The sequence below is a fragment of the Sebastes fasciatus genome, chromosome 2 (genome assembly GCF_043250625.1).
Source record: "Sebastes fasciatus isolate fSebFas1 chromosome 2, fSebFas1.pri, whole genome shotgun sequence".
Lineage (NCBI taxonomy): Eukaryota > Metazoa > Chordata > Actinopteri > Perciformes > Sebastidae > Sebastes > Sebastes fasciatus.
Genome location: NC_133796.1, coordinates 8,506,575 through 8,994,161, shown reverse-complemented (window position 1 = coordinate 8,994,161; position 487,587 = coordinate 8,506,575). Strand labels below are relative to the sequence as shown.

Here is a 487,587-nt window from a genome sequence, read left to right as displayed (position 1 = left end):
TCTAAAAGAAGGTTTTATCTCCTAAAAGGAGTTCTGACAGATATTGTCAAGTATTTACAGTCAGTATATTATTATCTATCTGACTCATTAAAATGCTGTTGTACATATCAATTTTCATATTGTGTAGTAATAAAACATAATAATTAATGTCCAGACTGTTGTTTAGCTCCTCATGTCGGTTTTTCATCAGCAGATAGAAACATGTAGAAAGGTCTTTCTGCAGAGCATCTGAGTGATGTTCATGTGTTTCTCCATGATGTTAGAGCACCCCATGTGGGACTATTGCTATAAAAAATATTCAGCAGGGATACTCATTTAATTCCAAGTAAACCATATGGTATCTTATGTAATTTGCAGCTAATCATATGAATTGTACACATAAATAATGTCATAGTTCTAACAGGTGTAAGTAGTTTTTGAGTGATGTATAGCCTTGTATATTCAACAACTCACTTTCGTAATGCTCAGGTTACGGTTATTTTAATTTAATTTCTGTTACTACTTTAACCAGTAACATCTGACTATCAACCCAGCATAATATATTGTTTATTATCATACATCTAGAGAGACTTCATGCATCTGCGTCACAGAGATCCACATCACCAGAGCCTGATGCAGAGTATCTGAAGGTCACATATTTTAAAACGGTGCCTTGAGCATTAGACATTACAAACGCATCCTGACAGCAAAGGAAAGGATGAGTGGAATATGTGCGTGCGAGTGAGTGACAGACAAAAAATAAAATCTCCATTAAACTTATTTAATGGCTGGCAGTCAAGAGGATCTGCACCACATAATCTTTGAAGCAGAACTGATAATGCAACAATTGGAATCAGTCAGCCTTAAATTGTGTATATTCAACCCTAAACTACAACTTCAGCAAATTAATTAATGCTTTAATTATCTTTGCATGTAAATATCTATCTCGGCTTGCATGGGCTGTTTCTTTTCTATCTTGTGTGTCAGTCACAATTGTGTGTCTTACCTTGTTGCGACATCTCCAGCCTATGGGTGGAGCTATTTTCATCTTTCTTGGTTAGAGTGAACAGAAAAGCTGGCACAGGGAGGTGAGTAAGCTCTCATTTAATTCAACAGAATGAAATTATACAACCGGTGGTTAAAAATCATAAATGAGTCCCATATAGGCTACATGTCTGTCTCTTCAGGGAAACAGGTTGTGCTTGTTTTACACACTCAGTTCATGGGGGAAATTGCGAAATTACAATTTATTCTGGTAAGGGTTGGGGTTGGGAGTGGGATGGTTTCTATTTTGATCCAGTCCACAGATCTCACAACCAAACATTTCATATTCCATAAATGATCACCCACAGCCTGAATGCTATTAAAGACTTTTCTCTATTTCTTACTAAAATAAGTCTCTTCATGTGCTCTTCCTGAGGAGAGACTGAATGGAGCGTACCTTCTGTGTATGTGTGAGGTAACCATGAAAATTACAGAATTATTATAGTAATATCACATCATTAACATCATCATTATATTTCTGATCATCATCATCATCAACAACAGCAACTTCATCATCCTCATCAACGCCATTATGTCTTCATGGATAAGTCATCTTCGTAAAATCATCTGAGCAACATTTGAAAAAGATTAAAGAGTTAAAAGCCGAGCATCATCATGAGGCTGGATATATACTGGTTTTAACAGTACCGTACACTGACAAAAATAAAGACTCAAATTATTAGAAGACGCACTATATAGCGTATATCTGTGCATGGCAGGTGAATAAATGTAGAAACTCAGTCCAAGAAGGTCTCTTCATCTTTTTTCTCTCCTTGTTTCTGAGTGGTTTACCTGGTCTTCTAGGCAACCAAACAGAGAGAAGTCTGGGTCTGCATGCGAGAACCCTCTTCTTATATGTGTCTTATGAGAAGGAGAGATTAAATGAGCATGAGACTGGAGGAGAGACGAGATGTCTCCACCCTCCCTTCACCCTTCATTATCTTGAAGAATAGTCCTGTTTTTTTCCCCCTCTTTTCAATCCTTGATTCTTATCTGCCAATTTCCCAAACCTTCAAACCAGACTTTGAGAGAAGATCCTTATGTGTGCAATACTTTGAATATTGCTTTGAAAGCAAAGGCAGAAGAGGGAAGAGGAGTGATCAATCTCAGATTATTGTGACTCTCCGGTCTTCTCTTCTTCAGTCTCTTCTTTCGGTGAGTGAAACGCGAGCTCTTTCTGCATTCCCATTCTCCTTTTCTTTCTCCGTTCACCATCTAGAAGTCCATGGACATGGAGCGCTGTTGTGGGTCAACTATGGTGGCGCTGTTACGAGCGCTGTTGCCACGGACGCTGAGGGTTCCGCAGGCTCCTGCCATCCCGCCGCCGATACCTCCAGCGATGCCACTAGGCCCCGCCATGCCCACTCCTCCCGCCATACCCATTCCCCCAGGCATCGCCACTCCTCCCATTATCCCTACCGCTCCTCCAATCCCTCCTCCTGCAATCCCTGATGCTCCTCCTCCTCCCATTGCTCCCATTGCTCCCATTGCTCCCATTGCTCCCCCCGTGGCTCCTCCTCCCACTCCTCCTCCGCCACGCCCATAGATCTCACATGGGATCTCCTCTGAGACGCGGTCCTCGATGACCTGCTGATCGCAGTCGTGAGTCTGTGAGTGCTGCTTGTAGCCGTAGCAGCTCTTCTTGTAGCTGGAGGTGGAGTTGAAAGTCTTCATGGGCGGTGGCTTGGAGAAGTCGTTGTGGTAGGACAGCTCCATGGAACTCAGGGTGGTGCGGCTGTGCTTCATGCTGCCGCCGCCGCCGCCGCCGGTAGCCACCGAGGCTTGAGAGCCGCAGTGGTGCTCGTGGACGCAGCGGGACATGGTGGAGGAGCGCCGCAGCTTGTGGAAGCTGTCCAGCTCTTCAGAAAGGTCAGCTAAATCTGACGATATCTCCTTGTCACGTAGGGAGAAGAGCTCGTAGTGGGGCGGGTCGAACACCTCCTGGAAGCCCGCCTTGTTGAACACACCGGGCCGGCGAGCTACAACCTTGAAAAGAAAAAGATCCATTCAGACAGTTCAATATTAGTGATTAGCAGACCACTAGTTCTCACACTGATATCAAGACAATAGATGGAATACTAAATGTCAGAAGACAACAAATGTGCTTCTTTAAGGGCCCTGAAAACATATTCTCTTAGTTTCTTACTATGAGTGACCACTTATAATACTCAAGATTTGAAATAAAATTTTCAGGGGCTTTCAGATTTAAAGGGGACATATCATAAAAACTCACTTTTTTTCAGTGCTTGTGCACACACATTTGGGTATCTGGGGTGCCTACCAACCCACAAACTGTGAAATAAGACAACCCAGTCAGTATTTTTTGGGCTGCCTAGATCAGAAAACAAGTGAAAGACAGATGTTTTTGTCTTTGTGAAGCACTTTGGTGCAAAACCTTATTGTTTTTTAAAAACGCTATATAAATGAAATAAACTTGAAACATGAAACTTAAATCATCAATCCATTCAGATTTGGCTCCCCTTCCTATGTCACATAGGTCCACAGCTTGAGAACTACTTTTGCAAAGGTGCACCATATTTTTCTCACAAGCCAACCAGAGCAGACTTTTGGGAGGGGGTCTTAAAGAGACGGGCTCTAAAACAGAGCGTTTCAGACAGAGGGTGAATACAGGTATACTCAGATGGACAGTATGAGAAAAATAATGTGTTTTTTGAACATTAAAGCATGTAAACATGTTCTAGTAGAAACCCCAAATACAAGTATGAACCTGGAAATGAGCAGGATATGTCCTCTTTAAAGTTTAAAAAGGAGCTGGGAGGTAAAGGGTGGAAGGCAATTACCACTCTAAAACAAGCACTTAAAACACTTTTCCTTTTTGAATTTTGGTGCTATATTTTACTTTTTAATGGGTAATCAAAGAACTTGTTTGATCGTGAATTTTTTAACACCTATCTAAAACATTAGCTGCTCAGTGTCATAAAGCCAGAGGTCTTTTCTAGAGTCACCGTTTTGCACAATGTTCAGCAGTCATGCAGGGAGAAATCCATTACAGAGACAAAGAGACACTAATTTCTTTGGAGAAGCCATTAAAAAATGTTTTTCACAAAATGTATTAAAAATAGATGAGGCAGGTTAATAGAAAGTGGTTAAACCAAAAAGACAGTTTCACCTTGAAACTAAACTTCTCCTTTGACATACTGCATCATTTTTGATATGGTGTGTAATGGTGTGAAATCCACGAGTGGATTTTGTCTCCAGAGGTACGTGTGGCCCCACTTGGTCTAGAGTCCCACCATCGCTTTCAATTATGTGTCTCTTCTTTCCCGCTGAACAAAAGGTCAACCACACAGGCTGAGTTACCTTTTTCCTCGGCTGCTTCATCTGGACCAGGATAGAGATGATAAGAAGAACCAGAACTATGCCTGACGAGATGCCAATGACGGTGCCGTGGGTCTTGGTGATCTGATGAAAAAGACCCTTGGATCGGTTCTCTGTAGTGGGAAGGGGTGAGGAGGGGAGAGAGAAGAGAGGAAAGAATAAGACAAATAAAGAAAGTAATAGAAAAGGAACAAAAAGAAAGTACCAACAATGAAAAGCTTTAAAAATAAATCCTAATAATTAACCACAACAACCTCAAATGGGAAAAGCTGACCTTTGCAATGGTTTTCATCCCATGGGTAGACACAGTTCTGGACTCCATTGCACACCAGGGAGTTGTTAATGCACATGTTGCTGTGGCAGAAAAACGTATTGCTGGAACAGGGGGCTGCGGGCAAGAGACAATGCACAGAGATAATGTCATTTAGAAAAAACAAAAGGAAAACAGCAGTGCTGAGAAAAAGATTACCTTACTGTGAAAAGGACTGGAAGCTATTTTGAAGATAATAACATTAAAATAATAATAAAAAAAAAATAAAAAAATAAAAGATTGATAATTTAGCAGCACAAATCTGTAGAAGCATGTCATAAAAATATATAATGTTCTATTATTTCTTGAAACACTTGAGGCCTGATGAAGTCCGTCCACACAAGGCCATACATCATCATTTCCTGCAGACACCACAATAGGGAGGCGATGAGGGGAGGAGACGGCAGCTTCACTCAACTGTAGCCGTCATGTCAGGAGAGTTTGAGAAGCAGGAGAGGGAGAGGGAGAGGAGTTGGAAGGGTGGATAGTTGTAAAAGTAAGAGTATAGGCAGAGAGGAGAAATATGGAAAAGAGGAAAAGATGAAAAGACTGGCAGGGGGTCGGGTGGGTGGTGATAGAAAATGCTTCATGTGGTGTAAATGGTCAGGCAAGTGCCGTGAGACATCCCACATTAAAGTGACTGCTGGCATATGAAGGCTGTGATGGCAGAGACAGAGATGACTGGTAATTGATGCTGGCTGCTGGGCTCTGGAGATCGATGCACTGACAGTCAGAAGGAAGAGCTGTAAGGCTCGGGGAAGATGCAGATGTCTGGGGTTTGGGGGTGCAGCAAAAGCTATGGGAAACTATGGTCCTGATGTATTGGTCTAGAGATGGGTGAGGAGGAAGTCAGTTGAAAAGCTGTGGCATAATATTTATTATGTGTCCTATAGTGTTTTTCATCAGTCCAGAGGAAGTGTGTAGCAGGCTGGCACAAAGTTTACCATTCATCATTAACACTGTTGTTAGCTCCCATAAAACAGGTGAAAATGTATCTGAACTATCAACTGAGCCGTCGGCCATGTTTATTAGTTTGAAGATGCAGATGCTTGAGGATATATTACAGTAATTCTGGAGGCAGATTTTCATACATAGTGGAAGTTAAGAGCTTATGAAATAGCAGGGTGTATATCTGTGTATGCAGAGTTTTGTTCTCTCTATCTAGACCCAGTGTTTGGTCTGTCCATTCTGGGCTACTGTAGAAACATAGCGGCTGGCTCTGTGAAGAAGACCCGCTCTGTATGTAGATATAATTCTAAGGCAACAAAAACACAATGATTCTTATTTTCAGGTGATTAAACACTAAAGAAAGCATACTTATTAATATTATATTCCATTTCTGCCAATAGATCCCCCTAAATGCTACACACTGGTCCTTTAATGGCACAAAAAAGGAAGAAATCTCAGAAGAGGGATCCCTCCTCCAGGACCGATCGACATCCAATAGATGTCTTGTGTACAGAATAGACTGAAATAACACGACAAATCATGATGACAATATTGAATAAATGGATTGCAACCATACATGAAGGACATGGATCCAGGAGATGATGCCAAAACAGGCAGGAACTGAGCCATGCAACCGGCTCTCTACCACAAAGATAGACTGAGTGGTCTCTCCTCATTTTCTTTATCAGTGTCAAAGAAAGTGCAGAGAGTGCCATGTACATAATATTCAACCTGTCTCTTAGTCTAAGACTCCAAACTCTCCCAGCCACTTTGACACATTTTTTTCCACTTGTCGATTTGCAACAGCAGCAGACACGCTTTCTGAGTCTTTATCACAGCTGAAACAGACCGTGGTCCGCTCCACCAGCTTCACCCACTGCTCCGAGGTCCACTGTGATGAGGGCTCTGAGCCTCCACTTCCCTTTCCCCGCATGCCTCCTCTGCCTCAGGGTCAAATCATCTTGGCAAAGGGACATGTATGTGTGTGTGTGTAAGGGTGTGTATAAAATAGTGCGTGTGTCGGAGTGTCCATCCCATCTGTGAGCCTGTAGATGGGGTCGCTCCCATGACACTGTGATCACTTCCAAACCCATTACGCGTGTCCCGCTTTTAAAATGTCACAGCAGGGTGTCAACGACGCTTCACCCCTCTTACCCCCACCCTCCATGCACACACACACACATACATACACAAAAGCACTGATCTCATGTCTGAATGTATTCACTATACGTGTGCGTGGGCGTGCATTCAGTAAAGAGGGGGATCTGTCGGAAGATTATGGCACATTAAGGATGATGGAGTGCGGGAGGCAAAACTCATCTTGTTCTCTGAGTGACAAAGATTAATGGTTCCCTCTGACCTCCAAGTTAACTTGGAGCCAGTCGCTGACTCCGACCAAATAAAGTTTGGGAGTCATTCAAGAGACTTCAGACTCCTTCGAGATGAACTGTGTGATCAGAATTAACGAGGATCCAAGCGGTCTTAAGGACTCTCGGAGTAAAAAAATAAATAAAAAAACAGCTTTGCTGAATTTAAAAGGCCATTAAGTCCTGACTGCGATGGTTATGGGTTTGCTGATGAAAACAACATTAGCATGCGCCTAGGGTTGGAGAAGTGTGCAGGAGAATGTGACAATTAATATCTCAGTCTATTCAGGCATTTAATGAAAATATTACGGTGTGCTAACAGAAAAATTGTTTCCTGCATGGCAATTCCTGCTACATTATGTGCAACCTTTACCAGCATCTGTTTGAAAGTTTCTTGTCCTTCAGAAATGCCGAAGCTTAACGTATAATTACTTCCAGTAGATACATTAACCCTACTCAGCTTTTCTTTTCACCAAAATAGATAAATTCCTATTTTCCTGTTGTAAAGTGGCCTATAATAGGCACAGTATCATGCTGTGACATGCATATCAAAAAATTATTTGATGCTTTCAGTAATTTAAAAATGCTGGAGTAAATAATTGGTTTTCTCATATCTGCGCTCTAAACATGGCACAGTGTAATTAGCTTTCCACGCTGAAATGACACTTGACACACACACTGCCCGTTAGTGACTACTGATGCAGACAGAATGCAGGACCTCATATATCAACGGTTCTTGGGTCTGTTTCAGTGTGTGGGTGGATAAAGTCGCCGCTGGTGCAGTAAAGTAATGATATACAATGCTTTTAGTCCATTACAGAGAGTTGCACAGCCATGGGAGAGTGCAATGGAGCTTTCAGTGATCTCCATACTTGTAAACAGACCAAACTGCAACAAGGAGAATCAAATCTACCTCTATCACTGGATGTATCGTCTTGCTTCGTCATAATGATCAATTCTGAATGTGATACAGGCCAAACAGATTAAAAAAACAGTTCAAAATCAATCACTTTAACACCAAAGAGGCACTCAGGAAATGTAGCTCTTCCTGTTGTTGTTGTTGTTGTTGTTGTATTAAAGGGATAGTTTGGGTGTTTTGAAGATGGGTTGTATGAGGTACTTATCCACAGTAGGTGTATTACCTACAGTAGATGATGGTCAGTGTGCTTTCAGCATCGAGAAACAGACAGGAGTACCGACACCGGAGCAAAACAATACAGTGCTATGGACGGGGACGGCAGAAAAACATATTTTAGCCACCTAAAAGAAAGGCTCAACTAAAAAAAATGATATTCGTTAAAGTGTACGCTATATTTACAACATTTTCCGACGGAAAACTGAACTGGAAGTGAAAAGTATCTATACTGTTTTTGTCATCTGAGCCTGCTGGCTTTGGAGAGAGAATAGATACGTCTCACTTTCAGTTCAGTTCCCTGTCAGAAAGGAGAAGGAAAGGGTTGCCTGATGGCAAGATAAAGCAGTGAAACTATTCTAAATATAGCGTACACTTATACGGATATCAATTGTTTTAGGTGAGTCTTTCTTTTAGGTGGCTAAAATACGTTTTTCTGCCGTCCCTGTCCACAGCACTGCATTGTGTTCCTCTGGTGTCGGTACTCCTGTCTGTTATGCCAACCATATTCTACTGTAGGTAATACACCTACTATGGATAACTACCTTATACAACCCCACTTCAAAACACCCAAACTATCCCTTTAAGGGAAAACAGAGCTACAGAGAGCCACAAAGAGGAAGCAATGAAGTGTGAAGCAATAGCATAGCGTCAAACCTGTGAAAGAAAACAATATCGCCATGGCAAGATGTAAGCATGACACAACACATTAGAAATGATAGAACAAGATGGAGAGACTGGTACTCACGGTCAACAAATGAGGTGAAGAGCATGCGGAATCGGCTGAGTCGGCTCTTCTCGTCAGCCCACATTCGCACGACTCCCACGCCGTTATCCAGCATCACATCATTGGCAACGGTGCTACAGAACTTGGCCTTGAGGTTCTCGATGGCACTGCTGCCGTCGTACACGGCCACGAAGTTCTTCTTGCACTCGTTAGAGTGTTCCATCTGGTACTCCATGAAGCGCAGGTAGATCTGCAGATGGACAGGAGATGCAAATCAACAACGCCAGAACTCCACAGCAATCCTTAGTTTCACCTCACAGCTGTCTAACCATAATCAAGTAACTGTTCTCTTTATAAAGGCAAATACATGGGAAATATTGCACTGCATTGCATCAGTAAAGCAAATGGATTCAAAAAACGTCCAGACACAGATAATGAATAGAATAAAAAAGATCAGAGTGGAACCCGGTGATAGATTGGCAACCTGCCCACCTCTTCACCAGAGCATGCTGGGATAGGAACGGCATAAACAGTTTAATAGATCTACTAACTGGCTACTTTAAAAAAAAAAAAAGTCAGTCTTTAAAAATATCTGTCACGGTGCTGCCTGCTCTGTCTCCCTCACCCTCCTGTTTTCTCTAAGATGTGTCTCAATTCGGAGAATGCCGTAGGGACTGAAGGCTAGTGAGCCGAACCTGCACCTCCTCCCCACATGAGAGAGTCTGGCCTCAGACAGCATAACTAGTGGTGTGCTCGGGGGGCTCCTTATAAAGTCAGAATTTTCTAAGTTTTCCACCAAGAAGCTGTGGTCAAACAGCAAAGAAAGCAGTAAATACCAAAAGGGGAAAGTCAGGTAAAGTTTAATGATACTCCACTTTACAGTACCAGCCAACAATTGGCCAACTTGTGACCTGTGATGATGACAACCCAAACACAACTACCTGGTAAATACAACTTTATAATGTGAGGTTGTACTTTGATGAATATCACTTGATGGGACTATCAAACAAATGACCAAAGTACACCAGTGTGTAGGCCCTCCTTCCTCACAGGTGTAGCTAATGACATTAACGATAAGCCATTCTAGTTAGGGAGCATGTTCAATAAGGCCCTGTGACTGGCTCACCTAAATAGTCCAGGTGATAAGAGCCAAATTTGAAGTTCACTTTTTCATAAAAGCATGAAACTTGGTACAGTTTGGGGCCCTGAACAGAAATGTAGCCATTGCAGAAACGCTTCGTGGTGACAATTTGAAGTTCTTTCATAACTGAATTATGTATTTTGAATCATATTTCCTGAACCAAACATAACACAGATGTTTTGATGGTCAAGGATTACAATAATACAACATCATAAACTGTTCAGGTGAATAGTCAATGGTGAATTCAGTGACGCTGTGAGAAAGAAATCATAGTATCTGAGAACCCAGGTTAGACTTGTTAATATGCTTGTTGCAAGCATGTTGTGTAGAGTTTGAGCGTAAACTTAAGGGCGTTTTCATAAGCCAACATTTGGTCCGTTTTAATTGAACTCTGGTGCGGTTCAACCCCTGGTGCAGTTCGTTTGGGCAGTTGTGAACGCAGTAAACGTACTCTGGTGCCGACCGAAACAACCGGCCTGGGGCTGTTTGCGAGAGGTGGTCTCGGACCGTTTCCAGGCACGCAGCGAAGCACAATGCAGGCTGTCTGCGTGGGCATTTGTTGAGATGGACAAAAGTAAACAACAGGTTAACATGAGTGGGAGAGGACTGACTTGGACTTCTGCAGAAGTGTGATGTTTGCTTGACAAGAGAACACACAGAATAAGCTAAATAAAGTCCACAAAAATAGTGATGTTTATAAAGTTTTTCAAGATAAACTGGAGGAGAAAGGATTTGTGTGCACAGTAGATCAGTGCAGAGTCAAAGTGAAAACAATCTAGCCCTGGGTCTTTGTAAACATCCCTCAGCAAATTTTCTTTTTTAGAGTATTTGGTCTGCTTTAACTTGTGCACTGTGAACCGAACCAGACTAAATAGGAAATGAACCAAAAGTATAAATTTCACTCTGATTCGGACTAGCCAAACGGACTATGGCTTGTGAAAGCGCCCTTAAACTGTTAAATAGGCCCCATCCACAGCAGTATATTGCTTTGCTCCTGTGCTGGTACTCCTGTCTGCTTCTCCAAACTGGGGGCGTACCGACCGCCATCTACTGTAGGTAATACACTGACTATGGATGAGTACCTCATACAACCCCACTTCAAAACAGCCAAACTATCCCTTTAATGATGGGTCCATTCTTTTGTCCCAGTGAGCCATGACAGTGTGACAGTGAGACACAATGCACTATAAATAACAAGACCCTGAAACTGACGCATCTAAATAGATATCAGCCATCATTAATTTTACTATTCACACCTGTGCCTTTCCGACATGTCAAAGTGTCTTCTGTTAAAAAAGCCTATTACAGAGCCTGAGGTTTGCACTTGTCCAGCCACCTGCCTGCACAGCAGCTTCTCGCTTGCACATTTGTTACCCTAAACATATAGTAGTGCTACGTTTCAACCTGCAAAGTAAATAAAAAATGATGTTTTTTAAATAGTTTGACTAAGTCAGCAGTAATTACATACATGATAAGATTTTGTCCACAGAAGGATGACAACTTAGATGAAGCTTCAGCACATTTAGGCACCTGTAACCACGTAACAGTTAAGTAGCTGCTCTTCTACTGCTGCTGCTGAGTGTGCTGCTCTGTTCCTTCTGCTTCGTTGAGCTAATATCTGGTTAGGCAATTCAGTGCTGCTGCTAAATTCAGATCCTCTTCACTGCCGCCTCGCACGGCACATGTAGGACCAGTGAAATGACCGTGGGCACTAATCTGTGTGTGTGTGTGAGAGAGAAGTTTATGTAGAGCATGTGGGCATGAATGTTGTATGCCTAAAATATGACTTTGTAAACACATGAGTGTATAATGTGTGTGGGTAATTGCTTACAGTACTCAGTATGTGACAGTATATTATGTAATTTGTGACATTATGTGTACATCTGCTGTTTTATGCTTAATTAGATGTGCATGGATTTGTGTGTGTTTCAGTATACTGTGGCGAGAGAGTAGCATAGGAGCGTGCTGATGACTCATTTAGTCATGAGGGAGAAGCAGAGCGGCAGTGAATCAAGGCTAGGCAGGTTGCGGTTGTAATTTCAATGGGGTTTCGGAGACGCACTCATAAATATCAGAAGTTATGAGAACACATCACTGGGCTTTCACTCTTGGCTTGAAAATGTACTTATGAATCTCCAGGGCTGTATTTTATAAATAAAATTGGCCATGCCACCTCTCTGTGTATTTGCACTGCTCATACTCATTAAATTACAATCACAATACAGACATGGCCACTGGGGGGGATTTGTACTCAATCATTAGAGAACACAACATATGCTACTATATGCATTCATACAAAATAAATCTGGAAAACCACTGTTACACATGTCGATACTGGAGTTCCCCATTGAAACATGCACTGATATCACATTTGCTATTACAGAAAGAGTACAAAAGACAAAAAACTGATATATGATTATATGAATAATGATGATGATGATGTTGTGATAGAAAACACTGTCAAGGTGAAGTGCCGGAGCAGGATCATACTGAACAGAATGATGGTACACAGGGTGATTTTAGGGGTGAAATTCATCACCGCAATTCAACTGCAAGACTTCATGGTAAATTTCTAAATTATTTCTCATCAGATTTCTTTTTTTTTTTTGGATGAATATTCATATCTATTCTGGGATAGACGGCATGTGTCACCAGTGAGATGAGATTTTGCATCACTTTTAACTTGGTCCAGCTTAGAGTTGAAAAACTAGAATAACCGCCTCGTGGTTGTATGACTCCGCCAACCAGTCAATTTGTATTTTACATCCATGTCTGTAAAAAAATGTCATCCCTTCAGCATTTTATCCCGTTAGAGATGTGTGTGAAATTGTCATAATTAGCACATGAATTCTTGAGTTATGACCAAAACCGTGTTTTATGAGGTCACAGTGACCTTTGACCAGCTAATTTGAATCAGTCTAAGTGGACGTTGTGCCAAATTTGAAGAAATTCCCTCCTTGACTTGGTGTTTTTGATGCATCACGAGAAAGGGTCAGACGTACGTACAGAAGGACAAACCGAAAACATAATGCATCCAGCTGGCGCGGAGACATAAAAACAACTCCATGCAGTTTATTTAAACTGATTACAATAATTATAAACATCAGTGCTTTGACCGAAATAAACATTCAGCTCATCAAATGCACTCAGAGGGATGTGAAAGAAAATGTTTCAGTGTCACCAAGGGTAGTGACAACGTAGAACATAACTGAGAACAACATTGTTGAGGATTCAGATGTAAAATTTGAAATTGACTCTAAACTTTGTTCAGTCTTTCAGTGGAGTAGTGGCAGTGTCTTAAACAAATCATCCGTAAGAGATGAGATGAATAAAAGTCCTTGAATATGTACATATATGTCTTGGGATCTCAGGATATTTATAAATGTTATATCATAACTACTTTAATAGATGTTAAAGGACCAGTGTGTAACAATTAAGCGATTCTAATGGCAGAAATGGAATATAATACTAATAGGTGTGTTTTCTTTAGTGTATAACCAAATGAAAATAAGAATCGTTTTTTTTTCGTTACCTCAGAATGAGCCGTTTATATCTACATAGGGAGCGGGAGTCTGCCATGTTGCACCACCATGTTTCAAAAGTAGCCCAGAATGGACAAACCAAACTCTGAGTCAATAACGTTACTGGATTTGAATACAAGTCACCCAAACAGAAGCATAGACCAGACCCTCGATCTTAGCTATTTTAAACTGGAGAATTCTGAAAGTACCAAACATGGGATGAACTTGAAGGATAGGATGGAAGTAATGCATGGTCCCTTGTACTGACCTTGGACTGAGGAGGAGCCCTGATGGTCCAGATACAGTCCAGAGAATCACCAGGCTTCACCCTCTCTTCCTCCTCCACCTGACTGGAGCGAATAACCCCATCCCATCCACCGATTTCAAACTGACAGTCTGTACAGAGACAGAGGAAATGTGGAGGAGAGAAGAAGAAGAACAAGAAAGGGTAAGAAAGAAAGAGAAAGGTAAAAGACAAGGAGGGTGAGAAAGGGGTCGCAAGAAAGAAAAACAGAGTGGAGAAACAGAGAGAAGAAAGAGCAGAAGACGGAGAGGAAAAGGGGTAGAATGAGAAGAGGAGCAAAACAGACAGAGAGAAAGATGAAGGATTTTATTGAAAGAAGTAAAGGATTTAAGATGTAATTGAAGTGCGCACAGCGGATTAGGACAAAGGACAATAAGAAGACAGAGGAACAAAGGCAGAAAGATAGGGAGGGAAAGAGCAGGATAAAAGAGGGTGTGTGTTCCTTCATGTGTTTATATTGGTGCTTGTGTGTGTGTATTTGTACATCCTTTCACTTCATGTACAATTGTGTGCTTGTCAAGGTACATTTGCACGTTCAGCATTCACGTCAGAGGCAGAGATCGCCTCCGGTAAGCTCCTGAGCTAAGAGGAGCTCTTCAAAAAAGATCGAACACAAATCGGCGGAATACTGAAGAGCTTACCTGGGATGGGGTTTAGCAGTCCGCCCACGTGCAGATGGAAATCAGGGTCTGAAATGATAAGATTTGGGAGGCACATTACTCTCAATCCACACGGCAGAAATGGGTAAGCAGAGAACACAAGATAAGATCCCATTAAGGCAGGCCAGATGAAGCAGAAAGGGGTCTCTTTGAAGCTAATATCTGTCGCCTGATGGGAGACACTGATTTCTAGGCGTATGGGGTTTAGATTCAGAAGGCTCTGATGTTGAACGGCTGTCTGCTGTAGAGCAGGAAAAGTGAAGGAAAGATGGTTATGATGCTGGAGACCCCATGGGTGTACTCTCCTCTATGTTTTGGAGGACTTTGTAAAAGCAAATAAACCACACATCTTATCCAAAACCTTGAATTTATCTTAAAGAATCCAAGGCTGTACTGTGGAATTACAGTATATTCACTGCAAATATACAGTTTGGGTGTTTCCCTACCTGCAATGAAAGTGTACTTAATGCGGAAGCCAAGGCCTTCCAGCTCTTCATCGCTGGTGAACTTGATCCACATGAAGCGTCCCGTCGATGTAACCAGGCCCGGGTTCTTTCCCCCGCAGAAGCGATCGATGAGCGGCGAGAACCCAAATGGCCCATCGCGGATTTCGATGTGATCGAAGCGGCACTCGAATGATGGCTCGATGTAGTAATTCTTATCAAAAGCCAGCTGAATCCTTTGTCTAGGCAGAGCTTTGGAGAACAAGGGAGTGGAGATAGAAAGGAAACAAAAGGGGTAAAATCCATGAAAGGAATAAGATTAAATCTTGTTTTTGCAGGACAAAGAAAAATCTGGATGGTATTCTGAAGCATAAAGTCGAGTCAAATATGAGTTAATCTGGATTTTTGGGCTGTTACTTCCAACCCCTCAGCTGACTGTGTGGAGAACAAACTTTTTAGAAGTTGGCTAAGACTTGAGTAAAGGGTACTACTATACAGTAGGTATTTAAATCCCTTTTTCAAACATGGAATATGTAACATTGCTGATCTATCTGCTAAATTGACGGTGTTTCATCATTCAGACAAAGCTGACTTTTACTCTATGTTCCTTTGATCAGACATGACAGGACATTTACAGAAGAAGGCACAATGATCGAGCAATATTTGGCTCCTGGTGCACGAGAGGGAGCATGCACCGCCAAAGAACAGCACCGCCCAGTTAAAACCTATTAATATAAAGGAAGGAGAGTTGTATGTCCTCTCACAGGCTGCATCACTGATGAATTTTAAGATGTTTCTTGCTGTTGAAGCTGTGACTAATGACCATCGTGAGCACAGGGGACGCCCGCCCCACTTACACTCAGATTTTATGCATAATGGTGTTCTAAGGAAGATAGATACAGTAGATGTACTTTATTGATCCCAAATTGAGGAAATTCTTGATTTATTTATGCTGTGACAGCTTGGCCCTAAGTAGCTAGCTAGACTCTTCTCCTCTGTAGTCCCTCGGTGCTGGAATGAGTTACCGAACTCCATTCGATCCGCAGAGTCCCTTTCCACCTTTAGGAAAAAGCTACAGACCCAGCTCTTTCATGAACACCTCTGCACCTACTGACATTGATGCTATTGATGATGTTGATAATGATGATATTGATGATGATGATATTGACGATGTTGTTGATGTTGAATAGGATATTCAGGTCGGCACCTGTGTCCGATTGGACTTGAAGCTGTTGTTGGCACTTACTCACGTTGTTCCCTCCTATCTAGATCCTTGCTTGTATTGTATGAACTCTCAGATGTACGTCGCTTTGGACAAAAGCGTCTGCTAAATGAAATTGTAGTATTGTAGCTTTCCTAAAATTAGATAAAAAATTGCAAAATATCAACTTGCTTAGAGTATTGCAATATATTGAATCACAACCTCTGCATCATGATACGTATCGTATCGCCAGATTCTTGCCAATACACAGCCTTAAACCCAATGCAGTTCCTGCTCTGCCTTAACTTCCGATTAAGACTCTGCCTTGATGCTCTCCCAAAACAGCACAAGAAAAAACAATTACACAGATTAACATAGATGTTTAACCTAATTAGATCACCCAGACTTTGTTTACGCTTTGGTTTGCGCTTTCCAATTGTAGTTGACAGCATCATAAGCGCACTTCTGCATCTATGAACTACGCATGCATAAAGCGTGAGAGAACCGAACGAGCTAAACACTCACTATCGTTTTCTTTACAGATAACATAACATAATTGCATATTCACATATGCAAGCATGCATCACACAGTTGCATGCACACATATATATATATATATATATATATATATATATATATATGTACACACGTACAAAAGCATACCCAAACAGAGACGCAGTCTGACATGTCAGCATTGCTATCTCTGAGTCAGTGAATCCAGAACATTGCAACCACAGCATGAACTGCAGTTCGACAAGTTCATCTGTCATGCAAATCCACAGCATGTCTCTATACTGCATGGACATTACCCCCCCAACCCCACACAGAGGAAGTATTTAACAAGGCCAATTTATGGCTGCCTTGGGAGATGAATCACACTAAATACAGATGCTGAGGTTGGGAGGTGGGGCTCTGAATCACTCTCTGGCATGGAGAAGCCGAGCATACCCCGTTGGAGGAGAAAAAAAAGAGTGATGTCAAGGGCGGTACATGTGTATGGTACAGTGTGCGACTGAATTTGTGTCTCTGTTCTTGTCTTTGAATTTGAGCCTGAGTGTTCTCCCTTTCTGCTTGAGCGAGCGGCTTGTGTGCCTGCACTTCCTGCTATCTGTGTGCTCACTCCCCGATGCGCTGAGTCTCATTCTCTCTGTAACTTTATATCTCCCTCACACACACACACACACACACACACACATAAATGACACAGCTTGATACAGCTAGAGCAGAAACTACAATCACTCGATCCATTGAGCTGATGAACCGGGGGACATGACATAATCAATGAGTCTCATAACCACAAATTATGATTACAAAGCTATTTGATTAGCACTTGTGGCAAACGTGAGCGTCTCTCTGTCTCTGAGAGGCAGAATAAAAGGAGCTCGGATAGGAATATGTCTAAGGCCATTCAAGACCAAATAATAGCAAATGATAGGTTCCGTCTGTTGCTTCGCAGACCCACTGCGATGTACCACTGCACACACCAGTAGGCTGCCTGGGATGGAGTCACGGCTTATCCATCAACAATAGGTGTGGGCTTGATTTGTCCACAGGGGGAGCCCTTGAGCCATGTGTGAAATCTCTTCCCCACAACAGCAAGAAAAGTACCACACACACATCTCAAGTACTTTAACTTCATGGACAAACAGTTCATCAATTTAGTTTGAAAACACATCAACCAATATCCCAGTCCATATCTCCAGCTGCTAATGAAGCTATTTCCATTATGTCTCCCGTGCGGCAGGCCACCAAATTACTGATGGATGTTGATGTTTCTGGTAAACACTAAAGCGTTGACAAGAACGCTTTCAATTCAGTGATCGCCACTGAAGCTCAGTTGGGCAGCAGATGTTCATCTTTTTTTTTTATGTTTCATTCAATAGCGGAGTCTTCTGGCACACCCTGCCAATAGAGATGAACGCAGCACTACTCTGATTAGGCCAAAAGTCAGGAGCTATGTACCCACAATGCGCCACTCTCCATCATTTTCAAAGGGTTATATCTGCGGGGTGAAACAAGCTCAGGATGGCTCATTCGACAAATGTCAAGCTGATTGCCCGCCAGCGAAGGAACAGAAAATCAGATAGGGGGGAGGTTATATAAAACAATGTCAGTCAGACTAATGACATTCACTGAAGGAGGCAATATGCTGAAAGGCGGGAAACTGTGTCAGCTATTGTGATGACAACAGCTACCGAGCAGAAGAAGATGAAAAAAAAACAGAGCCTGCTTTTACCTTCCAGGATATAAACGCACTCCTTGTTGGGTGGGTAGGTGGTGGGGTAGTTTGGTGATGTGAACACCCCGCCGTTGATGTTGCGGACCCACGTGCCACAGTCGTTCTGGTTGGGGCTCTGGCCGCCATGTTCGCTTGGGGAGTCTTGAAGCAGAAAGGCAGAGAACAGAACAGACGGACAGATGGGTTATTGAGTCGGGGGATCAATGAGGGAACGATTGGAAAGCAGGGAGAGTGGAAGGAGGGTTGGCGGGTGCGAGAAAAGGAAAAAGCAGGCAGGGAGGAAAGGCAGGACAGAATGAAGAAAAAATCCCTTCTATGCTATGATACAAGCAGAGATAATGCCTCTTATTTCAGACTGCCTACCTTTAGTTCTCTGTGCCAGAGCGAAACCCTCTTCTATTAGAAAGAAGAGTATCCACGCTGCAAAAACAGAGATATAACACATTAGTCACAGGTGACATAATACTGCATTTATATCCTTGTGTTCAACAATGAAAACATGGAAATCCCCAGACAGCCACACAATGAGTAGTAAGTGTGATCAGCTGCAATACCATTTAACCTGACCTTGATGAATTACAAGTAAAATATAGATCAATGCACTTTTCATGTGAATCCCTGATTGAATTGGTAAATTAAAAAAACATTATTGCTGAGAAAGGAGGAGGAGATCTGTGAGGGAAAACATAATCGTAAGGTATATACAGAATAGGCATGTCTTTAGGATGTTCAGGATATAATCATTAGGGCTGGGCAATATATTGATATTACATCAGTATCGTAATATGAGATTTTGGATATTGTAATATGGCATAATAGTTGACTTTTCCTGGTTTTAAAGGATGCATTACAGTAAAGTGATGTTATTTTCTGAACTTACCAGGCTATTCTAGCTGTTCTATTATTTGCCTTTACACACTTAGCCATTATATCCACATTCTATCCAATGGTCAACCCTACAATATAGTTGGATATCGATATCGAGGGTTTGGTAAACAAAATATTGGGATATTTGATTTTCTATATATTGCCCAGCCCTAATAATCATTATCTTTGTCAATACAAAGCATTTATGAAGGGGCAATGCTGGTAAATATTGCAGAGGCATTCAGTGATGAAGCATCTTGTAAATGATGGAGCAACAAAATGAACCAAAAGAGATACGGAGCATTGAAGATGTAGTTGCAGTTACTGAAGTGAACATGTCTAACTCTATGCTGGGGAGAGATGGGTTGCCATACACCTACAGGTATTAAATGGTTCTATGTTATTAACGTAATCAGTGCTATTCAGCATTCTTCTATTCAAGTTAATGAAGTAAATGTAAACCCTCTGACAGCATGTTCTTCTCAATGATAATCTATGAATCAGCTTTAAGAATTAGCTTTGTTAACTTCAGGAGCAGCTGGCAAATAATATAGTCTAATGATAACATAATATTTGCTGTAACATCTTCTTCTTTCGGTCTTTTGGCTGCTTCCGTTAGGGGCCACCAAAGCGGATCATCTGAGATCTGATTTTTATGATCTGCATATTTGATTTGGCATAGGTTTTTACACCGGATGCCCTTCCTGACGCAACCCCTCATTCACAGCACTTGGTGGGGGATACATGTTTTGGTGGTGGGAGGAAACCAGAGAACATCAACGTGAACACAGGAAGAACATGCAAACTCCACACAGAAAGGACTGCCCAGATCGGGGATCGAACCCCTGACCTTCTTGCTGTGAGGCGACAGTGCTAACTGCACACATAACATAATATACTGTATGTAATAGTTGCTCAGGAACTTTTACCTGCAGAGACAGCTAGAATAGTCGTAGGTTAGTCACAGCTGATACGATTAGTACCTGTGGTGGCACCAGAATGAGTACATGCAGAAGCAGTACTAGTAGTAGTAGATATAGCAGGAGTATTGGAGGTAGTCACAGCATTAGAAGTAGTAGAACAATAGCTGTGCAGTAGGAATTGGCTGATAACAGGAACAGCAAGAAGTAGTTCATTAAAGATAGTTTTAATTTAAACCATCAACTCTCATCCAAACTACGAGACTCTAACCTACTAATCTGCAGCCTCTAGGCACCAGAAACATAACGCATTAGCAGAAAAAACAGGATTACATTCTCCGAGGCTTACAGCACTGATGATGAGGAGACAGTCATTTGGGCAGAGCACGGCTACAGACAATAGGTGAAATGTGTTTTATTACAATGATATCTGCACTGAGGGCGAGCGTGTTACAGCTCTGCTCTGATAAGCAACTGTAGACCTGATCCCCTCTGAGTTCATAATAGGTTGGCTCGCTCACATCGAATTAGAGAGCGAGCGTGAGCCTGGCACGTTGCGTAATGGCACCCAGGAAGGAAGGATGGAGGATGGAGGAGAAAGAGATGGAGGGAGCAGGGAAGAGAGAGGAGGAGGGGGGGTCTAATGAAGAAGAATGCATGGTCAACATAAGCACCAATGAGCATGTATGTTTGAATGGACTTGATTTGAAAAGCACACACACACACGGCCCCCAGGCTCCTCATTACTTCTATCTCCATTATCTTGCAATGAAGTATTGTAGGTGGGAGTATGGACTACCACAGGCATATTAAGAGAACAGACCACCCAATCTCAACAACTAAATACAAGCTGTCGGCTCTCACTGAAGCTTTTTTACATTATAAGCAAGTCATTAGATCATGTAGATAGATGCTGCCCTCAAGATAGCTATAGGAAGGATCCTTTAAAATGCTTTTGGTTGGAAATATTAACAAAACAGACTCTGTAAGAAACAATGTTTTGGGATGTTTTACCTGCAAGAGTTATAAACCAAAGAGCTGCCTTGAGCTGCAGTGGCAGACAACGTGTATCAAGCATATAAATATTTAAATTAACTTATTAGGCAAAAGTTGCATAATTCATGCAGGCATTTGTAACAACTTTGTAATATAAATAAATGACAAGCTAAAAAGAGTTGCAGCCATTGTCGCTTCAACACCAAGAGAAACGACTTGTGAATGTGTATAAGAATGAATGATAAGTTATTTACAATCATCACTCTTACTATCTGTTGTCCAGGTCCATATACTGTATACTGTAGGTTGGGCCATTCATGTGCAGCTAAATCCCCGGAAGAAATATTCCCGACATTTGAAGGCACATGGTCACATCCCGCTGAGAGAAGTTTTATCTGACCTCAGGTTATTTTAAAGAAGAAAGAGGACAAAACACCGCGGGTTCAACCCCATGATTCTAGGTCATGTCATTTCATTTTTACATCACTTCTCACTTCGGCTTACAAGCCGAACTGAAGCTGTAATCTCCCTTTTTCTCTGGAAACTGACTGAACGGAGGCAACCGCGGCCGACACTGGACTAAAGATGAATTGGAAATACTATTATAGAGCTCCCCAACAGGGAACTATGGCTGTAATTAGCTAGGTCTATATGACTTAGGCTAAATGACAAGTGGTGCCCTCAAATGGGGTCGTTTTTACGAGATGATTTCCATATGAACGCCCCCCTCTTGTGGTATTCACGACCTCGTAATGGTGCCTTCAAATGAAACTCGTGAACTTGTGTTTACAACATGGGAAGTCGTGTACACCATATGCTTGGCGTTCAAGTGGTTAAGTTGTGAAGAACACCGCCAAAGGCAATATTAACGTTACTGTCGGGTGTCTAGAAGCCACAGAGGTTAACAATTTATCAAGCTAGCAAGTAGGTGACTTAATGCAGGAAATACAAAGGCATAATGACAGAGGAAAAAGATGAGACCATTGGGAATATCAACATTTTCCTCAGACTTATTATAAAATTATTAAGAAATAAAATATACGACTAAAATTACAATATATTATGAACTTCCATGGGCGCCGCCATTTCTGACAACGTCAACAAACACGTCACAGCTTTCAGAAACTTTACACTTACGAGGTCGTGAATACGACATGAGGGGGGGGCGTTCATATGGACTCATCTCGTAAACACGATAAACACGAATCCATTTGAAGGCACCATAAGTGGAAAGTTTCTGAAAGCTCCGAGTTCACGTGTTGTGACATGTTTGTTGACATTTGTCAGAAATGGCAGAGGCCTTGGCAGTTAAGTTTTCAGTACTAATCAGTTAATATATTGTAATTTTAGTTGTATATAGTTTTTCTTCATAATTTTATAATATGTCTGAGGAAAATGTTGATATTTCCAACGGCCTCATCTTTTTCCTCTGTCATTATGCCTTTACTGTATTTCCTGCATGTTACCCACTTGCTAGCTTGCTAAATTGTTAGCCTCTGTGGCTTCAAGACACCGACAGTAACGTTAATATTGCCTTTGCTTAGCAGCGGTGTTTTCACGACCTAACCACTTGAACGCCAAGCATATTGTGTACACGAAGACTTCCCATGTTGTAAACACGAGCTCACGAGTTTCATTTGAAGGCACCATAAGTGGAAAGTTTGTGAAAGCTCAGAGTTCACCAGTTGTGACTTGTTTGTTGACGTTTGTCAGAAATGGCGGAGGCCTTGGCAGTTACATTTTCAGTCCATAAGTTAATATGTTGTAAGTTTAGTTGTATATTGTTTTTCTTCATAATTTTATAATAGGTCTGAGGAAAATGTTGATATTAATTTTTCCTCTGTCATTATGCCTTTGCATTTCCTACGTCCTACTTGTTTACATTGCGTTACTTAGCAGAAGTGTTCTTCATGACTTAAACACTTGAACGCCAAACATATTGTGTACACGACTTCCCATGTTGTAAACACGAGCTCACGAGTTTCATTTGAAGGTACCAAAAGATAAACCAGCTAGCTACAAACCAGGCAATAAACCTAAGTACAATAAACCTAGCTAAGCACTTGATGAGGCAGGGCAGGAACAGGTTTACCAAGCTAGTAGCTAACACCTACTGATAAAACCTCAGAGACCAAGTCCATATAGCAGCTACCGCAGTGAACTGTGTCCACACTAACAGCACCCTGTAACGGTTCAGTGAACGCATCACAGCATCCCAGTGAACGGTTCAGTGAACGCACCATCAGCAGGTGTTGCAGCCCTGTGCTGCGGCGCGTGCCTCAAGGTGTTGATGGCGCGAGACAGTGGCTGGAGCTGGAGAGCACGCGCACACACAAGACAACGGACGTTATAGTGTCTGGAGAGCATCATCCCTCCCCACTCCATGGAGGAGAGAAATAGTCTATTAGCCTATACTAGTTGTAAGTAGTTTGGAGTAATAGCTGCTGTTATTCACACATTAAAATAAATATTATTTCGGCACCTATTTTGCAACCAAAAACCTGCAAAGGCGCGTGTTCATGTGGGATTATACCTGGGGATACTATTGTGACAGACATGGTGTGTAATAGTGTTTCATCTTTGCTGTTCATTATAATCATGAATCACATTATAATCAGATTGCGCACACTAGTAGGCTGCTATAGAGACACACCTCGCAGTGCCCAAAACCTCTCTGGTTCTGGTCATTACGCACAAATGGTCCAGCATATATAGGAGCATTACAGTAGCAGTTACAGTTTTATTTGATGAAATGCACAAAACCAACAGAAGATTAATTAAACGTTTTAGGGAACCAACCAGACTTATAACCAAACTCAGAAGAAGAACCGGTCTGGCTTTTGCTGAATCTTATAAAATGGGCAGACAGACAAACCACCATCACCAAACAGATGCTGTAACTTGAATTGAGCAGTCAGTCAGTGGTTAATGGCGATGTCGATCAGTGATGTGGGCAATAAAAGAGGAAGATTTAAACAGTCAAAAGGGGCAAGTTGATACTATAAAGACAAATAAATAAACAGGCAGAAAAGATTAGCCAGTTTGGATACCTGTAAATTCCTTTAATGGTCTCATTTTAAGAGAAATGCATAAAAATGATGAAGAGATTTTTATCTGATGCTGATCCAGAGTGATGTGTGCAATAAAAGAGGAAGATTTAAACAGTCAAAAGGTGCAAGTTGATAGTATAAAGACAAATAAAAACAGAAAGAAAAGATTAGTCAGTTTAGAATTTCTTTACCTGTAAATTCCCTTATAATGGTCTCATTTTAAGAGAAATGCATAAAAATGATGAGGGGATTTTTATCTGAAGCTGATCCAGAGTGTTTTATCATTTCATGCCACTCTAAATGCTTTGGTCGTGTTGAAATCACCTGCAAATAAAACCTCCACTGTGCTAAAAAGAGAGAGGAAATACATGAAATAAACTGGATTATTTGTGCCCAAAGGCTCTCTGGACCTTGACGCGCATCACAGATTCTCGTATCCAACTCACCTCTGCGCATCTCCTCTCACGGTGTGATTCCAACCCAAAAGCACCTTTTCTAATAAAAACGCCCTCCTCCTATTCTGTCCATTTTACGCTCTCCACGGGGGGCTCAAAATCACAAAATCCAACTTTTCTCTGACAACCGTAAATCCATATTACGCAGAGCTGCTCTCCAAGAGGGAAAAAGCATCCGAGCTCCTCTTCCTCAGTCAGTCTGGAGGATGAAGACTGCTGCGAGCCCTTCAGCCAGGCATCATCATCATCACCAGTACAGCTTCCAGTGGAGAGACTACACTGGAGATGACATGTGGAGGATTGGACTGATCCAGACGCGCTCTAGGAGAGGTAGGTATCCAAAAGACGCAGATGCATGGATGATGGATGGAGACAGAGACAGAGAGATGGAGGAGGAGGAAGAGGAGGAGGAGGAGAGTCCGTCTCTGTCTGCTCTCCGTCCGTGTCTGAACTAACGAAATGCTCCTGAACGAGGCTCATTTAAGCCATGGGCGCTGCTTACATCAATGAGTGGCTTGTCATGAGCATCGTCAAGTTACACACGATGAAGAAATATGTTTTCCTGTGGAGTCTTTCAAAATAAAACCTCACTGAGGAACTTGTTGCAACAAAAAATAAGTGGGAAAAAATAATGCAGGCATTCAAAGAAAGATGGAACATATGACACTAGTGAAAAAAATCTGTTTTGATTTATGTTATTTTGTTAGCATAGGTTGATTATTAGGGGATGTATTATCTTTTTTAATTTTTTTAATTTATTTTGTATACAACTCATATTTTGTCCATGAAGTAGTAGCTACACACTGTTTGTAGACCAGTTTTGTGATGAATCAAGGCCTCAGATTGTGTACAATATTGTTCTTGATTCTAAAGTGTCCAATGGCTCCTCAAAAAAAACTAAAAACCCTTCCAGATCACTATTATGTTACGAAATATCAATTATATTAAAGGTCCCATATTGTAAAAAGTGAGACTTTCATGTTTTTTATATCATAAAGCAGGTTTAACTGATATATAAATACTGTGAAAGTATCAAAACACTCAATCCACGGAGAAATACACACAGTATTCAGAAACTGTGCGTTTGAAACAAGCCGTTAGGATTTCTGTCCATTTGTGATGTCACAAATCTACAATATTTAGACCATCTCACAGTTTTAAACGTAAATATACTAAATGTGTCCGAATTAATTTCCTGTTGCAGTGTATGTGAATGACATCAGCTGACAGGATGTAAACATGGAACCAAGCTGTTTCCTAGCAATGCAATTCCGTTGCCATTCCGTTGAAATGCACTAAAACGGAGCTTTTCAAACAGAGGGTAAATACAGGTTTATTCAGACAGACAGTATGAGAAAAATAATGTGTATTTTGAACATTAAATCATGTAAACATGTTCTAATAAAAACCCGAAATACAAGCATGACCCTGAAAATGAGCACGATATGTCCCCTTTAAATTTCAAATTAGCAGAAAGTTGTGTTTTCTTGTAAATTCATAGGAAAAACACCGTAAAAAGCTGACTGACTGGCGAGCTGTAATATTAACAAACATCTATCCCCTAAACCTAAGGCATGGGTGTCTCTAATATAATATGATGAATAATATACGAATATATGTGGACACGGCTTTCATCACTTCTGGTTTCATTTATATTCAAGTCTATATTGTATGTTTAGAAAATGCAGTATAATCCCTAAATTTGTTTAGGATTAAGCAAATACAAAATCTCAATAAATCAGTCTTTGTTCAGCCTGTATGGTTTTGAAGTTTTAGTTAATTCTGTGGAGTTTAATGACAAAACTCTTCTATGCACCTCAACACTTTTTGTTTTGCTTCCATGCTTTTATTTTTTAGGCCAAATCACTTCGTTTCCGGTTTATTTCTGTCTCTCTCTGTACAGCTTAACACAGCATGTAGCTCACCACCTCCTCCTTGCTTTAAGTTTCTCTCTCTCTCTCTGTTTCCCTCCTAGCCAACACACTCACACAGGCAGCTATTGACTATCAATACTGTACATTATCCACCCCCCCCATACTTTGCATCAGTTGTGATCTGCTTAAAGGCCACCAAGCTTGAGACAATCTTCCACTCATTTGCCATGCAGGGGAGGTTCAATCTCTCCATGCATTATTTAGCAGGGTGGCTCCTGAAGTGGGGTGCCGGTGGGCCCAGAGGGGTGCTCAGAGGGGCCTCTGGAAAATTAAAAGGCAGTTTAATTTCACTGCTGCTTCAACTGACTACACATTGAGATAATGAGAGCGTATGAAGATGATTATTTTCAGTGTAAATTTCCCTCTAGCTTCCCGGCAACAAAGTAAACAAAAGACGTTCCCAGAAAAGGAGTTTCAGGGGAAGAATTCTTACAAAGTGGTGAATTATTGGTTTGTAAAAAGACATGGAGTCTAATAAAACACTGAAAATGAAACCACCCAGAGTTAATTTAACCTTTATTCTCAACCTCAGTAAGTAAACACATTTAGTAGCTTGAACATTCATTTGCAAATCAAATCGGTACAGCAAAATAAATTACAAACACCCACAGTTAATCATTAGTTTAAAAAGTGCAAACCACTTGGAAAGGCATGAGCTCATTCTGGTGGAATAAATATCTGAACACGCCAAAGCGCTTGGCTCGATTCACTTTAAAAAAGACAAACAAAAATTAAAACTACATCTGGAAACAAGCCGGAGTAAACGGTGCCTTATTCAGCAGTTCAAAATGCAAACGTTTTTTTCAGACTGTTTGCTGTGCCTCGACGCAGTAGCATTAGAAATTTACAAGATGCAACAGAGAAACTCTTTTTTGGCAACTCCTTCGATGCACTGTGATACGATCAAGTGAGAAAAAGATGAATTTGCACTCGGCAGACCCGACGGTGATTCATCATTTTTTGGTGAGATTGGTAGCAGAAAAAAAAAGTTCCACAGAATCATGACGTTGCATGTGTCCGTATTTTGTTCATTTTGCAGCTGCGGTTGCAAAGCTGACATTTGATATCACAGAATACAAGTCAGTTTAACTTCACAGGTAATAAAATCTGAAGAATTTCTTGATTATATTTCAGTCAAATGACAAAAGAGGGAGGAGAATAAACTAGACAAAGACGATGTACAGTAGCACACACATGGATTTCAAGTAACGCAACACATTTTAACACTCAGTACCAAAGGTGCTTCCCTTCCAGTGAATAACTTGTTGGGCGTTTCAACACAAATCAGTGTCATTTTATCAAATGATGCTCTAATAACACCACTGATGATCACGCTGCTGACTACAGCCGGTCCACAGAAATCCCTGCTCTATCTCCGTCAGGATTTCTCTGTGTCTCTGTGGCCTTGTTGCAGCTCCTGTACATCTAACACGGGAATGAATAAATGAAATGGAACATGAATATTTCACATCTGACTGAAGGACTGAAAAATATCAAAAAGAAACGTTTTGGGGCAAATGAGGATCCGTTTATTGGCCCTTGAAATGAGCCTGAGTGTGTGTGTGTGTGTGTGTGAAGGGGGGACGGAGGGTGAGGCGTCGGCGGAGGAGGAGGTTCTCCCATGATGCAGTTCTCTTCCTTCACATGGCATCGAAATGGAAACGGTGGGCTTCCTGCCTCTTCTCTCGGTCGTCCGCTTTCTGAACACACACATAGAGAAGCAAGAATTTTTGGTTAAACTTCATGTATCACAATCAGTAACACAATCCTTGAGCAGATCCCAGCTGACATTGGGCGAAGGTGGGGTACACCCTGGACAGGTCGCCAGATTATCACAGGGCTGACACGTAGAGACAGACAACCATTCACGCTCACATTCACATCCATCCATTTTCTTCTGCTTATCCGGGCCGGGTCGCCGGGGCAGCAGACTTAGCGGGGTATTCCAGACGTCCCTCTCCCCAGCAATGTTTTCCAGCTCTTCCTAGGGGACCCCGAGTAGTTCCCAGGCCAGCTGAGATATATATCTCTCCAGCGTGTTCTGGGTCTATCGCGGGGCCTCCTACCAGTTGGCCGTGCCCAGAAAACCTCCAAAGGATGTGCCCAGGAGGCATCCTGATCAGATGTCCGAACCACCTCAGCTGGCCCCCTTTCGACGCGAAGGAGCAGCCAGCGGCTCTACTACGAGCTCCCTCCAGATGTCTGAGCTCCTCGCCCTATCTCTAATGCTGAACCCAGCCACCCTACGAAGGAAGCTCATTTCGGCCACTTATATCCGCGATTATCGGTCACTACCCAAAGCTCATGTCCATATAGGTGAGGGTTGGAACGTGGATGGACTGGTAAATCAAGAGCTTTGTCTTCCGGCTTAGCTCCCTTTTCACCACAATGGTCCGGTACAGCGCCCGCATAACTGCTGACGCTGCACCGAACCGCCTGTCCATCTCCCGCTCCATTTTACCCTCACTCGTGAACAAGACCCCGAGATACTTGAACTCCCTCGCTTGGGGCAGTGACTCACACTCCGTTTTCCGGCTGAGAAAAAACAACGACGGGCAATTTAGAGTCAACAATTAACCTAACCTGCATGTCTTTGGCCTGTGGGAGGAAGCCGGAGAACCCAGAGAAAACCAACACTAACACGGGGAGAACATGCAAACTCCCCACAGAAGGGCTCCAAGCTTGGTTTGAACCTTCAACCCTCTAGCTGTGAGGTGACAGACATAACCACTGCCTAATAGTAATCGAATGACTAAAATGTGATCAAAAGTAATTTTTGACAAGATTAGACTAAAACCAGGTGCCAAAATGAACACTATAGCATGTACATCTGTGTGTATGTAATTACACTGTATTGTCCCTGAACCTCGAAGTGAGAAAACAGTCAAAATGTGTGTATACAAGCTGCAATAGGCCAGTGATTCAGTGATCAATTAAGGCTGGAACAGCGGTTTAAACATGACCACATCGCTTAATTAAATGGACCCACTGGCAGATTAGTGGAGTGTTAAGTCCCCTTTTGCTTGTGTAACAACAACAACAACATTAATTGGTTAAAAATGAAAAAATAAATAAAATATAGTGAACTTTGTAATCTAATTATCACATATGTGCAACCAAACAGATGTAGGAAGTGTTCAGTTGAGACTTCTGGTTGGGAAGTCAACTTTTAATATTCAATTAGAGCATCACACATAGAAAATAAAGTCATCTCTGTCATGATCTTGGCAAATCCAAGTCTCAGAAAATAATAATGAACCAGCTTAAAACACCAAACACACAGACTCTCACTCATACCCCTTCTATCAACGTGAAAAGGCCTTCTGAGGATAAGGCTTTATAAAGGGATAATACGTTGTATTTATAGCCATCAGTCTATTATCATCGTCTGGCCATCGAGACACGCGCCAGGTGTGATGGCTGGAGGCGCCGCTACAGCTAAGCTGAGAACAAGCTGACAGACGGGCTAAATGTCATCCAAACAGTTGTACAAGATAAAAGAGTGCAGATTTGAGCAAACATTAGATGCCAGTACTAGTTTTATATACTCTGGTGTAGAAGTACTCAGAGCTTTTAAAGTAGCAATAGAGTAAAAGTTTAGAAATGTTCTCAGAACAATGTACTGAAAGTATGAAAAGTACTCCATCATTTTTGTGTTATTAAATTGTTTTTACAAAGTATTATATTGCTATTTTATTATTTATATTACACTATAGGATTATTACAGATGTGTTAATGTGTAAGCAGCACTTTAAAAGATGCAGTGACCGACAACCCTTTCTACTAGGGCTGTCAAAGTTGTCGCGATAATAACGTGTTAACGCAAATTTGTTTTAACGCCACTAATTTCTTTAACGCAATTATCGCAACTTCCAATTTTTTAGGTTGTAGTGGGCTCAGTTTTAAAGCTAGAGTGAAGATACTGGTATCATATAAAACTAGAAAACAAATAACGCTCCAAATTTACGCTAAATTTTGGCGAGGAAAAACTGGCATGGCCATTTTCAAAGGTGTCCCTTGACCTCTGACCTTAAGATATGTGAATGAAAATGGGTTCTATGGGTACCCACGAGTCTCCCCTTTACAGACATGCCCACTTTATGATAATCACATGCAGTTTGGGGCAAGTCATAGTCAAATCAGCACACTGACACACTGACAGCTGTTGTTGCCTGTTGGGCTGCAGTTTGCCATGTTATGATTTGAGCATATTTTTTATGCTAAATGCAGTATCTGTGAGGGTTTCTGGACAATATGTGTCATTGTTTTGTGTTAATTGATTTCCAGTAATTAATATATACATACATTTGCATAAAGCAGCATATTTGCCCACTCCCATGTTGATAAGAGTATTAAATACTTGAAAAACCTCCCTTTAAAGTACATTTTGAACAGATAAAAAATGCAATTACTCGTGTTTAAATACTTTGATTGATTGACAGCCCTAATTTCTACATATGGGCATGTGAAGATTTCATCTATAACAATGCATCATATTTTATAAGATGATTACATGTTTTATAAGTAAGTGGAGAAAAAGAACATTACTTTCCTCATAAGTGTGGTAGAGTAGATGTAAGAAGTAGTATAAAAACTAAAAGTAATGTACAAGTATCTCACAGTTGTAGTTCAGTACAATATTCACTTTCAAAAGATGTTGCATGGAAAACCACTTAAAGGGTAACATTTCACAATGACCTTTAATTCCTTTAGTTCATAATGGCTCCAGAAGCACATCACCACGCTTTATAAGAGGTGGCCATTTGACAGTAGTCGAGCACAAAAGAAAAAAAAGATCCCACATCATCTGGACCGGTGACAGTGCAGTCAATAATGCATTCAGATCTGTTATGTGAGATCAGTTATGAACTGAGGATGGGGGGGAGAGAATAGACATCAATTTGAAAGTATCTGAATGGAACAATCCTTGTTTTTCATTCCCTCAGCACATTGTCTAAATGTTGCAGCAGTTTGTATAGAAAGAACTGAACCCAATCTCAGTACATTAGAAAGACTTTTGGACTTTTAAAGGACAGACACTCCTTCCCTGATGTTGACTAATTTACTGCAACCTAAAAGATGGGCAGCAACACATTTACTGCATTTTTTTTTTTATCCCGTCAGTTTTGATTTGTAATAAAGCCTTCATCCATCTTCCAAGATACCAGCGCCTCATATTGATTGATGTCGTGCCTTTTTTTAAAATTTTTTAGGATAGCATATTTCTAAGGAGCAGATGGATTGATGTGATGTTCTTTTTCCTTTGGATAACGGAGCCACTGGGCTGTGCTGCTGTTGAAGCCTGGTCTAATTGACTATCCTGGGGATACCATCAAATTGTCATCCTGAGGCCTGACTCATCATGAAGCAGCCGAGCATTGATTTGTGTCCATCTGAAGGTTTTAATGACACAGTGGTTGCGTCTGTGTCTGAAAGCAGGTGTTACAGCTACTGTGAGGTATGGTGCAGTCTCACTGGGCGCTAATGTCAACTCATTAAGTCTGGTCTACACGTCCCGCATGGAGATGATGATAGGTGAGGAGATTGATTGCAGTCTGCTTCATTACATGGTTTCTCTCCACCTTTCCATCAAAACTTATATTTCTGATTAATATCCCGTATTAATACACCAGCTAATATCGTACTGCACAGAAGTTCACTGGAGTTGTGTTAGCTTGTTAGCCGGGACGGCACGTCTTTGCCCCGGTGCTTCTGCCCTCTACCTGACTTTGTTATTAGAAGAGCAAATACCAGAGGCGGCGGCGCAAACACACAGAAAATGCCAAATGTCAATCAGCCGGCTCGCCCTGACCTTACTGGATGCCCCGCCATAAAAGAGGCAGGGAGAAGATGAGATATGAGGGAGGATGTTAGCGAACGGTATACAGGACTCAACCTCAATCTTAATTCCCTGGATGGTGCAGAAGGTTACGCCACATTAGCCCCGCCGCTCCAGATGTGTGTCTTTCAGTTATTAATTGAATCAAATGTGCTGCGTTTTCAAAAAAGCTGTCGCTCTGAACACAGCGCCGCAGTATATAGTGACACTGGAGGTGTGTTTGTTCACCACAGATGGAGACAAACCTGCTGCAGCACACCAACACTGTTTTCTGCTTGAATTAGAAGTGGCAGCGTTTTTGATTCATGGTTAGAAATAGTTATGTTTGGGTTAATAAAGTGCCATTATACCATGGTCTGGGTAAATACTCGATTCTGATTGGTCAATCACGGCTTTAGTAGCCGTGTAATAGGGGGGATAATGTACAGCTAGCGGGTCATTGTTGTGAAATAAACCCCTTCAGAGCGTCGGGGTCCACATCGGGGGTCGGCGTCGCCCTGTCGATGCAACAATGACAACAATGACAAGCTCGCTGTACATTATCCCTTAAATAATGGACACCTACTAAGTAGTTCCTGTGAAACTGTCTGTTCACCGTTGGCTCGTAGCTGAGCCAAATGGCTCTATGAGCAGAGCGGACTAGAAATATCTCCCGTTGCCAAGTCGTAGCTAAGGTCTGTCCTATCTACTGGAGCAGTGAACGATGTTTCCATTGCATAAGAAGCTCATGGGATGGTAATGATGTTTCCAGGTATTACAGAGTGAGTGGCTTGTGAAAAACTTTACATTTTGGTTGTAAAACGCATGAAAATATAAATTAATGGTCTTAACTTTTTTTTTATTTGGCAAGTGACCACAGTATAAGTGGGAAAATGCCCTTCGAGGTGTCCTCGTCAGGCATTATCCCTTACATCTATCACAAGTCTGTACCCATGAGGAGAGCATCAGCATTATGGATTTCACTACATGATGCCAAACTAAAAACGATATTGTTATTATTATTATGACATAGTGCCCCTGTGGTAAAATAAGCAGAGGTGAAACATCACATTCGGAGTGGATCACAGAACACAATGGAGGAATGATTTAAAGAATTCATCACTGCTTTTTATAGGCATAAAAGTAAAGTACTTCTCTCTTTTTCTCTGAAAAAGTGTGTGCTTAACGTCTTAAATATGTCAAAATCCTTTATTTATGCGCTTTTATAATGTATCTCATTGCTGGTTCTCTTTTTTATCTGAGCTTTTATGTCCTTTAGACACTTCCAATGATATATAGCACTTTGTCTTCATAGTACGCCACACTTGCACACAGGCACATTTTGGGTAAAGACCTCCCCTTTACTAGCTTGTAACTTTTGCACTTCTCCTGTTTATGGACCAAATGTGAGGTCACTCATATCCATCTGTACATCCCTTGCCTCTCTAGTAGTTTATATGATTGTACCCAATTCTATGTATTGTATGTGTACCGGTATTTAATATTAGTTGTTTTTTTATATAATATCTTTTAAACATAAGTGTTGGGCAGGAGTGTTTTCGGGAGGCCAATGTACAGTAAGTAAAAGTCCCATTCATTTCTCTGCACAGACAACAAGAGGTGACTCGCAGTTGGCAAACTTCCATGACTTGGATGGGCGCAAGACTCTCCTGGTTGAATCATCACGAGAGAAGATGAGCAATTGTGTTGGAAAATTCTCATTATTTTATAAAAAGCCAAAAGTCAGGAACAGATGCTACAGATTATGTTTGGTAGAAAATACATTCAGCAGTTTAAAGTCAGTGTTAAATGTGCATTCAGCAAGTGTAGTTTGTTCTGAATTGCAACAACAAATCATTATGTCTTATATCACTGACCAGCTTCGTTTCCATAGCAGCAGCGGTAACAGGGGCTTCTAAGTATTGTATAAGTAGGATAATGTACAGCTAGCAGGTCATTGTTGTGAAATAAGCCCCGATAGAGTGGTCTTGGAACGCTCTGGTGGGGTTTATTTAACAACAATGACCCACTAGCTGTACATTATCCTACTTATTAAATGGCTACTTACTTCAGAAATCAATCATTTGACACAGAAACGGTCCGCCATCAGAACTGAGCCCATAGCAACCGTGTATTATACATAGCAACGGTCTGTTATAAAGAAATATCAGACCGTAGAACGTTGTGATCCACCAATCAGAATCTAGTATTCAACAATGCCGTGCAATAAAATGCAGTTAAGCTAATTAATGGCTTTAAGATAAACCAAATAGCATCATTAATGGTGCTGAATGGGTTAGGGTTCGGGGGTTAGGGTTAGGGTCATAGCCGGCCCGGCTATGTCAACAAAGCACAGAGAAGCTTGGATTACAACACACACAAAGGAAGAGAGACTTCATTCTCTGCTCAGGTAGACATTACTCCTCTATATATTTTTACATAGACAATAGATGTTTGATGCTATATTATTGCCCTGGATATCATATGAAGAACCATTAATTATCTAGAAGACTCCCGCGTTTGTATTTTGAGGAACGTTGAGGATAACACTTAAATAAAAATTCAACTGGATAACCAGAGTGGCTAAAATACTCCAGGAACCAACTAGTGAACAAGACATGTTTTGATTACTTTGACTGGTCAGCCTCAGCACATTAGAGCGATCAAAACCAAATGCATTGCTTCTTTGAGGCTTCAAACTCATCATTCTGCCTGTGTGAACATGACAGATTTGGTTTCATGTGAAGTATACTGCCAGCCGCTGCAAGAGCTGTTTTTTTTTTTTGTTTTTCAAATTAGCATTTTCCTCTTTCTACCTCTCACTGTCATGTTTCTCAACCCCCACATACACACACCCATCCCCTCCCATCCACCTGAGCCTGCTCGGTGTGTGTAGACGCTCGGTTCAGGGACCAGCCGTGTTTTTTTTTGTTTTAAATGCAGCGTCGGTTCATATGAAGCTGACGGTCACGCCCACGTATCCCAAAAAGAGGGCAATTAGAGCGTGTCTGTGTGTGTAACCATGCACACATGCCATCCTGTGTATAGACACACATGCAGGACCACATAAAACGCACACACACACTTGTGCGGCAGATGGCTTGGAGAAGATGCCAGCGACTTACTGCACCACTCAGCCCAGTAGACGGCCTTACCACAGTGTGGAGATGAAAAAGAGAAGAAGAACCCCCCACAAAAGTACATTTGCGAGACTTATTGTTAAAGAGGACCTATTGTGCTCATTTTCAGGGGCATACTTGTATTTTGGGTTTCTACTAGAACATGTTTATATGCTTTAATGTTAAAAAATATATATTTTTCTCATACCAGCTGTGCTGCAGCACCTCTTTTTCACCCTTTGTCCCGCCCAAAAAAGCCCAGTCTGCTCTGATTGGTCAACTGGCCCACTCTGTTGTGATTGGTCAGCCGAACCAAACTCTTCGGACTCCACTCCACCTCCGCTCTAACTAGCTTTGTTTGAGGGCGTGCCAAACTAGCTGCTAGGCAAAATGTGTTACTTGGTGAAATCACCACGTTACAGAAGAAAGGGCGTGACTTAAAGCAAGGTGTTTCAGGCAGTTCAGGAGCAGTGTTTCTGTGGGGGACAGAAACTCCCTTTGGCGTGGACTTTGAGCTTTGTAACTTTGCAGACCTTTTACATGCACAAAAATACTCTATAAAACACTAACGCAAAGGGCAAAAGCACAAAAGCATAATAGGTCCTCTTTAATAAAGTGTGTGCCTGTGTGTCGTCGACCTGTCAGGGTACATTTTGCTGTGACCGTACTGTGTGTGTGTGTGTGTGTGTGTGTGTGTGTGTGTGTGTGTGTGTGTGTGTGTCTGTATGTGTGCGTGGGACTGAAACAACACCCAGACCAGGAGGACGAAAAAAAACCATGAAAAACATGCATTGACTCCCTGGAGAGCGTATTTATGGCAATAATGAACAGCAGATCTGCCATGCTGAAAGGACAGAAGCAGGCAATTAAAGCTGAATGTCCTTCCAGGTTGTGGCCCAGGGAGAGAGAGAAGGATAGATAGATAGAAAGATAGAGGAAGAGAAAGAGAGAGAAAAAGAGTGTGTGTGTGTGTGTGTGTGTGTGTGTGTGTCTCAGTGGGAGGCTAGAGGACTACAGGACAGGGACAGTGAGACCCATCTGCTGCTGCTGCTTGTGACCAATCTGCTCTCTCTCTCTTACACACACACACACACACACACACACACACACACACACACACACACACACACACACACACACACACACACACACACACACACACACACACACACACACACACACACACACACACACTCTCTCTAAAGCAGTAAATCACCAGGAAGAGGCCAACGTTAACTACACCACTGTATGTGTATGTGTGTGTGTGTGTGTGTGTGTGTGTGTGTGTGTGTGTGTGTGTGTGTGTGTGTGTGTGTGTGTGTGTGTGTGTGTGTGTGTGTGTGCGTGCGTGTTCTGACCTTCTCTTGCCAGTGCAGGATGCCAATAATGACGAGGATGAAGACGCACACTCCGATCAGCACGATGGCCGTCAGCAGCACGCTGTTGCTAGGAGTCAGGTACAACTTAGCGGTCCAACTTAAAAGAGAGAGAGTGAGAGAGAGAAAGAGAGAGAGAGAAAGAGAGAGAGGGAGTGTGAAACTTGCCATATGCTTGCCTTTATGTTTTATCTGACGGAAAAACAATGTAATTACCAAATAGCACACATTAGCAGCGATTGCCTCCTCATTAAGTGAAAATAAATAAATGAACATCTCTTTCACTTTCTTGTCACAGCTGAGCAAAATGAAGCACCGCTCAGTTTCTCGTTTCCAAGAACTTTTAATTATTTTCCAGCAATCCGACTGCTTTGATATATTAAATTCATCATCTCGCAATCTGTTATAGCTTTGACTCTATGTGAGGAGAATATCGAGGCAACCTGGTTTTTCTGGTCGGATCTCGTTTCACTCCTGGTGTGTGCGTCTGTGCTGGCAAGTCTGGCGGGTACACAAGTGTTATGAGGCTATATGGAGGAGGGTGCTTGTATGTGTGTGTGTGTGTGTGTGTTTGTGTGTTGAATAGCCATCTGGAGCTCCTCCTGGGGTTTGAGCTACATGCGAACAACGTCATGAAAACATGAGGACACATGCTGCGAGGTGTGTGTGCAAAGAGATTGTTTTGTAAAGGCGGCACCACGGAGCTGTATCGAGTTGAGGTAACATTAACTGGAATATGTCGCTAAGTGACACAAAGATGAGGCTCTTAAGTCGTTGAATGGTATCCTTAGCAACAAGCGTCAACGGGGCTCCCGGCAAATTACACCGCTGTGCACAAGGAAAAGGGGCATTTACAGAGTGACCCATCTACACTGTTCTATATCTACGAGTGTGAGTGTTTACCTGCGGGGCTGATTGTGTGGGAAGGGGATGACAATGAGCTGAGAGTTGGGAATGATGGCCGTCCACTCCTTCTTCCTTATTTCCTGGAAAAGACACAGAAAACACATGAACTGGGTGTGCACAGACACGGTGATATATTATGGTAACAATATAAGCAGATTTCCATAGAGACACACACTCAGAATATGTATGTTAAGTCCGCTGGGGCAGAATAATAATAAGGTCCCGCGGTTTTTCCTTAGCTACTGTGGAGCAGCTATTTTAAGCTGTGCATTTAAGGCACAGACAACCTGCTGCATGAAATAAATGACTCGGACTGTGGGGAGCAACACAGTTTTGCTAGCGTGCGTATGTCTGTGTGCATAGAGGTGTGTGTATATGTGCAGCGGCTAGGTGTGAGAGAGTTCAGCCATCTGCAGAGCAAGTCATAATCTCAGCATCTGTCCGGATAAAATATACATTGTCTTTTCTCATCCTGTGATTTAAAGGGTAGCTTTGGTATTTTTCAACCTGGACCCTAGTTTCCCATGATTGTGTGTCAAAGTGACTAATTGGGACAACAATTTCTGGAATTGGTCCAGTATTGAGGGATAACGCTGTAACCAGAGGAGTCACCTCAAGCTGGCTATTAGAAAGAGTGCAAGTTTAAGGCACTTCCGCATTGGCTTCAGACCCAGGGGTTGCCCACTGAACACAACCCAGTCACACAAATAGTTAGTTTTCACGTATCCTTTGAGCTCATGTTTCTGGTTTATATCCTTTGTTTACATCAAATCCCTGTTTCTTCTATCCAGATATAGTTACACATTGTGAGAGGACACTTTGGGTGTTTAACTGGACAAGAAGTGACTGTTAAGACGAAGAGTTAACCATCAGATGTCAAGTTGTAGTGAGCTTATAAATATTCGCTTGCAGCGCCGTGTTTGACAGCAGCTTGACTTTGCACAAGTTCAAGTTTCATTTTTAGCAGTTTGCCGCCTTAAGGCTCAACACCCAACGAGGACATCTGACATCAGACTGACACAGACTATATTTAACCTCTGCATAGCCCAGCATCATCATCACTTTCTGCTGGTTTTCCTTTTCACCGTCTTCCGAGTCCAATTTTGCCTTGTGTCATGATTTAGCGTCTGCCCCGGTTCATTAGGGGGTTACGAGTTCAGCGATATAAACATCATATCAATGATTTAAACGCTGTTCTCTCGCTTGTAGCTGTGAGGAATTTCCATTTCCACATTTTGGCAGAATCTGGTAGTGCCGCTGCTCTTTTAATTGTTGCTCTCCGTTCTCCATCAATTGAGAGGAAACCACATCTCGCAGCTCTTTTGAATACGCGTGCAACAACGGCGGCGCTTTTTTACATAACGAGCACATTTCCGCCGCAAGCCATTGTCGCTTAGCTCTTGGAAAGCGCTGCCGTCGGCGCGGCAACTGGCGGGGGAGCAGAGCTGGAGACGAGTCAGCCTCCACTACTGCTGCTGCCTGGGAGCAGATCCGATCTGGCTGTTTGGAAGAGAAAAGTGTTCCCAAGTCTTCAGAGAGAAAAGAGAGACACTCTGGTTCAAAGCCAGGGAAACTGGCACACTATGAGAGAGGGAGCGAGGGAGGGACGGGGACAGATACAGAGATGGAGACAGAGAGAGAGAGAGCGAGAGAGTGAGAGTGACAAGTAGGGGACTGATTAGTGAAGTAAACCACTTTGAGCAGCAAAGGGAATCCCCTGGGTGGAAGATAAGTGAACAGGAGGAGAGAGACTCACAGAGAGAGACGGGGAGGGGGGTGAATAAAAGAGGGGAATGATTGGACAGAAGATGGAAGATATCCGAGTAGATTTTACAAAACCTCTCCTTCTGCGAAACAGCAGGCAGAAACTCTCATTGTGAAGGAGAAAATTGTAAAGGGCACAGCAGGGGAGAACAGCGAGAGAATGGAAGCAGGACAGATATAAAGACTGACGTAGAAAGAAAACAAAAATGAGAGAGAGATTGATAAAGACAGTGGACAGACAGAAAGATCCAAACCTGCCAGCTGAGCAGGTCAGGATTTCTCCTCGTTCCTAAACAGCTTTCCAAAGCCTAGTCCCTCCGGGTACAAAAAACCTACTCGGCATAATGGGCCGCATCTGTAGGCATTCATTAATTCACTTTGTAGAAGGAATGGGCGAGGAGGAGGAAGAAAAAAGATCACATTTCTTTGCATAGAAAAAGGAATGTGCGGAAAGGGGACAACAAAGCAGCTTGTTTGAGCTGAGTGTTCTCGGTGCACTACAGCTTCTGAGTCGCGGACCGACCCATCTACAATTCTAATCAGCTGCTTGACGAAAATCCCGGTAACACACGGGAGGGAAAAAAAGGGCCCTGTCGTGCCTGATATTCAGTGTGACAAGTGCAACGTGAGAGAGAGAGAAAACAGAGATAGAGATGAATGTGGAGTCGGTGAGAGAGCGGAACTGAAGAGCGCTGACATTTTGAAGTAGTGTAGTGTAGAAATGTGGTTGACGAAGAGATTAAAAACATGAACCCAATCAATTATTTACTATAGTAATATAACGCTGCCTGGTAGTATGTCAGGAGGCACACACGGGCTGCATTCAGAGAGTCATTCATACAGTACATCCTCTACTCCCAGAGCTGTTAAACACACGTGTTTGAATCTCAAATAAAGACGGGGAGTGTCGATATTTATGTTCCCCTGGGTGATGTCATCTATCATCCCATACATTAGAAGCGGGATGTGGAATCTATCGGCCATAAAGAAACTGTCTGTTCAACCTCTCTTTAAAGTTACTACGAGGAACTTTCACTTTGTGTTGATTGTGGCTGTCTCTGTGGACAAACAACACGTTTTCATCCTAACTCCTTATATACTGACGCTTTGTCAGACCCCTCGGCCTCACTTTTCGCTCGCAATAGACACATGCTTAATGTTGTGAATTAAACAAAAACACTTGTTTAGGTTCAGGCAATAAAACCAATTAATTAGGTTTAGGAAAAAAAACAACATGGTTGGGCTTAAAATGACTAAGTTTTGACAGTGAAAATGTGACTTGATGTTGTGTACAGCTGATTGTAAAGTGAAAATGAAATGTAACGCACAGGACATTGCACCATCCACCTCCCCTCCCGCCTGCCCTGTGTTTCTCTTTCGCTTTTCAAACTACGCCACCACATCACTTTCCCTGTGGGTTTACTGTTACTGTTACTGTTTATATTGTAGTTAATGGAAAGCCTGTGCGTCACATACCGGCACTAAAAGGTGCCGTTTGCGTTGGTATCGAACACCGACGGTCATGACAAAGTGACGGTATTTGACGCCCTAGAAATGAGAACGGGCGGGGACAAAAGCGGTAGTGTTTCCGAGCACCAGAGTCCCTTTAGAAAACTTCTCATTTCACTGCAGCAGGGTCTGACAGTCTGCCCATCTCAGTCCTGGTTCTGGTTCTTCCGTGCCTCCCTTCCCTCTAGCGAGCCCAGCAATACGGCCTGGGTCTCCAGATTGATTCTGTCTGAATTTGCCAGAATCCGATCCGGTGGCACCAATGACAAGCATTAAGAATAACTATATGGAAATAGCTAATCTTCTCGCTGATGCTCTCGTTTATTCATTTAGGTCACATAGAGGCATCAGTATTAAATTAAGACAGTTTCATAACCAGTTAAAGTTCCTCATAATAACTTTAATCACTAGATGGGATGAGGAAAAGAGCTTTTTCTCACTGCCATTTTACTGCCCAATCTTGCCTCTAGTGCCTCAGCATGCCATCATAGTTATCCTGCCAAAATTGGACTCTTTCTAATGATGAGGGCTGCAAAAATATGCTAAATTCTGCAACTAATGTAAAATACGACTTGCTTGTGTTTAAGGGACAGGATCCATAAATAAATGCAAACCAAAGTCTTCCAGTAGAAAACTGGAGAAAATGAAGAACTGGTTGCATTGTGTAGGTCTTAATTGTTTTTTTGTGTTAAGCTATTACATACTGATCAATCATTTCACAAATTGCATTAAGTAAAAAGAAAACAAAAACATTTTGTGGACTTTCTCCCATACTCTTGTGCTTCCCTCATTTGCAAATATTTTGAAGACATAATCATTTGACAATTGATATAAACACCAGTTGTCACATATTTTGCTGCATCAACTGCTGCTTGAATAACAAAAAACAACAAGTAAGCTCAAGCAAGCATTAAATGTTTTTTGCAAGATTAGTGAGACAATGCTGCTTCTGTTCAGCATTTCTAACGATAAGAAAAGAAAATACATGGTGGGAAATCCCTCCTCTGAATCTTCACAAAATACCCTTCAAACAAGTCTCACAATCCTCAGAAGAAATGTGCTACATCAAGCCCATTGTGAAATAAAGCCTAAGCTGCACGAGAAAAACAACTATTCTGCTCTCTGCTTATGACTTTAAGAAGGTTTGAACTGTGCTTACCATGAATTAGTCCGTCATTACATATTATTTAACTTGGAAAGTTTTCTAGTTCTTAACATCAGGATCCCGAGGCTATTTCTGCTCGTATCACTCCGTTAAATGTCTCAGCCACGCATGCCACACACTGTTATATTCAGGACATGTTAGGGTGCTCAGAAAAGACTTCATCAAGCATGTGAGTGGTAGAACACATGTTCTAAAAAAACTTTTTATGAAACAAGTATTTATTTCCTCACCGTCACTCCAGGCTGCCGGGGGATGCCAACGAAAAGGTGGTCCAGGAAGTTGGCGCTCCGTCCGAGGCCCAGCACGGTGTAGGGCAGCTGGAGGGAGGAGTGAGCCGACTGGCTCAACTGACCGGCTGCAGGAAGAGAGGGAGAGAAAGGACAGTTATTAAATGTCATAAAAGCCTTATCTCAAAAGAGTTTTGTGCCCAGTGTTTAAACATTTTGGTCATATTACTATCGGACAATTATGGTCCCCAGAGAATGAATCCTACCGACTTCCATTTCTTCCTGTGCCACCATGAAGTTGACATTTTTTAGTGAAACATCTCAAAAACTACTAAATAGATTGTCATGACATTTTATAAAGAAACGTATGGTGCCCAGAGAATGAATCCTCAAGAGCTTGGTGATCCCCTGACATTTCCTCTAAATCCACTCAGCAGCAGCAGCAAGTTACCTATCCATTGAAATATCTCTACATCTACAATATGGATTGACACCGAATTTGGTACAGCCATTCATAGTTCACAAACAATGTATCCTAAAAAATCTGGTGATCCCCTGACTTTCCCTCCAGCGCCACCATGACATTCACAGTTGTGTTTTTTTTTTGTGAAATGTCTGCTAATGTATTGTCTCTGAGCAGGTAGACAAAAAACAACCACATGGCAATAAATACACTACATAAAACAACACAACACATAAAAGTCAGTCAGTGTGAGATAATAAATAGAATCAGTATAATAAATACGATAAATACTGTACAAGGCAATCACACTATTGCGCTGACTTTAGCCAAAGCTTGAGGCTGGTTTTAAACACTGCAAAGCTTCCTGAGTCTGAGGGGGTGCGAGCTGATGCATCATTTTAAACACCAAGCGTACATCAGAGTAAAAACTTCTATCACGTATGACATAATGGGCATTGTATAAATGTTCATGTTCATTTTAACCCACAGACCTGTTTATGTCAGAAATCGGCCATGCATATTTGAATTTCTAGATAGATCTTTGTAATTACTTCAATTGTTTTTATAATGCACATAGTTCAACTTATATCTCTGTCTCATAAATATTTAATGTTTTGCTGCCCCTTTTAAACATGCTGTTAACGAAGCAGCAAAAGCTTTGCACATTTTCGTTCATGACTTGTCTGCTCGATACGACTGATTAAATTGACGGCTGTGTACGTTAACATAACCCCCATTTGCTCTGGTGATCTGTAGCTGCAACGGTCCTTCTTTCCCAGAGGAACCATTAAAGGTTTACGTAATATAATCAGCTCTAACCTAACCTATCTTGACCGTGACTGTCAGTGATAAGGCTAAAATGTAATGAGAAAGAAACACACAACAGGAGCGCCCAAGCCAGAGGGAGTGCAGCGTGAGACCTTGTGTTCTGACATGAAGAAGCATCATAAAAGATACAAATCAGAGTGAGACACCTGAGGCCAGTCCAACACCTCTCCTCCTCCTGACTCCTCACGAAACCTCCCTCCTCCATCCTGTAATCTCTCCCTCCTTACTTACTATTCAATCCAACCCGTAGTCTCTGGTTTCTCCTCTCTCTCCTCTCCCCTGATACGTCTCTCCGACTTGGCCTTACTCATTTCTCTTCCCCTTCTTCTCCTCCCTCCTCTCTCTCCCCTTCAGCTGCTGTATCTCGCCCACGCCACCCAACTCTGCCAAGTGCAGCCGACATAAATCAACCTCTACGTGGTAAACAAAGAGAGGGATGGAGAGAGAGAGGGGTGGAAGAAGAGAGAGAGAGAGAAAGCCTGGAGGCAGCCAGTGATCAGAACTAATGTGGATGGACTGCGTATTGCAGACCGAGAGGAGCACAACAGCTTTGCTTCTCTCTTAATCTAGGCCTAACCTCAGTTAAGATTTGTCCAGGTCATTTTTTGCCTCTTCAGCTGAACCTAGGTCAGGTCAGTCCAGCTCACTGCAGCTCAATATTTCCCTTATTTCAGTCTCTTTCTTATTGCACAAATAAAGCTGGCATTATGCCTTATGGGAACATCACATATAGGAGGAAAATTCATCAGCCAGTGGGTGAAAGTGAGTCATTTTAGGTAAAGCCAGCCGTGGTTATTGTATGGATGCATTATGTGTTAGTATAATAAAAGCTTGTCCATGATGCTCTTGGCTCCAGCCAGTCTGAACGCTGAATAGACCCATCCTCCTTCTACCCAGAGAAAGCTTTTCATCAGTCATCTCTCTTTATCTCTCTAAATTTCTCTCGCTTGCTATCGCCCTGTGTGTTCTATTTTACCAGCTTTTTAGTGCTGGATTGCTGGGTGTTGTGAAGAGGCAGCATAATTGCCTTAATCGCACACCGCAGACAGCGAAAGAGAGAGGGGAGACCGACAGAAATATAGTTTGTTTCCAGGAAGCGCTGGGCAGAGTTTCATGGACATTGACTTGTTCAGGTTAGTACAGAGCCATGACTTGTAATAAACATTTAAGATGAATTCTGGGGTGTCTGACATTTACTGAGAGGTGTGTGTGTGAATTGTTGATTGGCAATTACCGACACTTTTTAGCCATGTGTTTAGCCAGTGTGGCTCTAAGGGATGACAATGTCTTTCAGGTGGTCCACCACTTTGGTCCAGAGTGGAATATCTCAACAATTTATGGACAGATTGCCACAAAATTGACTTTTCCTCTAACACAAACATTTATGTTTTTGGTTTTTAGTGAAATATCTATAGACTGTATAGAAGAAGTGGACGTAGTCACAGTGACGTCACCCATTGGTTTGTTGATTGCCGTTTTGAAGCGTCGAGATCGTCATTCTGACAGTCGCCATCTTGTTTTTTTGCAACCAGAAGTGACACGAGAGGGTTGAGCTAAGTACAACCAAACATGGTAGAAAACGTGAACATGGTAAAGAGTATACCTGCTTAATATCAGCATGTTATCTCTAAGCACTGTTGTGCAGTACAGTCTCACAGAGCTGCTAGCATGGCTGTAGATTCTTAAGTCTTGTTCCAAGGTGACTTGCAGCCTGGTAAAGAAAACTCAATGTACACAAGTGTGTGTGTATTCTAATATACTGCATGGAAACACACACATCCCACTGCTGTGAATCTGCGGGAGATGACAAAAGTCATATCCTCACCACCGCCATGCGTAGCCCGACGGAATAATTTCATTACTGAGGAGCAAACACACACATGGAGCTGTCAAACCTAACTGAACCTGGGAGAAAACTTTACAGAAGTGAAGGCCGTGGAGGTCAGAACTTTTCATGGTGCTCTATTCAAGTCCAACTTCAAGTTCTTCACAAAGGCCTTTATCACAAGTAGGCCTTGAAGGACTTTAATCCTACAAACACCTTTACTCATCATCAATCACAAAGCACACAATTAAATAAGGGGAATAATAAAATAGGTAAATAATGTATGCAAAAACATGAAACAGAGCCAAAAGATGCCTACCTAATGTCAGTCGTCAACCTACAACTGACCTCAGACCTAAAAAAATCAAATAAACAGTAACATGGACAGTGACCCAGAATCAAAGAGACATGTAAGACAAGAAGGAACATGATGCAGGGAGGAACTGGACTTGAAACTGAAACGGAGAACAAAATACAATCATTGCGTCTCGGTGTAAAGCTCTGAATACCCCTAATCCCCTTCACCTACTCCTGTTTTTATTATGAACCATGAAGTGGTTTATGGTAAAGCCATTTCTTGTTATTGATATCCACCAGGAGAAAGAGCAGGAGTGTTACAGAGGGTTACTTTGAGATGGATCCAACAGGGGAAGTCATTTTAAATCAGCCCACTGAACCCCGTCCATCGGGCTGGAAGGAACAGGATTTTTGAGGGGATTGGACCTTTAAGCCAGTCTTGGTTTGATGTTTTTTGACAGACTGCTGCTCCCTGTCAGTAGGCGAGAGGTGGATTGCTTGCACTATGCCACTCAGCAGGGTGGGGTGGGTCCGAGTGTGTGTGTGTGTGTGTCTGATGGAGGATCAAGGAGGGTTACGTTGCAGGCAGGGAGCCTGGCTTATCGTCTGCTGAGTGTGTGTGAGTAGACTGGCTAGGAAATGTGGCCACGGTTGGAGCGAAGCCATTTCACAACATGGGGAGGCTGGCAAAGGGTATTATGCAGAGCAGTGTATGGGAGTGTCTTTGTTTTGTGTGTGTGTGTGTCTATGGCAGAGCCAGCGGAGGCCTTGGCGTGGTATTCCACCCTGGACACATGACTGACAGCCTACAATCCATCTCTTAGAAGACAAAACTGGTTCAAAGCAGCACAAGCGGCCGGCCTTGGTGTGTTGGTGTGCGTGTGTGCGTGTGTGTGTGTGTGTGTGTGTGTGTGTGTGCACACTTCCCATTTTCATACAGATTTAAACACACACACATACACACTGGGCATGATATGCATCACATTCAACAAGTTAGTGTTCCAAAGCCAATAATACGGACGAGGGAACACACAGACACACTCAGGACCACACATGCACGCCTGAAGGTAAATACACAGATCTGTAAAGGTTATAGTCCGATATGCGCTGAGAGAAAGGAGAAGAAGAGAAAACTACAGAGAAGGAAGTAGAAGAAGCTGCATCATTTATATATTCAAATATTTTGGTTTTTATGTCCCTCAAAAGTATCGCCCCAATCTACACAGTCATTCAAAACTTGGACGGGTGGAATACACGACAGATGACATGAGTTTCAAAAGTGCACTAATAAGTAAATATATAGGTAAATATATAAAGCTATTAGATGAATATAAATACTTGTAATTACTGTTTTAATGCCAATGAAAACAAACTATTAAGACCTTAGTTTATTTACAACTGAAATAAGAAAATGAAACTAACTGCAGACCTACCCAGGTAAGGTGAAATAGGTGAGACTGTTTTCTCCTCTGATTAACAGTGCTCCATGGAGTAAGACTCTTTAATACATTATAAGGTTTACTTTTAGACATAACAATAATAATACAAAGACAAGATTTCTTCAGGGTCTGAATGTAGCCTGGATAGGTTAATAAATCCATCCTTGAGTAACACACTTGTAAAGATTACATTTTGATACCACAACTTCGAGGCACTAAATCTTTCAGAAGTTGAGGTGCTGCAATAGAGTGGTGCAGAAATGAGTCCTAAAACCTGGAAATGAGTTAGCATTTTAGCACTTCTGGTTCGCTCGTCTCGAAGTCAATAGGTTTTTTAAATGGGTTTTTGGTTAAAGCCTGTGGTTTACACAAGCTGAAGAGATTTTAACGTTTTGTTCTACAACATAAAGTAGCTCAGTAAATACCCTCGTGAATTTTGAAGCCTTTATGTGTCTTAAAAAAGGCGGTTGCTAACAAGTGGCTAAATGAGACTAAACATCATCACGTCGACTCGTCCATCTTTACAGCCTCGTTGTGTATACTGGCGCTCATGCTACCATGGTGTAATTAATTTATTGCCTAATGTTAGCTTTTTATTTCTGGCGATTTCATTCACGCTTCAAAAATCATAAAGTGGTGTTCATTTGTGGAGATTATCTTGCTGAACAAAACGAGTAAGTATCATAAATGTGTGTTTTCCACAGAGCTTATTTTCTGCAATAATCTAAAACCCAAAGGAAAAATCCCATTGGCTTTTTGTCGAGGGAACCAGGGAGATGCTAACTTCCTGGTTGGCCTACAAAAATATGTCATCCCTGAACCACTTTGTTGCATTGAATGAAAGATAAAAGTAATGCAACATTTGTTGAGGTTTGACTGAGTACCTGAGTACAGATTATGCACATTAAATGATTTTACATGTAACAGTGTGGAATCTGGATTTAGGATATTGTTAACGCCATTTTACCTGCAGTGGTTTGTGTTTTTCTTGCTTGGTAAAATTAATTTTGATCGTCCTCTAATTATCGTTCCTCAATTTTCTCTCAGCAGAATGCCAGATAGCGAGGACAATGAATAGGATTTTGGGATGCAAACTCTCCCCGTGATATTGAATCTGACAAACTTTACTGCCTTGTGGGCATAATAAGGCAAAATGGAAAAAAAAAAAAGTGAGAGACATTAGAGAGAGAAAGACAGACACAGAGAGGACATGGATGCCTCTGAGGGAGCTACGACATGTTAATGTGTGTGCGTCCATCTGCCGAGGTCTTATGACACATGTCCTCATGAAAATCCTCATCCTGTCTGGAGGTTTAACCACCTCTGGGCAGACATGCAGAGTGACAATGTGACATCTAGCATCCGTCTGAAACGGAGTTAAGTGTGCGTATGAGCACAGATATAAATATGGATTTTCAGACAACAAAATATAACAAATCAAGAGTCAATGAGGAATCTAAACATAAATCATATGTAACTGTTAAAAGTGACAGTATGTGCAAATCCCATGAAGAAAGAAAGAAAAGGGTCATAAACATAATTGCTTCCAGTGCAGACAAACGCACACTCTCTTTCACACTCCCCAGGGCTTCAAAACCTAAAAAAAAAAAAAATGTTTTCAGAGAAATTCCTAGTGCCTGTCGCTATAGAAACCATTTGCTCCCCTGATGGCGATAAAAGGAGCAAATTGCAGAGACGGAGGGTGGAGCCATGAGGGATGGAATACGCACACACAGTCCGCACACAGTCCACCTCGCCTGGAGAGCCCCCCGTCAGCGCCAATACAATGGTGTCAAGATCTGGACATTGATACATGATGAAAAATGTGTGTGTGTGTGAGAGAGTGTTCGCATGCCAATGGGGTGATACGCTGAAGGACCCAGGGGGCTTCTGTCCTTATCAGCACCAGGCTTTGCACTGCCTCTCAAATACTACAGCTCCGAAGCATGTCGACACCAGCGCCCAGATGACGGCCGAAATGACGCTGTAATGTGTGTGTGAGAGAGAGAGAACAGACATAAAGACAGCTGTCATCACCCTAGTTTGACCTTACTAAAAATGAAATAGAAATAGCAGGTTCACTATAAATCTCCTTCAAAATGTTCTGGCCAGAACTGTCCGTGTTCAGTGATGTCATACATCACGTTAAGTTTTCATATCTGTTTCAGAGATAGCACACCAGCAACAGCTTCAAGTACAAAACAATAGAAGATAATGAGAATCGACAGAAAAAAACACAAACAAACAAAACAAGTCGGACGAGATAAAAACTACATTAAATGTTCCAAATGTGCAAGTTTGAAGAAATTATTGAAAAAAATCTGAGTTTTATTAGAGAACATTGAGAGCATAATGAGCTGTGCACTTGCTCATTAAAAAAAATGACCTTGTCTTTGTACATTTAGAAGAATAGAAGAATTTATAAATACTTCTATTCTGAGAAACTTTGGAGACAAGACTCACCATCCAGTGGAGCCAACGGTACTAAACCAGTTTTCAGTGCGGTGAGTTTCAGTGCAATGCGGTGTCATGTGGAGTGACACCTGGGGACTGCAAGACTGGCAGAAAGAATAGGAACTTGACAGTATGCCAAAAACAATATTCTCTCAGCCAGAGTTGAGTGTATTTACTTATTTAAGTAAGACTAAGTAACACTCCAGATTTTTAAACTTCCATGATGCGCTGAAAAGGTGGCTTCAAGAAGTTAATGATGAGAGCTTATTGAATGCTATTATAGGAAAGTTTTCAATTTTCTCCATTATAACAGAAAACTGTCTTTGCCTGCATCTGCCTCGCTGTTACAGATATCTGCACTAGTATATAAACAGTCAGATGCTAACATGCTGATGTTAACAGGAATAAGGTTTACTAGCATGCTAATAGTTGATAATTAGGATTAAACGTAAAGTACGGCTGAGGCTGATGGGACAACACATTCTCACTCTCAAAACGTCAAATACCGCCACCTGGTCAGCGCCCCTGGGCATCGGAGACCGACGCACATGGTACCACTCTTGCGTTACTTTTGGATGGACCAGGAACGGCGTGTCAATAAACACTCGTTACATGCATAGTGCCCTTTCAAAATAAACTTCCGTTTTCACAGGAATTTAGGCTTAGGCAACACATGCACTTAGTTAGAGTTAGGAAACGATCATGATTGACGTCAACTTGACTAAGTGCCTAGTGATTCACGTGGCTAGCAACTCATGTGACTCACGGGACCAACGATACTAACGAGTCACGTGACAAAATAAGTCAACGTTACTTTTATTTTCACAGCGGTCTCCTGGTTGAAAGTCTTGTGTTTGTTTGACTCGTCCACCACTAGTCCCGCCCGCCCTGAGCCGACCCTCACGCTATTAATACTACGTCACTTCCTTTGACTGTTGAATAATGACGCGGGTGGTTTACATTGGAGTTAGTTGAAAGCCTAGAGCGTTGCATACAGTCCGTGCGTCGGTATCCAATGCCAAGGTGTAGTGACCAAGCGGCGGTATTTGACAAGTTGGGAGTGAGAATGGGTTGGATGGGAATGTCATCAGTTTTGTAGGTATTTGATCATAAACCAAAGTGTATAATATAAAGTGTAACATTTTCACCTAATGATGGTGCTAGATGAAAAGTCAGTGGATCACCAAAGTTATCATAATTCATCTTGAGTACGACATGAGTGTGTGTAACAAATTTCATGACAATCCATCCAATATTTGGTGATTTATTTTAGTCCAAAGTGGTGGACCAACAGAGGGACAGAATGGTAAAAACATAGCCAACCTGATGATGGCAGACTCTTTCAAAACTCTTCATCCACCAAACAGACTGAGGAGGATGAATCTCAGGACAAACTTAATGCTAGTGATACATCTTAACTTCTTGTGATTAGTTTCACTCTCTGTGATAAGGTGTATCATACATTAGGACACATGTCATTCATTTAAACCCAAGGATGTTCGGAGACCGATAGATCAACAGCCAGGCGGACAACAGCGGTGACAAATTAAAAGTTAAGCAGTCTCTTGACAATTTATGGTTTCTATAAAGTGGCTGCAGAGAAGAAAGGTTACAGGCTGAGAAGAGGAGGAGAAAGGAGATGAGAGAGTGAGAGGAGGGCTGGAGGAGGGATGCGGAGGAGAAAAAAGATGAGGGAAGAGGGACGGAGGAGGGAGGCAGAGGAGTGAAAAACAGGGATGAGAAAAAGCATGCTAAAGCCGATCAATAGTAATTCTCCATGTCTCGGTGGAGGGTTACCTCTCCACTCAATTTTTTTCCTTTTACACCAATATTTCCTTCTCCTCTCCCCTGATCTCTCTCCTCCCATCTCCTATCTTCCCATTTTATCCCACCCTCATTTTCACTCCTCTCCTCTTCTCTTTGCAACTCTACTCGGTCCTCTGCACCCTCTCATTTTCTGCCAACCCTTTTCATTTCTCTCATCCACCTACTCTCCTATCTTTTTTACTCCAATAACATGAATTCTCCCAGTGTGTTTCCAGCTCCATCGTCCAAATACTGTGCAATAAAATGGTTTGAGGATGGGGTGACGCTCACTGTTGAACTCATGAGGTCCCTGAAAACAGGGGTACGCTGCGGCCGAGGATCAGTGCGATGTCAAGCGCAATAAGCTGGCTTTTACGACCCTGCTTGAGGCAACAGCATGATGCAGCAAAAAGCAACAAGAACGTCTCCGGGTGAATGTGCAGGTCAGCACAACTTGGCACACATCATTTGAATTTGCATCGAAGTTGTTTTGGATCTTCTGAATGTCTAAAAGGTTAAGATATGATAAACATGTTTGTGGGTGAGTTGCTGCAGGTGAACATGTGTTTTTTTTCTGAAGGTTGTGCATGTACAATGAGTGTGTGCGCCGTGTGTGTGTGTGTGTGAGAGCGAGCCGTTGCTAATCCCCTGAACTCATTAGCCTAATTGGACAGTCTGCAGAGAGCTCCACATTGATCTGGGCCTGTTATGGTTCTCCTCCTTATGAGCACTCACTCTTTGCTGTTTCCATCTCTCTCTCTGTCCTCCCCTCTCTCAAACGTCCTCCCTCTCGTCCTTTCTCCTCTGTTCCCCCTCTGTGCATAATAATCTTTGGCACCCCAGACACACTCGTCCCGTCTGGACACAGCTAACTACCCCCGGAGCCGTTACCATCCTTCCTTTATGCCTTAGTGTTACATTATTCATTCGATTTCAATTTGCAGCTTGGTGACACTAACAGCTAAATATGTTGGGTTAAAAGAAGCTAATGCAATGATGGACTGCTGACAATGACAATATATTTGCCAACCTTGAGACCTCAAAAATAGGAAGGATTTCGAAAACCAAAGCGCCGGGGCTTAGTTAATTTGAGTTTTAGAGACTTCGTTGTCACCTGCATTCTGGTGACTTTTAAAGATTGAAAACAGCTACAGCCTTTTTATGTTAAATACTAAATAATTCTCAGGAATGCCACTGGCATAATAATAATAATCAGTTTTAATTTAGTCACTTTATGGCCCTGCTTGAGTATTTCTTTCTCTTAGTACTCTAGTTCTCTCTCCGTCTCTCACTCACTGAAGGCCCTTTGACACACAACGTGACAACGACACCACAGCAATCTGAAACTCATTATTTCCAATGGCTTGCGCCGCGCCATGACGGCTTTTCACTACGTAGAGCAAAGCCCGACTTTGGGCTTCTGTGATGTGCAGCGAGCACATCTCAAACCGCGTTGTGTCGCAAGCAGCTCTCTTCCGCCTGGAAACGATATTTAGTGTAGCTGTATTGTTGTTAGGGTGGAAACAGTAGGGCTTGTATGGTAAATTGCTGTACAGTGCCAGATACAGGTTGTGATAATGAAAGGAGGACAAAAAAGTGTGAAAATTGCATAAATCGTGAGAATTGTGACACCGGGAGGAAACTGGGAGAGGGCAATGAAAAACCTGAGTCTCCTGGGTAAATCTGGAGGGTTGGCAAGTAAATGGTAAATAGACTTGCACTTACACTGATCAGCCATAACATTTAGACCACTGACAGATGAAGTCAATAACATTGATTATCTCGTTACAATGGCGCCTGGCAGTGGGGGGGATATATTAGACAGCAAGTGAACATTTTGAACTTTGAACTTTGTGTTGGAAGCAGAAAAAAATGGGCAAGCGTGAGGATGTGAGCGACTTTGAGAAGGGCCAAATAGTGTTGGCTAGATGACTGGGTCAGAGCATCTCCAACACTGCAGCTCTTGTGGGATGTTCCCGGTCTGCAGTGGTCAGGACCTACCAAAAGTGGGCCAAGGAAGGAAAACCGGTGAACCGTCGACAGGGTCAGACCCAAGGCTCAGTGATGGACGTGGGGAGTGAAGGCTGGCCCGTGTTGTCCGATCCAATAGAAGAGCTACTGGAGCTCAAATTGCTGATAAAGTTAATGCTGGTTCCGATAGAAAGGTGTCAGAACACACAGTGTGCATTGCAGTTTGCCGCAGACCGGTCAGGGTGCCCATGCTGTCCTAATGTTATGGCTGATCGCCTTTCTAGTCCCACGAACCACTCAAAGCGCTTTACACTACATGTCAGCATTCACCCATTCACACTCACATTCATACACTGATGGCAGAGGCTGCCATGCAAGGTGCCAACCTGCCCATCAGGATCTAATCTAAATACTCATTCACACACCGATGGTAGAGCTTTTGGGAGCAATTTGGTTGATTTTGGTGAAGTGTCTTGCACAAGGATACTTCGCCATGTGACTGGGATCGAACCACTGACCTTCCGATTGGTGGACGACCTGCTCTACCTCTGAGCCACGGCCGCCCCAAGTGTGGCAATGACAATGGCTGGATTTCATTCCAAGTATTGATGAAAGTGATGGTGTATGGAATTAAAAAAAACTCAAATGGTGTATTTTGACAAACCACAGTTTCACAAGAGAAAACAACTCATAAGCTCCTTTAAGGAAATTCTGGATAGGTCAAATAAAATCTTCTAACTGAGTTGGTGATAACAAAATCAATGGTCTCTCTTGTCTTTTTGTTTGTTGACTATTGTTGGAAATATATCATGAAGAATAATATGGAAAATGCTTAAACTATTATGTTACGAGTTCATTGGGTTGAAGATGTTTAGACTAAGAATTATAAGAATGAATACTGTGGCGCCTGAGGGACTTATCGTTCAGAGTCACAAGGGTGGGACGTCATACACATACTTTTGTGTAGATAGAACAGTCTCAAGGATACAGCCTTAGGGAAGAAACAGATAGGGGGGAGAGGACAGAATGATATGAACAGTAGACAGCGTTGTTTAAGGATGGAGTCAGATAAGAAGAAGGTCACATTGACATTGTGGAAAAGTACTAAGACTGATCAAAACTCTGCCCCTCCTTTCAGAGAATGTTTATGGCTGTGTATAAAGGCAAATGTGAAGAACAGCTCGGGGTTCATTCACTGCGAACTGATCACGGTATTACATGGTATCAGGGACACATTGATGAATCCAGAATTCTGTAATAACTCTGTGCAACTTTGATGAATATATATACGGAATAAATTGATACTAATTTTAACATAATTTGCAATCTTTTATGATTTTAACTCTGAGCTTGCAGCTGCCTAGAAGATAAACCAACACGCATGAAGGTGACGATTTCCCTGAGGGAAATTCCTTCAATTTGGTGACCCCGACGTGATCTTCGGAAAGAGCGAAGAGCGAGCCAGAGACCGGACAACTCAGTGAGAGAGAGATAAGGGGACCCCTGACTACAAGGCAAAAAGGTAAGCAGAACCTGTTAAAACAAAATCTGCATATTGGCATAGGATCTAAATTTATCTCTCTGGCTGAGTTTGAAGCATCTCTGTTTGACTTTTGATAAATCAAGTTGCATAGTTATAAGGATCTGGGATCCGCTAATGATCTGGGATCTTAGTTAAAAGCGTTTGGAACGCCTGTATGAGTGTACACTAATAAAAAGGATCTGGGATCCGCTAATGATCTGGGATCTTAGTTAAAAGGATCTGGGATCCGCTAATGATCTGGGATCTTAGTTAAAAGGATCTGGGATCCTATATAGTGTTTGGAACACTAATAAAAAGGATCTGGGATCCGCTAATGATCTGGGATCTTAGTTAAAAGGATCTGGGATCCTATAAGGATCTGGGATCCGTACTGTGGTGTTTGGAACACTAATAAACTGTATGAGTGTACATTAATAACTAGTATTCAGAGGAAAATTAAAACTTACTGTTGATACTGGGCCAACATCGCTGGAACATCAAAGTGTCCAGTAGAAGCTTATGTTGGTAGAATCACAGCGAGGGGCATAGCGACCCATTTACTCTGAATCTAGTTACTGTCATAAACTGAATAAACCTGTGTGAAATAGTACTGGACAGAATGGATGGAGAATTTGACAAAGATTGGGAGGAGAAAGGCGGTTGTAACAAAAGTAGGTTAACCTTCGGCCAACAGTGGGCGAAAGTAAGAACGAATGCGATATGTACCTTTGACCCAGAGATAAGGGGAAAAGAGACAGAGGGGATGGATGCATGGTTTAAAGGAATGATAGAGAATAAAGAGTTCCCGGAAAACTCCTCTAAATCAGCTTTTACCCCAGCAGTACGAGAAGCCATACTAAAACAGCAGGAACTCTTGGCCCAAAGTAGAAAAACGGTGGAACAAAACGGTATTTTTACAAAAAAGAAAGCCCAAAAAGACGTTGAGAACCAAGCAAAAACTTTAGCTAAAATAAACGGCATTTATCTTGCATCCGTAACTGAATTAGGACATCAATGGCCAGTAAAAAAAGAGACTAAAAAAGAACCAAATAAAACCCCGGACGGATGTTTTATTGTACAGTATGTTGATGACTTGCTCATAGCAGCACCCTCGGCCGAGGTGTGTCTGTCTCTGACGCATGCTCTTTTGTTAAGACTATATAATTGTGGCTATAAGGTCTCTAAAGAAAAACTCCAGTGTTGCAGAGCGCAGGTATCATTCCTGGGAGGGATAATTACAGCCAAAGGCACTGCCATGTCACCTGCACACAGAGAGTCGATTTTGCACCACCCAAAACCACTAGTGAAACTCTCACCCAGTCCTAGCGCACCCCCACCACCAAACCCACATACTAGCCAGCCACCACATTACATGTCCCTCCATCAGCAGTACCCACCTGGCCCACATCCCAACCCCCCTCCTTATCCTCCTCCTACCCCTAGTCCGGTACCAACCCCACAGGACAGTGATTATACAAACAAAGTTATGGCACCATTGTTTCAAGTGTTAGGTGGTACTTTGGAACTTTAACCCCTACGCTACCTCCTTCGGTAATGATATTAGACAAAAGTATCCCATACCAGCGGGTAAGCTCCACAGCTTGGTGTTTAAGATTAAGAACGGGGAGAGTGGACGCACGTTCATAGAAAGAGCAAAGACAGAGTGGGTGGGGGCTACGAGGGTGAACCCAGATAAAGAATCACAGCAGCCTCTGTTCAGAATAGCTCTGTTAAAACATGCTCCGGAAGGAGTTAAAAGAAAGATACCCAGATGGCTCAAATTTTAACACCAGCTCCAGCCCCGCCACAGAATCCTTATCCACTGCAGGGCCCGCCACAGGCTATATATCAACCCCAGTATCATGTTCCTTACCAAGCTGCCCCATATCAGCAGCCCCCTTATCATGAAGGCCGGAATAGAAGCAGAGGGAGAAAAAGAGGCAGGGGGAGGGGGTATGCCCAACCAAGAGGAGGCAGTTGTTACATCTGCGGAAGCCCGGATCACTGGGCACGTGACTGTCCTCAGAAACAACAACAGCAGATAAGAGGGCCTCCACAGCAGTCATATCAGCCAACAATACAGACTCCACCAAACCAACAGCTAGCTCCAATGCAGGCATACAGCGGATACTCTGTGCAGGGACCTCCACCTGGTCCATATACACCAGGAATGTTCCCATAGGGGTGCCCGACGGAGATGGAGGGGCAGGGGCTGGCAGAGCCCTGTCTCCAGTTGACAGTGAACGGAAAGCGAAGATGGTTCATGGTGGATACGGGAGCACGTTACTCCACCTTAGCTGAACCTATGGGTTCCCTTTCCTCTCACTATGTTTCCGTTTTGGGATTTTCCGACACTGAACAAAGACTGCCTTTTACTGCTCCCCTTCCTGACCTCGGTTACAGACCATACTATTTGAAGGTTAATGCTCTTGTGTCAGCTCTCTCCTATACAGGTGACAAACCTGTCACCCCTGTCACAGAGGACGTTCCAGCACCTGAAGGCCCCCCGGAACACCTTTGGTTGAAGGTGTTAAAGAGGAAGTGGTCGGAGCCACGGTGGACGGGGCCTCATAGAGTGACAGCGAGGACAACAACGGCAGTACAACTTGAAGGGAAAGGCGGAGTTTGGTGGCACTTGACCCAGTGCAGCTCAACAAAACATCCAAAACCAACGGCAGACTTCATCAGCGGAGGGGTGGACAACCCAGATGAACCGGACAAAGGAACAGCACCAGGGGTAGATGCAAGCATCTCTGCAGGGACACCAGATTCATCAGCGGAGGGGTGGACAACCCAGATGAACCGGACCAAGGAACAGCACCAGGGGTAGATGCAAGCATCTCTGCAGGGACACCAGACAAGAGCGCAGAAGAAGACACGTAAACACGTAAACATTGAAGCGTGACTAATGACTGAATTTTTTGTTTTCTATACTGAATTTTTTGTTTTCTATATATATCACTGTAAAAAATATAAGTGAGCTGTATGAGACACAATTAAGGGACGGAAGGTTTCAAGGTCTTGCCTGTTTTACAGATAAAACACGGCTTAACAGTAAGGAAAAGGTGACTCAGTGAAAGTCTTATATGTTATATGTTGTATTAATTATTGCTTTATATATCACGTTAACAATAGCTTATTTTTTATTCATCTACCCTCGGGTAGAGGAGTAGGGTTATCAGGACATTAATCATGGGATGGGTAAATAAAGCCCTAGTGGTATTGGGCTCAATACTACTAGTGGGTCTTATTCTATATTTTCTAGACTTCTTACCAAGACAAGCGAGCAAACAGGTAACCAACCAGACACACCCCAATCACACTTTGACCAGAACAAAACGAGACATACCGCAACGTAGAACTAAAAGATCGAGTCAATGTACTTCTAAAGAATTAGAATTAACATATACATTTGGTAGCAACACCAGCTATCAGATAGATTTATGCGACATTATTGATTGCGGGGGGTCTGATAGGGGCCTTCAATGGCGTGGTTATGATTTGTACACATGCTCATTCAACAGCCGATACAGATGGTGTCCGACATGGGATGCGGTGTGGGCCTATACAGGACCACACTGGAATCCTGGTAGGAAGTGTCCAGCTAATCGTCTCTGCATGTTCTCCCATTTTTCTGTTATGAGAGGTCAAATACAGTCTGGCATACCGCGAGAGCATCGGGACACTCAATATAGTATCACTGTTTTCCTCTATTATAGTGGTCTTATGGTATTATGTGGCTGCTGCTGTATTCCATGCATACGCCATTTGACAGAACGATTAATCGTCACAGCTATAGAGAAGAAACGCCCCGACCAACCACCCGCATATCAGATGAGCATGAGCACCACAGGGGGAGGATGGGGAGAACAGGGGTTATTGAACATGGATTTTCTTACTCATGAGTCAGAAAAGGATGTGGAAGAGGAGGAGGTGGTGTGATGAGAACGGTTTGCATTGATTCTGAGTAAAAAATGAATGTATACGTATAACACTGAACTAATAACAAAGGGCTGCGGGACATGACCCTGGGGTCCTGCTTAAAAATTCCTGACATAAGAAGGAAAGTAATTATTGTTGAAAATAAGATATTATGATCAAGTACGATAGGCTAGTTGTTGGAACATAAGAAGGTAAATAGCCATAGCTCACCCTGAAGATGATTAGTTTGTAAAAGATGGCAACATGGATTTTGTCCTCTATGTGTAACTTGAGGTTTTTTCCTTTGTCACTTCCAGAGAGAGTAGATAGCGCATCTGGTCTTTTTGCTCCATCTCCTGAAAAGCAAGGTGGGGTTTTTGGCCAGCTGTTAGTAGTTACTTGTGACCTATGACCTCTGTCAACAGAGCCCTCTATACCTTATGGGGTTGGGGTAATCTGTAAGGCGGAATTGGCTGAAAGACGGGACTCATAGGTCATTGGTAGTGGTCAAGGGTGAGTTTATGAATAAACATGATATATAACTGTTTTTTGATTTCTGACTTATATCCTCATGTCATAAATATTTCTGTGAAGTGAACTTAGATAAGTTCAAAAGAGGGTCTGTTGGAAATATATCATGAAGAATAATATGGAAAATGCTTAAACTATTATGTTACGAGTTCATTGGGTTGAAGATGTTTAGACTAAGAATTATAAGAATGAATACTGTGGCGCCTGAGGGACTTATCGTTCAGAGTCACAAGGGTGGGACGTCATACACATACTTTTGTGTAGATAGAACAGTCTCAAGGATACAGCCTTAGGGAAGAAACAGATAGGGGGGAGAGGACAGAATGATATGAACAGTAGACAGCGTTGTTTAAGGATGGAGTCAGATAAGAAGAAGGTCACATTGACATTGTGGAAAAGTACTAAGACTGATCAAAACTCTGCCCCTCCTTTCAGAGAATGTTTATGGCTGTGTATAAAGGCAAATGTGAAGAACAGCTCGGGGTTCATTCACTGCGAACTGATCACGGTATTACATGGTATCAGGGACACATTGATGAATCCAGAATTCTGTAATAACTCTGTGCAACTTTGATGAATATATATACGGAATAAATTGATACTAATTTTAACATAATTTGCAATCTTTTATGATTTTAACTCTGAGCTTGCAGCTGCCTAGAAGATAAACCAACACGCATGAAGGTGACGATTTCCCTGAGGGAAATTCCTTCACTATCATCTTAATATTGACCGTCCCCCCTGAAAGTTACATGTGACACTTTTCCCCCAGTCGTCTAAAGATAAATGGATGACCCTGTGTGACCTGGAACTCAGAAGGAAACACAGTGCAGTGTTATTCCTGTGTGCCGTGTCCCTGAGTGTCCATAGTGAGAGAGAGAGAGAGAGAGGAATAAAAAGGTTGTTAATGAATAACTTGAACTATCCATCTCCACCACCCCACCTGTCTCTCCCCCTCTCCCTGTCTCAGCAGGAGTTACTTGATAATGAGGTGTGGTGTTGTCAGAATCACAGCCCATACTCATCCATCCAACCTGCTTAGTAAGGGCCATGACACACCACTGTCTGCTGCGTACACACAAACACGTATACGCACCCATACACACAGAAGGTCAAGAGACAGATGCCAGGGTTTGCACGCCTGCACACATGCTGACACACATGCACAACACATATGGACACAGACCGAAGATTATGTGCAAGCTTAGGAAAATACATGAACACACACATACTGTACATACACTTGTACAGGTCCACACACTGTATTGAATGCTCTACACAGACACACATAGAAAAGAGTTAGAGAGGAACGTTGTCAGTGTTGCTGTTGACCTTTACTTGCCAGATAACAGGGTTGCATTATCACCGTAATATGCAGTACATACAGTATATCTACTGTATGTGTGTGTGTGTGTGTGTGTATCTCACCAGACTAATGTCTACCATACACTAGGAGACTTCGAAAAGACTTTTAAAAGACTGAAGTCTGACACCCTCTCACATCTAAAGACAATGTGTCTTAAGTCTCAGAGTTTTTAGTCATAGACTATAATATTTTGCAAAGACCGGGAATCTTGCATGGTCACTATTTACAAGACTACAACTAGAAGTTTACAAGAAGAAGCTAACGTTAGCTACTGAAATGTTTGCTTTTAACCTACGAGCTAACTGTATGTTTCAGCTGAAGACTGATTTATATTTCTGTCCACTTTTTTTCCTTCTCCACTATATCATGGTACAAAAGGGAGGACACGTCAAAGAGGCACTCTTGTTCACTCCATAACTCCACCAGTTTCTCAATTTTTACTTTCTACAGTCATGGCTAGATAAGAGCCGTTGTGTAAAACTATCGCGAGAGTTTGTGTTCATGTATTTACCTTCTGCAGGCATTCTGTGGTTGCATTTGCAGTTCTGTGTGACATTTTTACATGCTAATTTGAATGCAGTGTGTAATTTGTTTTAAATTAAGGTTCTAGTGATGTAATGAAGTCATGAATCAAGTTCAAGGTTAAGGTTAATTTTTATCATCTTCATTTTCATTTCATTTTTTTGCCATTTTTGTGTTGATTTTGGCGGTCCCCTGCGGACGAAAGTTGTGTTTCCAAGCGCCAGAGTCCCTTTAGAAAACCATGTTTTTTACTGCAGCAGGGTCTGACAGTCTGCCCCAGATTTTGTCTGTTTACAACGTTAATGCAACAGTCTTCTCTCCCGTGTGAAGGGCATCCGACAATCCCCCAGGAAGTGCGCCGGTCGTCGATTCCGACTTTCGTAGCGGTACTGCAACTTCTGTGTCAGTCACGTGATGCATTGGACCAAAAAATACTTTTTCCCATAAACTTACATTGGGAAAGAGACGTCTGGAACGCAGCGGATAATTTTTTTTGAGGTGAATCAACTTCCCAGTACGAACACTCTAAAAGCCCTCATTTAAAAAATTCCGTTTTTAAAGTTGTAAAACGCACTAATAGCTGAATCCAGAGTTATTTCCCTTCCTCCGTTCATGTGAGTGAGACCCAGACCGAGGCTGGAGCGCAAGCCGTGACAACAGCGTGATGACGGGACCCGTGTTTTGATTTGATTTGATTTTGAACTTGTTTGATTTTATCAGAACGTCAAGACGAGAAAAAGACTGACTTAAGACAGCTTGGACTGAATCGCTTGAAAAGTCGTTTGGTGTAAAAGTGAAGTTGGCATAAGATTACTCTACTTCTGCTCTCTCTCTTCTCTGCTTCCTACCAGCTCCTGGTATCCTCTGACCCATTTGCCTCCTTTTTCTTTACTTTCTCTCCTTCCCCTCCCTCCCTCCTCTTGTTCTACAGTAACTCCATTCATACACTGTGCCTTGTCTCTATCTCTCAGCATATCATAATCTCTGTCTCCGTTCCTCCTCTCCCTTTCAGGAGGGTGAAGGGTAAGTGAAGATCGTTGGGCCCCAGTGGAGAGGCCCAGACGTCGTGGGTGTGTATATGAGTGTGTGTGTGTGTGTTTGTGAGCACCCCATCATTGCTCATCTCTGGCAGCCTCGCTGGCTGTTCCCCAAGCTACAAGCTACAGAATAAATACACTTTAAATCACCACACACACACACACACGCACACACACACACACACACACACACACACAGACACACACCAGCAGCCTGCTCCCTGGCAGCACTTTGCTGCTGTTAAATGAGGGGTCTGGGGAGTTGGGCCGGCAAAGCCTTTGGCTACTCCTCCTCTCTCCGTGCACTCCAGTCAAACACACGTTGGAAAAATAAGCCGAAGTTATGATGGGCAGGCTGTAATACGCCGGGAAATTCTAATGTTAAATAAATGGGATTCTGCTTACTGAACATGCCGAACCAGGAACATAAAGACCCTGTCTGGGGAGACACTGGGAAGAAGAGGTGTACTGGCTGAGCAGCCAAAATGTCAACACACTCTTCTTCACATGAACTACATTAAAAATAGAATACCTTTATTGAAATCTTTCTTATTTTGTGTGTGTGTGTGTGTGTGTGTGTGTGTGTGGTATCTTTGAGTTACAAGAAAGATGAATGACCTGCTCCAAAGTTCTCTAGGGAGAATAGAACCAGTTAGATGTTATGAGTCATCAGCCCAACCAGTATGCCCCGTCCCGCTTCATTTCACCTCTCAGGATGCCTGGGAGGGATTCTCCTATTTTTGTGACAAAAATTGTTTTTATTTTGCCAATTGCCAGTAATTTGGTCTCCTGAGTTCCACATCCACAGTCTGTTTGAGTCAGGTGAGGATTATCAGTAGGTTCATCAGTATGAGTGACCCCTTTCACTTTAGATGTGTTTCCATTCAATTGTGAAGCGAATATCAAAGGACCAATATGTAATATACTGTAATAAATCATAAAATGAATTAAGGAACTGGCTTCTCCGACAACAATGCTACAGCCAATTTGTTCTCCTTTGAAATTTCCATTACGGTCCTGAATGTCTGTTTTTTGTTTTGGATCTGTGTGATCCCGTCCACTGCCCATTTCGACACCGTTATAAGATAACGTTAACGTTAGATTCTACCTGACCTAAAAAGCCTCGGCACATTTCTCTGTGGTCCGTGAGCAGCAGGGTTATCAAGGCAGCGAGTATTTGAGACACACAGCCAGTGAACTGATTCTGGGATGCTAACCCACGCTAACTGCTATCAGTCACGCTGGAGGAGCAGACGGGTATACGGCTACAATGTTTTGAATTTGGAATGCTGTCAGTAGCCTACATATCACTCTTTTAAGCAAACTTTTGAAATATCGCAAAAAAAAGAAATGCGAATTAGGCGCGTTTCCATCAACTGATTGGAGCAAATAAACTCAGCTACAGTACAGTGTAGTTTGTTCAGAAGTTACCGCAATGGGCTACGCATGGCTGTAATCCGCCACTAAACAGACTAGAAGAAGTAGAGGTGGCAAACCGGAAACAAAACAAGTCGGCTTATGGGTTTCCTCCCTTCAAAACACGATCATGACCACAGCGACAGCAGAAACAGCTGATGAATCATGCGAGTTAAATGTTCTGTACGTCAGAATTCATTCAGCAAAAGCGTTTCCATAATTTGATGCATCAACTCTTTTTTGACGAAGGCAAAAACCACCTCAAGCAAGTGTAATAACTTGTTTTTTTCCGCAATTGAGGAAGTTTTATTGAATTTTACTTATTCATATAGCCTTTCTAATGTGATACTTCCAAATTTACATAAAATGATGTGAATGAAAATGCAGCTATTGTGATATTGTTTTCACATTGCCATGTGATGCATTGTTAGAATAAAAATAGTGATTATAGGGAATGGAAAGGGAAATCTAAACAGCAACTGCAACAGCATACAGTGATATTTTAGAAAATAGTTTGCTTCTAGCAACTTGACTGGCTTGCACAGAGCTCTGACCTACAGTCAGCCCCATCCAACACCTTTGGGATGAAATTGGAACACCGACTGCGAGACCGCTGGACAACCTCAGTAAAAAAAAATCTTGTTCAAAGCCTTCCCAGAAGAGTGGAGGCTGCATAGGAACACCCATGGATTGCAATTAGATACGTGTAATGTCCAAGTGTCCACATAAGTTTGAACATGCAGGACTGCCAAGCAAGTGTAAACTAATTCCCTACATATACATATATAACTGCATTTTTTAACTGCCGATATTTCCGGTCATTTTTATGAATTCTTTTAGAAGAGACTGAAAATCAAAAATAGACGAACATTACTGGATATTTTTCACTTTAGTATGATTTTAAAAGTGTCACCGCCTCCACATGCAGTGGGATTCTGTATTACTCTCCATCTTCTCTGCAGTGGGCGTGGGTGCAGGTGGTGAAAGCCTTCCTCCCCTCCTCCCCTCTCTCTCCACTGTTTCTCTCTCTGCCCATTTGACTGCATATTTTAAACCAGTGGCGTGTGTGTAGTGAGGGAATCAAACTGCGGGTTCGTCACGCTTTAGGACAACTAAATACAGGACGACTGGTGTTAATATTTTGCCCGCTCAGTGTTTTGGGCGCTTGGACAGAGAGCACATAATTGAAAAGTCTGCAGCCATTGGACGATTAGTTTGAGCTCTGTCGCCGAGAGCTTATAGCCGTCTAATGGTGGTGAAATAATAATGATGTTAGACTGTGATCTGTGGTCTACTCTTTCTTTAAATATGTATGGACTCCAACTGTGCCAACAGATAAATGAAACAATGAAATCTGACAAAGTGGGATTATGCTGCACACACATAGATACTATATATATCCCTGACCCCAGGCTGTCAGTGCATCTTGTCCTCATGCAGCCCTGTGTCCTTCCCACAACGTAACATCAACTAGGTTAACTGTGGCTAATACGGCACAGCGTTGCTGTCCTCACTGCCTCGTCTTATCTTTCTATGTATCTCTCTATCCGTATTAAGAGTAGTGTTCATCAGCATCAGGATTGCTGACATTTCTCCTCCTATTGAGACCCAGTGATGCTACAGGTTACAACATAACAATCAATAAAGCTGGAGTCACAGGGCTTTCCACTGAGGAAATACTTGTCATAATTCATGTGAGAGGGTGCATTGTGACTAAAACCTCAGCGTGGTAACTTGTGTATTCCAGTATGTTGACAGATCTGGTTAACATTAACAGAAGGGAGAAGCCCTTTGAGAACACATGAAGTGGAGCTGCTTGAGATTGAAAATTCATGAAAAAACACTCACAAGTCAATAGAGTGCTACATGAATGAGTCCCAAAGCCCAGAAATGAGTTAGCATTTTAGCACTTTCGGTTGCCTAGTCTGGAAGTCAATGGGTTTTTAGTTAGATGTCTGAAATAAGGTCTGTGGTTAACACAGGGTTAAGAGATTTTAACGTTTTGTTCTACGATATAAAATACAACAATAAATACCCCACCCGTGAATTTTGAAGCCTTTATGTGTCTTAAATAAGGCGGTTGCTAACAAGTGGCTAAATGAGACTAAACGTCATCACGCCGACGTAACTTCTGTACTTAAGCACTTCCGGTGTTATTTTGAGCCAAACCACCATCTTTTCCTAAACCTAACGAAGTAGTTTTGTTGCCTAAACCTAACTAAGTTGTTTCCTGTGAAGACGGTAGTTTATTTTGAAAAGACTGGAGTTGGGAAAGACTGGAACTGACGCTGGACATTCGTAGGAAAACGCACAAAAAATCGTATGAACCGTTGTATGAGAATACGTCTACCTTGGACTTAAATGAGAAGCAAAAATGAGGAAGCTACAGCTTGTTGAATGTTGCTTCGCTGTGGAAGAATCTTTGAGGGAGGAAAAGCCACTGCAGGAACTCAAAGCCGAATAATTGACTGATCGTGCTGGAAAACTTGGACTCATCTTTCAAAAATGAATCCGAACAAGCAACAGTTGAATATTTATTTTCCTGTAACAATTTAGAATGCAAATGTGAGAGACACCTGCATTTATACATCTTGTAGATAGAACAAGTGTGAACAAAGCACACACACACTCCAAGAGCATCAAGGTGCATTACAGCCTTATCAAACTGATTTATTCTGCCTTCAGCAGTCCTTGCACCTTTTTCTTTAGCTGCCCTTTCTGCTTCAGCTTTTGTCTTTGAGGCATAGAGGCGATTTTCTCATTTATAAAAAAAAAAGAAAACAAATAAAATCAATATGTCCCTCTTCTTCTCATTCTCTGTTTTCGTATAACCCTCCAAAACAAACCCTGCGGTGTTCAGCCGGGCTAAGGACAGCTGTCATTGTTAGGAGGTTAAGTTATTAATAAATCTGACGTGGACGTATAAAAGCTCAGGCAGCGACATTTTCAGAAAAATAAATGCCTCTCTCGCTATTCTGTCACTGGAGTGGGTAGTCCAGAAGTGAAAGCTACTGTGGAAGGAGATTAAAAAAAGAAAGTCCTTACCTGAGGCGTTTTTCAGGTCGCCGTTGGAGTCCGTTGTTGTGTACATGACATAGGGACCTGGCTGGTTAACACCAAACGGCTGCAGAAAACACACACACAATAAAAAACAGTGACACATTTTGACATTTTTACTTGACACAAGTATCTTTATCACGTCAGCTGTCTGTCAGTGAGGGCGAAAGAGGACAACAAGCAGGGAGGGGTGAAAGAGAAAAACAGAAAGACAAGAGAGAGAGTGAGGCTTGTTGCTACCACAGTGACCTTGAGCAGTATGTCAGTTTTATGTTCACTAGGTGACACGGCAAATGTCTGACGTAGCTGGCTACAATCTGACTGAGCGTAAATGAGTGTGACGGCTTCGTGTTCGTACAACCGTGTGGGGGGGCGGATGCAGAGAGGGGTTGTCTTATCTCTTCATTATGAAAGGATGACAACTAATGAAGAGATCTGTCGAGCCATCCTTCGCTTTACATCGGCTGATCGTCACACACACGCTGCAAGAGAGGCTTGGCCCGTTGTGCTGTGACACTCGGCAGTCGGGTGAGGATGGAATAGAAATGAGGTCAAAAAAGAAAGAGAGAGAGAGAAACGAGAGAGCCACAGAGGAGCAGATTAGTGGGCTCAAAGACAGACGAAGAGGAAGAGAGGTGTGACTAAGAAGAAGAGGAGCGGGAGGGTGAAATGAAAAGATAGAGGGGGGTGATGGATGGGAGAGGAGAGGAGGAGAAACAGCCGCGAGCTCCACTCGTCTAATGCATTCATCATACCTTTCAGTTAGACAACAAGCGGGTGGAAGAGTAGACAGACAGGAAACCAAAACAACTCTAATACCAGCAGCCTCTTGTTGATGTCAAAGCTAATGTGTTTTGCAAAGGGGTTTCCACTGGTGAAAGGTTATATAAGGAGAGATGCTATTGGCTGCTGTATTTTTGTCAGACTTCCCCTGTCCGCCTACACATGATCACCAGACATTGGGATAAATAAAAGGAGCTTAAAGCCAACTGCTCTACAAATTGATGGCTCCATTTAACTCCAACAGTGCGATATAGTTTAAGAGCTCATGGCGTGTTTTCCATGCAAAACTGTCTATCCCCCTTCAGACTGACACAATGATGTGGGTTGTGTGTTCCAGTATGGGTCAATGCAAGTCAGCCATCCGTCCGTTACGAATGACTAGGGTTGGACGCAGGTTGGAGGCCGTCCGACTTTGGTGAACAGCCGTTCCTACCAGGAATCATAGACTGTATATAAGAAGTGGACGTAGTCACCGTGACGTCACCCATTAGTTTGTTGACTGCTGTTTTGAAGCCTCGAGTTCGGCATTTTGGACGTCGACATCCCCCCCCTCGGCACAACACAAAGCGCCTGGGTCAGTCCTTCATGCTGGTATAGCCATCAGGCTCCACAACGAAGGCTGACCCCCATATGAGAACTATGAGGACTTTAAGAACTTTAAACACGCACTATCTGCAACCACCTTGGACTTTTAACCACTGGTGGCACTTTAACATGGATATTCATCCACTCTCATACATTCTATTTACCACTATATAGACTGCACATATGTACATATTACATTTATTTATTGATGGACTGCACACACTATGTTTACCCATTCACTCTGTATCTTTTATATCTCTATTTATTGTTTTTATTATATTTTTATACCTGCACCTCTCCTGTGTTTCACTCCGTTTGCTGCTGTTGCTGCTTTGACACCCGAATTTCCCTCCGGGGATTAATAAAGGTTCATCTTAACTTATCTTATCACAAGGTAGCCACGCCCTAAAGCATCCCCTGCTTTATGGTCTATTTGACTCTAAATGGGACCATAATTTACTAAATGAACATCATGCTGTGTTGAAGAAGACTTGAAACTAGCGATTGAGACCATACACTGATGTTTACAATGTTTACTGAGGTAATAAATCAGGTGAGAAGTAGGATCATTTTCTTATAGACCTCTATACTATCAGACTTCTTCAGAACCAGAGGTTATCCACCGCCAGGAATAGAAATTAATTCCAAGATACCAGCCAAAAAAAAAATAACGAGGGCGATCAAGAAAGAGGGAGAGTGCACATGGACAGACAGATAAGGATCGAGGGGTAATTACTTGATGTAGTCCAGTCAGTGTAATTCTGAGGTTTATTAGTGAAATATATGAACTGTACTGCAGACTTGAGTCTCTGTTAACAGTAAGAAGCAGGGTGACAGATGTCTCATGAATGGGTGGGATGCATGTCCATCAGACCCGCGACATACTGAAAGGGGTATTATTCTGCTATTTAATTAGTAGCTGCAGCCATCAGATAATATAATAGATGGTGCTTAGCTAATTTAAACTCTGGGTTCTTTACCCTTATGAAGGAATTAGTAGTAAGTCTGTGTCTAAACCAACACTGGATCCTGGACTAGAGAGCATCTTCTCACCAGAATCTGAAGCAACACGCCTCCGTCAACATTTTTACACAAGACTGAACAGCTGGTAAAGCAATGTAATGGTTTTGAATTATAAATTCAACAGTCTTAAATGTGCTGATCTGATTTTGACAATGTCTTCTAAAGGAGTAATACAAAAGGTTGTTGCCTCTGTTTATGTGTATTTTTTTGTGTTTGATTGTTCTGAGTTCGTAGACTTGTAGCAACTCATATGTAAGAAAACCATGAGCGCATAACATAATAACAGTTGTGTGCATAATATAATAAGTTATTAATTTATGAGAACATTATTACATTATATACTAAGCAAGAAAGCGGCAATTCAACCTCTCTCGCAAGCAGCAACTCGGCCTGTATTGCACACTAAACGGCAATTAAACCTCTCTCTGTCCAATGTGCTCCAGGAACTGTGGATTTTTTATGTTTTACGTGACTTTTTCTGTCTCCCCGACCCGCCGGAAATCCCCCGTCAGAAACTCATGTGCACGCACACTTTGACTCACACAAATACACTCGCTAAAATTGGTTCTGAAGCTATTTATATCACTGGTACAGGCGATGTAATGTAAAATACATCCCCAGGCTTAAATATGTTAATAATATTTTTAATATGTTAATGTTATTTTTTTTCTTTTTACTATCTGGTAACCTGCTCGGGACCCCCGGGAAAACCACTGCTCTAGACCTGTTGCTTAGTTTATAATGTAATAGTGTTTCCATAATGTAATAACTAATTAAATTAAGCACAAAAAATGCTATTACGTTATGTGCTCATGGTTTTCTTACTTTATGTGCTGATTATTACATTTAAATTATTACATTATGCACAGTTACTACATTATGAGTTGCTACAACACTGTTGTATCTGTATTATTTAAGTATGTATTGATGCTGTTTTATTTACCAAGCTTTTGTTAATGAAACAAATTCTAAAGTCACAATGGGACTACTGTGAAAGGCTCAAGTTAACCTTGTTGAAGCTTGTACGTATCAAATCGATGAGCGCTGTCTGGCCTCGTCACGCAGACAAGAAGCCTTGGACACCTCATAAACTTCCAGAAGTGAGCAGATGATAAACTACAGACTGATACCTGTTCTTATAAAATTATGAGTACAAAGCCAGTCTCAGCAGACACCATTACTGTCAAAGTGTCCCTGAACAACAGCAAGCAACAAACCCCAAAATACATTTACCAAGGACGGCAGTAAGAAGACAGGCACACCTGGCATTTATTTGCCCTTGTCTTAAAAGACATCTTACTGATATTTTATTGGATAATGCCGTCCACAAGGAAGGGCATGAGACTACTGACGACTGACTTGTATTATGAAGGTCTGTTACTTGTCTCCATTAAGAGAAAAATAATGGGGGAGGGGTATGGACAGGTGGAAATCCAGCCTGTTCCCATACAACAAAACTGCATTGTCAATTTGTTTGTTTTTGATGTATCACAGATATATATTTCTAATCACAGTCTGCATAAGGAGGAGGTCGGGGTGGTGGATGGATGGGTCAAACAAACACAGGGCTTTCAACCAGGAGACCACTGTCCGTGTCCCGTGTGAAACCAAAAGTCAACATTCACTTATTTTAATATACATCCGTAACTTAAATAATGTAACAAACATATTTTGAATCCAAACCATGATATTTTACTAACCCTAACCAAGTAGTTTTGTCGCGTTTTTGTTTTGTTTTGTCAAACTCAAGCCCAACAGGGAACAACAGCTGTCAGTGTGTCAGTGTGCTGACTTGACTATGACTTGCCCAAAACTGCATGTGATTATCATAAAATCAATTTCCTCTCCAAAATTTAGCACAAGTTTGGAGCGTTATTTAACCTCCTTCGCGTCAAACTAGTATGACATGGTTGGTACCAATGGATTCCTTAGATTATTTAGTTTCATATGATATCAGTATTGTATAGTAGCTTTAAAACTAAGCCCGACACAACCTCCGAAAGATCTTTTGTGTTAATGTGTTAAATAAAGAGTTTAAAGCGAATTTGCATTAACACGTTATTATCGAGTTGACTTTGACAGCCCTAATGGGAACGTAATTTTGTAGGAGACAGGGTTGGGAAATCAGGTGCTATTTTATTGCTCAAACCTCATTTATTTTTATGCTTTCCATGTTTTTGGCAAATTTTTTCAGAGTGCACTAAAAGAAAGGCACTTTACATATAAAGAGGAGCTTATACTGCCTTAGAGCTCAAAAACACATCACACATTCAAATCCCTTTCCCTAATTTCCTGAATATAAAGTTGATCCTCCCTATAGACATGAAGTTTGGCCATCAGTCAGGATGTACCAGCCTATCTCTCTCTTCCTGCCAAAAAAATTGACCGAGTATAGACTCTGGGGGAAGATAAAGATGTATGCATGGGAAGATAAGTGCAATAGGTACAAGACGGTACACCTGGTCAGACAGATAAGAAACAATTTGATTTACTTTATGCTGTCATTTGAAAAGTGGACAAACAGAGACACATTTCTTACCTTGACATCATCTGGACAGTCATTGAAGCAGAGGCCGCTGAGCACTGAGGAAGACAAGAGATGCCAGAGTTAGACATGTTGCTCAGCGTGTGCTACATGTCCGACACAGTAATGGTGCTGTTGCTGAGCCCTAAGGGCCACTGTGGGTCAAACTCACACAGAGAAATAAGCTTTTCTTACACAATGACTTCAGTTTCACTGTGCCTGACAGTCGAAACAACAAAAACTAACTCATATTAACGGTGCTTAAGCGTTCCTCTTTTCTGCATCCTAGGTGAATGTGGACAACACAGACAACCAAAGAAAGGAGGAAGGGGGGAGGGTTATAAATAAATTGCCAGCAAAGAGAAACATAAAATAATAAATGTGCATGCTATTAACGCAGCGTGTGCGCGTATACGTGCATGCTAAGAGAGCATTTCACTTATTTGTGTGTACAAGCGGAGCGAGGACGAAATCCGCTGAATTGCTAATCAGTCATTAGAGAAGTGACTTTATTAGCATACTAATAGGGTCCTGGGTCTAGGTTGCCTTGATTTGCCTGATGGAGTCACGCTGAAGCCCAATACTCTGTTAATAAGGTCTGCACCCAGCGCTTTACTAAACAGCAGCCAAACTCAATGCACCCATTCACAGGGAACGTCACAGTGGCCCCAACTCAGGCAGTGGGTGGACAAAGACTTGCTAGTGGATTGTTCAGCACTAATTTGCCACAAACATTTACTGTACAGACAGCCTCGATAACCCATCCCACTGTAATTACTTTGAGTAGGATTTTCAGTTGTGTACTTTACAATGGGCTGCTGTATACTAATGTGGAGCATCGGCAGGTGACAGGTGACCCCGACGTCATAAAAAACTGTGGAATGTCTCAATTCATTGTCCAAATATAGCTCCCTAATTTTTTTTTACTCCACACTTCCACATCCTCTCATCTCTGTGGTTCCTGTATTCATTCTTCCACACTGTTTAGACTATTTATAGAAGCGTGCAGAACACCATTAAGCATTAACGGATGGTAACTATTAGGAAAGGCTTAAATACAGCAGGTCGAAAGGGCAATCCACACCGGCAGTGTTTCATGAAACACTTCTAGAGTGCTGCATACTGGAGCAAATATACTTCTGTTTCTACAAATGTGTCAACACACAACCCACTCTGCTTTTAGTTTTTACACAAGTCTATTTGTTTTTCTACTTGCGCACCCTGTGAAGCGAAGAGAGCCATTCACATCACACGACTTTCTCTATATTGTGCACATCAATAACAATCAGTCGCCAGTTTCACTCTGAGCTTTCAAACTTCACAAAAGGCAAATAAAACTTAGTAAATAAATACTAATAAACAAAACTAGCAAGGGAACTAAAATAATTGAATGAAGTGAACGATTGATAAAAATGAGGCGACTTTTTCTTCTTGTTCTTCTAATGTTATTTTTAGGATTTAGGACGGCAAAGTCTGCCTGTCCATTGGTCGGTCCACCACTTCAGTCCAGAATGAAATATCTCATACATTTTTGGATGAATTACCATAAAATTGGGTCCTCAAAGGATGAATCCTGCTGACTTTGGTAATGACCTGACTTTTCCTTTAGTGCCACCATGTGGGCAACCTCCGGGGTCTGAAAAGTGAAGCTAATGCAGAAGTGCCTTAAATTTGCATTCTTTCTAACAGCCAGCAGGGGGCGTTTCCTCTGGTTGCAAAAAAGAAGTCTGGTTGTATAGAAGTCTATGAGAAAATGACCCTACTTCTCACTTGAGTTATTACCTCAGTTAACATTGTAAACATGAGTTTATGATCTCAATCGCTAGATTCAAGTCTTCTTCAATACAGCATGATGTTCATTTGCAGGTTGTAAAAAAACAAGATTGTGACAGAAACCAAGATGGCGACAGAAACCAAGATGGTGACGGCCAAAAACCAAGACGGGGGCGGCCAAAATTCATTCATGCTGCCCCTGAGGATGATTAATAACTCTGCTAATCTTTTACATTCCATCTTGTTCCATCATCAGGTTAAAAAGTTATTATGTTATTATATGTTAATATGTTAACATTATACTTTTTAGGTAATGTTGTAATATCATTCATATCATTCTAACACTACTAACTCATCCAGGTTGAGGTTAGTGCATCTGCAGTAGACAGATGCAGATTGAGCCAGAGCCAGGATGCCATTGTGACACTACAATATGTGCTCCTTCTAGCCAGCCGAGGAGCAGCACATTGCCATTGTTCTATTTAACTAAAGTTACTGTTATAAATAATGTTCAGTAATCCTGTTTACATAAAGTGTGGCGTCGGTTGTGTGGGTGGCGGGGTTTGGCTCGGGGGTGGGGGGTGTTTGGTGGGCCTGTCTGAGTCAAAGAGTCCAGGGCCATTCTTTCATTTCCAGTCCGTCCCGCATTCTGCCATCACTTTGTGTGAATAAACAAAAGATTTTTTTTCTTTTAAAGCTTTGATTTAAAAAGAAATGGCGTACGTGTGGCAAGGGCAAATTTGCAGCTTTGAAGTTCACGAGCTTATTAATCATACGCCTGAAGCGGAATTCAGATGGAGCTCCCATCAAAGACAAACATTTGTTCCTTGACCCCTAACTGACCACACTGCGTAGAGGCTGCTACTTAACATCCGTGGTAAACAGGTTTCAGTTTAATTTAATCAGGGAAAATACACTTTCATTTCTTATCGAGGCCTTTCATGAAGTCATTTAACACTGCTTTCTAAAAGCATGTTTAGTAATCACATAGATATTCTGGAAAACTGTCAACAACAGGGCTACAAAATGTTTTTCAAGTCAAGGATATCAAAACAGGTCCGCGGTGACCACATACCATTCATCATCACAGTTAGTGCCCAAAGCCCAAGGCTGTTTCTGGCTGTTCTGTTGCCCTAGACGTTGAGTTAAACTGAGTGAAACTAAAAATCCATTAGGTTATTTTTTACTATTTATTAGATCAAAGCCGTGTGTCCAGAAACAGTCCTGCGTGTAATTATACTGCTCATCAACTCTGAGCAAACACCACATCAACACATCACAGGCTTTTGGACCAAAGTCATCCGTGAAGGACACCGATGATCAATAAATGTTAGGGATCAGATTATTCACTGCTTGTTTGAATTTCATGTTTTGAGGTCAGGCTACAGGCCACACTGTCAGTGACACTGTAAATCAATAACACAGAGGGATTACACCGCCACTTGTTTGAAGTCAGTCTCATTTGGGATTATAGGGACGGAGAACACAGGACATAAAACATAAGACTGTAGCGAGACCCAAAGCCACAACACCATCAGCTCTCAGCACATATCTCAAACTATAGAATCTCATCACTTAAAGGATAACTTTGGTATTTTTCAACCTGGACCCTATTTCCCCATGTTATTGTCTAAGTGACTTATAGTGACAACAATTTCAGAAATTGGTCCAGTATTGAGGGAGAGCGCTGTAGACGACAGCTGCTCATGGGTTGCAATATGGTGCTATTGGGGCAAGCTGGCACCTTAATCTGTAAAAGAGTCTGTAAAAGGGAGACTCGTGGGTACCCATAGAACCCATTTTCATTCACATATCTTGAGGTCAAAGGTCAAGGGACCCCTTTGAAAATGGCCATGACAGTTTTTCCTCACCAAAATTTAGCGTAACTTCGTAGCGTTGTCTAGCCTCCTTCTCGACAAGCTAGTATGACATGGTTGGTTTCATATGCCAGTATCTTCACTCTAGCTTTAAATCATAGCCCACTACAACCTCCGAAAGATCGATTGCGTTAATGTGTTTAAGAAATTAGTGGCGCTAAAACGATTGAGTTACTGTGTTAACATTGACAGTCCTAAACGTAACGTTACATTGACGCCGCTCCAGCTTGTTTCGTGCGTTTCTCGTTTTGTGCAATAATGTCTGTGTACTACAATACTTTTTACAACTATATTTGTATGTATTTTATATATGTTTTATATTTTGCTTTTTTTACTGTTTACTTATTATATCTTTATTGTTTGTTTACTTGTTATATCTTCTTCTGTTTTTTAATGATGCCTCTTGTTGTTTGCACTATCCTCTTTGCTGCTGTCACACTGCAAATTTCTCCGCGGTGGGACTAATAAAGGATTGTCTTATCTTATCTTATCTTATCTGATCTTATCTTTCGCGGCTGCTGGTTACAGCGTTCTCCCTCAATACTGGACCAATTTCAGAAATTGTTGTCCCCATTAGTCAGTTAGACATAAAAACATGGGAAAATTGGTTTGGATAATACTGGAGGTACCCTTTAAGAGTCAAGTTTAGTGTATTGCATTTTATTCTCACACATTAGAGAATAACCATTTTCACTTCAGCAGTTTTCTCTCTGTATGCCTGTGAGGTTAGCAAGTCAGTCAAGAAACCTGAATTGAGTAAAAATGCACTTCCCTGAGTCTCTCCGTCTCTGCTGGTTACAGCAAAAACTGTGACCTTGTGCCATTGTTAGTGTTAATCTGGCAGCAACCTTTAAAATACATCCTGAGTTAAACTGATGTGAAACACATCCTCGGAGAGAGAGATGAAAGAGAAAGATGTTGGTGCATGAAAGGACCAAGAGGAACAAACACGCTGCTTGAATACGAATATGCTGTGCGACAGGAACTGATTGCCAGGATAGTCTCTTATCGAGAAACAAGTGAGATGAGGTGGTTACTGTCAATTAAATGGACGCATTTTGAGAGGAATCAATGTGCGTGGCAATCTGTGTTTAGGTGATGGAACACAAAACGTCAGATTTTAGTGACATTTTAATTTCCAGTGGAGATGTAATAAAGCTAAATCGCACTTGGCACCCTGTGGAAATAACACTGTCAGAGCGCCAACAGCCTCAAACTTTGTCTCTCCTTTTTTTTTATTTCCTGTCAAATGTGAAACACCCAATAAAGCATCCAAGCACTTTTAGTCAGAGGTCTTTACAAAAAACTCTTGAATGTAAGGTATGTGTGACAATGGAAAAATTAACAAATGTAATCAGTGAGAGAGGACACAAGCATGTTACATTTCATGACATGAATTCACTGATGCAGAAAGAGAGAGGAAAAAAGAGACATAAAGTGCATGAATGCAGAAGTCCTTCACAACTCAATGGGCACGCCGTTGCTCCAGGAAGTAGATGAGTCTGTGTCGGGGTGGGCATTCGTGTGCGTGCGTGAGTAGGGCAAGTCTGTAACCACACTTTTAGGAGAGAGAGGAAACTCAAGCTTCTCCTGTGAAGCCGCTTTCTTCTCCATACTTCAATCTTTGGTTGACATGTAACAAGCACATCACAACTCCTCCATGGCCAAAACAAGATCCCTGGAATAGCTCTCACACATCCTGTAGGGAGCAGATTTTGTCTCTTACCAATACAACAGTCTCTCCCTCTCTCTCACTCACACACACACACACACACACTTACAGTACAGCCTAGACAGCCTCTGTGGGACTGAGCTAGCCTATTTTCTAGTGTAATATTAAGACTGATGGCAGCTCCTTCGCAGGACTAACCTCATCAAGTCGGGGATGAACTGCTCTGTGTACTCCGTGTGGGTCTGTATGTGTGTTTTCATCATTGAGCAGCGTTTCGTGAACAGCAGTTTCAAGCGTGTTGCTGAAAAATCGCCAGTCTCCGTGAGCAAAATAGCACACGTGTGATTGTGGTTGTGAAACGGAGAAAAATAGGGAGAGCATGTTTACGTCTACATGATAAAAAAGTAATCATGTGCACACAATAGGAAAGTAAAGGCTGTTCTCCAGGCCTCCAGAAGGATCAAGAAGCTTGTTTTGCATTAGAGATTAGGGCTTTAATTTACTTTAGTGCTAAATAATTGTTATATCTAAAGCGGACACTAGAATTATTATGATTTAAGATTCAGTTTAGGGATAGAACTAGAGTACGACTTAGTTTGAAGCCAGAAATAAGGTTATTTTTTTTAAATCGCAACTGATGGGTAGAAAATGTTTAATATCTCAAGGAGGACACATCCCTTCCTTCAGAGTAGATCATTATTTATATCCAGTGATTTAAAAGCATGGAGACTCTTCAGTTTACACACTGGGATTCTTGATCATATACATATATATTAGGGCTGTCAAAGTTAACACGATAATAATGTGTTAATGCAAATGTGTTTTAACACCACAAATTTCTTTAACGCATTAACGCAACTTGTGATTTTTAGGTTCTAGCGTGCTCAGTTTTAAAGCTAAAATGAAGATACGGGTATCATATGAAACTAGCAAACCTGAGGAATCCATTGGTACCAACCATGTCATACTAAAAAAAAAAACTTTATGATAATCACATGCGGTTTGGTGCAAGTCATAGTCAGCACACTGACACACTGACAGCTGTTGTTGCCCGTTGGGCTTGAGTTTGCAATGCTATGATTTCAGCACATTTTTTTCATGCTAAATGCAGTACCTATGAGGGTCTCTGGACAATATTTGTCACTGTTTTGTGTTGTTAATTGATTTACAATAATAAATAAATACATACATTTGCATAAAGCAAGCATATTTGCCCACTCCCATGTTGATAAGAGTACTACATACTTGATAAATCTCCCTTTAAGGTACATTTTGAACGGATAAAAAATGTGCGATTAATCGTGATTAACTATGGACAATCATGCGATTAATTAAAATTAAATATTTGAATCGATTGACAGCCCTAATATATATACATATTCTCAGTGAAATCATAGTTTTGCATAATTACATAGTATCATAAGAATAAGTAAATCATAAAAAGATAAATTAAATAGTAAAATATGATAAATAAAATGTTTTAAGAAATTAAAGAACAATAATAAAATAAAAAAATCACGAAGATGTTAACCAATTGGATCCATAGCAAATAAAACAACTATACATCCATATGACTATCTATCTTCTAGGGGTTAGATGAATTGGTGAGTTGGGGTTATCACTACATTAACAAGCCCGTCTGGATAATTGAGGTTATCTAAGCCTTGATCAGCCCATAAGGTGAGCTGAGGTTATCACTGCATTAATAAGCTCATAATAGGACTTCATCTCCTATCAAATTTCTTCTTTTCTAACATTAGAGAGCAGGTTATCTGCTCCATCTCAGAGACATCACACTGGGATTCTTGATCAAATATATACAGTATATATATGTATCAGGGTTCGTACCTATTCACAAACAGTGAATTTGAACTGGCCAGTTGCCATGGGAATCCAGCTGTGTGGTTCTCAAACACTGCTGAGTACACAGACAGAGACAGAGAGCTGGTCTCCTGCTAACTAACAGCCCCGAAGAAGGGATTCACTGGCCTGTGTAAGACACGCTCAACTAGTGCATCCCAATTAGATTCTTATTTCTTCTAATGTAGCCAGTTTCAAATGTGCACTGGATGGTCACAGATTGTGAGGGAGAACACTTGTTTTCCAACAACAACCCAACATGTCTCAGCTTCTTATTCTGTGGCAATTAAATCAGCTATACAGAGCTCTGGATTTTAATAACGAGGTGGATGTTTTTGGCCAGAACAGGTGAGGAAGCAGCATTTGGTTTAAGGAAACACATCTCACCGTGTGGAGAGGCACACTAATGGCTTTGGATGAAAAGTCTGCCAGTATTGAGGGGGGGCTATGTGCTGCCAGTTTGTGACCTGGGACACTTGAAATCAGGTCATTTCTCACCACTAAGAATAACTCATTGATGTAGTGTGCTTTAGTGATATTATTGCTACTAGATGCCAGGAGTTTTGTATAAATCTTTCAGGATTGTGGGGACAAGAGTCCCTAATAAATTTACTTCTTAAAACTATCCATGTGTTTTTCAGAATCCTCAGATGGATGATGATATAATGAATGCAGAGACTTGCTATTTCTTATATTCTGTACAACAATATCAACTGTTAAAGCCAGCCAGGTCTGAAGGAAAGCTGAATCGTTGGCATCAAATATTAATGAGTTGCTACTGTAGCTGTAATTTGAAGCAATCATTCACATGCCCAAGCAATGATTTCATCTGACTTTCTAATGAACATCAGACAAAAGCTGCAGAAAATAAAACCTGAATTAGGTTTGTGCTTCCATCAGCTGGGTTGTAGACGATTGACTTCTTGAATTTTTGCAAAAATAAATAAATAAATGATTTGTTATCATGTATTTGAAGGGAAATTTAAACATCAACATCTTTGCTCAACTTTCTCTAACCATTATCTGATTATATCTTAATAATATATTTGATAGATCCTGTGACATGCCAACGTTGACATGCCAAAAGTGAACCAAAAATATCTCGATTGGCCCTGGTGGCGGGTTGCAGTATAGGTCATAAATCCATGTTAGCAGATGGGACATGGGCCAAACTAAAAAGTCAAATTACACGTCAAAGAAATTTCTCCCAAAGATGGTTTCTGTCATTTTAGGTAGTTCTTATCACACTGATGTTTGTTCAAGTGTGATAAGTTTGGTTTTAATGAGTTATTTGATGCTATAAAAAGAGGGTGAGACGTCATGATTGACAGCTGCTCTGAGTGAAGTAGTTGTGCAGCCGGAGGCTCAGAAATTGTACAAGAGAGGAAATATAACTTTAACTTTCCATAACTGTAATGGGTCTATGCAATAAAACATGTCAATTTGATCATAAATGTATTTATAGAGATATTATGGTTAGTTGTTATGTCTTTCTAGCCAAACAGCTACCGTGGTGCTAACGTAGCAGCTAGGTGGCTCATGCTCATGCAAGCTGCGGCCGTACTTGGCTCGTGATTGGCTCAGGTGGGTGTGTGGGCGGGACCTCGATACCGTGGCTCCAGCGCCCGATCACTACTGCGCAGACTCTGGCTCCCAATGAAAATCAAAATCTCGAGATGGCAGCTCCCATATGTGGAAGGAAGTGGAGACGCGTCATCCATCTATGTATAAAGTCTACGACACAAACACCCTGAAATGTCTCCATAGATATTGAATGTTTTGAATTGAAACGATGCAGCAGCAAACATTTCATTAACTGATAACAAATCTGAACACTTATTTGAAGTTCTTATTATGCTCGCTACTAACATTGCACCATTAAACCTTTATAGTTTCCAGCAGACATGGTGTTTAAGTGCATTTTTTACCCACCAGGAAAAAAATATGGTCATCACAGTGCAGAGAGGTAATTTCACGGGAAATAAATTTCTGTATCTGCACTTAAGTATTCTCCCTCAAAAGTTATTGTTTCTGTTTATGTAATAGTAGATGCTGAAATTACATTCTCAGCACTCTATCACCTTATTAACTTCAGAACTCTACACTATTTGACATATGTCAGAGATGGGTTGTCTTTATCTGCTTGGAGCCTAACCTGTACTGTAATTGCGACCTCATTGGCACTCCATAAAAAGACACTACAGGGAGCCATGGTAACCACATGCACATGTCACAACACAGTCCTGAGCTGTCGGGTCAGCTGACGTCACACAGACACACGCATGCATAAAGAGCAAAATGCGATGAGCAGACCTTGACGGGGGGGAACATGACATGCCGTGTCAGCGCTAGTGGCTACGAGTGCGAGTCAACGAGAGCCAAGCGGACCGGCGCTGTACACTCAAACACAACGATCTGACAGCTGAGCGGCATTCGCTCTGAGATGCTCATCACTTCTTATTGTCCTCAGGCTGCTTTAGCTGACTGCAGGGCTTTCTTACAGACATGCATGGGCACAAAACATCCCCCCCGCCCCCTCTGTACACACCAACAGAACACACACTGTGATTGACAGTGAGCTGACATCTGGTCTTAACATAACAACTCCAGAAATGACCACCTGCTAATGGCTTTGTAATCCATGTTAAAAGGATGATATGATGTTGTATATTCTATGTACAGCTTGTACTGTATATCTGTGTGTGTAATGTGTGCACATTTACAGAGATTCTGCTCATCTGTCTAGTAGATAAAAGCCCACGTATAGCATTAAACAATTGGCTTTCATTCTGAAAGCTTTGCAATAAAAAGGAATTTCTTACTTCACAAAATGTCTCCTGTAAAACTGGTTTCCTCATGTGTGCCAGACTGAAAACTAAAATAAATGTCCCTATTTGCCCTCATTAGACATACTTTGATGGCTATTGTCTTGTCTGGTCCAAGTGTAAGTAAGACGAGGCACTGCTCCGCCGTGGGGATTAAAATCCCAGAGGGAGCCCTCCCTGCTCAGTGCTCGCTTTGGGCAGCATCATTATCGTGTTGCTGTATGCTCACTGTCCCCGAACAGCTGGCAGTGGCTTCCACAGTGCTTCACTTTGGGATGAACACTACAAATGCAATGTGACCACCACGTTAATTAGCCATATCAATTAGAATAAAGTTTAACATCCTCACAGAGGCTAACAGTCTCGAGAGAACGTGTTCTTTTCATCCAAATGGGTTTTGGTTGGCAGCACATTACAGTAAAATTACAGCAGTGCCATTCCTTTTCTTGTTTTAGGATCAAATGTGCTTTTCAAAAACTTGCACAGGAAAGTTGCACATCAATATCAATGTATATAATAAACAGCATAAACTGAAGCATAATCATCCGAGACTCAAATCAATGATTAAAAAAAGTTGTATTTTGACAACAAGGTCAATTTCCCACTGCTGTAAAAGACATTAGCCTGCAGCACTGGGTCATGAAGGCTAATGTTAGTCTTACAAACCCAGCCCGCAATCTGTTCCTCTGCTTGTTGTGGACTGGTAAGGCTCAGTGGGACTTTGCTTGGGTGAGGAGCGTTGCCAATGGCCGCAGAGCAAAAACAGCCATAAATCAAATATACTGTAATGCCCAACTGTAATTCAAAATTAAGTGCTTCTTGTTGTTTTCATCTTCTAATCCATTACCCATAATTTGCTAATGGGTCTGTCTTCCCGCTTCCTCAATTCTCAGAGGATGTTGGTGCACACTAATAAAATTGAACTTGATAAAACTTAAAGGGGACATATCATGCTCATTTTCAGGTTCATACTTGTATTTTGGGTTTCTACTGGAACATGTTTACATGCTTTAATGTTCAAAAAACACTTTATTTTTTTCATACCGTCTGTCTGACTATACCTGTATTCACCCTCTGTCTGAAACGCTCCGTTTGAGTGCCTGTCTCTTTAAGACCCCTTCCTGAAAAAGCCCAGTCTGCTCTGATTGGCTTGTGAGAAAAATATGGTGCATTTTTCTTTCTCAAGCCGTGGGTAGAGATACTTAGATGGGGGGGGGGCGGTATAAAATGAGCCTGCATGTGACATAGGAAGGGGAGCCAAATCTGAATGGTTTGTTGACTCACATGTTTTCTGATATAGGCAGCTCACAAAAAACTGACTGAGTTGTCTTATTTCACAGTTTGAGGGTTGGTAGGAACTCCAGATACCCAAATGGATGTGCACAAGCAATGACAAAGTGAGTTTTCCATCTTTACACCATATCGGAGTTCAATATGTTGGATTATTAAAAATCTACAAGGCATTGATTGGTTATTCTCACTCTTGGTCAGGATCCGCAATGGCTGATATGATTGGCAAAAAGGTGTCTGGGTTGATATATTCCTGTTATATGGCTTTTGGGCAAGAGTTGGGAACATTGCAAATGTTCTAGGAGAGGGATTATAAGATACTATACTGAAACAAGATATACGAATAATGCATAAAATGGCTGTAATATGTAGTATAATGTGCTGTATAGCTGGCTTGTTGTCATATTTTCAGGCATAGCCGTTACGACTTTACTGTCAACATAAGCTGCATGGAGCGGGATGCTATTTTGACAAACATGGGAGCAGGTGCTCCCACTCAGCCGCCTTTGTGTGTTGCTTGCAGCAGACACTGCAAAAGTATTCACACCAATCTGAATATACAGCCTCCAGTCAAATCCTCCTCCGGACGACAGAGCCACACTGAAAAGGCTTCATGTAAATCTCCTCGTTGTCATTTGAATGAAATGAAAAGAGGGAATAAAAGACAGCTCTGACTGACAGACTGAGAGAGGCGGAGAGGAAGCGGGAGGACAGGAAACGAGACGTTTGCCGAGGAGAAACAAGAGAGGAGTGAAGGCAGGGTGAGGGCAGCGGGAGAGGTGAGAGCGAGATAAAAACAGACGCTGGAGAGGGTTAGAGGGGAGGAAATGAAAGAGGCTGGAATGAGAAAAGATGGGAGGACAAGAGAGGAGCGGGGAGGACAAGAGAGGAGGAAAGAAGAGAGCTGGATTTGGTAGAGGAGGAGACGAGATGAAAGGGGAGCTGAGGAGTAGAGAGAGGAGAAGGGAGTGTGGGCCTGAGAAAAGCTACCAGATGTTTCTCAATGCAGCTAATCTGCATCCTAATAAGTGAGCAGGAAACTAATCAACTCATACAGTTCTGCCTGTCACTCTCTCTCTTCACCCCCCTCACTCTGCATGCTCATGCAGAGACACCCCCTCCCACTCTCCTCCTCATCGCCCATCATTTTATCTTTCTTTCTAATTTTGGAGTTTATGATTTCTCCCATCTCCTCCCTCCTAAGCAGTAATCATCCATCCATCTGTCCACCCTGCAACCACTCTGTGCCTCATTGTCTCTTACAGCTTAGCCGAACCACTTTGCTTTGTGTAAGACTTAATAGTCACACATGTCCTTATCATGTTCCTCGAAAAATCCAAAATAACATATGTATAATTAATACTTTATGTATGTGTCTCTTCAATGGAAACGGACCAGTTGAAAAGCTAGACTGTGCCTGAAATCACTCACTATATAGTGGAATATAGTGAGTTCGCTATTTCGTAGTTGTTTCAGCTGTCCGAATGTACAGTGAGAATCATTATACCCTATATAGTGGACTCAAAGTATCCCACAATGCATCGTGAAAAGTAGTGGACAATGATGGTCACTAACCGAGCACTATATACCATCATGCATTGCGCTGTAGGAAAAATGTCAGACGGACGAGAGGAGAGAGAGCAGCGCGATTGAGACAAATTCATGAGTATAATAATGTATTTAATGTGAGCAGAGCAGAGCATCACAACAGAAACGGCCACAAAGTACTTTGTATTTATTCATTTGGGAAAATATACTTATTGCTTGCACATTAACAACGACCGTTATATCCTACCTTTCACAATAAAAGCCTTAGACATATACGCTGCATCACTGGTTACCAAGGGGAATTTAAATTCACAGCATTTCGCTGAGAGACAACAAAATAGCTTACATATGTATTTATCACACACAAAAATACATGCCAGTATTGCCAGCAGCAGACATTGATCTGACACGTGTTAATTGTGCGACAGCAACGGCGTCAAGAAAATGACCTGTGTTTTTTTTTATTTTGCCGATGAGCTCAATATATAGTCCTCTATACAGAAATACAGAAGGGAGTAGTGGAAGAGTGAATGATTTCAGACACAACCCTACCTAAACCTGAACTGGAATTTTCAAAAGAGACTCAGTTGTAATTCACACCCAGTCCATCCAAAAGACCTCAGGATGATTAGACCTGATTCAAATGTGGTCGACCTGAACAAACCCTAATGGAGAGTGAACGCCAACGCTGGCAGCATGACTAATGATCAATTGATGAGCAGCTACGTTCAAAAACAGTCACAATACATGTCAATACATAATCACAGCTGATAGCGAGTCTGCTAGGACACAATTGGGTATTAGACATATTGACAGACCCGAGACAATATAATTTGCACTTGGTCTGGCTCGGGTCGTGGGACGGGTTTTGGTTGCTAATGTCACAATCACACCGTTGTCATTCTCGTATTGATTGGTTGCCAAACGTCAGGAAGGCGGGTCTAATCTAATATGAGTTTGTCAGAGACAGACACTGAAGAGGAGGAAGGAAACACAGACGCAAGAAAGTTGGTGTGCTGCTGGGTGACCATAACGTTCAGTGAATAATGACCCTCAGTTTCTGTCTGCGTTTATGTGTTACCCTATATGAAATGAAACAAATGGTTGGCAACACCACCCAGCTTAAGGGAAGCGACACTGCGCAAGATGTAGGGCTGCAACTAACGATTATTTTCATTGTCGACTAATCTGTCGATTATTTTCTCAATTAATTGATTAGTTGTTGGGTCTATAAAATGTCAGAAAATGGTGAAAGAAGCCCAAGATGATGTCCTCAAATGTCTTGTTTTGTCCACAACTCAAAGATATTCAGTTTACTGTCATAGAGGACTAAAGAAACCAGAAATATTCACATTTAAGAAGCTGGGATCAGAGAATTTTTTTATTTTTATTTTTTATTAAAAATTACTCCGATAAATGGATTATGAAAATATTTGGCATTAATTTAATAGTTGACAAATAATCGATAATCTATTGAGATGAGACCATAAATTGAGTGGACCTTTGAAAAACTCCACTTAAACGCTTGGATCTGTTTTCCTATGTTGTTTCTGTTCACCATTATTAATCTGATAGTGTTAAACAGTAGTAGTAATACCCCATTCAAAACTAAATCTACAGAGTCTTCAGCCATACCAGTGGTTCTTTGAGCTTGTGTGAGCCAAATGCTCATTTCAGCACACTAACATGCATCCAGTGACAATGCTAGCAAGTTGATGTTTACCAGATATAATGTTTACCATGATCACAGTGCTACTTTAGCGTGTTAGCATACCAGCATTTGCCAATTATCGCTAAACTGAAAGTAGCGCTGAGGCTGATGGGAATGTCATGTGTTTGCAAGGTATTTTGTCATTAAACAAAGTAATGAATCAAATTTGGACAATAGTGGTGCAAAATGAGAGGATCAAAGTTATCAGAATTCATCCTCTGGGATTATGAATGTCTGTACCAAATTTATACTAATAAAAAGCACAGGAAAAAAACGTGGTTAGGTTTACGCAACTAATCTACTTAATTAGCTTTAGGAAAAGAAGTGGTGTAACTTAAGTACAGAAGTAACATAACAAATAAGTCAAAGTTGACTTCGGGGTTCACACGGGGTACCAACACCGGTCTCCTGGGCGAAAGTCTGGTGTTTTTTGACCCATCATCCACCCTGACCTGGTTCACAATTACGTGGATTACATACAATTGGTTTTGTGGGATATACACAAATTACAGTGCATTACATTTCGTAGGTATGGCTACGAACGGTGTATGGGAACAGCCTGAATCAGGGGATCACCGAAGTCAGAAGGATTCATCCTCTGGGGACAATGAGTCTCTGTATAAAATGTCAAAGCGATCCAGCACTTAGTTGTTGAGATATCAGTCAGTCTGAACCAAAGTGGTGGACCAACTGACTGACCCACATACTGACATCCCTAGAGCCAACAGGCACTCAAACACTTGTATACGGTCAATAAACTAAATAAAACAATATGCAACATGTCAGCATTGCTCCACAGTTACAGTACAAAAACTGAAGAGAATCTGTTCTGCAAGATTAAGTTAGTAAAATTTAGTGAATGTCAGTGATTAGCACACCTTTGCCAATGCAAAGTTTGCAGTATTTGCCAAGAAAACATGCACAGTGGCTAAACCTGAACTGTGAGTATAAATCACATAGCATTCGACATATCACTTTGAGAAGAAGCTTACTAGAAGGATAACCAAAAAAACAACTCCTGCCTTGATATATGTTTTTTCTTCTTTTAACAGAATGGCATCGTAGCTGCCAATCTTCCGTTGGTCTGCAACAGTACTCAAAAACCCTCTAGCCTGCTCCTAAATAATATATGCACCCATGGCAACAGAGGTATGGCTGTTGATGGAATGCGCTAGTGTGTTAACTATTGTATGTCGGACGCATGGGATGATAAGATGTCAGAGCGGTACAGGTTCAGGTCATCTCAGTGTGAAAATCCCAGCAAGAGTCCAGCTCCCTGGCAGGCCGAGAGGCAGGGCTGCTGTCCGAGGCCAACCTGTGATGGATTTACTCCGGGAAGTCCGTGTGCACCATGGGATCTTACCTTTCACTCACAAACTGCACGCGCACACACACTCACGCACCGAGTCCGACACAAAGTCAATCCTTCAGCGGGAGTTGTTCAATAATGCTCTGGGGAGCGTTGAGTGATGTCATCTTGAGAAAATAGGATTCCATCTTAGAGAGCGGAGGACTGGATCAGGCTGTCTACAAAGACCCATCACCGGCTGACAGAATGTGTCGAGTCTGAATATGAAGTTCACACACTCAGTCTCACTTATTACAGTGTAATGCTATCAGCCACGTTATCAGAGACGCCTGAATGGAATTGTAAATAAACAATTTGCCCTCAGGGGGGTTTCAACGGGAGGTGCGAGGCTATTAAGCTGCATTTGAGCTCACGTTCACAGGGGGGAGGAATGAAATGTCGACAGGGTGTAACACTTGACAGATACATTTTTATTTTGGTAGCTTGTTGTTTGCTCGCTAGTCTGTAGTCGGCTAGATGTAGTAAAAACGCAACACTGAACATGTATGAAATATTCACAACTGAGCGTGTAATAACTGAAGTCGAATAAAGAGGGAGCTGACAGTGTTTGCATCGACGGGGTGCGGGGGGGAGACAGGCATTTTGGTGTGGGTGTATCTGTGTGTGTGTTTTGTTTGATGTGCTGCAGTGAGACAAGACATGGATAACGAAAAGAACAGCAGCGTTCAGGGAGGCGGCACAAAAGGAATTCATGTTACAGCAGCAGGAAGCGGGACGAGTCAAGGTCACACACAAGCGTACTGTACACACAGAGGCTGACAGGCTAACGGAAAACACATGGCTCTTCCTTTTACAATGTTTTTGTTTTTTGACATATGACAAACATGGAATATTTTAGGCATTGTCTCCCAGATATAGTCGTTACTATTCTTCCCAATTTGTACCACAGTGCTGTTGAGCATGCTGTGCCTGGAGAGATTCTAGCCTCCTCTGAACCGAATTCAGTTGCAACCCACGTATTAGAGTCCACATAAAAACCCTCTGCAAGATGGGATGCTATTTGAATATGGATATTATGGTCTAGGGATATAAAGGATATGATCTGATGATGTTCTGATCAATATCGTAACTGTGAATTAATTTTTTACAGTACACCCACACTGGTGATTTGACAAATTACACCGTCATCATTTTTATTAGTTGAAGGAACCCAGTGACCTAACATAGGCTGCATCCCGGCAAAGCTCTGCTCATCTTTAACCCGAGGAAAGGTCCAATCAGCCAGTAACTCAGAACACCTGGTGGTGATGTGCAGGGCCTTTAAACTCTTTAACTCTTTCAACTAAATGCTGAGCATGATCACAAAACTACCTTGTATCTACAGGAGATGAAAAATAATTATTGTTACAGCTACAGTTATCCACTTGTGGTAAATATTTCAAAGTTTTGACATCCGACTGACGAGCTCTATACTGCTGACAGCTCGGCACACTGGCTGCTTAACTTATGTTAACTACTGACTAGCTCCTAATAGTTTCAGATCCTGCTGATCCTGAATCAGAGCTTTTAAAGGAGCTAAATGTGAGATCAGGAGCATTTCTATTGCGTCCGCACGGCTATCAAAATGGCAACGACTGACAGTGCAAACAGCGCAACAGTAAAAAGGCAACAGTGCTGACAGACCCTTCAGTGTTAACCTGGCGGGGAACTGGAGGGTGGATGCTACGGTTCGCGACCGCAATGTCAGTCGGGGCGGCACTGTCGGCTGTAACCGCCGTATGAGAGCAGTGCAGAGTGGCGGCATGGAGCTAGCCAGTGGGGCACGATCACATGCCCGAACATGCACTAAAAGCACATGCGGTCCGGCTACGTCAACAAAGGAGATAGAAGCTCCGATTACAACACACACAGAGGGAGAGCGACTTCATTCTCTGCTCAGGTAGACATTACTCCTCTATATCTTTACGTAGACAATAGTTTGCTGCTCTATTAATGCTCTGGATATCATATAGAGCACCTTTAAAAGGTGATGAGCTGAAAACTGGAACATTGTGACAACTGGTCACTAACCACCAGCGTTATTTACACTAACGAGCTACGGGCCGCTTTCAATTTAAAAATGCTAAATCTTGCAGCCCTAGTATGGACATGTGACAGTATGTAACAGTATATGACCACAACAATTTCATGATGTGGTCCACACAGACTTCTACTGGGCACCTGGAAACCACTGGCTCCTAAACTAGGACCCAGTATTAACCTCAATCTGCCATTCAAAACAAATATCCAACAAATATTGAGATGAAAAGCAGGACACAGGACATCATGGATGTCATTTAGTTATTCTTCCTGTACACTGGACACAATGACGTCGAGCTCAGTGGTTCTACTTCATCTCCTACGAGGAAGTCTAACCTTGTCATGAAACCCCAGGCGCTCCTCTTGGAACTAACTTTAGTGTTGCAAAGTTGAGCACGTTCCTGGGAACAACTTCAAGTGGGCCAAAAACAGAAACAGAGGATGTCAATTTTAGCAGCTCAGTGTGACGAATCTGACCTGCAGCCCTTTGCTGCATGTCGTCCCCGCTCTCTCTCTCTCTCCCTTCATGACTAATACTATATCTCTGTCAAATAAAGGCTAAAAGCCCCAAAAATAATCTTAAAAATAAAAAGGATTTAAAAAAAAAATCACAAAATATCGCCCGGCTTACAGTAGAGCAATATATTACAATGTACTGAATCGTTACCCCTGCATCATGATACGTATTGTATCACCACATTCTTGCAAATACACAGCCCAATTTGACATTAATTTAAATTTTGATAAATACCAAATATGACTATACTACCCTGTCAGATTCTTGTCATTTTGTTTTGTATTATGAATTGATTCAGTTTAGTTGTGACAATGAGGTATTGTATTTGCTATTACTACAAACTCTTTGAGTGTAAGCTGGGAATGTCTTTCAACTCAGTCTGCTGTTTAACAATATCATATCTGCATTATATCAGAGAGCCTGATGTGTTTTTAATGAATGAAGAGCATCAATACTATACAATGTATCTCAAGCAGTATGTATTAGACAGGTCAAATTTGTGTATAATACTTGGCAAATAATATTGATTACATACTTTATTATGTGCCTATTAGTGTGTTTACAAGGGCATGGTGGTGATTTATGTGTTTCTTTTGATTCTGAAAGCAGTTGTAGCCCCTTCCTTCCAAAAAAGACAAAACAACAACTGTTCTCCAACTGTTCTGAAACAAAAAGGAATGAGCAATGCTCTTTTTCCTACTAATGAGCAGAGCAGAGTGACACATTAAACTGTGCAAAGGCCCACCCTAGAGTGGAACTATTTTTGTTTTCCTCAAATGTCACTAGGTACTAACGCTGTACCAACATTTTGACTTCAAAAGACAGCGTCTTGATTTTTACTCAAACGCTGTTACAATAAAAAAAAATAAAAATCTAATCTATTAACTGAAAAGAGAAAGCAGTGAGCCAAAAATACAAAAACTATTTCTGAGCATCGCACGCAGCTACAGTTGCTTCTAGTCAGACATCATTTGTGAATATCGGGTTTAAAGTGTGACTGAAATACAGCAGCTTGCACAAACGCTGTGTGCTATTTCTTCTGAATTAGTGAACATTTAGGCATCTCCGTTGCACAGACAGAATAAAGGTTATTTTTCTGGCGTTTCTGACACACTCATCAGGCAGTCAAAAGTGGAAAGTGACAGGTTACATGGGGAGAGAGGGAGGAGGCTGACGACTATAAAGGTGCCAGTCTGGCTCAGAATCCAGGATTTCATGGCTACATGAACAGTACGTAGTAACAAATCAGTCTGACTGCAAACAGAAACAAGCTTCCTTATTATCTGCTGTCTTAATAGAAACCTCTAGTACAATAGAGAGGCGAAGTCTACCCCTTCCGGTGAACCATGGGATCTTATTTTGGAAAGAAATAGTCAATGATGAGAGACAATTTTTTTTTATCCCGTTTGAAATGAGCCATGAACCACACGAATGTTTGTCAATTCAAAAGATCATTTTGCAAGTCAAGAAAGTCCCAGTTTGTTGTAAAACTGTTGAAGTATCAGACTTTGAAAATACATCATTATAAGGACGACACACCCTAAAGTCATGTAGTGACGTCTCTCTCTCAGAAGCTACGATGCCTGTGTGTTTCGTACTGGAATGTACTCACAGCAGCAACGGGAGTCGCTGGATAAAACACATCGGGTAAGATAACGTTTCATTGGTGCGTGGAACATAGCTAAGTTATAGCTTGGTGACGTATATTGTGCGAGACGAGAGATGTAGTTCACTGAGCGGTTTATCACAAAACTAAAGGATACTACGACAAACCTGTGACAAGTTGCCACTTTCTGGACTTGCAAAATGATCTTTTAAATTGACAAACATCATATGTGTGATTCACGGCGCAATTTAAAAGGGATAAAAAGATATTTGTCTCTCGCCATTGACTACTGTATGTATTTTTCCCCAAAAAATGGGGTCCACCGGAAGGGGAGAGACTTTGCCTCTCTATATGTGTTAATTTTATTGTGCCCTTTCCAACAAGTAAAACATGATCCATTTCAAATTATAGTCCATTATTCTGCTTTAATTTTTGTGTCATGAACGGGGCGTTATCAATGGCAACAACTAGGCTGGGAGTTGTTTGCCTTACAGAGCTGTATTTACATTATATCTTTGTTGAAAGTAACATACTTTACAAGCTTGTAGTGGAGAACCAGAGAAAGAGGAAAGAGGCAGTATTTAAAATGACCTTTAGTATGGACAGTGACCATTTTAATTCAGGTTGAAATAGAACAAAAAGCTCAGACAAAGATCCCCTTTTCACCACCAACTGAGTAGCTTGAGGCTAGAAATCTAAATAATATGACAGATAATTGTCGTGACCATCTGGTTTCTAGGTCTGGGGAAAGAGCTGCTCGTGTTCGATGATTCTAATTGGTCTAAGGGGGGCGGTTATGGTAAAAAGTACACCAAACCATAACATATTAAAATTTCAGTTGTGTTTCTGTATATGTAATTTGCGTAAAAGAAGACGGAAAGAGGCAAAATGGTGCCTTTCTCTTTCTTCCTCCAATATACTGGTTTAGGCATGTGGAGAATAGAGAGGAACAGAACGCACTCGGCAAAGCAGTCACTTACCCATCACTTTAACGAAGTAGGCATCAGCTTCATAATTGTTCTTCAAAGCATGGATGATCAAGTCGGTTTTGCCCTCTGCCTTGCTTAGAACCAGCATGTCTAATATACCCTGCAAATGAAGACAGGCATATAGATAAGGGACAATGGAAGCATGGTGTGTGTGTGTCTTCTGATGTACATTTGTATCCCTCTAACATACTGGGTGACTGATCCAGCTTTATCTTATCATCTCTTTATTCTTCCCTTTTTCTTCTCCTCACCATGTCTCTCTCTCTCACTCTCTCTTTCTCCCATTTATAAATTCTCTCTCAGAGAGAGCGAGAGACAAAGAGAGAGAGAGAGAGAGAGAGAGAGAGAGATACATTTAACAGACAGGCTGCATTAGCTGTAATAATTAATTCTGATAAGACGGGCACGTACAGCAGATTGCAATATAGCCTCTATACTATTTTCAGTCACACATTCTGGGTGGGAGTGGGTGTGATGGTGTGTTCACACCAGACGTGAAGCAAATTTTCATAGACCTGATCGATCCAAACTATATTCAGAAAAGAAGTATTTTAAAAGTTGTTTGCATGTCAGACTTTCTACAAATTGGCATCGTGACGTGGTTATTTCGGCATCTGTTTGATCCGTTTATTCCAATTAAATCATATGAAAATCTGTTTTATTTTGGGTTCATACCGCTGTAGTAAACCAGAGTAATTCTGCCGATTTGACACATCAATTATGAGCTGTGTGCGCATCCGGATAATGTTATGAACTCAGACACAAGTAACGTTGTTGGTATCTATACTCTCACGCGAGTAATGCAAATAAACACAAATGATCCCGCGGTCAAACTCACACGAGCAACGCAAGGCAAAAATTTGCTTCATATTTGGTGTGAACACAGTTTTAATATTTGTGAAGGATTTTGACAACGTACGTCCTGTATGTATGCAACAAGTGTGCAAGACAGTGTGTGTGTGTGTTTTGTAGTGTGGTAAAGTCCTCCAGTACCTCTGCAAGGGTGCATCATTTTTAAAAATGAACACACCATTGTAACCATGGATAAAACTCCAGGTCGACATAAATGAAAAAGACAGCCAGTGTAAAAATAACAGAAATGAGCACTAAACTGGACACGACATTGTCCTGTCCTCAGTCCAATTCTGTAATATTACTTCTGAGCATGAAAGGAAAAGCATAAACTTAAATAATTTAGTTGACATCAGTGTTGAAAAAAAAAAAAGAAGCTTTACACATAATCCACTTTTCTGCATTAGAGAAATGAAATATTCTTCTGTGCTCTGTGAGATTTATTCATTTTCTTCTCCATTTGGCATCAAATTCTTTAATACTGTAACTGTAGACATCCTCAAGAAAGGGATGTCATTTGAGGTGACACATCTAACAGTCTGGTACCAGCAGATTCCAGTGTGTTACTTAAACAGATAAGAGAGGACGGAGAAAGGCGGCGGACATTTAGAGGAGAGATAGGTGTAGTAAAAGATGTGGAGAAATGTAAGGTGAGAGTAATGAGAGAAAGGATGATGCTATGTGACCAAAACAAGCTCTGAACAACAGTATCTCAACACAAACTACTCACATCCTCATAGATGTCAAAGAATGTTGCCATGACGGCATTTTGGATGGCTCCCAAATCTGATTGGTCCCAGTGGATGTAAAACATCCTTCCTACGCTATGGCAACTGGCGTTGTTACAGGGCACGTTCTCCAACAGAAAGGCCCGCGTATCACTGGGAGGCAGAAAGAGAGAGAGAAAGAGAGAGAGAGAGAGAGACAAGGAGGGAAAATGCATGTTAACATTTGTGGAGACAATGAAGAATCTCGACAGACACAAAAGGAAAATTGCTCAGGTCACCAGCAGATCAGTCTGATTGTTGCTCGGCTGAATCATACCAGCTGACTCTTAAAATCACCGGTCACATTTAAACACGCCAATGTGGTGATATTTATAATCTGCCAATTCACTCTGCTGGCTCCTCACACCATTTATGAAGCTGAATCTGGTCTCTGCAAACTTCCCCCTCCAGCCCCAACTTCCTCTCACTATGAGCTCTCTCCTCTTGAGGACACAAGACTCGAAGCAGGATATCTCTCAATTAACGTTAACTTTTAAAAGTGGTCGCCAGGCTGGCAACCAGGCTTTTGGGTATCGGCCGATACTGAGAACCGATCCAATACCAGTGTTTAATTAATAAGCTGTATGCCTCCCTGTGTGGAGGTGACTGGGATCATTCTTTCATGTGTAAGGCAACAACAGGCCTGACTTAAACATTACTTTCCTAACTCTGTAAAACAAAATGTAACAAATAAATATATAGATAACATAACATAAATTTAGCGAATTGTTATTTATTATTAAAATAATAAAATCGTACACCAACAACTTTTAACAGGAATTACAATTCAAGTAAACCATTTGAATGCAGCAACAAATTGGTCAAAACTTAAACAGAAATACAAATTTCAGTATAGAGTATATAAACATAAAATTGAATTGAATAGATTAGCCCCTTTGTCACTGATATCCGATCCATTTATTTGAGTCAGTATTGGCCCGATATCCAATCGAGGTGTGGAACATGCTTTGCAGCATAATTTTTCCGTCCAGCTCAAAGTTGCCGGGATACTTTGCCTCCCACGACTTCACAAATTTCATTTTTGTTTTTTGTTCAGGTTCATCTGGTTCAGTTGAACTAATTTGCACATTCGTTTGTGATGTTGACCGGTTAATCAAACTTTTCACCCCACAGTCAAACAACTTAATTAGCTTCTCCATTGTCTCTAACAGAGATGCCTGTGCAGCGTTGTTTGGTTCTGACTGTAACAGCAATATTTAAATATCACTAATGCAACAAATATTAAAAATTTATTTATTTTTAGGTGCGCCTGCCGTCTGCTGTCCCCCTATTATAATAAATAGTCCACAATTCTTTTTAATGTAAGCGTCTCTGATTGAACTTTAAATTGTGACCTTGTGGAAATTACTTAGGCTTTTATACCCGAATGCCATTTATCATATTTTATTACGTACAGCTTTGAACCAGAAAATGAGTCCTTAAATTCAGCTTGGTGACACTCACTCCGCCCATAACTCCTACTTCACCTTTAATGTACTCGTGTAATGTAGCTCCAAGTGGAGCCCAGTGAAGCTCTAACAAAAGTGTTGCCTTCCAATGATATAATAGATGTCAGGTGATTTGACCCTCTTAAACGTACAATTGTCAAACAGTTATTAAAGAAGCTCTACCTAGAACCAAACCCTCTAAAACTAGTAATAATCAGCGATCTGCAATCTTTAATTCCTCAACCCAGTCATTAAGAAGACTGTCCATAAGCTGCTGGTTTACTGCCTTAACTGTCAATCCCAGAAATTACATTTGTCAATCAGGGTTTGTGCAAAAGGCAGCACTGAAACAGCCCTTCTCTACATACAGTGACCAATGATTGGCTGGACCGCAGAGTGCCAGCTCACAAACGCAAAAGTCTGTCACTGAGTGAGTGATGAAGTTAGACTATTGGTCGGCCAAGTGTTGGAGTTTCATCATTGGCCGTTGCTCTTTCAAAATTAAAAGGCGGGGAACAGTACGTTATGCAAATGTGCCCGTCAAGCGCGACGTGTCCGTCTCATGAAACTTGGACCAAGCTGTTGCTAGGCGATCTGGTTCTAAAATGGAAGGAGATTCAGCAGTGACATCGCCTACTACTCGCTTAAAATGTTTTCAGAAGTAGATTTTGGTGGATTGTTTAGACGGAATAACAGAAAGTTTACGAGCAGGCTGCCATGTTGTTTCCTGTTTGAAACAGCAAGCAGAAAACCAGAGACCAATCAGGTGGATTCAACGATAGGGTACGTCACCGCTTGAACGGCCAGTCGGGTGAAGCAGCGTGTGCCTTAGTGTCCTCGCCGGATCTGGTGGAAATAATTCACAGACTGACCATACACGTTCCAGCCAAACTATACTCGGTTTTGACCGAGACTTGTTTATATAGTGACTCTCTGGGGATCGGTTTCTAGCTTTAACAGAGACGTGGTTATTCACATTCTGCAGCATGTTAAGTTTTAGGTTGGATTTTCTCTTTTCAAAATAAGGGCATCAGTGTTTAAGGGAATGCGAGCTGCCTCAGGCTGGAGCCCCAAGCACCTGTGATAGTACAACATCCACAGGCACTGCTCTCTTGCTCTGCTGCACATATGTCTACCCCCAATTAGGAAAAAATGACCTTGTTACACAAATAGCATAACGTACAATCTTGTACGCATTTGTAGCAAGACACACAAATGTACCTGATGTCTAACAACAAGTTCAAATCAGTTTTTATGCTTAATCATTTTCTGCTTGATTGGATATTCAGCAAACTTGGCATTGCTGTGACCACACCCTGTATTTGGCCTGTTTTTGCAGAAGTGGACATGTGGCGAGTGATTTACTAGAGCTGAAATAAAACCCAACCACTCTGGGACTCAATCTAATTTTTTCCTCCACCTCTCTACTTTGTGTGCCCGGTATCTGTCAACATCTCCCTTTGATTCTCTGGGGAGACTGAATCTCTCTCTTCCTCTATCTATGTGTCTTTCAGTCTTTGGAGACGGCTCTCTGTACCTGTTCTTAGATCTCCGTGGGAGTGGCGACGGGGAAAAAAAGGACTCAGATCTAAAAATAGGCTAATCGTGAAAGCCCTCCCCCTCTCTGAGGATTTTAGATGACTCCCCACTTTATCCCAATGCAAGTGTCTGGGAGTGGAGGTGAAGGCAGACTACAAGCTATAAGAGCCTGGTGGGACATCTGTCATCGAGGATGCTTTTAAGAACTTGAAAGACTGTGCGAAGGCAGAGTTGGAAAAACATGTGTCGTACTTGCAGCAAAATATTCCTCTGTCACAATGTCAGAAAATATTCCCTTCCTTGATAAAATGTTGATTGATTACTGTCATTAATATGATGCTGTCTCCCACCCTGAAACTGCGTTGACTTTGCTTTTTTGAGCAAAATAATTTAAGTTGAAGTGATGAATGAAACACGGCGTGATAGAGACAGATAAATGTGTTTTCTACAGCACAAATGTATCTTTACTATTATTACTCCCACAAAAGGAGATAAGAGACAAAAACAGAAAAATTCAGCATGAAAACAGCAAATAGCCTCGCACGCACGCACGCACGCACGCACGCACGCACGCACGCACGCAGTGACAGAGTGCCAGTTAACCAGCTTTGTTGCTATTATATTATATTATTGTAGTTTTTTCATAAAGTATCTAATGGCCGCTTTGATTGCCGTTATTCACAGTACACAAGCTCCGGTAATCAGCAGCAGGCATAGTTCATCAGTTCAGCTGAATTTTGGCAGTGCTGCATGGTCTGATGTTAAGACCTTGTATACCTCCGTGCATCAACCTCTGTGCATCATCCTCTGTGCATGAACACCTGGTTTTCATAAAAAAACAACAACATAAAATAAATCATGATGCATGGCAGTAGGGAAGCTACATGAAGAAGGCAATGCTCAACAGAACTTCTAAGATATTACACACATTTTTAAACTTAGTATAGTATTCATTTAAATAAATACAGTGTAGAAAGCAAATTATGAAGTAAGCATGACAATACTGTTGCCCCTCCCATACAGACTCTTTTCGTGCCAACGTCATAATTATGTCACGATGTTAGCTGGAGGCAAAACAAGACTGGAGGCAAACATGAATCAAAAAGTTAAAGTTACCCATCAAAAATACCATCTTGCTGTGTTGTTGGGTGCCATAATCGAAGGACTATGGCTCCAACTTGAAATTGTATCGCATACCTTCGAAATGACAAATTCTCGCAAGCTACGATATCGGCGAAGCGTTTCAGAGATGGAGAGAAAATGTTGCAAATAATTTAGCTTAGCCTCCTGCTAACCGTAACTAGCCGTCATGGCTGCTGCACCGCAGCGTTGAGCTTACCGCTCACGCAGAAGGCTAAACTATTAGAGAGATGCAAAGAAAGTGTTGCTAATAGTTAATATTTTTTTTCTGCGGGATAGTTATAGGCGTCCAACGATGTATGTATATGCTCTTGAATGATTTTTACATTACAATTTATTTTCTGTACGTAACTGAGGGAAACAGATTTACTTTTTAAAAATTTGTTGGCAGCATTTCAAACAGCCGGGGCGCCCTGGTAGAGCAGGTATGTACTAAGGATGAGTCCTTACCACAGCGGCTGTGGTTCGAATCTGACCCCTGCCCCTTTGCTGAATGTCACAGCCCCACTCTCCCATCCTTTCCTATCATTCCTAAGATATACTAATAAAGACAAGAAAAGCCCCCCAAAAAAATCTTGAAAAAAAAAACCCCAACAGCATTGCAAATAGCCCTTTAAATGTTGTCTGACACGTCGCTGGAATCAGCAGCTAGAATCGCAATATAAGGAATAAGTGCAGTATCCTAGTGATTGTGCTGGTAGTGAAGTCTGGATTCAGCTGCCAGTATATGACAGCAAGACAAGTGTATTTAAAACACCGCAAAGTACAGGGAAGTGCAAGAATTTAATTAATTCCTAAAGAGGACACATAAAGCCTCGAGCACACAGATTAAAATAGCGTCACTTCTGCTGCTGTTTCAGGATGTCTGCATCATCATTGTGTGTGCTGCTGGGAGGAGGGGAGCTGGGAGGAGACTGGCTGATGTGCTGGATTAACTGACTTTGGCTGTGATTATACATATACTAGCTGGAGGTTCAGTTAAAGGTCATTCTGTGTAATCCGTCAATACTGTACAGCATATGAACTACACACCCTTCCTCCCCTCTCATTAGGCTTAACACAGCACCGAAGAGAATATGACCAGTTGTCACTAAGGACCTGCCACTGCAGCACCTATTGGTCAAGACACACTCCTAATGGTGAGCACTGATTGGCCCGCCGGCAGATAATCAGGTCTCTCCGGCTGCAGGAAATTGTCGCAATTTTGCAGGGATAGAAAAATGTGTGTGTGTGCGTGTATGAGTGTGTATGTGTGTGCAGATAGAAATTGCAAAGTTTCAGGCTGGACTCGAGGAGTCATTCGATTGTTATTCACCAATGTGTGTGTGTGTCCTCTCTGAGATTTTTGTACTTCAAAAGAACCTCTCTCCAGCACTGCAGGGGTGGTGATGGTGGCGATGAACTCAAGGTCATGAGGTGGATTACACAGACACTCACACACACTCACACACACACACACACACACAGAAAACCAAAACTACTTCCCTCCTTACTTCTGTTGTATTGACTGCAATACTATTTTTCGAATGCATTTACACACACAGACACACACAAATCTATATCAACAACGATATTGTAACATCATTAAGAGATGTCCTGAGCCGATCCTGAAGATCAGCGTCGGGCCGATCTGATCATATTTCAATGGATCACATCGGCTACAATAAATCTGATCAAATGCAGGTTCTGGTGCTCTCTGCAAGCTGGTGTCTGTACTCAGCCAGTTTATTTGAGGAGAAGAAACTCAGTAACACCACTGTGAAATCGTGTGTTTTTGTGACAAGATCAAAAGGGTGAAGTGTCGTCTCTCCATCTGATGACGTCAATTTCAGGAGTCGCATTTCTCCCAGTCAAACTTTTATTCATATCATATCAATAATTTAAGGTGACAGCTGTTATTTGTTATATCTTATGCTGCCATGTATATATTGTTATACTATTTATACACCATGTATACTGAGCGTCTTTGGCAAAAGAAATTGTTCTCTGGTTGAATTTTCAGTTTGTAGCTCGAGTGTGCAGCTGTGTCATTTAAGTAAATATAAGTATTCGATCAGATTTGGCATCAGTTGATACCCATTATCCAAAGGACTCGGATCGGGCCAAAAAAACTTGATTTTGCTAAATAAAAGATAAAGAAAACAAACTCAAAAATTGCTAAAACAACAACCCCCAGATTGAAATCTAAAAATAAAGATGAATGTGTGAACTAAATTTCTAACAGCAGTCTCCTAATCAAAATATCTAATTAAACTTCATGTTTAGCTGGATAATCAGTCTGCACATCTCAAGCTCCTCATTTTGAGAGAAGTTAAAGGGACCGTGTGTTGGATTTGGCGGCATCTAGTGGTGTGGTTGCAGATTGCAACCAACTGAGTACCAATCCTCCCTTTCCTCCATGCTTCCTACGTAGATATTAAGGGCTCATTCTAAGCTAACGAAAACAACGATTCTTAGTGGCAGGTGATTACACACTAATGAAAACATAGTTATGAATATTATATTCCATTTCTGCTGATAGATCCCCCGAAATGTCACACAATGGTCCTTTAAAGGCATGGCCGAATGTTTTATGTTTGGTGTCAAACAGTGAGCAAAGACAGTTCCCTTTTTAACTGTAACATTGATGCCAGCTTGAAAAAGAAATCTTGCATAAATAAAAAATATGCAAAACAATACAACTGACTAAAATGTGGTTATTTTAAGAGTAAGAGAAATGTGCACTTTTAGCCTGTGTCTGCACTTGTGTCAGCGTGTCAGCATGTGTGTGTGTGTGTGTGTGTGTGTGTGTGTGTGTGTGCCTGGGGGCTTCGATTATTGTATGAACCCAGTGTCAGCACTGATGTGTGAATTTGTGTGTGTGCCTGCGGGGACTCCTTCCTGTTCCTAGCTCTACCAGCCTCCCCTCTAATTGGCCTCCAGAGGGCCAGTCTGCTGCCAGGAGGCTGACCAGTGATCACAGCGACGAACCCTTCTCTCCCTCCACCTCGGACGCTCCGAGAGGCCGCCGTTACCTGTCCACCTTTACCGTTATCTAGCCATCCACTCATCCCTCCATCTCTCTACTCATCTCCCTCAAGCTGAGAGGCTACACGAACCTGGACACCTCCTTCTTGATGTCCCTCCTTTCCTTTCTCATTTGCTCTTATCCACTCATCTACTATCCCCCCTCCACCTCCATCCATCCGTTCCACATTTTCGCCTTTTTGCCCACCAACCATATCACCAAGGACTCTGTTAAAATGCCTTCTAGCCGTGTTTTATTTCTGCCGAGTGTGATGTGGGTGCATTTGATAATGCTCTTTTCAGTTTGGATGATGGAAGCAACACAGCGGCAGACTCGTCTCTTCTTCCCTTGAAAAAATGACCTGCCGTCCCCTCTCTTAACTCTCTCCTCTATCCTCCTACACCACTTCACAAACCCTCTGTCTCTGGATGAAAACCTCTTTCAGGTTGGGCAGCTGTGTAGTCATGCACTGTTTATTTCATTTAGTCAATTATTCACCTAAAATTACTTGATTTTTGAGTTAAGAGAACTAAACTAAAAAGTCGAAACTTTTCTCTGGTTTGATTTTATTAATTGTTCCCTCGTATTCATATTATCTTTAGAAAACAATGTTCTAATGTTTTCAGAGGAAAATAATTTAACTACAGAAAATAAAGTTTTGCAGTTTAACATCTGTTGCGCTGGCTTTGTGCGAAGATATCCTGTCTCATGCCAATCAGTTATGATTACTTGTTTTATATTCCTTACATACAACTCTAGTCAGTATATGGTAATGTTTGGGATTCCGTGAATCTAACAATCATATATTAGCAAAGACATTAGCAAAATAAGGGAAAAAAAGCACTACAAATGTGGGCTCAGTGGGCTTTGAGACAAGATAAAGTGTTACAGACTGGAGGAGTAGAGTTTGAAAGACATGCAGGATTCAATGTAGGAACAATTGGTTTTGGAGCTTGACACATTCTAGGGATGAAAAAGTCAGGACATCTTCACCTCTGCTTCTTCAATTCACCTTTCTTTTTAAAATATGTCTCTTGCAAGTCTAAATCGCTCTCTTAACAGTTCAATTAGGACATTTTAGATCATTAGTTAATGTTAATGTTGATGTTTTAAGTACTTGAACATACCCTGCCAATGCACACACAAACACGCTCACGGTAAGCCCCAGCTGGAATGACTCAGGCTCCGATTTAACAAAACTATTGACGGATTGACAGTCAGAGAGAGAGAGACTGACAGAAAGAGAAAGAGAGAAAGGGATGTGTACGAAAGGCGACTGAAGGGAAGGAGTGGGCAGGTCCATTCAAATGAAGTGACAGCGATATGTTGTTGTCGAGGCCCTGAGACACTGTGGTTTCTCATTCTGCTAGCCACGGTGGTGATGAACAGAGGCGGTGACTAACAGCAACACACAATCAAAGTCAAAGTACATCCTCTGGTAGTGTCGTCGTCGTCGTCGCCTGCCATCACTCACTCTTTCATCCTCCCCGTCTCGCCCTCGCCTCTCTCATTCTGTTGTGTTACAATGTCAGCTGTCTTTGAGTCCTGTCCTTATTTATCTTTTTGTTCACAAGATCACAAAACGCCGACCTGCAAATGAGCTTGTTTCACAAGGTTGTAAAACAGGATTTTCATTAGAAAAGAAAATCATTAAAAAATTCAAGCATCCATTCCCCCTTCCATCACTTCTCTTAAGTGCTGAAAAAGATTGAAGAATTTCTACCAGTTGCAAATCCACATGTATTGCAATTCATATTAAGGTTAGATTAGAGTTATTAGCTTGCCAATAAACCCTGCTGGGAAACAATCAAATCTTGCATAACTCTAAATGCTAGAATAGCTGGAGTTTGTGGGTGGACGTGTGAGAAGGATCAATGCTAGAGCCTGGGTGTGAATTTGGGCACTGGGTTTGAAGTTCCCATCTGTCACTGCAGCGCTGCAACCCCTGTAGCCTAAACACTGGTAATGTTTTCACAGGAATAATGTCCCAAAATGACGGACTGAGCTTCTGATACAGTATCAGACAGCATGGAAACTATACTATGCTACATTCAACTACATTCAATCATGGGAATAAAAGAAGAAAGAAGAGGACACGTTTTCAGTTCTGTCGGATTATGATGGATAATCCAGCTTTTCTCTGGATGGCCCTGCTTTTAAGGAATCAGAGGAGAATGCACATTTGGTCACTAATGTCAACTGTGTTTACACAGTGATACCAGATGGACTTTGACACATTAAGGACTGAGAAATTGGTTCACCACTTTGGTCCAGACTGAAATATCTCAAAAACTACTAGATGGATTTTCATGTAATTTTGTACAGACATTCATGGTCCCCAGAGGATGGATTCTAATAACTTTAGCAGTACTTTTTAGCAAGACTTATTTGTCAAATGCTTTTTTTGTATGACCAAATAACATAAACTGTATATAAGAAGTGGACTTAGTCATTGTGACGTCACCCATTGGTTTGTGGACTACAGTTTTGAAGCCTCGAGTTTGGCAATTTGCCGTTGCCATCTTGTTTTTTTGGATCCAGAAATGACATGTGAAAGGGTGGAGCTAAGTACAACTGAACACTGAATAAGACATTTTTAGGTGACCAAAAATATTATAATTAATTTTCATGAATTGAAAACACACTGTGAAAGGGTTAAAGTTGGATGACGAAAACACGGACAACAACCAGACCGGACAACGCCGTGGTAGCGAGCCACGCCCTAAAGCATCCCCTGCTTTTTGGTCTATTTGACTCTAAACGGGACCATAACTTTCTAAATGAACATCATGCTGTGTTGAAGAAGACTTGAAACTAGCGATTGAGACCATAAACTCATGTTTACAATGTTTATTGAGGTAAGAAATCAAGTGAGAAGTAGGCTCATTTTCTCATAAACTTCTATACAATCAGACTTATTTTTGCAACCAGAGGAGTCGCCCCCTGCTGGCTATTAGGAAGAATGCAAGTTTAAGACACTTCAGCATTGGCTTCACTTTTCAGACCCGGGAGGTAGCCGGCTGCCAAATACCTGCAAACTAATGACATTACCATCATCCTCAGCTGTACTTTGTGTTTAGTGCCACTTGGCAAAGTACTTGACAACACTAATATGGTTAAAAAGGCAAACATTATACCTAAAAATTGGCTTGTTAGCATTGTCATTGTGACCACAGAGCAGCATGTGTGGCTGTAATCTTGTTCCATTTTACTCCTCACAGATCACCCATCAATCAAATCATTGTACGTTGCCTTTTTCCTTTGATTTTTGAGTTTCTGTAGGTGTTTGCTTTGTTCTATGTTATACACCATTCATGTTTAAAACCATTCCAAACAACATGGAAAAATAAAACCAATTGGCAAACTGTACAGCACAGGATTAATTCCAAGACAATGGTTGCTTAGAGCATTTTATGGAAGACATTACAGAACCTGGATATAGGTTGATTTACTACTGTTATATCAACCCATGACAGAGGATAGCAAACCACAGATGTATTTATATGCCCACACTGAAGATTATAACTTCAAAGAGAAAATATGCTGTTAAATGAAGCACACATACACACACCTCCGCATTTTTTTTTTTGCTGTAATAGCATTGCAGCGTTCCACACTAGAATGTGGCATAATGACATTCTTTAAAACTAATCATCAAATGGCAAACACCCTCTTTCATTATGCTATTACTGAACAGCTCCCTAGAAAGCCGCTTAATTTTCTTTGTTTAGGAAGTCATCTGAGGCCAAACCAGCCTCCCACCAACAAAGCTGCACTTTGGAAAGAAAACATAGTGCAGGGCTAACAAGGCGAATGCCTCGCGCTACTCCACTCTCCACCCCGGTATTAGCAACAAAACCGAGAGACAAACACAGCTCCCCTGCTTCCAACATACAGAGAAGGATGGATTTTAAATGGCATTGCCTAGCAACAGCCTGCTAAGCTCTTGGCAGCTGCTTGGTCTGGTTGCATACTGATGGATGGAGACGCACACACACACACACACACACACACACACACACACACACACACACACACACACACATGCATTTACACTGAGAGCAACACTAAAACTTAATGTGATGGAACTCATCCAGGCATCACAAAGGTGAAGAGCAGTGAACTTTACATAACCAAGAACATTAATTGTTGCTCTGCTATGCGTGAGTGGGCACAGAATGAGGTGCTCTTGACTTAAACTTCACCACATTTGATCTGAACTCAGACAATAAAATATAGCCAAGTTCACGGCTATAACTTTTCACTATCATGTCTGCAGTCCATTTCAAAGAGACTAATAAGGAATTATGATGTACTTCATTTTACTTATTGATGCAAACCACCACTTACAAATCGATCTACTTCTACGTACAAGTGGCTTGCAATTGTTTATGACTAGCTTTCTACTAGAGGTTGTTGATGTCAATAACTAGAAGCCACAATAAGTTTTATTAACAAGTGCTCAAAAGGAATACGAGGCAAAGGCAAGCCCAGAGGTAGAGTAATACAGATTCATGATTGTATCATGAATGACCATAGGCACATGTAGCATATAGCATTCTCTCTGCAACACTTCTCTCCTCTGCAGCCATGTGCAAACTGTCTGCAACCGTTGATGTTGTTGACTATTGATGCCTGTGCTTTCGTCCAGTGAGCGACCTCCAGGTCTGAAATGTGGACCCGATGCAAAAGTGCCTTAAACTTCCATTCTTTCTAATAGCCAGCAGGGGGCGACTCCTCTGGTTGCAAAAATAAGTCCGTTTGTATAGAAGTCTACGAGACAGTGAGTGAGTTTATGGTCTCAATCGCTAGTTTCAAGTCTTCTTCAATACAGCATGATGTTCATTTAGTAAATTATGGTCCCATTTAGAGTCAAATAGACCATAAAGCAGGGGATGCTTTAGGGCGTGGCTACCTTGTGATTGACAGGTCGCTACAACGACGTTGTTCGGTCTGGGAGTGTGTTTACAGTTCATGCAAGTCAACTGTAACATTTTGGTCGCCTAAAAAAGTCTTATTCATTGTTCGTTTGTACTTAGCTCCACCTTCTCGTGTCACGTCTGGTTGCAAAAAAACCAAGATGACAACGGTCAAAATGCTGAACTCCAGGCTTCAAATGGCAGTCCACAAACCAGTGGGTGACGTCACAGTGACCAAGGCCACTTCTAATACTGTATACTATCTATGGTTCATTCAGGAGTTGCCACTGCACTTCAGCAATGCACTAAAACCAGGTGAATAAAAGAGGTAAAAGTTTTAGCCAGCGACCGCCAAATTTGTTGGCTGAAGTGATTGCGTGGCATGAGACATACACAAGAAATGAGCACAGAGAGGTTTGTCATGCTATTGCTGTGCAACAACCTCGAGCAGAGGTTAACTACATTATTTTGTTACTGTCAGACACTCACTGACCTACAGCCCGAAGAGCTCCACACATAGATGTGCCATGTTTGTGCGAGTGTCTCTCGTGCAGATGTGTCACATCTCCCTGAGGCTTTTCCTGTATGGTTGTTGATTCACACTCCCTTTCCAAAGACACTTGTGACATCTGAAAGGTGCATTTCGATGGACGATAACAGTTCCAATCGCAGGTATCTGTAATCACCGGTGATAAGTAGTGAGGGCATTGTGGTGTGCTGTCGTGTATTGGTGTGAGATCAACGGAACAGAAATCACTTAAGTTCAGCCGTTTCCATATGTGACCTCATTTTGTATTCCAGAAATAGCTCCCCCTCACCACATACTGCTACATGCATGGCTACATGTTACATGTACGCACACACACACACACACACACACAGAGCAGCCAGGTGGAGTGTGACATTTAGACTATTTCTCCTGCGATAGGGGGCTCTTATGAAGCCGAGGTGGACCATTTCAACATCAAACACTCACAGCCAGCGGGACGCTCTGTCTCCCTGAGGGCAGTCGATGAATGGAGAGTGTGTGTGTGTGTGTGTGTGTGTGTGTCTTCCTGTGAATATGAAGCCTACCTGAGCAAAGAGAGAGAGAGTGGCTGGACTGCCGGCTGCTCTGGCAGACAACCATACAGCCTATAAAAATAGTCCGGTAGTCTAAGCACATCTGCGTAACGCTACTTGCTATAGGGAAACAACACTTTTCTCACTGTCATCACAGCGGAGGGCTGTAATAAGCTGCAGGAGCTTTCTTCTCCATCTCCATCTCCATCATTACATTACTAACTAAATTTAATAAGGATGGGAAACGTGAAGTTCTGCAAAGCATATTCACGTTATGCTGCTTTCTTTTAGGGGAAAAAGCCACTGCCAAGACCACGTCTTGTGCTGGTTTCAAAATCAAGCTGCTTGATGTGTGCTTTGTTTACCAAATGACTAGTTGTGGTGCTGCATGCATTACTTCATCAGTGCTACAGTCCTGGAAGACATCGCACAATCCCCATAATTCAGCTAAAGTGCTTCCATTCTGACTCTGTATGATGAGCAACGACTACTAAAATTACCACTGCTGCTGCTGAGAAAGCTACATCATCATGTTTGTTTCACTGTTACAAATTAAGAGCAGGCTGCTGCTCATCATCTCTGTGATCGGTTGGCATGCCATATTACCTCATACGAAAAGTTTAAATTTATTTGCTTTCAATTAACAAAATAAACAAAAACACACGGCAGAAACATTGTCAAATGTCTTCTGAACTCTGCACTAAAAATCAGCTTCTGAGTAAATTTGAGGTGCAATTATGCCTCATTTTCATCTACAATGCCTTAATGCCTTTAATGGTTGTTATTGACGTTGAGTAGTTTGAAGAGGCAGTGAGTGAAATGACACCATTTAGTGCTTAATATCCACTTACTAGTCCAGTGTGTATCTGACTGCATTAATTTAATTATTGAGTGGGTGTTTTCAGAATTAATACTCCTTGTTCTAGGCTACAGTGATGGGAAACATTGAGTAAGAACTTTAACTGTGCATAATATGGTATAAAGCATTTTGGAACAATGGTACAGTTAAAGCCTGCCCGCAACAAATCCATGCGTTCTCCTGTGTTGGCACAACCCAAACACAATATGGACACAGGTCAACAGGAGACAGAGAAGATTGGCAGAAGATCAGGCCTGCTGATAGGAAAACGTGCATTCACACACCTACCTAGTTTTGCAGCCTCTGTTCTGTTTCTTTTTAAATATATCAGCTTATTGGAGGTAGAAGGGGGAATTTTTTTTAAATAATTTTTTTGACTCATTGGATTTGGCATGGGACAATATGAAGATTTACTGTCATGATTATCCTGGTCAAAATAAATGTAATTCATAATATTATCCCAATAATCACCAAATTATGCTTAAAACTCAAAGCAGCAGTGGGTAGAAATGGAGAAAATATGATTAAAAAAAGTTATTTTTATAAACTGTCACTATATCCTGACAGTAGTGCATGAGACGTGAGAAAAATCTTGTGCCTCTCCGTCCTCCGATGCTCCTAATGGCATCTGTAAGATTTCTCCGATCAAACAGTCAAACTAGGCAGCGCTGATCAAATATGAATCAATATTCTGTTACTGTATTGCCTATTTCTTGCTTCAGATGTTTTCAGAAACTTTTTAGAAACTTTACTGTTCATCTGTAAAATGAGAAAGTTTGTGACCCAGCAGCCATGTTAAGATCTGCTGAGAAAACACCAAACACCGCCCACCAGCCGGAGCACAGCCAATAGGAACGCTCTCTCTGAAATGACCTGTGATTGACCGAAGTCTCCCGTCACAGGCTAGATTTTTTAAAGCCTGAAAACAGAGCCATGAGGAGGTGCAGAAGTCTAGTTTTCTATCAGAAAACTTGAATTAGAATATGCTGAAAGGTTATTATGGAATTTTTGCCCAACGTTGCCAAAAATGGTTGCCTACTGAAGCTTTAAAAAGGCACTAAACCATACCGGAATCACTTTACCTCTTTTGTTTAGTGAGCATCCTTTTTAGTGAAAAACAATCGAACAATTTTAAATAAGGTAATCATAAACAATAAGGTCTCCCTGCAGAAGTAAAGGATAAATAAAAAAAATGCATTATTGTGTGAGTATCTCAGTGTCTCATGTCTTACATGATAATTCCGGTATTTTTGAAATCAGTCTCTATATTTTCACTTCTCTACTATGATAGCGAGCTAAGAAGCTTTTTCAAGTCACAATAATTTCGATAATGGAAATTCCCCACGATCAACTTATTGTGAGTGTTTTTATCACGATCCGTGATAAAATCTGACATCGTCCCATCCCTACATTGGAGAGCCTATAATTGGTATTTATCACTAACAGACCTCTACACTTTGAGACCTTTTTTTGCTCCCGTTGTTGAATTATTTATATTCTTGGTTTGTTTGCTCTGAGCAGTGTCAGTATCTCATCCCAGCTTACAAAACATGCACTTAGTTTTAGCAATAAATAAAACACAACATTTAGCTTTACAAAGAGGTTCATTCTAACTTTTCTCATTGAAATGGAAAAGCAGCAGAGCTCTGAACAACAGCAGAGGTGAAAGTCAGCGGAGCTCCTCATGCTTACGGCGAGTTCTTCATTAACCTGTGAGGCAAGGGCCAGCTAACACCCACACATCAATGTACCACATTCACTACAATAGATTATGACTAACTGGTTGAAATCATATTATTTATTGTTCCATTTCCTCCGTTGGAAATATTCCCTATTGTTTTACCATACTCTCAAAAAGTGGAAAGAAAGGGAGAAAGAAAGCAATTATGAGAAAGAAAATGCAACAAAGCCCTATTATAATAATATCTGGAGAATTTTGCTGACTTTTAAGGGATTTTGAAGTAAATAATTATTCTTCAAAGCGCAGACTGAGGTTGAATAAGTAGCCACCGATGCAGTGGGATGACTGATTCATCCAAACAAAATCACTACAGGCAGGTTACAGAAGTGTGGAGCCGAAGAGGTGAGCTTTTCATGCATTGAGGGAGCTCTCCTCCCTGTCTCCCTTCAGCATCCTCCAGACATTACACACTAGCCATCACAAACGCATATTCTCCCCATCTCTCTCGGGCATACATATACTATACATACTCTGTCCTCTCACGTTCAGTCCCTCAAAGAGCCCTAAAACCTTAACAAGGAAGATTTAATTAATTTTTCAAAGTAAGTTGTTGAGCAAAGAAGGGGCCATTATCTTTATGCTGAATGGAGGCAGTTGTGTGTTCCCATGGAGAGAGCATTTCTGGTGGTATTCAGGCAAACACTGCAGCTTTGATGTACAAAATGAGGGAGAGAGAATGAAACCAAGGGAACGTGTACATGCTGATTGTTCTCCTGTGTGTCTCTATCCTTATAATGAGAGAGCAGGCAGATGGTCAATACTTGTCGCTGTGTAGTATAGGTAAATCCTACAGAGACAATATTATCATTTGTGTCAAGGGGCCCTATTTTAATGATCTATAGCCTATTACTCCATTATATTCCGTTGATATATTTTGATATTGTTCTAGCACCTACACTGTATTCAACTGAGGAGTGTGTGTAACAAACCGAGTATGTGTGTATGTGAACCTGCCTGACCAAACCTCATTTTTAGAACATGCCCATGGGCGCACAGATGGGCGCAAGTACACAGCGAAAACTGCTTTGGTCTGAAACTAGCAATGACAGTTGTGCCGTGCTGTGCGCCGTTTTGCGCCGGGTGTAAAATAAGGCCTACGGTGTTAAAAACTATTTGGAATTCATCATAGGAAATCTTTAAGGACCAGTGTGTAACATTTAGGGGGATCTATTGGCAGAAATGGAATATAATATTAATAAGTATGTTTTCTTTAGTGTATAATCACCTGAAAATAAGAATCGTGTTTTCGTTAGCTTATAGAATGAGCTGTTTATATCTACATAGAAAGCGGGTCCTCTTCACGGAGCCGGCTGCCATGTTTCTACAGTAGCCCAGAACCGACAAACCAAACACTGTGTTAACTTTTCCTGCCTGGGCCGGAGTCGATAATGTTACTCGCTCCGGAGTTAACCTCCGCCGTCACTCCACTCAGCAACCAGGAAACAAGACACAGGAAACCTCTGTTGGTTTTGAGGAGCTTCAGCATTTATTTCAGCACAAACTGCAACTTCCACTGTTCATTCACTCGATATTCTCAAAGCTAAACTAACTCGGTCTTCTGCTCCACAAGCTCACTTGTTTGCTCACACCATCACACACATTCGCTGCCGCTTTCTCTCTCTTGCTTCATCACTCACTTGTCACGTACACACACACTCTCTCTGCACTGACACTGCTATTCTCCAAATGACCCACGTTACTCTCACAAGACCTGGCTCTAGAGAGGGCCATTTGCGTTTTTGCGTCGACCACCGTAGTTCTCCTACACGCTTGGCACACGGGAGAAGTTTAAGTCGGTTGCAATCTGCAACCTCACTGATAAATGCTGCCAAATCCTACACACTGCACCTTTAAACAAAGAGCTTTTGCTGAGGCATTTTGCATTTTAGGGCCCATTCTGTTACTTGCTGGTGAATATTTTTTCTAATTCTCATGAATACTGTACCCAATCATTTTCAGTACAGCAGATATACGCAATGCACCAGTTGAATTACTCACAGCTATCTCAACATCTGTCACCACCATTCAAGTTCTGTCACAATTAAACAGCAAAAGCGTCCTTGATGATTTTGCACAGCTTGTGCATGGAGAAAACCACAAGAGGCAGAAATACCAATTTCGTATCCAACAGTAGCCTCATACACAAAATTCACTTTTGCTCAAACCACAAACTCTATTTTCTTTATTGCGGTTGCCTTCTCCAACAAAAGTCAAGATCTGTCCTGTATTGTGTGTGTGTGTGTGTGCGTGCAATAGGTATAGCGTCTAGCTCTAAAAGCCTGGAGGTCTGATCAGTATTTTTCCTCTGACACCAGCTGGTCAGAGCTAAAAGAGCAGAGGGAGGCAGCGCTGCTAACTGCTGCCCACGCCACACTCTTCACTTTAATAGAAGCACCAAACAAAAACACTCCACACACCTCATTATCAGGGGAGGGTTTAGCACTTTTACAACAGGCACAGCACAGCATGGACAGTTGACTGGTGTAAACACGTCCACACCACTCCGCATACAAATAAATGCCTTTTGAATATTGACACAAGCAAACAAAAGACGTTGAGGATATCCGTGTGGACCACCTCCGTACACGGTGTGGGTGGTGAGGTGCATAAATTGCACAAAATATGGGATTTTCTGTAAAGCATACTGTATTCATTTTAGTGTTTGGTGGCAGTGTTGCAAATAATGAACATGTTTATGAAAATTATTGTTGATCTCTCTCACAAACGCAATTTCCTTTAATCCATAAAGACACTTAGACTGTATCTTTAAGAACTTTGGTGTATTATGCAACACATCCTCACTCCCAACTCGTCACTTACCGCTGCTTGGTCAGTGACATTCGGCATCGGACACCGACGCACGGGGTACCCCTCTTGCGTTACTTTTGGACGCATTGGGGATGGCGTGTCAAGATATGATCGTTACATACATAGTGTCCTTTCAAAATAAACCGTCCGTTTTCACAGGAAGCTAGGTTTAGGCAACACAACCACTTAGTTAGGGTTAGGAAACGGTCGTGGTTGATGTTAACTTCACTAACTCGACTTACGTGACTAACGACTCACGTGACTGACGATAATGCCGAGTCACGTGACTAACGACGTACGTGACAAAATAAGATGATGTAACTTTTAGTTTCACACAGTGCACGAACACCGGTCTCCTGGTTGAAAGTCTTGTGTTTGGTTGTCTCAGGGGATTGACTTGCTTTTGGAGACAGCCTCAAGTGGCCATTCAAAGAACTGCAGTTTTTTGGCACTTTCACGTTGGCTTCATTTCTCAGTACCAGAGGTTGCTGCTTGTTTGATATATGTGAGTCGTGAGAAGTGTCCTAAACATCCCAATCTCAGGTTTCCGTTAGTGTTAATCAACGACAGAGGTGCAGCTTCCTAAGTCCAGCTAGAGGCAGACATCAGGAGATTCTGCCTGTCTGACATATTTAACATTTCTACCAATTTTTGAAAAAAAGAATAATCAATGCTGATCTAAACAGAAACATTTTTGTCTATGATGTTTGATTAGGATCTTATTTTATTTCAACTACATTCTATCTATTCAAATGACGAATTAAGTGGAACTTGGATTGTCCAATTTACTCAATAAAGCAACATGTACTTGTGTCAGTTCTAAATTGTTTTTGGCACATCTTGCTTTAAATCCATATTTGAAATACTGCAGCAAAGTGGGGAATTTACCCATCTGTTAATATTGGTTGCCATCACACACTGTAGATTGCAAAAACCACACACAAAGCCCTATAGGAAAGCTGGGCTCTGTAAGAAAACTATGTGGGTACATAAGTAATGTATCCATCCAAACAAACCACTGGCATTGTTTATATTGATGTATGTACTGTATACATAAAGTGATATGCATTAATGCATTATATTTGTAGGCCTCGTCACTGTGGTAAATAAAGGGAAAATACAACAAAGGAGTTTCCAAAAATATCACAAATACACCACTTTATCGACGTGCCACATGGGCAAAATATTCTTTATCTTGGTAATCAAGATGATTTTTTCCGGCAATATTAGAGTGGCAAAATATTGAAGAAAAAAAACCTTCACTACAGTAAGTTATACATTATTGATTACTTTTAAATATTCAGCCGTTATGAGACAAGGCAGTCCTGGAATAAAGTAAGACAAGCATTAAATTAATGAATTATTCTTTCCGCTATGAAACTTGTAAGTGACAAAAATCAATTGCAGCTGCCAGGAAGCCTACTGGAAATAAAATGCTCTAACATCTATCAGTATTCTAGCTGCTCGCTTTACAGGCATAAGAAAACAACAAATCTCAAGATTCTTGAATGAATCAGTTCCATCTGCTGTGAGACGACCGTGATGTCTTTGGAGAAGGGCAGGAGCAGGTCATTGCCATGCCATGTTGATGCTCACTGACTTGTACACTTTGCAAACTGTCAGTTTGACGGTTTCATATGGTGGGAGTGACAGATGACTAAAATATTGCTTTGGAAGCTGGTTGCCTCATGCTGGTATACCCCGAGGCAAACACAACAGATGCACTTTTTACAGGTCGTGAAAACTATTCTCGTGAAAGGTGACATTCCTGCACTAAAATGTCTAAAAATGACTAGACCATATGTTATATATTTTGTTGAGTTGTGTACTTATATTATCCCAAATGTTTCCAACAATGTTCAAACTCAGAGAAATCTGTGATTTTATTCAAGGTAATGACGCATTTTATACCTACCAATGGCATCATATCCCCTTTAACCCCTCTAGTTGCTCTAACTTCCGGGGAAACACTAGATATGTCAGAGAGTGAGGAAGGAAGTTGATACCTTGTTTACTATTGTTTGTATTGCTCGCTTTAACGGAGCTCAATTATTCATTGCCATTGCCATTTGCTGCACGTTCTGGCGCTGAAGCTGTCCCTGTAAAGCGCAAATGTACGGGTGAACCAAACAAACCCAAGAAGATTATGGGACAAGAAGAGAGATGTAAAACAAGCGTGTGGCATTTCCAAGATAGAGAGAGCTTCTTGACAAAGACTACAGAGAGACGCTGATGTTAGCAAGTTAACATTGCATCAGCCAACGTTAACTTGTGACTATTTCATTAGAATGAAATGAACGTGTATAATTGTGAATAAAACTATAATACATTAACTCCTCCGTGAACAGGATTTTTGTCTGAGTCCCGTTGGATAGATTTTCATTGGCAACGGTGGTTAACAATGAAGACAACAACTCCCATGATCCAAAGCTACTTCACAACGTCATCAAAGTTTGTCTTTTGTTCCTGTTTTGATTGAGAAAACCCCTCGCGGCAGAAATGACATACTGTCTCATTTACACTGATAATGAGTCATCTTTTTCAATGTGTGTGAAAATATGTGCTGCAGATTCCCTCAGAAATGAACAGTGGTCTCCATGGGCTTGATGTGTTCACGCAAAGTAGAAGGGTTTTAAACCAACATCTTTGTGTGTATGTGCCTGAGTGGGCAATGATGTATCTATGACCCATTGTAATCTGTTGATGTCATCTGGCCCGTGGCCATCTGCTGAGGTTAAAAGTCACTGTGGATGATGACGACTTTGAAAAAGCCTCAGATGTGGGGTATAGTGCTGATCTGGCTGAAAGGGAGGCTGCCTGGAAGGTGATCTGGCTGTTGTTTTCCATTGCTTGTGCACATCAGACACATGCAAAGGCATGTAATTATTAAAGTTGCTTGAGGCCGATCACACATTTAAGCTGACCTTTATGCCTTTTAATCAGTGTATGGATGTGATTGGGTGAAGTGTGAAAAACATGATTACTGCTAAAGGATAATGCCATTCTATAAGGCCTGGTGGCTAACACATATGATCCTATACCACACACGTTTTAGTGAAGGGAATTCTGGGTGAGGCAGCAGCAGTGAGCGAGTTTCAGTGTGAGCTGGAGGACAGGTGGCATCTGTTCATCTGTTCGGCTTTAAACAGAGACAAGATGAAAACTGCACAGCCCTATCTAAACAAACAATGTACCAGTGTTGTGTTGTGTTGTGTTGATGTAAGGCATATTTAATATAAAAGAACAAGACTAAAGGTACATGTTTTAACACATAGTAATATGAATATCTTCAATTAATTTGCACATTTAGAGAAAAGCATTTCCTCTTAAATTATTCTTTTTTTATTGTTTGAAAATATATATTCTTTCTGGAGTAAGTTTTTAAAAAAAAATATATCCAGCTTCTTCAATTTTATTTACAAAGAAAATTCCATCACAAATGAACTCAATGCACGTAATGTGAATACATGCAAGCAAATATTGAAATGCATGGAGTCACAAGAACATGCCTATGTGGATTTATCAGATGTGAAGTGTGCTGTATAGTATACATGAAAAGTCACATGTTCTTTTATAAGGGATAACACATCTACTAGAACAATAAAAATGAAAAAATAAAAAAATACAAGGAGGAAAATCATGATTGATTATAAGTAAAGATTTTAGAGCCATGAATTAGAACTACAACAAATTACCGTATGCATTGTTTTCAGTATTAACACATGGACATACTATAAAAAATGGTGCTACAATTGTTAGTCAGAAAAAGGATATGTATCATATTGTTAAAAAAAATTAGGCCTGTTAATCGATTAAAATATTTAATCACGATTAATCTGAAATTTTTTTATCTGTTCAAAAAGTGGGTACCCATAGAACCCATTTTCATTCACATATCTTGAGGTCAGAGGTCAAGGGACCCCTATTGAAAATGGCCATAACAGTTTTTCTTCGCCAAAATTTAGCATAAGTTTGAAGCGTTCTTTATCTTCCCACAGAAATTAAAATTTCAGTATATAATATATAGAGTATATAAACATAGAATTGAATTTAATAAATTGGCCCGATTGTCACAGATACCTGATCCAGCTATTTGAATCAGTATCAGCCCGATAACCAATCCGGTATTGGTGCATCTCTTGGTATGATGTACTGCCATGTTATGTGCGCAAATGACTTGCTTATTAGTAACTAAGGTAACTAACGTTTTACAAAAAAAGTCTGATGGAAAATACAAACAAAAATAAAATCTAAATCTACAACATTCTTCTGGCTTTTGTGTAAAATGCTGCTGCAAAAAACCTTGGTTGTGATATCTTAACAGTAATACGGGTTGAAGTTGTTCTATTCTATGACTGTCCGTTGCTTGTGGGCTGCAACTCATCAGCCAGTGGAGACTGGAGGATGAGGAGATCAGGCAGGTGATTCATGGTCTATTTCTTTCTAAAAGTAGTAATGAAACTAATCCAATCATCTATTATTAAAAATGATATCCATTTTAATCATAATGTTAATTGTGATGAACTGTAACTGTAATGTCTTCTTGGGTAGCTGTAACTGAATAAAAAGGGCTTCCATACCAACTATAGTGCATGATGTCACTGCTGGACAATTATAGATAATTGACTGATTAGGGGTATATTATAGTAATTGTCTTTCATGACCAAGAACATACTGTAATACTGGTATTTAGCAAATGATTAAAATTGTTGCATAAATGCAGCCTTCCACGATGAAGACTTCAGGAGATTTCTTCAGCTTTCTTGATGTCAAATGTGTCATCGGCAACTTAACATGTATAACAAAACGTATTAGGGCTATCAATGGATTAAAATATTTAATTGAGATTAATTGCATGATTGCCCATAGTTAATCACCATTAACCACAACTTAATCGCTTTATCTGTTCAAAATGTACCTTAAAGAGAGATTTGTCAAGTGTTTAATACTCTTATTAACATGGGAGTGGACAAATATGCTTGCTTTATGCAAATGTATGTATATATTTATTGTGTATTATAACAATGATGAATATTGTCCAGAAACCCTCACAGGTACTGCATTCAGCATAAAAAATATATGCTCAAATCATAACATGGCAAACTGCAGCCCAACAGGCAACAACAGCTGTCAGTGTGTCAGTGTGCTGACTTGACTATGACTTGCCCCAAACTGAATGTGATTATCATAAAATGGGCATGTCTGTAAAGGGGATACTCGTGGGTACCCATAGAACCCATTTTCATTCACATATCTTGAGGACATTGGTCAAGGTACCCTTTTGAAAATGGACATACCCGTTTTTCCTGACCAAAATTTGGCATAAGTTTGGAACATTATTTAGCTTCCTTCCCGACTGGCTAGAATGACATGGTTGGCACCACTCTAGCTTTAAAATTGAACCTGCTACAACATCCGAAAGATCGTTTGCATCAATATGTTTCAGAAATTAGTGGTGTTAAATTTGCGTTAACTTTGACAGCCCTAATACGTATATATGCTTACGCTGTAACATGAACAACACTACTCTGTGTGTGTATGGCAAACTTCAACTGAGTACATGCCATCAGAAACTGTTTTACTGAGCAGAAGCCAGTTGGGAAAATGAGACTAGCAAAAAAAGTACATGAATAGTTAGACGGCTGTGTAGTCTGTGTCTTGCCTGGAGAGAGTTAAGAATCTGGATCATAAGCGGTATATGTTGTGCAGTGCCATGCTGTGTCATCTGCACCTGAAAGAACTACACTTTATCATCAGGCTTCCTGCAGAAAGTTTCTCACACTGATACGAGATAAGAAAAGGGGAAGAAGAAAAAAAATCTCCCCTTTCTTTAGTTTCATACTACTGTTCTGTTTCTGAGTCTGTAGCTCTGTCTCTATTCTCCCTCAACATCCAGTGCTTGCTTTTCTGCAAACATTGAAACACCTATAGGATTCTCCTTTCAGCGGTGATCCTTGTGTTCTTTGTTGTGATTTAACAATGTTCATCCATGTGAGCGTGTCAGTGTGTGTGTGTGTGAGACAGAGAGAGACAGAGCGAGCGTCTGGAGGCACCGTCTGTCCTGCGACCTGAATATAATGCGGACCCCGAAGGAATGTAGTTTTAGGAGCTGCCGATGAACAGGAACACACATGGACGCCGACACACATGCACCCTAAATCTGTCTTGCAGTTCCTAATGGCTATGTTTCAAAACAGTTTAGTAGATCTGTGTATAGAGTGCTACAGGAATGAGTCCTCAAACCCAGAAATGAGTAAGCATTTTAGCAAGCCCACTCTAGATGTCTGAAATTAAAAATTTAGCACGTCCGGTTCCCTCGTCTGGAAGTCAATGGGGCTTTTTGAATGGGTTTTTAGTTAGATGCCTTAAATAAGGTCTGTAGTCAACACAAGTTTAAGATATTTTAACGCTTTGTTCTACGATATAAACTACGTCAGTGAATACCCCACTCATGAATTTTGATGCCTTAATGGTCTTAAAAAAGGCAGTGGCTAACAAGTGGCCAAGTGAGACTACTAAACGTCATCACGCTGTCTCGTCCGTCATTACAGCCTCGTTGTTTATACTCACACTCATGCGATTGTGGTGTAGTTTGTTTATAGCCCAACGTTAGCTTTTTACTTGATGCGATTGCGTTTACACTTCAAAAATCATAAAAAGGGTGTTCATTTGTGGAGTTTATCTTCTATCTGAACAAAATGTCTAAGTATCATACACGTGTATTTAAAGACATTTTACTAATTTAGTTAGTATGAGTATGATAACAAACTATGCGTCATTTAAAGAAATTTAAACTGCAAAAGTAATCAATAGAAATTTCAAGTTAAGTACACGTGCTAACAAGAAAACTGATAATGGAACACAATTGACACAAGCATTAGTTTGCCAAGGTGGAGAGCACTGTAAGATGACAAGCAACTGAAGGATGATGCACAGTTGACCCTCCTCCTTTAGGATCCTTTGAATAAGACAAGTGAACAAGGTAAGATGGAGCATCACTGGTGAAGGCAAAGCTTTCAATTTACAAGTATATCTACTTTCAATTGTTCACCTATGGCTGTAAACTCTGAGTGGTGTGGTGACTGAGAGAATGAGATCACAGAGCTGGAATGAGTTTCCTTTGCAGGGTGTCAACCTTAGGGATATGGTGAGCATCCGATTATGATGTGATGCCCTCCTGCAGAGGTGTTGGCGGCTCTGGGAGGAGAACATGGGCAGAACAAGAACATGCTGAAGGGGTTTTGTATCCCACTTGGCCTCTGAATGCTTTGGCAGCCCCTAAGAAGAGCTGGAGGCCGTGGCAGCAAAGAAGGATGTCTGGACTCTGTTTAGCTGCCTCCATCCCCAGACACAAGTGGAGGAAATTGGATGGATGGCTGATCCAAGTATATTGTCACATCTTCAAATACAGCAGCATCATGCAGATGCCATACTTCTCTATGTGGCCTGCTTGTAGTTGCGAGGTGTTATATATAGTAAAATAAGTCGGGCACTCAACAAAAAAACATTACGAAGACACATATTTCCTTCTGAGCAAATCACTGGCTTTGTCAAAGCCCCGCCTCACAAACTTGAGCTATATCACATTCGTAACCGACCTCCCAACTCTATTTATTCCTTCTGCTCATTGTCCCAATGATTCCACCTGATTACTCTCATCTCACACCCTCTACTCCTTCAGTCACATTTAAATCGGCGTTCATTTTGCTGGGAGGAGGAGTGACACCGGCTGGCAGGACTTTTATCTGAAAAGCAGCTATAAATAACCACTTGGAAGGAAGAAGGAGTAGAGATGGAGAGGAAAGAGAGAGAAAGAAAGAGAGGGATGGAGAGGGAGGGGGAGTTAAAATAGATCAGATGTGGGCTGAACACATATTTGGTAAGCAGAGGACATTTTGGTTAGAACTGCGGAGTGCTGCTGAATCCAAAGCAGGCGAGTAGACAGGATGCATTTAATCAAACGTCTGAACAAAAACAAACACAAGCGCACCCCATCGCTCAAAGCTGACCCCTGAAACCTTGTGCCTTTACTGAAAAGCAGCAATGCAGATCAGAATTACTAGGACTTTATGCACTGAATTGTGGGAGCACCACTAAACGTCCTTATCTGCACACACAGAGAACTTCCTAGTCAAACCGCCGACATCGTTTAGGGTTTACGTGCCTTGCTCTGGGGCACATTTGTGGTGGTTCTTAGAGGTTTTGATTTTACAGGTCCGGGGACTCAAACCAAGAGACAACCACAGACTTCTCTAACCTTTAAACTATTCTTCTTTCTTGCCACCCTGACCTCTTTTCATCTCTTCATCCTTCCTCTCTCGCTCCCTCCTCTGTCTGTATGCTGATGATGTGGTGTTAAATGTTACTGCTCGGGTACTGGGAAGCACTTCCACAAATAACGTCCACGGCCCAGTGCGGGATTACAATGCTCGGGCTTAAAATGAGAAGAAAATAGAGGAAGAGAGGGAAAAAAAAGAGAGAAGCTATAGCTTGTGTGATTAGAGCTGGTGAGACAGAAGTCATTTCGAGATGAGGGTGACTGCAAAGAGTTAAGCCCGACAGGACTTACTGGTGATTATGCAGAGCCTAGACAAGAAAGTAGGGTTCACATGTACATGTGTGTGTGTGTGAGTCTTTTGAAGCTCTCACCCAACGTCTTGCTATTTCTGACACAACAAGCATTCAAACATCCCCCCGAAACAATCAGTATGCATAGACAATCACAGATCATGACCCCTTCAGCTATCTTATCTTCATCTCTGAGGCCAGATAATCCACATTGGTCCTTCAACACACACACACATTCACATCCTAGTGTCCACGGTGTCTTTTGTCCTAGCACATGCTGCAGTGATTTTTAAAAGGGCTGGCTTATCAGTCGCCATGTCCGTAAGCTGAAGAACACGCTCACCTTAGCTGTCTTCTCGCCCAGTCCGTGCTCTAGTAAACTGGATGGTAATCACGTCTTCATTATATTACAATGTCATAGATTTCTATTGCTCCGTGCAGAACCTTTCAAAGCTCTATATCCGGCAGTCAAGGACTGTTTTTCTACTGTGTCATGAATGTCAAAGTGTCAGCAATCACCTTAATTTATGCTTCAGCTGATAACTTATGATTTATTAATGAGATGTGATTTAATTAATCTACTTTTGAGAACTTTTGCACTTTGAATATGTTGCTATTCCGTGGGTACGAGGATGAGAGCTGTTCTTTAAAGGTTGTAATCCTAATCAGGTAAAGACTGCAGAAACCATTTCCAAATACAATGTAAATTCAACTATTTTTACCTATGTGTATCAGCATTAAACTGCATATCCCAAATTAGTTGCATTTATTAATGTCATTATATTGCATTATCCCTGCTCTGCTTTGTTTGATCATTCATATCAATGGGGCCACATTTTTTTTTCTAAGCATGAGAACATATCGTTGCAAGTACAGTAATTTCACAGTAATTTCATGAGTAAATCCATCCTCCATGTGGCGTCTTTGAAAAAAAATAAACATTTATAGTTTTGAAGCTTAACAGATTTACATAAGCCATTTAAGTACGCATCTTGAGTTATTAGGTTCCAATCAATTTCACTGTGTTCCGCTGGAATACTATAGTTAGTATAATCTCATCAAAATGTGGTATGGTACACGACATATTCAAATGTGTTCATGAGAATTGAGCGGATATGGATTTGCATGAAATCTGTGATTCTCGTGACATTGATTTCCGAGTAATAACAGTGCAAACGCCATTTGTATTTAAGTGTGTGCTACATGTGCAGCCCCTGGATGTGGTCACAATGAAGCTGTGTGCCTCTGCACCGATGGCTCATGAAGTGAGGCACAGTAGTGACACGATTAGTTGGAGCGGGGTTCAGGGACCTACTTGACAGGATTCCAAGGGATCCCCTGCCAAGCCAGGATTAGTTTAGTTTCAGAAATATCTCATTAATTTACTAGAAATTATCTTAAATAAGGTCCTAGAGGAATGACAACTTACTCTATCTTGAGCGTGTATAATCAAAAATGAAAAGATAATGCCAAACGTACAAACCTCATATCTCACCCTTACACACACACACACACACAAGTAGTCATTCTTTAGAACACCACACCAGCAAACATTTCTCCTACCTGCCACTGGTGTTGCGGAGGACCACCAGGGCATCAGGGAAGCCGTCCAGGTTGTAGTCCCCGAAGTGCATGGGTTGGCTGGGTTGGCTGGGTTGGCTGGGTTTTACTGGCACAAAACTCCAAACCGTTTCCTTCCTCTGGAAATCCAACAGTACTGGTACCCACTGAAACAACAATCGAAAAAAATTACATCAATCAGAATTAACCAATGCAACACTGGACACAGTATTAGTGAAAATAGAGGACAGGAGGATGGTAAAGGATTAAAGAGAAACAGTAGATAAGCAGTTCAAAAACTAAGTCTTGGTCAAAAAGTCATTCAGTCTCATTTTAGTATTAAATTTGATTCTACTGAATTTTCATTTTTTGTTGTTGCTACTTCTTTAGAAAGTAGTATCAACATGTTGAAACCCCGTTAGTATGAAGAAAATGTCAATTAATGAAATCATCTTTTCAGTAGATTGCAAGCAAACTATGTAAATTTGAAGTAAAGGCCCTTAAACTGTTGTAGACAACAGTATGGTCAAGTGCACCGCACACTGGTATAGTAATGGATGTTTTCATTGTACTTTCCATCTGTCATTTCTGAGCAGGTAGACACAAAATACTAGAAAATACAATAGACAATAATTGCAATGTACAAAGAGATAATACCATCTTCTCAGACAAAGACAAAAAAAACCTTCAATATGTTATCCAGGTTTTGCCATGCCTTTGTGTCATATGGGAAAACGACTTGTACTGTGCTTGCATCATGGGCTCAGATCAAAATTGCTCAAGGCATGGCATGGTGCTCACCCAGATGTGGGTATAATGGTAATGGCAATTCCAACATTTGACTTAAATGTGCTAATTTCAAAATTCAGAGCATATCTATGATAGAGGGATTGCCTCCACACAGCTCTCAACATGAAGACGGCTCAGCTGGCGGCTAGCAGTTAACAGTGCAAACAGCATGAACAGTGCAAACAATGGCAACAGTGATAACCTGGGGGGGAACCAGAGGGTGAGTGCTACGCTTCTGCGACGACGCTGTTGGTCGGGATGCCGTTATCAGCTGTAACCGCCGTATAAGCGCAGTGCAGAGCGGTGGCGATTAGTTAGCCAGTGGGAGACACACAGGACTCACATGCACAAACATGCATGCATGGCTGGCCCGGGTATGTCAACAAAGCACAGAGAAGCTCTGATTACAATACCTACAGAGGGAGAGTGACTTCATTCTCTGCTCAGGTAGACATTATTCCACTATATCTTTACAGCAAATATTTGTTTAATGCTATATTAATGCTCTGAATTTTAAATGTAGCACATTGAAGCTACGACAAGCTAAAAAGAAAAATTTCAAACAAATGCTTGCAACGGTTCAGGGGACTGACATTACCAACAACAACCCCAACGGTCCTTTTTCAGTGCAGTTAGAGCACTCCAATAAATACTCCTCCCTGATGGTGTCACGCTGACTAGTTTTAGGAGCACTTTAACTACAAAAACAGTCCCAAAATGACTTTATGTGAAACACTGAAGTCAAATAATAATATGATTGAAGTTCAATCCTAAATTGCCCACCAAATAGCAATCTGTAGACTTTGAATTCATCTGAGTGCAAACTGAGACTTCAGCAATACTTACTTTCACAATTACTTTAAGAAAAGCATTTATTTGTGAGGTTAAAAAGCAAATGAAATTATTTGCTAGAATAGACCTGTAAATCCTCAATTTGGATATTGTCCCAAAACAAAGCAGAATAGAAAGAGAAACAAATTACCAAATCTGAACTAATCAAAACTGAGAAAAAGATGATCAAAACCCGTCTGAATCTGATTTATAACAATGACAAAATTCATTATAAATTGTCAATTGGCTTAATAATAAACTACAGAGCTTGGTTTTAGAATCAGGTGCTGTGTGTGTGTGTGCGTGCGTGTGTGTGTGCTCATAGCCTGCAGTCTTGCCTTAATGCCATTCTCTTTACACATCATACACCGGTACTGAAGAAACCCTCCCACCATTTTAACCAAACACAACTGAGGCATCTTTCCCTCATCTTGACAATTCAAATGTCAAGGTAATAGGGCCCTCAAGGGGGCCTTGCTGTACTGTAATATTGCTACTGACTGATGTATTTGAAAGGAAACAGTCAAACTAAAGAGGTACACAGTAAACAGCATGCCAGAGACAGCGTTTTAAAAGGCCTCGCTGAGACCATTATCACCTCTCGCTTAATATGAATACCATTTCACTTAGCAGCTGCATCAACACGCGTTGACTCTCAATTTATGTCATATTATCTTTCTTTCTTTCACCAAATGCTGGTGACTGAATGTATTATTATCCCTAATCCTTATCCAAAGAGCATCACAAAACAACAAACATCCATTCATGAGTAGCATGTATCACCATTCAGTACAGGAAGTTCAGTTCGGTACATTAATTATTTCCTATGAACCAAATAATTGCAGTGTCAATTAGTCTAATTCCAGGTCTTATGTGTTGAATATGCACTTAGTTGCTAATTATTAGGTACACCTAGCTAAAGCTAATGCAATCTAACAACAACTGCTCATAAAACAAATCCTGCCTTTGTGTATGTTATAGTGCTCAGTTTCTCTTTCAAAGACGTGTTGATTCAACTCTATGCTCATTTTTTAGGCTGCGTGTAGTTTGTGGAGCTGTTCAACAGTATTGAATTATACAGAGAGGTGTTTCTATTAGTCTACTCTCATTGATATAAATGTGGTGGACAAAACAATAGGAACACCAGTCAGTAAATTGCAGTACAGTACTGTCATCTAAGTTTGAAGTCATTTAGAAAGAGTGCCACCATTACATAGTTTGTCCAACAGAGAGAACTGCCAAGTTGATGTTTTCAGTTGTAAAATGTCTCACTTATCTTGGTCGCAATTGTTTGAAAAAGCAAATCGAAGGAATCCACATCAAGATTGTTGTTATACGTTAATGTTAAAAATAGAATACTATTGGCTGATATATAATTTTTAGACTCTCAAACATCAGTATTACCTTCAAAAATACAGTACCAGTCGGGCTATCCTCTTACAGTATTATCATAAAGACATTGGATTTGAAAAATGTTAAACACAAGCTGATTTGTATTGCATACATGTGAAAAGTAATTAACTCTACTGGAACACAGTTTTGTTGGCTCTGGTTTTCTAGATTTAAAGCTTCAGTAGGCAACACTTTTTTGGCATCATTGGGCAAAAATTCCATAATAACCTTTCAGCATGTTGTAATTCAAGTGTTCTGAGAGATAACTAGACTTATGCACCTCCTGATGGCTCTGTTTTCAGGCTTTAAAAACTCAAGCCCGTGACGGAAGACTTTGGTAACAGGTCATTTGAGAGAGAGAGGGTTCCTATTGGCTGGGTGGCGGTGTGCGGTATTTCCTCAACTGTTCTCAACATGGCTGCCGGGTCACAAACTTTCTCATTTTACAGCTAAACAGTACACCACAAGATGTTTTTGAAAACATTTGAGGACAGAAATAGGCATTACAGTAACAGAATATTGATTCATATTTCATCAGCGCTGCCTAGTTTGACCGTTTGGTCGGAGTTCGCAAGTGATTGACTCATAGATGGAAGCTGGACGGCAGACTTCAGATCAGCTCTGACTTGTTGTTTTCCTACGGTCTGTGAAATCCTGCAAATGCCATTAGGAGCACCGGAGGACACAGAGGCACATGATTCTTTTCAGATTTCTGGTCTCATGCACTACTGTCAGGAAATAGCGACCGTTTTATAAAAATAACTTTTTATAATCATATTTGCTCCATTTCTACCCACTGCTGCTTTAAATAAAAACACATTTTGAGACTCAAAGCTACGCTTAATGACCATTTTACATCCCTTTGTGTGTGTGTGTGTGTGTGTGTGTGCGTGCGTGCGTGTTTGTTTGTGAGTGTGGATCCTAGAGAGGCGTGGGGCCAGATGCTGGAGGTTTAAACTATTCATGAATGTTAAACAGAGAGAGCAGGTGCAGGGGAGAGTCACCAGAGAGACACTCACACTCACCACAACTGCCTCTAATTGCACTTAATACGACCAGCATGTCTGAAAAAGACAACCACGGCCTATTACCAATTAGTATGAAATTTATCACACAAGCCGTGATGTCACCGATGCGATTTCCTCCAAACCAGCTGTGAACACTACGTGAGCACAGGAACTGATGTTTTGAAGGTAACACACTGTGGGCTGTTTGTAGGGCTGACAGGCGTGGTTGGTGGTGGTGGGTGGAGGTCACGTTAATGATGTGGCCCAGGAATGTGTCTTTGACAATTTCCATAAAGACGAGCAAGTTTACTCCGAACCTATAATGATAGGGAAACTGAAGACTTCACAATGGCAAAAATAAAACTTTAAAACACTGATGCTATCTGATTGACTTTTGCCAATGAATATACGACTATTGCCAATGAATATACGACTATTGCCAATGAATATACGAAAACAGCATGAATCAGCATAGTAAGCAAACCCAAATCACCATCTTTCATTCAGCTTCCATCCATCCATTCTCTGTAACCGCTTATCCCATTCGGGTGCTGGATCCAATCCCAGCTGACACTTGGCGAAGGCTTGGTACACCCTGGACAGGTTGCCAGACTATATCACAGGGCTGACACATAGAGACAGACAACCATTCACGCCCACATTCACACCTACGAGCAATTTTTAGAGTCAACAATTAACCTCACCTTCATGTCTTTGAACCCGGAGAAAAGCCACGCTAACACGGGGAGAACAATGCCGAAAGTGCTAACCACTGCACCACCGTGAAGCCCTCATTCAGCTTCATGTAGTTTAAAGTGCAATGTAGTACACTAAAATAAAATATATGGAACAAACCAACATCATTACTGCCTTTCCTAATCACATTCATCTTTTGATGAAACAACACAATTGAGAGATAATTTGTCTAATTTAATTTGCCTAATAATTTCTTGTTCAACCCGATCTCACAGGAAGGCATGTGAATAACACGATATTACCAGGACTTTCTGCGTCATGAGGACGCATTTTAGGCTTTTCGCCTGTCATTTTTACGCCACGCAACAAAACGACGGTAACGTCTGCAGTTATGTTAAGGCAACAAAAACACTCTCTTAGGTTTAGGAAAGACATCATGGCTGGAAACAAAATAAAGCACGTCACAAATGTCACTAACACAACTTACAAAACAAAACACCGGCCTCCTGGTTGAAAGTCCTGTGTTTGTTGGACCCATTCACCTCCCCTCCCACCTGCCATCAGCAGTCTTTCTCACTTTTTATTCTGCGTCACTAGCTTTGAACGTAGCATATTTACACGGATGCGTTTACTTTGGACTCAGTACAGACTACATGGCGTACAAATGACATGTTGAAAGCAAGAATGGTGTTCTTATTGCACGCTAAATGCCTTACAAATTACCTTTTTATGCGACGGGGCTGTTTTGTTTCACCAAATGTAAAGAAGCCGTTTATACGGACTATAAATTGCACCAATTACACAAGTTGTAAAAAGTGGTGAACCTGCATAGCTAGAGAGAAAATTACTTAAATAATGATGGTCTTCTGCCCCAACAAATGTTTTTACAGAAATTAATTCAATTTATGGGTATCATATTTGTTGATTTTATAAAATAGCTAATTCCACAAATTCTACTATTCAACCACTGGCTGCTGTTTTATTTTGAAAGGCAGCTCCTTGTGATATTACATTAAAATTGATTAATTTAATTCAGTTCTGACCTTTTCACTTGAAGGCCTTAATTAGAGGAAGTGTGATTTAGGTCCTTATGCGTCGACACGGAGTAGCTTGGACTGACTGACTGTAGTGAGCAGAAGTGAGTCGAGGACGATAGTAATTATGCTCCTCTACATACAGATGGTGTCATAAAAGCGGGGGAGTGATAAACCCAGGTTGAATATTTTTCAGAGGATAAGAGTGAGCGCGGAGCTTTAATGCAAACGTTGCCCAGTCAAGCTCTCATTAAATGACCGCTGAGTGATGTTGCTATGCGGTTTAAGAGGCTGACTGCCTGCCATATGGGCGTAAAGCTTCGCTATGATTATTGCCGTCCAGAGTGGATGGGAGTGCTGGAAATGACCACTGTGTGGAGGCTGGGGGAGGATTGAAGAGAGAGAGAGATCAAGACCAGAGAGGCTGCTACCAGACGGACATATATGGCATACTGTCCCACACACAAACATGCATATTGTGGACACATTTACATTGGTGGAACCATTATTTCCAGTGGAAAACATGTTAATGTCAAGAGATCTATTGACTCTGAATGTAAGCAATGAAAGACAAAGAGAGGTGGGGAGAGAAATAAATGGTTAATATGAGAGAAAGGAGAGAAAAGAAGAGTGAAAATGAAAGATGTGCAAGCAGTTTGGATGAATATGTGTAAATTAGTGTAGATCTACGCATTATCTCCACATTAGTTCCCATGTCAGCAGTTATTCTCAGAGCAGGTGGCCATGTTTTTCAAATGGTAGCTACATCCTCAATCTTTTTTGGTGGTTAGTCCGCGAGGCAAATGAATTCACTGGTGAGTTATCTTTACGCTGGAGTCCTTTGGTCTGTGCTCAGCAGTGCCATGACGTTCTCTCTGAGGACAGAGGGAGGCCTTTGCTGGTCGCGCCAGCCTTATCAGCAGACCACTGTGCTGGTGTTGGCCCTGAGGCAATCAGTGTACTGTCTGTTGCTTCTTTTCTAACGCTGATTAGAGGAGGACAGAGGAGCAGCGCGGAGAATACCAACAGCATCTAGTCAACACTGCAAAAATGCGGAATGCACACTCACACAATGTCCGTAGTGCGTCAGGTTAAAGCGAGTCATCTGTAGGCTCTGTGATGGCGTGGTTGCTGCTGATTAAACTGGAGATGACATTTTAATCTATTTGTTAATGTCCATTACCTACAGGCAGTCTGGAAGAAGAGCAGAGGTTGACAGAAAAGGATGATGAAATAAAGTAAAATAAAGAAAGACTCTTAAAACTACAAAGATGAGACCCAAAACTACTCACACGTATGCACATCCATCAGACTGGCAATACATCATCCAGAGAAGGTTCTCATGACCACGCGCCCTTTTGGGGGAAAACAATCCCGCATCCCTCGTAGACGGTAACAGCGCACACAGGAAGTTGAGCCATGTCTCAAAACTACTTTAAACAAACCAGTTTAAGTTAATATCGCTACGCCGATGAGTTGCTGCGTAGTTGGTTGAAATCCAAAAACACTGATCTCTGATTTGTTCCTCTGCTATGTCCTGGGCTTTGCGTCAGACCAGCATTGCATCATCGCCGAGGCTGCCCTCCCGTTTGGGGGAAAGAAATGTGCTGTCACATTTAACAGGAAAATACATGTGCAGCTGGTTAACTGAGGCTTTCACACTGAGATTTGAGGCTCATACGTTACGTGAATATTCACTGCAACTGTGGTAAATTGCTAAAAGATGCTTGTGACAGTGACAAGCATGGCTAGCTGACATTAGCTTGGGTGGGAGGCTGCTGCAGTAATACAGTCATACATTTATGTTATAGCAGCATCAGACTGACGGTTATTTTCAGACAACACTTAGCCTGACGTGATTCAATGAAATATGTAGAGATGTCTGGATAAGCAATATCCGGCCACTGTGTTGGACGGAGGAAGGCTGAAGGGACATGGCGGCGACCAATCTATTAAGGTATCGCAAACTCTCAGGTCCAGGCAAGGTTGAAAAGTAATTATTAGACGTGTATAAAACAAATGTTTTTTTAACCAGAAAAAAATGTATAAGAGCTTGTCAAAATTACAATCCAAACACACCTTCAATTTTAGTGACATTTATGGGATCTTTGGTTTTCTATCCCCAAAAAAGGGGGCGCGGCTTTGACGTTTTGTGAAGTGCCCGGATGTGTCTGATGTATACTTGTAAGCATGCTATCCCTCAAACATAGCGAGATGCTTAATCAAGCATCAGTCCAAGATGAAGCCTGCCATATTAGTAATTAATTAAACACATTAAGTGTTGCATTATCACGTCTGTCTCTGTCTCGAACGACACTGATATGTGATAACATTGTGTGAACATATGGCAGAGCTAAAGCAGATGATGAAAGAGTTATAGTGAATGTCGTAAATTAGCACACGATATCACCAAACCCAATAGGAAAAGTCATAAGATTTTCAATGGAGCAGAATATTGGGGAACCAATAATCCTCAGTAAGATGAGACGGCGTTTCCCGTGTTTGTTTTTTATTGCTCAGCAGTATTGTGTGGGGAATTCGGAGGAAATCATATGGGCATCCGTGAGGATATTAAAGGTTCTAATCTAATCAAGTCGTTTTTTATTGTGAGAAGCTACAATGGATAGCCAACCTGACAGAGGAGCTCCTTAAATAAATCATGAAGCAGTTACTCCGTCCTCGGGGCTGTGGAAGTTTTGACATTTAATCACTAAATATAACAGAGTATTTGAATAATGTCAAGTGTGTGTCTTTATAGATTAATCTGTGGCCCAACGTCCTCCCAGTCAAACAGAGCGCTCCTCAGTCTAAATAACTCGATACAGACATTCATGGTTCAAATGTCAACATATTAACACCGAATTGAGTGTCTGTGTGTGTGTGTGTGTGTGTGTGTGTGTGTGTGTGTGAGTAAGTGTGTTATAGCGCGGAGATCCAAATGACCTAGTTAATGGAGATGAAGACGATGATGGGATTTGTGCTCGCGAGGTAATCCGATACCTTTAATGGCAGTGAGGGGAAGGATCCCGCATACAAATAGCTTTTTATCAAACAGCGGGAAAACTCAGCCCGTGCATAGACAGCTTATTGTGTCTTTCCGCATGCACACACATGCACACGCTCGCATGCACACACAAAACATGGACGCACGCATATAGAAACACATAAAACCCAGGAGGGGCACGAACACAGACCCCCGACATAAAATCGCTCTCCTGGCTTTGCTGATGACTAAAGTGAAAAAGCGACGGCATGCTCGCAGACTCCCATTGATTCAACTTGGCGAAGAGAGCTCCCGCTTCATTAGGCCAAGAAATTAAAATGTGGGCGGCCTGCGGTGGAGGTGGGAGGCGGCGGTGGGGTTTTACGAGGTGATGTGGGGAGGTGCTGTAACATCGCCGCACAACGAGGCTGTCTGAGGCTATAAAATGTTCAAAAAACAAAACAAAAAAACGGGCGTGTAATGAAGCATTAGCTTTTATGATGCCGGCGATATAATGACTGTAATGCTTATCACATTAGGAGTGGCACTGAAAGACAGCATGAGACTGAACAGCGGCAGAGGGGGAAGAAGAGCAGATGACTATTATATGGCAAAGTAAAAGTTAGGCCGGTATTGATACGATAAACTCATTGGAAATTGATCATGGTGTTGATTATGGGTCTACATGTATGTTATGATAGTGTTTCAGGTGATGCAATATCTGGAATATTCAAACCTAAAATATAATTATCAATCAATTTGCTTTCAATAAATGGTAATTAGAAGAAGCGAGGGTTCTGTCAGTAAGTATTCTAACATATAAAGGCCCAGCGGTACTAGACTTCTGTTTTAAAACATACTGGACATGAAAAACGATTAAATAGCGGAAGGAAACATGAATTCCATATGGAGGTGTGGAGAAAGATAAAATGCAAACTGCTCTAAACAGATAGAGGAAGAGCAGAGATAAAAGACTGGATGGGGATGGTGTTAGTTTGACATCGTACAAAGGATTTTGTTGTGTGTGAGGTTTCATGGCTTTAATCTCTTAAAATGTATGCAGTGGTTATCCAGTTGGATCATGTTTTATTATTTTAATCATGGAAAGTCTTAATGTCATTTTGTGAGAATGTGGATGGCTGCATGGTTCCAGTCTTTTTTGCTGAGCTAAGCTATCCCTTGCTGACACTGTGGGCCCCCCTCAGACAAAATCTAGACAATCGCAATTGTTTACATTTTGGCAAACTGGGACTGTTAGGTTTGCCAAATTAGCTATTCCTGTTTGGAATGTACCCATAGAGGTACAGACGGCTATCACTGGATTACTTTGACACTGAAGAAAACTTAAAAAAAGTGATGATTCTCAGGCAATTCTGGAGTAAAAAGGAGCGTCTTTTTTCTATGCTTTCTAAGCAGATTCATGGATGCTTATTAATTTTATTAATAAACATGTATTAATCGCCTCCATGAGCTGTGTGTCACAGCCACCGCTGCTGCAACTGCTGACCATTTTGGTAAGCTGGGCCATAATATAATACTGTTTTTTTTTCAGAACACCAGCATGTTCCTGTCCCTTACACCCCATGCAGAGTCTTTCCCTGCACCCTTGCCTTCATCTGTCCCGCACCACCCTGGGGAGGCTCGCCTCAGTTTGACAACCTCTGCTCTAGCTTAATATTTAGTGTGCATGAAATGACATGAGTCTGAGGCAGGGAAGCAAATAACCAATTTCCCAAAATGTCTGTTCATCTAAATGGCAGTTTCCCAAGTCAAGCAACCTACTGAGTTGTTCCTCATATCAACCTTGTTGTGAAGCATATGGTCCTAAAATCTCACAGTATATCACCTCTTTGTTTTCACCAAACTGGTCATGAAGTTTGTTTGGCCATTGATTCAATCCAGCTAGTCATCAACGTTCACTTAACCAAATCTCATATGAGTGTGCAACCTTGCAATGTAAGTGTATGATTACTCTTTTCTGTTGAGTTATACCTCTTTAACCTACGCATGGCTTGCATAAAGAAACGAGGGGGTTCACACAGCACGACTAAAGTAATTACAACTCATTTCATATACATCCTGTGCTTTTATGTAAATGCACTCTACTCTAAATCTACTCTTCTCTAACTACGTATGCAATGCAGCTGGGGAGGTGGTAGTCTGTCCAACATAAGCAAACATGGTAAGTGTAGAAGTGTTGGTATTGTAGAGTGACGATGTTACAACTCCCTGTGATTACTTTTCTTCCTGTGGTGATGTTGTTTCTAACCTTCAAAATGTTTCTATTCATCAGATGGTGCTTTTATCTGTAATGATGGCATCTGCATTAACTGACTATGTTGTATATACCAATACACCTTGCACTGACATGTCCTTAACCAAAATGCCCAGATACAGCTTGTTTTTTTATTAGCAGGTGTAAATAAGGTCATAGCTTGTCCCCGGAAAGAGACAGTCAGAGTCAGAGCCAGAGATGGAGTGAGACCATATGTCTTTGTGTCAGCTGGGCAGGGTGGGGACAACGCTACCTGCTGTCAGTGTCACCTCTTTGACCACTGACTGACCGGTGGACTGGGATAACTGGGAGGAGGCTGTCTAGCTCACACTGGCTGCCCCTCACACCGTCTGGGCAGCGAGAGTTGGCAGCTGGTTCGGTCTTCATGTGGGCGGTATGTGTGTTTTTGTTTGTGCATGTGTGTAAATAGGGTGTGTTAACAAGAGACCAAATACGCACAGAAAAAACATATAAATATACAGTATATGCACGTTAAGAAACGCTCAGAGGGAGGTGGTTTGTCACCACTGAAGGATATAAAAAGAAAATTAACAAAACAATGTAAGCATGGTACAGAGCCAAATGAAAATGTTAAATGTCATGTGTGCTGTGGCGGTACAAGCTCCAGCAGTGATAGTGTTGGCATTAGTTGGAATTTCTTTGTTTTTGTCCTCAGACACCATCAAATATAGTTAACATGGGTAGCACAAAAGAACAGTGCAGAACAACACACCCAAAGCTAATCAATTCGTGCCACCCACAGAGCCAGGGGATGTAGCCTGTGGCCACACAGTTGGCATTTGGGGTCACTCACTCACTGATGGACTATGTGAGGAAGTTGTGTCCCATCGTGGTTCTTTCACTACACACAAGCAGACTCAGCTACTCCTGATTTCATTCACAATTTAAGGTCCCATTTACACCTGGTATTAACATGTGATCTGGATATATAATAGTAACATGGGCTTTTACATTTAAGCATTCTCATTCTGACCGCATTGTGATCAGAACTCAATATGTAAATTATGTAGGCGGGGCTGGTGAACTTGTAAAAAAACATTATTCTTCCTGGTACAGCAAGTGCCGTGGATGGGCGTCATTCATTATCGAATCTCTTCTTGTGAGGGAGAAATTGCTGGTTACTGCTTATACTTGTAACCTTTGCCGGCCGGCTAGCAGGAAGAGGCAGATTTGGGTGATCTTTCAAATTGTTGGGTAGATTTTCATCTTTAAGGTGCTAAATGTGAGATTGGGAGCATTTCTATTGCCTCAGCACGGCTCTCAACATGGTGACGGCTGAGGCGACGGCTCGGAACTAACGTGCTAACAGTGAAACAACGGCAACAGTGCTGACAGTGTTTATCTGAGGGGAAATAATATATGGGATTACGGGGAAATGAAAGCAAGTACATATAGATGTGCTTCATGTACTAATTGTTGAGTACTTTGGAGTTTGTTACAGTGCACTTAGCAGGAACCCTGATTAGTTTGACTCGCTATTATGTCCAGAAAATGACTAGAAGTCTAAAGCATATTCAGTAATAGAATGTTTGTAATGGTCTGTGTGAATCTGAGGCTGTTTATTAAAGGATGGTTGGATTACATGATTGTTCTGATTAGAAAAGTCCATTTATAAAGCCATTTCATCAAGGCTTAAAAATACTGAGATGCTATTCTGTAATATTGCCCAGCTCTACCACATACATTTACTGTAGCTGTGTTGAACTGGAAATGAGCCAGGGTCTTAAAGCTGCAGTCAGTAACTTTGAGCGAATATGATAAAAAGCTATTTTTATAAAACAGTCACTATATCCTGACAGTAGTGCATGAGAAAGATAATCTCTGAAAATATCATGTTCTTCTGACTCCTCCTTGTGCTTCTAATGGCATTTGTAATATTTCCCCACGACGGAAGGAAAACGGCCAATCAGAGCCGAGCTGTCTCTAAGCAGCTGTCAATCACTGCTTGAGAAGCTTGCGAACTCTTATCAAACTGTCAAACTAGGCAGCGCTGGTCAAATATGAATAAATATTCTGTTACTGTAATGCCTATTTCTCTCACATCTTGTAGTGTACTGTTTAGTAGTAAAATGAGAAAGGTTGCTCTGGCCGGTGGGCGTTTCTTGGTTTGAGCTCAACATGGCAGCCGGGTCACAAACTTCAAAAATTTCGCGAGCAGTGATCGACAGCTGCCCAGAGACTACTCAGCTCTGATTGATTGGTTCTCAGTCGGGCGCGGTGGGATCTTGCAAATGCCATTAGGAGCAGTGACATGTTATCTCTCTCATGCACTACTGTCAGGATATAGTGACAGTTTTATAAAAATAACCTTTAATCATATTTGCTCAAAGTTACCAACTGCAGCTTTAAATATACACATATGCTGTGGACCTGGATGGGTTTAGGCTTGGATTGTGAATGTATTCTGACGGTCAGGAGGCCTTTCCTTCCAGCTAATGAAAATACACCAAAGTCACATGTTTGTTTGCTTTTCTTTGCTACAATGTCCTCAACATGTGCAACACCCAGGGGCGCACAATTACATTATTCTCTGCAAATAATATCCAATTGTGCTACAGAATGTGGGAGCAGAAAATGGGAGGTGCGATGTACAATAATAAATGTGATATCGGTGTGTGTCTGTAACAACGGAGAGTGAAGCAGCGAGATTGTTGGAAGGCCCCATGTGGTTTCTTTCAATATGGTGAAGCAAAGGCCCGGAGCTGCTGCAGAGGTAGAGGCAGCGCTGCGGCTGAGACCACAGGAAGGAGGGAATGAATTGCTGTTTGGAGATGAACTATAGACACACACTAGTTTCTGCTCAGCGGGACTTCCGTGCATACCCGAAGGAATCTCATCATGTCTTTGCCTGCATATATATCACTGGTCCCCTTTTCTGCTTCTCCCGCCCTCATTCCCTCTGATGGGATGTTCCTCTCAAAGTGGCAATGAAGCTTTTTCGCCCTACCTACCTTCCCTTCCTTCCTTCCACCTCCCTCCCTAGGTCTATTTTTCCATTCCCCTCCTGTCCTTCATCAAGCTCTCTTTTCTTTCCATTTCTCTCCATTTTATCCTTCCTCCTTCTGTTTTCTCCCTTTCTTACTCTTCTCTTTCCTCCATCTCTACCTTCATTTTCTCTATTATTATCAGTGGGCAGGTACCTCTAGGGGAGACATCTGCTGACTAGCTGCTCCACTGTAATGAAGCCACACACACCCACCCACACACACACACACACCTACAGCACACGTGGTGTAAGATCAAGCATGATTATTGGCTCGTGGAGTGTTTACAGCTCAAATAATGCTGAACAGATGCCATCAATACTGCAATGTGGATAACTGCATGTGTGCGTTGGCTTCTGTTGAAGAAGGTTATCATTATGATTGTATATTATTATCACCACTCCATGAAAGCATAGATGCTTAGAGAGTTTCCTCCTCACTGTGCTCACCCTTCCGTCTCCGCCAGTCTCTCTCTCTGTTTGACAGCGATGACTGTCTCTCAAATGTGTAGCGACACAGAACCCAACATGTGTTCACTTCATCCATCAGTGCAGATAAGTCCCCCTCCCCTTCCTTCAACACTCCTCCTTTCACTTCTTCCTACAATTTTTTGTTGCTGACAGGCAAAAAAAAAAAGCCATGTCCACAGGGAGTGCGCAGCTGTGTGTGTGTGTGTGTGTGTCTTTTGTGTTCACATGTGTGTGTGGGGGCGGACATGCAGATAAGCCTGTAATATTTCTATTTTGGATTGGGGGGAAAAAAAAGAAAGTGGAAGCTTGTTCTCTGGTGGCGGAGGAAGGAAGAAAAAAGGAGTGGGAGCTCCTGCCAACTGGTAGGATGCAACTGAAAAGAATCACACAAGATGCTACGTAGGTGGTGGTAGTGGTGGTGGTGGTGGTGGTGTGATCACTTGTGTGTGTAAGAGCCGTGCACATACATTTGCTTCTGCGTTTATGCATTATTGAATGTGTGTGTGTGCATATCTGTTACTTCTATCTGGCATGGCTGCGCAAACAAAGTGACACCCGCCGGATCAGCCCCGATGTCTTTCTAAGCAGTGAGCCACGTGGCTAATGCCTTCCTGAAATAGACCGCCATTGTACGGAGAAAAAACAGGAGCTCTGGCATCGCAACGGAGCAGGTGATGTGGTGGGCTTCTTCGGAGAGGAGACCTAATAAGTCATAAAGAACGTAAAGGAGAAAGGAGTGGGTGAGATTAAGACCGTTCTCACCGGAAAAAAGACAGCATTGGCCATTTGTTCACTTCAACAATCTGCTTTGGTCATGAGAGCAATTACCAACCTCTCTAAGGAGCAAAGGCAGGAGCAGCGTTACGTTTTTAAATTGCTGCAAAAAAAGTTGGAGAAGAGGTTTAGGTTGGATGGTAGGGTCAAATAAGAGCCCATTACGCGTCCCCTCTCCTTCCAACAATGAACTTTGGTTTCTATGCTTCCTCTGTGCATGGAATAAGAACTAGTAGAAAAGAGCACAGTCGAGCAGAGCAGTGTTGTACAAATCGGTGGAGTGTAACAGAGAACTAAGCTGTGCCCCAGACAGATTAGAGCAGAAGGTAAGTACAGAGAGCTAGAGGTCTTCACTGGTCCACCCAAAACCTAGGACCCGAGACCCGACCTGGGACCTGTACGGGTTGAGATCCTAGACTGTATATAAAGATGGACAAAATGACAGCTCCCCAAAAGTGAAGCCAAAACATCTCAATCGCCCCCTGGTGGCTGGCTGCAGTATAGGTCATAAAAGGCCAAATATATTTTTCCCAAAGATGGTTTCTGTCATTTTAGGTAGTTCTTATCACGCTGATGTATGTTCAAGTGTTCACTTTTCTGAGTTTGGTTTTAATGAGTTATTTGATGCTCTAAAAAGGGGGTGAGACGTCCTGATTGACTGTGATTGACAGCTGCTCTGAGTGAAGTAGTCGTGCAGCCGGAAGCTCGGAAATTGTACAAGAGGAGATGTAACTGTAACTTTACATAACCGTTACCAGCCTGTGTAATAGAACATGTATCAATTTGATCATAAATGTAGCTATAGAGATATTGTGGTTACTTGTGTTTTTCTAGCCAAACAGCCACCATGGTGCTAACGTGGCAGCTAGGTGGCTCACGCTAACGAGCTGTGGCAGTACTCAGCTCATGATTGGCTTTGGCGGATGTGTGGGCGGGACCTCAACACCGCGTGTCCAGCTACTGAAACGTTGCGGGACATGCTGCAAAAACAAGGCCGACAGAAGCTCACCGACGACCCCAAGCTGTCTGATGGGTGACCGTCTGCTTAGTGTGTCGGGGCCTTTAGACAAAAAATTGTGGTCATGGTGTGTTCTGTACCTCTTTTGAGCCTGACTTTGCCAGGTAGATGGCACTGCGTTGACAGTCGGGATCCAAACACACGGGGAGGAGGTGGTCCTGGAAGCCATCACCATCTGCCAGAAAACAGACACAGAGAATTAGATCGAGAAGCAACAATGTCGGATTGAACCAGTGGGAAGCGTGATCCTTTGTTTTCTAAAACTGTGCTATTTTGATATTTTCCCTCCGTCAGAATGCCACGGATTTGTTCTGGAGTTGACTTTGAGCAGAGCTCAGTTTCTAGCAACAAAGAAGTCGTTCCTGTTTGTTTTTTTTCCCACGTGCGAGCCGGATCACAGGAACACCTGCTCGTTTCCTACGAGCAAACACACATCCAAGCAGCACTTGTCTCTTTGATGCCTTTTAATAACGTCAGTTGACTTGAAGAATCATTTTCTCCACTGATTTTCATCGCTATTAATTATTATCATAATTCCAGAGACACAGCCTCCCGAATCAAAACAACAGCTCTTCAAAGCACAAAGACTTCAGTGCACCAGGTTTAGTCACACACGCACGCACGCGCTCCTTGAATTGCTTCACGGCTATCAAACTAGATCAAATTACAGATCCACTACGCCACGGTACAAGAAATGTTCACTTTACCTCGTGTATAGACTGATAAATGCACTTGACCTTTTACATTTTTTTCCTACAGAATATGTGCCTTTGTGGTGTTGGATATTGTTGTTTGCTATTTATTAATCCTTGTGCATGTCTTTCTTAGACATTTGTCATATTTGTATTTCTAGATAAAGTATTTTGAATTGAATTGAACACAGTATAAACGTGAATAAAACGAGGCCTCAGTGAAAGCACATATTGGACATAAATAAAATCCCTCTTCATGTGGTGGTGTGTTACTAAACACGGTGTGGCGAGTACAATTGCTCAAACTGATATGCGCTCTGAAACAGTCCGAGGTTTTTTCAGCACGCAATTGGGGATTGACAGTATGACCAATATATTTTATTTCATATATATTTTAAACAAAAATGGTAAAAATGTACTCGTCTAGCTTCTCAGAAGACATTGAGACAATGAGACAACTGAATAAAGTTTTTGACCATTGGTCAGACAAAACAAGACCGTTGAAGGCGTCACAGTGGGCTTTGGTTACTTGTGAGCAACATTTATTTTTCTATTTGCTGATATTCTTTAAACCAAACAATTAATCCAAAATGAATCAGTACATTAATGAAAATCTTTGTTAGTTGCAGTTCTGATTATTGCACAAAATATTTACATCAAGTCAAGTCAATTTTATTTATATAGCCTAATATCGGGCACTGGTACAGAACACGGAGGTGCAATAGGGCTCGCTTTGGGAAAAGCCTGATACCGGCAGTCATAAACAACAGGCGTTACTGAACAGGCCTAAGTGTGTACTGCTGTCCTCATTTTCTGTTGTTGTCACTGTTGTATTGTTGTCGCTGTGTTACTGTGTGCTGTTGTATGTTTTGGTGTCTGACAAGTACAGTGCTGTGAAAAAGAATTCCCCCTTGTGGGACAATAAAGTCTAAAGTCTATCATAAATCCTATATTTGTCATGAGGGGCTTTACAGTCTTTACAGCATCCTCTGACACCATCTCCCGTTTGACCTCCCTTTAACAGGGAAAATATGAAAGAAACCTCGGGAGGAGCAACAGAGAAGGGATCCCTCTTCGAGGATTTTTTGACTTGTTTGTTTATTAAACACTAGTTGTTATTCTCAGTTTTATTACATGCAAGTGACACCTTTAGTCCTTAAACTTGTCGTGGCTTACTGGGACACCTCAATTGAGTAAGCCCATCATTAACGTTATTACTTTCACACTTTTCTTGCTATAACAAGTCTGCGAGAAAGGTTTCTAAACATGCAAAAAATCAAACAAAAAAAGGTGACGATTAAAGGAACATGCCAACATTTTAGAAAACGTTTCAGTGCTGTGTAATAAAAAGACACGGGAAATAAAGCTTTTGAGATTTGGCTATTATAAAGACGATGCACTCTGTGTTCAGAGGTTGACACGTAAATTAACACCAGACATAAAGAGAGGAAACTGCTTCCAGACTTCTCTCATCGCACAGTTTATCTTGAATCCTTTTTTTTTTTTCAACAGGGCAAGTGCAACACTCCCAAACAGATGTTGTGCCATGTGGAAGGGAAAACTGAATGACACGGATGATGAATGACAGTGCAAAGCAGGGGAGGAGGAGAAGCTGAATGTGGTTGTCGGGGGCAACTGGGCGAGAGGCAGAAAAAGAGAGAAAAAGTGAGACAGATAAGAAATACACTGCTAAAGATAATAAGTCAACAAGTTCAAGATTTAAAATCATATAGGAAAAATGTCTGAGATTGACAAAGTCATTGTATGTGTTTCCAAAGTTAGATTAATTTGTTTTTAAATATTCTCCTTGATGAAAACACATATTTAAAATGCTAAAGAAAATATGGATAGAAACATCACAAAAATGCTGACACAAACCATCATATCTTGATCTGTAATGTCATGATACCAGTCATTACCAGGAACTATGAAAAATGCAAGAAACAAAAAGTAAAACATAGGTCAAAACTACATATGTGGGCGGCGAAGAAAGAGTATAGAGTTTTAAAATGCACTGTTTCTAGTCGATTTCCTTTAAATCAGCATAAAGTGAAAATATGTGTGGCCAGAGAAACAGAGAAAGGGTTAATGGTGGATATGAAAGGTACACTGCTGTTAATTAATTTCATATTGTGTCCATTTTCAAGGCAGTGTTTCACATAATTTAAAGGTGGCACACAATGTAATAATGAAATGCCAAGTTTACATCCAATTTCACACTTGGGCTGCAACTAACAATATTTTTTTGTAATGTATTATATCTACAGATTTTTGGATCAGATGATTCATTATTTAGTACATTAGAGTAATTACAACTTACCACCTCAAATTTCCAGAGCCTGACGTGATGTCTTAAAACTGCTGATATTGTCTGGCCAACAGTAAAAAAAACTGAAATATTCAATTTGCAATGGTATGAAATGAATGGAAGCCAGCTAATACTCATACTTGGAAAGTTTTGACCACTTAAAGCTGAAGTAGGCAAGTTGGAGCAAATAGGATTAAAAAAAATAAAACGGTCACTATATCCTGACAGTAGTACATGAGACAGGTAATCTGAAAAGAATCATGTGCTTCTGTGTCCTCCGGTGTTCTTTCGGTGCTCCTAATGGCATCTGCAGGATTTCACAGACTGGAGGAAAACAACCAGTCAGAGCCGAGCTGTATAGCCTTTCCAAAATGACCTGTGACTGACCAAAGTCTACCGTCAGGGGCTAGATTTTCTAAAGCCTGTAAACAGAGCCATGAGGAGGTGCAGAAGTCTAGTTTTCTCTCAGAACACTTGAATTACAATATGCTGAAAGGTTATTATGGAATTTTTGCCCAACGATGCCAAAAATATTCTGCCTACTGCAGGTTTAATCTTTAGTGTTTACTAAATATGTTAACGGTTATCAAACCCGTCATTAATTAATTCTATGTCTATTGACTTATCAATTAAGGGCCACTTTACACCTAGAGATTAATTTACCTGCCATGTGGAGCACTACTCAGCTTGTAAAAATTTGATGGCGTTTGAAAGACGCCATTCAGTGTTTTTGGAGCTCCACCTATACCAGGGACTAAAAGTCAGCAAATATCTCTGCTGCATCCATTTTGACCATTTTTTTTTTTAAGTCAGTAAAGCTCCCAACTTTATGAAAGTGCAATACTTTAATTGTTTCAACACAATTTTGCAAACTTGCAATCTGTCTAAATTCTAAATGGAGCATCAGTTAGCCCACATCCAGGCAGAGGCGGCAGGAGTACTGCAAATATCTAATGCTCAACATGATGTCATGGTTGGAACCAAAACAGTAATCTTTTTTTCAAGAAAATACATTTCGATATGGGCATTGCTGTGTAATTAGTTGCATTAGTGTGGGTGTAATGAAAACAAACTGAAATCCTGAGTGCATGCTTTGCAGTGTAGGTAGTTGTGTAGATGGTGAGGTACTGTAAGGAGAGAAACAAAGAAGTAGGCAGAGAGAGAGAGAGAGAGAGAGAGAGAGAGAGAGAGAGAGAGAGAGAGAGAGAGAGAAAATGAGTGCTAATTCAGTCCTACTGAGGTTGTCACTCGCCATTCTGTCTCCGGTGTTTACCGTCAGTTCTGCTACACAAACACACCCGCAGTGACGTTCCTTCCCTCTGTCCCACCTGTCCTTACCTCCATGAAAACCTTCTTTCATCTATCTATTCATCTGTCTCTCTTTTATTCCCGTTATGCTCTCCTTCACACATCTCCCCTCTCTTCCTCCTCTTCTAGCTAACTTCTCTGTCAGTCAATCTCTCCCCTATTACTCCCTACTCAGTCTTAATGCCTCGGTCTCTCTGTCCATCTCTTCTCCTCTTTATTCACCATCATTTTCTCCCTCCCTCCCTCCCTCCCTCCCGCTTTTCATCTCTCAGTCCCGCTGACAATGCGTGGCGTGATGGAGATTGGCTGAGAGACGCTCAGAGGCAGGAAACTGCAGGTGTGGGTTGAAACGAAGAGGGGAGGCCCGGGAAGGACGGAGGCAGAGGAACGGAGAGAAAACAGAGGAGGAGATGTGTAAAGACAACAAGATGACAGAGAGAGAGAGAGAGAGAGAGACACAATATACAGAGACAGCGCAGATGTGCATTGTGACACATTGGCATTCAGAGTACAACACAACACCAATAACAATGCAAATCACAATATGCACACGCACAAACGCGCATGCTGCCAGAAGACTATGTCTCATTACAAACCCCATGATCTGATAGAGATCTGTGTGCTTTCTGCAATTGTGTGCGCTAAAAGTGTAATAGAGGGGGAGAAATATGTGTGATATGATGTAGGTCAATGAATCATAAAAACACAGGTTTAAAAAAACAGCAAAATACATAAATCCTATAGACCCACAAAACTTGGAAAAGTCTTTCACCAGACATGTTCTTATTATTTATGCCTCCATAAGCACTGATTCATTTAAAAAAGAGCTCCTTGGCTTTAATATCTCTCGAGTTTGGAACCCACTTACACTGGTCTGAAGTCAAAGGAGTGCATCTACATTAACTGAACATTCATTTCTGCAGAAAAACGTTGACTCAGCATGTATTGTAAATCAAAAATCTAAATTGTCCCATTGCATACTGTATATATCGAGTTGGATTTCATTCATCTGCAAGTTGTAAAGGTAAAGCTTCACATCTTACAAAATGGGCACATGTACACAGTCATCAATCACGCTCATTTAAGGTTTAAATAAAATTTAGTCGAGACAAAACATCTTCTGGAATATAGAGATTGTGAAAGCACTGTGATCTCAGACTGCAGGGGATTTCAAAGTCTGACACTGTGGCGCCCCTCAGACAAAATGAAGACTACTGGTAGTTTTCATGGGTTTTGTAACTTCTATTATTATTCTTTGTCTTACTTTGATTTTGGGGATAATCATGCTCAAAGTTTTGGAACTACAGTTCCCATAATTTGAGAGCTTTGAGGACTGTAAACAGGAAGTAATGTTGCCAGGGAGTCAGTTAGTTAGTTGTGGGCTACAACTTGAGCCTTATTTTAGACTATGTTTGTTTCTATTTTGTCAAATTGGCGCCATTAAAAGTAGGATAGTAGCAGTTCCGGTTTGCAATGTACCCATGGATGAACAGATCCACTGGATTACTTCGACACTGAAGAAAACTTAAAAAGATGATGATTCTCAGGCAGGTCCTGGAGTTATATGGAGGCTCTTTTTTTCTATGATTTCTAAGCCAATTTATGGACATTTATTCTAACTTCGAACACCGACGGCCGTGACAAAGTGTAGGTACTTTGCGCCCTGGGAATGAGAACGGGCTTATTATTCGCTATGGGCGGAGAAAATGATATTTGCGGGAAGCACAAGTCACACAAAATCGAATAATATGTATATCATGATACATTGAACTGAGTTAGGCCCCGATCAGACAGAGCTCGCGTTTTTCCAGGAGCACCCTGAACGCCTCGAAAAGTAACCGATATCATTTGTGTTTTTTTCCCTGTTCTCTAATCTGATGAATTTAGAGACGGGCCTTTTGTGCTGGCGACATATAGCTCGATGAAACAAACTTTGCTTACAGAAAGCTAGCGCAACCCATTTGTTAACGTTATACTTCTTAGCTAGTTAACATAACCTATCAACAGTGAGCCGTCAGCATTGTCAGCTTGCAGCTTGCAGCTGATAGCTAATGTTAACTGGTCGTACTGGATGCTCTCTGAGTGGTACTATTTGAGAACAGCCTCTCACACTCAATCAGAGCCAGCGTCCTCTGCCTGTCTATTATTCATGCAGATGTTTAGTCACTAGATAAGGTAACTTGCTGCTAACTAGCTAACTAACTAACTATCTAAAAGAAATCAAAGGTACAGCAAGCTGCGCTTTCTTTAAGTCGTATGACTTCAACAAAAAAGGCAGTGCTGTGTGCCTCGCATTTTATAACCTGCAAAAAGCGCTCAGTCTGATCGGGCCCTTATATGATTCCTGGTTATGAGTATGAATTGTGACGCAAATTGCAGCAATCAGTAGCAGCAATAAGGGATTCAAAGTAACTTAATTGCCTCCATGAGCTGTGACTCACAGCCACTGCTGTGAGCCAAACTACAATAACTAACTTTGTTTTTAGACGAGGCTGGCATTCACTACCTGTCCCTTTCACCTCATGCAGTATCTGTTCCTCTCGTCTCTCCCTCAGTGGCCCCTACTTCAACTCTCCCGTGCCTCCCTGGGGAGGTGTGCCTGAAAACCTCTGCTATATTACAATGGTGAATGCAAACACAAAATTGAAGTTGTGGATTTCCCTCTCAATACACACCATGCAACGTTTTTAAATGTATTCAAAAATTAAGTGCTAATTAGTGTGAAGATCACTGTGGGTGGGTCCTCATAATTGAGAGTACTACTTATGCATAATTACTGCGCAGCGGATATTGTAAGAATAAGAAAGTAGGTTTTACCTTCAATGAAGGACACTTTTGTGTCAGATGTACTTTGCAATTTGCATTAAATTGCATATTAAAATATGCAAATTAATATCTGAACTTGGAAACCCGGGAGACTCAATCATTTGCATATGGATTCTGATATTTCTAAATGCCAGGATATCACAAAATGGTGCTTGATTAGGGAGATTTTATGTATCCCATTGCCGCATTTTTACTCATTAATGGTCCGGAGGGATGTCTTTCACATAAACACAGATGCATGTTGTTATGCGATACCGCTCACACAACTGGCTCTGATCTGGAGTAGCCGAGCAGGACTCCAGCACCTCTGTTTTACAGGTGTACCCATTTCTGCAGTAGTCAGAGACTGAGAGACAAAATGATGAAGAATGTGCGACCGAAAAAAGTGAAACAAGTCAGAAAGCAGAGTAATCGACTTGAAAACACGACAAAACAGCCAGTGAAAGAAAAAAAAAAAAAGATACAAAAGGAAATGAAGGTTAAAATGAAAACTAGTGTGAAAGGTATGCAGTGGTTGAGGCAGAAAAGAGGGAGAGGAGGAGAGGTTGGATGTAACACAATATAATAAGATGAGTGGAGAAAGAACGCCTGAGGGGAGAGCAGAGAGAAATAGGCTGTCCTGTTAACATGCTGACTTACCTGCACGCGCACACACACACACACACACACACTCTCTCTCTCTCACGCAGACATACACACGCAGCATGACAGCCTTTCTGATTTTAAATATCACCTCCAAACACATTCCTGTCTCGCTGTCTGAAAAATCTCCCTATCTTAGTGAGCCGCTGGTCGCAGCGCAGCCCCCCTTCATCCTACCTGCAGTGACGCTAGCTGACACACTTGGTTGTGGGACATCGTTGTGCTTTACCTAATGATGAATTATGCATCGGCCGCTGTCACTTTGAAAAATGCAATTACCTCAGTGATAAGGCAGATGGCCTGTTTTGTCTGGCATATGCTGTGCATCTATTAAGAGTCTAGTGCTGGAAACAGAACTGCTAGCACACAAACACGAACGTGTGGACGGATTCCCGTATGCATCCGTGAGCATACACGCGCGCATGAACATGCACACACACACACACACACACACACACACGGCTCAGGTTCAGGCCAATGTGTTCTGCTTGTGGAAGCTACTCAGACACATGACATTCAGCAAATTGGTAAAACACACAGAGTGCATGGATCCAAATGAATTGTTCCTGTTTGGTGTTCACAGCATTTATCATGTTGGGCCTGTGTGTGTGTCCAGTGGGAAGGTCAGGCCTGTATCTGAGATGTGGCAAAAAGAGAGGGAGAGGCAAAAGAGAAAAATACTATATATTTTTTGGATTCTGAAGGGTTCAATTCAAATACAATTTACATACATGTCCTATTCAATTGCCTGAAAGTGATAAATCTCTGTCTATGTTAGATCAAAAATTGAGATAAAACCCAGTGTTGGTGACACAGGCCAGCCAGGTTCATCCGTAAGACTAGCTTAACGACGTACAAAATGGGTCTATTTCTATTTATTTTTTTTCTGATTTCCATGCAACAGTGCGAAAAAAGAGGTCTGATTATAATTGTTAGCTTCCTCTGCTATGCAGTTTACCGGCGTGCCGCTGATGCATGACGTAATACGCTCACATGTAATCAGACGTAAACATAGAATTGAACTGATTGGCTCCATTGTCAAGACACCTAATGACACCTACTTGAGTTAGAATCAACACCATATCAGATCAGTGCATCCGTAGAAACACCTTCCTGCCACTGAAGACCCCAGGACAGCACTCCTTATTTAGCTACTAAATCTCAAGACAGACTCCGATTCAATTAGATTTAGGACAGACCCAAAAGGGAAACCCTCACCAGGTACAGTACATGACTCAGATCAGGTTACATCACAATTAAGCTGAAGAAAAAGGCAGATATTACCAAATATAGCGCCATAAAGAGGACACATTTTATGACTGGAGTGTTATAAACATTCTTCTTCTTCTTTCCTAAATACATATGACAACTATATGGATACATATTTATGTAAATCTGAAGCTGCTGCAGCTTACTGAATGAGCTCTCCCAGATGGATTCCTAGATAAAGCTTAACTTTATATTGTGGGAGAGAGCAGGCAGAGCTGCAGCCTGCCAGCAACGTATCCAACAGCCTTGTACTGCGAACACTCAGAAGCCAGTGACAGTCAGCATCAGTTTCTTTCGTTTTTTAAATCAGGTGCTTTATAATTAGCATCGCTGAAGTCGACTTATATCATCATATATTAAAACATTTATAGGAATGTTGACATATAGATGCAAAGAAAAATGTAGTGGTAGACGGATGGGGAAAGGTAGAGGTAGAAAGAACGTAAGAGTTGACAGTGTGATGGAAATAATTCCCACTTCAGATCACACAGGGATGCAATGCTGCTCTATCTCCTCCTCTTTCCCTTCATTCCTTCGTTATCCTCCCTGCCATCTCCTCCTCCTCCCTCTCTACATCATCCACCTCCGCACATCTGCATTTCTCTTACAACTCAAGGTTCAACGTAAATGTGTTTTTCTTCACTTTCTTGGTTGGGCAAATGGGTCAGAAATCTACTTTCCCTGAGTACATTTTTACCTGCCCCTATGGAGATTGTTTTATTTATATATTCGCTTTTATCAAATAATGACAAAGACTAAAGTTAATTGTCATGTTTAATCTTTATTTAAGTAAAATAATCTGAAGTTTCGCCCGCATCCTCTAACGCCACCCAACTCAACTCCTGTTTCAAGGATAACTGAAATTGTCACTTGAGCTTCAGCTCACAAACTTGGTCTTTCTCCGCCGCCATTTTATCATGAGTACCCGACCGGTGCTGCACACGTCCAACTCTCAACACAAATGAGAAGGAAGCGAGATGGCTACTGCCAGCATCAGCGCCGAAAAAAAAAGGATACATTTAGGGCTGTCAATTGATTAAAATATTTAATCACGATTAATCGCATGATTGTCCCTAGTTAACCACGATTAATCAGCTGTCAGTGTGCTGACTTAACTATGACTTGCCCAAAACTACATGTGATTATCATAAAGTGGGAATGTCTGTAAAGGGGAGACTGCAAGTTGCGTTAATGCGTTAAAGAAATTAGTGGCTTTAAAATGAATTTGCGTTGCGCAACTTTGACAGCCCTAGTTTAATTCTTTTTTACCACTTGCCGCATCGGGCAAGTGAGTTGCTAGATTTACTAGCCCAACATGGCATTTTACTGGCCCCGGGCAAGCGGGCAATCCTTACAACCTTAATCCTTGCAACTATAATAGACTATAAAAGAAAGAACACTGCTTGCTTGAGGCTGAAATGCATCCATTTTCGACTTGTTGCATTAAAATATTTAAAGTTTTTAGTTTTTTTGAGTGCAGGTTCTCTTTTAGTTTTGTGTGCAACTCTTCTCAGAGCCATGTCTCCTCTGACTCATACTGAGTCTCCCATTCAGCCCCATTGATTTTATAACAAACACTGACTCCACTGTTGGCAGGGAGCTTCTCCTTTTGTCTCTGCCTGACAATAAGAGAGTTAAATATACAGAAAAAGACAGAAAAGGACTGAGAGATAATGACTGTTTCAAATCAAAGACTGATGTAATCCAGCCTCAACTGTAATAATCTATTCAACTATTGCTTATCACACCAGATTAGAATTCCTTTAAATAATGGTGGATATTATTGTTCTATATATTGTAAAACACTAATCTCTTACGCAAAGTGAAGCTTTTATGAAAACTCCTGGAAAAAGAAAGGGACTTATAAGGATAGAGATCGTGATAGTGGGTCACTACATATCCGTACGCCAACAGCATAAGAAGAGTGACACCAAAAGCTGTTTCGATGAAGAATAGAGGGAGGAGAAGGAACACCAGCATGAAAAGCGAGTAAGCCATAGATAGCAGATATACAGTAGATCAAGAGCAATGAAGATAGACGGCGACAGCCGAGGAGGGGCTGAGCGAAGCAGACAAAACGGGACAAAAATAAGAGACGTTCTATCCTGCGAGGCATCTCTCTCCCGGAATTTGGCAGATTATTAGAAGCGTGACCCTCAAAGGCTTCAATCCCCAGCTAACGAGGGCAACGTCTTGAAGTGACATTTCCGAGCCGAAGGAGGAAGGCGGAAAAAAAAAGAGAAAGAGATTAAAGAAATGAAAAAGTTTTTGTCGAGATAAGCTGGAGATTTAAACAAAAAAAGGTCGCCGCCCCTAGAGATGATGAATTAAACACACACACACATTTGCCAGCAAATTACACAAACACACATTGTGAGACAGATTCCCTTGTTACGCACGCATACACACAGCATATAGGTCATTTCCCCTCTGGCTCATACATTATTGCCAATTTGGGAAGGGGAAGTTTGTTCACTAAATATTTGATGGACACCCCTATCTGCAATGAGATTAACAGATTAATCTTGCCATTGAGGATGTGTTTATCAGTGTGAAGCTATGTGTGCACACTTGTGTGTGTATTTGTGTGTGTGAGTTCATGTGCCACACACACACTGAAAGTTAATTAAAAATGCATCGAACATTACACAGCTAACGGCGGCACATAGCTCAATCTGAGTGATAAGGTCACACTGGAAAAATGAAAAAAAAGAAAAGGCTCTTAATGTAAGAAGAGGAAAAACAACTGAAAAATAAATGCTACAAACCACAAACACTGTAGGGATATCAAATCTGATTTTAAATATTTTAAGACATAATGAAAGTAATACCAGTTTCATATAGTCTATAGTTCTGTATTGCCAGATGATTTAATATTCCTTGCCTGGTCTTCCCTGGGGAAACAAGTCCTTTGGTTCACAGGAAATGATGCATTTTCTGCACACATGAATTTTTCTGTGCCACTTTCTGTTGTGATCGGGCCTTTACTTGGTCTGGTATGACCATTAGCTGATGGTGGATAATGATAGCTAATGAAAGCAAACTTTAGATACACATTGTTGTGTCACTTCTGTGATACTGCTGTAACATTACTGAGTCAGTTTGCTGACTTTATGACTCTTTTCTACTTGCATTCTGTGCTCACTACAGGCCTTTTTGGACCAGAGGAACTTTTTCATTGCTCCAAGAATTTAGTTTCAAGACTCACATTTTTATTGCATCCACACAGCAAGAACTAGGAACGATCGTAGTTCTTAAAATGCCGTTTTGAGGGACTTTTTTAACTCATATTTCAGAGTAGGTACTGTACTTTCCAAGGACAAGATGAACCATGAGTGACGCAGTTGATTGGTCGAACACATGAGCCAATAGGCAACCAGCATTTTTTTTTTAAACCCATAAGCCGTGTAAACAACAGACTTACTGAGCCAAAGAACGAGTGAGACTTGCTGCTCAGTGAGCTAACCCAGAAGCACAAACGCTAACCTAGTAGCACAAAGGCTAACCCAGTAGTATCGCAAAAGGTACTTTGTAATGGCTATTTTGCTTGTGTTTATATGATTATGGCATGTAACAGTTTTTTTTTATTCATTTTTATTAGGGCTGTCAATTGATTAAAATATTTAATCATGATTAATTGCATGATTGTCCATAGTTAATCGCGAAAGTTGCAAGTCTAGTTATCGGGATAAAGAAATTAGTGGCGTTAAAACAAATTGCGTTAACTTTGACAGCCCTTATTCTTATGTTACTAAAGAAGCTAAGAGAGCTTGTGGAACGTAGTGAACTCGCCGATCTCCCAGCTGGAGATGCGTGCGAGTCACTTAAGTGTTGCTATTAGCCGTGCAAATGCAAACAGAAAAAAGTCCTTGAAGGTATGCCGTTTTCAGGGGAGTTCCTCTCAGTGAGTCCCCGTTTGGTCCGAAAACGCCACAAATAAACATTTCAATGAAAGTATAAGGGTATTCAATCATCCATGAATTGCCACTTTTGATAACTGTGGGCGCTGTTCATCAAAGGTTACGCAGTCTCACATTAAAGCTAAGAATAGCTTACATTTGGCTTTAGACTCTGGAAGACTGTTTATTCATCCAGAACAGCATACTGAGTAGTATGTGCTCGGAGATATTCACATTTACATTCAGAGTTGCTTCTACTTCTGGCAGCTGACCAGCTACCGTATAGCAGCTGGAGGAACAGAGGAGAGTTCTGGGAAAACTCGACAACAGAAGAAGAGAGAAGGAGGAATATTACTCATACAGTTTTCCATCAATAAATTCCTCACTTTACTTTACCCTGATACACCATCGGACTGTAAATCCAAATGGTATTTAGCTTCTAAAACAAGGACCAAGTAGCCACCACATCTCCCCCCCTCCCCTCCCCTGGCTGCTGAGGTGGTGGCTCTGACGAGAGCGACCAGGGGCCACTTTGAGGGGCACGGGCTGCAGCCTGGAGATTAGAGACAGAGAGCAAGCGGAGATTTGCTGAGGATAAATGTAAAGCTGAGCTGAACAATGGATACTACTGGCCAAGATTGTTTAAGGGGATAAGATGTTCACAAAAAATCTGCCTCTATGTGGGATTGAGTGTGTTGTGTGGGAGTGTGTGTGTGTTTGCAACAGTGCGTGCACGCGTGAGATTAGTCTGTCTGGTAAGGGGTGTGTGTGTGTGTGTGTGTGTGTGTGTGTGTGTGTAGGGAAAGAAAGTTTTGTGATGAGAGAGCTGTAGTGAAAATGCCAAAACCAAAAAGACCAGTCAGTCCTATTCGGAAGCCTTTGAAGCAACACAGCTTCAAATGCAGAGGGAGCTTAAAGGACTTAGGAAAGGAATGGATCTGCCACACACACACATACACACACACATACACACACGCACATGCACGCACACTCATGCACACAAGGGCAAGACACTTTTGAGTGTAATCTGGCCCAGTACAACTCAGACGATTTTCAGAGGTTTTTCTAAGCATCTTGAGTGCATTCACACACTGACTTCCTGTGTTTTAGAGTCCGTCCAATTACAATTGAAATCCCCACATTATATACCGGTGCCAGGTTTGAAAGGGATCTCTGTGCTACTCTATCACAATCACACACAAAAACACAAGGTTCGTCAAAAAATGACAGCAAATGACAAATCTCTTGCATGCTCACCGAAGTCGGCAAAGGAGGACTGTCCCACAGTTTTCACTGGTGGATCTGCTGGCATGACGTCTTCTTTGGTGAAGTTCCCATCCTGAGATAACGACCATTATGTAGGGAGAGAGAGAAAAAACGAGAGAGTTGGGTGAGACACAAAATAGAGAACAGGTGTTTAACGGTTAACATAATGGTTCTGTACTTGTTCTATGCAATACCAAGGTTGATGGGGCATTAAATGGACCGTAGAAAAGCGCTCACCAAGGACGGCTTTTGGGTGCTTCTATGCTTGTGCATAAACATGAGAAGCACATACATGTGCAAGCACTTCGCTGCATAAATGCATTTATTTTCTAGCACATGCTGGAAGCTGCCAAATTCTAAACAGCCCCAACATTCACAGCATCAGTCTGTATGGATAATTTAAAGTCATTTATAATAAATGATAACATTCAGTGACAAAACAACAAAAACAAACTGAAAATGTGATGATTAAATGGATGTAATTTTCTTTAATTCTGTTTTTCACTTTGCTCATGTAACACACTGAAAATTGAAAACATAATATATGTTTAAAAGCAGTTTATTTGGTGCTGTTTTACATGCAGTTGGCTGACACCCCCAGCTTAGATAGATAGATATAGCAGAGTTTAATGAAGTAAAATGATCAGTGTCATGATTATTTTCATTATGGATTATCAATTATTTGTTGATTCCCAGAGTCCAAGGTGACATTGTTCAATTACTTATATTCAACCAACAGTTAAGTAACAAATCCTCACATTTAAGAAAAGCTGGAACCAATGAATGTTTTGTCTTTTCCTTAAAAATGTACTTGAACAATTTATTGACTGTTAAAATTGTTGACTATTAATTTTCTGTCAATAAACTAAGTTAATTAATTGACACATCGTTTTAGCACCAATTAATTTTAGTGCTGCAACCAGCAATTATTTTCATTATCAATTAATCTGCTGATTATATTCTCAATTAATGAATCAATTGTCTATAAAAGTGAAAATTGTGAAAGATGCCCATCGCAATTTCCCAGAACACAAGGTGTTGTCTCCAAAAGGCTTTATTTGTCCGACCAGCAGTCAAATACCCAGAGATATTAAAAGTACATAATCCTCACATTTGAGAAGCTGGAAACATCTAAAGCTTAACATTGATTGTCGAATGTTGATTTTCAAAATCGTTGCAGACTAAATGTCTGTCGACTGACATATCTTTTGTTTAATTGTCTACTCGTTTTAGCTGTAATTGATTAAATTCTTTAGTAGTCTTGTGAACCTTTCGTATAAACAAACTCAGCCCGCGTCATTTGATGGTCGTAGCGTACACCGATGCACTGAACTGACAGAGGAAGCAGTCAAGGGATTGTTGCTTTTAAGGCGGGAAGTAGTGCTGCAACATATTCTGACATGATGACACGTCATCTCTGGTTTACTTGCGTGTTGATGATGCCGATATATTGGCTTTTATAGAAAACAATGGGTGAGAGTGTTTTGATGCACATCGAATGCCATCGGTGTGTGGTGCCCTTTACAGAGGTCAGGGGAGAAAGAAGAGGAGATAAGCATATTAGTGTGTGTGTGTGTGTGTGTGTGTGTGTGTGTGTGGGAGCAGATGTGATTCTGTGCAGTGGGAAACTGTTGCCTGCTGATACCAGCATTAGTGATTTATGAGAAAGAGAGGGACAGGGAGAGAGAGAGAGAGGGTGAGAGAGATACAAGGATTGAGCCACAGAGAGCAACATATGTATTATGTATAAGTACTGTGTGTGTTGGGGGTTGTATGTGTGGCTAAACACTGCAGTTACTATTGTGTGCAAGCCAATTATTGTTAACTGTCCAACATTTATATGATGATTTTATTATATATAATGCTTTGTTAATCTTTTCTAGTATGTACAATTTGTCTATTACATTTATTCAGGTTAATGAAAATGAATTGAGAGGCAAAGAGGAGGTGAACAGAAACACAGAGAAATAGAGACTGAATAAAGATGAGATAAAGCAGACACCGCCTTCCTAAAGTCATCACAAGGTGATGCAACAAATATCTTATCTGAATAAATGAATTGATTCTATGGCTAGACTTCCACTGAATGTCTTAAGTCGGTGTAAACTATGAAGAAAAGGGAATACAGAAGAACTATGAGTATGAAAACCAATATAAACTATTACAGCTTTTTAATGCTGTGCATAATTTACAGGAATAAACTGCAAAAATTCCATTTCAATACATGTTGCTCCTCGACGTAACAACATTGGACATCATTCCTGCAACACTGACATTTTAATGCAACTCTCTGTGATATTGATTTTCTGTGCGGAGGGAAATTCCACAACAACACAGTAATGAAATGTTGCCAACATCCACTACTATCTAATGGCAGAGGGAAGTCCTTGTGTAAACAAAAAAAACTTTCCAAAGTGAACCTGTGCCTGTAAAAAAATTACTTTCTAACAAGGAAATTATCTTATTTTAGCAAAGTCAACTGTTCCTAGAATGACAACCAAATTACATTAAGTGATTGGTCCGTGAATATCACTCACGGTGCCCATTCAAAGCTTATCGTATTTAAGGTCAATAAGTTGTTTGCACACTACTCTCCATATCACTTTAATTGTAGTCAGAAGCAGTTTCATATTGGCTGCTATGACAGCATGTTATGTTAAGTGTGATTAGATGACAAAACCTCCCAAAAAAAAAAAAAATCATGAGTGTAGGGTTTTCCTCGACCAAAGAAATTCTTAGTCGACTAACACTATTAAGATTTTGTCATCTAATTGATTAGTTGATTTAATCGACAGATCTGTAAAACCGTTTTTTTTTTACTTAAAGCACTTTAAATCTTGTGTATACCAGAGATGTGACCATAAGTTTCTTAGAAATAAGTCATTCAGCATGAAAAAAACATAAAAATGACCCGTCGACTAAGACCAAAACAACCGATTAATCGACTAATCGATTAAGAGGGGGCAGCCCAGTCTTAAATTGTCTTGGTCTTTACAAAGAATACACGCATTTATAACTCAAAAACAGGACTTTTCTTCACCACAGACATTTTGTCTTGTCATAATAGGAAAACGTTAACATAAAAAAAGGTGTTAACAGTCATGTAGCATCAATTAAAAAAAACATTTACACCTTTCTACTTCATAGACAGCCTAGTTTTATGGAAAGACCATCTTTCCAGCGGTAAAATACTTCATTAATGATTGCTCCGTCCCCACTAAGCCATGACAATGTGACAGTGTGACAGTGAGCCAGCAGGCACTACACTAGGACCCTTAAACCCGGGGCAGCTGAATGGAATTAGCATTTTATTTGTATTACCCCTGTGCCTTTTTTTACTGTAACAGCTCAAAGTGTCTTCGGTCTAAAAGGCCTATTGTGCCATTTGTGGGCTGCTATTGTGTGGTCTGCGCTGGCCCTAAGCACAGGTATCGTAGCTACTAGGCAGGTAGATGAGTGTATTTTGAGATAGTTCTGAAATGGCAGAAAATGTTATTTAGCCTTCTGGAGGTTGTGGGTCTAATTCTTCCAGACAACTGTCAAAGGAAGTGCCCACTTGATCATCATAATGGCAGCCTCATACACAATGTGTCCCACTCCACCCTGAGACATTTAGATTAGGAGACTAATGAATAGTGCTGCCAGCGTGATGATGGTCCAGCAGATTTATGACGCCGTGGCTTGAAGTTCCCTTTAGGTCAGTTAGTACATCAATATTTTGACATCTGAATGGAGTCTCTGCATGACTGCTCATCCTTGATTGTGGCAAAAAGGTCTGGAACGTCTCATACTGAATATATTGGTAAATGTTCCTATAATCTGGAGCCAGGCAGGTTTTCCTGTGGGGGAAAATCTCTTTTGCAAAAGAAGTGTTTTATGTTTCTGGGGGAAGAAAATCACTTTGTTTTGAATAAATAGGAGCTACATTATTATGAGCAGCTACAGCCACCATGAGTCAACAGATAAAGAAATTATCATCATATACTGAATATCTGGTTTTATGTGTGTGAGACAGTGGGCAACCTACGGTTCTGAAAAATGAAGCCACTGCGGAAGTGCCTTAAACTTACATTCTTTCTAACAGCCAGCAGGAGGCGACTCCTCTGGTTGCATAAAGAAGTCTGATTGTATAGAAGTCTGTGAAAAATGAGCCTACTTCTCACTTGATTTATTACCTCAGTAAACATTGTAAACATGAGTTTATGGTCTCATTTGCTAGTTTTGCTAGTCTTCTTCAATACAGCATGATGTTCATTTAGTAAATTATGGTCCCATTTAGAGTCAATTAGACCATAAAGCAGGGTATGCTTTAGGTCGTGGCTACTTTGCGATTGACATGTTGCTACCACGGCGTTGTCCGGTCTGGGAGTTGTCCGTGTTTTCGTCTTACAGCTTTAACCCTTTCACAGTGTGTTTTCAGTTCATGAAAGCTGGTTAAAACATTTTGGTTTCCTGAAAATGTCTTATCGGTTGCACTTAACTCCACCCTCTCGTGTCACTTCTGGTTGCAAAAAAACAAGATGGCAACGGACCAAAATGCCAAACTTGAGGCTTCAAAACGGCAGTCCACAAACCAATGTGTGACGTCACGGTGACTACGTCCACTTCTTATATATTGTCTACGGTGTGAGAGGGAGAAAGAGACCCAGAAAACAAAAAAGAATAGGGAAATAAACTTGACCGATAAACATATATGAACTGTGCATTTATTACTTCAAGGCCTCAATAGTTATCTTGATTTTTACATAGAAGTTTATGCATTTTTACAGTAAAGAGCATTTAAATGGATACAGTAAGTGAATGGAGTCATTGTTTCTGAATGTCATACTGTAAGGCTTCATTTGTTTTACTTTCAGTGTCTGCTAATCATACACTGCCTAAAGAGTGCTGACTGTGACTGAAACCAACAACAATCCTAATGAGGTTATTTCAGTAGTTATTTGCAGTAGATTGGTGCCAAAAAAGGATTGGCCACTGGATAAATCACATTCAACAATTTTCATATTATCAATGTCTATTTATATGTTTTGACAAGAGCAGCATGTACACAGCCGTCTACCACTGTGTAGCCTTCAAACTGAACACTTAGTCACACGATGTCACTTGAAAAGCTGCAGCGGTTGTTTTATGCTGTGCAGGCCATTATGCAGGCTCAGGCTATCAGTAAACGAAGCCCAATATTACATTCAATTTCAATTAATCCACGGCACACAAATTGTGCTTTCAGAGGTTAATTATTTGCAGCATGTGTGACGCTTTGAATGCTGATGAGGCAGAAATGTAGAGGCACTTATTTTGGTGATATAATTGGGTCATCAGCCAAAGATTCAGGCTATCACTGGCAGCGGATACATGTGTTTGCTGCCCAACCCTATTTGCTTCAATTTGTAAAGAATTACTGGTTCGGTAAATACTGTGTATTGAGTGTGCAAACAAACCTTTCAGAAAAGAGTGCAACACACACACAGGCCTATGTGGTAGTAGCATGACGAGAACCAATGCTTTGATTTAAATACTAGGATTCTCTGAGTTATAATTAAGCCGCGTTTACAACAAGAAGTTCCTGGTAAATTTAGTCTTTTCAAGGAACTAAAAGGTTCCTTCAGCCCATTGTTTTCTGCATTTCCCTTCTTTCTAAAGACCTGTGCAGAATATGAGTCCGCTAATGTATGAAAAGCAACATTTCGCGTGACGAGGGCTGCTGGTGGTCGCAGCAGTAAACACACTCTGCTGCCTGCAGTTCAGTGTGTCAAATAGTTTTTAGTGTCCCATCCGCTAACATGGAGGGGGGCTGATTTATGACCTATAGGTGATCAAGCTGTTTTGGTTTCACTTTTGTGGAGCTGTCCATCTTCATATACACTCTATGGTTTCACCAATCAATGACGGTCATCCCTGCAAACCCCACCCTGAAAGTTCCTGTACTTTCAGAAAGTACCACCACCCGACCAGGGCCTTTTTTGGGGGGATAAAATGTCCCCAGAACTTAATATAGACCCTGGTCCCTGCGGTCGAAAAGCAATGAGTTCCTCAAAAGGTTCCTACAGTAGTTCCAGTAGAACGTTCCTGCGGTCGAAAAGGGGCTTTAGATGCTTTGAAGTGACTTCTCATATAATTTATGAATAATTCATGCAAAAAAAGAGTAAAATGAATCAAATATAGAGAGATATATGTAATACCCCTCTGCTTTCTTAAAGCATGCAATTATGTTCAACTGACCTATGCAAACGAAAATGACACACTTTGAAGCTGATCTCTTCAAAAGCACGAAGAATCAACTCAAGTTAATGAGATCAAACGCTTCCAATCGCATACACACACACACACACTTATAGAGACGCACGCACAGATGTGGCAACCGGGTGTTAACGCTCTGTGCATTTAGGATGAGATCTTAGCCAGTGTGATTGACTGCTGCTGGTTTGCCTGATTGCAAGATGTCATGATTAAAACTGTGACGTGTGTGTGACAGTTTGAGAACAGCTGATTGATGTGTGAAGATGAAAGGATTACAGGTCTTGTTATTATTCTTCCCTTCTGTTCACATCACTCCCAACACACATGCAGGCAGAGGAATGACATACGGGCAGAGTTGTAACAGTAGAAGACATTTTCATGAAAATATACTGGGGCAACTGGGGGATTTTTAACATGGCATAGTAAACCAATATGTTGCTGAACTGACGGTAATGCTGGTGTCAAACGTGTGTGGTGTATGAAGCTTCATGCAGTGGTGCATGACATTTGGGATACATTGTTGCTGGTAACAGTGGGATTAAGGGCTGGATCTACTCAGTAGTGCATGACACTGCAGACATGTAGTGTATTAATATTTCATATATTGCTATAGTAGCCAGGATAAACTTACCACAAAAGCTTATGAACAAAATATGTTCTACTGCAGGCTTTTGTGTGTAGCTATACCTATGAAATGTAATGACCCTGATGAATTCAGAGACAGAAGCATTAGTGTCACAATCAATGGAAAACTGTAATAATAATAATACATATCTTAATTTAAATATTTTCCCATGCAAAGTCATGGTATGTTGTTGCCCTCTATAAGGTAAGGCCTAGGTAAGCTCATGTAAACCACTCTATTATGTGCATATTATGTTTTTAAGGCCGGAGGGAACAGTTGTAATAGTTATGACAATGACTAATTAGCATGAAATAAGCTATTTTGCAGTTGGCCATTTTGTTGTTTCCTTTGCAAAAACAGAAAGAAAAAAAAACACAACGTACTTCCAAGGACACAAAATGCACAAGTGCTTCAAAAGTAAAAGCTTATATTTGTTCTTCCATTTAAATTGGCCCTGTATGCTTGGTGAGATTCTCATGTAGTAGTGTACTGTGCTAAAACCCATATGGGTTGATCTAAAAGTGTATGAAAGACTATAAAGAAAGATACTGATGTGTTTATGTACGTGTATTTGACCAGAGGCATCAGCTTCTCCCTGACAAATGAACCAAATTATTATATCAGCCGTTGTCGAATTGACCTTTAAAACCCCTCGGCGCTACTTGACGGCCAATGAAAACACCTCTTTTCACTCATCTCGGCAGCTTGTTGTCTCCCCCAGCACCCCCTCCGTGACTGCCTTCTCTTGTGTAATCGCAGGAAAACAGAGGAGCGGGGAGGGATGGAAGGAGACTTAGGGGGAGAGAAAACAGAGAAAAGTAATTAAAAGAGAGTGTTGGAGAAAGAGGAGTGCGCTGGCCTGTGACCGATAGATGCAGCTGCATTGAACCGAATACCGTGGTGGGATTAACGGGGGTCTAATGCTCTGAGGATGCTGGGAAAATGCCTGTTTGTGTATATATGCGTGAGCATGTGCCATGGCCATTTATGTCATGTGCCTTTGGATGAACAATATTTTGGAATTTATTCAAGAGTGTGTGGATGTGAGCACTTGTATGTGCATTTAAGAAAAAGAGGAACATAAAAGTACAGAGAAATATGGCAAGATGAAAGGAAAGGATTGGGTTTCTTCATGAGCTGAAGGAGAGAATGAGATGGAGTGATACAGGTAAACCGCAGAGGACCTGATTTTTTACTGACAAGGCTTAAACTCATTCTGTCTGTCACCGAGTGTGTGTTCACTTTTTCTTGCTCCTGAAACCTTTGGTCCACATTCTGTTCCAGCAGGATTTAAAAGATCCACGTCACCAAATAGTGAAGCTTTATCAATCAACTGAACGAGATACTGACCGAAACTACTAATAAGAGATTGAGTGATGAATTAATTACAATGAATAAATGACACAAAGCAAAACAAAAGAACGCTTCACACCGAGTGGAAGATGTCGAGATCTGCTATCACAATTATTACACACTTTGTAGCACGCTTGTTGTGAGCTTGAGGAGATAACCTGTGTTTCCTTACACAGATTAAACAAACCTTTGATGTCAAATTACTTCCTATTTTTACTGAGGCAAAGCACCACTTCAATTGTCATCGACATGCTAATTCCACATTTTCTGCCTTGCTTTATGGCAGATAAACAAAGGCTCATGGTTGAAACAACAAGCACTCTGAACACACAGACTTCTGCCAACGCTGCACAATCCTAACATGTGTTATTTCAACAATAGAAAATGTTAGGAACGTTTTAGTTTGCATCTAGATCCAGATCTGCATCACATTGCAGTAAGACAATCATCAGATGCATGTGACAGATTCTAAGAGCTAAATGCTAATGTCAGCATGCTAACATGCTCACAGTGATAATGCTAACACGTTAATGTTTGGCAGGCATATTTTTAACATTTTAGTTTACGGTGTTAGCATGCTAACATTTGCATATTAGCAATAAACACAAAGTGCAGCCGAGGCTGATGGGAATGTCATTAACTTTGCAGGTATTTGGCATAGACTGTGTATAAGAAGTGGACGTAGTCGCCGTGACGCCACCCATTGGTTTGTGGACTGCCGTTTTGAAGCCTTGAGTTCGGCTTTCTCGTCGTCATCTTGGTTTTTGCAACCAGTGACACAAGACGGTGGAGCTAAGTACAACCGAACGCTGAATAAGACATTTTTAGGCAACCAAAATGTTACAATTAACTTTCATGAACTGAAAACACACTGTGAAAGGGTTAAAGTTCTAAGACGAAAACACGGACAACTCCCAGACTGGACAACACCATGATAGCGACCTGTCAATCACAACCATAATTTACTAAATGAACATCATGCTGTATTGAAGAAAAAGACTTGAAACTAGTGACTGAGACCATAAACTCATGTTTACAATGTTTACTGAGGTAATAAATCAAGAGAGAAGTAGGCTCATTTTCTCATAGACTTCTATACAATCAGACTTCTATTTGCAACCAGAGGAGTCGCCCCCTGCTGGCTGTTAGAAAGAATGCAAATTTAAGGCACTTCAGCATTGGCTTCACTTTTCAGACCCCGGAGATGCCCACTGCAATAAACACAAAGTGCAGCAGAAGCTGATGGGAATGTCATTAACTTTGCAGGTATTTGGTTATAAACCAAATTATTAGATAAATAAAAATTTTGAGCTGAACATAAAAGCTAGAAACCATTCATCCTTTGGGGACCATGAACGCCTGTACCATATTTCATCAATCCATCAAAAAAATGTCAACCTTATGGTGGTGCTAGAGGAAAAGTAATAGGATCACCAAAGTCAGTAGGATTCATCCTCTGGGGACCATGTACTGTATGTCTGTACAAAATTGCATGGCAATCCATCAAAAAGCTTAGGAGAGATTTCAGTCTGGACCACAGTGGTCGACCCACAGATTGCCATCACTTTTTCCTTAGGCTATGAGCCTAACTTTCCACCAAACATGTTTTCAAAAAATCCTTCTAAACTAACACACAGACAGACAACGGAAAGACTGAAAACACACCCTGGGCAGAGGTAAGAAAAAGAAAAAATCTAAATGATCTTTCCTCTGAAAATTCCCTTGCATCATCCTCTAACCTGATCAACATTCCTACCAGCCGTCACCCATCCTACTGGTTTTTGGGTAAGGCAGTTTATTTGCTCTGTGTTGCTGCTGCTTGGTCTCTCTATACCCTCACACACATTCTGTCTCTGCCAAATCCTTCAATCTCTCTCTGTTGCTCTCTTCTTCCTTACCTCCTCCCCTTCCTTTCTCCTATTCCCCCCTCTCTGTGATAAGATAGACTACTGTTCGGCTTGTGCCTCGACCTGCTGAATTTCAAATAGGCCCCTTCGACAAAAGCTCAGAGCCATGGTCTCCCCTTCTCTGCTCTCCCAGAATATTAACTAGTCCTGCAGTAGTGCTAACAATCCTGTACCCCCAGGCCCACCAAAGCTTTGCAGATCTGTTTGTTGCACTGAGGAAATGAACAGAGGGGTGGTGTGTGGGTCATCACTCTCTGATCACTATAGGTAAATACCTTTGGCTGTACTTGAACACATAACCTTCCTATTGGTGGACATATTGGACTTAGTTCATATGTGGGATAAACCCAACACGCTTATTATGGACCATATTGTAGGTCCCTAGTTAATGGCCAACAGAGGCAGAGAGACCAGGTGACTATAAACATGTACCAAAGAAAATAAATGCTGTGCTATTCATTGTGGTTCCCACTGATCCAGTTAGTTTATCATTCAGTTAATGTCCACCCATTCCACCAGTGGATTCAAACCCAGGACCTTCTTGCAGTGAGGAGCAATAGTACTTACAGCAAATTCAGCCTTGTTCGGGCTACTAAAACCTTTTCTACAGCATTAAATGTAAACGAGATTGATAAAAAGAACAGAGCAATACTACAAATAGGTGCTGAAAGAGGGAGAGAGAGAGAGTGCAAGAAAACAGCATTTGGTGTCCGCACATCTTTCACAACTCTATGAATTAAGGGGTTATTTAGACCATATAGTTGGAACAGTAAGAGACAAGTGGTTTCTGTCTGGTTTGAATGAAGTGTGTTTTATGATGTTCCGCTGCTTGAAAGGCTGATCTACCATCTATGCACGCACGCACGCACGCACTTGATATTTGATAAACCGTTTATGCATCGAAGTAATGTAAAATCAAATATTCGCTGCTTCCATCCTCTCAAATCTAAGTAAGTGTTTTGCTTTTCTCTGATTATTTTACATATGACCTTTTGGGGATTTCGACTGTTAGTTCTACAAAATAAGACATTTTAAACATCACCAAGGGTTGCTGTAACTTGTGAAGGGCATTTGTAAGATCAAAGTTATGTTCTGCATTTGTCCTTAAAGACTACAAATCGATCAATATGACTGCAATTGCTGCAGCTATATTTCTGCAACATTATAAACTTTACATAAGAACCCTGCAATGTTGATGTGTTACTGTATCTACCATACAGTGATACAATGCTACAGTAACTCAGTCATGGCTGCCCTGATTGAACTGGACTCTTGAAAAGACAGGCAGTAAAAAAGGACTGCTATCTGGGACTAAGCTGGGACAGGAAAACAAGAAGAAAATGTTTCCAAAAAAGCTCCTTACCTTGTTGATCCAGGTCTCAAACTTTGGCCCTTCAGTTGTCAGGAACAAATCTGGAGTGGGGAGGACACAGAAACAGAAGGGAGGCAGCAAGTCATTAAGTGATATATCGGTTCAATCACAATAAAACATGGAGCAGGGACTATTGATCTATAATGAAGAAAACGCTGGAGATTATTGGGAACGACAGCAATTAAAATGTACAATGTGCTCTTGCTGTGAACCTTTATACCTTTGATGAATTGATCATGAAGAAAGAACAACAGATCAATATAAAGTCAGTAACTGCTTGGATTGCTAATGTTGCCTTATTGGAGAAGTAACCTTTAATACAAACAAGCATTGTAATTTAATACATTTTAGTTTAACTGAACAACATCATGTTCACACTCATACAGCTTACAGGTAAAACAATAAAACAGAACATCGGTGTGGAAACTTCAACATTTCAAAGCTTGCTTTAGTGATAAACAGGATAGATAACAGGCAGTGACAGGTCAGTATACAGGTGGGAATCCGAAAATGAGAAAGATGAATTGGCTTCTTTAAGCAGTAGCAAAGAAATGTGGTGAAGAGACGGAAAAAGGATAGTTTTGTGGAGGTGGGGGGATCTCCTGCTGAAAGCAACAGGATTTTCACACAGCTTTCTGGAGGTTTCCCCCCCCTGGTAATGCCTGTAGCTCGCTCTATTGGAATCCTATAACCTGCGCTTGTACTCATATTCCTTGCTCTTGAAGCTTAGGCTGCACTTCTAATGCGGTTTTCTGTGTGCCTCATTGTGAGAGGACGTTTACTTTCATCGCTGCTTTCTCTGGACTGCGGTTCTGCCCCAGTAATTGGACATGAAATAAATATTGGCATTGATCTGCCTTAGGGCCCTGCTACGTGGTACCGTGCTCTGCATGGGAAAACATTAATGATAAAGGAATGGGAGATGACTGAAGGGAAGACAGGAAGAATGAAGATTGAGTGTAATGATAGATGGAAATCCTGTATATAACCAGTGTTAGTACTGCAGTGGTCACTGCAGCCAATAGCAAGTTCAAAATGCTGCAGCGTGACTCCTCACTTAAAGCTTCAGTAGGCAGAACGTTTTGGGCATCATTGGGCAAAAAAATCCATAATAACCTTTCAGTATATTGTAATTCAAGTGTTCTGAGAGAAAACTAGACTTCTGCACCTCCTCATGGCTCTCTTTTCAGGCTTTAGGAAATCTAGCCCGTGATGGGAGATTTTGGTCAATCAAAGGTCATTTCAGAAAGAGCCTTCCTATTGGCTGTGCTCCGACTGGTGGGCGGTGCTTGGTATTTCCTCAACTTATCTCAACATGGGTGACAAACTTTATCATTTTACAGCTAAAGAGTACACTACAAGATGTTTCTGAAAACATTTGAGGCGAGAAATAGGCTTTACAGTTTCAGAATATTGATTCATATTTGATCAGCGCTGCCTAGTTTGACCATTTGATCGGAGTTTGCGAGTGATTGACAGCTGCTCAGAGATGGCTGACTCCAGCTCGACTCTGGTTGTTTTCCTCCGGTCTGTGATATCGTGCAGATGCCATTAGGAACACCGGAGGACACAGAGGACACATGATTTCTTTCAGATTACCTGTCTCATGCACTACATACAGTATAAAACCCTTTCGCTAAATGACTCTCTTTCCATGGCTATATATCTAACACTGTAATGACTGGCAAAGTGTTCCTCTTTGAGCATACTAATCTCAGCCTTCCTTGTACTCTCACAGATGTGCTCTGAAATGTTATCCCAGGATTCTGCTGCAGTCATCCCCAGAACGGAGGGAGAAATCAGCAGAGTGAAAGAGCTTTCTGAAGGAGAGCTCCACTCTCCAGGAACATCCTGCCACCTCGTGTAGGGGAGCTTCAGGTAGGTATCATCTTTAAATCTAGGGTTGTCATGCCTCTCTTGCTCTCCTAAATCTCTGCATCTGTACATCCCACTATGGTAGGTCCTTACTTACAGTGAAACAAATACTGTTGATGTGGTTTCTATGATACAGAATATTACCAGATGCAGATTACATTGTATATACATGTGTGGTTTAATTGCCAGCTATTAAGATAATTATAATATTATGTACTGTGCAAATTATTATATTCCCAATTTGAGGCTCGGTGCCTTTGTGTAAAAGCTGGAGGTTATTTATATAACCCAACAATAGCTGTTGAGCAATTTGTGTAAAAGAAGGTTATCATTTACTAATTTACTACCAACCCCCACCCACTCAATGTTTTATTTTCCCCCAATGGAGTCTGGGCAGTTCCCTGTTGCACACATAGACTGTATAGCTGTCTGATGGCCATATAAAGCGGTGAAAATATTCTTAATATAGCATACACTTACATTTTTTTTAGTGGGCCTTTCTTTTAGGTGTCTAAAATACGTTTTGCTGCTGCCCCGTCCACTTCAGTACATTGCTTTGGTTTCATGACACTACTCCTGTCTGATTCTCCAAGCTGGGCCCATGCCGACCGTCATCTACTATAGGTAATATACTAACTATGGATAAGTACCTCATACAACCCCACTTCAAAACACCCAAACTCTGCATTTTAAGAGTCAAATGCAAAGTTAAGCCACTTTTAAGGTGCTTAAGGTGGTAAAACAGTTCAACTTTTAATGTTTCAAACTTTGTGGAATTGCAGACATGTTGCCCACACAGACTTAGAAATGCAAAGATGATAACAAATGCATGCATATATTATGCATATGTGCACACACACACATACACGACAGGATACTCTCAGTAATTTGCACATTGTGTATGTGCTTACCCGTGTCACTGTGTGTGTGTGTGCGCGTTTGAAGTCGCACCGGGTGGCGTGTTGATGAGCTTGGTTAATCAGCCAATCAGGCCTCTTAGACAGAATCCAGCCGTGATTGGCTGATTAGGTGCGATGGCGGTGTGTCAGTGAGAGAGGCATGGGGTAGACGGAGGAGCAGAGACGTGCACGAAGAGATCTTCATCTTGTAAACACTTAACATTCTCGCTGTGGGGGCACTTCCTCTCTTCATTCCTCATCTCAACACTTTTTTTTTTTTTAAACTCAAGTTCACTGCCAAACTCTTTCCTCCACTAATTTCTCTTCCTCTAGTCTAACTGCCAGTCCAACTTGAAACTGCCCTTTAAACTTCCCTTTGCCGGTTTGATGCCAGGCAGTGTGTTGAGGGTGTAAACTGATGACTTTGAAGTGGAAAACCTGCTTTCTCCTTGGACACTGCACCACGCATGACTCTGCTTTCTGATCTGTCCTGAGAGGGAATACATTTTAGGAGGTGTCAAGGGGAATATGCACACAGAGAAAAGCCAATTCCCTTTGGTAAACTGAGTAATAAGGTAATCTTAATGGGATCCTTCTGACATTATCCTCTTCAGTACATTGTCCTTCTCCACTCTCCCCTCCCTCCCTCACAGTCCCTGCCAGACAGTATTCTACACAGTCTCATAAAGAGCTGCTAGCTAGCAATATAAACCTAACTGCTGCCACCATCACTCACTTTAACACAGTTTTACTGCTCCAGGGACTTTAACTAGGCTGCCGAGGGCTTTTTAGGGACTCATTCCAGTTAAAAGTGAAACAGAACAGAACAGAAAAAGACTGGAGCCTAAGTGAAAGTCCTTAGTGTAATTAAATAGTCAATAAAATGAGAATAGCTGGTCCACCTTCAAGGTGAGTCCACCTTAAGTGAGCCTGGGCTGAAGTTGTCGCTAACTTCGGGGCTAACCCCCTTTACTTTAATCAGCAGGTGTCAAGCAAGAGACGGGCCTGAGTCTTAAAGAGTTGTAGCATTTATTCACCGACAAATAGTCCAAGTTTGCTTCTTTTATAACACATTTTACTTTAAAAAACATCTTTAAAAAAAATCTTTTAAAGATTCCCTGATGCTTACGCCCGGCAGGCCGCTGGGCTTGCAATAGATTGCTACGGGAATAAGTCCAAAAACCTGGAAATGAGTTAGCACTTTAGCACTTCTGGTTCCCTCGTCTGGAAGTCAATGGTTTTTTTTAATGGGTTTTTAGTTAGATGCCTGAAGCAAGGTCTGTGTTAACACAAGCTCAACGTTTTGTTCTTCGACATAAAATACATAAATAAATACCCTACTTGTGAATTTTGAAGCCTTTATGTGTCTTAAAAAAGACGGTTGCTAACATGTGGCTAATTGAGACTACTAAACGTCATGGCGCCAGTTCTTCTGCCTTTACAGCCTCGTTGTGTATACTCGCGCTCATGCGACCGCGGTGTAGTTCGTTATAGCCCAACGTTAGCTTTTTACTTCTGCATTCAAGCTTCAAAGATCATAGAAGTGGTGTTCATTTGTGGAGATTATCTTGCTGAACAAAACGTGTAAGTATCATAAACGTTTGTGCCACACAGCTTATTTTCTGCAATAATCCAAATTAACCCAATGGGACAATCCCATTGGCTTTTTATTGAGGGAATTCAGGGCAATGCAAACTTGGTTGGCCTACAAATATACGTCATCCCTGGAGCACTCTATACACTGGCAGAAACCCTGGATCACATCACATTTGGTGAACACTTCAATTGATTGAGGAGGTGCTCGTGTGTCAAACCAAGGCCGCCCAGTCTCCAAGCAGAGATTCTACTTCTACTTTATCCACAAAAGCATGAATCCGTCTAAATTTTTTTCCTTCCTGCAACAAGACAATGTTTACAAGCTGCCAGCAGTTCAGGATGACACCTACAGGACTGCTGTTCAAGCGGTGATTGTGAGGTGACACCGGTGACATCAAACTGGCACCACAGCTGTCCTAGTATCATGATGAGCTACCAGTAATCCTGTTAGACCTGTATGATTGGAAGTGACCAACACGACCATCAAAGCCTGCTAATCCCATCAAACCGTGACTCAGAAGAAAAAGATGATCAGGAGCGCTGCTGTAGTGTCCTGAACAGTCAGTAGGGCTCAAAACATAAGCCTTATTGCCTTGCTTATTCCTTCCAAAAAATATGCCTTTGATATGGTTTAATTGGCATGATTTTAGGACTACAGCCACACTACCATTAGTCCAAAATTCAGCGACCAGCCTCTGGAGAGCAATTATGAAATGTCTGCAATAGTAGTCCAATTTTAGCTTTACTTCTTTGGCCACCACTGTGAAGTTTGAATTCAAAAGTATTGAATGCTTTTAAGGTGGGATTTGGACTACTGCCGTAAAGAGGCAAAAAGACTGTATGCATGTAACACAATTGACATGTGTTGCTAGACATTCGTAGGAAAATACACAAAAAAAAGACCGGTTTTGGTTTCTATATCTAATATCCCCGTTCATGACAACTGTAGTGGGGTGAATTTTTATACACCTCACCCATTTCAATTATATTAATGCTTAAGGTTACGTTTAATTAACGGCGTGGCGGCTTTGAGGGACATGTGGGTGCCGTACCAGGTCTCTAACTGCTTCCTGTCTGCTCTGCTGCGTCACCCGGCCCGCCTCAGCTCCACTGACGATCCACCCCTTTGACCATTTTTGAATTAGCCGCAAGCTAGGCTGTGTTGTCACTGCCAAGATGGCGACGGCCTGAACCACCCACTTTGAGCTTCACAACGGCTCTCCAGGAACCTACGGGTGACGTCACGGAGACTACGTGCGTCATTTATACAGGTCTATAGTATAATCAAGTCTCTGAGCTTGTTCTACGCACATTGCGTTTTATTTATCACCTTTAACAACGAGTAAACTACAGACATCAAAACCTAAAATGATTCAGCAGCACCAGCGATCTGGCACTCTGCACTAGCAGCACATACACACATTCAAAGCATACGCTAATAGAGCTGTCATACTCCAGCACTTGGGAAAGATGCATACATAATTGAGGTGTATAAATGTGTTTGTGTGTGGGAGGGTGGGGTTGCGTAACAGCAACTGGGATTCAGAGCTCTAAGTGGTATGTCATGTCGGCGGATAATTAAAGATATGCTAACTGTGAAGGCTAGAGCAACGGCTACTCTGGGCATTGAGAAACACATGGCAGGAGGAGACTGAGAGAAAGAGAACGACTGAAACCAGATGCTAAGGCCGTCCAGTTTTCAAGGTGTGTCTGTGTACAGAAAACAAGCTTCCAAAGCAAATCACCACGAAACAAAAGCACGCTAATCCCTTAATTGCAAGAGAGGCAATCTATAATCACTTGATTATTTCTTCTGCGTTCCTCCGCTCTCCCACACTCTCTCAGATTTTTGTCCTGTTTGGTTAAATTGTCCCTTCCCTACAAATGACACTTCAAAAAGCTCACTGTCACACCCAAATGAACGAGTACATGATGAGCAGGCTGCACAAACCCCACTACACCCGCCCCCGCATTGCAAGGCTGATTTCAGCACATTATTAAAATATCTGTGTGCATCGTGTGAATGTCTTTGTCATTGGGTGGTGATACAGCCAATCATCTTACAATCAGCTAGTCCTTTCACACTAACAGAATAATTGCAAGTGTGTCTGTTGCCAATAACAGGGTGTTAAGAGCAACAACTGTCATAGCTCAACTAAAACAAACAGCACAACAGGGTAAACTGTAGCACAGGCCAGCGTGCTGCAGAACAGTGGAGGTGCTGGTCTCGATGCTGTTTATGCAAATATCAGCGTGCTGCACAAAGGTTTGATTGGCTCTATGCTGTTTCTATTACAGTAGGACACAGATGAGCTTGATATGAACTGGAAAGGACAGGTGTTTACTGATTGTTGGCACCAAAACGTGCGATGTACCTCATGTGGAATCAAAAAAATCTGCAACCACATGAGAGTGTGCTGGTGAATGTTTTTTTAGTTAATGATTGAGGTTGAAACGAAACAACAAATAGAAGTTATTCTTCATCTACATATTCTAAAGATCTGCAGCCTGCTTAACGTAGGTTTGATCATAAGTTTGACTGTGAAGTCTACAGAACATTTAGTTAGTTTCATACTTAAAAATTGGCACAGAAAGCAATGTTTCATCCGGTGAAGCATTCAGGTATTATAGGAGAAAAAGACAAAACTGACTAGTAACAGAAAATAAGGGCATTTCACAAGCCTTTGTCCGTTTGGTTAGTCTGAATCAGAGTGAAATTTATACTTTTGGTTCATTTTCTATTTAGTCTGGTTCGGTTTCACAGTGCACAAATTAAAGCAGACAAAATAAAGAAAATAACCTGCTGAGGGGCGTTTACGAAGGAGCAGATTTATCTTTTTCGTCTTGAGAGCTGCCACTTCTATGCAGGGAATCACAGGCTTTGATATATTGCAGAGGTCCAGGTCAGTCCTCTCACACTAATGTTAACCTGTCATTTACCAGTGTCCATCTCAACAAATGCCGGCGCAGGCAGCCTGCATTTTTGGTTCTCTTCTTGCTATTGGGTCGGATTATGTTCTCACAGCAATCAAACCGCACTAGGGTTGGGTTGGAAACGGTCCGAGTCCACCTCTTGCAAGCGGTCTTGGACCGGTTGTTTTGGTCCACACCAGAGTACGATTACTTTGTTCACAACTGCCCACATAAGATCAAATGCAACAGGCTGCAAATGTGCAGTAAGACTTTCAACTTGTACACTCTACTAGAGCGCTATATATGAAATCTTTTCAGTTGCATGGGGTAAATAAATGTTTTTTCTGCTCTTTGCACGAAGGGCTTCTAATGTCAAACAAAACATCAGACCTCAACCTTTTAGACATTTGCCACAACCCCATTTCAATGAATTGATAAGTTAGATGACCCGATAGAAGGGAGAGCGGGAAAGAAATAAAAGGGAAAATTAAACTTGAAGTGTGCTCTTCATCAGACCCAACTCATTCCAACAAGTCATCTCACCAAATGAGACTGGAGTCATTTCTTTCTTCTCCGTATCCATTCAGGAAGAAAATTAAAATTCCTGGTGAAACTTTTTTTTTTGGACACTTTCTTTCTCAAAACTTGCTGCAAGCATGCGATGTCAGTTTGGAATCTTGCAATAGATCAGTATGGTAATACAAGCTGACACTTGCTAATTAAAAAAGTGAAGTAAAGTGAGTTAATCCAAGTTGATACTCAGGTTTAGACTGAGACGAGAAGAGGGGAGAAAGAGAAGAGAAGGGAGGAGAAGAGAGGAGAAAGAAGAGAGAAGCAGAGCGTGGGGAGATGAGCGGTCCTTGAGTTATTCATAGCCTCTCCATCAGATTTGTTAAGGGGATTGGAAGCAATTTAAAGGCCTCCACTGACTGTTTGACTCGAGCAGCATTATGTCTCTCTATTCCATTATGTTGAGCCGCAGTGTGGGGATAAAGACCAGGCTTCCTATTAGCCTCTGTATAAACAGATAGGGTGATGCTAGGCGGGTGCTAAGCCTCGGCAGAGACGGAGAACTCTGACATTGAGGAGAATAGACAGCGGCAGGCTATGCTATCTCCTTGCTTTGTCTCACTATCGCCGTCCCTCTATCTGTTTCTCTCTGCACACACATACCCCCTTATCTGCCATACTCTGTAGCCCAGAACAGTAGCACCGTTGCTGTGGATCAAGAGGTGTTATGACTCAGCGAACAGTGAGCCGAGAACAGTCGCAGGTCTGTAACTCGAAACGAGCGTATGAGCACATTAAAAGGCACGATTTGTGACCCAAATGTCAACAAAAAGGGCAGCCACACCACTGACATTGAAACCACAGGAGTGGAACCTGCTGGGTAGACAAATACTAGACATTTACATCAGTGAGATTTGTCAGCACAGAGGAAAACCAGGTAGAGCAGAAATCCCTTACTGAGCATTGTTTCAGTTTCTCAGTAGGAGTGTCAAAAAACATGCTGAAAATGTGATATTCATTCTTTTTCTGTTAAAGCTGCAGTCAGTAACTTTGAGACTATACAAGATGGTTCTGAAAACATTTAGTTTATCAGCTCTGCCTAGTTTGACAGTTTGATCTGAGTTTGCAAGTTTCGCAAGTAGTGATTGACAGCTGCCCAGACACTGCTCAGGTCCATCTTGGCTCTGATTAGTTGTTTTCGTTCGGGCGCTGTAAACAATCTTGCAAATGCCGTTAGGAGCAATAGGAGGACACAGAAGAACATGATTTTTTTCACAGATTATCTGTCTCATGCACTACTGTCAGGATATAGTGAGTGAGTTAATAACTTTTTTTATCATATTTGCTCAAAGTTACCGACTGCAGCTTTAATTTTCAATGTGTTCAATGGATAATGAATTCTATAATTGGTGTGTTTTTTTTTTTTTACCCCACTGTGGTGATTAACTGACTCAAAAAGGCCCATATCCTCTGCAGTATCCCGCTATTCTCCTCCATATAGAAGTAGATTATTAAAGAACAATAAAGCAGCAAACCAAAATTGGCTAAAAGAGCAGAACAGCGAGGGAGGAAAGGGAAGAGAGAGTTGGTGTGTAGAGTTGTAGCTAATTACTCTGTTCACACCAGTCCCCCTGTTACTCTCTTACTACAGCATACACACATAAACCCACACATACACTACACCATACTAACCCAAACACACTATCCTTTCCATTTGTCCTTTGCCTTCAGCATTGTGGCAACCGCGAGCTTCATCAATGTTCACTAAAATGAGCAGCCGTTTCATTCTGCCAGCCTGCGCTCGCAAGTCTCCAATTAGCAGCTTATTAAAAGCGCTGGTGTGCTTTTATGGAGCTTTCAGGTCTTGGTCGGGCCTCGGTACTGACTCGCAAGAAAAGTCAGGTCACTGAGTCATCCAACGCCTATCTACACACACAAACATAAAGGCCTATACTGTACATATCCCCACTCATTATACAAGATACAATATGCTGTTCTGGAGTGATTGCATGGCAGCATAAGAGTTGAGATAGTTGCAGAGATGAGAAAGGACATGACCGCGAGTGGAGAAAGCCAAAGTTATTGATTTCACCGTGCTCGGTGGTGTCAAGACTCGGAATCGGATGACTGCTTGACTTCTTTTATAACTGAACTCGTCTCTCTTGCTCCTCTGTTGTCCTTCCCTTCACCCGCTTTCTAGCATTGTGTAATACAGAGGTAAAAAGGCAGCCAAGTGATACTGTAGCATTTCTGAGGGTTCGGCCTGTTGTCCAGACAGACAAAAGCTGATTTCTGGTCAATAAAGTTGCATACTTTGCATGCATTTTCTACTTATTACTGTAGTTCTGTGTGTAATTTGTCAGAACACAGCGGTGAACTGAAGTGCTCCCCTGGATTTATGTACATTTTGAAATGCCAATAAGCAACGTTTTGGATATCTTACATAATACTGTATATAGTAGGGGTGGAAAAAAAATCAATTTACCTATGTATTGTGATTTTATTTTTACGATGTTGAAGTAAAACTCTTAATGCCAGAATCAATATATTTGCCTAAATTGAGTCTATGCGGAGGTAAAAGAAAGTTACCACTTTTATTGTTGCAGTCTGAGTAACGTGATGTCATATCTGTTAACCAAAACAAACCACAGCCGGCCGCACCGAGCCAAAACGGGAAAGTAGAAAACCGTTGAGGGTCCACGTGGAAACGACCTGCACCTAAATCCAAAGTGGTAAACACTACACATACAGTAAAGTATGGAAACACTTTGGGTTTCACACATTGCCAGGGAAAGCTGAGCTAGACATCACGGCTAAAGCTGCATGCCAACTCTGGCATGGACAGGAAACTTTATTGTATTGCGGTAACGTGCGGTCAAGCCAGCCGTCACCCGCTTCTCCGTGGTCAAATCGGCCGACGCTACAACTGTAGAGCACCCATATACTGACATTTATGTTAAATGCATTCAAACGGCCTCGATGGAGCTGATCATGGATGTATAAAGAGAACAGAGCTGACGGCAGAGCTAACAACAGACTTCAAACAGCAAAGTTAGCGGAAGTAAACACGTGTGACGTCCGGTTTTTCTAAAATTTCAAAACAGTTGTTAGCAAAAGGAACTGTATATACAAAATACTTATATGGAAATATGATTGATTGGATTATATTCAGCAGAAGTATAAAACATGTTACATGTCCCTTATAAATTTAAAAGAAAAAAAACACTTATTTGTGAGGAAAATGGCTTTACCCTTGATTTTTGGGTTGCTGGAAAAAAAATCTAATAAATAATTCCTGACAATGATCCTGATATATTTAACTTCAGGACATCTCAGACTACATACATTCTGAAAATCAAACACTTTTACTGTATCAATTTAGATATTTTACAAAGTAAAAGTCCCTAGAAGTGTATGATTCAACTTTTTCACATGGTCTAGTGTTAAAAAAGTTAATAAAAATAACAATAAATCGTAATCTCAAATTGCAATACTTGTAGAAACGCAATACATATCGAATCGGCACCCAAGTATCATGATAATATTGAATCGGGAGATAGGTGTATCGTCCCAGCCCTAATATATAGGTGAACAAACTAACAAGGCAACCCCCCACTGTTTATTAATTTTTAAAATGCAGAGGATGATGACATTCATTACTTCAATTGAGGATGGAAAAACTGATGAGGGGAAACTCAGTGATGCATTACAATATCAGAAAACAACTTTTCTTTTAAACTTCCTCTCTTTCCTTCTCTTCCCTGAAACTATTTCCTCCTAATCCTCCTCCACATTCCAACATCCAGTCCCTGTCCATGCTCTCTTTATACAGAGGTAATCTGAGATCAACAACAACAACAGCAACAGCAGCGCTACATGCCCCTCCTTGTACCTGTAAAAGGCCTTGCAGCAGCAGTAGCGGCGGCGGTTCATCCAGGCTGCAGTGCAGAGTTGGATGTGACAGCCAGCGCCGCGGATGCTGCATTAGTGTCTGATATGCTGTGTGTGTTTGTGCATGTGTACTGTCTCCTCGCTCATCACCACGCTCCGAGCCATTAGGGCTATGCGCGTCTGTTGGCGGGGCAACAGAAAGTGAAATTCGTAGGAGAAAATGTACGAGTGCAACACAAGAGAATGAGGGCAGAGCGGGAAAGAGGGACGGAGGAACCGAAAGAGAAGAGGAAAAAGAGAGCGAGAGTTAGAGACGGTGCAATAAAGTGATAGAAAGAAAGAGAGACAGACAGACAGAGCTGATCCTCCCTTTTTGTCATGTCTCTAATGCCCCTGAGCAGGTTATTTGTTAGCCTGTTACTCAGTAAACAAGCTGTGACTCCTATCCCCCGCTGGCTGTCAAAGGGACACACACAAACACACACAAACACACACAAACACACGTGCAGACACACAGTTGTGCGCTATATTCCCCCGGGGTAGCTGGGAGATGGGCTCAAGGAACCGCCGGCCGCCTCGCCGACTGATCTCATTGCTCTGTTTACGGAGGTTGGGAAGGGAGGGGGGGGGACAAATGTCCACTTTGTGTGTGTTTGAGTTGTTGTTGTGTGTGTGGTGCAGTTTGAATGAGGCGGCCAGTAATGAGGCAAAATGAGAAGGAAGAAAGCACAAAGTGTGTGCGCCTGCTTGTTTTTGTGTTTGTGTGTCTTGTGTATATTTGTCCATAGTCCCGCTATAAAGCCGTCCTGCAGCCAAGTCATGCCCTCTGTGTTCGTCTGTTTGCATCGATTTGTTGTTTTGTTCCCTCGGTCTTTAACCCTCGGACTGATCCATGCCTCAGCTGGACAGAGAGGGGGGCCTTTGGTATTCTGAAGGAAATGTCACAGACGCCACCAGTGAAACACATACTTTGCCTCCAGCAGACATAGGGAGGCAATGCCCTCATCCGCGCTGAGAGCGAGACGCAAGGCGATAAGGTTAGTCGGAAAATATGCAGACATTCAAGTCCAATCTATTGATATCTGGTGCCTGTTGCAATGCTGGGAAAAGCTAAATTATATACAGTGTGTGCAAACCGATAGAGGCTGGACACACAGTCACATAATTAGCCCAAAATTCTCTGCTCACCCACACAAGCCAAATACTTTAAGTTACTTCCAGTGATCACAAAAGCTCATACACAAAAATGCAACTTGTGTGAGATTTGGTCTGTATAATGAAGATTTGTCTCTCTGCAACCAACTCATGTTATCCTCATGTCCTGCCTACAGACACACTCCTCTTCTTCTTCAAAGCGAGCATGCACAAGAGTTTTGAGCTGCTCCTGCAGTTTGAATTATAACTGGTCACTGACCAGATTGTGAGAAAAAATGGTTGTCTTACATCAGGCTTTAAATGGTTTTCAGCCTTGTGCAAAACTTTGCAAAATACAGCCATGAACAACGCTAACAAGGAGAACATACTGTTTAAGGCAGAAGTTCTCAAAACTTTTTGGGACCAGGGACGCCTTAAAAGGGAGAAAGTATTCCAAGGATCCCCTCATAATCGTTACACCAATTAAGCATAATGTTTACTACCATTTGTACTCTTAGATGCCGTTGAAACTATTTGTATTCTAAAACTTTTCAACCATAAATACTTCAGATCAGTTCGATAGAGATAAACAGAAACACATTTTAATTTAAATCATGTTAACACCACTTTGCATTGCCCTGATATTCCGGGTGATTTGTAATCAGTTGTCGCTTTGGCTTGGCCGGCTTCATGGCTTTGTTCGCCAGCACCTGAAGACACATGACGCATTTTGGTCTCGATATGACTTGTCATATTTTCTAAATTTAGCTAGTCTGGGCTTGACGCTGTGGACTGACTCAAATATTTCTCCATGCTCGCCAGCTAGCCAGCTGGCTAATAAGCAGCAGCAGGAACGGTTTGTTGCGCCCTGAGCGAAGAGACTGATTCATGACACATTGACGTGATGTGTCACAATCATATCAGATTTTCTATTGGCCCAAAGCTAACGTGGGTGGTAGTAATGGACACAATATGCTTGTTTTATTGGCGAAAATGGTACCCATCTATAGATATGCACTTTTTAATGATACAGCACAATTTTATAATCTATAGCAAATTATTTCGTGGACCCCCTGACAGAGTGCCACGGCGCCCTGGGGGTCCCCGGGCCCCACTTTGAGAATCACTGGTTTAAGGGACACTTCAGAACGACCTTTACTTACAAGTGAGAATGTACCTGGTGATAGAGTGCAATGTTGTATAAAGGAAAATAAACATTATTTCTACAGCACTTTTCAAAACTGTTTCAAAGCACTTCAGACGAAAAATAAAAGATTCAACATTATAAGTCATAACACCAGCCAACATGTGCTGCGTGTACCTGCAGGCTAGATCACCCTGTGTCGAACCTCTACTCTATAAAAAACAATGTTTCAAGAAGAGACTCAAAATATGATTCTGTGAAGCTGAGATCGTCAAGAAGGTCAACCCAAAGCTGTGGAGCCCTGACAGCAGAAGCCTGCTCACCTTTAACCTTTCACAATGATTCAGCAATAGCTTGGAGGTGTCTGCCGGACGATCCCACAAAGAATAAAGGTGATAATAAATAACTGGACACCAGTCCAAGTCTAAAAGCAATCAGTGAAACCATTACAGTTCTAAAACAAAGCAAACCAATGACAAGATACTTAAATGGGTATATAGTTCCAATCTAATATGATCTTGGTTATCGTATCATTCTGAAGAATTACACTCTTCCCCTGAGACAGGTAAAAAGGCCATAACAGCAGTGATGGCAACATTAAATGAATGCATTTACAATCTTCTCTGAATCACTGAAATTATTGTATTGATTTCATGTTGTTTTGTTGCTTTTTAAAAGCTTTTCAGTATGTTTCTCAGTGAAATGCACAATGTCAGAGTGTCTCTTTTCGAGGTGCGAGAAGGGAACTGTGTGGGGCTGGAGCCAAATCTTCACTGGCCACCTCTATTGATATGTGGCCCTGTCCCTCTGCTAGCAAGGAACCATCGGACTGTGAAACGAGCTTTTCCAAACTTGCCCAAAGCCCACAAAGACGATTTACTATAGTGTCGAAAGAAGGAGCAGAAGAAAACCTTAAAAAAATACATTTGTACTGCTACTTTGTCCTCTGAGAGAGAACAGTCAGGGTAAGCTGTGCCATCACACACACACACTTCACTGCTTAATGCACTGAAATATGACAATTTGTTTTATGTCATTTTTAAAATGTCTCACAGAGGCTGAGAGGGTTGAAAGATTCTCTTCAAAGATGCTTTTCTGTTTCAGAAACTTTTTTCCCCCCCGAGGCTACAACATTGCTGGCTTGGTAACTTTGTCACAACATTTAAATAATGAATGAATGATATCTATCAGTGTCGTGGCAACAATATAAACCATAGACTGTATATATAGATGGATGACACATCTCCACTTCCTCCCAATGTACAAAAGTGAAGCCAAAATATCCCGGATATAGGAGCTGCCTTCTTGAGATTTTGAGGTCATTTGGAGCCAGAGTCTGCGCAGTAGTGATCGGGGGAGCTGGAGTCACAGTATCGAGGTCCCGCCCACACACCTGCCCGAATCAATCACGAGTTGAGCACGGCCACAGCTCGCTAGGGTGAGCCACCTAGCTGCTACGTTAGCACCACGGTAACTGTATGGCTAGAAAGACACAACAACTAACCATAATATCTCTATAAATACATTTATGATCAAATCAACACACGGTTTCTGTCATTTTAGGTAGTTCTTATCACGCTGATGTATGTTCAATCGGGTGAGACGTCATGATTGACAGCTGCTCGGAGGGAAGTAGTCGCAGCCTGAGGCTCGGGAATTGTACGAGAGAAGAGATTTAACTATAACTTTCCATAACCGACACCAGTCTGTGTAATAGAACATATGTAAATCTGATCATAAATGTATTAATAGAGATATTAAGGTTAGTTGTTGTATCTTTCTAGCCAAACAGCTACCGTGGTGCTAACGTAGCAGCTCGGTGGCTCACACTAGCAGCCTGCAGCCGTGCACGGCTCTTGATTGGCTCGGGCGGGTATATGGGCGGGACCTTGATACCACGGCTGCAGCCCCCCGATCACTACTGCGCAGATTCTGGTGCCAAATAACGTCAAAATCTCAAGATGCCAGCTTCCGTATCTGGGATACGAGAGATGTTCTATTACACAGACTTGTGACGGTTGTGGAAAGTTAAAGTTACATCTCCTCTCTCGTAAAACTCCAGAGCCTCCGGCTACGCGACTGCTTCAGTCAGAGCAGCTGTCAATCACAGCCGTCAATCATGACATCTCAGCCTCTATCTATAGCATCAAATAAGTAATTAAAACAAAACTTATCAGAGAAATGAACCCTTGAACATTCATCAGCCTGATAAGAACTACCTAAAATGTCAGAAACCATGGAGGGGCCGGGCTTTATGACCTATATCAAGATGTTTCGGCTTCACTTTTTGGGAGCTGTCATGTCGATCCGTCCTTATGTACGGTCTATGATATACACGCTCAATACCAAAACGACACACACACACAAACGTGCACCATTGAAAACTGCTGTAGACTACTCACACAATCACATACAGCAACATCAATAAACTGTACCTCACACCCTGATGTTAGTTTTGATGAGCGCACAGTCACATTAACACACCCACCACCCTCCCTCACATCACCACCAGACACACAGCACCCACACACACACAAACACACACGGATAAAATGCAGAATCCAGGCCAGTAACAAAGTGAAAAGCTCGGCAGAATAAATCCGTCTCTAAGCCAATATGTAGCCCTAACTCCACACTCTGTGACTTCCACCCCGATCTATCAAAACGGCTCATTCACAAACATGGCAGAACACGGCGCTGTAGAATTGAGCAATGCTATTCCCGGAGGAAATAATCTCCTAAAACCATTACAGGGAACAACGTAGGTGCAGTAGCTATGGGGAGGATTATGGCCAAACCCTCTCATACACACACTTTCCATCCTATTTTGCTCACTTTCTTTATGCTGCACATGAGCGTGTGTGTGTAAATAGAAGCTGCTCTCGGAACTACTGCAACAAGCATAGCAAAGCTCATTCCACGGACTGTAATGAAGTGTGTATACAGGGCGTGTTATCAGTGCAGCGTGCCAACATCAAGAGTGACGGGCATTGTATACTGAATACACTGATAAGTCAATGTGTGTAAAGTAAACTAATTAAATCTACAGAGGGCACATTACAGATTAAGATTGTTGGCTTTGCACAAGAATGTACAGATAGAAACCTGAAATACTGCAGACTGGGATGACAGAGCTCGTCAAACCAACTGTGTTAGTGCTTTTAGTAAAAACATAAAGAAATGGCATGTCCTGGTGTTCTGGAGGTCTGAGGTGCATACCAAGAAGCCACCATGTGACCTCAACTCAACCAGGGACCTTCCCTACCAGCTTCCAACACTGTTTCACTCATCATATATTCTGTTGCTCTTAGTTAGTAAAGGCAAAAAATGCCGTAACAAAACTAAGGGCTATATTTCCCTGAACCCTGCGGAGCGGAGCAGATGGCAGTCGGGTGTGCCCTTTCCAGTGCATCAGGGGCGTGCCAAACACACTTATTTTCACGTACACGATATATTCGCACAACAACCCTGCATACACCATTTCCCAGATCAACTGGTATATAGAAGATGAATGTGCAGTGAGAATGTGCACATCTCACGCTTACTTCAGACCAGGCGTACACACAAACCATGAAGAGATACCGTAGCTGCGGGTGATATAATAAGGTGGACATGAAATATAAAGATGAGAGATTTCGTTTTATTTATATGTAATATAAATTAAATTGGTAGGCTTAGGCGAGCTGCCTTTTTTATTTCTCTTGAAACTTTGCAATTTCAAAAATATATTGTATATTATATACAGTATATTGCCCATCAGTAGCAATATCTACGTTTTTAAAAATACATTTTTGGAGGTTGTGAATCGATTAGATATTGATTTAGAATTAGAAGATAAGAAACTTGATTCTTACATGAATCGATTCCCCCCCTCAACCCCTGACGGGTTGTTTGCCAATTTCACCGACTGTGTTATTTTTGTCGTCTACAGCGTTCTGTAAAATGTCAATGCATAATGTAATGCATATTTCTGTATTTCCATAACATAGTTTTAGTTGTAGATCTACACTGATTTTTATGTCTATAAAAATTTAACTAGTTTTGACAGTTTTACATGCAAAAAGAATTACTGAAAATCTGGGAAAGAAATAGTTGCCTCTTCCTGAATGATCCACAAATAAATCAGGATTTTTTTAAAAATAACTTTTTTGTCTCTGGGAACATCACTATAAAATTTAATCCAGACAGTCTCTATCACATCGTGCTGCCCATCACAGCCTCACGTCTACCTGTATTGTAATTACAAATGTGGAGCCCCAGGCGGTACTTTGGCCAGACTTGTTAAAAAGAAAGTGATGCACGCAGTTGTTGCCCCTGGTTACCAGGTGTTTTGGATGGAGACATTGGCAGGAGGGAGTTATTAGCGGTGAGAGAAGTTTTAATTTATCTATGATTTTTCATGGAACTGCATGTGAACTGTTGTCAATGCGTCTGTCTCCAATATGCCTGCTGATTTACCGTAAAAACTGTAGAATAATGAATGAGAGGTTTCTGTGGTTACTTAGCCAAAGTCTGCTACTTGTTGCACAAAATGTAACTAGTGGATCTGCCATGCGTAGTCGTGCCTTGACAGTGAGTAACATCACTCCAGTTAGAAACTGCAGATGGAACAGATATTAAACTAGAACGAAATGAAAAGTACAGCTGAGGCTGATGGGAATGGCAATCACTTTGCAGGTATTTGGTCATAAACCGAAGTGCAGGGATACCGAGGAGTACCAAGATTTGAGCCAATCCATCTTGTAGACGTTGCAATATTTTACTGGATATGTAAAAAACGGAACCTACTGGTGGTGCTTGAGGAAATGTCAGAGGATCACCAAAGTCAGTAGGATTCATCTTCTAAGGACCATGAATGTCTGTACAAAATGTCATGACAATCCATCAAATAGTGTTGGACCAACCGACAGACAGGCTGACATTGCCATCCATGGCAGGTCCGCTAGTGGGACTTTTTTTATTTTTATATATGAACACGTATGTGATCGGTAGGGCAGGTTGACTCTGACAAAATCAGAGATAATTTCTTTTTACAAATACCTTGGCGCAGGTTGTTGTTAATTAAACAGAAGTGACTTGCATCAATATTCAGAACTGCCCTTTGTACATGTCCATGTACAGTTTTCTTCTTGACAAGGGAATTTATTATGGGACATAACATGGGTAGACCGTATAACCTCAGGCCACGGTCACAGTGCTGTGCGCATCAGAGAGGAAATGTTCTGCCTCATTTATTCCTACTATTCATTTATCTGCAAAAAAAACCTCCATGCTCACCAAAATAAACACAGCATCTCTTTTGCCCGTTTGACGCTGCGCCAGCTTTCCTGGAGGCGGAAATGTTACAAACGACACACCTCAAAGGACTGGCGCATTGCACCAGGCAGGCGCTCCGAACATGCCTGTGAGCTCACTCCAAATCTCTAGAAAATGGGGAAAATTACAATGTGAGGAACAGCAGTGATTGCGACTGATGTGTTAATGAAGATGTAGACTACGTGTGGGTGCCGAGGGTTTAGCACTGGGATATGTTCCTCTCTGTTTTAATACAGAAGGAATGTGTAAGACTGAAAAGACATTTGTTTAGATATTTGAATAAGCCCAACTCAATGTTTTGTTTTGGCTTTCTATCCACACTACACCAGGCTTTTCCCCACTGAAAAAAAGAGCTTTTCAAATGCTTAAACAAGTGACTTAATTTGTGAGGATGGAAAAACTCTACTTTTAAACTACAATTAGCGCCTTGTTGTATGCCTTCTCCTACCAGTGAAATTGCAGTTTACATCAAAGTCTGCAAAGTCTGACTTCATCATTTTATCCTTTTAGACATTTGTGTGAAATTATCATAATTTGAATATGATTAAGGTCCCTTCAGGTGTTTCTGAGATATCACATTCATGATAATAGGTCAGATGTGAGGTCAGAGTGACCTTGACCTTTGACCTAAAAAAATTATAAATTCATCCTTGACCAGTGGGCAACTCCGGGTCTGAAAAATTAAGCCAATGTGGAAGTGCCTTAAACTTGCATTCTTTCTAATAGCCAGTAGGGGGCGACTCCTCTGGTTGCAAAAAGAAGTCTGATTGTATAGAAGTCTATGAGAAAATGAGCCTACTTTTCACTTGATTTATTACCTCAGTAAATATTGTAAACATGAGTTTACAGTCGCTTGTTTCAAGTCTTCTTCAATACAGCATGATGTTCATTTAGTAAATTATGGTCCCATTTAGAGTCAAATAGACCATAAAGCAGGGTATGCTTTAGGGATTGGCTACCTTGTGATTGACAGCTCGCTGCCACGGCGTTGTCCGGTCTGGGAGTCGCCGGCGTGGAGGCTTAAAAACACTTGCCCATTATTGTCAATTTGTCTAAGTACTTCAACAAATCAGACAGGCCAACAGTTAATCACCTGACATTGTCTCTGCCGACTTTTATTTTGGGTCTTTATAGTTAATCAGACAACACGGACGCTATCATTGACATATCTTTGTTTCTTTTGTAAGACAGCTGCGCAACTAATAAAGTTATTTGATCAAGAGTCTCAGTGCATCAGCCCATGAATGCTTTGGGGCTATGAGCCTGTTTGCTGTAGTACTCATTTTGATGGTAGCACATCATTAAATTTAGCTCTGAACTAGGCTTATAAATGAGAGCTCCCCTTGGATTACTGGATAAAAGGAACAGGAAAAACATGCAGTAAACTCACAGTTTACCTACAGAGGAAGACAAATAGTAGGGAAGCGTTAAGACATTTTTTATTATTAGAGGAAGGAATGCTATTACTATTATCCAAAATGCTTGCGATATTCTTCCTCACTGGGTGAATATCTCTCTCTGTGATAGTACCCTGATTACCAAAACGACTATTAAAAGTGCCTCACTCTGCCTTCCAAATGTAAAATTAATCCCTGTATAATCAATTCTTCTTCTTGGCCACCCTTGTTAGGTGGCAAATCTGTTCTCTCACCCCCACCCCCCACCACCACATTATTAGTCAGACAATCAACAAGCCACTTCGACACAGAGCTAGTTTAATTGGATGCTGCACAGAGCATTACCATGCCCGTTGCCTAGCAATGGATCCTTATGCCAGTATTGCTGTCTTTGTGCATGTTTTTCCCAAAATGGCATCTATAATTACTTTGCAATTACTACCTTTTTCCCCTCAAACAAGTTCCTATCTTGCTCTTGATAGCTTCCTGCCCAGGGGCGCTCTTTCTGATTTCTCATGATGCGATATGGCCTCTGCAGGTTACCGTGATCCTGGACTGGAGATAGATCTCATATGAGCGAATACAGTACTATTCAAATGATAAGGACATCTCCTGTGGCCATTTGGCTCTGATGATTACAAAAGCTTTGAGGGCTATTGAAGCACCTGCTCACATCAGCAGTGTATTGTATAAATGGGAACCTACTGGCTGTCCTGCAAAAGCCGCTTTCCTGCTACAGTAATTAGTTGTCACTGTGGTGAGAAGTAACCAGAACAGAACAACTAACGTCTACGAAGCCAGCTCAATGCTTAATGATATCTTTGCTTTTGTGGTGCAAAGAAAAGATAGCATTATACTCTACAGACAATGTTTTTCATGGCAAAACTGTTTTTACAGTAGGTAGATAAAACTAGGCCAAAATGTTGAAGACATGGTTTACTCTCCCAGTGGATATGTGCAAAGGGCTGCAGGCCACATAAACTTCTCTTATGTGATATTTCCTCCACTCCTTTGTCTTGTCTTTACCTACACTATTAAGTAGGGATGCACTGATACCAATATCAGATTTTAGGAATGTCACGAGAACCAATACTCTGGTACCAAGCCAAAATTCTGAAAACGTGATGGTACTTGTTTTTCTATCGCAGGTATTGTAGGTTCCGTCAGGGCTTGAGATCAACGGTGTCCCGTTGTCCCGGGGACGAGAGTGTTTGGGATGCAGTAAACTCACTATCGACACGTCCAGAGGACACACCCTATTTTTTTTCCTGATAATGCTAGATTGCGAAGAACAAATCTGTTGAAATTGGCAGGACGAGAGCTAGTTAACATTAACTGTTAGCTCCATGCAGGGTTACGTTAACAACAGCTAACGTTAACTAGCTCTCATCCTACCGTTTTCAACACGAGAGGTGCCACTGATGCGTTCTCTACTCAATAAAAATTGGTATTGGGCGAAGTTAAATTCTAACGTTATGATGTTTTCAAATGTAATCTTGTAAAATGCAGTTTTTGGTGAGAAACTTGAATAAATCCAGTTGTTTGAAGGAGATGTTTTGACTTCCTAACAAAAAACAGTATGTAAACGGTAATAAAGGATGGGATGTTGAAGTATATGCATGGGATGTATTGTATTACTTTTGTTTTTTACTGTAACCAATTGGTATGGCGAATCATGGAGCTTCACTGGTATTGGTATTGACTGCTAAATTTCTGGTATTGTGACATCCCTATTGGATATCAGGCCGATACCGACTCAAATAGCTGGATTGGGTATTAGTGACAATGAGACTGATCTATTCAATTCAACTCTATGTTTATATACATTATATATTGGAATTAAATTCCTATCAATTTTGAAGATTTACACATGTATTTATTCGTTACATGTTATTTTACAAAATTAGGAAAGCAATGCTTAAGCAGTCAGGGAGGTATACAGCTTACTAATTAAACACTGACATTGGATCAGTACTCGGCTTCGGCCACCCAAAGCCCAGGTATCATATCGGTATCGGGACTGAAAAAGTCGGATTGGTGCATCCCTACTATTAACTCCAGACACTGTGTATATATTTTTGACTGAAGTACAACAGTCGTATACTGAGCTGGAAAAAATCCAACTTCCTTAAAGAGACCTGAAATCCCTCAATGTGTGAGGACTGAGACAAAATAACTGGAAACAAAAGAGCATGAACACAAAGCTGTTATGAATGCGTTGCTGTTAGAGACACTGGCTGGAGAAGTGTGATAGTAACAAAAGAGATTACGAGCCATATGCAGTATGTCGCCGCCAGGTTGGTTGGCTGGAGAGTCCAATAAGCGGGCTAAATGAGGCCTTGACACCGGCCAGGAAACAATTCCAGCCTTTTTTTTTTCTCTCTGGCACTGCTGATGTAGTGAGGCCACCCAATACACTACTATGGTACTGTTTACAGCTATGACATCGGACTGAGATTGGAGTCGTGACACGGCCCTGAAACAACCCTCATCCTCTTTGGACCGCACTAACAAAATACCTCACTGTATTACTGTACTTGGAGGTGAGAGAGGGGACGCTTCCCAACATGAAAACCTTGCTCAAAATGATGAGGAAAGGCGTTCCACTTCCATTATAAAGATTTATTACTAGTCTTTGTCCTGTGATTGACTGTTTAGTAGATTAGTAGGTCTAGTTAATCCCTTCCCTGTGCATGTGTAATTTTAGATCTACTCATGAAGTGCCCCACCACTATCTGCCAGATCGTTCATGAGGCGTTTCTAAATTTTTTCATTTTCCCCCGTTTATGCAATTTGCATTTTCAAGTATTTCACACTTATTGCCCACAGTAACTCAACTCTGCTTGTCTCAATTAAGATGAATTAAGATTAATGTGCATTCATACCCTCATTTTATACTCATTAATATTAGAGTATTTTAAGACATCTTTTATCCCTCTGAGCTATAGAATTATGTGGCTATGGGTGCCTAAAGTAACGTTCGGGAAACTTCGGCCACAACATTAACAAACACTGGAAGGCTAGATACCCAGAGGGTAAATGATAAATGCAAATAGAGATGATGAGGAAAGTATGCTAGAAACAGCTTTGCTGGTGTTGCTTGTGAACAGTTACAAAGTGATATTCAGGGCTTTCTTCCTGCTTAAAATATACTGGGTGGCCAAATTATCAAGCATCCCTAGCTACATCCAACGCAATATAATACAACAACCTTGCAATGAGTGTATCCTTTATGGAGCTTACCGTGTTTGGTCTAAGTTGAGACTAAGGCGTTGACTGAAGTTTATATTGTCATTTGGAAGGTTTAATTTGTAGTAATGTATACTATTTTATTGTCATTTCAAATATAATTATACCCATATTTATTAAGGCTGTGGTCAAAACATGAGAAATCTTATTAACAATGGCTAGCACTTTCTTGAAGGGATAGTTTGGGTAATTTGAAGTGGGGTTGTCTGAGGTACTTATCCATTGTCAGTGTATTACCTACAGAGGATGACGGTTGGCAGGCCCCCAGTTTGGAGAAGCAGACAGGAGTTACCGCACAGAGGGAAAACAATGTAATGCTGTGGACGGTGCCAGCAGCAAAACATATTTTAGACAAAAAGAAAGGCCCACTTTCCCTGATTTTCACTGCTTTACTGCCAGACAGCCCTTTCCGTCAGGGAACTGAAGCCGTTGTATCCATCTATGCTCTCGCCAAACCCACCGGACTCCATTAAAAAAAACTTTAATTTTACCTCACAGAACACGGGGGTTGCTGTTCTACTGCTGCCTCGATTGGTTAGTTAGTTTGTGCTATTATGTGATTTTGGTGAATCCCAACTAACCAAAGTCACACAATAACACAAACAAATGGATCGAGGCAGCGGTAGACCAGCAACTCTGCAAGGAGTTGAAATTACTTTTTCCTCAATGCAGTCTGGCTGCTTTGGCGATGGCATAGATAACTGCTTCAGTTCCCTGTCGGAAACAAAGACTGTATAAATGTCTCACGGCAAGGTAAACCGGAGAAAATATTCTAAATACAGTGTACACTTAAACTGATATTGATATTTTTAGGTGAGCCTTTCTGTTGGGTAGCTAAAATACGATTCATTGCTGCCCCCGTCCACAGCAGTACATTGCTTTGCAGTAACTCCTGTCTTCTTCTCCACACTGGGGGCGTGCCGACCATCATCTACTGTAGGTAATACACTGACCATGGATAACATACAATCCCACTTCAAAACATCCGAAAAAACGATCCCTTTAATATCATGAAGACAATATGAATCTTTAAAAACCATCAATGGCAGTTGAAAAGCTTTCAACTCTAATCTATTTTAAACTGGCCAACTAGTGAGACCCAGATTGTCCTTAAAACTTGCTCTCTCCCTGCTTAAGCCACACAGTGATGCTCCAGCCGGTACCGCTTAGAGGAGCAGGTGGTCACAGCAGACAGCGAGCAGAGCCATGCTGAAGCCTCACCCACCGCCTTGCTCACCCTCCTCCCACCCTTCCTCTGCCCTTTATCTTTCCTACCATCCTTTTCTTTCGAACCATTCATCCGACCATCATCCTCTCCGACTCAGCTTTACGTCTCGATCCCTTCCTGCCTGCTTTGCTCTTCTTTCTCTGCCTCCCTCCATCTGCATGCCACCACCGACAGCGGCAGCCAAAGGGTCTGACATCCACCAGATGTACAGTGGGTTGTTTTTTTTCCCACTGATTCTTCTCCTCATGCTCTGTTGTTCCTGCAGCACATTAACCACAGCGAACTGAACGCAGCTGAACACACTTAAGAAGTCACAAGGATTTCATGATCACTGTCCTTGTGCGTTTGTGTGGGTGTACATGGGTGGAGGGGAGGAAAGGAAGTAAGAGGTGACTTCATACAGCAGAGATAAAGCAAACTGTGCAGAGCCTATGAAAAGAGTGAAAGGCAGTCTGACGTGCCGGCCGTCCCGCTGACTGATGAGTTGCAGCGTACTTCACGAAGCAGTCAAAACCAATGATGCCCCAACACAATCCAATCTGTATTAAAACAAACATCAAATATTGCTACTGGGATTTCTCTTAAGTCTGCCATAAAAAGTGGAAGTTTATTGACTTTCTCCTAATCCCTAAACAGATTAAATATGAATTAAAATCTGCTCTGGTTAAACTGTGACAGCCCTGGGAATAAAACCACACAGCACAAAAAGATACCTGCTGTGAGTACGACATGACTAAATCCTCTCTGATTACCTTAAACACAAGGATTAGTTTCTAGAGGGGAAAAAAAAAAAAATCCTCCCATAAGTCTAAGTGACAGCGCTACACTTAGTGGGCAGAAGGACAGCAGTGAGATGCTGTAAAACAAGAACGAGGCGATTTCTCCATTCACTGGTGAAGAAAATGGCTATTCCATTCTCTCTTAGTCAACTTGAAAATTGGTAGCATTAAATGGATGCTTTGGTCTCTTGTCTGGTTCCTGGAGTTTCCTCGGGGGAAACTTTGTGGAATGCAACGCCTGTGGATATCAAGTTTACAACGGCACAATCTCTACACCCTAGGAGTATTTGAGAAATGTTGCAAGCAAGAACAGAGGCCAGCATTAATCTGGAAGGAATCCATAAACCAGGAAGCATCTGAAAATGTGTTAATCCTCTTCTACATACAGTATAATTAGATTTTTCAAAAATAAACTGATCACATGGATTGCAGTTCTCCATTCACCCAGATGTTTTCAGCTGCAATAAGTCACTGATCACTGCAAATCTTCCATTCAAACGTCAAGCAAATTTTAAGTGAACTTTGGAAATGGCGCAAAAAAAGAAATGCAAACTAAGCGCGTTTCCATCAACTGGTTTGAAGCGAATAAACTCGGCTATAGTGTAGGTTGGTCAGAAGTTGGTGCTATAGGCTACGAATGGCTGTAATCTGCCAGTATGGGAATATCCAAGATGACAGCGACAGCGGAAACAGTTGATCAGTCATGTGAGTTGAATGTTCATTACGTCAGAACTTATTCGGCAAAGTCGTTTCCATAATCAGGTTAGCGCATCAACCCTTTTTAAAAAAAATAAAAAAAACACCTCAAGCGAGCATAAAAACTGTTTTCGCAACTGAGGGAGTTTTATTGAATTTTGTCGATTCCATACAGCTTTTCCAATGCCATACTTCAAATTGTGAATAGAATATGTGAATAGAAACACAGCTATTGACAGCTCAAATAGAAAATGAAGAGGAAACTGGAAAGAAATTGCAAATGAGCTGATAATTTAAATCATTAAACTACAGTGTTTGGACTGAAAATTGTGTTTTAAAAGAGCCCTAAGCCTGAACCCCGCCTAACCCTCTTTACATGCATACAGTCTTTTCAAAATAATTTCCGTCTTAACAATACACAACTTAGTTAGGTTTAGGCAACAAACTTATTTAGTTAGGGTTAAAATAACTACGTAAGTGTAATTTAAGTACGTAAGTGTAATTTAAGTACGTAAGTTACGTGACAAATAAATCAACATTGACTTCAGATTTAACACGGGATACGAACACAGGTCTCCTATGCAAAAGTCCCGTCTTTTTTGACCCACCCATCCATCCCGACCTCCTCCCTACGTGGCGTTTGTCGCTCTTTACACTTCCTGGTTCAGAATTACATGGATTAAATACAAATTCATTTTGTGGGATACATGCAAATTACAATGCATTTACTTTTCGTAGGTATAGCTATGAACGGTGTATGAGAACAGCCTCCTTCATTACTTTCCACCACTGTCCACTACAGGAACTTAACGACCAATACCAACTGTGCCAAAGGCAGAAATGTGCTGAATTACACACCTTTCCAAGGTGCTGATACGCCCCGAAGGATTTGCCATTTCAGCACTGGAGGTTCTTTGTTCCATTTTAGTTTATTGTGTCTCAATCCAGAATTCAACTCTGTCTAGCTTTCTCCTAACACATTAATAACACTTATTGATCCATGTAGGGAAACACTGAAAGCCCATAGTGGAGGAACAAAAAAGAAGGCGGTGGGGATTTAGGTCTCAGTTATAATGAATTAATGGCACACGGCACAATGTGCAGTCAAGAATGTGAGGTACAAGGCACACAATGGGGTCAGTGGTGTTCACTTACATGCTCAGTGTTAGCAGATAGATATATTGAAAAGATGCAGTTGTCCTAAATGTATTATCCCAGATGATAATCAGTAGTGGGCTTTGTAATCACTCCCCTAGTGGCTTGAATAAGCACATTTTAGAAGGGAAGATGCTTACTCTTAAACCTTGTTCTTCCATTATAGAACGGCCTTTTACACTCACTTCATCATCCTGCGACACTAAGACAGAAAACACTTTATTCTAGAAGAGTTTTGGCCCATCAGTGATATGAGAAATCTGTACAGTTAAACAAAAAGCTGGATGTGCAATGATTCATTTAGGAATTGTGTCCAGAGTTCAGAGAATGGTCTGCCTGTGGCGATGAAAGGAAACACTTCCAAATACTTCGATAGGAATTAGGAAAGGAATTCAGGTTTGTTTCCTAGAGTTGTTGAGAGTAATATGTCATGTATCCTTGTGCAGAAATGCCATTTTAGTCCAACAGTGAGAAACAGAACAGATAAACTACCTTGCTCTAATACCAAACCTTGATCCTCTAGTGTCCCATGACCTCCAGTTTAAACCTCCAGTTTACCTGCATCCAATTTTAACTAATTCTCTCCCCACACAAACTCACAGGACTACCAATTTACACAACCACTTAGCCTATTAAATCTGCTGTTAAAAAAGTATGAAGTTTTGTCAATTTTAACTTTGTGACAGTTTTCATAGCTGAAAATGCAAAGATTTGATAACACTGATGTGTGGCGGGTGTTGATCACATCTTCCCTGAAGAGTAAGCTGTGTGTTCGGAAAACCCCGCCAAAGCATTTTGCAATTGTTTCTCATTTTTAGACATTGCTTTAACATCACTGACTCACCAGCGGTGAAGTCCTTGCTGACGTCGATGAAAGCGTTAGAGTGAGGGTTGCGCATGTTGACAGATGAACTCAGTGCATTCCGCCACACTGGATTCCTGAAGGGGAGAAAAACCCAGAAGTTCAAACCAGGATTTAAAAACTCTTTTCATTTTATAAAATAATTCAAGGTATGAGAGGATTAGAAAGAAGCACGAGAATGATTACATTACCTCTTGGTGAGATAGCACACTTCGGTGAGTAGGGGGTTGGTGACTCCAAAAATGTCTGGGATCATGTCCCCATTGAAACTGTGGGGAGAGTTTTAATTTATTAAAACTTACACTGTTACAAAACAGTTTATTAGGTACATACTCTACAAACTTGTTGACACCGTTTTGAGGCCATAGTCAAGTGGTGGTTGTATTGGACTGCATTATATTGAAATCTTTCAAATATGTTAATTTCAATTTGCATAACTGAAGAAGACAGAATTTAGGTTACAGTAATGGTTTTCATTTGACTACACAAGTATATCTAATAAGTCAGTGTACAGTACAGTATGCTGGCATCTTGAATGTCATCTAAAACAGGATATATAATAATAAAAAGTAAATCAAACGTTTATTTTGACATGGAAAAATATTTTAAAAACATGTTTGTACATGAAAATCTAGATAACTAAACATAAGACACATTTGTTTTTTCCATGACCAGTATTATGAGCAAAATATCCAAAGCAGAATTTATGTAAACACCATTCAGACTGATACTTACTCCATGACAAGAGGTTGATCTGTGAAGGTCTTGTTCAGCCTGATCCACCCACTCATATCTGCAGGAAATGAACAGTTTCAACAGGCTCCGAGTAATGTTTGGTCTGACAAAAACACTGCACAGAAAATCAGTGGGCTGGTCAGATCAGACTAAACTGATCTTACGTGGTCCTAATGTCAACAGCTATGAACAAAGTTGAATTAGATATTGATTTGGGTTTTCTTATTTCTTTTTTTACAGCCTGTCTTGCAGCAAAAAAGGGTACACATTTGATAACAGATTTCACATACAACCCTGGCTGGTAAGTTTTTACTCAGGTATTTATTGTTTTGTTTTGTCTTAGTATATCTATTAATAGCATTCATTCATTATCTGTAACCGCTTATCCTATTCAGGGTCGCAGGGGGGCTGGAGCCGATCCCAGCTGACATTGGGCCAAGGCGGGGTACACCCTGGACAGGTTGCCAGACTACCACAGGGCTGACACATAGAGACAGACAACCATTCACGCTCACATTCACACCTACCTTCGAACCTGCGACCCTCTTGCTGTGAGGCGACAGTGCTAACCACTGCACCACCGTGCCGCCCAGCATTTTGTTTGTTAACAGAAAAAATATGTTTTTATTTGAGGTTGTTACTGTAATTAAAAGGTCTTATTGGTAATATTTTTATGTGGACGAATATTCACAGAGCTTTTAGAAAGGTGCCGAATAAAAGTATGGCTTTTCCTCAAAAGAACATTATGATTGTGAATTAATTATAAAAATGTTGACAGGTCCAAAATTAATGTTTTGTTGATCTCTGTGGGAGATATCTGACGTTTGGTTCCCACTTCTAACAAGGCTTGTGAGCCAATAGTATAACGACGTTGGTATCACGTGGTGTCTTTGTGTCGTCAGCGATCAAGTTGCCAGTTTAGTTGCTAGTGTGTAAAAAAACATACAAGGCTGAGTTTGACGGTAAGCGCCCAGCTTCACTCCAGTACCAATCACAAGTGCACAGTGACAAAAAGGAGGCTGCCTCTGCCACGCCTGGCTGCACTGACACTGGTGTCTCCATTAGGCTGCAGAATACGCAAATATTTACCGTGGCAACAAGTGATAACTGCCGTTCACACATATTAGCTGTCTTAGCTTAATTGTCCGAACAATATTAACCCATAAAATTACAATTCGCATATTTAAGCATACACACACACCTAATGTAGACCTATAGCCACATGTTGAAAAATGACTTCATTGCTCTACCATGAAAGATTCATCACTTGACATGACTGTCTATCGGAGTAATTTTCATTACATCCCGACAGCAATCAATAAATCAAATGCTCTGACAAAAAAGAGAAAAAGATCTGGTATCTGTGGCAGGACTGTAATAAACCCATCTAATCATTGCATTCGGCCCAAATGTCACCGGAGTCTTCCACAAGCTGCTAGTGTAACAGCTGCGAGTACTAACAACAGCCATGTTCGCCATTCACATTCATTATGATATGTTTATGTTCATTATGATCATTTTGGGGGAGTGGCTTTGGAGGGAGGCCTGAAGCGACGGACTGTCAGTGTTGGGAAAAGAGTTGACAATACTGGGCTGAGTTTTTTAGTTGGATAATTTTTTTAAAATCTAGTGTTCTCTTGCTAGTTTCTAAAGATTGCTCACCCTGCCTTTAAGTGCCAAAGAAACTTTTAAATTTACAATACTATACAATTTACAATACAATTTTACAATACTACTACAAGTGAAAAGGTCTACTCAACTTTAGTTTTACTATACATTTTCTCACTGATCATCTGCACCCACCAGGGGAGTCAACAATGTATCACAATGTAGCACATGATATTACAATTAAAAACATACTAAAAAAAGTATGCATATTAATATGATGTTGGGGCCAATCAAATCATATGTGTCAAGAAGAGTGAGCTAAATTCCTTTCTCTGGCCTCCCACCCACCCTCAGCACCCATGCACTGTTAGAGCTGTACCTAATGTCTGGTTGTTCCCCCAAAAGATGAAAACAGTCGTCAACTTGGAGCTCTGGATCTGAGTTGTAAGAAGGACATCCATCTGAGAGTCTCCATCATAGTCTCCAGGAACCACACTGGTGATGACGGTGTCCCTGAAAAGAAAGATAGTCAATTAATATGAGAGACAATGACACGCTGCTCTTGTAAATCTATTCCCTCTAAATCAGCGTAAACATAACCATCCTGAAACGTGTCACCTCTTCAATACTGACGAACATGTTTAAATGTTTGAACGGACTTGCTCCTCTGCCTTTCTGCAAATACATCATGAGACTACAGAGCTGTAGCAGATCCACCAGAGCAGCTTCAAGTGGCAATTGTTAAGTTCAATTCTGCAGAACATCTTTTGCTCAGACAGCTTTTTCTGTGAAAGGAGCGAAAGTCTTGGAACTCGCTACCTGATCACTTGAAATCTGCTGCAAACTTTACCACCTTTAAGAGAGAAACCAGTTTCTAAATGTAATGTTTTAAATGTGTGCTTTATTGTATTTATTTATTTTTCCTGTACCCATTCCTGTTTTAATCTCTTATTTTCACAAAAAGCCCTTCTAGCCAAACTCCCTTCCGGAGGAACTGAGGCTAGTAAACTCTGTTTCTTCTTTTAAATCATGCCTCAAACCCTACCTTTACAGGAAGGCCTTTTAATAGCAATCCCTTGTTTTAAATTTCATAATTGTTGACTTTTTGTACAAAAGTCTTATGTTCAACATTTTATTTTGGCCTATGTTTATGTTTTTATTCTGTATTGTTTTTATCTTGATGTTTGCACTATTTTAACTTATGTAAAGCACTTTGTAACTATGTTTGGAAAGGTGCTATACAAATAAAGTGTATTTATATTATTATTCTAGGGACAGGTGTTGCAAACTAGCATCCGCTATAAGCACTACTGGCATCAGATTTTTAAGTTGTCTATGTACATTGTATTGGTCCCTATTAAATAAACCATGAGGAAGAATTAGAACAAAAGGAAATTAAGACATGACATGTTACAGATTATGTGTAAATGTAATGTATAGAAGCGGAAATAGCACTGAAAGTGACATATACCTTGGTAAAATGTCCTTTGTGATGTTGACTTTGGGCTTGAAGTAAGGTGCTTTCGAGTCAGCCAAGAAGATCACCAGTTCAGACCCTGAAACAGTAAGAAATCAACACAGACACATTATGTATTCTAATTAAAGTTAATTAACAATCCACCACAAAGAGATGAAGCGAAGGACACACTGGATATGTAACTATTTCCGGTTATTTTTTACAGTTTTATCCATTTTTATCACGACCACCCTTAATTACAACCTGCAGTACATATCTTTAAAGCACTAAACATTGTTAAAGTGTATAATTCGCTGACTAACGCGACAGGAAGCAGAGGAACATCAACATACGCTCTCTGATGATGAAGATGTCTGTCTGCTTATCCGCGTAAAAATCACCAAAAGCTGCAATAGTCCCGTAATTTTCAGCACCGAAAAGGTCCACCGTTACATCCTGAAGAGCATAAACGTTATAATGTGCCACAAAAAGTAACAAAAACGCCCAAAAATTGTCTTTTAACATCCACATCCTTCTTCTAGCACAGGTGCAGCTCATCACAACACCACACTGCAATACGGCACACAGCTTTACAGCAGGCTGAAATAGCAGCGTTTGCTTGATTAAATGACGAAACACATTAAATATTAAATTTTATATTTAGATATCTGCTCTGCTGTTTTCATTGTGCTACGAAAAAGTGGGAGTAATTTACTGAAATAAGGGGTAAACAATGTGATAATAGAGTTTCCTTGTTTACGTCAGTGTCGTGCTCCGGGTGAGTTTGACAGTTGACAGTTGTATCCGGTTGTATAAAGTTACAGTAGAGCTAAGTCGGATGTAAATGACGTGTCCCTTCAGAATAAAATACATTGTCAAGCTAAAACGTAAGAAAAGCTAATATATTATGACAAACAAAAGACGATGGTGCTCAATAATATGCCATAACACTTTTACTGTAATTAATTGTCTATTAATATACCATGTTAACGTTTTAGCTACTGCCTCTCTTTTATTTTGAAGGGCGAAACAGGAAATGTTTTAACTCTTTTGCTAATTTGATACAATTTTGACACATAGTGTAAACATGGCGAGCCTGGCTGATGTCGGCTGGAAACTCCTGGAATTCAAAGCCAAATCAAAAAGATCAGGTCAGACTTATTACTTCGCATGACACCGTGCAGCCATTGTTTGTTATTGTGCCAGTGTTTGTGTGAGACTGTCTGTTTGTAAATCCACTGTATAAATGGACATGATCTGCACCATTTATAATGTGTCCACTGAAGTGACGGTGCAAGCATGAAAGGTCAGAGGTGGTGTAAATGTTCATGCACCAGGGGGGCTATTTTAAGAGCCTCTCATCTCTGCAGGTCTCCTTTCACAGTTACATCTCACCCATAGTTACATGTATACTGTGTGTGCAATGCATGAGATGTGAGTACAGCCAGGGCCTGTCGAAGCTGGCCCACTGTGCTATCCCTGCAAAAGTGATCCCATCATAAAACTTTGAAGGTTGTTATATAATGCAAAGATTATAAAAAACATCATAATAACTGTTTTTCTGTAGGGACAGCATTGTTTTAAGTGATACAATTGAGGAAAAACACCATACATTCTGATCAGGTCTTTCCAAACTCACTCATTATAAATCCATGTAAGAGTGACTGCAGTGATTGTAAACATAGTCAGCTATTCTACCTGTACTTTCTTGGCTGTAGTAATACTTTTTTTTTTGTGTACCTCCGTAAATCATCTAGTAGTGTTATAATAACTGCTGTTGTTTTGGGAATTTTTGGATCTGTTAAAAGGCAGATTGCAAAGGAAAACCTATCCTGATCTTAGTGCAACTTTAACAACTTTTCTATTAATTAAAACATGTAATAAGGTACATCCATTCTCACCAGTTGTCATAGTATTAACACACCAGTGTAGCATTCTGAGTTCATAGCATTTTGAAGTGGAGCGTAAACGTCAATAATCAGTCAAGTGCTGTCCTGATTTGCTAATATAGTTATTCTGCTAAAGTCCTTTTTATAATTACATTACCATCATACAGTAATTCATCATGACTCTATATCTCTCAATGGTTAAAATAACTTGCATTCCTAAGCAAATACAATGCATTGTAATTCCTTGCATGTTGTCCATGATCATCATCACCCAGAGTGTATAATTCATTGTTGATTCATGCATGTCTAAAATCTAACTCTGTGCTACTAACTCCTTCCTGTGAATTGCTGTAGATTTGTGATTTAGCTGAGAGAGACGATTGGCCTTAATTACACCTTTTGAGAATGGCCGCTTCAGTGGCTGCGAAAGCCCGGCCTCATCGGAAAATTCAAAGACTTGGTAAGTAGTGGCGGCAATGTATACCTCAGGAAAATAATGCAGTCAGCCACACACAGAAGGCCAGAGAGGACACGGGTAAACATCACAAGAACATCTGGACATTAGAAGGTTATTATAGGTCACAACGTAACTGTTTGCCTTCATATGTTGTGAACTGTAAATCCAGCTGATTAGACTGTTATCAGGTCATTAAATGTGCATTATCAGCCTCATAGATGTGGGTCAGTAGGGCCCTGCCACACCCACTAGTAGGTTTTGTCATCTATTCACATGGTCGATCACAGAAAGAAGGAATAAATGAAGATGGCAGCAACCTCTAGCGATCGTAGTGATTATGACCGGAGCAAAAGCGGAAGTCAGGCGCTGTAGAATAGACAGGTACAAATTCCATATGGGGGCAATTAATTTGATCTTTTTCCCTAAACTTAAAGCAGCAGTAGGCAGAATGTTTTTGGCATCATTGGGCAAAAAATCCATAATAACCTTTAAGCGTTTTGTAATTCAAGTGTTCTGAGAGAAAATCAGACTTCTGCACCTCCTCACGGCTCTGTTTTCAGTCTTTAAATTCTAGCCAATGATGGAAGACTTTGGCCAATCACAGGTCATTTCAGAAAGAGAGAGAGAGCGTTCCTATTGGCTGTTCATTCAACAGAGGCAGCTGTCAATCACTTGTGAACTGTAATGTCTATTTCTTGCATAAAATGTTTTCAGAAAGGCATTACAGTAACCAAATATTGATTCATATTTGATCAGCGCTGCCTAGTTTGACAATTTGATTGGAGTTCGTGAGTGATTGACAGCTGCTCAGAGACAGCAAGGCTCCAGCTCAGCTCTGATTGGTTGTTTTCCTCCAGTCTGTGAAATCTTGCAGATGCCATTAGGAGCACCGGAGGACACAGAGGCAAATTATTTTTTTGAGATTACCTGTCTCATGCACTACTGTCAGGATATAGTGACTGCTTTATAAAAATATTTTTTTTAAATCATATTTGCTCCATTTCTACCCACTGCAGCTTTAACTAAATGGTTTGTTGCCTAAACCCAAAGAAGCTCTTTTGTTTGTGTTCAAAACATAATGTTTCATGCAGTTTTACATGTTAGAACGTGTTGCTTTTATGTTTTTCTTTCACTTTTACAACGTAGTAGGCGTAGTAGGCCCCTACTGACCCACATCTATGGTGCTTATAGCGAGCGGTAATGCAAAATGAATGGCCAGATAACAGTCAAATTGGGTGCAAAATCACAAATAATCTCATTATTTCGTCTTGAAATTAATATTTTTTTAAGTTGATATGTATTTTGATATATTATTTCATATTGGTTACATTATTTCCTGATTATGAGGCAACCAGTTATGTTTAGATTAACATAATTATTTTGTAATCATGAGAAAACATGAAACACGCTCTAGTTCTCTCAGGCTGTTGGCAAACCTGATGTGCAAAATAGTATAATATTACCCATAATACACTTTGTGTCTTATGTTGGTTTTATCTACATGAATACATCTTCTTGTTCCTCCACAGAAAACATGACAGAGCCTGAAGTGACACCACATAAATGTACAGTATTAATGAAGTCATATAGCATACTCCCTCTCTTATGGTGTTAGAGGTCTGCATCACTGAAGTTGGTCATGGGATTGTTTTAAACACTACATACCCACATTTGTCTGATGTCATGTTAGAAATTAAAATTGGAATATTGGACTCCCACTATGCTCTTTTAAAGTGTTATCTTTAAAAAGAGATGGATTGGCTTTGTCCCCTGCAGCTTTTAAGCTGATGGAAATTATGCTAATTTCATCCAGAATGTGAATTTTTCAGTACCTGTGGTATTGACCCAAGGTCGAACCTATTAAAATGCAAATCTCAGCAAAGGGAAAAGTGTCTGAAAATAGAGAGAGTCTAACAGATGGGGGTTTCCCTCAAACTCCGTCTCTCTCTCAGCTCAGAGGGAAATGTTAGGAAATATCTGGTGGAGAGCCACATTGCTATTTGATTTTTTTTAGCTCTGGGCCTGATTATTGTCTTTTGTGCTGAGCCCTTTGTGATGCAGTGTGTTGCAATGAAAAAAATAATTTACTGATGGCATGTGTTTATTGTTGTTTTTTCTCTGCTTCTTATTTTTCTCTTAATTTAATTGAGAAAATAAGAGAATAATATGAAAAAATAGGTATTCACAAACCACTGCTAGCTGCGGACCTTTTCTCATCTACATATTTGAATATATGAAATAAGACTATTGTCACCATGTGACGCTAAGATGAAAACATGTTACCTCAGTCCAGTTTAGTCTGTGAATGAAGGTGATGGTGAAGGTAAAGGTGATAAAGGTGATGGTAAAGGTGAAGAGACATTATTGAGATACATTTTTAATGTTTTTTAAGGATTCATAAGACAACTTATGCATTCATTCATCAGAAAAGATGTTGTAGGTCAATATTTGAAACAGTAACACGCGAAGGTTTGTGTGTAACACATGCGTCCTTCCTCAGGTTCCATCTATGAACCTCTCAAGCTGTCCATTCTCCAGCGTGATGATGAGCCCCTGTGGGAGAAGCTGGACCGCTACTACAACGCCGGTAAGTCCACATATTCACAACCTATCAATACTATGAGGCGGTGGTCACCTAAAATTTAGAGCTGTATGTATACAATGCAAAGCTGTCTGAAACAAACAGCACTGCTGTGAACAGTTTTACGTTCAGTGCAGTATGTGTGATCTGATACCTTCTTCTAGGAACTGATCATTTCTCTCTCCAGGCCAACCCAAAGCAAGGCCACACTGTTGAGTTAATGTATGCGATCGTAAAGCCGGCGGTTGTTTTCTCATTGCCAATACGCTCACACTGCAGCCTTGGGTCTAGTGATTACATCTCGCAGACATACAATATTGTTTAGAGAGAAATTGTTCTCGGCCTGCAAGATAAAAGCGGCACGAGGGTTCCCGGGTGTTACGGAAGCAAAAAACATTCACCCAGCATGCACTGACCTGAATTTAATTCCACATAAAGGTGTCCTGACTTAACCTGGCTCTGCACTCAGCTGGTAGTGTGTGTAAGTGGGGATTCAGTGGAGAATCATGTGGGAGTTTCTGCACATCTTACTGTTTGTCAGGCACGTGCACAGATAGACCCCAGGTAGTGCCTGTTTAATGACCTGTTTAAATTGAAGTTGAAAGGGAGATGGTCAACATATCTGACCAACACTTGATAAAAATGCTGTTTGATAATACAGGTTGTTGTCATACACCGTTCTTAGCTATACCTACGAAAAGTAATGCACTGTAATTTTTTATATATCCCACAAAATCAATTCATATGTCATCCAGGTAATCGCGAACCAGGAAGTATAAAGAGCGACAAATGCCGTGTAGGTAGGAGGTCAGGGTGGATGGGTGGGTCAAAAACACCGGAATTTCGAAAACTCATTCTAAACTAAATGAATACTACAAACTCTGATATGCATATTTTGCCATGAATGAAGACAGAATTAAAAATAAGTCATGACTTAATGTACAAAAGCTCGTCTGAAATGGCTAGTTTGAAACCAGCTCGGTTCGCTGTTACTAAGAACGTAGGAAGGACACAAACGTGATGGATGGACGGTTGGTGACGGATTGAGGAATAGCTGCTGCAACCTAATCCAGGTGATTATTCTGGCGATGTGTAATCAGCGAAGGAGTCTCCAGCCTCGCTGCAGGAGAGATAAATACACATTAGAACTGATTACTAAATTACCTGCAGCTGTGACTGCAGCGCTGAGCCAGCCAGTACGACCTCCCAGTACACACAAAGGAATCACGACACACAGATAAACATATACAGTAGCATCCTTGATTTCAGACTTCACTATAATCGCCCCTTTGGAATGTAAACAAAGTGAAACCAGCTTTAATATAGAAGTGAAGACTCCATTTAAAAAAAATAATTTGGTATGAAATATTGCTGTCATAAACGCAGCTGTGTGACTGGGCCATCGGGCTGGCAGAAGGTTAAACACCAAATTTGATAGCAATGTGCTAACATTTCAAATTTGGTGCCATGCCAATACACCTACTCCAAATGGATATGTGTTTGTTTAATGATGGACCTTCCTCGTGTCAGAGGTGTTGACTTGTCATTTCATAACAGCACAGGTAATAGCATTAATGATGGCTCCGTTCCACTTAGGTGTGCCAGTGAGTAATGGCAGCGAGCCAGCATGCACAATAGCAAAGCCCTGGCACTGCAACACCTAAAGTGAATGCAGCTGTTATTAATCGTATCAGTTACACCTGAGTTTTACATGTCAGAATGTCTGCTGTGAGAATGTCTTTGTGTCCACACCGGATTAAACCTCAGTGAGAGGACATGTGGATGGAGGAGAAGAAGAAGTAGTGAATCAGAGTAATGTGGACTGAAAGACAGTGAAATAAAATAATTAATAGCTTGACATTATTTAAAAGTTGTAGGCGTTAGTATATTGAGAAGTAATATTTAATTGAATTTCTTAGTTTAATCTAAGTAGGTGACCAGGTACACTGTGGTTATCAAAACCAAATGTAAAACTACAGTAAATGTTGGTTGCAAACCAAAAAACAACGACTGTCAATCGCGAATATTTAATCGCGATTAATCGCATGATTGTCCATAGTTAATTGCAATTAATTGCAAATTATTCTCACAATTTTATGTGTTCAAAATGTACCATACGGGGAGATTTGTCAAGTATTTAATATAATATGCTGCTTTATGCAAATGTATATTAATATTGGAACTCAATTAACAACACAAAACAAAGACAAATATTGTCCAGAAACCCCCACAGGTTTTGCATTTAGCATAACAAATATGCTCAAATCACAACATGGCAAAATGCAGCCCAACAGGCAAATATACAGCTATTCGACCCTTTTTGGAAGTCCATAAATTAACTTCAGTTTTGGTCATTCGTGGAGATATGAGATGGGAACCTCCAAACATCACACTTAAATGTCAAATGGTTTTACTTTGAAATAGACTTGTGAAGATGTCTGATCTCAGACTCACTAAAAATATATTTAATCAGGACATTTCTCATGGTTGTTCCTAGGCCAAGGAGCTGAAATCTTTATTTTATTTGAACGACTTGTCAGTATTTTTTCAGAACAGGTTACTGTATGACGTTTAGGATATCAGGAGCAAAATGTTTCTCATGCATAGAGAAAAAGGGTGTGTTGATGTATGGTGTAAACAAAAGTTACAACCTTTTTGTCTCATAAAGAATAACTATATGTGAATATAATATAAACAAAATAAAAAGATCCCTATAGTGCACAGTTATGCTCAGCAACATTATCATTAGCCCTATAGAAACCAGGAGGTTTAATGCCTCTCCAGAGGAGGACAGACTTGTTTGTTCTGTGAGAATGAGGTTCACTTTTTGTTTTACTGTCCTGTTTATGAGGACATGAGGGATGTACTCTTAAGTAAACCAATCTTTTGGCTGGGTGACCATGAAAAGCTTGAGTTGTGCTTGAGGAAGGGAACCTTTTTTTGTAGCAGATTATATTTGCCAAGCCTGGGAGAGAAGGCACAATATTTAATTTAAGACCGAGCGGGAAATAACCTGTAATTTTGCAATTGAATGAAATGTTTGACCAGCGCAACTGTATTTTTGGTGTCTTGTAAACCCTTTAGGGTCGAGCACTTTGTGTGCATCATTCCCTCTCCTTTATTTATTTTCAAAGTGAAATCAATAAACGTTGAGCCAGATAGCAACAGAGGGGAAAGGCCAAACACTTCTCCTGAGCAGAGAGAGTTGGCTTCAGTGTGCAGAAGGCAGGGTCATGTGTTGCCTCTGGCTGTTAGATTGTGATAATACAGCTCAGGATGCTGTCCCCAAGGATCAGTGCTGATTATGCCACTGTGCACATATAAGCTTGGCTTTTCTGAGTTGCTCTTGTTAAAACAATATACAGTACAGCAGAAAAATCTTGGCATGCTCTTAAGAGGAACTTCTGAGCTTTTAGTGCATTAAAAAAAACAATCTGGTTGTGTTTCTTTTCAAGAGAAATGATGTGTAATCATCCATTTTTGATAAGCTTTATCCACATGCTATGCACAGTTGGGTGTGCAGTTGTAGAAATCTGAAAAATGTACCTTAATTTATAATTAATGGTATGCCTCACTGTAAAAAAAAAAGGCTCATAACACATGCCATGCCTGCTTGGAGCTTTCCAGTGCTTCTTTACCTGTGACAATTAAGGGATGATAGAATATTCAAAAAGCATGGCCTTTGCCTTGCAGTGACCTTGAACTAAGAGCTTTTTAAAAGTGAACTAAATTGGCATTTTTCCAGCTGGAATTTGGCAAAAGTGCATCTTAAAGGAACAGTGTACGGTCACTTGATATTCTCAGAGCTAAACTAACTGTCTTTGCTCAGCTCTAGATAGGGCGATTCTTGTTTTCACAGCAGCCAGCGTAGTTCTCCTACTCCTAGTTCTCCGCTTGACACACTGGCCCTTTAAAATGCCTTCAAATTAGGCTACAGGATCCAGCAGCATTTTATAGCAAAGGCCAACGCAGACCATGATTTAGCAACTAAATTGATCACGACGCAAGATGCTTCAGGATCCGTCTGATTCAGCTCAGCAGGGGGACGTTCGATTGATCGATCAGACTGTGAGTTCACTTTGTGTCAGTCAGTCACAGTCAGGTGGGAATGTGAGAGGAAAATAATCCTTGCTGCACTGTGCGACCAACCCTGTCTCTCACAATATTTCTTCTCCAAACAACCTAACCTGCAAAACCAAAATGTATTTTGAGGGAGACGTATTTTCTTCAGTTTTAAACAGTTTTAAACATATGATTAATGTTGTTAATTAAAACAACACTAAACAAAAACTCAACAAAACTACTTAGTCAGGTTTAGGCAACAAAACTACTGGGTTGAGTTTTGTGAGAGAAAAAAACTGGTTTGGCTTAAAATGACTTAAAAACAAAACGAACACGCAACAAATGACTACGTTTCACACGGGACACAAACAGCGGCCTCCTGGGGAAAAGTCCAGTGTTTGTTGGACCCATCCACCTCCCCTCCTGCCCACCAGTAGTGGACTTTATTGCTTGTTATGCCCGTTATTATTCAATAACATTTTTATTCAACCTAACTTTCATTCACTGTCGCTCGATTTATTACGTCACCTGCTGAGCACATCACTCGTTCACTCACAGCGTCCGTCTGCAGACTTACAAAGGTATTTGTGACTGCGATAAAATATGTTTCCTTCCAAACGTAATTGAGAATGCAATTTAATTCTATGGGAATGTAATTTTCAGGAGACAGGGCAGGTGCGACAAATGTGATGGGATCACACCAGCTGTGCCGGCAAATCGAGCCAGGCGTGTAAAGTGTGGGGGGTTAATGGCTGCTCCCCCACTTCCTACCGTCCTACTTCTGGCACCCTTGTTTGGACCAAACCCATCTTTGAACTCTGCCTTCATTTTGATCTCAACTACACACCTGTAAAGTTTCATGACTGCATTTTCTACGGTTGTGACGCTATCGCAGTGACAAAATCACACAAAAATGTATCTGAGGTAGTTCCTGCTACAGTAGGAATCTACAGGACCACATTTTGCCAGGATGACACACACAGTTACACTCACAAGGTGAAAACAATACCAGAGCTGTTGTCACGGCTGGTAATTAAGTCTTAATTAAATGAATCACGGGAGTAAGTTGGCATCAAGCCTGTGCTCGCTGGAGGCACCCAATATGAAGGTGTCATTGCCGGATCAGGTGCTCAACCTGTAACCCAGAGCTCTTACTATTTCTTCATTCCTTCAGAATATACAGTGTGTTAATATACCCACCTCTATATTGCAGAAAAACCTTTTTATGCTGACTGATATTTATGATATTGAAGTCACGGTATCTATGACACGCAGACAGTAATGTCAAACTGATATAAGTTTCATAAGGGGCTATGAACAGTGGGAAAGAAAAACAGCATTTACTGAGACAAACAACGCAGACAAATCACAGCTTTGGGTGAGGATTCAGCTCAGGCAGCAGATTTACTTAAGACTTTATAAAGAACAGCTTCTGCTGGCAGTAAACAGTAAAGCGGGAGGTAACTGCCTCTAACCCAGGTGTGGATTGTTAATGCGTCCTGTGTGGAAGGGTCTGTTCCAGGCTGGATGCACCGTTTTCTCACATGAACACCCTTCTGGCAGATATGACACAGCCCATTGGTCTGCCCTGATGAAGACGGGGCAGCTTGTGTGTGTGTGTGTGTGTGTGTGTGTGTGTGTGTGTGTGTGTGTGTGTGTGTGTGTGTGTGTGTGTGTGTGTGTGTGTGTGTGTGTGTGTGTGTGTGTGTGTGTGTGTGTGTGTGTGTGTGTGTGTGTGTGTGTGTGTGTGTGTGTGTGTGTGTGTGTGTGTGTGTGTGTGTGTGTGTGTGTGTGTGTGTGTGTGTGTTATGTGCCATCAGTGTGTGGTTGCTTGGTATTCATTAGGCTGCATGTGCATGTGTGCTCAGAAAAAGACAGAAGACAATAAGCAGAGCTTAGTGTGCAACAGGTGTAGCTCTCAGTTGGAACTGATTTGCTGCTATCAGCGGGCGCAGCGTAGCCTCCAGCATCAGCTGCGTTGGAGCCCCATAGATTTACGGAGAAAAGCCTCCGCCAGATTGCAGTATGTCGAAAACGCCACGCTGAACATTGGGCTTGTTTAATTGTTGTGTTGGGTGGCGGCTGGAAAGCGCTTGTCCAATTCTAGCGGGGGAACAAAGCCAACATTGTTATCGCCGGCACCCAGACCTGCCTGCCAATATACCTGCTTTCTTTCACTTTCAGGGAGGAAAAGAGGTGGCGAGGGGTGATGCCGGGTTGACAATGACAAATCAAACCAGTTACATTTCCCTCCTTTCTCTTTCTTTGTTGTTTTGTTGCAAAGCCGCCCCCAGCGGTATTGAGCATACAATGCTGTTGTGATACGGAGGGGGGGGAAGTTTACCTCCATCTCTCACAGTTCATCACTCCATCATCCGTCTCTCTTTTTCCTCCCCTCTTCTTTCATTCCATCACCTCTCTATGGTTTCTTATTTATGTGGCAATGTGGCCACACTCCATTGACTCCTTCCTGATAATACTGGAGGCAGAAGGCGCTATCGCTCTGCCGTCTGGCTCACACCGATTAAGGAACGGAGAAAACATGTTGTTGTTTTTTTTTTATTTTATAGTCATTATGAGCTCGTTGCAAAAACATAAAATTGCCTGAGCTGGTTTTTTTTCTTCACTTTGTTTTTCATTTCTTTCCTTCTGTCTCTTTTGATTTCCTGATTATTTTTTTTTCAACTTCTTGCACTCCCTTGCCTCATCTTTTGAAGTGTTTAGCCAGTTCAGGCCAAACCATTCAGTTTGTTATGTTTCAGATTCCTCAAAAACTGACCACTGTCGTCAGGGTTTACAATACCTGAGAGAACTATTTTCTGCAAATAGCATAATTAAACAGTTAACTATAAAGCAAGAGCATAAAAGTTGTCATTCAAGTGTGATCTAACTATGCATGTCAAAACAGACCTTTTTTCCTGATGTGTGGATTTAAATAGTCAGGGAAGAATTCCAACGGTACAAACTGACACTACGTTAACAGCAGAAGTTCACTGTAGTGAAAGACAGAAGCAGTTTATTATTTTTTTTTAGATTCAAACTTTACTTAAACGGCACATGCAAATACCTTTGAGAGATCAAACATACTTATAAATACAATGCAATTTTGTGGAACATAATTCAGCTTTAATCATATTTCCATTCGACAGAATATACACCATAAAGTCTATGATATAGCCTGCACATATATAAATACACTTTCAACAGTGTGTTAAATGGCACATTTGCATAAATGATGTATTCAACAGGTTTAATACAAGTAAGACTGTAAAAGAACTTTCATTATTACAGCTGTAACAGCCTTATGAGATCAGTATGAGAGCAGTGGCCATGAGCTAGCCAGTGGGGCGCGCTCACATGCACTCACATGCACTGAAAGTGACTGGAAGGGAACCCACAAGTTAGGGTTCAATTCAATTCAATTCAATTTATATTTATATAGCGTCAAATCATAACAGAATTTATCTCAAGAGGGTAACTCCCGCAAGACGGTTCAGGTTAGGCATTGATCTCGAATAATTAAGGTTAGGATGGGTCACAAGAGTTTTTGCAAGTTTTTGCAGATCTCAGATCAGATTTCACAATTTGCAGGTTACTTTCTAGACACCACCCACTAAAAGGCGCTGCCGGTCCAGCTATGTCAACAAAGCACAGAGAAGCTCAGATTAGAACACAGAGGGAGAGGGACTTCATTCTCTGCTCAGGTAGACATTACTTCTCTATATATTTACATAGCAAATAGTTAATTTTTATTGTTCAACACAGGACATAGAATATAAATAATTTTGTTTTACTTTTTTGCGGCACTTTGTAGGCGGACGTTTTACCAGTGTCCGGTAGTTGCTTTCAGTCCAAAATGGCGGAGGCGTAGCTCTGCTGCTGGGCGCTGATGTTGCAATGAAACGAACAATTGACTTTCACTTCTTATCAATATACGTTCTTTGTAACATGTCTTGACTTCAGCTCCCTAACGTTAGCCTACTGGAGATAGATATTGATCTTCTCTCTTCATCTCACTCTTGGAAAGAAAGCAAATCAGCATATTTCCCAAAATGATTAACTACTCTTTTATTAAATGAACATTGCTTTGTTAGCTGTTGCTACTCTGTCAGCATTTTCTCCTTGTTGTTTTTATGGCCATTGCGTTTGTTTTTCATTCAGTAGCAGCTCATGTCACAGACGTTATATTGCAGGAAACATTATGACAGCAGCGTCAGCAGCAGTCGACAGAGAAGTTATTGTTGAGACTGGCACGAACGGTGACTATGACAGTTTGTGTATTTCTATTTTTTCCCGTATATAGAGTCTGCCGCGGTACTGTACAGATATCATCTTAGTCTTTCTTTCATCTCTTTGTCTTTTCAGTCTATCGCTCAGTATTTTTTTCCTTTCTCATCATCTTCCCTCATTTTCTCCACCCTGTCGGTGCAGTGAAATGGCCCATTGTAAAAGAGCAGACTGTGTGCGTCTGAGACATTAGCTGCTGATTTAGTGGGACATTAGCTTGATGGATGGCTTGGCAGAAAACTCCCAACAACAGTTGATTTGCATCCAGAGAAACTTGCCGTTTGAGGCTGAACAACGCTCAGCACTCTCGTTTATATTCTGCGTCTAATGATGACTTCTGCAGCACCATTCTGCAGAAGTTGAAACCTTGAGTCCTTTACAATTGGAAATTGAGTGGCGTCAGAGCTCTGCAACTCATTTTACACTAGGATTTTTGTGAAATACATTTGAAATAAAAACATATTATAAAGATAGATTTTTTTAACCTGTGAGCTTCATAGAAATTAATTACTTTTTTTATTTATTTTTTTTATTTAGTGAAGCATGACAAAACAGTGGAAATTTGACAAGACAAACAGAAACAAACAAAAGAGAAAAATAAATAAATAAAATACATCGGGTGTCAATTCTAACAATACGAACAAAATGAGACAAATAAATAGGAGATGTTGGTGGAGGGAGGGTGGTGTTATTGACGGTGCAGGGCAGTCTGTTGTGTAAGGTTCTAGTGTGTACAGTTGTGTGTGTTTGGAAAAAGAGAGAGGGGGTGGGGTGGGGGGTTGAGTATTTTTCGTGGCAGGGGGGGCTTATAATATCCCATGGTCCGACAATATTATGTTATCATATTTTGTCTTTATATATTGGTCTTTATTTGTATTTGCATTTGTATTTTTTTGTTTTTTTTGTTTCCTTAGACAGGTTACCCCCCTTAAGCTGCCCCCAGACCCTGGGGAGAGGGCTAGCTGTCAGAGGTGTCTACTGTCGCCCTTCTGCCCTTTCTGAACAGACCCGTCAGGAGAGAGCCTGTTCTGTGTAGGGAGAGGGATTTATTAAAAAAATGTTTCCCTTATCTTTCCCTTCCTCCTTACCAATATATTCCTTTAATTTTTTGTATTTACTTTAAACCGGACGTTTACGTTCTGCTTGATGTGTTGTTAAGGTTGGTGTTGGATATGTCTCCCAGTAAACAGAGGGAAGGGGAGAGTGGGATGTGGCATTCCAGAAGAAGAGCGAGGTTGTCAGTGATGTCCCGCCAGAATTGTTTGATTGGTGTGCAGCCCCATGTGGCATGCATATAGGTGTCTGTGGTGTTTTGTGTGCAGTGCAGACAAATTTCTGATTCTGTAAAACCCATTTGAAACATTCTTTTTCCCGTGTAGTGTAACTCTGTGAATGATCTTGTACTGGATGAGTTGTATGTTTGTGTTGGTGGATATAGAGAAGATGTTTTGGCAAATTTTGGTCCAGAAGTCGGCACCGGGGATAAGTTGTAGGTCTTGTTCCCATTTTATTGACGGGATGGATATTATTAGATCTGAGTTAAATGCTTTAATGTTGATTTTGGCTTGAATAGATGATTTAATCTGTAGGAATTCTAGAAAGTGATTCTCCCCAATGCCGTACTTCTAGACCAAAAAAGGAAATGAGACCAGAGTATTATTGTGGAAGATGTGTTTGAGGTGTGTGATATCTTTACTGATCCATGATGAGAAATTTAGTGCCTTTCTGTTCATTAAAAAGTCAGGATTGTTCCAGATCGGAGTGTGTTTGTTAGGTGAGATTGTGGTGTTAGTTATTTGGTGAAATTTCCACCAGGCTGTCAGAGTTGTAGCTATGGTGGGGTTTTTGAAACACGGATGATGTGTGATGGAGTGACTGATGAATGGTAGGTCTGAAATATGGATGTCTTTACATAGTGTTTGTTCTATATCTGTCCAGGAGTTGTCGGATTGGTTGGGATTGGTCCATTTGTGAATGTGCAAAGTGAAGCGTTGTGATGTTAGTCCATTGGTGGTGATGGTGGCCATTGGTGATGTGTACAAAATCCTAACCCAGTGTATAAATGATTCGCCGAAACCAAATGTTTTTAATGTAGAAAATAAAAATAACCAATTTACCTTGTCATGCTTTTTCGACGTCTAAAGAAACTATTGTTTTTGGTGTATTTTTTGTGTGATGTGTAATGGATTCAATTAAAAAGTCTACGTAAATTATTGGATGAGTGTCTTCCTTTGATAAAGCCAGTTTGGTCTGAGTGGATGAGAGATGGAGTAACTGTTTCAATGCGTGATGCTAATGCTTTGCTAATGACTTATTGAAGTCTCCTCCAATTATTATTGGAGAGTCTGACAGATCAAAGCATCAGATAGGTAAAATGATTTTACACTTTCTTTAATTTTCTTTCTTTCTTTAATCTTTTGAACAGTAACAACTGCAACGATGATTGTATTGTTTTTTTTAGACCTATGAACATAAATGTGTATTTATTGGACTTTTGGACATCATGGTTCCCTTTGTTGAGACACTTTCACCCCATGATGGACAATGTTTGCAGAGTGATCAGTTTAATTTGAGGCAATTACCCATGGTGCTTGACTGCTCTTCGGGAGCATATATCATCAGACGCTGACATCAATGATGTACAGTAAATCTTAGTTAAAGTTACTACAAGGAACTTTAATTTGTATGTTGATTTTGGCGGTAGTGTTTCCGAGCACCAGAGTCCCTTCAGAAAATCTCTCATTTCCCTGCAGCAGGGTCTGACAGTCTAGCCCCCACAGTCCTGGTTCTGGTTCTCCCTTGCCTCCCTTCGCTCCAGTGGGCTCAGCAATGCGGCCTGGGTCTCCAGTAGCGCGGTGTCGGTGTTGGCTCCCAGCAGGGAGCAGCGAGGCGAAGCTCTGCTCCTGGTTGCAGGAGGAGGAGCCGCTGCTGGTGGGCGCGGAGCTCTCCGACTCCCGCCAGAGCTCCAACTGCAGGTGGAAGGCGGCAGCGAAGCCGTATCTGGGCTGGTCTCGCTGCCAGAGTCTGAGCTGAAGGAGATTCTGGTGAACTTGCATATTATCGTCTAATTTTGCGTGGAATCCGACCCAGTGGCACTGATGACAAGCATTAAATATAACTGTATAGAAATAGCCAATCTTCTCGCCGATGGTCTCATTTATTCATGTAGGTCATAAAGAGGCATCGGTATTAAATTGAGCTTGTTTCATTACCAGTTAAAAGTTCCTCACAGTAACTTTAATGTCATAATAATAGATAATTTATTGCCCACAGTTTCTTCATGTATTTGTGGTTAACGAGACAGGCAGCACTTTGAGAGAAACCAATGTGTGATACAGTTGTTTCTTGTGAGTTTGACGACCAATAGGCTGCACAGCCTCTCACATTCTACCACTAATGTAGCCGTAGTCTAAATTAACCTGTACCCAAAGGCACAGTCCTATTACTGGTTAGCAATCCAGATGAATCTCTAGTGTGTGTTTGCATGTCTAAGCATGTATGTTTACACTTCATTTACTATATGCTTAGACTAAGTGTCCTTACAAGGGCACCAAAATGAATGAACCAGTAAGGACATCTGTCTTTGCATATGGGCCACTTCACCGTCAGGGTTCTTCTTTACAAATCCGGTTACTTTATTACGTCTATAGGGTTACATACAATGAGTCAATGTCCTGAGACGAGTAATGATACCCATCTGTGTCTCCACGTGTGCATGCATGTAAGTGTGCACTTAATTAGTGTGGTACTTGGAGGTGGAGTGCCTGAGAGGTTTATTAATATTCTGCCTAATTCACCCCATCAACCTCTATATCTCACTGTCAATTCAACTGTCGCCTTCAATTGACCAATACACACAAACATGCACGCACAAACACAGTACATACACCGATATAGACTAACATTCCCGCCCCCGTCTCTCCCCCAGTGTTCATTACTTCCACTCCTTTTACTCATAGATACACATACATCCTCTTCCGCACACATCTTCTCTATCTCTCTTTCCCTCACCGCTGTCTCCTTCCATCTCCATTTCCATCAGTCTCTTCCTCTACGTCTCTGTAACAAACGAGAGTGCAGAATGGATGTCCCCGTCATTTGCACCGGCATAATGTTCTGATGAAAAATGAAGTGATCCCTCCAGACAGATTAGTCATCAGTGAGGGGACCTCTGCAGGAGCGGAGGATCTATGTGTGTGTGCACGTGTGTGTTAGTGCATGTGTGTTTGATACAGATAGATTACTGTCCCTGAAGGCTTTCTGTTTCAGTCTGTAATATTTCAGCATATATTATTGGAGGGCTCCGATCTGTTCGTATTAAGAGCTTTCATCCGTTGCTCTGTCCTCAGCAACTAATGCTGATGAAGAACTTTGGTGAACTTGAACCATCTTAGTTTATCTTTGCTCATCCATTTAGTGCAGTCAGATATTCACAGTCACAACCCCAAGATGAAAAATGTCTCCCTTATTTCCAAAGAAATGACCTTGGTCATTACCAGATGTAGAGCATTCCCGTAACAATAAAATAATGAATAGATTTGTACAATGTCCACATTGATCCTGTCATTTTCAGGTCTCAAGACGTCTAGACAACTGGACTAAATTTGGTTGAACATGCTTTTATAGGTGTGGTTGTATATAACAGTTGTTTCAACAGCATTTCAGTGACTATATAGGAAGTGCCTCATATTGCAATATAGTTATTTGTGTAGCCTGCTTTTAAACTAGATGTCGAAACGTCGTTTGACCTACACAACACCAAATTAGTACTGCACAGTTTACAAGGAGGCGGCAGTAGCTCAGTCCCTGGGGACTTGGCTTGAGAACCAGAGGGTCGCCACTTGGACCAAGTATGGAGTGTGCACTAGTAGATGGAGAGGTGCCAGTTTGCCTCCTTGGCACTGCCACGGTGCCTTTGAGCAAGGCACAACCCCCTAAAACTGCTCCCCAGGCGCTGCAAAACGACGCTCGAAACTTGTTGCAGCATGACGGACGTGACGCGCTATAAATCAAAATAATTTGAGTCAAGTATTAGTATTATTTCATATTGACAAACCATTGGCATGTGAATTTTTTCCTTAGGTAACTTTTAAGAAGCAAGATGTTGGGTTAAAGTTTGAGGCACAGACATGCAGCACATGAGAAAATGTCCTTGTGTGATTTCTTAATTTCCTCTGTGATGCTGGTGCAGAAGAAGAGAAACGTTGCAGGTCATGCACTGTTGTATTTTGCAACAGTTTTTAAATATATGTGAGAATAGTTAAGTCTCTCAGAGGGAGATCAGAGGTCGAGGTCAGCTTGGAGTTGGAATGGAGTCGGTGTTTTGCTCCGAGTTACTTCAGCGGCGTAGAAGTTCACGTAAACCCTGGTTATCTATTTGAAATATCTAAATCTCACTCCATTGAATAAGACTGTTAAAATAGTTTATACCCAAACGGAAATGATGCCTGTATCTCCTCATGTGAGTCCAATTTTAGACTGTAACTGGCGGTGAAGTGTGTTGCACATAACACAGTCAGCTTGCACAACTCCGTATCTGTCTTGTCAATGCCTTGCAAAAACATTGACATGAACATAAAGTGACTCTTGTCAGCTTGTGCAGCACAATCTAAGTATTGTGAAGCGCAACAATGGCCCCCTGAGTGAAAGTGATATTCCTCCAGGAATCGTTGCTTTGCTTTACTGTCGCAGCCATTCACACTTCCCATGTCACTATTCACACTTTGCTCGACTTCAATGAGCATCCATCTGTTCTCACACGCTTACCGTGTATGCTGTAGATGTTTACATAACACAAACTGAGCTCTCCTCCTGGAAGACGTGTTATGCTCATTTTCAGGTTCATACTTGTATTTTGGGTTTCTAATAGAACTACTTTTCACCCTCTCTGCTTGAGCGGCCTCCTCCCGAAACGCTCTGTCTGCTCTGATTGGTCAGCTGGCCCACTGTTGTGATTGGTCAGCCGAACCAAACTCTTTGGACTCCGCTCCAGCTCCGCTCTAACTAGCTTTGTTTGAGGGCGTGCCAAACTAGCCTCTAGGCAGGCATTATACAAATGTGTTACTTGGTGACATCACCATGTTACAGGAGAAAAGGCGGGACTTCAAGCGAGGCCTTTCACGCAGTTCAGGAGCAGTGTTTCTGCGGGGGAGAGTAACTCCCTTTGGTGTGGACTTTGGGCTTTGTAACTTTGCAGACCTTTTACATGCACAAAAAAACACACTAAAGCAAAGGGGAAAAGCACAAAAGCATAATAGGTCCTCTTTAACATAATGTGATTTATTTAAGCTTGAATATGCATACGCAATATGCATATGAGGACCTCAGAGAAAAGGACGGAGCAGAGGCAACAGCTGGTTGCTCAGAGAAAAGAACATCGTGGGTCAAGGCTGTAACCCTGCTCGAGGAGCTGGATAAATATTCTATTTCCACACTTCATAAAATACAGACTATAGCCTGGAAGTAGAGAACATACACACTAGTGTCCTCTCCGACTCTGGTACTGCTTCTTGTCCAGCTGACACAGCAAAGCAGAATGAAATAGCTCCACAAATCTTCTCCGACACATGAACATCTTAAAAACTGGATCCAAATTGAAACTGGCGTGGGTGTGATGGGAGTGATGTTGCTTGAGAGCAGAACCTCTGTGTAGGAGTGAAAACAGATAAACTAAGGTCGTGCAAAGTGTGTGGGAGGATGAAGGTGTACATGCTCTCAAAAACAGCGTTCTCAGTGAAGACTAGTGATGAATAATGATGTAAAAGTGCATTAAGCTGAACTGGCTGCATAAAGAGTCATTCTGCAGCCAGTTCAGCTTAATGCAAAAGGCTAATGGAGCAGTGCTATCTAGCTTGTTGTGTGTTACAGGTGTTTCCTACAACTAATGTGGGTGTCAGTAGATGATAAAAAACATTGCCATTTTTGCAAGAACTGTTGCGTCATCACCACTTCTGCTGTCTCTTCCTCTCTGTCTCTTTCCATCTAGTCAAGACAACCATTCTGAACTACCAGAGTCCCACCACCGGCCTTTTCCCAGTCAAAACATGCCCCACCTGCAAGGAAGCCAAGGTCCGGGACTCCCTGTTCTGTGCTGCCAGTGCCTGGGCCCTGGCTCTGGCCTACCGGTTAGTACACAAAGCACACTCGCACACTCTCACAGATTTACCATGCAGGATGTGTTTTAATGTGTGCAGAGCTGAATGTATCTTTAACTGTGTGTTGCCTTAAGGGGGCACTCCATTTGTGTTAATTATAACAGGTAAATTGTGACTTAAACTCCCTGCTTGGTCTCTAGGTCCGTGACATAATAGACTAATTGATACACACAGTATCTCTGGACCCTGGTTCATCCCAGGGTCGGCTCCAGCAGGTCCTGCAGCTTGAAGCTGCATTAACCAACTTTGCACTTCACCAGCCCCGAGAGGAAGCATGAATAAACTGATCACACTTTTGAAAGGTTACTGTGTTTTTGTTTTTTTGAAAGGCTAAAAAACAGCCCTCCACAGAAACTCCACAGAATAGAGAGGTGGAGTCCTGCCCCTTCCAGTGGACCACAATGGGACCTTATTTCCTAAAAAATATGTGTGGTATTTGGTTACAGAGAGAGACAAATCATGTTTTGATCCCACTTGAATTGTGCCATTTATCACACATATGATGTTTGTCAATTTAAAAGATAATTTTGGAAGTCAAGAAAGTTACCTTTTGTCATAAAACTGTTGAAGAATAAGACTGTAAAAATATGTAATTAGAGAGACTACACACCCAAAAGTTGCGTAAGTGACTCTCTCTCTCTGAAGCTACGATGCCTGTGTGTTTCATACTGGGATGTACTCAAACCAGCAACGGTATATGCTATATACAGTAAAGGATAGGTACATCATTTTGTGTGCACGTGAATATGCAAGTGAACCATAAATGATATGAAATCCCAAAGACAAATAGGGCAAATTACTGTTACTTTTGACGGTGTATGCCTCTGTTCGGCTGATAAAATGATTGTATTTTTTACAAAATCTGCAGCTGAGATTTGTATATTTGTCAGTTTTGAGAGAGACTTTGTGCAATAAGGCTAGAATATACCACATTTTTCCAGCACCACAGCAAAAGTGATGTAAAAGGGACAGTAAAACGGATGGATAGATCATTATTGTGTCTTTATAGAGCAGAACAGTCCCAGAATCCCTTGCTACATCAGTTTACCGTTCTGCCCTCCGTATCCCCTCTTCTTCTTTGACTTTTAGTTTTGTTCCACTCTCTTCGATTTCATGCTCACTGACCCTGATCTCTAATCTGCCTCCGTCATTTGAAGGCTTTGCTTTTTAAACACTTCGGGATTGTTGGTTCAAGGAGAACACTTTAGAATTTCGCCGAGATCCATCTAAAGGGCCCCAAACTCTTTTATCAACCGTCCCCGCGCTTGATGCCTGCATTCCTCTGTGATTAGTTTCGAGGAAAAAGAGCACTTCCACGAAATGAGCCTGTAATAGGACCGAGGAGAAAGGACAAAGAGAGAGATTTGGAGAGAGAGAGAGAGAGAGAGAGAGATGGAGACAGAGAGGGAAACAGAAGATATGTAGAGAAGGAGATACTGAAGGTAGAGATGGGAGACGGATGGGAGACAGTTAGAGAGTGAGGTGGGACAAAGAGAGAGAGATAAGAGACAGGGAGAAGAAATGGGAGATGGAGTGAAGGAATGACATGAAGGGGGAAGACGGAGGGAAAGAGAGGGGTAAAAATAGAGCTAGTGCTGCAGTGATGTGACCAGCGGCAGATCTCAGTCATCAGTCATGGCTGCCTCCTATTAGAATTGTCACTGGGATTTAATTAAGATGATTCTCATCTGACAGGCTTGGCTAGTGCCATTACTTACTTCACGCCCAGCTGCTGTGTGTGTGTGTGTGTGTGTGTGTGTGTGGCACTTGGTCACAAACTCCTATAAGTAGACATGATAAGTTTTATCCTTGCCTAGTCACATTTTACTCTTTATTAATATTTGGTTACATTTTAGTTGTTATAATATTAACTTCTTTTTAATTAATTGATGAATCTCTAATATTTTCTTGTAGTTGTTTGACCTTTCTGACACCCATTGCATTTTCCTGATTAATTGTAATTAGATTTGAAGAGCTGGGTGTGTTACTGTAACCCCCGGCCAGTGTCGGATCACCTCATGCATATTACAGTGTTGAATACTTGTAATCCGGTAATGAAATGCTTTAAAACAGGACGTTGGCAGATGAAAAGCCGCCCGCTGTATCCTCTGCCTGCGATCGCTTTTGATGTGGAGGGTCACATCTAAAAGACAGTGTGATTAATGTACCGCTTACCACTGAAGTTTCACCTCGGCGGCTTGGCTTTCCTCCGTCGATATCCAAAGTCATTATTAGCATGACCTTTGTAACGTGTATCCGAGATCTGCCACCAGGAATTTGCTGACTCCCACTGTGGTCACCGCAACCTTAATCGATTGACTTCTGAGTGGTATCCTGGTAAGATTATTCTCCTAAAGGATACCTTTGGTATTTATCAACCTGGATCCTATTTTAACATGTGTTTATTTCTAAGTGACTAATGAGGACAACACGTAATGAAATTGGTCCGGTATTGAGGGAGAACGCTGTGACCAGCAGCTGCTAAACAAGCAATCATGTAATCATTTGGGGCAACGTGTTACCGTCAGTTTATGTCCACTAAAAGTGCTTGTTTTTGCCACTGACAGATTCAGGCTCAATGATTGAAAATTATGTTTTTTCATAACGAGGTTGATTTTCTGAGCTGTCCTACCACAAATAAAGGCATCAACCAATCACGCTGTGCGGAACCGGTTGAGTTGCGCCTATATTTAGCAAATTGCATTACTCCGTTCAACCTTAACAAAGGTAGCACAGACTGGGTCTACTCTTTTCGTTTTTACCTTTCACAATAAAAGCCCTACATATGTAATATTCGCAGGCGAATATTTGCATTTTCGTGTAATTTATTCATCACGTCCCCGGTGTGTAAAGGCCTTGAAATCCAAGTTGGAATAAGCCAGTATTATCCTTTAACATCAGTTTCTGTGTTGTTCATGTGTTCATCATGTTCACTCACTGTGTTCTCCCTGTTCACCCCGCCATGCAGACGCATCGATGACGATATGGGACGAACCCACGAGTTGGAGCATTCTGCCATCAAGTGCATGAGAGGGATCCTCTACTGCTACATGAGGCAGGCTGATAAGGTGAGTTTTCTGCCAGCCTGCTTTCACACTGCGTGTTTGCATAAAAGCACATCGCAATTACACATTGTATTGCAGATCAAAGGTGTATTTCTGAGCTGCTATTCATCAAAGCCTCTCAGAGCTCGAGCACTGGACACATCTGGTACCTCTTTCATATTATAACCAATGACAATGAGAGCCGGTTGCTTTAGTCCTGAGGGTTTAATAACCCACAATCTGTTAATTGCCAAAGACTTTTGCTCCGCGGGGGGAGATTTCACGCCCCGTCTGCAGGACACCTGATGCATGCGCATGAGGAGGCTGTGAATGAAAAATGGGAAAACGCATCATTTTATGTAACCAAAGCAGAACCAGATATGTCCTTCCTTTGTGTGCCAATTTTTTATCCCACACAAACAAAATTTTTTAGGAGAGCAGCTGGCTGTGTCACTGTGTGCGTGCATGTGTACAGTGTGGGCCTTTGAAAGTGTTTCATCCTGCCTCGACCTTGACGACCTAATTTAGGGGAGAGCTTTCCTGTGTCTTAATTACAAAGCTGCGTTTACACAGTTAATTACACAGAGCAGCGTTCGTTGCGGCCCCGTCTCCAACACTTACCAAGAACATGGCATTTTTAATGGAGACGTGACACAGGGCCACTGCTGGGCAAATACCACATCAGAGCAAATACAGCAGCTGGGCCCCGCTGTCTGTCTGTAGTGTTTCTCAAGTGAAAAGTTGTTTTTAGTTGGCACGAACAGTAACAGTCACTTTGTCTGTTGTTGAGGTTCTTTTTTTTGTCTGGAAACCCACAGCGCAAGACAGAAGACGCAAGGCTATAACGCTGTTATTTTCTTAGGCAGCTGAAATCACAGGACTTTGACACTGGAGACCAGGTTACATGCTGTTACTGTAAGCCACTAAATCACTTGGTTAAGGTCAGGGAAAGTCAGCAGTGGTTGGATACTGGAGGGAGAACTAATTATGTTGATGTTTTGAATGTTTTGCATTTACCTTTACTAGACCATTATGTTTTCAACAAAACATATTCGCTAATGAAAAATTAGACGTATTTAAACTTAATTTTTAGGGGATAGGGTTCCTAGACAGGCAGATAGAAACTCACAAACCAGGTAACCAGGTAACCAGGTAACCAGGTAACCAGGCTGCAAAAGCAATCTTTAGTTTGCTAGCTAATAACACAAGAACCGCTATTCGCCTTATTTAAAGAAAATGCTCTGAATACATACATATCTATACCTCAAATATGATGACACTCATTCCCCCTTACTTGTACTTGTATCAGCCTCTTGCTGGCAGTTTTCCAACTGCTTTGCCGTGTCTACACATCTTCCACAACAACTCCATCATCTTTGCTATTCCAACAATCATTTCACTTACCTCTTCACTGATGGACACTCAAAGTTGCTGGACTTAGAGAGTTAAAGCTGGGGGGAGGCACTTCATTTTTGGTATTATTGGGCAAAAAATCCATAAAATCCTTTCAGCATATTGTAATTCAAGTGGTAGCCCAAGGAAGGCAGTTTTCTGGAAAAGGCACAAAAAAACATCTGAATTTGAAAATACAGCCCTCATCCTGTCCGGCAGCTCTCCTCTCCATGTCCTAAGCCCACCAGATGTATTAAAAACAGTATTAAAAAATTAATTAATAATGAAATAACTGCGTGTATACTAGTGTGAAAGGTGTCACTTGTAGTGACCAATCCCTAGAAAATAATCACCCGACTCTGCAGAATCAACTCAGCATTTTAGCACTCGTTGTTTCAGTTGTACAGTTGTTGGTCCATTTTCGCCGCTCCTATAGTGTCATTTCGGCCGACAAAAAATCTATAAAACACTGCATGATACCTGCCCATTGTCAAATATCAGATAGACAATGTTGGCAACTAGCTGGTGAACATATTGAAGCATTTGGCAGCTAAACATATGTATTACCCACAAGAGTTGGTAGAGACCCAAACAAAGCTAAAAGGACAAGAACACGACTCCAAATGATTGCTAAAGTTGCTCCATTGCTGCTGAACGTGTAAATAAGCTACTGTTTGCCAACAATTTCCCCCATATCAACTTTATAAGGTGATAATATGTCATTTATGTGTGTACAGATTGTTGCACTGCCCCCGAGAGGACATAAAATCAATTTAATTCATCAGATTTAAAGTAACAGATTTCAACTTCAACATGTAAAGGTGTGTGTTGATGTCCTATTCTGTGTGCTTTCTGAACCACTGCTGTACGCTGGCTTTATCTCTCTACTGTGAGGTGTTTTGGAAAATCAAATGCATCTCCTTTGCAACCAGAAATGACAAGGAATGGCCTGGTTATTGGTTTGATGAGATGCAAGAGTTTTGAGGTGGCAATAGATGTAAAATAAATGCATGAAGGCGGACTCGTACAATTTCCTATTACTGGATGGAGCAGCAGACATTGAAGTGCCTCACTAATTTGAAGCTCATATTGGCGCATTGCAGCACTCGAAACAATAAGCAAGATCTGGGGCCTCTCAGAATATCCCCCGAGAAGAGCCACTTGACACTGTGGCTCTGCTGGAGCGAGAATCCGAGAGACCTCTACACAGAAGTAGGTTTTATAGAAACATAAACAGCAGTGCCTATTGTTAGCTGCTTACACAGGTAGCTCTTCACTCACTATCACACGCACACACACACACACCACACACTCTCGTATTAGTCGCTGTGGGATGGCAGGAAGTGGAGCAGTTTGAGTAAAAGTGGGACAAAGGGTCTCCACTATGACCTGATAGGAGAGCAAGAGAGCGAGAGAGAGGGAGAAAACGCTGGCCAGAAGTAGTGTGCCAGAGGAAAGAAGATGAAAAACCCAGAGAACAAGAGGGACAAGAAAGCCAAAAAGGAGAGTGAATAATAGAAAGTACTGGGAGAAGAGAGGTAGAAGTGAGGCGAGGGAGGGCGGGAGGTAGAAAGAGAAAAATGGAGGCAGCGGGCGGGGGCTTGATGATGGAGAGAGCCGAGAAAGAGGTGGAGAGAAGAGAAACAAATGAGGTAAAAATGGGACAAAGGGCCAATTATTTATAACTCCGCGCGACGGGCCCAGCCGTAATTTGGGGTGCAGTCGAGTCGATGAAGCAAACACACACACACACACACACACAAACACACACACACACCGACACGTACACATACAAAGCTGCCAACAATTCACTGAACACAAAACACGATAAACATGTTGTTTGTGTTTTTTATGCGTTTGTTGTAAACAAAGTCGAAGTTGGGTTGCCCTAAATCTGACCCGTATCTGTTTCAGAGCAGACTTATGTTATGTTCTACACTATATCTGCCCGGTTTATTGCTCATGGGACAGACATATTGACTGTTACAGTTTATTTTATCTGAGCAACAACAGATTATATGTGTCACTGGAGTGAAGTTGAACATTGCCTTAAAGGCTTAGCAGTTACAGTCCCGTTGGAAAAAAGTTACCATAGAGGGCCCTGAAGGCCCTGACACACCAAACCGATATCAAAGCACGATCAGTGACGAAGGCCGACGGTTGCGTCACCTCACGTCGCCTGTGTCTTGGCCAAAAAGCTGCACTCGAACACACCACAAAGACTACAGCTGACAGCCAACTACCACGTACGTTCTGCGCCTGCGTGAGATGAAATAACTCTCCACACCAGCAGGTAGCAGTAGTCTGTATTCGTCATTCATAAAGGGAAACCGGAAGACCGTGGACGGCAGATATACAAGTCGTTGTTACGATACGTACATGACACAAAGCGCCGTTTGCTGACCATTGTCACACCACTCTCACTCACCACTTAGCTTCATTCCAGACGGCAATATCATTGTGAAAATATCCGTGTATTGGAACGATCAGATAAGATGAAGATGAAAAATGAGAAGAGCCTTTTGTGTTTTTCCTCTTGACTTTACTCGTTGGCTTGCTTTCCTCACCTCTGTTTGTCTTCTCGTGCACTGATTCGCTTCAGCTGAACAGCCAATCAGAGTTTCATTTTCAATTCAGTTCAAGTGAAAATACTAGGGCTGTCAGTCGATTAAAATATTTAATCACGATTAATCATATGATTGTCCATAGTTAATCATGATTAATCGCAAATTAATCACACATTTTTTCATTTGTTCAAAATGTACCTTAAAGGGAGATTTGTCAAGTATTTAAATTCCATTACCATGCATTAACTTAACACACAAGGTTCCCAGTTATGTCTTTTTGAATGTGTTCAAGGCTACTGTGCCTTTGTTGAGGAAATGAATGTCTCTTTCTCTTCTCTTACCCTTTTACCCTTGACCTCTCTCATTCATCCTGTCCTCTCTGTCTCTGTGTCTCTCTACCAGGTGGAGCAGTTTAAACAGGATCCCAGCCCCTCCAAGTGTCTGCACTCAGTGTTCCACGTAGACACCGGCGACGAGGTGCACTCCTACAGCGACTACCACCATCTGCAGGTCAGCCAGCGAGCAGACAAGCGCAGAAATGAGGCAACTCAGTTGAAAGAATAGAATGAAAATGTCTTGTTACATACAGTATATGCATATACACAGTGTGTATGTGTGTGTTTTTGATATGTGCATTACTATCTGCCCACCTCAATGAAATATCTAGATGGAACGATCATGTCTACAAAGGCTAAAAGCTTCTTAAGGCTAAAGAGACTGGTTTTATTGATGTTATAAAGATTGTAGCGTAAAATCCAACCGCACTAATCTGATGTTATATCTTTGATTACATTAAAAAGCAATTTTTTTCTACTGGCTGCAATCAAGGAAGAAAGCTATTTGCTTGCATGCACGGTTGGAAAATTGACTTGTTCTCAGAGGTGGATGTGCATTAAATTGGCACGAAAATAGCTTTTTCTTCTGTCAATGGTATTGACAGAAGTCAATTTGGTGTGTAACGTTTGGATGGAGACTATTTCTAGTGAAGGGGCGGCTAATACATCAAGAGAGCGAGATGGAAAATCTAAATTAGAATGTTATGACAAAGAAAACCTCATAAATCAAATCAAAGCTGTATAGATGTTCAACACTTAACTGGATACACACTTAGTCCTTGGCTGTGATTTATTCTCAATCAACTTTGCCATGAAGTAAACTGCGTTATTGATGACACCAGTCTAATGCCAAAGGCCTAATAGCTAATATAAAGCTCATGCCTCAGTCTCTTACGCACTATGTAGGATACCAAAGACAGCTGTATTGACAAATCTGGAAATATCACACAGTGCACAAATGACAGTCATTTTTTTAATGGTATCTCATCCACTCTGTCCTTCCCCCTGTCATTGCTGCAGATCGATGCCGTCTCTCTGTTTCTGCTGTACCTGGTGGAGATGATCTGCTCTGGTCTGCAGATCATTTACAACACCGACGAGGTAAACAAGACACTGAAATGACTGCCCAGGTGATCGATGCTGAACACTAGGGATTTACGGCCAGTACTGGTTGTTGATTTGATTTTTTCGGGCTGATCCACTGGCAGCAATCGGTATCCATCTTAAGACAGTTCTTTTCTTATAAAGATAATCACCCATTGAACAAAAATACATTTTCCCATGCAGCACATTGTTTCCCATGCAGAATGCTGCTGTCGATATTATAATGTATGCTATACATTTCAGAATGTTTAGTGATTTTTCAAATGAGTGAAAACCAGTGAAGTTTTTTAGCCATGCTAGTGTGGCTCTAGGAATGGTCTGTTGGTCGGTTTGTCGGTCAGTCCCACAGTCTGTATGGCGGAAGTGGACGTAGTCACTGTGACGTCACCCACTGGTTTGTGGTCTGCCGTTTTGAAGCCTTGAGTTTGGCATTTTGGTCATCTTGGTTTTTGTCCTTTGCCATCTTGGTTATTTGCAACCAGAATGTTATGATTAACTGAAAACACACTGTGAAAGGGTTAAAGTTCTAAGATGAAAACACGGACAACTCCCAGAGCGGAAAACGCCGTGGTAGTGACCTGTCAATCACAGGGTAGCCACGCCCTAAAGCATACCATGCTTTATGGTCTATTTGACTCTAAATGGGACCATAATTTACTAAATGAACATCATGCTGTATTGAAGAAGACTTGAAACCAACGATTGAGATCAAAAACGGTTTACTGAGGTAATAAATCAAGTGAGAAGTAGGATCTTTTCCTCATAGACTTCTGTACAATCAAACTTCTTTTTGCAACCAGAGGAGTCAGATAGAAAGAATTGTTAGAAAGAATGCAAGTTTAAGGCACTTCCGCATTGGCTTCACTTTTCAGACCAGGAGGTTCCCCTCTGGTCGGTCCACCACTTTGATCTACACTGAAATATCTACTATTGTATGGATTACCATGACGACATTCATGGTCCCATTAGGGTGAATCCTACTGTCAGTGGTGGTCCCCAAACTTTTCATCTAGCGCCACCAGCAGGTCAAAATTTAAAATCATCCAATACTTTTTTTAACCAAATACCTTGCCTGGGTGTGGAGTCTCTCTAAAGCTCTCTGACGTGGAACTTGGAGATGATGAAAATGTTAAACATTATATCTGCTAAACAGCATGTAAGCATTATCATTAGCATGCTGACATTAGCATTTAGTACTGCTAAGGCTAGTATCAAGTGCAGCGACACAGAGCTGCTAGCATAGCTTGTTTCTATGCAGTGTATGTCTTTGAGTACAGTCGATCTAAAATATAGAGCATCGTTAGACTCTACAGTAACATATTTTCAAGCATCTCTAAACTGCATTCTGACATTTACGAGAAGCATTTGTTGCCCCTTTATGAGTCCGTATGGAGGCTCATGAAAATACCTGTTGTGAAAATGTATCACTGAAAACCCTAATGTATTCTAAAACAAATTTTTGGACCTAATGAGATTCATAAGTCTTAAATTATGTGACGCTGCCTTCTGAAGATCCAACCAGATGCTATAAAATAAAAGAAAGGGGATTCCCAAAGGCAGTTAGATGTTCCCTAAATCGCCAGCAGACACCCCAGAGCCGACACAAACGCAGGATCAGGGGACACTATCTCACTTTTATAGCTCGGCTCACATTTATGTTTTTGCTGAGCCGCTCAATTGACTTTCAACAGGGAAACGTTTAGATGATTTCATTGTGGAGGATTAAATGTCCTCCTGGGAATCTAACCGGTAACGTCTTATTTGGCAGCGACTCAAACCAGACTATTACCGAAAAGCTTTGAATGGTTTCCCCTCCGAGTTTGATGTATCTGTCCGGCGTCATTTTTTTCCCTCTTCTTTATGTTCGTCTCTTAATAAAACAACAAGGCAACTTGGCCGTTAAGTTTACACACTGTGCTGTTTATTGAGTGGCCCAGAGGAGCAGTTGGAACTTCATTAATTCTGTTAGTTTTTATAGTCTGCTCATTCACAGCTTTTACTTACTGCCACAGAGCGGTGAAATTTGCGCCGCTGGTAAAAGAAGCTATTTGTTTTTCTATTTGGCTTATCTTAAGAAAGTAAAGACATGGTAAAACATTTTGCCACTAACCAATTAGCGCGTGCAGTCTTCACTTTGTTTACAGAAAACCCTCCCTAATAACCTCTCATTTTTCCTTCATGTCTCACTCCTGATGGCAAACAAATTGACAATGCTGCTGCATTTATGAGGGCAGTCCTGTTTGCGCAGCGGCCTTCATTTGCATGCTTAAACACTGCTTATTGGGGTTGCATTATTCATACCCTCTCTATCCTTTCATTAACCGACATCAGATCCAGTTGAGCAAAAGGACTTTGTGTTCTCGCTGTCTGAAAAGCCTTTCATTTGGACCAATCATGTTGTTACGGTGTCGTTTATTAGTTTGTTAGTAGCTGTCACTGCTTGTGAAGTCCATTGGCGTTTACTTGACTGAGCTGGAAGCTGCAATGCAGTATTTTTTTTTTTCTTGAGGTAGGTGGTATAGAGAGGCTGCTGCGTGTCCTCTGAGAAGATGCACTATCGACCTCCTTCCAGATGCCATTTTCAGTCCCATGCAGCATGAAATGGAGCGTCTCATTAGCCCGTGTGTATCACAGTCTGTGTTTTTTTTTTTTTCATATAATACAGGTGTGTGCATATTTTCACAGTGTGAGTGCTGCTGCCTCATGGGTAAAAGCAGCAGCACATATATGCTTCAAACCACCTCCGAAGAGGGAATAAAAAGGCAGAACTGGCAGGGACTTGTCGTCTGGTGGCGGGGAGACAGAGAGGCTTGTTTGGCCGGTGGGCAGTAACATTCATTAAGATACCATTAAGATACTAAAAAGTCCCCCTCATTAATCACCCCACTCATAAAACCCCCAAATAAGAGAACCAGCGAACCTTTTTCTCTCTCTTTCTCTCCCAGCCTCATCTGCTCTGCTCCCTCTTTCCCTGCCCTCCTTCACAGGCTGGCCTATTTAAGTCCTACACAGGTTGGATCTGCTTCTCTCTATCTTTCTCTTTAACTCGCTCTCTCTTTCCCCCCCCCCCCCACTTTGTCATTTTAGATTAAATCTCCCATCAGTCAAGCACACACACACACACACACACACTCACACTCACACACACATGTACTGCTACTTTTCAGGTCTTTTTAATGATTCAAGGCCTTTAAGTCATCACACATTGTATGTCTCTCCCTTTTGGTTTATTTCTAGACGTGCCTATTGATTTTGACATGTCTCTCTCCACAGCCGGTGTGGGGCAGATGATAGATACAAGAAACTCCTTAAGGCTCCTAATTATGACTTTAAAACCATGAGGCCTTGCACCGGCGATAGCTGTGGCTGGAGGCATTATGTTTTTGGGTTGTCCATATGTATGTACGTCCGTCCGGTCCATTCTTGTGAACACGATATACAAGGAGCGCCTTGAGGGAATTTCTTCAAATTTGGCACGAACGTCCACTTGGACTCAAGGATGAACTGATTAGAATCTGGTGGTCACTATGACCTCATGTCCGTCCCAGGCTTTGTCTAAAAGGTAACCCGCATTGCGAAATCTGATCTGAGATCTGCAAAAACCTCCCGATGAACTATCAATGCCTAACCATCTTCTGAGAGTTTCCCCAATTTACTGTTTCCCTTCTAGACACTACCTCCGTCCCATTCTCGTGATATCTCAGGAACGCCTTTAGCAAATCTCTTTAATTTTGGCACAAATTTCAGGGATGAACTGATTAGATTTTGGTGGTCAAACGTTAAAGGTCACTGTGACCTCAGAAAACACTTTTTGGCCATAACTCAAGAATTCATATACTAATTATGACAATTTCATACAAATGTCGAACAGGATAAAATGATGAAGTGATGACATTTTGGACAGACATGGATGTAAACTGCACCTTGACAGGTTGGCGGATGCATACAACCGTGAGGTGGTAATTCTGGTTTGGTGCTGAAATCAAGGACGCCGCTGATGAGTTTTTACAGCCTGTAATGAAAGGGCAATGCGCTGATGGTTAAAATTGTGCTATAAATGGATGTTTTGATATGTGTCCATTCAGTGTCGTGTCATGGGCAGTTGACAAGCCAATGAAGCCATAGCCTCTCTCCTGCTGCCACACTTAACTACTTAATTACACCTTGTCTGTATAGCTGCAGGGACAGATTCACCTTGAGCGTTGATGAGAAATCAGCTTTCTTGTCCACTTTGCGAACCCACATAATGAGAGGGAGAGTTACACACCTCACCCCAGATCAATATCAACCGTTACCTATTGTATATGTATGTAAGTGTGTGTGTAAGGCTGTGTGTGCATGTGTAGCAGCAGCTGAAATTAGTATGTGGACATGGAAACATGTCTACTACCTGCAGCCCTGGATCTATGAGTCTATGTGTGAGTGTTAGATGCTGTGAATATGTATGCAGGTGTCTGTACTGCATCCTTTCTCAGTGTCCCGTGCCTTCCTGTGTTTGATGTGTGTTTCTGTGTGCAGGTTTCCTTCATCCAGAACCTGGTGTACTGTGTGGAAAGAGCCTACAGGGTGCCTGACTACGGCATGTGGGAGAGAGGCAGCAAATACAACAACGGCAGCACTGAGCTGCATTCCAGGTCAGTCTGAAGCTCAGCAGCTCAGCAGCACACAAAGAATATGTAAAATAAATGTTCATAGTGTTCAGCTCAACTGTGGGTAATACAGGTTATGGCCAAGTGAAACAGTCAAAGGCTGATATCCAGTCTCTTTAAAGCGGAACACCACCTAAATTATTAATGCCGATATGTTATTCTCATGGCCAAGGGAAGCTCAATCAATATGTGTGAACATGAGCTACTCTCTCTATCAAAGCCAGAAACCAGAGAAGTAAGTTTTACATGTCATAGGGTATAGAGTGCTGCAGGAGTGAATCCTAAAACACAGAAATGAGTTAGCATTTTAGCACTTCTGGTTCCCTCATCTGGAAGCCAATGGGTTCTTTAAATGGGTTTTTAGTTAGATGCCTGGAATAAGATCTGTGGTTAACACAAGCTGAAGAGATTTTAACGTTTTGTTCTATGATATAAAATCCATCAATAAATATCTCACTTGTGAGTTTTGAAGCTTTTACGTGTCTTAAAAAAGGTGGTTGCTAACAAGTGGTTAAATGAGACTACAGTACTAACCATTATCACGCTGACTCGTCCGCCGTTACAACCTCGTTGTGAATACTCGCGCTCATGCGACCATAGTGTGGTTTGTTAATAGCCTAACGTCAGCTTTTTACTTCTGGTGATTACATTTACATTTCAAGAATCATAAAAGTGGTGTTCATTTGTGGAGATTATCTTGCTGAACAAAATATGTAAGTATCATAAACGTTTGTTTGCCACAGAGCTTATTTTCTGCAATAATCCAAAATCCAATGGAAAAATCCCATTGGCTTTTTGTCGAGGAAACCAGGGCGATGCTAACTTCCTGGTTGGCCTACAAAAATACATTATCCCTGGTGCATCCATAGACAATGAATGGGAGACTGATTTTGTGGACCCACGGAATTATTATTTATTTTTTTTTATACCCAAATGAGCTTTATTCTATTGTAGTGTTGTCAGCTGTGAAACTGAAAATGTTCCCATATACTCAGATCGTTCCTCTGGGTGCTCTCAGTGTCATCTAGAACATCTCTCTCTCTATTCATTGTCTATGGAGCAGCTCCACACTTTATACCCGATGACAAGTTTGAGTTTTAGCACTCTAGTTTTTGGATTTGGGAGAGAGTTGTTCATGTGGATTAGTATTTTTGGACTGTCTTAGACCATAGGAATAACATGTATGAATTTTAAAAGTGAACATAGAAGGAACACTTTCCAGATTTTCAGCCTTTCCTAGTCATAGAGGTGGCATAACTATAACATCCACAACATTTTAACAATGTTCTCTGTATTTCTGCCAGCTGTATCAGGGTAGTATACCCTCCAGCAATGTATAGAGCTATCAATAGATAAAACTAAACTTCAAGGAGTTTGACTGACCTAACTGTTATTTTCTCTTCAGTGCCTCTGAGAAGCACACTGTAGTAAAAATGGATTCCCAATATATATACTATATACGTGCAGAGCTTTGTATATCACACTGTGTCATGAGTCACTGTGATGCTGTAGATTTCATTGTTTCCATGTTGTTGAGTTCTGTTGCCCATGCCAGCGCAGAGTGTGTGTGGGTGTGTGTTAACAGGAGGGTTGAAACTTTCTGCAAAAATAAACTGAAGTAAACAATCGGTACCAAGAGAACAGTAAACACCAGACTGTCTTTGTACATGTGTGACCGGTGATGTGATGATATAATAGTGCATTCAATTAGGATGGAGGGAAGAAGGATGTAATGGGAGGAAAGCGGGAGGAGGAAGATAGAATCGGGAAGAAACAGAGGAAGTTCTAGATGGTGTGAAAGTGCGAGAGATGTAAGCAGTGATAGTGTTGTGGTCTTCTGGCCTTAAAGCTGTTATGATTGATGAAATATTTGTCCGCTCCACTCTTTTTTGCCATGTCTGAACATCTCCAGCAGGCTTGTGTTAAGGGGCCACACAGGACACAACAGAGGGCTGGGGACAGCTTTTGGTCCTTCGTCTGTTTAAATTGTACTTCTATTGAACTCAGTTCAACATAGATCTACCATTAAAATTGACATTATTAGCAGAGAGGAAATCTGCTTTGAAGAACAATTCATTTTAATTTTCAACGCCCGTTTTAAAAAGGATTATATGAATGAAATATTTGTTAAATACTAAACCTTATTATTATGATTATTATTATTATTTCAAAGCTGACTTCTTTCACTTTAATCTGTAAAATAAATCCCTGAGTAATCGAAAGCTAATGTTTTAGCAAAGAGTTGCATAGTAAGATACGCTACATAAGCATTCATTCAAATTAGCAAAACACTTCAATACCTGCTGCTATAAGTAGTTTAAGGAAATTGTACAAGTCCGCCGTCATGCATTCTTATTTCCATCTACTGCCAAAACAAAACTCTGTATCTCGTCAAACCAGTTTGCAAAAGAGATAAATCTGATTGTCCAAAAAAAAGGGAGGGAGCCCAGTCTAGAGCAGTAGCTCTACAGCAGACTGTCAACAATAATACTATAACACACACTATAAAAGCTGCAACATGACACCAGCATCAATACATTTTTTGGCCAATTTGCAACAAGCTGTAAAGTTACACAACATTGACATATTATCCCCCTATAAAGTTGATATAACGAAGATGTTATCAAATAGTGTGAAAGCAGATTCTTTCCCCCAAAAGGGGGCATGGCCATGGCGATTGGCAGTTGATGGCACGATGCCGGTCTGGTCGATGGTGGAATCACAGGTAGCCACATATTCAACGTAGGATATATTTAGTCCTGATGTTGGTTCGGCCAGCACTTTCTCGCAAAGGAGACGTCATTGTCGCGAGACCATGCTGGTTAGATAAAGGTCAGATAGATAGATATGAACTTGCAACTTATAAAGAAAACAACTTTAACACAGTTACACATTTCTGACATTGTATTTCTTATCAATGTTAGCTTCCTAAATGGGAATGTTACTCCTTGACCTTCTTCTTGTCCCTCCAAACAAATAGACCAACACCAGGTAGGAAGCCAATTCGACTGTTATCTGGCTAGTAAATAGGGTGTTATCGGACATAAATGTGACCCACATGTATGGTGCCTATAGCTACCGATAGCACCTATTTAATGGCCTGATGCCAGTCGAGTCGGGTGCCTCTTTACAACAGGAAGCAGCAGGAATTGTGGGAAGTATAGTTTCATTTAAAAAAGGAGACATAAGACTATTTCATCTGATAAGGTGTGTTTAGGGTCAGTGTGTCAGACGTTATGACATTTCCAAATTGTTTTGATTCGACATTTCATTGGTAAATATGCTTTATCACTATCAGTGAGCAAATAACCTTTATTGAGGAATAATGTAAAAGATCAACAGTCTGATCTATTAACTGCTATGAAGATAAGGACCACATGTTAAAACACCAGCACCTTCCTTATCCAGGGAACTCACTGAGACTTTTTGTTACGTGCTCCCATTGTCTTCCAAGGTCGAACTGGCCTACCCCTCCTCCCTCAGTGTCGTGATAAAGATCCTCAATTTCTGCCATTGTTTATCTCTGGGAAGCATGTTTTTTTTTCTTTCTCCAACAATCCAAGGCTATTGGCAGCAGCTTGCCAAGATATCCTCAAGAAAAGATAACATATTCGATGTAGTGAAGAAGCCCTGTGTCTCGCGCTTCTTGTATTTCCTCCCCTCGAGGTCATGCTTTGGATTTCCACAATTAGTGAGCCAGCTTATACATGTAGTTGCGTAATACCAATTAACAAGCTGTGCGCATGAACTGTGGCAGGGGCAGATTCCGAATGGCTCCGTGTAAACAAGATCTGTGTAAATGATCAAATTGAGCAGTCATCTCTAGTCGCAGGGTGCCAGTGGGCAGAGAGAGGCTCAGTGGAAATGAACAGGAAAGGATGTGTTCATTTTGGCAGAGTGTTCATTTGTCCGTATCAAATCAAATGATTGCTTCTGCCTCGTGTTTATCATCACACCCAGTCAGATCGCTACACTGGAGTGTTTTATGTAAAGTGGCATATCTAATATTGTAAGCAGCTGGATTTCTTGAAATATCCCAACTTATGATGAGTTAAACACCATTTTATTAGAGATATCAAAACAGGACTTTGCCCATACGTTCATGAATATTTCATCATTATCTATCATTCATGATAGTCAATTTTGCCATTCATTTTACAATAGTGAAAATAATCGTCTGAATGTGCTGTACTATACTGTCGTTATACTGTATGTTCAGCCCGTTCACACGAAAAAGGCCTATGAATGACATGATGATGTGGCGTTTCCTTTTGGCGTGTCATTTGTACGCCATGTAGTCTCTGTCTGTACTGACTGCAATCTAAATGCATCCGTGTAAATATGCCACGCTCAGAGCTAGTGATGTAGAATAAAAACGTGATAAAGACTGCATATGGGAGGTGGATGGGTCCAACAAACACAGGACTTTCAACCAGGAGACTTGTGTTCGAGACCAGTGTTTTGTTTTGTAAATTACATTTGTGACGTTTTTGACGTGTTTTTTAGTGATGTTTGTGACTTGTTTTCTGTACTTATGTTACATTGTTTCCATACATCTCTTACTTAGTTTCCATAATTTCCATACTACTTTCCATTCCCAACCATGATGTTTTTCATAAGCCAACTAAGTGTTTTTTTTGCTGCGGATGTTACCCTAGTTTTGTTGCCTGGCGGACAAATGACACGAGAAGCGGCGTCCTCCTGACACACGGAATGTAATGTCCTTATAATGTCGTGCTATTTATACGCCTTCCCGTGAGAACGGGTTGGTATGTTACCATGCCTAGGCCTATATTGACTGTATATCATAGCCGGCCCCAGACCTCCAGGGCTCAAAAAGTCACAGGTTTACTTGGTTCAGGTGTTTTTTGGTCATGGGATTACGAATTAATGACTAACGATATTGACTTTGCTATATGGAGTTTGGACAACTAAAGTATAGTTTCAGTTACAGTGGGTCCTACATTAGAAAATTGTGTGGCCCTGTCTTGTAGAGGGTCCCTGTGTCAGAATAAGACCTTAAAGCTGCTCAATTCAATATTTTCTATATTAACAATGGATCAAATGACTATGTGAAAGGTGAAATGGGTCACTCGTAGTGATGAACCCACAAGGAGTTGTCATCTGACTGCAGTTCCCCTGAGCTTTATGGAGCATTTTAGCATCTTTCAGCTAATTGTGTTGTTTTTACGGCCTGCAACTTTACTATTTGGTTCAGCCTCACTGCTCTTATCAACCTGTTGCCAGCCGCCGCAGGCAGCTGTTTTCAGTGAAAAAGCTCTGATAAACCCTCTGTATGCTATCTTTCCAGCACCAAATAGCTGAGAGAAAACATTAGCAACTAGCTGGTGAACTTAGTGGAGCATTTAGCAACTAAATTACCAGATATTCCCCTGAGGAGTTGGTGGAGACCAAAACAGAGCTAAAAGGAGAGTAAATATTGGATTAACATTCATCAGGTTGCCTGAAACATGACTCCACATGAATGCTAATCTTTCTCTGTATCTGTTTGATGTGTAAACAGGCAACTGTCAGCTTACACGTTCACCATATCAACTTTATAAGGTAATAATATGTCAATGTTGTCTTCACAGCTTCTTTTGCCACCACCATGTGGTCAAAAATATCAATCAAAATCCACTCACTAGCTTTTTCTGGAGCTTAAAATCATATCACATGGTGCTCATTATTCGGTGGCGTTTACTCAGTTGTCATAAAGATGGGTCAGTTGTCATCACATGACCTAAGTATGAAACTTTAGTCACAAGATAAGGTGGTCGTATATTGATGTGAGTGGACGTCCACTGACTCCTGGTTGATGACTTTCATACTGTGATTACTTAGTTTAGATTTTCTTCACATGGTCCATAATTCCAAACTGAACTCCAGTATATGAAATATGAAGGAGCATATGAAGCAATTAACCCGATATGGCCTCACCTGGGATATGAACTGCTGTATGTAAGAGTAACATAATATTGTTGTACCGTCTACAGTATGAGCTCACAGTCTACAGCAACATTTTCATCATGCGAATCTCTATCTCCAGCTGTCAACTGAAACTATTGCATCATGATGCTGTTCTGGTCCTGTTTCCTGCTATCACTTTTTAACCTCCTGTTTCCCCACCAAGCATCATACTGTAACTCCTCTCTGTCTGTGTGAGGTGCTGACAGCACTGCTGACCAGTATTGCCCGTTTTCATTTTGTGTTTCAAATAACTAGTTTGAGCAGAGCTCTTTTCCAGGCTGAATTAGCCAGCCATCCTCTATATTTTAAGCATCGATTCAGGCTTCACTAATGGTATTGAATGCGTTTTGATATGTCAGCAGATCTACCGCCAGTCACCGCCAAGTTCCCTGCAATTTTTTTTTCCCCCTCCTTTTCTTTTCTGGGGAAAACTTGGCCGGGTAGAACGGGAAACAAAATGACAGTGAAATTGATTCACGTTTAGTCTGCATTGCAATCACAGTAGCCAGCCAGTGTGAAATACAGGACAAAGTTTTTTATTAAAGAGATCCATTATCTACAGTAGACCACAATCTGGGGACACTTCAGCTCTATTGAATCCTAACAGATAGCACTTTAAGATTCATGTGTGTTTCTGAATGCTTTTTTTGGAGGGCTTTTGACAAATGAAAGACATTTATGGTTCCCAGAACCATATTTATTGTCACTCTTATGAAGTGCAGAATATTCTTTTAGGGCAGGGTGATAATTCAATATGATCATTTATCGTTTTTCAATGCAATCATATCGTGCTGAAATCATATTTCAAAATATGACAAACAATTACGTCGTCTAAACTGATAATAATAAGCACATACTATCTCTAATTTCTCAGAAAATCTGAATTGATAAGAATTCTGCTCAATCAAACTTTCTTAATCTGATTACTCTGTCTTTCTGTGCATGCTTGTAAACATTTATGTAACATATTTATTCATTTTTTTCCTCTATAATTTCACTTGATACTTGAAAATGCTCATTTTGCACTAAAGTTCTTAATAAAATGAGAAATTACTCAGTACTTTTAATTTGTCAAGTATTTAATTCACACAGGAGTATAGAACAATTGGTGTTACCATGTGGTTATTTCATACAGACTATTTACTTGACTTACATGCTATATCCTGATGTATATCGTTATCGAGAATGACCTATATCGGGGTAGAAGATTTTGTCCTCAGCTCGTTGAAATAATCCATTTATAGAGGTCAATGTCAGTGACATCTGTCCATTATGTGTCATGTAATTCTCAATGTATCTTCTCTGTGCAGCTCCGTGGGCCTGGCTAAAGCTGCTCTGGAGGCCATCAATGGATTCAATCTGTTTGGAAACCAGGTATTTGAATAATTCACCCACTCCTTGCACATTTCCTCCTCTTCCTCACACAAGTCCCAAGAGACACGTGTGTGTAGGAGTCTTATCTAATCATGTCACATGGCGCAAGATCACATTATAGATGGCTGGCGTATTTTCTGATTCCACTCTGCAGTGGCACATTACAGCTCCATACATCAGGGAGATATGTTTGCATTCTGCGCAAAGAATTAGCCAACTCAGTAGCTGAAGCCACGGCTGTTTTAACAAGTACACATCATCAGCATAATTAGTGCCGCTGTCATCGATGCCAAGTGGCTGTTTGACCATCGGGAGATTCATTTAGTATATTTGTGTTTGGCTCAGCAGACTTTGATCAACGGCCACTGTTGATGTTGGTTCCCGGTTTCTCTCCGAATCTCCCTCACAATGTCCATTAGTGGAAATGTTTCTCCTTTATTTCTTGCTTGTGTGGTGGAAAGGGAAAAACAGGGACATTCATTACATCTGCTAATGGATTGGAAAAGGAAGCCCTGCTCTTAGCAATCCTCCTCTCTTTTTATCTTTTCCTCTTCATTTCTCCACTTGGTTTTAGCCAGCGACGGCTTCTCCGGCCATCAACTGCATCGGAGTATTTTTCTGATCAACGTATGGGGTGTCAGGATGAGTGTATATTAAAGTCTCTGTTGGTTTTTCTCTCCTGATCAGCTGCAAAATGAGGGATTTAACTGTGCCTGAGAATGGATTTTGTCATCAAGCTCAGCTTGTTGAAAGAATCCATTCGTAGAGGTAGCTGCTGTACGACCCATGCTGCGTCGGGCCTTTGTGAGTGTCTCATCCAGCCTCTTGTCCCTCTGTGGGAATGGAAGTGCTACAAGCCAGCCAGTCCGCTTATTAATGATCTCTATCAATCTTGATTTCCCAGCTGACTCTCATCCACCAAGTGTAACTCCCCCGACCCCTTTAACCGGAACATTCAGTACGCTCTCAACTCCGCTATCACATTTTACACCGGTCTGCAGACTCTGGTGGGTGTGTGTCACATTTAGCCTTTTTACTAGATGAATGGACACACAGCCTTCAGTTTGGTGAACTTTAGATTTTTATTTTTTTTTTATTTTATGATCCCTCCAAGTCACACAGCGGATGCAAAGATAGCAGCTTCTCGGTGTGACAAATTGAACTCTGTGGATAAAATTGATCCGGCCGACGGGAGGGTCCTTCCACTTTAAAGCCAGTCATTAAATTCACAGAGCTGTTTACACACGGTTGGACAATCAAATCCTAACAGGTTCCACTCTCTATCTCGGGATTGTCACCTAATTCACACCCAGTCGAGAGCAGGGATGTAGCGGAGCGGACACACACCTAACTCAATCCAGCAAATTTTTTTTTTTCTGTGTGTGTGTGGAAGAAAGGTTACAGCACTTTTCTATACTGACATAAATCTTTGTATTTAATTCATACACATCAATGCACAGAAAGCGAAGTCAAGTTGATGCACATTATGGTCTTTGAAAGGGGTATTATATAATCTACATCCTGTCAGCGTTTATTAGCAACCCATAATAATAGCACTGACATTGATGGTTTTCTGGCATAGATTATGGTGGGTTATAATCAACTCCGATTGTACAGTCACATTTTCATTATAGAAGGACGTGGGCTAACTCCTTAAAGTAGGTGGAAGGGGTAAGTGGGGTGGTATGGAGAAGTGGGGATAGAGAAGAAAAATGCATACTTGAAAATGTTACTGATTTTTGTTTTATATTGGCAGTTGTTTGGCCATATTAATAAAGGTCTGTCCATGACAGTTTGATTTAATTATAATTAATCCTTTAGTGGTTTTCTCTACCAATTGCACATTTAGATTTTTGATATCATGCATCTCACCAGGTCAAACTATGTGCAGGCCCAAAACATACCCAGAGTGCACTGCAGTTTTCAGAAGGTTTTCAGGTATGACTCCTGACATGTGGCCTCTTTAAAATGCTCACAGAAAGAAGAAAGACTAATATTTTAAAAACATGCTCAATCAATGAGTTGAGAGATATATTTATGGTAAAAGATAATGTCTATATACGGTATATTTTTTTTTACCAAAACTGAATATTGCCATAAAATAATAAAAAATATAAAATACAAAGTTTTTACAACATTTTAAACTATTGCAAGTGTGATCAATTGAATCTTATTCTGTGGCATATTTGATAAAAACAATATTGACCCCCTCTGGAGGTGGTTTAGCCAATCAGATCACAATCTGTCCTTAATGCGTTTTGGGTGCATTTACATCTGCACTTTCATGTGGTCAAAGCACTATCCGTTTGCAATCCGATCACCCAAAATACATTTTAATGCCAGGTGTAAAGGGTAAGACATCGATCTCTATCATTTGGTAGAGGCTCATGATTTAAAAACTGTGTGGTCAGTTAAAAAAATGTTTTTTGTGGTGTTGTTTTTTGTTGTAGTGCCCAAAGCAACTAAGAAAGGCAAAAAAGTCTATTGTATTTTTTTCGGTGGAACTATGAAATGGTTAACAAAGATAAAATACAGCTCGGACTGCTTAGTTTCATTAAAAAGAAAACATTAACCCACTGAAGGAAACCACATTCAGCACCCATCCAAGATAAAATCATCTTACATGCTCGCTTTTCTTCCACTCTGCTGCTGTAACACCAGAGAAGGTTTCCCTGAGAGCGACATTTCACTGACTTGTCACACAGCTGCCTATTTGGCGGCCTGCAATCCGCTGCACTATGCAAATTGCGACAGGAAAGCTTGCTGATTTGACTAAAAGCCCTGGCTGGATCTGTTTTTTTGAGGAAAAAAAAGTAGACTCTGGCAATATTCATACATAATGCATTTGACTTACATTAGAAACTGCTAAGCAGGTTGCAGGAGTGACTCAGTTGGTTTTATGTAAGCGCTGCTGATGGATGGGTGAAGTGGACTGGACCAGCATTTTAGAACCAGAAAGGTTTGATCACTTCCCTTACTTAGTAAAAGCATAAAAACCACCCCTCCTCTCTCTCCCAGTGCCGGTTAAGTGCACTGGGCGGACAGACTGCGTTGTAGTAGCAGCACTTTTTGTACATGGGGACTTTTGAAGTGATAGGTTGACTCTGAACTCACTGTTGTTCAAGCGCTCCCACACTGTACTTCAAAAACATGTGCAACCCAAAAATAACTGCCTGCTTTTGCGTTGAAAGAGTGTGTTTTGATGTGTGGAGGTGTGATGGAGGGGGCTTTAAAGTGGGCCTAAAGTCATTTTAGCCATTTTAGCTGTCAAATGTTTGTGTTTTTTCTCATAAATGATGGAGGACTTGTTGTGCATCTTAGTGAGACTGTGTTGCTGTTGGTGTACCTGTAGAGGGTGAATAGTTCAGCTCTGACTGACATGCGCTCTCCGAATGTGTTTTTCTCTGCAGGGCTGTTCGTGGTCGGTGATATTTGTGGATCTGGACGCCCACAACAGGAACAGGCAAACCCTGTGCTCCCTACTGCCCCGAGAGTCTCGCTCACATGTAAGCCTGTCTATCTATCTATCCCTCTATCTCTCTATCCCTCTATCCCTCTATCCCTTTATCCATCTATACATCTATACATCCATCCAGCTACTAAAACCACTCTACAAATGACTGAAAACCTACAAATAAAGCATAAGATATATTGTAGAAAGTATGTTTAAATGCTAAATTTTGTTTATTTTTTGGTTTAATTTCAAGTGTTTATCTTGCAAATTGTGGACAATTGTACTCGCTCTTTTGCACACATGTGCCAAATGACGTGCAATTTGCTTGAATTAATGAGAAATTCAAATCTATTGTGAACAACAAACTAATTGTTCAGAGACTTGAACTTATTGTTTTGAGAAAAAAATAATTCTCATTCAAGAAATTGAGCCAAAACAAATGAGAAAAACTGTAACAGACTCAGGACATGTCACTCGTCTCCTTAAGGCAATGGTGAAACCCACAAAACACAGATACAGTCTCCTTTCTTAAATGTCTCTGTCTCTACCAATCAATGACTGAAATTGATCACATTCGGCAAAAATGTAAAAGGTTGATTGTACAGACCAAACGAACGACATACTTGTGTCAATATGTGAGTAGATATCTGTACTTCTAAATCCCCCTTCTGGTGCAGTCATTACACTGACTGTACCTGAGCTATTGATGGTTCAGCCTTGACAAGAAACAGAGAAAGTGAGAGGTGGCTGCAGAGCTGGAGGGAGGTAAAAAAGTGAAATAAGTGGTACTTAGAGGAAAAACAAGAGCAAAACCATTCTCTTCTCTCAACTCCACCGCTTGCAGACACTTACATGATCACATCTCTCTCTCAATCTGTGTGACAGGCAGAATAGCCGCAGTCAGCCCGCGAGGAAATGAATGTAATTAGACGGCGAGAGTGGCGTTAAAGCTGCATGGGATTAACGTTGAGGAGCTGGAAGGATGGAGTGCAGTAGGGAGCGAGAGACCAACAGGATAATGTCGAGCTAACCAAAATATCAATATAATATCACTATCTCGTACACTTTGGCGAAAGATTGGAATTCAATGTTCAATCCAATACCTGCGCTGAATGTGTTCTGCGAGCCGATATCCCATTTCAGCCGCAGCTGCCGAGGATGTTAACATGTAAATTGGAGTCGTAACAAGAAGTGGAAGAATAAGAGAGGAGTGGACTACTAGACGGAGCAGCAGTCGGCTCCTCTTTGAGCTGTAGAGATGTGTGGACGTTAAAAAAGATTACAATAGAAAACATAACAACGGCATCAAACAGTCGACCACATCTTGCACTGAAATCTAGGAAGCATCTAAGGAGGCATGTCTCTCTAACAACAGTTATTCAATTCATAGACAGCAGAGTTCACGCAGAATACGGAAAGCAAGTCTTTTATTTTTGGAAGCTATGCCGTCTATTAATAGACCTTAAATATTCATAGCTGTTTGCATATTGAGGTTGGGGCCTAATAGCTTTCATTTTCCCTGTTGAATAGAGTAAACCAAACAAACAATGAAATGAGAGGATTAGATGCCCAGTCATAATGGTTTGTTAAGCCTAATAACAATATTCATTCTAATGATTGTTCCAATTCAGACAGTCCTTGATGTTCATAACCAGGAGCTTTCACTCTTAGTATTAGTAAAGTATTTCACTGCTGTCTTTTCATCAAAATAGGCTGTATATACAGTAGATAGGCACAAATATATATTTTTCCAACCTAGTCTTTATTGGTTTTGTATCATAAAAGCCCTAGGGCTGAATAATACAACAATGAACAAAAATGTAATCACATAGATGCCAGATCAGCCCACCGCTCCCTCCCTCCCTCCATCCCTCCCTCCCTCCATCCCTCCCTCCCATCTGGCACAAATATTTTTGAAATTGGTGCTACAGGACCAGAGAAAACAGAGAAAAGGGCTGGTGTGTTCCCTGTTGCTCAAAAGGTAGAAAACCTACAACACCCAGAATGCACTGGGCGTTAAAAGAGGCAAAAGTCATCTACAGTACAGCTGGCTAGTATATGAGCCTTTAGAACATAAAAAATGTTTGTGCTAAATGGTATTATTACACAGCTTTGTTGAATAACTGATTCTGATTGGTCAATCACAGCTTTTTACGGTCTGTGTAACAGACCGTTGCTATGTATCACAGGCCGTTGCTATGGGCGCAGTTCTGATCTCGGACTCTGGTGGACCGTTTTTGTGTCAAATTATTGATTTCTTAAGTAAGTAGCCGTGTAATAAGCGGGATAATGTACAGCTAGCGGGTCATTGTTGTGAAATAAAAGCCTTCAGGGCGATGCGGAGGTACCAGCTCGCTGTACATTATCCCTTACTTAGCTACCCACAGTTTTGACTCATAACTTAGTGTAGGATTCAATTCTAATTCCTCAATTATTGTGAATAATTGAGGTGAATGCAATCTAAGTTTAGTTATGGACATATATATTTGTCATATAAATTTGTTTGGTACTAACTCATACACTGTAAAAAAAATCTTTGTGGAAGTTTCATTTCAGTTCTTTGTGTAAACTAAATCTTTCCTCCCTGTGCAGAACACAGATGCAGCTTTGCTTCCAACCATCAGCTACCCTGCCTTTGCCGTAGATGACGACGCCCTCTACAGTCAGACACTGGACAAGATTGTCCGCAAGCTGCGCGGCAAATACGGCTTCAAACGTTTCCTCCGCGACGGCTACCGCACCGCTAACGAAGACAAGGACCGCCGCTTCTACAAGCCTGCTGAAATGAAGGTTGGTGCTAAAGGATGTCATTGTTTTTATTTTTATTTATCTGTGCTATATTTCACTGTTTTTGTTTTTAAGTCTTCATTGCTCAAGTGAATTCCTCCAACTTTTTTTAAAACAATAGGCCTCCCGGAAAAGACCTGGTTTACTGAGATTGCTTCAACTGAAATCAATTCTAACACATCCAGGATTTTATCACATCAGACAGACACAAACAGAAAATCATCCTCCCAAGTTTTAGCAAAGCGTACAGCTGAGTGTCATTAGCATAGCATAATAAATATTACATCTGTGGATCGTATGCCTCAAAGAGAGCGATCGATAAAAAACAGTAAAGGATCCAGGATATATCCCTGGGGAACTCCACCAGAGAAGAAAGGAAGCATTACAGAGAATGTCCTGCTACACCACCAACTTTACAGACAGCTGAAATAGTGGGGTCCTCTGTGACAAAAATTGAACTTCAGGTCATGGAAACTTAAAACACTGCATGCATACTGAGATACAGAGGTGCCTCCATCAGATTTAGAGTTAAAGATGTACCTAGAGGTTATTTCAGGCAGCCACTTGTTAATGCAGAGGGAAAAGGCAGAGTGCTAATGGATGGCAATGCCTAAAACCTGAAAAAAGTTCAACTTGAAAGTGCTTGTGTGTGACATTTGAAAAGTTTTTGAAATGTTTAAGCCCGTAAAGGTATTATCCTCGTACGATAATGCTCAGAAATCTGTCTGCGACTTAGCTTCTCCCATTTCAAGTGTTTTAATCCTCCAGGTATTTCACCCCCCAATCTCAGTGTGTTGTGAGTGAGTCTGCCGGCGGGTGTGCTCATGCATATCTATGTATGTGAATGACAGTGCATTCATTGTCCTTTCCTCAATCCCCCCGTGATCCCGGAGGAATGGCGGCGCATTCACTTCAGAGTCAGCTCAGTGAGTGTACAAGGAGTGAATCAGAGGCAGGACTCTTAATGCTAAACAAACCATTGCATGAGCTGCAGAACTAACCTCCCAGAATTAATGAGCTCAGAGAGGCACACGGAGAGAGTTTCTGTTTGGTCTACGAGATGTTTCGCCTCTCATCGTTTCTACTGAGTGGTGGCTCATTCACAGCTTGAGGCCACCTGATACTTCAATTCGGATACTTCCATCTGTACACTTCCATGTAGTACACTGTGCACACTATGTACTTACTTGTATACTGTGTGAATTTCAACAGGGTAGTGTTGTCTCAAATCGCACACGGCCATGTAGATACAATACAATAAAACTTTATTGTCCACCAGGGTGGAAATTTGTCTTTGACTCACCAAACACAGAAAACAACAGACATTAAAAACCAGACAGCAGTTAGTAAAAAACATATACATAGACAGGTTATGTTACACATTAAAACAGTTCATGTCAGTGTCTGTGGCTTAGATCTGCTCAGTCACTTTGTTGAGTTAAGAACATTGATGGCATTTGGGATGAAGGACTTTTTAAACACATTTTTAGTTGCCAGAGGGACTCTATAGCGCCTCCCGGAGCTCAAGAGCTCAAACTGGCTGATGAGAGGATGGGAGTTATCTGCCAGGATACTTCTCACTTTCTTCCTCGTCCTTTCTGTAAAAAGTTGAGTCAAAGGCTTTTGGGGTTTACCAACTATTTTGCCTGCCATTGACACAATCCTAGACAGTTTATTCTTATATCTACAGTTTAGGTGACCGTGATCTGCTGGTGATAGCCAGCCACGGACATCACGCTGTATCGGCAGTATTCAATTTTGCCATACTGTGCACTCAAAATAGCAAGGGTCAGTACGGAAGTAGGCGAATTCATGGTGTTGTACTGGGGTCTCACCTAATGGAAGAGCAGCTTATGTGTATTCAGAAAGATTTGAAATGAGACTTTAGACAAAAAATAAGGTTGCCAAAAAGGGGTTGCTAATTAATTTAATTCCAGCGGCACTAAATTGCCGATGCTGACTCTGACACAACTCGATAATATCACATTGCTTAATTCCCACCCACACACAGGCCAGTTAATTGAACCGGGGTTTTATGATAGCAGATAATAGACAATATTTCAGAGGGTGGCAGTGATTCTTAAGTCTGTAACCAGGTTAACTTGTTCTTAACCTCTTAACTTCTAACTGCACAGATCAATATTTTAGTATTAACAATGGAAAAAATTACAATGTGTAATGTGAAAGTTTTCCACCCACTTTTCATTTGATTGGATGGTTGAACATTTTCAAGTTAGTCCAATAAATCAACCCTCAAGGCTGACAGAGTTCAGCAGAGAGTTCATTTGTAATAACTGATAATTGATGATTAACAAAACCACATGTCATTTCACTTTATTACAACCAGCAATTATTATTAAAACTAGCTTTTCCTATACCCAGAATATAATTTGGTTGAAAAGATGACATCTGTTGTATAAGCAAAGATTTTAAAAATTTGATGTAACGCCATCCAAAGACTTGATAGAGATCATTTTTCCTTTTATCCATGGTTTTGCGTAACTATGTTAATAAATCAGGAGACCGAAGACGTGTCTGAGGAAGCTTTATTTGTTTGCACTCATATTTAGCTACATATTATAACAGGAAGACTGTATACCAGCAACCCAGCAGCTAAAGAGACCGATATTTCCCTCCGCCAAGAGCTTTTGTTTTCAGTTTGGTTTGTTTGTTTGCCTGTTTGTCAGCAGGATTACAGAAAAAACTACTGGCCCGATTTTCATGAAACTTGGTAGAAGGGAGTAGCATGGGCCAAGGAAGAACTCAATCAATTTCAGAGTGGATACATACATTATTTTTCACTTTTGTTAACATTGCGAGGTAGGGCATCTGGCCTTGTCGGAGATCCGTGCTCTCCGAGCGTCCTTCTAGCTCATAGAATGCTAATGTTGCTCAATAGCTGCTCAGTATTTGAATAAAACATGTTTGCAATAACAACTTTGTGATATGTAAGTGTTGTGTTTACAGCCTTGTGCTGCTTCCAAATGGCTAAAAATATTGCTTAAATTCTTTTTAAAATATTTTTTGAAATACTACTACCAGGTAATATTTATCCTACAAAGAAAATACTGCTAAATAATTTATAAAAGACATTGCTTGGAATACATATTTGTTTTTCAAATAGCTATACACGGCCTTGTGGCTGGCAGTGACCTGTTTCTTAATGTACTTCAGCAGGACTCGACAGATTGCTGCGCCCGGCTCTCACAGCTGCTGTGTGGAGTTGCTCTGAAAAATGTTTGCAACAAATATCCCTTTTACAAAATGAGTTTGCTTTTGGCTGTTCTTTTATTTGCAGAAAGGAAAGGTGGATCGTCGGTGCTCAAAACAGAACAAAAAAGGCATCGACAGTGGAAGTGCTTGCTTGATATGTCACAGAGGGCACTCGTGGGGCGCCGACTCTCAACCACTTAGAATACATTGAAATTAGCTTTCTTTAATCCTGCAGCTAATACGATACAACGGCTAAGAATTAGCAAACAGTGTTTAATGCCTTGGTTCCTCCAGGCTCCATCCTGCCCTCAGTTCTACCAGCAGGCAGGCAGATTTATTGTGGAGGGCGATGCCAGTTTAGTTTCATAACTTAAACTCCTGATCGCTCCTGCTGCCATTTGCCATCCGTCTACTAACAGTAATATATTTCCTGCCGCATCAGCAAATACTGCAAGTTAAGTTATATAAGAGGAAACTGTGCCAGGTGGTAATATTAAACTATGCAGCAAATATTACCCCCATTTTCCAGTAATGAATATTGAAACAAACTGCTGATTTTTTAAAGGTGCAGTGTGTAAGATTTGGTGGCATGTAGGGGTGACGATGCAGATTGCAACCAACAGAAATTTCTCCCGTTTGCCAAGCATGTAGGACAACTACGGTGGCCGACACGAAAACTTGATAACGTGAATGGCCCTTTCTAGAGTCAGTGTTTGGTTTGTCCGTTCTGGGCTACTGTAGAAACATGGCGGCCGGCTCTGTGAAGACGACCCGCTCCGTATGTAGATTAGGGGCATAAGAAAATATCGATACACATGAGTATCACAATATTATTATCATGTGCGATACTGTATTGATTCTCCAAAACACTGTATCAATTTTGAATTAAGCTCTTAAAAATCTGATGGCCTGCTGTCGCCCGGCTGCTATTTGATCTTTCTGAAGTTGTACTGGGCTCAGTTTTAAAGCTATCCAATCCATTGGTACCAAACATGTCATACTAGCTTGTCGAAGGCTAAATAATGCTTCAAAGTTACACTCAATTTTAAAAAAATTTTTTTTTATTAATCTTATATTCCATTTCTGCCAATATATCCACCCTAAATGCTACACACTGTTGCTTTAAATGTTAGAAATGATGCACTTGCCAATTTCCAAGGTGTAACAACATTACAAATAACCAAAAAGTAAAGTGTTACCTCCTTTGAGTGATAAGCATAAACACACAAATGCCGAGCGAGTGTCTGACACAGTGTGAGCTCCGTCTGCTGCGGAAGAAGTCACACGTAGACCAGGTCTCCCTGCAGAAGACACGGAGTGAAGTTGTTGTTGGTGTTTAAGAGAGAATTCACAGCGGGGCAGACGTCCTGTGCTCCCTGTCTGTTTACCATTGACAGAGAGCAGCAGCCTGTGTGATAGACAGTTTTACCAATCAGTCGAGCTGCTCAAGCACAAAACACCAGGGATCCCTGCCTGTTTACAGCCTCAACGGGCCAAAAAGCACAGGCCTCGCTGGGTGACTGCCTCAACTCTCCCCCCCCCCACTCCCCTCACCTCCTCTGCTTCTGTATCTCTTTATGCACCTTCTTTTCTTCTTTTCATTTTTCTCTCTACCATCCCTCTCAGCCTCTGATAGCCTCTAATTGCCTCTCATCTCAGCTGAAACACAGTTTGAAGCCACATATACCTGCAGAATCACAGGGTGCACACATTAACCATTTAAAGAAGCACATTTGAAGCCTACAGACCGTACAGTAGTATCTGTTACGGGATGGTGAATGCAGCTCACACATACAGTATTTGTGTGTGCCAGTTCTGCAAGTCATTGCATTAGGATTTAATCTCTTTTATCCTCCGTCAGTGTGGAGATTATTGAAAAAGATGGGGGACAAAGATAGTCAGGACGAGTGGCATTCATAGTTAGATGGGCACACGCTGTAAATATAGAGCTGCTGACATTTCTACTCTGTGTTGATCCTCTTTAGGCGAGCATAAACGAGATGGGATTGAATTATTGGAATTAATAAGGCTGTGATTCACTTGAATGTCTTCTCGACATGTGACTTGTAACCAAATGAAGGTGTGTGTTTGTGTATATGTGTGACACTCCAAACACACACACACACACACACACACACACACACACACACACACACACACACACGCGTGATGTGTGATCTATAATAGGATTTCAGGCTGAGTAAGATTCCGAGAATAATCCAACAAACGATGGTGTTCATGTCAATTTGAGTGTTTGTTCCGGAAAAAACTCCCTCCAGCTGCTGCTGCCACACGCCGGCGTTCATTTATCTGTCGACTGAAAACAAGCAGACGGCCGCACAGTCACGCGTACGCTCATCCGTTTGTCATTCATATCGATCGATCAGTCAGTCAATCAGTCAGTCAATCACAGCCTGCAAGGTGTTTATGAGGGAGAAGTTTAATTAAATGAAAAACCTGAATACATTAGTGGAGAAACACAACAAATGCTTCCACACACAGGGGGTCAGTGAATGGTTTGACGAGTATGAATATGATGCAAATCATATGCTATGTCCTTCCCAGTCTCCGTATCTTCAGTAGACTTCCAAGACTTGGAGAATCTTTGAAGCTGCTCTGGTTGCTAATGGTGGTCTAACACTTTACTGTAAGGATGCTTTCACACCTGTAGTTCAGTTGGTTTTGTTCAGACCAAGCAAAAACAAAAAAATAAAACCATTGTTGCCTTTTAGTTCTGGTCTGTCAGAGGTGTAAGCATGAAGTCATACAGACTGGCAGCTGACTCACAGAGGCACTTCTCTGCTTCTTATGCGATTATTTATCTTCCCACAAAAAGCTCACCAACAAATAATAAGATATGTATTTTACTGTAATATTATGGATATATGTCGCTTGTGTCCTGCTCTTTGTATTCAAGCAGATACCCAATGATATAAAATAAGTGAAACCTAGCAACCACATAGGAACTATCCCCTCATATATTTTAAGGTATAAAATCACTATTTTTTTATACATATGTTTTCGGCTTTTCCGACCATCCCATTCTTGTGAACACAATATCTCAGGAATGCCTGGATTCCTCAAATTTGGCACAAACGTCCACTTGGACTCAAGGATGAACTGATAAGATTTTGGTGGTCAAAGGTAACTGGGACCTCACAAAACCATAACTCAAAAATGAATATGATAATTATGACAATTTCACTCAAATGTGTATCAGGATAAAATGATGACCTTTTGGACAGACATGAATGTAAACTGAAACTTCACTGGTTGGCGGAGGCGTACAACCGTGAGGCGGTCATTCTAGTTTCTCCTGTTTGTTACTATTTATGATATTCAAGGACCAGTTGCAGTCTTGACTAATAATACCCATAATCAGTTAGTTGGTTAGCTCTTTGTGACACCGGCTGTCAGTCCATGTAGCACCGCTGATGATGCAGGATGACATCACTGAAACTGTCCAGTGAATGAGTTACCTGTTACCAGTCCGCATGACTTCATGCCCACAGCTCGTCGTTTGTTTGTAATAACCCAGATGTGCAGTTTTTGTACATTTAATTCAAATTGTTTATACTTCTTCTTCTTTCAAGTGTCGTAACATTTTTTATATTTTTTTTTACAAAGAATTTTTATGTTGAAGTGGTGGAAGTGTAGGCCCACAGCCAAACCGTCACCTATAAACTTAGAATAGTTTTTTTTCTCTCAGTATGCTTCGTGTGTTTGTCACTGTGTATCGTAAACTTTCTGACATCTCAGACCTTCAAATGTCCTCCTCACAAACAAACAGCACAGCTTTGAATTAAAGCGAACAGCCTTGTGAGAAAGCATTGTTATTCCTGTGTGTTCTGTCACTTCTCGTTCACAATGTCATGTCTTCTCTATATTTTCCCTGTGCCGTTCTGTTCCATACTCAGCGCTGCTAAAGTTCAACCATCCGCTGCTTTAAAGTCCCCGTGCCTCTCTCCTCGTTCTGAAATGGAAAAGCAATAATTCACCCTCTCTCTGTCTCTCTACAGCTTTTTGATGGGATCGAGTGCGAGTTTCCCATATTTTTCATCTACATGATGATTGACGGTAAGCCTTGTTCTATCCATAGCTGCTGTTATGATGCCTCAAGTGGGTCATTTTTGAAGATAGAAGACAGACTTGAAGCGTTTGACAGGAAATTACATTGTGGTGTTTGCCAGCTTTTAGAGGACTTAGACACACTTTTTAAAAATAGGTGATGTGTGAAATTTGTGTGTGAACCTAAGGGAATGGTCAGAAATAAAGTAAGGAGTATAATCTCTCCAAATAATGCGCATTCGAGCATCATTAAATCGCCCTAATGTCGGTTTAAACCCCACGGACATCTGTAGGACAAACAAACAATCTGATCTAGGGTCTGTTGTAAAGCATGTAAAACAATGCTTTACCATTAACGCTGCAATAATCCACAGATAATTCTCAACCGACTCTCTACTTCCCCTCACCTTTACAGAGCATTTTAGCATCTTTCAGCTCATTGTTTTGGTTTTATGGCCCGACTTTTCGTTCACTCTCTCAGCTCTCATCAGCTGTGTTTCCAGCCACAACTAGGGGTGTAAGAAAATATTGAAAATAGGAAGTATTGCGATATTATGTTTTGTGAGACTATATCAATTCTCAAAAACACTTTCTTGATTTTCAGTGAATAGTTTGCATGCACTGATCAACTCAGTCAATACTTATTACATTTGCAAAGAGATGTGCCCTTTCAGTGCCCTGTCAAAGTAGTGCAATGATGATGCAGATCCCACTGTTCTGATTGCATAAACATTTTTTTACTCAGATTTTATGCATATGGTTTGTTCTTTATAGTAGTTCCCAAACTTTTTCAAATCAAGGACCCCTAAGCTGACACGAATTAGACGTTTTTTTCCCAAGGTCACCCATCTGATCAGATTTTTGCTTCGAGATGATTTATTACAGAAAGTTTACCAAAATAGTCATAGATTCTGACATTGTTTTACTTATGGATAGAACAAAAGGAAAATAAATTATTCCCCTCTTTGCTGGGGACCCCCTGGAATCCCCTCAAGGACCCTTGGGGGTCCCCGAACCCCACTTTGAAAACCACTGCTTTATACTATGACAGTTTTCCTAAAATTAGATTTTAAAAAATCACAATTTATCTCCTTGCTTACAGTGTCACAATTTAATTGTAACCCCCGTATCATGATACGGATCATATCGCCAGATTCTTACCAAAACACAGCCCGAGCCACAACATTACCTGATAAGTCCCAAACGACAGACAGACAAAGGTAGCGACTAACTGGTGAACATAGTGGAGCATTAAGCAGCTATAGCCTCAGCTAGTTTCCCTCAGGAGCTGGTGGAGAGCAAAACAGAGCAAAAAGTGGGAGAGAATACGTACTGTACATCATGAGGCCATAAACATGCTCCATATGAATGCTAATCTTGTAGTGTATCCGCTGTGTAAATAGGCAACTGTTGCTGTTATGTGTGTTACAAAAAGTTTCATTCAAAAGTTTGAATTAGTATCATAAATATGTATGTGTGTGTGTGTATTTGTGTTGCAGGGGTGTTCAGAGGAAATAAAGCTCAGGTCAAAGAATACCAGGACCTCCTTGAACCCATCATCTTCCGGTCTAATGAGGGTGAGCAAATTAATATATATATATACACACACACACACACACACACACACACACACACACACACACACACACACACACACACACACACACACACACACACACACACACAAACACACACAAACACACACGCACTCACACACATGCAGTGACCGATGGATGGAGAAAAATTACGAATGCACGAACACACAACTTTATCTGATTTGACAAATCAATACGGTTCGATTTGGAGCTTCAGCCTCTGTTCTCTCTCTCATTAAATCACGCCATCCATATTCATACCCCACATACTGTGACCGAGGCTCACAGGGGCGTTGCATTCAAGTGAACTCAGAGGCTTTCTCCATGAGTAAAGAGCCTGGCTTCTATATTCACCTGCACCCATGGCTACGATGGGAGACAGTCAAATGATAGGGATGTCAGGAGCTTTGAGTTTCTATTGGTCCGTTCATAATAGCACAGGGATAATTGGAGTGTAGAAAGGATAATGATGTGAGGCAGAGCTGCCTTAAGTTGCTCCAGACGTCTCCACAGAGCCTTTTGTACCGGTTATGTATGGATTAACAAAAGTCCTGTAGTTAATTGGCTGGACTTTAATGGATAACACAAATGTACTTTTTTCCTCTTTCACCATTAATGACCATGAAAAGTCTAAACCGACTAATGTATTTGCTGCTGTCAGGAGCTGCTATTGTGCGCTCTGCTGCAGGTTCGCCCGACCTCCCGGGAGTCACGGTCTCCCATTGTCTTCATGACGCATAGACACATGCAGGTTGCAGCTATGGGAGACATGCCGCTGTACCGTGGTGAATGGGCAACATTTACCTTGTGCCATCCTTTATGTCAGCATTTTTCTCTGGAGTGGGTTAGACTCATATTGGACACCCCATACACCACTGCCTATACAACTATATACGCCATTTTTCTACCCCTACTATCTGTACATGCAGAGGTATAATTCTACACCTGAGGTGACCAACATGTAGCCTGATAATCAGACTGAATTGCCATTTAATATCAGCCAATCTCTGTGTTAGAGGATGAGCTATTTCGTTTAGTTTTTCCTCTTTAGTTTTGAGTGAAATATATCAATGACTATTGGGATGAATTGTAATAACTTTGGTGATGCCTTAACATTTCTCCTAGTGCCATCAAGTCCAAATTTGAATGTGACAAATAGCACAGGATCCCTCACCAGCTTCCCACCCATAAACACTGCCAGTCGTGTTATCCAGAATGTTGAACCCGTGTCTGTGCAGTGTGGTGGGCGAATGATTTTCCTACTGCCCTACTTAATGTGCTGCTTCCACTGACTTGAATGACTGAACCTTTGAATATGGACCGAATTGGCACACATTTTGAAGCAATCAGGAACTACTTTGTTCCACCGCGGTGGTTCAGCAGCTGGCGCCCATTAAATACCTGTTATGGTAGATCTGTGAAAAGGCACTCTTAGTACCAAATGTACTGTTCTTTTACATACTGCGTGCGTCACCACCGCAGTCTTATTTAAGCATGTTCTCTTTAACTACGGGAGGGACGTACAGATAGTTCTCGCTCAAACACACATATGACACGTGTCCAGACTCCAGACAAGGTGCTGTTAACATGAACACACACACACACACACACACACACACACACACACACACACACACACACACACACACACACACACACACACACACAGTGCTCACAGTCCCCGTCTCTTTTACCAGGCCATGCTGTGATCCCCAAATACTACTACGTACCGGCTGACTTTGTGGAGGCGGAGCAGAACAAGCACGGAAGCCAGAAGCGTTTCCCTAGCAACTCCGGCCGTGATGGGATGTTCTTCCTGTGTGGTCAGGCCCTTTTCAACATCGCCAAGCTGCTGGGTACGCCTCTCTCTGTGTGTGTGTGTGTGTGTGTGTGTGTGTGTGTGTGTGTGTGTGTGTGTGTGTGTGTGTGTGTGTGTGCTTTGGTATGATGCTCTGAACCCACATATTCATTCTGTTTATTGTAATATCTGTCTGCAAGTTCATAAATCATGAAAAACTAATATATTAAGGTCATATTTGATGAGATTTATTACATCCCAAAAAAAAATCAATTAGTTTTTCATTATTCATGATTATCTGATGATTGTAAATATTGCTTAATTCTTCACTGACATGAATCCAAGGAGGCAGTTTGACTCATCCATTGTTTGTGTATGCGTGTCTTTATTTGTATAAATAACGGAAAATTGTTTTTCTTTTATTACACTTGCCTTCTTGTCTGTGTGGGTGTTTGTTTTATATGCATATTAATGTGTCTGTCTCGGTGTATGTGTGCTCACAATCCAGTGGATGAGCTGATCAGCCCTAAAGATATTGATCCCATCCACCGCTACGTCTCCCGCCAGGACCAGCGCAACGTCAGCATGCGATACTCCAACCAGGTGAGCTGTACCGTGACTGTGATTGACCGCCGTCACTCGGCTCTCATCTGAACGATTATTTCACAACTCATCATCTTCAATACTCATCTGCACTATGGACTGTCATTGTCAGTGCAACGTTGGATTCAAGTGCTCCTTGTTAAGCTGTAATCATCCTTGTTGATATGACTTATAAGAGCAGTTAAGTGCTTTTGGCCTAAAGTAATAACGACGTACACGCGTTGAAAAAATGATTTACTGGCGATTGCTTTTTTTTTGGAAGTCAAGTAGCTCTAAGTGCTTTATGCTGTAGAGGCAGAAAGGGGGCAGGGAATGGACTGCCCACATCATGGAAAAAAATGGAGGTTTCATGTTTGTAATTTATATAGTCTATCTAAGGAGGACAACTGTGAAGTGTAAATAAGGGATAATAAGGGACGAGTTGTATGTTCGCAGTTGTAATAGATAATCAAACGCCTGAGCTCGGAGTTTTAAAATCCTGGATGATTGAAGTTCATATTTTTTAATGCTTCACACACATGAAGAGAAATTTCACTGATTGTTTTCATATTCTGAACACACTTAGTCTAGTTCTCTCTCTACCAGCTTTGCTGTAGCTATTCCAAAAGTCATTTCTCCTCACTTGATTTGACGTTGATTTGAAAATCAACATTCACTCAAGTATCAAACAGGTCTAAAGTTAGATTGTTGCGTTGTTCTCAGCGGTCTTTATCTACGTTCTTTAACTTAGCCTCACTTGAGTTAATCCTGGAAAATTAATTTAAAACAACAAACAAAAACCTGCATCTGGCAGCCAGTTGGAATCACGCATCAGTAACCGTGGTACACACTCAAACATGTTACTGTAAAAAGTCAATAAAAAAACGATTATTAAAAAAAAGACATGTTCAGGAGTACTAGCTACTCGCATAAATGGCAAGCGCCAACACATATATGAAATGTATCACTCTTGTCATATGTTCACTCAGTTGAGCTGGATTTATACTTGGGGGGGGGGGGGTTAATGGGAGGCAAAGGCATGACCCGCCCTACTCTACATCTGATTGGCTAGTACTTATTGCCTTCATTGGTTGTGTTGGTTAAGCTGGGCATACAATGTACGATTTTAGCCCGTTTCTGGCCCGAATATTGAGCTGAATGACTCATTTTAGAGTCGGATCGAATTTCAGCTTCGTCGGGCGTCATTTGCTTAGTGCTGTACAGGAGGGACCGAGGACCAATTAACTCCTCCCGACTGGCCGTCAGACAGTCAAATGAGTTTCTGACATGACAGAAATTTTGGTCGGCCGATCACAGGCTCTCGCACAGTTAAAGTAGAGCTCCGAGCCGATTCCCCAATGTCAGGGCTTTTTTTTACAGCTACCTTTCCTCCAATTCCTTACCTCCAATTTTCTCTGCAAAATAGACAAGCCATATTGTACACGTCTTCCTAGCCACCTGTGAGTCCATATACGCCGGCACCTTTTTTAGACATTTCAGCAGACAGGATGATGATCAAGGCAGCACGTTTCTGCCTTGTTAGCATTGTGACCCGTACAGACCTCTGCTAGCAAACAAACTTTACCTGCCTCGAAGCTTTCAAACTAATCTTTATTGACAACTGTCAACAGCCAGAACGGCCCGCAGGAGCCGACGGGCCGTGTTTTTTTAAATTTAACCTACAGTGTGAGCACTTAGGTCTTGGCTGACGATCGGGCCGTACAGTGTGAGCACATTAATCGTGAGCTTTGTCTTTACATCGCAAACGATCAACTCGTATAGTAGGAGTAGGAATTACACAACAACATTTCTAAAATCATACAGTGTATGCCTGGCTTTAGGTTTAGGCATGAGGAGTGAGATTGGTTAGGGTTAGGTTAAGAATATCAGGGTAAGCCAATCAGAGGCAGAGTAGGGCGGGTCGGGTCATGCCTTCGCTATAGTAGGATTTTGTCATATCGCTAACGGGAGTCCCACCGTAGGGAACTACGGTGTCAGATGTCACCCATTGATAGCACCCCCACAACACTAGATGGATGTATTGTACGTGATCAGGTTGTGTATCCTGTTTTAATATTATTCCCCACAATAACCGTGTTTACAGTCTTTTCATTCACGTTGAGCTACACATGTGCAGGTGCCTTGTCTCATTACCGAATAGGAGACTACTGCGAATACGACTACAGCACATGCAATCACTGTGCCGTCTTCCAATCACTGTGATAGAGCGGCTTTTGTGGCGATCATAAAGATTGGAGTGGAGATGACTTTTTTGCCAGATGTGTGTACTGAAAAGGAGAAGATTACTGAGCCATACTTCAACTTCCTCAATGTTGTCTTCACAATCACAAACATCATCAGAAACTTGTAGGAGAAACCCCCCAACCTCTTTCATCTGAAGCATCGCTGTATAGCCACACTATCCCCAATGTGTAGTTACATATTTGAGGAGGCACACTTCAGCTGTATGGCGTAGCTACAGCAGCTATGTGCGTAGGCTTCAAAGCCATGTAGTAACCCCTTAACGCACAACTTTATATCCATCCTTACTCCTGTACTTCCTGCCCACAAGCTCCACCTCAGGCATCCCAGTATCAAAGCTAAAACAAATCCCTCTACTCAGTCCTGCTTAGTAGGACTCTAAGCAGTGTTTGTTGTGTTATTCGTGCATGCGAACATTTTAATTACAATTCATCCATCAAGACCTAATCAGCAGAAACCATCCTTTTTTACCTTGCCAAGGGCCAGTCTTGTAGACGGGGATTAAACCCAGCCCATTTGCTCTACGAGCTGCCTCTCTGAATGGCGATCATGTCTGAGATTTAATCCATATCGGAGACGTCCGGCGGCTCTGAGGATCGCACAGATGAAGGGTAGAGATACGTATACAACGGCCTGATGTTCATTCTCTTTGCTGTACAGTGTGGATTGATAAGTCCCATTCTGCTCCTGTATGTTGAATTTTGTTTTCCTAGCCAGGCTGATAAGGTGGTGCGAGAACAAGGCGCACAACAGAGGGTCTGTCCGGAGAGGTATTATGAACGGCAGACTGAATCAAATAGGTTGCAGGGAGAAAGATCAGCAGGAAGAACAAAGACAGAGAGAAACAAACAAGAGACAGAAAAGAGCATGTCAGGCAGTAGGAAAAGTTTGCAGAATAAGACGGATGAACATTTGCCTCTTAGAGGTACAAATGTCATTATTTAACTCTCCAGGGCATGCTAATATTCTTTAACACGAGGAAGGCAGACTCAGTAAGTGGATAGGATTGTGGAGTTTTTTACTTAAAGGTTTTGACATTTACCATCTGTGTAAAGACATTTCTCATCTTGTCTTTCGCTGCGCTGACCTATCATAAAAAGAAGTGCTTTTAGATTTCCAAACTTATACAAGGAAAATATCATGATTTCATTTCCATTTCACAGTGCAGCCGTCACATAGCACGTCTCTTGTACCAGTTGCCACTGTATATTAACTGAGAAACCAACCACCTATAAATGTTTAATGGGGCTAAATATGGGATTGGGAGCATTTCTATTGACTCTCAACGTCTCTCAACACGGCGACGGCAAGCCAGCGGGCCGCACAATACAGAAGCAAAGAAGCTAGAAAGAGTTTTGGGCTTATGCGCTCGGCAAACATTTTTCATTCAAGTCTGGGTCACCATTTTTCGAGCCCGATATCCAGTTCTTATACATCAATGGGCCACAGCTAATTTGTCATGATGGGAACCCAGGTGCATAGAAACCTCTCCTTATTACCTCCGCCAAGGCCAAAGGCCTAGGAAGGAGGTTATATTTTCACCGGCGTTGTTTTTTTTGTTGGTTTGTTGGTTTGTTGGTTTGTCGGTTTGTCGGTTTGGAGGATTACTCCAAAAGTCTGCGATGGAATTGAATTACATTTTTTGGAGGGGTGGGGTGTGGCAAAATCAATTAGATTTTGGTGGCGATCCAGATCATGATCCAGCTTCGGGAATTGTTTTTCATAACTCCGCTCAGCCTGTGCATTAACACCACAGGCTTTAAGACATGCGCAGAGTAACTGATGACGCGTTCATGACGCGTCACCCTGCCTCTTTCCTTCTGCCTGCAGAGAGAGAGCGGGGCATGGAGGGAGGGGGGGGACACCTGTAGATTTGGCGTTTTTTCAATTGAAACTCGCGCTCTCCGAGTGCCATTCTAGTTAGCTCTGTTTTTGATCTCTACCAACTCTTGAGGGAAATATCTGGCACTTTAACCGCTAAATGCTCCACTATGTTCACCGGCTAGTGTCTGTCTTCTGTTTGGTGTTGAACACGTAGTGTACAGCAGGTTTTGAGAGGTTTTTTTGCTGAAAGCAGCTGCCTGCTGTTGAGTGAATGTATCTTTTATTGCCAAGAATTTCAATGTAACCACATACCAAGAAAAAATAATTTGTAGTGTGTGCTGTGCATGGCGTTTTTAAAAGTCATGATAAGGAAAAGAGTTGATGTGATGGAAGTCGTTCACTTTGTAGGTACGATGATTTGAAAGGAAGGCATCAATTCCAACGCAGGTGTTGCAGGTGTTTTTTTCTTTTCCGTCTTTAGAATCCAGACTGAGTTTTCAAGCAGCAGCACCTGAAAGCTGAAGTGAGGCGTATTATATTTTCCAGGAAGACGTGAATGCAATAAATGAACAGACTCTCCGAGCGTACCTGTATCTTGCCCTCAGCCAGTAGAAATTAGATGTGGTTGTTTATTCATGTGGCTGGTGCTAAGCTGAGCGCCTTGCAGGGTCAAACGGACACGCAAATCGCAAACTGAATTCTTTATTCCTGCTATTTCCCGCTGCTTCTCTCACCTCTGTCCTTTTTTTTTTTTCTTTCTCATTGCTTTATCCCTCCCCGGCTCCCAGTCTTTTTTTCTCCCTACTATTTTTCTCTATTTTCACTCACCTTTTCTGTCTCAGCTAGACACTTAGCTCACACGTTGTGTCGGCAAAGAGGCTTGAGATGGGCAAATTGAGAGAGAGAAAAGAGGAAAAGTGGTATATTCACTTTTTTAGTTTACTGTGTATTTTAAGCAAGGAATGCTGTGTGTGTGTGTGTGTGTGTGTGTGTGTGTGTGGGGTGTAGCAGCTGTCTTGTTGCCTCTGCATCATTGACGTCCAGTGTTTGGTCTGCGGGCAGGAAAGGCACATGGGCATGCTGGGCTTTCACATGCAGTTAAGGCTTGATTTGTACGCTTCCCTCTTTTCCTCTGTGCATGCGTGTAATTTGCTTCCCATTTTGTGCATCCCAAAAAAACGAAACATGTATATGTTATGAGAGTGCATGCCATCTTTGCATATCACTCTCTCTCTCTGTCTTTATGTGTGTATGAGAGAGGTTTATGTTTCTGTGTTTTTTTTTGCAGTATAACACATAAGCATGTGTTTTTATGTGCATGTGTATTATTCATCGTTCCATTCCTTCTGAATGTTATGCTACCACTCAGATTGCATCAATTCATTCCACAGCTGGAGACAATGTGATGCTCCACTATATTAGTCAACGTCAAAGCGTTTATTGTCATGTGCACAGTTATTTTAAAATATTAAACCCATGAATATAGCCTGCAGTGTTGTAGCGTTTGGTTCAAGCTTATATAAGGTTGTTTCAGGATAATTTGACGTCAGCTCTGTCATTCAGTAGAGAAATGTATTTCGAGGGAGCTGGCGAGGTTGTTCTCCCTCATATAACCAATACTGTTTAAATAGTTAATGCATGACGTTGGATTCACCACAAATATCTAAAATATTTCAACTGATCCAATTTTAAACGGCAGTATGTTACATCCATTTAGCATTGAGTATAAGGTGCAGAAAGAGATGGTTGTGACTGCATGCTTAATGGGTTTTTCCCCTGAATACAAACCACCACCTTTATTTTCCTACTAAATCATGTGGTTTATTTTCTTTTCGCAGTTATTTAAGTGATTTATTGTATCAGTTTGATCCCATTCCTACATAAACCCCACTGAGACTCCAAAACCCTGCAATGCCCTGCAGAAGAAGTGACTCCGATGTGTTGCTGACCTGGCTACACTCTATAGTCTTGCACGTGCCTGAGAAGTATGTATTAAGAATGTGCACAACACAGCATTAATTGTACGCAGGCAGTCTAAATTTAAAGATGATTATACAGCACATATACCTATATTGCACATAGGTAAGGCACCATGCATTAAATTTGCACCATGTGTGCATCTCAGCGGGGACGAAATGTGGTTTTGCCTCAAACAACTATAGCACTTGGAGGGTGGGGAGTTGTGATTTGGTCGGTGAATGGGGCGTTAATGCAACTTTAATGTGTCGTGGAGCTCGATGTACTACTGTAATGAACTGCAAGCCTGTTAAATAGAATATGAAGCTATAAAATAAGGCCAGCGCAGCTTAAATATGCATGTAAACCGCGTGGCAAATGGTGAAAAATCTGCAAAAGTGTATTGCTACGGTGCTGCCGGCACCTCTCTGCTCTAATAATAGTTGCAAAAGGATCATTTTTTAAGCCCGACCCTGTGGATAAGGGCAGCTTTCCTTGATATTTAGCAGCTACCAAAGTGCAGTGGTCGACTGTGTTGGGTTTTTCAGCATGAGAGACAACGCGCTCCCAGGGCTGTGAGGGTGAGTCAGATCAAATGCACCCTGGGGAGCGTGGTGTGACATCCCACTGACAAACATGCAATAATACGCAGCGGGCGTGTAGCAACTGGGGGGCTCGGAGAAGTCTTGAATGGCTGTAAAAGTGAATTAGTTGGTTATGTGGCTTATGTCCTTTTAATGGCATACCCTTAATCTACTCAGCTATTCAGGCATGCTCGCAGTGTCACATTCACTCCTCTCGCTCTATCTTTTTCTCCATCTTTCTCTTTGAATTCTGTTCTGTTTTTTTTTGTGAATTCATCAACCCACATACACCCACATATTGCGCCGAAGCACGTACGAGAATAGCACTTGTTTGCATTAAAATCGAAGCAACGTACCACTCAGTTTCATCATTGTAAAACTCTAGGAACCTTTGGCTTCTGTCAGATTTCTATTTTATTCACACACACATACACAGACGCACTATGTTAGATCAAGGTTAATGGAAAAGTTGCATTGTGGTCCACACTGCGGGAGCCGTCAGTCATCAATCAGAGATAAGGCGTGGGTCGGGAGAGGCCTCCGCGATTTGATAGTGCAGCTTGGGGAACAAACATATACCTCCCTTGAGGCAGGACGGAAGGAGGGAGGAAAGGGAGGTTGGAAACGCCAGAGAGGGAGTAAGGCTGAAATATACAGGGGTGGAGAGGGAGGAAGAGAGAGATGAACAGATGTTTGTCCGAAACATTGCATTTTACAGCTTCTCACTGGTTTGATGGCTGGACTCAGTTAGAAAATTGCGATGTCCAATTCTTCTATGCACAAGTCAGGTTTAGAAAAAAAAAAATTTAATCCGAATCTTACGACAGGTGGTGGGTTGTTTGGTCACTGTCAATCAAACCTGATCCAACCGCACACAAACACATACTGAAAATTAAAAAAATAATAATTTTAAATATTAATGAGCATCCCTTTTTATTTTTGTCACTTTGTAGTAAATTGGTGGTTGAAAGTTTTAGTTATATTCTCTCCTACATCTGAAAAGAAATACCTTCATACCATACTGAGTGTGTTTTGTAAAATTGTCACTATATCAGATAATCTGTGAAAAAAAGATGGTTCCACTGCCTCCTCCTATTGCTCATAATGACATTTGCGAGTTTCTACTATGACCAAAGAAAATCAACCAATCAGAGCCGAGGAATGAGAAAGTTTGCTCCGATCGATGGACGAACTGTCCTCAAAAAGTTTGTGTTTCTGAAAACATATGAGGCGAGAAATAGGCATTACAGTAGCAGAATATTGATTCATATTTGATCAGCGCTGCGTTAGAGACTCTTCGGCTCTGATTGGTGGTTGTCACTCGGGCGCGGGGGAATCTTGCAAATGCCATTAGGAGCACTAAAAAGGAGGAAGAGGAACCTGAATTTTTCACGGAGTATCTGTCTCGTGCACTACTCTCTAAATATAGTGACAATTTTATAAAGATAACATTTTATGATATTTGATCAAAGTTACCGACCGCACCTTTTAAGCGACATTTTATAGACGATTGTATGAATTTGTTATCTGTATGATTATCGTCTGAGCGCAGCTTTGGGTGGAGAGCGGACCTGGCATCTTCCTGCAGTGTACAATGTTTTCCAGTCCGTTAATGTGTTTATTGAGTGGTATGTACTGGCAGTTATACGACATATATGTTTCGACTGTAAAGCTTATTTTTCTGTGTCAGTAAATGGACCAACTATGTGGCATTGTCATCATCTCCCTGTATCTCTTTGCCAGGTAGACGTGTTACTGTAGAGGCAATTTCAGTGGCTGTGTGGAGAGATCATAGAGTACCGACACGTGTTAAGATAAGTGAAATATGCATAATGACTCTAGATTCAAACAGCAGAACACAGATTAGAGGTCAGTGGGAGGACAGTATTGAATAAACTACATACTGTCCCTTTGTGCAGAGCAAAGGACACCCTGAGCAGCATGGAACAGATGGACGTTAGGATCCTTCTGACCCACACACACACACTAACACTGCATTTTCAAACGTCTGCATGTCCTCCACAAACCCCACAAACAGAATCACACAACATGCGCTAATTTTCCCTCTGTATCCTTTGTGTCACTCTCACACATACACACACACACTCGCACAGACACACAGATTGAGAGTGTGCTAAACCCTGCTGTTTGCCAAATGGCCTGGTGGCGCGCAGGAAATGTCGAGCCCAGCGATCTGTGACAGTAAAAGCCCTCGAGAGATGGCTGCTGACCTTAACCTGCAGGGAAATGGACATCACTCAGCAGACGCACTCACACGTTGCATGCATTAACTCTTGACACGCTCATACCAACACGTACGGCTTTTCTGTACTCTCAGAAGAAGTTGTGTGTGTGTGTGTGTGTGTACTTCTCAGACACACCTCTGCTTCTCCTTCTTCTTTTTCTGTTACAAGCTTTATTTGCCAGGGGCCCCATTTAGCGGCGTCTGATAGGTTCGACCCTTCCTGTTTCTCTGACTCGCTGTCAGTGGTTATTGGCCAGCTCCGGCGTACAGTGTCTTCCTATTTACGGCTGACGTATTGCACAGAAACAAGAGGAGCTGCCAGGATACACAACCTCAGGGAGGACGACAAAAACACCCGAGTCAAGATCAAATATTTGAACCTTCTGTGCTCAATTCATCCAAACCCTCCCTTGAACAAAAGGCTGACACATCCCTCGTTCATTATAAGGCATTTTACCAGCCCCTCCTGCTGCTGGAGTCGGAGCGTTAGATGAGTATGGGATTCGTGTTTGGAGCCAGGTGTGCTGAGAGGAGGCATCTTGGCTTGTATTAGCTGCTTGTTGATGGTTGCTGCTGACAGTGTACAAGGCCAAGCTTCACAATGAGGGCGAGCTGAGTTGTTTGCTTCTTCCAAACAAATGCAGAGGCCAAGAACTCCGTCAGTTCCACAAGCGTACATCCTTAAAGTCTTTACATCCAGTGTATTATACCACGCGTAATCCCTTTTTTATTGCTTTTTTTTTTTACATAAATTACAAATTTACAAACAATATACAAGTTTTTAAAAAAAGGACTTGCACATTCCTCACACACCTCACGTTCATCCACTGAGCATAAACGATTATATGATGCTCAGAGAACACGGATGTCACACACGAATATCAATTGTCATGTGTCTAGAAATTCTGTAATCCCTCTGCTTTTACCATATCCACTCTGTGAGTTCATCAGTTAGCATTTTAAAGCATTAATATGCCTGACTAAATAAAGCTTTTACTATACCTTTTCTCTTTAGAGTGCCTTTTTAGTGCCCGTCATTCAAAGCTTGCTTCAGTTCCCCGTGTCTATAAATGCCTATATTTTGTGACATTTAACTTAAAAGGAATATTTGATGATGCATTTCATCTGTTACTCACTTGTCTTAACATATAGAAATCACGACTTGTTTGTAAGCTAGAGAGAGAGAAGACGGAGTGTAGGATGGAGAGGAGGATGACAGAGAAATGTTTTTCTTCCTGTGAACTTATATTCAGGAAATGCAGATATAAGGCAAGGCAAGGCAGCTTTATTTGTATAGCACATTTCAACAACAGGGCAATTCAAAGTGCTTTACAGAAACATTCAAGAACATTGCGACAAAATGCAAAAGAACATTAAGAAATAATTAAAAACATTAAAATATATATATAAGATGGCATGCAGTAGCAATATAATTCAAAGGAGTAAAGAGCAGCCTCAAAGCATCTGTTACTACAGAGAGATGAACTGAGAAAGTATTCAGTGTGCTTGTAAAACACAAAAAACTGTTGGCAAAACAACTCGTAACGATTAAGGAAATGTGTCTGCTGAAGAGCAGACTGCTTTTGTTACGACCATCCCGAGTGTCAAACATTATAATACACTCAGTACAATTAAAACCCTCGTCACATAATCCTTTTGTGATGGAGGAATGTGTTCAGAAACCCAATGACGATGTGAACAGTCACGCAGCATAACCGCAGCACACCGTGAAGTTGTGACAAATCAAAGCGTCTTTTTGTCCTCACCTGTGGGTTCATGTGGGTCAACTTCAAAAGCATCTCCCAAGAAAGAGTACACATGATGTCCACGTGCAGGATATGGAGCGTCAGCTCATCAATACTTTACCAAGTCTCTCAGAGGTTGTGCCAATATCACATGTTAGGAGACTGAAAATGAGGAGTTTTTATGCCTCCTGGCCGGCGTCAGCCGTGGCCAGAGGCATGATGTTTTCAGGTTGTCCGTCTTCCATCCGTCCATCCTCAGGCACGCCTGGAGGGGATTTCTTCAAATTTGGCACAAATGTCCACTTGGACTCAAGGATGAACTGATTAGATTTTGGTGGTCAGAGGTCAAAGGTCAGTGTGACCTCTCGTCCGTCCCATTCTCATGAACGTGATATCTCAGGAACACCTGGAGGGAATTTCTACAAATTTGGCACAAACGTCCACTTAGACTCAAGGATGGACTCACAAAACACAGGTAACGTCAGCAGCGCGTGGCGGATGCAGAACCTGTTGTTTTTTATTTCGGCTTACATTTTAAAACAGGTTAGAGCAGCCACATTGCCCGTGTGAGCAGCGCGCCTCAGGTGTTGTTCAACTGCGATCTGGCTCTAGAGATTTGAGGTCTCGCCTATTTTTACTGCGAGCCACGCACGGTTCACAGCAACAACAGACAGTGAAAATGAACTTTTGACAGTATATTGACAACATATCAGCAACATTACTACACTTTCAATGTCTGTATCTGTAGAATATGTCACGGACATGAACAAATTTAAAGAATTTTTTTTAACTCAACACTTCATGCTTCTGTTTCAAAATATTTACAGGACAGTGTTGTAGGACATGCAGTGACTTGCAGGGCTCCATGAATGAATAAAGTAGTGGGTTTTAATTGTGGATTATTCCTATTATGTACAAATTACCACACGGTTCTTAACCTTTTTCTGTCTAAAATAAATAAAAATGACATTAATAATGAAATGAAATGGCCATTATGAAAGGCAAACTCTATGTAGAAAGAAAGAGCTGGCAGCAGCAGCAGAAATGCTGCCGGTGTGGACATCACACGGGTGAGATATGCAGCAGTTCAACAAGGCAGCCGTCACGCTGCTCATGCGGGCAGTGTGTCCCCGCCGTAACTCAAGAATTCATATGCTAATTATGACAATTTCACACAAACGTCACGTAACAGGATAAAATGATGATGTGATGGTATTTTGGACAGACTTGGCTGTAAACTGCAACTTGACTGGTTGATGGAGGCATACGACCGTGAGGCGGTAATTGTAGTTATTTCTATTAAATTGTTGTGTGAGCATACGGAAGGATGCAGACCTCAGATTAACTGCGTTGGCACTTTAGCTTCGCTGTTGACAAATGGCCGACATGTCCCTCGTGTAATAACAAACACTATTAGAAATACATTTGACTACACCTTGGCTCTCAGTGTGTCTCATTTATGACTGAAGGGTCGAGTGTATAGGGACCGGTTTATAAATGCTCCTCTGGCAGCAAGCATAACAGTGCAGACTGTTTATTTGTCGAGCAGTTTCAGTGTTTGTGAATAAGAGAGAGAGAGAGAGTAAGATAGAGAACACATTTGAACCATAATGCCCATCTGTTCCCAAAGTTTATAATTATGTTTGTGTGGGGTGTTGTGCTCGGAGCCTGGCATACAGACTATGAGGACTTATTTCTGTTCCAGGGTCATTGTCAGGCTGCATGTGTCCATTAGAACTCATTCAGAATAACTCACTCAGACACACTCTGGCAGATCAGAGTCAATGCAAGGTTTGTTGTGGCCTTGAAATGACTTGTAAAGGGATGGAGAGTCGAGGCGTTATTCAGAATTACACACACACAGAAAGAAGAACATCACCTTTACAACAGGATTTTCATATGTGGCTGCATGTATATTTATTTCTCGCCGCGGTACTCAGATCATTATGCACACACGTCACACACGCCCCCGCACACACACAGCAGTAGTAATCAGGCCACTTATCTTCCCCAGCCTTCCGCAGCTCTGCGGGCGTGATATCAAACAGGGCCGCTCCGACAAGCCGAGGCTCCCGTAGCTCACGCCGCGGCTCGCCTTTAATATCAATTGATTTTTTTTTTTCTTTTCTTTTTCTTCTGCTGCTTCACTCATAAGAATTCTCCGGCGGAGGATAATATTTCTGAGCCGAGTCCGGGGAGCAATGTATCGCTTTCTCAGTCAGGGCGCCTTTACAATTACACCGGCCAGCAGCATGCAATCCAATTCTTCACTCGGTTCTTCTCTGCTGAGGTGATTCCACCCTCCTTCACCCTCTATCTGTCTCCCTACCTCCCTCCCTCCGTGTCGCTCTTTCCATCTCCGGCTATGCTCAGTTTCTTTTTCCTCCATGTTGTCTGACTGGAAGCATTTCCCTAAATCAAACTCCCGCCGCCTCATCGCCTCGCCCCTCCTCGTAACTGTGACTGATTCTTGTCATGGTCTCGTCGTTATTACCACCAGATGACCTTTTGAAAAGATCCAACTTTAAAAAAACGTACACAAGAGACATTTCCTCTCCCACCGCAGCCCCGGATTGAAAATGACTTAGCATTTCTTTCATGTTTTTTTCCCCGTTTTCCAACGTATTTCTGCTAAACCCCTGACACTTTGAAATACCCTCATCAAAATATGAATCTCTGAGCTGCACAGAGACCAACTTCCCGAGGACGATACAGAGCCCCGAGTCATTCGTCTGTGCAGGGGCATGAAAAGGAGGGATTATATTTCATTCAAATAGTTTTTTTTTTTTTTTTTGGTGGCGGATAAATTCCCTCGCTTGCTTTTTAACTTTATGAAAGTCTTTGAATGTTTTATTCCTTTGTGATGTGATGCTCGCTTGAGGCTGCCTCCCTCGTGCTGCGCTATGCCAGCCGACACACTGGGAGGGATCTGACCTTGAAATAACGTCGCGGAGTCTCATCGAGTTCAGCTAAAAGTTTCATTTTAATGGCAAAATATTGAGCTAGAAGGGAAAATAGGTGTGTGTACGTGTGTGTTTGTGTGTGTGTACGTGTGTGTGTGACACCTTCAGCCTGTTATCTCTGTGAAGTGGACGTTCACAGCAGCGTTCAGCATCAAGGCTATGCAAACATTCACACACCTACAGTTTTATCTTTTCCCCACAAATGCACTAATCCCAGCCGACCTTTCTGCATTTCATCTTTTCAATCCCTCATCCTTCAATCCATACTTATTTATGTTTATTAATGGTACTCTATATTCTACTTTCAAACACAGACAGCAGGCAGCAAAAACAAAAATAAAATTGAAAAATAACCAACTGTTTTTACTAAGATTTTCTCTAAAAGAAGTAAGAAGGAAACTGAAAGAAAAGAAAAACACCTCGAGCCTCATTACAGAAACTTCCCAAGTCTGAAATATCTTCGGTTTAGGATGACATTTAGAATTTTCGGTGTTACAGAAATATTTTTCCTAACTGCATTTAGGAAAAAAATCCGGGATTTCCCAAGTTAAGAATCCTAAATTAGGATAGACAAAGACCCTGTCCTCAAAACTGCCAAAATGGCACTGTTGTTTGTCTGTATGGCAATGACAATGAAGATGGGGAATAACATGAACACCAAATATAATGATTGAAAGGCTACTCAAACTGTATGATGACACTTAAAGGGAGATTTGTCAAGTATTTAATACTCTTATCAACATGGGAGTAGGTAAATATGCTGCTTTATGCAAATTAATGTATATATTTATTATTGAAAATCAATTAACAACACAAAACAATGACACATATTGTCCAGAAACCCTCACAGGTACTACATTTAGGATAAAAAATATGCTCAAATCATGACATGGCAAACTGCAGCCCAGCAGGCAACAACAGTGTGTCAGTGTGCTGACTTGACTATGACATGTCCCAAACTGCATGTGATTATCATAAAGTGGGCATGTCTGTAAAGGGGAGACTCGTGGGTACCCATAGAATCCATTTTCATTCACATATCTTGAGGTCAGAGGTCAAGGGACCCCTTTGAAAATGGCCATGACAGTTTTTCCTCGCCAAAATGTAGTGTAAGTTTGGAGCGTTATTTAGCCTCCTGGTATGACATGGTTGGTACCAGTGGATTCCTTAGGTTTTCTAGTTAACAGAGATACAGACATGACAGGATGAGTGCCGATTGAAGAATCAAATTACAGTTATAGTTAGGATTTCTTAAGTTAAGATAAGATAGAATGTCTGAGATAGGAAACAGCCGTGAGTTTAGGAGTTGTGTTTCTGTAATAGGGAGATATTGTAGGATTTTTCCTATCTTTGAAACTTAAGTGAAGATAGGACAAGCAGATAGGATATTTTTTTTCTGTAATGAGGCCCCAGAAATGTAATTGGTGGAAAAACAAATACATTCACGAAGTCTCCGTTCGGTACACAACATTAATCACATGTGGAGAGGCTTTGTCACCTCCTTGATTTGCAGACTCTCAGCTGCGTACATAAATCTACCGCTGCTTCACCCTGTGTTGGTGTTTTGATTGTATTACCGTCAGAGGTGTTTTGACAGAAACGTCTGAGATTTGACTCTGAGAAATGCTGTTTTTTTAGAGACGATTTACTTCTGACCTGCGAGACACTGAGAGTGACAGCGAGACGAATGAAGACAGGTAGTGACAGAATAAGACTGAGAGAGAGGCAGTAAAAGAGATGGAGAGGACGAGGTATGGAGATAAACAAAGAAAGGAAGGGGCTGAAACAAGGAAGCAGAGAAAGGAGAAAAAGAAGGAAAGACAGGAGGACAGAAAGATTGAAGGAAAGAAGGTAAAAAAGGAAAGAAGAAAGATAAGGCTAGATGGAAAGACAGATAGATGGAAAGAAGGGAGAAAGAAAAAGAAGGGAAGAAATTAAGAAATAAGTAAGGAGGCAAAGACGAAAAAGAAGGAAAGAAGGTCGGATCAAAGGACGGAAAGATGGAAGGGAGGAAGAAAAGAGACGAAAAACAGGGAAGAGCAAAAGAACCGAGACACTGAGGGAAGGAGAGAAGAAAAAGAAGGAAGAAAAGAAAGAAGAAAACTAGTCAGGGATAGAAAGACAGAAGGAAGGAAAGAAGGGAGAAGGGGAAGAAAAGAAAAAGAAGGAAGAGAAGAAAAAGAAGGTAGTATAGAAGGAAGGAAGAGAGGGTAGGGGGCAAGGGGGAGAAAGAAAAATGAAAAATGAAAGAAAAGAAGAGAGGAAAGAAAAAGGAAGAAAGAAAGAAAGATATCCGCCGCTTCTCATCTCGTGTCACAACTCAGTGCTTTTAATTTTGGGGGAAAAGTCAAATGAGGCGGAGCTGAAATTCATTTCTGTTCTGCGGGAACTCACAGCAGCGTTCTCCAGCAAATGGCTTTTCACTTTGTCAAATTTAGCGCGGCCGTATCTCTGAGGGGCAGGACGCAGCCAGCAGCCAGGCCGGCTGCAAACCGCCGCCGGTCCGTCCTGCAGCTGAAAATGTTCTATAGCGCGGCATGTCTCAATTTGTGCCATCTCCACACTTCCTTTACTTCTTTTTTCCACCCTCTTGTCTGTGTGGATTGGGATTTCTTGCTTTCTTTATTGCCATAACGAGGCCACATTATGCATTTCCTACTTATTTTTATGTAGTATATCGTTTTAGTAATTGAGTCTGTTGCCCCTTCAGACAAGCTTATATATTTACTGTCCTAAACAATAGTAAATAGGTTGGTTTCTGCAGGTTTACTGAAACAGCGAAGGTAACAGCTGTCACCAAATTGATTTGGGTTGAATTACAGATCTGGGTGCGTGTCTCTATTCATTCCTCTGAGTTATTTATTCTAATTTGTTTGGTTTTCACTGACAGATGTGTGCCATCTCTATTTATTAATGTACCTCTTTCATTAGTCATTTCGTGCACGCGTAGGTAAACAGTGGTGTTTGTTCTTCCTGTCACAGAGAAGTGCCGGAGGTTGATACACACATGCACACACACACACACACACCCAGTGGAAACAGACAATGTTATTAGACTCAGACAAAACTAATAAGAACACAGCTCCCTGCCTCCGTCCCCCTGCCTGCCCTCCGCGAGTCACTCTCACCTGCTTTGTAGCTCTGTCTCCTATTTGTCTCATTTTATACAGTCACACACGCACACACACACACGCACACACACACACACACACACACACACACACACACACACACACACGCACACACACAGTCTCATCCACTCACAGATGACAATGACACCTTTTTTGCTTTCTTGTCCGGAGTTAGATGAGAAGATAGATATCTCTCTGATTAGTCGATGAGTTGATTAAACGTTGCTACCCTCGCTAGTCGTCACCAGAAAACTAATTGGTTAAACTTATTTTTTTATTAATGTACACATTTAAATTACGCTCCTGACTTCTACCCCATTGCGTTCTCCCGGCACCCGTCTGCATCCACCTCCTCTTTCTGAAATAGTGGCTGGGTTCAGCAGTCAGTCTGGTTCTCTGCTGATCGACTGGATGACCAACAGCACACTGAAACCAGCTTATTAGTCAGCTAGCTGGTTAACACGTATGCTACGGACTAAAGCTAGAGACCTAGCATGCTATTAATCAATGAAGCAGGCTAAGGTCAGCTAGCTCGATGAATCAAACTTGCACGGGGGTTATACAGCAAGTGGATTCTTTCTTGGCCGGGTGCATTGACTCCTCATGGTGAAGACCAGACTTCAGGAAGTCACTGCGCCGGGCCAAGATTATTTTTGGCTGGACCGCAGAGGGCCAGCAAATGCAAAAGTCTGTCACTGAGTGACAGACTTTTGCAAATGAGCCCGTCCAGCGTGACGCACCCGGCTCAAGAAACTTGGACCAAGCTGTGAAAATAGGCGATCTAGTTCGAAACTGAAAGCAGTGGCATAGCCTATTACTCACTTCAAATGTTTTCAGAAGTAGATTTTGGTGGATTGTTTAAACGGAGTAACAAAAACTTTACAAGCAGACCGCCATGTTGTTTCCTGTTTGAAACGACCAATCAGACCAATCAGGTGCATCCCTCGATGTACATCACCGCTTGAACGGCCAGTTTCAATAGAGCAGCGCGTCCCCTAGTGTCCTTGCCAGACCTGGTTCACATGTACCGCTTGAGTTTAAACATTATAGACATGACCACTGACTATTTGTGTAACAATTCATCCACAAATTCACAGACTGACCATACACGGTCCAGACATATACTCGGTTTTGACCGAGTCTTCTTACCAATTGAAAGAGCCAGGCTAGCTGTCGTCCAGAGTAAAGTCTATAAGGTATCAGAGCATATCTTCAAGTCTTGCTGTATTACAGGAGTGTAAACCAGGGATAAGAATACTCCACTACCACACAGGCCTCCCCCTAGCAGACTGTGGGTTTAATCAGCAGAACCAGGTAGAACTGTCTAAATGTAAAAGGATTTGAAGGGTGAGGCTTGCCTCTAAGGCTAAACAGATGCCTCCTCACTGTATGTTTAATTCATTCTTTAGTTTGTTTTTCATTGTTTCTTTTTATGATGATAAAAAGATAGAATATCAGCAGCTTTATCATCTAAGAATAAACACTTTTTTAAAGTGGCCCAGACAAGCCTTGCTCAGCACAGGGCTGCGACTGCAGGAGTGCTGACTCGTTGTTTTCCAGATGTAGACAAATGTCCTTTTGCTGCTGCAGGTCTTTGTGTTGGCTGCACAAAGATTCCCTTAAATGCCTTTTGGCACGGACTTCTGCAGTTCCTGTTTGAGAGTTAAGTGTATTATTTTGTTTTGTGACTGAGTGTTAATTAAGTCCTTTGATACGTGCTTATAGTAAAATGATTTAAAAATAAACCTGACTTGATTGGTCTGGACCGAACTGTGCAGGATACTCCATATGGGACCAGGAGGGAACCAGTGAACCTTTTTAAATTCTGTCTTGCTGAGTTTCTGTTGTTTTCATTTCCATATTTAAAGCCCCTGGCCTGACTTCAGGGTGTGTTATAATCGTCCAGTCACCTGCCAATTCCAGCTATAACCACATACTTCACCGATTGCTCCTACAAGGGGTCTCGAGTTAATAAGAAATACTTCATTGGATTGTTTTAGCTCTGGTCTGCTTAATTCATGAATACATGAATCTTATTTCCATATCAAGTCGGTGGAGAAACTTGGAGGCAGAAGTCAGTGTTATTCAATGATTTAATTAATGATTGTACGGGTTGCTAGCAGGATGCCCGCACTGATGATACAATCTTTTTCTTCTTCACCCCTAAACCTGCAGGCTAACAGAGCACAAGTTGTGCTTGGTGGCAGCTCGGAGGTCTCTGCTCCTGCCCTTGCCCTCTTGTGTACTGTGGTGTTTAGATATTCAATATTCTGGCCTGGTGAGCTGGATATCCCTCCGGCAATCACATCTTTAATATTCTGTGTTGTATATTTGCAAGAATAGTTCAGAAGAGCACTCAAAATTGGAAGCTGAAAACATATTGCACCATGACTCAGAGAATATCTACAGGTCATACCGATCCATAAAACAAGTCTTGACAAGGTCATGGAAATTCATACCTCCACATATTAAAATCATTAATAATTGATATGCTTACGCCTACATTAACTTTTTTTGCCACTTGGGGGCAGTGGAAACAAGCTGTAAACACAAGACTATCAGCACCTTTTAAGTTGATAGAGAACTTGTTTAGGTCTTTGCACACCAAGTCCCTATTTTTCGTATTCGTTCTTTTAATCCGTCATCCGATAAAAAACGTTATGCCCAGCAACCTTGCACACTGAGTCCGATGCTTTTTGTTATTCTATTCGTCGCGAAAATTCGCAGTAGAAGACAAAAGTGAATTAATTACGTGGGTGCAATGGATAGCTCAAGTTCCAGGGCTCAGCTTTTCTTAGATACAAGTAGAGGGGGCTTCAAGGGAGAATCGATTGGGAACCACTGATCCATGTAATCATGAACCAGGAAGTATAAGAGTGATAAACGCCACATAGGGAAGAGGTCGGACTTTCACACAGTACACCGGTGTTGCTACCCCGTGTAAAACCAGACGTCAAGGTAAATTCTGTACTTAATTTACGTCACTTCCGTAGTTATTTTAACCCAAACCACAATCTTTTCCAAAACCTAACTAAGCAGTTTTGCTGCCTAAACCTAACCAAGTTGTTTCCTTTGAAGGCAGAAGTTTATTATGAAAAGTATATGCATATAAAAAGTGGAAGTTGATGAGGAATAACTGCTATTTCCTCCTGTTTTCAGTCTTTATGCTAAGCTAACCGGCTGCTCGCCTTATATTGAACAGATATGAGAGTGGTATACATCTTGTCTTCTAACTCTTGGCAAGAAAGCAGATAAGTTCCCAAAATATTGAACTTTTCCTTTAATATAAAGCGATAGATTTATAGCAGTTTTAAGTTTTTTTTTTATTATATTTTATGTGGTGTAGCCAACATTGAGTTTGATTTAGATTAAAGTAAATTAAAATGAATTGGAAGGTTTTTAGAGCGATCCACTTGAACTTCATCTTTGAATGAAGAATCTTTAAGGGCAGATTATGCAAAAAATACATCTCCTTGGAGTACGTTTTCTCAGTTCCTATGTGAGCTGTAACAGCAATGATGGTTTTCTGGTTTTATGTTGAGTATATTTACATTTTCTAGTTGGCCGTGTCGCAGTGAATTTACCTCCTCAGTCAGATCAATGATGTGCTGCCCTTCAACTGTCAACCCCACTGTTTGCCCAACAGCCAAGTTCCCTCTTGGATACATACTGCTCACTGTTAGATACCATCAACCTGTGATGTTGAGTGCATTCAGGAGTTATTTCATGTCGAAGTGATGCAATTCATTTTCGTGGCTTACTCAGCCTCCGTGAGCCGGCCTTGTCTCCTTCTACTGCAGTTAGCCGTTTCCAGTAGAATCCCTCCAGAGAAGCTGATTGAAGCTGTAGTGTTGGTGTGGAGGTTGAGTGTGTAGGTGGAGACAGCATAGTGAGAGCCAGATAGCACGCTTTTTTTCCAGGCAAGAAACATTTTATTCACATGCTGCTCTCAGCGTAAGACAGGATGAAAACGGCATGTCTGTTTTCATCAAATCTGCTTCACTCATCTTTCTAATTTCCTTTTCCACCGTGTATTATAATGCTTACAGCAGTTAAAGTTTCACAACTTTAATCACCTGTGTTCAATCGCAACTCATTTGCGCTACCAGCTTTTCATTAATTAGTCTGAAATCCAATTCCAGGGAGTGCTACAGAGCTCTTTAAACTGTTAGATTTGGCGCGAGCTGCGCTGACATCAGACCAGCGGCAGCTCCATCGGCTACACCCAGGGTCCAATATGATTTGTTTGCTACCTTTTAGCAGTCTGCAGCAGAGCATCTTTTATTTTCCCACTTTTTTTCCGCTCAGACTCGGCACCGTTTCTGTCATTGATGTTTTGCAGGGTGCCTCTGAAAAAGATAGTTTAAAGAGACATTTCATCTCATTTTCCTCTCCGCGGTTGCACGGTCGCCCGTCGCCGAGGTTGGGCCGCGGTGCACGGAGGAGAGAGGGAGTGCGTTTCTCCCGCGTCTCCATTATGCATTTCCATATCTTCTCCTGTGCCAAATGAGTCCTTTGTCTGCTCAGAGACCAGCGCTAATGAGAGAGTTGCATTGCAGCATTTTAGAAGCCATTGCTCCTCCATTCATCAGGAGAGATTTGTGTTCAGCCGTGTCCCTTTTTCTACTCAGCCACCCCCCCTTCTCTCTACTCTCTGATTGATGATAACGAGGTTGTTGGCTAAAACCAGCTCTTATCGACCAAACAAAATGGCTCCCGGATTTCTGTGTGTGTGCGTGCATCCGTAAGCATGCCTATTTGTGTGTGTTGTTTCTTGGCTCTGTTTTCTGTCACTGACTGAATGAATCTGAGCATCTGTGCATGCCGGTGTCAGTGCTTGTGTGCCTTCATGTGCAAGACTGTGGTTGTGTGTGCATGCATGCATCAGTATATGTGTGTGTGTGTGTGTGTGTGTGTGTGTGTGTGTGTGTGTGTGTGTGTGTGTGTGTGTGTGTGTGTGTGCGTGTGCGTGTGTGTGTGTGTGTGTCTGTGTGTGCATCCCCACAATGAGAAGGAGATGAAAGGCCGCTGCTCCTGTGAGTCACAAGCTGCTTCCTAAATGGCCCTGAATAGACCGTCACTCAGCGAAATGAAGATGATCGTCTCTGCCTACAACTCACACACACACACACACACACACACACACACATACATGTAAATTACACATATAGGTGGTACTTCAACAAATAAAGAACGAGAAGATGAAAGGCAACAAAGGATATGCACAGAGAGGCATTTACATGCGCATAAATATAACAATACACACAACTCCTGGACAGGAAAAAGCAAAAAAAGGAAAGAAAGAAATGCAGACTTGTCAACACATATAAACTTGTCATGAAAAAAAGTAGAAGTAAAAAGACACACATTGACTGTATATTTATTTAAATAGAAGTGTCTTTCTTTGCTGAAGATAATAGTGATGAGGTACAGATATTTTATATTCCAAAAACACAAAAGCAGCTTTTGTAAGAGACATTTTAAGATTCAGGTCGTCTCTTTCCGACGCATTTTGCTTCATTTGCATGTGATTTATTCCGTGTGATGTATTCAGGTGCACTTCACTACAAGACAAACAACTGTGATGTCTCTTGTCTGTGTTTTTCCTTGATTGTCCACAAGCCCAGAGATTACTGCAGAGAACACCTCAGAAAATGACTTCTGAATTCTTCCCTCTTTTCTCCTTTTATTCTGTGTATTTTCTCCCTGTTGTTTCATGTTGTTTCACACCCTGCATTCACACTGCAGGCTACATGAGGGATGTGTTGCTCCATTCTGGTCAATTGTGACTGTATGTTGTTGTTGTTGTTGTTGTTGTTGAAGTGCTATAAAATGTTGCATTGACGGGCTCCTTCTGAGGCCACGGTTATGATAAACAATGCAAGGCCATGTGTTTTTATTCCTTTAGTTCTGTCTTCCCTGATGGTACCTCATTGTGAGGAGACTTAGCAGGCTGGAAAGCATTATTTATGGAGTAGTACAGCACATGGATGTTTTTATTATATCTCTGTTTTGTTCACATACAGTATTGTGGATTTTGTGGATATTGTTAAACCACGTCACAATGTTAAGAAAGCGTTAATACATGACTGCCGGCCTTGGCGGAGGTAAAAATAGAACGTCATCAGCTGCGTCCTGTATGTCTGTGGTGTGTTGTTTTAATGATTTTAACAGAAACCTGTCAGCCAGTCAGAAATAACTATTTGTGTGGGCCATGGCACACTTCATGTAATAGTGAACTGGGAGTTTTAAATTGCTGAGATTAACTCCAACGACACCAAACCTCAACCACAATGATGCTTGGGCCGTGTGGAAATCTGATTGTTGAGGGCAGCAACTAATGACTGTTTCACTACTGATTATTCTTTTAATCATGTAGTCTGTAGCGTGCCAAAATGAGTGCCAAATGCCCACCACAATTTACCACAGCCCAGTGACCTATTCAGATTTCTGACTTTGTCTGACCATTAGTCATAGTCACTTCTCCCGAGGGTTATTAAGCATTAGGCTGATATGAAAATGAACCTCACATTAGAGAAGCTAGCCAGAAAATGAGTAGTCTTAAAATGATTATCAATAAATATTCAAATCGTTTTGTGTTATTAGACTTATTGAAAGAATTCATCATGAATGTCATGCTTCTCTACCTCTTTTTGCCTGAATTCCACTTCTCCATTTCATGTAATTTCCACTCATCTCACTGTGTGGGCGCTAAAGTGGAGGAAACGTCAGCGTATACCAGCCTCGTGTTTCCATCTCCATCTCCGCTCCTCCTTTCCTTTTACATCTCCCTCGTCCTTCTTAATTCCCAGCCGAGAGCTCCCGCGTCTCTCATCAACCTTTGTTGGTTATTCAGGGTTTTACTTTCATTTAAATTGTGTGAGAGAGGAGGCAATAACGCAGGCTATTGTCATTTTATAAGGGAGTGAGTTGAATTTTGATTTGAACCACTGTCTCGTCTTCTCTCTCTCTATCTCTCATCAATTCTTCTCCGGTTTGCTTTATTGGTATGGATGTTAGATGTACAGCATTGCCAAAAGCAAGGAAATTAATGAATTAAATTCATTCTTAAAGCAAAAAAAGTAGTACATAATAGTTAACATGTAAACCTAATAAACAAAATCCAAGCAAAACTAAGTGATGTGTGCAGAGAAATAACAGAAGGAGCACTTGGATCTAACCGTTGGTAATCCATACGTTGCAGGTTTGCATTAATTCACAGTGTTGCTAAAGTAGAAATGTTCTCAAGACATAAAACACACATACTAATGTACCACCGTACCAACCACTGATGCAACATGTAGCAGAGATGTTAACCTCTGTGTCCTCTGTCTCTTTCACAGGGTCCCATAGAGAATGATGTTGTGATTCACGTGGCCCTGATAGCAGAGAGCCAGAGGTAATGTGTGTGTGTGTGTGTGTGTGTGTGTGCGTGCGTGCGTGCGTGCGTGCGTGCGTGCGTGCGTGCGTGCGTGCATGCGTGCGTGCGTGTGTTAATGTGTTGCAGGCCCGGTCTTTCAGTGAAGTAATTGTGGTGAGCTCATAAAGCGGGAGCTCAGTCTGACCTCTGCCATCATCCGTCACTCTTCTCATTGTGCGCGTGGTTTCGTGTGTGTGCACGCAGGCTCGGATACACGTGTAAGAGCGTGGGCGTGCGCGTGTCAAACAAGGTCAAACGACTCAGAGAAGCTCGTTAACCTGTAGCTTCAATTACTGCCGCTGGCTGGCAAGTCCCGATCAGGACTAACGCACCATCTTCTTCACTGCAGTCCACTTACGCTCTCCAATACTGCGGTTCAATAACAGCTATAGCTTCATTATAGATAAAGATTTACAATAGAGCCGATTTACATGAGTTTTATAATTACAAGAACACCAGACAAATAGATTTATTAACCTTCTATTGACACAGCTACAGCTTCAAGGACTAACAGCGTCATAAAGCTGCAGATTTACAAAAGGTAAATCAGTATGGATGGGTTTAAAATCTGTGTTAGGGCTGTCAAAGTTAACGCATAATAACGCAATGACACAAATTAATTTCAAAACACAACCACTTCTTTAACTCTTTAATGCAACTTGCGGTTTTTAATTATCCGTGTGGGCTCAGTTTTGAAGCTAGAGTGAAGATACCAGCATCATATGAAACTAGAAAATACCTAAGTAATCCATTGGTACCAACCATGTCATACTAGCTTGTTGCCAAGGAGGCTAAATAACGCTCCAAACTCATACTAAATTTTGGCGAGGAAAACTGTCATGGCCATGTTCAAGCGGTCCCTTGACCTCTGACCTCAAGATATGTGAATGAAAATTGGTTCTAAGGGTACCCATGAGTCTCCCCTTTACAGACATGCCCACTTTATGATAATCACATGCAGTTTGGGACAAGTCATAGTCAATTCAGCACACTGACACACTGACAGCTGTTGTTGTCTGTTGGGCTGCAGTTTGCCATGTTATGATTTGAGCATATTTCTTTATGCTAAATCTGCACCTGTGAGGGTTTCTGGACAATATTTGTCATTGTTTTGTGTTGTTAATTGATTTCTAATAATAAATATATACATACATTTGCTTAAAGCAAGGATATTTTCCCACTCCCATGTTGATAAGAGTATTAAATACTTGACAAATGTATATTTGAGGTACATTTTGAACGGATACAAATTGTGTGATTAATTTGCAATCAATCGTGATTAGCTATGACAATCATGCGATTAATTGTGATTTAATCTTTTAATCGATTGAAAGCCCTAATCTGCATATTTAATTATGGAGCAAGGAAATATAAAGTAACAAACAATGAACTAAATGTGTGTGTGTGTGTGTGTGTGTGTGTGTGTGTGTGTGTGTGTGTGTGTGTGTGTGTGTGTGTGTGTGTGTTTTGGACTGGTATAAGAGTATGAAATCATCAGTGCTGAAAATGTGTCTTCATGTGAAATGCCTAAAATTATAAATTGTTACATTGTTTGTGTGTTTGTGTAGACTCCAGGTGTTTTTGAACACCTATGGCATTCAGACCCAGACCCCCCAGCAGGTGGAGCCCATCCAGATCTGGCCTCAGAAGGAACTGGTCAAGGTAACGCATGTTGGTCACACATCGTTGATTCACTTCTTATATACAGTCTATTATACAACCCCATTTGCACCATTCAGTACATGGAGAACTCCAGAGCTTGACAGACCTGCTGTGCCTAGATACGGTTGCTCAGATATGATTAGACAATCACTGTTCGAAGGAGGGGTTTTACCAACGCTCAATGGAAACTTCACTGATTGCAGAAATGTTGGCGTGTATGATTAGCTGCAGTGCCTTGTTGCTCGGTTTAATGGCTTATCCTTAACTGTAAAAAGAAAATTCCTAGTTATTCCTGTTTACTCTGAACGATTGGATGGAAATTTAAGGGGAGGAAACTGTGAATGACTATTGATGCGGCTCCACCACCACCACAACTACACAAATCAATCTTACAGTCAGCCAGATTACATTGCAGCAGTTAGCTGCTGTCAATATCACAGCAGAACTTGGCTCCGTTAGTCCATCTGCTCGTCAGTCCAAGATTTCCTGCTCTTAAGATTTTCTCCTTGATTGTCCCATCAGTCTCAGCAGGGCTGCAGATTGGTTGAATTGATTGATCAGTCGAACAGTGATTGTTCATGTTGATTGATCAGCGTAATGGTGGAGCCGCGGCTGTGTCACTCTGGAAAAATTGCAGACGCGGGGAGCTGAACGGCGGCCAAATTTGTTCTCAGACGGCTGCGTATAGGCAGCTCTGTAAGAGATGAAAGATGAGAGAGATATTCAGAATGGTTCATTTGAATCACTTCCATCGTTACCTTAACAACTGTTTCACCGCTGCGTTTGAATACGTGGAGGTCAAAACAAGCAGAGAGAGTCGCTGGAATTAAGGGGCTTTTGAAGAGAATATAAAAGAGCTGTAAAGCTGCAGTTGGATGAATTCCCAGTAACTTTCAAACCTGTGAAGAATTAAGAGAAACAGCTGTTTTTGGATCTTTGAAAACACAGGATGGTTTTTGAATGAGCCTAATAGGGGTCCATATTGTGATACCTACTCAACCTATGAAAGAGAAGCCAAAAAACAACCTATCTATAATTTGTTCGCCAAACACTTCCTACTTTATTTATGAATCTCTTTGTTGCTCATCAGTCACTTCAGCTTTAGTCTTTTCTCCACTTCACCTCTTGGCTTTCTTATAAAACTGCACTCATCATGGTCATCGTGAGTGTCGAGATAAAATGAAAAATCATTATTTAACCCTTTTAGATCACATCCCATTCATATTGTGCATCTATTTAACAAAATATGCTAAGAAAAAAATTACAAAAAAAAATCAATTTCTTTTTATATCAAAATCCAATCATCTTATCTTCCTGTAAAACTAAATAAGACGTGTGCTTACATAAGCTCATGACATCCGTCCATCATTTAAACTGTAACTTTTAGCGACAAAGGGGTGGTGGCCACAGGGTTGGGTCTAAAAGGTAACCCCCAAGTTGCAGAACTCTCACGGGATGGTTTAGGTTAGGATAGGTCGTCGGGCAGCAAGTCCAGCCCAGTCTAAATTAGGTTCTGGGGACATTTTACGGGGCCTTTTTACCCCCGAAAAAAGAGGTTTGCAGGGATGACCATCGCTGGTTGGTCAAACACTCACACAGCACCGCTGCCTCAACGGCTTCAACTCCTGGTCCCGCTTCACTCCTAAACAAGGAAGTACTCCAGTATTGATTGAGGTCCATTTCAGAATGCGGGAAGAACATCTTTCTTTCTTTGATAACATTGAAAGTAAAGTTTGGCTTTGCTATCCCAACTCATTCCAATCCATTTCAAAAAAGAGAGAGAGAAAAAGAGCAAGAGAGAGATTGTGAGGGCGAGCGATAACATTAGAAGAGGGAGACAGCGTGGCGGTGCTGTGAATGAGAGAAAGAAGAGTTATTTTCTGATGGTTTCATGGCGGTTACGCTCCAAAGCACAAATAAATAACCATCAAACTCTCAACAGATGATTTACTGTGCAGACAGACGCTCTTAGTTTCATTTTCCTCCTCTGCATTTCATTCATTACATCCAACGTGCGTCAGTAAATACTATGCAGCAGTAAATATTGTCACAGTGAGACAAAGCCTCACATTTATATTTTTCCAGTGTGTTTGTTATAATGTGCCTAATCTTTGTGGGTCTTTAGATCGTGGTGGAAATGCAGAACAGTGAGCCGAAAGAACCTTTTAGTTCCTTGAAAAGTAGGGACTAAAAGTCCCCGGAACGTTTGGTGGAAACACGGCTTTACAGTCTATTGAACATTTTGTCAGTAACAAGCACTAGCTGCTGTTTCCATCCTGTCCACTCTGCTTCTGTCATCTGCAGCAGATTACACCATTTGTACTGTCATATCTGCGACACCACCGACTACCTCGCTTCCAACTTGTGTTTCACTCCCATCACATCCGTCACTCACTCCCTCCTCTCTCCTCCAGATACTGTCCCTCATCTGCATGTGTGTTGTTTGAAGTCTGCCAGTATCTCCCCATCTTCTGTCGTACCTGTCACTCACACCCTGGTCTCCTGCCTAGACTAGGTCCCTCATCTGTCATGTCTGTTATGTATAGTGTCAATTCTCCACGCCACCCTCTATAAACAAACAATCCTCCGATCATGTCATCTCTCCGGGCTCTGTTCCTCTAACTCCAGGCTTTTCTACCTTCTGTCCCTCTCCTGTTATATCCGTCACATCCGCCTCTCTAACCCCGCTCTCCCCTCTAGGCCCTACATCCTGCCCCACCCTCGTAATGTCCAAACAACGCTCCCCTCCAGGTCCATCACCTGCCTTTGAACTGTCATATACCTGTTACTTTTTCCCTCCTCTCTCCCCTCTGCCTCTTTCTGCTGCGTGTTGCTCAGCCTCTCCGATGGTGGATATGCGATCGTGAGTCAGAGGGGGAGCTGTGCTGAATATTAAATCCCGAGCCCAGACAGACGTTCCTTCCTCGACAGAATCTGTTTATCTCGGAGTCACCGCCATCTCCAGTGCTGGGGGCTGCGTTTGCTCACCTCACCTCGTCCCTCGCAGCCGTTTGATTGTGTTGACAACAGCTGCCTGACGATGGGAAAGTGGCAATTACATTTTGCAATGTGTTATTCCCACCCACGCAGCCTAAAGCTTATCCCCTTGCAAATCACTGCTCTGCCCAAAAATAGCCTTCCTTTCAGCTGTTTTTTTCTCTCCCGGTTTCATATCTGATAGTCAAAGTGGAGATCTTTGTGGACGACATTTTGTTTGTTGAAGACTCTCACACATGTTGCAGGTGCAAGCAACAGCTGGAGTCTTCCAAATGAGGTCCTCAAGAGACACTCTGGACAAAGACAGCAAGTCTTAAAAGATGTTAAAAGGAAATTCCGGCATTTTTCCACCTGGGTCTTATTCTTATTTATTTTTCATAAAAATAATTTGCACATCAATAAATTTTTTTGAACTGTTGTTTTTGTCACGAATACTTTCACACAGAACGTGAATATTACGCGGCGAAAAAGCGACATAATTTTCTTTTGGAATGAGGTTGATTTTTTGGAGCTTTCGCACCATCAAATTAAGGCTTCAACCAATAATATTGTGCGGAACAGACATATTCAATACTGTATGTACACTATAAAGGCTCTGTAGTCCTAACCAAACCAAGACGGCAAACTTTATTACTCCTTTCAATCTTGACCAAGGCAGTGTAAACAAGATCCATTTTTTCCATTCTAACCTTTCACAATAAAAGCCTTATACATATACACTGTGTAACTCTTTACAAGGGGCACATTTCACTGCATTTCACTAAAGGAAACCAAAATAGCTTTCAGTAGTTTAGTCTTTGCAACAATTTAGCCCAGACAGACTGCCAGACGCTTCTCTGAGTCAATAGAATCCCAGAAGTTGGTCCTCTACTTGCGCAAATCTATCAAACCTTTTGTTGAAAAAGTGTAGCAACTGTCTCAAATTTGCATTGCTGTCAGTGTCGAAGTCAGTTCCCCTGTCAAATAGTGTTTCCCTCCTGTTAAAACTATAGTGCCCCTCTCAGTGGTTAGGGTTAGAGATAAGGGTTGGTTCAGGTTTAGGTAGGGGGAAACACATATCGACAGGGAAACAGTATTCAACACGACACCAGTATGAATAGTTTTGATGCAAAATATTCGCAGGCGAGTATTGCACACACAAGTTGAACAGGAAGTGCAATGCAGTTCACGATAGTTTCAGGGATTTCTTGGGGACTTTACTTACTGTGTTTTGGTCAGGCACAAAGTGTTTGAGATAATATCTGGCTGAGCTTTTTTTTCTGTAAACGGAAATGATTTGTAAAGCCGTACATTGCTCCTATGGCTGTTGTTCTTGCGTAAAATGTTATCATGACCAACAGTCATAATGAGAAGAAGGCCCAGCTTGACAAATAACCAGAATTTCCCATTTACATTTAAAGAGTTATTGGTTGTTGTAATTATTTCTCCTCTCCATACTGGCTGTGAGGAGAACCCTTTCTGATGTGGGGGTCAAAAGTTGAGGGTCAAAATCTGCAGTCTTTGTTGTGTGCAAAAATGCAAACTAAAGTTCAGCAGAAGCCAATATGTGGCTTTAGCAGGCAGAGTTCATCCAATCAGGCTGGTATCTGCCGAAGTTACAGGCTTTTTAGTACAAAATTCCTTCTTTGTAATTCGATCCCTCCACCACAGCTCAGCCAGAGATATGCTGTCTGAGGGAATTTTATACTAAAAAGATTGTGACTTTGCAAGATACCCAGTTTGATTTGACTAATAGTGACTGCAGAAGCCATCAGCTTCACCTGAAGTTTAGACTCTTTACCTAGAAGTCAGGGATTCACAGGAAGAAGAACAATTACAGCAACCAACAAGACTTTCAATGTACATACGACGATGTGAGTATTGCTTTAAGAGAAACGTGAAAAAATACTTCCCTATCCTTGAAAGATATTTTATGTGGCGACCCACTGGATAAGGAAAAATGTTCCAGAACTAGAAGGTTTAATCCCAGATTCAATAGGCACGTACAGTATCATGTGGCGAGCTGCTGAACCCCTACCTGCACGCTAAATCCCTCTGGATGACAGCGACTGCTGTAAAAGTAAATCTGTTATGCACATGTTGTGACACCAACGGTTACATTTACACTATTTGGGGCACCAACCCAGCAGCGATAAAAATGTGGCAGGAGCCTGCTCCTGTCTGAGCTCCTGTTAAACTGATGATCGTCCCTATGGCGAATTAAAAGTTTTGCAGAGTTTGTCAGTAAATAGTTCTCACACATAGGAGCCACTGCAGAAGTGTAAAATGCAGCTTTTAGATACAGCCTTTTAGTATCTCTCCCACCTGTCGGTCTTTCTGTTTGTGCCGCGGTCAGTGGAGGAAATGCGAGGGAATGAAAGGATGCTTTGATAGGCTGCCTGCGTGTTGTCCTTCTTCATTGGTATTCTGCACACAGGAAGTGTTGGGTGCAGAGGTTCTTCCACCCTCCTGTGGCTTTTCTCCTCCAGGTCTCCTCCTTTGCCTGTTAGGGCACTGATTTGCAATGCCACTTAATCCTCAATTAACATTTCTCTCTCTCTTTTATATAAAGACTGTACTTTTTTTCCTCTTTTAGTTTAATTTCTTCTAATTGGCCCAACCCCTTGCCACCTCATGTTGTGTTCAGCTCAGCCTTGTCAAAACAGCGAGGAAGCACACTGGAGTAGCAGAGCACCACCTTTTGGTTGACGTTGTGAATTGCGGCCGGTTTGAGACGGGAGAATGCGGCATGGAGGGCTTGATGGGCAGGTTTCCTGCAGTGCCACATCAGTGTGTGGGTGTACTGATGCTGTTTCATGATAGCACAGATTGGGAGGTATTTAAATTTAGAATTTATAGGCTGCCGCAAAGGGAATAAGCACTCTGGTTTCACACTCAGTAAGACACATCAGAAATGGAATTCACACACGTACACAACAGTGCAAAGCTTCAGCTCACATACACACACAAACATACACACACACATATAAACAGTAACTTGTGGTGAGTGTCACACCACTGCACTCCGAGCAAGCAGAGCCCAGAAATCAATGTCCATCTTCTTTCTCTTTGCATCTTTGAATCAGTGCGTTTGACAGCAGGCGACGCAGCGGTAAGAGGCTTTTATCTGGAGCCCCACAGAAATGCTCTGGAAACTGATAGGCTGGAGCTCCTGTATTCTCTTTGCTACCATCTCTAAATGTGTTTCAGAGATGACTGAGGGAGAAGGCCATGACCTTTTCCACTGCTTTGTTTTGACGGTCTGGGGGAGCCCTTTGATGAAACAACTGCGCAATTATTACGAAAACAGTCAAGGATTTCCATTAAAGAGGACATAATATACTAATTTTCAGGTTCATACTTGAATTTTGGGTTTCTACTAGAACATGTTTATTTGTTTTAATGTTCAAGAAATGCTTTACTTTTCTCAAACCGGCTGTGCTGCAGCACCTCTTTTCACCCTCTGTCTGAAACGCTCTGTTTGAGCTCCGCCCTTTCCCGAAAAGCTTAGTCTGCTGTGATTGGTCAGCTGGCCACCCATGTTGTGACTGGTCAACTGAACCAAACTCTTCAGACTCCACTCCAGCTCCACTCTAACTAGCTTTGTTTGAGGGCACGCCAAACAAGCCGCTAGGTAGGTAATATGCAAATGTGTTACTCGGTGACATCACCACGTTATGGAAGAAAAGGCGGGACTTCAAGCGTTTTAGGAAGTTCAGGAGCAGTGTGCCTCTTGGGGAGAGTAACTCCCTTTGACGTAGACTTTGGGCTTTGTAACTTTGCAGACCTTTTACATGCACAAAAAACTTTAAAAGTGTGTATACACTGTACGATTTTAGCCTGTTTCTGGCCCGAATTTTGAGCCACACGACTCATTTTAGAGTCGGACCAAATTTCAGCTTCGTCGGGCATCTTTTGCCATGCGGCGTGCATGGTGGACCAAGAACCGATTTGACCGGCTGTCGGGCAGTCGGATGAATTTCTGACATGTCAGAAATTTTGGTCAGCAGTCCACAGGCTCTTGCACAGTTGATTCCGTTCAGTTGATTTCAGCAATTCCCCAACACTTCAGTGCCTTTTTTCTACTTTTTTTTTTTTACAGTAATCAGCTAATTTCTGCCTTGTTAGCGTTGTGACTTGTACAGACCTCTGCTAGCAAACAAACTTTACCTGCCATGGAGCTTTCAAACAAATCTTTATTGATAACTGTCAACAGCCAGAACGGCCCGCAGGAGCCGACAGGCTGTGTTTTTTTTCTAAATATATATATTTCATAAATCGTGGGCTTTGGCTTTACTTTGCAAACGATCTACTCTTACAGTACGAGCAGGAATTACACAACAACATTTCTAATATCGTACAGTGTATGCTCAGCTTAAAGGAAAGAGGAAAATCACAAAGACATAATAAGTCCTCTTTAAATCTTTCTTGCGCTTTATCTGGGTACCAGTATCACTAACAACACATTTAGTGCAAAAGACTTCAAGTAAAACAATGTTGTTGATAAGAGCTAGTGTTAGGGTTTGAGCTGAATCAGCCCTAAACATCTAAATTGAACCTGTTGGAGCGTTATACGTTTTACCAGCTTTACTGCCACCACAGAATTGCAGTCCACTAATTAAGTGTGACCTCATCCTCAAACCCTGTTGGAGCTGAGCATTAATATCAAACTCTCTCCCAGCCTCTGCTGATGTTAACACTTTTTCAGCTCATGCAAGTTGCTTTTTCCTTGAGAACTGACTTGACTCAGTATTTTCACCTTTCACCTGAGTCTTGAGACACGACTTCTGACTTGATTAAACTGCAGTATTTCTGCTGTAGCGCCGGAGGGGATGGAATTATAATATGTGTGGACAGATTATGCATCGACCCGGTAGAAGCCACCTACTCCCGAGCTCAAAATAAAGAAACAAGGTCATATACTGCTGGCCAATCCACAGCAAGAAAAAGACTTATATTTTAACCTGTCGAAGGTGTACTCCGGTGATTTATTGTAGCGTTGCACTTCTATAAAGTTGGTGACTCACAAGAAACAGATGAGAAAGTAATGGCACATCCCTCTGCATGGAAAACACAATGCTAATGCAGAAATTTACACTGCAGCCAAACTCATTACCTCGGATAGCAGTACGTTTAGCCAAACACATGGGTTAGTCCTCATCTTCAGAAAGCCTACTCTCTTACAGAAATTAAATATATTATTTAAAAATACAAACAATAAAGCATAAATCTAACCCCTATTCTTTTTGTTGAGCTTATATAGTAAGCATTAGCAGATATGGCACTGTTCTATAACACTACAGCTAACTAGCTTCATCCTGCAGTACAAGAACAATACTACTGGATTTCTTTATTCCTCTTTATTTTAAAGGGGACATGTCAGGAAAACTCACTTTTTTCAGTGCTTGTGCACATCCATTTGGGTATCTGGAGTGTCTACCAACCAACAAACGGTGAAATAAGACAACTCCGTCAGTTTTTTGTGGGCTGCCTTGATCAGAAAACATGAGATTCAACAAGCCATTCAGATTTGGCTCCCCTTCCTATGTCATACAGTATGCAGGCTCATTAGAATATACCCACAGCTTGAGAACTATACCTTTGCAAAAGTGCACCATATTTTTCTCACAAGCCAATCAGAGCAGACTGGGCTTTTTCTGAAGGGGCTCTTAAAGAGACAGGCGCTAAAACGGAGCGTTTCAGACAGAGGGTGAATACAGGTATATTCAGACAGACAGTATGAGAAAAATAAAGTTTTTTTTTTTTAACATTAAAGCATATAACATGTTCTAGTAGAAACCCAAACTACAAGTATGAACCTGGAAATGAGCATGACATATCCCCTTTAAGTCAGCTGGAAACATGAAATGTCAGCTGGAGATAGCAATTTCAACCAACACATGGAGTTGGCGTTGACTTCAAATGTCATTTCAGCCGACAAAACCTTTGCGTGTAATTGTAGCCATTGTTTCAAATATTTAAAAATTTGAGTGGTTGATCTGTGACTGTTATCACTGTTGTCAACTGCATATGGGTCGTGCTAGAATGGAAAGCACAACAGGTAACAGTAAGTGAAGAGTCAGTTACCACCAACTCATTTTTTAAGATGGCTTTGGCATTTGTAGCAGCGCATAATATGCTGAGTGGCTCATATGGAAAGTATCAAACAGCATGCCGTCGTGTATTTATTCTAACGAGGGCTCAGCTAGGTCTCAGTGTCTCTTCTTATGGGCCTCTGCATCTCAGTACAGCCGTGTTATCAGCTCCGGTGCCCATGGGTGTGCTCGGTCCACTAAGCACGCTGCTGATGGCAGCACGGGGACCTTTCATTACGGCCACGTCTCATAACTTTACACAGAGCTAATATCAGTAGCTGGTTCTGCCATATGGTGGTAATTTCAGTTTAGGAGTTGCAACAACAGAAACGTCTCAGTGGAACAGACGAATGATGGACTTTTATCACGATATGGACTGGCACTGTACGGCATGACATTTCCAGTCAAATATGATATTTGTAATGTCACAGGGAAATGTACAGATCGAGATGTAGATTTTGGTTGTCTCTAAAAATCAGAAAGATTAGCAGTATGTTCGTGTGCAGTGTGAATGTTTGCCGACAAGGTATTTGTTCACGTCTGTGTGTGATTGTGTCTCTCTGCAGGCATACCGTTTCCTCGCTGTCAATAAGAAGCTGGGGTTGAGTGGGCGTCCAGAGAGGCCAGTGGGCTGCATCGGGACCTGCAAGGTATGTTGGTTTGCAAACACAAATCCACACACCTGTCCACACCGGCACACATATTTTCACTTCCATGTTGCTCTACTGCAAAAGGTCATGGACCACTAAACGCACACTCCCACATGTTGATCTGCATACATTTCCCAGAGCTCCAACTGAACACAGAGACAGAAAATATTCAATTCCAAGAGTTGTTGTTTTTTCTCTTCGTCAGACTTACAGTATGCATCGGTGAATGCTGAATAGATTTAGCTTAGTCTTTTAATAAGCTAAGCTGTCAGCCGTGTGTGTGTCCGTGTGTGTGCATATTATTGTGGCTGTGGAAGCGCGTGTTTGCACAGTTTGTGTGTGTGTGTGTGCTAATGTGTGTTGCTGATGTTGTTTGCAGTTTCTCCCAAATGAAGGTCACCAAATAAGTTGAGCCACAGCAGCTTTCTCAAACAAAGACATCGGCAAACAAATGAATCATGGCTCCCAACGCATCGCTAAGACAGTATTATAATGGAACATTTCTAGAGAAGATGGCGCACTGCCAGAGGGCGTTATCATCATCAGTGTGTCTGTACGAATGTGTGTGTGTGTGACAATCTGTATGTGTGAAAGGAGGCTTTTTACCAGTTGTGTGTGTATATACTGTATGTGTGTGTTATCAGGAGTGTGTGTGTAGCTTGTGTGTGTCCCCTCTATCTCAGGATTGATGGCTTGTTTTATATGCTGCCCAGAATAATGTATACGTGGCTACTTGGGAGCCATCCGTCTTCTAATGCAATAGTGTGTGTGTGCATGTGTGTGTTCGTCTCTCCTCACAGATTTATCGTATCCTGGGCAAGACGGTGGTGTGCTACCCAATAGTGTTTGATCTAAGTGACTTTTACTTGTCCCAAGATGTTATGCTGCTGATTGATGACATCAAGGTAAGTCAGGGTCACACTCATGGAGAACACCGTCGTCACGACTCCCACAGCTTATTATGTGCTTGAAGAACATAAAGGTCCCATATTGTAAAAAGTGAGATTTTCATTATAAAGCAAGTTTAAGTCTTTGAAAGATCACAAATCTACAATATATAAACCATAGATATAAAACAGTAGATGTGACATTTTCTAATGACTTTCCATTCCAGCATGGAACCATATGGCGGGTATCTAACCTGGGTGCAGTTTTAAACTTGCTGTAACATATGGTGAAAGAGGCTCATGCTGTCCTTATATAACCCTTGTATTTTTCTAACACTACTGTATTTTATCTTTCTAGATTAAACCAAAAAAAAAAGATTTTGGTAGAGTTTGTATTATTATAGCTGCAAGAGAACAACTCATGCGTTCATTTATGAAGATAATCTCATAATTGTACACGTATTAAAGGGGACATATCATGAAAAACTCAATTCTTCAAAGCTTGTTCACATACTTTTTGTTATCTGAAGTGTCTGCCAACCCACAAACTATGAAATAAGACAACCCAGTCAGTTTTTTTGTGGGCTGCCTAGATCAGAAAACATGGGATTCAACAAGCAATTCAGATTTGGCTCCCCTTCCTATGTCACGTGCAGGCTCATTAGAATATACTGCCCACAGCTTGAGAACTACCTTTGCAAAGGTGCACCATATTATTCTCGCAAACCAATCAGAGCAGACTGAACTTTTTCAGGAGGGGGGGGCTCAAAGAGACAGAAGCTAAAACAGAACTTTACAATCAGTTTGACAGTTGAGGAGATTGAACTTGGCACTGATCCAGTTCCTGCTCAGAAACAGTGAAAGCTGAAATCTTTGAAGCGGCACCATGCCCATGCCAGTCTGACATGGTGTCTGTCTGTGTGTGTGTGTGTGCAGAACGCCCTGCAGTTCATCAAACAGTGCTGGAAGATGCAGGGACGTCCTCTCTTCCTGGTTCTCATCCGCGAGGATAACATCAAGTAATATACATACCCCATAACAGCTCTTTTATCTTTATTTTGATGTCCTGTCCTCTGATAGCTTCCTTACAGCATTCCTCCTCTTCTTATCTCCCCACACATCACCCTCTATCTCTCTTTTTTCTGTCTGATGCTGGCTCAAGCTCACAACTAAATGCCTTGACAGTCACAATGTGGTTTGGTTCATTTTTATAATCCAATTTTTGTCTCTCCCTCCCGCTCTCCCTTCTCTGCTTTCCCATGTGTACTATTTATCTTTATAGCAGCAAGGTGCAACTGTATTTGCGTGCTGAATGGGTGATAATGTTCCTCATTTGTATCACTCTAGCCTGACTGGTGGGCTGATTACAGCAATATTGACCATTATCCAAAAAGCCATATATGTTAAATGTGCTACAAGCGCTTTAAACAGCCACACCGCAGTATCTGGAATGAGTCAATGCGCTCTCAAAGAAGCAACTCAATAGTCATTAGTTTGCTATTGATCGGGATGATGACCTGTATGGAAGGCGACAGCAGGCCGAATAAAGCAGTGGAGGTCTGGGTGAAATGTGCTGATTTATTGAGATAAATTTCAGCAGTGATGATTTGATGATATGTTTAATACATGTGATAGGTATATAATAGTTAACAGAGATGTTTTGACTCAGAATGGGACAGATTCAGTCTGCTGTGCACTGCAGGAAAACTCATTCTAACCTGTTTCTCACCAGGGGGAGCCGCTTCAACCCAGTCCTGGACATGCTGGCCTCGTTCAAGAAAGGCAGCATCGGAGGGGTCAAAGTTCACGTCGACAGACTTCAGGTTTGTGGAGTTGAAATTGACTTTTCTATTGATTCTTTCATATGGTAATTCTTAATCACTGTTTATTTTAGGGATGCAAATTTAAAGGAATTTACTCTGTGGATTATTGGACGTGTTAACGATCAATAGTTAGTTAATCAAAGAAATGACAAGGGCGCGCTTAAGGCATAAGGCGGTCGCCTAGGGCACCACCTTCTGGAGGAGCTGGTCACTCCCCAGAAAGAAAGAAAGAAAGAAAGAAATACATACATACATACACTTTTCACTCCTGTAACTCTCTTTCTCACACTTTTTTCATCTGCCCGGCTGCACTTGAACGTCACACTGTGGTTGTGCGCACATGGGGTTTACGAGTACGGGTCAGGACGTAAGATGGCTAGACGGACAGAAGAGGCGCAGATATCTAGTGTTTTCACATTTTGTTTCTTCATAATGAAAAGGTCCAAGCCTTCAGGTGCGCAAGGAAGGAAACAGAGAAAACAGGAGGAGGAAAAAAAAAAACAATATAGAGGCTCCAAATCCAAAAAAGGGCACTTAAGGTCTAGAGCCGGCCGTAATGACACTACAACAAGTGTGTTTTTTCCATAATAACAGCATTTTTTTTAATACTAGCGTGGCGCCCATAATTGCCACAAAATCGAAGTGAATTAAGCATTTGAGCAATAAAATAAACATTATTCAAATTATAATAAAATAATGCCTTATAATCAGACTCTTTATTCAACAAATGGTTAGACACGTTAAAAAATATTACATATAGCAAATAATGCTGCACAATTTTCAGGACATAATAAGACTGAACATCATGGGTCTAAGCCAAGTCTAACTTTTTTGTACCAGCAAAAAGTATCCGTATCTGTTAACAAGTAAACATGAAATAGATTACACTGATCTCTCAAAGGCAGACTTCAGTTTTACTGATTTTATTTCCCTTAGCTGTGTGATCAGAGTAGCACTGTTAGTTCGCTTTAGTAATTGCCCAGCAGCTGAAAACACCTGCTCAGGAGGGACAGATTTCCCGGGGAGGCGCATGTATTATCGTGCCAAATTTACCAGCTCAGTAAATCCTTAAACACTTCTTTTCCACCAGTGAATTGGATTTTAATCAATTTATTTTTAACAGCAATTTGAAAAAAAAAACATGATTTAATATATTATATCTTTGGCCATCAAAATTACACACAGACAGTGGTTTTTGCTTATGTGTCCAATATCTTTAATGTATATTTCATAACCACAGCCAGGATCTTTCTTTGTTCTATCATGAACAAAGCAGGGCTCAGTTAAACATTTCACTGATCAATCATACATTTTATTGGGAGGATCAGTGGTGTTAGGTCCTAATACAAGTGGATTACTGAATCAATGTGACAGTTATTGTTTTCATTAGGGCTGTCAAAGTTAATGCGATAATAACGCGTTAACGCATATTTGTTTTAACGCCACTAATAATGTCATTAACACAACTTGCGATTTTTAGGTTGTAGCGGGCTCAGTTTTAAAAGTAGAGTGAAGATACAGTACTGGCATCATATGAAACTAAAAAAACTAAATAACACTCCAAACTTACGCTAAATTTTCATGGCCATTTTCAAAGGGGTCCCTTGACCTCTGACTTCAAGATATGTGAATGAAAATGGGTTCTATGGGTACCCACGAGTCTCTCCTTTACAGACATGCCCACTTTATGATAATCACACGCAGTTTGGGGCAAGTCATAGTCAAGTCAGCACACTGACACACTGACAGCTGTTGTTGCCTGTTGGGCTGCAGTTTGCCGTGTTATGATTTGAGCATATTGTTTTATGCTAAATGCAGTACCTGTGAGGGTTTCTGGAAAATATTTGTCATTGTTTTTGATTTCCAATAATAAATATATACATTTACATAAAGCAAGAATATTTGCCCACTCCCATTTTGATAAGAATATTAAATACCTGAAAAATCTCCCTTCAAAGTACATTTTGAACTGATAAATAATGTGCGATTACTCGTCATTAACTATGGACAATCATGCGATTAATCTCGATTAAATATTTTAATCGATTGACATCCCTAGTTTTCATAAAAGGGGCAACATACCTCTTGCTCTCTCCTGTTGGCTCAGTCACAACGGATATTACAGCCGTCTCTGAAATAAACAATGGCTTAATATTACAGATATTTCATCTGGGGGGGAAAAAAGCAAAAAGTTACCCAGCCCTTAATCTGATTCCCTCCTTATTTCAGTAGCAGTAGCCGTGTTTATCTGTGTTTTTTGACCTTGGTCTGTCTGATTCAATTTGGGAGGGTGGGAAAGGTGGAACTGAACTGAGCCTGGACGGTTTAAAGGAGATGGAAACTACTGGGGTGAAGCTTTTTGTGGCTTGCAAAGAATACATTGGAATGACTTTATGGGAAAACAACAAATTAAATGGTGAATTTTATAGATTAGATCACAGAGGCTATGATACCGGCCTACTTAGTTCAGCAGTATTACTGAGAAAGGGTCAGACAGGTTCCAGGGTGCAAGGTGGGAGTAAAGGGTGACTGTAAATGAATGATGGATCACATCTACAACAAAACATTATAATTGGACTTATTTGCTAGATATTGCATCCATGACTGTTCAGCTGTTCTCTTCATTTAGCTTCATCAGGACCATCGCTCTCCAAATCAGTGGAAGTGTCATGAAAACACAACACCAAATTTATTTAAAGCTGCTGTAATCAATATTTTGATATTAACAATGACGTGTTCTTTGAAAGGTGTCGTTCATAGTGTCGAAAACAGAGAATTATCACCCGACTGCAGTTCCCCTCAGCTCTACGGAGCATTTGGGCATCTTTTAGCTCACTGTTTTGGTTTTACCGCCCGTAATTTTACGGTTTAGCTCAGTCTTACCGTCTCATCCACCTCATATCCAGCCGCAACAGGCAGCTGTTTTCAATAAAAAGCTCTAAAAGCCCACTGTACACTACCTGTTCAGCACCATAGACTGTATATAGGCAGTGGACGTAATCACCGTGATGTCACCCATTTGATTGTGGACTGCCGTTTTGAAGCCTCGAGTTCGGCATTTTGGCTGTCGCCATTTTGGTTTTTGCAACCAGAATTAACACGAGAGGATAAAGCTAAGAACAATCAAACGCTGTATAAGACCTTTTTAGGCGACCAAAATGTTACAATTATCTTTCATGAATGAAAAACACAACGCCGCAGTAGCGACCTGTCAATCACAAGGTAGCCACACCCTAAAGCATCCCCTGCTTTATGGTCTATTTGACTCTAATTGGGACCATAATTTAATAAATGAACATCATGCTGTATTGAAGAAGACTTGAAACTAGCGATTGAGAACATAAACTCATGTTTACAATGTTTACTGAGGTAATAAATCAAGTGAGAAGTAGGCTCATTTTCAATCTGACTTATTCGCCCCCTGCTGGCTATTAGAAAGAATGCAAGTTTAAGGCACTTCCGCACTGGCTCCATTTTTCAGACCCGGAGGTTGCCGCCTGCTCAGCACCAAAAGGCAGACAGACAAAGTTATCGACCATCTGGAGAACGTAGTGAAGCATTTAGCATCTAAAGAGCCATAAATTTCCTTCAGGAGTTGGTGGAGACCAAAAACAGAGCTAAAAGGAGAGTGAATATTAGACTCACGTCCATCAGATGGACACAAACAAGACTAAACAAATGCCAATATTTTCGATGTATATGCTAAATAAGCAAACGTTTGCTAACGAGTTCCCCATAGCCACTTAAAAGGTAATAATATGTCAGCGTCGTATGTACAGCTTGTTTTTGCTGCCCCCAAGTGGTCAAAAATCAGTTACTGCAGGTTTGAACAAACTTGCACATATCTATTGTGAGAGAACAATCATATTTAGTCCATTTGATCCATTGTAGCATTGCTCAAACCTCATTTATTTTGCTGGATGCCTTCTTCATGTCATACTGTATGTGAAGACGTTTAACTCACTGGAATATTCACAGCAGCGTTCATGAATTTACAATAAGCCACAAACAGTTTACTGCAGATCATTATTAGTTTTCATGCCAGACTGTGTTAGTTTTAGTTGCAGGATTTTGAACACAATCAAGCAAAGAAAATAAGGCCATGGTAGAACTGGAATATATTATATTTAAATTAGTAACTTACGACAGGTTTTCCAGCCCTAACTTCTCTCCCACTGTGTCTGTGGAGTTCAGCAGAGACTTCCTCCTCATACGATCCTTTTTTCTCTCTAAAGTTCTTCCTTGCTTTCGCCTATTTGCTATTCACTTCACAGCTAACTCTTACAGCTTTGAAACACTTCTCCTCTTCATCACCTCATTGTTATGGGGAGCAGGATTGCTCCTCTCCTACGCCTCTTATTTTTGTTTTGGAGTTGACTTCAGTTGGAATGGCTAATATCACATTTAGACCACAGGAGCAGGTCGCATTGAACTGCACTCTTTGCTCCCACACTGCTGCGCTTTTAAGACACTCAAACTTTTTACTTTTAACCGCGTTAGACACTCACTTGTTACCGCTCCCGTACACATTTGTACAGTTTGAAACGGTGAACTGAGTTCACACCTTACTACTCCAATTGTTCTTTGTTATGAAGTGCATTGTTCAAACAGTTGTTTTGTATGCTGACTCCCCCGACAAACCTCCTCTCTGGGATTTATACAGCTGTGTTTTCTCACCTCCTGGATGTTTGTGCTCCTGGATGTGCTTTTAGTTTAGAGTATGATTCCCTCCTACATCTCCCTCCTATATTACTGTGCAATCTGTTGTATATAGTTAGCATTAAATGTGTTCTTTTTTTCCATCATTAACCTTTTAGACCCTGATATCTGGAGCAGTGGTGGAGCAGCTGGATTTCCTGCGTGTCAACGAGGCAGAGTAAGAACACCTTCTAGTCTTTGTGCTTGATAAGGTCAGAGGTCAGTTGGTTTTGCTGGTAGGATATTTCAAAAAGCTCATCAAGGATTTCCAGGAAAAGTAGAACAACTCATTAGTGTTTCAGATCTGATATGTATACAATGTGTTGATTATTTTGTAGTTAAACTGCAGTATAACTGACTTGATTTTAAATCATCAGGATCAATAAATCAGTGATGCCAGCAGCGTTTTGTTTGTTGCTTCAGTTGTGCAATGTTTCAAATTATATAAACATCATTACAACAACTGCATATGGATCAACTGTCTGCATACAGATAGTGTGTGTGTTTGTGTGCATAGGATCCCCGAGTTTAAGAGCTTCGAGGAGCTGGAGCTGCCGAAGCACTCCAAGGTGAAGAGACAGACGAGCACACCCAACCTCTCAGACCTGGAGCAGCAGCCAGAGATCAATGTGGAGGAATGGCTGCAGAAGCCCACCAATGAGATCATCAAGAAGTTCCACGTGAGTTGATCGGCTTCAAGGGGAAAAGGGCCCACAAATATATAACTGCCATTTGAGGTCCCTTGACCTCTAACCTCAAGAGGTCCCCACGAGTCTCCCCTTTACAGACATGCCCACTATTATTGCCCACTGTTATTCTTGCCTATTCTAAAAATGGTGTATTTTAAAATTTCTGCATACTGAGTTCCCTAATAAATTAGGGTATAAATTAGGTATCACTGTAAAGCTGAGACTCTTGTGGATTCAATGAGCCCAACTGTATGATGTTAGTCCCCATAGTAGCCATTTCATATAGTGAGACCATTTTTTTAAACTTGACCTTACTGTATAAAATTACCTGTAGTGACCTCTAGGATAATCACAGCCTTTTGAAACTTTACAGCCACAAACTAGAGACCTAGAGCATTCAGAGGATGGATGGCTTTCCTAGGTAGATTGACAATAAGGGTGTTTCTGAGAAGTTTACACAACAGAAGTGCTCGCCATCCAATTGCTGAATAATGCAATTCTTACAGAAATCTCAAAGTGTCAAAAGTTTTTGATCCCAAATCACAGCATGTTTTTTTACTATGGTGTTCCTCAAGGTCTTGGTGTCTTAATGTGGTATATTTGATTGATTATTGATCATTTTTTATCAATTCTCGAGTGGTAAAAAATAAATGGTTAAATTTAGCACCAAATCTGTGAAACAAATGGTATCAACCCAAAAATTGCTGCAACAACTTATGAGACATAATAGAGCATGGGAATGGCCATCATAGACTTTTATCATAATGTTCTATACCCTTATACACTCTAAAGTTTCAACATTTGAATAGGTTTATGTAAACAGAAGGAGTAAAAACAAATTAAAGTAAATACATAAAAAATCCAAGTTTCATCCACAGCAGAACTATAGTACTCTGTGAGCATTATATATTATATTATATATTGAGCGCATGAATTAAGGAAGCAACGGTTCCAACAACAACAACTATAAAAGTTGCACGGTGTAACTTTTGCTGTTTTACATTTTTAACCGTATTTAGTTCGTTGCTGTTATATTTATCACCACTTCCTTAACTAAGCCTGGCAGAAGCAGTAAGAAATACTTCTGTGTGTAAAATGTTGGGCAGTGTTCCCGCGGCTTGGCAGTGTACTTATAATACATTACAATAAATACATACAGTAGTTGGCAGTGTTTGCATGGTAAGCTGGTGATGAATCATGCAGTCAAGAGTGGCAGGTGAAAACAAGCGTCTGGCAACTCCATGCTTATTAGAGGAGACACTTGACTGTCTGCAGCCATCCCCAGGTAAACAGTGGCAGCCAGCTGCGGTAAGGACCACAGCCAATCTAAACTGGGGAGACAAATGCTTCCAGTCAAACATGCAGCCATGTCCTGCCAGAAAAACAGAAACATCCATACCTTCATATTACTTCAACATATTGTAATTAATCAACACAACCTCAGGTTTGTTTTCAGTACGGGTAAACAACACTCAAATCCACTTCCAACTTAGTCCACCTGCCTCCTCCCCTGAGAATGGTGAAAGGTTTGCCTCATTATTTGTGTGAAAGATAAACTCAGTGCCCTCATTGTTCCCCTCCTGTTGACTCATTGACATATCCCACTCTTGCCAAGACTCACTTGGCCACCTGGTTCCTGCTCCATGATAACATCTTATAAATATGTTCAAACATTTTTCCTCAAGTCCTGGTTTTGGGTACCATCTGTCCAAATTTGCTCACAATTAACAGCTTGTCAATCTGGCTCTGTGCCTGAATTTTTCTTACCTTCCAAGGCAGCTGGATTTTTGCAATGTCACAAGATCAAGAGGATAACATATCACACGAAAAATCCATCTTGTCAGGCTTCAAGTAATGCATTTGTGTCCAGCAAGCCAGAGCACGGACCAATCAGCGCCCTGCGAGAAGTTACTGGCAGCAATAGGCGTGGTTTATGTGTGTGAGATGACACAGAGGCGACTGTTCGTTCTGAATAACAACGGCTCCTGGCGAGGTTAGCGTAGATGCTGCATCAGTTATATCAGACCTGGAGAGTATTTCTTCACTGAAAGAAGAGCAAGGAACGGCGCTGAAGGCTTTAATTGATGGAAAAGATGTTTTCGCTCTTCTCCCGACTGGCTTCGGCAAGAGTTTGATTGACAGATGGTTCATCCAATCACCTGACAAGTATGTTTTCAAAGAGCCGGCACTTTTCTGAACAGTTTCCAATGACGACTTCTCAGATGGTTCTGTGTAACAAACCGTCTGGGGGGGTCAGGTTAGAATTTTTCATCCATGTTTGCAAAAATCCAAACCTCAACCCACGCCTTCTGCCGTTGTGATTTGTTGGCTCTTTGAGGAATTCAGAATAGAAGTCAGATTAAAAGTCTGAAAAGACTTTGTTGTGTGATTTCTTTTGCAATGAACAAAGTCGTTTCTTGTCATTAAGTCTGTTTTTTTTTAATTAATTAAGCAGGTTAGTGGCCATATTGAAACATAATAACCACTTTATTTTATCTCAACAAGCAATAAATAATTTACCCCAATCATCCTCTGACATGCTTAAAGATGCTTTCTTTTCCATATTTTAGGCAAATTAAGGCTGCTATCAAATTTAAATGAGGCAATACTTTTAAAACTTATCCATTATTACCACAATTGCAGGATTGCAGAAAAACAATTTGGTCTAACAATAGTAGTTCCAATTCGGCTTGTTAGTGCTTACTGTGAGCAGATTATATTGCAGCTGTGTGCAATAAATGTATTTGTGCTTGTTTAAGTCTATTGTGTTTGTGTGTGTAACCCGGCTCATCTGCCTATTTCTCTGTTTGTCATTGCCCAGGACTGCGACTGCTTGGCCAGTCAGGCTCAGCTTGCATGCGTCCTTGTTAGGAGAGAAGGACCAGACTTCCTTGCCAAAGATGGTAAGCTAAACACACACTGTGAGTTGGTGAGCAACTTAAAGAACTCGTCACAAGTTGTACTGAAACAACAGCAGCTATTTAGAGTTTCCTCATTAACGGGGAGGTCCATTTTTTTTATAGGTTTTTGTATCATTTTGTAGCTTCACAGTGGTTTTACTTATGTATTCAAATCCGAACATTCAAATTTAGGTCTAGGAATGTCTTAGTTTGAAATGCTATTTTCCCAAGCCCTTCCAAAAAACCTTTTCCCGCATGACCTCAAGTAGGTTTCTGCATGTCACACAATAACATAAACAAACTAACCGATTGAGGCAGCGGTAGATCAGCGACTCCCGTGTTCAGCGAGGTAAAATTACTGGTTTTGTGAATGGAGTCTGGTGGCCTTGAAGATAGAGATATAACTGCCTCTGTTCCCCGTCAGAAAGGGCTGTATGATAGCAAGGTAAAGCAATACAAATATTCTAAGTATAGCGTACACTTAAACTGATATTGATTTTCTTTAGGTGGCTAAAATACGTTTTTCTGCTGCTCCCGTCCACAGCCGCTTTACCTCACCATCAGACATTCGGAAGTCTTCAGGATGCTGTTGATTGTGTAGTAATGGCAGTTCTAATTCACAGAGGATGGAGGATACATTTGGATATGACTGTATTTGTCTTTATAATGTGTTTTTAATGTCTTTAACACAAACACATTTGTGATTCCAGAGAACCTGATGGATGAATTGGAGAGAATCTACAGAAGAGCTGGCAGCAGAAAGCTTTGGTCTGATATTCTCTCACACACATACACAAACACTTGCAGTGCATCCACTGTTTGCAATCTATTATTTTCATTTGTGGAGCTTACATTGCCATTAGTCCAGTCATTATGGAGTCAAATTATAAAGAGGGTTACCAAACATGTACAGATCTGAAGACATAAACTCTAAAGATGCATTCAGGACCAATGATGGAAGGAATTTATGTTTGAACACTGTTTTGCCCCGTGTTTTTTTGTAGTTGGGTTCCCGTTAACCAAATGTCTTGTCTCTACACCTGTTGTGTCCCCGTTTGTTGTCCTCACTTGTCTCATGTCGCCACTTTAATCTGGTTGAACCGTAGGCTGGCAGTGCGCCACGCTGCTGCCATTATCAAGAAGTTCGCCAGCTCTATAGCTCCTCACATCACCACAATACTGGTGCATGGGAAACAGGTAATGTTCAGGCAGAGACCGACGGAAGACTCTGCATGTTTACTCCCGGTTAGCTGGCAAGCTTGAGAGCTGTGTGAGGGTCAGCCAATACTACTTTGTGTTTACTCATAACCAACCAATCAACCAACCAACCAACCAACCAACCAACCAACTGACCAACCAACCAACCAACCAGGCTTTTTAAGATTTCAAAAAGTCTTTCATTTCTACTCTTTCATTACCTTATTTAAATAAGTAAATTGAAATAGAGACAAAAGGTAAGTGTGTAATATCCTGGTAGGGCTAAATAAAATAATAAAAATAATCAGTAAATGTGTCAGATACATTTTAGAAAATATGTGAAAACCTTTAAAGACAGTCAGTACCGACTGTACTCAGCATTATTCAGGCATTTTTTGGTGTAAAACTAATGCTAGTCCCAAGTTTTGCCATCAAATAGGTCTTAAAAAGTTAAATCTAACTTCTCACAGTGATTTGACCAGTACTGGTAACAAGTGGTGTAATGCAGTAGCAGGCTAGTATCTTAGCATCTTGCTAGAATTCTGGTTAAACCACCAAGTTTAGTCTAATAAGGTGGCTACCACTCACACAGTCATGAGTTTGGCCGAGCTAGCAGAGTCACAGGAGCTTGTCATCAGTGTTTGCTTTCTCTCCATTAACCATCACAGAGGCTCTTATGTCCCACTGCAACGAGGCTGGCTGTATACTCCAAATGAAATAGAATTTGGCTCTTGAATATGGCGCTGTAAATGCCTGTTTCATCAAGGGCATCCATGCTAGATGGAGGAGCTTGATAGTCGCTGTGGGAGCGGACACCATTCGCACATTCATCATAACAAAGTCCTATTAGAGCGAGTGTATCTCTACGGAGGTAAATGGAATCACAGTTGACTGTCCTTCACATTGTCAGCTCTACTAACGTGTAGATCATAATTGTGTTTTTATGCCTCCGTGCCGGAGACAGGCGTGGCTGGTCAAGTTCACTGTGACCTCACCTTTGTCCCATTCTTGTGAACGTGATGTCTCAGGATGTCCGTGGAGGGAATTTCTTCAAATTTGGCACAAACGTCCAAGCTTAATGATGAACTGATTAGAATTTGTTGATCAAAGGTCACCTCACAAAACACATTATTGGCCATAACTCAAGAATTCATATGCTAATTATGACAATTTCAGGCAAATGTCTAAAAGGATAAAATGATGAAGTGATGACATTTTGGACAGACATAGATGTAAACTGCAGCTTGACTGGTTGGCGGAGGCATACAACCTCAAGGCGGTAATTCTAGTTGATCTTTGATCACAAAGCTGCTAAGATTTCATTTTGTTTGTGGTATACTGCTGGCCTCACTCACCCAGAATTGACCAAATATTAAACAAGGTTGTCACAGCTTCTCATGTGAGCTCCTCTTTAGTGTTCATGGTTTAATTTGATAATGTGCCAGGTTCCATTACATCACATTTATTTAGCTGACGCTTTTATCCAAAGCGACTTACAATAAGTGCATTCAACCGCAATGACATGACAACTTTTATTATAGGCTGTTTTATTAATGAAAAGGATTTTAGCATAGAGGAATTTGATTATGCCATAGAGTAAAAAAAAAAAAAAAAAAAGGCCTGGAGGCTGGTTTCCAACTTGCTGGGAAATAGCATCAATACTCAGTTCAATTTACTTTCTCATTTACCTAACATGGCCAGGAAGTGAAGCTTGAAATAGGTTCCCCAACAAAGCATCAGTGGATTGACACCACATCATGCCTTCTAGACATTAAGGCTTTGTTGCATTTTTTATTCATCGTGCTCAAGATGTGGCATCGTAGTTCCGCAGGTTTAAGCACTGAATAACTCCACACACACACACTAAACAAATAAGAGGAGGTTGTGTTTCAGCTGATTGTATTCATGACCCCGTTAATGAGATGATTTAATTTGTTCACCGCTTCTGTGAGGATGGCTTCGACTTTATGTGCGTGTCTATAGCAACCCTGGCTGTGGGCTACCATGTGACGAGTGTTATGAGTGTTCATGTGCTGCTTTTTTCCCCTCATAGGAATCCCTTCAGGCAGTTTGAAGGCTTTAGTGAATAATGAACTGAGAAATTAGTGAACATTAAAATATTTTTTTTCTATGGGAAGCCAACCTTCTATTTATTTAAATCATATTCATTAATTAGGACTGGGACTTTGTTATCTCTTACACAGTAGAAATCCTCAGTGAGGTTTGATTTACAAATTGTTGCTGCCTTTGATTCTCAAAAGAAATTATTTGTGGGGGTTTTTATTTTCATTTTCATTCCGATGTTTGGATGATAATTGGATTTGGATTTTAAATTTGGGAGCATTGAACTGCTCTAATACGAAAATGAAGCAACTGTCTGGCAATGACGCCTGGGGACAAGTTCTTGCCTTTTTATCTTGTTAGTGAAATATATACAGTATAATAGGGCTGTCAATCAATTAACATATTTAATCACGATTAATCGCAAATTAATCACACATTTTTTATCTGTTCAAAATGTACCTTAAAGGGAGATTTGTCAAGTATTTAATACTCTTATAAACATGAGAGTGGGCAAATATGCTGCTTTATGAAGATGTATGTATATATTTATTATTGGAAATCAATTAACAACACAAAACAATGACAAATATTGTCCAGACACCCTCACAGGTACTGCATTTAGCATAAAGAAAATATGCTCAAAACATAACAAACTCAAGCCTCAAACTCAAACGGAGGTCAGAGGTCAAGGGACCCCTTTGAAAATGACCATGACAGTTTTTCATCCCCAAAATTTAGCATAAGTTTGGAGCGTTATTTATCCTCTTTCACATCAAAGCTAAGTCTGACATGGTTGGTACCAATGGACTCCTTAGGGCCCGCTACAACCTAAAAATAGCAGGTTGCATTAATTTGTTTAAGAAATTATTGCGAATTTGTGCATTATTATCGCGTTAACTTTGGTAGCCCTAATATATATACTTCTAATAATGCCTAATCAAATGTTTGAGTAATGTAATGAGTATATATGCTCCACATATTCCATATTTTACAAGGCAATTCATTTAATTTGATTATCACGTCACATACAGTGTATAATATGTCCTCTTCTGAAGCTGCAGCAGTAAAGTTGAGGAATTGGATCCCTCACCCTGTCGTAAAAATGAACAAAAAAGCTGTAGTTTGCTAAAGCCCTAGCTGTTATCTGTCTTGATGTCAAGAATGTCCTTGTGTCTTTTCGCCCACTAGGTCTGTTGTCCGTCTTGCTGCCAGTCTCATAACTAAGATAGTGGACAGCCTTGCTCCCAGTATTACTAGTGTGTTAGTGCATGGCAAGCAGGTAAGTTGGACACACAGACCTGAGAAGTTTAACTATCCCCTCTGTACAAATGATGTGGGCTTATGTTGGGGAAAAATGGCATGTCGGTACAATGATTTTAATGTTCACTGATTAAAGGAAATTCAATTGGTAATCTATGATTATAAGCTTCTCATGCTGTCATCCTGTGGGAATTACTTACTCCTAGCTGCATGCTCACAGTCCCCATCACAGCTCGCCTCCATTGTGTGTGCATCTAAGCTGTAGTTGTAGCTGTGACCGGCGTAGAATCCTAATATGCCACCGTGTCTAGACACACTCCTTGTGCCGACTGATGTGTTGTGACGCGGGGATTTGTCCGGTGCCACTCCCTGGTGCTGGATGAGCTTCGGTGCATCATTTCCTGTCAAGTGTTACTCAGAGATTAGCCTCCTCTCCAGAGTGTCAGTTATCTCGCTTCATTTTTTACCCTTCTTCTCAACAGTTTTGGGCATTTCATTATGCTGAAGTAGCTCAAGGTGTGAATCTGCATATAGATTGCTCACCGGAGGGATCGCTCCTCTCAACGTGATTGGAAAAGGCTGATTTAAGATTTGAGACGGCTGTGTTCCTCTGCTTACAATAACAGCTCAGTTTGAAGAAGTACGGGGCGCCACCCCATTTAAGTCAACTCTGACTCTAGTTTTGTTTATATTTCTCGTCAACTATGCTCATTTCCAGACTTCATTTCCCGCTCCAGGCTGTGTTCTTTTGCTCAGTTAGAATCAGTTTCGATGTAAAGATGAATGGTACATCCTCAAAGTGCCGTGTTTCATGAGCTGAAAGCCAGGATAGAAGTGTGTCCTCCCATCAGGAAGATTGGTTAGGTGTAATTTTCACAAGATGGCTTTCAGAAGAAACAAAATACAAAAGAGTAATCTTGAGATCTGTAATTTTTTTCCCCGCACTCACTTTTATGTGACTCCGGGAGAGGAGGCCAATTTCAGAGAGATGGAACAAAGATACTTGGAGGAATTGCACTCTGTGAATCTGTGCATGAACACACTTTCACACACGTGCATCTGCGTAGGCACACATACTCACAAAAGATTATATATATTACACACAACAATTCTTCTGAACTGCAGAGAACTTTCTAATGTGGGTTCGGTGTGTGCTCTTTTCCCCTTTGTGTGTGCGTGTGTGTGTGTTAATGCCTGTGGTTGCCAGGTGACCCTCGGCCTGTTCGGGCAAGAGGAGGAGGTGATCTCCAACCCACTGTCGCCAGGGGTGATCCAGGGCATCATCTACAGCAAGTGCTCCCCTCAAGGTGGGGAGCGGGAGGCCGTTCTGCAGCAGGAGCTGGTCATCCACATCGGATGGATTATCTCCAACAACCCCGAGCTGTTCAGCGGCATGCTCAAGATCAGAGTCGGGTAGGACCAATTCAGGTTCGGGGTGGCTGGAGTTAGTGTGAATTTTGGCAGCTATTATAGATTTAGTCTCAAAACGAAAATGCTTATTAGTTTTAGTCACATTTTAGTCATTTTTATCCTTCATAGTTTTAGTCTAGTTGTAGTCGACGACAACTCAAAACAGAATGGAATTTAACACTGGTTGGAGTCATGCAGTATGTAGTCTGGTTTTCAGACCACTCAACAAAACATAAAACCTTCAATGAATATTAGCATCAGCTGAGGCTGCAGTTTCCCCTTCAGTTTATTTTCTTATGTTACGTTCAAAACATCAAGGGCGCTTTGCTTTCAAATATCTGTGCCCATACGTTTCAGGTTGTATTTCTGAAGTTGTTTTCCTCCAAATGAACCACACTGCAGTTCTCTTGGAAGAGACTCAATTTATAGGTTTGCTCTCTACTAAATGGATAAATGCTCCTGAGTTTGAACACACATCTCCAGACGTGTTTGGTCCGAAAGAAATACTGTCAGGAAAAATCGAAACTGTGTTGGAGGAAGTGTTGTGAGGTTAGGTGCAAAAGGTCTTATATTTATAGGGAACTTGACACCGGAGCAATACTGAAGAAAGGACACTGTTTTGAACACGTTCGTCCTCAAACCCAAGTGACCACCCCCGTATAAGCTGTACAGTATCAATTCTGTGGTGGTTAACATTGGCTATGCACTACATACCGTGTATATACCTGTGTACTATCGTTCAACATACTTTAGTGTGAATAAACAGTAGTACAGTATGTAGCTTTTCGGTCACACTGAGCAGCAATTTCAGTCGTTACTTCCTGAGAGCCTCCTTGCCGGTTGGAGACGTGTAACCATGGTAACCCGTGCCAACCTCATGTGACCAAAATGACGATTTGTGAGAATCATAAAGTCTGAACTAATTTAAAAACTATAATACGCATAAAGCAAAGTGAAATCTTATACTTACACTTAAATTGAAACGTAATTGACGTTACAGAGCTGTCCGTCAACATCTGTTATGAACATTGTCGTCACTACCCTATTGTATTGTGGGATATTTATGTCGCCGTAGTGTCCAGTGTTGCATACTGTAATAATTCACCATAAATAGTATATAATAGTATGCAATTTGCATACTAATGGTTTCATACTAAGATTTCAGACATACAAAAAATTCTCACCTACTGTTTTAATGTACTAAATAGCATGTTAGAATGGAATTTAGGATTCAACCATCGTGTGTGCTGTGTATTTCCAGATGGATCGTCCAGGCCATGAAACACGAGCTGAAGATCGTGGCGGGAGACATGCCACCCCAGGACATCTACCAGCTCTCCCCCAGCGACATCAAGCAGCTCCTGCTGGACGTCCTGCAGCCACAACACACCGGCAGGTATTCTCTTCAAGGACACACTCACACTATCGAGCTCTCTCATCCCTTTCAACTCGTAAACCTGCCTTTTGAAGACGTAGCGCTGTTATCTTAATGCATTCTCTTGTTGTATTATCTTTTTAGGTTTAATTATTTTATCTCATCTCCATTCATATCTTATTATCTGCCGCTGCAGCAACCCAATTTCCCCGTGGGAATTATTACATTTTTATCTCATCTCATCTAATCTAATACACATAAACAATTTCCTCTAGAACGACGGCTTTCAACATTTTATTTCCCCCCGTCTCTAAATCTCAGTTCAACAGTTTCACCCTTGTTTTGGCCTCAGGTCCTGGCTGAACAGGCGTCAGATCGACGGCTCTCTGAACAGGTCCCCTCTGGGCTTCTATGATCGTGTGTGGCAGATCCTGGAGAGGACCCCCAACGGTTTTACGGTGTCTGGGACTCACCTGCCACAGGTACCTGCCTCCCCTGACAACGCTGCAGGATACACACTCTGACCAATGCTGGTTAAAGGGGACACTGTGTAATGTGTGCTGCTATACAAACAGCTATGAGTTGTAGGTTCAAGGTTAATTTGTTGTCATTGTACATCACAGGGTTGTGCAACAAAATGAAGTAGTAGCTCTTTTATGCAACATAAGGAAAACAAAAAACTATTTTTTTATGGTAGAGTTTTGGAGGATGAGTTGAGGAGTCTTACAGCCTGAGGAGAGAAGCTGATCTGTATTCTGGTGGTACGACAGCAGATACTTCTGCAATGCTTGCCAGACGGCAGCAGGGTGTTGATGGGCTGGGTATTGTCTTTTAATATCCTTTGGGCTCTGCGCAGGCACCTCACCTCACCGATATCACTGATCCTCGATAAATGGGTACCAAGGGTTTTCAAACGTTTTTTATCACCCTCTGCAGAGCCCTCTTGTCCTGGGCTGTGCACAAATTATGCCAGTTGGCAGGGGAATTTTACCTTTTTAAGTTTTCTTAAAGGTGTTGTAAGAGTAGAGTAGGTCATCTGGAGCAGAGCCAGTGCATAGAGTGTGTGTGTACGTGGGAAGTGAGTGGTGAAGCAAGAGAGAGAGAGAGAGAGAGTGGCGGCGAGGGGAACGAGTAACGTTACCAACTCCGGCCTAAGCAGGAAAAGTTAACAGAGTTTGTCCGTTCTGGGCTACTGTTGGAACATGGCGGAGCAACATGGCAGAAAACATTTTGACATGTCGCAGTAGGAAACTAGGGGTAAATAAAAATGATTAATGATGGCTGAATTCCATTTAGGTTCTTCAGTTTCAGGGTGCCGGTACTGTTATCAGCCACGACAGCATGTCGCTGTTGTTGTTTTCACCTTGTGACTCTGTCTGTGTGTCATCATGGTAAAATGTGGTCCTGTACACACCTACTGTAGTGAGAACTACTATAAAAGTGATTTTGAGTACTTTGCCAGGTATTCATAGTTTGTCACCGTGATAGCATCACAACCGTGCAAGATGCAGAAACTTATTTCAAATTGCTCTCTTCATTGTCACGTTTGAAAGACAGATGGCACTAAAAAAAATGACAAACATCACCGGTATTCTGTTGCCGCAAATCACTTTTTTTTTGTTAATTCGTTTGCAAGTGTACCAAAGCCAATTCCACTCTATGTTTTCACAACTTAAATTTATTTTTTCGTTCGTTTGGAACGAGAGATTCTTCAGTTAACGGCACAAACATTGACTTGTTTTTACAGCTACTGTAGATACGCAGGTTATTAGTGCACAGCAGGAGGGAGGGAGATCCCACAATCCTCTCTGCCTCTTTTGTGCTCAGATGATTCAGTGTGACACTTTAATCAGGACAAAATAATTAAAAAGAATAATTATAACAGCCCTGTGGTTAATGTTATACTGCTCACAAACACTCACAGGATGTACACAATGATCATCAATTACTGTCTCTCTGCAGCAACCGACGCTGTCTGACATGACCATGTATGAGATGAACTTCTCCCTGCTGGTGGAGGACACGCTGAAGAACATCGTCCTGCCTGAGTACAGACAGATCATAGTGGAGGTAAAAACACCAAAGTGCACAGATAGAACAGAAGCAAAATGCTTGAAAGCTAACTCAAATAAAATGAAACGTGTATGGATTTGTGCTCAACATGACTTTGCTCTCCTTATTCTGGCATCGAAGACTGCAGCGAGGATTTTAAGCGACTCCACATCTAGCAATTCTTTACTGGCGCTCCATTTTGTTTAAGATTGATTTGAAGATTTTGTGTGATTACGATTAAGTGAGGTTTAGACCTTTAAAAAAAAAGAGATGTTCTTAGTTTCTGACAGCCTTCATCTTGTCTTGTCTCTGCTGTGTGCGAGTAGCTGCTGATGGTGGTGTCCATTGTGCTGGAGAGAAACCCAGAGCTGGAGTTCGACGCCACGGTGGATCTGGACGGTCTGGTGAAGGAAGCCTTTAAGGATTTCCAGAAGGATTGCGGCCGCCTTCAGGGCGTAGAGAAACAGGTAGAGTGGCTCTCCTCTAACCGATATTATAACATGTTCTCATTTGAATGTGACCTGAGTGTCAGACACAATATTATCTCATCACCTCTCTAAATCGATGTGCTCACAAACTTTGAGCTCCTGTTAATTGATAATTTAACTAAATGGGTAGTTTAATTAAACGGTGTTAAAAGCCAAATAGTCCAATTCTTTATTAAATATGTGAGATGTAATCCTGCTAGGATGATTTTTTTCTAATTGTAGCACATCATTCTAAAATAACCTTTACAAGCACTTTTTTTACAACCCACTTTTCATCCGTGTCTCTGCCAGGACGACATGGAGGCGTTCTACAACACACCTCCGATGGGAAAGAGAGGCACCTCCAGCTACCTGACCAAGGCTGTTATGATCCTGCTGCTGCAAGGGGATTTCAAGCCCTGCAAGGACGACCCGTGCTCTGTTAGCTAGATTTACAACGCGTTGACCCCTAAAGCCCAACCTGCTGCAGTGTAGTCGTGAAATGGTCCGGCCAGGGCTACTGAGTATCCATCACATGTATTCAGAAGATAACCTCTAACCTCTCCAATCCTCCCTTGGCTCCCAGGACTCGGCTTCTCGGCTTCTGCAAGCTATATTTTCTTCCTGCACTTTGGCCTCAACAGTAGTAGAAGCTGTACCCAGGAGCCTCAATTGGCGTAGATTAGCATGGCTGCAGTTTGCTCCGGGGGTTAATGTAAAAACAAAAATGTTGATAATTTGAGGAGTACTCATTTTATCACCAGGGCCTTGTTTCTTTTATCTCTACACATTTTTGTTCTGTATCGACACTGTTCTGTGTAAGATTTTACTTTGAATTGCTCTAGTTATTTATTACCATTGGTGGCTAGTTATGCCAAATGCCACATAACTAGCAAATGTTGCTGTCTAGCTCTTCTCTTATCCTTTACCTGGATGCCGCAGATTAGCATGTCTGCACTTTGTTCCAAGTCTTACTACACTGTACTGCACATCCACCAGGTGTGCTTAACTCATTAGCACCTAAAACCTTGCTTAACCTCCACACATCTTTTTGTTGCCAGAGTTCAGTCTCCCAGCTGTGTTGTGTATTCAAATCAAGATTTGAATAGTGTTATTAATTACCAGAGGTTGCTATGTCAAAATGGCATAGGTTATCTTGCCCTTTCTCCAATAATACGTTTCCTCAAGCCATCAAAATAATAAAATGTAATTGAAGGAAAAATCACACATAATAATAGTTTTGGGTTATCTTAGCTGAGCTTCACTTAGCATAAAAAGTGAAAATGGGGAAACAGCTAGCCTGGCTCTGTCCAAAGGTTAAAAGGTATGCTAAGCCAAGCTAACAGGCTGCTGGCTGTAGCTTCATATACAGACCTAAAGAGTAGTATTAATCTTCTCATCTAATTATCTATAATAAAGCAAATCAGCGTAACTATTTCTTAATTTTTTGCTTAAAAATGTAAATGTTTTGTAATCTGGCTATCAGGTATTTAAAGGTGCAGTGTGTAGGATTTGGCGGCATCTAGCGGTGCGGTTGCAGATTGCAACCAACTGAAACTTCTCCCGTGTGCAAAGCCTGTAGGAGAGGTGGCCGACGCTAAAACGTGAAAACGCTATATCTAGAGCCGGTGTTTGGTTTGTCTGTTCTGGGCTACTGTAGAAACATGGTGGCCTTCTCTGTGAAGACGACCCCCTCCGTATGTAGATATGAATGCCTCATTCTAAGGTAACAAAAACACAACGATTCTTAGCTTCAGGTGATTATACACTTAAGGAAACATACTTTTATATTACTGCCAATAGATCCCCCGAAATGTTACACACTGTTCCTTTAAAAGTAACGCCATGAACTCTGATAAATGAACCATGAGCTCAGATATAAGCTATAACTCACCAGCAATAACCTATAGCTGTTACATAGCAATTAGTCAGTACAAGGTCACTTTATATATTGAGAGTTATGCTTCTCAAATTGATGCATTTGGCTCCCAGGGGCCTTAAAATGCATCATATATGACTAGATATAAAAAGCTATTATTTCATATATGATCCATGAATCTTCTATAAATCTACATCCGGTTATCCTCATCTAAACTATCTGTGTCATTAGAAGCTTTGAGAGCCATAGAGATATTTTTGGTTTTATAGTGAATTTCTCAGTATATTCAGCTGAAGTTTGGTGTTTGTTGTACTCTGTTTGAGTTTCTGTTAGTGGAACGCTGTGTCCTCTTACCTCTGTGCATGCACAGTCTACCGCATGACAATAGGCACTGTTTGCCATAATCATCGTGACGGTTTCTCCGAATGTTATAGGCTACAAAATAGAGTTTCTGAGAGGCCTGTTTTGCACAGTGGGACTCTGCATGACAATGACTGCTGCTCCTCATCTGTAGTCCTGGTACTGAGGAGCCTTTAGAAAAGGCTGTTTTGTTGAATGTGGGCAACAGTAAAGGCTGCTGTCATCCTTAGGTAGAGACGATAAAAGATTCACTTTGACTTATTTTAAAGCGTGCCTCTCTGAATATCCTCACTGTGATGAATCCGCCCAACCTTGTCACTGTGTGTGTGTGTGTTTACTATTGTCGGTCAAAAAGAAGTATTTTTAACTCAACACTGTAGTTTCAAAGAATAAAGTTATCCTGGAAAGTATAACCTGTATATGTGAATGTGTAAAAAAAAAAGTGTGGTTTACATTATGCAGCTGCTTCTGGAACATCTCCACTTTATTCTACAGTTATGAGAATATGCAATACAGACATATAATTACTTCACATGAAGCAGAAATCTCTTGTTCCTGGGCTAAAACTGCAGCAGAAATGGTGCGTGACTGCTGCAGCCCTGAGCGCTGTGTTTGGCATTGGATCGGATCCTACCAGTTACACCCACTTATGTTGCCCCAACCCCCTTATCAATCTGCATCTCGCCACCGAGGCTGTGTGTGTGTGTGAGCTGCCTGCAACGCTGACTGAGTGACTGGCAGAGAGAGAGGTGGGCGAGAGCCAGAGGAGAAGATAAATGAGCTCTGCCTCACTCGCAATGTATTCAAATCAACTTGCATGCCGGTGAGAGGAGATCGTGCCTGTCTTATTGAGTTAATCTCTTCTTCACCGAGAATAATTAGTTTCTGTCACCATAAAGTAAGGGATCTTTAAGTTTTGTTTTTTTTTAGTTTACTTTTGTATATCTCTGTTGCTAATTAGATATATCCATTGGAATGTAATATGACGGATCATATTTTCATTTTATTTTAGAGAAAAGACATCTCACATTAAAAGGCAACTCCACAGATATTACTCTTACAGGTAGATTACTGCTTGTTATAGTGCTAAAACAATTGTACAATGCCTTCTGTGGCTCTCCAGAAAACAGCCCTGATGATGTCATCCGAGAGGGTACAACAAAAAGGGGTTATTTGTATTATGGAAAGTGTAAAATCCAGTGTTTTTGGATCTTGACTCCCCAATAGGTACTGAAATATGCCAGAATAGTCTATATATTTTGGCCTCTGCTGCTTAAATTTTGACGATTATTTTTTAAATCTCACCATCAACCAAGTTTATAGAAGTGAGAATTGGCATTTGTATCCTGCACTTTAGGAGTTTATGCCTCATCAGTCCACTAGGAGGCAGCAGAGTTCAAGAAATGACATTCACAGGGTATGGTCTTTTAGTAAAGGTGTTTCTATAGTTTTTAGTTTTCAGAAAAGAAATCACAGCAAATAGTCAAAGGGAAGATAATGCAAATGATGTGGATTCATATCCATGACCTGCTGTGCCACTGTGTTTAACCACTAGTGGAAGAAGTACTCAGATAATTTACTTAAGTTATACCACAGTGTAGAAATACTCTGTTACAAGTAAAAGTCCTGCATTAAAAATTTTACAGAAGTACAAATGTATCTGCATCAAAATATACTTAAAGTACAAAAAGTAAAAATACTCATGCAGAATGGCCCATTTCATTATAATAAAAATAATTATATTAGTTGATTATAACTACTGATGTATTAATATTTACATCACTTTAGTGTTGCAGCTGGTAAAAGAGGGGCTCATTTTTTTTATTTATAAATGCTGAGTAGCTTGTGGATTCCACCAAGTGATCAATAAAGTCTTATCTTAACCTATAATACATAATATTTTATTTGTTGATTCTATTTTTCATTAATAATCTGAGTGCAAAGTAATTCAAGTTATCACATAAATGAAGTGCAGTTAGAAAGTACAATATCTGCTTCTTAAATGTAGGGAAGTAGAAGTATAAAGTAGCATAAAATGAAAATACTCAAGTAAAGCACAAGCACCTTAAAATTGTACTTAAGTGCAGTACTTGAGTAAATGTACTTAGTTACATTCCACCACTGTGTATAACCAGATGATCAATTATACAATATATTGTTTCCACATTACGTTGTTTTATACATGTGGTAATGGATGAAGAGGTGACTGCTGCTGCATTTATCTTACATAGATATTGATCAATGGATGAATCCTCGAAGAAAGAACACATTCTCTGTGTGCTGCCCATAATTAATGCACCATGCATAATTCATCTCAGAAAACAGGTCAGGTTTCACCTCAGCTTCACGTTGTTTTGTTATTCTCCGACCAAAGGGCACGCTAGGTGAGGGGCCAGAGTGGTTTAGTCTTGTCAGCCGGGAGAAAAACAAACAGGTGGGAGCTGGCAAGAGGCCCTGCTGTTTGGCTGAATGGAGAGAAACACGGAGGGACATTAGTGATCAACAGTGAGCAGCACAAAGATCAGAGCCTGAGAGGCCTTACAATGGTTTAATGCCAGCACTGTGGAAAATCTAAATGAAAACCGATTGTGACTGATGATTAGATTACATTACATTAGATTAGATTAGATTAGATTAGATTATGGGTCCCTACACGTTGACGTATGACAGCAACAAGCTAAGATGATATGAGTTATGTCATGTAAACCAAAGTGTGTTTAGTCAGCGAACCAGTGAAATAGATAGTAGGTATGTAAGTATTATGGTGACATAAATGAACTGCAAATGTGGGAAAACGTTGTGAATACACACCTCTATATTTTACACACACATGTTGTCATATATACACACATCCAACTGCAGCCATACATTTCTCTGGAATCGTTGTCAACATGGAGATAACCGACGGGGAGCGTAATCACAGGTGACACGCTCATACGGCGTGCTCTGATTGACTGTTGAACAGAGGAGGTTTCTCCCATGGCGGCGAGCGGGGCCTTTCCCCCTTCTGCATCTCTATCACAGCTCCTGCTATAATACGGCAGGACATCTGCCGCCTCCTCCCTCGCCGTTATCTGGGTCTGAGATGTGAGTGACTACCATGACTGTAGATAAAACGCCATAATAATGTGTTCAGTCTGCAGGCAGCCAACCACTGGGGAATTAGACAGCCCATCCACAGGTGGGCGTCATATATCATACATGATACACACGCTGTATGATATATTCATCAGTCGTTGGTGGTAGGTGGGCTTTCTGACAAATCCCATGGTTCTAGGAACGGCAATCTTGGTCCGTCGGTCCACCACTTCAGTCCAAATTGAAATATCTCAACAGTTATTGGCTGGGTTGCCATGACATTTTGTACTGAACCTCCTGGTTTCCAGAAGGATGAATCTTGAAGAGTGGGTCCAATATTTTTGTTCTTTTTTATTTTTATATCATTCTGTAGCTTCCCAGTGATGTTCCTTATGTATACAAATCTGAATATTACAATTTTGATCAATATATGTATGTTTTAGCGTCAAAATGCTATTTTCCCTTCAAGCCCTTCTAAAAACGTTTTCCCATGTGACCTGACGCAGGTTCCTGCATGATGTCGTTATCTATTCAGTGTGTATTATGGCGGTCAGCATGCTCCCAGTTTGGAGAAGCAGATAGGATAATAATGTAATGCTGTGGACGCCACGTTAGTTCGGATCTGAAAGTCAACGGAAGACCAGCCACTCCTGTGTTCTGCGAGGTAGAATTACTTTTGATATAACAGCTTCAGTTCCCTGTCAGAAAGGGCTGTCTGATGGCGAGGTAAAGCGGTGAAAATATTCTAAATATAGCGTACACTTAAACTGATATTAATTTTTTTTACATGACTAAAATAGGTTTTTCTGACAGCCCTTTCCGATGAAGAACACGTGAGTACACATACAACCCCATTTCGTTCAGTTATTTCCAAACCTAGTAAACCTTTGACTCAGCTAGTGTTCACATTATTCATAAGCTTATTGATTAGCATATTTTGGTAACCTACGTAACTACTTTTGGCTGAGTGGGCGCTTCCATAAAAATAAAAACCGAGGAGAACGCAGATGAATTTGATGATTCTGACTTTTGTTCTAGCACATTTATAAGGTTGACATTTTTGGTTTTAAGTGAAACCAAACTCACTACTGGAATGCTGTAATTTGGTACAGTCACTAATGCTCCCCTCACAATGAAACATAATAACTTTGATGACCAGTTAACTTTTCATCTAGCGCCATCATCAGATCGGACACAGCCCACCCAATGCTCAGAGAGTGAGGAGAGGGGGTTTCCCAAGCTGTTTGATCATCCCATGTGCAGTTCTGTTGAAGCACGCTGACCTCTTTAGTCTCGTTTCAGGCTGTAAGCTCTCACATTATCATTCTGAGGTCACAAGATTATTGGAAGGTTAATATAGCCTTGACCTTTGACCTCCTTAATATCGGTTGCTTCTTGTAATACGAAATAATTTTGTTGCAATAATTCAAAATGACTCTTAATTCCTAAAATGCTGATGCAAATGCAGTTATCACCGCAGCCAAAGATGACATTGTGTTAATAATATGCGCAATTCAGGAGCAGACTGTCTTCTGAAGGGCAGCAGGACATTCACTCTCCTTAACAGTTTGCTTGTGTTGTGACACACCGGTGCTGCTGTGGCACCATAACTCAGTATCTGTTATTAAGAGAGCCAAGGTGACACACATCTATCAACATCTCATATCGGAGATGGCAGCAGGACCAACCAGGCACATTTACACAAACACAGACCTTGACTGGGAAGCCATATTGTCTCTGTTTTGAATCACGGCTGAACCGATGTACAACAATACAAGCGGTTAATTTTGTAGAGCTACGTGTAGTTAAGGGGTTAAAGACTGATTTCAACAGCAATCCACTAAATTAGCTCAAAATATTCATGGAAGTGCAGAGCTGATGGCCTTATTGAGCCCTGTCATTTTAATCAATTGGCACATTACCCTAGTCATGAAGGGAGCATTCAAATGTTATGGCAACATGATGGGATAAATAACAAGGGATGTGATGTGACCTGTGTATTTCCTATTTCAGCTAAAAAACTGTGATGTGATTTAATGTTTTTTAAAGAGATTCTTACTGGAGCTATGACTCTAAAGGTCCATGACAGATCTTATTGTCCTCATATGAGATGCTCAGATGTTTAAATATGGTACAGTATGTTGGGCCAACAGTTACAATTTGGCTAAGTTTGAATTCTATGATATGAATGGCAAATGTGAGTTTTTTTAATGCACTATAAATGTGTTATTTTCGCCTATTCCAAAATGGTGTATTTGAATATTTCTGCATACTGGGGTCCCTTAACAGTCTTGGATTTGCATAAATTGGGTATCACTGTAAAGCTGAGACTCTTGTGGATTCAATGAGTCCAACTGTATTCATGTGTGACGTTGTTAGTCCCCATAGTAGCCATTTCATATAGTGCGCATGTGACCATTTATTTTCATAATTTTTTTTTTACATTAACTAATTAATACATGTTTATTTCTGATTTATGACTAGAACAATTTGACACAGTGCTGAGCTGCATCTCCAATTAATATTCATGTTGCCAGCTTTCAGATGATGGACATCACTTATATGTGGCATATAATGTTGACTTTTTATCTACCCCTGAACATCCCTTGTCCCCCACCATATATATGCAGGCCTACTGTTAACTATGTGCAGGGTTGCAAGTCATGCAATGGTGTGTGTGAGTGCAGGATGCAGTCATGAAACTTTACAGATGTGTAAATGAGATCAAATTGGGTGTGGTCCGAGCAAGGGTGCCAGAAGTAGGGGGTAGGAAGTGGGAAAGGAGCCATTGGCCCCCTCCCAACTTTACACCCCTGGCCCGATTTGGCGTCACGGCTGGTGTGATCCCATTGCAAGATGGTCTCTAGTTACTATTCTAATCATTCATTAATACTTAATGAATGCAAAGAGGAGTGTGTGAGATTAACGACAGGGTGAACAGATCCTCCCATTCACACACTCCCCTGACTGTGTGTGTCTGCAAGGAGGCAGATGTAGGGGAGATTAATATGAATATCCCAACACCAGCTTTCAGTCTGGACACTTCCCAGACAACTGTTACCCTTCCTGGGGTAATTTAATCCTCTCCACCGCCTACTAGGACCCGACCCAAAGCGAGGGTTAATGCTTTCTGCACATTGACAAGGGAGGACATGAGGAGGTGAGGAAGGAAGGTGGAGAAAGATGGGGTGGAGGACATGGAAGAAGAGACGTAGAAGGAGGAAAAGGAGGAAATGTAAGAGAAGGTGGCAGATATGCAGCGTGACAGAAACATGATGCAAGCTGACGGAACATGTGAAAGAGAGGGAGCAGGAAATGAGAAACGAAAGACGAGGAGGAGGAGGATGTAGACTGAAGGACATTCATGTCCAACCTCCTACGGTGTGTGTGTGTGTGTCCCAGCGGCAGCAGTGGGTCCGGACTGAAGATGATGGGAAATCTGCGAGGAGACTGGGGGATGTACCACAGCCCCTGACCTTGCCGGAGAGAACCCCCTCGCTGCAGGAGGTTGACAGAGAGGAAGAGGGAGAGTGGGACATGAGTGAGTTCAAGCCAGACAGAAGCCTGGAAAGAAACCTGGCCTGCTCCTTTCTGAGGCAATTAAGAGAAGTAAAAGAAGGCCTGAGACATGGAGGAGGAACCTCAGTCTACAGGCTTTGTTTAATGTGGAATTACTATCACAGCAGAATGCAACAAAACACTACTGTCATGCTATGTGCTACTGCTTTGATAGAAGGATTACTTAATTGGCTAATTTTGCAAAAAATGAATTTGTTTTTTTTCCTCTAAATAAATGTCAATAATAAATGTCATTGTCTTTAATTAGATTTTTAAATTCTGCAGAATGTATCAAAGAAGTATCCTGAAAACACATCGGATCAAACTTCAATTGTATTAAAGATCAGTTAGTCTAATAATATAAGCTCTTCTTAACTGTTGTTTGATTGTTTGTTTCTTAGATTTCTCTTTTAAAAGGGACATGCCAGCTCTAAACATGCTGTCAGTTTCAATGTAATGAAAATCCTACATGAAAACGTGGGTGTGAATTTTAAAAACACATGCTTTTTGGATACATGATGGTTTCGAACATGTGAGAGTGAGCACCAGATGACAGAGAGACAAAAGTTACCAAGGAACTAGTAAATAAAGTGGAGCATTTAGCAGTCAAAGAGTCAGATATTTCCCCCAGGAGTTGGTGGAGACCAATATAGAGCTAAATAGAGCGTGAGTATTGGACTTAAGTCAGGCTGGTGGCCACAAACACGACTCCAAATTAATGCTAACGGTGCTCTTTATAAGGTGATAAAATAGTTCAATATTCAGTGTCAGCGTGTTACACTATGGTCATAAAAAACGATTGATGACGTAAATCTCACATATAAATCATGAGTTCAAAAACACACATTTACACACAGTATTAATCTAATCTAACCATCTACGAGAGAATAATGGACAGACGTCTTCAGGAATTAGTTTGTATTGGGCAAGTTGTAATAGTTCTTTAATGTCAGCTAGTGTTGTCCATGTCTCATGCTGTCTGGAGATGAAGACAAACATTCACACGTTACATGAATATCTGAGGAGGCACTGACAGGAAACAGCTGATCAGTCACGTGAGTTAATTGTTCGCTACGTCAGAGTTTATTCTGCAAAGGTGTTTCATGTAATGCATCAACTGTTTTTCCACAATGGCAAAAAAAAACATAGATATAAAACAGTTTTATTTTAAATGACAAAAAGCACCTTTTTTTTCTCAATTAAGGAAGTTTTATTGAATTTTGCTGCTTCCATAGCCTACAGCTTCTCTAATGAGACACTTCAAAATGTGCATACAAAAATGTGAATGGAAACACGGCTAGTCATTGAGATAAAGAGGAGACCTATGCCTTTTTCTTCTTCTTTTATTTTTTTTAGCATACAACCTAGTCTAGGCTATAGAATGCATGCTGGATATACTACTAAGTGACTAGTACTACAAAACCTCCAGAGCAGCTGTTTTTACTTGATGTGTCAGACAGCTGAAAAGGTGCAGCTGAACTTTCACCTCTTCTAGAGCTGAAGTATCTGAGCTGGCCCTCTGACCTGAGTGGTCAAACACAGGGTTACACCTAGACACCATCAGAGGAAAAACAATATGGCAACATCAGGTCAAAGTCCTCGCCTTGCAAACTGAAAAATAACAATAGCACATCTTGTATTCACTATTATGATTTAGTTTTTTCTAAAAATAAATTATGCTATAATTCCACTTGTATATAATGCAGACTTATTTTAAGAATACTTGCAAAGAAAAGAACTCTCGACCACTTGAAACACAAGTTTCTGAACAAGATTTAAAAAGTTGTATTTGTTGCAGCAGAGTCTGGAGTGTGGTTCAGTGTGCACACACAGTGTGTGATGCTGAAACAAGGGCCTCCCCCCCGCCCTGACCGTGCAGAAAGTCCACCCTATAAATCAGCCTCGCCCTGGGGCATCACGGGCTGTCTGCTGGGCTATCTGTCTTCCACGACGCCCACCGGGAGGGTGGCGTGCTGCTTCAAAAACGCCGTCACATCTGCTGGTGTCATGTTGGAGCTTGACCAACACCGTCAGCTGATCATAGCTCCGCTTCCTCTCTTTATCCACATCATCTTTATCTCCTCCTGTCACTTCATCCATCTGTCTGGATCTGACTGACTGTCTGCTCCACTGTCTGGCTCCTTCTCTACCTTATAGCCTGTATTTATGTTTAAGAGGAGATATCATGACGTTGTGCTGATCCCTGTGGAGACACTGAGTCAAGCTGTGGCAGAAGTAACAGTGGGAAAAGAGCAAAATAAAGGGATAGTAAGAGTGAAAATAGAATACAAAAATGAGTAAAATAAAGTGGCTGCACAATAAAATGTCATCAAATACAAATAGCCCTGACATAAACACTACTTTGTTGACGTTTTGTATGCACATTTGAACATTTAACTAGAGAACCAGGGTTTTAGCGTTGTCTTATCTGAGTCTAAAATCTACTCCCTTTTATTAATGTCAAACATTAGATCACATGAATATTATAAAGGTAGCCTACTAAGGCTCTGACCTTTTGAATTCCTTATTTCTAACTTTTGATCCGGTGATCTCTGATTTAAAATGTATTCTCACCGTACTTGAATCTTGATGATCTGAATACCTGAGACGTGAGATGTAAATGAATCTCTCATGTGTTTTTTATTGCTTTCCTGCAGCCGACCTGACCTTTGACCCTGCAGATGAAGGCAGGAAAAGAAAATCATCTTAGTGATCAATAATGTACTACAGAAATGTAGCCATCTTTTTCTAGTCATGGTTTAGCTCCCAGCAGTACCACAGCAGGCCACAAGATGGGGATAGACAGCAACAAATGGAACAGTAAGAAAGATTGCCTGTATAGAGTATTGTGTGTTGTTTTATAGAGCTATATAATAAAGCAAATGTTCATAGGTTTAACAATATAGACATACATTTCGATGAAAAATAGATAAAGACCTAAAATATATAACTAAAAAATTAATATAATTCTGAAATATAGTCAGTGGTGAGGATGTGATATGCTGTAGTTTCATGCCAACAAACAGCTAAAGCTCAAGTAAGTGGTGGACTGTAACTAATTACATTTACTCAGGTTTTGTATTTCAGTACAAATTTAGGTACTTGTACTTTACCTGATTATTTCCTTTTTCTGCTATGTTATACTTCTACTCTACTACATCTCAGAGGCAAATATTGTACTTTTTACTGTACTATTTGTCTAACAGCTATAGTTACTTTTCAGATTACAGTTTTTCATCCCCTTCCTGTCCAGTGAAAACCATGTATTTTAAGATGTGTTGACGTTGAATGTTCATGATGAACTGAAGGATGAAGTGTTCCTTTACGTGTTGACAAGAATCTCCTACTTCTCAAACTAAGTAAACTCTTTAAAAAGCCTGTTGGATCAGCTGGAAAATGCATCGCCACAAAGCTGAAAACGGGGCTGTTTCCGTGAAAAGTTGACTTTTTAGAGATATGTGCTTCTCACAGGACAGCGACGCTACAAACAGATGATGATCTTATAGACCATGATGCATTGCTGTAGATTAAACTAGTCAACAGTATATAAAGGAGTTAAAACATCTACAGCAGTAAACTGCAGCAGTAATATTAATCCAAAAACATCATATGTAATAGTAAAACACTGACAGGAAACCACTTCACTACACGATGAATACTTTTACTTTTCATACTTTAAGAACATGTTGCTGATAATTCTTACATACTTTTACTTAAGTAGGGTTTTGAATGCAAGACTTTACTTACTTTACAGTCCTCGGACGCCTACTATTTCATTTGTAAATGCTTCCACTAAAGCCCATCATGCTCAGTTATGACATTTGTTAGTTTCCAATGTTATGCATATGATAACAAACTTTCAGATTAATATTATAAAAGTAAACTGTAACTCTGGTTTCAACACATGGATGGCCAATATCTTCCTCCATCTAAATGATCAAACCAAAATCACAGTTTAGTCGAGACTTCTTACTTTGTCACTTAACATAGTTTTTCAGAATAAAAGTAGATTATTTTAGCATTTTGAATTTTTATAATCAGAAATAAAATCTTCTATCACTTGATGAATATTGGTAAGGTGAGACTTTTTCTTGACAATGATGCTGCAAAAGTAGCAGGTGCATTAATTAGTACATCACACTACTGCAACTAGGACAGAGAAAATACAGATTTCGAAAGTGCCTTTTTTTTGTGCTTGAAAATAAAAATAAGTTGTTTGAAAGTGGAGTAGACTTCACACTACTGGTTGTGTTCATCAGATGAAAGGCCTCAGCAGACTGAGAGGATCACAGCTGTTTAATTTGGCTTCAGATACTCTTTCTTCAGAAGATACTGTTCACTTTCTAATCTGCTGTTTAATTAGTCACCAAATCCCCCCCAGTGTGTGTGTGTGTTTTGTCCCTGTGTGGCCACTGTGACCTTTATTGTGGACGGGCGAATGGCGAGCAGTGGATTATGGGAGATGACTAAGAATTAATTGCTCTGGTCTGTAAATGTTTGTCAGAGGCCCTTCCGCTCCGTTTTCTCTCACATGCAAAGCCTTATGGGAGAACATTTCCCATACTGCAAGTTAAGCTCCAATATCCTGACGTCCACATGGCTACAGACTGCCAGACCTGGGTAACAATAACACACATACAGTACAGTTTCTGGAGCTTCAGTAAGCTACATGCAAGAGTTTTACCAAGTAATTAAAAACTGAATTGATGACTTGGAGTAAAAAGACTTTTATTATACCTTATAAAGTACACCATATTGAAAAAAGCAAAAGTGACTGTTATAAACTGCACGTTGTGGATCATCAGCTGGAGACGATGCTGACTTTTTTCTGGGACATACAGGTTTTTAGCCTCAGACGTTTAGAACGTATCCTCATACAGCGGTTTGTATGATATCTTACAAACAGTTATTCTTCATTTTTCATTTGTTTTCCTACGAATGTCCAGCAACATGTGTCAATTTCTGATCGTTATGTGCATAGTCTTTTCAAAATAACCTTCCGTCTTTACAAGAAACAACTTGGTTAGGTTTAGGAAAAGATTGTGGTTTGGGGTTCAAATAACTACGGAACTGGTGTAATTTAAATACGGAAGTTACGCGACAAATAAATCAACGTTGACTTCTGGTTTCACACGGGGTACCAACACCGCCGAAAGTCTGGTGTTTTTAGACATCCGACACCCCGACATCCTGTTTATGTAGAGTTTGTCGCTCTTTATACTTATTGGTTCGGGATTACGTGGATTATATACAAACTAGGATATATAGTATATACGAATTACAGTGCATTACTCTTTGTAGGTATAGCTACTAAGCAGCCGGTTTTTTTAGCATTGTATCATATAGCTATCAATGCATATTTAAGACCATATTTAAGGAACTAATATTAACTTCTTTAGCTAGCAGCTAAATCTGATCATATCTGCCAGCATAGTCATCATTTCAGCTGACAAAATTGATAGTTGTCAGCTAGAAATGAGAAGCCTGCTTTGTCTGACAGTAAGGACTCACTGTTTCAAAAATAGACTTTTGAGTCGTAGATCTTCCACTGTCATTGTAAACTGTATACGTGTGTGTACGCAAACGGAAAATTTGACAGGCGTAACAGTAACTGGGGAGTTGGCTTTAGCGAGGGATCTATTCTGTTCCATAGTCTAGCATTTGTTCCATGTTTCCATGTCTGTAGTTGAGTAAGAAAGAGAAAGAGTGTGTGAAATCGACTAGTGTCTTGGCAGGTTAATAAGAATGCAAAACGTTGTATTTTTAACTGCCAAAATGATGTATTTTAAACTTGTGATTACCAGAAAAGCTTAAAATTGTTTGCAACACATAGTCAAATGCAGTACTTAGATACTTTATAGATGGTTCCAGATATAATTTTGTCAACTCAGAATTTATATTGCATGTTGTACTTGCAATAGATGTAGAATTGAGAAATAAACTCCACAGTGAAACCAAACGAATGTTTTCTTCAGTGAAACGTGCGATAAATGACTAATAAACCCTCGCTTCTCTCCTTAGTGAGTACTGGGGAATGAGAAAATAAGCCACATTTGCATCTCTTTCTCGCCTGAACGTTTTAAGTGCTTTAATTTCCTGGTCCTGTGCACCCTGAGAATTGTCTGCTGCTAATTGGTTCTTTAGTGTGTATCAAAAGCGTAGCTGCTGTATGCATGCTCTAATAACAGCTTCATTATACGCTGGTTCTTTGCGGTGCACTTTTGCTGGTTTACAAAGCACTGTTTGCCAACAAGGGTGGCCTTGAGGCAGCAGGAATCCTATGAATAACTGATTAAACTCAGATTGTACAGCTGCCTGTACGCTGCCAACACTGTGCTGCTTTTCAATGAAACAAAAGTGCAAACATTTCAATACCATGCGGTGAAATTCTAGTTTGTTACCGTCCCTTTCTGCCAATTAGAATTCAGTTGATCTAATGAACTGTTTCTTTTTGAAAAGGATGTTTTATTTGGTCCATACAAAGGATTCCTCAGAAATAAGGCCCTTACATTTTGTTTTGCTGCTTGTTCAGTTTTCAGTAACATAACATCGGTGTAGGGGAAACAGTCCCATCTTTAAAGTGATGGATTGACTCAGGTACATTGTTAAATGATGATTCATTGTCAACTCAGTTTGAACAAAATGTACTTGTCCTCAAGATCTGCAACGGTGCCAAACATAAACAGAGTGGGAGAGTGTTTGTTTTATGTACATGTCCATGCATACATCGATAAAAAGTTCATCATAACTCAACTCTATTTTTTGTGACTGATCAGCATACACAGCAGGGAGTATAAAACATAATGCACTGAATACAGTAAATATGAATCTCGATTCATCAGTTGGAAATGGTTTCACAGACTTTTCCAGCTATAGCCTACTAACAGTATGCATGAGTAATGATAATAGCAACACAAATAGTAGTAATGAGTAGAGTGTCCTCCTCAGCCAGCTGCCTGTCTGCACACATGAATGCACCAATTTAACAGCTGCTGTTCATGCTGATGTCCAGCAGTTGAACTTCTCACCTTGCTGCAATGATGTAGAATTGAACCTTCCTAAGTCCCGCCCCTTTTTTGCTCTGTGCTCCAATAACAGTTGAGCAAGCTTGGAGCCCGGCAGAACCTCAATCAGCTTTCCCATTTCCTGTCATACTTAGATAAACTACGTCTGTTCAATGGTAACATTATTATGTAAGGCACATTATATTGTGTATAGTCACAGTTACTACGAGGAACTTTCATTCTGTGTTGATTTTGGCGGTCCCTGTGGACAAAAACGGTAGTGTTTCCGAGCACCAGATTCCCTATAGAACACCTCTTATTTGACTGCAGCAGGGTCTGACCCCTGTAACGGTTTTGGGCCTGTGTTTGATGGTTGAGGTAGCTTGTAAAGCGTAGCAGAAGACGACTCACAGCCACACTGGTTCTGGGGTTTCCACAATGCCCGTCGTTTATTTCTAACTTCACTAACTAACACATTATCCTTACCAAGCCTGATTGTACAGCTGCTATTTTATCATACATGAACAAAATAGAGACCGCACAAATCCTAACCGTCACACTTGAGTTGAGAGGCAAACTAACTCTGTAAACACAATGCACTGTCTGATGACGTTGCTTCTCTTGTATCTAAGCAACACAATATGCCTTAAAGGTACATTACACAGTTTCGATTGTTACACCACAAAGTGACTTTTGGTGTTATTTATGTTGATATACTCAACGTCTAGCATCCCAACAGGTAACGTTACCGGAGTAAAGTTTATCAACATGAATATATCCTCCCATCACATACTATCGTCCTTGGTGTTGGCCTTTTGAAGCTACATTGCCCAGAAACTATCTACTGTTTAATACACACTGTGGCACCCGGCTAAATGAAACCAACGTCTCCATGTTCCTATCTGTCAAGCTTGTCTGACCACAGTAACTAAAGGGGGGGCGGGACTTAGGATCAATCAATTGTACGCCAGGGTGTGTCAGTACACCCTGACATCACTGTTGAGTGTGGTCAGAGGTGCAACAGTCTTGAAAGTGCTAGGGCAGTGAAACACTGCTTTTCAGACCTGATGGCTCAAATGGTGATCCTTTGAAGAATCATTTCAAAGTGTAAAGCTCAGTTCTTCTTTCTGGGCATGATGTGACCTGCAACTTTGACTTTAGCCATTACGCATCATCACCACACAATCCAGTGCTCGTCGTCCTGGGGGCTTGGAAAAGATTCACACACCGAGTGGCGGCCAATATGAGGAGAGCAACCTGCTGAGAATAAACATAATCTATGGTCAGGAATGTAATCACATCCTCAAATGAGCTCCAATTTGAACTTATAAAGGCCAGCTCACATAATAAGACCATAGGGGGGGAACAATACTCTTGGATATTGAGTTTTGGCTCTTCCTCTCACATCTCACAGGATCTGTACAAGTCAGAGATGTGCAACACTTTCTTTTGAATTTAATGTGTCTCTTCCCACTTGTGTTTTTTTTCTTCACGTTTCCTTGTCAGTCAGCGCGCAGACAGAGTCGCATTGTGTTTTGTTCTGTTGACGTTCTGGCACCTTCTCTGATTCGTAATCCAAGATGAGAACTGTCAGAACATGGTTGCCTTTTGTTTGGTGATGATTGTCTTTAAACGACTGTTCTGACAGCAGTGTCTGTGGGTTGCTGTGTGAAACATGTTCATGCAGACACTTCGGGGCAGATGAGGGGGTTTCTCTTATCAAAGGGGATGCGGACAGCCGCAGAACTTCACAGTTATATTTAGTGATTTCCCAGATCATGTTTCTCATTCATGAAACAGCCTCCGCATCAGACCATGGCAGATATTCCATATTATACATGCTGCAAGCTGGGAAGGAAATCCAAATCACAGGCCCCACCATAAAAAATGTTTAATGCATAAATTTGAACACAACATAATATAAAAATGGCATTACGAACAACTTATTCAGTATGTTTCCTCATGGCTAATGTTTGCTCGTATGTATGTGTGCTAAAAATGTGCAGCACAGCCTGTGTGGTATAACTGTATGTGTGTTACTGTGTCTGAGATGATGCACGGTTCGATGCTTGGCGCTGGCGTGTGGGAGGATGTGAGCGGACACGCTTGCCAGAGCACCCTCAATCCATGTAACCTCTCACTGTTGGCCCTCCACCTTCAGCACAACTTTTACACAGAATATCGGTTCCACGTTTTCCGACTTTGCAGAGGCTCATTATCGTATCCGTTCTCCGCTAAAGAAAATTAGTGAAAGACCCCGAGGCAAGGGATGCGAGTCCGGGCGTTAACATTCCCACTGAACAGATTGATCGTTAAAAAAGCTCTCTGTAAAACAGAGTGTAAACAGTCATTACCCCAGGCGATGATTGAATCACAATTTTCACAGGGATTTGAGGAGATATTAGATGGAAGTCTGGCATATTTAAAGTCAATCCTTAGTTACAGTGAAAACAAATCTGTAAAAAATTGGTAAACTCTGTGCTGCACATACACAAACACACACACACACACACACACACACACTACAAAGTGTTCACCATCAAGACCCCGCATGTCCTGATGTATACAGTCATTTAATATGGGTTGCTGCAGGCGGCAGCTTAGTTGAAAGGAAGAGCGCTGATTTGAAAGAGAAGTTCCCGTCTTGTTAGATGTGATGTATAAGTGAGCGTCGTGAGACACATCACCGGTAAACTTGAAACTTGACCTCATAAGTTACTCAAACACTTTCTTTTTTTTTTTGCTTTTTGAGGGAGCTGCAGGCTGAGCTCAGCTTCTTCACATCCTTACATTTAAAACTGGGAAGTTAAAGATTTAGCGTAGTGATTCAGCTGCTCACATCACTGTTGGCTAAAAAACAAAAAACTGATTCATCATGGCAAACCTTTTCCTTTATACAGTATATTATATATAATATAAATGTATATGTATGTATGTATATATGTATATATCATCATTTTATATAGTCATAATATTGTAATTGTAAATAATTTATACATATATCTAATTAAAACTATTATATATAATATAATAATATTAATATTTTAATTATGTATTGTTTATATTTTTGTTATATATAAAATATTTACAATTATATATTATATTTTATAAAATTGGTAGCTCAAATCAACTCTGATTGGTTCATAGCCGTGATATAATACCCACACCTGGACCGTGTTTAAAAATACAAAAAAATAAAAGTGAGGGAAAGAGAGACATTTTGTGGTGATGAGTTATGATTTGCAATTAGTCACTTAAAAATAAAACCATAAAATATGTAGCACAAAAAAAATGAAGGAGTGCTTTTTCTTCCACAGCAGACATTTTGAAAAGCACAGGAGTCATTAATAACTGAAATGAACGGCTGCCATCGTTAATGTTATTAATTACAACTGTGCCTTGAAAAAGCCTATTGCCTTTTGGCATCAAAAATCCATTAAAACTGATTAGGTGGAAAAGCAGGAGATAATATTCCCTTTATCCTTGTAAGCATTTAATTTATCAACTATAAAAGCTTTTTTAAAAGGCTAATAGTCGTCAGTGGTGTGCATCCTTGGCTTGTAAACAGGCATCGGGCCCGGGATGATGTCACGTCTAGAGCTGTAAGAGAGTGTGTCATTTTGCCTCCACGCTGTGAACTCAGAGAAAACGAGAGAGGGAGAGATTCAGCTGGGCAACAGAACGGCCACTCATTCACTCCAATCAGGGCGGAAAATCGAGAGACAAGAGACCCCTTCCCTGCTGGACACACACACACACACACACTGAGCATGACTGGCTTCCTGTGGCCCTGGCAGCAGTTTAAAGTGGTCGGTGGGATCACACGAAACGAGTCGGGCCTCTATTGTAACAGATGACCAGAAGAGCCGTGTCACCACTCTGAAGCTCCCCGCCACTCCACTGAAGGGTGGGTGGAGTTTGTGAAAAGATGAGCTCATGTGCGTGGCGGTTGCTCTTGTTGCCATTATTTACGGCTGGTGTTTGGTTGCGCTGACATGCAGCTTCTTTGTGGACAGGAGCACAGATCAGAAACCGTGAAAAGTCTGTATAGCCGACGATGTATCTGTCTCCGTCGGAAGCTATTACCGTCAAGTTCGCCTCATCCTTTAGAAGTCAGAGGCTCCCATTGTTCCCAGCACGGAGATACATATTGCTGGAGTACACCATGTTGAGCCACTGCGGTGTTCAGCTCTGACCAGTATGGGACCGGTCAGTATGTCGGTCAGTCCCAGAAATGTGCTGGAGCTGATCAGATATACAGTTTTTGTTTAGTTTACATATAATTCACATGAGTTGGTTAACCGCCAAATTAAACAAAACTGCAGTTAGTTTAATTGCAGTTCCCCTCACCCCTACGGAGCACTTTAGCATCTTCCAACTCGTTGCTTTGGTTTTACAGATCAAAACTTTACTGTTTTGGTTAACTCTCATGGCTCTCAGTAGCATTGTTTCCACATCCAGGCAGCTGTTTACAGCAAAAAAAATCTCTGATAAACCCTGTCTCCTACAAAATGATGTTCCCATAAAACTAAACTGCATTCTCAGTTACGTTTCGAGGGACATATTTTCAGATTTCGGGAGTTGTTTAGGCAACAAAACCACTTAATTAGGTTTAGGAAAAACATCATGGTTGGGCTTAAGATAAGTATGCAAACTAAGTAAAATACATACGTAAACAGTGTAACATAAGTATGGAAAACGCGTCACAAACGTAACTTCAAAATAACTCAACAACACCTTGGGACACTGCCGGCCATAAGCAAACTTTTTATTCTACGTAGCTCTGAGCGTAGCATATTTACACGGATGCATTGCATCAGTACAGACTACATGGCATGAAAATGACACGCCAAAAGCAAGAATGGCATTGTTATTGCACGCTAAATGACTTACATTGCCATGTCATTCGTGCGCCATTTGGTGAAACCGGGCGGTTTGTTTCTTTACCTACACATCCAGCCCGACCTCTTCCCTATGCAGACTTCCGTGGTCTATCATTAGAAATATATTTGTGATACGTCAAATACAAACATAATCTGGGAGAAAATAAGCTTCTCTCAAAAGTTAATTGATAATACATTGTATGGGAATGTAATTTTTTAGGAGATCAGACTGAAACGTCAGACAGACAGTTAGCAAACAGCTGGTGAAACTCAAATGCAAGATGTTTTCCTCGGGAGTTGGTGGAGAACAAACCAGAGCTAAAAGAAGAGTGAATGTTGGACTTACATTCACCAGGTGGACAGAAACACAACTCCAAATGAATGTTGTTTTGTTTCCGTTCAATGGGTAACTTTTGTCAACACGTTCACCATATAAAACCTTATAACGTGATGCAACGTACATATGTGTGCAGCTTGTTGCACTGCCCTCAAGTGGCCAAAAACTCAATTATCACAGTTTCTCTTCACGTTACATCGGGCAGAACGGCACTGCTTGCAGCACCAGTGTTTGTTGCATTATTTAGTCATGATAGGAAACAAAATCTGCATATTTAATTCAGTGCATAATGTTATCAAAGCAACAGTTGGTCTCTGTGAGCTAAACAATGGGAGCCTATGACTTCTGGAAGGTGGGATCAGACAATAGCTTCTGGCTGCATCACAGATCAGTTTAGACACTTCATATGGTGATGAAGAATAGCCTATTAAATTACACAGAATAGCTTGCAGCTATTCTTGCCCTGTCTCTGGTCACAGGGCTCTTTTACAGAAACGGAAATAATGAGCCATTGTCACATTGATGGCTCTATTACCTCCATTAGTCAACCTCATGAAAGATTATAAAGAGAAGTACCTCTGCTTTCTGTAGTTGACTTGGCTGTAGTGCGAATGAATGAGCCTCAGTTCTCCGTCTCTTTGACACTGATATTAAATAACTTTAAGCCCAAACCACTGAGAGATGAAACCTCACACGATGTAGGAAACCATTAAACCCTCGACAATAATTCACTGAACATCCTCTGAATTCCCCTTAAATCTGAATTTGAAAGTGTCCGATTTTATGATCACGTACTTTACTTCGACAAGGGCGAATGACTAGATGAAAAAGAGTGGACATCATGTTTTAACACAGTATTTTAATGTTCATGAGTGTTGTGGTGTCTCGGTGCTGGAGTTAAACTGGGAGTGAATTGGCTGAGGGATCTTAAAGTGAGAACTCATCTGTTAAGTGTGCTTTTACAGTTGCCTCGGCTCGGAGCATTACAGTGATTTACAGATGAGTAAAAGACAAAATTCTCTTCTGAAACATGACTTTCAGATGTTCTTTCCAACAGAGACACTAACTGCATAAATCATATGGGACAGAATATCTTCCCTAACAGTGGAAACCACTTAAACACAAAAAATAGGGTTATGAATACAATAATGATTTTTTCCCCCTCGAGCAGTGGTCTCGTTGGAATGAAAGAAGAGTGCTAATGTTACTGTGAATGCAGCCCTAGGCTACATCCACACTAATACGTTTTCATTTTAAAACGCATAACTTTGGCTGCATTTAGGCTTAGTGCCCACACGTAGCGTCACGCATTTTCAAGCCCCTAAAATAGAGACGTTCTGAAAACGCTGCTGACCCCGTCTTAGTTTAAAAACTCTTTAAAAGACCCAATCAAGAAGCGAACGTGAGTTCTTATCAGTCATGGCGTGTCCTTCCCTGATTCGTCACACCTCATCATGAACCTTTTCCGGAAGAAAACAAATGACATGTTGTGTTTTCCGTCGCATTGAACACGTTGAACGCGGCAATTCAAACATTACCAAGCATGGTAATTTTAACATCTTGGCCACCAGGCTGCAACACAACTACAGTATGGAGAATTGTCAGGGTGATGATTAATTTATTAAAGATCACAACGATAGTAAGCTGATTTTGAGGTAATTGTGATGACACAACATTGTCTGTCATAAATTGAGGTTACAGATTCCATTTTTTTTTTTCTGGGCAACTAGGCAGTCTGAAAAGTGAAGCCAATGCAGAAATGCCTTAAACTTGCATTCTATCTAACAGCCAGCAGGGGGCGACTCCTCTGGTAGCAAAGAGAAGTCTGATTGCAGAGATGTCATCCACTTCTTATGTGCAATCTATGTGGACAACCCAATTAAGAAGTCAGAGTTTGAACATGGTCTTGGAGGGAATGTGGGCCGTTCTGCCCGATGTAACGTGAAGAGGACCTATGATAGTTGACATGGAAGGTCAAAACGGAGAGAAATATGTCTTTTCAAATTTGTTGACATGTGGATTGTACCCGACATATTAGTTCAATGTTCAAATTGTTCAAAGTATATCAACTTCATTTAATTCTCGTATTTTTCATGCACTGACTGAGCACATTGATACTATAATTGGGATTCAACAGGAGGCATAAAAAGCATAGTTTTATTTTTATGTCAATCAAATAATGTTCAGTTATTATCCGCAAGAGCGGACGTCGGGATCCATCGCAAACAAGCGCATTTAGTCCCACTTGTCATTCAAGACTTAAAATAATATAACCATCTATGTGGAAATGGAGCTCCGTGTCTAGACCTTTTTTTTAGACAACACTCATTTTGAGAATCGCCTGCCTTTATTGTCTCTTGACTATGTTTTGTTTTGGTTAACACAGCCTGTTATTTATTCTGAACCTTTTTAATCCTGTCATCATTAATATCCTCAGGAAGTCAGAATCCACTGCCATCCTTTGAACCCCATCATTTTTAACAAAGACTTTATCTCTGGCAACTGGGCAAAGGCTTCTTCTGACAGTAGTTTATTACGTTTTTTTGTCTGGCTACGCTCCATTTGGTCTCGCTGGCACGCCACACGTATCCGCGAGCGTGGAAACCTGCTGAGTGTTGACTCTCTATCAGCTGATGATCAAAGAGTTTGCAGGTAATGTGGCTGAAGCAGTGTGGGTGTGGGAACGCAGCCTGCCGAGGATGACTTGAACAAAGGTGTGCTAGAGACATCAGAAGTCGCTCACCGCCACTTCCAAACGACATAGTCAGCAGAGTAATCTTTCCATTTGGATCCAGCCAAGCAGAGCCCGATGGAAAATATACCAGTCTTCATTGTTTATCGTGTGCTTGGTAAGCCAACAGTTGGCGCTTTGTTTTCTTGCCGCGCGAGCCTTCAGTTCAGGTTGGCAATTTGTGAACGCCGCGTCCATCCTGCACAAGTCAGCACTGTACCGCTCGTGTTCTGAAGTGTTTCTCAGTGTCACCGCCAAGCTCTGTCAGCACGCTGTCCTACCACAGGAGCTTCAAGTGTCGGTGTAACATGCCAACTCATGTCACGTGATGCTACATGTGGTAAATGATGCATCCGTAATAATCATGTTACTTGCACGACCTAGAAAAGTATTTTTAAGTATGAAAAAGAAATCTAGTGACACTTTAAACAATTACATCATGTCGCAGTCCCATGATGGATGTTTTGATATTGTTTTATTCATATACGATGGAACACAGCATCTCATTGTGTCACTGACACAAAAACAAACTCCTCAGATTTATAGGTCGACTCATAAAGCAAAAGGCAAGAAGGGAGAGGAGGAGGAGGTGATGTCCCTGCACCAGGGAGATGAAGATGAAGAACACTTATTGCGTGTTGCTGATCTGACGGCTTGATTCATTATGCTAACCCCGGGGCTGCATGCACATCATGGACAATATGTGTGTATCAGTGCTTGAAGTGGAAAACAACAAGTGTCAGTACTCCTCTTATTCACATGTTGGCCTGTGTATCGGCCGGTATCAGCAATCTGTTACAACTTATTCCTATTTATTCATTATTACTTTAAGCATGTTATACTGTATCAGTCATAATCAGCTGTGATTTTATTGTTGTTGATATTATTATACTTGGGCTATTCATCTCCTATAGTAGGCCTATAATACTTCAATTATATTCCAAATGAAACATTAAAGGGTTAAGGTGGTGTGTTTGTATACAGTGTTAATAGTTAAAGTGCTTTCCTGTGTTATTTGTAGTATACAGTATCTCCATATACTGTAGGATGTCTATAGGCTGGAATCAACAGCAGCCAGCCAGACAGGCAGGTATGCATGCAGAGCTGAGCTGTGTGAGCTCTTCATTCAGGTTTTAGGAGCAGTGCCCCGCGGTCAGAATGCTCCTACATATTATAGAGACACATTCTGAATGTATACAGTGAATAAAAAAATACTAGAAGATATCGGGCTCGTTTTTTTTTTTTTACTTAAAGGGACTGTTTGTAACTTTTTAAGCATATAAATGTAGCGGGTCACCACACATGCGCGTTCGCATATACGCGCTCGCGTGTGGCCGGAGCCTCGTCTCCGCTGCCTGCTTACCTTCACTCAGACAGAGCGCGCGTTCTTGCGTACTCGCTCCACCTCTGGTAGACGTGAACGCGCGCTCACTCCACACTGCAGAAGAGTTAGTTTAGCTCTGAGAATATCTAGTGAATGTACAGGGGACGTTTGTGCAGAAATAAATGCTGCAGCTCCTCCAGACCAACAGAGGTTTTCCGTGTCTTGTGAAGTGACGGGGCTCCTCCACGTGTTACGTTGTCGTCTCGTTACCGACCAGGTGCCGGTGTCTCCCTGCGGCTGCCGGCTGCGGTCGGGAGGCGATAACGTAACTCGTTAAAGTAGCCCGGCTGCCTAAGCCTGCGCTGAGGCAGGAAAAGCCAACACTAGGATCAGCAGTGATTCATGGCGAGACCTTCGTCTGGTCAGCTAACATTACTGCCAAGCAGCTGAAATATAGAGTGATATTGTGCTTTTAGCTAACGTGTGTCGCCTCACTGTTTTGAGCGATGCTCGTCCATGTCTATTTAGAGCGAGCAAGCGCTAGCTCGACGCTGACTTTCGTTGGTTTCAAGGCCACAGGTGTCGCTGTTAACAAGCATTTCTGAAAGTTACAAATAGTCCCTTTAAAATTATGCAATTTAACATCATCTGGACCATTATTATTGCTAATTGTCACATTCTTCGCCGGAACATTCAGTTCTTCTGGAAATGTTTGCCCTGTAGAATCATATTCTAGCAAAGCAAAAGAGCAGATTCAGAAAACGTTTGAATAATGTTATATTAATTATATTCGTTGCCAAATAAAAAAAAGTTATGACGAACAGCTGACTAATTATTTTACAAAAAGAACATGAACAATGTATTGATAAATTACAGCACCCTCGTTCTCATCCCCCCTCCACCGTGCCGTGCGTCGGCTTGTCCAGATGCTACCCAAATAGTTATGTTCATACAGGCTTATGAGGTGTGGCGCACAAATGCTGCAGCTGCGTCATTATGTCTCGTCATTATGTCTCGTCATTATGAATCGTCATTATGAAGCCCCATTATGAATCCCCTAGAGAGCCTGATTGGAGAGGGCAGAAAGGAGATCCGGCAGCTTGTGAGAAGTTCCGGTACGCAAGAAAAAGTCACAGTACGCCAAGGAGTAAAATGTAGAAGTGCCGGCACTGCGTATTGGTGAATACCGGAACACTTCGAGCGCTGGTGTGTATTGCATATTTTTCTTCTAGAAATCTGTTGGCATTTCCTCCTACTGATTCCCTTCACCTCATCACCGACTTTAAGGGAACTTTCTGTGCTTTGCCGACCCTAAAAAACCTTGAGCTTTAGCTTTTGTTAACTCAGCAGGCTTGAGACCACATAGTGAAAAGACTGCATGGTGCAGCAATATCCTGTTCTGTATTGTGTAGGTTGAGTAGGGTCAGGGACAATGAAGCTGGTGTGTGTGTGTGTGTGTGTGTGTGCATGTGTGTGTGTGTGTGTGTGTGTAATCCCATTTGAAATGATCTCACCTCTCTTCAGGTCACTTCATCATTGAGGCCCATCTTTTGTCCTCTCCTCTCCCTTGCTGTATTTCCTTCTGTGTTTTTCTTTTCATTGAAAAAGCAAATTGGCTTACCCCCCCCCACACACACCAACACACACACACACACACACACACACACACCAGTGAGAAGAGAGAGGAGATAGAAAAGTCAACATCGCCTGCAATAATCCCGCGCTGTCCCCTTGGAGGACGGGGTGTCAGGGGTTTGTCTTTGCCCATTGTCCAGCCGCGGAGGCCAGAGACAGGGGAGGGTTTCCAGCTTCTGCCCCCAGACAATGGGGCCCTTGGAGGGGACCAGGACTGACAAAGTACAACAAGGGCCCTGGTTCAGATAGAAGAGGGTCAGAGGGGTCATTTGACTTCACACCTCAACTTGTTTGACTTTTGTTTTTTTGGCTGTCAGAATGTGATCACGTTTCATGGAATCCAGTCTGAAGTTGTCTCTCCACAGTGCCCCAGGATAACTTCTTGTTTAAACTAGCTTCCCAGAGACGTCTCACAAAGGTTTTTGCCTAATACAGCACTTTCTCAGCTCTCAGGCTATGATCCTGTTGCCAGCGAGACACCATGTAACATAAAATAAATGACCTCCCTGTGGTTCAAAGTTCTCGTATATGCTCTCTGCTTTCTTTCTACTTTTGCGGTGCATTTTTACAAACAAGCAATACATATTTATAAATACATCAAAGGGTGGCCTTTCCACCCTCGGCCCGTCAGAGAAGCCGCAAATTGAGATCCATGTGCAGAAGTCGGAGGATGAGATTATCGGGCTCTAAATACAGCAGGCCGACGTGACTTCCCCCCGTCGCGCCCTGGTGAACCTGCTGGTTTCTCTGCTCCTGGCCGCTTGGTGTATTTTTACAAGAGATGTTTATCCTCAAAATGCCGGTTGAGCTGTAATTTTGGGTCGTCCATCCGTCTCTGTGTCTGTCTGTGTGTCTGCTCTCTGGGGGAAGAAGGAGCTTGTGGCTGCTGACCACTGGCACAGACCGGGACCGAGCTGCTCATACAGCTTCTCCTCCGTCTGATGCAGTGACTTTGGTGCAACGTGCATCACCTCTGACGTATCTGCTTGCTGGCGATTGAAGAACAACTGCTGCTTGTCACGGTTTCATTTGAATTTGTGCTTTGAAGGCTGCAATTCTGAAAATATGGGTTTCAGTCCAATAACATACAGATTTGCTGTATGACACATGGAGCATGAGTCACCTGCAGGGCTTTCAAATGAGTTTTTTAGTCCAGCAGCATATGCTCAATTTATAACTACAGGGATAACAGTCATTACAGACAAAATAAATAACACAAATATATTTAATTTCAGGACATACTGATCCTTTTTGGGGCAATATTATTAAGTTTCGATTAGGGCTGTCAATTTATTTAAATATTTAATCAATTTTTTTTATCTGTTCCAAATGTACCTTAAAGGGAGATTTGTCAAGTATTTAATACTCTTATCAACATGGGAGTGGGGAAAATATGCTGCTTTATGCACATGTATGTATATATTTATTACTGGAAATCAATTAACAACACAAAACAATGACAAATATTGTCCAGAAACCCTCACAGGTACTGCATTTAGCATAAAAAATATGCTCAAATCATAACAAACTCAAGATTTGTTTCTGATTTAAAAACAATAAAAGAAAGAATGGACACAAAGATGACCTACATAGCTCACGTGGGAACTCCAATTTGAGTTCATTAGTATCACTAATCTATCAGTCCATCCATCGAGTCAGATTCTAAACGGCCTATCCTATTCAGGGTTGTGTTGATTGGCTGGAACCTTTCCCAGCATGGACTGGGCGAGAGGTGGAGAACACCCTGGACAGTGTCTATCATGGGGCTAACACACACCGCAGGAACAGATAAACACATTTACCTTCATTTGCAATTTTTTAGAGATTCCAATTCATCTAAATGCCAATTTCTGGGTGACCCATTGGTTGGCACTCCTTTTGTGGCCGCTGCTGTGTGGAGTTTGCATGTTTCCACCACGGCTGCATGCGTCTCCTTCGGGTGCTCCAGTTTCCTCCCACAGTCCTTCTCAGCATTCGAAATAACAAATTATTCTATACACAACTTCACAGGACTTTCAAATGCATCGTTTGAACCAAGTCAGCTATTAATTTGAGACTCTGCAACAGATTACAGTGCATGTTTGCAAAAACAGATTTCCACATGTTCTCCAGACATTATATGGGGAACCAATGACACATGTTGCCTTTGTTTGTTGAAAACTGGAGCTAGCATCGGGGTCTATAGCCCCATTATATAATGGATCATGAAACATTTGGACGTTTATCAAATCTGATTTTTTTTTCAGCCGAGGTCACAGCAGCAATCATATCAATCAGTGGTGTAAAAAAAAGGGGCCATGACAAGCAGCAATTAGCCCATTTCACTGTGCCATGACAGCACGGCTACGGACCTGAGCTCTGTCACGTCCCCCCAGGAAGCAAGCAGGAGGGTGGGGTAAGGGGGTATTGGAGGTAGGGGGGACACCAGGGCTGACTATGGGAAATCCCAGTATGCAGGGCCAGGCCATTGGTCCTGCACTGATGGCGAGCCAACAGACAGTGGGCCATGTGTTGACTGAGGTGGGTTTGGGGTGGAGGTGGAGGTGGATGTGGATGTTGAGGGGGAGGGCTGACATTGGCAGGCGGCGCACCCCAGATGGAGAGAGATGAGTGCTGCCAGTTGTCACGTTGTGTTTGTAGCATGGTGGAAAACACAGAACCGCAAGTCTGGGGCTTCTGGCTGGACCTCATTATCCCATCAACTCTGAAGTGACTCACTGAGGCCTGAGACGCTCTCTGTTGCTGCTGTCACCGACCTCAGTCGCACTCTCTGGGCCTGCTCTCTGTTTCAGCTGCTGCATCTTCACCCTCTTTCTTCCATAAACTCATAAAGTGTCTTGTATTACGGCTAACTGTTTACTGAGCTGGCAAAATGTGCTGAAATGTTTTTGAAAAACTACTTACAACAGGTTTTACTGCTCAGTACAGGAAGTATGAAAAGGCTACATCACAATTATTTTTTCATGTAATGGTGTGTGACACACCAGTATCCCGATCATTTATATGATATGTTACTGAGCTATCAGATGCCCATTTGTGTTTCTTGGTGGATCTGACCACATTTAAAAGAACCCTTTGGAGCTGTAAATAAACACAGTTTTGTTTGCAGACTATGTTTCTCACAAAACTAATAGAAAATACTTTGTATGTGTTCTGAAGGTCTGACAAAAATGTTGTATACATTTCCCACCTCATACAACATTTGCAAAGTATTTCTTTTTACCTACATTGTTTACATTCTGCATTGGTTTGACCTCTTCTCTGGTCCCTTTTTTAATTAAAAAAATGTAGGATACATTGTAACTTACTACATAATACTTCAAAAATATGTAAATAAAAGAAAGAAAACTAACTAGCTAACTAGTCTAGTAAAGAAAACCTGCCACCTGTATGTTGGTACACAATCCCTCCTTAGTCCATATCTACTGAGGAACAGCCTCACCACCATTATTTATACATTTTTGGTCTCTTTCTTCTTCTGCCACATCCGAGAGCTGCTCTGCCACTCTAAACTCCTGTGCAACTAAACACCTCCGGAGCAAACAATGGAAGATATTGTGCTACCGCTTTCCCTGCTGCCAGCCAGTGCATTTCACAAACAGCGCTGTCAGGAGCACAGCATGTAGATTCAGGATGGGTGAGGATCTGCAGCGATTGGCATTTTATCACTATTATAGGATTACAACTAACAATTTTATATTTTCTTTGACAGTGTAAAAATCCATGAAATTTTCCTTTAACAGCTGTGAGATGTCTACAAAAGATACTATAACAAGTCTTGCATGCACACTTGAGAGTAAAGCCTGGGTTATACTCCCAAATGGATGTATTGATGGAGAGCTGCGGATACTACGAACGTGTAGTAGTTCTGTTTATACTGTCTGCTCGCTCGAGGACGCGTTCCACACGTGCGCTGTAGAATGCTACACTACCACTTGTAGCATAGTGGCCGCACGGAAAAGTCAGCGCGGTCACAACAAATTGGCAGTACGCGGTCTAGTGGACTCTCGCATACTTGTGGACATGGAAAGTATAATTGGTACTCAGTTGGTTGCAATCTGCAATCACACCACTAGATGCCGTCAAATCCTACACACTGTACCTTTAATGTATTGGAAGTTGGCTGTTAAACTTTGGTAGATTCCTCCTCCACAGCGGTGGTCAGCTTGAAGTCTAGAAACTGTGCAAACCTCCCACTTAGCTCTTCATTTCTATGCTCACTATGTCCACAACATTTTTCAGACAGAATATCAATGCAAGGTGAACCCTCGCTGCTCAAAAGACACCTCATCAAGATGAGTGGCAAGTGTTGGAGCGAATACTTTCCAGATTGAAAGACTAATAAGACACTTTCCTGACTCAAGGCAAGACCTTTTATTTCATTTCCTCTTCGGTGTCTGTGTGCTTCCCACTAAGCTGAGCTGTCGTAAGCGATGCTCAGGCAGGAACCGGGTTGCACTGTGACCTGGAGGCTTCTACTGTCAGCTCTCCCCGGTGCCATTAACAGGAGGCAGAGGAAAGCAGGCTCCTGAATAGACCTAGATATGAATGGAATAGTGCTGACTGGGAGGTTTTGCCAAACATTAGCTCTTTTTATCACCTGTCACCTGACGCCTGCAACTCTGTCTGTGTAAAGCCATTAAGCAGGTATCAGAGGCCGCCGGGGCGCCGTGTGACACAAAACAAACGCCCTCTGTTATTCTTTACCTGCAGTTCCTGAGGGAAATGGAGTGAGGTAATGCTGCTCCGCTTACATGATACGTGCACATGCAGATAACACTGTGTCTGTCTCACACACACACACACACACACACACACACACACACACACACACACACACACATACTCTATACACGTACATGGATACAAGCGTGCACACACAGGTCATAATCCTTTATTGTCTGATGGATATACAGAGTGGGTCGACTTCTTTCTAGGACAAACTCTGCTCAGTGAGTCCAAATCTGCCTCCTCTTACCTCCAGCTCAGGCTTGCCCTCTTCTTGAGGAGCATTAAGATATCAAAGGATTACCCCTATAGTCAGCCTTGTAAACATTTTTGGTCCAATAAGGGTTTATTAAGAGCTTCCTCTTCTCATTGGAGAGCAGATGAGGGGAGGGGTTGACAGCTGCATGGATTTTCTTTCACTGGCACAGTTTATACCTTTCAGCCTCACCATCATCCTATTCATCACTGACATAATACTTGGACAAATTCACCATTGAGTCATGTCTTGACAGAGTGTCTGCCAGCTTCCTGTTTGAGTGGATATCTGTGTTTGTGTCTTCTGTGTGATCTTGTGCAGGCAAAGCTAAGAATCAGAGCTCGGATTTATCGCAAGGAACACCTTCTATAGATTTAAGTGTTTACAAGTATTTTTGCAATTCTCCAAAATTCAAACCAAACTTTAAACGTCAATGCGATCCACATCAAGTGATTTTTATAAACACGATTTCTGGGTTGTCTTTCTCTCCAGAGGAAAACAGTGAGTCAGTCGGTGGTTTTGTGGCTGAGCAGAATCTCACAAACTTTTTAAATCTGATATATACTTGTGTGTACTGTATACTGTATTAATGACAGCCGGGTGTAACTGGAGAACGGATTAAAAACATGGTGTGTAAGAAGGTATTTGTAAAACAACAGATGTGTTTTAAGCCTGGGTGGGTTGACCTAACAGGAACCTCAAGCTGCCTTTTAAAAGTTAAGTTTTAAAATAAGCCGTCTTCACAGGAAACAACTTGGTTAGGTTCAGGAAAAGATCGTGGAAGTGGCGTTACTTAAATACAAAAGTTACGTGAAAAATAAATCAACGTCGACTTCTGGTTTCACTCGGGATATATGAACACTGGTCTCCTGGCCAAACGTCCAGTGTTTTTTGACCCAGCCATCCACTCTGACCTCTTCGAGTCTCTTGCCATTTCTTGAATTTGTCTGACATTTTCATCGGCCCTTAGCGACAGAATTTCCTGAATCTCGTCGTCTCCTCAGTTCAAAATTTTAGTTGGCGTCTTCATCTAATGACCCCTTATCTTCACCCTTGGATGTTTTCATTCTTCTGGTTACGCCAGTCGCATGGAAGCGTCATCAACACGCCGACTCGCTTGCTGTGAATGAGCAGCTCTATTTACACATGGGCTCAATTGGACATTACACAGATTTTGTACTCGTGAGCTGGCAGGGTAAAGTCCGTTCAATGTATGATCCGAATGACTCGGACATTTGCGCTCTCACATACAGCTCCTCTGGGTAATGTGTAGATAAGTTCAGGGTTGCAGTGCATGTGTGAAAGCTGCTTAAGGCAGTGAACTTTTAGGGGTTCAGCGTGCTCCATACAATGTAGCTCCTACACCATGTTGTCCGGCCATGTCTGAGGGACAAAGTGTTTGTACCCGTTTTGAATGGCCATACTTGAAGGCGGGTTTCATAGCGTCCTCCTGGCTGCATCTCAGTGCCTGTCCAATCTTCAACAGCTCTGTGTCTTTTACTGTACGTGTCTTTGTAATTTCCAATAATCCTTTCCAGTGGAAATAAGGGCGCACACTTTAGGACAGATTTTCATGTTGTTTCACTTAGTTCTACGCCCAATATTGCTGAATATTCACACATGCCCGCATCTGGCCAATTGCTGCAGGACTGGGCACGGCTGCTGGAGTGTTTCAGAAAGTTACAAATAATGTGGTACACAGCCCTGAGGAGATTTCTTGTTAACAAACAAAAGTCCTGTTTGCATTCAGTGTTTTTTTTATCAAAAAGCCATGTGTGCATCTTTGGGGTCTAATAAATGTGCTGATGTGTTCTCATAACACATTTGCAGGCTAATTATGAAAACATTTTAAATCCTGCATTGTAAAAATCCATGAATACTAGCTTGTAGTCTTCTTCTCTGCCTTTGTTGGCGCATTGCTACATCCACTACACTAAACATCAATCAGTGGCTTAGTGTGAAAAGGATGTGCAGCAGAATCAGAATCAGAAATACTTTTTAAATTGATCCCCGCTTTCTTCCACTGTAAATTAATCTCTCGTGTCTGCTGCGGTTTGTTTGCTGTCGGCTGATTTACTGCTATGGCTTCATCACAACAGCTCTTCACGAAGGAACCCCTTTGATACAGATCGGGGAGATTATTCACAATAACATAGCATCAGATGTGTAAAAGGAGGCAATAGACGGTGCAGTATGTGTGTGTTTGATTTGTGTGGTGTGTGTGTGTGGGAAGCCTGCCACATACAGTGAAACCCCAGGGCAGCACCAGACCGTATCTAATGGGAATTAAACAGCGTATTAAAACATCGCCCAGTCATCTTTCTGCCCAGCCTCGTCACAACAGTTGGAAACTTCCTATGCTTGGCTGCTGGACAAGCTCCAGCTGTACACCTAATCCAGTGATGGAGGAGTGTAAACTTGCAGCAGTGTATGCTGTATAAATGAAGTGATATAAGAATGTGCAGAAAGAAGAAACAAGAAACAAAATTAAAAACTTCTCTTCTAAGTTGATGCGTTCTTCCTGCAGCAGGCTTCCAGCAGTGAACTCAAACTGGTAAACAATGTATTTGTTTTATTGTAGTGCAACTAAAAAGGATCTTTTTGATTGAATATACTGTATATACAGTACACTCCATACTTGCATCATCATTGAATTTGACATTGAGGTACAGGGACTATTTCAGAAAATATGAAAAGAATCCTTTGAGCTGTTGTGAGATTATTCATGCCAGCACGCTGCTGACATTTTCAATGAAGTGCAAATCCCTTCCTTGCAGGGTGCAGTGTATAAGGAATCAAACACACCCAGCAGAGCAGACTTGTGTGTTCATCACTTCAACGTGACTTCTTTTCTTCTCACTGGATCAAATGTGACATGCTGAATGACAGCGTACACATACTGCTATAAGTTTTACAGATTCCTACTTTAAATACAGAGTTATACAGAACATTTGATGGATGGAGTTAGGAAACTAAGTTCACTAAATAATTTCTTTAATAGTGGATAGAAGTGGATAAATAGCCTAATAACAAAATAAATACCCCTCATTCAATTAGGATTATTCTCCGGTTTAAAACAATGATAAATGGACCTCCCTGACTCTGACTGGAGTTAACATTTAACAGTACTTTTGTACGTCAACCACCTGGTCATTGATTTACTCTTCTTGCTTCTTCTTGCTCGATATTCACAAATGCTTTATTTGAGCACTTGTCAAAACATTGTTACAAAGTGCTTTACGAGACAAATAAATGGACAGAGCCAGATGGGAGTGTCAGAAATATGTGCTCCACCAGCTTTTCTCATTAGCCGGGTAATAGAAACTGTCTGGATCAATACTGGAGCAGCAGAGCCATTAAAAACACACTGAAGATGGGTAGGGTGAATACACACTATAATACTATTCCAAATAGCTTAAGAGCTCTACTATACTATACAGAACATAAAAGAAGGAAACATTAAACACAGGATGGATGAGTCTTCCCTTAAGGCCCAAAGAACAAACACAAAGAACAAAGAAATAGAGGCGATGAAGGCCGACTGTTGTGTCTCCTCACGTCACCTTTGTCTTGGCCAAGAAGTTGCATTTGAACATTTGAGCATGTAAATTCTGCGCCTGCGTGAAGTGAGATAACTCTCCACACCACCAGGTGGCGCTAGTCTGTATTGGTCATTTAAAAAGGGAAACCGGGAAACCGAGGATGGCGGATATCATTCCAGATGGCCATGTCGTTGAGAAAATATCCGTGTATTTCAATGATCAGATGAGAAGAAAATGAAAAATGAGAAGAGCCTTCAGTGTTTGTCCTCTTGACTTTACTCATTGGCTTGCTTTCCTCACTTCAATTTCTCTTCTTGTGCACTGATTCGCTTCAGCTGAACAGCCAATCAGAGTGATTTCTCTCACTGCCGAGCTCCACCGACGATTCAACATGCTGAATCGACCGACAAACCTCAGACACGGGCAGACTAGAGCCGACGGTGCGGGACACACCGCAAAATCTAGGCCCCCAGACGTTCACCGACGGCACTAAACTGTCCGACGGCTGACCGTCGGCTTGGTGCGTAAGGGTCTTTAAACACACAATGACCCAAAACCACATTTAAGTGCTTCTTTTTTTTCTCGCATTTTATCTCCCGTGGGCCTCATGATCTTAAGTATTAATGTAAACTTTACACAATAATTCTCAGAAACCAGCCGTCAATCAAACAGAGGCGTATTCCTTGGTTTTTCTGTTGATGAAGTCTGTGTTTCTGTAGACAGCGTTTATTTTTCCCTTTTTTATTCATTCATTATGATTCATTTCTTGCAGCTATGGTGACTCGTTCTAACCACCCAGCTCTTTTTATGTATATTCCAAACAAACCACAAACATAAAATTCATGTCTTTGTGTGTGCAAACTCAGCTTTCTCTGAAAAGACCTCCAAGACACAAAGAGCAACTAGGTCAAATCACTACTGTGACATAGCACTGTGCCATAAGGGGACAGTCATTCATGGGGAGGCATCTTGAATTAATACTATTTGTTTTAATTCACTAACAAAAAGTATTTACTTTTCACACACGTTTCACTATGAAGTTAAAGCACAGAAGTTAATCTGAAAATAGTCTGGCCTGGTGCCACCAGAGCAGCAGGTTTTTATTCTGCCTGGCAACAAACACTGACACACACACGCACACACACAATGGGCAGTTAGCACCTCCACTGGCATGGGCCTGTGTGATGTCATCAAAGACAGAAGTCCCAGGTGTTGATGGGATAGGAAATGGTCTCTCTGGCTCTCCCCCGACTCCTGGCACCTGGCTGACAACTGATGACATCTCCCTTTTCATGTAATGATCCCCTTGACTTCAAAGTGAAAGTAGGGGAATCCCACCTCTCACCAGTGGGAAGGTGTGAGATGATTATAGCTGTCCTTTCCTTTTGGGAAATATTCTTTAGATGTCAAACTCTCAAATACAAGCTTTCAGGAAATGTGTGTCTTATGTCATTACGGTCACTTCATGGAAACCTGAGACAACAACCAGGGCACAAAAAACAATAAGTACTTAATAGCTACATACATGATATCATGCTAAAAGACTGAGGATAAAGCTGCATGTCCCTGGCAAAAACGTCAGCATCCTCACCAGCAGATGACATGGAAATAAAGAAACACGTTGTTCTATTGCATTGTAGAGTTACGTGCATCTCCCCGGAAATGTAACTACCCGTTGCAGCGATGCAGACCGCAACAACTGTGATTGGTCCGCTTCGCATTTCCGACTGCTCCTTCTTCTCTTCATCATGTCTCTCAGCGGCCAGACAAGTACAGAAAATTCACCCTTTTTCTGCCTCAATTGGTTCAATGGTCATACAACCATAGTTAACAATGTGCTCTTTGGCCTTGGATACTATAAGTTGGCAGGGCATGCTAAGCACTGCAGCTCACGCTAGAGCTGATAAACACAAAGTTACATCCATTCCTTACACTTTTACTTTTGTGTTTTTGGTTTTTGGAAAAGCTAGAAAATAAAGACACCACCCTCCAAACTCTTAAAATACAGAGTATTGCTCCTACTGCAGTCGCATTGCTTTGGCATATGGAGAAATCCAAAGCCCGACAGGCACGCTGTGCATTGCTGAGCTATGATTGGTCAGTCTCAGTTTGGAGGTTGTTATGATTGACAGTTTACTTATAAAAGATGTTCCTTCGGAGAATCTTCATCCTCCTTCTGACAAGAGACAGACAAGATCCTTTTCATAAACCTGTAAGCTGAGGTCAGACATACGACCTTAACTGTACTGTTCTCTTAAACTCTGGATGACTGATATCACAGATGCTGTTTCAGAATTCTAGATGGACCATCTGTGAGCTAAACTATAGACTTTCACGTCTTTGATGCTGGTGGGGGGTAGACAGAGATGCCAGAAGGCCTGACTGAGGAAAAGCTACTCAGAGAAAGATGAGGCTACTGTATCAGTGACACTGACTAACACTGGAAACACTCTCACAGATACAGTACCCGCGTGCATGCACATTCATCAGGATCGGCTCTAAAACTAACATGTAAAACTAAAATTGTATTGTCGTGTCTTTCCTGTAGACATTTTCAAATCTAATTTGAGTTATTTGATGGAATTTCACATTGTAATTCCAGGCTATCACATCCTTACACATACACATAGTTTATGTGGTCGGCCCACACTCGATCTATTTCTATCCGCATGCAGGAGGAGATCACACGGGGCCGCAGAGGACGGGACGTGACTGACAGGCGAACCGATGCCTGCCGCTGTGGCAACCGCTGACACAGCCGAAAATAATCCCGGAGGAACAGACAGACATTCACCCCAAAAAAGTTCCACAGATACAAGCAGCAGGGAAATTATAAGGTCTGAAATGAGGACCAGATACGGGACGAGAGCTCAGGACAGGACAGAGGAGGAGGAGGAGAGACGTACATTCTGGAGCCAACGCTGGAAAAAGCAGTGCCACATGAGAGGCAAAACAAACAAACAAAAGCAAAGTGAAAGGGGGTGAAATCATGGGTGGGTGTAGCTGACATATTCCTGAGGTAACAGCTTGCTCCTCTTAATGTTTCAGTGAAGTGTTTGACTGTTCAGTAAATAGGCCCTGCGTCTGATTAGAAACAGAGTGCAACCACTTCCTCAGCCAGCGCTACACCCAACCTTGAAAGTTACCATGGGTAACGCTGTGGTATTAAGTGTATTAACAAACATGTAAGTGTTGATGAGTGAAGCCAGTATGTTCAAACCAGAGCAGCCCAGCCTGTGTCCTAAAGCAGGGACTCAATCATAGTGTGGGATCTGGGGTCCAAATGTAGCACTTGAGACGGCTTCAAGGGGCCGCCAGCAAAATAGAAATATTAAAAGGCTGTATTTAGCACTTCGCCATTAGTTAATCAAATAGTCTTTTTAGAAATGGACAATGCCATTGTAGGTAAATTAAATAAATTAAGGAGACAGGGTAATATTTAGAGAAAAAAAAATTAAAGACGCAAGGATTAACAATTGAAGTCCTAAATTTATGAGAAAAAAACTCTGAAATTATCTGAGATAATAAAGTCACAAAGAACTTTTTGGTTGTGTTTTTTGTTTTTTGTCAAGGAACCACATCGCTTCACTTTACAAGGTTGGATCAACCTCATCACACTGCAGTCAAGTCAGCCATCACGCACATACTGACTATACATGGACATTTGTGATTTATGGTAAATGCATTGAAACGGCCCAGATCAAGCTGACGGGGAGAGCTAGGGACGGACTTGGAGAAGTTAGCGGAAGGATATACGTGTTGACTACGTCCTTTTTTCAAAGTAAGTTAGTGTTAAAAAAGGGTATATACAAAATACATAATATGTGGAAATAAAATTAATTGGATTATATTCACAAGAAGTATAAAACATGCCACCTGTGTCCCTAATAAATTAAAAAGAAAATGCCACTAAATTGTGAGGGAAATATCTTTATTCTTTGATTTTTGGGTTGCTGGAAAATCATTTAATCAATAATTCTTGACATTGAGTTGAGGACACCTGATACAGACAAAATCAAGCATTTTACTGTTTTACTATCAGTTTAGAGATATGCAATGTCTTTTATAGCACCTCAAGTATTCAGACTCTCAGAGTTTTTTCTCGCAAATTTATGACTTTATAATCTCAGGGATTGCTCAAACTTTTTTCTCTTAGATTTACGTCTTAAATGTCTTTTTTCTAACCCACAATGGCCCTAATACGCCGTCGTAGAGTTCATATATGTCTTTATAGGTATATTTTTGCAGTCTACGACTTCGATACCATTAACTTGTCAAAGGGGATCTTTTCTCTGGTTTCTCTCACGTCGCGTTCCCAGGACAGAGGGCTCGGGGGATTGACCTCGTCTTAGTGTGGTCTCTAAATCTTACAATCTATTTCCATCTCTGGCCAGAAAAACCCAACTGCTTATACTTCCCGCTGCAACCAGATATGTTGTATTGCTTTTGGGAAACAAACAACAGACTGGACTGACAGGTCCTGGTAACTCAACGACCCGTCTGGGGGAGAGACATTATATGAGGAAAGGGAGAGACCGCTAAGGGCTTCAGACAGTTGGTGTAGCATGCCGTAAACAAGCACATCGTCTGTCAACACGGTGGCACGGCGCAACGGGCTGCGGTGTGCCGGGGTGTAACACCGTTCGGACTTAAAAACATCTGTAGCCACCATCAACAATACAAAGTACACTTTCATAAGGACAGAGAGAATTATCCATGCCGAGAGAAACACATGAACAGAGGAGAAGAAATAGCAACAAAAAAAAGAACCACATCAGCCACATAAGAAAAAGCCCCTCAGTCCACAAGTCTTTCCACTTTCCACTCTTATTGCTGTGTGTTACGGTGCGGCTCCGCACATGGAAACAAATAGGTGGGCCAGAGCAGAGCAATCAGTCAGACAGCGTGTCAAACACGAGCAGCTTATACAACAACTCAGGGACCTTCACTGAGAACTTGAGGAAACAGTGTGGTTGTGTTTCCTCACTCTACATCACACTGTGCAGATGACAGTGCAATTACCCTCTAAAGTACAGCGCAGGAAATTTCCCAGCAGCCTCAAATCACTGACACTCACACTTAGGCCAAGTACGGGGCCACCAAAATTGCATCTTACATCTTAACGACAAGTAACGCACGCAGTAATGAGCCAATGAGGTGTAATATCATCATCAGCGGGCCTATTCTTAAGAGGAGATCGGTTCCGTAATGTGTCATCGTCTGTCGGAAGAGGGTGGGAATATTTTGACGTTATTTAAAGCACACTATTAAGAAACTCATTATATATTGTAATGGATAGTACGTCCTTTCTCACTTTACCTTCATCCATTAATGGGCTCCAAAGGGCAAGTTAATGCTGCATTTCCATTTTCTCAGCATGCTTTACTGCTATTGTTCATGCTTATAACAGTGAACTAAATAGAAAGTGACATTTTTACTAGTTTTTCAGGATGGGGGAAACACACCAATCTCATCTGGTGCAGGTTGTGGAAGTTGCCCTTAAAACCAAACCTGGCATCATGTTTATTACAGTGGCTGAGGCCCTGGTCAGACCTGGTATTAACATGCGTCCTCAGTGATCCTATCACAAGTGGACAGCTTTAAGTACGTCTGTTCACACCTGGCATTAGAATGCGTCTCCACATGCGTCTTGAGTGACCACTTGTGATCGGATCTCACTTCCCCGCTCTATATGCAAATAAACACGCAGTAAACATACGGCTAATACAGCAGACACATTACGACGTAATATTACAGAAATGTCAATAGTAATACCTTACATATCCATGAATTTTATCAACATCAAAATGAAAGGTTATTGTACCGGCGGTCCCCTCCGTGTTCCCGCTGCTGCCGCCTTTGCCAAGTAACAGCGGGGAACAGAGCTTGAGATTGAAAGCGAGCGAACGAGCGGACGGGCAAGCGGTTGTCAGCTCTAGGCAGAGAACTAACACATCACTGACAGTAAAATAATGCACTTCCCGTGCCAAGTCTGATAGTCTGTAGATATGTAGACCATAGATAAGATATATTTAATTAAAATACAGTTGTACCGACAGAATACAGTAGTGCACAGAAGCCGTTTCCATGGCGCAAGGCTCGCATCTGCCTGTCTCTTCATGTGAGGAGCGCAGGGACTTGACTAGGCGGTCTTTCAATGTGGCCCGAGACACATTCTCACACACACTGCTAAAAGATGTGTCCATGTGTGACCCAGACCACCTCTGAATGTGGCCTGACTGATCGGATCTCAATGCGTCCTCAGTGCTTCTTGAGTGCATTCACACCTGTACTTAGAGCTGTTCACATGTTAATACCAGGTCTGAACAGAGCCTGAGAGAGCAACACAACCACAATGAGACAATTACTTTGGGGTTGTTGGAGGGCACCTTTGACACAGCGGGGAAGAGTAACATCAAGTAGTTGGTTTAATGAATAATTGATGCATTTTTCAAACAACTCGCCCAAACACTGCTGCCAAAAAGGTTCCTCTGGTTATGTCTATTGCGTGCTTTGGCATGCTGTGAAGAATGCTAAGCCCTTTTCAGATACTTACAGCAACTGTTCCTCCAATGAGATGCATAGCAGGTCTATTCAGGGGCAGAGTGGCTCCCACTTTAGGTCCACTGAAGAGTGGCCCACCTTAATTGGGAAAAGGTTGCAGGGGCGGTAAACTACAAACCAACAACAAGACTTTTGATTGAAAAAACAAGCATTTTGACAACCTAATTTGAACTTGCACCACCCACCTGCACAGACAGCCTGTTTTCGCTCCCAGTGTGTCAAATATGAAGCCTTTGTCAAGGACTTAGGTGTTTGGTACTGCCGCACAAGGCACTCAGAGAAAGTGCGCCGGGAGTGACTGTGGTGACAAAGCTTTAAGAGCAAAAAGACACACTGAGCGGGCGGGATAGGAGGTGAATGGGTCCAACAAACACAAGGCTTTCATCCAGGAGACCGCTGTTCATGTTCTGTGCTTTAAATTTCACTTTCACATTAGACTCCGCTATGCGTTCATGTCCCATGTTCACAACGTTCAGTTTCATTTTCACTATACTAACGTAGTAGCTTTAAGCCCAACCCTGTAGTTTTGTCTTTAACCTAACCAAGTGGTTTTGTTGCCTAAACCTAGAGTGACGCCATGGGGTGGGACAAAACGGCAGTATGTGACGAGTTCTGATGAGAATGTATTGGCACAGAATATATATCTGTTATTTTGGTGAACTTGGCAGCATCCTGCTCCAATATTTGTAACGTATATTTACCTACCATTTCCTTTCACCTTTTGCTCTTTGTCTTGTGTTTATTAGTCTAAAATTTGTCACCATGTACTGTGGACTGTATACTTGGTTACGTGTAATGTGAGTGTTTAATCGGCTTGAATGTGTGGAGATAGCGTACAAGTTCTAGCACACTCGCCTGTCAAGACTCAATACTGTAAGCTGACAGCAGCAGCCATATAATGGTATTCCTACCTCAAAGAGGCATGTGTTGGGTGATCATCTCATCAAAGTTTATTGCTTCAGAAAAAAAATCGTTATCAGGATCATTAATGTATAGGATTTTTCCTGCGATAATGATTACATTTTCGCAAGATCCTATACAAGTGTAGAAGCAAAGTGTCACTGCACCTGTCCTAATATTGTAGGACTAATACCATAAATGATAAATAAAATGCCACGAAGGGTTATTTGGTCAGTGTATTCTAAACACACGTTGAGTAGCGCAGACATTCATCAGCCCCATGAGCATATTGCGGGGTTATTAAGGTGATGTTTTATTTGGGCTGCGCTTTGTGCCCTGCCAGAAAAGCTGGCAAGAGCTGTGAGAAGCCTTATTATGCTCGGCGGAGTGTGAATATCTGTGTAGCGAGCTGGCTGTGCTCTTCAGCTGTGTGTCTGTCGGTGCATTCCAGCAACCTGTCCAGGTGTTTGCCAGCCAACGGAATGGAAAAATCTATACTGCAGGACCACCTGTTCACAACACACACACATGCTTTAACAATATACGAGCCAGTGAAGTGGGTGTGACCTGTCACTTCATGACAGATTTAATTATACGACCCTTAAACACTTAAACAGGGTGCTTCCATTTTGGCTAGTTTAATTGACTATAGGGGAGAACTGAGTAAAGCATAATGCTGCCTTGAAATGCTGTCAGAAAGATTAGAATATTAAGGTCAGTGACCCAGGAAAGTCCATGCAAACAGAAAAGATTTTATGTGAAAGATAATGTTATTTATAACCCTAAAATAAAACATTTCACTGGCAGTTCCACATATGCAGATGAAACAGTGCCTAACGTGGCCTGACATACATCAGCTCATTCTGCAAATGATCATTTTATACTAGAATGGGTAAGTATTGAGCCTTAAGCAACAAGAAATCTGTATCCTTTCTTGTTTGTGCATCTTGTCTGCAGTTGTTCATGTGCAGCACAACCACAACAAGTACAAAGGATGCAGTACAAAGAAGAAGTAGAAAAGGAAAGATCTTTTGTGTAAAACTTTAGTGCTGACCGAGGCAGAGTTGTAGGACAATAAAAACTAAAGATGGCATTGCACATAAACTGCGACCAAATGTGTGGGTGTGACGCCCTGATGAGGACTTGTTCTCAAGCCAGGATTCAGTAAAGGCATTTATTTATGACTTTGAAGTTACACAGTTATTTATATGTTTGTCTGGTGGTGAGAGCAATTTCTTGGAATGTTTTTTTTTTGGTCAGTCTGTATTTGCGTTATATTTAGCATGAAAGCACAATATAATAACATTACGGCAGTGAGGGAGGAAGTATTAAGACCCTTTATCTAAGTAAAAGACACACTCAATTTTATTTATATAGCCCAATATCACAAATCACAAATTTGTCTCAAGCATATTTCCTTGTTATAGCACCACCATCTGGTCAGTCTGTATATTGTTGTTGCCTGCTAAGTGGGGGAGATAGGAAAGCTATACAAATGTTACTGTTATCAAACTTAAAGTTTGTATTGCAGTTGTGGAGGAAGTGTAAGTAAAAGTAGCCTACTTATACAACAAAGTAACAATACTCCACTACAAGTAGAATTGACTGAAATGTGGCACGGGGGCCTTATGTGGACACTGCTTTTTTTACAAGACAAAAAAGGAAACGTCTTAATCTTTAACAGTATTGTGTCTTATGTAAGCTTAACACATGCTTCTTTGAATGTAAAATCTTAATCTTAAAGTCACAAAGCTGTCAGATAGAAGTAGAAGAGTACACTATTTCGCTTTAAAATGTGGTAAAGTAGAAGTATTAAGTAGAATAAAAAAGAAGTACTCCAGTAAAGTGAAAGTAGGCTACCCCAGAATTGTACAGTAGATACATAAACTGAGTTACTCTCCATCACTGCTAGTTTTGTCGGCTTGCTCAATGCGACTGGCTTGATGGGCTGTCGCTATGGACAAAAACAAATATTTTTTAGGCCATTTCACATTGGAAATACACTAAGCAGTTTGGCTGGATCAATAGTTATTTTATTTATTTCCCTTACAGCAGCCATGCATTTGTTAGCCTATATTTAAATTATTGTGTAATAAATACAAATTTTCTGTAGCCATGTTTTTTCTTTGTCATTTAGGGGAAATGGTTGTTGTGTTAACATAATGTAGAGGATGAAACTATTGCAAATCTTGCTGAAATATGGTCTAAATGTGAAACGTTCAATAACAGCTTCAAATAGTCGGTTCAAAAACTTTTGAACCAATTTTGAACTATTTTCACCGGTGACCATTGTTGTTTTTTAAAAGTCTTTTCAGCAGAAAAAAATGCTCATGGGTTCATTCTGCCACTGCAAAGAAAACAACCTTACAGAACAAATTTAAAATCAGTTAAATCATAGTTCTGCGAAGTTCTGCAAAGTTGTAATATTTACGAGCGGCACCTGAATGCATCACCAGTCCTCTCCTGCAGCCAGAGGAGAATCTCTTCTTCTTCTTCTCTTCTATCTACGCGTACTAAATGATGCTGCTTGCTGATTGGCTGCTGGCCGCTGACTTGGTGCTCCATCCTGCACGCTGCACCGTCTCTCACAGAGCAGAGCCGGGTGGACTGAGTGCTCAGTCAGCAGCTCCTCCTCACACACACTCACACACACATACATACACTCATGAGTTGCGTCTGTGCGCACCACCACCACCGGCTGCTGCAACAACCTGCAGACTTCACCTGAACGGAGCAAAGCGTGGTGGGAACCAGAACCACTAAACAATGCGTGCACATTGCATTATGCGCTACCGCAGGTTATTACTACTTCTGCGCTGTTTTAGGAGGTAACGTTGGGAGGTGTCAGCTTGCATGTCATCACCATGGATTACCTTTTTCTTCTGATATGGACTTTACCCATCCCGCTGGTCGGATGCACCTCACTCAAGCTCCTGTCCACACTCTTGTCCTGGAATATTATCAAGGCATGTAATTAAACACTTATCTTAAATCCTGCACATGCACCCATCTAATTTAGGATCAGAACAAACAAACACTTGTCTCTTTTTCAGCATGTCAATAACAAAGTGGTGTTCTGCACTGATATGATCATTGATTGTGGTGAAAAGTAAAACAAGATGATTGTCATCCCAAAAAAGTGCAACTCATGTCTCAACAGAGGAGCTCCATTTATCTTTTTTTGGCTTTCACTTCTTCTTCCAGCAGTGCTTTGCAACCTGTTGCTACCTGTCTCTACCTCATTTATGATTTTTTTTGTATTTTATTTGCAGACGCTGCACATTTACTGCTCACACACCTCCCACACCGTTACGGCCAGCTATTCTTCCAGCGACAGCCACGGATTAAATCACGGTGAGTTGCTTGTCTTTCTGACATCTAGGGCTGTTTTCTTCCAGCTGGCATGACTCCCACTAGTTGTAGAGAGAGAGAATGTGAATAGACTGAGATGAGGCTATTGCAAGTGATGGGGCTCAAGTTATTATTGGACAAGTGGTTCCCAAAGATGAATGAAGCAATTAGGAATATTTCAATTTCCTTGTTAAATGAGGTGCTTACTTGGTTAAAAAAACAAACTGTTTGAAGCTTAATAATGTGACACTGCTGCAGTGTCTGTGGAGGCACAACTAATGAGTGCAGGGATTCCCTCTGGGTTGCTTTGACCTGTAGAAACTAAGGAAACTAGTTAAGATGATTTACTTCCTATACTTTGATTTACTGAAGGAAGAAGGGAGGGTTTTCTCTGGTTGGGAAGAAAGCATCCTGATTCCTCCAGCAGTCAAACCACTGAAGGGTTTAGGGTTTTGGGCCACGGGCCAGATGCAAAATGGTAGTAGGATCCCAAGTTCCCCCTGATAGAATATTCTTTTAACTTTTACATAGTTAACTCCTTAAAACCTACTGTACCTGCTGAATACAGGTGGGCTCATGTCCAGTCAATTTATGCAATTCCAAGACTGTTTATGGACCCCAGCAGAAATATTCAAATACACTATTTTTAGAATATGCGAAAATAACACATTTATACTGCATACAAAAAACTGCATGTTTCTGTCCCAAACTGCATGGGATTATCATAAAGTGGAGATGTCAGTAAAAGGGAGACTCGTGGGTACCCTTAGAACCCATTTTCATTCCCATATATTGGGGTCAGAGGTCAAGCGACCCCTGTGAAAATGGCCAATGTCAGTTTTTCCTCACCAAAATTTAGCCTAACTTTGGAGCGTTATTTAGCCTCCTTCCTGACAAGTATGACATGGTTGGTTTCAATGGATTCCTTAGGATCTAGTTTAATATGATACCAGTATAGCTCTAAAACTGAGCCTGCTACAACCTCCAAAAGAGAGTAAAGTTGGTCACAATCGCCAGCTATTCCGCAGGTCCTTTTATTTAAAAAAACTAAATTTGCTAGAAGCATCTGGCGGGCCAAATCAAACCTTATGGCGGGCCAACTTTGGGCAGCCATGGTTTAGGTGAAGAACATACAGAAAGTCCAACCCTTTGTCAAATTAACAAGACTGAAAGAAACAATGAAAACATTTTTTGTTTGAGTTTCTGCCACTGCTCTACTGTATTGAAAATTGTTAGTAAATAAATCATTTTATCATTTTATTTGACTTGAACACCATGACAACCGCATGAAATCAGAACATCTTCTAATCACAACCTCTGCTCCTGAAGTATTGACCCATATCTGACATGCATGGAAGTATGATGTTGGCGCTATGGTTTCTGTTAAAAGCCCATCTGTGATCCATATGAAGTGCTGCGGCTCTGAGCAACAGCTGAGCGCTGAACCTTTCACTCCAACACAAGCTTGTCGTCTTAATAGTGACAGGCTTTGATTCCTGTTGGCAGCTCTTGTCTAGATGTTGGTGATGTGTGTGTGTTTCTGTTTTCAGCTATCTACTGTCAACAGTAATAGACATGTAGCAAACATATAGCTTTCTTGAGGTGTAAGACAGTGTCCAGATTGCTCCAGGTGTTTCGAATAGATGCTGCAACTTACTTACTTTCTTTCATATTTTTAGTACGGTATCATTGTCACTCTCTCCACTGACACGTATAAGCAATGGCTAAATGTTCGCCCTCCTCCTTGGCCAAATATATTCTAGAAAATGTTGGAAAACTAACTGAAGCTGAAGGAGATGGAGCAGGATGTTCGAAAGTGTGTATGCCAAAGAACACAAATCAGTCACAAAATAACTGCTGGAGCAATAAAGTATCTGAGTATTTGATGTTGGCGCTCTCGTGTGACTTCCTTTCCATCCCTCTTCTCCTCCTCAGACTACGTGTTTGTAACTCCCGTGGAGGTGGACTCCGACGGAGGATACCTGACCCACGATGTGACCAGGCGAAGCCATCGCAGCAGGAGGTCCGTCTCCTCTTCTCTGCACTACCGGCTCTCGGCCTTCGGGCAGGACATGCACCTGGACCTGCATCCGTCCCCCGTGGTCGGCCCGGGGTTCACCGTGCAGACGCTCGGCTCGGACGGCATCGCCACGGTGACGGGCGACGTAGGGTTTCGCAACTGCCTGTATCAGGGATTTATCCGTAACCTGTCGGCCTCCTCTGCAGCCATATCCACGTGCTCCGGACTGGTGAGTGTCTGCCAGCAACTTATTGAATCTTGAGGCTTTGTCAGCTTTTCTTCATGTGAAAATCGTTGTTGTTTTACTTTAAATTGATGACGTGGTTATCTCCTTAAGTGGATTACGTGATTTCTACATCGTCCCTTGGGTTGATGAAACAAACCAGTTTAAATTATCTCAAACATGCTAATAAGAATGTTTTTCATTTTCTGAAAAGTTAAGAGGAAATTTTGGAAATAAAAGGCTCTCATCCAACATATTTGGTGCTCCACCCTTACCTCAAGCTCCGTGCCTTTATGCCCCGTCATGACCCCATTGTTTTCATGCATCACAGTGCAGACCTTGGCAATATGGGTAAACTGTGACATTACATCATTACCCATGAGTGTAAGCATCAGTTTCTCGTGCTTTGTGAGGCACTTCTTTGAACATTGGGAGGTCGGGAGGAGTGAAAGAGAAAAAAACAATGAAATGATGAAAAGAGGAGAGAAATGTTACACTGCTGACGGTACAGCACATGAAAACGGGCCATAATTCAGTTGAACTGTTTCTTGTAGCGCCAGCAGCACACATGACAAACACACCCAGCGTATTGATCAGAGAGGACTGTCTCACGAAGACTAAATCGACTTATTCTCTCACCACATGTGAGCTAATTTTGTTAGCTTTTTGCGCACAGTGCATCTACGGAAAACAACATTGATCCATTTGGGAGTGACGTGATGAACAGTCCAGCTGTTCACACCAGCACTAATTGTATGATTGCCTGCAAGTGGAGTGGGCTGGTTGTGCGGCCATGTGGAAAAGTGTCTTCCTCACATTTTCCATGTCATTGCATTTGTTTATGTATCTAAGCTAAGTTTTGGTTACTGCTATTTCCAGTTTCCCTCAGTCACCACATCCACTGAGGTACATGAATATAAGAAAAAAAAAATAGCTCAACATTTTGGGCAATTTGCATTCTTTCAGAGAAGAGAAGATCAATAACTTCTTCTTAATTCGGGCACAAGGAGGTGCAGTGTCAAGTGCGAGCTCTTGAGATCTACGGGACATATTTATTAGTAGTGCGTTACGTACACACAGTGTAGTGTATTGCGAGGGAACCCGTATTAACTGTTACACCGCCGATTGGCACCCTGGGTACAGCTCGCTCTGAGACGCTCACTACAATATTAGCTGTTACACAGCCGAACGGCATGCTGGGTACAGCTCGCTCTGCGTTGCTCGCTTCACACTTTTGCGGGTGTATTGCTCAGGACCCAAGGAAGCTCAGTGTTGACTGTGAATTTGTTTGGATGAGCAGTTCTCAACAAAGCTGCAAGCAACAGGCACCATTTGAATGGGCACCGCACAAGTTTTTCCAATTAGAACAGTTTTTCTCCTGCCTCCAGCCTTTATGTTAACCAAGCCCAAAGTAATAGTGTTAATAATTCCCAAAGTTCTTACAGCATGCTGACGTGACTTTATTTCTGAACAAAACCAGATCACAGAATTGATGATATCAGTGATGCTATGTTTCGGCTTCAGTTATGAACTTCTCTCAACCCTTCACATTCAAGGTACAGATATTTTTCCACCACAGGGACTCTATAATTACAAGATCCCCTGCTTTCATTTGAGGTTTATGAGGTGCCTGGACCCCCTGGCCCACCAACACACACACATTCCTTGACACATCCCACACCAGCCTGGACCAGATGGACACGCTACACCTCCATAAAAGCCATAACTCCATTTATCATCCCGGCTTCATGCCTCCTCTTGCCTCCTCCTCCTCCTCCTTCTGCGTTTGCCCTGCTCATTTGTCCTCTGTTTGCCCTGCCTCTACATCTCCTCTTGTTTGCAGCAATTAAAGCCAGGGTGAAGTTTGAGCCGCCTGGCTGGCACTGCTAATCTTCGCATTGTCCCTTTCATTAGGCTAGCTCCCACTCACAATAAAACACCACTGACCCGTCCTCTTAAAAGCGCTGCGAGAACACAATGTGATTGGGTCATGATTGCATTTGAATGGGCCGCGACGAACACTTTGATCTATTTTTTACTCCTCACAAGCTTTTGCCTACTTTTTTCTTTTCTTCTTCCTCTCCCACGTCATTGGTGGGATGTTCGCTTTGCATATTAAATGGACTCCTGTTGTTATATCTTGGGGCAGATAAGCAACAATGTTAGGAAAAAGAAAAAAATGAAAGAAAATATAGCGAGACAAAATGACAAGTTCATCAAAAGTGGATTCTGCTCCTTTCCTCTCCTCTCTCTGTCTCTTGTCTGCGCGTACGTCGTTGGACTGCTGTGAGGCTTAAAACAACGAAAGTAGTTGACCCTCGCTTTTCATCTAGGCCTCTACCCAGAATATTTGGATTAAGTACAAATGAGGAAAGAGCCATTCAAGCCTGCCCGATGCAGCAGCGGGCTCGAGAAAGAGATTAAGGTGGGATTAAAAACAATGGTAAAGAGGAAGAAGTCTGGAAAAAAAAGAGAAGAAGGAGAAGACCGGAAAAACCGTGAGGGAGAGAAAAGCAAAGAGGGTGAAATAATGAATGAGAAGTGAGCGGTTCTGGGCTGGGAGCGCAGCGCTACAGAGAAAAAGTGTTGTGCAAGAATAATGTGAATTCATTGTCTGGGGTGGAAGCTCCCAGGGAGGCTGGATGGTCTCTTTATAGAGAGCTGGAGAGATGGACTGTTTATATCAAAGGGCTTTGGAGGAGAAATGGGGTGAAGGCAAGAGCGGGGGAGAAAGGAAGAAAAAGAGCTTCCTCGTACTTCATGTCATTGTCTCCTTTCAACAGAGCGGAGGAAAGAGGAGAAAAGGGAAGAGAAAGTGTCTGAAATAGGGTTTTTGGACTTGACCCTGCTTGCTATTAGCAGCAGAGGTGTCAGCGCCGGCTACTGGGCCAAACCGCTTTTTAAACATGCACCCGGGCCAAGCAGATGGAAGTGGGATTCAGCTCTTTAAATGAAGACCAGGGCGAGATGGTATTAAGAGCAGGGCCGGATGGATGACTGGCAAAGAGGGATTTTCTACTGTAAATCCCCATTAATTGAACATGGTGTTGCTTTTTAATCACTCTCTCCGTGTCCTTACGGAGCACCACGCTCGTGTTTGCGAGTGAAATGAAGTTGTGTCTCTTTTGCATGAGAGATGAAAGAATGTCATTTCAGATGTAATGCTCTCTGATTTGTAAGAGGACTGGAAGAGGAGGGGGGGAGACTCTCTTTCTTCTTTTGAGGGTTTTCTCATCTGAGGTCGCTTTGCTGCTTGACCCCAATCCCCTCTGCTCGTGTATATGGGGGTGGGTGGGTGGTTGGGTAGTTGGGTAGTTGAGGGGGCGTGGGGGGGGGTGTCAACCTGCACTTTCACAGGTTCTTAGTATGTAGCGAAGGTTCAGAGCTGCTCGCCACTCGTGTGAATGCAGAGAAGAGAAGTGATTTACTGCTCCCCTCTGTCCTTCCAGCCGCTTCCCAGGATAGGATTCTTCTCTCTGGGGTGACGAGGGCAGATCGGAGACCTGCGGTGCCGGGCCTGTGCTGGTGGTGCCCGTGAGAAAAATAGTCACGCCATGTAGCCTCAGAATGTAATCAGAATTTTGACACTTGAATGACAAAGTGCAGTAGACGGACAACTAAGCAAACCGTTAAAATGGTAAAAATACACCACAGGATCTGCAGTGATCTAAGGCTACACAATTCTGAGAATATTTATCTTTTTTATTGATCAATATGTCAATATTTTTTTATTAATTGAATTATTATTTGTACTACAAATTGGACTACAAACAATTAATCAATCAAAAAAATTGTTACTTGTTTCAGCCATGTATAAACTATATTCGAACAAAACACATTTTTGTACTCTTTGAATATATGGGGAGTGGTTTAAGATCTTTGAGGGAAATATCTGAAATACCTTTCCCTGCAGATGCCAGCATCTGAATTTGGGATTTTAATTTAGTTGTCAGTTAGCTATGCAGTCACATCTGGGACTCGTGGATAATGTTATAATTTGCATATACAAGTGTTGTATAGGAAGAAATGCAACATTTTGCCCTGTATATGACGTGCTTTAAATAACACTTTAGGTCATTACTCATATCATGACATGTCTTTATTACTGAAACACTTGAGCGTTGGATGCACCCCACGCCAGACTGGCGGTTCACGTTGTGGCCGAGCCGACCGTGACCTTTACTGTGGCCTTTCCCAAGCCCCTGTAGGCCAGGTCAGAGACAGGTTGGGCTCTATGGAAACTGAGCTCTTAGGTTCAGACTGACCAATAGGTGGATGCTTGACCAATAGGTGCAATTCAACAGATCAGTTTTTGCTCACCATGAGCGGTGTCATTCAATGACTTTTCATTGCTTGGTATCTAGTTGTGAGAAGAAGAAGAAGAAGAAATGATGACACTTTTATGAAATATATTAAGCTTCAGGGAAAATGAGCAGGTGCAGGAGCGCTAACGGTGGATTCACATAGGGAACGGAAGCGCCGCACAGCGCCACGATATCTTAATCATCGCCAAAGCTGAAGCCTGGCTGTTCACATCAGAAGCGCATTTCTCTGTGCCGGTCAACAAGCGATTCTGCTCCTCTGCTGTTTACTATAGAGCGCTCTCTCTCTCTCTCTCTCTCTCTCTCTCTCTCTCTCTCTCTCTCTCTCTCTCTCTCTCGCTCTCTCTCTCTCTCTGTGTGTGTCTCTCTCTGTCTGCTTGTGTGTGTGTGGGTCTTCGTGTGCAGTGTGTCTGATCTCTTTGTTTAGACACAACTGACAAATATGTGGAGTAAGTACGTAATTAAAAACCCATGGTCATAAACAGCAGTGACACTAGTCTAATTTTAATAAATACAGTGGATTGATTTCGAAATGTGATTGGGGGGAGGAATCAAAACTCCAGAACAGCTGGGAGGGAGGGAGAGGGAAGTCAAATGCGTTCGTGGGATGCATATTTTATCATCTTATCGGAATCAGATCATTTATATCACATATAATATATCATTTTTAGTAGATTTTCAGTGTGTTTTCTTGCTAGATTCGATCGCTGCATGCGGAGGAAATAGACCAGACGCCGAAACTATTGCTGAAGATCCTGATCCGGCTGTGGAGCTTCGTGGCGCAGTGCGTCTTACGTGCACAACCCAATTGATTTACATGGGCGCCGAAAGGACCAGGGCAGCGCTTCTCCAAAAAACACGGGGCATTTGTGGGGCTTTTGCGGCCTAGGTGAACCCTCTGCAATTCACACAGCAGAGGCCACATTTATAATGAGTTAGCTGACTGTTTAAATTTATCATGAGACGAGATGCGACAGGATCAGCCTGATACAGTCTGATTCGGCTCAGTAGGCAACGTTGATTGTTTGATCACATCGTGTGTTTGAAATTTGTTTAAAAGTGTCTCAGTTTCCTGGTCAGCTGCCTCTGTTTACATTTCTATATTAACATGTCTTTAATCCATCGTGAGCTTCTAATAATGCAAACTCGTAGTAAACATTATAAACTAATCACACTTGCATGTGGTGACAGTTTTGTGGTTTGGGATAAGCTCGGGAGACTTCTTGGATGTGTGTTGGGAGTTGGCCTAATGACCCGCCAACCCCCAGGTATCACAGTTTACGGCTCAAAATGTGTGTTCGCACACCCATGTGTGAGAGGAAAAACACTAGAGAAAGTGTCAATACACACCTCCTCGTTTCTCCCCTTCATCTTCTCGGGTAGCTCAGATCAAACCTGCCTGACGGTCGTCGTTGACACGTCGCTGCGTGTTGTGGCAACCACCGGCGACTGTTGTAAGTGTGGAGCTCAACCTCCGACCCCTCCGTCTGTCTCTACCAGGCATGGGGCTCCCTGCGGTGTGAAGAATGCGTTTGCTCTTTTCTCGGGCCTCGTTATTGATGCTGCATGTACCGTGGACTCTGGAGGGCTCGTGGTTGTAGAACACATCACCATGATGTGAATATATGAGAGGTGCTTGTTGGGGAAAATGTGACATCCTCTCTTGCAAAAACTGTTGCTGGCGTCAAAGCCTCTCAAAGGTCTTTGGTTGTTTTGTAAAACTGAATATGTATTAGAGGAACAATTGAGAATTTGAAAGTCAGTTCCACTCCAAAACAACTTTTGAAATGACATTCAAATATCTGAAAAAGTGTCCATCTGGAAAATAAAACTATTTGGCCAAAAGGCATACATTTAAACACTCACTTGTTCTGTTTGAATATTTAGATATGTAGATGTTAATCCCATTAGACTCCTCGTGGAGGGGAGACAATATATGATTACTCATCCGTAGGGCTGGGAACCCAGACAACATATGATGTGTGTGTGTGTTTGTCAGTGTGCTCCAACTCCCTTAGGCTTTTAGCACAGTTAAAATGACACTTGAATGAACGATTTCCAGCCAGCACTCGGGCCATTTGTACCTGTCTGTTTTCTGTAAAGGCCAACAAATTGGAACGTCTCCCCGCTACAATATGCCTCTCTGGCTTGGCCATAATTCAGCGACTGGGCTGGGCTACGGAGGAGCTCAGAGCTTGGCGCTACAAGAGGAGAGTGGCCCGGAGCCGTTCCCTGGTGGTCTGGATGCTGACAGTGATGTAGTGCCCACTGTTAGATGCCAGCGGGAGAGGGGGGTCAGGCTCTCAGCATGGGTGTGGGATGTTGTGTGTGTGTGAAAGGGAGAGAGAAAAAACAGAAAGTCTGTTGTGCGTGTGTGTATATGTGTGTACGTCCTTTCTATTCTGTGCAAGGTCTTTCTCACACAAGACTAATGGCTGGTGTTGAGGTCTTCAAGTGGATGCTGCAACTTCTACAAACAGTGGCCATACATCAAATCTGACCTACTATTGTCACCACTGCACTACATTCACTGGTGCTGTGGTAAAACAGTCCAGGCTTACAGTAAAGTACCAAGTACTGCCGGGCTGATCAATGTGATTCTTGTCTTTTTGGTTTAGTCTTTGTTGGCTGGGATGGAAGTATAGCAAACTTTCAGCCCCAACCAACACATTATAGTACAATCCATGTGGTCTGCATTTCAGTTCCTGGTAGGATCAGTGGGCTACTTCCGGGTCTGAAAAGTGAAGCCATTGCGAAAGTGCCTTAAACTTGCATTCTTTCTAATAGCCAGCAGCTTTTAGGGCGACTCCTCTGGTTGCAAAAATAAGTCCGATTGTATAGAAGTCTATGAGAAAATGAGCCTACTTCTCACTTGATTTACTACCTCCTTAAACATTGTAAACATGAGTTTATGGTCTCAATTGCTAGTTTCAAGTCTTCTTCAATATAGCATGATGTTCATTTAGTAAATTATGGTCCCATTTAGAGTCAAATAGACCATAAAGCAGGGGATGCTTAAGGACGTGGCTACCGGGAGTTGCCAGCGTTTTCGTCTTACAACTTTAACCCTTTCAAAGTGTGTTTTCACTTCATGAAAGTTAATTATTACATTTTGGTCGCCTAAAAATGTCTTACTCAGCGTTTGGTTGTGCTTAGCTCGACCCTCTCGTGTCACTTCTGGTTGCAAAAAATCAGAGATGGTGGACGAAACAAGGAATAATTTTCATAACAGAAAAACATTGTTTTCCTTTTTCCATCAAGTGATTCTTTTTGCTTCCGTTATAACCTACAGTTCATTTAGCTCCTCTGGGTGTAAGGGTGTGACAGATACAGATAGCAGACTTCCCATCTCTGTAGCCTCCACCTCTCCAGCCCCAGGTGCTATTGATGGAAATTGGAAAGGTTTCTATCTCACAAACGACAGCAGTACTTTAACTTAATTTAAATGACACTTTCACATCATTTGCATCACAGCAGCACTGTATTTCTAAGTCAGTAAAAGTGTCACTGTAACCCAGTTAAAGTGCAATTAACAGCACTTAGACGGAGGACATTTCCATTTGTATGGGCTGGTGTGGGAGTAGTCCTCCTGTTCCCTACTGTGTCTACACAGGATGGCGAGTGGGACCGTGCCCAAAGGCTCCAAATGACAGAAGACTCATCCGACACAATCAGTTTCTCTCTTTGTGCATGCCCACCTCTGCTTTGTTCCCTAGACACACTCAGCGGGTGTCAGTAGGTTGTTCAAAGACAATTAGTGAGCCCAAAGAAGGACTGCAAGACCCGGGGCTATTGACACATTGTGATCCTAATCAGTCGTACATGATGAGGGCTATATAGACATACTATAACTAATGGGGAGGTTGCAAACGGCCCTGCTGCAGTTCACCAATCCTGTTGTATGTCTTTGGACGCTATACTGTGCGCTGTGAAATACAGTCATTTGAAGTTAAAGGAGGAGAAATTTGACCGATGCAATGACAGGCCATAACCCTGTCATTGCCGCTTGGCTCTACTGTGCCATCTCCTTCTGATCCAAAAGATCCAAAATTACCTTCTTCTCTACCCAGCTCTTACCCCATTTTAAAGACACATAATTCACTCACGCAAACTGTAATTACTCAAGATTGTGATTCTATTGAATAAGTTTGATGCCTGAGGGGCCTCTCTGCTCCTGTATGATTTTCCCTCCCCTCACCACACACGTGATCCTCTGCTGAGCTGGAGTGCAGATGTGCTTTAGAGCTCGGTAATCACCAGCTTGGGGCTTCTCGCCGCTCGGCACCGGTCTTTAACAGCATGTAAGCACTTACTCATTTGCCTTATAATATCATGGTAGGAAACCTTAAAAGAGAGTGCAGTTTATACAGAGACAAGCTAAAGATGCCGCCTCCCCTGACATATACCGTTATGCTGCCAAAGAGAGAGAGAGAGAGAGGGAGCTGTTGGTTAGTGCGGCTTGGATTGGCTTTACTCGAGGAGAGGGAAAAGTCCTGAGGGAGTTTTTCTCATGTAGAAAATAGTACCATCATCGCTGATTGGAGGTGACCCGGCTCAACCTGTAATCAGACTGTGTGAATCTGTGTGTGAGAGTCAGAGAAATGTGTGAGTCTGCATGTAAACGTGGGAGGAAAGTAAAGTAGTGTTTAGCAAGGAGTGTTCATCCCTTTAATCTTGCCAAGTGTTAATGTACGGAGATAACTAGAGGTCTGCTGTATCAACGCTGCAGCTGGCCTTCCTCTGGTTGTCTGCGGAGGACGCCTGTAAATGCTGTGAAACTCTATACAGTTCATCTATCTTTTTCATCGCACATCATTAAATGTGTAGGCTAGCACCTGAGCTCTGTGTTTGACACAGGGAATAATGTTGTACATGTGCTATTTGCAAGATGCTCTCGGTATTCTAAAACATGCATGTGAAAAGATCACTTTAAAGGGGCGAGATTGGCTCTCAACATGGCGACGACTCAGCCAGTGGCTCGTAGCTAACTGTGCTAACAGGCCTAAACTTGAAAACAATGGCAACCGTGGCTGACAGAGCTAACAGTGTTTACCTGACGGGGAACCAGAGGGCGGGTGCTACTCTTCTGCGGTGGCGCAGTCGGTCAGGATGGTGTTATTAGCTGTAACCACCGAATGAGAGCAGTGCAGAGTGTTGTGATCTAGCCAGTGGGGCACGCTCACATGCACGAACATGCACTAAAAGCATGCGTGCCTGGCAAGCTCTGATTACAACACACACAGAGGGAGAGTGACTTCATTGTCTGCTCAGGTAGACATTACTCCTCTGTATCTTAACATAGGCAATAGTTGTTTGGTGTTATATTGATGCTGTGGATATTGTAGAGAGAACCTTTAAAGGTTGAAATTTGAGTGAAGTTTGGGGTTTGGAGGCAGGTACCTGTCATGTTGCATTAGTTGTTCTGTCTTTGGTATTGACTAAAACATATTATCACATAGTATATGCTGTGCAAAGAAAATGTAATCCACACACACTGCACCATTATTACCATCCCTGCAGATGGAATAAATTTCCTGTCATTATCCTTACAGACACTTCCATCTGCTAACTGCTGGAAAAGAAAGTGGAGAGCTGGCAGATGTGGTGATACAGCAAAAGAGAAAGAGAGAGAGAGGGATTTAATGGATGTGAGTTGTAAGTTAATGAAGTGTCTTCAGCCAGTTGGACCTTTCATGGTGTTATTGTTGGACTGCAGTGGTTGCCAGGCAGGTTGGGTGTTTGTCACTAATTACACCACATTTGTATGATGGCAAATTAGATGATATGCAAAAAGACAATACAAGATAATCTCATATTACGGTTTAAAAATTGTATTTTCACGTTATCTTAATAAGATCAGTGTAATGTTCTAGCGTTAGTTGAGGGGTAGAGAAACTTATGAAATTAGCTCCTATTGTTGCGCGATGATTACACTGATATTGTTTGACAGAAGGAGCTGTCAAAAAAATCAAATAATTAAAAGCGTTTCCTCTTTAAAGGAGGAATATTTGATGAGGTGTATGTTTTTACAGGTCAGGTCTGTTGTTAATGCCAGACAGAGAGACAGATGAAAAGATGGGCAAATACGAGGCGACAGCAGTGTGTGCTGATGGGAGACGCCTCCTTTGACCTCCTCAAGCTCTGTTTTGAATTCCAATCTATTTTGGGAAGCTGGAAGTCATTTTTTGCCAACGACCTTCTCTTTCTTAATTCAGGTCTTTGATTTGATATATTTTATTCATGGCCCGGGGGGACATTTTCTTCCAACCTTGCGGGTTGAGCCTTTCAGTGCGATGCCGCGGGAGCAGGTAGCTGTGAAGTATCTAGCTCAAGGCTGTTTTGGCAGGTATTGATGTGTTGGGGTTCAAACCATTGACACTGCAGAACAAAACTTCCAACCACTGGACCATGTGGACCTTACATGTTGTCAAAATAATGAAGTTTGACAGTTAACTTCCTGTAAAACTTCCCATCGCACCATGGAAGATTGATGGATGGAAGAGATGATTTATGAACAGATGAAAGATGTTCTGGCAGCTGGACGGTTAGAGGGATGGTTGGATGGATGGATGGATGGAGATATGGATGGATGGATGGATGAAGGATAGAAGGATAGATGGTTGGTTAGAGGGAGGGATGGGGTTGATGATGGCAGCCTGCCATGTATCCAGGCACTGTTTTGACAACAAGAGCCTCGCCATGGCTTCCCCTTTTGTCTTGCCTCTGTTTATTTTGCCACCTGCTACTCTGGGGGGAATGGGGTCAGCTCAACAGGAGCAGGGTCCTGTCACACACACACACACACACCCACACTGACATGCACACACATGTACACACACTTCAGTAGGTTGCTGGGGAAGTAGATGACACACATGCACATACACAAAAAGGTCAGAGGTCTTTGGGTCAATGGGTGTATGTGTATGTTTTTGATAAAAGTCAGTGAGCGTGTGCTGTTATGGGTGTATGTATGTGCGTGTGTGTGTGTGTGTCTGACTTATTGCACAGCTATTTTGTGTGCGTTCGGCGGGTCGTGGAGTGAATTAGGTAGAATTCCGTGGTCAGACGGAATGTTTAAGGTTCAGTAGCTCAGTCTCCCAGTTTAGAGGGCAGCTAAGGCTACTCCACTAAAACACAGACCCAAAACACTGAGCCAGTAGACAATTTAATAGTGAGCTGGATGTGTTCATTTGCTTTATACTTCTTCTGTGGGTAAAGCATGTAAACAAAGGCAGGATCCATCCACATTTTGCCCCTTTTTGCAGCAGTGAAGTGATATCACTAGTATGTAGCCATATGTGTTTAATAAATGAAGTAGTGGAGGAGAATTTTTTTTTTCATTTTGATAATTTAGATAAACATTTCCAGGAGCAAAAGATTTACTATAAAAAAAACATCTAAACCAATCCAATTACAAAAATATACCCTGATCAACTTTTCAAAATTAAATGTAATAATGAAAAAGAAGAATTACACAATAAACTTTATTTTGAAAAACAAAGCCAGGAACACAATGTTGTACTATATATGAAAATGTCAACAACAAGTACTGCAATACATCAGACCGGCACATACGGGTACTTTGCAAAAAGTCGAGGCTGCGCCCCCCCTTTTGGGGGAAAGAAAACCAAGCATCATTTAGCCATTTACCACACTGACAGTGAATATTCACGTATCGTATGTGCCTCTAATCTCAGTGTGAAAGCCTGGATTAACCTACTACACAACAGCTATTTGTCATTATCATTATCAGCCATAAAGCCCCTCTATTATATCTTTTTTAGGATATGGCAGGGGAACAAAGCGGAGATCAGCGTTTTTTTATTTATTGTTGGTGCAACCAACTACACAGCAACTCTTCGGCATAGCGTTATAACTATAACCGATTTGTTTAAAGTAGAAGTTTGGAGACATGTTGCAACGCTGTTACCGTCTATGAGGGACACGGGATTGTTTGTGGTCATGCGAGCCTACTCTGGATGACGTATTGCCGGTCTTTTGTATGTCGTAATCCAGGTAAGTAAAGCCCTTACCTGGATTTAAAGGTGCTTTATACGATATCCAGAGCATTAATATAGCATCAAACAACTATTTGTTATGCAAAGATATAGAGGAGTAATGTCTACCTGAGCAGAGTATGAAGTCACTCTCCCTCTTTGTGTGTTGTAATCCGAGTTTTTCCTTGCTTTGTTGCTTTGTCCGACCGTCGACTCCGTTGCGGAAACATAGCACCCACCTTCAGGTTCCCCCCCAGGTTAACAATGTTAGCTCTGTCAGCACTGTTTGCCATTGTTTTCACTGTTAGCACAGTTAGCTACGACCTGCTGGCTCAGCTGACGCCATGTGGAGGCAATAGAAATGTTCAACTAAAAACAAAGCTCAGATCTCCATGAAAATAATGATTTCACGCTATTCTGTCTTCCAACTAAATAAGACATCTCCTCCCCTCAACAGCTGTATGCTCTCGCACTGTGCACATCTGCCTAATGTTAGGATAGAGTTAGGTGGTAAGTGTAGGGGGGGAATGATTGTTGGCTTCATTCAACAGCTGCCTCAGCTATACAGTTCACCACTGCTGTCATGAACACTATAGAAAGATTTGTGTGGGGTTTTGTGATTAATCTGTGATTTTCACTCATTATCCATGTCTTTTGTGTGTGTGTGTCTTCCAGTCAGGTTTGATCCGTGTGTCTCAGGAGGAGTATCTGATTGCCCCGCTGCCACAACATCTGGCTGAACAACACAACTACAGCGCCCCCGATGGTCACCACCCGCATGTAGTGTACAAACGCTCAGCGGAACACATTGTCCACAGAGGATCTAGCAGCCCATCCAACACCAGTTCCTCCACACCTGACAACCCGTACCTTCACCCTCAACATCATCATCATCACCATGACTACCAGCATGGAAAGCTACAGAGGCAACACTTCTGCGGACGCCGCAAGCAATGTATGTAAGGGAACCTTATATTCCTTACTTTTTTATTATTATTTATCTTCATACAAGTTGTACAAATCTTTTTTTAACAATTTATTTTGGCGGTATACAGAAGTTCTACGGAAGTGCACACCATGATTTTAACATTTTTGCATGGTGTCCCATACATCTGTGGTTTACAGACTCACACATGGTAAACACGCATGCAACTGCAACATGCATAATTCAGATAATTATTGTTAACTGTTAGTATGCAACATTACTATTGTGATTTTACTTTAAAACTGCATTGAAGAGAACTGAAGAGATGTCCCTGAGGTGCTGGTAGCTTCATGTTCCTTTGTTATTGTGAATTTATGATGTAATCTATCAAAGCAACAATGTAATAATAAAGATAATAATCATATATTATAGGACAGACTCAAGGGATAGGATGCAATTATGTACTGTACGATCACCATGCATTCTAACACAGTATTATGATATACAGTATACAGTGCAGTGTAGGATCCTACTGGTAGACATTGAAACCAAAGGCAATAATCCTGTGGACATGTACCATTAGACAGTATTCTGTAACATAAAGCAATGTCACAGCATTATTGCACTATTATCACCACTTCATAACATGAAAGTGTTAATTTGATATTTCATACAGCAGTTAACCCTAAACTACTGCAGTCTCTAGATATGTCCACATTCATTATGAAGATTTATGTCTGTTTAATGTTTTTAGTGTATTATGTCCATTGTAATAGGGTTACATCAGCCTGAGCCTACTCAGCTCACAGGCTAGTTATCTTCCCTTCTAGTGGTGAGAGGTAGGAAGCAGCGTGGGGAGTGAATTTCCTGTCCTTTCAACACCAGAGCCTGTACTCTTATCACCCGGCACGAGCCAGGAAAAAGACAGTTCATTCGTTTGACCCTCACTGCCAAGTTCTCTCTCTCTCTCTCTCTTTGTCTTTATCCCTCTCCCTCATGCTCCCTCATGCACCCTCTGTCTCTCTCCTCCCTTCCGTCCTTCCCTTTTTGCCCTCCTAGACGCTCCCAAGCCTCCCGCTGAGGACAGTTTCATCATGCCTGACGAGTTTGCGATACCTGAGGCAGATGGGCCAGGAAGGGCGAAGAGATCGCCCATTAACTCCAACAGGGTGGGAGGTCTGAATGTGGAGACCCTGGTGGTGGCAGACAGGAAGATGCTGGAGAAGCACGGCAGGGAGAACGTCACCACCTACGTCCTCACCGTCATGAATATGGTGAGGGTGGTGGGAGAAGGAAAGGAGGAGGTGGCATATAACATAAAGATGTGATGGCCCGAAGACGCATGGAAAATCTTTTGCTTTGCTCTGGTTCTCCCAGGTCTTGTTCATTTATCTAACATGGGAGATTCAACAGAGCAGTACGACCTGCAATGCAAGGGTCATGTGACTGAGGAGGGCTGGCACTAACACTAGCGACAAACACTAATCTGCTAGCATGTTTACTGCTATTTTTCCAGCCCGTGTACTTCATCAGCAAGAATACAGAACTTGGAATTTTGAAATTTGAAAGGATCCTCAAAGCGATGTACGTAACTTTTAAAAGAAGAAATAGCACGTTCATTGTCTTACAAATGAAAAGTTGAATTCACAAGCATTAAAATGCACCCTTACTGCATTTAATACATTTAGGGGTTTTGCTGCTATTGCTTTAACTGGTCTGGTATGACCTGTAGCTTATACTGGCTAATGTCAGAAAAAAAGTGAACTAACTTTACATAAATATTATTGTATAACACACATTACTGAGTCAGCTTGCTGACATTGTAACCACTCTCTACTTGTGCGACTGTTAGCTACGTTTAGCCTTTGACATATTCTAATTGCTACTTGTTGCCAAAGTGGCCGCTTGTCAGCAAAACCTACATAGGCTAGCTTTAAATGTGGTTTAATAATTTGATTTACTAGAATTTACATCTAATGAATATTCCTCATGGATATAATGTCAAATTTTGCAGGGAGGTTTGCATGCTACAAGTCTGTTTCAATTTGAAAATTGCATTGTTCAAATCACAATTTGTGAGAACTAAATTTAAGGTGAAAGAACGAAGAAACACGGTAGAGCAGCGAGCTTTACTGTAATTTTCCCCTTTGCTGTACAAAGTGTTGTTAACTTTACAAGAACAGTTGTGTTATTCACTTCTTCACTCTTAACCATTGTCTACAGTACATGTAGACGCACTAGTAAGGCTGCTGAAAAGTAGCCTTCTGATGTTTTTGTTCTGTCAATAAAAATTGTTTTCTCTCAATAAGAGGAGAGCATAACACAATCAGAAAACCATGAATGTTAAATTTGACATGTGGGATATTACTACTTAATCTTTTTCCTCCTCTTTTGCAGGTTTCCAGTCTTTTCAAAGACGGCACCATTGGGTCGGACATCAACATTGTGGTGGTTAGCTTGTTACTACTGGAAGAGGACCCGGTGAGTGGATTCAGACTACAACTCCGAAAAAAATGTGTTGTTTTCCACCGGGCACCGGTGATTGATTGATTCACTCTTGCTCGGTCTCATCTCTATTTCTCTCCTTTCATGTCCAGCTGGGCTTGACCATCAATCACCACGCTGACCAGTCACTCAACAGTTTCTGTCAGTGGCAGTCAGGTCTGGTGGGGAAAGGTGGTAAACGGCATGACCACGCTGTTCTCCTCACCGGACTGGACATCTGTTCCTGGAAGAATGAGCCCTGTGACACCCTGGGTAAGACGGCTAACTTTAACAAGCCGAACATCCTGTTTTTTTTTTAGCCAAGTGGGAAGCAGCAGTTGACTGTATGGAGTAAAACAACCGAGTTCTGTGAGACGTGGGAGCAGTCTTCCGTGGTGACAACTTGGAATCTTTTGCATGACATAAATGGTGTAATTGTGGGCATGTAGACAGGCGTAGAGATGATACTGTGGGTGTAGACATTATTACAAGGAAGTTTGACGGGTGCAAGCAGGAGAGATTGTAAATGAAGAATGACACTCATTTGTCACTGTGACTAAAAGCTGCATTTTATTGGAGCATTTAAATGCTGTCGTAAACGCAAGCATGTGTGACTTTTTGGCATTTTGCCTTTCTTGGGTACTTGGGTAGTGACAGTGTAGATGCAGACAGGAAACATGAGATACTTCTACTTAATCTTCATGAAACCATTTTTTTATTGACGTGACTTGGATGTAATGTTTCTAAATGTCTTCTTAATGTGTTGAGTCTCAACTGCCAGAGTTTTCAGACATAAAATACACACTGGTTTCTCCTCATCTCCCACCGCATTCAATGTGAAGCCAAGAGCGATATAGGCTTTGAATGTCTCTTGTCCAATTTTATGATGTTATCACACACAAAAAATGGGGGAAATATGATTTTGCGGTAATATAAATGTAATTTATGGTGCTGTTAGATTGCAGCTAGACAGCCCCGTTGATACAGGTGAGTGCAGGAAAGTAAAGAGTTTTTGACCGCAGTGAAAACGTTGTTTTTGAAAGGCTAAACGGCAACAAATATGGATTGAAGCAGAATATTTTGTTAGATAAAAACATGTTTTTTGACTTTTGGACAGAGGACTGAGGCAATTACAGAGACATACTAAGTGCCTTGCTCTTGGTCTGAAGGTAATGTTTCTTTAAGTTATTAATTATAATAAATGTCAACGTTATGAACGAAGCTTCGAACTATTTGGTGCAGCCGAACTTCATCATATTTGCTTTTGATTACAGTCAGTTGAGCACGATATCTTGTTCGTCTCCGAAGCATCGGCTATTTTTCTTTTTGTCCCTGTCAAATATCTGTCCATTCTGTAAACCTACAGACTATATGTCTAAATGAACACCATTGCTACCATGGATGTATAAAGAGACAATTTGTTCACTGTTCCGCCGTGAAACTGATTCCAGCGTAAGTACATTAATTCAGCATCACATTTTCCCCCCGGTCACGCGCACCCCATCTGTCATGCCTCCTGCGCCCCACTAGGGGGGCGCGCCACACACTTTGAGAACCCCTGCTTTAAGGGAAAAGAGCTCATTAAAAAGTATCCTGCCACGGTAGTCTGTCAAATCTGTGTGCAAAACAACAAAATGTGTAAAACACCTCTGTCTGGATAAGCCAGGTGAAACATATTCAACAAAGTAACAAATGTTGACCAGGAATCATGCTTCACCACGGCTGACGTGACCAGCGTTGCACTTTCGGATGAGCTTATGTTCAGTTTACGCATAAATCTTAATGCTTGTAGGAACAAAAGGCAGCTGGAACAACATCAACGCAGCCAGCTAAGCTTGACTAATACCATAATCATATTGCTTTCACACCACTAATTGTTAGTAATCTCAAAGCAGCACTTTATCTCATTAGCTGCATGAGGTAAAAAAGGTGAAAGGTGACTGACAATAAGGATTATTTATTAACTGTATGTAACTGCCAGTGTTGTTGAAGTTGAACATCTGGCTCTTTAAGGCATAGGTTCATTCATCAACCATATATTGATGTATCTACTGTACTCGGTCTTATATTTTTGGGTCCATTGGGAGAAAGTGTTGCCAGAAAAGACAGTGAGAAAAAACAGTGACCACTGAATATTTTCATCAACTTGTCAGTTACAATAAATCACACATCTAGGATCACTTATCTTTTTTCCTAATGCTGTCACGTCCACTATCATCAGTAGTCCTCCTCTAAACTGATTGGCTATCAAAGTCTAGGAATAAACTTAAGTTAAGAAGTGAAATAAGAAATATGAATATAAGAAATAATACAGGCTTAGTTACACCACAGAAAAAACCCCAAAAGGATTTATGGCACAGATGTGAGGTTTGATTTTGGTTGGATGAGGTTTGATGCAGTCAGTATATTATAGTTAATAACCAAATATCCCTACATACTCCTTACACTTTATCTCTCTCACTCTTACTGTCTCCGTGCAGGTTTTGCCCCCATCAGTGGAATGTGCAGCAAGTACAGGAGTTGTACCATCAATGAGGATACAGGACTGGGCTTGGCGTTCACCATCGCTCACGAGTCTGGACACAAGTATGTTTAACAAAAACTGCATCGCGGGAGGTTAAAGAGGACTTATGATGTTTTTGTGCTTTTTTCCCTTTCCTTTAATGTGTTAGAAAGTTTTTTGTGCTGGTCTGCAAAGTTACAAAGCCCAAAGTCCACGCCAAAGGGAGTTACCCTTCCCCACAGAAACACTGCTCCTGAACTGCCTGAAACGCCTCGTTTGAAGTCCCGCCTTTTCTTCCGTAACGTGGTGATGTCACCAAGTAACATGTTTGCATAATACCTGCCTTGCGCCAAGTTTGGCACGCCGTCAAACAAAGTTAGTCGGAGTCCGAAGAGTTTGGTTCGTTTGACCAATCACAACAGAGTTAGCCAACTGACCAATCAGAGCAGACTGGGGTTTTCAGCCGGGACAGAGGGTGAAATGAGGTGCTGCAGCACAGCCGGTATGAGAAAAGTATAGCGTTTTTTGAACATTAAAGCATGTAAAAATGTTCTAGTAGAAACCCAAAATACAAGTATGCACCTCAAAATGAGCTTAATAGGTTCTCTTTAATAACTCACACAGTTTCTGGACACCACATCAGACCAACACTGACTTAAACGGATGAAACTATGTCAGACTTCAGTGTCATTTTAGAGCGGCACATTATTCCAGTCATTATATTGGCTCTGTGCTGTGAGTGGATGTAATGAATCTATATTAAATGACTTCATTTAATTTAAATGTGGTCTGATTTAAAGAAACAAATACACTCTGAAATAAGAGCATTACGTTAGAGCACTACCTCATCCACTCCCATGACACTTTATGAGAGAATAATGGAAAGTGCCTCAGGCCACATGGCTCTTGTGTTTGTGTTTTTACGTTTCCATTGAGATAGGAGGCTGTTTAGTTTTGATATTTTTTAGATTTCATCTTGCGGTAAAACTCTTCTGTCTGTCTGGCATGCTCTCAACACAAACAAGGTGTTGTTTATACTTCACCCAGGTGATAATATGTCAGAATGTCTATAGACCACAATATCCTAATGAATATAGACAGTTATATAGATGGCATGCCCAGAAACATGTTGACTCAAGGCCTAAAACTGTTAATCACTGACAAATTAACAAAGAAGTAATTACTAAACATATGTCGCAGTGATGAATAAATAAGTCAGCAAGCATGTAGGATTTTCTGATGAATCCATGCAACAAGCTATATTTTAATTTTATTATATAGTGTAACATGAAAAGGCGGGTAAACGATGACATGACGCTTTTTACACTTCTATGGAGGGCTGGGCGATATGGAGAAAATTCGAGTTGTGACTATATTTATGAAACAAAACAACACAGAAGCTCCATATTTCGAACCAGGATGGCAAACTTTATTACTCGTTTCAAGCTTGACAAAGGCAGCGCAGACCAGATCCCCTCTTTCTGTTCTTTCACAATAAAGGCCTTAGACATATAATATTCGCAGGCAAGTATTTTGCATTTCCGTGTTCCTGGTTTGTAAAGGCCTTTATGTGCTTTAAACTTTCTTTTCTTTTTTTTCTCTAGTTTTGGGATGATCCATGATGGAGAGGGGAACCCTTGTCGCAAGACAGAAGGCAACATAATGTCTCCCACTCTGGCTGGAAACAACGGGGTCTTCTTCTGGTCCACCTGCAGTCGACAGTACCTCAGCCGCTTCCTTGGGTAGGCCTCAACAACTCGTAAAAGTGCACAAACACTGTCAAATTTGCCAGTCCAGTTCCTGACCGACACGGGTGGTTTGCTGTGTTCATCAGAACAGCCCAGGCATCCTGTCTGGTGGACGAGCCCAAGCAGATCGGTCAGTACAAGTACCCTGAGCAGCTTCCCGGTCAGCTGTACGACGCAGACACGCAGTGCAAGTGGCAGTTCGGCTCCAAGGCCAAACTGTGCGGCCTTGATTTTGTCAAGGTGAGATATTCACTTTATGCATTGTTAGCATGGTTTAAAGCTCCTATAATCAAACATTTTTAAAATTTATTACAATGAATGTCATGACTACTTGTTTTCTCTTGACAAACCCACAGAGAATCCTCATCAGACTCTGAAGTTCCCTTAAGCCCTACGGAGCTTTGTAGCATCTTTAAGCTCATTGTTTTGATTTTACTGCCCACAATTTTGCTTTCGTTCACTCTCCCTGTTCTCAACAGTGATGTTTTCAGCTGCAGCAGGCCGTTATTTTCCAGCAAAAATGCTAAAAAAAGCCCACTAAATGCTCCCCCCCAGCACCAAATGGCAGAGACAAAGTCAGCCACTGGTGGTTGGTGAACAAAGCGGAGCATTTAGCAGCTAAAGAGTCAGATATTTCCCTCAGGAGTTTGTTGAAAGTGAATATTGGACTTACATTCACAAATGCTCCCAATTGCCAAAACCTCAAAATGCCAGAATTGTTCCATATCTGCTGTCAAATGGCAATTGTTTGCTAGCAATCAATCATCCATATCAACTTAAAAGGTGATGATATGTTGGACGTTTTCTGCTGCTGTATCCAAAAAATAAGTTATTGCAGGTTTAACCAGGGCGTTCTAGAGAACCTGCAATAACTTATTTTTTGGATAGAACAGCAGAAAACGTCAATCATATCATCACCTTTCAAGAGTCTAGACAGTATCTATTTTAGGTCTCCTTTTTTGAGAAAGCTCTGTCCAAAATGGTAGCATGGTGTACGTACCGACAAATAAACTTTACACCAAAGTAAGAAGAGTAAAGAAGGGAGAAAGGATCATACAACAGAGCATTAAAATAACCCTGTGTTGTGCAGTTATAAAGAACATGAATAGTCCTGGTTTTACATGAACCCCAACATTCCTAACTCAAGCATTATTCACATGTCCCTTTGCCTAAACCAAGACTCACCAGATGAGCCTCCAGTAATGAGATGGAGCACCCAGATCATACAGGAGCTGCAATTGTCTGCTTTACAGCGCTAATGATGCAGTGCTTAATTGGCACTTTATTAATTAGCATGATCTTTGCACAACAACCTCGAACCCCCCACATTTGACCCTCCATTTAAATGCATTCCATAAGTTGAATGGGAATCCCAAACCTCCCACCCCCCCCCTGAAGCCTTGCGGTCTTGGTATAAGCCTTTATGTTGGGTGCATTCAGCGATGTTGATTCACATGTAAATGCCGTTTAAAATACTCCGGGGTATCCTCTCCAGGGCTGTAATTGCTGGGAAATCGACTTTGCCAAATCGTATATATGACGGATTAGCACACATGGCATCGCCTTGGCTATTCATGACTTCTCTAAATCCCGGCTATGTTTCCCTAACAGAAGATCAAATACTACATCTGCATTTCTTAGACCTGTGTGCCAGTCGGTGGGTGGTAAATTAACCTACACGCTGATTAAGAGTGGATTTAGGGGCTGCCTTTCACATTTGTTTTTTTTGTCCCTGATAGGCTCATGTAGAATGGTTTTCAGCATGCCGGTATGGCTGTCAACCACCTGCTCGGTGTCAGAGAATGAGGACAAAGACCCAAACACACACACACACATACACCGGAGCGGTCTCTGCTGATCTTACCCTCCCTCCTTTTCTAGTTTCTCTCCCGTTGCCAGTTTCAGTTGGGCGGGTTGCCAGACTCTGCCGCCTGTCTTTCGACCCCGGCTCTCCCTCTGTGCTCACTCGCTCGCTCTGTCTCTGTATTGTTGGGTCAGATGACACGTACAATTATAGCCCGTTTCATTAAAGAAGTACAGTGATTCGATTTGACACCAAGGCTTTGTGGAGAAGCTTATCCCCGGTGGGGGCTTGTTGACCAGCGTGATGGTGGTCCTGGCAGGAAGCAGGTGCTGTCGGGTCAAGGAGGAGGAGAGGGGAGGAACGCCATGCCAAAAGGCTGTCAGTGTGCGGTGATAAGAAAACCGATGATAAATGGTAAAAAAATCCCCATCATATCTGATAGACATTAGGGCGTCTGTGGCTCAGGGGTTACAGCGGGTCATCAAGGTTGGCGGTTCGATCCCTGCCGCCTCCTGTCTGCATTTTTCAGAGTCTTTGTGCCAGGCACTGAACCCCAAGTTGCTCCACAGGCGCTCTACAGCAGCCTGTTTAAGTTTTTTTTTGAAGAAATCTCATCCTGTGTGTGTGTTTGACTCGTTTGACAGGACATCTGCAAGTCGCTGTGGTGTCATCGCACAGGGCACCGGTGCGAGACCAAGTTCATGCCTGCCGCAGAAGGCACCAGCTGCGGTCCTGACATGGTGAGGATATGTCTTCTTGTTCCTGTAGGCGGATCACAGCAGCCAGCCACTCAGTCCGCTGCCTGACAATTTTACTCACTTTACTAATCTAATTAGTCATAAAGACAGAGACAAATATGTGTCTAACGGTGTCTCATTTGGATGCATAATATGGATATGATTTGCATATGAATGAGCGGAGATGACAAATTCAAGAAGTCAAACAAACAAAACAGACAGACACTGATAATTGGGTGAAAAATGGTCCAAAAATTATACTTTAAGTATAATTATGATTTATTACAATGTGGGTTTTGGGCCATCATTCCTATTGGTAATGATAACACTGTACTTACCAAGGTGATTGCTGATATGTGGGAACGGTGCGATATCACTAAACTGTAGTCCCACATCAGCAGTCAGATGATCAGACAAGTTTTAAAGGAATAGTTTGCAATTTTGGGAAATGCGCTTAGTCACTTACATGCAGAAAGTTAGACGAGAAGATTTGCTGCCTTCAAATGAAACTCTTGAGCTCATGTTTACAACATGGGAAGTCTTGTACACAATATGCTTGCCGTTCAGGTGGTTAAGTCGCGAGAACACCGCTGCTAAGCAACGGCAATATTAATGTTACTGTCGCCGTCTAGAAGCCACAGAGGCTAACAATTTAGCAAGCTGGCAAGTGTGTAAATACAAAGGCATAATGACAGAGGAAAAAGATGAGGCCGTTGGGAATATCAACATTTTCCTCAGACCAATTATACAATTAGATAAATAAGCAAAACAATATACAACTAAAATTACAATATATTAGCTTATTATGCACTGAAAAAATTAACTGCCAAGGCCTCCGCCATTTCTGACAACGTCAGCAAACACGGCACAACTCGTGAACTCTGAGCTTTCAGAAACTTTCCACTTGAGGTTGTGAATATGACATGAGGGGGGCGTTCATATGGACTCTTCTCGTGAACACGGTAAACACGACCCCAACTGATACCACTCTCATCTTCACTGGTTGCCTGGCAACCTCATGATGACGTCAAGATTTCAGGAAGTCAAAAAATAACAAATGGTCCGGCACCCCTGTAAAATACATTGTTTTGTTTTGTTATACTTTGGGTATTATTGAGCTTTAGCGGTGCTGGTAGGTGGATTTTGTTACCTTTTAGACAGAACCAGGGTAGCTGTTTCCCCCTGTTTCCAGTCTTTGTGCTAAGCTAAGCTAACTGGCTGCTGCTGGCGGTAGCTTCATATTTACTGCACACATCTGAGAGTGGTATCACTCATCCTCATCTACCTCTTGGCAAGAAAGAGAATAAGCTTATTTCTCCTAATGCCAAACTATTGTTTTAAACAAATCCCCAGTTAGTCATACTAATGAGCTGATGAGGGCAAACTTTGAATATACCACCAAACTGTCAGCTGAAAACATTCATCACAGTTTACAGAGCAACGTTCTGATTGAATGTTGATTTGATGTGCTTGTCGTAGCTGTGAGTGCAAACACTTTTCCTGTGGAATGACCGATTATTACGGTGGTTTAGATAAATCGGGCTTTGTTTTTGTGATGTCATGGTGTTCCCAGATCCCAGTAATTACTTCAAGTGAGTGAAATGTTATAATAACTGATAGACATAATGGCCGTGAACACAAGAGCCAAGCTGTAGTAAAAAAATCATAATCATTCCCTTAAGCATTCTCACTTTCCTGAGCCAAAGTAAATCCTTGCAACTTAAAAAGAGTAAAGAAGACAGCTTAATTTAGACTACTACTTGATTAAAATTCAATTACTAAAATCAATAAAAACTCAGGTATGTATTCATCCTCGCTGCTCCCACGTGCACATACCTGCAGAAGCATTTTTGCTTCTCTCAGCTGGACGCAGAACAGCCGTACCTCTTCACATATCGAAAGATGATATTTTGAAAGAGAGAGAGGTGGTGATGTGTGTGAGTGCAGGGTTTGGCTTGGATCGGCCCCGGTGTGGTGCGTGTGTGTGTCTGTGTGTGTCTGTGTGTGTTTTGGCTGTAGATAGAAAGTGTGGGTGTCCAGGTGTGGTGCTGGGCATTTGTCCAAACCAGGAAACTCAGGCAAGAAGCCCGGGCCAACGCTCAAGTTCTGATAAGAAAGCTATTTCTGTGCGTCTTTTTCTCTTCATTCATTACCTTCTCTCTCTCTCCTCTCTTTTCTCCAGTGGTGTCGGAGGGGTCAGTGTGTTAAATACGGGGAGCACGGCCCTAGGGCGGTCCACGGCCAGTGGTCGGCCTGGTCTCAGTGGTCCGACTGCTCCAGAACCTGCGGAGGAGGGGTCATGTACAGGGAGCGCTCCTGCACCAGCCCAAGGTATACACACACTCACATAATCTTCTAATTCATCACCTCCTTTTTAATGCTATTAACTAGCCAAAAAGACGACAAAGTGATTCATGTTGTCATGTGGCTGCTTCTACAATGAAAATATTGAGTTTGGGCCAGAAAGCAATTCTTGAAAGCCTCATGTCCCGAAATCCTTCCTTTCTGAACACCTGAAAGCGCCGTCTGCCAGGTAGCTGTCAGCACAGACATGCACACACACATACTCTACATGCACACACACACACACATGCACCTGATAACGGCTCTCATCAGTCAGGCTGACAGTCCAGACAGACAGACTATCTCTCCCCGCGCTCCAGACGAAAAAAAACTCCTAATAGCATGCTCTTTTTCTCTGAAAGCTGCCAAGACGGTCAGCAAACGTCCCCCCGGTGCTGCTCACTCACACAAACATAATTCTACATAATTCTGCAGCGCCAGATCCCACAGTGCACGTCTCTTTGTTAGCAAAGGGCCCTCTGCATGTCATTACAGGCACATGAGAGATCCTCAGTTTTAATGTTGTGTTTCACAACAGACAGTAAAAGAAACCCTTGTTGTTATTCCCCAGAACACTCGAGAGATTTATAAGATATTTTTAAGCCTCTATTTCACTTTCATACAATAGATTACTAGATTTATTACTCTTCTGTCACAATGCTGCGATCAGCTAATTGATTGCCTCGGCCTGCAGTTGGTTACTCAGCCAGCCCCCAGACAACACTGGCCCTTTAAATTAAATACAGGACAAGCAGGAAGTCTGCGATGAGATATTTAGAGAAAGGATTAATTTCCTCATCATTCATGCCTGCCTTTACTGTGTAGCATGTGTAATCCATACACTCACAGAGCATACTGACATTATGTTGTTGTTTGAGCAAGTTTCTGTTGTTGTTAAGGGTTTAAAGTCTTCTCCTTGTAGAACGGGTGTTTACACTAGCAATTTCCTCCGTACTGTAACTCAGGAATAGTCACAACGGGGATGGTGGAACCAATTAACTGTGTTTTTATTTTCGCCTGTGGGAGCCATGGCCAATCAACGAAAAACAATGTCGACGCAAATTCCTAGACAGCATCTCATTTGTGTTTCTAGCCAGCTGTCAAGAGACATTTAAGCACTCGTGATATTTAATATTTAAAAAGTTAGGAGGAATTGATTTCTAGATATAGCCGTTCAGCATATTTCATGCTTTATGAAAACAAATGAAGACATCAACCTGTGACTCTACAACAATTAAAGGAAAACCACATTGCCACATATGCAGAGCTCATATTCATGCATGAGCACGCACATCCACACATACATAATATAAGCAGACTCTCATACCACACTAATGAGGATCATGACTGATGGCGAGTGTCCAAGGCCACTGCACCACCTTGATTGGTGGACAGATCTCAAACTTCATCACAAAGAATCTGCTGTTTTGGTTCGTACTGTTGATGATTGCCATCATTTAAGAATTAGTCATAGCAGGTTAGATCATAGTGGCATGTCACATCCAATCCTACATGTGCGCACGCAGACTTGTGTGTTTCTATGTGTATAAGTGTAGGTGAGATGACAAGGATACCAGGGACACAAATGCTCTCTTAATTACTGCTGCCCCTGTATACTGTCTTTTAGCCAAGCAGAGTCTGATGATAGATGATACCATCATCTTGTCATCTAGCAGCATAGTCATTTACTCAACCGCCATGGTTGTCGATCAAATGCATTAGATCCTTCACTGAGTCACTAGAGGACAAAATAACATGCGCACCTGAACAATGGACTTTTTTTCACAGAGACATTTTCACTTGTGGTATTAGAAAAAGGAACAGGTGTTACTAATAACACTAACGATGGCCTCCGTTCTGTTCAAGTGTTCCAGTGGGAGTGAGCCAGCGTGCCGATACCAGGAACCTGGAATTTACACCTGCTTTTCCTGTTGTGACAAGTCAAAACGTCTTTTGTGAAAACGGCCTATATAATGCTATTTAATAGACAGCCTCGAGAAATTGGAGTTGAATTAAAACAGTCAGTGCTCATGAACCAACTGACATTTCTGCACTGCACTTGAGCTGTCTTCAGCGCTTCCACTTCAATAGCATTTATCTCTAACTCCTCAACTGACATTTCAACTGCTTTCATCTTTTATCTCTACAACTCCCAATTCAACTTCTTTCATTGGTTAAAAATAAACTGACATTTCAACTGCGTTCAACTCTTAAGGCCTTTACACATCGGGGGTGTGACGATTAAATGACACAAAAATGCTAAATACTTGCCTGTGGATATTATATGTCTAGGGCTTTTGATGTGAAAGGTAAGAACGTAAGGGGTAGATCTGGTATGCGCTGCTTTTGTCAAGGTTGAAAGGAGTAATAAAGTTTGCCGTCCTGGTTTGGACTACAGGGCCTCCATGTTGCTGTTGATAGGCGCAACTCAACCCATTCCGCACAACGTGATCGGTAGATGCCTTTATTGGCGGTGCGAAAGCTCAAAAAATCAATCTTGTTCCGAAAAAAAAGTGACACTTTTTCGCGGTGTAATATTCGTGTTCTGTGTGTAAGTACTAATGACAAAAACAACAGTTCGAAAAAATATATTGACGTGCAAATTAAATTCGCAATTCTACAGCTTTCAGCGCTCACGCAGCTGACAGTTTGACTGCTTTCATATTCTTTATCTGAGTTCTTGTGCTTTCAGGACTCTGTTTAATACTACATAGTAGAGTAGAGTACCCTTTCAAGTCTCAGGTCTTCACGTTTGGGGGGAAAAAAAAACAACTTAATCAGCTTTTCCAACTCCCACAACTTCAAGTGTTTATACATTTACTCCAACTGCTTTCAGTGTTTACACTTCAGCTGACACTTTAACTGACATCATCTTTCAGTTTATACACTTGAACTTGCCCTAATTTCTTTCAGGACTTCGACTTCAACTGACCCTTCCCGGTCAATTTGTCACCTGAAGTTTCAACTCCTTTCAGTGTATTTATCTTCATTTGAATCTTCCAATTTAACATTTATATTGAAACTTGAAATTCTTTCAGTACTTCCATTTTAACTGCCATTTCAACTTCTTTCAGCAATTGTATACTGACTTATGCTTCAACTATGATTTCAACTGTTTCAGTATTTCAGCTATTTCAAAACGCAGTCTTTTTAGCTGCGAGCACATACACATTTTCTTGAGAAAGAACAGTATTTTCTAGTTTTACGTGTCTTTGTTTTCTTTTCTAGTTTTACTATTATTTTTTTGAAGGTGTCCGTTCAGATATTCAGACACTTCTACTATTGTATATCTTCCTCTTTACTCCACTGGCTTCATCACTGCTTACTTTGCAGCCAGGCAGACACCGCTGTGGCTGTTCCGTCCGTCACAGCCGACTCGTCTCTTAATCCCCGTCAGGGATCAAAGCCCAAAAGGTTTTCAGAGGCAGACCGGCCCTCATATGATACACATTATACACCAGAACTGGCAGACGCAAAAGGGCCACAGAGCCCTTTAAATCAGGTTAGCTGTCAAGTTCATTTATCATTCCTGTGGCACTAAAGAGTGCTTTGTAGCAGCAGCCGCTGAAAAATGGGTTGGTGCTGCTAAACGGCGAGTTTACGGGGTCAGTGGGACAGGGAGGGGATGGAAAGATTGGGAAGGCTAAACATTAATTCCAACAATTCCAAGTCATGATACCATTTTCAAATACATATGATGGACCCACTAGTTGTCAGATCCCTTAGAGACAATACACTCAGTCTGGTGTCTCTTCCCGTCTGGCACAATCCTCAACACACACCTCCACCTAAAGAATTCAGCCACCCAAACACACTCGGATCGTATCCCAACTGCAGCATGTACCCCTGAGTCAAGTTTTCGTCCCTGACTCAGAGTGTGTTTGTCCCCAGTAATCTCTGCGATTATTTTGGCAGGGCCCCTCTGCTCTTAATCTGAGCAGAACAAGAAGGATTAGCCTGAATCTGACTGCTTGTCTCTAATGTCATCTTCACCCCCAAATTGAACTGTCTGGACAGTCTGGGCTCTCCTCCTCAAAGATCACTGACACTTATCAAATAGACTCTCTATAGATTCTTGTCAGACTTGCATTATGTGTAGATATATGCTTATGACATGTATGGGAATTAGGGATGCAACGATTGTGAAATTCTGGGCCGATACTGACACCAATGTTTAAAATAAGAATTTGGCTGATAGCAGATACCAATATTTTTGCTATTATTTATTCCCCTTTTGTGGTAGTGAAACAAAGACCTCTTCATTATAAGAAAAATAACTATAGAGCTCTTTTAAAGTCATTCAGCATTTCATTACAGAGTCTTTGAATGAGCACAAATTCAATTATACACATTTATTAAACAACCTTTGATATAACCTTCTTTCACATAAAAAATATTCTCATTTTAAATAACTTCTTCAACAGCCTTTATAGCTGCTATAGTCTACAGTTACCTACTCAATGAGAAGAATGTTTCTGTACATAGCCTAACAAAAATATTCGTTTTTTGAAACATAAATTAAATGTAAATGTAAAAGAGATTAGAAACATAAGCAGTGTTTCTCACACATAGACTTTACTTGGGAAGGCCGCCCAAGTATATTTTGCGACCAATTTACAAATTTTTAATTTATATTTTTTTATCTTTCCGAACGAACGACGCCATCTGCAATCGAATAACTAGTGGACTAGTAGTGGCAGAACGCCGTCAGAGAGTGGATGAAGAGCTCCACGGCGGAGCCACAGGGCTACGATGTGGCGGCCCGACATGCTGCTGCACTCTGCTCACCTGGGACTGGATCCCAGCACATACATAACATAACAACGTTCTTGTTGCTGATCTTTCTCGGAAACAGTGTAATACTCCCACACGTGCGCACGGCAACCTCCGCCAGAGTCGTGTCCAGCTAGTGGCTTCTTCTCTGAATCATCAGCTGGTTACTGTTGTCCGAGACCGACTGCAAATAACCAACACAACATTTAGCCGGTGCAAAATTGATGCAAGACAACAGATAAACATCGACAAATAATAAATAAATAATAAGATAAATAATCTTGTTTGCCGATAGGCTGATGGCAGTCAAACAAGGCGAATACCAAAAAGGTGATACCGATGTTCGGTCGATACATCGGTGCATCCCTAATGGGAATCCATATCTCCAATTTGAGACAAAATCTGATAAAATCCCGACATTTGTTCAGAAGTTGACCATACAGATATGACAGCTTCTTGTACATTTTCACCTCTGCTCTGCTACAAAATCTTCACTCAGCAGGAGCAGTCTTAAAAATAAATTTCATTTGATTCTACACAGACTCATCCATTTTATGAGGCCAGCATGTATCTTTCGCTGAGTCTTGTAAAAGAGTTCTATGGGATCAGCCGATTAGAGCCGTCCCATCCAGGAGTTGCTCCGAGACGGAAAATGAATCTTCTCCCCGTCCCTCCCTCCAATTCACTCCTCCGTTCCCCGAAGACCACCTGCCAGATCAAACACAGTCAACCTAATCCTCACCAACAAGCCTGGGAGATTAGGTTCACGATCTTGACCTGGTTTTGTAGGGAGCACATTTTGTCACACAGTCGATTTAAAGGCAGTGGGGGTGTACGATGAGGGGGGCGATAAGGGTGCTTAGACGGAACCTTGTTTGGTGTAAACTCCCGGTAGACTTGTAAAGGGATTCTTGCTTGGCCTGTAGCAGAGCAGCAGGGTCTATGTAGGAAGTTTTGAGAGAGACAGGGAGGGGGAGCAGGTGACTCAAGGAGAAGACGAGACTAGACAGGATGACCTCTGACCTACAAGAGTTCAGTCTCAGCTTCTGTCGCCGGGCAGATTTACCGGGCTCCCGGGGCATTTAAGCATCCTTAAGAATCTTCGTTGGAGTAGGGGTGTAGAGACAGAAGAGGAATGACTGAAACACAAACTGAAAACTTGTCATATCTGGTTTCTGTCTTGTTGTTGAAAGCAGATTTACAGTTGCAATGATACTGGATGATATACGGAGAGGAGAGGAGAGGAGAGGAGCGGAGCGGAGAAGACAAAGAAGAGAAGAGGTTGAGAAAGAAACCAGGAGGGTTATGAAACCCGGGGCCAGACCGTCCATAATCCATGAATAGCATTCAACTTTCTCAAATAAACCGTCCCTCATCTATGCTCGCCTCTGATCAGAAGGCCTTGACTGACGCAGTATACGCTGGAGTTCCCCGCTGTAAGCACATTACCATATGGGCTGCATTTGTCTGCCACTAAGTCCTATTAGGATCAGGCCTACGAAAACCTGGGCCAAACCCCCCCCCCCTCCCTCCTCACCAAGGGAAGCAAGATCGGGCAGATTTACACACATATACACACACCTTGAGGAGCTCCATCACTCTTGGCAGCCAAGTCACTATTTGATTGAGTCCAGGTCTGAATGGCTGAGATGAACGGTTGGAGTTAAATAAAAATGCAGTGAAGCAACATGCAGTGCTTCTGAATGTTGCTGACATTCATTTAATGTAGACTAGGGATGTTAATAATTAACCGTTTAACTGTTAACCAACATTAAGTATTTTAACTGAGACAGAGACAGACACCTATCGTCACGCTGGGTTGACAAGAGTACACCGTCGTCACACACACACACACACGTCTCTCGACTGGACACTCGCTAACGTTACGCCAGGCTAACGGAGTACGCCAGTCAGACAAACAGCTGACAACCTCGCAGCTAAACTAAATGATGTGGTCGAGACTTACTGGGACAATACACGCAGCGACGTGGCTGCTACAGTAACTCTCCCGAACGGGTGAACTGGGAGCTCAGTTGTCTGTTTTGCAGCTGGTGATAAATTATGGATTCAACCTGTTTGTGCATCGGCTTATTGTTGCAGCTGGGCGGCTTGTTAGCAATAAAACAACAGCACCGCTGCATGAAACGCACTAATCTTGTCGGTTAACGGTTAATAATCGGTTAACAAGGGTCGGCTATCGGTTAGAAAAAAAGTTAACATCCCTAATGCAGACATTTTCAATACTGCTGCATTGGTGGAAGAAATCCAAAAGAAATGTGCCTCTAGTTGCTTTCTCCTCCTGGTGTTTACTGTTTTTCAGTTCCTTTTCCAAAGCGTTTCATTACGTTGTAACACTTAGTGAAGTGTTTTTATTGGACATCTTAGATCAGCATGGTTCCCTCAGCCTCTCTGTGTGCGTCTGCGTGTGTGCAGACCACTTTGTTAAATAGCTAAACTCAATTTTCTCTGCTGGTGGTTGTGTTGGAATGCCCGGCATGAATTTCGAAAGCCTGAGAAGTGAGACATGGCATCCCGATGTTTGCTAAATGTCAAGACTCGGCTTGTCTTTTTCTAACAAAGTGGGGATTGCTTTTATCATTTTAATGGCACATAAAACCTCCATTACCTGTTTATGTTCTGTACCAGCTATTCCCGTGGTCCTGTAGTTAAAGAAGTGTTGATTTGGTGTGGCGTGGAAACATCTGACATTTCTTGTGAACGTCTCTTTGACAGTCCTATTTTAAAACAACATGATCTTTAATCCTGCTTAAAAGTGTAATTTACTCTTTGATCAGAGCACTGACAGATAAGATGGTGTCATTTTTATGAATTAAGGCAGCGCATTTCAAATGATAATATCTCGGATTTTATTATGCTCTGAAAGACTTTGTCTCGGCTCATCAGTCACACTGATTGGGAGATTCTGGTGTGTAGAGTTGGTTTGTGAAGCTTTAAAGCTGTCCTGTTTAGTTTCCTAATAGACAGATAAGAGTACATTACATTCAGTGTTTCTCACTTAAACAAATTGTGTGTATCCTTGAAGTCTCACAAAGGTGTTGAATGTATTTTCTTCCTCATAAAACATTTGTAATTTTCTATAATACCCATGTTTATATTGCATAAAACAGTGATTATAATGCATTATAAAGAGATTATAATGTATTACAACAATGGGGGATTATATAGGGCTGTCCTGAATACTATTTTTTGGGCTTTGAAGCTTCGGTGAGAAATATTTGAAGGTATTCAAAGCTTCGAGGAGCAGCTCGGCGTGGCAGGCTGACATGTTCTTCTGTTTAATTATAGTTATAATTTTAATTCAAATGCATTATAAGTATGTCTATAATGCATTATAGACATGGGCGTCATAGAAATGTGTCTTTGAATAGGGCCTATTACTTGTTTGAGGGCTGTCTGGTTGGCTTTTTGAACCTTTTATGCATATTTTCCACAAATGAGTACAGGCACCAGCACAGTTCTGCACAGTCCCATGTGCATTGTGGGTCTTGTTCCCTAATTGGCTGGCTTCATCTTGTCTGTGTAGCAGTATTACATTAGGGGACTTCGATACATTGCTCAAAGTGTGGTAATGATCAACAGATCTGTAAAACATTTATCTTCTTCTTGTTGTTCTCTGTCTTGTCTTGTCTTCCATCCAGGCCACAGAACAATGGTAAATTCTGCCCAGGCTCCAGTCGTCTCAACCAGCTGTGTAACACTCGGCCGTGCCCTCTTAACTCCGTGGACTTTCGGGCCCAGCAGTGTGCCGAGTACAACAGTAAGCCCTTCAGGGGCTGGTACTACAAGTGGAAGCCCTACACCAAAGTGGACGGTAAGGAGATCAGTTGATACGAGACCTTAACAAGTGCAAAGTCTGTTCAGTCCTGTGGTTCATTTATATTTAACTAGTGTAGAGCCCATTTCAAAACAAGCCTGTTCAGAACGGGCTGAAAGCTTGGCCTGTGGTGTTGCTGCTGGCAGCTTTCTGGAGAACCGCTCGTACAAACAACTTCACACTCGACACTGCGCTTCCTTTGGTCCTGAGCAAATCACCTGCCATGACATAGTTGCGTCACACACCTAAGTCGCGGCTACTCAAGGTCAGAAACACCGGCGAATGCCAGGAGCAGCCTTTACCGCAAGGTAGGCAACTGCCTGGAGCCTCCAACTATAAGGGGCCCAAACAGCTATATGTTTGTTATGATGTTTAGATATGAAAAGTATTGAATCATGTTACTATTCTAACTCAATGTACCCTTTAATAACTTACAAAAGGCCCCTAAAGAACCTAACAAATATGTAACTCAACTGTATACTGCTTACTGTGTACTTCTACTAGGAAAATATTGTAGTGTTACCTGACAGAGAAATGTTACTGGTCTCTTTGCAGATTCAGATTTCACTCCCAAAATATAACAATTAAAATTGAATGCATTATTATTCATTAAACTATCCAGCATCATATTAGAACTGAAAGCTCCACCTTGAACAGAAGTTAAGTACATTTAAGAACATTGTGCTGATACTACCTTGAATGCAGGACTTTTACTGTGTGCAGTATTAATAGTTTTACTGTTGATAGTAACTAGTTTTACATTAAAACATTTTTTTTTAGTTCTTCTTCTACCACTGCCAATACCAACATTCCCAGTTAGAGAGGGGGAACAGTAGAGCAAGAAGGCGTTTGCCTGGGGCCCCCAAATCACTAAATCCGCCCCTGAAAAACACACCCAGTTTGCGGCTAACAGAAACATCAGTGAATACACCTAGCGGAGGTAATTTCCAAATAGGCGTATTAGTCGCTTGCTTTGACATAACCACTGCGGTAATAAAGTAGAGCATGGATTTAATGAGTGGAGGTATTTTGCCGGCGGTAAATTTGCAACATCAGAGTGACGCTGTTCCTGTAGGCTATCCGCTTGTGATTGTTGTCTCTAGGGAATGGAAGAAAAGTTTGGTTGTTACGTTATCCAGCATCCGTGTAGCGTTAGCAGGCTATATCCAGGATCCAGCAGCAGAAATTAACTAATAAGCCCCGGTCTGCCTGCTGCGGACGACATGCTCGTCTCAGTCCCCACTGCTGAACAGTTTGTTTATTAATATTGAACGTGTTGCGTGTCCAAATTGCACCAAATCCCTAAAAGCATTCAATGGGGTCCCCAGCAATACATCCGCCAAGTGTGAAGTAGATCGGATGAGCAGTTCTAGAGATATGCTAATAAAACACAGGCAGATAGACAGAGATTCCTCGCTTTATAGTTGGATGCATAATTTAAGGATGATTTGGATGTATTTTTTCTTGCATCCATTATTGAGAGATCTTTTTTTTTTGTAAAGTAAGAGATCCTTAAAAATACACAGTACTTTCAGAGGATTGTGAAGACATCTTTACTGTATTCTTGGCACATAATGCACGAGAAAAGAGATGTCATTGTTCAAAGAACACAGCGCTGCTAAATACACAGAGAATTGCAGATTGCTCGGGGCAAGCTTTTTCTTGTCTTAATTCTGTAGATCTTATTCTTTCTGTGCCCCGCTGTACTCTGCGACTCCTAATCTTTTTTTATAAAGTGTTTCTCTAATGCCAACCTCTATTACTGCTGCTATGATTAGGGCCAAAAAAAGCTGGAGGAAACTATCACTCTGTGTAATGTGTGCATGGGAGACATGTAGCCACCTGCACCCTCTGACACAGTGGGGATAGATTTGAAAAGGAAGCCTACGGGCCAGCTTTGTTACACGGAGCGAGGGGGAGAGAGAGAGAGAGCAATGAAGGAGAGCGGTGCATTTGGCCGTCGTCCCAGGCCTGTTTAAGCTGTTGATGAATGGGAGGTGATGTAGAGAGGAACAGATTCTGAACTGCCTTCTGGGACCTTGGGCCAAGTCACCTTCACCGTCATTTATTTTAATCAAAGACGGCTGCAGAGACTTGTCTGTGATAACTGATCTGAACCACGAAATAAAACTGTAGCCCCACATGAAAACCCCTGGGTGCTTTCATAGTCCGATCCTGTCTTTTCCAATTCAGCCTCAGCAGGAGCTGCACGTACTGCAACGGTGTAACAGGTTGCAGCACAGTAGCCACGGTAACTTTAAATGAACCAGGTCATAGAATGTGAACTTTTTTCCTGAGGCTACATGTTTTTAACTGATACCAGTGTTACTGTATGTATTTGTGTGTTCTCTGTGTGCAGATGAAGACATCTGTAAGCTGTACTGCATCGCAGAAGACTTTGACTTCTTCTTCGCCATGGCCAGCAAAGTCAAAGACGGCACTTCCTGCTCCGACCACAAAGGAGATGTCTGCATTGATGGAGTGTGTGAGGTACATGCTGCACAGTAAAACCTTGCTCTTGGACATTTTCTCCTAGTAGCACTGGTAGACAAAATGTTACAGAAGATAATTTTTGACATGACCGTACATAGAAAACACTTTTTGTACTTGTAGGAGGGGTGTCATAATCAAGTGGCACGGTGCAGTTTTGGTTACCTTGCACCCGGCTCACAATATCACACAAGATCACACGTTAATCGCGGGATCACATATCACACGAAAATCCATCTTGTCAGGCTCAAGTAATGCGTTTGTGTCCGGTAAGCCAGATAACGGATCAATGAGTGTCCTGTGAGGATCAACTGGTAGCTACGAGCATGGTCTAAACAATGGTGGTTCCTGAAGAGGTCAGCGTATATGCGGTAATAGCATCAGTTATATCAGATCTGGAGAGTATCTCTTCATTGAAAGAAGAGTAAAGAACTGCACTGAAGGATTTTCTCGATAGAAAAGATGTTTTCGCTCTTCTCCCGACTGGCTTCAGCAAGAGTTTGATTGACAGATGGGTCATCCAATCACCTGCCAAGTATTTTTTTGAAAGTGCCTACCCTTTTCCAAACAGTTTCCAATGACGGCTCCTCAGATGGTTCTGTGTTACAAATCATCTGACGGGTCAGGGTACAGTTTTGGGTGGATGACCAGACTTTGCAGTTGCGACACCTGCCTTGAAAAGAAGGCAAATGTCGGAAAAGTTCAAATTAAATCTTAGGGAGCCAATTCCTTGACCCACTGCAGTGCAACATATGATTACAGTGGACATTTTGGGTGTGTTCACTTTCAGTTTCACTTAAGAGATTTAGATAATTGGGTCGAACTGGGGATTTGTTTAAAACCTGTCTAGTTGTCGAAAGCAGTCATGTTGCTTGTCATACTTGAAGCCCTTTAAGGAGTCATTCTTGCCAATATGTCATCTAATTGCTTATAGTATGCACGAGGGCATTATATTTTTGACTGTCCCAGCATGAATTTACCTCAGCATGTTCAATGCTGCAGAGAAACGCGTGCAAGCAGGTGTTAAAAACCTGACTAATGAAGTGTAATGAGAGATGGAGAATCTCCCTTACTTTGTTTCAGTAATTTGTTTTTTGTTTTTTAAACAACTCTAATGCATATTTAACATTTCCCTATGCTTCATCTAATCTTTAGAGTAATGCTGCATCATTATATTTATATATATATTTATATTCTCGTTTTATAATCCAGATGTCAGGTGCAGAAGTTACGTGAAACACCCAATGTCAACACAGATGGAATTAAAGTTCCCCCTGGATTGTCAAAATGCATTATTTTGTTCCTCTTAATTCTAGGTCTGTCCACATTGATGGCATGTGTGTTATTGTGTGTGTGTGCAGGCAGTAGGCTGTGACCAGATGCTGGGCTCCAAGGCCTCTCTGGATGCCTGTGGAGCCTGTAAGGGAGACAACTCCACATGCAAGTTCTTCAAGGGCCAGTACACCCTTCAACACAGGGCCAACGGTAAGCTTGTTTTTGTTTGTATAGTGTGTCTGTGCTTGTTAGTTAGCATAAACTTCTGCAAGACAGAGGGAGACTTAAGCAGACAAACAAGGACAGAGAGAAGATCCACGCACAGACAAATGCATCTAATCCCACTTCATAATAGACTCATTCACTTCATTATCCAGAAACACTTATAAAAAAAGATGAAATTGAGTGCATGATGAGGTAAAGCAGGGATCATAGTGTGTACGTGCTGTGATGAAACTTGACATAAGAGTTAGAGAGCAGCAATAAACAAATATCCAGACATGATTCAGCCTTGACTTTCCCTCCTTTTCCTTTTTTTTCCCCAGAGTATTACTCCATGGTAACAGTCCCAGCTGGCGCACGAAGCATTCGCGTTCAGGAAATGGAGGTCTCCACCAGTTACCTGGCTGCCCGCTCCCTGAAGAGGAAGTACTACCTGACCGGAGACTGGACCGTGGACTGGCCGGGGAAGTTCCACTTCGGTGGGACCGTGTTCGACTACCAGCGCTCTTTCAACAAGCCAGAGAGCCTTTATGCCGCTGGACCTACTAATGAGACGCTGGTGTTTGAAGTAAGCCGCCGCTGCTGGGGTGATGTCCGTTTGTGGCAATTGACAGTGACAGGGTCCCTGGTAGAGCTGCCGCGCCTCTTTTTTATTTTTTTCTATGTCTGGATATGAATAGGCTTAGATGAAAAAAAAGAAGTTTGGGTGGTAGGGGAGAACAGGGGTGGTTGTAACTGTCCGCAGCGCTTCTGTGGGGGATTAATTGAGTTTGGTGATTGGTTACGTCAGGGATGATCTGGGGATGGGTGGGGAGATGGGAGGCCTTAATCAGAAAAATCTAAAGCTTTTGGGGGGTTCAAACAGCCTGTCCTGTGCAGAGCTGTCCTCTTTCTGAGTGGAAGAAAGAGAATATAAGGGTAAAAAGTAGAAGAAGAAGAAAAAGAAGACGTATCTAGGATTAATTCAGATCGAAGCCAACAGCTTAAATGGCTGGTTCGTCCAAAACACAGTGTCAAACTGAATTTAAGTCAGAAAGCTCAATAATCACCTCTTCCCCTCAATCTGTGCCATCTTGGAGCAAACTCATGACTGTCTATTATATGCAGTCATGACACTTTTTGTTTTGTTTTGGGGGGGGGGGTAGCAGAACTTTTTGAGGCAGATATCTCAAAGCCTGGAAGATATAAAAAAATAAATCTGCATTGCCAGATATAGGGCTCTGCGGTCATGGCAGAAATCATAATAAAAATTATTTTGGTCAACATTGAGAGCATGATTATTTGAAACATCATGCATTTGGAAATTCGTTGCCTACATTTTAAAGTTAAATGCATCAATCAGGTGCACTTTGAGAGCAAAATTAACAGGCTTGATCTATGAAGAACTTTGTGCTCTTGTAAACAATTTAATCATAAACACATTGGTTCTATAGATATGAATGGTGATGACACGGCAAAAAACATAAAAAAACAAAGCATGGTAAACGGCACGGGATCCGTGCTTCAAGGTAGGTAAGGGGGGTTGCTGACATCGCAGCACTGAGGGCACAGCGAGCATTAAGCGGCGAGGTCTGGGCAAGGGGTGCTGTAAAGCGCCACCTTCACCCCGGGCCTTTCCAAGCTGACCTAGAGAGCCGGTTGTGGTGTACCACCATGGAGGAAATAAGCCGGGGATCCTCCCACACCGAGCGGCCGTCCCTCACCTGCAGAGCGCACCGCTGTAAAGGAAAGGGGTGCGCTTGATTTATAACACAAAACAAACACATCATTGCGAAACAGAATACAGCACATTAATCGTTTTATGTCGGTTATGTTGTTTTCGTTGGAAGGCAAAATTGTAATTGAAATTGAAAGCCAGATACTTCTAAGGGAAGGGTAAGTGAGGAAATATGTTTTGTGTAAGTTTGCTGAACCAATCCCTTAAGCATCAACAGAATGACGAGAACAATAATGCAGACATCAGAAAGAGGGAGATGCGGCGCAATTAGTCTAGATCAGCCTTTGTGCCACTTTCACTATTCAGCTCAGTCTCACATGGCAGAAGCCTTCCCCTTGTTTATATGCAGTGCATTTTCTTGTTACTGCTGGCTCCAGTGTAACACGGTCACGTGTTTTTGTCCGCATACACATACTCAAAGCCATGGACGTGGCCCCCGCGGCCACTGATCTCAAAAAGTGCTTTGTTGCAGCCATGTGATTCACGGCTAACAGAGCGAGTAAAATCCCCGAGTCAACTGCCCGTCAGAGGCAGGGATGAAAAGTATAAAATCAGATGGTTGCTCGGAGTGAGACGTTCTGCTTAGTACAGGATGTGATTTATGAGCTGATTTTGCCCCACGTTTGTAATCAGCGACGTGTCAGAAACCGGAGCTTGGAGGGGAGAGCGAGTCTTTACCCGTCCTGATGCAGCAGAATGTGATGCTGGACAGGCGGATCCTCCTGAGAGGAAAACTAATATTCGACAAGTGGCTGAGTCATTATCCTTATGACTCTGTAGGGCTTAAGTGACTGGTGGTGGGATGTGTGGGATGTTCTTCTCACATAACTTTGTCAGCGAAAGCATTTATTTTCTCTTGAACTCTGAACCCTAGGCGTGGAAACAGAAGTGGAAACCAGGTGAAGAGTAGACTTTTTTTCCCTCCGCCACGGGTGAAGTGATGGATATAAAAGCTAGTCTCCTCTCAGTCCCTTGGGCTACTGAAATCCTGCGGTTAAAGCAGGAATGACTGGCCTGTAAATCCAGGAGGAATACCAGTGTGAAATTTCCAAAGTGCTTGGCTGGTCACTTGTTTGGCCATCAGGAAATGTCTGAGTGTTTTTCTAGCTATTTTAGAAGAGAGACTTCATGTTTGTGGGCAGTTTAATGGAGTAGCTGCTGTAGTTGGCATTTGAACAGCCTATTGTTGTGTGCTCTTCTGCGAGATGAATGCGTGCAGAGAGTGCAGAATAGTAACAACAATCTAATAATGTCATTCCCAGAGGACGTTGCATGGTAGATCTTAGGATTATATCTGAGCAACTTTGCAAAGCGTTCTGCATTTTGCAATGCCACAATCTTGCTTTCACTGAGCGTGGTTATATTTAGGGATAATTCAGTTTATCTAAAAAAAATGGAAATCTTATTTTTAGTATTCTGGCGGCTTTAGGGATGGAAATGTTGGTTGGTGCACCATTTTGGTCCAGACTGTAATATCTCAACAGCTATTTACATGGATTACCATGGAATTTTCTACAGACATTCATGGTGCCCAGACGATGAACCCTAATGACTTTGGAGATACACTGACTTTTCACTTACGCTGAGAAATATCTCACATCTACTAGAGCCTTGTAAGTAAATGGATTAGCACAGTGATTTGTACAAACATTTATGGTTCCCAGAACTGCTTGGTTTATGATGAAATAACTGCAAAACTAATGACATTCCCGTCAGCCTCGGCTGTACTTTGTGGGTAATGCTGATTAGTAGCAGCATGCTAACACGCTAAAGAAAGATGGATAACATGATGAGTTAGTATTTATCTCAAACCACTGTGCCTAAGTACAGCCTCACAGAGCCGCTGGCATGGCTGTAGACTGACTCACTTGTACATGTGGCCTTTGTTCCTGTTGGTAATAAGACTGTTGTCACCACGTTAATTGCTGAGTTCTGGGAACACGATGACGTCGCTAAAAACTCAAATGCAAGGGCAGTGTTTTTTAAGAAGCTACCAGGTTAGTCAAACTTAAGTGGAAGAGAAATCCAAAGCAGATGGTATAATTGTCTGTTATAAATATCAAATTTGCAGACCAACTTCCTGGTTCAAGTTTGACCTGCAGGACTTAACGCAAGTTTCCTCTGCAATGAGAGATCATTAGGGACCATTTCGGGTGCACTCACTTTTGGTTTTACCTCCAAAATAAAGTGCTAAAGATTTTGGTTGTTAGATTAGTTGTCAACTACAGCTGAGGAGATAACCGTGGAGGAAGGGAAACCTATGATCAGAATAGTTACTCTTATAACTCTTACTCACATGTGGCTCACTTGTATAGTGAATTAAATTTATTCCCCATTATATTGGTGACCCCCTGGAACTCCCTCAAGGACCCCTGGTTGAGAACCACTGGTTTAGATAGTCGGACTAAACTACTGGTTCACTTTTAACCTATCTGATCGTCAGACAGTTGGTGTTTCTTGCCCTGTCATGCTTCCTGGTAGCAAAGCCACCGCATTCCCACCTTAATTTGATGAGTACAGAGTTATCGTAACCGATAGAAACAATTACCCAAGGCCCAAGTTGTAATGACCCCTAAATATTCTTCAAAGAAGAGACTTTGCTGAGTCTGACAGTGCTCCTCCTGTTTGTCCCAGTCCTACATCTGCTGCGGATCTGCAGATGACACGAGCATAATCTCTATAAGTATGTCCTGTAATTACAAAAAAAGGAGAAAGAGGTTGATAGAGAGAGAGAAGGATAGAGAGAGGAGGGAGAGTGAGATTAAAAGATTAAGAATTCTGCAATTGAACTCTTTGGCTGTGAGAAGTTAAGGTCAGGGCACGGGGACTTTAACTGCAAATGAAAAGAGCCAAATTAAGGAAACCGAGTAGGTTTTTTTTTTTCCACCGCTGATCTTCATCTGTTTCACACATTCTACTTAACTGATGTTGTCACAGAAAACAGAGAGTACATGGGGGAGGCTAAACGCACCGATCAATCACAGACTCTTACTCAGCTTGAAACGCTCAATGAAAAAAAAATTACTGAGTAGTGTGAGAGCAAACTGTGACAAGGTGTTCACATCTGTACAGCTGCTCAGCTGGTAGGAGGAGGGGGGAGGAAGGGGAGGGGGGAAGAAGTAGCTAACAAGAGCAGGAGGAACATATGGTTGAGGTCTCGGAAGGATTATTTCCCCTGAATTGACATTCTTGTGGTATGGCAACGCGAGGTCGTGCCAGTCCAGGGCAAAGCATTGAGGGTCCACAAGTGAGATTGATATCTGTGTCCGCCGCATTCTAATACATCATCATCTCATCTGACTTGATGAGTGGTGTGGTGGTTGGGTTGTGAAAACCAAGACACTCTGTGGTCTTGTGTTGTACTATAGGAAGATAGACTCCCATCAATCACGCAACGTGAACCTGGCAGGCACATTATTCTGGATTTTTCTCTTGGAAATATGTTCCTTTCAATATATGTTATGAACCAAGAGATTTAAGTTTAATTTTAAAGCTTGTTTTGACAGCGTATTTGAACTGACAGTGAGTGGCAGGGAAGATTTTTTTTTCTCACTCTGCTCATGTGTCTACATTTTCTACATACAAATTAAAAAAAAACCTGACCTTTATGATTCGTCAAACTTTTCAGCTTTTTTTAGTGAAAGTCAAAAAGGTGCATTGCGGCACATCGCTAATGGTGGGTGGAAGCTACGGACTACAGTGTTGAGAAAACAGATAATACAGCCTGCAGCTTAAATTCTTCCCAACTGCAAACACAAAGAGCTTTGAATTTAATTGAATACAGCTCAGATTTGCACCTCTGATTGGCTTTATCTCCATTGCAGTGGCACTCGAGACTCATTGGTAATGGAGTATTTAGAGCTGTCCACCATCCTGAACTGATGGACTATTTCTCTGAAATAATCAAAACTGGTGGCCAAAACCAGAAGACTATGGGATTGTAATATGTTAAGTAACACTGAGGATAACAACAACATTTGAAATGGGAATGTAGAAAGGGGAAAAAACACTTAAGATCCAGTGGACCCCTCCCACCAAGCTACTCTAGGTCTGGCCAAGAATTATAGATTTTCCAGCCAAAATCTAGCCGTGTGAACTGGTTCATTTTTTAAATTTAGCTTAAAAAATTGCATGAGAATTCAATTATATTGATATTAGAAAATTAAATTGCATGTAAACTGAGTGACAGAGGTTACTGTTGCACTCTTTCTCTACATGCAATTCCTACTGATGTTAGTTAGTGTTGTCAGTCGAGATAAGGCTCATGTATTTATTGGCTGTGGAGCTTTGGTAGATTTATGTGTTGTGACTGATATCGAGGCAGTATTTTGCTGCTGCTGTTCGTTTGCTTTGACTACCAAAGTAAGTCGACAAAGTGGGAACAAGCATGAAGTCATTGTTGCTATTGTGACTGATTTGCAGGAGGTTGTGGGATTTTGGTTTGTAGTCTGGGTAGGTAGGATCTTTTTTTTTTGTTCTTATTGGTTCTGGTGTTTAGTTGTCAGTCAGGGGATGAGCTCTGGCTTCAGTTGTCCCAGACTGAAGAACCGGAGAGGAGACACGTTTGGATATGTCTGAAATTATTATTTGAAAGTTAGCGTCTCTCGTCTTAGACAATGTTATCGCTGTGGTTGGTTGGGTGTATTCAACACGGCTTAGGAAAAGGAAGATCCGTTATTTAGAAAGCTTCAAGGCTTCAATGATGTGTAGGTCTTCTATTAAAGGGATTATAAAAAAGATCCTGCTGAATGTTGTTTTTGTAGCTGCTGGTTCACATCTTTGGCGGTTGTTTGGCGAAGGAGCAGGAATGTTGGTAAGAGTTGGTTTGCTTGGATAAGCATAAAGTCCTGGTGTGGTTGGTGGTGGTGGTTGTTTCATGGCAGTGGGTTTGGGTGGGTAGCATCAGGAAAGGAAGAGTGGGTGTTATTGTGTCGCCGGTTGTTAGCAAGTTTAAAAGAGGCCAGCGCCACAATTTCAATATTTTAGGCTAGACGGCCTCACGTCCGAGACAGTGAGAATGCAAATGTTAAACTTTGGTTTGACTTGTGGCTGAGTTTGTTTATTAGACAGTGGGTAAAAGTATTGGCTATGAAAAATCGGGATTTGGGTGGCTGGTAGTCACTGATGCTGATGTATGACGGATCTTTATTGGAAAAGAATGGACTCAAGAAGACAGTGTTTTATGTGCCTGGAAACTAAGCAAACCTTTTGGCTCGTGTCTATTGTCAGTGCTTTGGGATGTGTCCAAAATCAAAGAGCAATCTGTTTCTGCACTTGGTTTCAGAATTATAGGAAATTCTCTTATCACTGCAGAATAATATGCACTGCAGGTTTTAGCATGCAAGCCAGTGTGTTTAAACTGAAGCTTTGGCTGAGTATAAGCGGACAAGCTTGTTTTAGCGCAAACCCCAAAACAACCGTTCCTATGATGCTTTGGGGGATGTAAACAGGAAGTATAATGTTGCTATGGATTCAGAGAGTTGCCTACAACTTGAGCCCCGAGTTTTTAGTCTATCTTTGATGACATTTCGTCAAATTGGCAACATTTAAAGTATACCGATTTAGCTATTAGTAGTTCCTGTTGGCAGTGTACCCATGGATATACAGACAACTGAATCACTGAATTACTCTGACACTGATGAAAACTTAATGATATGATTAGTTCTAAGCAGATTTATGGACTTTTATTTGAAGGAAAAGTGTATCTCACACTGAACCTAAAAACTTGTATCATGTGTGTGTGTTCAGATTTGACCGAGTTATGACTCAGAGAAGGAGTTCGATTTTGAACTCAAATTGCAGCAATCGGGCTACTACAATAACCAACTTCCCGTTGTTTTTAGAACACTTGCATGCGTCTGTCCATTTCACCTCACGCAGTATCTTTGCCTCACGTTGCTCCCTCCACTCCCCTCTGTTTTTGTGCGATTTAGTATGCATGTGAATGTGCCTGCCTGTCCTTCCAGCTGTTCATAAGTCTGTATACACTGTACCAACATATGTTGATGTGTTTGTCTGACATTAGACAGCTCCTTGCTCCTCTCCACATAAACATATCTCTTTTTGCCTCCTGTCTGGAGCCGGGCCAACCGTACACGTGGAACTGTTAACTCGCAGCAGAAGGTGATTGGTCCAGTCAGTGGATGAGCCCTAAGGACTGTTGAATGTGGATCAAACCCAGGAGGTGCTTGGCTTTCTAAATTGGATGGTTGATGGTAGATTCCTCTTACTTCAGGATATACCCCAAAGAAAATACACTTGTCAGAGCTCATCATTACAGATACTGATAGACTTGATATGTTTTTCAGGCATTGGAATGGCTGTCGACAGTTGGATTTAATACAATTTACCAAATGGATTAAGGATTAATACCCAGAGTTTGAAATGACACGCTATGAGCTGACTATGTAAATGTGCCTCAAACTGAATTCTCCACCATGGCAGTGAATCCTCACGGGGTTGCTTTAATGATAGCCTGATGCTTCTCCTATAATGGGTATGTCTGCTTTCAGTCATCCGTTAGTCTCTGCTTCACTTGGATGTCCAAATAAATCTCCCGTACAGAAAAAAAAAGGTAACTCAGAATCACCAGCCAGAATAAAGGATGTGGTAAAAAAAAAAAAAGAAGAGCTAACTCTGGAAAGAAAATGGAAATTGTCTCATGTGTGCACTGTACTGTCCAAATAAGATGACCTTATAATAGTGTGGTCAGCCAGTTTGGACTAGAGAGGGAACAAAGTGCTACTTAATGTTTCTGGAGCCTTCTGGTTAGCAGCTAGTAGATCTAACAGCTCAGTGGGACTTCAATTGCTGAATTAGGCTGCCACGTTGTCTTTAGACCTTTAGTCTCTCGCAGTGGAATCCATAACAGATGGGCCATTTGTTTCTGCTCTCCTTTCACTCTACGTACATGAACCTTTGGGTTCAGACAGTGAGGGACGTAATGTATAGATTCTTGGAGCTCTACCAATACAGAAGATAATACTGTGATTTATTTATTGGCTCAGAACATCATACATCATACTGTATGTAAGGGAAGACATTTAATGTGTGCGTGCTGTGGACCTGGTTTGTTATGCCTCTGCGTCGGCAGCAGCCGTGGCCGCAGGCATTATGTTTTCGGGCTGCCCGTTCGTACGTCCGTCCCATTCTCGTGAACGCAATATCTCAGGAACGCCTGGAGGGAATTTCTTAAAATTTAGTGGAAATGCCCACTTGGACTCAAGGATGAATTGCTTAGATTTTGGAGGTCAAAGGTCACTGTGACCTCCCGTCCGTCCCATTCTCGTTAGCGCGGTATCTCTGGAATGCCTTGACCGAATTTCATCAAATTTGGCATCAAAGGTCAAGGTCACTGTGACCTCACAAAACACGTTTTTTGGCCATAACTCAAGAATTCATATGCTAATTATGACAATATGACACAAATGTCTAAAAGGATAAAATTATGTGGGACAAACATTTTTGTTGGTTTGAACTCCTGATTTGAAAACCTGATTTTGATGCTGTGTGCTTTCACCGGATAAATAGTTTGAAAGACAAACTCTATTCACACGTGACACCTTTCTGACTTGCTGTGCTCTTTCACTGGCAGATCCTCCTGCAGGGAAAGAACCCGGGTGTGGTGTGGGAGTACACCCTGCCTCGCACTGAGAAGAAACCCGACTACAGCTGGGGTGTGGTGCGCTCTGACTGCTCTGCTCCGTGCGCTGGAGGTGAGACTGTGTGTGTTTGTGTTTGTATGTAGCCCTGTATGTGTTTGTTTGAGGGATGAAATTAGAAGAACTGTATGTGTCTTCATGTATTGTGTACATGAATTGAATTTATTTTATGTGATAGGGATGATACAATTTAAAATAGTTCCAATACAGAGCATGAAACTGATGAGTTTATATCCATTTCTTAATTCTCAACTCTAGTCCCTAGCCAAACCCCTCTCTTGAACAGCGGTTTTCCAATCATAGTTTAGCAACTGTAACTCGGCACGGCAGGCCGGTAAAGCTTTGGATTTCTCCACATGTTGAAGCGGTGTGCATGGGGCTTGTATGGAGAGTGATACTTGGTTTATAAAGAGTATGGAAGTTGTTTTTTCTAGCCTTTCCAAAACCAAAAACACAACAGTGAAAGTCTAAGGAATGGATTAAGCAGGGTGTTTAACTGCTCTTACATAAGCCATTATTACTCAAGATAGAGCTACATTTGCCAAACACATCTGCTATTCCTCACCTTTTAAAGCTTTTCCTCTTGTAGCATTAAAAGTGGAAACATACTGTTTGAAAATACAAACATGTATATAAGCTAAGTAGCCAAATACGGTTACAGAATGAAACAAATCTGATCAAGTCCGATCTTTAATTTTTCCTTTATAATACTAGCTTTACACGGCAACACAGGAACAATGCTGTTTCTTAAACTGGTAAAAATGCTGACTCTCTGCCCAGGACATCTAGCTTCAGTGTCAGTCTCTATCTTGTAAAGTGCATAATGTGCTGTGTGACAACGGAAAGCTTGACAGGCGTAACAACGGTAGCTATGGGGGCGGGGCTTAGCAGATGGTCCATTACAATAAAAAAAGCAGTATAAATATGTGCATATTCATGTGTATACTCTGTGTGCACGTGTGTCAGATTGTATCTGTATGTTTGTGTATGTTGTGTCTGTGTGTGTCTAAATGTGGCTTTGTATTGTGTCGTTGTGTAGTCCAGGAAGTGTGTTCAGGCTAATGAAAAGCACCTTTGTCAACCGAGAAGTTCAGACTCCTCTTGTTGGTCCCCAAAGACTCACAGCAACCCCCTGCTCACTTGTAGGGGATGGCTGTGTGTGTGTGTGTGTGTTCAGACTGTGGTCCCTGTAGCTCCACTCTCTCAAGAGGCTGCAACAGTCACATACAGGCACTCTGATTTAACAGAGATTTCACAAAGTTTCACAGTTACAAAATAGAACTTTTCAGATTCCCATGTTGTAGGCATGAATGCTGAAGTTGTCAAATTGTATGCAATAACTACATCAACTCTCTCTCTCTCTCTCTCTCTTTCAGGTCGTATCTCGACCAAGGCCATCTGTCTGCAGGACCAGAAGGTTCAGGTCAACTCTACCATGTGTAATCCCAACACCAGACCGACTCTGGGCTCCCATCTCTGCAACACACAGCCCTGCCCTGCATAGTAAGTGCTGTTGTGTGTGTGTGTGTGTGTGTGTGTGTCAGGGCATTTCTTCATGTACAGTTGGCTGTGGGATGTGTGGTATGTCTCTTTATGTTGCCAAATTTTCAGCAACCAAAGGCGCTGCTTTTATTACACATAGACACGTGCACACACACACACACACGGTGTGGTTGAGCAGTCTAGAGGTTGCCTGTGGTCCATTTGCTGTGGCCAGCCACCACTTTTGCTCAGCCTGTGTTCTTCTCCCTCCATCCTCCTCCCTTCTCTGCCCGCTCTCTAATTTTTAATTTTTTTCCCTCCTTTTTCCTCTTTGAGAAAACACATGAACTCCCTCCCTATCTGCTGTCTTTTTGCATCACTCTTTACTTATTCCATTGCAGTGTTTTTTTCCAGCTGTATATCCACTTGCATGTCAAGTGGATTTGAATCAGTCTGACATGACAGAATCATGGAATTATTGATTTCCTGATTTTTTATTTTCATTTTTGTGATATTGAGCTTTGTTCTACCACCTGTCAGGGATGTCAGGATAACCAATACTTCGGTCCCAAGTCGATACCAAAATTCTGAAAACGTGACTGGACTCATTTTTCTATAGTACCGTAGATACCGTCAGGGCTTTCATACACACATCTTGAGGTCCAGTGACCCCTTTTAAAATGGCAATGCCTGTTTTTCCTTGACAAAATTTAGCGTAACTTTGGAGCGTTATTTAGCCTCCTTTGCTTAGGAGGTTAATTAGAAATATATATACAGCATTTTGGAAAATCGATACAGTATTGCATAACATAATATTGCGATACTCATGTGTATTGATATTTTCTTACACCCCTAATATATATAATGTGAACTTTGTGTCTCCCATCAGCCTCGGCCGCACTTTGTGTTTAGTGCTAAATAGCAATTGTTAGCACGCTAACACGCGAAACTAACATGTGAACATGGTAAACAGTTTACATGCTAAATATGAGCTTGTTATCATCGTCATTGTGAGCATGTGTGCGTGCTAACATTAGCATGTAGCTCAAAGCACTGTGGTGAGCCGAAGTATAGCCTTCCAGAGCTGCTAGCATATAGGCTCTTAGTCATGTTTTTAAACGCCTGGAACTTTTACAGAGTTCGGTCCTGGCAACGGACCTGTCAGAGACATCTTATTCCAGTCTAACCAAATGGTTTTTGTTGTGAATTAAATACAGGAGGATGTTTCTGGAATGGTCTTTTAACATTAGAGAACACTTTAGAATAAGAAAGAGAGACATGGGAGAGAGGGAGGGAGACATCAAAGCCAGCTCTGAGGGATTGTTGCTTTCAGTGCATATCATCCCTCTCAAAAATCCTCAGCCCAGAGCATCCTGTCTTTCTCTTTGGCAAAATCATGCCAACGTTTTATCTCCGTTGTTGTCTAGACATCGTACTTAATGGCATGCATTTTTAAAGGAGACTGTGCGTTCTGGGAGCAGTGCAGGAACCCGGCTAAAGTGCAGCGGAGTAACAAGTTGAAACGGGACTGAATAAATGGCCTCTCTCCTATGTAGGCCTTTGGCTGAGGGAACTGGAGCTAGCTTGATTTACAGCGCTGCGCCAAAGAACAGGCAGGGAACCGTGTCTTGGGTTCAGAGAGAGTACACACACACACACACACACACACACACACACACACACACACACACACACACACACACACACACACAGGGCGGCATGCACAGTTACACTTCATATGCACACACATTTTCCGAACTGTATGACGCTAAAATAATGTATTCGGATCCAAACCGTGATGTAAAAATAGAGCCGCTTGTGATGTTAACGATGTTGTCATTTTGTCCACCATTAGCCATGCCACATCAAGTCCAGACTGAACTTTCTCCTGTGTCAGGGGTTGAACAAGCCAGACAGCTATCGGTTACACCTCCAACATACAGCCTCTGTTTCTCGCTAAGTTTCCCACCACCCGAGAGGGCATTTCCTGCCCCTAATCTTGGGCATACCATTTCTCTTATCTCGGCGAAAGGTATTAAACAGCCTTGTTGCGTGTGTCCCGGCCTCCCCCTTTCCCTTTTGTTCGAGTGAGGAAAATGGTATAGCCCAGATAAATAACACCAGTGTGGTTGTCCATTCAGGAAAATAAAGCATTGTTCGACACCCATGGATCTTATTATACAGTAGCTGACACCGTTTCTCAGCTGGTTGTGTGTATGGGCCAATTTATGGGCGCTGCACAGGAAGGAGAGTGGAGTTGAGTGAGCAGCATGAAAGCTTTAATGACTGCATTAAGACCTCCAGGATGTACGGGCGCGCATTCAAGAGCCCAGCAGAGAAAAGAAAAATTGACAACGAGGTGGGATGCGTGTGCGCTCTGTGTGTGTGTGTGAGTGTGTATGTGTGTGTGTGTCTGACAGGAGGGGGAATGTAAAAGTGCCTGCTTATCTCTGCAGTGTGTATCTCGGGTGCTGACAGGCCTATCCATGTTTTATTGTGCAGAGACGGCAGGATTCCCACGGGGCCCGGCCAGTCTAGCCATGCAGAGCCAGTCAAACTCCCCCCCAACCCTCCCCACACACACACCCTCACCCCTTCACTCCCCATCTACCCCCTTTTTGCTTAAACCTTCACTCCCCATACTGCTGTTAGCCTGTCTGGCAAAAACTGGGATTCTCTGCAGTGGTGTAGCAGCAGTTTCTGAACATTAAAGAGGCATGCAAGGAGAATTTTAAAAAGCCAGTTCAATCTTCCAGCCCAGTGTGCTCATATTTCACAGATTTTCTTAGAAGTCATGTCTTTTTTTTCACAGCCCCGTCCCCACCTCCTTCTACTTTACCTTCCTCTGTAGTTCCACCTCTGCTGTTTAAAGTTATTTTGCTCTCTTCTCTTGGCAGAGGCCATCTGTAGAGTCACTTAGCACAGGCTGGGGATTTCTCTGTGCATCACGCAGCAGCGTACGTAGAAAGATCAAAGTGAGACATGTATCTGTGCCAGAGAAGATGTGCAGGAAAACATGCACAAGATACTGAACCAGGGCCTGTGTTTATCAAACTTTGTAAGAATTACACTGAACATGCTTTCATTTTAAAAAGAAAAGCATAAAAAAACGAATGTAATATTCTATCAAATATGTGTTTGGAGCTCAAAAGAAATTTGATAAATAGCTTTTATTCTCAATTTAGCATTTAAGTATCCCAGTAAGCCATGGCAGTGTGCCAGTCTTTCCCGCTCTGACTCGTCTTCAGTGAAAAGGGTTTATTGGAGAACGCTTATGTCCAGAGAAACTTTTGCCACAGCAATTACCAAAAAAACAACATTGTTAACAAGGACTAAAAGAAAGGAATTCAAAAGTCAGAGCTTGTTGGATCCATTGAATGACCATACTGGAGTGAAATGCTGAGAAATGTAAAAAAAAAATACAAGGACAAAGATGGAAGGGATGTTTATACAAGCAAAATGAGTAGAAACGGGAAATGTCCAAGTACACCAAACCACACGATTATAAAAATGTATAAAACTGTGTTTAAAAAAAATCTTTGTTTAGAGTCCTGTTAATATGAGTATACTGTTGCAACCTGTTTGGCAGTGTATAATTAAGCTGGAAACTTAACTCAAACTGAATATTAGGTTAAGAATACATGTTCATTCATCGGTGGTAACTGGTGTGCAGCCACACAAGTGCTAAAAATGCATGGGTGAGCTTCTCAGAACCTCCCCTGCAGTATTGCACTCTGCTACCTCAAAACATGTCAGTTATTGAAACATTTCAGAGATCCAAATTACAGCTAGGTCAGTGGTGGTTTGCAGCGAAGCGGAGTGGCACTTAAAGCCACTTTTCCCCAATGATATATTGTTATTTATAAGCCAGGCAAAACACAGGAGAAAAAAAAAAAAAAGCAAACAGTCCCCAAAAATCCCAAACCGATGCTTTCTGGTCCCAATGGTTCGCATCTCTCCTGTTTCCAAATTGCAGTTCAGTCCCGCTGCTTCATTTCTCTGTGGCGTTTGAGAGAGAATGAAAGCATTTTTTCTTCCCCCTGGAGCAGGTCGGCGGCGTGGAGGAATGGTCTTTGCGGTAGCACGTCGTCTCAGAACTGGACTGAGCCATCTGCCCATCTCTCCATCTCCCTCTTTCGAAGCCTGTGGTTGTCAGACCACTCATTTGCTGTAATCTCCCCCTTCAGCCTCGATGCCAGGACAGAAGCTATTTTAGAAGCAGCAGTAGGCTTTCATCAGTGGCGAAGCAGGATTTCAAGAGAGAGAGAGAGAGAGAGAGAGGACAGGAGAGGCAAAAAAGATTGGAAATAAAATGATGGGAGGAGAGGGGACAGGTGAGAAGAGACCTGAAGTGAGAAGATAGAAAGTGGAATGAAAAAAAAAGTGTGGGATTGTAGTTTCCATCTGTCTGCAGCTTTATTGTATGCTGTATATTGCGGTTGGCCTTGGGAGACCTGGGGAAGCTGTTATGGAGAGTTGTATATACAATATGGTCGTCGTGTTTACTTTCAGATCCGAGAGAGATGGATATGGAATATATATTTCGGCCTGTGTATTTTCTTTGTCTGTCCTTAACTACCAATTTGTGCACTGACAAAGATCAATGTGTGAAAACATTGTGAGTATTTTAAAAGCAGCAGGTCTGGGTTTTCATGAATCATAACTTTTAAGAAAAGCAAGGAAAACCCAGCTAGTTCACCAGTTGGAGTTTTTTAACCGCCTAATAATAAGTGGGTTTCCGAAGTCTTTGGTAAGATAGTATGCACTGGTAATTTCGGGTGAAATGGTGTTTTTCTGTGTGTGTGTGTGTGTGTGTGTGTGTGTGTGTGTGTTTGGGCCCAAAATACATACAGTTGATTAGGGTTTGAACCTGTGGTTTACTGTCCTAATTAGGAGCTGCGTCATGTGGTTGGCATCCTGATGTCAGAGGCTGAATTTAGCTCCTTATAATGAGTGTGTGGTAAATGTACGCATGTACTATTAAGCCTATACCCAATCACCACAGGTTTAGCATCAATACTATCATTCACTGATGGCTGTTGCATTTTCCTTGGGTGTCTCCCCTCACCGTTTCCCTCTTGGTGTCCCTCTCACAGTTGGGCGACAGGAGACTGGGGTCAATGCAGTCGTTCGTGTGGAGGAGGTCAGCAGACCAGGACGCTGCGCTGCCTGAGGAAGGTGACGTACCAGAGGGAGGAGGTGGCGGTGCACTCCCTCTGCCCCGTCATCTCTCCGGCCCAGGTCCGCCGGCACATCCAGGCCTGCCCGCCCGAGTGGAGCACCGGATCCTGGTCACAGGTGGGGTTTGTGAAATCTTTTTAGCCCACGCTAGCGACATGCCTAAAACCTATCAAGTGAAATATATACGTATCTTCCAGATGGAGTTACACAACATTTGGTACCGACCTTCACCTCCTTCCTTTTTCACAGAAGACATTTTTTATCTTGTCATAGTAGGAAAAGCACAGGTGTTACATTATCAATGGCTTTGTTCCTTTCAAGTGCCCCACGTCCATGACAGCATGACAGCATGACAGCAATCCTCTAGGCACAATACCACGACCCTGAAACTGAAGCAGCTGAATGGAATTCAGCATTATTCATTTTTTATTATTTACACACCTGTGCTTTTCCGTGACATGTGAAAAAGACCTGAAGTTACTTTTATACTCGCTGTTCAAGCATAAAAAAGTAGAGTAAAGTTCTGACGGTAAGTTTAAAAGGAAAACATGTTTTAATCCTGATGATGATACTCTCTCCATCTCTTCTTAGTTTGTTGTTTTTTGCTATCAGGGTTTACAGGTTACAGTATGTGTGCCAACTGTCATAATCAATTTGTCGGCTAAAAGTGATGTAAAGCATCGCCAACTTCAGGTTAAAACACACATACATGTTTAGACATCTCCATGACAGAAACACGTCTGTGCCTGACAGAACACACACACACACACACACACACACACACACACACACACACACACACACACACACACACACACACACACACACACACACACTCACTGAGTTTCCTATGCAAGCTGTCAGATGTTTCACTCATACTAAACCAAATGCTCTGCTGCCCTCTGTTGGACATGTGAAGAACACTGAAAACAAACCACAAAACATAATAGTGAGCCACTTGTCAGGACTATTCAGCTTTTATCCTCAGATATCTGCATTTTTTTTAACTGCTAGTTGTTGAAACACTTTCTTAGTCTTATATTTTCATTGCAATCTCGAAGGATCATTTTCTCTTCTACCCTTCTCCTTCTTGTCTAAAATTTGGGAAATTTAATTTCAACAGTCGAATCAGAATGAACGCCACACAAGAGTGATCATAAGTGATCAATGTCTTGTTTGCTATCAAAACCCTGTTGTACGATTTTGATTTGCAGGATTGTGTTCATTTATTTGCCTGCGGATATTATATGCCTAGGGCTTTTATTATGAAAGGTAAGAACAAAGGAGTGGATCTGGTCTGTGCTGCTTTTGTCAAGGTGGAAAGGAGTAATAAAGTTTGCTGCCCAGGTTCGGACTACAGAGTCTCTGTGTTGTTGTTTTATAAATATAGACACCACTCAACCCGTTCCGCACAACGCCATTGGTTGATGCCTATATTCGCGGTGCGAAAGCTCAGAAAATCAACCTTGTTCCGGAAAACAGATTATGTTGCTTTTTCACCACGTAATATTCATGTTCTGTGTGAACGTACTCTTGACCAAAACAGTTTGAAAAAATATATTGACGTGCGATTAAAAAAGAAACACTCCCGCAAGGCCTTTAGTTTCGCTCAATTTCTGATTGCCTATGTGATCATGATCATGGTATTTGACCCCATAGACACTCAACATACAATTGAAACTGTAAAATTACACAAAACGACTGCATCCCTTTAACCAAATCTCATACATTTAAGCTATTCTATGAGATGTTCTTTAGATAACAAATGTAGTAACTAATAGTATTTATTCATTTTCAATTCACTGAGCCTCTCCTGAAACAATGTTGATCTCCCCTGGGGAGGCCCGCATCCCACTTTGAAAACCTTTAATCCTATGACTATTAACCAAGTATGACTTGAAGGTTTTATTCGGTTCCTCTGCAACAACAGTGCATCACACACTAGTAGACAGGGCTTTTATTTGCTCACTGTCCTGTATACAGTATTAATAGCCTGGCAGCAGATCTGATGATTAGCTGGTGTGACCTGCACACTCAGCTGTCATTCTTTAGGACGCTCGGGTTGTGTGCCTCGACTAGTTTGTCACACCAGTCCGAGTTCAGTCGGCGGTCACGCAGAGACAAGGCCAGCCTCCCTGAACAGATCAATCGGACCTTTCAGTGACAAAAAGGACGACTGGGATGTGTGTTCGTGCATGGTCGTGTGTGTAAATGGCTGTACACAGATGTGTATGTGTCTTTTGTCTCATCGTAGATTAATGTAATGTTGTCAGATAAACGGCCCTGACGGCTGTGGTTGTCAGTCCCAGCGGAGCAGTTTGACTCTTTTGTCCACCTCTGCATTTCAGTCGGACTTTACAGCAGCGCTGTCTGCTGCTGGTGGATACTTTGATGGGTTGGGGTCACATTCATCTGCGAGTTATTGGTTTATTGTATTTAATGTTAGGCCATAATGGGCTGTCATCAAACCGGTGACCTTCTGTTTGCTCGTGCACCATGTGGTGAATTACAAATGCTTTTACTGTGTCCGCGCCAAGGATTTAACCTCTGTTCAACGTGATGAAAGCTGAAGGTTAAAGAAAGTACAAGGCTAAGTTACAGTGCATGTATGTATGATTTAATACGTGTACGGTCATTAAACCTTTATCTATCGAATCACTAATTCGAATCATAACTCCTGAGGACATAGTCATTTGTGCTTTTGACTTTTTGTGACTTCTTTTACTTCCTTCTCGTCCGCTCACAGTGCTCCAAGACGTGCGGCCGTGGACTGAGGAAGCGGAGCGTGTTCTGCCGCAGCACTGATCCTGGGGCCAAAGCGGTGGTGGTGCCCGACAGCATGTGCAGACAGCACCACAAACCCAAAGCCCAAGAGACCTGCGTCCTGCGGCGCTGCCCCAAGAACGAAAGGCTGCTGTGGATCCCTACTCCTTGGGGAGAGGTAGGGAAAAAGAGACATGAAGCTCAGGGAGCAGTAGCGACAGAAGTGAAATGTCTTCAGAAATGTTAATAATGGTGAGGGTAAAATCCCCCCCTAAAACACTTGAAATCTGTTAGAGGAAACAAACAGCTTTTGATGATGCACCCTGCTCTGTGGGTCCATTTCGTTGCTGGTGTTGTTTCTCTCTCTCTCTGAAAACACTTCCAGCACAGCTATTTGCTATTTGCAGCCTTACTGTATGAAACATAAGGGGTACACATCAAGCTTTGATGTGAGTCCTTCAGAATTAAGAAAACAAAGGCGTCTTACTGGTGATCTCAGTATTGAGAAATATTTAACAATCGTACAGGGAGAAATCCATCACATAACAGAGAAAGCCGTTTCACAGCCAGCAGCTTCAATAGATCAGAGTGTCATGCAGCATCAAGACTCTCGCTTCATGTGGACTGGAAAAACTATCAGCACTGCTCAACGGCACATCCCTTCACTGAGCTCGAAAAGCTTTAAAGGAAGAGGATGAACTGGACTGGAAGTAGAGGGGGAAAAAAGGAAAGACTAAAAATAAATAATAGAAAAAAAAATTACAGTACGTTTTTTCACAAAATAACTTGTGGAATAAAAATAATTGAAACTGAGTTTCAAGCTCTCTGTGTCAAAGTGTCCGACCTCGTTGCAACAAATGCAAGATGGAAAAGCGTTGCACAGATTAAAGCAGTTAATGCTAAAACAAGTGGTCAATTTAGCCACTACTTGATTAATTGATCAAGCAAAAAGTCTGAAATGTGAGGATTTTCTTCTTGTTTTTTAAACTGATTGACTGATTAAATATTAAGGTTTTTACTGTCTTCAAACTAGGGCTGTCAAAGTTAACGCGATAATAGCCGTTAACGCAAATTTGTTTTAATGCCACTAATTTCTTTAACGCATTAACGCAACTTGCGATTTTTTAGGTTGTAGCGGGCTCAGTTTTAAAGCTAGAAGTGAAGGCATCACGGAAACATCATATGAAACTAGGAAAGTACAAACTGGCATGGCCATTTTCAAAGGGGTCCCTTGACCTCTGACCTCAAGATATGTGAATGAAAATGGGTTCTCTGGGTACCCACGAGTCTCCCCTTTACAGACATGCCCACTTTATGATAATCACATGCAGTTTGGGGCAAGTCATAGTCAAGTCAGCACACTGACACACTGACAGCTGTTGTTGCATGTTGGGCTGCAGTTTGCCATGTTATGATTTGAGCATATTTTTTATGCTAAATGCAGAACCGGTGAGGGTTTCTGGACAAAATCATCATTTTGTGTTAATTGATTTCCAATAATAAATATATAGGCCTACATACATTTGCATAAAGCAAGCACATTTGCCCACTTCCATGTTGATAAGAGTATTAGATACTTGACAAATCTCTCTTTAAGGTACATTTTGAACAGATACAATATGTGCAATTAATCGTGATAAACTTTGGACAAACTTTGGACAAAATTTACAAAATATTTTAATCGATTGACAGCCTTACTTCAAATTATTCGAAGATGTCATCTTGAGCTCTTAGAAATCAAGATACTTTTATGTACGTCGGCGTATTGATGCTGCCACCATGACCAAAAAATATTTGTAACGTGAAAAGTTTCTTGTCTTTACCAGATCCTTTTCTTTTTCCTTAATTAATAAACAATAAGTACAAAACAAGGAAATATGTCACTATAACAGAAAAAGCCAGGGTGTCTTTAACCCTCATAGAGAGGATACAGGTCAATCTGCTTTGCTCAGCAATCTTGCCAGTTTACTCCTGGGATTATGAAAGCTTCCTTGCTAACAAATTATGATGTTAGATCATATACTCCATCAAGGATTTGCTTACAATTTCCAAGACATGCTGACTCTCTCCAAAAGATAATCAACATCCTTGAAACAACAGGGAGGTGTTACATAAATATTTTTAATTATTACTTTTATATCTGGAATTCCAATCTTTGTTTTTACGAATCTGTATTTCTGTAAGTATTTGACGGCCTCGTCATGTTGGCCACTAATCATCACTTCAGATAGCATATTCTTTAAAGTGTTTGTGCCAAAGACTTGTGAACTTTTACCTGCCTCGCTGCTGTAAATTCTTCTTTGTTCTCATTTATGTTAAGCGAGTAGTTTGAGTGAGAGCGAGGCCACTCAGCTACATGCTGAATAGTTCATGTTGCTGAATATGGAATGTAAAAGGTCAGGGTTAGCTTTGCAGCACAAGACTAGCAAGATAAAAGATACTTAGCTCCCACAATGGTGGTTTGGAATTTGACAGAGCCAGACACACACACTCGCACGCATACATACAGTATACACTGCTCTGCTCATCACATGAAATGACTGAAAAATACTAGAGCACTTCGTATTTTGGCTCTATTACTACAACGATAAGTGACCTTGTGGTGTCTGCTGCTATGGGAACCGGCCGCAATACACGCACACACTCACAGAGTTCATTTTGTAAAATTGTCCCTCCTGCCTGCTCCCTGTTTCAGTGCTCCAGGTCTTGTGGCTCAGGCATCCAGAAGAGAGAGCTTCGCTGCAGGGAGAGAGACTCACAGGGAGGGTATGTTTCCTTCAACTGCACACCAATACACAGATACTTTACACCCCACTGTGTCATCTATGTACTATCCTCTGAGTCTGAATGTTTTTCGAAATTGAAAGCTCTGTAGGTAAAGTCATTTTCATCCGACAACCTGTCCTCTGCCTTACAGGTATGTGGAGTTCCCCGTACGGAGGTGCAGGAATATGGCCAAACCTTTGGTGGATCTCCAGCAGGGCTGCAACCGAGGCCTGTGCCCAGAGCCCCCTCGGGTCGTCCCTGGCAGAACCAGCCCCAGCGCTGTGGTCTTAGGCTGGTACTCCTCTCCCTGGCAACAGGTACATTTGCTCAGGCTTTGATCCTAATCTGTCTTCATGAGAGACTTTTAGTGCTACGTTTAGTGTTCCAGCTGACCGTCTTCCAATTTGGAGCTTTTCTCCCACACGAGGCACAATTGCGAAGCACTCTACACGGATATTTGGTCGAAAATTGAATCCCGGGACATGTAACGCATGACTGGATGCTCAAACTAGAATTTGTCATCATAGCCGTGACAACACTTAGATCTTACCTCAGTTACCTGCACAGGGAGAAGAAGTAGAGTTGCTGATTTTATCGGTGTCTGGGAGGATGTTGGTGTTTGTGTGTATTTTTTCTAGCTTATATTGGTACTTTGACAAAAAAAATCTTAAATCAAGGTCCACTTGCCACCTTATTCTACCTTATATAGTTAGATGAAGTGAACTTAAGATAGAGATATATATATATATACATACATATTATTTTTGTCCTCCTACTAACTGTCTTAGTCCTGGCTATAGTTGTCATCCTAGAGAACACACAAACAGCAATACATACACCATTAAAGGAACTATTTGTAACTTTCAGAAATGCTTGTTAACAGCGCCACCTGTGGCCGTTAAGTCAACGAAAGTCAGCGTCGGGCTCGCGCTTGCTCGCTCTTGCTCGCTCTACATAGACATGAACGAGAATCGCTCAAAACAGTGAGGCGACACACATCAGCTAAAACCACAATATCACTCTATATTTCAGCTGCTTGGCAGTAATGTTAGCTGACCAGACGAAGGTCTCTCCATGAATCTCTGCTGATTCTAGTGTTTGCTTTTGCTGCCTCAGCCTCCGGGGCTGAAGCAGGAAAAGCGGGTCGGTGCCGGGACTGAAGCAGGAAGAGAAACGTTATTGTCTCCCGACTGCGCCCGCAGGGAGGCACCGACACCCGGAGGAGAGACCTTTGTCTGGTCAGCTAACATTACTGCCAAGTAATGAAATATAGAGCAGGTGAAATATAGAGTGATATTGTGGTTTTAGCTGACGTGTGTCGCCTCACTGTGTTGAGCGATGCTCGTTCATGTCTATTTAGAGCGAGCAAGTGCGAGCCTGACGCTGACTTTCGTTGACTTAACGGCCACAGGTGTCGCTGTTAACAAGCATTTCTGAAAGTTACAAATAGTGCCTTTAAGGTGGCAATATCGACAGTCAATGCATTAAATTTTGTCAATTTTGTCTACCACTGTCTCATATCAAGGACCAATGTTTCAAAAATTACAAATTTCAAATAGTTATCTGCAAGAAAGGAACGCTTGACAGGCGTAGCAACAGTAACTAAGGGGGGCGGGGCTTATAGAACGGCCAACTGAAAACAAAATCGGGAAAAAAAGTGTGATCACAATGTGACTGTAGAAGTAAATTGTTCAAAATGAGGTCAGGAAGTAGTGGGAAGTGGGTGTAATGCTCTGCTGTCAATACCATCAGCTTTCTTCAAAAGTAGTAACAACATCCCGTTGTGTGTTCGCTTTCTTCTAAACAAACAAATCTACTGAAAAAGGCTTCGTCAGATTCACAACCTTTACTTTTCCACCTCCACCGTCTCTCACATTGATTTTTGTTTACCGGGACCCTTTCTCTGGGAGGCCCCGTCATGATGAGGAAGGGCCAAAACAATCAATAAATACAAGATATACGACCACGAGTGGCTCTTTGTGTTCTAATATCTATGTTTCCCCAAAAAACCTCAGAGGCAGACTGTGCAGTGTAGGTGGTGCTAGTTCACAGGCATAGCATAGCTGTTGTGTGTGGAATCGGCCTCAGATGTAACCCAAAAGCTCCACTCTTGATGCAGTCTATCGGGGCAGGTTGTGTATGTTATGTCATCTATTATGCAAAAAGTCTTGAGGGCAACCTCTTATAGCACAGTGTCGTATTCTGCTTGATCTGGAGCTTGTGATCCCTGTATGTTTCCACCAGAGGAGATATCTCCTGACAGCCTGCTGGAGGGCAAGTACATGCTGGATGGGATGTTTGTTTTCTTCATCTGTTCTTTGTCTCTGCATAGACTCTTCCTGCATCCCTCTTCTGCTCCTTTCATAACGATTCCTCTTTCTCTGTGCGCCTCGACGCTTCATCTCCTTCTCCTATTTATATCCCTGTGTGTCTCTCTCTCATGTCTCTCCTTCTCTCTGCCCTCCTATTTGTTTCTGTCTCTCTGCTGGTGCTCTCCTATCTCCGTCTCAGTGCTCCGTGTCCTGTGGCGGTGGAGTCCAGACTCGGTCCATCCAGTGTCTCCGGCAAGGTCGCCCCGCAGCTGGCTGCCTTCCCCACCAGAGGCCTGTCACTTCCAGGGCGTGTAACACACACTTCTGCTCTGCTGCTCCCCCGGCTCCGGCGCAACGGCCCGGCCGGGTCACAGCTGCTGGAACGACACTGAAAGGTAAAGTCCTCTGAGGGGAAAAGACAAATTCATCTAGTTTCATTTCCTTATAACTATGAAATTGCAGTGGTATGTGGAGTTTGCATTCTCTGTTTTTAGGTGTGTTTTCTGCTCTTTTTGATGAATTCGTCCTACTGTACTGTATAGTCCAGTGACAAGTGACAAGTAAATTGTCCGTCTGTACAGTAGCTGTGAACAACAGCCACCTTATTTTTAGCCCTTAATACCCACAAAACTGATGACATTCCCATCATCCTCTGCTGTACTTTGTGTTTAGTGACAATTTGCTACAGGCTAAACTAAGATGTTGAGTATGATAAACATTTTATAACTGCTAAAAATCGATCGAGAGAGATCAGCATTTAGCTCAAAGTACTGCTGCTAAGTACAGCCTCACAGAGCTGCTAGCATCGCTGTAGACTCTAGTTTTGTTTTATATTCGATTGAACTATAGTTTTGAAATGATTAGTTGATTATTTCATCAAAATAAAAATATAGATTTATATAAAACATAATAAGAAATCATCTTCCATAACATTAATCAAGTAAAAATTCTAGTTCCGGCTTTTTCAATTTGCTGCTTTTTTTCTACATCATCGTAAATCTTGGCTCGGTCGATGCCTATTTTTCTTGATTTTCTGACTATTTCTGGACAGAACAAATAGTTGAAAAACAATCCACAGGTTAACCAATAGATGTTATCATGAGTTGCAAGCAGTGCTGGGCAATATGACGATATATATCATCAAAACGATATAAAAATGTCTATTGTATATTCTTTTCTCTATTGTTCCCATCACGATATAGGCTTCTTTGTTCTCTATAATTTCACTTAAAACTGTTGTTGATGTTCATTTTGCACTAAAGTTCTTAATTAAATGAGAAAATACTCAGTACTTTTCATTTGTCAAGTATTTATTTCACACAGTGGAGTATACAAAAATGGGCTTTAACATGTGGTTATTTCATATAGACTATTTAATTATTAAATTACTAGAAAACTTTCTATATCGTGATATATATCGTTATTGAGATATGAAATGATCTATACTGGGATAGAAGATTTTGGCCATATGGCCCAGCCCTAGTTGCAGCATTATGCTGTGTTCACACTATGAGCGACAAAGCAACAGGCTACAAAGTCCTTTTCAATGGCAGCCGATGACATGAAGCTACAGACTGACGCCAGACACTTGTCGCTGCGTGATGTGTGACAAATAAAAGTTAAGCTGGTCTCAACTTTTTTCAGCGCTCCAATGACGCGGTGAGGCATCAACCAATCATATGTTTTTGTTTTACCCTTTCCGGTCCCCTTCTCTCCATAATTCCTGTTCCGTTCTGTCTAAAAAATGGAAGAAAAACTTGCTTGCCAGTTCCCAGTGCTATTTAACAACATAACTGCGTCAACGAGTGCTTGACCAACACTTCACCGGCGACTCTGCTGGTCGCACTTTGCCGTTTTGTAACTTTGTCGCCCGTAGTGTGAACATAGCATTTATTTGAATTGCTGCTAAAAATGTGTCTTACTTGTTTTTCTCTGCAGATGAACACTGCGTGGACCATTTCAGCTGGTGCCACTTGGTTCCCCAGCACGGCGTTTGTAACCACAAGTTCTACGGACAGCAGTGCTGCAAGTCCTGCTCCAGCAAGAGGCAATAGAGCTGGGGGATACAACTCCACAGAGGCCATTTTGGTGGCGATTACTCACAACACACAGAACTGTGCTTGACACGTGTGTGTTTTCTTCCTGGAGTACTTGACTAATGAATATTGAAAAGAAGTACAAAAGAGAAACCGTGGACTCTTTTGGTTAAAGAAGGCAGTGTGGCTGTGTCATCTGCCAAAGCGCTAAAGTCATCACGTCATCGATCACATAGTAACTGGAAAGACAATGCAAATTACAGAGGACTTGTTGATGTAATATATATATGTTGTCATTCTGTTGAGTGTTTTCCCTTTGAAACCTCTGAAGCTACAAACCATCAAAGGAACAGGAAAGGACTTTAGCGTTTGTAGCTTGCTTATGTGTTGTATTTTTAAAGGCGTCTGGTTTCATACGCCTTTGTTTAAGTTATTATGGTTCGTAATATATGATTTTACATTTTGTCAGGTGTACAGTGGATCTGTGACATGTTATTTTGTTTGGATATACCATAGGATTGTGCCAGTCACCCCTTGGATCCACGTTATGAGATTTTATATGAGGCATTAGTAGTCAATGGTCAGATGCCTTCTGCACTTCCTCCTTCACACACTCTCCGCTTGTTTATGTTTACTGCTGCTGAATCGTTTCGGAACAAGCTGGAACACATTTTTCCTGTGCATTCCCCGTCAACGCTATAAAAACATGCCTATCTGTGTACGTAAAGTATTTTTATCCAGTCACGTTGTAAGTCGTCGCTCTCCTGTACAGTTATGGTAATACAACTTGATCATCTATCTGTCTTTTTCTTTTCTTTCCTGCATTCTCTCTATCGATTACAACCACAATGAGGGGTATAATGCGCTGCATTGTCTGCGGGCCTGGAGCAGAGGAGAGTAGGGTGAAGAGGGAGAGAAGAGGATGATTGCAGGAGGGTGAGCGTGGGTGCAGTCTACATAGCATGAGCTTTTGCTTTTGTTAAGAGAGAACAGTGTAGGTGTGCTCTCCACAATGGTCTGGTGGAAATGCAGCTCTGATGTGGCAGAGGTTTGGCTGGAGGCCTTCAGAGGAGTGATGACACGGTCACATTCGGTTTGGTATTAATCAGCCACCACTTGTAATATCTGACCTCACAGAACAGCTAAAAATGTCTATAAGGCTTTATTTGACTCATAAACACACACGTGTGTGTCCTTTTCACATTGATCGTCATAATAAATCAAGAGATAATTTGAGATTATTCTTCAAGTTCCACGCATCCATAAGCATCCTCCTTTTGTACCATGTCGATCTCTCCCAGTAAGCTTTGAAACAGCGGTCTGAAGATCGAAAGGCGTCTAGATATCTAAAACACTTAGCTAAATTTCCATTTTTTACTGTCTGACTGTGTTTCAATGTGAAGCAGTTCCTAACAATATGATGAAATTTAGTCACTGAAACAGCTGTTAAATCAGCCCAGTCGCAGGAAATTTTTTTTGGCATTGAACGTTTCTGCAAACCACAGATAGGTTGAATGTCAATGTTTTTGCATTCGGCCAGAGCAAGTGATGTAGTATATACAGTATACTGTATGATGTGTATATATATATATATATATAGAGCGACTGATTAACATCACGTGGTGTAATAATAAGTATAGAAAGCAACAAAGTCCAATATAGGTGGTGGATGGGTCAAACAAACAAAGGACTTTCACCCAGGAGGCCCGCTGTTTGTGTCCCATGTGAAACCAAAAGTAAAAGTTGACTTAACGGTTATGTAATGTTATGTAAGAAAATCTGCGAAGGGCAGTTGTTATTTATTTATTTATGATAGTTCGGTTTTAGCGTTACGTTGTTGCGTTACGTTGTTGCGTTACGTTGTTGCGTTACGTTGTTGCGTTACGTTGTTGCGTTGTTGCGTTACATTGTTGCGTTACATTGTTGCGTTACGTTGTTGCGTTACGTTGCTGCGTTACGTTGCTGCGTTACGTTGCTGCGTTACGTTGCTGCGTTACGTTGTTACGTTACGTTGTTACGTTACGTTGTTACGTTACGTTGTTACGTTACATTGTTATGTTACGTTGTTATGTTACGTTGCGTTGCATTATTACGTTACGTTATTACGTTACGTTGTGACGTTACGTTGTGACGTTACGTTGTGACGTTACGTTGATACGTTATTAAGTTATTATTTTAACACATTTTAACTGTAACCAAGTAGTTTTGTTGCCTAAACCTAACCAATCGTTTCACAACGTTAACCACGGGTCATTGTGTGTTTCTGCAAGCGTGATACAAGGCTGATATGAAACTGATTTATGACGTTTTTGATTCAGAAACGTCGACATTTAACGTATCCCCTGGTTTGCAGAAATGTACAATGGCAAAAATGTTTCTGCCAACTGGGTTGGTCATATTTAACCTAGTTGACTAAAACAAATTTTCAAATCAGATGGTTTTTTTTCCCCCTGTAACACACCAAGGCAATGCTGCCTGGGCTCTGCGAATTCATTCATTTCATCTTTACTTATATTCAACTTCTATTTATACAGGATGTAATTGTGTTAAATGCTGAAAGAAAGAAAAGCAGTTTGGTTGAGTTAAGCTGTGATGGCTCAAATTCCCTGAAAGATATTAAATAAATTATCAGATCAGAATGAAATGGGGTTATATTTGTTTCAAAGAAGTTGAAATAAGTAACACGGAGCTAACACAAAGAGAAAATCATGAAAGTGTTTTGTTTTGTGCTCACAAACAAACGTCTCCTGGGCTGAAGTGAAATCAACTTTGTCTGTCATACACAAAATAATTCTTTCACATCATCTGGCAACTGGAGCCAGGTATTATTTGGCACCTTTATTACCCACTAACCAGTCTCAGCACAGATAGACTCATTCAGTTAAACCAACCAGCTCTCAAAAGAAACCCAATTCATTGCAACCAATACACCCAATAAAGCCAGAGGCTTCTGTAAAGATTTAGCAATTTATCTTCAAAACTACTATGAATCTGTTAGATCTTATTTTTAAAAATCCATAAAAATGTGCTGTGCTATGTACAAATGCCGAAACATATTTGGAAACCAATTATTTTGTATATAATATACAAGAAATATTTGTAAATCTACAAATCTATTTGTAAATTTTCATTTTGGCTCGTTCTCCTGATCTAAAATATACAAACAAAAGGAGACAAAACACATTTGTGAATCTTCTTTTATTTGTGTATGGTTCATACTTACTTTACTTTTTTGGGGATTTTATGAAACAAAACAATCCTATAATTAAGAACCCAGTGTGTCTTGTGGCTCCAAGATATTTTTAGATTAAAGAGTACATATGTAATGTGAAAGGGCTCGCCTTTCAGCTCTACCAAGTGTTTTGTTTTGACTCATTCTTACTGCTCTGATCAGCATTTTCAGTTCCAGCAGGAAGCGAAATAAACTCAAGTGATGAACTCACTGTACGCATAAAGTTAGCAACTAGATGGTGAACATAGTGGAGAATTTAGCTACTGAAATCAAGCAGACATGGAGAGATTAGCATGTATTTGGAGATGTGTTTGTGTCCACATCACATATGTAAGTTCAGTATTCTCTCACCTTTTAGCTCTGTTTTGTTCTCCACCAACCCCTGAGAGATAAAACCAGCTTTTAACTACTAAATGTTCCACTACCAGCTAGTCGCTAACTTTGTCTGTCTGCCGTTTAATGCAAAGCACGTAACATATAGTTGGAGCTTTTTCACTGAAAACAGCTGCCCGCTGCGGCTGAAGATGCTGATCGGAGCAGTCGGAGTGAATCAAAACATTAATGTTGTGGGCTATAAAACCAAAAAAATTAGCTTAAAGACGCTAAAATGCTATAGAACTGAAGGGAACTGCAGTCTGCTGATACATCTAAGTGGGTTTATCATTACGAAAGACCCCTTTCACATCACACATACTCGTTTAGTCCATTGGTGTAATACAAATATTGATAGAGCAGCTTTTAACTTTTGTATGGAATCAGTGTTTTCTTTTATGCTAAACTGTTTTTCCCTCCCCATGAAGACGGCGATTATTACGTCCAGTTAGACGCACTGCAATTATTTGTCTGGCCGCTCAGTGGGAATCGGCTTGCACCATCATTGGCCTCTTTGGCAACTTTAGACATTTGAGAACTTTTTGCCGCCCTCAAAACTTTCATAAGTTGGAAGCGTGCAGAGATTTATGCTACCAAACAGTGTTTTCTTACGGTGATTACGCCACCCTTTCTCGCACTGCGGGGGCAGCGATTGCTCTTTAATCAACCCGTCTGCATGAATCATGGAGCCTGGAGTCCCCACATCGTCTCGGCTGCACGCTGTTTACCGGCATGCTGAGAGCCAGACACCACAAGCTGGGGCCCACGCACATACACACAAATATGTCGGCTCGGCTAACATGTGCAAATGTAACGTGTTCATTGAGCATCGGGCTGGCTGGGAAGGTGTGTATTTACCACGCTCTGAGTGTGTGTGGGCGAGAGCATGCTTGTGCAATTTCGGGTGTGCATGGATGTTTGGCATGCTTTCCCGGGTGCATGCGTGTGTTTGCTGGTTGAATTCACGCATTTAGTACATGTGCATGTGTGTGTCATAGGGAGAGAGTGTGTTTGTACAATACATATGTATGTCCCTACAGCCCGGCTTATGATGTCTGCCTCTCAGTGGGGCAGCAATTTTACTGCTGAGCTGATGTGAGAATTTCTATTTCTCCATCCTGCTTTCATTTCCAGATGGGACTCAATATCCCCCGTCCATATTGGTCCATAATGACATATTTTGATTATCTTAGCATGGGGAGCAACATCAACCCCGAGCATTACGGCAGCAGAGAAATGGAGAGAACAAGACTGGAATAAAGAGAGGCAGAAACTAGGGGGTGGTTTTATTTGGTATTCTCACTTGAATTTGGATCTGTACCCACGTGTAGGGCTGGCTGGGTTATGAGTCTCGATACCTTGTTTTTAGTATCGAGCAGAAATGTGTACGTAGCATTTACAGTAGTACTGAAAACTGCCAAAAGTTGGTATCAAATGCTCGCTCAGACTAAAGGCTTTTACACACGTTTTTTTCCCGTTTGATTCATTCGTATATCAATATATTTTTAGAACTGTTGTTGATGATATACTTTGACACAGAACGTGAATATAACATGGCGAAAAAGCAAAAAAAAAATGTTGGAATCGAGGTTGATTTTTCTTAGCACCGCGAATAAAGGTATCAACCAATCACGTTGTGCGGAACGGGTTGATTTGCTGCTGATTCCTATATTTATGAAACAACATGGAGGCTCCGTAAGCCAACCATGACGACAAACTTCATTAATCCTTTCAACCGTGACAAAGGCAGCGCATACCAGATCCACTCCTTCCATTCTTAACTTTCACAATAAAAGCCCTAGACATACATTTTCTACCTACAATATGTAGAGATGTCTGTGGGTCAGCCAGTCCATTACTTTGGTTCTGACTGAAATATCTTGACAACTGTTGCATGGATTGCCATGAAATTACCTTTGGTGAACCCCTTGACATTTCTGTTTTTTTAGTGAAATGTCTCAACAACTATGGGACGAAATGCAATAATTTCTTACGGACATTCATGTCCCCTTCAAAATGAATTGTAGTAACTTTGGTGATCCCTTAACTTTTCCCCATCACCATCATTTTTATTTGTCCAGTAGATTAAAATTCCTGCAAAACTAGAAAGTAACAGCATTCCAGCATAAACAACAGCATGTTGACATTGTCATTGTGAGCATGTTAGCATTTAGCTGAAACCACTGCTGTGGAGTGACCTTATGTGTGACCTTAAGCTTATTCTGTTCAAAAGGTATGGACTGTCAAATACGTCAAAACCATCCCCATCGTCGGGTTGGTAGTTACAAACTATGGGGTTGGTAGTCCCTATGTTATTTTAATAGGGATAAATAAAGAAAATGGAGGCAATCTTAGAAATAAATTTAAAAGTGTAATTTCATTGAAATGCAACAACCTGACACATCTCCCGTGAGAGAACATTAATAGGACTTTTAAGTAGGCCGGTGTTCGTGTCCTAAAGTGTTGAGTTATTTTAAAGTTACGTTAGTGACATTTGTAACGTTATTTTTCGTTGTTTACGTATTTTACTTAGGTTTAGGTAAAAAAAAACATCATGGTCGGGCTTAAAATAAGAACAGAAACTAAGTGGTTTTGGTGTCTAAACATAACCGTGACCGTTTCACAGTAACGATGTCGTGTTAAATGGCACATGAAAAGCTGCTTCACAACGTTAACCCTGTGCCGTAAAATGACACGCAAAAAGCCTAAAATGCGTTATCATGACTGTCCTTAAAATGCCGTGCTATTTAACGCCTTCCCATGAGATCAGGATGGAAACACAGAAGAGCTGGATATTGACATTTTGACATGAAAAACACTGAAAGTCGTCTCACCTCAATGTCAAATGTCTTACTCCAACATTGTTTGGCAGTGCCCTCTAGGGAGCGAGATCTAATGAATGTGACAACCGACCCCGTTCTCCCCTACTCCCCTCACAGAGCAGCTCTTTTGTCTCGTTCCAAACTCCCATTTCATCACTTTCTTTTTTCATGAACAATGTAACAACCTTCTCCTAAAAGAAAAGCTCGTCTAAAGCAAAATAAGTGCACCAATTCGCCCTTCTTGGAAAGAGGGTACACAATGTGCACACTAAGCCGAAGTAGATGCCCTGGTCTGTCAACTCCAAAATAGGCCTGTCTCTCTTAATACCTTCCCTACCCAGGCTGATCGATGCAGGTATTTCTTTCCTGTTTTCAACATGCTTTCCAGGTCCATCTTTTTTTTTTCTAGTTGGCAAAGCACCAGTCGTTGTCGGTCCAGCTGTAAGTCAGGGCCGGCTGTTATTTCCAGCTTCGACATCCCTCTACTAGCCGACTGTCAGGCAGCCCGACTAAGACGGCCGTTTGTGTGCGCTTGGCGTGCAGTGAACCTTGATAGGACCCCTCACAACTGACAGTCAGCCCTAATCACATCTTAACAGAGTTCCATCTTAGTGTGTGTGTGTGTGTGGACTGAGAGAAAGTGAGACTGATCTCTCTATTTCTTGCAGGGCTTACTCTGAGGGCAGGCTTCAGAACAAGTGAGAGCTGTCATATTTCAACGCCACCTCACCCATCTCATCCCTCCAGAGTTCACTGAGCGCGTGCCCACACATACAAAAAGATAACACAGACTCTTACCCCTTTTTTAATTTTTTAATTTTTTTTTTACCCTGACTTTCTCTCATCCCTCTCTCTCTCTCTCTCTTTCTCTCTCTCTCACACACACACACACACACACACACACACACACACAATGTGGCTGGCTGCACAGGGGAGAGCCTGGTGTTTGCTGCAGGGTGATTGCAGGTGGATCACGGCATTGGCAGGGCTTTGGAGGTGCGCGCTTGCGTGGGAGTCGCAGTGTGGGGCTCATTTGTTGCTGCCAGGCGTCTCCGCCGACGTTAAGAGATCTGCCCCTCGCAGATCTCCGTGATTAACAGCTCAAAAGACGACTGACAGCTCTGCGTCAAACCGAGCCTTTGTGCCTCTGTCACGCTGGGTGATTTAAGAGTCGGGTAAAGACCCGTGGATATCTAACTAAACCTCCTAGGCTCTCCTGAACCCTCGCCCCGATCCTTGCCCATCACACGTTCCCAGCCTGCCTCTCATTAGCCTCCTCCTCTATCCATCTCCATCTCCATCTGTTTTTTTTTTTTTGTTTTACATCTTCTTCACCTCTCCTCTCCTCTCCTCTCCTCTCCGCTCCCTTCCTGCTTTTCTCCTCACCTCTGCAGCACCTCCTCCTCCTCCACCTTGATTCCCCTAACCCTCATCGCCTTCATCACCTTTCTCTCACTTCCCTTTTCATTACCTGTGCTTATGCTTTTGTAAACTCTGAAAAAGTTTGTAGTGGTTGGCTTTTGGAGCAACCAAATCGCTTTATAACCCCACCTGCTGTGTGTTTTCTGTCTGCAGTGGGTGTCATCTGGGAGTCAGCCACAGCTGGCGTCTATGCAAGTCTTTAAATTCAGTTTTAAAGGAAAAGCCTCTTCTTCTTCGTGTGGAGCTTATCTGTTCTGAAGCAAAACTTTTTCTTCTATAAATGACCTTTTGACCCCGCTAATTTGACTCTTAATTGAACATTTTGCATTAAGAACATTGCACCATCCCTGTCTGTCATACTGCAGCAGACGCGGCACTATTCCCTGTGGTTGCTTGTGCACCGCTCTTACAAAATATATTCCACCTGTTCCTTTTTGTTTTTTATCGACCACACAAATGTACAAATAAACTAACCAGCATTACGGAGCCTTTTTTCTCATCCTCCCTCGGCACGTAGTTATGTTTCAGAACCTTGACAGTGGTTTTCTTTTTGCTCATACAAGCTCATTTTCTCTCCAGAGCATAAATGTGGACACGCCAGCTGCGTCATTGAGCATCCCCGCTCACATCCATTGAGTAAAAAGGTTTTACTTAACGTATTTTCTCCTCCAGGCTATGAATATTATTGATCCGTGTGTTTGCAGCGACTCTCTCGCATCTATCTTCCTTTGAGCGGCCGGTTTCTCATCATTTTTCTCCGGAATGTAAGAATTGATTAGGATCCTCGGGGCCCTGTAGGCACCAGCTGCAGCGGTGCCCACCTGCCTGTTAACCCTGTGACCTTGAGGAAAGGGCATCCAAGGAGCTGCAAAAGGAGCGTGCTCACCGGTGTGTATCTCTCTCTCTCTCTCTCTGTCTGTCTGGCCTTCTTGTCTTTGTGGTGCTCACATTTGCTCTTGTTGTTCAGTATGTGTATGTGTGTGAGTTAATCAGTGTAAAGCAGAGAGCTCATCCATTTCATTCTCAGAGGAGTTGATGTTTGTCCCATCCTCCTCCTCCTCCTCCTCCTCTTCCCTGGAGACGCATTGCTTTTCTTGACATCAATTTATTCATATAAAACCATATACAGTACATATACACACACATATACTCGTATATGAATGTGCTCACAGGCTACCTTTGAAATGATATCCTGCTGTGTTGACAATGGAAGCAGCTTTAAGCTACTGTAGAAATGAGACACACCACTGTTCAGTTCTTCGCCTAGCCACCAGAGGGCAATGCTCACTCAATAATTAATTCCACAATGATGCACTTTTATCTTCCTCTTCCTCCACATTTTAAACCACATTTTAAATGCAAATGACGAACAGCAACATAAACAAAGAACAACAAATAAATCATACTCTCTAACACCTAAGATGCTGGATGTATGCAAATAGATTCCCCTTGATTTCCCCGTCTCCCCGAACAAAAAGCATTGACTCCTGTGACCTCTGTCGCCTAGTTAAACATCATCACGACGCCACTGTGTGCACATCCCCAAACTTCATTTTGACAGGCGTGATTTCAATATTTGCTTCTCAGACGGTCATATTTTATTGATGAACTGCGCGCTCACGCCGGCCACAGGGAATGCAATCGCACAACAGGTATGTAAATTCCAAAACCTATCAATTTTTCAGACTTTTTGGTCCGGGATGCCGACTGAATCTCGCAGGCGATCCTTCATTTTCGCCCCTTGCGGATAAAAAGATGAATAGGCGAAAAACAAGCCAGACTTGATTTTTTTTTCTTTTAGACCACCAGTGATTTCCTAAGTAAATGAAGTGCTCTTCAGCACGTTGAGGGCAAAGCTGAATTACAAATAATCAGGGGGAAACATCATCAGATGTAAAGAAACAAGGTCAGAACTATTAACAATTAAATATTACTTTTTTTTGTGCAAGGCAAGCAACAAAAGTGTAAAAAAGAGGGGGGAGGGTTGAAGTGTTCTCCTTCATTGTGGAAAAGCAGCTAGCGAGCGTGTTCGCAGGTAGTCGGCCAAGGTTACAAACCTCGATAAATCAAAGGCGTGCTAGTGCTTCAAACAAGGACGCAGCAGTGGTAACATTACAGCAGATACATTCTTTTCAGACACATTCTTTAGTTGCCGACGTCCTCGTACATAATGACTACCGCCGGCTAGCACTCCCCCATTACTTGACCTCCCACGGTATGTTCTGTTGTATCGAGTGGCACACATAGCCTATGAAGAGCCTCCACATCAGGCTCGCCTTCAACAAGACTTTCATCTAATTGAGGCCTTTATGAGACTGAACAGATTGCATTTTGAAAGTGCCCCGTGCTTGAACAAATTGTCTCTGAAGTCATTTCAGAGGGAGATTTGCTTTAGTTGCCGCTATTTCAACTCAATGGAAAGGATGTTCTGAATCATTCTGAAAGGACACATTCTCCGTCGCTGCTGTGTAAAGTCAGATCAGCTTAATGGATCAGAATAACTTGATAAAAATCTCAAAGTCATCCTATGAGCTGAGACGAGTTTAGACAAAGTCAAATTGGTGCTGCGTTTCATCCTGCCTCAGGCCTCGCTTTGCCTAAATAGCTCGGCTCTGTATGGGGGCTGGCGTGCCTTTCAAATAAACAAAATCTACAATGTTTACAGGACGCTTCAGAAAATTGGTATAAAAAGGCACCAAAGGAGTCCATCTGCATGCTGTCTGATGTAAAGTAAAGCTTGCATCTTTAAATCAGTAAAACAGGCATTGATGGTGGTGTTCTGTGACGTCTCAAACAGCATCAGCGGAAGCAATTTACCGCAGTTAACGCTGTGTGTGTGTGTGTGTGTGTGTGTGTGTGTGTGTGTGTGTGTGTGTGTGTGTGTGTGTGTGTGTGTGTGTGTGTGTGTGTGTGTGTGTGTGTGTGTGTGTGTGTGTGTGTGTGTGTGTGTGTGTGTGTGTGTGTGTGTGTGTGTGTGTGTGTGTGTGTGTGTGTGTGTGTGTGTGTGTGTGTGTGTGTGTGTGTGTGTGTGTGTGTGTGTGTGTGTGTGTGCGTGCGTGCGTGCGCGTGTGCGTGCGTGTGCGTGCGTGTGCGTGTGTGTGTTTGTGCATTGGCTGGTTTTTATTATGTGTGTGCAGGCAGGCCCGAGTTCAACTTTTCCTAAGACAATAGTGACAATTGCAGGTAGATCTCAGCCCGCTGAAGCGTCTGTGGCTGTCACAAAGTGCTCTGAAAGGGGAAGATTTTTATATATATACAGACAGAGAAAGAGAGAGAGAGAGAGACAGACAGAGACGGAGTGAGAGAGAGAGAGGAGTCTGACAGATTTCAGTGACAATGTGCCTTACAGCCACTTCCTCAGTGCTTTTTACCCAGTGCCTCTGGTGAAGTACACACATGAAAGTGGAGGAGGCATCGCATGCACCCACAACGGTGAACGGCACCATTACGGATACAAAACAACTGTCACCCGGAGCCGGAGTCAGCGGATTTGACGGCTTATCTCACCTTACTTTTAGTTAGTTTACAGTGAACTTAACGGTGAAAATATGATAAGCATAAAACCAACAAAAAAAAGCTACCTGACACACGTCCATGCGGCTCTTAAAGAGGACCTATTAGGCTTATTTTTAGGTGCATAATTGTATTTTGGGTTTCTACTAGAGCATGTTTACATGCTTTAATGTTCAAAAAACGCTTTACTTTTCTCATACTGTCTGTACTGCAGCACCTCTTTTCACCCTCTGTCTGTAACGCTTCTCCCTCCCTCCCAAAAAGCCCAGTCTGCTCTGATTGGTCAGCTGGCCAACTGTTGTGATTGGTTAACTGAAACAAAATCTTCAGACTCAACCCGGTCTCACCGACACGGAACAGATGCATCTAGGCACCCTTTAGCAACAGTATGTGACAAACTGGGTTTCAACTAACTCCAATGTAAACCCACTCGCGGCATTATTTGACAGTCGGAGCAAGCACCTGAGTCGTTAGTATCGTCTGTCCTGTGAGTCCCGTGAGTTGTTAGTTTCATCAGTCCTGGGAAGCGTTAGTATCGTCAGTCTCGTGAGGCGTTAGTATCGTCAGTCTTGTGAGTCACATGAGTTGCTAGTCAGTGAAGTTAACGTCAACCACGACTGTTTCCTAACCGTACCTAAGTGGTTGTGTTGCCTAAACTTAACTTCCAGTGAAAACATAATTTAATTTGAGAGGACACTATGCATGTAACAAGCGCATATTGCCACGCCGTCCCTGGTCCGTCCAAAAGTAACGCAAGAGAGGTACCCCCGTGCGTCGGCACTGACCAAGCGGTGGTATTTGACTAGTTGGAAATGAGAATGTGTTGTCGGACTCCGCTCTAGCTTTGTTTGAGGGCGAGCCAAACTAGTAGCTAGACAAAGTTTGTTACTTGGTGACATCACCACATTATGAAAGAAAAGGCAGGAATTCAATCAAGGCATTTCAGGCAGTTCGGGAGCAGTGTTTTTGTGTGGAGAGTAACTCCCTTTGGCATGGACATTGGGCTTTGTAACTTTGCAGACCTTTTACGTGCACAAAAAACTATATAACACACTAAAGGAAAGGGAAAAAGCACAAAAGCATAATAGGTCCTCTTTAATATCAACACTGATAATTAAATCCCATTTTACAAATGGTTCCCTTTATTAGGCGTAGCACTTGGAGTATTCTCTTCTCTCCTCTCTGGAGTTGTACGAACCTCCGTCGACAGCAATCACGACTGCAATGGATGTGAATCCAAATGAAGCAAATCAATCAAACCGCCTGCTCCTCTTCCTCTTCCCCCGCCTCCCACCAGCAGAGAAAACAGCTGCCGTTAAAGTGGAGCTAAAATGGGAAAGTTTGCCTCCATTTGGGGTCGGGTTTCCTTCGGAGAGCAGTGGGGTGCGAGTAAGGGAAGCAGGGAGAGGTGGGCAGGTGTGTCTGGCTGTGCTGGAGAGGTTCAGTTTCCTAGTTACCTTTGCTACACCTCAGCTAATCATCTAACTCAGTGGTCGGTCCACCCGGCAGGAGCCTCACATACCTCGTCCCTCCCTCCGCCCTCCCCGCGTTGGCCTCAATTAGTGGGGAATTAAAGTCCTGCTTCACGGATGCGATTCATGGGGGACGCTGCTCCTTAATTACAGCAGCTCTCCATGTGTTGCTGAGGACTGATTGCAAGGCAAGACATCCCCCAGCCCAGCACCACCCCAGCCCTATTTGGAGGTGTCTGGGATATAGCGTTGTTGAAATCAGCAGGCAGATGCAGATTAGTTATTCAGCTGGTACAATAGCGCAGAGCTACAAGTGTCGCTGTCATTTTTTTTTTTTTTCATTTTCTTATCCTGCTGCCTACAACAAGTCAAGGGAGAGAAGAGTCTTTTCTTTTTTTTCTAATGCAGAAACAGTCAACAGCACAGCTGTGAAGGAAGTTTTGTTTGGAGGCCTCGTTCTTGTTACAGTTTGTACACGGCTTGCACAAAGTAGATAACAGACTTTTGGAAAGTAGAATTTTCTTCCCACCTACATTTGGGCTAATTGTCTTGTGGTTGCATTGTAACTTTAGAAATTCACTCTTTCATACCATATGCTACATAAATTCTAAGTTAGGGCCTTGTCGTAACTTATTTCAACCTTTTACTTATTCAATGCATTTATCATACTGTATACTATGACACAATTCTGGTTAAGTAACCTTTCATACTTCACAGAAGTAAATTTAGAATTATGAAAGAACATTTTTCAACCATCACTATGGTAGTGAAGAGTCAGAAAGCGCATTGACGCTGATGTTCATCTGAACTGTGTCTAATAAGATGGTTGTGCTCGCATGTCATGCGGCAGCCTGGAGTGCCAAAACCAACGAGTGTAGTCGAGAGTGCACATCTCATCTCTCACACATAGCCTGGAAAGGTACTTTGATATAGGAACCATACGTTTGAAAATGCACCCTGTTGCCTCTTAGTATTAGTAGCGTTTGATCAGCTATCAGGTGAATTAGCTGTTTGATGGCACTGGCAAATCTACAGAGGTTTGCATTGCAGTTGAATGGGTCAATCAGCCAGAGTGCAAAACCGTGGTAACGCCGTTCACCTCGCTCAGAGGCCATCCTTACTATAATAACACCACTTTAGGAGCAACGGAAGTCAGACAGTGGTGCGGTACTACAGTTTTGCACTCTGTGGCTCACGTTACCGCGTGTTTGAGATCTACGGTGGCCTTCAGGTAACGTAAAAATGAGAAAGGTTCTCTCTAGAGCCAGTGTTTGGTTTATCCATTCTGGACTACCGTAGAACATGGTTGAGCAACATGAAGAGGACCCACTCCCCATGTAGATATGAAGGGCTCATTCTAAGCTAATGAAAGAACAACTATTCTTTTGTTTCAGGTGATTATACACTAATGAAAACATTGTGATGAATATTATATTCCATTCCTGCTAATAAATGAGTTCCCCCTAAATTACACTGAAGGGAAATCTAACTCTATTTTTAGCACCTTTCTTGTGACCTGATTGCGTATTAGGCGACCCAATCTTAGGGTCCCAACCCCAAGGCTGGGAAAGCATGATATTTACGATAGATATGGACAGATTGTTTCAGATTTTGCAAACAAATAAAAGTATTCTCTTAAAATAGATTACAAATAACCCCTGTCTACCTACTTTGACTCTGTTATTAAATTAAATGTGACCCTGTTATGTGCTTTTCATCTCATACCTGCGATCGGGAAATAAATGCACAAATCCAGAGTGTAATTTATTCCAGCAATAGCTTTACACTATATATTCCATTGACTGTGCCGCCGCAAATGGATACTCGAGAGCATTGTATCCGGAAATAAGGCATCGACTCAACCTACACTTGTGTCCTCGCAGGACCTTCAGCTTCTGATGGTTTGATATGCATTCTTTATTTCGGAGGGCAGAAAATTACACAGCCTGTTTCCACAACCCACGTCTCAATGTGGCTTTTTGCGAAAAGGTTGGAATAATTGCCCTTTGTCTCTGCACCTGTGTGATACCGAAAAGCCAGAAACCCCTCCTTGAATTTCCATGAAAAAGCCTGTAAGAGCCACTTGTGGCTTGGGAGCGGCGGCGGGCTGAAGTGGCTGCAATATTCTGGAATTAGCAATGATAGCTGAATACTCAGGGAGGCAAGTGGGTACACATCTCCTCGTGTTATTTTTACCTTTAATTTCGGAAAAGTCAGAGGGAGAAGAGTGAGGGGGAGGCAACCGTAAAATGTATCATTTGAATTTCGCTGCTGCCGTTAGCGTCCGCCTTACATTACATCGGAATGTACGAAATATAAGATATGAAGCTAAATGTCAGCTAAGCCTCGCCTTTATGCAAGAAATGCCAACCTTCAGCATTACACATTTATATTCTGAAGTAGTATTTTCCTGTCACAGCACACATCCCCTTTGAATAGAATAGCCTTTGGTGAATTAACTAAACTATTTCAAAGGAGAGGCTCAGCCCGAGCCTCACACACACAACAAAGATGGCCTATTTCTCTTTCACTGGGAAACCACATGCAGACTGTATCCACTGTATGGCTCTGACAAATGTCACCAGGCTACCTTTCACATTGGATTTTGCTCTTGTATCAATAGTTAGGGAGGTTTCATAAATCAGCTGAGACAAGTTTTTCCCCCCATCTTCTCAGAGCTTTAGATTTACAGTGGTGTCAATGATGGTATGACAAATGAGGACCATTGTCACTTTTGAAGAAAAAAGGAAAATGGAAATCAAAAGATAGATGGATATATACGTTGGAACAAAAGGGAGGGAGGAGAGGATTTCAGGATGTTGATACAATACCAGGTCAATTGGAGCGTTTTTAGCTTTCTGTAACCTACTGACCCTTGCTCAAACGCATATTGGCATGTTTTGATTCATGTCAGAGAAAATAATATAGGGTATGTGTGCGTATACATGTAGAGTGTGTGACAGCGTGTTTGGTCTGCATATCACCACCATGACAGATGAGAGGTCGACAGGAAAAAAGCAAGAAAAACATCCACAGCTGCTGACACTGACAGTGTGACTGTAAGAACAGCACTACAATTAAAAGGTAGAAATACATGTAATGAGTGATTGTGAGAACAGCACTACAATTAAAAGGTAGAAATACATGTAATGAGTGATTGTGAGTATGTGTGCAGCACATTGTCACAGATACTAGAACCAAGAAGTAAAGTCTGAGAATATTAACTGACAATATGAGGAGATGGATGAAATGTTTTCACTAGTCCAATATAAAATGTATTCTTCTTTTAGCTCTGTTTTTGATGGACGTAACCACGGCAAAGACAATGATAGGAAGTTACAGCTCAACAGAGCTACATTAATGTAAAATGTTCTTATACTTTCGGCCTCTCCCGTTAGAGGTCGCCACAGCGGATCATCTGAGATCTGATTTTATGAACCAGATATTTGATTTGACATAGGTTTTTACGCCGGATGTCCTTCCTTACGCAACCCCTTCCATTCACAGCGCCCGTGGGGATACATGTTTTGCTGGTGGGAGGAGAACACGGAGGAAACCCGAACACGGGGAGAGCATGCAAACTCCACACTGAAAGGCCCCTGAGCTACATGTACATTAATATACAATAAAACCAACAGCTAAATAAATAAAAAGCTATAAATAAATAAGTACATTTCTGTGAGGAGTTTGCATGTTCTCCCCATGTTCCTGTGGATTTCTCCGGTTTCCCCCCACCACCAAAACATGTTACAAGCACCAGTGGTCCAATTATCCAATCACATTGATTTGGTGGTGTTTAAAAGAACACACACCACCTTTTTATCTTCTGAAGGTCCTTGTTGACCGAAACGTTGAATAATAAAGCAGAGAAACGTGTGTGTGAACAAGCACCAGTGGTAACATGTAAGTAATTCCCTCATTAGGTGCATAACCAATTAGTCATCCAGTTGAAGCTTTTACATTTATTCTAACTACACAACATGTTTATCTTTTATAGCAAAAATCAGTTTACTTTTTCGGCCCCCATAACTGACCAGAGCACAATTTAACAGAAACCCAAACTTCAACAATAGACAGTCCAAGGACACACTGTCGAGGTCACAGAACTGGACAACAACTGTTTGATTGACAAGTGATGTCTGGGTAGAGAATAACAGTCACACCACAGCAAGCGAGTGTTACAGATAGGGACATAAAAAAAACTGGACAGTACTGTAGGCTAACTCAGAGTGAGAGAGCAAGTGAGTGACTTTCTGGATCCATCTAAACACACTGCAGTGCTCTAAAGAAAAAAATAGATTCTTATCCCTTGATTAATTGATTTTGTTTTGGGCACTTGGGGGCAGCGCAGTCGGCTGTAAGTACAACACTGACATAGTATCATCTTTTCAAGTTGATATCTGAAATGTGTTTGCAAACTTTTGTTTATTTACACATCCAGCAGATATAGAGCTTTAGCTTTAATATGGATGTGTGTCTTACGCCGCCTAATGAATCTAAGTCCAATATTCACTCTCCTTTTAGTCCTCTATTGGTCTCCATTAACTCCCGAGGGAAATATCTGACTCTTTAGCTGCTAAATGTTCCACTATCCCCAGCTAGCTTAATGGGTCTGTCACTGTGAGCGACACTTTTCACGTTACACATGATCATTTCATTCACTGTCAATATTTAGATATTGATTATAGCAGCTTTAAAGGAATACTTCATCCCTAAAATGACCATTTGTATATCAATTACTCACCCCGTGTCACCTTGAATTCTTATCGCAAACTTTATTTTCTCGCATGCGTCCACAGTGAAAGGAGAATGAAAAATGGGAGCCGAGTTTAACAACAGCAAAACTATATCAAAAGATCCGTTTACAAACTCTCACACAACTCGTGCACGATAATCCAAGTCTCATTTATCCAGTCGTATGCTCACTACTTCCCAAACACATGCATCTTCCTTAAAACCTTAATATTTAAACAACCTGATCATATGGGAAGGTGTATATATAAATGCACAACATTTTAAGGACATTCCACGTGATAACGCATTTTATGCTTTTTGTGTGTCATTTAACGCTACGTCGTTACCATGAAACGGTTTCGGTTATGTTTATGCAAAAAAAACTGCGGTAAAGGCCTCAGTTAAGTTTAGGGCAAACTTCATGGTAAGCCTTAAACTAAGTACGTAAACTAAGTAAACGGCGCTACTCGTCCAGAAGAGTCCAAAGTGCGTTATATACTAAGGTTTTAGCGAAGATGCATGTGATGGGGAAGTATTGAGCATACGACTGGATAAATGAGACTTGGTTTATACTGCATTAGCTGTGTGAGAATTTGTAAAAGGATTTTTTGATATAGTTTTACTGTTGTTAAACCTGGCCATCTTCAATCATCTTCTTCAATTCATCAAGACTTTTCTCCATTCTTTGATTCTCTGGTCACCGTGGAGGCATGCAAAAAAGACAACGTTTTCTTCAAGAATTCAGGGGAACACGGGGTGAGTATAGTTGATACACAAATGGTCATTTTGGGGGGTGAGGTATTCCTTTAAAGACCCAGGTCGCCCAGATTACCAAACATGAAATCAAGTGTACACTTGTGGTATCCAGCCGTTCAGCTTGGGTTTTGTTCGCCTAAGGTTTTTGAGAGATCCAATTCTGAAACTTCTGCTGCCACCCTGATTGAGGTGAATGGGATTTTGTATGAGCTGCTCAGAGCTTTGAAAAAATCCATTTGATTCAATTTCACCCCCATTGTATCGGGGCGGTGGCATAAAAAACTCAGACTGATATCTCCAAACCTGTGCAGATAAAACCAGAACTATATCTGCATGGCTATAGAGGTTTGGGTGAAGCGAGCCTTTAAAGACAGAATCCTTTTGATTACTTAAAAATGTCAGACAAGTGTGAGAATAATCAAGGCGGCTGCCTGCCTCCTTCGCAGACAGATACACCAAGAAACAAATGAAGTGCTACCATTCCACCGTAATTAAATGCTGACATGAGTCTTCTTGAGCATCAGCCTGAAAACAATCCAAAGGTGGCTCTTGTCGCAGTGGTGCCAGAAAGTAATGCCACTCTCAGTTCTTCTCGTTTGACACCCTCTGTTTAATTCTGAAAGCAGCGATGTCGAGGCTTTGGTGATTCACACAAAAAAGAAGGGGAAAGGAAGCAGCGGGTTTGTTAGCAGCACAAAATTAAAATGTCATTATGTATCTCTATTCTTAGCTGAGACTGCTGCAGGGATCTCCCACATGTCGGGCTTTGTTCAGGGAAGCGGCGTGTGGTTTTCGCAAAAGTTTACAATTTCATGTAAATCCCAAAAAGGAACTAATGTGCCGCCGTAACATGACATCAGTTCCAACAGGATTTTAATATTGTGTTGGCAGAGTATAACACACATGAATGCACAGGCAACTCCCCCTAATAATGGTTAGAGCTGTGAAAAGGATTATCTCGACGAGATAACAGCCAGGTATCGAGACGTCAGAGTGAGTTTTAATAACGCAAAAGTGATATTTGTGTTGAACTCTCAATGTTCTGGTGACTGGAGATGGAACAGTTTTATGAATAAATAAATAAATTGGCATGCATTTGAAATGGAAATGTCCATGCGTTAGTTAGTTATTGAACAAACGTTAGCGGCATGCAGTGCTAAAGGATTATGAGTGGGCAGCTTGAACAAAGCAGCATGTCTTTCAAGTTAGCAACATTTTGTAATGCGCTGTTATCATTGTGATTCAGCGTGAATCCATTCAAATCACACTCTTCAAAAAATTTGTTCAGAAATAATGAAAGGGTGCAGGGGCGAACAAACAAATTCTATTGAGAAACCTGTAACCCCTATATGTATTGTCACAATGATTTATGTATTTCTCAAAATGGGCACTTTCACTTATGAAAGCATTTCTTAAAAATGTCACGCAATTACAATTTCCTTCAGAGGTCTGTCGAGGGCAAATAGAAGAGCTCTCAGCTGCTGTGCTACTGTATGAGAGTTTTGTTTGTTTCTCCTGACAGGAAAATCTGGATTGGATTTTCCCTTTAATTTTAGGGATGGGAACATTGAGGAGCATTGAGGATGTATTTGAAAAAAGGGCAGAACTCAGGTGGCTATTATCATGTATACAAATGTTAGGACTACTTTCTTCCCTCTCTTTCCAGTTTTCGCCAGCTAGTTTAGTTTGAGGGGGTGCCAAACTAGCTGCTAGTCAGGTATTATACATCAGACCGGCACATATGGGAACTTCGCGAAAAGTCAAGGCCGTGCCCCCTTTTGGGGGAAAGAAAGCTGAAGATTCCATAGACTTCAAAGCATTTGACGTATGTTTTGAATGTAATTTTGACAAGTTTGTATGCATTCATCTCTTTTTATACAAACGTTTGTTTTATACACGTCTAATAATTATTTTGCGACCTTGTCTGAACCTGAGCATTCGCGATACCTTAATAAATTAAGGTTGATCGCCGCCATGTCCCTCCAGTCTTTCGCCGTCCAACACAGTGGCCAGATATTGCTTATCCAGACTTCTATACATATTTGATTGAATCAAGTCAGGCTAAGTGTTGTCTGTCAATACCCAACGTGTTAATAGCCAACTGTTTGATCTATAGGCTGATATTTAGTTGGAGACGACAGTCTGATGCTGCTATAACATTAATGTATGACTGCAGCAGCCTCCCACTCAAGCCAACGTTAGCTAGTCATGCTAGTCACTCTCACCAGCATCATTTAGCCATTTATCACACTGACAGTGAATATTCACGTATCCTAAGAGCCTCAAATCTCAGTGTGAAAGTCAGTTAACCAGCTACACAACAGCTTTTCATCATTTGCTCTCCTGTGACAGCGATTTTCTTTAAGGCGATGACACAATGCTGGTCTGGTCTATAGCTTGGAGCCATAAAGCCCCTTTATTATATATTTTTTAGGACATGGCAGGGGAACAAATCAGAGATCAGCGTTTTAGTAGAAGTTTGGAGACATGTTTCAACTTCTTCTGTTTACTGTGTTGCTGTCTACGAGGGACACGGGATTGTTTTCCCCCAAAAGGGGGCGTGGTCATGCTTCCCTGGATGACGTATTGCCAGTGTGATGTATGGAAATGATGTTCACTAGCTTTTTCTAGAGCTTTCAACCATATCTCACGGTCTTCATCAGCAAATGGGGTTTTATCAGCAACAGTTATGGTGATCCCCATGCTCCTAACGAGCAAACTCTATTCTCTGATGAAGACGGTACGATGCATTATCATTTAACCATACATGTCTGAAACAGCCACAGTGTTAAAATAAGGTTGGACATGAGATCAGGGTCACAGGTTATTGTTTGCTTGTTACAGAACATACGTGCTGGTTTCATGTTTTTTGGGTTGACTTAAAGCCATACTCCTGCTGGGGAACAACAGCATCCTCGTTGCTCCTGGCACTTTAGCTACTGGCATCAGTTGTTACCATCAGCCTGGGCCAGACAATCTCATGTCATTCTCTGCTCATATTGCAGAGAGCTCACCAAAACAGCAAGAATTTCGTGCTATTTTTTCCCCATTACCATGGAATCAGGCTGTCAGTTTAGGCCTTGTACTTTCAGCTAGAGTTGAATCCTCCTCCTCCTCCTCCTCTCCTCCCTCCGTCCCCTAGGCAGTGTCGCGGGCGTAAAAAAGCAGCCTGTTGAGCAGCCATCAGTCTGCTGGCATTTGATCAATGCCCAGGTCCCTTTGTGCTGCTAAGCGACAGATAAAAGAGACTGTTATCAGCTCCACAGCATCAGCTGCAGATAGCTACGTTGCAGTGGCAGAGCGGGCCAGTGGAGCTGAGGAGAAGGGGGGGGTGGTGGTGGTGGCGGTTACACTTCAGCAAAGTGTCGAAGGGGAGAATCAGTGAGGGACGGATGAGGGGGAGGATGGGGCAGCACACCGTAGGTCAACGCCTTGATACAAGGTTTTACAGCTGTCACAAGCTCTCTGGAGGGAAACACTGGGGGGGGAGGAGATGAGGAGATGAGGGGAGCGACGGAGAATAAAAGGGAGGCAAAGATTACGGGGAGAAATGGTGTTACAGACACCCTGAAACCTGCAGGAGAAGGAATTGGGCACTGTTGTTTGGTTGAACTACGCTTTTGGCTGTGACTGCTAAGAGCACGCGGTCAAAACACGAGGTAGCAAGCAAAAACACACATATACAAGCTAAAACATGTATGTATTAGGGCTGTCAAAGTTAACGCAATAATACGTTAACGCAAATTTGTTTTAACGCCACTAATATCTTTAACACATCAACGCACTCAAGTGAAGATACTGTCATCATATGAAACAAGAAAACCTAAGGAATCCATTGGAACCAGCCATGTCATACTAGCTTGTCACGAAGGAGGCTAAATAACGCTCCAAACTTGCACTACATTTTGGCGAGGAAAAACTGTCATGGCCATTTTCAAAGGAGTCCCTTGACCTCTGACCTCAAGATATGTGAATGAAAATGGGTTCTATGGGTACCCACGAGTCTCTCCTTTACAGACATGCCCACTTTATTATAATCACATGCAGTTTGGGGCAAGTCATAGTCAAGTCAGCACACTGACACACTGACAGCTGTTGTTGCCTGTTGTGCTTGAGTTTACCATGTCATGATTTGAGCATATCTTTTATGCTAAATGCAATGGGCAATATTTGTCAAGGTTTTATAAGTATTAAATACTAGACAAATCTCCCTTTAAGGTACATTTTGAACAGAAAAAAATGTGCTATTAATTTGCGATTAATCACGATTAAATATATTAATCGATTGACAGCCCTAGTATACATACACACACACACATACTCACATTACAAAGCATTTATCTCTCCACGTCGTGTGCCTGCCTTGTTATCACTAAATGAATACGACCCCAGTCACATTTATCCCATCAAATCTCCTTTTCTGCCAACATCCACTGTCTCCAGCCCCGTCAGACGCTGCCCCCTCCTCTTTGAAGAGTCAATAAGGAGCATTGATTGGTATGTTTAGAACATCTCTCTTCACAGTGATTTTGTTGATAACTTTGTCAGCATCCTCTTCTTCTGTTTGAAGGAGTCAAATATATTCAATTTGTGGCACCGCTTTGACTAAAGCAAACAGAAAAACTTTATACTTGTAAACAGCCTAATGGATTGAAGTGTCCAATTCTGCAAAGCGACGGCTGGTACAAATGAGCGACACGGAAGAATAAAACGGAATCTGAAGCAGTGCGTGACAAGCAGAGTAATGACACGATGCTTGGAGGGCTTTCTTTTTTGATGTGGATTACTGGGAGCGACAAAGAAAACAATGGTATGACAAAAGGCTGACAAGACAAGGCAGATATCAGCTGCTATTAAAGACCCCGAAGCGCAGACAGAAATAGTTTCTCACTCTCCTAATTTACTCAGGATGGGAGGTGAGGAGAAAGTTTCGGAAATTGTTTCACAAGATGTCGGCTTATTTAAACAGCCGTAGGATCAATCCAGGAAATATATATATATAGAAAAACACAATGGAACGTAAAGCTGCTCAAATTCTAGCAGCGGCTGACTTTACCATAAGGCAAGGTAGGCAACTGCCCGGGGCAACGATCACGTTCAGCGCTAACCTCGACAAAGACATCACGTTTCCTGTCATTGCTTCACAATAAAAGCTACCCCGTGATTCGCCAGTTAAACACAGGAAATGTTTGCGTTAGCAGTAACTTATGTAAATAAATAATTATAACATCTTGTAGTGTACTGTTTAGCTGTAAATGAGAAAGTTTGTGACCCGGCAGCCATGCTGAGATCAGTTGAAGAAATACCAAGCACCGCCCACCAGCCGGAGCACAGCCAATAGAAACGCTCTCTCTCTCTGGAATGACCTGTGATTGGTCAAAGTCTTCCATCACGGACTAGATTTTTTAAAGCCTGAAAACAGAGCCATGAGGAGGTGCAGAAGTCTATTTTTCTCTCAGAACATTTGAATTACAATATGCTGAAAGGTTATTATGGAATTTTTTGCCCAATGATACCAAAAACGTTCTCCCTACTGAAGCTTTAATATCAGCCTCGCTGGTTATTGTTCACTCTTCCACAGCCGGATCCGAGCTGTATTAAGTTACTGAACATTTCCTGCTGCTGCTTCACATTATAAGTGTTTGCACAAGACTGGGTTCTATTGTGAAGCAGCCACAGGAAACACAATGTGTTTCTCACCTTAATTGCAGTTTTGAGGTTATTTACTTACATTTCATGTAACTGTATACTTCTACCCCACTTCTGCTAAGAGGGAGTCAGTCCCTTCTTTTTCAGAGGGAAACATTATACTTGTTATAGCTGACAGCTAGTGACTGGTTACTCTGCAGATTCAGATTTCACACATACAAAAATCTGATTAACAATGCGTCATTGTAGATGTTGGCTAATTCCCCAGCAGTATGAAGTGTTTAAAATGAGCTCCACCTTTAACAGACTTTAAGTATATTGTACTAATAATACTTCTGTACTTTTACTTAAGTCAAATTGTGAATGCAGGACTTTAGAATAGTTCTACCAGTATGCCGATATGAACATTTAGAGAAAAATAAGGTGAAAATAAGGCCCGACGGAAACCCAATGCCTGAGTTTGCCCATAGAGCTGACAATTTATTAAATCTGCCCCTGAATTCTTGCAGAATTAAACATAAAAAATCTGATGAAATTCATATTTTTCGTCTCAACAACACTATAACTGAGAGAGTGGCAATAATAGCCTTTACCCAATTTAAAACCCTGATATTCACAGTAGACATCGCCGAGTTATTTTCACCCATTTAGGCAGCTTCTCTCTCTTGGGGTGCAATATGCAGTTTGGGAGAATGTTTTTCTGCATTTTCTGCTGTGATTGACTCTGCATGAGAGCTGGAAAAGGCCCGGGGGGAGGAATAGGATGAGGTAGGAGGTAAGGACAGGGGGTTCCTATGTGTGTGTTCCTAGGTAGGAGGGTCTCTAATTGGTGAAGGTCTTTCTGCTGCAGGGCAGTCACTGCCATGCGGACATGCGTCTGCTTTTACAGAGCTTTTGTTTCTGTTTTTGCCTCCCTCTTGTCTTTGTCTCCCACTTTCCTTCCATCTCTCCCGTACCTCTCATTGTCGCTAGCTGTCGTCCTTGTTGTCGGTTTTCTTCAGAGAACATTAAATGGCCTTGAGTGTCTGTCAGTAGGGAGCCCACACTCGTGCGTGTTTGTGTGTCCATGCGTGTGTGGTTCACAATTCAGGATTGCTTTATTTGTCCCAATTACACAGACAATTATAGTGCAGTGACCGACATTCACAGTGCATTCACAGACCTAATGAATTAAGACTAAGTGTAGACATAAAAATGCGCTCTCACTTCTCTCCCTCCTTATTTCCTCCTCAGTTGTGAAGATTCACTCAACGAAAGCAGTTTGTACCTGATGTTTGAAAGCAGGACAGGGAGGGTTCAGAGATAATTTTACAAGCCTGTTTAATAGGACTCTTGTCAAAACTGTGTGTTTTGTGTGTGTGAGTGTTCCCCTCTCGCTGTCTGTTGCGTTGCAGATCAGACGCTAGATGATATGCCCATGAAACAAGCAGAGGATTAAACTTACAGGAGGACGGCATCATTAACTGTGTATAGTTAAATGTTAATGGACGTGCTGCTGCCTTTGAGCACAGAAGGAGGGAGGTATAAAAGTGCAAGAGCTGAGGAAGGGTGAAGAGAGGGGAAGAGAAAAGAGAGGGCTCAGAGTTTTTAACTTTTGTTTATGCAGAGGAGGCTGACCGAGGGAGCTCTTTTTCATCAACCTTCGACTTCACACTCGTACTCGTATTTAGACCTGGGAGCTGCCCCAAGTCTGCTTCTGCTGGCAGCCCCACCGCCCAAAGGCATTTCAGTGGTAGTGAGAGGTGAAGGAAGTGCATTGATTTGTTCGCTTTACCCAAATTCAAAATTTCTCAGCTTGACAGGAGTTTTAAAAAACTCACTTTCAGGTCACACGGACACCTCTAAAAATGTCCGCTATCAAGCCAAGTCCAAGTGGTCACGCAGGTAGCTGCCTCACCTTCAACGTCACCTTCAGTGATATTAAACAACATTAAAGTGGGCTTACTTTACTGAACGTTCAGCAACAATTACAGGATAATGGTTAAATGCTAAAACATCAAGTAGCATGGGTAGAGAAAAGCTGTAAAGTCAGCAAACTGAATCAGAAATGTCAGTACAGCAATATCTACTTCAAAGCACAATACAATTGGCCAACATTAGCCACCTTAACCAAAGTCCCATCCACACATGCACTGCAAGCCTGAGCTTATCTAGACATTAACTAGAGGCAGTGGCGTCAATATCGACGGTGCAGAAGCTGTCGGGCCCATGTAGGATGGCATTTTTTTTGCCGCTTTTATATTGTAGGCAGCCCTTTCACGCTCTGACTAACTCAGTCTTCAGAGTAACCAGTCAAAAACAACACTTGAATTACTCAAGTTCGTGATAGCTAAATATATATATCACTTTCCCACATTGTGTATATCACTTACGGTTTTGAACCATAGCCTATTTTTATGTATTTTAATTTTTTTACGTATTTTTCCTTATTGAAATGTTCCAAAACTGTATGTTCTATCGAGAATACATTTTTATTTTTTACCCACCACTTAGTTAATTTGGTTGCTTTCTTCTCAAACGTTATGAAGGAAGAACGAAGGCTTGCTGGGAAATGCTCATTTGTCCAATCACCTTGCTCCATGTCATTTGTGATAACTTGCATGGATGTACATTTTTCCCATAGAGAAGAGCAGTACTGCACTGTAGGCTGGCTAAAGGTAATTCAGATGTTTGATGGTTGGAGAAATCAGGCTGTGGTGCTTTGATTCCAGGGTGTTCCGGGTTCCAAGCTGTTAGATTAACGTTGATGAAATTGGTGCTTTGGCTGCTGTCCGTGGTGCTGATCAAAGACTGGTATGCAGTATGGGAGGGAGATGTTTCGTGAGCTTCTCCATGGTGATAAAGCATTGTCTGCTTTGCTATTGTCTGAGTTGAGTGGCTGTGTGTGTCCGTGCATAAGCACAAGAGTGTTTGGGGCGAGGGAAGGCCCAAGAAAAAATACTTGCACCAGGGCCGATCACAATGATGTCAAAGTTGACTCGATAAAAACACGTAAACGCAAATTTGCTTTAACACCACTAATTTCTTTAACGCATTAACGCAACTTGCAAATTGAAATCTAGAAAACCTAAGGAATCCATTGGTATCAACCATGTCATACTAGCTTGATGTAAAGGAAGTTGAATAACGCTCCAAATTTACGCTAAATTTTGGTGAGGAAAAACTGGCATGGCTCTTTTCAAAGGGGTCCCTTGACCTCTGACCTCAAGATATGTGAATGAAAATGGGTTCTATGGGTACCTTCGAGTCTCCCCTTTACAGACATGCCCACTTTATTATAATCACATGCAGTTTGAGGCAAATCATAGTCAAGTCAGCACACTGACACACTGACAGCTGTTGTTGCCTGTTGGGCTGCAGTTTGCCGTGTTATGATTTGAGCATATTTTTTTATGCTAAATGCAGTACCTGTGAGGGTTTCTGGACAATATCTGTCATTGTTTTATGTTGTTAATTGATTTCCAATAATAAATATATACATACATTTGCATAAAGCAGCATATTTGCCCACTCCCATGTTGACAAATCTCCCTTTAAGGTACATTTTGAACGGATAAAAAATGTGCTCTTAATTTGCAATTAATTGCGATTAACTATGAACAATCATGCGATTAAATATTTTACTCGATTGAGAGCCCTAATGGTAATATGATGTTTAGCAGATATAATTCATCTTCATTTAGCATGTAAGCATGCTAACATTTGTTCAAATTGGCACTAAGCAGCAAGTACAGCTTAGGCTGAATGTGATTAGTTTTTCAGGTATTTGGTCATAAACTAAAAAGTATTGGACAAATTAAAGCTTTGACCTATGGTAGCACTAGATGAAACGTTAAGGGATCATCAAAGCTATTATAATTCATCCTCCGGGGAATATATTTCCTCCCCCTTCCCCCCTATCCAATTTCTGAATTTCATACTGTGTGTGGGCCTCCCAGGCTGTACACCTTGCTGTCTCGAGGTTTGCCCGGTTCAAATGATCATGTAAGTGAAGGAAAAGAGGCAGAAGAAGGACATGTTGCAGGGAAAGTGTCAGCTGTGCGTGTTTGGGGAGACAACTTTCTCAAACCTACAACTGCAGCTTGAGGAGGCCTGCAGGCTAAGATAAACAAGTGGGGGGGTGATGTGGGGTTAAGACAGGTTTTGGTGTGTGTGTTGTCTGATGCCTTGCTTAGTGTGTGTGTGTGTGCGTTAGCAGGCCACACATCAGGCGGCAGATGGCTAGTAACGTTGCCTTGGAGATTGACAGGCTTTATCGTGTGTTGGTGAGCTCCCATCCACCAATTGTCCGCCATGTGACATGGCCTGTCACACCACTTTGTCACAGTGGGAGAGAGAGGTTGTAACGCACGTGCATGCATTGCACAAACACACACATACACACACACACACACACACACACACACACACACACACACACACACACACACACACACACACACACACACACACACACACACACACACACTCCATTTCAACGTTTAGATCAGGGTGTGAGAGCGGGGGTTGTAGACGCAGAAAGACAGATAAAGAGAGAAATAGATTTCTCATTCGCTGGGGGAGAAAAGTGAAGTGTTGTTCACGGATTTAAGGGCCATTTAGAAGAAAGAGCCACGGCAAAAATGAGCTGTTTTCTATTCATGAACTGAACTAGAAACTCCCAGTGTGAAGGGCAGAATAGAAAGTGCACAGCTGCTTACTGACTTACAGCGATTCTTAATTTCGATATTATAGTGTCTCACACACACACACACACACACACACACACACACAAGCATCATCAGTGAGCCCTGCCATTCCCCCGCCATGCTTGCCTTTCTGTATTATTGCCAAAAGTAATTCATGATTGCCGCTGGAGGAGCTTGTTGTATGTGTACATCTTAACGTTTCAGCATAGGGTTTTCATCCAAAAGAGCAACCCACTAAAAGTCAAGTGTTAACAACACCGACGTGCTTGTAAATCACTCTGTTTTAATGCCAGATAAAAGAGGCGCAGCTCAAAAGAATACTCATTTCAAAAGATTCATAAAATGAGCTATATGTTAAAGGGCAACAAAGTCACTATTTTAAATGGGTAGAATCTTTTTTTGTGCACTATTGGGGGCTTAGACTGAAATCTGCATGGTTTATATGTAAAGTGTAATGATTTTCAATTGGAGAAAAATAATTTTCTAAGACAACAAACTGGCTGCTTCAGTTTGAAAGCAGTTAATATACAAATAAAGCTCGGCTGAAGTTGGAGGGTTGATGTTCGCAGGAGGCAAATTACAGCAACAAACTAGGTCAAAGATAAAGGTAGTTTTCCCTTTGATGTAGTCAGAGGTAAAAAACTCCACTTTCTTCACAAAATGGGATTTAATGGGTCTGATAGCACGGAAAACTGGACGTGAATAGAGATGAAACAGAACCCTTATCGTCTCAGGTGGAGCAAACGTCACCTTGCTTATGGGGCGACGTCTGAGTGTTGAATATTACCTGGGTGATTTTTGGTGTCAGCAAGCAGTAAAATCCAGTCCGATAACAAATATGAAAACAACCCGCAAGCAACACAACCTCTGCAAACCTGCAACTGTATCAGTTTACTTCTGAGCTTGTGGCTTGTGTATTGCACTGCATTACACTAAAACCTACAGAATATTATTAGGAACACCATTCAATATAATGACTACATGGTGTTTCATCACGTCTTCATAAAACAGCTCAAATATTATTCACTTAAAGGAGAAACCACAGGTTATTCTTTCAGCCCGGCACCTTTTAGTGGTGTAATGATTTACCGATTCAAATCGACACGGTGAGCTTAACGTCTAAGATGCAGCTGCATCGATTTAAACAGCCTGAATCTGGACAGAGCTGGGAGGGAACTGCAGCTGAATTGATGCAGGCTTGTTTAAAAAAATGACAGGTGGGTCTTTTCTATTGTCATGTACTGATTGTGCCTTCTGTATCATGGTCAGTTAAGAGTTATGCACATCTTGTCAGATGTGTGAAATAAAACAATTAGTCAATTGATTGAAATATTTAATTGCGATTAATCGCATGATTGTCCATAGTTTTAATTATCTAAATTAGATTTAATTTGTGCGTGGCAGTTAACACTCAGAATTAAATTTAATATTTTTTTATCTGTTCAAAATGTACTTTAAATGGAGATTTGTCAAGTATTTAATACTCTTATCAACATGGGAGTAGACAAATATGCTTGCTTTATGCAAATGTATGTATATATTTATTATAGGAAATCAATTAACTACACAAAACAATGACAAATATTGTCCAGAAACCTTTAGCCTCCTCGTGACAAGCTAGTATGGCATGGTACCAATGGATTCCTTTGGTTTTCTAATGTCATATGATGCCAGTATCTTCACACTAGCTTTAACACTGAGCCCGTTACAACCTCCGAAAGATCGGTTGCGATAATATGGCGTTTTCCACAAATTTGATTTAAGGCCTGTCAAAAATATAATATTTAAAACGGATGCTATCACAGTTGTTAAGATGTGACCAAGGCCTGTAATTAGAATAAATGGACGACTCACAGTAAATTATAAGAGTAACTTTTAAGAGAAACTCTAAAGTGACTCCAAAGATCACGCTTACCCAGGGCAGGAATAGCCAATCAGAGACAAGGATTTACCCTGCATATTCCCCATTGTTCATTCTTTAAACAAAAGTCTTTATATTAATCAGCATTATGAATAGAGTGCTTCAGGGACATATTTTTGTAGCCAACCAGGAGGTTAGCATTGCCCTGGTTCTCTCGACAAAAAGCCAATAGGATTTTTCCATCTTACTAAAAACCCATTAAAAAAACCCATTGACTTCCAGACGAGGGAACCGGAAGTGCTAAAATACTAACTCATTTCTGGGTTTTAGGACTCATTCCTGTAGCACTCTATATGTGTATTCAGTAAATGTCAGAATATCCCAATTACATAAATTAATTCAGTCTCCATCTTTTTCTTATAGAACTACTCAAATGATCACCAATGATTAAATTATCGTTTAATTTAATTAATTCATGTCATGTAATGCTTCCATCACATACAGTAACTATTTACATAAAGGAGAACCAAGAGTAAAAGATGCTAATCAGAAAGTAAATAAAGTCCTGCATATTCATTCATTTAATAACATGTCATCTATAATTTGTTGAATTGCTTTTTTACAGCTATGAGCAAATATGCAAAACAGCTGTGGTTGTCACAAATTGGGATATGCAATTGTATGTAATATTTCAGAATCTGACATGTAGAGAAGTCAATTTCAGCAACGTCATATCTACATATATTGATTATAAACAATAAATCACATGGCTTTAAAAAAAACCCAACAACAACCACAATCATGTCACAGCAAATAACATTATGAGTACAGAGTGATCGTCATTCATCATTGCAGGCTGTTAATTTCTGACAGGCCATGACAGCTTAAGTGTCTCCTTCCGTGGCCAACATCTGCTGCTACAGTGTACAGTAGAGCTCCACAAGGCCTGGAGCAGTGTGGTCCTCTCATATGAGCTACAGTCACAGACTCTCCTTCTCCAGGAGGAAAACAACTCCCGGACTGGATTTCAAAATAGAGAACAAAGTGTTAGGAATACCATCACACACGTTTTAACAGCTTTCAAAACACTCTCATAATTACAGTAAACCTCACCAGGGAACAAGTCTGACTGTAGTAGGCCACGTCTTCCCATTCACGATCCCTCTTTATCTACATACCTGTATTTAAAATTCATTTGGTTGGACATTTAATTCCATGCTCCTTAGAGAAAGACAGTAAAATATGCTTTATTATTGGACTAAGACAATAAATAGCTCACAGTTATCATATTCTACATAATAGCATAAAACTAGTTTTGATGTGAGGATATAAGAGTCTACAGCCACGCTAGCAGTTCTGTGAGGCTGTGCCCAGCAGTGCTTTCAGCTAAATGCTTACATCAGCTTGCTAATGTTTTCCACACTTACCATCTTAGGGTGTAAGCATGCTATGTATTTCGTCAGATTATTTGAATTGGCAGGCTAATAATAAGCAAAAGGCTAACGCTAAGTTAACAGGACAGATAGCCGACTTCAAAGCAACAGCATGTCCCAGCCGTGTTCATCACGTGTTCCCTGGAAACAGTTTCCGTTGTTGTCTGTGCTACTTGCAGCACGTTTTGCTTTCTCTGTATTTAGCTGCGTCGTGTTTCTGTATTTGGGTGTGTTTTTTGTATTTGCAGCATGTTTTTGTATTTGGTTTTCTGTACTTACAGCATTTTTTCTAAATGCGCATGGGTTGTCAAGTTGGTGAACATGTTTCTTAATTTGCAGTGCATTGAGCTCTTCCATTTTTTAGAGACAGGTCTCCCATGTTATTAGTATAAATTTACCCAAAACCACCACCACAGTTAGGCCTACAATAAAGTAAATAAAGTCTTTTGAATAACCTTATATTCAATTAATGGCATCAATGCCTTGGCATCGCGTTGTATGCCACTGCCAACCAGTGGAGTTGCAGTTTACATCCATGTCTTTCCAGACTCATATAATATGTAGCAGACTAATAATTAGTAATTTAGTAAAAGGTATTAAGTGTATGTTTTGGAGAAATTGAAGTTATCACTATATTGACATGTATGGAGAATAATTTTATACCAACGGCATTTATGAAAAGGATATATATTCATAACTTTTATAATCTATTGCTTTTAGAATGATTTATTTCTGTAAAACATCTTTTTTTGGATCCTTTGTGTCTCTTTTACTTGGTCTTTAGGGTTCATATAAAAAAATAATAGAATCTTCCCTTCTTACAACAGATAATGTTTTCAGAACTAAATCCCAGATCTCTGAATTAAAAGTAAAAAGGGCCTCTTTGCTACTTTTCTTCTCGATTTCCAAAGGGTGGAAGAGATTAAATCAAATCTTCCCTGTGATGTATCAGAGACTAAAAGCAACACTTGATCGTGGAAGACTGCGCTAATCCACAAAAGTAAAGTGAATCTCCAGGTACTGAATTATTCCTAGATTTGAGTTTTTGATATTATGAGGCAATTTTCTCTCACTTGCAGTCCCAACATCTGTGCCCCTCCATGCACACACAAACATGCACACTACACATAGAGTGTACACTGACACACATGCACACAATACCGTTCCACTCTTTCTCACCACAGCACTTCCATCACACTTTGAGACCTTTGCAGTTTGTGTGTCGCTTTAAAACGACCTTTCCCCCGCCATTCACATGGCTACCACTGTCACACCTGAGACCAGGGGAACGTGATTCTGTTCACTTCTGCAGACAGCACTTAGACACACTCCTACCAAATAAAGACATGTACTGGTTAAACCTCGCAAGAACTCAGATGATCAAACTGCAAGGAATGCAATGTCTACTCTGCCTTTTCTCTGGTGAGTCATTTTTTATTAAAATAATTACTGGGGCTGTCATTCTTAAGGGAGATTTGTCAAGTATTTGATACTCTTATCAACATGGGAATGGGCAAATATGCTTGCTTTATGCAAATGTATGTATATATTTATTATTGGAGATAAATTAACAACACAAAACAATTACTAATACTGTCCAGAAACCCTCACAGGTACTGCATTTAGTATAACAAATATGCTCAAATCATAACATGGCAAACTCAAGCCCAACAGACAACAACAGCTGTCAGTGTGTCAGTGTGCTGACTTGACTACTTGCCCAAAACTGAATGTGATTATCATAAAGTGGGCATGTCTGTAAAGGGCAGACTCGTGGGTACCCATAGAACCCATTTTCATTCACATATCTTGAGGTCAGAGGTCAAGGGATTCCTTTGAAAATGGCCACGCCAGTTTTTCCTCTCCAAAGTTGGCGTATATTTGAAGTGTTATGCAGCCTTGTTCGCGACAAGCTAGTATGACATGGTTGGTACCAATGGATTCCTTAGTTTCATATGATGCCAGTATCTTCATTCTAGCTTTAAAACTGAGATTAGTGGCATTAAAACAAATTTAAATTAACGGATTATCGCGTTAACTTTGACAGCCCTAATAGTTCCATATCTATTAGAACCTTTTGGAGGCAATGAAACCTTACTGAATTAAACTTTTCTAAACTCATATATAGAAGATGCGAGAGTTTCAGATAAATCTTAGGTGTGTGGTGAAAATGTTTAAAAGAATGCACTTAATACATAAAACGTGCTTGTTTTGGATGTACGGCTTAAGGAAATGTGACTTACTCATCTGGGTCCATTTGGTTGCTTTGATATCTGGCTAAACATACTGTAGACAACATTATTTTACATACAGTACCTGTATGCCCATCATACTAATGAGTTTGGCAGCAGAATATTTCAGGTCTGTGAAACATCACTGGTTGATATCATTGTTCGGCTTCTAGAGCAGGAGCTTTATTTTGTAGCATCACCACATTGTACTAGCATGTGGCCCTCATACACAGAGATATCCGTCACAGATGCAATATAAAATAGCCATGCTGAGTTTTTATTAAAATGTAACATTTTTATATATTTTTCAAATTATTCTCAGACAAATTAGATAGTCCTGGTGCAAATCAGTGAAGCCTATGTGTTGCTTTCAACTCATGCATAACAGCTGGCATTGCTGTCTGCCACAGTGTGTTTTTAATCATGCTAGCAGCATGGCTCTAAGGATGGCAGTGTCGGTGGGTTGGTCGGCCTTTTGTCACTTTGGTCCAGACTGAAATATCTAAACAACTATTGGATTGGATTGCCATTAAAATGTTGTCCCCCTTAGGCTGAATAACTTTGGTGATCCCATAACTTTGCGTTTAGCACCATCATCGGGTCAAGATTTGTACTTGTCCAATACTTCAGCTGTTGTGTTTAGTACTAATTAGCTAATATTAGCATGCTAATTCTATATATGCTATAGAATATGCTATTTGAGGTCAATGCCTAACCGTAACTATTCGAGGTCAGTGCCTAACCTTAACTATTCAAGGTCAATGCCTAACCTTAACTATTCAAGGTCAATGCCTAACCTTAACTATTCAAGATCAATGCCTAACCTTAACTATTGAAGATCAATCCCTAACCTTAACTATTCAAGGTCAATGCCTAACCTTAACTATTCAAGATCAATGCCTAACCTTAACAATCTCGCGAGAGTTTCCCCAGTTTGTGGGCTCCCTTCTAGCGACTACCGGATATTAGCTATATAGACCAAAACCATTTTTGTACCAGGCTGTAAACGTCTTTATTTCTGCTGTAAAGTTGGACATTTTAAGATGGGAGTCTATGGGGATTGATTCGCCTTTGGAGCCAGCCTCAAGTGGCCATTTGAGGAGCTGCAGTTTTTGGTACTTGGCATTGGCTTCATTTCCGCTTGGTTTACACAAGGACCAGACTGCTGAATAAGAGTAAAAGCTGAATCCCAGTCGGTGCTGAACAAAGCTCTTTGGGTGATATTGCTCACTTGTACTGACTCAATCCAACCTGTTAATAATGAATAATGATTGGGCAGGTAAAATCCCCTGAGATTAATGTTAACAGCATTTGGCCATGCGGCTCATCTGCAATAATGATATTAATGGACAGGCTGAGAGATGCAAGAGTAAATTCTTAAATCAATAATCTTTTTCATTACCTATCTCTTGTTCACACCCACGCATCCTTATCTCCATGTGTGTGTAAGCACATGTATCTGAAACGTGCCCTCACTGTCTCGCCGTTATCTGCATTTCTATCCCTGCGCCTCATCAGCAGCACCTCTATCTATCACGCGGGAAAAAGAGCATGACGTAAGGCCCATTTTCATAATCATGTCCCACCCCCATGCTACCACCCCCCCACTACATACATTACTTCAGGCTGTGAAAAGACGCCGTCCCACCTCCCACACGGACACACGTCTGCCGTCCCAATCCACTTCCAACCGCGAGCATCAATTTTTGCATGGCGGTTAACACTCAGACTGTACAGGCCCAGCCTGTGTCTAGCAGCGCCCCGTCCTTTAACAATTACAGATAACAAGATGAACATTGGAAATGAAAAGTCATCAGGGTTCCCTTTCAGCCGTGCGTGAGTGACCGTATCGGCCCCCTTCATCTTCGTGTTAACCTTGGCTTTGTGTGCTCAAGCCCGCCACGCCTTTATTGGCATTAAAATCAAGGTGGTGGCGGGTGGGCAGTGGGCAACACCCCCCACTTCACCCCCTCTATTCATACACACAAGCGCACACACACTGACAATGCCTACTTCTGTTTGTCATTTTCCCAGCAGCCCCCACTCTCTCTCATTTTGTCCCCAGCTCCATCTGCTGGGGTTGAAAGGGTTTTAATTTTCGATCCAATCGCCGCTCTTTGGCTCGTAATGTGGCAGCGTACTGTCGCCATAAAGAGCAGGGATGTAATGTTTGTGTGGGCTGGGTGTTAAATGCTACCTGTCCCTGTTAAGCCTGTCTGGCCATGCAGATAGCCTCCACTCACGGGCATTAGGCACAACTGGAATAGTTCTCATCTGCTGCAGGGAGCATGGCCGCGTTTGATAATAAGGTGTTGATAGAGGGCATTAACTTGATGGCTTCCGCAGCCCGATATACCAACAGACCGTGGGCAAGGGGTGGGCTCAGGGAGGAACAGAGTGAGACAGCAGACAGTAGTCACACGTCAACTCACATATCAATCATTCATTTGCGAAAATGAACGCTTTGAATTGATTTACTTGCAGATCTGGATCGGATTTTTAAAGGAGCCACTGTCAGGTTGGACTATGCTCTGTAAGGTGTGATTAAAGCTGACATGCGTGCAAAATCAAAATGATATTGTTTGTTGGCTCCAGTTAAAAGTAAAGTAGAGCACAAAGCAGAGCAGTGCATCTGACATTAGCACAAAGACAGTTATTGCCACAACTTGGCAAAGACTTGAGGACTGACTTATTACTCCGGCAATTATGGATCACAAGTTCACAAACGTCCTCAGTCAGTGCCGTTGGGTGACAGTCATACAATGTGCTATTGTGAAAGTAATATAGTTTGATTTGTTCAGGGATTAAGCACCAATTGCTATAACATTTATAAATGTGGATCATTCGCACTGACTGCACAGGTGTGAGTTTGTTTTGGAGTACAAATCTGAAAACACCATGTATATATGAAAATGATCACTTTTGTAAAGATTGCTGTTCACACAGAGACATCTAAACTACAGGAACATGACCAAATCTCTTCTATTTTCCTATTCTTTCAGTCAGCAAAATACAAAACTCAGAGCCAACATCTGGTAAGGAGGGGGACAAACAGTCTGGTTACAGTCTCCACTCCATCTTCATCCAAACTGTGTTTTAATACAGCCAAACTAACGATTTAGTTCGTCTCATTTACATATTTTTCCGTTCCTGTTGTCAACAACATAACAAAGAAAGAAAGAAATATGCTACCAGTTTACCTCCAGGTAGTGTTTATGATGTCTAAGTGCAGTAATTCCTGCACTGAGACATCAGTCAGATCCCTAGTTTTATGATCGCAGAGTCATCTGGTCAAAATAAAACATAAATACAGGATCTGGAGTGATAAGTTCTTGCCGAAGCACATGGCAAGTTGTGTGACCTATTAACATTTGTATTAAAATTCATCTCTCCAGATGTTGTCTCAGTTTTCCAGACTGTTGAGGCACCGGTTAGAGCTCAGAGTTGCCTGATGCACACAGATTCCCTCACCCTTAAACATAACTACAGTTTCATAACATCTGTATTGTGTGATCGGCTATATTGATATTTAAAATGAGCGACCACAAAGAATGTTAGAGAGAACAGAAAGTTATCTTCGGTCAGTCAGATCTGTAGACCTGAGCCACCAGAGCTCTGAGGAAATGTCGGATGCAAAACAAACACTCCAAAAGTGCACCGAAATTACGTATATGAACATTTATTCCTGTAGTCTTACGTATTGAAGTGCAATTGACTAACTCTTGAAACTGGAGACACTTTCGACTGTTTTGGATGGTTTTTGAAGATTGTTTTGTGTGTAGAAATAAAATTAAGAGATATGTAACTAACATAAACGGAAATTATTTCATATTTAACAACAGTAATCTGTTGTGAATGTGTGGGGATTGGCCTGGACTTACATTATATTACCGACCGGAGTTATTTTCCCAGTCCGACCTTGTATACAGAGCAACCTGGTCTCACGGGAAGGCGTAGAAATACCTCGACATTATACGGACATTCCGCGTTTCATGAGTACACATTTAGCCTTTTCGTGTGTCATTTGTACACCACGCAAACGTCCTCAGTTAGGTTTAGGCAAGAAAAAACACTTAGTTAGGGAAAGGAAAAACGTCATGGTTGGGCTTAAAATAAGTACGGAAACTAAGTAAAACACGTAAGGAAACAGCTACATAAAACACGTCATCAACATCAATAGAAAACATGTGACAAATGTAAGTAACGTAACTCACAAAACAAATCACCGGTCAACACCGGTCTCAAACACCGGCCTCAAACACCGGTCTCCAGTTTGTTTGCAACCTTCAGGGATGAAGTGGAGAGAACTGGTCTGAAGAGAGAGGATCGGGACAAAGATGAGGATAGAGAAGTAAATCTCAGGGAGAAAATAGTGAGAATGATAAAGCCGATGCCATAAAACACTGGAGAGGTTTGGAGCGTGGACAGTACAGAGACAAAACCCAAAACAAGAATATAAAGACAAACAAAGGGAGAAAAAGAAATCCACAAAAGGGCATAGTGAAAAATGTTCCTCTCTCTTTTCAATGTCTAGGCCATTCCGAAATCTGATAAGCACATATCCTCCAAAGCACTGCCGCCTCCACCGCCATCTCCACAGACTTAAGGGCGAACACGATGCGCAGTGTTTATCACCCCATTGCCGTCATTAGGAATCACACAGATTAGCCTTGACATTCTCGCAGATGAGAGGGGTAACAAAGGGAGCGAGCTATTAGCATGCTAATGCACATCAAAAGAGTTCAGAGTGGTCCTTTCATCCAGGCTTAAGCCCTCTATTCTGCTGAAAAGCGTGCAGATAATACATTTCTGACTCACCTGTGAGCATGTCTGTGTGCAGAAGTGTATGGATCTTTGTGTGTGTGTGTGCGTGTTTTCAGTGTGTATGTGTGTGTGTGTCTGGTCGCATGCTCAGGTGGTTTCACAGTGCCAATAAATGAGGCTGCATTTGAGCTACTTAGCGGTGGCAGAGACAATGCTATAAAGACTAAAAGACAAAAATGTTCAACTGTTCACCACCAGCTATTTGCAATGGTCATTAGGCAGACAGGTCTTCCATTATTTGCCTGCTTGTTAGTCTGCCTTTCTTTCTCTCACAAGATGGCAGTGTACCGCCTTGGTTTCTTTTGCTCCAGAGGGAGAGAACCCGGCTCCTGGACACGTTCAAGTCTCTTTGTTTGGACTTTGAAGTGAAAGAGGTATCAGCTGAAGCATACAAAAAGCTGATAGTAGCGTCTTTCAATCCTAATAATGTGCTGCAAAGAGTTGTGCGTGGTCTTATTGATTGGACAACTTGGGCTGAATGAGAAACAATGGCTTTGGTAAATGTGTGTGTGTGTGGACTGGAACAGTGTGGATCTCATTGAGTGCATGCATGTGTGTGCATGCGCAGACACGGACATAGTATTTATGTGGGTGCACATGTGCTCCAATTGTGTTTTGAGTGATACGGAAGCACCATTGTCTCGTGTTACTTTGCATTGATAATTTCAGCTTCATCCTTTGTTCATGCAGCTGCATCGTTTGTTCAAAATGAGGACAGCCCGCCTCAAATCCCTTGCTACCCTCATATGGCTGTAAAAAAAAAAAAAGGAAAAAAGAAAGAGGATGGCATATTAAAGAAAAAAAAGCCCCAACATGCAATTCTTTAAGTATGAGTCTAATCCTCGGCCTATTTCTCAATTTCTAGGATAAATGGGCATTAAAAGCCTTTAGTCAAATGAGTCCATTATTTAGTCCTCTTAACGACAATCCTGGCCTTTGAACATGTCTTCCGCAGCTCTCCACGGAGAGCATGTGATCCATATTGTCGCTGAATGGCGTTGATATAGGCTACAATAGGAATGTAAGTGTCTGGATATACATCAAGCCAGGGAGATAAGGCCCTCTCTTGGGAGATCAAATAGAAGAGTCTGGAAGAGCCAGCAGCGTCACACAGTAGCTAAAGGGTGGCTAGTAGAAACAAGAATGAATAACAAGCTGTGTTCTCTACTTTGAATATGGCATATAAGCTATTTTTGTGTGTTTGATACTAACACTATAAAAACATACTGTGTTAGAAACTGCAGCAAAGTCACCTCAACATAAGGGGAAGGTAATGTGGAATCATAAGCAACAAGCACTGCGTTTTGATTAGCTTATGCATCAAATGTATGAAATAAAGTCATAGTATAAAAATGTCATGATAAAAAAAGTCATACTATAGTATGTTGAAAAATTTCATGAAAAAAAGTCATGGTATAACATATCGAAAAATTGCATGAAAAAAAAGTCATATGTCGAAAACTTTCATGAAAAAAATTCACGGTATAGTATGTCGAAAAATGTTATGATAAAAAAGTCATAGTAAAGTATGTCAAAAAATGTCATGAAAAAAAGTCATAGTATATTTTTTCGAAAACTTTTATGACAAAAACTCATAGTATAGTATGTCGAAAAATGTTATGATAAAAAAGTCATAGTATAGTAAGTAAAAAAATGTCATGAAAAAAAGTCATAGTAAATGTAATGTGCAGTAGTGTGTTTGTTGAAAAGTTTCATGAAAAAAAGTCATAGTATAGTTTGTCGAAGAATTTTATAAAAAATAGTCATAGTATAGTATGTTGAAAAATGTCATGAAAAAAAGTCATGGTATTGTATATCAAAAATGTTCATGAAAAAAAACTGATTGTAAAGTATGGCGAAAAATTTCATGGGAAAAAAAATATAATTAAAGAATGTTGAAAAATGTCATGGGAAAAAGCCATGGGAAAATATGACAAAAGTTTTCCTGAAAAAGTCAAAGTAAAGTATGTCAAAAATTTTCATGAAAAAAAGTCATAGTATAGTTTGTTCAAAACATTTTATGAAAAATAGTCATAATATAGTATGTTTGCAAATTTCATGAAAAATAATCATATTGTAGTATGTCGAAAATTTTAAGGAAAAAAAGTCATTTTTCCCATATCCAAAAATGTTATGAAAAAAAGCCATAATATAGTTTGTAGAAAAATTTCATGAAATAAAGCCATAGTATAGTATGTTGATAAATTTCATGAAAAAAATCATATTGTAGTATGTCGAAAATTTGAAGGAAAAAAAGTAATTTTTCCCATATCCAAAAATTTCATGGGAAAAAGTCATAGTATAACATATCGAAAAATTGCATGAAAAAAAGTCATATGTCGAAAAATTTCATGAAAAAAATTCACAGTATAGTATGTCGAAAAATTTTATGATAAAAAAGTCATAGTAAAGTGTGTCGAAAAATGTCATGAAAAAATGTCATAGTATAGTATATCGAAATATTTAATGATAAAAGTCACAGTAAAGTATGTCAAAAAAGGTCATGAAAAGAAGTCAGTATAATTTTTCGAAAAATTTTATGACAAAAACTCATAGTATAGTATGTCGAAAAATGTTGTGATAAAAAAGTCATAGTAAGTAAAAAAATGGTCATAGGAAATGTTATGTGCAGTAGTGTGTTTTGTGTTTTTGTGCCCTCTCCTCTGTCTCTTTAGGTGCCGCCCTCCCCCGCTGTGCAGCTGCAATCGCTGGATGTACGCAGCCGTGCCTGATCAGCAATCAGGGCGGGGCGGATAAAAGACCGGAGAGAGAAGCAGACGGTGCCAGTGAGCCAAACGGCAGTGTCTTAAGACGCTGTGTGCTGTTTGTTCTTTTTTTGCAGTGGTAAACTTGTGTGCTGGATTCGGCTGTGTTTTCTATAATACCTTAAGAGTGTTTAATTGCTATATTACTAAGTTGTAGATTTCAGTCGCGCATTCTGTTAGAAAGTAGTTTTAAGTTGGTCTTTGACTTTTTTTATGATTTTTTTGACATACAAAAAGTACATAGTATAGTATGTCGAAAAATTTTACCAAAAAAAGTCATAGCATAGTAGGAAGAAAAGATTTCATGAAAAAAAGTCATAGTATAGTATGTTGAAAAATTCCACCAAAAAAAGTCATAGCATAGTATGTCAAAAATTTTACCAAAAAGAGTCATAGCATAGTAGGAAGAAAAAATTTCATGAAAAAAAAGTCATAGTATAGTACGTTGAAAAATTTCATGAAAAATAGTCATAGTACAGTATGTCAAAAAATTCCACCAAAAAAAGTCATAGTATAGTATGTCGAAAAATTTCATGAAAAAAGTTTTGTAGAGTATGTCGAAAGATTTCATGAAAATAAGTCATAGTATTATTTATTATTTAAAAAAAAAAAGTAATAGCATAGTTTGTTTAAAATTTCATGAAAAAGTTATAGTATGTTTAAAATTTCATGAAAAAAAGTCATAGTATAGTAATATATATGTTGAAAATTTCACCAAAAAGTCATGATATAGTATGTCGAAAAAGTTCATGAAAAAAGGCATAGTACAGTTTGTCGAAAAAATTCATGAAAACAAATCATAGTATAGTGTGTCGAAAAATTTCATGAAAAAAAATCATAGTGAAAATTATGGATTATAGATCCACAAGAATATTGAATCCCCTCCGGTGAGGCCCATTATATCACCTAATGGATCCCTTACAGAGCCTGCCTCTCAATTTGTAGACTTTCATATCAAGCCCTTTGCTCAAAAACTGCCTTCATACATCCAGGACACACAACTCATGTTCTGAAGGTCCTACATGAGATGAGAATTCCTGCTGATTGTCTCCTAGTAACATTGGATGTGGAGTCCTTATACACCAACATTGACCATAATGATGGATTGAAAGCTTTACAATACTTCCTACGAAACAGGCAAACAGACTCTTTGCCTCCCTCTGAGTTTATTCTTCAGCTCACAGAATGGACTCTCAAAAATAATGTGTTTCTTTTCCAAGACCGATTGGGGTACTACTATGGGGGCCTGTTTTGCTCCTAATTATGCTAACCTCTTTTTGGGTTTATGGGAAAAGGACTTAATCACAACAATTTTATTGACAAGATAAAATGGTGGGGACGGTACATTGACAACATTCTATTGTTTTAGACTGGTTCTGAGGAGGAACTTTTACTGTTTCATGATTTCTTGAATACTAATAACAAAAATATAAAATAGTGTATTGAGTATTCTAAACAAAGTATTAATTTCCTAAATCTGACTATCTCTAAGGGTGAGAATGGCCTGCTCCACACCACAGTATATAGGAGGCAACAGACAAAAATACTGTGCTGAAAGCAGATAGTTTTCATCCTAACTGGCTGAAGGACAAATACCTTTTGGCCGATTCCAACGTTGTTGACACATTTATGACAACCAAGAGTTTGAAAAGCTGGGTACAATTTTGTCAGACTGATTTGCACATAGAGGCTACAAAACAAAAACTGTCCAGGATGCTCTAAAAAAAATCCAGTTTAACCTAACTCTTTTAAGAAAAAGAAAAGAAAATCTTCAGTACAAGAGACTGTGTACTTTGTCACAGCATACAGCTCTCTGGCAAATTCCATAAAATGGATAATACATTCTAATTGGAATCTCATTAAAAGTGACCCTTTTCTTAAGGAAGTTTTTCCTGCCCCTCCTAAGATCAGTTTCAAGAAGGGCCCCTACACTACGGGACAGGTTAGTGCCTAGCCATCTCCCAAACCAATAATAATGATAAAACTTGGCTTCACCGATCATTGAAGGGTACCTACAAATGTGGGTTTTGCAATCATTGTGCCAATATAGAGGAGTGTAAACAATTCAGTGACCTTAAGAATCATAAGGTGTATGTTAATGTTAATGTGTTACAGCTAATGAACATTTTGATGTCATATGACATCAAAACGTTCATTAACTGTAACACTACTTTTGTTGTGTACCGTTTATCCTGTACCTGTGGTTGTTTTTACATAGGCCGGACAAAGAGACAATTGAAAGAGAGTCTCTGAGCATCCGTATGCAATCAGAAAAGCTAATTTAAATTACCCTATGGCTAAGCACTTTTATAAAGTACATAACAGCAATCCAGACAGCCTTATGGTTGTAGGCCTAGAAACCATCAAAAAGAACATGGTGATCGACTAAAATTATTACTTCAGAGAGAAACTTTGTACATACACCAAATGAAGGCCACAGCGTATCCAGGACTAAATGAAGAAATTCATTTTAGCCCGTTTTTGTAGTGGCTCTTATGCATGTGGTCTGGTACTGTTACTATAAATGGTTATATATTGTAACTTATTTAACTTTTTCTGTCTTATCTGTATATTTATGTTTTCTTATTTTGTTTTCATTACTTTCTCTGCTTTATTGACATCCTGTAGAGCCATCTAGTGACCCCATATTGCACTTGTCACCTGCAAGTTTATTGGCCTCTTGCTCAGGTGTTTGCAATCATCAATTGTCTGCAATCACCTTGTACTCACAAAAGGGAAAACTGTGTGCTGAGAGTTATACCCTGAAGAAGGCTGTTTGTGCCGCTACGCGTGGGTTGTTACCCAATCTGAACCTGTACCAGCATTGTTTTTAGCATTTCATCATGAAATAGACATTTGAATGAAGGCTTTTTATATTTTTCCCAGAAGAGTGCCTTCGACTCAAACTTTTTTTAACCTTTGTGTACTCCACCTAAGAGCACTTTCATCACACTGATTTGAACTTCCGAGCACTCTGGACTTCATTCCTTTTTCTATAGTATACTATGTTGAAAAAAGTTCTAAAAAGTCATAGAACATGTCAAAAAAGTCATACAAAAATTAATGATATTGTAAGTCAAAAAATGTCACAGTATAATTTGTCAAAAAAAACTATATAATGTCATAATACAGGATGTCGAAAAAAGTCATAGTGTAGTATGCCCCAAAAAAGTCATAAAACAGTCACAGTATGTCGAAAAAAGTCCTGGTATAGTATGTAAAAAAAAATCCTAAAAAAAGTGAAAGGATAGTTTGTCGAAAAAAGTAAAAAAAGTCATACTGTTGTATGGTGAAAAAACATCATTGTATAATATGTTAAAGGTGAAAAAAAGTCTAGTGTGTCAAAAAAGTAAAAAAGGTCATAGTGTAGTATGTCAAAAAAAGTCACAGTATTGTAGGTTAAAAAAGTCAGTGTAGTATGTCAAAAAAGTCCTAAAAAAATCATTCTTTTGTATGGTGAAATATGTCCTAGAAAAATTCATAGTATAGTTTGTCGAAAAAAGTCATTATTGTATGTTGACAAAAGTCTTAGTATCGTTTGGTGAAAATAATAAAAAAAAGTCCTATATGTCAAGAGTCATAGTATCGTATGTTGAAAAAAGTAAAAAAAATATATAAAAGGTCATAGTATAGTATGTGAAAAAAAAAAAAAATCATAGTGTTGTATGTTGAAAAAACGTCATGTCATGGTATAGTAATTTATGTTGAAAAAAAAAAAAAAATCATACAGTATAGTATTTAAAAAAAGTCATCGTTAAGTATGTCGAAAAAAGTACAAAAGGTTATAGTATGTGACCTTCCCAACTGGGGGATAAGGCACTGTTAACCCTGACCTTATCCCGGGTTGACCCAAGACTATCCTTTTCATACAGGTCAATATGCAGATAGGTGTAAGGATTGGACAGAGACGTGGCTTCGAGTGCAATTGTATAAGAGTTTATTACAAAAAGCACACATCCTAAACCACACACACTCACTGCAAGCAAACACCACAAAGTGTTGTTGCAATACTTATCCACATGCAGGTGTACAGCAAACCAAATGGCCAGCGTTCCCAACAGTACAGCCCGGTTGACACCAAAGCAAGAGAAAGCACAGAAACAGCATTAAAACACTTTAAAAAGGATCAAGAGGAGCACAGTTTGTATATGCCACAAAGCAAGTCAGATGTCTACTAAAACAAAATATAGGTAAAATTACAAATGACGATGAAATGAAATGACAAAAAGTCAAAACACCAAAAAGTATTAACATTTCCTGTAGCTAGGTCTTAACATCTCATCTAGTCAGGTCTTGATAAATCTTGTCCTGCACTCCCTTTAAACACCTTCTGCAATGCATAATTTTAAAAAAGATTGTTAAGCTTTTGCTTGGATACATATCTAGACCTATGAACCCGTTTTACACCATCAATTTCTATGTAAGATCTGTGAAAAAGTGTGTATGTGGTACATTTTAGCTGAAAATCATGGCCCAATCCAGCTGGCATGGTTAAACTACAATGGGCCTGTACCTAAAATTAAATTTTTTACAAAAGTTTTTTTTTTTTCATCAACTTTTTTTATTTAAAAGAGCCTGTTAAAACATTGCTCAAACATTTTGCTTTGTTTGTAAGCTTACTTATAATTGCTTTGTCATCCTTATTAGTGATGAGTGACATTTGCTATGTCAGGATCACTTACCATACAATTTCTCTGACATGATTCATGTAACACTGTGTCATGCCCATATTAGTAACCGCAGACCAATCAAAATTATTGATACATGTCAACTAGTGTTGGTGCAACAATGCAAGATCAGTTATTGTGATCGGCTGTACAATTTTAAAGAGCTATGATGCTCCAACCTTATCTGGCCCATTTTACCTGACTCCACCTGACAAAACAATAGCAAACCATCCTCTGCCAAACATGGCACGGCTCAAATGCCACCTCACTGGACACAATATTCAATTCAATAAAAAAGTCATAGTATAGCATGTAAAAAAAGTCCTAAAAAACTCATAATTTTGTATGGCGAAATATGTTCTAAAAATGTCAAAGACTTTGCTCTGATTGTAACTGTCTTCCTCCTCCAGGATGCTCCCCACTGAAAATCTGAGAGAAGAAGCCGTGAGCTGCACTTCATGGCGCCTGAATTTTGTTTTCCTTTACATAAATAAGATATTTCCATTACCAAATTGATGCATAACAATTCACCAGAATGCAGGAAATGTGTTTGACGTTAAAAATTTCCTGGGGGAGGACGCCCCCCTTGATATTCGTTTGATATGTTGAAACGAAACCTACACCCCTGTAGTATCGTGAACTGAACAGAACCGTTGCTCGTTGTAAACATCTTGAGTTAATGTTTGTAGGCTATGCAAGGCTGACATGCTCCTAGCGTACCAAGGAAGTTGGCAGGCTTCTCCCAGCGATGCTAGCTCTCGATGTCAGCCAACCTCTGCCATGGGAAACACCCACTCAGAGTGCCAAAGCTTAGACCCTGTTTACTCAAATATATCTCAAATTGTTTTATTTATCACCTTTTGATTTTTTTTTTTAAATGTGCACAATAGCTGTAGAATATCATTATAGTTTATATTTCCTTACACAAAAAAAGTACAAGGGGAATTTTAAACCTATAAGCCAAGAGACACAGCAAGCTGCAGCTTTCCCTTTAAAAGATGCTCCACTGTGGATAAGCAGGTGACCTCCATTAAAGGAACTGGAGCCCTATACAGATAAATATAGAAAGGTGAGAGATAAGGAGGATAAACCTGCAGTATTATAGAAAACAGAGAGAAGATGGAGCAAAAAAGCAGAGCAGAAGGAGGGATTGTAAAGGGGCCACTTTGTTTTTCGCAGTGTGATATGATCTATCTGCCACATATCGCACTCCAGAGACTCTGAGCTCTTTATAAGGCGAGCTGATCATCTTAACATCTCTTTTTGTCCTGGTCTTTTATGTCCTTTTCTTTCTTTTTTGCCTCTTTCTATTTTGCCCAAAAAGCCCACCACCTAACTGCTGGTCAGCTGCCATCAATCTGGAACCCGAGCACAAAAGTATCGACTTTTCCTTGTCAGGCTCTGCAGATAGATGCCGGCTTATTATTTTGGTTCAGCCCCCAAATATCGAGACACATAGTCCAGGGACTCTTGGCTCTATTGATTAACCATTAAAAAGGCTGGCTAGCCTTTGGCTGTGTGTCCTGTAGAGTGTAAAGAGCCAAAACACACACAGAAGTGTCGATGGTGAATGTGGTTTTCACCCTTCATTCGCTGTGGCACTTGACCTTTCAACTGGTCAGGGTTAGCTGTCTATGAGCTGAAAGAGCTCTTGAGGAGCGTCCTGTGTTTCCTTGAAGTACTCAGATTGTCCTCAGTATTTACGCCGGCTCTTTTCATCAGCACTCAAGTTCCTGTAGATAAAAGCCAATATGACGATGCCGCAGAAGTCGCCCAGTAAATATGATGTTTACCTTTAGCATTTGTAGGCACTGTCACCTCAGATAGGCTGTGATATGAATTCTTTGTGGCACTCATGCAGCACTAAATCAAGGTTTATTGCCGTTCAAATACAGATGAATTTCTATAGTCTTTCAGAACTAAAAACTATAGCAATCCTAGTGGAAAATGCACAAAATAATAAATTATCTCTCAGAGGTTAACACAGAAAGCGCTGTGCAGTGGGAATAACAAAAATAACATGTCACAGAAAATAATAAGTTGCTTTAAAAGTGTAACAGGAATGACAACCATGGATTTTATGTGACTTTAAGTAGCAACAAAGGGAAGATAATGTGATATCAATTTATGTACAGTCATACTTATCTGATCAGGTTATAAACCAAACCGCAGCTTCCAATTTATAACAGCACCTTTATGTCACACATAAAAACTCATTTTTTCTTGTCTGGCAAACACTTTGAGCTTTCATACTCTCCGTGCCAAATAAAAAATAAATTATGTATGCTACATGCGGGCAGTATTTCCTTTGTTATTTTTTATTGGCTAACAATGGTTTAAGGGTTGTATGTGGCAACAAAAGCTGAAATCAAGAATAACTTGACAAAAATGCAATGTTTATTGTTTTTGTGATGGATGAAGCCTGCTAATTCTGCACAGAAACGGATAATGAGTTAACACGGGAGAGAAAAAGTAGTTCTGCCTGGGTTGACAGTGACATCACGTCGGAGCTTGTCCAAGTCGCCGCTCGCTCCAGCCACAGCCAGCGGATGATCATTTTGCACAGCACCTCCGACCGATAGGGCCGGGGGAGATTATAGAAGCCATCACATCCCATCTATTCCCTTGTAGCTCCCCTTCAGCAACACTCCTGCCTGCGACTTGGCAGACATGCAAATGATCCTGTCAATATCGCCCCACATCCCACAGCCCCCAACCCTGCAAATAAGTCATGCCCATTTGCTGAAATGGGAGGCTGTGACCCAGGCTGGCTGTCACACCACATATTGCTTCTTCACAGTCACTTTGGAGATAGTACTGACATCTCAACTAAGGGATGGAAGACAGAGAGAGAGAGAGAGAGAGGGTTAGAGATTTATGTTTGGCTGTATTTATTCGTGGGATAATAAGAACCACTTTGGCAGTATTTAGAGGAAACCATTACAAATTCCATGTCTATACAAATGCATATGTAGAGGAAAACAATGGCATTCACATGTCTGTTCCAGTTTTAACTAAGCCGGGATGAAAATCATTATAGATTGTCTAATTGTATGGAACAATCTGTGCCTATAGAGACTTTACTGTTACTTTTTATATCCTTTATCACTGTTATAATAACCTATAATCTTGCCAGATAATGTTTGGTTGAGATTTTATTGTCTGAATTTCTACAAAAAAATCTCAACCAAACTTATTTCTACTTGTTGAAAAAGAAAGAAACATTACAAAAATACTTTATGTAGATGAAGTTGTCCAAGCCCCAAGTCAATATTTAGTTGAAGCAACGTTGGCAGTGATTTCCAGCTTCTACTCCTCGTGGGTATCGGTATCTGCACGAGCTCTGCACATGAGAAATTTATGATTTTCTCCCATCTTAAGATGCAGATGTGCTCGAGCTTACTCAAGTTGGATAAGGAGCATATGTGACGGTCTGTCTTTAAGTTATTCCGGAGATTTTCAAAGGGATTTAGCTCTGAGTTCTGGCTGGGTGACTCAGGGACTTTTCATATTTCGTTGTCAGAAGCCATTGGAGTGTACATTCAGTTGTGTGATCAAGGTTACGGTCCCGGACAAGACTTGTTCCCTAAAACTGTGTTTTTTGGCAGATTCTTTTCAAGATATGGCCTTTGTTTTAAATATTTTGTTCCATCTCTTCTTACTGGTTTCCTTGATCTATGACGAAACTCCCTGCCACTGCTTGATGGTATGGATGGTATCCAGTTCACAATAGACACAGTACTCAGTATGAAGGACTGCAGTAGTTGCAAGAACATCTCTCATATAAACTACTTTTAAACCCTCTAACTGAAGGATAGAGATCTGTGGCTTATTTGTCTAAGCCCTGACCTATTTTGACCTTATCTGGTCAAGGTTGCTGAGTTTGGTCAGAAAACCATCTCTATAAATAATTCCGTATGTTTAGCTTCCCTAGGTGCACGACTTTAGTGAAGACAGCTGAACCGACCATCTGTCAGGCCTTCACTTTGATCCAGAATGAACTATGTTGAAACAATTGGATGGGTTGCCAGACATTCATGGCACTGCAAAATTATGGCATGCTCACATGCTCTCATGCTAAACCTTATATGCTAAAAACATGTTTATTTAAATGTAGCCATATTAGTTTCTTTTTTGATATGTGCATCGGTAAAACTGTATTTTTTTTTCTAGAGCGGTCAAATGAAAGTTAAGTCACAATGATGTTCAGTGCAGATGAATACGTTACTATTGGATACTAAACTAAAATTCAGACACTGACAGGTGTACTGTCACATAAGTGTAATTTACATAACAGGCATAGCATTAGGCTACTGAGTTTTTTTTTAGTAGGTTTAAGGTCAGCCTGCTACAGACCGGAGCATCCTCAGTGATATGGTGGTATTATTGCCTCAGAGCACCATCTGCTCTCCAACTCTGAATGGAAATAAAACCCAAGAATTCAAAAGTTGTGTTCTTCTGCCACAAAAGCTTGCTTACAGTCAGAGGGCTGAGAGGACTACTCTCTATTTTTTAATGGTCTTTCATGCTTTGAGGTTGCAGAAAGTCCTCTTTACAAATAGATGTTACTTTGTATGAATGGTTTGTTTTGTACAAAACACTGTACAATAGTTCAACCAGACTGACATCTGAAAGGGCAGAAAGAGCTCTGAGCAACAGTTCAATAGGAACAGGTTCCTGTTTCAGTGTCAAGTGCAGCTTGAATGGAATCATGGAATTATAAGTTTTAATCATTTCATTTTTCTTCTTTTGGAAGAAAAGTAATTTCAAATGTAATGTACTGGTTTTTTTTTTATCTCTGTTAAAATAACCGTTATTGAGGGATATATATATATATATATATATATATATATATATATATATATATATATATATATATGCTATTGAAAGTACATATTTTTTTTTCTTTCTATTGAGTGAATATTAAATGGCATAATATAGTCAACAGACACTCAAATAATATATTGCATAGATATCAAGTAGGGAGTGATTTCGGGCACAGCCATGGTAATATAATATGTTCTGGAGGCATTACATGGTTTAGTTTATTGTAGCTGCAATATACAATACATAAGTAGCCTCCCAATATTTATAATAGTGTCTACAGTTATTTCCATATGGACGACAGAAGCATGGAGAGATTGAGCCGCCATGGCCCAAATGAAATAAAGCTGCTATCTCACCCAATTAGCTGCTAGGCCATTCCAGCCCAGTGCCACCACACTGTAAATGTGACACGGGCTCGACACCAGGACAGTAAAGGGGCCGGCCAATGACTGCTTAGCTTTAAGGGCTGCGGTCTTGGCTTTGAACGTGCTAAACAGAGCGGGGCTCCTCGAGGGGTGTGTGTGTGTGTGGATGAAGGATGTGTGTGTGTGTGTGTGTGTGGTGGGGGGGTAACCTCTGTTTACCAGGCACTCTGCCTTCAGAAACAGCCTCGTCTTCACCTCGGAACAACAGGAGACATGACAGCCATACGGTCCCTCTGCAGCTGGCTAATTGTGTGCAACATGTCTACGGAGCGGCTGCTCCCAGCCCCCCCCACCTCCACCACCCGCCCTCTTCTCCATGACTGTGTTGACGCTAAAAGGAGGAGACGTGGTCTTATGTGTGTAAAGGGTCGATGGTCAGAACTAACAATAACCATTTAGCTGTGGTTTCATTCAGCTACAGTGTTATTCTTCTGCTCAGATGTCACACAGCAGCTACAGAAAATGACAGTATTGTCCAACATTTTGCACTGAAATAACACAATCACTCCCCTATTTTCTACATAATGCACTATATTTGCCTTCTGACATTTTATTTGATTTTCAAAGTGTAAAATATATGACCTATATATTGCCCTTTAAAAGTCCCACAATGGAACGAAAGTGAGGGAAAGGTTCAAAATGATGGTAGGTGTCTGAAATGTCAATGTCAACGACTTACTGTAGAGTGAGTAGTTTATTATTCAGGGAGTAGTGAGAGAGGGATTTTAGACACAGCCATTGAAAGAAACGGTGCGGCAACCCGTTGTGAGGATTTACTCGAGAAGCAGAACACATTCGTGGTCCTCATCAGGATGCATTTTAATGATTTCGGTGACTGCATTGTTCTTCTTGCGCCAACGCATCCAACAGTTTTACTCAATGACAATCTCAAAAACGAATAGCTTGTCTTGTATTCAGCCGCTAACTGTGACTGGTGAATCACTGCAGCAACAGTTGTTGTATTATGTGTGTAACAGGTCTCTTGGTGGTCTTCCTCACTACTTCCCTTCTCACACTAATGGCCTGCTCTAGGCAGATTTACAGCGGTGCCATTTGTTCCCCCGATCATTTTATGTCTGACCTTACTGCTCTCCATTCATTGCCTCCAAAATGCTCATGTCCTTCCTCTGATTGGTACTTTTCCAACAATAATGGCGCCAATTTGTTTGGAATGCTCCCTTGTCTTCAGTGATGCAGGCAGTTACGCTAAAATCACTTGTGACACCACGATCACACGATCTCCAATCTTCAATCTCCATTTAACTTATGTGACAAATAAACTGGTTAAATCATCATTTCATAGTATATGGGTGCCTTTTTGTTTATATTTGCACTTAATTAAGATACATTTGTAGATATTTCTTTCCCGCTTTGACATTAAAAAGTATTTTTCCTCTGTTAATTAGGTGGTGCTATGCTGTAAAACACTAAAGCTTTAGAAGATATACATGTCAAAATATATTGGATTAAAAGTATGTTATGTATGAATATCATCTGCATGTGGAAATTAGGGCTGTCAGAGTTAACGTCATAATAACGCGTTAACACAAATTAGTTTTAACGCCGCTAATTTCTTTAACGCATTAATGCAATCAATCTTTCGGAGGTTGTAGTGGGCTCAGTTTTAAAGCTATAGTGAAGACACTGGTATCATATGAAACTAGAAAAAATTAATTAATTGGTACGAACCATGACAACATTTCGGGAAGGAAGTTAAATAACGCTCCACACTTACGCTAAATTTTGGTGAGGAAAAACTTGAATGGCCATTTTCAAAGGGGTCGATATGTGAATGCAAATGGATTCTATGGTTATGGTGTGTGCTGCTAATTGATTTACAATAATTAATATATACATATATTTGTACAAAGCAAGCATATTTGCCCACTACCATGGTGATAGGAGTATTAAATACTTGACAAATCTCCCTTTAAGGTACATTTTGAACAGATAACAAATGTGCGATTAATTTGCAATTAATCAGGATTAACTATGGACAATTATGCAATTAAATATTTTAATTGATTGACAGCCATAGTGGAAATACATTTTTGGTGTGCTTCATTTATATACATTGTTAAAATATTCAAAAAAACACACACATCTGTGCAAATGTCTGTCTCCATGTGTGTGTAAAATACATAGTGGAGAAAAAATTTTTTCATAGCAAAGTAAAGAGGAGGAAATAAACAGGAAGAGGAGGAAGAGAGAAAACGCATGGCCCGCTGTGGCTGCTGGTGAGAATGTACCAGCGGCAGGTTTAACCTTCACACTAACAATGCAATACAGTGATCAAAGCCAGTGACCTACTTTCCCTTGCCTAATTCAATCTAGCCCAAATTTACCTTGAGGGAAAGAAAAGGGGAGTCCCGGAAAGGGGAGGAATCCCTGGGGAGGAAGCGTGACGTTGGGGAAGATGCTCTAAACATCAATAGAGAGGGAGGAAAAAAACAACTGTGGCACAGGTAGAACCCCCCCATCACCACCCCCCATCCCCTCCAACCCTTTATTGTGGTGTTCATCAAACATTAACAGGGAGGACGAATACCATAGAGGAAAATGTTGCGCTTTGAGAACAGTGATGATGAAAAGCCCCCAAATGCATCTGACAAGGAGTAAATATTGAATTGAAAGATAAACAAGGTGAATGGCCTTTATTATTCATGCTAATGGGGAGACAAGGAAACGTGACGGCACGGAAAACAACATCCTTTATCTGTCTGGTCCTCTCATAAAAGCAGAGACACCGACGGCAAGGTCAAGGCAAATTCACACATCAGCGTGGTTTTACATTGTGTTGCGTTCATGTTATTTCACCGCTCAACGGCGTCTAGAACTGGCAGAAAGTACTTCTGTGTTTCAACATTATCTCACATTATCAGTTTTTTTCAATTCCCACTGAAACGACAGCCGCGCACACGGAGGCCTCTTTATTATTGGGCCGTGGAGCACACTCATTTCACATTTCTATTCATGCGGCGCAGCGCCTTATTGCTGGCTGCTCTGCATTCAGTGGGTCTATTATCCCCACAGATCCATGCTTGGGATGCAGGACTGGTCTACTTTGATTTCAGCAGTCCTCTCCTTTCAGCACCTTTGTAACGCAGCACAGCAGACACATGTGTGTCTTTCCATTTGGGCTCGGCGTGTTTGTATTCCATTTGGGCCTGGGTGTATTTGAAAGCATAAACAGGAGGTGATCCCAGTGCATAAATTTAAAATAGGTACTTAATTATGTTTGTGCATTAAGTGATTTATATTGTGCTGACAGTACACTCACTTGGGTAAAAAACAACACGCCAACTTAAAGTGGCTATGACCAATATTTTTACAATAGGCCTACAATTTGTTTGAAATGATGATGTGTAAACAATGTGGGTTGTTCGTAGTGATATACCTACGGCTTTACAGAACTTTATAGTGAGTTTCAGCTCATTGTTTAGCTTTCCGGCCCACGACTTCACTCTCACAGCTCTCGTAACGTCGTTTTCGGCTGCAGGAGGCAGCTTTTTTTAGCAAAAAATCTCTACAAACCCACTGTACACTACCTGCTCAGCACCAAACAGCAGACTGACCCAGTTAGTGACTAGCTGATCAACATAGTGGAGCATTTAGCAGCTAAAGAGCCAGATATTTCCCTCAGGAGTTGGTAGAGACTAAAAGCAGAGCTAAAAGAGAGTATATATTGGACTCACGTTTGCCAAATAGATGCTCTGCATCTGTTGGATGTGTAAATAATTAACTGTTTGCTAACAAGTTTGCCATCAACTTAAAAGATGATATGTGTTCACAACTTGTTTCCGCTCCCTGCAAGTTGCCAAATAAAAATCTGTAATTGCATGTTCAAGCTCAGATTATTGCAAAAATGAACCACTTTGGACTGGGAGAGGTCAAAAGTGTCACATTTGAGAGTTAAATGTACCACCGCTGGATGAAGGAGGCAAAAATAAAGCTGGAACCAGGCTCAGTGGACATTAAACAATAATAAATGGGTCAACCAATAACCTCACCGTCTGGGATGCTGATGTCCTTAAAAAAGTGTTGTAATTTCCTGCACATCATACCTCAACTTTTAATGCTTATGAGGAAGGCTGTACAGCAAAAGCTGAAACTATAATTTTAAGAAAAAAAAAGCAGGCCAACTTCTTTTACAGCTCTACTCGCTGACACTGGGGTAATGAAACTATTCAGTGATAAAAAAGGAAGAGATGGCCATAGGACTATGTCATAAGAGCTTGCTTTTGCTTTTGGGATATGTACAGATATATACGAATATATATATATATATATATATATATATATATATATACTGTATATAAATAGCAGATGGTGCTCTGAGGCGATAATACCCTCAGGGGGGAAGCAGGCGACAACCTTAAAGTTGGCTGTAGGATTGATCTCTTAGCACAAACAGAAATGTTTATCTCAGCTGGAATCTGATGACAAAAGTGTTGCCAGAGCTGCAGTAAATCTATATTGTCGACAAAGCTTTCTGGTCTCATGAGATTTCATGAAAAGAAAATTATTTCTAAAAATGGTAATAGTGCAAAAAACCTTCTTTTTTATTTTATTGTGAATGGACAAAAAACAACTACAAATAGGCAGCAGCAAGAAATGCTGCCAGACTAAAATATTTAAACAGCTGTTGGATAAATTGTCTTTTTCTACAACTAATTTTTACTGACATTCATGGTTCCCACAGGATATATCCTACAGATTTTGGTGATCATCTGATTTTTCCCCTAGCGCCATCATGAGGTTGACATCTGTGATTTTGAATAAAATGTCTCCACAACTACTGGATGTGACATTTGGTACAGTCATTTATGTCCCCCTCAGAACGAACTGTAATAACTTTGGTGATCCATTTATGACCAAATATTGTATGACATACTAATGATACTAATGACATTCCCATCAGCCACAGCTGTGTTTATAAGCCTACTAATTAGCAAATGTTAACATGCTAACATGAGCCAAGAGCTGAAGTTGTGAGGATCACATTTTTCCATTATTCTAAATGGTAGATGTATCAACGTTCATGCTCATTTGACAGATATCCTGCCGCCAGAACCATTGTAGGTATGAGGACAGTGTGTTTTTGACCCTTAGAAGACGTGGTGTGATGTTTGTGGCAAATTGTGTCAATCCAGTGACAGATCAGTGTGGGGAGAAAGCTAATATATACAAATAAATAGATTGTATGGAACAAATATCAAAAGGAAATCATTTTAAAGGAACATATACATACATTACTCTGTTTAAGAAACTCTAATGTGAGGTCTTATTGGCTGAAGACCATGTAAAGTGTTTAGTTTAACAATTCCAGCCTAGTAAAGCTGTGTCCATCTATCTAATGACCAGAGATAACAAACCATGTTTGAACAGTAGGTTTGTCCGTGGAATCCTCCCTTCAGAGGTTTGTTCAGGCCTAGCAATGTAGACCCCAACCCATAATCCTCCTGCAGACACACCTGTAGAGAAGAGTATAAAGACCCTGGACTGAACTGAGTCAAACATCAGTCTTCAAGGAGTCTCTCCACAGCAGCTCTTCAGAGAAGCTCCACAGCCTCCAGACCGACCATGAAGATGACTCCCTCTGCCAGCCTGCTGCTGCTGCTCCTGCTCGGCCTCTCTCAGGCACTTCCTCTCCAGGAGGAAGGAGGCGAAGAAGAAGAAGTCCCAGACACCATCGACATCACCACCAGGATTCTGACCTCCAACAACAGCACCGATGAGATCCTGCTGGAAGGAGACATTGCGGTTCCCAGAACCAGAAACGCCATGAAGTGTTGGTCCCAGAACTGCCTGTGGAGGAAATCCTCCAACGGCTTGGTGATGATCCCCTTCACCGTGAGCAGCGAGTTCACCAGCTGGGAGAGGCAGAAGATCGACTACGCTTCGTCCCCCTTCAGAACGAGTACGACTACATCAGCATCGAGAACAGAGCCGGATGTTTCTCCTCTCTGGGCAGAACTGGAGGCAGTCAGGTGCTTTCTCTCAACAGGCAAGGCTGCCTCTACCACGGCATCATCCAGCACGAGATCAACCACGCTCTGGGCTTCCAGCACGAACAGACCAGCAGCGACCGCGACAACTACGTCAGCATCAACTGGCAGAACATCAACCCACAGATGGCCTACAACTTCTACAAGCAGGCCACCAACAACCTGAACACTCCCTACGACTACTCCTCCATCATGCACTATGGAAAGACAGCCTTCTCCATCCAGTACGGGAAGGACTCCATCACCCCCATCCCCGACCCCAACGTCCAGATCGGCCAGAGGCAGGGCATGTCCTACTGGGACATCGAGAGGATCAACGCGCTCTACGACTGTTAATAATAATGCTGATGCTAAATGCAAAAAGGTCCCACTTCTTTCTGTTTCTGTTTTCTCTCTAATTAATAAAAGGTTGCTGTAACCTATAGAATCAATACTGAATGTTTCACTTTTTTTTCACCATATTATTTCAAATGTTCAGACAATGTACATGCCTCGATTATCTGTAATAAAGATAATGCAAAATGACTGATTGCTGACTAGTTATTTTTCTCTTAAATATTTGTGCAAAAATATGGGCAGTAGGAACCTCTTCCACTTTGATTTCAAGGGACTGATACAAAAGCAAAAACAGCCCAGACAAATCCCCCCCATTCTGACACCATTGCTCAGACCCCATCTTCCAACTTGACCTTCATTTTGATCTCAACTACAAACCCGTAAAGTTTGGTGACTGCATCATGCACGGTTGTGACGCTATCGTGGTGACATCTGTCCCCAGATAGAAATATAAATACCTGGCAACCCGCTCCTGTGTTAGTTCCTGCTACTGTAGGTGTGCCCAGGACCAAATTTTGCCATGATGACTCACAAGCTGAAAACAATACCAGCGTTGCTGTCACAGCTGGTAACAAACATGTAAGTAATTTGTATTAAAAAAATATGTAAAAACATCAATTTAGAGCACACATATTTTTTAGACACATTAGCACTGAAATTGAAATTTAATAAATTCTGGGATACAATATTATGCAGACATGTAAACAGCATATCCTTTACTGACCCAGCTCTGAGCTATTATTAACAGCTAAATGATTGTTAATGAAAGTAGTGGGTTGTAATGCAACTCCCAGGAGACCTGTAGCCAAAAGCTGTGTTTTAAACTGCAGAGCACACACACAAGTTATTACAATCTTTAACGAATGAAAGCAATTCACCAGCCTAGTTATTTGTTGAAATGTCAGATCAATGTAGGAACAGGACCCTCTGATAATGTGGCATATCTAGGGTACGTTAACAAGGCCAAACAGCTAAACTCTGCTTTGCTATTGATATTTTATTCTCGACATGTTTATTATATGTTTGATGGTTTAATTGAATACTGGCCATGAATGGATTATTTAATTGGGGTAAAGGAAAGCTATCTGTATCTGTAACTGGGATTAAAATAAAGTTGGTTTAAAGTGTCTGTAAAGAAACAGAAAGCTATCGCCAAAATCTGAAAAGCTCTCTTGGCACTTTTGATACAGTCCTTTACTTGAGCTTGTCATTTTCCCGTCTGCTGTCAAGTCACACAGGGTGCAGGCTTCAGTATCGGATCATGAGGTCACCAGGTCAAAACTTAAATTTGATCAATACTTTTTTTTTTTGGCCAAATGCCTAAAAATCGATTGAGATTCACATCCGCCTCAGCTATACGTTGCTTTTAGTATTAGTGTTAGCAAGCTAAAATGCTAAACTAAGATGGTGAACATTAAACATTACATCCTCTAAACATCAGTATGTCAGCATTGTCATTGTGAGCATGGTAGCATGCCAACAGTAGCATTCATTTAACCAAAGCTGTGGACTGAAGTTTTGACATGACAAAACCACAGTTGTATTGACTGCTTAACACTGTCAAAAGGTTTACAATTCATCACCCAATCTTAGTGGAAAAACACAATTTTCACAAAATGTATGTCTACACAACACATTGTCTCAGAGTTTGAGCTCAATTTACAAATTTTGTGATACTGGTCTGCCAGCAACTACCCTTGAGTTGAAGTTGAGAAATTCATGAATCAGTAAGTTTCCAGGTTCGCTGACCCCTGTTGCTGACCTCTCAGTTCACCACACTGTTAGTGCTATGAAATAAATAATAGCCGGTTGGGTCTAAGTGAAGTCCAATGGGGCAGCACAAGATTCGACAACTTCCCTCACTTATTTAATTCAAAATATCTAAACATCTTACACTTAAATAAATAAAAGTATTGAGAATAAAAATATAAATGCATCCATATGTCCAGTTTGCACTACGCCCCAATTATCTGCAAGTTGTATAAATAAAATCTACTTAGGGCGTGTGTGTGTGAAGACTTGTGTGCACGTAATTGCATGCCCGTTGTGTGAATGTGTGCGAGTGCATGGATTCATTGGACGGCTATCGCCTGCCAATCTATCCGTCTGATTTGGGGCCAGATACCAAGGCATCTAACAACCCCCTGAAGTATATACACACACACACACACACACATACACACGCACACCTCACCCCTATCCAACTTCAACTTGGCAGCCATTTAAACAGAAGCAATCTTCCTCATCATTAGGCCGGCCACCTTCGGTGAGAATACCAGGGGCAGTGCGACCCCGGCCAGTGCCAGCGTCACCTTCCCCCTCGCATCATTCCCACTGTAGCAACACAGTCCAATAGTCACTGCTTTACCTGGTGCCATCGTCTGCTTGAATGTGCCCGGCAAGCATTTTGCTGACAGTGAGTTTCAAGAAGTTGCCAAGTTCAACACCAACCTGAATGAGGACAAAATAATAAAAAAAAGGATTATGGCAGGGCAAAAACTCAGAATGGATCAACTTTGGAAACTATTTGTTAGGACCAAATTTAGGTCATAATAGCATAGAGATGATACTGATAACATTCATGCAAAGATGATTTTTTTTTGGTGCTGAAAATCAAACATGTTTGTAAATGTCACTGTTAAACATGATGTCATTGATAGTTTGGATCTGTTTGACCGTGTCTTGCTTTGTTTTCTTTTGCCATCCATTTATCTATATCAAATATCAACCAGTGCAGCTGATCGATTGTTATTGATATTCAAATTAATGGCGGTGAGGAAGAGTTAGTTTGGTCTCCATCTTCATTGCTAATGGCTCATTACTGTGGTGCTTAACACTGAATTTGTCACCTGTCTAGTGTGTCCAGAAAGTGGTTGTGTCTAGAAGGTAACACGCAAATTGTGAAACACCCGCGAGATGGTTAAGGTTGGGCAAACGCTTATTGGCTGAAGACCATGTAAAGTGTTTAGCTTAACAAATCCAGCCTAGTAAAGCTGTGTCCATCTATCTAATGACCAGAGATAACAAACCATGTTTAAACAGTAGGTTTGTCCATGGAGTCCTCCCTTCAGAGGTTTGTTCAGGCCTAGCAGTGTAGACCCCAACCCATAATCCTCCTGCAGACACACCTGTAGAGGAGAGTATAAAGACCCTGGACTGAACTGAGTCAAACATCAAGCTTCAAGGAGTCTCTCCATAGCAGCTCTTCAGAGAAGCTCCACAGCCTCCAGACCGACCATGAAGATGACTCCCTCTGCCAGCCTCTTGCTCGGCCTCTCTCAGGCACTTCCTCTCCAGGAGGAAGGAGGTGAAGAAGAAGAAGTCCCAGACACTGTCGACATCACCACCAGGATTCTGACATCCAACAACGGCTCCGATGAGATCCTGCTGGAAGGAGACATTGCGGTTCCCAGAACCAGAAACGCCATGAAGTGTTGGTCCCAGAACTGCCTGTGGAGGAAATCCTCCAACGGCTTGGTGATGATCCCCTTCACCGTGAGCAGTGAGTTCACCAGCAGGGAGAGGCAGAAGATCGACTACGCCATGGAGGCCTTCCACAGCAAGACCTGCCTCCGCTTCGTCCCCCTTCAGAACGAGTACGACTACATCAGCATCGAGAACAGAGCCGGATGTTTCTCCTCTCTGGGCAGAACTGGAGGCAGTCAGGTGCTTTCTCTCAACAGGCAAGGCTGCCTCTACCACGGCATCATCCAGCACGAGATCAACCACGCTCTGGGCTTCCAGCACGAACAGACCAGGAGCGACCGCGACAACTACGTCAGCATCAACTGGCAGAACATCAACCCGCAGAAGGCCTTCGACTTCTACAAGCAGAACACCAACAACCTGAACACTCCCTACGACTACTCCTCCATCATGCACTATGGAAGGACAGCCTTCTCCATCCAGTACGGGAAGGACTCCATCACCCCCATCCCCGACCCCAACATCCAGATCGGCCAGAGGCAGGGCATGTCCTACTGGGACATCGAGAGGATCAACGTGCTCTACGACTGTTAATAATAATGCTGATGCTAAATGCAAAAATGTCCCACTTTTTTCTGTTTCTTGTTCTCTCTAATTAATAAAAGGTTGCTGTAACCTATAGAATCAATACTGAATGTTTCACTTTCTTTCACCATATTATTTCAAATGTTCAGACAATGTACATGCCTTGATTATCTGTAATAAAGGTAATGCAAAATGACTGATTGCTGACTAGTTATTTTTCTCTTAAATATTTGTGCAAAATATGGGCAGTAGGAACCTCTTCCACTTTGATTTCAAGGGACTGATACAAAAGCAAATAACTTTTTCGTAAGATATCATACAAGCCGTTGCATAAGAATATGTTGTAAGGGTAGTCATTGACCTTGAATGGTTAAGTTTAGGCATTGACCTCGAATAGTTATGGTTAGGATAGGTCGTCGGGTATCGCAAGAGTATTTTCAAGTTTTTGCCAGAATCCCAAAAAGTGGACCATCTTTATCAATTCAAATTGAAGTTTGCCTCTGAAAATGAAAAAAAATGAAACATGTTGACCACCAGTTACTCATGCTATTGCTGATTTAATTATTTAATAATCATAATTTTTTTGTAGCACTTTACAACAAAGGAGCTACAAGTCAGACACCATGGTCTGGATATAGGTCAGTTTACCTTTGTTTTACAGCAAATGATTTATATGATTTATAAGAAAAAGGGTTAGTCTATAGAGCCGTTGCAACTTGCAGAGCAGTATTACAGCAGTGCTATTATTTCTCTCCAGTTCTGGATCTTTCTGCAGGTCAGCATCCAGCAGACTCACATCCCTGTCCAGACCTCTCAGATATGCTCCCTGAGAATCTGGGCCACTTTCCCACCATTCCCTCCCCAGTTAGCTATCAAATCCCCAGACCACCACCACTTTAAAGGACACCCTTGCTATATATATATATATATTTTCCCTTTTACATCTCATCTTTATCTTGACTCTCTCTCTTGCACTCTGTCTCTCTCTTTCCTTCCCAGATTGTTATATATGTCCCTATGCCCAACTGAGTGATCCTGCTGATCAAAAAAAAATTGCCGCTGTTACTTTTTCATCATATTCCAACATCTCCCTTGGTGTTTCATTTGCTGCCAAGCAGAGTTTTGGACCATTGCTTGTGTGTAGTGCAGGGCTTCCTCTCAGTGCAGCAGTGGGATAGCTATATAGCACAGAGCTCACACTGCGTTTTGTTTTGTCCTTTTTTCCTCGAGGCTGTGTGCATTCATCTCCATGCGCCGCCACAGTCACCGCGCTGTCGCCTGGTTATAGCTGAGTGAAAACGTACTCCTGCACCCTCTCAGGCCAACTAATTATGGACTTTGATTATTCCCATTTTGTTTTACTGAGTGCGGCGCCGTTGCCAACAGGCGGGCCGGTAGAAAGGCCAGCACCATTGATTGTCTCAGTTTCGGGCCTAATTGAGCCAAATGGGAATGGCTGTTGCCAGAGTTCACTCTTCTCCAGTGTTTACATGCTGATCCACCAGAGAGACATTCA

The 487,587-nt window shown here is 41.4% G+C and overlaps 5 protein-coding genes and 1 pseudogene across 11 annotated transcripts; 4 read left to right on the top strand and 2 right to left on the bottom strand.

Annotated features, from left to right (window-relative positions):
* Nucleotides 1–1,067: 1,067 nt before the first annotated feature.
* Nucleotides 1,068–25,095, bottom strand: neto2a (neuropilin (NRP) and tolloid (TLL)-like 2a). Its single transcript, XM_074660670.1, has 10 exons — nt 24,634–25,095; nt 18,718–18,774; nt 18,352–18,495; nt 14,918–15,166; nt 14,454–14,501; nt 13,777–13,904; nt 8,868–9,096; nt 4,637–4,750; nt 4,345–4,475; nt 1,068–3,009 (listed from the first exon to the last, which is right to left on the bottom strand). The coding sequence occupies exons 1-10, from the start codon at nt 24,641–24,643 to the stop codon at nt 2,239–2,241; spliced, it is 1,881 nt and encodes a 626-aa protein (XP_074516771.1). The 5' UTR covers nt 24,644–25,095; the 3' UTR covers nt 1,068–2,238.
* A 1,980-nt stretch (nt 25,096–27,075) lies between these two features.
* On the bottom strand, nt 27,076–198,248 carry itfg1 (integrin alpha FG-GAP repeat containing 1). The gene is made up of 18 exons (XM_074660656.1): nt 197,931–198,248; nt 197,593–197,677; nt 196,501–196,634; nt 194,514–194,571; nt 193,970–194,047; nt 193,761–193,855; nt 165,126–165,175; nt 153,632–153,713; nt 139,511–139,605; nt 123,160–123,323; nt 94,469–94,619; nt 92,878–92,986; nt 71,846–71,889; nt 66,904–66,982; nt 42,464–42,588; nt 37,793–37,875; nt 36,872–36,989; nt 27,076–28,276 (listed from the first exon to the last, which is right to left on the bottom strand). The coding sequence occupies exons 1-18, from the start codon at nt 198,133–198,135 to the stop codon at nt 28,217–28,219; spliced, it is 1,815 nt and encodes a 604-aa protein (XP_074516757.1). The 5' UTR covers nt 198,136–198,248; the 3' UTR covers nt 27,076–28,216.
* A 389-nt stretch (nt 198,249–198,637) lies between these two features.
* Nucleotides 198,638–314,000, top strand: phkb (phosphorylase kinase, beta). 6 transcript variants are annotated; one of them, XM_074660609.1, is made up of 34 exons: nt 198,638–198,728; nt 199,821–199,926; nt 201,453–201,488; nt 202,424–202,510; nt 217,839–217,977; nt 220,976–221,075; nt 225,413–225,520; nt 226,366–226,446; nt 230,968–231,083; nt 238,379–238,442; nt 241,853–241,948; nt 244,489–244,686; nt 251,916–251,973; nt 253,464–253,541; nt 255,257–255,415; nt 255,866–255,960; nt 279,993–280,048; nt 281,638–281,731; nt 291,369–291,452; nt 292,253–292,357; nt 293,276–293,358; nt 294,072–294,162; nt 298,980–299,038; nt 299,378–299,540; nt 302,371–302,452; nt 303,160–303,217; nt 306,899–306,989; nt 308,178–308,383; nt 309,642–309,776; nt 310,108–310,237; nt 311,718–311,825; nt 312,134–312,274; nt 312,587–313,577; nt 313,647–314,000. In XM_074660609.1, the coding sequence occupies exons 2-33, from the start codon at nt 199,872–199,874 to the stop codon at nt 312,722–312,724; spliced, it is 3,294 nt and encodes a 1,097-aa protein (XP_074516710.1). In that variant the 5' UTR covers nt 198,638–198,728; nt 199,821–199,871; the 3' UTR covers nt 312,725–313,577; nt 313,647–314,000. The 6 variants fall into 6 exon arrangements, with proteins under 6 accessions (XP_074516710.1, XP_074516702.1, XP_074516717.1 ...); XM_074660601.1 differs by having other exon boundaries at nt 312,587–313,582; nt 313,655–314,000; XM_074660616.1 differs by lacking the exon at nt 306,899–306,989 and adding an exon at nt 303,556–303,646.
* A 43,706-nt stretch (nt 314,001–357,706) lies between these two features.
* adamts18 (ADAM metallopeptidase with thrombospondin type 1 motif, 18) lies at nt 357,707–424,821 on the top strand. 2 transcript variants are annotated; one of them, XM_074660716.1, is made up of 24 exons: nt 357,707–358,019; nt 358,326–358,407; nt 360,340–360,653; nt 373,642–373,925; nt 374,951–375,165; nt 376,289–376,372; nt 376,489–376,648; nt 378,856–378,961; nt 380,483–380,620; nt 380,713–380,866; nt 383,075–383,170; nt 385,350–385,498; nt 393,943–394,115; nt 396,478–396,608; nt 397,970–398,093; nt 398,429–398,673; nt 407,417–407,537; nt 408,860–408,986; nt 414,062–414,263; nt 416,893–417,087; nt 419,605–419,675; nt 419,827–419,992; nt 422,187–422,382; nt 423,926–424,821. In XM_074660716.1, exons 4-24 carry the CDS (start codon nt 373,865–373,867, stop codon nt 424,039–424,041), a joined length of 3,030 nt encoding a protein of 1,009 aa, XP_074516817.1. In that variant the 5' UTR covers nt 357,707–358,019; nt 358,326–358,407; nt 360,340–360,653; nt 373,642–373,864; the 3' UTR covers nt 424,042–424,821. The 2 variants fall into 2 exon arrangements, with proteins under 2 accessions (XP_074516817.1, XP_074516807.1); XM_074660706.1 differs by having other exon boundaries at nt 357,709–358,019; nt 373,642–373,921.
* A 56,266-nt stretch (nt 424,822–481,087) lies between these two features.
* On the top strand, nt 481,088–482,131 carry LOC141761923 (high choriolytic enzyme 1-like; annotated as a pseudogene).
* A 3,166-nt stretch (nt 482,132–485,297) lies between these two features.
* LOC141761917 (high choriolytic enzyme 1-like) lies at nt 485,298–486,247 on the top strand. The gene has a single exon (XM_074625607.1). The coding sequence runs from the start codon at nt 485,298–485,300 to the stop codon at nt 486,078–486,080; it is 783 nt and encodes a 260-aa protein (XP_074481708.1). The 3' UTR covers nt 486,081–486,247.
* Nucleotides 486,248–487,587: the final 1,340 nt, after the last annotated feature.

Bases quoted from the DNA above. Each gene is read 5' to 3' on its own strand.
- LOC141761917 (XM_074625607.1), top strand. From the start codon at position 485,298: ATGAAGATGACTCCCTCTGCCAGCCTCTTGCTCGGCCTCTCTCAGGCA.
- adamts18 (XM_074660706.1), top strand. From the start codon at position 357,918: ATGGATTACCTTTTTCTTCTGATATGGACTTTACCCATCCCGCTGGTC. The intron at 396,609-397,969 runs GTACATGCTGCA...GTGTGTGTGCAG, and splicing joins GCATTGATGGAGTGTGTGAG to GCAGTAGGCTGTGACCAGAT. The intron at 419,676-419,826 runs GTATGTTTCCTT...TCTGCCTTACAG, and splicing joins GAGAGAGACTCACAGGGAGG to GTATGTGGAGTTCCCCGTAC.
- neto2a (XM_074660670.1), bottom strand. The intron at 15,167-18,351 runs GTAAAAGCAGGC...TGTTCTCCAAAG, and splicing joins GTGCGTTTATATCCTGGAAG to CTCTGCCTAGACAAAGGATT. The intron at 4,751-8,867 runs GTGAGTACCAGT...TCTTGCCCGCAG, and splicing joins CTTCACCTCATTTGTTGACC to CCCCCTGTTCCAGCAATACG.
- phkb (XM_074660609.1), top strand. From the start codon at position 199,872: ATGGCCGCTTCAGTGGCTGCGAAAGCCCGGCCTCATCGGAAAATTCAA. The intron at 201,489-202,423 runs GTACAGTATTAA...GTCCTTCCTCAG, and splicing joins TGAAGTGACACCACATAAAT to GTTCCATCTATGAACCTCTC. The intron at 311,826-312,133 runs GTAAAAACACCA...GTGTGCGAGTAG, and splicing joins ACAGACAGATCATAGTGGAG to CTGCTGATGGTGGTGTCCAT.
- itfg1 (XM_074660656.1), bottom strand. From the start codon at position 198,135: ATGAGCTGCACCTGTGCTAGAAGAAGGATGTGGATGTTAAAAGACAAT. The intron at 197,678-197,930 runs GTATGTTGATGT...TTACTGTTTCAG, and splicing joins CATCTTCATCATCAGAGAGC to GGTCTGAACTGGTGATCTTC. The intron at 28,277-36,871 runs GTCAGAACACGC...GTGTGTGTTCAG, and splicing joins TCCTGCACTGGCAAGAGAAG to AAAGCGGACGACCGAGAGAA.